The sequence below is a fragment of the Myodes glareolus genome, chromosome 5 (genome assembly GCF_982192425.1).
Source record: "Myodes glareolus chromosome 5, mMyoGla1.1, whole genome shotgun sequence".
NCBI classification, from domain to species: Eukaryota; Metazoa; Chordata; class Mammalia; order Rodentia; family Cricetidae; genus Myodes; species Myodes glareolus.
The window spans coordinates 16,417,985-16,994,700 of record NC_142030.1 but is presented as its reverse complement, the minus strand read 5'-3'; the positions used below and the strand labels follow the sequence as shown (position 1 = coordinate 16,994,700).

The following is a 576,716-nucleotide window of genomic DNA, read 5'->3' as shown; positions in this document are numbered from 1 at the left end:
TGGAGCTGGAGTTACAACCAGTCGTGAGCTGCCATTGTAGGTGTTGTGAATTGAACACAAGTCCTCTGAAAGAGCAGCCAGTGATCTTAAAGGCAGAACTCTGTGATTGTTAGTTTTGTTAATGTGGCACAACCTAAGGGGAAGAGAGTCTCACTGCAGATAAGTGTAGGCCTGTAGGAATGTCTGTGGGAGGGGGGCGGTGTACTTGATTGCTGAGTATAGCTGGAAGACCACCCATTGAGGGCGGCATCATTCCCTAGGTTTGGGTCCTGGATAAGTAGAGGTGGATCTGGGAAGGCATGCATTTATTCTTTCTACTCTTGACTGTGGCTGTGACTAGCTGCCTCTGGTTCCCTTCCCCTTGACTTACCCTCAGTGTTAGACTGCATCCATCGTAAGCGGAGTAAACCTTTTCTTCCTTAGAATTCCGCAGGCTGGGTATTTTATCACAGCGACAGAAATGAGAGTAAAACTTGCAGAGCACACTCGTGAATTCAGACTCAGGAGGCTGAGGCAGGCCGACTCCTGCGAGTTTGAGGCCACTCTCAGCTGTATAGCAAGTGCTGAGACAGAGGTACATGGCAAAGCTTTGACTCAGGGGAAAAAAAGAGCTGTCTTCAGAGTGTCTTAGCTGGGCAGTGGTGGCAGCAGGGAGGTAGTAGCGTACACCTTTAGTCCCAGCACCCAAGAGGGAGGGAAGTGGATCTCATTGAGTTCAAGATCAACCTGGTCTACAAAGTGAGTTCCAGGGCAGCCACGACTGTGACACAGAGAAACCCTGTCTCAAAAAACAAACAAACAAAAGTGTCTTGAACAGCATGATGCAGATACATTCATACAGAGATCATTTAAAATTAAGGAACACGGGCTGGAGAGATGACTCAGTGGTTAAGAGCACTTGCTGAGGCCGGTTCTGGTGGCGCAGGCCGGTAGGATTTACTCTTTGGAGCAAAGACCTCTAAGTTCAAGACCAGCCTACACCAGCGCTGGCTGTACTAAATAGCAGCTTGAGTCGTGGCTCAGTGGCTAGGAGTGCCTAATGCTCCCTAGTGCCAAGGGACGTGGGTTCGAATCCCACCTGGTGTTAACGATAATTGATCAATCGATAGGCTGTTATCGGTCAACTGGGAAAAAGAAGTTTTGCTACAGGTACAAAGATAAGAGAAAAAATAAAACAACTTAAAATATAAAAAAAGAGCACTTGCTGCTCTTGCAGAGGACCCAGGTTTGAGTCCCAGCACCACATGGTGACTCCAGCTCAAGGAGATATGAGCCTTCTTCTTGGTCTCTGTGGGCACTGTACATACAGGCTGAACATTCTTTTACATTACATTTTTTTTTTGGTTTTTTTTTTTGGTCTGTTTTTTTGAGACAGGGTTTCTCTGTGACTTTTGAGGCTGTCCTGGAACTCTCTCTGTAGACCAGGCTGTTTTTAAGCTCACAGAGATCCTCCTGTCTCTATCTCCTGAGTGCTGGGATTAAAGACATGTATCACCACCACCCCACTTCTATACATTAAATTAAAAAAAATATTTCTTTACAAATAAGGAGCACAAAGAAAGACAAGGTCATAATCTTTTTCAAATGGAAAAAAAAAGCATTTAAAAGAAGCTATTTATGCCGGGCAGTGGTGGCCATGTCTTTAACCCCAGCATTTGGGGGGCAGAGGCAGACAGATCTCTCTGTGAACTCGAGGCCAACCTGGTCTACAGAGTGGGTGCCAGGACAGGCTCTAAAGTTACATAGAGAAACTCTGTGTTTAAAAAAGAAAGCTATTTATGACCATTCATTCTAAGTAGGCACTTGAAAGCATGTAGGAAAGACTTTCTATTTATGGAGAAGTTAGCTTCTAAACCATGGGATGTCAGCCTAAACTGATGTCTGATTGCCAGATGACCATGATGATAGGTTGGGCTTACACAGTCAGGGTTAAGTACAGCATTCAGTACTTTTTTTTGGCTCAAATTTAAATCAAAAAATGATACTAGGTTGTCTCTGTAACAAATCACTTTGTTGCATGCGAGAGAGTCTCAGTCTGTAATCCAGGCTGCCCTCCAATGTATGATTCTGCCCAGGTGTGGTTATATGTTTTTAGTCCCAGAACCCTGAAGGTAGAGGTAAGCTGATCTCTGATTGGTCAACATAGCAGGTTCCAGGTCAGTCTGGGCTTGTAGTAAGACAGTCTCAACAAACACACAAACAATTTATGATATTGCCCTTTATACCCACCTTGCCACCCTGTCCCTCACCCACCGCCTAGGATTACAGGTAAGTGCCAAGATGTCTGGCTGAAAGTCCCTTTTCAGTACCCGACTGTTTATTATCCATGGCGAATAAACAATTCAGTGTATGTGGGATGGAATACTCCTGTAATCCCAGCACCTGGGATGTGGATGCAGAAGGATTTTTGTCTACATATCAAATTGAAGGCCAGTCTGGGCTATATGAAGCCCTGTGTCTAAACAACAGCAGCAACAAATATTCACTTGCCTTTGGGTACGGGGTGAGAGGCTCAGAAGTAGAATGCTTGGGGTAGACCTGGAGTCCATTATTCATGTATCTGTCTGTCTATTACTACAGACGAACTGCTTACTGACATGGACACCATTCCTCCACGTGGTATCTTGATGCAATCAAGAAATCTGGTAAGGTGTGATGACTGAATTTTCATAGCATTGTGTGGAATGTGCCTTCTTCAGACCTTGTTATGACATTGCTGTATTGTTTTTCTGTGGTGGAGAAGAAAGATGACAGAGGAGGAAGGAGGAGAGAGAGTAAACTCAAGATGTATACTGCTTCTATTGCTAGAACCTCTATTACTTTTCTGTTGGGATAAACACCATTGTGGTTTGAAAGAAATGGCCCCCAAAGGGAGGGGCACTATTAGGAGGTGTGGCCTTCTAGAAGTAGGTGTGGCCTTGTTGGAGGAAATGTGTCATTGTGGGAGCAGGCTTTGGGGTCTCTTTTGCTCAAGCTTTGGTCAGTGATACACTTAGTTCACTTCCTGTTGCCTGCAGGATGTGAAATTCTCCAGCACCATGTCTGCCTGCATGCTGCCATGTCCCACCACGATAGTGGACTGAACCTCTGAAACTGTAAGCCACAACCTCAATTAAATGTTTTTCTTTATAAAAGTTGCCGTGGTCATGGTGTCTTTTCACAGCAGTAGAAATCCTAACTAAGACAACTATGACCAAAAGCAACTTAAGGAAGAAGGAGTTTGTTTTAGCTTACGGTAGTACCAGAGGGATAGAGCACATGACAGGAGAGTCATGGCTTCAGATCAGGCTGGACATGGCAGTGGCAGCCAGAAGCTGGTGGGCCTGTTTTCATTCTCACACAGGAAGTAGAGATAAGAGGACATGGGGGCCAGGCTAAAAACCCCCAAAGCCCACACCTAGTGTCCTGCATTCTCCAGCAAGGCTCTACCTCCTGAAGGTTCCATAACATCCCCAAACAGCACTACCACCTGGGAACCAAATGTTCAGATGCACGAGCCTGTGTGTTGCAAGGAACCGCTTGTTTGTCCCAGCTGCCCAGAACCAAAATAACCATACAGAAACTGTATTAATTAAATCACTGCTTGGCCCATTAGCTCTAGCTTCTTATTGGCTGACTCTTACATCTTAATTTAACCCATTTCTATAAATCTGTGTAACACCACGTGGTTGTGGCCTCCCAGCAAAGTTTCAGCATGTCTGTCTCCAGCAGTGGTGGCTTCATGGCGTCTCTCTGACTCCGCCCTTCTTCCTCCCAGTTCAGTTCAGTCCTCCCTGTCTACCTAAGTTCTGCCCTATCAACAGGCCAAGGCAGTTTCTTTATTCATTAATGGTAATCACTGCATACAGAGGGGACTCCCACATCACCTGTGGAGGACATTTCTCATTCAGAGTACCACGTAACCTGTACTGTCTCACAGTAAACTTATTTATAAGTTGGAGTCCACTGTAAAATAACAGTAAATACACAAACGATGTTATCATCAAGTGTGAGGTCCTGTGCATAACTGTATCGCTACACCTTTGCCCTGCTGGCACGCTGTAGATTTATTTACACCAGCATCACCATGTCCTTATACTCACGGTGTGTTGTATCATGATACAAGTCCCTGGGTGACAGGAGACTTCCAGCTCTGTATTAGGCAGACTTCTTACTGCTGTGACCAAGTCTCCCATACATAAGCCTTTTGGGGGACATTCCATATCCAAATCATAACAAATTCCACCATAATCTTATAGGATCACCATGATATAAGAACTTTGTCCTTATACAACACACACCTGTATTTTTTCATTATTTAAAGTATTTTCTCTTTGTCCTTCAAGAGTCTCATGCACTACCATTATTTGTTTTACCAGCTTAGGGTAGAAAATTAACCACAGCCCTGTCAAGCCTGAGACAGCAGAGTGAAGAGCTGTAGGCACATGTGCCCAGGATACCCTCTTTACCACCAGAGAGTCGAGAACCTTATGAGCCAGGGGCCATGCATGGAAAAGTTTTCTAAGATTCCAGAACTTTTATAACACCAGAAAATCTTATCACATCAGCCCCTTCCCTGTATACCAGCAGTCTCAACACCTTCAAATATTAAAAGCAGATATTTAGTTGTCGTTAAGGGCGGCAAGGAGAGTGGAAGCTAGGAGGCTGGGATAACTAGACCCACCATAGTGCCTCTCCTTACACTGTGGGGTGAACAATGGCTCCTCCTTGAGAGGGAGCAGGTCAAGTCCCTAGGAAAGAAAATTCCAGAGTGATATTTTGAGCAGAATTTCAGGAGAGGCTATAGGGGGTGGTGGTGCTGAGTGGTAAATAGAGATTTTCCTCTTGGAGAAGTTACTTTATGTTCTCTTGTTTGGTTTCCTCATCTTTAACTTAGGAGCCACCTTGGAATGCCTCATAAGCCCATTGCAAAGATGGAGCAAGGCCATCCATGTGAAATGCTGGCACGGTTCCTGGAGCACTGCAGATGCTCCTGATATTAGAATTACTGGCCCAGAGTCATGTGAGGGTCATGTGGACATAGTCCAAAGAAATTAAACCCAGCAATATGTCAAAGGAGAACTGTAGGTTGTATCCATATCTAAAACTGAAGTTATAGTTTACAAAAAGTTATATATTCAAATGCGTATAGCTGGGCTGGGGCATAGCTTAGGGTAAAGCACTTGCTTAGCATTCTCCAGGCCCTGGGTTGGGTTCCCATGAGTACAGAACAAACAAGTAAGCAAATAAAACCAAAGCAAAGTGATGGAGCTAATAAGCAGTGTATTGGGATTCACTCCTGGATTTCTTTTCCCCGCAAGACAAATATCTTAATTTTGCTTGGAATGTTTGCTATCTCTTAATACAAATGTTAGCATAAATAAAATGATTTTAGGGATCTGTTTGAAGCTTGTCTTAGTTACTTGTTCTATTGCTGTGAGGAGACAGCATGACCAAGACTTACAGAAAAAAAAAAGCATTTGATGGGGGGCTTGCTTACAGTTTCAGAGGGTGAGTTCATGGCCATCATGTCGGGGAGCATGATAGCAGCAGCTGAGAGTTACATAAGATGGAGGCAGAGAAGGAGAGATTGGGCCTGGCCTGGGCTTTTGAAACCTCAAAGTTCACCCCCAGTGACACACCTCCTCCAACCAGGCCATACCTTCTAATGCTTCCTAAACCATTCCACCAACTGGGAACTAGACATTCAAATATATGAACCTATGGACCCATTCTCATTCACAACACATCAGAGTTGCAATCAACAAAACAATCCCCAGTCAATTAGCAGTGTGTGTTACGATTCAGGCTGGCCTGTGCACCCCGCCCCTCCCTGTCACCTGGTAGGATGCACCAGGCAATACCCTGGCCAGTCCAGGATCCTATGACTGCTATGTCACTATATAGTCTGTATGCCACAACCCCTTTAAGAGACAAGCTCCGTCCATTTCCACAGCTCCTCTGAAGAGGCAGGCAGGTCTTTATGCCCCCCCCCCGTGCCTGTTTGCCTCTTTGTCTCTCTCTCTCTGTCTGTCTTGCCACAAGGCTGCTCTGTGCTCCCCTTCTCTCCATTTGCTCTCTTCCCCCTAATAAATCTTTCCACATGAGTGAGGTCTGCATGGCATGTCTGTCTTTCACCCATTGCCTGTCTCTCACCTGCCGTGGGACTCCTTGGACCCGCCAAGATCCCTCTTGTGCTGTATCATAACATTGGTAGCGTAACTCCTATCGCTTTAAAAGGCGAAACTCCTTCTACTTTTTCTCTACCTCTTTCTCTGCATCTCTCTCTGTCTCTCCTCCCTTTTTCCCTCTCTTTCTCTCTCTCTCTCTCCTCTCCCTTTCTTTCTCTCTCTCCCTTCCCTGCCACCAATAAAACTCCTCATGTAAGTTCTGTCTGCACGTTGTGTCTGTCTCTCACCTACCATGATCTGGACCCACCTGCCAAGGTCTCTTATACATGAAATCATAACAGTGTGCTTTTATTGTCCTCCCATTTTCACATCAGAGGGGGATGCTATTGTATAGGCAATCATAAACATTTATTCAATCTTCAGGTCAGCCACCACTCTTCATTTTTAAAGTCTGCTAACTACTATACTTTTTAAGGTAAAAAATGTACTTTATGTATGTGGCTATGTGTGTGTGTGTACGTGTATGTATGTATGTATGTATGTATGTGTGTGTGTGTGCCATATGTGCATGGGTGACTATAGAAGCCAGAAGAGGGTATTTCATTACTTGGAGCTGGAGTTACAGGTGGTTTTAAGTTTCCTGCTGTGGCTGTCTGGGATCACACTCAGGTCCTCTGGAAGAGCCATAAGGGCACTTAACTGCCGAGTCATCTCTCCAGCCCAGAGGTTTTCTTATTCCTCCTCTTCTTCCTCTTTTACTTTTTCTTTCTTCTTTTGTTTCCTTTTGCTCCTCCTCTTCTTCCTTTTATCCTCTTTTTTTTTTTTCCATGCTGAGGATCAAACCCAAAACCTCACAAACAGTAGGCAGGCGCTTTACTACCGAGTCACACCCCCGGACTTATTGTTACTATTTAAAATCATTATATTTTTTTATTGTGTATGTGGGGTGATGCGTGTGCATGTGTGCCATGGTTTACTCCTGAAATGTCAGAGAACAGCTTGCAGCAATTGTTTGTCTCCTTCTACTACCTGGGCTATAGGGAATGAACGCAGTTCATCAGACTTGGGAGTGTGTGCCTCTGCCTTTGGATCCATCTTTCAGCCCCATTGTTACCGCTGTATAGTGTCCTGGTGTTTTTATTGAAGGAAGTGGGAAATCATGGTGAGTTTATGAAACAATACTCTAATTATTCTTTATTAATAAAAATGTAGGAGCCAAATATTGGAGTAAGAGCCTGAAGGATCAGAGAAACAGAGGAGCCACCAGTCCTTCCTATCTGCTCCGTTCCTTCCTCCAAACGGCATGACAGATGCCTCTCCGCCCCACTTACTACTTCCTCTCCTATCTGTCCTTCGTCTTCCAAAACCTCTGTGGTTAATTTTAGTCAGCTAGTGGCTAACTCCTCCCTCTAACTCCAGGCAAGTTTTATTTGTCAGAATACGATCAAAATATCACACAAGTTTGGGGGAGAAAAGGACCAACAGAGTCCCATGGACGCTGAGCTCCTTGGGAGTACCCACCTCCATCCAGGTCTATCTGAGCTCCACCTGCTTGCGCTGTGTGAGCAGAACAGCAGGTTCTCTTAGATCAGAGAGTCTCACTGTCAGTGCATGAAGGACAGAGTCTTAGCTCAGAGTCCTTGAAAGGGGTTGCTTAGGGACTATAAGCAATGAATTAAACAGTCATTTCTCATGTCATTGTATGTTTTTAAGAGAAGCAGAAAGAGCCTTGCTTTGGGAGAAAGGCTAGGGGTGTGGCTGCTCCTGTAGGCTGAGGTTCCTGCAAGGCTTGCTTTCGAACTGCCCACAGCCTGGCTTCCTGGATCCAATGCTGCTGAACACTGAAACTACCTCTGGTTCTGAAAATGGTCTTGTGTGGGGCTACAACTTTTAGTCATGACAGAGGCCTGAAATCTCAGTCTGTAGCAATGTGGGAAGGAGAGACGAGCCAGCGTCTGGCCAACCTTTAGTTTAAATCATCGTCTGTCTAGGCAGGACAAGGAGCACACCCCGTCTGCTTCCTTTAGTGTCTCGGAGAGATTCTACCAGATGTTTTGCTTCATGTTTTGAAGCACATTTTTTTTTTTAAAAAAAAGTAAGAAAGAAAAAGGAAAAGAAAAAAAGCCACAAGGAGAGGTGACTAATTCTGTGGAGAATTTTTGCCTTTAACATTCTTCTCTAAGTGTCCTGGTCACTAAGTAAGGTTTCCCCATAACACAGTCATGAAAGAGAAACAGAGCCCAGACGCACTGCAATCTATACTAGACACTTAACTTCCTACAATATTGTAAAGCAAATCGTTTATATAAAGATATCTTCCACCTATAAAACAGGAGTGTGAACAACCTCACAAAGATTAAGAGACATACTGTAATCAAAGTATTTCACATAGCTTAATTAAGAATCTTGACAGGAGCTGGGCGGTGGTGACCATGCCTTTAATCCCAGCACTTGGGAGGCAGAGGCAGGTCGATCTCTGTGAGTCTGAGGTCAGCCTGGTCTACAGAACTAGTTCCAGAACAGCAAGAGCCATTACACAGAGAAACCCTGTCTTGAAAGACAAACAAACAAAAAACCCAAAAACCAAAACCAAAACCAAAATGTTGACAGAGTCTCATATAGCCGTGGCTGACCTTGAACTTCAAGGATGATCTTGGATGCCTGCTCCCCCTGCCTCTACTTTCCCAGTGCTTGTATACTACCACCCCTGCTTTACAGGATGTTAGAGAGTGAATTCAGAGCTGTGCCCATGCTAGGTAGGCATTGTATCAACTTGGGTACACCTCCAGCCGGAAAAGAACTATTTTAACTTACAGCTCTGTTACAAATCCAATCCTTACTGTGTTGACTTGAGTATATGGTCCTGGGTGCACACGCCGTGTTTCTGCATGTTCACCATTTGATACACTACTGAGTGATACTCCTAGCCTTCTCTGACATTGTCTGATAAGAGTTTCTTTTTTTGAGATCATAGAGTCGGACTACTGACCTATTGGTAGGGGTGACATGGGCATTCTTGATATTTATCATCCGGGGGAGGTATGTGCCCACAATTCAGAAGCTGGAATTAGGCCAGAGTAGTAGGTGCTCCTATCTCACTGCCCTGTTTGGAGCTCCAGCAATATGTGGACGTTGCATCTGTTCAATAAGGCTTAGGTGGGAACCAAGAAGGGCCAGCTGAAAGACAAGTCAGCTGCATCAAATACAATAGGCTGCGTGTCATATGGGCAGCAGGTGGTGGCAGTGGTGAGCACCGTGGGGTCAGCCCATCCCTTGTGTGCCTGTGAAACACTCGGAAAGCAGACTCTCCACGAAGAAGATGAATCTCAGGGCAAGAATGGGGTTTATCTTCCCATGTTTCTTCTTATATGAAATCCATGCCTTTGTGCACGTTCTACTGTGAAGGGACACCATGACAACTTTTACAAAGGAAGACATTTAGCTGGGGCTGACTTACAGTTTTGGGGGTTTAGTCCACTATGGTCGTGGCAGGAATCATGGTGACACACAGGTAGACATGGTGCTGGAGAAGTAGCTGAGAGTTCTACGTCTGGATTGGCAGGCAATAAGAAGAGAGAGACATTGGGCTTGGCTTGAGCATTTGAAACCCCATAGGCCATAACTCCTTTTTTTTTTTTTTTTTTTTTTAGTTTTTCAAGACAGGGTTTCTCTCTGTAGCTTTGGAGCATGTCCTGGAATTCGCTTTGTAGACCTGGCTGGCCTCGAACTCACAGAGATCCACCCTGCCTCTGCCTCCCAAGTCCTGGGATTAAAGGCATGCACCCCCATTGCCCAACTACACCTCCTATCTTAGTCAAGGTTTTTACTGCTGTAAAGAGACACCATGACCATCACTACTCTTAGAAAGGAAAGCATTTAATTGGGGCTGGCTTATAGTTTCAGAAGATTATCATTATCATCATGACTGTATGCAGGCAGGCAGATATGATGCTCAAGAGGTAGCTGAGAGTTCTCCATTTTGATCCGCAGGCAACAGTAAGTGAACTGTCACATTGAGCATATAAGAGACCTCAAAGCTCACCCTCACCGTGACATGCTTTGTCCAATAAGGCCACATCTACTCCAACAAGGCCACGCCTCCTAATATTGGCATTTCCTATGGGCCAAGCATTCAAACACATGAGTCTATGAGGGCCATACCTATTCAAAATACCGCACCTCCTAATCCCTGCCTAGCAGCAGCATTCCCTAATGACTAAGCATTTAAACGAATGAGCCTATGGAGGCCATTCCTATACAAACCACAGTTCTCCAAGATCTATGACTTCAGTAGCTCTGGGTAGTTGGCTAGGATTCCCTCTTGTTGAGCTGGTCTTAAGTCCAGTTAGAGAACAGTTGGTTACCACCAAGGTATGCATACCAGTACTTTACTCTTAGGGTTATCGTGCCAGGCTGGTCCTTGCTGTAGTTCATAGGCCTCACAGCTGGATAGGCCGATTGGCTGCATCCCTCCTTCGGAAGCACGTCCCGCCCCTTCTGGCACCATGAAAGCTGGTCCTCAGGGAATAAACCCATATTTTATTTGGAAAATAATCTTTACTTGTGGGAAGTTTTCCAGAATAATTTGACATTATGTCAAACCTTTAATTAGCCATTCAAAAAATTGTATTAAGCACCTAAAATGTGCTCTAATGAGGCTAGGTACTGTGGCTATGGGTAAGCTTTGTCTCTTGTCTTTAAACTCAGAGGGGGAGTGTTAGCTAACATACTTTTTTTTTTTTTTAAATTTGGCTTTTGAATCTAGTGAAGCACAAATAATAAAAACCCAGAGACAGTTATTGGGGTTCAAGCTGAAGATCAGAAAAGCAAAGCAGCCAAGCCACTAGAGAAATCTGACCTCTACCAAGGCTCAGACAAACAAAGGGGTGATCCTGCAAATAACTCCACCAACCTCAGACTCCATACTCCACTGAGCTCCTGTCTCCTCCTGCTTTATATTCCTCTCTCCACTGAGACATATCACTCCTGTCTCCACCTCCCTAGTGCTGGGATTAAAGGTGTGGGATCTTAAGTGCTGGGATCTGTTTCTCTTTTAGACAGATTCAATCTTGTTTAGCCCAGGGTGGCCTTGAACTCAGAGAGATTCACCTGTCTCTGTCTCTCGAGTCCTGGGATTAAAGGTGTGTGCCTGTACGGCTAACTAGTATGGCTGCTTTGCTCTCTGATCTGTGAGAAAGCTTTATTAAAATACAAAGAACATACCACTATAATCTAGGGTCTTAGTATGTGGCCCAGATTGACCTTAAGTTTGCAGGAATCTTCTTGTCCCAGATTCCCAAGTGCTGTGACTATTGGTGTCAATTGCCAAACCTAGCTCAATAGTTTAATTATCTAAGGGATTTTGAAACAGGGTCTCATGTAGCCCATTCAATCCTTTTTTTGTTGTGGTCTCTACTGGTGTTAGGCTTTATGAATGGCAAACTTGAACCTTTTACTGCTGAGAAAGCTTTCCAGCCACATGCTGGCCTTGAACTCACTGCCAGGAGGAGGAGGAGGAGGAGGAGGAGGAGGAGGAGGAGGAGGAGGAGGAGGAGGAGGAGGAGAAGAACCTTGAATTCCTGAGCCCTCTGCTTCTATCTCCTAAGACTACAAGTGCGATCTTCCACAGCTGATTTGACGATGGTATTTCAAATATTTGCGGGGAATTCAAAGAAGTATAGATTGACATGATTTCGAATAACTGAGATAAAATACTTTATTGAATAGTTTAGTGGACTGTACAAAATATTGGGAGGGGGGTTTTAGAGACATCTGTTCAGCTTTTAAAAATGCTAACTGGGTATAGGTACAAATGCTCATATAAGGATCCCAGTTTATTTACCACGGACTGCTAATACTTTTCCTGATGTAAACATATGCAAAAGGCAAGTCTGTCTTACAAGAAGTTGACTGACGTGACCCTCTAGGGAAAGTCATGGAGAATAATAACTTGTCTTCATTTTTAAGACCTATATTATTTCAAATTGAATGTGGGCATGTGCAGCTGGGGTTCTAAATTTATTCATCAAGGCTGAAACAGGAGAATCAGCGGAGCCCAGGAATTCAACATTAGCCTGGGCACCTAGAAAGAATCTTTCCTCTTAGGAAATACTAAAGACACAAACTACACGCATACACATTCTCTCTCTCTCTCTCTCTCTCTCTCTCTCTCTGACACACACACACACACACACACACACACACACACACACACACACATTTCCGGACAGAATGTCCCAATGTATAGCACAACTTTACTGGCTGGAAATTTCTGTGGCAGAAACAAGTAAATAAAAGCACTATAAACCATTTTGAGAAGCTCTGGGACTATGGGACCACTGAGGAAGAGATACTTAGGGAGCAGGTGACATTGAGGATCCTCTGCAGTCAGTAATGGTCAGGTCTCTTCTTCCCAACACTTGCTTATCTCCAAGGAGAGAAAGGGGAACACATGAAATATTAATATAAATGAGTACTGATTACTCTTCCATATTTGAGGTATCAAGTTTACTGTGCATACTTTAGTTTATCCCACGAGTATTTCCTAACATGCACCATTTTGGGACTATTCAAATTTGTAATTATTTTCGGTGTAATGCCAGGCACTGCATCAAATAGTTATTTTATTTTATTATTATTTTTTTTTGGTAAGATTTATTATAACACTCTTTCCACTTCCTCCCTTCCTCCCAATACCCTCCCGCTCCCCCCACTCCCTCTCCTCCTCCCTCACCATTCCCAAGAGCAGTCAGGGTTTCTTGTCCTGTGGGAAATCCAAGTTCTTTCCCCCTCCCTCCAGGTCCAGGAAGGTGAGCATCCAAACAGGCCAGGATCCCAAAAAGCCAGTTCATGCAGACGAAACAAGACCCAGTGCCATTGTCAATGGCTTCTCAGTCTTCATTTGGTCAAATAGTTATTTTAAAGGAAAAAATATTTTAATAAAGAATATAGTTGGCCTGTTTTGAGGGTTCATTCATTGCAATTACAGAAGTTAAGAAAAAATTACAGAAGTAATAAAAAATTAAATACTAATACCTTGCATTTTAAAGGCCTCAACATTTAGTTGTTACTTTTATAATAAATTTTTATACGAGTACACACATGCCCTGAAATGTCATTAAGGATTTAAAAAAGATATTCATTTGAGCCACATTGTTAGGCATTTTAAAACTGTTTTCAAAAAAAGAAAAAAACATGCAAATATATTGAGCTATCCACAAAATAACAAAACGTTATAGCCAAGCTTCTCAGGAACATAGGATTCAAAATTGTCATTGGCAGGTCACGCCAAGTTGCACCATCAACACATCAACGTGTGTAATGCTGAGAACAGACCGGCAATTTATTTGTTGCCATGAGAACACTATTTTGTATCAGAAATTGCAGCCTTGACGACGCAGTGTTTTGCGCCTATTTTGCACATTTTTTTTTTTTTTCCCTACAGCGAGTCCTCTCCCGCGATCCCGGAGAGAGGCCTGGCTTCCTCCCGCAGCCGGCCACGTCCGTTTTCGCTCCATTTTCCTGGGCTGCGCAATGACACCGCTTAGAGGGGACGCTGGGGACCCAGGGCCTGGCAGGCGGGCGCGTGGCCCTTCGGCTGAGAATGGACGGGAGCCGCGCTCTGCACCCGAGCTCTGCGCATGAAAAAAAAAAAATAAACCAAAAAACCGAAAAACCTTAAAGGCAAATTAATAAACGAACAAGCCGGTTGAGACGCCACGGCCTCCGAGGGGGAGCGCGGTGTGCTTTAGCTCTCAGGGCCGTCACCGAGAGGCCAAGGCGGGCTCCGGAACCGTATGAATAAATGACCACCCTCGGCCTAAAGAACGCGGACCTCGGTTCCCGGGGGGGTGAGGGGGGGGGAAGCCGAGCGGGCCGCGGGCGGAAGAGGGAGAACTCCCGCGCGCCGAGGGGCTCCCCGCTCGCGCGCCCCGCAGGGTTGCCATGGGCATCTCCCAGGCGACGGGTTCCGCACCAAGATGGCGGAGGAAAAGGACCGGGAAGGAACAGGTAGGAAGGCTGACGAGGTGCCACAGAGGCGGGCCTCCATCTTGCGCCCCTCGGCGCTTAAACGGTGGGCCGAGGAGCCGCGCCAGCCCGCGTCTCCGCCGTCGGCTCCGCCCTCGACCGCCCCGCCCTCCCGCCCTTTCCCCGCTGAGGTCTGCGCGGGCTGCGGCCGCCGCCCCCATAGGGGACGTTCATAATGGCGTCCTTGTTCCCGGGCCCTCCACGCCCTGTGAGGGCGCCGGCCGCGGCTTGCGGTGTGGGGACCCGGAGGGAGGGAGGGCGGCCTGCAGGGGGACGCGGGCTGGCGCTGGAACCCGGCGGATCCTCCGCGCTCGCGCCGTCACCCCCGCCCCGCCTCAGGCGCCGACCGCCTCCATCTTGCCTCCTCCGCCAGGCGGCGGAGCAGGGCCTCGAGGTCACCCTGCGCCGTGCCCGCCCGGCTCTCGCTAGAGCCTTGCTTAAAGGAGGAGATACTCCATCATCAGTTTAATCAGGACGGAAAGAAAACCCAGCCGGGACCCATCGGGGCCGCCCAGATTGGCCGGGTTCACCGAGGGTGCCGGGAACGGACACTGCAGTGACCCGCGAGGCCTCAGGGGACCCGAAAAACGGATCATCTTCTTGAACTGCCAAGACCTTTTTGAGTTGTTTCTAACCCAGCAGAATGCCCTAAAATCGGATCCGTGGTTAGCATCTAGTGACCAAACAGCAATTACATGATAATCGTCGAAATCTCCGCTAAATAAATAAATAAATAAAGCGAGCAAGCCCTAAAATAGAAAAGGGCAAACATAGAAGTGAAAGTAATGCTCCATCTTTGTTCGGTTTCTGAGTTTTCACAACACACCCTGTCGACCCTAGCCCCTCCCGTCTCAGTTTGGAACAAAGTAGTTAACTAATATTTACATGACATGTTTAGTCCATCGTCATGGTGATCACAGAAAATCGGCAGGGAAACAGGAGACTGTGCCAGAGATCTGTTTATTGATAACTAGGAATTGAGATTTATACATGAGAAAATTAATCTCAGAAGCCGGGATGGTAGTATAGACTTTTTTTTTTAACCTCTCCTTTAAAGGTATTAAGATTTTGTGCTTTAGAAGTGAAAGGTACATTCTAAGGAAAGTATCCCTTTTTTTTTTTTTTAAAATGAAAGAAAGACCATGAAGTTGGTGTGTAGGGAGATGGGGAGGATCAGAGAGGCTTTGGGGGAAGGGGAGAGAATATTATCAAAATAATATTGTATGGCAGGGCAGTAGTTGGTAGCACAGGCTTTTAATCCCAGCACTCGGGAGGCAGAGACAGGTGGATCTCTGTGAGTTCGAGGCCAGCGTAGTCTACGGGGCAAGTTCCAGGACAGGCTCCAAAGCTACAGAGAAACCCTGCCTCGGAAAAAAAAAATTTTTTTTCAGATTAAAAAAAAACTTCCCCAGAAAGTTTGTTTTTAATTAGATTCTTATTTACCCTCCTCAACAAAAACAAAAACAAAAAGAAAGAAAAGAAAAAAAGCCATTAGGAGATATTTAGGGTAGTACTGGAGTATATTGCTGGTTTTTGCAATTAATACATTTATTTATTTAGAGACAGGACCTCACCTTGTAACTCTGATTGGTCCTGGAACTCAACAGAGATTCACGTGGCTCTGCATCTGAGTGTTGTGGTTAAAGAAGTATGCCTCCATGCCCAGCCTGATTTTTACAATTTTTATCCCTTCAGAGAGAGAAAGAGAGAGAGAGAGAGAGAGAGAGAGAGAGAGAGAGAGAGAGAGAGAGATCCTGATTCCTTAGTTAACAGAACAGTTTTCTCTTAAAATGAGCTCAGAGGAAGAGCTGTCATAGTAGTGGCTGTTGAAAGCCGGATTTCATATTTCATGTATTTAAGTTCTTGTATATTTAATGCTTATTTGGTGGAAAGTAATCTGGTGAGTATTAAACCTAAGAATTGCTGGAAGAAAGACCTAATCCACGATTGTCCAACTGACCAGGAAGGTGAGCACTAGCCAGGTTCATATCCAGGATTCCCAGAGAAATGGTGCTGAATGACTTCAGTTCGGTGCCCTATAAGGGTAGACCCACAGGCCACTGTGGTTTCTTTCCACCTTTGCCCAAGGGGGCAAGCATACATCAGCCTCCACCTCCGACTGATCAAGCACAACCTGGGGCATCCACCCTTGTTTACTGAAGTGAAAACATGTGACTTGTCACAACATTCCAGGAAGTTTTCTGTCTTTGGACAAGTGGGGCGTATAGGTTAACTGTAGCCCTTCATTGTCTCCCTCCCCAAAGGTGACATCAGTAAGGGAGATAAACACAAGTGGAAAACAAGAAGTAAAGCAGAGCAGTAGGAAGTAGCCAGGGCCAACACAAGACCCCCAAGGAACACCCCACAGCATCCTCTTTTATCTATGAGCCCTCACCTTTTTCAGTTCTTTTCAATCTATCAATGGATAAAGTAGATTAGGTTAGTGCCCTCAAGATCCATTTGTCCCTAGAAAAGCCCTGCAATACCTCCAGAGGTGTGCTGTATCTCAGCCTAGTGGATCAAGTGGGATTCTCACTTAGAAACCCTTCCTATGTGGATGGATGGATACACACACACACACACACACACACACACACACACACACACACACACATATATATATGTATATATATGTTGTTATGCTTCTCTATTGCTTATTTTGTGTTTAAACAGTGTAATTTACTTTTTCCTGGATTACATTTTTTCTCTAGCTAAAAAGCAAATGATTTTAAAATTTTAAAACCAAGTTAATTTTGTGTAGGTGAGGCTGTCCATTAGTTTCCCAGCCATTCAGACCCAAATAATCACACAGAAACTATATTAATTAAAACACTGAAAGCACTGCTGGGCCAATAGCTTAGACATATTTCTGGCTAACTCTTATATCTTAAATTAACTCATTTCTATTAATCTGTGTATCACCATGAGGCTATGACTTACTGGGTAAGGTTCTCTGGTGACTGTCTCCTTTGGCAGCTACATGGAGTCTCTCTGACTCCACCTATTCTCTATATCTCTGTTCAGATTTCTTGTCTGGCTTTACTCTGCTAAGCCATTGGCCTAAACAGATTTATTCATCAACCAATAAAAGCTACACATATACAGGAGGACTTCCCACATCATTTTCCCCTTTCTGTCTAACTAAAAGGGAAGGTTTTAAGTTTATCATAGCAAAATTACATATACAAAACAATTATCAAGCAAGAATTATAGTTATTATATTATTTAGTTCATTTACATTTGGCAAATTAAGGAAAATACGCTATCATTTATCCCATCTTTGTGAGTCTAAAGTTTTATATCTAATTTATCTTTTATCATAACTAAGGAAAACTATAACTATCTGTCTTTAACTCTTTAGAGACTCTTGAAGGATATATTACCTAAGTAAACAGGAAGTGCATTGAAAGCAACTTCCAAAGTTCTAGAATTGACAGAGACATCTTGCCGCCTGGTCAGTCACTAGCCATGGCAATTTGTCAATTTCCCACCTGACTTTACACTGCTAATCCATTAGCCAAACAGATTTATTCATCAACCAATAAAAGCAACACATATACAGAAGGACTTCCATAGCAATTTTAAGTCATTTATCTTTTTTTTTTTTTTTGGTACTGAAAGAATGTTTGAAATGTGATGAAAAAACTTCCCTTTGAAGTTTTATCATTTTTTTGAAGTTTCCTCAGCATTTTTTGTTTGAATTTTACCCTTCCGGTTAGTTCTGTTTGTTTAAACGGGCAATTGATGCAGTTGTCAATTTAGTGGATCTTTTAATCCCATTGTTCTTGTCTCCTGGAGATTTTGCACAGCACTAGGAAAATCTTTTGTTTACAATTAGAACCATGTCCAGGAAAGCAACTGCTTAGGTGTAGAATTCTGTCGGCAGACCAGTGATCTTTAGAAGTGTCAGTTTTTCTAGTAAATTTTCTTTCAAATTTGTTATTTTTGTCTGTACTAAATTATTACTTGATATTTTGTACCCTCCGAAAACATAAGTCGGCAAATACTCTAATTCAATTATGGAGGGGAGGAGGTTTTACATATTTTGTGTGTGTGTGTGTGTGTGTGTGTGTGTGTGTGTGTGTGTGTTTAATTTTTATGGTAGCACTCTGAAACCAAAACATTTATAGATCTCAGTTGAGATGCTGGAGAGATAGCTGCATGAATAAGAGTTCTTGCTGTACAAGCAGGAGGACCTGGGTTTGCATCCCAGGGTCCATGTGAAAAGCCGGCCATTGCTGCAGGTACATGTAAAACTGGGGGGCAGGGTCAGGAGGATCCCTGGGGCTTGCTGGCTACTTGCCTAGTCCCACATTCAGTGAGAGACCTTGACCTGTCTGTAAAGGTTAAGGCAAGATACAGAACACCAGTGTCCTTTTCTGGTCTCCACACACGCACGTAGTTGCATAGATACAGTACACATATACACGCATACAAGCACTGTGCACACACGCACACAGACACACCCTCAAAGAAGAAATCTAGATTGAAATAGAGGAAATGGAGAAATTAAAAGTGAACTTATATGTATATATTTTTTATTAGTTACTGTTGACTAATATATAATATAATGTATTATATTATATATGACATATTATAATATGACTAATATATATGTTAAAGGCTTTGGGACAGCGCAGATAACCTAGATGAGATTTGGAGGGAGACCTGGATTTGTATGTTGTCTTTCCCGAGCTACAGCCATCTGATCTTAACCCAGGGGCTAAACCTAAAGGAGCCTCAGATTCCTCAAATATAAAGAGAATTTTATGTTGTGATAAGGATGATGACTCCGCCTCCTTCTTCTTTTTGAGACTGGGTCTATCTGTGTAGTCCTGCCTGTCCTAGAGCTCACTATGTAGACTAGGCTAGCCGTGATTACTTTACACGTGCCTCTCCAGTGCGGGAATTAAAGGTATGCACCATCATGCCTTGTGGATAGTATCTTCTCATTCCTCATTATGTCCCCAGTACCCACAATGCCTGGCACGAGAATGCTGTGGAAAGTACCTTGCATTTTAGGGCCTAGTGATTACTAGTATGTGCTTGACATAAAATCTGAGGGTAAGAAAAAACAAACCTAAGTCCTGTTGTTGATCAAAACAGTTGATTATATGTAAAGCATTTATGCACATTTCCGAGACCATTTAATAACTGTTCTTCCTGTTTTAGGTCACTAAACAAAGAAGAATAATTTTTTATATTTATTTTATCCTTCCGTACCCTTTAAATCTCTTTCATTTAAAGGTAAGACTTAAAGATTGCTGGCATAGCTGATGGTGGGGAATGGTGTACCATAGGACAATTATCATCTTTCATACAATAGATGGCACATTTATGCCTTTAATTTTGTCAGTTGTCAATAATGCCTGTTACTGCATTTCTTCCAGTATAGGTTTCAGCCAAGAATCCCACATTGGATATAGTTGACTGACCTCTTTGATTTCATTTGATCTGAGTAGTACTTTGGGTTTTTTTCTTATATTGTCAATATTGATATTGATTGGTCCAGAAAGGGTTCCCATCATTAGAAATTTATAGTTTCCTTATGCCTCTACTGTTCTCTCCTTGGAGTCAGTTTTTTGTTTTTGTTTTCTTGTTTTTTTTTTTGAGACAGATCTGCCTTCCTCTGCCTCCTGAGTGTTGGAACTAAAGGCGTGAGCTACCACTGCTGGCTTATTTGTTAGTCTTATCAGCACATATTATGTTTTTCACCCTACACTTACTAAGTAGTACTTATTAGTAGCTCAGAACATAGACTCTGTAGTAAAATTTCTGGACTGGAAGCCTCAGCATTCTGATTTCTTCACATGCTGAATGAGTGTAGTGAAACTGTGCCATTCAGTGAGGGAACGTGTAGCAAGCACTTCACGTGTAGTAAATCATGTCTATAAATGTGCTTACTGTGTTAACAGTCTGCTCGTGAGGAGTAGAAAGATGTGGGCCTTGTCCTCTTTGAGATTACTTACTGTTGAGAGAACCATTACAGAATTATGTAATTATTTAATTACATATGCAATAAATTGTTCAAAACCTTCAAGGCTGCAGCAGAGGAACACGGATGTCATTTTTCCTTACTTCAGGGGCTTTCAGTGTGACATTTTCCTCCATGGAAAGCAGTTGGCTAAAATTCAAAAGCTTGAAGCAAAACAAAAAACAAAACTCATAAAAGCCCTAAGCAGAAAGGAAACTGGCTTTTTAGAGGAACTAAGCAGGGGAGTGTGGCTGGGCTGGGAAGGTGCGAGTGAGAGGGAGTGAAATGAGGTGTACAGCAGAGGCAGAGGCTGCTCTCCTTGAAATCAGGCCATGGGATTTAGCATCTGTTTCCATCAAGAGGAAGCTATTGGAGCGTTTAGAACGGGAACAGTGCAGTGCAGCTCTTGCCTTAGAGGTCAGTTGTGTCTGTCTCCTGGTCCATTTATTGCACTGACTTTAAGCTCCTTCCTCTCAGCTGTTTAGAATATTCAGTTCATACCGTAGTCACTGTGCTGTGTGTCGGCACACAAGAGCTCATGCCTTTGTAATGCTAGCTTAGTGTCCATCGGTCATTCCTTCTCATATCTTTCCCATTATCTCTCAGAAAATTTGATTATTTCACACAGTAAAATTTAAATGTGGGTTTGATGATATACATAAAGTATGGGATGAGTTTTGGATGTCTGGGGTTCAAATGTTATTAGTAAATAATCCATCTATATGTTTCATGCAAATTATCTTGAACCTTGAACTTTTATTATATAAATTTTTAGAAAAGATCAAGATCTTTTCTACATACCTTTAAGTATGTTATAGCTGGCAAGTTTTTATGTTAACTTGACGCAGGCTAGCATCATTTAGGAAGAGGGAACTTAATTGAGAAAATGGCCTCACCAGACTGGCCTGTGGTTCATTTTCTTCATTGATGTGGGAGGACCCAGCTCACTGTGGGCAATGCACTGAGCAAACCCCGGGGAGCAAGCCAGTAAGCAGTGTCCTCTGTGGCTTCTGCTTCATTCAGTTCCTGCCTCTGCAGTCTGTCCCTGCCTTGGCTTCTCTCAATGAACTGTGACCCCAGATATGTAATCCAAATAAACCCTTTCCTCTCCAAGTTGCTTTTGGTCATGATCTTTATCACAGCATCAGAAACCATACTAGGACAGGTGGTAACAGAATTGATAGAAGATTTTAGTCTAATAAGTCTAGATTTCTTGGGATTGGGTTTGACTACTTGGAGGAGAGTTAGGGGTTAACACCTCTCTAGTATGAGTCAGACTGAGTTTCTAGGGCCTATCCTCAGGGCTGAGGTGGAGGCTGCTGGTATTTTTACAGAACCATTTGTTCCCTGCTCAATTTTAGCATTGGTCTGTTATGATTTATTGTAGCTGATGTGTTTTCCTTTTCAATTAGGTTGGCTCTACAATAAGTGGGTGATTAATACTTTGTGTATGTGTGCGAGCGCTAAGGATTGAACTCAGGGCCTCAAGCATGCTAGGCTAATGCTCTACCACTGAACCATAGCCAACCCACAGTAAACATCTCCTATAAAAGCACAATGTATAAAGCTAGACGATGATTGACGTGTGATAGTTTTGGCTGGGTGTTTGGTGATATGTTCTCTTTGGATAAAATTATTCATAAAATATGAATCACTAAGAACTTCCGCCTCCACACAGACAAGAATCGGTTCCTTGGCTGTTTTTAAACACTGGGTCTGGAATAGATGCTGGCATTGCTTGAGTCAAGCAGGACAGTAACACACATTCCAGTTAATTAACCTTGAGGGCATTTCTTCACCTTCTCTGTTGTATACTTTAAACAGTTCTCATGACAAATGCTTCTCTTGGGACTTATTATCTTGTCTTCATTTCTGCAGGTTAAGGTTTTGAGCACCCAGTTAAGCGTGTGAATATGTACACAGATACTTCAGTATCAGAAAAATCTCAGCCATATTCTTATTTCAAAATTTTCTGTACCCTTTGGTGTTTGAACTCTGTTTGGTTATGACTGCTCTCTGTGTAGACTGTCATTAATTTCTTTCTTTGAAGTTAAGCTTAACATTTACCCCCTCTGTTTGGATTTTAACCTGTTATCACACATACTTTAATCTTGTTAGCATTTCAGTTCCCCCCCTCCCAATTTCTATTCCCAGCACTTTTGAGGCAAAGTGTGTGGGTTTTCTTCCCACACTACCAAGCAGTCTTCTAGTTCTTTGTGGACACTAGTGGTTGTTTATGACACACTCAATTCTGACACTACTGGAAAGAGTGCAGACTGTATCAGTTAAGTGTTAGCCCTACAAAGCTATTCCCATGAAAACATGCCAGTTGTAGATAGTGACGGCCTGTACCTCTCACTGACTTGGCTACAAGCTGGCAATTCCTACCACCCCCTTCTCAGTCTGATATTTGCTGTAACCAGTCTCAGAACTGATGGAAGCATGGATAGAGTTTACTAGACTGTTATAAAAGGTGTCAAAGGACACAAAGAAAGAGGAGGCCTCCAAAGTTCTTAGGATCTACAGTCCCTGTAGGATTGTGGTGCATGATTGTCTGTCTAGAAGTTCTACAGACCCTTCCATTAGCATTTTTATGGTGACTCCATTGATTCTATTTTATGGTGGTTGATTATATTATTGTTTATTTGTGATTGGCCCTCTTCCCCAGTCCTTCATCTCTCATTGGAGATCATGGAATGGAGCTGAATTTTTCTTTTTAGCAGGTTTTTGTTTGGGTATTAATTAGTCTTTCTCATTATTACTTTGGTTATATTTGTCAAGAACTTGTTTACTATGAGCAAATTTTATATTAATTAGTTCATGTACTTAATTTATTTAATCTTTATACAGCCGTATGAGATGCTATTTTATTGTACAGGTGAAGAAGTGGCCTATTTAAAGGACTTGGTTGATTAATATATAGTTAGTACTGGGGGAGTAGTTCAGTGGCAGAGTACTTGTCTCTCAAGGCATGGTAGTTCAAATTTGTGTTCCCAGTTCTTGGGAAACTAAGGCAGGAGGACCCTAAGTTTGAGGCAAGCCTGGACTACACAGAGAATTTTAGGTGGGCCAGATCTACATAGCAAGACTTTGTTTCAATGAACAATATATGTGTGTGTTAAGTATTAGTTAATTAGAAAAGGGCTTGTCTGGCAGCATTTTACTATTTCCTGTTTATTTAGTTCTATCTTTATTGTTTGGGATACAAGTTCTCCTTAAATAGGTTGGGCTGGACTGGAATTTAAGGGCTGGGTTGCTCTCAGACTCATGAGAGTCCTGTTTCAGTCTCCCAAGTGCTGACGACAGGCCTGTGTGTGCCACTATGCCTGAGTTTGTTTGCTGTTTCAAATTTTTATATTATTGATACAGAAATTTTTGGAAACCCATCAAGATCTTGACATTTATTCAGTCTGTAAACAAATATCTATAATGAAACCTTGCTTTTCTTCTTTCTTTCTTTCTTTCTTTCTTTCTTTCTTTCTTTCTTTCTTTCTAGATTTATTTATTTTGGTATTTTGAGACAGGGTTTCTCTATGTAGCCCTGGATGTCATGGAACTCACTATATAGACCAGGCTGTCCTCGAACTCACAGAGATCCACCTGCCTCTGCCTCCTTTCCCAAGTGCTAGAATGAAAGGTTTGTGCCACCACTGTCCAGGCTGTATGCCTTTTCTTGACATTCAATACCTTTCAAATTAGCGTCACATAGTTTTAGCCTTTAAAGGAAGGTGTTGCTGTATTTCATAGTACAGAATGTAAAGAGAGCTGTTAGCTGACTTTCTGAAGAGATCAGTTGGTTTGTAGACCTTTAACATGTCGTGACTGTGTTTTTACACCATACTAAAGGATTTCCCATGGAAATAGCTGCCAGTGAGCTGAAAACTGCAACAAGCTTTTTTCTAAAGCACAAGATACAGTTGACAGACATCTTTTTATAGACATGTCTGTGGCTGCGTACTGTTTTTAGGCTTGATAAATTTTTTCAGAAATGGAAATTCTCCTTTCAAGTTGATGAAAGCTGTTTACAGTAGAGCAGCACACATGATGAGAGGGGAGCCAGCCCTGTTTATCTCAAGCTCGTCTGGACCGCGTCTCTTAAGATGGGGACAACAGCAACAGTAGAACACAGTGTGTTTCTCAGTGAGGACAGCCTTTTTAAGACTACCTACAAATAATTTTTCAAACTTCAAATTATTTATAAAGTTAAAAACATGAAAAATTTAGATGAAAATGGTAATGGAAAGGAAAACTAATCAAACTTAATAAGAATTTAAGTAGCGACTATTAGAAGCAAACAAATTAGTTACCTGGTAATGTGCACCTGGTTACCCACATGAACAGGCTCCAGTCTATAAACATTTTCCTCACACAGCTTCTGGACATGGTTTGCTAAGTGTTTCTAGAATAACTCTGGAGTTTACTGTATGGCTACTGGCAGGAAGCCCTAGGCCTCCCCCTTTTCTTTCTCTTTTCCTTTGAAGGAGATAGACACAGATGAAAGCAGAGATGGCAGGCTTTCATTGTTATCTGGTGACCCAATGAGGTCAGGGCTGCATAAACACAGCTTCCCAGTACCTGTTTCATGGCCTGCAGTCCATTGAGCATCTGCTCTACAGTCAAGACTGTCATATCCAAACCAAGTCAGGGATGAGATTTATGCAGTGGTTACTTAACAGCTCCTTGAGAACAGTTGTTCTGAAGTCTGCAGTCCTATAATATTAAGACACCAGTTATTTATTCCTTCCCACCCAGTATTTGTTGGCAAAGATTAACACCCATGGAGACATCACATCAACTCAAGAGGGGGAAGGGAAGAGACACCCAAGAGGCAGCAGTAATTCATAAAAGTGAGCTGGGCAAATGTTGGGGATGTTTAAAGACCTAGGATTCAAAGGGAAAGAGCAAGATGCTTAACTTCCATTTTATTCTTGGCTGTCTCTGGTCCACTGTCTTTCCTACTCTCCCGTTCTCTGCATGGCCGGCATTCATCACTGTTTTTGTACCCACCCTGAACACTTGCCATGAAATTTTTGGCCCCTCAGAGTGTTTTCTAACACCAATAAACTTCTTTACAAATACTTGTTTTATAAAAATGTCCATCTCATTTCTTCTTTTTTTTTATTTTATGCTCATTGGCGATTCATCTGCATGCATGTCTGTGTGAGGGTGTTGGATCCCCTGGAACTGTTACAGACAGTTGTGATCTGCCATGCTGGAAATTGAACCTGGTCTTCTGGAAGTGAGTGCTCTTAACTGCTGACCCTACCTCTTCAGCCCCTCATTTCTGTATTCTCTTCTGGGGACCACTGTTGGGCATCTTGAAGAAAGGTGTTTATCCTCCTCTGTCTCCTTTAATTCAAGAACACAAGTTAGTCATTTTACTTCCAATAAAAACATTTTAAATATTTTTTTGAGCCAGGCTTTTACTCTGTAATATAGGCTAATGTGGAACTTGTAATCCTGCCTCAGCCTCCCCAGTTCTGGGATTACATTTATGTAGTACAATTCATAGTGCAATTCAATTCAAAATTATTGCTTGCCATTGTCATAGAAATTCTTTCTTTTGTACTTTCATTTTAAAATTTTAATTTTAAAATTTCAGCTAGTTTACAAATCATGAGTTTCCTTGTGTTTACCTTTTTCTATGTATACCTTTGAATTTTGCTCATATTGCTCTTCTATTTTCTTGTCATTTACCTTACCCTAATAGTCCCCTTTCTGTTTTCCTATTACACATGTATGTAATATGTAAATGTGTGTTCAAATCTAGAGTCCACATATGATAAAAAACGTTGCTATTTACACCACCTCATTGCCTTCGGTCACTCCTTGTCCCCTTTTCACTGGCTCTCTCTAGCTTATTCCTCTTCGCAAAGACTTTGTTATTTCTTTGTTAATTTTTCTGCTCACTCTAAATCCCTTCATTCCTTTGGTTGACTTCAGTAGTCATTTCAGTGGCCATGTAAGCTTTGCTCAGCAAACTCATGTCATAGACTCTTTAACTCTTGTGACTTTCACTTCCCCTCTCTTCCTTTTCAGCATTTCTGTTTTCTTTTAGAGATAGGGTCTCTCTAGGTAGATCAGGTCATCCTAGAACTCTCTATGTTGACCAGGATGGGCTCAAACTCACAGATATTCTCCTGCATCTGCCTCCTGATTGCTGAGATTAAAGGTGTGCACAAACATGCCCGACTTCTATTTCAGCATTTTGTAGAAACTTTTTATGGTTTTTGTGTTTGGTTTCCTGGGAGGTAGTGCAAGAGCAAAGACATGTGCTGAGTTTTTGCTCATCTGTATGGTGGCTTGAAAGAAAATATCTCCCACAGGGAGCGGCACTATTAGGAGGTATGGCTTTTTTGGAGTTGGTATGGCCTTGTTGGAGGAAGTGTATCATCGTACAGCTGGGCTTTGAGGTTTCCTATGTTCAGTCTGTGCCCAGTGACACAGTTTACTTCCTGTTGCCTTTGGATCTCAGTTCCTTCTCTAGCACCATGTCTGCCTGCAGGCTGCCATGTCCTACCATAATGATAATGGACTAAATATCTCAACTGTAACAGTCCCAGTGAAATGTTTCCTTGGTAAGAGGTGCCATGGTCATGGTGTCTCTTCACAGAAATAGGAACCCTAACTAAGATAACCCTTTTCAGTATTTTACCTTCATGTTAAACTCTGTGAGCCACTTTGAAATCTTGACTCCCTCATTGTATTGACCAACTCAGTCTCCAGATTCACAGTGGTGCTCTGCTCCCCTACACACTTCAGTGTGCGTTGGCTCTATCAAGAGTTATAGCTTCCTTGAGCCCACAGTTGATCAGTCGGGCAAGAATGATTCTGGTTAATGTGGAAGAAAAGGAGTCTATGGAAAGGTAATAAAGAGCTCACAAAACCAGCAGCTACACAGAACCAGCTTGGATACGAACAGAGGAGGCCCGGCATGTAGCACAGCTGATGGCATACTGCCGGGACAGAACCTCTGTCCCAGGACCACTGACAGAAATCATCCCCACAAATAATCTCGTCTCTGTATTTTAAATTCACTCTCTTGTTCTCTCTCTATCTCTTTGACAGAGACAGATCTCAATCTGTAGCCCTGGCGGACCTGGAACTCATTATATAGACAAGCAAGATTGGTACTGAACTTAGAGATCCTTCTGCCTCTACCCTCCAAGTGCTGGGATTAAAGATCTGGGCCACCACACCTGGCTAGAATTATCTTATTAAGACTCAGAACCCTGCACAAAACTGTAGTGAGGAGTGCGGGCAGGCCTGCTTTTCATCCTGCCCGGCTCCCGCACGGCTAGCTTAGTCCCAGAAATAACAACATACAAATTGTATTCATTTATGCACTGCCTGGCCCATTATCTCTAGAGAGTTAGTTACTGACTAACTCTCATATCTTGATATTAACCCATTTCTAATAATCTGTAGCACCACGAGGTGGTGGCTTACCGGAAAAGATTCAGCATGTCTGACCTGGTGGCTGGCTCCATGGTGTCTGCCTCATAGCCCTCTTCCCAGCATTCTGTTTTGTTTTCTCCGCCTACCTAATTTTCTGTCCTATCAATGGGCCAAGGCAGTCTCTTTATTGACCAATGAAAATAACACAATAGACAGATAACCCTCCTCCATCATTTCCCCTTTTTCTGTTTAAACAAAAAAGAAAGGCTTTCATTTTAACATAGTAAAATTATATATAACAAAACAGTTATCAAGCAAGAATTACAGTCACAATATTTATAACTATATCTTTATCATAATAATGGAAAACTATAACTATGACTATCCATTCTTCAACTCCATCAAAGACTCCAGAAGGATATAATATTACCTAAGTAAACAAGAAGTAAGCAACTTCCAAAACTCTAGAAATGACAGAGACATCTCGCTGCCTGGACAGTGACCCAAAGTTCCTCTGTATCGTTGGGGCATCCATTTTAGGCCTTCAGGCCCATAATATCCAGATACTACTAAATACAGATAAACTACTAAATACAATAAAGATGAACTTTTAATGGCATTGAAGGACTTAATGTATAGTGGAGGTAAAACACTTGGTTGCAGTGTAAGGATTTGATCACATTTAATTCTTTATGTAATTTGTTTAGTGTCTTTTTTTCCCCAGTAGAATGGCAACACAAGTCTTTCTACTTTATTCTCCACTATCTTTAGTGTTTAGTGCCTAATAAGTACTCACTTGAGTTAATGAATTCCAGGTAGTTAGCCTGGCCTTGAGAATGAGGGAAGGCAGAAGGGGAGTGTGGAGCAAGTGGAGGCTTGCTGAAGACACTTTATTGTGTTAGGAGCCAGCAGGTGGGGAAAATGAAAGGAAATTAATGCAGAATTCTTTGAATACAGAATTATTTTTATTTAGGAGAAGAATTTTAGAATGAGCATGAAGGTTAGTGGTAGAGCATTAGCCTAGCACACACAAGGCCCAGACTCTGACTTCTACCATGAGGAGAAGGCAAAATGTCTGCAGTCCTTAGGAGAAATAACTTCCTCCAGTCGCCTTAGTCTGTATTCACTCACTGACTGACCGCGGAGTCCTTCTGGTTGCAGTCTAGCATTCTTCGTAAATGCAATGTTATATTAATGGAATGGTTTCCCAAACTAGGCCACTCATCAGAATCCCCCAAAGAAACTTCTGGAAAGAGATTCCTGGATCTCCCTCACACCCACAGAACCAGAACTCTGTCCCAGGAGCAGAGCTGCTAGATAGCTGAAATTAGCTCCAGGTAGCTCATGTGACTGGCCTTGAGAATTGTTGCAGGTGGCGACCTGGCAAGGTGCCTCTTTAAGGCTAGCTTTCACACAATAAATATTTCTTTTAGAAGTTACTTGCAAGCAGAGTTCTTTCTCAGATTTTGATTTAAGATGAAGAAACCAGGGGTCTCTTAGTTTTTCAACACTTAACCATTCATACCATAAACTTCATGGAGCTATAAGTAGCCACCCTGTCCCTTTGTGCTGGGACCCGGTGAGACAGCTTAGATGAGCTGATGAGGCTTCGGCTTCAACTGACCTTGCAGTCTAAAGGGAGCAGGGGTGGGAGCCAGGCTCACAGTTCTGTGTACAGGTATACAGGGCACAGTAGGGGTGCATTCATCACGGTCCTCAACCTTGCCCCTTCCAGTGGAGTTTCTTCAGAGCAGCAGCGGTTATCTTGAGCAATTAGGTGATCGAGAAATAGTTTGTTTTGTTTTTTTGTTCTTTGTTTTTTGCTTGTTTGTTTTCGGAGACAAGGTTGCTTTTCTGAGACAGTGTAACCCTGACTGTCCTGGAACTCGCTCTGTAGACCAGGCTGGCCTGGAACTCGCTCTGTATACCGGGCTGGCATGGAACTCACAGAGATCCACCTGCCTCTGCCTTCTGAGTGCTGGGTTAAAAGTGTGTGCCACCACCACCAAGCAAAAATATTGTTTTAAATTTATTTTTATGTGCATTGGTGTTTTGCCTGCATGTATGTCTGTGTGAGGGTGTTGGATCCCCTGGAACTAGAGTTACAGTCTATTGTGAGCTGCCATGTTGGTGCCAGGAATTGAATCTGGGTCCTTTGAAAGAGCAGTCAGTGCTCTTACTGTTGAGCAATTTTTCCAGCCCCAGCTCAACAATTATTTTTTATATTATATGTATATTGGACTGGAGAGATGGCTCAGTCATTAAAAGTGCATACTGCTCTTGCAGAGAACAGGAGTTCAGCTCCCAACACCAATGTTGGGCAACTCACAACTGTTTGTAACTCCAGCTCCAGGGAGCTCCAACTTCCCTGGCTCCCACACACACACATATACACACATAAATAAAGATCATGAAACAAAATTTTAAATACACATGCTAGGCCTGTTAGCACACATCTTTAATTCTCGTACTTGGGAGTCAGAGGCAGGCAGATCTCTGTGAGTTCAAGTCCAGCTTGGTCTACATAGTGAATTCCAGGCTAGCCAGAGCTACATAGTAAGACTCTGTCTCAAAAAGCAAGCAAGTAAACAAACAAAAAGCCCCAAACAATATGTATATGCACATTAAAACTGATAATGATTGTGTATGTGTGCATGAATGCTACACATGTGCAGGTGTCCATGGTGGCCAGAAGAGGGTGTCAGTCCCTTGGTACTGCAGTCACAGGCAGTTGAGCACTACTTGTTGTGGGAGTTGGGAACTGAACTTGGGTCCTGTGCTCTTAGCTGCTGAGCCATCATCTCTCCAGCTCCTCAGTGAGTCTTTGTATTTTAATGTCCATATATGAGATCCACGGGTACTCATTCATAAACTCTCCGGTTGTCTTGTTGCTCTTAGATAAACTGCAGCCTCCTTTGATGTGGCTAGCTAAAAGTTCAAGCTTGTCTGAATATTGCTGGAATTCTCTCTTCTAGCTACACCTCATTAGAGGAACATTAAGGAGCAAAACACAGAACTGCTCTCATGCTTTTTGGTTCTTTTCTGAGATTGTATTATTGTGCTTTTCAATTCTTCTGCTGAGGTTTCATTCCTTTTCTTTCTCCCTGTTTTCTTTCTTAGTGGTGCTGGGGAACAAATCCAAAGCCTTGCTATACTAGACAAGTATTTTACCACTGAGCCACCTCCCTTGGCTAGCATCCTTAAAAAAATACTTTGAGAAGAGAATAAAAACGTTTAAGTTAATAGAAAGGAGAATCATTCTAAAATGCACATGTAAGAATTAGTAGATGATAAATACCCAGAAGAATGCATGGGGAATGGAGAGTAGCAGGAACTTAACAGTGTTCCTGTCTGTTAACATTTAAAAATACTAAGATTCTTATTTTACCAAAATAGATAGGCCTTCTGGCAGTAAACAGTATACTAAGATGCTTAAAACAGTCGGAAACGAACTACACTACGCTGCAGTGGTTGTATTTGTTAATTGGTGGTTCTGGTATTAGCATCTGATCATCATATGTTCACATGTGGTCCAGCTCTCTGTTTTTATTTTGGAAATGGGCATTGTATATAAAGTAACATTTACTAAAACATTTGTTGAACATGCTATTTCTCCAAAAAATAAATACATAATTCTTAATATCATCCTTCAAGCTTAACAAAACTGCATAGAGTTTATTGAAAACTCAAGCACTACAGTTTTAGTATTTAATTTTATATAACTTATTTAATATTTCTGGCATTAAATTAGGTGTAATAGTGATTAAATAGGTGTACTTCCATTATCAACCAATCATGTTTTCATATATGGTAAAGTTATACTTTAAACATTTTCTGTAGCAAGAAGTTGGTTATTTCTAGAGCAAGCATATGAATTATGGCATTGTTTATTGACATGACTAATGAATCAAGTTAAAATAAGACTTGGTGGGCTGGGGAGATAGCTGTCAGTAAAGTGCTTGAAGGGACCAGAGTGTGGTTCCAAGGAACCACATTTTAAAAAAAACTGTGCATCTTGGCACAGGCTTGTCATCCTAGCCCTGTGGGGGAGACAAAGAGAGGCGGATCCCTGGGGCTCACTGGCCAGCCAGCCTAGCCTGCTTCTTGAGTCCCAGGACAGTTAGAGACTGTTCTAGAAAAAAGGGATTGTGCTTAAGGAATGACAGCTGAGGTTGCCCTCTGGGCTCCATGCGTGCGCATACACACACACACACACACACACAGAGAGAGAGAGAGAGAGAGAGAGAGAGAGAGAGAGAGAGAGGGAGGGAGGGAGGGAGGGAGGGAGGGAGGGAGAGAGAAGCAATAACTTGTGAAGGGGTCTTAAATAGAGATCTTCTCTTAGGGTCTTGCACTGAACTTGGAGCCAGCAAGCCCAGTGATCCTCCTCTCTCGGCCCTTCACAGTGCTGGGGTTACAGTTGTGAGCATAGTCATCCCTGGACTTTTAATGTAGATGTTGAGATTTGAATTTAGGTTTAGGTATTCAAGCTTTTTGAAACAAGTGCTTTTTTTAAAATTTTATTTATTTATTTATTTTTACCCACTGAGGCATCCTCTTAGCCTGAAAAGAACTGTTTGACTGTTTTGTGTGTGTGTGTCTGACAAACATTTAACTAATGATCTGTTCCCTAGCCAAAGAGAAGCATGATGATTATCCATTTTTGTAAACTGGTGATGACATACGGAGTTAATTCTTTCATATGACTTGTTACATTTTCTTTGTGTACCTTTGACTGTGCTAGAACTCAGTCCGTAAACCAGGCTGTTCTCGAACTCACAAAGATGCTCCTGCCTCTGCCTCCTGAGTGCTGAGATTAAAGGCATGCACCACCACTGCCTGGCTTACAATTCTTAATCCTAAATCTTTTCCAGAACATCACTAAATAAGTATACAGGAAAAAAAAGCCAGCAAATTATAAAACAAAAAGAATATCAGCAAGAGGAAAGAAGCCCAGAATATTAGTAATAAATTTGGGGTGCTGTAAAAGCATTGTGCTGTCACTTGCCCATGAGGCTCAGCTACTCAATTCACTGAGCTGGGGGCTACTTGATGGGCAGCCTGTGCAATATAGTGAGAAAATAAAACAGAAAGTAAAAAGATATTCTGATCTCAGGCTGTTTCTTCAGTATTCCCCAATCTGTTTGCTTTGGCTTCTGTGCTGTAAACTTGGATCAGAGTAACCTTAGAAAGAAACTTATAAACTTGTGTGCCAGGTTGACACTCAGTATATAGGGGAATGTGGAATACTTTGACCGGAAAGTCTGATTTCAGTTCTAGGGTTTTTATAAGGCCCCTATTGTGCTCGAGAACACTAAGAAACACCCAGTTTTCTTTTTTAAATCATAAAAAGATGTTGAATATTGTCAGGTAGTTTTTAATGTAATTGAGATAATAGTGCTTTTTCCTGTTTTTCTTCTTTATTATTATTATTTTAATAATTTTAAGGAGCTGGAGAGATTGGCTCATCATTTAGAAACCCTGGCTCCTTTTCCAGAGTCCTGGGTTCAACTCCCAGCACCCACATGGCAGCTTACAACTGTCTGTAACTCCAGTTCCAGGGGATCTGGCACCCTGACACAGACATGCATGCAAGTAAAACACCAGTACACATAAATAAATTAATTAATTAATTTGAATGGATATTTTACCTGTTTGTATGTCTGTGTGCCATGTGTGTGTCTGATGTCTGTAGAGGCCAGAGAGGAAGATAGATCCCCTGGAACTGGAGTTTCAAATGGTTGTGAGCCACTGCGTTGATTCTAGGAACCGAACCTAGTTCTTCTGTAAGAGCAACTGCTCTTAATTACTGAGCCACTGTTCCAGGCCCTTGTTAGTGGTTTGGAAGAATTTTGTGACTTGAAAACATATTGGTTTGTAGCTTTCCTTTTTCTGTTTTTTTTTTTTTTTGGTTTTTGGGTTTTTTTGTGTGTATGTGTCTTTTATCATGTTTAGGCTGTGGTTATGTGGCTTGTATGCTCATACTTGGAGGATGGGATAGGAGCATCACTTGAGCCTAGGTGTTTGTGACCAACGTGGACCAGATGGGGTATTCACACTTAAGAAAAGAGAAAGAATGAAACGAAAAAATGCTTATATCAAGTTTATTTTAACACTCAGAGAGAGTGGGAAGGAGTTTCCTTCGGTTCAGATTTTTGGAAGAGTTTGTGAAGGTGTGTGTTCACTCTTGTTCACTCCATTCCCTTTTATTATTGCATTACGTGTGTTTGCACGCCCTCCTCCCACACAGTGGGTCTTGCCATGTTGCCTAGGCTAGCTTCTAACATATGGACCTAAGCAATTCTGTCTCTAGCTGGGATAGCATGTATGCACCATTATATGTAGATGTGTTTGGATCTTAAATAAAGGTCTTGGGTATATGACAAAAGTATATTCACATGGTAAGTACACAATAAGTATACAGTGGGGACATAACTGCAGTGTGGTGTGTATCTTGCCTCCGTGTTAGAAAGGTCCGCTTCTTTCCATCTACTGCTTAATTATGGAGTAGGTAAGAACCTGCTCTTAGGCTGTTGCATTATTTACTTACTGACTTGTTTTTAAGTAATTTATTTTTATTTATGTGTATGTGTCTTCTCAAGCATATGCCACACTTGTATGAGTGCTTTTGGAAGCCAACTGGAGTTACAGGAAGTTGTTAGTTACCTGACATGGGTGCTGAGAACTGAACTCAAGTCCTTTGATAGAACAGCAAGTGTTCTTAACCCTTAGTTATCTCTTCAGCCCCTACTTCCTTATTTTCAATTAATTAACTAATGTGTGAGTGTGTGTGTGCGTGAGTGTGTGTGTGTGTGTGTGCATGTATGTGTGTGTGGTGTGAGTGCAGGTGCCAGAGAAGCTGAAGTTATAGGTGGTTGTGAGCCATCTGATGTGGGTACTAGGAATTGAACTCACGTCTGCTGTAAAAGCCGTACGTTTCCACAACCACTGAACCTCTCTCCAGCCCCCTTGTTAGGCTGTTCTATAGAAGATTTTTTTACCCATGGTTAATATTCTTAGCTTCATGGAAATTGCTAACAGATAGAAGGGCATGAGATAATGGCAGCATGTTTAGGCTAGTAATTAGAATATTTAACTCTATCCTATACTAATGCGTTTTGCATTTATTTGTTTATTTGGGGAGTGGGGCACCTAGAGGTTAAAGGACAACTTGCTGGAGTTGCTTCTTTTTTCAAATAATTGATTTCATTTTATTTTATGTACTTTGGTATGAATGTGTCAGATCCCCTGAAACTGGAGTTACAGACAGTTGTGAGCTGTCACGTGGGTGCTGGGAATTAAACCCAGGTCCTCTGGAAGAGCAGCCAGTGTTCTTAACCTCTGAGTCATCTCTCAAGCCTCTAGAGTTGGTTCTTTCATGAGGGTTCTGTGAACAGGTTGTCAAACTTGGCCAGAAGTATCTTTACCTGATGAACTATATTAATGTTTCTGAAAATGAATTCTATCATTGAATTAGTCATGCATACAGACCTTCTGATCAATCATTAAATAACTATGGAGAAAGGAACTTATCCTAGAGTTGGGAAGCTTTGGACTAGTACTAATTTTGTAAAGTAAACATTATTTCACTTCAGAATTTTAAGCAAACAATTTTATATTGGAATCATTTGGAGGGGAAATAAATGTCTGAAAATTTACCCTTGAACTATTAATAATGTTGCCAAAGAAAATGCTTTTTTCAAGGATACATGAATTTAATGATTGCTGGTATTTATATTGCCACAATAAAATGTATTGCTGGGATTTTTCTAGAAGAAAATTTGCATTAAGTACTTAGCATTTCTATTCTTAATCACTCAGTTTTTTTGTCTGTACAAAACGTACTCTATTTATTAGAATAATAGAAATGCTTTCTTATATATTTGTATTCTCTGTGAATCAAAGAATTATGAGGTATCTTCCCATCTCCTTTAAATAACACTTTTACTAAGGTGTAGTCTATCTTTTATTCAGTTCACCTCTTGAAGTGCTTAATTCAGATTTTTTTGTATATTCACAAGTATATACAACCATAGGACCTTTAGAAAACTACAATGGTTAATTCTTTTAAGCCTTTATTTAAATTAGGCCCTTTTCAACCTGCCTCACCCATTCCTCAGTGTACAGTTCAGTGGTTTTAAATGCATTCATAATGCGTCATCCCCCACTGTCCATTCCAGACCGTTTCCTCATCCCACACTAAATCCCCATTTCTTCCTCTTCCAGCTCCTGGCAATTCCTGTTATGCCTTCTGTCTTCAGTTGACAGACCTCATACAAGTCAAGTCATACAGTATTGTCCTGTTGTGTCTAACTTATCACTAAATGTAAAGGTCTTTAAGGTTCAAAGTTCCCTTTTTTTTAACACTAAGTAATATTTTATTGTATATGTAGACCACATTTTGCTATCCATTTGACTATGAGTACTTAGATTGCTGCTAATTTTGAGTCAGAATTGTTGGAGCAATAGAAATGAAATGTTTAAATTTTTGAGGAGTTGCCATATTGTTTTTTAAAATAGCACCTGTGCCATTTTATAGTTCCAGAGGCAATTCACAAGGTTTCTCCACTCTCTGCATTGTTTGTCTGTGCTCCTATAACAAATATTGGTGACATTGTAGAGAACTGGAGTTTATTTCCTGAAAGTTCTAGGGATTGGGAAGTTTAAGATGAAATCACTAGCACGCAACAAGAACCTTCTTGCTGTGCAGTCCATGATGGACAGCCAGAGGGAAGGAGGAGGAAGAGAGAAGCTAAGAGAAGGAGGCTGTCTTAGGGTCACTACTGCTGTGATCAAAAGCAACTTGGGGAGGAAAGATTTTATTTCATCTTACATATCCCAGTCACAGTCTGTCACGAAGGGAAATCAGGGCAGGAACTCATACAGGCCAGGAACCTGGAGGCAGGAGATGATGCAGAGGCTGTGGAGGGGTGCTGCTTATAGGTCTGCTTACCATGGCTTGCTCAGCCGGCTTTCTTATAGAATCTAGGACCACCAGTCCAGAGATGGCCCCACTTATAGTAGTCTGGGCCCTCTTTCTTTAATCATCAATCAGGAAAATGCCCCACAAGCCTGCCCACAGATTAGTATGGTGGGGGGCATTTTCTCAGTTGAAGTTTCTGCTTCATAAATAACTCTGTGTCAAGTTGACATAAAACTAGCCAACACAATTGACCCTTTGGTCACTTGACAAAAAATCCATCCCCTTTCAATATTTCCCTTCCCATTTGTCCTTGAGATGGCATGTTAATATTAACATGCAAAAGCCTCTCCACTGTGATTGAGATTCTATCTCACCAGTGGCACCTCCTTCATGTCTTTTATTTTTTTGAGACAAGGTTTCTATGCATAGGCCCCAGTGGTCCTGGTTCTCGCTCTATAGACCAGGCTGGCCTTGAACTCAGAGATCAACCTGCCTCTGCCTACCAAATGCTGGGATTAAAAGTGTGAGCCATCACTGCCTGACAACTTCATGCATTTAAAAACTAGAAACCATTTGAAAGACTCTTATACATTGGTAAGTTTGGCTACCAACAAAGGTAGAGCCTTGACCTACCTGCTCTGGACCACAGCATCTGTGTGCTGACCATGTGGAAAGACTTACCAGACTTTGTCTCAGAGATGATGGTTTCCTTGTACCACTGCTAATTTCTCAGCCCCACTAACCAGTATCAATTGTCCTAGAAAGGTAAAGATTTCACTTTAGTGGTTCTTTTTTTTTTTAGGTTTTTTTTTCATTTATTTATTTAAAGAATTACCACTTCCTCCCCTCCTCCCAATACCCTCCCGCTCCCGCTCCCCCAATTCCCTCTCCTCCTCCCTCCCCATTCCCAGGAGCAGTCAGGGTTTCTTGCCCTGTGGGAAATCCAAGTTCATCCCCCCTCCCTCCAGGTCCAGGAAGGTGAGCATCCCAACAGACCAGGATCCCGAAAAGCCAGTCTCACTTTAGTGGTTCTTAATTCAAAATATAAAATGGCCCAAACATGGGTTTTGTTTTGTTTTTCAAGACAGGGTTCTCTGTAGACCAGGCTGGCCTCAAACTCACAGAGATCCTCCTGTCTTTGCCTTCCGAGTGCTGGGATTATAGGTGTGCATGATCATTGCTGTACCCCCACCTCCAAAAGAAACATTTTTAAGGGACTCTTAAAACTTGACTCTGAATTGAGTGTGTAGTGGCACATGGCTTTAATCCCAGCACTCAGAAGGCAGAGGCTAACCTGATCTACAGAGCCATCTAGGACAGTGAGGGCTACACAGAAACCCTCTTTCAAAAAACAAACAAACCAAACTATAAAACAACAAAACCAAGCAAACAACAGAACCTCACTCTGGAGCTTCTCAAAGACAAGCCTTCATTATTCTCACTGCTCTCAGCATTGTCTCCTAAATTCCTACAGAACAGCCTACTGAATTCTGAGGACTCAATGGCTTTCCAGCACAAAGTCCAAATGCCACCCCAGTCCTCCCCAGAACACCATGGGGTCAGGCCTGTCACAGCAATATGGCCTGACTGTACCCCTGGTACTAATTATGTCTTAGGGTTTCTAGTGCTGTGATACAGCACCATCACCAAAATCAGCTTGGGGAGGAAAGGGTTTATTTCATCTGGCATGACTCGATCACATCCATCATGAAGGAAAGTCAGGGAAGGAACTCAAGGCAGAAGCCAGAGGGCAATTCCGTTTGTTCCTCATGGCTCCTGAACTTGCTTCCTTACAGCATCTAGGACCACCAGCCCAGATGTGGCACTGCCCACCTGTCAGTCTGGTGGGGGCATTTTCTCAACTGAAGTTTCCTCTTCTCAAATGGCTCTGTGTCAGGTGACATAAAACAAGCCACTCTGGAGGCTGACTTCACTCAGTTTCTGTGATAAGTACATTAAATCAATTGAGAGAGCACAGGCCACGTGGCTTGGTCACCTCTTAAAGGTTCTGACTCTTAGTACTGTTCCAGTAGCAGTTAAATCCCAACCTGAGTTTTAGAAGCGACAGGCACTCAGACATAGTGACCTGGTATTTCCTTTTTTTTTTTTTTTGACAATAGGCATACTAATGCATGTGAGGTACTATCTCATTATGTCTCTGATTAGCATTTCCCTTATGACTAACAGAGCAGCTACTTGTGTTCTCATTAGTTATTTGTATTTTTTAAAGGAATATTTAATTAAGTCCATTCCCCATTTTAAATCAGGATGTTTTCATGTTGAATTATAAGAGTTTAAAAAATATATTTGGAAATGTAGGCATGTGGCACATATGTGTAATCCCAGCATGTGGGGAACTGAAACAAGAGGCTGTCCTGGGTTGCATAATGACTCTGAGGGCAGCCTGAGCTTCATAGAGATTCTGTCTCAAATTTAAAAAAAATAAAATTAAAATAAGCATATTTGCTGGGGACAGGCTGGAGCCTAGTTCATAAAGGCCTTCATGTGTCCAGCTAAGAAGGCTTGCGCTTACTTGGAGTGGCCTGTGGGGACCACTGAAGGGTTAGAGAGCTCAAAGTCACAGAATTAAACTTCTAGTCAGAAAGGTCATCCTAGCCTTGGGCTATAGCTCAGTGGTAAAATGCTTACCTAGCTTGCTTAAGGTTCAGATTCTAGTTCCCTTACCACATAAACAAAGAAAAAAATAATAGAAAAGAAAAAAAAACTCTCAAGCAAAATGTGAGTATTGTTTGAGGATTGGAATGGAAAGGAGGTGTTCAGAGGTGGTGGGCCCCTAAACCTAGATGGCAGCAGTACAGATGGAAGGGCAGGGGACCATTTCAAACACGTTTAGTAAATAGATTAAGAATCCGTTCATTGTGAAATAGAACTCTGGACATGCCTTGTAAATTGATGAGTCTGAATGGTGAATTTGGAGGGGATAGGAGGAGGAGGAGAGAGAAAGAGATCACTTGATCAGAAATCTGACCACAAAGAGACTTGGTAGGTGGCATTCCCTGAAGGCATGGACTTTAATGGATCAGTAATTGAAAGGGAAACCATCAGTCAAGTCCAGATTATAGGGGACTTTTACATAAACTAGTGTATATCACAGTCTCGCCAACAAGCTCGTTTCATAGGTGTGGCGGGGAGTGGGGAACAATAGGGACTGTTGAAAATAATACACACACATTAAATGGAGTACATAAACTTTATACAACTTTAGATTGAAGAAAGTAGCAAAGACATTTGGGATAGATGGAGATGTTTGAATATGGAATAGACACTAGATGATTGTAGTGAATTTGGTTATTTTTTAAGGATATTAAAATAGTGTTGAGATTATATAGGAGATTGTCCTTATTTTTAGGAGATGCATGTTGAAGTTTTCAGGGGTTAAGTATCACTGTGCCTGCAATTACTTAGAGATGGAGGGAGGGCAGGAAAGAATGGCAGTCTTAACAATATTTCAATCTAGGTGGCGGGCACAGGGCAACTACTAAGCTTTCAGCTTTTCTGTATGTTTGAAAGTTTCTTGATTAAAGAAATTGGAAAAGACAAGCTATGAGTAGGAGGCTACGAGTAGCATTGGGGAGTGGAATATAGCTAGTGATTATTTGAGTAGGATGGGAAGACAAAAGGCAGGAGGTGAGTCTCGAGTCCCTGAGATAGCTGAGCCATAGGAGAATGAAAAAGTTTAAGGTGATGACTTTTAGGCCATAAATGGTTTGTCACTCAGAGCTAAGCATGGAAAGTAATATTGTGTAATATGCTAGAATAATAACTGGAAAAGCTTTTGGACGTTAATAATCAGCTTGATAACCTTCTTTTGTTGTGAGTGCTGGAGATAGACTTGTTTATCTCGCCTTGCATATGCTAGGCAAGCCTGTTTCCACTGAGCTACATCTCCTTGTTTTTAATTCATTATCATCCTCATCCTCCTTGTTGTGGGAGGTGTGTGTGTGGTGTATGTAGTGAGGCCGGAGGACAACTCCAGGGAGACAGTTCTCTCCTTCTACCGTTCACGTGGGTCCCAGGGACTGAACTTGGGTTGTCAGACTTGCATCTTTACTCACGTGCCAGCCTTCCTTGGCTGTGTAGTTGAGACTGGCCTTGAATTCAGAATTCTCCATACTGGCTACAACATCTAAAATATTAAAAAGAATTTTACTCTTTTCTTTTTTTTTCCAATTTACTTTCTGGTCTGGAAAGATGGCTCAGTGATGAAGAGCATTTGTTGCTCTTTCAGAGAACCCAATTTGATTCTCAGCACCCACCTTAGATAGTTCATAGCTACCTGTAAATCTAGCTCCAGGGGATTAGAGACCCTTTTCTGTACCTGTGGTCACCTGTACTCAGAAGTGCACATGCCCACACACTTAATAAGAAGAAAATTGTTATTACTATTACTATTTTTGGGGGGAGGTTTTTCAATGCAAGGTTTCTCTGTAACTTTGGAGCCTCTCCTGGAACTTGCCCTGTAAACCAGACTGGCCTTGAACTCGCAGAGATCCATCTGCCTGCTTCTGCTTCCCGAGTACTGGGGTTATAGACATGCGCTACCACCGCCCAGCTATGAGTGTTTGTTATACTCTTGTAGAGCCACCAGCCCCTCAGTCCCCACTGGTTGCATATTAAGATGGATGCCAGCTTTGGACTTCTTTATCAATCCATTTCCCCAGGAGTTCCCTGAGTGGGCAACTGTGGGCTCTCTGATTTCTGATGGTTCTGACTTATAGGAACTTCCCTGGGGTTAGGGATGTAGACTACTTGGTACTTTACTAGCTTTTATGAAGTGATGACTTAGATCCTTGATACCTATACTGCATAAACCGGGCATGGTGGCACTTGCACGTACTTCCTGTACTCAGTGGTGGAAAGAGGACCAGAAGTTCAAGGTCATCCACTGCTGTATAGTCAGTTTGAGGTCAGCCTGGGATATGTTGAGACTTTGTTTCAATAACGACACCTTTCTTATATTCTGTATAACTTCAACCATCTTTCTGTGCATGTGCACACACATTTGTGACTATGTGTATACTCATATATGTGTGTGAATGCATGAGTGTGTGTGTGTGTGTGTGTGTAGCAGCCAACATCAGATGTCTTCCTCAATTGCTGTCCATTTTATACTTTTGAGCTTGGAGCTCACTGATTCGGCTACAGACCCTTGAGATCACAAGCATTGCTGTCACGCTGAGTTTTTATGTGGATGTTGGGGGTTGAACTCAGGTCGTCATGCTTTTCAGTGAGTACTTTACTACTGAGCCACCTCCCACCACTGAATTCCAATGAGATAGATGACATTGCACGAAAATGAACTGGACAAGATTCTTCACTGATGAAAATAATATAAATGTCCACAATTGCAGAGCTGGTTGAATTAATTTTGGTAAAGATCTCTAATTAAATACCAAGCAGTCACACAGATGTATAATGCAATATCTTTTGAGAAGGAAGAATACTTACACGTTATCTTTGAGTGAAAGATCACGGGACAATATCAAGTAACTAATTCTGGGTTCTCCAGAATTAAAGATTTTTAGGTGATTTTAGCTAATTTAAGCTCTCCCGTATCCTTTGCCCTGCTGCGGGTATTGGATAGTTTTGATGGCCAGCAAGACCTTCTGCTCTCATTTTACAAAACCAAGTTAAAGGGCTGGAGAGATGGCTCAGCAGTTAAAAGCATTGCCTGCTCTTCCAAAGGTCCTGAGTTCAATTCCCGGCAACCACATGGTGGCTCACAACCATCTGTAATGGGGCCTGGTGCCTTCTTCTGGACTGAAGAAAGAAGACTGTATACATAATAAGCAAATAAATAAATTTAAAAAAAAAAGAAAAAAAACCAAGTTAAAGAAGTGACCTTGAAAATTGTTCGCAGTGCTTTTGGCAGGCGCTAAATCTTTGCTTTCCAAGGAGCTTACATAAATGGTTAAGTGATAATAGAAGACCCCGGTAGGGGTTGGGTAGAGAGCAGAGCTGACAAGTCATAACTGAAAACAGGTGGCAAACAAGCACATGCACTATTACTGAGATTCACATGTAATCAGAGAAGTGTAAATCTAAGTAATGAAGCTCTTCATTGCCATGCTATAGTAAAATTTAATTATGTCAATAAATTCTGTTGTGTTCCTGTGGTGCTGCTAAAGATGGAAGATTATGCTGCACTCTGGAAAAGAACATTTAAAGAAAGGAACTACTGATTATAGTTCTTATGTTATGAATACTAATAGTCTGATGGAGAGAGATTTAGGGAAGAACAGGATTCAGTAGGGCAGATCTGGGTTTCATCCGACTCTGCTCCTTAATATACTCTTGGGTGAGTTGCTAAGCCTCAGTGAACCTTGGTTTCTTCAGGTCTATGAACAAGGTATTTGGCTCTATGGCTCTGTGTGTTTATAAAACACCCAACCTGGAACCAGACACCTCGTCCTCACCCTGTAGGTACTTCATGAGTAAATGAATGGTGGTGCTGAAATGGCTTGGATAAAGATACATATAAAGGAAGACTGGAGGGAAATATGGAAAATGACTAGTGACTGTATTAGAATAGAGAATGAGTGATAAAATTTTCCCAGTTTTTATTTTGACTTTTAAATTATTATTTCTTCCTGTGGCCTCTACCTAAGGTGGAGGCAGATGTGAGGTCTCTTTCCATATTTGGTGGTTTTATATTTGTGGTGAACTATGCTCATACTTTATCCTTTTCTTCCTTTCTGGGAATCTTCTTGTACATCTTCACAAACTTCGAGACTTGATTACATAGCTGTATCAGTGTAAAAATTTGAGACTCGATAATGACCCCCTTTTATGGTGACACCAGTAGCCCCTCATTTGTACTCCATCACTAAGCTGTATCTCTAGTTACCCCTTCTTTTACTCATTTAAGCACTTTAAAGTCAGTCTTGTCCTCCCACCCCCAAATCTGTCAGCACATCTTAGTGATCGTAACCAGAATCCTATCATTTCTTTCTATGTCTGTGATTTCCTTATGGTCTCAGCCACTGTGGTGGTTTGAATAGGCATGACCACCATTGACTCGTGTATTTGAAGGCTTGGCCTATAAGGAGCAGCACTACTAGGAGGTGTAGATTTGTTGGAGGAAGTGTGTCACTGTGGAGGTGGGCTTTGAGGTCTTACATGCTCAAGGTAGGCCTAGTGTGACCGACTCTTTCTGCTGCCCGTGGAACAGAGATAGGACTCTCAGCTCCTTCTCCAGCATCATGCTTGCCTACATGCTGCCATGCTTCTCACCATGATGACAATGGATGGACCCTCTGAAACTGTCAGCCAGCCTCATCTAAACGTTTTTCTTCGTAAGAGTCACCGTTGTCCTGGTGTCTCCTCACAGCAATAGAAACAAACCCCAACTAAGACAACCGTTGACCATATCTGAAGAGATCCTGAATCAGCGTCGGCCCTGGTCTCTGTGTCCTTTCCAGTGTTTTCTCAACACAGTGACAAAGGTGAAAAGAGGATCAATCAGGTCACCACAGTGCCTAGAACCTCCCAGTGATTCCTCGTTGCATTCAGAGGAAAGTTCAAAATCCTTGATGGATTCATCTTCCCACACAACAGCTCACACCATCTGATCTTTAGGCTGCTGTTCGGCACTTTCTGTTTCCACTGTCTGACATCTTTCTGGAGGTGTTTACAGATGGCTCTTCCTGCCTGACAGCTGTGTCCCTGTCACCTTTTTCCTAAGGTGGGACTTTTTACATCTCTTACTCTTTTTTTTCTCTGTTCAAGGTCATGCAACCTATGTGTCAGCAAGTATGTAGACATTTATACATCTTTCCAGTAAAAGTAACTGTGAGGCAAAACCTTTGTCTCTGTGGATTCTTTTTATGACCTTGTTAGTGTCTGGAATGTAACACATTGTCAATAATGCTTGTTGACTACTTCACTGTTTCATGTAAGTGAGCTTCAATCCCACACTTGTTTAAAGGCCTTTGAAGGATGCACAGATGGGTTTATATGCCTCTCACCCACCTTCAACCTTTTTCAAGAGCAGAACAAAGGTGATGAGCAGATCTAACAAGTAGATGGTGTTTATTGTCTTGAGTGTTCTTTTCTTGTTGAACTAGGATGGCACCCAAACTACATTAGATAGAGGGTAGGCTGGAAGGTCTCCCGTTGAGATCTGGGTGGTGACTTTTAGGAGTATATACTCTGTGTATCTAAGAACAAAATTAGGGCCTGCAGAGATTGCTCAGTAGAGACATGGCTCAGTCACTGAACTGGCAAGAGGTGATACAAACAAGAGCATCTGGATTTGAATCCCCAGCAAACACATAAAAGCCAGGAGAAGCTGGGCACGTCTATGACTTCAGAAGTGGGGTGGGGTATAGTAGAGACAGGCAGGTTCTGGGGTATGGCTAGCTAATCTATCTGAAACAATAAGTTCTACATTTGGCGTGGGCATGTGAACGCACGTGCACATGCATGTGCCCATACATACACATATGCACATGCACATGCACACACACCACACCACACACATACACACACAAGATGAAAATTGAAGTAATTTTAGTATTATACTTCAGAAAAAAAGTTTGGTGCCATGACTTACCCAACGTGAGGCAGTACACCAGAATAACCTCTTCCTTCTTTAACTTGCTTTTGTCAGAGCTATTCTTTGGCATTTCCAGAGGGAGTTAACATGGCATATAATTTATAGAGGAGACCAAGAATGGCTCTTCAGGTTCTTCCTTATTTAGCTTTCTACTTTAGCCAGGCATGATAACACATGCCTGGAGTCTCAGCATTGAGGAAATTGAAAGACAGCTTGGTCCACGTATTGTGACAGTGAGACCTTGTCTAAAAACAGACAGATAGATGGTCAGACTAAACAAACAAAGAAAAATCCCAAAAGATTTTTAGTTAGGTTACTGAAATTTTTGTTTTGAATTAATAATTAAAGAAATTTTGTTTACTTTTTATTTTGCAGAAGCAATAGTGGTAGAATTTCATAAGAAGATCAAAGACGCCTTTGAAGTGTTTGACCATGAAACGAATAATACAGTAGATGTGAGGTTTGGAAATATTTATTGTTCTTATAATTCTAAATTATGGACACAATTCATAGAAAAATAGAAAGAAGCTGTTTTCTTTCCCTCTCTTTTTTCCTATACTTTGTGTTTATTGTACTATTGAAGTATTTATTTTCTTGTGCTCTGCATTTCTGTTAAATACCACTTCAAGGTAAATTCTGTTTCCTATTTTTTGTAGTCTAGTTGATGGACTATGTTATCATTGTCTATTCCAACCTACAGACTGTGAGCCAATAAAGATGAACTTCATTATAGCTTTAGTGATGGCACATGTTTGGTACTCAATAAATCTCTGTTTAGTGAACAAAAGGAATTTGTATTTTAGAATGTACAAATATGGAATGGGGAGATGGCTCAGGCTGTGCAAGCATGAGAACCCAAGTTTGAATCCATAGTGCTGATGTAAAAGCTAGGTGTGGCCACACATACCCTTTACCCTAGCATTGGAGGGCAGAGACAAGCAGATCCCAGGAGTTCAGTGGTCAGTCTAGCTGAACAGCAGGCTTCAGGATCAGGGAGAGACTCTGTCTCAAGGGAATAAAGAAATCAATAGAAGAAAACATCTGATGTCCTCTCCTGCCCCCCTAATAGACATTCTACACATACTATAACAGTGGTTCTCAACCTCGCTTACACTGCAACCCTTTAATACACTTCCTCATGTTGTGATGACCCCAATCATAAAATTCTTTTTGTTGTTATTTCATAACCCTAATTTTGGTACTGTTATGAGTCATAATGTAAATCTTCGTGTTTTTGATAGTCTTCAGCAACCCCTGTGAAGGATCATTTGACTCCAAAGGGGCATGACCCACAGGTTGAGAAACTGCTGTACTATATTATATATAATAATATAGTATATATATATATACTGTAATGAATTATATATAGTATATATAATTTTTTAAAAAGATTATAAAAATATATAGATATGTATTATCAAGCTACCATTACAAAGAATATTTACAGAATGATATACTCTTCATGTAAAATAATAAATGGGCTAAGCAGAGTATGAAAAAGTTGAAAGACATGATGAATATAGGTAGGTAGAGCAGAATACAGGTGTGGTGGTCCATTCCTGTAATTGCAGCATTCAGGAGCTAGGTCAGGAGGATTATGAACTTGAAGTCAGCCTTAGCTAGGTAGGGAGACTCTATGTTAAGGGGTGAAAGTGAAGGAAATCACACAGGATTCTAATAGAAATTGTAGGATTTGTACCACATACAGCAAGGGAAAGCCATGAATTCATTCTTCCATGGGGTCAGGCAAAGTGAGGGTTATCTGATGAGTTCACAGTCTAAGAGCTTCTGGTACTCAGGCCAGCAAAGCAGTGGGGAGCCATATAAGGTGGTACACGAGGGAATTGCTTATACACCAGGCCACCCATCACTTCCTATTCTAGCCAGGCAGGTCCTGAGTGCTTCAGACTTGAGCCAAACTGAAGGAACAGTATGAGACTTCATCCGTAAATTGTAACTATATGCATTATTTCTCATACCTGAGAGGGGCTGAGATTAACAAGATTAACAAACAGCTTCGTGTCTTCATTTTGACATTTGTGAAGTTTTGTTTTGTACTCTAGTTTTTGTGTGACAGATAAGGTTGTGATAGACAAGGTGAAAGACAGGTACATTTGTCCCCATAACACCTCGCTTGTGGTGGGCTCTGCTGGGTACTAGTCTTGCTGAAACAAAATAGCCAACAGGAGCAACTCAGTTTGAGAGTACAGCCATCATGGCAGGGGTGTCATGGCAACAAGAGCTCGAGGTAGGCGGCCACATTACATCTATAGTCAGGAAGCAGAGAGAGAAATTTGAAATTCAGCTCACTCTTACGTTTTTCTTTTGTCCTGGGACTCAGCCTATAGAATGGTGCTGCCCAGTGTTAAGGAGACTGTTCCACCTCCAGTATCCTTCACAGACATGCCCAGAAACTGACCTAATCTTATCCCACAGGCATGCTGAAAGGCTTGTCTCTTAGTTGAGTCTAAATCCTGTCAAGATGATAATCTAGGTTAACCATCATGGGCATTGTGAGTCTGGTTCAGCTATTACAGTGGAAATGTGATGGGAACTTAAGGTTAGCATGACAGGACTGTGTGGCTCCCAGAAGCTCTGGTCACCTCTCATTCTGTAGGAACAGCTCTTCAAAGAGTGCTGAGCCTTGTCTGTGTGTCCTTGCAGGAAAACAAGCAGGGTTTTCTGGTAACACGGAGTGTGCAGCTGTATCTTGCGACTAGGTGGACTAGATAGACAATGGACAAGTTCTTGTCCTCTAACCTCTCCTTGAACCTCAATGGCTTTCTTCCTGGGCCAGGGGAAAAGTACTGTTGGGGAAGTATAACTTTAGATGTGTCTGTTTGGTTGGTATCTCTGGGGATGGATCCAAGGTCTTACGTGCCAGGCAAGCATTTTTCTGTTGAGCTACATATTCCCAGCCCTGCCCCACCTTTGTGAGGGAAAGAGGAAAGGAAAAAAGGTGTCCACAGTCTAGCTGACAGTCTAGCTTTCCTGTAATTGACATCTAGGAGCTTTGTGTCCATCACCTCGTTGTAATGTTTTTCTTTGTGTGAGAGGGGTAGCACCTCTGGTTTTGGAGACATTTGCTTAGTGACAAGTATGATTTTGCTTAGTGTCACCCCAGGGCTTTTCCAGTTCTAAGTGTCTGACTGTGCTTGGGAGCATGCCCTCCTGCCCTCATCCTCTCAATCCTCTCAGCCCAGCCCTTCACGGATTCCTAGGCTTGTTTCTTACTTTTATTTTTCTTGACAGTAGCAGTAAAAGGGAAATTTCCCATATCTCATGGGGAGGGGGGGTGCCAGCCAGGCCTTTTATGGTAAAAGGGCCAATTCATGAAAAAAGGATGTGTTTATGGGCTTCAACTTTCCCCTATTCCTAAATAAAGCAATTTTGCTGAGGCCCCAAGGGATAGTGTATGTGCTTATAATTTAGTCTACTTTATTAAACAGATGGTTACTAAGAGAGTTGGCATTGTTCTTTGCACTAAAAGATTAATATTTGAACAGTAGTAACGTGGATGACTGTAGCTTTCTAATCTTGATTACTTACGCTATTTTTTTGTTTGTTTGTTTGCTTTGTTTTCCTTTTGAGACAGAGTCTTACTCTGTAGTGTAGGCTGGCCTCAAACTTGTGGCAGTCCTCTTGCCTCAGCCTCCAAGTGCTGGACTTCCACAGTGTATGCTGCTGTGCCGGACTCCTTAGACTGATTTAAACGGAACTTTGTTCTCATGTTTTTGTTCATTTTGAATCACCATTTATAAATTTGATATGAAGGACAGAGACACAAAAACTCTTGCCCACGGTTGCACAATAGTGAGCAGCAGAGTGGGAAGTCGAGGTTTTTTTTTTTTTTTTGTTCAGCAGTGTTTTCCAAGTTGGCTGTACCCCAGCCCCAAGGGAGGCCCCTGGGAATGCTGTGGTGAGCAGGGTCAACTCTCTCCATTTATAAAAGCAGTTGCTCTGTTTGGAATTTATTATGGCTTATGATTAAAAGTGAAAGTCTAAATAGATGTTTATTTTTAACTTACTAAACAGTTTATATTTGCTGTTTGAATTGTTAGGCCTACTGTATAATATGCTACCTTTTGTACAATAGGGTCCAGTTTCAACTGGCTTCTGATCTATTGTGTTATCTTCAATAAGTTCAACACTCCATTAAGAGCTATCAATTTATAAAACACTTTAACATCTGATAAAGAGTTTATTACTCTTCAAACATTGAAGGGTTGGAGGCAGTATTCTGTGTAGACTGATTGGTGCAGAGGAGTGTCTTTGAGTCAGATATATTGGATCTTGCGCATAATCCCAGCACTTGGGAGACTGAGGCAGGAGGATAACCACAAGTTCAAAGCCAGCCTGGGCAACAAAATAAATTTTTTTAAAATGCCCCTCAAAACTTAAAAGAATGTTTTTGTATGTAGCAAGAGTGCCAAGGGTTTTACAGTGGCCTGCATTGGGCAGGAAGAGCTGTTCTGTGAGAGGAGACCAGGACATTGGCCTTGGGGAGGTATGGAATTGCTTTCCCTTGGTGTAGACCTGGGCTGCCTTGAATAGTTTATTGGTGGCTTCTTTCCTTTCCCCTTCTCTCTGCTGTGCACAAATGGAAAGATGTTTATTTTAATTTTTATCATAATAGATAGAAAAGAGGCCTGGTATTGGGAGTGCCAAGCGAGTGGTAGGTTTCTTGCTACTACGTGAAACTTTACGAAATGTCTCCTCTGCTTCTTCAGACCTGGGAATAAGCACACTTTCTGGGTCCCAACCTAATTTCTTGATGCTAAGGAACTTATGCTCTCTGTGGCCCTCCTTTCACTTCTGCCGCACAGGACTGGAAGGATAGGAAATTCTCCAGGTGGTTAAGAGACATCCCTGTACATCTTCAGTGTACCACATGTGACTGAGAAGTCAAAAGTATTTGTATTAATAAAACAGAGGACGTATTAGGTATATTTTTAAAGATTTATTTTGTTTAGTGTATATGTTTATACACAATTATGCACCATGTATATACAAATGTGTGTAGGTCCCTGTAGAGATTAGAAGAAAATGCCACGCTTCCTGCAAGTCACAGGCAATTGTGAGCCTGTTCCCCATGCGGGTGCTTTGGAACTGAACCCAAGACCTCTGTAAGAGCAGCCAATGCTCTTAACCACTGAGCTATATTTCCAGCCTCCAGTATTAAATAATTTCACTCTTAGTTTTGTCATGAGGATTTTAAAGTACATGATGTGTAACATTATTTTCCACAATTTTTATTTATATAAATGTACAATAGATTTATTTCTAGATGAATTAATAGGGCTAGTGAGATGACTCTGTGGGTAAAAGTGCTTACCTGATGACCCGTGTTTGATCCCTGGGATTCACAGAATGGAAAGAGAGCCAACTTCCACAAGTTGTCCCTTGACCGGTTTGTGTACACACACACACACACACACACACACACACACACACACACCGGTCATTGGTGAACATTTTTATAACTCTTAGAAAATTATTAACCAGAAGCAATTAACTCCGAATAATATTAGCTATTATTGCTGTTGTTCCACTTTATATTCCTTAAGTAAATAATTTATAAACTTTTCTTCTATTTAATATGGTATAAGTAATGTTGTGGTATATATAATAATATCTTAAATGAAAATTTAATTTATTTCTGTGTTGTTTTATGCTTTGAGTTATAAAGCATTTAATTTTCTTTTCCATTTTTAAATTAGGTTTTGAAACCTAGCTCCTTGAAAAATACTGGACAGGTTTTTAATATCATTAGCTAGAGGCATTTTGATTTTGCTTAATATAAAACATATCATAATATATTTTCATTATTACTTATGTAGTTTTTTAGTCTGTGTTTAGAAATTAATAAGATTAAAAGTTAAATGTTGAAATAGATGAAATATGTACATGGAGAAAAATCCTAAAGGTACAGAGACTATTTCATAAGTGAGTCTCTTTACTTCTAGCTCCTGAGTGTACAAGTGTCTCTGATTCCCCTAGACAGTGTATGTGTGTGTGAAGGTGCGGGTGTGTATGCACACCATATGTGCATGCAGAGGGCAGAGGCAGCTTTCAGGAGTGGGTTCTTCCTCCTCCTTGGAGGCGGGGTCCCTTGCTGTGCCCACAGTGCTGCATCCTCCATGCTAGCTGGCCCGTGAGCTTTCTGTGATGTTCTTGTCTCCATTCCCATTGCAGCGTACATCAGCTCATCTGGCCTCTTAGCTGGATGCCAGGGATTGAACCTAGCTTGGTCAGGCCTTAGTAGCAAGCAGCTTCACCTGCTGAGCTTTGTCGCTGGCCTTCTTTCCCTGCTGTCCATGAAGTAGTTTGGTGGACTTTTTTTTTTGTTGTCAGTTTTTCAAGACAGGGTTTCTTGGCATAGCCCTGGCTGTCCTGGAACTCTTTCTGTAGACCAGGCTGGCCTTGAACTCAGAGATCCGCCTGCCTCTGCCTCCTAAGTGCTGAAATTAAAAGTGTGTGCCACCACTGTCTGGCAGTGTGTATGAATTTTTAACACAAGTGAATAAAGTATTATATAAACAATCTGTATCCAGCATTTTTGCTTATCAGCTATCAATATGTCTTTTATTATTATTTTTTAATTAAAAAGTTATTTTTGAGACAGTGTCTCATTTTGTGGCCTTCTAGGCAGGAGCTCACTTAATAGACTGGGCTGGCCTCAAATTCATAGAGATCTGCTTGACTTTACTGGAATTAATATACCCTGCCCTACTTATCAATATATTCTGATGATTATTCTTTTGTATTGTCTACAGCTCTTCACTTCATTGTGTCAATGTATCATAATACGCTGAAGTACTTCCTTTAATTGATAATTTAAATTGCTTATAGGATTTTGCTTTAATAATCCAAGCTGTAGAAACTCTTGGTATATGTGATATTTTGCAACCGTGAGAATTTTTCTGTAGGATAAATTCTTAGAAATAGGTCAAAATGCATGGATATTTTTGGACATATTGTTACCCTGAGAAGATGGTCTCCCATCTTGCCATGTGATATGGCCTGTTTTTTCTCTTTCTGAAAGTTCGTCAAACTGTTGATTTTTATTTTCTGAATTATGAACACCTTTCTTTTTTGCTTTTTGCATTTATGTGTATGTGTGTGTAGGTGCATTGCCATGGGATTCATGTGGAGGGCAGGGCATCTTTTGGGAGTCACTTCTTTTCTTCCACTGTGTGAGTTTCAGGGCATCCAGCTTAGACCTCCAGCCTCAGAGGGAATCATGGTTACCTACTGACTCATCTTGCCAGACCACGAACGTTTTTTCTAGCTCTAAAAATTATTCGTATCTCATTTTATTTGCAAGCATAGTTTATGACCTTTGCTTACTTTTCTTATTTAATTATTTCTGGGTCTATAAATTAAAGATCTTAGTGTGTGATTAATATCTCATGTCTTCTTCCTTTGATTTTATTTCTGGCATTTAGAAATTTAAAAATATTTATATTATCAACCTTTTGCATATGAATAATTTTTGGAGACAAAAAAAAATTGCTGGCTTGGTGTGGTGGCAAATACCTTTAATCTCAGCACTCTGGAGGCGTAGACATGCGGATGTCTATGAGTTTGAGTCTAGCCTGCTCTACACGGTAAATTTCAGGCCAGAAAGTGTTATATAGTGAGACCTTGTTTCAAAAAAGTCATTACATTAGGTTGTTTGTTATTGTTGGTTTTCCTGCCCAGGCCCAGGGACCTCCACATGTTAAGCAAGTACTTTATTTACCATTGAACTATCTCATAATTTGGAGAGTTGTCACAATAGAATAATTTTTATTACCCCGAGCAGAATTAATTTATTAAAAGTAAATAATAAAAATAGAAACATAGTCTTCTTTCTTTCCTTCCTTCCTTCTTTCTTTCTCTCTCTCTCTGTCTCTCTCTGTCTCTCTCTCTTTCTTTCTTTCTTTCTTTCTTTCTTTCTTTCTTTCTTTCATCCATTCTTTCTTTCTTTCTTTCTTTTTTTTGAGACAGAGTTTCACTGTGAAACCTGGATCTCACTCTGTAGACCAGGCTGGCTTGGAACTCACAAAGATCTGCCTCCCTCTGCCTCCTGAGTGCTGGGATTAAAGACGTGCCCAGAAACATATTCTTTAAGGAATTCTTGAAAGGTCAAGACAGTATTTTTTCTATATGGTTAGTTTTCAAATTCAATTTGAAAGGAACTATAATCTTACCAAGAAATCACACTTTTTGTAATCTGTTCTTTTTTAATTTAATAAGATAAAAGTATGCTAGATGTCAATAGAGTTAGTTTCAGGGTCTGCCATTGATTTTCAAAATTGCACCCTTATTGATTAATTTTTCTTAGCTATTAAGTTGAAATAATGATTTCTGCACACTTAAACAAAAGACCATTGCTGTCCAGTAGAAAACAGGAGTGCAGTTTTGATAGGTATTCTAACATTGCATCACATTGCAACATTTTAAACAGACTTTGTTAAACCAATTTCAGATGCTGATGCTCATGAATTTGGGAGCCAAGCGAGAATAGGCTCCCACCCTGGGAGAAAAGGCTGCTCTTTCCTGTCTTCTAGCCACACCCACTGTCCTGGTCCTGTGCTTCAATGTCTCTGCCACAGACTGGCTAGTATGGCTGATTATATCAACTGGTATTACAGTTACCTATGTCAACTCTTGTAGAAGAGGTATGAAGGAGGTAGCAGGTCATGAGACCCCCCTCCAACCAGTTGTATGTGGTTCTGCTCTAATTGCACATGACCTTAGGGTCTCTGGGTTGTTGGGGTGAGGGACTCCATCTACACAGCCGTGTGTGGGTCATCATTATGCTGGGTACAGACCTTCCAGTGTGACTGCTTTAAGGTCACCTGTGCTCCTGCCTGTCACCCCCTCACCTATTGCTCTGTAAGTAAGTCTGCTAAACTCATTTGTCCCCAAAGTGAACTTTGGTAGACCTGCACCTTAGTTTGTCACTGGGACATAGGATGATTAGTGGGCTATAGATACATGATCATAATTGCATTGTTTTTAAAAATAAAAAGAATTTGCTTGAGCATGATATGGTGGCTCACAACTGTCATCATAGCACTTGGAAGCTAAAGGCAGGAGGGACAAGAATTCAAAGTTATCCTCAGCTTGTAACTTCTAGGCTAGTCTGACTGTATAAGACTCTGTCCAAAAAAATTGAATTAACAAAAGAAAAAATTAACTTCCATTGATGAAATTTTGGAGTCTCAAATGGTGTCATATAAGACATCATTTAAGTTCAGAAAAGAAGATTTTAAGAGATTATAGGCACATGAATGTGTATGTATGGGTGTGTGTTTTCAAATAATCGACTTCAAATGTACAAAGTACCATTTAGCGTTTTGCTATCAAAAGAAACCAATACTTTAAAAATTTCTTGTATTCTTAGATGGATGGAGATGGCACACACCTTTAATCCCAGTACTTAGGAGGCAGAGGCAGGTGGATATCTGGGAATTCGAGGCCAGTCTGGTCTACAGAGTGAACTCCAGGACAGAGCCAGGACTGTTTCACACAGAAATCCTGTCTTGAAAAACAAAGCAAACAAAAAATTCCTGTCTTTCTCCAAGTTATCTTATGAATTATTTTTACTTACAAGATAGCCTATTTCCTTTCTTTCTTTCTCTCTTTCTTTCTTTCTTTCTTTCTCTCTCTCTCTCTCTCTCTCACACACACACACACCACACACACCACACACACACACACACACACACACACACACACACACACGAACACACACACGAACACACACAGAAGAAAGAAAAAGGGAAATCCACTGCAGTGGATTGAGCTGCCCAGGTTCTGGGTTTGTGTTTGTTGTCGTTGAGAGGCTCAGGGGCTCTCTCTCTATTTCGTGTCACTGCTGTGGCTGCACAACAATCAGCTCTGCTCAGCTAACCTGCAGGTGACCGTTCTCCCAGGTCCTTCCCTGCTACTTCTGCTGCTGCTGCCTCTTCACCCTGTGTCTGCCCACTCAGGGCTTCTGCAGTCTTAGGGTATGGCTCATTGCCTCCTGTGCTGCTCCCCTCCTAGGTGCACCGCCCTGTATGTCTCACTTCAAAACTTCCGGGCAAGAACAGGGAAGGTCTGCTTTGATCCCTTATTAATATTTGGCAGAGGGCGCCCTTCTTGGGCAGAGCTAGACTTCAGAGGCCTCTCTTGAAGGCCGTTAGAGAGATGTGACTTTGGGGTAGCTGGGAAGACATATCAAATAGCACAAAGCATAGCAAATATGTTCAGGAAGAAGCCCTTATCCCACTGAGGTAGTTAAACCTAACAAGAATTCCAACCCCATCTCTAGACCGGCAGTTGGAACTCAGTAGTGAACTCACTGGTTTTTTACCGATGCTTTGCTGGTTGTGCTAGTGATTGATGTCCTAGTGAGCACTGTGGTAGAACATGTGGTAGATCTTATGTTTTCCCTTCTGAGCTGTGACCCCACTCTAACTTCCAAGTTCCCTGGAGATAGAAGGGGACTTGGGACCGTGGTCCAGTAGGCCATGTAGTTGAGTCTTTGTCAGTGGAATGTGGGGCACATATCAAGATGGGTAGAGTGATTAGCAATCTTTCTTTTCCTCTTCATCCCCTCCCCTTCATTTTCCCTCTCTTTCTCTATGCCTGCCTCCCGCTTCTCCTGCATTTCTTCCTTAGGCTAGGAATTTGATGAAGGACCTTGTGAGCAGTAGGCAGACACTGTACTGTTGAGTTATAGCCCCAGTCCCCACCACCCTTTCCCCCGAGCTCACAGATTCTTTCTGAAATTTATATTTCAGAATATTTCTGAAGAGAACAAGGGGGTATATGGAGGGTTTGGAGGGAGGAAACAGAAGAAATTATGTAATTATATTATAATCTTAAAAAAGTATTAAAAAAAATCAACTGGCTGGGCAGTGGTGGCACACACCAGACAGGTGTTTCCCTGAGTTTGAGGACAGCCAGGGCTATGCAGAGAAACCCAGTCTTGAAAAAAAAAAAAAAAAGTAGTAGCAACAAAATCTAGTAGCGAACTATGTTTTTTTTTCTAGGAATGTAAAAGTACCGCTGTATTAGACATTTATTAATGTAGCACATTGTGTAAATATACCTGAGAAGAAAAGTCACGGATCATCCCTGTAGGTAGTTCAGAGGTCTTGCCAGAACTTAGTGCATGGTCCTAAGTTTAAAGCCTCAATAAAGTAGGTGTTAGGGAATGCTTCTTTAGCCCCAAACTCTTACTCCATGAGGAGGTGTGTGCAGTGTTTCGGTTAAAATTAGGAACAAGATAAGGGTATCTACATTTGCCGTTGTAAATTGATATTAATACGAGGCATAAGCCAACACAATCAGGCAAGTGGTAACATTGATATAGACACTGGACCTGAAATGGTAGGAGGGAGAAAAACTATGTGCAGATGTATGACCAAATGTCTAGGAAATCTAGGAGAGTTGATAAGGAAACTATTGCAAAGAAAAGTAAAACGTTGTGAAGTAGTAAGAAGCAAGTGTAATCCACAGAAAGCTGGTGACATGATTTGCAGGGAGAGGCATCGTGCATGCCCTGACAGCCTGAGAGAAATCCCTGGCTCCCACTGAGTGTCCTCTGATGTCCACCTTCTCTCGGTGGTGTGGGTGTTGCTGTACTTGCCACCACACTCATTATAAGGGGAAATGAATAAATATTTCAAAATAAAATAATATATAGACATCAGGAGCTTTACAATTCTATAAAGAGAGCCCAGTTAGGTGGTACAATGGAGGGTAAGACCCGTTTATAATAGCAAAAATATAGTTTAGAGAGAACTGCAACAAGAAATACATAAATCACACCACATGAAAACCCACGTGACTTAAAAATAGAACACATGGAAGGAAACCATGTTTGAGGGATAGAAAATTTGAAACAAAGGTGTCTGTCAAAACATCCTAAATTGACATAAGTTCAGCACAAATAGGAATGAACATTTTCTGTAACTTGACAAGCGAATTTTAATGGATTATGAAAAAGTAAGCTAGAACAGCCAAGGCAACTGACAGAGAAGAGCTAGGAGGCCAGTACAGCTTTATTTAATATCAGCGCATATTGCAGGAGCTGGAGAGATGGTTCAGTGGCTAAGAGCATGTGCTGTTCTCACAGAGGCTCCTTGGAGAGGAAGGGACACAACCACCTTTTCTGCCCCTGAGGCCACTCATGCACGTGTACATTCACACAAGAAAGTGTGTGTGTGTGTGTGTGTGAGAGAGAGAGAGAGAGAGAGACAGAGAGAGAGAGACAGAGAGGAGAGAAAGAGAGAGAGAGAGAGAGAGAGAGAGAGAGAGAGAAAGAGAGAAAGAGGAAAGGAAGAGACGACTAGAAATAGTTATATTTAGAATTAGTGGGAAGCAAATGGAAAGGTCCCATGAAGGGACACAGCCTTAGCATGTTCTAGAAAGGCAGAGGAGGGAGTAGTGGGCATGTGTTTCAGAGTGCAGTACAGATAGAGTCGAGAAGGCTGATAGGCCCCCAGTAAGGAGTGCCCCCAATGCTGGTGGATGCTGTGAAGGGTGTTGAGTAAGCAGGGGAGTGACACAATGGTTTGTAAGTTTGCTGTGCTGCTGTAAGGGCAGTGGAAAAGGTGGCTGGGACAGCGGAAGCAGAGCGCGACATGCGTGCTAGGTGGCCTGGGCAGGAGGGGATAAAAACCATGTTATTGCTGTCCTCAAAATTCATGTTTTGAAATGTTTTTCTTTTAAATTGACACATAATAATTTGTATATTTATGAGGCACACATGATATAATTGCAAACATGTACACAATGATCAACTTGGGTAATTAACATTTCCATCTTACATGTTTATCTTTGGGTTTTTAAAATTCCTTTCTTCATACAATATATAAAGGTCTTGTAAGCCCAGGTCACTGTTCTGTGCTGTAGGGGAGAACTCAGTCCTGGCTTTTGTATGCTAAGATTTCCAGGCCTCCTGCCATCACTACCACCACCATCACCACCACTACCACCAACAAAAAAATCATCGCCTATACCTGTCTTAAGTGTTTCTCATTTGTGTTTTGAAATCTTAATCTGATAGCTCAAAATGTGAGCTTATGTGTAGATAAGATGTTTTACAGAGGTGATCAGATTTAAAACGATACTATAAAAGAGGCTAGTCAGACTCACTGCCAGGAATATGGCTTGTCACTGGCTTAAAACAGGCAGACTCCAGGGAGTCTGTGTTTAGTGGGATACCCCATGAGAACACAGCAAGTTAAGCAGGGAGGCCTTAAGTGAAACCACAGTCCAGACCTCCCCTTCAGAGAGGTGAGAAAAGAAGTTGCTGACATTGTGTTTGCCCCACCCCTCCCCCCACATTGTGTGACACTTTATCAAGGTAGCTTCAGCAAGCTAACAGGGACAGAAACAATGATGGTGCGATTTCTTCACAGTGCTTATCACCGACTAAAATTAGCTCTACTTACTTATGTTTATGCTCTGTCCCTCCTGGTTGCAAGCTCCAAGGCTAGAGCCGGGATTCGTCTTTCTCGTTCCCCACAGTAGTCACAGCACTGAGCCAAAGTCGCTGTGTCATTAAGTTACTGACTCTATCTGTTATGTCTGCTGTTTTACGGAGCCCAGAGTTCTTTTGGGGCCATGACCTCCAGCACAGTGACTAAGAAGAAATAACTTTATAGAAATTAAGAACCAGAATTTTTGATCTATTCTTTTAAAAGCTCTTCAGTTGATTAGAAAGAGCCTAGAGGGCTACCTTTTTGGAACAGGATAGTTCTTGGCCCTAGAGATTTTGCCCTTGTTTTAGCTTTATTTTATTATTTAGCATCAAAATAGCATGGATGTATTGAAAAATACTCTCCTTGGGGAAGAAGGCTGGGCCCTTGCTTTGTCCTCTCTCCTGTGACTAGTTCCCAGCGAAGCAGTCTTCAGTAAATGTTTGTTGAATAAATGGAACCCATTTTCCAAAATTCTGCTTTGTTCCTAGACATTTCCAAAGTGTGTTACGTTCACTGAAGCTTAGTGCAGCTGGTGCAGCTGTATCGTAGAGGGTGAATGGGTTTGCCGCCCTTGCCCCTTAGAATTGCGTCAGCCGCCCTCAGTCCCTCTTCACTGGGGTGGTTTTTGACCTTGACTGCCCTAATGAGCGAGTCACAGTGTAGCTCAATGGCACTGGTGCCACCGTGTGTCCATAACATGATACTACACCCATTGAATGTTAGCATGTCAAGAACCAATCTGATGCCTCCCTTGGGGTGTTTATTATGACTTGTTTGACTATATGATATAAGTGCAGAACCAAATTCTTCTATTTAGAAGGCTTTGTAGCCGATTTGTATGTATCAATATGAGATATCTCCGTACTTTGATAGAATAAAGTTTCCATATTTTAGAACATTTATATCAAAATGTTGTTTCATTTTGTCAGTTTATTGGAAATTCCATAAAACAGATTTATAAAGAATAAAACAATATTTCAAAAGAAAATTTTAAAAAATTAAGTAAGTGTCGTACTGATTTCTGCGTTCAGTGCATGATAGATTACTGTGTGAGTTGGTCCTAATAACGACAGCCATGGAGGAGCTGCTGAACTTTGCACGGACAGCCCATGTCAGCTGTCTGAAGTGACACTGCTCCTCAGCATCAGAGACTTATGTGCGGAAGCCATCAGAAGAGCTACCAGGTTTTCAAGCATTCTGAAGCCATTGTTAAAGACTAGCTGATATTAAAAAGCACTTAAACTCAGTTTAATTACTGTAGAGATGGCTCAGCAGGTAAGAGCACTTTTGCAGAGGACCTGGGTTTGATTCCCATGTTGGGCAGCTCACAATCACCCAGAACTCCAGCTCCATGGAATCTGATTCTGGCCTCTTGTGTACCCAGATGCATGTGGTACACATAAAAAGACACATAGTCATACACAGCTATACACAAAAACAAGCAAATAAATGTGATGAAATTTAAATAAAAACAAAATAATTTTCAGTAAGTTCACTTGATCTAAAAATCTCACTTGCTAGAAATTGGTTAACCAAGTTTAACATTTTATATCATTCTAGCTGTTGCTTTCTTATAATTGTTATTTATCTTTTACCATATATTTTATCTTATTATTTACCATTCTCCAACTTCTCCCAGCTTTTTCTCTGCTCTCTACCCACCCATCTTTGTGTTATTTCTCTTAAAAATAAGAGAAAAAAAAGTCATAAAAACCATAGAGTATCATTGTGTTCGCCATCCACTCTTGAGCATGGGGCCTGCCCTGGATTGTGGTTGATATACCCAGTATCACTCTATCGAAGAAAACTGACTTTCCTCACCCAGAAGCTATTAATTTTGAGTAGCTTCTTTGCTAGAAGGGGGAATCCTGCGCCTACTCCCCCTCTTTTGTGTTGAGATTTTTGCCAGCCTTGAGCTTATGCAAGTCTTGGACCTGCTGCCACCATCTCTGTGAGTTCATACATGCTCTTTCCCCTGCTGTCTGGAAAATACTATTTCATAAAATTGTCCATCTCTGACTATTTGAATTTTTCTTTCCCCCTTTCCACATAGATCCCTGAACCTTCATGGAGGAGTGTGACAAAGATATCCCATTTAGGGCTGAGCATCTCCCTCTCTGCATGTCGTCCAGCTGTGTGTCTCTGTGCTAATTGCTGTCTACTGCAAGAAGCTTCCCTGCTGAAGGTTGAGCAGTGTACTGATCTATGGTGTAGTGGTTTAAGTGAAAATGCCCCCCTCATGGACTCACTGGGAGTGGCACTATTAGGAGGTGTGGCCTTCTTGGAGGAAGCATGGTCTTGGAGGAAGTGTGTCACTGGAAGTGGGCCTTCAGAAGCTCAAGTCAGGCACCCTCTTTTCCTGCTGCCTGCTGATGTGGATGCAGAGCTCTCAGCTCCCTCTCCAGCACCATGTCTGCCTGTGTGCTGCCACGCTTCCCACCATGCTGATAATGGACTAAATCTCTGAACTATAGCCAGGCCCAATTAAATGTTTTCCTTTATAAGAGTTGCCATGGTCACTGTGTCTCCTCACAGCAATAAAACCCTAACTTAAGATATATGGGTATAGCAATATGTCATTAGGAATAATTTCAGTTCTATAATCATTTAGCAAAATAATAGTAGTAGGTTTTTCCCAGGGCCCATGACCTATTTAATCTTAGGTGTAAGTTTCATCTCAGGTAGTGGGCCTTAAACCTCATTTTTAAAAAAAGTTGGCTACTTCCCTAACATTCATGCCACTATTATATTAGTGAGCATATATTGCAGGTAGGTCATTACAAAAGCTCACAGGGTTTGTAGCTGGATGAGATTTAATGATTACTTTTCTTTTCAGGTAGTGTGTATAGAATCTTCTAGCAGTATGAACACTAGCTAGTGGGGTGAATCTGAGTACCACTTAGATTTCTCCATATTCTATGCCATAAGTATGTAGTATTTTCAGCAATAGGGTCTTTTTTTTTGTTTGCTTGTTTGTTTTTTGAGACAGAATTTCTCTGTGTAGCTGACTGTTCTGGGACTCCCTTTGTAGACTAGACTGGCTTTGAACTCACTGCGATTTACCGGCCTCTGCCTCTCAAGTGCTGGGATTAAAGGACCCAGCAGCAATAGGGTCTTACCATCAAGTTGGCAATAACTTACAGTGTTTTGGGGGAACTTATGGGACCCTCCTTTGGCCAATGACTCAAGATGTAGCCCATTCTTGTTACTAGGGCTTTGATTTGGCAGCATCTGCTGTCTGCTTGGGTGTTCTCTCCCCCACTGTATAGGACTCCATTTAAGTTCCTTTATACATGTATATATTTTAGGATTCTTCTACAGTAGTAGGTTTTCATGTGGCTCTTCAAAAGGCATTTAGTGTTAGTTGTCCCCCCCCCATATTCTGCCTTTTACTCTGCCCTCTCTTCCCCCACTCCATGTAATCCTTGTAATTTCCTATTTATACCTTTATAGTACTATATTCTATTTCTCCTTCCTTGGAAGACCCTCCCACTATGATTTTCTTATTTTATATTTTTGTTTCATTTCTAATTTCTGGCTCACATTTTTATCACTTTTGTTGTTGGAATTTCTGTTTCATATTTCCTGAAATTATATTTTTATCATTTTTTTTGTTTTTGAGATAGAGTCTCATGTAGCCTAGGCTGGCTTTGAACTTGCTATGTAGGAGAGGGTTTGAGCTCCTGATTCTCTTGCCTCCATTTCCCAAATGCTGGGATTACAAATGTGTACCACCACGTCTGGCATTTTTCATCTCTTCTGGTGTTTTCCTACATTTCTTTTTCAAGTTTTCTTCCTTCCTAAGCCCCCCCTCTCTTTTATCACAAAGGCCTGGCCTTTTTCTTTCCGGTGTTCTTTTTTCTCTGTCCCACCCCTGGGAGCATCGCTGTTCCTAAGGCTGCAGCATCAGTAGCCCAATTTTCTCACAACGGCCAGCATAGCATCCCAGCTCATCTAGAAGCCATCTGGAGCTCTGCAGTGCCCACCTGGCCCTTCTGCTGTGTTCCCATGTTCCTGGCACCAGTGCCGTGTGAGAGTAGCTTAGGGGATCGCTTAGTCTTCAGTGTCTCCAGCCTTGTGTTTTATTCAGGCCACGGAAAACAGGGGAAGCTCTGAGTCATCCAGGTGTCTGCTGTGATTGCCCTTTCCTCCCACCTTACAGACTTGGGGGACTTTCCATCCCTACTGGTGTTTAGGATTGAACCCAGGGCCTCACACATGGAGACCTATTGGAATTGCTTCATCATTGCCATCTAAAGAACTATTTAGAAGCATTGGCATTTAAATGCCACCTTCCTATCCCTTCCTCATTTCCCCTTCTATTATCTCCTCATCTATACTCTGCATTGCGTTCCCTGGATTGCCACTGAAGGTAACTCCTCATGATCTGTTTTCTCTGGCCATATGTCCATCTGCCATTTAGCAGGGAAGTGCTACTCCATCGTCAGAGAGCCAGGCATGCCTGCTTCTCGTGACACAAGCCCAGTCTCCAGGGTCAGTACAAACCCAGCTCTTTTCACTTCTTGGGTCTGTCGTCCTCCATCTGTGGCCATCTAACTTCTCCTCTGCTCTCAGCAGAACCATTGCTGACCTCCTGCTTTCCCAACTCCAGAGGAGGGTTAGGCAGTCTCTGGGAACTGTCTATGGGACTCCCCACTTCTTCCCTCCTCTAACACCTTTGAACCCCGGAGATAGCTCTCACTTTCCCCTACTTTCCCTTAGCTCCAGGACACTGTCCTCCCCTGGGTGTCTGCTCAGCCCCAGGTCCTCTCCCTCTCATAAAGGTTTCTCTGCCTCAGATCTTTTTTGGCATTGTCCCTGGATGGGTGCCCTGCTCAGCCAGTGCACTCTTTTTTGGTTTAAAGATTTGATTTTTATTATTTTAGGTTATAACGTGTGGATGTTTGTGTCTGCATGTGAGTGTGTGCACATGAGTGCAGATGCCCTCAGAGGAGGCCAGGGTGTTATGGTAAAATGTTGCAGGTCCCCGAGTGGTGGCAGTGGGTACAAGACCACTGTGGGCCATGAAGGCAGCTAGTCCCAGGCAGGGAGGCACACGGTGGGTGAGAGACAGAGACGTGCCATGCAGAGAAAGTGGGTATATATTTAGTGGGTTATGAAAGGGAAAAGGAAAGGAGGGAAGGGGAGAAGGGGAAAACACACACACACACACACACACACACACACACACACAGAGAGAGAGAGAGAGAGAGAGAGAGAGAGAGAGAGAGAGAGAGAGAAACAGACCTGGGGAGGGGGGAATAGGAGAAGAAGTTGGGAGATGGAAGAGAGACAGAAAAGAGAGAGAGTGCAGGCTAGAGGAGGTAGGATATCTGCTTCCCTTGGCTGAAGGGGAGGGATTGTGAGAGGGAGGGGCTTGTCTCTTAAAGGGACAGGGTACTCAGGTGACAGACCAGGCCAGCAGATCTTAACATTCCCATCTCTTTCTTATAATAAAAAGGTGGGAAATTAGGCACAACAGGCTAAAGGAATTGGGACGGAGGATTCTTAAGACTGTTTCCTGCTTATTTGTGGGTGTCCTCTTGCGGGGGGGGGTGCTGAGAAAGCTGGGTACTGGTTACATCCTGGGGTAGCTGGTTACTTTATTCCTGTCCAGGGTTTGTGGTATGGAAATGTCTGGTATCTCTTGGACCTGGCAAAGTTTGGCAGAACAGAGGACAAAGTTAAGTTTAGGAAGAGGAAAAAAAAAATTCAGGACCAGGGAATTGAGAAGGGTGTATCTGGCCTGTTTAAGGTGGATTCTTCAATTTGGCCCTCTGGAACTCACAAAAATTCTTTGGGTTTGTGAAAACATAAGTTTTAGACATACACATTGTATAAACAGTAGCATATTTATGTCAGAATGACTGTGACAGATGCTTTTGCAAAATGGAAAGTGTTTTTAAGACTATGAAAAGCAGTGTGAGAGATTTGATAGCATGCACTTGTCCTCATGCCTTTATAATTTGCGCCTGAATAACTTGTGTTTGTATTTTACTGAAATTTGTTTGGTGAGGTTGTCCTTTTAAACTGACAAAATATCTCATCGGTCAAACTGCATCAGAGATCTTTGAGAAGGATACAATTTTGCTTGAGTTATTGATTAAAAAATGACAGAGAACTTACTTGGTTGACTACCTAGAGCCCTTCCTCAGGGTCCTCCATGATAGTTGAAGGTCATATTTGCTTTTTACTGTTTAGCACAGGGCCTGCCAGGTTTTAGAAGATCCTGTGGGCTAAGAAATCTGCAGGAAGACAAACCTACTTTGTCCTGAGCAGCTAGACTGTTCTGTCCACTGTCTGGAGATTTTCAGTTTAGATTTTTTTTTTGCCCAGTGGTCAGTGCTTGGCAGTTGAAACAAATTGCAGATGGAAGTTGTTCTGTTCCCATCTGTCTTCTGTCTTCTTTGGAGGAAATAGAGTGCTGCTGCTAGGAGCCAACCTGTCTCTTTTTGTTATGAAAAGTTTTTAAATAATTAAGCATTTAAATGCCATATTCCCCATATCTCTGAGCAGCTGAGGGCTGTTTACTGGGTATAAGATAAATTATAACTACAGTATAAAATCTACCTGGAGAGCTGGGTCTGAGCTTGACTGTACTGGCTCTCAACAGGTAAAGCAGGGTTGGATTAAGAAACTTAAAAGTACATACCAATTTAAAACATGAGACTTACTGTTTTTATAGTCTGAAATGAGATACAATGAATAGATAATTATAACATTTAACAGTAAACATAGATTCATTTAAGTTACATGTATGCACACACACAGTGAAAAGGAATTGGGTAAAGTGGATGCTCTTGGGGGTCCCTACCAATGGCATGCCACTTCGCAAAACACACATGCAACAGAGTCAGCATTGGGGGACCAAACGGAATACCTCAGTAAAGATGGCGGGTCATGGTCACCTGACCTGGCTCTCAGTTAAAATGATGGTGAAGTCACCTGACCTCAGTTAAGATTGCAATAAGGTCACCTGACCTCAGTCAAAATGGTGGCAGTCACATGTTTGGAGAAGCCACGTCTTTTGAGCCGCAGGAGTTTTAAACATAATAACAAGAGAGACCTAGAGGCGTGATCCGCCCTGTTGCTGAGCCACTGTGCCACAAGCTATGGCGGGGAGCAAAGGCTGGAATTCTGGAATTGAAAACAGCTGCCTCATGGATTTGACTGATCTTGTTGGTTTCCACGGGACCAGCAGTAGCTGTGGCACGGATAGTTTGAGGAAAAGCGGAGCCACCGGGATACTGGCAGAGCATTCACACGCAGGTAGCTGATAGTTTGAGGGTTTATACCATAGCTGAAAATGTGAAAACCCGCAAAAACGCCACAGGGCATATAGGAGGATGTCTCCACTCTACAGGCGGGGTGTTGAAGCCTGACCGACTCCAGGCCAGGCGACTCAGAAGCCATAGAGGTTAGAGGCTGCTCTGGGCAGTTGCTCATGGCAGGGACCACTTATGAGTGGTCCAAAAGAAAAGAAAAGAAAAGAAAAGAAAAGAAAAAGAAAGAAAGAAAGAAAAATCTGAGGGACCCTGAGCCCCAAATAGAATGCACCACACAGCGTTTGTAGTGCAAGTGTTGGAGGACTAACCTGTTTAGTTCGGTCATGTTTTTAGCTATGGGAAGCAACCAGAGATGAATGTCAGTGTAGGGCTCAACTGTAGTCATGAAGGCTGTGGCTGGGGGCTGGAAGGGAAAAACTCACCACCGAAGCTGCTGGTGTGCATAGAGATTGGTGTTCAGGCAGATAGAAAACAGAGCTATTGTAAAGAAACCTAGTTCTCAAGCCCAAGGTTCCATGTGTCCTCAGCCGGCCTGCCCCCAGGCCGGAGGGAACATGGAGAGAGCCTGGCTGAGTCATGAACATCAGATATTATGGTAAAAATAAAACACTGCAGATCCCCGAGTGGTGGCAGTGGGCAGCGGGCACAAGACCACGGTGGGCCACAAAGGCAGCTGGTCCATGGCAGGGAGCTGCATGGTGGGTGAGAGACAGAGATGTGCCATGCAGAGAAAGTGGGTATATATTTAGTGGGTTATGGAGGGGAAAAGGAAAGGAGGGAAGGGGAGAAGGGGGAAGAACAGAGAGAGGCAGAGAGAGAGAGAGAGAGAGAGAGAGAGAGAGAGAGAGAGAGAGAGAGAGAGAGAGAGAACACTCCAGAGACAGAGAGTGGGGAAGCAGAGAAGTGGGGAGACAGGAGAGAGACAGAAAAGAGAGTGCAGGCTAGAGGAGGCAGGATATCTGCTTCCCTTGGCTGAAGGGGAGGGATTGTGAGAGGGCGGGGCTTGTCTCTTAAAGGGACAGGGTACCCAGATGACAGACCAGGCCAGCAGATCATAACACATAACACAGGGTTAGATCATATATCATAACACAGGGTCCTCATATATACTGGATCTACAGTTATAGGTGACTGTGAGCTGCCTGCTATGGGTTCTGGGAACTGAACTTGGGTTCTCTGGAAGAACAGCAAATGCTCTTAACCATTGCTCCATCTCTTGAGTTCCTGGTGCCCTCTTCTTAGAGGAGCTCTTAGGCCCCTGGGGCTCCCATACCTGATGTGCATCTCCAGCTCAGATCTCCTATAACTCAGTGCTCATAAAGTTCCATCTCTGGTTGTCTCCCCTCAGTTGTGAACTCAGAGGTCAGCTGTTCTTGTTTTATGGATAAATGACGTGAGATTCTTTGGTCAGTAAGAAATGCCTCTCTTATGTCACAGACAGCATGAGCAATGACTTTGCCCTCAAAGTTCTATAGCACCAATCGAGATGACTGCCTCGACTAGCAGGGCCATGGCAGAAGAGCGGCATTGGCGTGGGAAGTATTCTGCTCTTCCAACCTACAGTTGACAAGCAGGCTGCTTGTCCTGAAGGAAGGATCACCTCATCCCCTGAGATGTCCCACCGTGAATGCATCTCTAAGAAATGTCCAGAATCTTACATTCCTGACATAACTAGCAGGAATATTCATGCTGTAAATTTAATATGAACTCTTTGTTTCCATATATCCTAAACTTGTTTCTTCTTTATTTCCTTATTTCCTTCCCTTCCCACCCTCTCTCCCTCCCTCCTTCCTTCTTTCAGTCCTTCCCTCTTCCTCCTTATTCTTTCTTCGAGACAGGGTCTTAGAAATCTGATACCAGCCTGAGCAATACTGCCATGAGACTTGTCTCAAAAATAAAAATAAAAGTAGTTTTAAAAATGCACATATGTACTCATTTGTGGAATCCAGTGTGGTATTTCAATACATAAATACAGTGTGCAGCTGGCCACATTGAAGTAAGTAAAACCAATTTTATAGATTTGCTATATATATTATGTGTATATTTGCATGTCTTTGTGTGTAGGTAGTTGTATAGGCCCTGTGTTAGATCCCTGGAGCTGGAGTTACAGTCATTTATGGTCCACCCAAAGTAGGTCTCCTGGGAAGTGAACTTGGGTCCTCTGTAAGAGCAGTATGAATCCTGGAGCCATGTCTCCATCCCCCTAAAATTAATTTTAATAATGTACTACACATATATATCTAAAATATTTCAAAATTTAACATATCTTACATTTATGGTCAATATTAAATAAAAATGAGATATTTGATATTCTCCTTATACTGCTTTTGAAATCTGTGTGTATTTATTCTTCTGCCACATTTCAAATATTTAAGAGCCAGATATAGTGAGTATGGTATTGGACAATAGGCGCTTCTAATTTTTTCAAATTCCCTATGCAAGAGCTGTCAGATTTTAGTCTTTGTATTATCCTTGCTTTATGAAACATTTGTTCTCCTGTGCTCAGTAAGTAGCTAATCTGTTGTTTCAATAGCATATTTATTATAGTGTATGTAGTAGTAAGGCTGTTTATTTGTTCCTGGCTGCCCAGACCCAAAATAATCACACAGAAACTATATTATTTACAACACTGCTTGGACTATTAGCTTATGCATATTTCTAGCTCATTCTTATATCTTAAATTAACCCATTTCTATAATTTTATATTTTACTCTGAGACTTGTGGCCTACCAGCAAGGTTCTGGCTGATGGCTTGTGCTTTCTCCTCTGTCGGTTCCATGACTTCTCCCTGACTCCGCCTACACTCTCTCTATATATCTCTTCCAGCCTGGCTACATTCTCTTAAGCCATTGGCTGAAAGCAGCTTCTTATTCATTAACCAATAAAAACAACACATATACAGAAGGACTTCCCACACCAATTAGTGTTACCCAGTTTCATGTTACTGCTAGAGGCTTCATAAGAGAAAGTATAATCTTATAAAATATTTCCAGTGGCCGTCATGTTTGGATCTATGGTTAAAAAAAATAGTACAGAAGGTTGAAATGAGAGGGAACAAAGGAAAGGTCAGAGGAATCCACAGGAAGACTGTGTATTAGTTTGACTTCTGTTGATGTGAGAGATACTGTGACCAAAGCCAGCTCGGAGGAAGGGTTTATTTGGTTTACACTTTGGTGTCGCAGTCCATCATGGAGGGAAACCAGGGCTGGAACTCAAGCAGGAATCTGGAGCCCGCATAAACATGATACCCCAAACAAGAGTAGAAACATACCTACAGTATAATAAAATTAACTTTAAATTTGTATCAATATACACAAATCCATACCAATGTAAAATGTTTAAGGCTAGTAGTTACTTTGTAAGTTTAAAAGTAGATTCCATAATCTATCCTTTTATCCTATCATTTCTATGTAGTGATATTTCATTTGTATTTTAATAAATATAGCTAATCTGTAGATCAGAAAAGCAAAACAGTCAGCCACTGGCTCTTACTTACCCTACCTTAGTCCACAATGGCGATCCTGCCTCCGGGAATCTCAGAATGAGACTGTGTGTGACAGCTATCTCCTCCCATCTTATATTCCTCTCTAGTGCTGGGATTAAAGGTGTGCACCACTACTGCCCAGTTTCTATGGCAAACTAGTGTGGCTACTGGGATTAAAGGTGTGTGCCACCACTGCCTGGTCTGTAAGGCTGATCAGTGCAGCTGTTTTACTCTCTGAACTTCAGGCAAACTTTCTTTATTAAAATACAAATGAAATATCACTACATATCTGTATCCCCCTTTTGCTTTTTAGAATGAGATCCCTGAATCTAATCTCCTTTGTTCGGCTTTATATTGATAATGTCAGGAATAGCACACAACACAAAGACTCTAAAGGAGGCGGTTCTTCAGTTGAGGTTCCCACTTTCTAGATGACTCCAGTTTGTTTCAGGTTGACAGAACCAAGCAGTACACCTTGCATGGTGTGGTGGTGGTGATCATTTGTCATGAGGATATGTGAGCAATAAAGGTAGAGCCTTGTCTCCCCGCTGCTGTTCTGGCCTCTCGTGTCAGCTCACACCACAGCCGCTAAGCTAAGAATTTAATAATTCTTACATAAAGTATTTGTTTTTTTCTTGACAAATAAAATTCTTCTAAAATTATCCAGAATGGTAAGGAAATTAAAGTGTTGACTGAACGTATGTGAAATTTAATTAACATTCAAATATGACTTTAATTTGAATGGAAATATATAATAATCTACTACAAATCTCATCATTATTTGCAGAGAATATTGAGTTGGATACTTTTTAAAGGTTATTTGGTGGATTGAATTTCATTGTTATGGGGAAGGATGGAGAAAGTGTCTATATTGTCCTCAGCTGAGCTTTCTATTACACTAGTACTTGACTCTCCCAGTGTCCCCAGAACCCATTTATGTGTTTAGAGAAAGGTACTGGCTATTTTGCCTTTAGGAGTATTTAGGAAGGGAACTTGTCCAGTCTAGCCAGTTGTGGCATCATCGTTTGATCCTATGTAGTTTGGTGCTGGAGACCATGATTTAAGTTCTTTGGCAAACCTCTGGGATAGACAGCAGCATCCTCATTCTACAGATGTGGAATCTGAGGCTCTAGTGTTATGGGAATCCATCTTTCAAAACAAGCAGCACCCATTGAGCTGTACAAAAAAGCTTTATTCAAGTCCAGTAGGCATGGACCAAAGCTAGTGTTTTGCAAAGTCTGGTCCCAGCCTACAGTCTTACAACTTATATAGATTGAGCAACAGTGTGAAGATTCCTATCTGCATGGACCTTATGAGGGTTGTCTCTGGATCTCATGACCACTGAAGGAATGTTTCCATTACAGTTTAAATGTGTTTGCAAAAGCAGATGCTGTGTGTAGCCATTGGGTCTTTCTTACTTTAGCAAATATCACCAACTATTTCTACAGATAGCTTTGTAAGCATTTGCCTTTTCAAGATAAGAGGACAAGATTCAGCTGAAATAAGCAAGAGTACAGTGAGCAGAGAGAAGTAAAATTTAACTCGGCCTGTCTCTACTCAGTCCTATAGCTAGAACTTATGAGGCTCCCACAGTATAAGGCTAGAGTTGGATTTGCTAGGCACATATTAGCGTACTAAGTGTTTAACATATATTCTCTTTCCTTCTCCATTAGAGTTAAGCAACGGTTGAAATCAGACATCAGGTGGCTGCCATTCTTTCTTCTTCATGTCATCCCATCCTGATCCCTTCTCTGGAGCTTTGAGATTTTGAACTAGTCAGGGTTTGCATTTGCCAGTCAATGAAAACGTTGGTCTGCCCTGGTTCACTTGTGTGCCTTTTACTTTTCCCAGAAAGTTTCTTGTACAGTTGTGAACCAATACTTGATCGAGGTGATTTGCAATATTACCGGTGATTCAAAATAATTTAGATAATTATAATTTGATAATAGATATATAATTATAATAGATAATAGATAATGTGATAATTTATACTTGTCTTTCCAGAATTTATATTCTGAAACTGTTTACAACTTTGTTTTTTTCCTAGAGAGATTGGGACAATTATCAGGTCACTGGGATGCTGCCCTACTGAAGGAGAGCTACACGATTTCATTGCAGAGGTAGGTAGGTGGCTGAGGAAGTGTCACTTGGCTGAGTCTAGAACTCCTTGTAATTAAAAAAAAAACTTACATAAAACTAAAAACTCCCTAAACTACTCAGGGTGCTGTTTGAGAGTGTTAGGGTAGCTATGCACGTAAGTCAGCAATAGGACCTGAAAGCATTTTGATCAAGCCTTGAAGGTATGACAACTATTGATATATAGTTTTTAAAGTAGTTCAAGATAGGCCAATGAAGACGAGGAAGTCTGACCACATAGGGAAAGACCAATAATAGATATATTTAGTAATAATGTTGGATAACAGGGTGAGAGACTGCAAATTTTATTTATTGGAAATAAATAAAAAAAGAAATAAAACTAAGTTTCAGGACACATATAATAATAAATGGACTAAAACAGAGAGCACTAACCAGTCTAAAAATCTAAAATAATTATTATTCATAATAACAAAAAGTTAGCCATTACTAGTTAAAAGATCTTAATTGGCTTTCTTCTGTGGTTATAGTTTCCTTAAAATGGTCAGCATTACTGACTAGAGGAGGCTGGTGTTTATGCTTTCCTCAGCCTCGAGAGAACAAAGGACAAAGATCTGATTGGCTGTTTTGGAGTTACTTTCCTTATAAGGCAGGTTAACATCAAGTTACTCCAGGCAACTTTTTTTGCCAAAGATTAAAACAGAAGGACTTTCTTATCATGCCCATTGAAGCTGGCTTTCCTGGGAAATTTATGTTTGGTAGTGTTTGACTTTATCATGGGTGACTCCATTTTGGTTTTAAGTCTATTCTTTGGGACCTAGTGTAAGAGCTGAATCCAAAACAAAAGTTACTAGTAATCATTGCTGGCAGTGTAAACTGAGGCTGGGAGAAAGAAAGCAGTGGATGAGCAGTCCATGCCCAGGGAGCTTCATACTTTATCTTGCTTTCAGAAAGATCTTTGATTGAATGTTAAGTGAAGGTTTTAGTTAAACAAAAAGAGACCTTAAGAGGAAAAAAGATGCCTGGGCCACAGAGTTGCTTTTTTTTTGCCTGGTGGGTTTGGTTGGAGGATTAACAAGGGATGAGAGAGAAAAGCAAAGAGGTGGAATTTGACCTATCCCCTTACTCCTTGTACTGGTAGAGCCCTTGTCTATTCTATTACCAACAGATTTTTCTTTGGGTTGCAGCTCCCAAAAAACAACATGGAGACTTTTTATTAATTATGAAAGATTGACCTATAACTTTGGCTTGTCCCACTAGCTTTTATAGCTTAAATAAACACATTTATATTAATCTATGATTTGCCTTGTGACTTTTTACCTCTCTTCCATCTTGTACCCCATTTCCTCTCCATGTCCTCTTGTGTCATTTGATTCATTTCCTTGATTCATTTCCTCTTCCTCTTCCTCTGCTTGCTCGCTCTCTCTCTCTCTCTCTCTCTCTCTCTCTCTCTCTCTGCCCAGAAGTTCCACCTATCCTCTTCCTGCCTAGTCATTGGTCATTCAGCTCTTTCAGATCTTTAGTAAACCAATCAGAAGGCACCTTGACTGTTGTCTGAGGTTTCTGTCCTTCCCGGTTCCCACAATCATTAACTCCCAAAGGAATCACACAGAGGTCTACGTTAATTATAAACTGATTGGCCTATTAGCTCAGGCTTCTTATTAACTTTTATAATTTATATTAGCCCATAATTCCTGTCTGTGTTAGCCACATGGCTTGGTACCTTTTTTGATGAGGCAGTCATATCTTGCTTACTCTGTGTCTGGCTTCCTCTGTGTCTGGGTGATGACTGAAGACTGAATCTTTCCTTTTCCCAGGATTCTCGTTGCCCCACTTCTACTTCCTGCCTGGTTGCCATCGCCCTGCCTATACTTTCTGCCTAGCTACTGGCCAATCGGCATTAAAAATTATACAAGCGACAGGATAAAAGACTATTGTCCCACCGCACTTGACAAAGACACATATTCACAATGTACAGAACATTATTCCACACCATTCCATGATGTAAGAAGGTTAAGAAGAAGGAATTCGGGATTTTAGACTGATGTAGGAGAAACCTGAAGTTAGTAAAATCGATGCTGCAAAGGATTTACTAGTTACTGTAATTAGAAAATACTCTGGAGCGCTGCCTCCAGTGTGATTGGGAGGTAAGTACTGTACTCACCAGACTTGTCAGGAACGCTAGGAGTGAAAGTTTGTACCACAACTGAAGTTTAGGGATGCTCAGAAAGTTTCTGCCAATGTTTATTTAGTAATATTGACCTCCAATTAGGCTCCATTCCCATTACAACCAGCCATTAGGCTCATCCCATACCGAAGAACATGTCTCCAAGGGCCAGTTCAAGGAGGTAGCAGGGCTATATCCACCCTGCCATTACATCTCTGTGCTCTAATCAGAAAAAGCACAGTACTGCCAGGTGGGCAAGGTGACCCTGGGTAGCCACTATTCAAAAAGAACAGCACTGGGGTACTTAAGAAATGCTTATGGCAATATCTTTTTGTGTAAACCTCGCATCTGCCCATCTGTCCAAAAGGCTAGACTTGCAGTCTCCTGTCTCTGTTTAAATTGTTCAAAGTGGAACCTGGAGCTGGGAACTGAAGGAGGCACAAGGGTGATATCTGTGAGACGCACACACCTGTGGTGTATAAATTAGAAAGCCTGCTCAAGGCCAGCCCCTCTTTGAGCATTAGCCAGAGCTGGGTGCTGCTACGCTAGAGAGTTTTATGACTCTCTAAGTGTGCAGAGTGATTTCTCACTAGGAAGGCATATCCATTCTAGAATAGGGCAAGCCAGTTGATTTCTGTTGAGTATCAGTTTCTCCATAATAATGCCAACTTCAAAGTTTGCCTCAAAGACGCACTCAGTACTGTATTACAAGCCAGTTTTAAATGAAAAATACTGGGAAAGTCAGGCAGTTTACAGTCAGATGGACACTGCTGCTCAGCTATCAGCACCTTGGCAGCTCTTTGCTGTTTTCACGTTCCTGTGACCACAGTCCCTGTCGAAGGCAGCTTGAGGGAGCCAAGACTTGTTTTGGAGCATGGTTCTAGAGCAGCGACTCTCACCTTCATAGTGCTGCATGCGACCCTTTCACACAGTTCCTCATCTTGTGCTGACCCCCAACCGTTAAAATTATTTTCATTGCTACTTCATAACTAATCTTGCTACTGTTATGAATCACACTGTAAATATTTTTGGAGATGTTGCCAAAGGAGTCATGACCCACAGGTTGAGAACCACTGTTTAGAGAACTTCAGTCCATTGTGACTGGGAGGGCATGGCAGAGCCTGCCAGTTGCTGGTGTACCAGGGAAGCTGGAAGCGGATGGGTGTAACCTTCAAAGACCCACCCCAGCTACCTACTTCTAGTAGACTTCACTCTAAAGGTTCCACGGCCTCCCCAGTAGTACCACCAGCTAGGGAACAGGTGTGGAAAATATGAACCTGTGGGTATTTCAGGTACAGACTAGAGCAGCGGCACCATTTCTTCATTACTATTTGAATATTTAGTAAGATATTCTAAGTTGTAAGAATATATTGTTTTCCTACTTTGGAATCTCAAAAATTATTTGAGTGAAGATTATGAAAAAGGCTTGTTTTCCCTGTGAACCCATCTAATCCCCCTAAGGTGGTCTTGATGCCTGCTTCAAAACACAAAGCTGGAACTGTGCGTGGAGAGGCAAAGAGAAGGTAGGAACTGGGAAATGAATTCACGGTGAAATAAGAATCAGTGTGTAGCAGGCATGGTGGCACATGTCATTAATCCCAGCACTCGTCAGAGAGAGGCCGGCCTGATCTACAGAGTGGGTTCCAGGACAGCCAGGGCTACACAGAGAAACCCTGTCTCTAGAAAAACAAAAACAACAAATAAAAGAGAATCAATGTGTGTTCAGTAAACAGAACAAGACTAAGAATTGAAGACCAGGGAAGAAGAATGGCTTGTGTATGTGTGTTTTAATATATACTAGGAATCTGAAAAAAAAAAACCCTGCCTACACCATCCAAATACCACAAACCCCATTTATGTAAATATTATCTGTAGTTTGCTTTCTTTTTATTTTTTGGAGACAGACTCACTATGTAGCCCTGGATGGCCTTGAACTCACAGAAATCAGTTTACCTCTGCTTCCCGAGTTCTGGCCGGCATATTAAAGGCATGCACCACCTGCCCAGTGACCCCAATCAGACCATAACTATTATAAATATAAGTAACTGAAAAAAGTTTTGAAGATTAGGGGAAAGACTTGTTTTTTCCTGAAAATTACATACATAACAGTTGTGGTTCAACTGGGTTGCCAGCCTGTATATAAGTTCTGTAAAAGTTTATTGGTGTGCCAACACAATTTATTCCAGTTAACTCTAGCAATAGAGTTACAACAGCTTTGACTACCCTTCTTGAATTTTACCAGATAAACGAGAAGAAAACACACATGTTTGTACTTATCAAATACATTTAGGACATTGAAAATCCACAACAGTAAATATCTAAAGGTGAATATCATATTGTTAAATGTTCTATAATGACTTCAGAGAGCAAACAATCTAAATGTATTTATATATATGCTTTAAAATTATTCTGGGACTGGCAGATGGCTGAGCAGGAAAGGGACCTTGCTGCTATGCCTGGCAACCTGAGTTTCATTCCTGGAACTCACATAATGGAAGAAGCAAACTGACTCCCACAGCTGTTCTCTGACCTTCACACACACACACACACACACACACACACACACACACACACACACACACATTTATTTAATTATTATATATACAGTACCTATAATATATATATATTTAATTATTCTGTTAAAATTTTGAAGCTTTTATCTGGAAATTGAATTCTCTAGCTAACATGTTCTTACATTTTAGAACAGAGACATCTCTAACATAACTTTTTAAATTCTCAGTTCTTTGCTTCCTGAAGATCAGAAATCTCTTAAAATAGATCAGTTTTTAAATTCCTTAACATTGATTCATCTGTTTAGTATTCTAAAAGTAGCAATATGCTCCAAGTTATCCCTGTCTGTATAGAATGTTATAAAAGCCTGCAGGTATGAGAAGGAAGGCTAGTGCAAATCTTAACTGCACACAGGTTACCCAGCAGCCCTGCCTCTGATATTAAGTCAGAGCTATCTAGAATCTGCAGAGTGTGGGAGCTGGGAGGAGAGAAATACTATTTAAAGGTCTACGTCCTTTGAAATTCAAACTTATATAGAATTAAAGAGAATTGTATTATAGAGGAAAGCTAAAAGATGTCTCAAAAAAAAAAAGACCTGTGTTGATAGGATTATTGATCTAGGCTTCAGAACTAAACTTGGATTGTACCTTTTGTTGGGGAGACATCTTCAGCCACCTGCTCCTCCACACTTGCCTGTCGTGGATAGCAAACAGTGTCCCTGTTGACCCCTCTGTTTTGCTATTAATGTGCTGTGTTCCCGAGAAGGTATCTTGGGATCTCCTTGTGTATTAGTCAGGATTCTCTAGAGTAACAGAATTTACAGAATGAATCACTCTGTAGATAGAAAGGGGATTTGTTAGAATGACATAGAGGTCTAGCTAATCCAACAATGGCTGCCTATGAACGGAAGGTCCAAGAATCCACAAGTTCTCAGTCCATGAGTCTGGGTATCTCAGCAGGTCTTCAATATATACCAGCATCCCAAAGGAGTGGGTTCTAATGCCAGTGAAGGAATGGACTCGCTATTGAGGTTGAGAGCAAGCAGGCAAAGAGAGAGCTTCCTTCTTCCTTTACCTTGTATAGGCTGCTAGTAGACCATGTGGTCCAGATTAAAGGTGGATCTTCCCACCTCGAAAGATCTGGATTAAAGTGTTATCGCCCCACTGCAAAGATCAGATTAGAAGTGTATCTTCCCACTTCAGATAATTAAGGAAAAGCCCTTCACACGTGTGCCCAGCTCTCTGGGGTCTGCTCATTCCAGTTGTAGCCACCTTGACGGCCAGTCGCTGACATACCTTGGTTCTCTGTTCAGCCTTAGCAGTCAGTGTTGTGAGGCCTCAAGCTTCTGTGGTTAAACAACTTCACACGATTGCCACAGCCTAGAGGGAGCTAGTTGGCGGATTACCCCACAGATGCTAACCAGCCCAGGTTTGTGTATACAGGGGTCTAGTGAACCCTACAGGGGCCTCGTGAACCCAGGCTTGACGAGGCAACTATCTGAGGCGACCATCTTGGGCCCGAGTGCTGCTTAGGCTGCATTCACCAACATGTCCCGATGCCCTCAGTGAGTAGGGCACTGCTCCTTCCACCATCTTCCATGGAACATAATCTCTGGTGGTTTTCTGACTCATGAATCAGTCCCAGTCAGTCTGTGCGGAGGAGAAAACTGGCCTTTCTCTTTCACTTGCTGGTTAGTTATCTCTTAGTTATTCCAGGCCCCTAAGAGCTTCCTGGCAGCAAGTCTTCCTTACCAGAGGAAGGGTTCTTGCCAGAGGGGTGGCTCTGTGTCCTGGGAAGTACCTGACAGTTTTTGCTTTTCCTGTCTTGTGTTTTAGTCCTCTGATCAGCAAGGCTTGCCTCCTGTTCAGGCTAGCTAGTTTCATGCCTTCCTTCAGTATGCATTTTCCTTCCTCCGCCGATAGGCCCAGTGCCTCCCCAGCTATGTTATGCTGCCATTTAATGCAAATTGCCAGTCTACCTTATAGGAGAGCTGTGGCTGTTCCTGAAGGGTGCCTGTTACCTGAGGTTGAGAGTCTTCTGCGGCACAACACTGCCACCTCCTGTTAGAAAGTGGGGATGCAAGCTTAGTGCCTCCCTGGGATTTGCCTTATCAATGTTTGTAGAGGACCTGCCTTTTGATTTCTCCGTCCAACACATCAGCATGCCAGGCCTTCTAGCCAGCACTCTGGCCTTAAGTATCTGCTTCGCCCGAGCATGTCAACACCTTTGGATGTCTTTACTATTGCGTATTCTATTTCAGGGATATCACACTAGAGTATGTGCCTCCCCACAGCCTATTGCTTGAAGCCCGATCTAAGGATGGTATATACGTTGCTTTTCTTATTGTTGTGACACAGTACCTACAGAAACAACCCCAGGAGGGGCAGAGACGTGTGATTTGGCACATAGCTTGAGCCTGTCATGGTAGGGAATGGATGGTGGCAGGAACACGGGACAGTTGGTCACACCGCGCCTGCCGTTAGCAGGCAGAGATGGATGCTGGTGCTCAGCTCCCCTTCTCCATATGATTCAGCCCAGGATCCCTACCCATGGAGCGATGCTGCCCACACTGAAGGTCTCCCTTCTTCGACTGACCCTTTCTGGAAACATTCTGACAGATGCACGCACAGGTGAATTTCCAAGGTGACTCTCAATATTTGGTTATGAACCGTCATCAGCTGAGTGTCTCCTCAGTCTTCCAAGGTGATCTTAACAGAATCAGATCCACAGTGAAGACTGAGCATTAGTGATGGTTTAACAACTTTTTAAATATCATAAAAGTAAAGAAAAACCTACATAAAAAAATTTTGTATATCCAGCAATCCCTAAAATATTTATTACCCTCTCTTTCATGGAGTTGTACCACACGTGTTTAATTGATGTGTAACCGAGTCTGTCTTTTCCTGTAGGAGACAAGTGCTTCTTGATAGGCTGTCGAGGAGCTATGTGGCCTTGACAGCTAGCAACCGCTTTACAAAGCTCTCATTGCTCATTTTCCCCTCAGGCCTCGGTACAACTTACAGCTGTTGCTCTGCTTTTCGGGCACCGTTCTCTCTCACTGTTGATGCTTGCACTGGTTAGGCACCTGCAAGGCCGAGCATCGCTTACGTGTTCTCAGTTACCTTCATAAAATCTTTATCACTAGACTTCCACAGTGTTCCGTCAGTGTTTCAGCCTACAAAGTAATGAGCCAGCCTGACTTAGAAGTCCCTCTCACTGCCTGTGTTCTTTGTATCACTTCTGGTGACACATGTCCTGTGGACACTCCAAGAAGCTGAACCTGAGCTGAAGAGACTTAGTGGAGACTGTCAGAGTTGGAGGAGGTGGAGGAGTGTCAGAGTACAGTGCAAGCTTGACATGTGGGTAGGAGAGACAGAAGAAAGGAACGTAATGAAGGAAGACCTTAGCCATCTGGCAGATGACAAGCCCTCAGTCCTAACTTGCTCACTGAAGCTTGTTTTGTTCTTGAATGTTCCTTTGCAAGCAGCATTCATGTTCTTCTTCCCTACCTCCCAAAGTTCTGTCTGAATGATCCTTTTTCTTCATGTTGATCTCTCCGTCTGTTTTGGCTGTTCATTTTGTAAGTAGGTTTCCTTGAATGTTAATGAGCTAATGAGCCCATAGCTCATGCACAGAGCTAGTGAATTTTTAAAATTGAAAATAGATTCTTTTCATAATATATATTTTGATTATGGTTTCCCCTCTGCCAGCTCCTCCCAGATTTCCTCTCCAACTTCCCTCCCATCCAAAATCCACACCCTTTTTCTCCTTAGAAAACAGGCACCTAAAAAAAGTAAATCAAATAAGATAAAAACAAACAAACCAGGAAAGGATTAAACAAACAAACAAGAAAACCGAAGAAAAAGAGCCAAAGAAACAACACAAGAAGCACCTATAGTAGAGACGCACATACTTGCACACACAGGAGTCCCATAAAGCACAAAACTGATAGCCATAATATATACACTAAGAATCTATAAGGTGAAAAAAGAAAGAAGCTGGGCAGTGGTGGTGCACACCTTAGTCCCAGCACGGGACGGGGGGCAGCCTGGTTTAGAGTGAGTTCCAGGGTAGCCAGGGATACGCAGAGAAACCTTGTCTCTAAAAATCTCCAAAAACAAAAACAAAAACAAAAAAGAGAGAAAAGGCCCTAACAGAGAATTATAAGACCAAGAATGTCCAAAGATAACACTGAATTTGTTTTGTGTTTTCCTGCTGGGCATGGGGCCTGGCCTTAAGAGTGGTTTGTTTCCCTAGACTCCATCCCTAGAAACACAGAGAAAACTAGTGTTTCATCTGTGAGTGGTTATTAATTGGAGATAGTGTCTGGGTTAGGGATTTGGGCTTTTGTCCATTCTCTGCCACCAGCACTGGGACCTCATCTGGCCCAGACCCATGTAGGCCCTGTGTATGCTGCTGCTGTCTCTGTGAGTTCTTATGTGCACTGGTCCTGCTGTTTTTAGAGGCCTTATCTCCTTGGTGTCCTCCATCCCTTGCAGCTCTTACAATCTTTCTGTTTCCTTTTCAGCAGAGGTCCCTGAGCCTAGAGGGGAAGGACTGATGGAGATATCCTATTTAGAACGGAGTCTTCAAGGGTCTCTCAGTCTCTACACATTGTCCAGTTGTGGGTCTCCGTGTTTGTTCCCATCTACCGCAGGAGAAAGCCTCCCTACTGATGGCTGAGCAAGGCACTGGCCCATGAGTATAGCAGCATGTTGTTAGGAGTTATTTTATTGCTATGTTCCCTTAGCAGAACTTTAGTATCTGGTGGTTCCTCTAGGCCTCTGGGCTGTCTAGTCTTCGGTTCTTGGCCACCTAAGCATGCTGGGGTTGGGCTCCATCTCATGGAGTGAGCCTTAAATCCAGTCAGATATTGGTTGATACCCCATAAGCCTCTCGCCACTATTGCCCCAGCAGAGCTTGTCAGTCACAAGCTTCGCACCACTATTGCCCCAGCAGAGCTTGTCAGTCACAAATTTCGTGCCGCCATTGCACTAGCAGAGCTTGTCAATTTCAAATCTCACCTTAGGCGATGTGGGAGTCCCCAGCATTGAAGTCTGTAAGAATTTTCTCTCTTGCAGCTTTGATTCGCTAAGATAGTCCTCTGGTCCTTCTGCCTAAGAGATAAAAGCACCCAGCTGCCAGTTAAATATAAAACAGTCGGGCCAGGAGGGGCAGTTACCCCTCGGTGGGAGGAGCCAAGGAGGATGGACATTTAGTGCAGTTGCAGCACTTGAGCCTCCTTAAGGAGGTGGGGAAACTGGTGGCTGCTCAGGCAGTCCAAAGACACTTATGGGAATTAATGTATATGTGGGTGTGTGGTGGTGTCAGGTCACTCCAGTACATATACCTTGTCCTCTAGGGCAAGGGACAACGTCGTCAATATACCTAGCTTTTTTCCCCCTGCAATAGACTTTCTCTGTGTAATAGTCCTGGCTGTTCTGGAATTTCCTTTGTAGACCAGGCTGGTCTTGGACTCCTGGAGATCTGCCTGCCTTTGCCTCCCGATTGCTGAAATTAAAGGCATGTGCCACCACTGCCTGGCTTATACATAGCATCTTAGTGCCTTATATTTTTAGTTGTTGCATTCCACATGGCATTTTATAGACAGGAGTCAGGGTGCTGAATATATAGCCCGGTTGTAGAGCACCTGCCTAGCATTTGTGAGGCCATAGGTTCAATATCCAGCACCATGAAAACAAAACAAAACAACAACCAATAGATAAGAGACAATGTCAAACTTCTGAAGAAACAGGATCATATGGTTAGTGAGGTGTGCCTATGGCTAGAGTTTCTGCATAGTCTTTTAAGAAAAAGTATCATTGTACCACATAGAAGCAGAAGGGTTTACCTATGGGCAACGTCATTATCATCAACTCTTGGAGTTCATAAAGTGGTCATATCCTACCTAATAAAACTGTCACACAGCTCCATCAGGTAGACATTATTGTTCTCCTGTGTCATAAATGACACACAGGATCTAGAAGGGTTTTGTTTATTTTGCAGTGCTAGAGGCTGGACCATTGCCACATGCTAGGGAAGCGCTTTGCCACAGGACTACAGCACTTGATTAGAGGATGGATTTTGTTGTTTTTTTGAGACAGTGTTTTTTTTTTTTTTTTTTTTTTTTGTGTGTGTGTGGTTCTGGCTGTCCTAGAACTCACTTTGTACACCAGGCTGACCTTGAACTCAGGGCTCCTCCTGCCTCTGCCTGCTAAGTGCTGGAATTAAAGGAGTGTATCACCACACCCTGCTTTGAGGATGGAGTTTTAATAAGACTATGCTCATCTTTGGTCAAACATGGTAAATAAATTATTTATTTATTTATTTGGTGCTAAAAGTTGAACCCAGAGCTCATGCTAAACAAGCACTCTACCACTGAGCTACATCTATAGCCCTGATTATTATTTGATGAAAAGGGCAGTGTCCATTTTATAAAAGACCCTAACCAATACAAGAAGAAGCCAATGGACATTCCCAATACGAGGCTCTTGAATTGACTTCACTCTATCTTGGTAACAGTTGAGCTTTTACATGGAAAGTATAATACATCTCAGCTGTCATGTATGTTTTAAAGAAATTGCATTTTCTTTTTTATTAAATTAATTTAAAAATGTTATGTGTCTGTTTTGCCTGTATGTATGTGTACTACATGCATGCAGTGCCCTTAGAAGTCAGAAGAAGGTTTAAGTTACAGTTACAAATGGCCACGAGCTGTTGTGTGGGTCCTGGGACTGAACTGAGTCCTCTGTGAGAGCAACCAGTGCTCTTACCCCTGAGCCATCTCTCCAGCCCCATCCAGTGTTTTTCCTACATTAACTCTATAAAATAACTCTTCTAAATTGTGAATAAATTTTGCAAATTGCCAGTTGGTATATGTTGGCATTTCTGCTTGAGTAATAAACCAACCCCTTTGGATAAAATTATGCCATAGGTATTTAACATATATAAACAGGTCTTACATGTATTTGCTTCAGATTCTGAACTGTTAAACTGAGTATATTAAGCTTTAGCTATAACTGGAGGTTTCTCTCCTTCCCACCAGTTCCCAAATAACCACTCTGAGGCTTAATATTAATTACAGATTGGTTGGCCTATTAGCTCAAGCTTATTATTAACTAGCTCTATAACTTAAAATAACCCATTTCTGTTATTCTATATTTTACCATGAGGCTCATGGCTAGTCACCTCACATCTTTCTTCCCTGGCAGCTGCTCTAGTCTCCCTGCCTCTGCCCTTTTTCTCCATGTATTTCTGTTTGGATTTCCTACCCGGTTCTATTCTGCCTGACTATTGGCCATATCAGCTTCTTTAGTAATCAATGGTAATAAAACATATTTACAGCATACAGAGACCTCCTACATCATTTCCCCTTTTCTGTCTAATCAAGAAGGAAGGTTTTAACTTCAGCATAGTAAAATTAACTATAAATTATCAAATAAGGATTACAGTTACAATATTTAGTCTATTTGTATTTGGCAAAAATTAAAGAAAATACTATCCTATCTTTGTGAATCTGAAATTTAATATCTAATTTATCGTGTATTGTAACTAAAGAGAACTATAATTATTACTATCTGTCTCCTAGCAGAGCTCTGTTTTAGGCTTTCTGCTCTCTCCCACTCTCCTCTGGTCCCTCCCCAATGCTGGGGTTGAAGTCAGGGCCCTGAGAGAGCACTAGGTAAGTTCTCTGCCAGAGAGTTCTACTCTTCCCCTTTTTTGAAATCTTGGTAGTCATTTTTCTGTTCAGTGGCATGCTCCCAGTTAACATGTTTGTACCAAAATTTTCCATTTTCCCTGTGTGTTTGTTGTCTACATGTGTGCGAACACATGTATGTGTGCAGGTGCATACATGTAGAAGCCAGAGGCTAACACTGGTGTTTTTCTTGATTACTTTTGTCCTTATACATTGAGGTCAGTCTCTTACTTGAACATGGAACTTGCCTGTTGGCTATTCTAGCTATTATGTGGGCTCTGGGGATCTGAACTCTGGTCCTCATGCTTGTTGAGCTAGTGCTTTATCCACTGAGTCACCTTCCCTGCCCAAATTTCCCCTTTTGGAAGACTCTTGTCCTTTCTTTTGCATTCTTTAAAAAGTATTTTTATTAATTCCTTGAGAATTTCTTACAGTGTATTCTGATCATACTTGCCCCCACTCCTCTCCATAAGGTCTCCTAGTACCACCCCCACATCCTGCCCTGCCAAATTCATGTGTGTGTGTGTGTGTGTGTGTGTGTGTGTGTGTGTGTGTGAGAGAGAGAGAGAGAGAGAGAGAGAGAGAGAGAGAGAGAGAGAGAGAGAGAGAGAGACAGACAGACAGACAAGGTCTTATTCTGCAGTTCAGGTTGGCCTGTAACTTACTATGTAGACCAAGTTGTTCTTGAATTCATGTTAATCCATCTGCCTCAGCCTCCCAAATGCTGGGGTTGTAAATGCCATTCCTGGCAGTTTCCCCTTTGTGGTGGGAACATCATGGCTTATTTATCTTTGTTTACCAGACCACAATAGTGAGCACAGTTAAATATATACTGTGGAAAAGCATTTGCAGTATCCCTGAAAACGAAAACTTAAAGCATAATCTGAATCACCTGCCCCATAGAAACAACCCACAGTGAACTTAAGTGGTCTCGTTATACAGTTAGGAAGTTAATGAGGTGACAGATATGTTAATTGCCTTAGTTGTTATAATAATTTCACTATATGTGTGTATCAAAGCATCTTGCTGTATCCTTTAAGTATATACAATTTTAATTTGTTAATCTTTCTTCAATAAAACACCTAAAGAATTTAAAACAACAGAAATATGATGAGAATTCTTTTTTTTTTATCTTTGTAACTTTCTGCTAAAACTATCCCAAAAGGAAACTAATTATTTAAATATGAAATCATTTATAATAAAATAGTTTGTCACCTGTTAAACGTTCCATGAATGTCATTTAGAGTAGTCATGTTTTAAATGCCTTTGCTTATACATGTATAGAGAACATACTAGATATGGCCTCTAGAGGGCAGTGTTAAGTCATGGAAAGAATTTTACAATTTCAAAATGGAATTCTAAAAACCATTCAAAATGGACTTCAACAATTATGTGTGTGTGCACATGTATGTGTATGTATGGTGTGTGTGGCCACACACATGCATGCCACAGTGGATATGTGAAGGTCAGAGAACAACTTTGCGGAATCTGTTCTCTCTCTCTACTTTCCCTCGGGTTCTGGGACTGAATACCGTCATCAGGTTGGTGCAGCAAGTGTTTTTGCCCTTGGGACCATCTTGCCATCTGTTTTCCTAATTTTAAACCACAAGAGTCTGTTTATATTCATTTTCCTTTCTCTCTCTCTTTTTTAAAACTGAAGAAAATTTATGCTAGGCATGATGACAAATATTTATAATCCTAACACTGGAGATGCTGAGGCACAAAGGTTAAGAGTTTTAAGGCCAACCTAGGTAACATAGCAAGACCCTGTCTCAAAAGGAAAAAAAAAAAGGAAGATAGAAAAGAAAAAAAAAACTTTATACAGGCTTTGCTATTCTGATTTGTTGGAGGTCTTTTTTTTAACATACATTAATGTGGTTGTTTGAATAGGAATAGCCCACATAGGCTCATATATATGAATGCTTAGTCATCACTGGGGAGTGGAACTGTTTGATGTTAACAGAGGTTTCTGTCCCACCAGGTCCTATAGCCGTTTATTTCCAAATAAATCACACAGAGATCTACATCAATTGTAAACTGATTGGCCTACTATCTCAGGCTCTTCTTATTAACTCTTTCTTACATCGTACATTAACCCATTATTCTAGTCTGTGCTAGCCATGTGGCTCGGCACCTTATTCGGTGAGGCAGTCACATCTTGCTTCCTCTGTGTCTGGGTCACGACTACAGTCTGCATAATCTTTTTCCCAGAATTCTCCTGTTCTCATTGCCCCGCCTCTACTTCCTGCCTGGTCACCCCAATCAGCATTTTATTAAAAATAATACATGTGACAGGGTAAAAGACCCTTGTCCCACAGCAGTTTGAAAGGATTAGGAGATTTGATCTTGTTAGAGGAAATGTGCCACTGTGGGTGGACTTTGAAATTTCAAAAGTTTATGCCAAGCCCAGAGTTCCTCTTTCTCTGCCTGGGGCTCTCAGCTACTGCTCTAGCACCTGCCTGCATGCCACCATGCTCCCAACCATGATGATAATGAACTAACCTCCTAAACTGTAAGCAAGTCCACAATTAAATGTTTTCTTTCAAAAGATTTGCCATTGTCATGATTTCTTCACAGCAATAGAACATTAATTAAGACAAGTATAAAACTTTTTTAACCTCAAAATTATCTGTGAATCAAAAACCATCTGTAGAGGTTCAACACTACTCTTCTCATTACTGAGGCCTTGTGAAGATGAGGGGATCTGGAGAGGAAGCATAAAGTGAAGTGGAGTTAGAGAACTGAACTTTGGAATACTAAAATCAATAGGTTGAAGATCTTTATGGGCAAGAAGAGACTGGTTTTGTAAAGGTAGATATTGCCTGATCCATAGCTGTTTAGGGAACAAACAAGTATTAAGGGATGTGAAGGATGGTTGTCCTACTCTGGACCTGGGAGGAGAAACTGTGGTTGGAGTGTAATATATGAGAGAAAGATAAATTTAAAAATCTGTTTTCAGTTTTATATATATATATATATATATATATATATATATATATATAGTATGCACATACATGAATGCATGCATGCATGCATTCATACATACATACATATGCAGGTAACTAAGAATTGCTGAGAACTGGGGACATAATCTTCCCTAGAGCACCACCCAATACCAAATGATCAGCCCTGAAATACACATACAAGTAACATTATGTGCCCTGGTCTGGTTGTGTTTATATATTTAGGAATACATATACATGTAACAAAGAGGTCATAAACTTAAAAGAGAACAGGGTGTTGGGTACACGTGGGGGGATTATATTCTAAACTCTAAAGAGAGGAAAGGGAAGGGAAAATGATGTAATTATATTATAATCTCAACAAATAAAAAAGAATCAATCTCATGAGATCATTTATAGAGTAGTAATCTTTTCTGGATTGATTGATTAGTATGTGTGTCAGTGGGTTACGTGTGCCACTGTACATGTGTGGAGGTCAGAGAACAGTTTGCAGGAGTCAGTTCTTGTCTTCCACCCTGTGGGGTCCTTGGAGAGAACTCAGCTTGGCAGTGGACACCTTTACCACTGAGCCGTCTCACTTCCTTACAGTGAAAATATTAAGATTAAAAGATTGGACTTCCACCCTTATTCCTTCATAAATTGCTAGTCATGTTTGATTCTATCCTAGATCATTGGGCTATCCAGTCTCTAGTTCCTGACTTTCCAGCCAGTGTCAGGAGTGGGCTCCATCTCATGGTGTACGTCTCAAGTTGGATCAGTCATTGGTTGACCACTCCCACAAGATCTGTGCTACCATTACCCCAAGACGTCTTGCAGGCAGGACAAACTGTAGGTTGAAGGTTTTGTGGTTGGATTGGTGTTCCAATCCCTCCACTGGAAGTCTTGCCTGGTTACAGAAGATGGCTGGTTCAGGCTCTGTATCTCCATTAATAGGAGTCTTTGCTAGGGTCACCCTTGTAGGATTCCAGGGAGTTTTCATTGCACTAGGTTTCTACCTCACCCCTAAAAGGTCCCCCAATTCCAGTTGCCTCTCCCAGTACTCTTCCCCCACCTGATGCCTCCTGTTCTCATTGCCACCTGCCCTGAGTACACCCACAAAATTTATGCTGTATCCCTTCCCAGGGAGATTCATGCCCCCTCCCCCAAGCCCTCCTTATTACTTAGCCTCTCTGTGAATCTATGGACTGTATCATGACTATCCTTCAATTTACAGCTAATATCCACTTGTGAGTGAGTACATACCATGTTTGTCTTCTGGGTCTGAGTTACCTCACTCAGGATGTTTTTTTCTAGTTCCATCCATTTGCCTGCGAATTTCATGTTGTCATTTTTTTTAAGCAACTAAGTAATATTCTGTTCTGTAAATGTACTGAATTTTCTTTATCCATTCTTAAGTTTAGGAACATCTAGGTTGTTTCCAGTTTCTGGCTATTATGAATAATGCTGCTATGAGCATAGTTGAGCAAGTGTTCTTGAAGAATAGAGTGTCCTTTGGGTATATGCCCAAGAGTGGTATAGCTGGGTCTTGAGGTAGATCAATTCCAATTTTCTGAGAAACTGTAATATTGATTTCCAAAGTGACTGTACAATTTGCACTTCCACCAGCAATGGAAGAGTGTTCCTATTGTTCCACATTCTTGCCAGCATGAATTGTCAATTGGGTTTTTAATTTTAGCCATTCTGACAGGTGTAAGATGGAATCTTAAAGTCATTTTGATTTGCATTTCCCTGATGGCTAAGTATGTTGAACATTTCTTTAAGGGTTTCTCAGCTATTTGAGATTTCTCTGTTGAGAATTCTGTTAGATCTGTACCCCATTTTTTAAATTAGATTATTTGGTTTGTTGATGTCTAGTTTTGTAACATGAGGGCCGGTTTGTTAGGGTATAACATGAGGGCTGGGCTGCTTGTTAGGATTTCTGTCCCGCCCAATACCCCACAGCCGGCAAGCCCCAAAGAAAATCACACAGAGATCTTCATAAGCTATAAAACTGATTGGCCCATTAGCTCAATCTTCTTATTATCTCTTGTAGCTTATATTAACCCATTATTCTTATCTATGTTAGCCATGTGGCTCAGTACTTTTCTCAGTGGGTTATGTCATATGTTGCTTCTTTGGTGGTCTGGGCTGGACTGGGAGGAATGGGCTTCCTCCTTCCCAGCATTCTCCTGTTCTACTTCCTGTCTGGTTTACCCGCCTATACTTCCTGCCTGGCCAATCAGTGTTTTATTAAAATACATGATTGACAGAATACAGATAATTCTCCCGCACCATAGTTTCTTGAGTTCTTTATATATTTTGGGTTTTACCCCTCTGTCACATTTGGAGTTGGTGAAAATCTTTTCCATTTGGTAGGCTACAGTTTTGTCCTATTAATGGTGTGTTTTGCCTTACAGCAGCTTTTGTCAGTCTATGTGCCTGCACTATTGATATTCTGTTTAGGAAGTTGTCTTTGAGTTTCTCTCCATTTAATTTGATGTTGGCTATAGAATTGCTATAAATTGCCTTTATAATGTTTAGGTATGTCATTTGTATTTCTGATCTCTGTAAGACCTTTTCATGAAGGGGTGTTGGTGTTGGATTTTTTAAAAGGCTTTTTCAGCATCTAATGAGATGATTATGAGGTATTTTTCTTTCAGTTTGTTTTATATGGTAGATTACATTGACAGATTTTCTTATGATGAACCATTCCTGATCAAATAGATCATAATCTTTTTGATGTATCCTTGGATTCAATTTGCAAGTATTTTATCGAGTATTTTTGCATCAATGTTCAAGAGGGAAATTGGTCTGTAATTCTCTTTCTTTTTTGAATCTTTGTATGGTTTGAGTATTAGGGTATTTGGGTGTTTGGGTATTAGGGTATAAAATGATGCACTGTTCCTTTTGTTTCTGTTTTGTGAATGATTTGAGGAGTATTGGTCTTGGTTCTTCTTTGAAAGTCTGGTTTTTTTTTTATTTTTTGGTTGGGAGACTTTTAATGACTTTTAGTGGTTATAGGTCTGTTTCAATTGTTTATCTGGTCTTGATTTAACTTCGGTAAGAGGTATCTATCAAGAAAATTGTCCATTTCTTTAATGGAAATTTTGTGGAGAACAGATTTTTGAAGTATGACCCAATGATTCTTTGGCTTTCTTTACTGCCTATTGTTATGCCCCCCTTTTTATTTCTGATTTTGTTAATTTGAATATTCTCTCTTTTAGTTAGTTTGGGTAAGGATTTGTCTATCCTGTTGATTTTTCTCAACCAACTCTTTGTTTCATTGATTCTTTGTATTGTTCTCTTTGTTTCTATTTTATTGATTTCAGTCCTCAGTATGATTAATTCCTGCTTTCTACTCCTCTTGGGTATTTGCTTCTTTTCGTTCTAGAGCTTTCAAGTGTGGTGTTAAATTACTAGTATGAGAACTCCATATTTTTTTATGAAGTCACTAAGTGCTTTGAACTTTCCTCTTAGCACCACTTTCATTGTGTCCCATAGGTTTGAATATGTTGTGTATTCATTTCATTGAGTCCTAGGAAGTCTTTAATTTCTTTCTTTATTTTTACTTCAACCCAGTAGTCATTCAATAGGCGGTTGTTTATTTTCCACGAGTTTATAGTTTTCTGCTGTTTCTGTTGTTGTTGAAATACAGTTTTAGTCCATGGGTGGTCTGATAGGATTCAAGTGGTTACTTCAGTTTTCTTGAGACTTTCAGTTTTTGTTGAGACTTGTTTTGTGACCTAGTATGTGGTCAATTTTGGAGAGTGTTGAGAAGAAGGTCTATTCTTTTGTATTTGGGTGACATGTTCTGTAGATACCTGTTAGGTCCATTTGGTTTATAACGTGTTAGCTCCATTATTTCTATGTTTAGTTTTTGTCTAGATGACCTGTCCATTGGTGAGAGTAGTGCACTGAGGTCTCCTGCTATTAACGTGTGAGGTTCAGTGCATGATTTAAGCTTTAGTAATGTTTCTTTTACAAATGCCCTTGCATTTGGGGCATAGATGTTAAGAATTGAAACATCATCTTAGTGGATTTTTTCTCTGATGAGTATAAAGTGTACTTCCCCATCACTTTTGCTTAATTTTGGTTTGATGTCTATTTTGTTAAATATTAAAATAGGTATACCAACTTGCTTCTTGGGTCCATTTGCTTGGACAATCTTTTTACAACACTTTAATCTGAGGTAATGTCTGTCTTTGAGGTTGAAATGTGTTTCTTGTTTGTAGCAGTGGGATGGATCCTGTTTTTGCATCCATTCTGTTAGCCTCTGTCTTTTTATTGGGGAATTGAGTCCAGTGATATTGACAAAGATTAACGACCAATGATTGCTAATTCCTGTTATTTTGTTGTTGATGATGGTTTTGTGTATATTATGCTTTCCTTCTTTTGGTTTTGCTGATGTGAGGTTATTTCCTGTATTTTCATTTTCATGGGTGTAGTGAACTTTCTTGGGTTGGAATTGTAGGGCTAGATTTATGGATAGATATTGTTTAAATTGGATTTTGTTATAGGATATCTTGTTTTCTCCATCTGTGGTGATTGAAAGTTTTGTTTGGTATTGTAGTCTGAACTGTCATCTGTGGTCTCTTAGAGTCTGCAGTACATCTGTTCAGACCCTTCTGGCTTTTAGAGTCTCCATTGAGAATTCAGGTGTAATTCTAATAGGTATGCCTTTATATGTTACTTTGTCTTTTCCCCTTGCAACTTCTAATCTTTCTTGGTTCTGTACGTTTAGTATTTTGATTATTATGTGGTATATGGACTTTATTTTCTGGTCCAATCTATTTGGTGTTCTGTAAGCTTCTTGTACCTTTATAGGCATGTTCTTCTTTAGGGTAGGAAATTTTTCTTCTATGATTTTTGTTAAAAATATTTTCTGGGACTTTGAGCTGGGATTTTTCTTATATTCCTATTATTCTTAGATTTGGTCTTTTCATAGTGTCCCAGATTTCCTGGGTGTTTTGTGTCAGGAAACTTTTTTTAGATGTAAAGTTTTCTTTGTTGTATCTATTTTTCTATCGTATCTTCAATGCCTGAGATTCTTCCTTTCATCTCTTGCATTCTGTTGGTGATACTTGCTTCTGTAGTTCTTGTTTACTTACCTAGATTTTTCATTTCCAGAATTCCCTCAGTTTGTGTTTTCTTTATTGCTTCTATTTCTATATTCAGGTCTTGAACAGTTTTATTTGTTTCCTTCACCTGTTTGGTTTTTTCTTGGTTTTAAAGAATTTATTAATTTCCTCTAATTGTTTGTGTTCCTGGATTTAAGGAACATATTCATTTCCTCTTTAAGAACCTCTATCTTCTTCATAAAGTTGGTTTTAGGATTGTTTTCTTGTGCTTCAAGAATTTCTTGTGTTGGAATTTTTAGGTCTTGCTGTTGTAGAATAACTGGGCTCTGGTGGTGACATATTGCCCTGGCTGTTACTGGTTGTGTTCTTACACTGGTGTTTAGGCATCTGGGTTTGGAATGATTATAGGTCCAGGTGCTGATTTCTGAGTTTGTCTTTGTTGGATGGGTGCTTTGTTCCTTCATTTCTGTTTCCTCTTTGGTTTTCTGGTTTTTGTGACCTGGGTTTCTGGCTGCCTGTGTGACCTCTGGTCCAGCAGGGAGTCTCTGTTCAAGTTGGGGGCTGGACTTCGGGCTACTAGCTTGGCCTTTGGTCCAGCACGGGATCAAAATTGGGGGTGGGACATGATAATGAAAGGAGGGGCATTGGGGATAATGTTGAGGTGGTCACCAAGAGAGTGGAGGAGGTCTGTGGGTAGACTGCTATGGCTGGTGTGGTCTATGGTTCAGCAGTGAGTGTCTGCCTGAGATTGCCTATCTATTTTTCTGGCTGGCATAGCCTACACCAGTTCTTTTAACGGTGTGGCTTGTACCTGAGCAATGGGTATCCTGAAGGGGAGGGGGCATGGCAGCAGGGGTGGGTGGTGGAACTGGAAGGGGGTGGCAGCAGGTTGGATCTTTGGGATCCAAACTGAGTGTGGGAGGGTTCCAAGGGCAGGTGGGCCTCTTACCCATTCCTTTGTTTGCTGTGGCCTGCACCTGAGCGGCAGATATCTCCAGACTTTCTTCTTACAATATGTTTTGATTATGGTTTCCCCTTCTCCACCTCCTCCCAGATCCTCCCCTCCTCCTCTCTCACCTAAATCCACATTTTCTTTTTCTCCTTAGAAAACAAATGGGCATCTAAAGTAATAATAATAAAAGCACACAATTAGAAATCAATATATATATATATATATATATATATATATATGCAAAAGACCTGTAAGGTTGAAAAAAAAAGACCCCCCCAAAAGTACCCTTGATTTTGTCTTGTGTTAGCCATCTACTGCTGGGCATGGTGCCTGCCCCTAAGAGTGGTTTGTATCTCCAGTGAGACTCTATTGGACAAAATTAATTGTTCATTTGTAAGTGGTTGTCAATCGGAGATAGTGTCTGGGTTAGGGATGGGGGCTTGTATTCACTTCCCTCTCAACACAAGACCCCCTCTGGCCCAGACCCGTGCAGGCCCTGTGCATGCTGCCACCGTCTGTGGGTCCTTACGTGTGTCAAGCCTGCTGCACTTAGAGGCCCTTGTTTTCTTGGTGTCATCAATCACTTGTGGCTCTTAAATCTTTCTGTGTCTTCTCCAGCAGGGTTCCTTGAGCCCCGAGGGAGGGATTTGGTGAAGACATCCCATTTAGAACTGCATATTCCAAGGTCTCTCTCTCTCTCTCTGCACCTGCACGTCATCCAGTTGTGGTTTTCCATGTTCATTCCCATCTGCTGCAGGAGAAAGCTTCTCTGATGATGACTGAGCAAGGCACTGGTCTATGAGTAGAGCAGAATGTTATTAGGTGCCTGTAGTTCTTTGTCAAGGGTTGAGGCTGCCTGAGCTTTGCCATTTCATGTTAGCATGTGTATTGGTGGTGTCCTTATTCAGGTCATGTTTAGGCAGCCATGTTGGCGGACTTCATGGGCATAGATTCTCTGAAGTTTTCAGGAGATACTGAGATTGACTTTTAAGAAGTCTGCCCTGAGGTTTAAACCCCAGAGTACATAAACACTCTACCATGAGCTGCACCTGTGTCCAGATAGTTAACTTTTAAGTCTCTATGTTTTGGGAGTTTCAGACTACTGCCCAAGTACAACAGAGCTATATTAATATGATGTCAAAATGCTCAACTCAGACCTCAGAAGAAGCTGCAGAAATTGCTCACATACCAATGGGTACAGAAATTCTGAAACATGATGTCCCTGGATGGTTTAATTTTCTCTGATAATGGAGTCTGAAGACTCTACTCACACGAGGTATGAATCGCATATGAACATTAAAAATAGTTGTCATTTGAATGACAGCGCATTCTACTTAATAGCCACCTATAGATTTATTTTTTGTTGAAACAATAAATCTCTTAAAAACTCATCTGTTGAATTGGGATCTATGAGCCTTTTAATAAGATTTTTGAAAGAGAGTGCAGAATTTATAGCTCCATATACATCGCCTGACATGGAAGTTAAGGTCAGTAGAGCCCTGTTCACGCAGTCTGTGGCTAGCTGAACTATGACTAGTTGAACCCTGAGGCAAAAAGACCGTTTCAGTCTTATCTTGTAGCACTAGGCACCAAAAGTTCTTATTTTGAGAATAGTATTCTCTTAACTTAGGGTAGCAGAACAGAGTTCTGTTACTCAGAAAGTATTTCATAAGTCCAAGGCTGATTTGAGATGTAGGTCGGTCCTTGAGATGTTGACTGGCCATAGCCTGATCTCATTCAGTATTCTTCGTTTCAAGGGAAGACAGTGCATTTGTGCAAGTCAGAATCTGGGAGTCATCTCAGATGCTGTTCTTCGTTATCTGTAATGGGTGAATGCAGTCACTCTGTCAAGTCTTCCTGAAGGTCTCCTGTCACACACCCACACACCCACTCTCTTCATGGCCACCGCTCCAGTAGGCACCATCATCCTTTGTCTGAAGAAGCCACTTCACCCACAATAGAGTGATCTGTCACACATGCACCTATAAGACCAGTTTGTTTTCACACTCTTCTCAGGATAACAGATATCATCCTGGTAAGGTCTCTCTTCAGCCTCACCCTGAAGCACTGCCTATTGACAGAGGTTTTCTGTCACACCAGGTCCTATATCCATTTAGTCCCAAATAAACACACAGAGGCCTACATTAATTATAAACTAATTGGTCTATTAGCCCAGACTTCTTATTCCAACTCTTATAACTCATATTAGCCCATAATTCTTATTGGCGTTAGCCATGTGGCTTGGTATCTTTTTCAGTGAGGCAGTCATATCTTGCTTCCTCTGTGTCTGGATGACGACTGCAGACCGAATCTTTGCTCTTCCCAGGATTCTTCTGTTCTCCTTGCCCTGCCTCTACTTCCTGCCTGGTCACCCCACCTATACTTCCTGCCTGGCTACTGGCTAATCAGCGTTTACTTAAAATAGTGATGGGGTACAGACCATTGTCCCTCAGCAACTGCCCTTGTTGGGGTCTGTGCTCCAGCCTCACAGCCGCTTCTTACCCTTGAGAAACCAGCCCAAACACTACTGTTTGCCAGTGACTTCCCTGATGCCCTGATCAGAGACGTTTCCTGTGCTCTCTGCTCCTCTAGACCTGCACTCCTTTACTTATGGTGTTCACATAGGTCTAGAACTAGACATTCAAGTCAGGCATGGTGGTTCATGTCAGACATACCACCATATGGGAGGCTGAGACAGGAGGATCATTGCAAGTTTGAGGTTACCCTATATAGTAAAAACAAGTTGGATATGTGGTATTGTGGTGTGTGTATGTGTGTGTGTATGAGCATACATGCCAGAGGTTAACTTTGAGTGACAATCCACTGTGATGCAACTACACACATTGCTTTTTAAAATTTTATTTATTTATTTATTAAAAATTTCCACCTCCTCCCTTTCTCCCATTTCTCTCCCACTCCCCCCTTCCCCCTCCCTCTCCAGTCCTAAGAGCAGTCAGGGTTCCCTGCCCTGTGGGAAGTTCAAGGTCCTCCCACCTCCATTCAGGTCTAGGAAGGTGAGCATCCAAACAGACTAGGCTCCCACAAAGTCAGTCCATGCAGTACAATCCAAAACCCAGTGCCATTGTCCTTGGCTTCTCAGTCAGCCCCCATTGTCAGCCACATTCAGAGAGTCCGGTTTGATCACATGCACACATTGCTTTTGATGTGAGGGCTAGGAGTTGAGTTTAGGTCCTCATGATTTCCTGACAAGCACTGTTTTGACAGCTGTCTCCCCAGCTACCAGTGTTGCGGTATTTTGAATTATATGTGTCTCTCCTACAGAAAACAAGTGTCACAAGTTGCATTTATGCCCATATTCTCATCATCAAGTTCCAATACTGGTTCAGTGTTTGAAAAAGAATTAGTTGTCCAATATATTTGTTGAATGAATAAATGACTGTTTTCAATTGTTTAGGTAGAGGAAGAGGAACCAACTGGATACATTCGATATGAAAAATTTCTTCCAGTGATGACCAGAGTACTTCTGGAAAGAAAGTAAGGAAGCAAATACTTTTTTTTTTAATTTTAAGGCACGATAACTAGAACTACATTAATTTCAAAACATTTGACTTGGCCAGCTGTGATGCTTTATGCTTGTAATTCCAGCACTTGAGGCTGAAGCAGGAGAATTGCCACAAATTTGAGGCTAGCCTTAGTTGCATAGTTCCAGGCCATCCTGAGCTACAGAGTTTTGCCTCAAAACAAAACAAAACCACTTGACTTTTTATGTTTTATTTACCCAGTCTATATCTTAGGCTTGTTCCCTCTAGCCTTCCAGTGTGCTTCAGGCTGTGCTTACAAATACCAGCCAAGCTAGTATTTATTAATCTGAGCAAGGTACAATGAAAAGCAAAGGAGCTACAGAAAAGAATGACATTGTAGTTATATTTAATTGTGAATTACCATTTTAATTATTTTAAAATAAAAATTAACACTAGTTACTTTTCTAGTATAAGTACAGCATTAACATACCACAATTGATTGGTTATAGACATTTTGGTCCTAGATAAATTTATTTTCATATCAATGAGAAATGCTAATAGATAATAGCAAACATTCCTGTGGGGTAGGTACTGTTGACATTCATATTCAGAAACCCAAAGAAATTTCATCCAGGGAAGTACCATTAGCCTAGTATATTAGTGGCTTTTATGTTGTTTAATGCAGTCATTTATCATGTAGAGACTGAGATAAATATGCTGGCATTAAGTTACTTTATTGTAAAAATTGCAGATACAGACCAATTGCTGAAGATGTCCTTCTTAGAGCTTTTGAGGTGGGTAAGCTCCAGATTATTCATGTACATGTGAAAAATTAATTCATCATATAGAATTTATTCAACAAAGAAAATCTACCTGCTTTCCCCAGGTTTTGGATCCAGCTAAACGAGGAATTCTGACTAAGGAAGAGCTGGTCAAGTACATGACCGAGGAAGGTCAGAGGGCTTTATTTCTTATAAGAGTAATTTGTACAAAGATTTAGGCTTAAAGATGTTTATTTAATTTTTTTTTTAAAAACTGTGTGTGTGTCTGTATTTGTGAGTGCAAAACCCATAGAGGTCAGAAGCATCGTGTCCCCTCGTGCTGGAGTTACAGGGACTTGCCAGCCACCTGAGGTGGGTACCAGGAACTGAACTCAGGTTCTCTGCAAGAACAATACATGGTCTTAACCACTAAGCCACCGCTCCAGTGCCAATTAGTAAGTTTTAAACAATTATGCAAAAGTTATAGGATATGATACTTTAAAAGCAATTTTTGGTTAGGTACTTATTTATTATTCCTTTTATTTTGGTTTGGTTTGGTATTTGATTTTGTGTAATAGAAGTGTAACGATTACTTATATAAATTGTGTTTACTTTAGTCACTTAAAATATTTCCTGAATAAAAGACATACCACTTAAAAAGAAAATGAGCTGTCAATCATAAGCCAGTGCCTTTTTAGACAGAAGATTTAAATTATAGTATATAAAAATTTCTTTTAAAAGACCTTCTTAGGGGGTAAAGTTGCAAACAATATAACCTCAATTGAATGTGAATTCACACAAAACTATATTTTTTTATGATAATGAGACCTTTTCCCACAAATACCTATATATTTCCTTCAAATGTTCTCTTTTTATGTCAGTATATACATGTGTTTTCCCTGAAAGCAGCTTGGTGGACAAGTCATTAACACTGTTGTCCCCCACACATACGTGCATGCATGCACTCATGCGTACACACACACACACACACACACACACACACACACACGCACACACACACTGTATTAAGGGAGGCATTCTGCTTCTTCTGCTCAGCTCCCAGATGCACAGCCCAAGTCCTGAGTGATGCAGCAGTCCATACATCAGTTGAGCCCATGGGCATGGGTATCATTTTGAGCAAGGAGAACAGTGTTGGAGGCTCTAGGCACACCTGGTTTGGCCGTTTTGACTCAGTTCACCATTGGGGAAACAGGAAGTGAGAGAAGGAATATGTGAAAGTCATAGCTGCCACCCAGGTTCAAATTTTTACCATGTTAAAATCATCTGGGTGGTTAACTTTAATAATTAACCAAGGATGAAAGGAAGTAAACCCTAAAGTATATTAGGCCATATGAAATTAATAAAAACTGCCAAAGAGGTTCAGCAACTCCTACTGTGTGCCCATTGTATGTTTATTGATAAAACACAGTGGGTGGATACTGGAATCTGATCCCTTTCTTGAGCATATTATAGTCTTACTGGGGAAGCAAAGCTAACTTGTGAAATAGATCAATGAGAGACATTAGAAACATAACTATCAGAAGATCAGTGCAAGCTGAAACTAGCCTGGAAAGCTGGACCTGGGAAGGATGACAGAGAAAATTACTTCCTTGAGAAGGTAAATTTATTTGTTTGCTTTTGTTTTGAGACAGGGTTGTGCTCTGTAACCCCAGTGAATCTGGTGTTTACTGTGTATCCCAGGCTGGCATTAAATTCAAGGCAGTTCTCCTGCTTCAGCCTCTCAGATGGGATTACAGATGGGAGCCAGCTTACTTTGCTTTAGAAGATAGGGTGAGCCATTGATGGCAGATATAATAAGATTGAATGAAGACAGATGAAGTTGGCTTGTGGGAAATGGATAAAGCAATAGGAATGAAATCTGGAAGATAGGCAGCCAGGCACATGGAATAAGGTGAGCTCAGCCAGCCTGCAAGTCTTGTTGACTAGTAACAGGGAAGGAATGGAGGGGATTGGTGCTAAACTGTGGAGGCCTGCTCTTGAGTTTGGGTCATCCCCTAGGCAGTGGAGAGTTGGACTAAGTCACCCAGTGCAGCAGTACTGTCGGAAAGTGATTCTGATGCTGGTCGGTTTGTAGGCGAGTAAGAAAGGTTCAGCCAGCAAGATAAGCTGGGCGGCTCCTTCAGCATCCCCAAGGTTCCCTAACACAGACCTGGCCTGGCACAGGGACTAGAGAAAGGGGATCAATGCAGTAGGACTCTATCATATAACCCTGGGCCACAGTGACCAACAAGAGGGCAGGGGACAAAAAATGCTGTCAGCTGAAACAGTGAAGTCAGGCACTGGCTGTGTTGTATGTAGGGACAACATAGCCATGTGGGTCACAGGAGTCTGATTTATGAAAATTTCGAGGAAGGCATACATACACAATTTTTGGACTTCCAGGGCAACTGTTGGATATCCTAATAGACAGAGCCTGCACCAGTTCTTTTCAGAAAAGAATAGAAATGGTTTCATTTATTTAGTCAACATTATTCAATTTCTTCCATGCTGTATGAACCATTCTATTTGATCTGTACATATAAGATGAACCATGATATCTTAATGTATCATTATTTTTGGATGTAATGTGTCCTTTCTCTAGATGCAGCTGCAGCTGCCTAATTCAGTAAAATGGTTGCTTAAGAAGTGATTTTTTTTTTAAGAGACAAGGTTTCTCTATGTATCACTTATTGTTTGTCCTGGAACTCACTAAGTAGACCAGGCTGACCTTGAACTCAGAGTTCTGCCTGCCTCTGCCTTCTGAGTGCTGGGATTAAAGGTGTGCACCACCAGGGATGGCTAATAAGTGATATTTTGATTCTCAAAATTCCAAATTGTTTTTAAGCATATTCAAGCTTTGTGACTATAAAGGTATTTCCACAATCTTTACATAGTATCCACAGAGCAGCCAACACATCTTTAAGTTTGCAAATGTACATTCTAAATGCCCAGGAGATTGTTAGATAGACACCGTAAACCTTGTGTGTTCAGGGTGTCCATTGCATCAGATGGTGTTTAGCATCAGGGAAGATCTCAAATCTTTTAAAAATAAATACATGTTGCTATGTGTCAGATGTTTTTGGAAGTGCTATTTGAATAATAACACATTTGATCCTTATGCCAAGCCCATGATAATATCATCATCTGTATTGTGTAGACTGGGAAGAGAGGTTAAGCAACCTGCCCAAGATCATAAAGCTAGTAAGAGGGCCAGAACTTGAATCAGTGAGGCTTGTCCTTCAAGTTTGTGCTTTTCAGTGTTGATCAATTTTCCTGCTATATTAAATCAAATGCTGTACAGCTCTTTCCATGTCCAGTGCGGTAGACCGACTACTGTGAGCAAGACTTAGTCTAAGCAGTGCAGTGGAGTGCTTTGACCAAGGTTGGTAATCTGGCCTTCTGGCCTTCAGACTCAGTCCCCACTCACTTGCAGGGCCGGCTGCATCGCTGATGTGCTGTAAATGGAGATGGTAGTTTATAGTGGTATATTATTTGTGTTTTAATAAATAAAGCCTACAGGCCAGGGTGTGGTGATGCACACCTTTAATCCCAGGACTCAGGAGACAGAGGCAGATGGATCTCTGTGAATTCAAGGCCATCCTGGGCTACACAAGATTGAGTCTGTTTAAAAGAGAAACAGAGCTCACACAAAGGTGATCCCAGCACTTGGGATCACACACCTTTGATCCCAGCACTAGGGAGGTGGAGACAGGAGTGATATGGCTGGGTGGAGAGAAGGATATAAGATGATAGAAAGTGGGAGGAGGCAGCAACTCAGTGGAGTGTGAAATCTGAGGATTCATGGTCTGAAGATTTGGTAGAGGTAAAAGGTCTCTCTAGTGGCTTGACTGCTTTGCTTTTCTGATCTTTAGGTTGAACCCCAATATCTGTCTCTGGGTTTTTACTATTCGTGCTCCAGCAGTTCTCCCCTCTTGTGAGGCGTTGGTTAACTTAGTACATGTGAGACACTTGAATCAGTGCCGGTCTCACAGTGGTGGAAAGATACAAAATGTACAATTTGAAGAGAAGGAGCACCAGGAAGTAGAATGGAGTTTAATTTCTGTGTTCAAGGAAATAAACAGATTAAGAAATGGGATAGAGGTAACCTCAGGTAAGAGTGGTAACCTTAGGGCAAGATCCCATCCAGCGAAATTTCCAATTTATGAAAAGCAATTAAAGAAAAGGTTAAAGCTGGATGTGGTAGTACATGGCTTTAATCCCAGCACTGGGATGGCAGAGACTGGTGGATCACTGAGTTTGAGGCCAGCCTGATTTAAAATCAAGTTCCAGGACAGTCAAAGTTAATCAGTGAAGGAAGACAGAAAGTGGGTAAAGATGTAATTGAACAAGGGGGCCATGTTCCAGCTGCAGAAAGGAGCAGAACTTGGCAGCTTTGGCCATCTGGTTCTGGAATTAAAGATAGAAGGAAGGGGCTATGGACTTTGCCTCTGCAACTAAGGAAAACCACCGAGGCCAGGCATATGTCAGTGAGGTTCCTTAATGGAGGCCTAGAGAGACCATTGAGTGAAGCTATGAGCTCGAAACCTGGATTACCTTGGAGACCACAAGATGTTGGAGATGCCAGAGCCATGGGATACCTGCCAAGGAGAGCTGCTAACGGAGTAGAACCAGCCCCAGAGAGAGAGGTGTGTTGTAGTCAACAAAGATGAGAGGAGTTAGATGTCCTGCCCGAATCCGCGAATCCCTACTCTCCAATACGGGGGCATGCCTCCTGTATCGAACCGCGAGCTTGGAACAATGTCCTAGGAGTTAAGAACACACACAGAGACACAGAGAGACCTGGATCATATGCCCAAAAGGTAAATGTCAACTTTATTCAGCAAAATTCCAGGTTTAAATACTTAGGGGCCAAAGGACGAGAACACCCTCCTACCCGGAAGTGATATCCGGGTGTCGGGTGCCCTGCGCCAGTGACAGGAGGTGCTGGCAGATGCCACAGGCGCTGCTGCGAGAACCTTTGCTTGCAGGTGGAATTACCATGTCAATAGAGGACAAAGCTCTCTTATGCTAATTCCCCTAGCCAGTGGAGCGAACAGAAGAGATGACCGGAAGCTAGACTGTTTGGGTACACAGTCCTGCATAGCGCCTCAAGGATCCGGGAAAAGCCTGGGATCCAACAGTTAGAGGGCTGAAGAGAAATGTAACATCAAACACAGAGATGCAGCGTTTGGAGTGTGCCCAGCTGGTTTTTGGTCTTGCTTTGGTCTAGTATTTTCTCACTATGCCCCTTTCCCTACGTTTTGGAACAGTATTGTATATCCTGTGCCTTATATCTTGGAAGTATGTGGTCTGTTTTTTTTTTTACTTTGATTTTATAAAGTATTACAATTAAGAGATTGCATGAATCTCAGAAGAGACTTTGAACCTTAAAATATTGTTGAGACTATGATAGACTATGGGGATTTTTGAAGTTGGACTAAATTCATTTTGCATTATGATATCATTACAAGCTTATGGGGGTCAGGGAGAGGAATGTGGAACTTTGAATGTAATTGGCCCTCATAAACACATAGGAAGTGGCACCATCAGGAGGTGTGGCTTGTTGGAGTAGGTATGACCTTGTTGGAGAGAGCGTGTCACTGTGGAGTTGGGCTTTGAGGTCTCATATATGCTCAAGCCATACCCAGTCTCAGTTCTCAGTTCACTTCCTGTTGCCTATGGATCAAAGACATAGAATTCTCAGCTCCTTCTCCAGCATCATGTCTGCCTGCATGCTGCCATGTCCCATCATGATGCTAATGGACTGAACCTTTGCACTGTAAGCCAACCCTAGTTTAACGTTTACCTTTATAAGAGTTGCCATGGTTATGGTGTCTCTACACAGCGGTAGAAACCTTAACTAAGACAGTAACCCTCAAACCTTGGTTTGCATAAGACTTTTCCCTTAAAGGCCTAGCGTGATGACTTGGATGCCCTGTATTTTTCTTTAGTATTGGGACATAGTTCTGTCTTAAATAGTGAGCTTTTTCTACATTCTTCTGGAGTTTGTGTCCTACCCTGGTGAAGCCAGTTTCCAAGATGGCTCTCAGTTGTTACCTGTGTCCAACTAAAGCACACAGATTTTTTTCTCCAACTTTTGATTTCATCTGACATCAATACTATCCCAGATTCAAACAAGCGGGAGTTTTAGGATGATTGATGAGTGGTATTGATTAAGCCAGTGTGAGTGAGACAGACCTGATGTAGTAGTCAAGTGTCTGGTCTCTCTCTTCAGCAATAGCTACCATCTAGTCACCTCTCCATAGTTTCACTAAACATAATAATTAGATTCTCTTATAAGACTTTAACTTCAAGCAAATACTTTTGCAATTTCAATAATTTTAAGTGAATAAACAACTTTGTTCATGGTGTTTTATGTACTCCTGTTCTGACTGAAATACATATTCTATAGGTCCCAGCAGGGTAGTAAGTGTGCAGCCTTGCAGGGTGTATGGAAGCATGCCTTTTGAACTTCTGGGTTCTCATATGTTGACTGTACAGCTCCAGTGGAGAAAAGACTAGACACAGCTGGGGGCCTGTGGGCTCCATGGCAAGGAAGCTGACTAGTGAAAAGAGGAAAAACTCCTGTCCATAAATGATGATCTTTCTTGTCTCTCCAGGTGAGCCTTTTTCTCAAGAGGAAATGGAAGAAATGATATCTGCTGCAATTGATCCTGAATCAAATTCCATCAATTACAGGGACTACATAACAATGATGGTGATAGATGAAAATTAAATGCTCCAAAGACTTAATTTCTTTTCTCTTCTTTTAAGATAACTGTAAACTAATTGAAAAGATAGTTTGAAAAATTGCTTGTTCTAATTAATTTCACATTTTGGCCTGTAATTTTATATTTAGTGCCTTGTGCCATAATTGCTTCAAGGTATTCTAGAGATGACCAATTTAAAACATAAATTTGTTTAATATGACCAGATTCATGGAATGACAAGTTGATTATTTAAAAGGAATTATAAAATATTTTAGCACTAAATATTTTATTGCTTATTTTCCACAATGAGGCCAATGTTACCTTGAAATTAATTAAACAAAAAATGAAGATTGATCCTAGCACCCTAAGGTTGGCATAGAAGGAAAACTCTGTGGAGCAGAATGGTCCCGGCCTGGACGTGGGCGGCACTGTGGTGCTGGCTGCTTTTTAGAGTCGCGTAAACACTTGAGCAAGCTGAGCGTGGAGGGTGAGCGACTGGAGTAACCACTAATAATTGATTTCTTGTGAATGCCAATTACAAATCTCATTTGGGAGTCTAATAACTTTGTGTAAAATTGAAATTTGCTCATCCAGCATGTTGCCATTTATGGAATAGCTAAAGGAGGTGAGATAATTGAGTCCAGAGAAAGGAAGACTGAATGAGAACTGATAATGGCAATTCCTCTTTAGAATCCTTAGCTATTCAGAATATCTGTCACGGGAGTATTGTCCTGAGGACTGAGTGTATTGAGCCTGTTGTTACCAGAATGTAGTACCTGAAATGAACTGACTCCATAAGAAAGAGGTTCATTTAGCTCACAGTTATAGATAGTCAAGGTCCAGGCAGCATTATGTACCCGATCTAGGGCCGCACTTGCATGCATCTCGACAAAGTGCAGCTAGCCAGACAGGAGCACATGGTTGAGCAAGCAGGAGCAGAGAGGCTGGGAGGGGAGTCAGCTCTGCTCGTTTGCAATGGTCCTCTCACAGGAATTACTCTCTGGGCTGCAGAGATGGCTCAGCGGGTAAAAGCATTTGCTGAGTATCCTTAGATAGCATGCTGGAAGCTGGAGGTGGACGATGGAGAAATTCTAATTTATCAAGGTCACATTTTAGTGAGGGAGACTTGCAAGTCAATCAGCAGTCACAACAGGGGACTGAATATTGGACAAGAGAAGCAGGTGGCTAAGCCTGGTGCACTGAGGGTGCTTTCTAGAGGACAGACTAAGACAGGTAGCACATGACTTACAAACTTAATAGTCGTTCTCTGAGTAGTTACTTCAGGGCACAGAGCACACCAGCAGGAGGACTACAGATCAAAACCCCAGAGGTGTCATGAAACACAAGAATCTGGGAATTGAAAGTCTGGTTTACAGATATTTGGGACCTGATGAGAGATGACAGGGTTGGAGCAGGGAACTGTGTCCTAAGAGATAATGGGCTAATTGGGGTTCAGGTTTCGGTGTTTGAGTGTGGATTTTATTCTGCACATGCAGAGAAAGGAGTTGGAGTGGCAGAGAGCCTGAGAAACAACTTGAAGTGCGCTGAGGAGACCAGCTGGCAGGCTGTTCGCTTGGCACGATGATGGACTAGGGAAAGTCAAGCACAAAGCTGGGTTTCTGGCTTGAGCATTTTGTAAATGATGATACCAGCCATTTAGATCAGACACCCACAGAGCAGGCTGATGAGCCTGACTGTGGTCATCTCTGGCTTAAGGAGCTTGTAGGACATAGAAAATCAATAGATAAATAAAGGAACATCTGCTAGAGACATGGGCTTTGGAGTTGTCAGCACACAGTGACCGGAAGGAAAATACAATGATAAAGGAGAACTGGGGGAGATAGCAAGTTTGTGGGGAGCAGAAGAGGAGCCTGCAGAGCATGGGAAGCCATGTGAGGAGAGACTCTTGGGGAGGCAGGAACCAAGCCAGATGTGGGGAAATTTGAAGTAATTGATGATGGAGAAACATCCTTCAGTTTCAGCACCAACACATTCACTGGAAACCTCCCTTGGGGCAGACTTCCAAGTGGCAGGGTGGAGTCTGGTGGCTTCAGGAGTAAACAGATGTGAGAAAGAGCCTGGAGGACAGGCTACGGGGCAGTCTAGAGGAGAGAGAGGTGGAGGGAGGGAGTTTGGAAGATAGGAACTGTGCAAGTGTGCTCTGTGTTTGTATTTAAAGGGTTGAGACATGGCAGAGAGCACGGGGCACTCACAGGGGCCAGGATCCAAGGCTACAAAGGTCTTGACCTTGGTTATGGACATAAACTAATGTACATAGTCTCGTATAGTGGCCTCTAGCTTTACTGTCTTTTATTATCATTTAGATAGGGTCTTGCAGCCAGGTGATAATGGTGCAGGCCTTTAATCCCAGCACTTGGGAGGCAGAGGCAGTGGATCTCTGTGAGTTCAAGGCCAGCCTGGTCTGCAGAGTGAGTTTCAGAGCTACACAGAGAAAGCCTGTCTCGGAGGGAAAAGTGTCTTGCTGTGCTTACAACTTGTGACCTCTCTGCTTCTACTTCCTAGTGCTAGGATTCCAGCCCAAGCCTCTATGTCTGGCTGTGCTGTCTCTGTGAAGGAGAAGGAGGATGGTAGGGTGTAAGGGTAGAGGAGATGGTGCACATCTGCAGTTTATTGCGGGGAGTGAGAGAGCTGGGGAATAGTCTACTAAAGAGTTTTCAAGAAACCCTGGAGGATTTGTTTTAATAACCCAGGCCCAGCAGCAAACTGTGGAAAGTGTTGAGTCATAGGAAATGCAAGGACAGAAGGTCAAGATTGGTGAGGAGTCAGAGAGAAGAGTGACAGCGACGGTCTGTAGGCTCAGGTGGGAGGGGACGTTAGCTAGGAACAGGCTTGCACGGAGGATTGTAAGACTCCAAAGGGCACACACTGCAATGTGTGCTCAGATGGCATGCCGTTCCTGGGAACAATGAGCTCTGCTTGCCATTTTCCTTCATTCGATTGCTACAGGGCATGTCTTTATTCTATGCTATTACTAATTAATAATAGTAGACAGTGCTTATTCATCTCTCTCTGTGTGCCAGGCACTGTTCTAAGTGCTTTCCTTAAATATACTCATTTAACCCTCTTGATGACCCAATCAAATAGGTACCTGTATTCCAAGGGAGTGACAAAAAGGTTGCGTGACTGTACGGGACTGTATTGATCAGTCTTTATGGGTTACACTGTGATGTCAAACTTTCACAACAAAAGTCATTTTTTGTTCAGTTTTGGGCCAGCTGGGACTCTGCTCTGTGTGTCTTGTCTTCCTTCACTTCTTTCATAAGTGGAATGACTTTATGTCCCCATTTGCCCTGAGTGGACCCAGCCTGCATGTGCTTCATGAAAACAATTATGAAGATCACTCCTGGGGGCTGGGCAGATGGCTCAGTGGTAAGGGTGCTTGATGAACAAGCTTGAGGACCTGGCTTCAGGCCCCAGCACCCACATGAAAAGCTGGGCACTTCTGGGTCCTCTGGCTTCCTCGGAATCCACTGTCCTCCATGGCCCTGCCTGCCTGCCCATGGAGAGCTAGCTATGTTCTCACACTTCTTGGCAGGCAAAGCTGCATGAGTCTGCGAGTCTGGGGACCATACTCTGATCCTACTATGCCTGTGACTCACTTGGAGCTCTGCACCACACCCTGGAAGTCAGAGAGCCCAGCCTGGGCCTTCTCGTCTGCAGGCACCAATGTTCACATGCTGGGTGCCTACGAGAGACAAAAGGATTGTCTGAGAAGGCAGGCTAATCGGGAATGTGACCCATTGTCAAGGACAGGCCTATTGCCTGTGGACCAGAATATGTTTGGCTCTTTCTCTCCTTTCTGGCGTTCTCCTTTTCTTTCTTTTCCTAACTTCCACATAAGAAATCACCTCTTATACAGACATTTCTTTGGAGGTCCTCATCACACTACAGTGTAGCTAAAAAGCCTCCAGGTTATGCACACTTACACTCAGCTGTCTCTAGTGTTTCTAAAGGCACTGCTGCCAATCACTTGCTTCAGAAGTCCCCTGGGGGATGGGTGGTTTTTAGAAAGTAACTGTGTAGCCAAGAATGATCATATAGCTCCTCAGAAGAATCTCTGGAGGTGTAGTCCCCAAATCTCCCTCTGTAATGGATGTTGGATTTGGGGGAGAGGCTTAGGCATACTTAAATGCCCACCAAACCTCTGCCCTGGGAAGTATCACATGGTGCAGAGACAGGATTTGGGGTTAGACGTTGCCCTTATAGAGCGCGTAACTGGCACTGGTACTACTGAGCTTCTGCATCTTCACGTGGGAAGTGGAAAGAATTGCTGTGTAGAACTGGTGTGATGATGGATAGCATAAAGCTATAATGGATGGAGGCAGATGTTATTTATAGAAAACCAGCTAGGCAGGCAGGCAGGGGGTGGGGTGGAGATGGAGACCTGCCGCCTGGATATGGACAGCCAGAGTGTGGGAAAGTAGGGAGCTGAAAAAAACTTCATTTGTTAGGTGAGGGTGGTGCTGATGGAGAGATACCAAAAGGTTTGCTGTCACTGCACCATGAATGGTCAGCTATGATGTTTATGTTAAGAACTTGAAAGTGGGGGGTTTAGGAGACTCACCCTTCTTCTCTCCCTCCCTTCCTTCCTTCCTCCTTCCCTCCCTCCCTCCTGTCTCTCATTCCCTCCGTTTTTGAAATGCTATCAATCACAGCACATTTATAGCAACATGAGTCATTCACCTGATTTGGTGAGAAAAGACATGCATTTGAGACTGTGGTTGGGGTGTAGTGCTGCTGCCTGAGCGCTTTCCTAGCATACAAAGCCCTGGACTCCACCATTCCTAGCACTGCATAAATCAAGCATGGAGGAACATGCTTCCAATCCCAGTTCTTGGGGCCAGGGATGCTTTAAAGTCAGAAGTTCATGGACATCTTGGGCTATGTAGTGAGTTCTAGGCCAGCCTGAACCCAGTCTGATTCATGAGACCCTCCTAACTCAAGAGAAAAAAAAAAGCACATAAAATCAGGACATTATATGATTGGTCCAAATATCAAATCTATCATGTTGCTTGTTAGCTTTTTTGACCAATCAGTAAGAAATCTTGAACTGATTTATTGCTACTTGGGAAATTTAAGTATGGGTTAAATATGTCACTATCATGTGATATGGGATGTCCTTCTGTATATGTGTTGCTTTATTGGCTTACCCAGGGTTCTAACAACATACCCTATATGTTTATTCTGACAAAGGGTCAACTTCTAAAGGCTCAAAGGGAGTTAAAGAAGCTAGATGGACACCAATAGCAACGAATGATTTAAAAGAAATTAAGCAAACTGTCGTTAATTATGGCTTGCACTCTGCATTTGTTAAGGAAATGATAAGGACTTGGGCTTCTAATGTCAGAGCTACCCCCCATGATTTCTCTCAGCTAGTGTCTGCAGTTTTAGATGATGGACCTTCCTTGATGTTTGGAATTTATTTCAGAGAAGAATCCAAACATATGAAACAGCAAGGAAGAGCAAAATGTGTGGAGGTTTCCCAAGATCAAATTCTTGGTGTAGGAGCATATGCTGATCCACAGGTCCAAGCTCTTTATGACGAAGAAGTGCTGTCCTTATGTCACAAAGCAGCCTTGAATGCTTTGAATAAAATACAAGATCCAGCAAAAAGGGTCGAATTATATACCAGGGTTAGGCAGGGACAGAGAGAACCCTTTACTGACTTTGTGCAAAGATGAATTAAGGCTCTGGACATAGGGGTAACAGACCCAGAAGCTAGACGAATACTTCTTGAATCTCTAGCTTTTGAAAATGCAAATACCGAATGTAAAAAGATAATTAGGCCTTTAAGATCTAGATCAGCACCTATGGAAGAATGGATACAACATATGATGAATGTTGAGACGTTTAGCTATAATGATGAATCCTGGGTAGGAGAAGCAATTTCCAAAGCTATGAGGAGACATCAAACTACCAGGTGTTTTAATTGTGGTAAATTAGGACATCTGAAAAGGGATTACAGGCAAAGAAATTCTAGGAATAATATCTCCTCTGGGAATGACAAAAGTAGGAGACCTCAGCCTTCAGGTATATGTAGGAGATGCGGTAAAGGCCGACATTGGTCCAACGAATGCAGGTCAACAACAGACAGACAAGGCAACCCGATACCATCGGGAAACTCCTTGAGGGGCCTCTCGCAGGCCCCCAAGCCAAAAGTGGCCCAGTCCCAGTTACAGTGGAAAATGTGTCTCACCAAGAAAATTAAAACTCCAATGTCTGCTGTAAAAAGTAATACTAGTCTAAATGATGAATTACATGTGGAGAGTGAGTCAGAAAATTCAGTAGGACAGAGTAAACGTATATTTTGGCAAACTTCTATTAACGATCAAAGACCAAAGCTAAGAGTCTGTATAAATGGCATTTTTATTGAAGGCTTATTAGACACAGGTGCGGATGTAAGTATAATTACTCCAGAATCTTGGCATCTGAATTGGCCTCTTCAAGAGGTAGATGTTCAGTTCCTGGGAATTGGAACCCTATCTCGTGTAAAACAAAGCACAAGATGGGTGGAATGCATAGGGCCTGAAGGGCAAATAGGAAGACTAAGGCCATATATAGGCAACATTGCAATAAATTTATGGGGCCGTGACCTGCTACAGCAATGGAATACCCAGATTAACATTCCTGTAGTTCCAGGAACTCACAATTCTGGGAAGGAAATAATGAGGTATTGTGGAAAAAGGTCACCAGCCATTCAGGCTGTACAAGAACATACAGCCAGTAGCAAACCTTTAGAGGTACCAACAGCCCTACCTTTAAAATGGCTAACTAAGAAGCCAATATGGATCAAGCAGTGGCCTCTAGCTGAAGATAAATTACAGACTTTGGGACAGCTGGTACAAGAGCAACTAGACGCTAACCATATTGAAGAATCAACCAGCCCTTGGAATTCTCCTGTGTTTGTTGTAAAAAACAAATCTGGTAAATGGAGAATGGTGACAGATCTAAGAGCTGTCAACAAGGTAATTCAACCTATGGGTCCGCTACAATCTGGAATTCCTTTGCCTTCTCTATTACCAAGAAGATGGCCTCTTATAGTTATTGATTTGAAAGATTGTTTTTTCACTATACCTTTTCAAGAAAAGGATAGAGAAAAATTTGCCTTCACAGTGCCTACTTATAATAATTCTCAGCCTACTAGGAGATATCAATGGACTATCCTCCCACAGGGGATGCTCAATAGTCCCACATTGTGTCAATATTTTGTTAATAAGCCATTGTAAATAATTCGTAAGCAATTTCCCAAGTCCATAATTTATCATTACATGGATGACATTTTATTATCTGATTCAAATAAAGATATTTTGGAAAGTATGTTTGAAGAAGTAAAGAAAGTCTTGCCTAGGTGGAGATTACAAATTGCCCCTGAAAAGATTCAAAGAGGAGATTCTATTAATTACCTAGGTTACAGAATAGGGTTAGAGAAAATTCAAACGCAAAAGGCACAAATTAGGAGAGACCGGTTATGGACTCTTAATGACTTCCAAAGATTGTTAGGTGACATTTCCAGTGTACGACCAGCTGTTGGGATAACACCTGATCTAATAGTTCATTTAAACAAAACCTTAGATGGTGATAAAGATTTGAATAGTCTGAGAAAATTTACAGTTGAAGCAGAAAAGGAACTGACAATGATTGAGGAAAAATTACAGGAGGCACATGTGGATAGGGTCAACCCGAATCTTAGTTCCATCCTAGTCATACTGCCTTCCAGAATTTCTCCTACAGGGATTTTAATGCAGAGGGAAATATTATTTTAGAGTGGATATTTATACCTCATAAACCAAGTAAAAATCAAAAACTTATGTAGAAAAGGTCTCTGAATTAATTATAAAAGGTAAACTGAGACTTCGTCAACTAGCAGGTATAGACCCAGCAGAAATTATAGTACCTTTTACTACTGAGGAAATAAGAAAGTTATGGAAAGATAATGAACCATGGCAAAGAGCTTGTGCTAATTTTTTGGGAGAAATTAACAGCAACTATTCCAAAAGTGATAGACTTAACCTCATAAAGAGAACTTCTTGGATTCTTCCTAGAATTGTACGTGATGCTCCAATAACTGGAGCCCGGACATTTTATACCGATGCAAATAAATCAGGGAAAGCAGGTTATAAATCGGAAGAATTGAGTAAGGTGGAACAAAGCCCTTATAATTCTGTCCAGAAGGCAGAATTATATGCCATTCTTATGGTGCTAAGGGATTTTAAAGAACCTCTTAATATAGTTACAGATTCACAATATGCAGAAAGAGTTATCTTGGATATTGAAACCGCTGAATTCATACCAGATGACACAGAGTTGACTTCATTGTTTATCCAGGTACAGGACATAATTAGAAATAGGCTTTGTCCAATGTACATAACACACATCCGGTCCCATACTGGTCTGCCTGGCCCTCTAGCACAAGGTAACGCTGAAATTGACCAATTATTGATTGGAAGCATTCTGCAGGCCTCAGAATTTCATAAAAAAAATCACGTCAATAGTAAAGGCTTAAAGAAAGAGTTTTCCATTACATGGCAACAAGCTAAGGACATTATAAAGAGATGTCCTACTTGTTCTTTCTATAATCAAACACCATTGCCTGCAGGGAGTAACCCAAAGGGTACTCAAAGGAATGAAATCTCGCAGATGGATGTGTTCCACTTTATGGAATTTGGTAAATTAAAATATGTACACCACACCATAGACACGTATTCAGGTTTTCAGTGGGCAACTGCCCTGAGCTCAGAAAAGGCTGATTCGGTAATCACACATTTATTGGAAGTTATGGCCATCATGTGTATACCTGCACAAATAAAGACAGACAATGGTCCAGCATATGTATCTAAGAAAATGAAATGCTTCTTTGCTTATTATAATATAAAACACGTTACAGGTATACCAAATAATCCTACAGGTCAGGCAGTTATAGAAAGATCAAATCGTACTATAAAGGATATGCTAAACAAACAGAAAGGGATGAAAGATACCCCCAGAAATAGATTGCATAATTCTTTATTAACCTTGAATTTTCTTAATGCTAATGAGAAAGGAACAACAGCAGCAGAGAGGCATTGGATAATGGAAAAAACTTCTGAACTAAACCAACCTGTTTATTTCAAAGACGTGCCGACCTCTCAGTGGAAGCCAGGAGATGTGCTGCGTTGGGGAAGGGGTTTTGCTCTTGTTTCCACAGGAGAAGAAAAATTGTGGATACCATCAAAATTAATAAAGGTTCGATTTGAAGAGGAGAAACCTCTTGGAAAGGAGAAATGACAGCTCATCTACAATGATGATATTCATACAGGTGGTAAGAAAAACATATAGAATGGGGGCAGGGTTCTGTTCTTATCTCCACAGGAAAACACTGATCTTTGAAAAGTTCAAGGGACCCTGGATATTGAAATACTGACAGATGGAAAATAATGGCCCAATAGGGACTATCAAGAAAACTGAATAGGTTCTGTAAGTACAATATACTAAATCATATTTCTAAATTTATAGAGCTGGTTTTGGAGTTGGACTCTGGCTCAGTCCCTCTCTAATTCAAAGCCTGTTGTTAAAAGAAAAACCCAGAGTTTCTAGAGTTTCTGTCTCATGTCAAGAGCCATGATATGGGACAAAAAGAAATATGAGTTTAGAAAATATCTTTACTTTTCTTCATATCTATCATACCTTTCATTAAATATATCTATCATGCCTTTCATTGAATATATGCGTGTCTATATATGTCTATATGATTACTGTTTAAGTTTTCCACAATGAACAATGAGTTTCTCCTGCAGTGACATTTGAAGTTTCCAGGAAGAAGATGGGGCCCCATAACAACAACTCCACCTGGTTGAGATGACGTCATGATACTGATAGCGCTACTACAAGACCTGTTTTGGGTACCAGCTGCACAAGATGGTTCCAACGTGGTTAGCTGAAATGGTGCACATCTTGTACAACATTCTGGCCAGACCTCCACAAAATACTCAGAGACTATTTCCAATTTTAAAAGACATTAATCTTGAAATTTAACCATCATTTTACTTTCACAGGATCCCCCAGAAAGAACGTCGCCCCATGACAACTGGAAGTAATTCTAGAGAACGACGTCCCCTCTCCTAGTAAAGTTTGTCCTTGGGTTTAGGGACATCATTTAGGGGTTGGTTATAGTTAGTATACAGTTGAGGGTTGGGGGAGGAATTTTATAAGCGCAGGAATCTTTAAAAAAAAAAAGAGGGATAATTGGATTATGGGATAATAGATTTGTACTTGTGAGCTATTGTTTTTAGACAAACATATTGGTATCGATTCTTATATATTGATACAAAGTTAAATTATGTTGACTATTCTATGCATGCATGCTTCTACCTCTGTTTAAAACATTTTTATGTATTAATATATATATTGTATTGATATATGTATATTTACCATATTGCATTGTACACTTCTACCTCTGATTAAGATACTTATATATTGTTTATGTATTGATATATATATTTACCATATTGCAATGTATCCTTGCACATTGTTTATATTTGGAGGTCACATTGTCCTCATTTATTGCACAGTTGTTTATTATCTCAGTCTTTAAGTTAGATAGATATTGAGAATTATATAGATCAACAGTCATCTAAGTTTGTCATTTATAATTAGACTAATCAGGTTCTTTAGATACATAGAGATTATATTCAGTATAGATAGATAATCTTCAACCTCTTCAAAGAACTGTAGAAAATGGCCTTTAATCTAATTCAGAGCTCTGTGGTAGGGAGACACAATCGCTCCTGGCAACACCGATCTATTCCCGAGAGAATGTTGAGCACCAAAGACACTCCACCTGGAGCCTTTCTTCTTGGCAGAACTGGCCTTTGAGTAAACAAATGCTCATACCTCAACTACTGAGAGAGTTACAGAATATCTGTAAATGGATAAAACAGGACTGTCATATCCTGCCAAGACAGGGTAAGGTAGTTTTGAAGTTTCTTGCCTTTGAAAATGGTATGTCAGTTACGTCAGGCCTTAGTCAAAGTTGGTTGCTTCAACGCTGCAAACGTGACTTTGGGTGTTTGCTCAGGTAGCCAGTTGTCTCTGTGATTTGTTACATGTTCTGGAAATTGTTTGATTGCACTTCCTAACTACTCAGGTAACATTATTTTCCTTCTCAGATCTTTGATGGGATTGAAGATTATATAAATGTAGTTACTTTCCTTTCATGACTTGGCCAAGTTATTTGTTATACAAGACTTAAGCTAATTAGAATAGGATGTTTGTATTTATTGTATATAATTTCGTAGGTTTGTACTTATTGTATATAATTTCATAATAGGCTTAGAACTCTCTTACTTAAACAAAAGGGGGAGATGCTGCGGCAGCTCCTTCCGCTCCTTCAGCCAATCGCCGCTGAGTTACCAGCCTATTGGGGCGTGGTCTCTCTCTCTTTAAAAAAAGCAGCGGTTGTCCTCCTCTCCCTCTCTGGCTTCCAACTCCGCTTCCGGCTTCTAGACTCCTTTCCTGTTCGCACGGAGGGGCTGTTGTCTGGGACGGTAATCTGTAAGTTTTTTCCCCTTTGAATAAATAACCATTCTATTAATCATAATTCCAAACTGGTGTGTTATTGTCTATGACTTACGCCTTCACTTTTGTGTTCTGAATGCTTAGGATTTAAATGTTTTGCTAGTTGTCATAGATGCATTCCAGCTCTGGTTACCTGCTCAGGGCATGATCCTCACTTAGGCAAATCTGTCTCTGATAGTCTTCTTGATTCATGACCTTATCATTTCTTTAGTTCCTTACCAAATCTGACTATACCGTTGCTGTTTAACCTCGTGTCATGGTTGGCAAAGCGTTTGCAGGAGTAGATTTCTTATCTTTGACCTGTACCCCTGGGCCACGGCACCCACTCAGCACATGGCACCACTTTCTTGAAGCTACTTGTGCTTACCGTAGCGGCTTTGCCTGCCATTCAGAGAAAGTGTCCATGAGAACTGATTCTGACATGTGTGGTATATAAATGGAGATGGAGTCCAGTGTTTTCTCTTGTGTCCCCTGCAGGTTGGCTCATGTCACTAGAAAGTCTAAACTAAGACTTTCTTGGGGAATGGGTCTCTGGAGAAGCAATGTGAAGTTTCAACTGCTCTGTCAATTAACACTTGACCTTATCTCTTCTGAAACTTTCTCCCAAATGTGTGTATGTCTCTAATGCCCTCAGAATATCACTGTGAACCTGATAGGGCTTTTCTCAGACATGCAGAAAGCAAGGTGGCCTTGTAGAAGCAAAGACGGACCTGATGGAGGACACAGGAGCAGAGAAAGGGCTGTGCACCGAGCTCCAACCTTGCAGTGGACTGGGTGGGGCAGGCTGGGGCATACTGGAGTCACGGGGCGTTGGAGGACAAAGCCACAGGGAGCAAGAGCATATCAGTCATCATCTGGGTGGAGCTGTCTGTGCAGACTGCTGCTGCTGGCCCGTGCACCTGCTAAGGACAGCTTTGCTCCTCAGCATCCATCATAGATGATGGATCTCACCTGAGGATATCACCGCCAACAACCACACTCAACTGAGGGAAGAAGACTCTGATAAGAAATCAGAGTCTTTGTGGAGAAGAGAAATAATAAACATAACTGTTTACTGCAACCTCAAACCACAATATTATGTAATCTGCTAGTAATTAATACACTGTGTCTTTCCATGTTAATGTATACATACCTAGAATGTACTGGTTTTTTCTTCTTTGAGACAGGGTCTCCCTGTGTAACCCAGACTAGCCTGGGACTTACAATTCTCCTGCCTTAGCCTTCTGAGAGCACAGATAATAAGTGTGCACACCATACCTAGTCGCCTCCTCCTCCCCACTGCCTTCAGCACTTAACCCTACTATTACTGGAGCTTTTAAAGGCCCATGGCATTATACTAAAGCATCAAGTTGAATTGCTGCAGGAGGCACCAAACTTGCACCTCACTGGCTCTTTCCTCAGACAAGGACCTCTCTGGTCACTGAGAAATAGGATCCCACGAGGCATAATATTTTCAGCAGATTCTGAATTCATCAAGAGAGACATTTTCTTTCAGAACAGTTACGACCAGAGGGAATGCAAATGAGTCCCTGTGGCACAGAAATGTTGCAAAAGCTCACGCAAGGAAATAGGAAGTGCAGAAATGTGCATGCAGATATGCAGCGAAGAAGGGTCCTGAAAGGTTAACAGAGCAAGAGGCCAGCTGGCCATCTGCTCCATCAGCAGCGCGCTGTATGGAAGTCTCCTCATGGAATCCGTTTGCTCACTCACTGAACATTTGCTGAATTCCCCACTGCATGGCAGATGCTGTGTTAGCCTCCAGAGACAGACAAGCCTTGTCTTTGAGAGACTGCAGACTTAGGAAGAGGCAGTAGGACAAAGACACCAAGCAGTGGTTAGTTGTTCAGCAACATTAACAAAGCAGCCAGCATCCAGCTTTGCCTATGGCACAAAGGGCCTCACAAGGGAAGTGAGAGATGAGCCTCAAGTGTTTCCTGTGCTCGTGTTGGCAGTCCTGATGCCAGTGCTGGGGGCGGTGGGCAGTAGAGGAAACGTTCCAGAATGAGATGGCTTGAGGCTAAATCTAAAAAGCTATAGTGTGACTTAGGGTAAGGAACCCATCTGCCTTTGAGTCCAGCTGTTCCAGATGTAGGTGATATGCCTGGAGAGGTCACTCTGAACACTGGAAGCTGTCTTCACATGGGACTCGTAGGTGTCTATCATCACAGGTTGCTCAGTACAAAATCTGCTAAAGAAATGTGAACATTTTCTATGTTTGGTGTGGTTATCTCTCAGTTGTATGAGGTTGGCTACAGGTATAGTATTTCCAGGAATGAATGAATGAATGAAGTTGTTGTCCTAAACTTCATAAATTGGAACTTCATGAAAAAGCCATCTGTGTCATTTTTCACTTCATTAATTCATTAATCCGTAGTATTTCTTTAATAATACTTTGTGCTAACAACTGCTCTGGTAAACAATGTCATTGCCCTTATGGAACTTAAATTCTGGTTAGGAGTCAGATAAAATGTAAATCAATATATGTCATATGAGGACAAATAATATGGAAAAAATAAAGCAAGATGGGGTAAGAAGTGAAAAGGTATTTTATAGCTATAATGAGATCAGAAATCCTATCTAAGGAGTTGAGCAGTGACCTTAAGGGAGTGAAGGTGCATTGGGAAAAAGCATTCCCTGTGGAGATGACATCAAGAGCCTGAAGGAACAGCACAGAGGCCACCTTGGCCACCAGAGTAGAGGGAGGAATGAAAGGTTAAGATGGGAGATGGGCAGAGCCCAGAGCACAAAGGGTCAGGTAGTCAGGGAAAGAACTTTGTATGTGTGATACAGGAAGGGAAACCACTGGATAGGACTCAGCCAGCTCTCGAGTCAACACAACAGGATGGTATTGTAATATTGATGTGTGCGATGAGAAGTGATAGGATTCGGAATTCATTTGGACAGTGAAATGAGAGGAATTTTCTAGTGTGGGGGACCTTAATGGAGGAAAAGGAGACAGATGAAGGAAGGATGGTCACAGTATTTGGCAGAGCTAATAAGGTTTGGGGGGAAATCAAGAGTGTGGTTTGGGTGAGTTAATGTGGAGAGGCTAACTGAATACTCAGGCTGGTCACTGGTCAGTATGCAGATGACAGACACCCTGGGGCAAGGGGCAGGACACAGTGATTGAAGAAGAACTTGGGGGCATCTTAAAGTTATAGACAGAGGAGAGCTCAGTACAAGAGATACACAGAGAACACATTGACAAGGTAACCCCTGGCCCTGCTGTGACATACTCCCTGGCCATAAGTGTTCCTCTCCCTGTGTCCTACTGTGTCCCTCTCCCTGGTCCTGCTGTGTCCCTCTCCCTGGGTCCTACTGTGTTCCTCTCCCTGGTCCTGCTGTGTCCCACTTTCAGGCCCACCAGCACCTCCATCACCTTCTCTTTCTTTTCAGCAGTCTTGTTTCCAACACTGCAATCATGGTTCTTAAGCTTATGCTAAGAACACAGTTGCTAAAGCTGGAAGCTGGTGCATGAAGAACAGGAAGGACTCCCCTTCCCACCCCAGCTCCTTGTCTCATAGCCAACCCTGGCTTCTGGCTTTCTCCTGGGTCCTGGGTTGGGGCGGCAGCCCCTCCTTCCAAGACCTTCCCAGCACTGACCCAGGCACCCCACCTGCTCTCCTCAGACACACTTCAGCCTTTGTTGGTGTCAACAAACATTGTTGAAAGCTGTTTGTTCTTCTGGGTTTGCCAGGGAAGCCTCAGTTCTTCAGGGTTCACACAGTTTACCTTCAAAACGGCAGTGAGGAGAGGCGAAGGAGAGAATTACTCCCACCAACAGAAGTAAGATCAGAACACTGAAGAGAACTCTAACTTGTCCTGTCAGAGTTCTCCTCTTTTAAAGCTAACATGTATAGGATTTTATAAAATGTGTCATTATGCTGAACTGGTAGACAACACTGCAAATGGATCCCGCACAACATCCCCTTTCCAGTGGCCATCAGCTCAAGGCCAACCCTGTCTCCATTTTAACAATGTCACCCCTTCATTATTTTGAAACAAATACAAGACATTATTTGATTCTGTCCATAATTTTTCACTAGGTATATTTAAAAACCTAATACGTTTTAAATATAGTGAATCTTTTAAAATTACCATAACCGGGGCTAGAGCCATGGGTCCTCTAGAAGAGGTCCCAAGTTCGATTCCCAGCAATCACACGGTGGCTCACAACCATCTATAGTGAGATCTGGTGCCCTCTTCTGGTGTCCAAGCATACATGCAGCAGGGACACTGTCAAAATAAATTTTTAAAGAAATTACTGTCACCACTGTAATCAGCTATTTTTCTCATGGACAACATACTTGACAACAGTAATTCACAGAGGTAAGATCCATCCTGGCTCATTGGTTGAGATACAGGCCATCATGATTGGAAAGGCATGGCTCCAGGCAGCTCTGTGGCAGTGAGAATGTGAGGTAGCTTGCTTGTTTCTCCTTAGAGCAGGAAGCAGACAGATTGAGGCAGGAATGGGGCAGTCTCTAACCTGTAAGTCCCACTATCCAGCAACCTACTTCCTCCAGCGAGGTATCTTTCCTGAAGGTTTCATAGCCTCCCGAAACAATGCCACCAGCAGGGAACCCAGTGTTCATACACATTAGCCTGTTAGCCCGTGGAGAACATTTCACAGTCAAGCCATAGTGACCACAATACTGTGATCACTCTTAATAATTGTTTAATGTTACCAGCTATCCTGCTAGTGTTGAAACAATCATTTCCCCACTAATGTAGCGAATATATATGTATATGAATAGAACATAATATATATGTGTATGTAACAGACACTATTATGTTTGGTTAACATGGTTTTTAATCCTTTAAAGCATAGTTTTAATTTCCAATTCCTTTTTCTCCTTTGGAATTTTTTGAAGAACCCAAGATGTTTGTCTTGTCCATTTTTTTACAGCCTGGCTTTTGCTGGTGGCATCTGCATGGCGTATAGAATGTACTCCTCTGTTCTGTCCAGCAGTTGATAGTTGGCTGAGGGCTTGATCTAATTAAAGGCTGACTTTTTGTGGGTGCAGTAATCATTTCCATTGGTGGTGGTGGGGCTATAAATTTGTTTTAAATCTCTACTTGTTGGTCACACAGAAACAAAAAGACAAAACTATGAAGTAAGCCAAGTATGGACTTAAAAAAGTAGCATGGTATGGCTTTTTCTGGGGAGACCTGAACAGACAGGACACTGATGACAGATTGAAGTGAGGATACTACCCAGGTCTAACTTGGTAAACCAATGAACTTACTGGGTTCACCAGAGGAGCATGGAAAGGCTCGAAGGCAGTGACTTCGCTGGATAGTCTACCACAGCCTGGGTGAGCACCCTTGACTGTGCATGCCTGTATCTCCCTGCAGGAGTCTCAGGCAGTTTCTGCTGTCAGGTGGGGGATCTGCCTGGACAATTGTTTATGGCTTCTCTAATACTGCAGAGGGAGCCTTGTGAATCCTGTAAGTTTCAGTTTTTTCCTGTTGTGAGGCTTTCGATTTCCGGGTCTTATAATCCTCCCTCTGCCCTCCAGGAGGGAATGTCCCAGTTCCAGGAAACAGCTACACAGAAAGTAGGAAAGGTAAACATGACGCATGGCTGACCAACCAGTTTAGTCTTCCCATAAGGGAAAAGCAGGCTGGCGGTAGACAGCAAGGCTTGTTGACTTTAAGTCGCCTGTGCTACAGAGAGGATCATAAGCGCTCTACAGTTAGGAGCCAGGGTAGGAGTCTGAATCTGCTGGACTTTGAATTGCCCTTTGAGGAGAGGGCAAGGAGTGTCTGCTAAGAAGCTTCTTAGAAAGTATGTTAGCTTCCATCACAATAATTAAAATTTGAGACAAATCAGCTTATAATGAAAAAAATTTACTTTGGCTTATAGATCTGGAGGGTTCAGACCATGACTGGCTGATGCCCTTGCTCTGGGGCCTGTGGTGCATCAGTCATAGTAGGAGCATGCGCAGATCATGACTGATGGAAAGCCGAAGCGAAGGCTGAGTGCATCCCACAATCCCATTCAAAGGCAAGACTCCAGTGCCTTAAAGTCGTCACATTGGCTTCTGCTTCAGGAAGGCTCCATTGCCCCTCAGCAGGAACCGAGTTTTTAATAGCCCACAACTCCCTAGGGGATATTTAAGCTTCAAGTTAAAACAAGATATTTGTAGAGGAAGGCAAATTCTTGCTCCAGATTCTGTAAGTGTGGGCCCTTGGAAGGATGGCGCACCCAGCGCAAAGTAAAAACAGTAGAGGAGTCTGCAGACTGAACGCACGCCGGACAGTGACCGGTTGACCCAAAGTTCCTTTTCTGGACAAATGGATGCTTCCCCGATGGGTAAGGTGGGGGTCGCAGGTAGCTATGGATGGAGCACAAACACACTTAAGTTACCAGGGAAATTACCCTTGTAGGGCAGTGAGCCCCAGTTTAGATGATGAAAACCAGGCTTTTTGCTAAACTTCAATCCAGAAAGGATAATAGGACCCAAATGCCTCCATCAGCTGTTAATCCGTGGCTAAGTGCCCTTCATCTTGTCTCTCTTCACCTTCAGCCTCACCTTACAGGTTATTTTGAAACAAATTCTAGACATTACATCATTTTGTCTGTAAGAACTTAGATATGTCTTGGCTATGTAAGGAGCTCCTTCCCTTTCCCTAGTAGACTAGAAGCTGTCAGACTCAAGAGAAATCTCCAGTGTCTCTGTACACATTGTTCCGGGGCCCACCACCGTCTTCCCAGGGTGCTCTTCCTGCTGCTTTAGTCCAGTTAGATCCAAACACGGTTGCCATTGCGTTTGTGTGTCTTCACTCCAGGACATGTCCTCTCCTGTATCGAACGGTTTTTCTCCTAGTCTTTGATCCAGAAGAATTTTGCATTTTGGAAATTGTTTGGTTGCACTTTTGTGGTATTAAAATACCTACTATTTCCTGCATTTATATTGACCAACTTCTATATCTTGGGGTTTGATCAACTCAAAGTCAGTTTTATTTTTGTTCTAGTCTTTTCTTTACTAAATCAACTTCTTTGATTAATTTCAATTGTTGTTCTTCTAGAGGCTCAGTGTGTCTGGACCATTTCTTTGTCAGTATTCAGCCCCAGGTGTGGCAAGCTTGATCTAATGAACACAAAGTCTCCATCCGCTGCCACCTATGCTTTCCATAACAGAGGTGTCCAACCTTTTGACATCAAGACATGATGTTGTGATCTACAAATGCATTTGTAGCTAGCGAGCCATGGATTGGGCATGCCAGTTGGCATGGAAGACATTTTATTAGGAGCTTCATTGATAATTTTAAGAAGAGCTTATCATGCCCAATGAAACTCAAGTAAAAATAATTTCCTGGTCTCAACTATTAGATTTTGTTTGATTGAGATAAGACCTCACTATGTACCTCTGAATGACCTGGATCTCTCTATGTAGACAGGCTGGCTTCTGAGCTACCACACCCAATTTTTAATTTAAAATAAAGAGTAAATGTTTCTTGATTTCTTTTAAAATATGCATTTTAGCTTGACAGTTGTATGGTGACATTGTCTTTGTACATTGACATTGACAGTATCAGTGTCCCTTATAAATTCCCATTTGGTCATATGCTACTAAAGCCACTCTTGCTAACCTCCTTAACTCGCTGTGCTGTGAATCACAGTGTTTGAATTAACAGTTACATGGCTATTTTTGTCACAGCACCTCTGTATTCTTAATGTGTGGAAACCGAGTGTTTGCATTTGATTTTGTGAAATGCTTGAAAATTTATGAAACAGGTTTCAAACCCCATGGGGATATAAGAAAACAAGGATTTAGGATAACCTGGCAAGACATAGTACACCAAGAGTTTATAATTCAGAATGATTTTTCCCTAAGCAAGTTTTAAATAATAAACCAATAAATATATATTCTGATATTGCATGTATTTTAATTATATGTAACATACCTATACTGCATAATATTTTGATATTATATATTTTACTTGCATGTTAGAATGTGTATTTAAAAATAAAACTGATCAGCTGGGTGGTAGTGACAAATGCCTTTAGTTCCAGCATTCAGAAAGCAGAGGCAAGGTGGATCTCTGTGAGTTCAAGGTCAGCCTGGTCTACAAAGTGAGTTCCAGGATTACCAGGGCTACACAGACAAACCATGTCTTGAAAAACCAAAAAAAAAAAAAAAAAAACCCCAAACCCCAAAAACAACCAGGCAAACTGCTCAGCTGGGCATGATGGTGCATGCCTTTAATCCCAGCACTCATGAAGCAGAAGTAGGTAAATTTGAGTTTCAGGCCAGTCTGGTCTACAGAATGAGTAACAGGAGAGCCAGGGCTACACAGAGAAACCCTGTCTCCAAATACTAAAACCCCAAACTGAACATAAACAAACAAAGTGTCCACACAAATTAGATGTGCTAATCTGTAATTTCTGTGTCCTTCTACATATGTTAAAAACTTGTCATTGGTTAATGCTGAATTTGGGCTTGTAAACCAGACAGAAACCTGAGTTTGATTCCTACATAACCAGAGCAAGTCAGGAGATTTCTTTTTGGTCTTGGTCCTCATTACTTTTCTGCTTCTGTGGTAGAACACCCTGCCCAAGGCAGCTTATATAAAAGCATTTCCTCTGCCTTATGGGGGGTTAGACATTTATAGCTGAGAGCTCACAGCCTGATTCACAGCATGAGGCAGAAAGAGAACAATGGAAATAGCATGAGTCTTTTGAAACCTCAATGCCTTCCCCCAAGTTACCATCCTACAACAAAGCCACATCCCCTAATCCTACCCACTAACTCAGGAACAAGTACTCAAATGTATGAGCCTGTGGGGGCCTTTCTCATTCAAACAAATACAGTCTTTTTATTTGTTTTCTTATTTTGAGACAATTTCACTAGATCAGCTTCCCCAAGGGCTAGGACTGCAATTGTGTATCATTGGCTAGCAGTATAATTAATCTGATATATGGAGTAGAAGTATTTTCAAACAGTTGCAATTGAATGCCCAGGAAAGGCATGTGATCAGTGTCTAGGCCTCCTTGTCCCGCATGTACCAGGCAGTGGTGGGTCAAGGATGAGCACCGTCACTGACCTAAGACACCTGAAACACCAAGAGTTTTTATTGCTGTGAAGAGACACCATGACCAAGGCAACTCCTATAAAGAACACATTTGACTGGGGTGGCTCACACAGTTTCAGAGGTTCAGTCCATTAGCACCATGGCGGGGGGAGCATAGCAGTGTTCGGGTAGACATGCTGGAGTAGTGTGATGTAACCCTTATACTAGCACATGAGTTGACTCACATCGTTGTCTCTACATTACAGGCAGGACACAGGCTCTGAGAGGTGACTGAAAGTTAAGTCTGAGAGGGGCACAAAGTTAACTAGTGGCAAGGCCATGTCTTGACACTCAGGTCTGGCTCCATAGCCTACGATTCTTCTTATTATTAATGCATCTCAACACCCCAGCAATGGCCTGTTCTCCCTGCTTCTGAATCCAGTAGGCATCTCCCCTTTGTCTTACATAGAGGGAATTCTATTTTTAAGTAATTTTTTAACTGATTCTTTGGGACTTTCACGTCACGTACCCCAGTCACACTCATTTCCCAGTCCTTCCATGTCTGTCCTCCACCCTCGTAATCTAACCCCCAACCCAAGAAGAAAAAAAAAGAGAGGAAACCATTTCACTCTTCTGTCTTTCCCACCTCTCCATCATATGTTCTTTTGGTGTAGTGGCCTTGGGAGCTGTGGGTGCCACACAGTAGACCCTTTTGTTCAAACAGCTTTACTTGCAAATGTTCATTGCAATGAGTTGTCTGCCTCAATGCCTCTGACTTCTAGTACACTATCAATACTGGACTCTCCCTGAAATTTCTCTCGGATATCCTGCCACTATGGTTCTGCAGGACCAGTTCCTTCACACACTCCAGCAGGTCATAGATAGGGTAGATGTTGGGGTGGGCCAACTCAAAGTCCTGAATGTGGGCCTGGGTTGCTGAGTTGGTTAGTTCTGGCCTCCTCCGGGAATGCACCCCTCAGGCAAGAATCAGGGCTGTTTGTCTCATACCTCACCATTGAGGCCAGCTCTGTCCATACACAGTGAGGGGTGGGGCCAGCTCTCCTGCTATAGTGGCCATCTGTTCGGGAGACCAGCTCTCCTGTGCCCACACCACTTGGGCCAGTCCTTGGCAGGGGATGGGCAACTGAGGCAGCCAGAGAAGGGCAGGGTCAGTTCTCCAGAATTTTCCTATGGCCCCCAGTGGTAATACAGGGTCACAGATATCAACACAGACCCCAGCTATGGTAGAATCATGAACCCAGACAGGGCCCTCTGTCGCAGCTTGGGCCTGGACATCCCTGTGGCCCTGAGTGACTGTGCAGACCACTCAGATGAGTATGGCCCCAGTGACAGTGTGGCCCTTTGACACCGACATGGCCTTAGGTGGTGGCACAGACTCTGGGTATCCACACTGGGTGGCATTACTTTTTATACTTATGCCTTTTGTTTTGGTTTGCTTTTCGAGACAGGAATTCTTTGTGTAATAGCCTTGGCTATCCTGGAAATTGGCTTTGTAGACCAGGATGGCTTCGAACTCACAGAGATTCACTTGCTTCTGCCTGCTGAGCACTGGGGATGGAAGGTGTGCGCCACCACGGCCTGTGCCTGTTTATGGTTGGTATATCTGGCAGTATGGCCACTTGCTTCATGGAGCGTTCCTTTGAAAGTGAGCTCTCTTTCTTTCACTGCCTGGCCCCTGTCTAATGGAGTAAAACCTCCATGAACTTCTACACTTAGAATTCAGTTGGACAAATATAAAATTTTGACTTTGTTTTCACACGATACACACAAACAGTGGAGGATCAAACTTCTTAAGAAAGGCAGTTCCAGTGTTTTGATATTTCTGGGGATGTTGGACCAGGTGAGAAAGACGCAGGAGATGTTACTCAGCGCCGTGGGAAAGGAGAACACAGCAGGAGGAGGAGGATCATGTCAGTCCAGCACTGAGAGTTGTCTGCAGAAAATGGAGATTAGTGCATTCAGACAGGAAAATTGTTTTCCAGAAAACACTGGAAATCGTGTGATAGTAATAACATCTAACAGTCATCAAGCATTCGTTATGTGCCAAGCAGCGTACTGGGCTTTTCACTCACGTTATCTCATTCAATCCCCACAAATCCTTATAATTAGTCACTGTTATGATCCCCAGCTTTACAGATGAAAACTGACACCCACAAGACTAAGGGAGGGGACCAGGAGGTGATGAAATGCAGATCCCAGCTCAGATAGTTCTACCTGACACCAGGGTCCAAGTGTGCTGTTTGTCGCCGTTGGCAGGGCAACCATAGGCAGCCCATGATATCACTCAGGGTGTTTTACCGTCATCCCAGAAGTGAGGTGAGTTCTGCACGGTTGACATTTAGTTTTCATTGACCGTGGAGAGGGGGCAGTGTGCAAACAGAGCACGCTTTCTCACCACCACGTAGTCTCTGCCCCACGTCCCTCATGCTTCTGAATTCTGTTGTAAAGCTAAGCTATCTTCCTGGGTTGTCCCTGAGCCTTTCCCATGTGACTACGTGGGAAATCATTGCCTACAGCTGAGTGGTTGACCAGCTGTCTCTTTCTGCCATTATTCATGTCAGATGTGGGGATGTCTCCCTCATGAACATTGGTGGTGTTTGAATGGTCCCTGTCTGCTTGTCCTGTGAAAAGACCTGTTTTTATTTCTTCGAACTGGCGAAAGAGAGATATGATCTATCACCTCAGTTCTAACGGTTCATGTGAGCAATGGTGGAAGAAGTGTCCCCGAGTCTTCCAGAGTAGCTGACCACTTGGGAAGCAGTTCTTTGGAGACACTCGAGGGTGTGCACGAGCTATGGAGTCAGCTGGGGACCTACAAGATAGGTTCATTTTTCTCCACCTCATCCCTTTGCTAACTGCGACCTGTGTGCCTCCTCCAATCTCTCAGTAATCTCGTGTATTTATTTGCCCCCTGGTAGGCTCCTTCCCTGAACATGGTGCACCAAACTGTGGAGTGGATCAGGGACTAATCTACCGTGCTTCCCTCCCTCCCCAGGCCTGCTGTCTGCTGAGGGACAGAGAAGTCCCAATGTGCCAGCACCACAGCTGTGACCAGTATCAGGGTGAGTGATGGCGAAATGCTGTGGGGCGGTGTGCTAGTAATTCTCCGCATTGCTGGGATAAATGCCTGGCAGAAACAAGGGAGGAAGGCCTGTTTGGGCTCCTGGTTTCGGAACATCCCGCCCATCATGGTGAGAAGGCAGGACAGAGCTGATCAGTGCAGATGAAGTGCATGCTAATGCCCTTCAAGTAGCAGCTGGGGGCTAGACACCTCTCCACCAGGGATGCCATGTAAAGATCCTATAGCCCCTCAAAGCAGTACCATTAGCTGGGAACCAGTTCTTGTGAAACATGGGCTTGGGGCAGAGGTGGTGCTCTCTGTGTTCAGACCAGAACAGGTGCCTAAGCCAAGGGAACTGGCACATGAGCTGGGCTATAAGGGCCAGTGGAACTTTCACGAAGAGCTGTCCTGCGTAGTGTTCTGTGGCATGGTTGTAGCATGTTTTATTTGCCCAGTCCCCTTTAAGGAACACTGAGGTTTTCAGTCTTGCAGGAGTTCTGAATTAAGTAGCAGTGGTGGGGCTATTTTAGTAGAGTCAGCAGCTGTGGGGGGCACAGCGCCTTAGGAAGCTGGCCGAGGCTTCCTCAGACAGATGCAGAGTTCAAAGTCATAAATCCTCCCTGGCAAGGGGAAAGTGCCTGTGTTTCTTGTTTCTATTTTGTACCATAAATTTAAAAACCTTTATTTATATTTTCCTGAGGCTTTCAGTCACCTTGAGTATCTGGCTAAAATCTCTCTTTGTCTCGAACTATATACATGGAGATTAATGCCGTGAAAGTGGCAGAAGAGCCGGTCTTGTAGAAATGTTTATCACCTAAATGCCTGGGAAGAGCTGTGTAATGAAACCCCGGCTCTTCGGCTGTTGGTGGTCTGCCAAGGTGGCTTTTTCCCTACCTCTCTTCTTGAGGTTAATACTTTCAAAGCCAGCAAAGATTTTCTATGACATTCAGAAATAGCAGTATAAAAGCCTTTAAACCTTGTAAAGAAATATTTTTCTTTATTTTTTCCACTGATATTGAGACACTACTAAAGATAGTCAGGGATGGACAGTTCTTACGAAGACTACCACTGTGTCTGGCTTATGTGGTAGTGATAGAGACACTAAAGTACAACCACCTGGTTGGTTTGCCCCCCGCGTTGGCGACAGAACCCAGGGCTCCATGAACGCAAAGCATGTGATAGACCAGTAAGATACACCCAATCCCTGTCTTAGTTTTAGATCTGCCCTAAGTGGGGAATGAGCATCACCAGGCTGGGCACAACTACTCAAACCAAAGTCACAGTCCTGGTCCCTGAGAATTACCAAGGTTTAAATAAGTTTAGCTATGAAAGGGTCCTGCTCTGACTGTCCTGTCTCCTCCATACTGTCATTATACTGACAACTGAAAGACCCCAAAGTGAGGAGAGAAAAAGATGAAGGGAGTTTAGAATGGGCTGCAGGGCAGCGTCTTCCAGGAGGACGCCAGTAATACTGTTTGTTGTTGTTTTTGTCTCTTGAGATAGGGTTAGCCTCTGTGTAGCCCCGGCTGTCCTGGAACTTGCTCTGTAGACCAGGCTGTCCTCAAACGCACAGAGATCTCTCTGCCCCTGCCTTCTGAGTACTGAGATTAACGGTGTACACCACCTCCCTGACTCTCAGTAATGCTTACTTTGAGAACTGTTAGGGATTAAACCTGGGGCCTCCTGCATGGGAAGCATGTGCTCTACCCTAGCTGCACCCACCTCATGAATGGTAGATATAGAAGGAGGGAGAGGGAGAGAGGGGCTCAGAACTGTCTATGTGAGGTGGTGAGGATCCCTGAAGGTCTATGAAGTTCACCCCTGCAGAGCCTTCTGGAGAGCAGTGAGAAAAGCCTTTAGCAACCAACGAAAACTCTGGAAGATGCCTCAGGCACCTGCAGCCCAGGGCAAAGACATTGTAGACAGAGACCAGCTCATGCCTCTGGCTATTACTGGGGCTTTGAGAACTCCAGATTGCAAGAATTACTGGCAACAGGAAAAGAAATCATGAGTAGTTTTAAAATTTATTATAATAGGTATTTATGATCAGTAAACAGAAAAAAGTGTGAACCTTTGTCAAGGCATGGCCATGTTTCAGGAAAATAGTGTCTTGCTTCTGATGGTTGTAATTCTGATGGTTGTAATGATAGCGAATACAAATTTGAGCGTAATCCTTAGGTAGCTGACCCCAGATTTCTTTTCCAGAAAGTAATAACAAGAAACTGGGGGGCTTACTGATTTCTTTCTCCTCCTCTGTCTTCTCCTCTTCTCCTCTCCTCCTTTTTTTTTTTTTTTGACAGGGTTTCTCTGTGTGACAGCCTGACTACCCTGGAACTCACTTTGTAGATTGGGCTGGCCTTGAACTCACAGAGATCTGCCTGCCTCTCGAGAGCTGGGATTAAAGGCGTGTGTCATCATCGCCCAGCTGGGGAGCTTCTTTCTTTGCCACAGGAAAAATGTCCGGGCATCAGATTCTATATATTCAGCCCACAAATGCACAAGTGTCTCAGCCCTGCCGGTGTCTGCACAGCTTTGGTGTATGTTTCTGCCATGCTGCGGGCGGTATTTGGGGTCTCCCATGTGTAGACCAGTGATCTATCACTGAGCTGCACCTCAACCTTGCATATTCCTTGTGCCATATTTCATTCTACCACTCACTTTAAAAGGAGCACTGCTGTTAATGTTCAATATTTCAGAAGGTCTGGATTATATTACATGGGACATTTGGCCCAGACCTAACCAGAACTCAGTGTTTTTCTTACTTACTTTTGCCTGGTACATTTTTGCTTGTTGTTTGGTTGTGTCTGTGTCTAAAGCATCTGGCTTTGGGTGTCTCTAGGGTACCCAAGACGAAAGGTGCATGCCTAGCTACCACTGTCATCTCCACAATACACGTGAAAATACCTGCCTACTTGTGAGGTGAGAAGCCTTTTGAGCTAACTTCCTAACTGGGATGGAGTCTGATGACCACAGCATGAGTGTTATGGGCTGAAGGAGATTGGAACCCCGCCCACCCCACCTGTCATTCAACTAGACCTCTCTCCACCCAAAAGTATAAAAACTACAGAGAGGGATGTGTTGGCAGGAATGAGGTTAATCTAAGTCAAACATGAGTTTGTCAAGCACAGAGTTCCACTTCCAAAATATTTAGAGAAGGTAGAATTCAGAACTAATCTTGTCAATTACATTTTTTTTCTTTTTTGGTCTTTTGAGACAGGGTTTCTCTGTAGCTTTGGAGCCTGTCCTGGAACTAGCTCTTGTAGGCCAGGCTGGCCTCGAACTCACAGAGATCTGCCTGCCTCTGCCTCCTGCCGGGATTAAAGACATAGGCCACCACCGCCCACCATCAATTGCATTTTTTTAAAGATGTATTTATTTATTGTATGCAAATGTATGTTGTTTATGTGTGTACCACCTGTATCCAGTGCCAGAAAAGGGTGTCGGAGCCCATAAAGCTGGAGTTTCAGGTGGTTGTGAGTCACCTGAACAAACCCTCGTCCCCTGGAAGAGCAACAAGTGCTCTCAACCATAGAACCGTCTCTCCAGCGCCTACATTTTTCTTTAGTTTTGAAAAGCTGCATATTTTATTGATGAAGATATATTTTTAGCGTATTTTCAGAAAGTCTCATGTATTTTTATGACATGCTGTATTTTGCAGTCTTTGTACTTTCGCGCTTTATGAACTACAAGTGTAATCTTTGTTACTCTAAGTCAGAGGCATAGGAAGAGGCTCATCCTGAGAATGGGCTTCTGTGTGACTGAACAGTGACACTGTTTCCATGCAGCAGTCTGAGCCAGGGTCAGAGGGCATCACCATCCAGCTCTTGCTCTGTTACTTGGGGTTGTCTAAGTTCTTCCCTCATGTTATCAGCAGTCTGGGAGCGTACCTTAGTGGAAGAACGCTTGCCTACCATTCATGAGCCTTGGGCTTTACTCCAAGCATTTACTCTAGCATTACATACCTGTAATTCTAGAACGTGGTGGCGGAAGTTATAGGATTCCCAAGTCTGAAGCCAGTCTAGGGTAAATAGTAAAAATCTGTCTCAAAAACTCAAATACACACACACACACACACACACACACACATACACACATACACACACACACACACACACACACTCTTTAGATAAATTCAGGTGGCTGAAATCAACTCTTAATTTCCCTTTGCAGAGATCCACCATGAAAACAATGTTTCTGCCCCTCGCCCTGGATTAGTGTTCTTGGATTGTATTGTTGTTTGAAGGGCTAAGTACATGTTGGACCATCCCTAAGGAGCAAGGAGCTTAGGCTGAGTTGGCCCTGCACAGGAGTGCCCCAGAGTGAGACAGAGACGAATGGCTCAGTGGGTGCTGAGCGGAAATGAACACAGATCTTCCGCAGTTCTCATGCCTCTCAGAGAGGGAACCCAGCCATCTCCTCACCTCCTCACCCCCAATCCTAGGGAGCTTCGTGGAAGCATGGGGTTCCTCTCCTTGATCTGATTTTCACTTCCTTTGTTCCTTTTTGTTTTTGTTTGTTGAGGCAAGGTCTCATTACACAATACTGGCTGGCCTTGAAATTGCTTTGTAGACTGCGCTGGGCTCACATTTGCAGAGATCTATCTGCCCTTTGCCTCCCTGGCACTGGGATTAGAAGGCCTATGCCATTGTGACGGTTGACTTTCTTAATTCTTTTTATTTATTTATTTATTTGTTTGTTTGTTTATTTATTATGTATACAATATTCTGTCTGCACGTATGTGTGCAGGCCAGAAGGGGGAAGGCACCAGACCTCATTACAGATGGCTGTGAGCCACCATGTGGTTGTCGGGAATTGAACTCAGGACCTTTGGAAGAGCAGGCAATGCTCTTAACTGCTGAGCCATCTCTCCAGTCCGACTTTCTTAATTCTTGATTCTACTCTGCACCTTGCCGTGTCTGACTAATCTTCCATATTTTCCCAAATAACAAAGTCATTCTTTGTACTTAATTTGCTTCAGAGTACCTAAAGGTGAGGCCACAGAAGGTGGTGTTATGAGGGAATTACACATTACAGTACACAATTAAACTTCTAATACTTATCCATGAAAATGCTTTCCATATTACAAGATTCAGCCTTTCAAATGTGGAGCTCAGTGACTTTTAGTGTAGCTGAAGTTGGGGAGCTGTCACGCCATTTACCATTTCCATCCTCCTACAGAAAAACTCCAAACTCGGTGGTAGCTCTGCTCCATCAACTGCTCCCCCCCAACATCCCTGGACAACCAACCGCCTGTCTGCTGTCTCTCTGTGGGTTTGCCTGCTCTGGACATTTCCTATAAATGGAATCACAGAACATGTGGCCTTTGTGCCTGGTTGCTTTTGTTTAGGTTGAAGCTGTCAAGGTTCATCCATGTTGTGAGATGCTCAAAAGAGCCTAGTTCCAAGCAGTCCAAAACCACCTGATAGTGGGAACATTTTAAAGGTGTGGATTTTGCTGGACTTCAGTCAGAAAAAGTTCACATTGTGTTCTTTCTGTATGTCTGCAGGTGGCACACACACAGGCTGGCAGAAGGATCCAGATCCCCCAGAGCCGGAGTGACAGGAAGCTGTGAACTGGAAGATGTGGGTGCTGGAAACTGAACTCAGGTCTCGAAGAGAACCATAGGTGTTCTTAACTATGGAGCTTTCTCTCTGGCCCCTTCACCTAGTTTTTTGAGACAGGACCTCTCGCTGGAGCTCACTGAAGAGACTAGGCTAGAAGGCTGCCAAGCCCAAGGAATCTTTGTTCTCCAGTGCTGGGATTTAAGCATGGGCAACAACATCTGGCTTTTTTTTCTTTTTTTGTGGGTTAGGGATTCATCTTGGGCCCTCATGTTTTTCTAGAAAGTAATTTAGACTGAGCCACTTCCTCAACCATATTGTAATATATTTTTGAGTAATGCATATTAGCTGTATAAACTAATAGGTTTATTATGACATTTCCACACATCCGTCGTCTGCTGTGGTCATATTCTCTTCTTTTCGAACGTTCCCCTTCTACTTTCATGTCCTTTTAAATGTAGATTCTGACAATGAGAGAAAATTGTCTTTTTGAGTAAGGCTTGTTTCCTTTAACACAGTGATCGCTATTTCCATCCATTTTCTTGTAGTAACATATTTCTTTCTTCTTTAGAGTTAACTAAAATTTCAGTGCGCGCATGAGCGTGCATGTGTGTGTGGTGTATCACATCTTCTTTATCCATTCATCTCTTGTTGGTTTGTTAGACTGGTTTCATGTCTTGGCTATTGCGAGTAGTACAGCAATAAACAAAGATGTTCTGTGTCTTTGTGGTATGCTGACTTGGATTCCTTTCAGTCTGTACCCAGGAGTGCTATTCCTGAGTCCTAGCATGGTTAAAGGCTTGACCGCAGCCTTGTAGTACTGTAGAACTTTTAAGGAATGGGTCCTCTTGGGAGGAAGTAAGGTTAATCTGGTAAATACCCTTGGTGGGGATATGGAGACCCTGACCCCTTTCATTTCTTCTCTTTGGTGTCCTGGGTGGCAATGAGGGTGCAGTTAGGCTCCACCACGTGCTCTCTGGCATCACCATGATGTGCCCACACTGGATGCCTAAAAGGTCTAAGGACAAACCTTCAAAATGGAGCCAAATAACCCTGACTTTATAAGTTGATTATCTCAGATCCTTTTGACAACATGGGAAGCAGGCTAGCAGCAACTTACTTGAAGATAAGAGCTTTATAAAGATAACTTAGTGAGTCATCGATTGGGGGTGTCTATATAATAACCCAGATACATTGGTGTTTGTATAAGAAGGGGAAGTCTGGACACAACACACAGAAAGAAAACAGAGTGAAGAAGCATAAAGAAGATAGCCGCCTAGAAGGCGAGGAGTGAAGCCTCCAACAGCTCCTTCCCTCCCAGACCTCGGAAAGAACCAGCCCTGCTGACCTCCAGAAGGTGTCGGTCTTGGATCTTGGCCTTAGATGATCTCGAGCTTCCAACTTCCGGAAACACGGCAGTAAATAGATGTTCCACAAGCTGCCTCATACATGGTGCTTTGTTGCAACAGCCCAAGCAAAGGGAGGCAGAGTCTTTCAGAGAGGTGCAGAGGTCGTGCATGCTGTAACACTCCTAGAACCCTAGCTGCTTGAAAGGCTGAGGCAGGATGCTCATGTGAACATAGGGGTTGGAGACCAGCCTGGGCCACCCCCATGATGAGAAAAGAGTGAAGTGCCTTACGTTTCAGAAGGCTTTGGTTGGCCTCTGGCTGGGACCTGGGTTGCATGAGAAGAGTGATGGAGCCAGAGAGATCCCCCTACTGATGCTGTAGTAGTGGGTTCTGGGAAATGCTCAGACGGAGGGACTGGTCTGGGAGTAGAACCAGTGAGTTTCTTGATGGGCTAGATGCTGTGAAGAGAAGAAAAAGAAACCAGAAATGACCCCTGATATCAGAGCTGTAAGTGGACTTGCAGAAGTTCCATGGGGAGGAGGGTGCTGTAAAGACTGCAGGGGTGGCTTTCAGACATCAGGAGCTGAGTGGGAGATGAGGTGAGCTGAAGATGCCTGTTTAGCAGCCAGGTACAGAGATCAGGTAGAAAGTTACACATGGGGGCGGGGTACTAAGGGCCGGAGATAGGAACCTGGGGGCCACCCACAGATACTTGAAACCGTGAGATAGGTAAAGCCACCAAGAGGTGGAGGACAGATGGACACGTGGCTGACAGATCAGTGTCCTTCCTGTCACAGGCAGGAAAAGGGGCAGGCAGCAATAAAAGTTGCAAAGAAAGAGTGATGGGGGGGCATGAGAGGTCCTAGGAGTCCAGTGAGGAACAAGCGTCTAGGATAAAAGGATGGCTAACCGCGTCAGAGAGTACCAACATCTGGTACCCAGTGCTGGCCTTACCTTCGACAGCCCAGTAAATACGAGCCCATTCTTATTTTTATAAATGTCACCCCCACAAGGAGGGGGGAAGGAGGGTGACAAACAAGCGCCAAGCTGTCATGCTTCATCACACAGAGTAAAGAGCCGGTTCTCCAGCGGTAAATCATGGAACTGCTGGCTAAGCACATCCTGCTCAGGAAAGAATCTCCCAAAGTGCCAACAGTGGCCCGGAGGAGAGGCCGGGCAGAGGGCGCACAGCCAGGACAGGGGATTTCAGAAATGAGCCTGGCTATTATTTAATTTTAAAGTTATCATGGAGGTTGTTCTTTTGTAAAGAAAACGACACTGCAAGGACTTGTGTGCTCGGGCACACACCACAGTGGCGGGGGTGGCGGGCGGTTTCCATGGTGTTGCAGAGCCCTGCGTGGTTGTGGGGCTGACAAGCACGCTGTTGGTCTCCTGTCCAAGGGCCCCTGTGCGTGGTTGTAGGGCTGACAAACACGCTGTTGGTCTCCTGTCCGAGGCCCCTGCTCTAGTGCAGGTGGTCGTAGGCTTCTGTGCTGCTGTTTGCCATGCTGAGGAATAAATCCCGGCCTTACACACGGTCAGCAAGCTTTTTTTTTTTTTTTTCTGAGCTATATTCCTTCCCCCACCTCTCTTTTTAATTTTGAGACAGGGTGTCACTAGGATGCCCTGCTGTCCTTGAACTTGTGTATATCCTGACTGAGCCCAGAGCACCTTATTCTTACTCCCTAGGCTCTTTGCCAGCTCAGTGACAGGAGCCCTGACCTGGGAAGACTAGGAATGACCCAGGCCCTGCAGAAAGAGAGAGGCTGTGGGGGAGGGAAGTAATTAGATTGTTTCTTCCAGGCTGTTTCTTCCGCTTTCCCCTGCTGCTGGACTTGGGTAGCAAATGAGCTGCCATGGTCCTGCGCACCCCCACCACCCCATCATCTCCAAGTACAAGGTCCTTTGTGCCACCCAGGCTCAGGAAAGCCCAAGTGACCTTCCTGCATTAGAAAATGAGAATTCTCAGGAGACGAACAGAAATGCGGGTAGAAAATGACTGAAATTACTGGGTATCAGGGGAGATGATGAGCTGGGCGAGAAAGAAGATGTGGGGGAGGACAAGGTAAAAGTGTCTGCGACTCAGTAATGACACCATGCGGAGCTGTTTGCTTATTTTTTTTTCCTGGCTTTTACTCCAAATGAGCAGTTCTGGCTGTCACACAGTGCAGGGCAAAGTATAAATCCAGCATTCATAATAGAGGCCCGCAGGGTGATGGTGGCAGGGGATCCAGAGAGTCCCTGGTGTGTTGAAGAGAGACTGGCTAGGGAAGCTGAAAGGGAGAGGACAAGAGCTGGGTGAGAGGAGAGAGGAGAGTCAAACAGTCACCGACAACGGAAGTGACAGAGGGGACAGGGCACAGTAGGTGTGGGGAGGAGGAGCTGACCAAGCCAGGTTCGGCTTTATTCTGTGAGGTGATGTAATGGGCCAACATGTCGGCATCCCACAGCTTCCAGAAGAGATGCTCATGAACTTGATACCTTAAGAGTAAAAAAATAAAAATTCCTGTCTCACAGTCTGTAGCCAGAAGATCAAGCCTCAGGTGTCGGCAGGAACCATGATGTTTCTGGAGTCTGGGAGGAGCTCTCCTACCCTTTGCATAGGGATGGCTCCAGGCTCCTTGGTATGTGCCACAGTGTGCTGAACCACTCTTGTGTTCCCTCATAGCTTTGCCCTCTGGCTGTTTTCTGTTTCCCTTCCTCTGGAGGAAGGAGGATGAGTACCCAGATCCCCTTTCCCTTTGGACAAGAGAGATACCTGAACCTCAGAGAGGACCAAAGACTCCCAACCCTTTAAGTTCTGGGAAGCGGTGGGGCTGTCAGAGGGTGTGGAAAAATGTACCTGAAGTGGGGCATCACATGGAGTGATATATTAACTCAACTTTCCGCAGGACTGTCAACTGTCGGACTCAGGCCCTTGATTTTGGGGAAATCCTCACTTGTAGGCATTTCTCTCTCACTCTCATTCCTCATCTGGTCTCCCAAATTCTACCCACAAATGACCAGCCACCGTGGTTAAACCAGGAAGACAGTGTGTTATGTGTAATAAGACAGACACAGAATGACAGATGCTTCATGATTCCACTTCCCTGAAGTGACCGTAGTAACCTGCCTGGGGTCTGTGGAGCAAGTAGAAAGGTAGGCAGAGAAAAGAGGGTTTTGTGATCTGGAATTTGAGCCTGTCTTAGCTACTTTTCTGTTGCTGTGAGAAAAATATTCTGACCAGAAGGAATGGTTTATTTTGGCTGACAGCTCAAGATGCCTCCCATCATGGCAGGGAGGCAAAGCCAGTGGGAGCTTGAAGCAGCTGGTCAAATTATACCACAGTCAGGAAGAAGAGAGCAATGAGTGCAGGCTCAGCTGATTTCTCCAATTACACAGTCCAGGACTCTGGCTATGGACTGCTCCTGCCCACAGTGGGCGGGCCTTCTTACTTCAACTAGTGCACGCAACACAATCTCCCGCAGAAATCTCTTCTCCCAGGTGAGTCTAAATTCTGTCAGCTTGACATTTAGCACTAACCACCCTAGAACACCTTGCTTTCTTTGTGATGTTTGGCACATTGTTTAACCTTTTTGTTTTGGGGGAAGTGGGGATCTCTCATAAAAGTAAAACAACTATCCTAATTGCCCAAGAGAAAGTAGAGGTGGGGACATTGTAGTCACTTAGCATGCCCCTCCCACGTTTGTGTGGTGGTCAGAAGACTACTGTGGGATAATGCTCTTGTACCCTGTAAAGATTTGTCACTCATATTGGTTTAATAAAATGCTGATTGACCAGTAGTCAGGTAGGAAGTATAGGTGGGGCAACCAGACTAGGAGAATTCTGGGAAGAGGAAAGGCAGAGACACAGTCACCAGTCAAACACAGAGGAAGCAAGATGAGAATGCCTCACTGAGAAAAGGTACCAAGTCACATGACTTGTTTAGACAAGAACTATGGGTTAATTTAAGTTGTAAGAGCTAGTTAGTAATAAGCCTGAGCTAATAGGACAAACAGTTTATAATTAACATAAGCCTCTGTGTTCTATAGTTGTGAGACACAATCGCTCCTGGCATCACCGCTCTACTCCCGAGAGAACGTTGAGCACCAAAGACACTCCACATGGAGCTTGTCTTCTTCCTAGCAGAACTGGCCTTTGGGCAAAGAAAAAGCCCATACCTCAACCACTGACAGAATTACAAAATATCCGTAAATGGATAAAAGCAGGATTGTCTTATCTTGCCAAGACAGGGTGAGAGAGTCCTAAAAGGTTTCTTGCCTTTGAAAAATGGCATGTCAGTTACATCAGGCCTTAGCCAAAGTTGGTTGACTCAACATTGCATACGAGACTTTGGGTGATTGCCCAGGTATTCAGTTGTCTCTTCCATTTGTTGCACATTTCGGAAGTTTCCCGCTTGTACTTCGGGCTGCTTGAGTAAAATTATTTCCCTTCTCAGATCTTTGATGGAGTTGAAGATTAGATAGTTGTAGTTACCATCTACATTATTTAAACTCCCTGAGATAGAATGTTTAGCAGAACTTTTGTTTTATGTTTCTTGCTTAACATTGTTTGTTGTTTGTAACTTTATATTTATTATTTGCTTCTATTGTATATGGTTGTATTTGGTTTGGTTCTGTCTTATTTTAGAAAAAAGGGGGAGATGATAGGGGAGTTCAGCCAATCACATTCTGTTTTTGGGGCGTGCCGCCCTCAGGCAAAAGCCTGCATATAAACCTAACAAGCGCGCTCCACTAGCTCTCTTTTCACCTGGCTCCTGCGTCCCGACGGATCGTTTGGATTTTGGTGTAAGCTGTTGTAAGTCTTACTTCTGCTTATTAAAGCTGTATATTTTGTATCAAGATAGTCTGGGGACTTTTTCATTACCAATCGCCCTGCAGCTTCAGTCAAGGGTAATATAAATGCTTAATTTCATTTATTTAGTTGTAGTTCAGTGGCTGTATGATGTTGCTGTGGAAACCATAACTCCTGAATTTCTTGACACTTATCAATGCTATTGTTTTAGAATGAAATTTTACATTTAAATCCTGTGGAAATTCTTTTCCCCTTGAAACAGGATCTAACTATATAGTCTTAGGTGGCCTGGAGCTGGTTATGTAGACCAGGCTGTCTCTGAGTTTGAAGATATCTGTCTGCCTCTGCCTCCCAAGTGCTAGGATTAAAGGCAGGTCCTACCATACTTGGCTAATTTTAAACTTTTAATGTTGGAAAAGTAATAAGAAGGATTAGAATTTGATCCACCTCTGGTATGGAAGTCCTTCTGTATATGTGTTGCTTTTATTGGTTAATGAATAAAGTTGCTTTGGCCTATAACAGAGCAGAATAGAGTTAGGTGGGGAAACTAAACAATGCTGGAGAAAGTAGGCAGAGTCAGGGAGAGCCATGTAGCTGCCGAAGGAGGAAGACCAGTAAACCACGAGCCTTGTGGTAAAATACAAAATAATAGGAAAGAGGTTAATTTAAGATATAAGAGCTAGCTAGCAATATGCTTAAGTGATTGACCTAGCTGTATTGTAACTAATACAGTTTCTATGTGATTATTTTAGGTCTGGGAAGTCGAGAATGAACAAGCAGCCTTAGCTTACACACCTCAACCTTATTGGCCTTCTCAAAGAAACTGCACTTTGCTTGTTGTACACAAGCAAACTTGTGTACACTTGTATGTACACACACATTCACACACACTCATGAACACTCTCTCACACACATAACACATGAACACTTTCATACACACATAACACACACACAGGAACACTCTCACATACATTCCGCACCCCACCCCCCCGCACAGTCCAAATAAATAAATGTAAAAAGGGAAAAAGAAACTTGTAAGAATTATCAGTGTTCCCCCACCCAGGAGCATCCAGTTATTCTCTCTCTCTCTCATATTTTTTTTTCTTACTGGATGTCTCTCGTCCATCCATGAATGCATACAGCAATCACTGACTTTTTCTGTCCTTCTCTGCCTTCTTTGTTCTACCCATCCACCCACCCACCCCTACACACACAATTTTAATTCACTGGTTGAATGAGCCACATGAGAGTTGATTAGGACTGTGGATTGTCCAGGGCAGAGTCTGAGTATGGAAGACTTGGCGGTAGTGGAGATGTCATGGCAGACTGAGATGTGACAGCAGATGTGTGTGGCTCTGAGATAGGTGGGGTGTGGTCATAGGTGTGCTTGCTGTGGTGAGAGTACCACAGGCCCCTTCTGCTGGTTCCTGGCTCACGGAGCACACAATAAAGGGGGTGAGTAACAACAGCACTATTTAGAAACACTGACCTGGTCCGAAGTTCTACTTGGAGCAATTCCTAGGCTTTCTTACTCCCTACATGTCCCTCTAGGTCCCTAGCAGGTCCTCAGGTGACTCCCTCCTCCTTCCTTGTGGTCCTGGAAGCTATCTACTGCCTGTTTACACATCTTCCTTATGTCCTTGGGCAACTTTTCCTGCCTGCTTGCCTGTGCCTCTCTGTCCAACTCCCTAAGGCTGGCTTTCCTGGTTCTCTTTTGCACAGCCTGATCTCCCACTCTTCCATCTGCTGAGACTCATGTGGCCGAGCTGGAGACAGCCGCACTCCCTCCCCTCAGCCTCCTGACCACAAGGAGCTTATTCTGCAATTCCTTATAGAAATCACAACTTTTAATTAATCACACATTCTCAGTTTTTAAAAAAGGACTCTTCTATTCTTAACAGAAGTCAGCCAGTGTCTTGACACCTTTCCCAGAGCTGGGGTTCAGACTCCCAAGATCCCCATGAAGATAACATCCATGGAACTGGGGCTGGACACTCTGAAGTTCCTGGCCACACAGGTTAACTCTGACACTCTTGCTTCAGAGGAACAAGCAACTGGATTATTATCTTTCCTGAATGAAACACACTGCCTCCCTCATCTTTCTTACTTATTATTTCAAGAATCTGGAAATCATCCAGGCCCTCCATTCATCCCTTTAGTGTGGGTGCATATAGCTCTTAAACTGTCCCTTCTTCCTAGTTCATTTTCCCTTTCCCACCTCTCTAAAAACAGCAACATAATGAAACTAGAATAAGCCCGCTTTCTTCGGCTGTATTTACATGTGAAGTTCATTCTCTTTCATGTGCCCCCTGCAACATTTTCTTTGGTAAATGTACTGAGTGATGCCGCCATCGTGATAAATAGGTCCTGGAACCTCTCCATTGTCCCGGTTAGACATCTCATGCCTACTAACACCATGCTACTCTGACTTTGGAAGTTAGCCCTCTCTGAACGTTTTAGCCAATGGAGTCATACAGCATGTGACCTCTTCTTCCTGGTTGCATTCACTAGGCTCAACAATCTTATGGTTCACCAGTGTCCCAGCATCTATGATTCTTCATTCATTTTAATTGCCAGATTGATATTCCACTGTGTGGTTGTGTCACGGTCTGTTCATCAGGTGAGGGCATTGCAGGTGTTTCCATCTTTGCTACTCATGCACAATGCTGCCTAGAACTTCTGTGGACAAACACCTAAAGATCAACTCTTGGGGGGCGGGTACTAGAGTGGATACTTAGTGGAACTGATGGACATATAATAATTTTGCATCTAGCTTCTTGAAAAACTGTCAAACTGTTTTCCAAAGTGGCCTCACTATTTAATTCCCATCAGACAGGACTAGTGTTCTCATCGGTCCACGGTCTTGCCCATGCTGCCACTGACTGTCTTGTGGGTGATGGTTGCTCTAGTGTGGAGCCAAGCTCACGGTGGTTTTGGTGTCTCATTTTCTGAGTGACAACAATGCTGAGTGTCTCCACATGCTTAGGAGCCCATCTTTGGGTTAGGTTGTTTTCTTTTTTTAAAAAAATATTTATTTATTTATTATGTATACAATATTCTGTCTACATGTATGCCTGAAGGCCAGAAGAGGGCACCGGACCTCATTACAGATGGTTGTGAGCCACCATGTGGTTGCCGGGAATTGAACTCAGGACCTTTGGAAGAGTAGGCAGTGCTCTTAACCTCTGAGCCATCTCTCCAGCCCCCAGGTTAGGTTGTTTTCTAACAACAAATTGGAACCTCCTCACTTTCATTCCCTACTAATTCCCAATCCAAAGTGCCTTTTAATACACTACCTGCTCAAAGGGACACTGTATCCTCAGCATAGACTTTCACTTACTCAGACCCCCTTAGTTTTCCATTGCCTAAAGTTAAAACTGCTGAACTCAATGGTTGAAATATGGGCTCCATCTTGTCCCTCTGTACTCCCATTGGCATATGGGGAAATGGCTTGGCTGGGGCTTGGTCTCCCTTTTGTTTCCTTTTGGGTGTTGGTTTCTTGCTTGAAGTCTTCCCTGTGGATTTCTTAATCCCTGAGCTTACAAGGCTCAGCTGAAAGCCAGCATCCCCATCCATTTTTCATGACCCCCTTCACTGAGAGTCCCACTTCCTCCGAGATCCTCTATCTTCAATGAGATTTGTTTGTTCTACAGGAGGATGTTCTGGTCTGTCAGCCGCATAGTGAGTTCATTTTATTCTGTGTCTTGAACTTCTGCAGCCTTTCTGTTTCTTTACTTTCCCTCCCTCCCTCCCTCCTTCCCTCCCTCCCTCCCTTCCTCCCTCCCTCCCTCCCTCCCTCCCTCCTTCCCTCTCTCCTTCTCTCCCTTCCTCCCTTTCGCACTTCTGCTTCCTTCTAACATGGCCTCGGGTTCATTATGTAGCCAAGGATGACCCTGAGCCCCTGGTCCTCCTGCCACCGCCTTCCAAGTGCAGGTGTTGCAAGCACACCCCACACTGATGTCAGGGCAGGCCTCTTTCTTTTTCCTTACTGTAAACAGCGACACATGGGATGCTGTGGTACTTTTTCCTGTGCTCCTCAGTGGCACAGCCCAAGGTTGCCAGATTCCAGCACATGAGGTTGGCAGGCTGAGCCCTCACTGCCCCACCTCTCTTTACTCTTTTAGACAGCCACATGGCATTTGTTCATAGACCTTCTTCCTCTCCTGAATCTGAATTTGGGGCTGAAGTCAAGGCTTGGAATTGGGCTGGGAGTATACCTCAGGGGTAGGAGACTTGCTTAGCTCAGGAAAACCTAGGTTCCATCCTAAGCACGGGAAGAAATGAAAAGATTTGGAATTTAGCACAAAAGGAACTTCTAAGAATAAAATAATTAACTATTGAAACAATGTTCTAAGAGTGGAAAGCCTTCTTACACTCACCAGATAACAATTCTTCTCTTCCACTACAGTAGTGACCAAACACACAAATTAAAATCAGCTTGGCAGCCCACACATGATCATATGGTCCCAGAACACCAGTCGATCATATGCAAATATTGTCTGCATATTCATCAAGATGCCACACGGACAGTGGAAGCTGCTTTAATTATCTTTCAAGGAGAAACCCAGCCGCCTCTGGCACACGCACTCTGCTGGCTCTGCTGGCATGTTGCTGCCTGGCCTGATATGGAAATTAGTTCAAAGGAAAGATATTAAAAAGGAGTGGAATCTGTTATAGTCTGTGTTCTGTGTAGCAATTAGGAGTCGTAGGGCTGATTTGGAGATTTTATTTCTGACTTGTACTCTTAGACTCTCAAAAACGCAATGGCATCATATATTTTGGCTATAAATTTTATGAGCCATTCATCTTTGAGATATAAACAAAGGAGAAGCTAAATTGGATGCTCTGAAATATAAAAGCCCATGAAGCATTCCCAAAGAAGTTATGTGCATATAATAATTAAACAGCAAGGAAGGTGGATTACGAACTTCATTCTCATTCAGAGAATGAACATGAATTCTTGTATTTGTATTTTTGTGGTCACAGGGGGACCAGAGACACTGCTTCTCACCCAAAGGTAGCAATGGAATCAATTAATTATTATTCATAGAAGTTTTGGGCTGTTATAAGCCAATTTGTGATTTCATTCCTAAAATAAGGGTATTTAAAGACAAGTCAAGTCCTGAAGAAATACTACCAACGTCCTTGACTGTGAAGAAGTGGGAAGCATCCCATCCGCTTCAACTCTTCTCCTTTGCGAAGGTTTGTTTGTGTCATTGTGTCTATTCTTTAATTTAATAGAAAATAAAAATTATAACTAGTCTCCACAGGCTGCACATCATAGAAAAACTCCTTGAAACTATATAAGTCTTGGCTGGTGTGTGACTCAGTGATAGAACACTTGTGTGTGTGAGGCCTCGGTTTCACTTCCAGCACAGGTGTGTGTGGGGGGAGCGTGGAAACTCGGAGCAGGGTCAGCTGTGGGGAGGCTGCTTGGAGACTGCATTAAGTTTCCTTATGATCTTTAACTGGGCTAAAGCATCCTTGAACCATGAGACAGAGAAAGTCTCCAAGAGGTCCAGAAAAAGTGATGTGCAGATGGTGACAGAGTTGGGTAGAGGTTTTACTTGCCACGGGGAAGTTGAGCTCAGTGTCAAGTTCAAGACCCTTGGAAAGCTTGTAGGACTTTCTGCAAAAACCCCATTTTAGGGACGAAGAACAAGCACCAGTACAAAGAGCTGTTTTCATTAGGTGTAAGGGAAACAATGAAATAGAACTACCCTAACGAAGGAGGGGTAGAATGAAATTATTCTATGTTAGAGTATTTAAATAAAATGCACAAATTTACATGACTATGCATGCATACGCGTGCACATGCACATACGCACATGCATATGAACACTCAAACTCACGCATGCGCATGAACACGCACAGAGGACATGTTCACCAGAGTGGCTGAACAGCGGAAGCAAGAGCTAGTGAACTTAATAAGAGAACAACTGAGACGATGTGACCTAAAGTTACCTAAGGTGAGCCAGCAACCCGTGTGTCACGACCACGGAGCATAATAACAGCACACACGTTACTGGAGTCCAAGAAGAACAGAAAGATACAGAATGGGACAGTAAGAGGATTTGAATAAGTAGTAGCCGGAAAATGTCCCAAATTGGGTGGAAATTTTTCTAGATCAACTTTGTGGTCAATTGAATGAAAACTGTCCCCCAAAGGCTCATGTATTTGAACACTTGATCCCCAGTTGATGGCACCCTTTGGAAAGGTTGCAGAGCCTTTAGGAGGTGAACCTTGCTGGAGACAGGGCATCACCGGGGTGATGCTTTGAGGGCTTATAGCCGGCTAAACTATTTTCTCTCTTTTCTGCTTCCTGTGTGTGAATAAAATGTGGGCTGTCAGTCTCATGTCACCTGTCTTCCCTGCCTGTCGCCAGCCTTCCCCCGAGGATGTACTCTAAGCCTCTGGAATGACGAGCCGACACCATCCCTTTTCTTCTGTAAGTCGCCTTTGTGGGGTATTCTATCACAGCAGCAGAAAAGTGACTAATACTGTCAGGTTCCAGGAATCCAGTAAGCCCCGAGCAGGACAAACACAGATCATATCCAGCTATGATATCCAGATCATATCCCCGAGACAGGAAGATAGAAAGTAAAAGCAACCCATGCCACCCATGACAGTGACAGCTCACCTCTAACCAGAAAGAAGGCGGAGGACCATTCTCAGGGGCCAAAAGAAAAGCCGTGGAGAGAATTCTACATCCAGTTAATCAAGTCCTTAGACAGAGAGGTAAGGCAGATAAGTGGACCCAGAGACAATTTGTTGCCACGAGTTCTTTGCTACAGGAATTGCTAAAGGAGGGGCTGGAGAGATGGGTCCCTGGCTGCTCTCGCAGAAGTCCTTGGTCCAGTTCCCAGCACCCACACGGCAGTTCACAATCTGCAGTTCCAGTTTTGGTAACTGTGGTCTCTACAGGTACAAGGTGTGCAACACACACACACACACACACACACACACACACACACACACGCCACCCACCTTCCCCCATCCTGGTCACACACACGAGCCACACACACTGGCACAACCACTTCTACACAGAAAATGAAAACAAGTAAATTTTAAAAAAGAAAGAAAGAAATCCTTAGGGAAGTTCATTCTCCAGGCTAAAAAAAAAAAAAGGAATTCAATTGGAATTTTAGTTCGTGGGGGTGGGGGAGAATCCAGACGTGCAAAAACTAGGTAAATGCATTTTAAAACCCCATATTTTCCCTAGTTTCATGGAAAGATAGATTTGTCAAAACATAATATAAATGATCATATTGTAGATTTTACAATGTGTACATTTAAATCATTAGCTCAAAGGACAGAGATAAAATGGAAATGGGCCTGCTGAAGTGTACATTTTAGTGAATTCTGCAATGTTACCCCTGAACAGCCCGCGCTAAGTCAAAAATTCATATGAGAGTCATTAGAGCTAGAAACCCAGTCGAGGAATGAGAGAATATGAAGACATTATTCAATTAACAAGAAAGGCAAGCGGAAGGGAGGAATGTAAGACAGCAAAATAGGAAACAGACCCATACGAACAGTAACAGGAAACCCAAAACCCATGTTAAGCCAAACACAAAAGACATACGGATTCTGTAGACAAAAAAATTCAAGATCAATCAAAACTGATCTGTGGTGATGGAAGTCGGTACAGCGATTGCTAATGGTTAACGTGGGTGGGGGACTGCCTGGGAAGGGGTGAATATTTTTTCATTGAGAAGAATTTACATCTTAATTGGGTACTCATGAAATTTTACACTAAAAATTTAAGCATTTCACATCAACTCTCTTGAGGGGACCACCAGCTTTAAAATTTTACCAACAGAGGGCGCTCCGAGCCCATCAAACACGCGGTGGGCCGCAAATACTTTGGGACACACATCAGCTCTACTCCGGGCTCATCATTCTTTAGGGCGAACCGCGCTGCTCCGCGATGGCTCTCAGCCCCCACCCCGTCGATACCCCACTTTTCCCACTCGGGGCTTCACAGGCTCGTACATTTCACCTGGCCACATGCTGCTTTGGGGCTGATAAGCCGCGCATAGCTAATGGCGACGATATTTTCCGCGGCACCCAGGCAGAATACAGATGTGGCCACAGCCGGCATGTGCTGCTTGGAGGCTACCTGTCCCCCTAAGGTCCTCTGCAGATATGATCGCGTTGAAATTGGAAGTAGGAACGTAATGGAAACTTCCACAGTGTTCTCAACATCTTCATTTTGACCTTTTCGCCTTGCTTTGAAGGCTGTGAAATATCCCGGGCTCACTGGCTGCAGAGGGTGAGGGGCGGGGGTGGCTGCACCGTGGAGGCACCAAAGATTCCAGTAGGAACACAAGATGGGGGCGTTGCCCCAGGGTCCCAGCACCCCACTTGCTGTCTTCTGTCCCCCCTTCCTTGCTTATCCATGTGTCAGAAGGAAGACAGACTAGGAAAGCCCGAAATGTCCCCCTGCCCCCACCTAGCCCAAGGCCAGGTCTTTCCGGGGTGCCGGGATGCCATTACACCACACGTGATCTCCGCGCCCGGCTGGTCCTGCAGGAGGCGTCTCGCGGGGTGTTAATTAAAGGTCACAACAAAATAGACCTGCCGGCTCACCAGAAGAAATGTCCTCCCGGGAAATGAAAAATGACACCCCGGAGCAGCCACGTGTGGAGCCCAGCGTACACCGGCTTCCTGAGCTCCGGGGCGCTACGCCGGGTGGGGGGCGGGAATCAGACAGAGGGCGACAGCTGGATGCTCTGGAGATCTCACAGGTCCCGATGCTCGCAGGCTAACGCGCAAGGGGACAGGGGGACTGATCCCAACCCGGAGGCCCGAGCAGCTCGCGCCACACCCCCCTCTCCAGGCCCACGCAGTCCTCCCGCGCGCGTGTGCGGCGCCGCCAAACCCTCAGTTTCCCCAGCCCGGCAGCTGCGCGCTGGGTCCCTGGTTCACCTGTGCGGGTCTCGGGAGGTTTCCCCCCATCATTAACAAGGTTTTGGGCCGGAGGGCGGGCGGGGGCTGAAGGCTCCCGGTGCCCAGGCCGGGGTCCGGGGAAGAAGGAACCCCTGGTCGGCTGGGGCTGAGAGGGCGATTCAAGGAAAGGTTTGCCAGGCAGGTCTGGGAGAACAAAGGGCGGGGGGTTGGCCCCGGCCTGTTTGCGGACTTGTTTGTGACTCAATCCGTTTGCACGGCGTTTCAAAGGCAGATCTGCACGCCTTGCCAGGAGAGACCAGCCCCCGGGGGGGCGGGGAGGCGGGGAGGCTCCCGCGCCGCATTTCCGCGCAGTTCGACCGGCTTGGAGCTGCAGGCTCGCACGGCGGGTAGCACCGGAGCCCCCGGCCGCGGGCCCCTCGCCAGCAACTTCCCCGCCCGAAGCCAGATTTACGACCCTACCCCCGCCCCGGCTGCGCCTGGCGATGCCAGGCCCGAGCGCCGCGCCGTAAATGGATCGCGGCGGGCGCGGCGGCGGCGGCCGGGCGGGCTCCGAGGCGGCAGGGTCGCGGTCCCCTAGGCTCCGTGCTGAGCCCGGGTGCACACGCGCGTCCTGATCTCGGGCTGCTCGCCGGCCGCGCACAGCCGTCCTCTCCCTGCCCTGCGCGCAACTGTCAGGAGAAAAAACGGGCCGGCGCATATTGGCTCGGCGACACGCCGAGGCTCCTCCCCGAGGCTGGATCCTTATATTTTGGGAGAATTTCTTTGAACTCAGTTAGCGAGCTCGGGGAAGAAGGCAAGTTCCCACCGCCGGCTCGGTTCGGCGAGGGCTCGCCCACCTTCCCTGCAGCCGCCTTGCGCCCTCGCCGTCGTCCTCCCTCTCGGCCCCGCTGGAGGAGAACGCGCTGGCCGGGCGGAGGAAAATGCCAGCGATCTGGATGTGGCGGTGAAGAGAGGACGCATGGTTAGAAGAGGCAGAGAGATGAGGAAACCCATTATTTGAGAACCACCAGGCGCTCCAACCCTTCCTGCAAATTGGTGCTATCACTTCTGGGGTCCATTTGCTTTTCCTCTTCCCAACCCCCATTAAGAAATCTTGACTTGAGGACCAACCCCTACCACGAGGGGGGACGCTTTCTGGGTTGGCAAACCTTTTGGATGTAGCCTTGTGGGAACATTTAGACCCTTTCCTCTGGAAGAGCCACCATGAATTCGGTAGCTGGAAATAAAGAGAGGCTTGCGGTCTCCACCAGGGGCAAGAAATACGGGGTAAGTTGTGGCGGCGTCCACGGGGAGATGCATTCCCAGGGACCCATCGGGGCGGGCTCCCGCTGCCCGGGAACCAGAGGCGGGCTCACGGCCCCCCAGCTCTCGGGTGGCACTGGCTTCTCCACCGGCGGGGCCATGCATGCGTGAAGGTGGATCTGCAGCTCGCCTGGCTCTGGGAATGTCTTTGGTCCCCGGTTTCTCCCTTTCCCTGCACCCGTAACTTTTGCACTATCGGAGGCAGAGTTAAACCTAAGGGAAGCGTTTCCCAGGAATCCCTCTGCGGTTCCCTGGGCTCGCTGCCCAGGAGCGGGGAGCCACTTTCATTTACCTGCGGGACCCGGAGGGCTATTCTCCGAATGAGTAAACACCTAGAAGTCACAGTCACCCACCCCTTGGATATGGTGTTCCAGGACTGCGTATCTAGGTCTTGCTGGGGGTGGGTACCAGATTTGAAAGAGCGGGGCTTTGGATTTCTGGGTGTTCTCGCAGAAACCGAAGGACACCCAAACACCCCAAGCCGTTCTACTGACCCCAGGAGGAATGGAGGAGAACCTGTGCGCGGTCTCCCCGGGGAGGGTGCGTGGGACCGGACTCGCCTAAGGACAGGTTACTTGAGGGATGGAGCTACATGGAGGGCAGGTTCGCAGCAGTGCAGGCAGGACGGTTGCCCCCAGCCCTCCAGGCTCAGCTCGCGGGTCTGACGCTGCTTGTCTCTCCCGCAGGTGAATGAAGTGTGCTCGCCCACCAAGCCCGCCGCGCCCTTCTCCCCCGAGAGCTGGTACCGCAAGGCATACGAGGAGTCTCGCGCAGGGAGCCGGCCCACCCCCGAGGGCGCGGGTTCTGCGCTCGGTTCGTCCGGTACCCCGTCCCCGGGCTCGGGCACCTCGTCCCCGAGCTCCTTCACTGGCTCCCCGGGCCCCGCATCTCCGGGCATCGGCACCAGCTCGCCGGGTTCCCTGGGCGGCTCACCGGGCTTTGGCACTGGATCTCCAGGCTCGGGCAGCGGCGGCGGCTCCTCCCCCGGCTCCGACCGCGGCGTCTGGTGCGAGAACTGCAACGCCCGCTTGGTGGAGCTGAAGAGGCAGGCTCTCAAGCTGCTGCTGCCGGGACCCCTCCCGGGCAAGGTGAGCCACTGAGGGGTGCTTTGCGGGGAGCTGCGCCCCACCCTAGGATGCTGCCTAGGGGTGTCCCGGTGTAAGGCTCCGCACCTGGCCTGGCGGCGCAGGGGGATGCCCCCAGCGGGTTTGCCCTGCTGTTCTCCCTACCCTCCTCTGCCATCCTGCAGCAGCTTGTCAAAGGGGGCAGTAACAGCCAACTGCGAGAGTTGAGGGTTCCCGTGGTGGCCTATTTGTGGTGACTCTCTACCTTCCAAGCGCCACAGAAACGCTTTTTCTAAGCCGGTATTTCTCCCTTAACACTTCATGTGTCTGCGTGAGGAGGATTAAGAAGTGGCTCGCTGTAAGAGCCAAGATGTATCCTGACCTGTTCCTGGGCTCATTTAATAAGCACATTGGTTCTTCCATAGCAACCCTGTCTGCGTGGTGTGACAGGCCCGGAGCCCCCAGAGCGGAACACAATGCAGTTGTATTTGCCCAGTTGGGTCCAAGTACTATCACATGATAATATTTACTCTTCCACTTCAAAGGGTTTTTATCAGTGGTTAGAGAGACACATCAAGAAAACAGTGGATTGCTGTGGAGGCTGCCAACACTGCTTGATGGCATTTTCAGGTTTTTTTTTTTCTGTGACTTTCTGAAATGAAATATTGTGTGATTTCGAATAGCGGAGTTTGGGAGTAACCACATCTGCTTGCTTCATCTGTTTATCCAGATATACACATGGATGTTTTCTATACCAAGGTTCAATTACACAGACACCCACAGACTGTTGTAAAATTTAAAATGTGAAAAATCACCACCAGGAGAACTGGTTTTCTGAATTTAGAAATTATCTCAAGAATAATTAACTCTGGGTTATTGTCAGTTTGGCATTTTTGTCGTTCTGCTATTAATCTTCCAGGACACCCCAAGAGTAAATCTCAGGACGAGGCGCCTTTCTCAGTCTTGCATGCCACACTGCCCCGACTTAACACCTTTCCCTAGCCACAGACTTATTTGCTATTTTTCATCAATATTCTTTGATTTCCTGCCCACTTCAAAGTTGAAGACAGCAGGCCCATGTGGAAGCCATCATTGTACACACTGAGTTCATCTTCTGATAGACTCATAGCCCACAGGGTGTAGACCAGGGTGGGAGAGACAAAGATCTGAGAGACTCTGGTGCTTGAGGTGATGGTGTCTGATATTTGTAATCCTAGTAAGTCACAGGCCCCCAAAATTATCTCAGAGCATCCTTGAGGGCGTATGCTCACCAGGGGCTCTTTGTGTTGTTGTTCCAACGCTCCTCTTGGGCAAAAGTAAAGAAGCACCAAGTCTTGTCCTGAGAAGGGAAGGGGTGAAGGAGCACCGACAGGAAGAAACAAAAGTTGAAGCGTAACCACATGCTTGGTAATTTACGGGGTCCTGTGGTAGACTCGGCCTCTGGTTTTGTTGAAGCCACCTGAAAAAATTCACTTCACACTGCTTAGGAGGGAGTGCAATTTTACGCGCTGATTTTATTTATTGGTTGAAATAAAAGTGATGTTGAGAAAGCAATCATAGTAGAGGGAGGTCATGCTCCAGAGGCAGTGCTGGGCATGCCAAGCCTCGGTGTTCTGCTGACCCAGGGGCATTGAGAGGGGCTTGAACATCACACACAGTCGCCTGAGCTGCATCAAGACACAGATAGCATGAGGTAAAAGGGAGCGTGCAGGGTTTAGTCAGGGATAGAATGCTTTGGGGTTAGCTTGCTGCTAGTAAGTGAGATATGGAGTCTTAATATTGAGTGCCCATGGATTGTGTTTGAGAAGGATAGCTTTTGGGGTGTGCACATATGTTAAACATTGTCACCCTCTAATTAGGTGCAAATTCTTTAACGCCTTTGCAGCACGTTCGCCAAACAAATGCCGTGTTCTCTGGGGCCCTATGCATGGTGGGTCCTGTCCATTGGAGACAAGGCATTTCTTCTTCTCAGTGCAAGGTTCATGAGCAAACTGTGGACCTCCACCCTGCAGGCACTGAAGGGGTTAAGTTTCAATAGAACAAGGGATGTCAGTGTGACCCCCCCCCCATATGTAATTCCCCCTAGAGATCAAGAGTTCTGGGAAGATAAAGACTTATTTTTGAGGGGTAATTAGTAAAAATCATCTTCATAATTCATGTAAGATGCTCGACTGTATTTGGGGGATATTTTCACAAATAGAGTATTGAACTGTGTTGGATCGTGTGAGAAGCTTTATACATGACCATTCAGAAGTCAGAGGCAGAAGCACCTGCCCTGGAATCTGTTACTTCCGGATGGATTTGGCCTGGGTTCTTTTTGCACCACTGGTTTTATTTTGCAATATTAGTGAGTCGGTTTTCTCATTTTAAAAAATATAATGTTTTCATTAATTCTTTAGGATGTCACCTTATTTTTAGCTTTCCCATTGACCCAGCAATGAAAAACAGTGTTTCAGATTGTTAGATGTAACAAGGCAAGGTTTGAAAAGTGCCCCCATTCTTCAGAGAAAGATACAAGGTTGACATTCATCTAAGTGACCCTATCCGTGAGATTTATGGTTTAATAGAACTTGAGGTTTTGGTCGAAAGGTGCTGCCCATGTTCAGGTTCTAATGTGATGAGCTCACTTCTTCAGCACTATAGTGTCGTCATGTGACTTCCCTCCCTGGCTCCTTTCTAGGTAATAAGCTCTATTGAGTCTCCCTCTGTTTATTTTGGGGACAGTTGGGTGAAGCGAAGTGATGAAGCATTAGACAGTCTCTGCAGGAGCATATGGTTTTCCCCCCATTGAAGACTGGCTTTGGTGCTTCAAGAGTTCCCGCCCGAGTCTGAGCATTCTTGAGACTTGTTTGGCCACTGGAGGACGGGGCTTCAGGGTAGACCAGTTGTTCGGCCTCTGGAAGGCTGGGTTTCAGGGTAGACCAGTTGGGTAGCCCTGGAGGACTGGGTTTCATGGTAGACCATTCTGTGACTTGGATGTAACTGGGTAACCAGGTAAGTGGTGGCAATGTTGACAGAGGCAAGAAGTGTGGAGAGAAAGAATGTGGTGGGTGAAGGTCTGAGTTTTCTAGAGAGGAGATCAAGAGCAGCGGCAGATTGTTGCTGGTTATTTCAAGACCCTGGGAGTGGCAACTGCGCTCTGAATTCATCTTCTCCACAGCAACTTACCTGAGCAAGGAGATATGTGCTCCTGGCGTAAGGTCGCAAAGCATTCTGATTGACTTTTATTACCGCAGGAGGAAAGTGCTTGCCAGTTTATAGCCTTTCTTCTTGAGCGTCCTTAAGTGGAAGTGCTCAGATAAAACAAAAGAATGGTGTTGTGGAAAAGAGTTGGGACTTTAAGTGAGGATGGTCCCTTCCCCCACTGTCCTGTTTCACTGTGTAAATATAAAACATTTCCTCAGTGTGGTGAGAGTATCTTTCCTGTTTTATAGACAGTCAAGGCACTGAGCCAGACAGAGGGGCCAAGGAATGAATCTCTCCCTTTTTTGAGCTAACCTAGATCATCCCGATAGCGGTGACAGAACTTTTGAATCTCCTGTGGAGAGCCCACGAAACAGCAGCCTGAAGAAATTCCCTGGAGTAAGCACGAACGCCCCAGGCTAGGCAAAGGTTATCCGGTATCTGCTCATTTCCATACCAACAAAAGAAAATCTCCTCCTAGGTAAAAGGAAGGTCCAGAGCTGTGGTCCTATCTGACTGTTTTCCTCAGTCGCATATTCTGAGTCCATCTATGCCCCAGAAATATCAGCAAGATTAGCCAGTCGCCCTGAGGAGAGTGGTCAGGAATCACAGAGATGAAAGAGAAGAATGTGTGTCAGGGGTTACAAACACCAACCGTGGGCTCTAAATAGCCAGAGCCCGTGGAAGTCTAGACTTGGGGAGACATAAATAAATATTTCTGTATTTTGCCACTTCCAAAAGAGGAAGGAGGAGTATAAAAAATAGCTCTATTCAAAAGTCCCCTCCTCAAAGGCATTGTAGTATACTGTATAGTTAAAACAGACTTTACATTTAAAATATAAATTTACTAAACTTTGAAGGAATTTCGGACAACATTCCCTTACTCTAAGAACACATCTTTAAAAAGCATCTTTAGAATACTGTTCATTTTGAAATTATTTTAAAAATGTTTCCTTACTGGGGGCTGGAAAAATGACCGAGTGTTTTAGAGCACCGGCTGCCCTTCCACAGGTTGGGACTTCAATCCCCAGGACCCTCATGATGACTCACCACTGTCTGTAACACCAGTTCCAGGGTCTCCAGCCTCTTCTGACCCCTGTAGGCACAAGGCATGCAAGTGGCACACAGACATACATGCAAACATTTTTCTTGTTTTCAAGGATTTCATATATATGTACCGTATATAATCTTATTTACCTCCCATTACCCTCCAACTGTCTGCCTCCTCCAACGTAATCCCATCCCAAATTCATGTCCTCTTTAGTTTTCTGAGCACCACCAAGTTCAGTCGGCACTGCCCTTATGTGTGTGGTGGGGGTGGCCCTCCCCCAGAGCCTTGGGAACCTACCAGCTGCCACATTCTTGAAAGAAAGCGAAGAATGGCTCTCCCTCTCCCAGCAGCTACCCGCTGCCGACAGAGGCTCAGTGTGCGGCGGAGCCTCCAGAGCGTCTATCCCAGCTGATACCTGAGTGTCAAGTGTCTTGTGCAAGTGACCACAGCTGTGAGGTCAGGATTGGGACAGCCACGCCATCTCTGGAAGACAGCATCTCACAGTGCCCCCCCCCCATCTTCGGGCTCTTTGAAATAAAACAACAGCTGATCTATAACAGCAGTAATGAACAAAAATCCTGCAGCATTTATCCTTTCAAAACTTCTGAGCCAGAGTTTATAAAAGCATTCCCAGTGGAGTCAGATGAGCCGCAATTTCTTCCTCGGCTGCATTTCGTTTTGCTGGACTTTTAAGTGTGGAACCCACACGGTCAGTTTTTGTAGGGATTTAATTTGTCTGAAAAACTCCCTGACCAGTAATCATTTCTTCCCTACTCTTCATAGACAAGATGATTGCTTTAGAAATGAGTGCTTTTTAAATGGTGAAGGCTGGCACTTTAGCAGTGTTTGGAACGATTTGGGCAATCAAAATTTAGGTTGTGTCCATTGCTCTCGGGTAAATAACAAGTGAGGGTCTGCTGTTTGAGAATGTTCATGTTTCCTGGGTTCTCAGATGGCAGCTTCAATCCTTGGGGATCAGGAAGCTGGAAATAAACGTTGTCAAGATCCCAAGGAACTATTTGAGTTGTGGCCTAAAGGGTGTAGGGGAGTCTTGTTGGAGCGCTTGGAGAGGTAATGCCTGCTCTTCTACCGTGTTATCTGCTGAGGCTCCATCCTCCAAGGAAAGGAGCCTATAGCTGGACGCTTGGCCACAGACGTGGAACACTAGCCTTCCTTGCCTGATCCTCAGAGATACAAGCCAGCTAGTCACGTAGGGCCTCCTTTCCCTTTCTGGTGTCATTTACCCTTGTCTGGTCATAGGCACCCTTTCTTCCCTTCTACGCCGTTAAGTGGCCCCATTGGGTCGAGGAGCACTCTATAGAAGAGCACGCAGTTGCTCTTTCTCTCTTCTGGGCACCCATTTGAAGGAACCCCTCTTTATGTATGCTGGTGGAGGTGCTGAGGGATGGGATACATCTGTGTTCCTAAGTTACATTTGGGTTTTTATCAGAATACTGTGTCAGCCTGCACCTGGCTATTGTCTTTGGACTTTCTCCAGAACCTCTCTGGAGAAAAATGGCCTTTAAATCCTGAGTAGAAAGGCATCTGTCATGAGGGAATTCGCTTTACTTTCTTAATTAATTTTTTGTTCTTTTTGTTTTTGAAAAAGTGCTTCGTTTAGTCCAGGTTGGTCTTGAACTCACTATATAGCTAAGGGATAACCCTACCAAACAGTAAGACACGTGGCAAAGCTTTTCTTTTTTCTTTTTTCTTTAGTACTTAAAATGATGTAGAATTGGTGCACAGGAAAGAGAAAAATATGCAATATAAAGTCTGGGAATGAATCTGAGTGCAACTGAAAATTTGTTTTATTATAGTAGTGGCATCTTTAATCAGTGGTAGGAAGATGGGTGTTTGATAAAAGTCTGGGAACAACTCAATAGATAAATATTTGGACAAACATAAAATGGATCTATGCTGTTTATTATATACCCAGAAGATCATGCAATGGGCCAGAGGCCTAAACGCTAAATCCTGTATAACTGCACATAGGCCCACTATGTCCTCTCGACAAGCAAATGTCCTTCGGTAGTTTCCATTTTGTCTTGTGTTGTGTCCATGTGTGGGTGTGGCTGAGGGCCAGAGGCCATGTTGGGTGTCTTCCTTAGCCTCCATTCCACTTAATTTCTGAGTCAGGGTCTCTCCATCCAAAGCTTGTAAGTTCTCAGCTGACACTGGCCAGAAAACCCCAAGGACCCTTCTGCCTCTGCCTCTCCAGGCCTGCGATTATAGGACATGCCACTGGGCCTGCATGTTTTATAGAGGTGCTGGGATCAAACTCGGCTCCGGGTGCTGTGTGTCAGCCTTCTACTGACTGAGCCATCTGCTAGCTCCACGACATTGTTTTTTTAAAGCTAAGGAACAGGTATCATAATCCACCAGGTACTTTTTAGTGCAAATTATCATCATCGATTGCTTGGTGACGAGCTCTCCTTGAATTCCTGTTATCACGTCTGATCGTAGTGCACTAAAAAATGCCAGTGGATTCGACTTGGTAATATATTATTTATCGCTTTTTCTTTGATGTGCATATACCAATAATAATTTCTGATTCTTATTCATGTACCAGTATAGGATTAGAGCATATTATAAATAAAATATTAAAAATTTTAAAATTCCTGCCTGGGGCAATACACAGTTTGCAGTGAGAGACAGACACTGTGGGAGTCACACTGCAGCATGTCAAGAGCGGAACTTGAATTGTGCAGGGAGCTTAAGGCATGGGGTGGAGATGGCGTTAGAGAAATGAGTTGAATATGGACATACTGGTAGAGGTGTTCCAGGTAGAAAGAAGGGCGTGAGGGGGCTATGCATGCCGAGTACACTGGAAGACTTACGTAGAGCATTGTTAACTATCACTCTATGTGTGTGAGCATGTATGTGTGTGTGTGTGTGTGTGTGTGCATGCATGTGTGCATGTGTGTGCGTGCATGTATACATGCGTGTGTGTGAACAGGTTGGGGAAGTGTTAGACAGGGAACAGGGGCCCTTGTGAGAAAAAAAGCCAGGGCTTTCTTGGTAGGCAGTGGTACTCCCTGGAAGGTGACAGGAGGGGACTGACCTATCAGTTGTGTACTGTGAGAGAGGGTGGATTGAGATGGTGTCCTGGAGTCTCATTAGGGAGTCCCTCGCCGTGGCGTGAGTGACGTCATGTGGACTGAATTGAAGTGGTAGCAAAATGAATGAAATGTTAGGAAAGATCCGGTAGATCCTATGTAGAAATCCATGATGGATGGATGCTAATGTAATGGACAGGAAATACTCATTCTCCATTCATCAGATGGAGAAGATGGGCATAGGGATTTTGTTAATGGGGGTGGGAATGATTATGCGCAACAAAATGATTTGAGTTCTTTAGAGCCTGAGATTCAATGGTCCAGCGGGCCTAGTTAGGGTCTCTAGCAGGGGTTTGGAGGTGGAGACATGGATCTGAGAGCTGTCACCATGACAAAGGTGATGGAATGCACAGATGGTGTGACTCCATGTGTGTGAGGCACATGAGCACATTGAGCATAAATGTGAGCGTTGACACTGAGCAGACAAGAAGCCAAGGGATCAGGAAGACAGACCAGGTCAGAAAAGGAGTTAAAAAAATGGGAGGACATGTGGCACCATGGAGCCCAAACAGTAGGAGTTTGGGGGGCCAGGATGGTGGTGAGCCCAGAACTTTGAAGGAATCCAGGAGGCAAGGACTGAAGTGTCTGTGGCGTTGGCCATAAGGAGGTTACTGGAAATTTTGGCTTGAAGAGTTTCTGGCCTCTTGGAAAAAGATTGTCAATGTCAGCGTGTTCAACAGTCGGGATATCTGAGGCAACTCCACTGGAGGTTTTGTGGGGTACCTTTCTTAATGTTCTTATACGATAAAATGAAGTCCTGGGATCAGCAGGTCTTGGCACAAAGCCAAACTTCCTTGGTTGTGACCAGAGGCAAGCCGTTTGGTTTTTTGAATTTTCTGTCATTCAGGTTGTAGTGTGGGTCAAGTGACTGAGGTAATATTGTGCCATCCCTTGGTGTTATTATTCCAATGACTTTCAAGGAAGAGTTGAATTCAATAAGAACCAATTTCCTTCCACCACCCGCCCCTCTTTCCCTTCTGTTGCTAATGGTCTGATACCAAAATGGAGAAAAGAGAAACAGCATTGGAGAAAATGGAGCCATTCATCTCCTTTTGCATTTCTTCATCTCCGAGTCAATAAAACCACTCATACGTATTCATCATTCCGTAGGTGTCTGTCTCCCCAAAACATTTCAGGTTGATGAAGGTGGCTACTCCTTTTAGCCCAGTTGCCATGAATATGTATGGATTGGGAATCATTGTCACAGATGGAAATCCCTTCCTTGAGAGCTCCCAGCTCTGAGCCCCCCAGGGAGCGGGGCAAGAGTGGCTTTTGGCATTTCAGATCCCGGCGAGTGAAGGAGAGCAGATTTTCCTTCGGTGACCACGCATGCCGCCAGCAGATCTGTGCAGCACCAGGAATTTGGCTTATCTGCTTTCCAATGCAGTTTGATCTTTCTCAGACAGTTTTCTTTGCAGTTCTACTTTGCTGGTTTTGTTGCATCGATTCCAGCCAGACCCTGCGAAGACGACTGGAAATAGAGACAATACCCTCCCCCCAGTTGGCAGCATTTTCTGCACTGGTGGCAGCTGGGAGTTGGAGTGGACGTGGAAGGCAGGGCACTTGCAAACCCTACTATAAAGGGAAGGCACGTTCCGAATGTCACAGACTGGAGGGCTCTGGGCAGAGCAAGAGGTGGCTGGAACTGTGTCTGAGGGTGTCTAGCACGTCCCGGGCTAAGTTGCAGCCCCGCTATTTCATTCATTGCTCCTAATTGCTGCTCAGTACTGTTGCTGACCACCAAGGTTTTGAAAGCTGTGTTAACTCCCCACATAGCATGCTCCTCAGATCTTTGATGGCTCACACACACAGATTTCTGTCTTTAAATGGGTTTGTGTGAAACCATGAACCGCAAATAGCAAAGCCGAAACCTGCTCTTCAAAATATAGACTTCAGGTTAATGATTCCTCCATCTCATTTGAGTGATGTCTGGGATTTGTAATTGCATAATGGAAGAATGTTTTTTCCTAGGCTAACACAGCAGCATAGGATATTGAGGTGCGTGTGTGTGTGTGTGTGTGTGTGTGTGTGTGTGTGTGTTTGTGTGTGTGATTCTATCTTTTAATCAGCAGCGATGAGCCGCTATGCACTCCTTAGAAGTACCGTCCACTTATTTCTAGTGGCTGCTTTTGAGGGATATTCAGTGTCGTCTCCCCCCGCCCACTCCATGCGACAGGATGGGCTTATGCAGCAATGGGAGACCTCTTCACTAAGTGACAGGAAGCCAAACATGAGAAGAGCTGTGGCCAAGAGTTGTTGGGCTATTGTACTAACATGTTATTCAGAGTATAAACTGTGGAATTTGGGAGACCCACTACCAATCACCACTGTTCAAGAAAAATAATTTGCTGGTTCAGTTGTGTGTTAGAAGTGAGTGGTGTAAGTTCCCGAGGTTGGTACGATCCCAGATAGTTAGGTGAATTGGATTGTCTGGTGACAGAGGTACAGTGTTGCCTCCAGCATAGTTAGCATCGGGGTCTTAGGATAGTCCGATGTCTCTTTGTCTCTCTCTCTCAGTCTCCCATACCCTCTCCATGCCTCTCTTTGCTTTGCTTTCTTTCTCCTCCTCCTCTTTCTTCTTCTCCTCTCTCTTTTGGTGTTGGGCATCAAATCCAGGACCTCCAAATGTTGGGTAGATTTCTCCCATAGACTGAGGATGGGAGTCAGCGGTATTTGCTTATAAGTTCTTCCCAAGTCCACGAGTCTCTTTAAACCGAGAGACCATCAGACTTTAGGAAGACCACGCTGGCCCTCATATTCCAGACAATAGGCTTGACACAATCTTAGATGGGTGTTAGCTGAGCCAAGAGCCTAAAACTGCTTGGTAGGCTGCTGTACTATGGGACTTGGGTCCAGTAGTTACCGTCAGTGAAGGTGATACGGTTCTCCTGTTTCTTTGAGTGCTGCGTTTAGAACCCAGGGCTCACCTGTGCTACCACTGAACTTGTCCCCAGGCTGTCTCACCTGCGTCACTCCCCCCCATCCTGACCCCCCCCCCCATGGTCTTACTATGTAGCCCTGACTGGTCCAGAACTTGCTATGTAGATCAGGTCTGATGATTCTCCTGTCACCGCCTTGGATTACAGACGTGAGCTGTCCTATTTGATCTTCCCGTGTTTTAATAAAGCTGTTTGCTGTGTCCTCTGTGTTTGTAAACAAAATCAACTTAGACAAATAAAAAGATAGTTGACTTTAGGAGATCAATTTGGTAAGGGTTGTCTGATGGAAAGTACAGTCTTCAGGGCTGTGAAAGGGCCACTTTATCATTTATGTTAAGAATATTTGCCCTATAAATTAGGATGTAGGAATCATTTGGGGCAAGTTTTTTTTCTTTTCCTTGGTAATTCAGGAATGAACTCCAAACGTTAGAATCATTATTAAATTAAAAGTGTTTTTGCCCAGGACCTTCCCATCCTTTGATCTCCTCTTTTTTCTTTGCATCTTCGTACGTCTAGACAACCCAGCACTGTTCAGGCCAGTGTGTGCACCCTGCATCTAGGTCCTGCCTCTAAGGCTCCTGTCACATTTGACGCTGCCTTCTAGAGAAAGAACAGTTCAGTCCTCTGCCTGCTGGGTCAACAAGGTCCATTCAGTTACTTTCGATCTGATCTTTCTCTTTTATTACTAGCCCAGGATGTCTCTTTAAACAAGCTGCTTCCTGAGGACTGTTTTCCTAACTTTTTATTTCAAATACAACACTGCATTTTCATCCAGACACAGCGGAGGGGGTGTGATATTAGGAGCAGAGCTGGGAGCTTGGAGTAGAGCTGAGAGCATTCTAGGGGAGCAGGAGCTGGGAAAACACCCCTTGTCACCCATCCTTCCCTGGCGTTCTCTGCGTATCCGGGCACAGACCCTCACTCAGTGCTTTGGCCTATGTGCTGCTGACCCCCTCCCCCACCTTTGTTGATTTTGCCCTTAGCTGCCGTACTCTGAGTAACTCCCTTCTTTGACCCTAAATTTATTGGTGTGGTCAGGTCTGCAATTTCCAGGGTGCTTTGTGACAGGCTATATGTGGGGCGTGTGCTTGGGTGTGCTGTGTGCCTATGTATGTGTATTTGGTATGTGCGTGTCTTATATATGTGCTTGTTGTGTATATGTACATGGTCATGTGTGTGAGATGTGTGCATGTTATATGTAATATGAGATGTATGTGTAGCATATGTGGTATATCTTTGAGGCGTCTGTGTGTGTCTGTAATGTATGTGGTATGGATGTGAGATGAGCACATGTGTGTGTTTGGGTGTGTTTATGAGTTGTGTCTGTTTGGGTGGCGGTGGTGGTGTATGTGGTATGGATGTGATGTGTATGAGATATGTAGATGCGTGTATGTAGATGTGTATGTGGTGTATGTGGTATGGGACTGTGAGATATGTGTGTGTGTAGATATGTGTGTAGTGTATGTGGTATGGGTATAAGATGTGTGTGTGTGTGTATGATACGTGTGTGTCTGTAGTGTTGTATGGGTATGAGATGTGTGTGTATGATGTGTGTGTGTGTGTAGATGTGTGCGTAGTGCATGTGGTATGATATGAGATGTGTGTGTGTGGTATGGGTGTGGATATGTGTGTAATGTGTGTGTAGATGTGTGTGGTGTATGTGGTATGGATGTGATGTGTATGTAGATGTGTGTATATAGATGCGTATGTGGTGTCTGTGGTATGGGACTGCGAAATGTGTGTGTGTATGTAGATGTATATGTGGTGTATGTGGTATGGATATGCGATGCGTGTGTGTGGTATGGGAGTGGATATGTGTGTACTGTGTGTGGATGTGTGTGTGCTTTCAGAGTCCTGAAGGAAGCATAGGAGCTGATGACTCAGTGGACATCCTGTCTCAGGTTTCAGATATTGGAGGGCTGAAGCTGTTATTGGAGATGAAGTGAGCTGTGCACTTAAAGGAGCGTTCATCTGAGGACGGCTGTCACACAGGCTGAAGGAGACGCCAGTGGCAGCTGCAGGTTGGCCAGTGATGACTTTATGAGCATATTTTTCTTTTAGTGTGTGTGTGTGCACGCACGCAGAGCCTCAATTCAAAAGACTGGTTTTAATATGCATGATTGGGCCTTCTGCTTCCTGTATGGGGCACACATTGGGGGAAAGAAACAGAGGTCATGGGATTTGTATGGGGAGTTTAGGTTCATTTATCGTTTTATAGGGTGCTTGTAGTTTCTAGTGACTCCAGTCATGCCCGTTATGGCCGTCGGGAAGGGTCCGGCAGCCTGATGGAAGCCTAGGAGGCTCACATGGCCATGTGGAGGCCCACGGGCTTCTGAGTCCCCATGGTAGTTTCCACAGAACATGTTTCTGCTGACGCTCTGACCACATGGGTCTGTTCCTGACCTGTACCCATGCATGTCACTAGTAACCTGCCAGCTCCTTGCTTTGCTGGGCATTCTGTGCATGTGGTAGATGGTAATTCCTCTGTGAATATTTAAATTCTCAAAAGATTCTTGATAAAGAAAAGGCAAAACAAAACAAATAATTCCTTTTCACTGCTGGGTAATGAAGCCATTGCTGTGTGAGGGGAAATGACTGACTGGTTATCTAAGGAGTGGATATCTGGGCAGTAGTGCTGGCCTGTTGACATGACGTCCTGGTGTCCAAAGAGATGGCTATAGCTTCAGGAGGTTCCTTTCTCCATGGCAGAGTCAGGTATCTGTAGGCTGGTTCTCTGGAGGTTCTTCATAAGATGTTGGTCGATGTGTTTTTTGGTTTGACTCAGGCATCTGCTTTCACCATCATTGTACCACTTGCAGAGGAAAGGGATGCAGGGATGCAGGGATGCTTGCTGGAAGCTTTCAGAAATGGCTCCTGGGTATTCAAAAGAGCAAAGTTGTCATCGCTAGCAAGATAGGTGGTGATGGGGGTGTGTGTGGGGGGCAGGACAATTATCTCAGGCTACGGTGGAACCTGTGATCTGGGTGGCTTCAGTTCTCAGTTCACTTGAGGTCCAGACCCTGGTAGAACCTTGCCTGCTCAGGGCTTCTCTTCGCTTCACAGTCTTTTTTACTTTGCCTTCTCCCTTGTCTTTTGCTATGGTGGAAAGGACCAGTTTGCTGTTTCTGAGGGCCTGAATTCCCTCTGTGAGCGTGCTGTGGTTTGAGTAGGAATGGCCCCCATAGGCTCATATGCCTGAATGCTTAGTCATCAGGGAGTGGCACTACTTGGGAAGGGTGAGGAGGTGTGGTCTTTTGGAATAGGCACAGTCATGCTGGAGGAAGTGTGTCAGTGGGAGTGGGCTTTGAGTTTCCAAAGGCCCAAGCCAGGCCCACTGTCACTTTGTCTTCCTGCTTCTTTCTGATCAAGATGTAGCTCTCAGCTACTTCTCCAGCACCATGTCTGTGTTCTCTACATGATGACAATGGACACCTCTGAAACCCTAAGCAAGTCTCCAGTGAAATGCTTCCTTTTGTAAGTGTTGTCTTGGTCATGGTGTCTCTTCACAGCAACAGAACACTGGCTAAGATAGTTCCACCATCCTCTTGACCCAATCTTTTTGCTTTTATAGCGTCATTTGAGAGATGGGGAGGGTTGGTTTCCATATATGATTTTTGGGAGAGCATGAACACCCAGCCCACTGCATCCAGCAGGGATCGCCCTTATAGACACAGACCCCACAGGCCATGCTCGTCACCACTGTCATTTCCCCCACAGTGTCTATCTCTTGTGTTGATATGGTAACACAATTGCATCCTAGATGGCGGTGAGGATTCTGGAAGAGCAAGGAGACCTCTCTTCCACTCCCTTGGAGTCTGGAGGGCAGAGGGGAATACCACGGCTGGCTTTGCGTTTTTTCAGTGCTGAGCATGAAGCAGGCAGGACAGTTGACCCACAAACACTATAGAAATGGTGTCCTGGGTTCTGCTCAAAAACACATGTTGGCATGTTCTTAGTAGACCATGGACTTCTTAAACCGCTTTTATCTTTTTTCCACACAGGCAGAGTCATTGTGTCACGTTAATTTGAAAGAACACTTTTAAGTTTTTGGCGTTTTATACCATCAGACTCCCGGTTTTCAGCACTGATTTCTCATTTACCTTCTAGAAAGTGTTAGACACCTCTGTCCTCTGCCTGGGACAGCAGCTTCCCTGGCCCTCTGGGGCTCGGTGCCATGTGTTTCGTGTGTGCCTATAATGGTGGGAAGGGTTTCACTTAGGCAGCCTCTGTCACTGAGTAAACACGAGAACTAGTAAATAAATCTGTGTGAGCATCGCACATTAAATGGCTCCCCGAATAACAGTCACTAATACATTGCTATAATTACATTGCACATTTTGCTGTAAACTCCAAAAAATGATTTATTAAACTCTTGGGTCCTTGACAGCAATATGTTCAATGGCAGAGCAACTTTTTCAAATTTGCCAGCACATTTTGTGCATATGACTTTTTTGGAGTTCAACCAAATAGGCCTTTTAAAAGCTCCAATTAGTTAAAACCACCTTGTATTTATGCAGCTGGTGTCCAGGTTACCCCACAGGGAGGTGGCCACTCCCCACTTTGTTTCTACCAGTATCCCTTTAAGGATTATCAGGGTTGGATATGGAATGGTTTTATATATATCTTAGAAGAAAGAAAGAAAGAAAGAAAGAAAGAAAGAAAGAAAGAAAGAAAGAAAGAAAGAAAGAAAGGGAACGGGAGCCAACAAACACTCCCCCCATCCAACACCGCTAACACCGTGTCACCTTTGGTGCGGTCGCTCACTATTCAGGGCTCTGCACGCTTGATTAGCGTCACTAGTGAGCCAGGTTAGAGCCAAGGCTCCCATCTGCCCTCTGGATTGACTCCTGCCCACCTTTTCCAAGAGAAGAAACTTTCTGAGCGTGTGGAGTTTCCCGGGGTATTGAAACACCCGCCTTTCACTGTTGTTTGACACTTCCCAGGTGTGTTAGCTGTGTTTGTGTGGCTGTGGACTCAACACTAGAGAGAAACAGCTTGAGGAAGGAAACATTGGTTTGGGCTCATGGTTTCAGTCCATCACATGAGGAAGACACAGAAGATTTTGTGGAGGTCAGAACTTGTGGGAGAAATTTTTCATGAGGTGACCGACTAGGAAGAGACTGAGATAGGCTAGAGTCAGGAGATTGCCTTCAGAGTTCGCTCCTAGTGATCTGTTTCTGTCAGCTAGGCTCTGCCTCCTAAAGGCTTCATACCCTTCAAAATAGTGCCGCAAGCTGGGGACTGAGTGTTCACAACACGAGCCCACGGGGGCGGGTGTATTTTCAATTCAAACCAAAGAGATAGGAGCTTTACTATCATGTGACATATCCAAGGCTCTGCCTGCAGCTGAAGTGACACTGTCATCAAATTGTCCAGTTCTCATGTTTTCCTTGCAAAAACAGGCTCCTTCAGACTGTCTCCCTGGATGGTGTGGCTCATTGAGAGTTTCCTCGAAGACTCCTTGCCCATTCCTGGCTGAGACTCCCCACTAGGGTGAAAAGCTAGAACACTGGCTTTTGTCTTAAGCAGGGCCACAGGCTGCCAAGGTAGCCCAAATGCAGAGCTGTGATCTGGGGGTGAAAGCCTTCATACTCCTTTACAACTGCGGCCTCTAGTCTCCAGCGCCCCACAGCAGAGAAAGGAGCAAAGATGGCGCTGCACAGGAGAGGCAGCAGCCAGAAGTAGCTGTGGAAAAATCCAAGGGTGGCGCTTCGGTTCCCAGGGATGCTTTTGTGAAATGCCTCATCTCTGTTGACGTTAGTGATGGCATCTGTACTGTGGTCATGTGTGCCTAGGACAGGACTAGACTCTGTTCTATACAGAGACACACTGTGGAGCTGCTTTTGGGTAGCACAGTGCTAAGTGTACACCCATTTTTTTCCTTTGTTAAAGAATGAAAAAATATCTTTTTTGCATGCCTTAGCTCCTTCAAACACAAGCTCAAGTCAGTGACAGGATTCTTAGTTAAAACCCACCTCCTTCCCAGAGGTTGGGTGTTCAGCCTTGACCATTCTGGGGGGGGGGGGGCAGTTGGAAAACCCTGCACTGTGAGCTTGGTTATGGTGTGTGAGATGGCACCAGGGACACAGAGGGTCAGAATAGGGAATGCTGAAGATGGAAGGAAAGTGGAACCAGAGTTACCTGCGTATACGGATTCGGCAGGTGACTTTCCCTACAGCTGCCCATCGAGGGACGGAGATCCTTGAGAGTCTGTCAATGTTGGGAAGTAAGACAGCTGTGTGTTGTGACTCTCAAGAGGGCACTTTCCTGGAATGTACAAAGTCCTGGGTCTCATCTCAGCACAAGGAAGGAAGGAAGGAAGGAAGGAAAGAAGGAAGGAAGGAAGGAAGGAAGGAAGGAAGGAAGGAAGGAAGGAAGGAGTAGAAACAAGTACAAAACAATTAGACACAACCTTTGGGGAGATGTAGAGAGACTCTGAAAGCGGCTGTGATTAAGACCAAACCAAGAGGCTGTGGTCCGAGCTCCGCAATCTCCTTTATTGTATAAACATTTGTGGAACGGCTCTTTGTGCCAGTTTTCTCTGTGTGAAGGCAGAGGAGGGAAGCCAGGGCTAGGGAGGACGACTCTGTTGAACCCTTACATTTTACTCTGAGATATCGTTCCTCGGGGATCTCCCCTGTGAGCTGTTGCCATTCTTTGTCAAAGCCTCGTCATTGGGGGAGGATTCACCGGTGTCAGCACCGTGGCGATTACACTAGAACTTGAAAGTAGAATATCATAGTCATGGAAGGGAACCACAGATGTCCTGGAAAGATGTGACCCTGCAGCCCGTTGTAGGATTTCTGCCTAGTGACACTGTGCCCTTGGCAGTGAGCCTGGATTTGAAAGATTAGGAAGCTTCGCATGTTCCAAGTGCTGTGGTATATTACCTCATAGCTTAGCCCCCCCCCCCAAAGTTATCAGATAGGCGTCGGAGTCCATCAAGATACAGGCTTCTAGGACATGGTGGGGCAGTGTTTTCTGTGGTCAGGGACTTCAGCTTTAGAAGGAAGGATGTGGCTGACCAGGTGGGCTGGCTGGCCTCTGGCTTTCATATAATTCTTTCTGTGATTTTAGAGTTGGCTTACTTCTGAAGATAACCTGCCACGCAGCATTTGACATCTGGTACTTTAGTGAGTGGGACTTGCCATCAGCTCCTTATCCCCAGACACCGAGGGGGGACGTTCCCTCAATTTTTATTTAAAAAAAAAAAGACAGCTATCTTTATTGACCCCTAATTCCTTTTAGGATAACACTTATCTCTTGGTGAACATTGCCAAGGAGTCTTCGTTGGAAGTCTCTTCATGTGAATGGATTGCACAGTGCCAGACTTCAGAAGGACACACGTTTGGCCGGGAGAGTTTCATGTGACAGTCACACAGGGCGCACACTGATGAAGAACCCAGCCACGCTTGCTCACAGAGCGGATCTCAGGAGGGAAGTGACTTCCCTGCAGCCTTGAGTCTGTGCGTGGAGTCTCAATGGAGCCGTTTTTCACCCCACTTCACATGAAACGAAGGGGTGGGATCTAAGACCTTTTGGTTTTGATTTTCTGGTTCTTGGGGTGCGTGTTTCCCCGTGCCCCCCGGTGATGGATAATGGAACTGGCAGTGTAGGTCTGTTTCTCATTAGCAAAATGACCCTTAAATGAGAGTAGGAGGAAAATACCCTCTTGAGCCTCTGGGGTCCTGGCTTTTCCCATAGAAGTTTAATGGCCCCGGGTCCTGTGATTTCAGCAGAGAAAATGAAAGGCTCATGTGGGCAGGAGGTGGCTGCTTTTTGTTTGTGTTTGGAGGGAGGTAAAGGAGTTGCACCAGATCCGTTTGGAAACATCCAGGGAGCCTACAATGGGCCAGCTCTGAGCTAGAAGGACAGTTTCCAGTAGAGAAGCACAGAGTCCCGAGTGCCTGGAGCTCCCTCGTGGCTTTGGGGCTGAGTCTTCAAACCCGAGTGTCCTCAGCTGTCCTCAGGCTGAGTTGCTACAGAGCCTTCCTTTAGATCTTGTCCGCCAGCAGGTTCTTGGTTTACATGTTTCAGCATTTGTCTGCTGGGGGCCTTTATGCTAATTCTCTGTGTTGTGTGCATGTGTGCGTGCGTGTATGCTTCTGTAGACCAGAGGTCAACCATGAATGTTCCTCTGGTGACATCTCCCTTGTTATGATCACTCACTGGCCTGAATCTCACATTAGCCTAGGCTAGCCAGCCAGTAAGCACTCCCCTCTTACTTCCCATCAGAACTGAGATTACAGGCAGGTAACTTATTTATTTATTTTTTAAATGGCTGAACCCACGTCTTCATGCATACAAGGCAAGTGCTTTGCTGACTGAGCCATTCCCCAGCTTAGTTTTTGTCCTTTTTAGTTGTGGTAGCCTACAGCTCTGTGGCCCAACCCTTCGTAGGCCTCCTGTCATCTCTAGGATGCTGTCATTCTCCCCAAACTCCACTCTTGTTATATGGTTATTCTGAATCCTCTCCCTGCTCCCATCCTGTTGAGTGTGCTAAAGAGAGACCCCATGGAGTCATCTGTTTCCACACTAGTGCGTGAGCCCCTGGTACATCTGTGTGTTGACTCACTGCAGATATGAAACCAGATGAAGTGCAGACTTTGGCCTGAAGTTAAAAAGGGTGATAGCTGTGCAAATGAAGTCCCCATCTGTGTGACAATGGGTTGCAGGACAAGTATGGGCAGGTAAAAAGAGAGTGCTTAAGGTAGCCCCAGAAAGACCAAAGTGACCCTACACAGGAGTGGCAGAGGACAAACCGGTGTCTGTCCGACAACAGAGGATTGCAAGAGACAGAGCCAGTGAGCCGTGGGCACCTGGAAAGTTGCATGTGTAGGCCAAGGTGTCTGGGCTAGAGACAGCGCAGTTGACATGGGGGCTTGTGGGCCTGGCCCAGGATCCGACTGCATGTAATGAGGAGCATAAGGCAGGGCCCAGACCTGTGCTCGAGGCCGTCCCTGGCAGCTGCGAGAACTGGAAGAAGGTAACAACTCTGCTGGAGATAGAAAGGGCTGTGCAGTCCTGATAAAGGGCTGTGCTTGGATCCCTTGGGACCACAGCTATTTTGAGGCCAGATCCTCCCAGGCCTGTGTTTGGAAGTCAGCACTTCATCACTGTGATAAAATGCCTGAGGACGTCAGCTTCAATGCTGGTTTCAGTGTTGATTTCTGCCTCAAGTTTCAGTTGCAGGTGATGTGTGACTGGCCCTATTGCCATTGCTTTGGAAACTGTGGTGAGGTGGCACATGGTGGTAAAACTATGTGGTGATGTGACATTACTGTGCTCTTGGTGGCTGTGAGGAGGGGGAGAGAGAGAGAGAAGCGGGTGGGGGGGGAGACAGGGAGGGAGACAGGGAGAGAAGAGAGGAAAGGAGAAGCGAGGAGAGGAGAAGAGAGGAGAGGAGAGGAGAGGAGAGGAGAGGAGAGGAGAGGAGAGGAGAGGCGAGGAGAGGCAAGGCGAGGCGAGGAGAGGCGAGGAGAGGCAAGGAGAGGAGAGAGTATCTAAGTTCTCAATACTCTCTCCTAGGGCATGTCATCAGTGACCTAATTTCTTCCCTCTAGGCCGTTACTCCCTGAAGGCTCTAACACATCCTAATAGCGACAGGCTGGAGACCAGTTCTTCAACACATTGGCCTTCAGGAGCCATTCAAGAGCCAAACTGTCGCTCCAACTGTGGGCGAAACTCAAATTTTTCTCTCTCCCTGGATGAATATTCAGTGAGCAACTCAGAGATGGGTGTTGGTGTCCAGGCCATCCGTTTCTTCCTGGTCCCCTCCCCCTACCTGTGGGCGCTCCTTCCTCATGCTTTCTTGCTTCAGCTTGTCCCTCTGTAAAGCGGGGAAGATAAATGTCCTCCAGAGCTACCGACAAGGTGAAGTCAGCCAGGCAGTCTGGAGTTCGTGTTCTGTATGTGGTGACGATCACTGAGATCTGTAGTTCCTAAACCGTGTCCTTTGCCAGACGTGACCTAGGACTTGAAGAGGGGATTTGCAACCCCTTTTTAAACTGCTCGCATCTGTTCACGCAGTCTTCCCAGCTGGGCTAATTCTTCCGCCTGCAGTAGGTGTGTGTTCATGAGCCTGTGGTCACCATGGAAATGACAGGAGAAAATTCTGGAAGATGCCAAGCCTCAGGAACAGTCACACACTTGCCTCTGGCCAGAATGGGGGCTACCCTGGGGGTTAGAGGGGTGAGGGGTGCTTCACCCCACTCCTGATGAAGCTTCATCTTCCCCCACTCCGGCCTTTGAAGGACCCTCTTGGCGGCAGAGAGGCCTGAGAGCCATGAGGAGTGTCCAAAGGAAACCTCTCCAAGCGCTTAGCCATTTTTCTGCATTAAATTTTCTTCCCTTTACCCCTTTCGCATACAAATCTAAGCCGCCTTTCTCCCCTTTACGTCAATTTCGTGCTGTTCAACCTCTTTACCCTGCTCCCCGCAACCCCTTCTGCTGCCTTCTGTCGTAGTTTCCAGCTAATGGGTCACCTGGATAAGATTGCCCCTGCTCCTCAAGAGCACCAATTAGTGTTCACCCCAGAGGGCGGCTGCTCCGTTGCTTGGCAGCCCCGGGGCAGAGAGCAGGGATTGGCCAGATTCTTTTCATTTGAAAGTAGGTTATCGATTAGTGCGGCTGCCAGTTTACTAGGTGGGACTCTTGACAGCCCCTCTCGATCACATTATGGTGTAAATTTTCGAGATTGTATTACATTAGCTCAGGAGAGTTCAGGAGTGAAAAATGTAACCGAGTGCAGGGAGGGGGCACAAGAAAACAGGTTATTGCTTCTGTTCTGTTATTTCCCCGGTGAAAAGGAATGTGTCCACACTCAGTGTGTTTTGGAGTAATGTCTCTCTACCTGTCTCCGTCTGTCGTCGGTCTCTCTAAACTGCTTGCATATGCAGCAGAGAGGAAAGCTAGCGAGACCTGACTATGGGTGTGTTTGCTACCACGGGATTCTCCTAGTCGGTTTTGTAAAAAGGAAAGAAGGGGCCCCGGGTGGTGAGGAGGAGATGTTGGCCACTGTGGGCTGGTTGAGGTTCATTTGTGAGGCCAGATGTGTGTGCAGACCTGACCCTAGGTAGGTAAGAATTAGAGGTCGCCTTTCTTTTCCTGGTATCTTTACTGAGATTCAGTTGAGATGTTATAAGATCCAGTCCCTTACGTGGGTAATTCAGTGGGTTTTAGTAGATTTCTATCGACTTGTGGTCGCTACTGACAATGCTATCAGTGAGCTACTTCCTGTTCTCAGGGGTTCCGATCGATGGACGCATGCGCATGGTCTCTTGGGTCTGGTTTCTTTCACTCACTGCAGTGTTCCTAAGACTCAGTGTGTTGTGGTTCCTATCAGTATTTCACTTCTGTTTATCATCTGGTCATACTGTACTTCGTTTCTATACACTCATCAATGTTAAGAATACTGCACCCATCCTGCACACCAACCTTGGCAAGTCCGTGGGCTCTTTTGCCTCCCGTGGGTGGGTGCCTATGAGTAGAACAGCGAGCTGATGTGATCATTCATGTTCGGCTTTCTGAGAGACTTCTGAACTGTTTGCCAAAGTGGCTGCAGCATCTAACATCTGCTCGCCCTTCCTCTCGGCCCAGTAGACTGCCCTTCGACTCGAGGGGCTGAGTAGGGACGTCATAGTGTGGTATTTTGGTTTTTGTTTCTCTAATAACCATGGGGCTTGAGCATCTTTCCACATGCTTAGACCATTCATGATTTCTCTGGAAAATAAAATAAGGCTTCAAAGTTCCCATCCTATTTTAAAACTGGCTTGTTTTGTGATTGCTGTTGCTGTTGTAGCCTTTTGTGAATGAAAAGCTCTTTATCAGATACCATTGTCTCCTGGTTTATGAGTCATCTTATTGCTTTCTGGGTGATATTTTTGAAGCAGAGAACTTTTATTTTTGATAAAATCCAATTTATCCATTTTTCTTTTATCACCCCGACTTTGGTGTCATGTTTAAATAAGTCATTGTCTGATTGGAATGAGGCCTAAGAGGCCTCCCATGCAGCCAGCTTTACCCTCTTGAATCCCAACACTGTCTCATTATAAGAAAACCCAGAATTTAAAAAAAAAAAAAGGGCATCATTGTCTAACCTAAGGTCATGAGAACTTACTTATGTAAGAAATTTGTAGGCTTGGCTTCAGTTTGTTTGTGTTTGTGTGTGTGTGTGTGTGTTGTGAGTATATGTGGAGGCCAGAAGACAACCTCCAATGTCATTCCTATGTGTCTACCTTATCTCTCTTTCTGTTTCCCTCCTTCTCTGTACCCTTTCCTCCCCTTCCTTTAGGGAAGGCCCCTCACTGTCCTGTCCTGGAACTTGCTGCACTGATTAGGCTCTTTTCCCTTCCTCAGAGCCGCCACTGTAAGTGCAAGACATGTGGCCAACTTTATCTTTTATGGGTTCTAAGGATTGAATTCAGGTCCTTGTATTTTCAAGGCATGCGTTTTCCTGACTGAGCCATCGCCTTAGCCATTTGCCTTCAACTTTTAGGTTCAAGATCCATTCGGAGTTAAGATCACGCTTCCTTCCCTCATCTTAAAGAAAAACAACAGACAAACAAAAAACCAACTAAGGGTCAAGATCGACCAGGCTGACAAGGTGGGCCCCAGAGAAGGGTGGCAGGAGAGTCGCAGAGGTGGTCTTTGAGACCCTGACTCTCCTCAGGAGAGGGCTTGGCCTTTTCACCAGCATCAGACAGGACTGAGCAAATGAGTCATCAGGGAGGCCCGGAGACCTGGCAGAATTAAGTCATGATGGGTGGGGCAGGCTGCCAAGTGAACTTTCAGAGGGGCAGACAGAGTGATCACATTTTTGCTGGTGGCTGTCCTGTAGTTATTTGATAAAGCCATCTCTTTGTTTTAAATCCACTCTTTCTTTTAGTAGATTTTATTTTACATGCCACATTCAATTTCCTGTGATGGGTATATAAGTTTCTTAGGTCCATCTCTTAAGACCGCCCGCCCCAAGACATAGATATAATTCATGGGAGGAGGTGAGGCACCAGGCTTAGTTTTATCAAAACTAATCTAGTTGGTGCAAGACAACAGTCACGGGATGGCATGACATCATAGGATGTCCCCACACACACACCACTTTCTCTTGAGGCATTAGTCACCAAAGGAAATTGAGTGGTAGCCTGCCAAGAGGAACCCTTAGTACTTTGTAAGGTGAGCGTCCAGCCTGGGCCCAGAATATTTTAGGCACATTGGCAGAGACAGGTCAGCTCTAGAGTGAACTGACTGACAGAGGACAGTGGGAACATGGGTCTTGGGTCTTGGTGTTGGTACCTGGACATGCATGCCATCATTTGTACGCGCAGGCATACACACATCATACGTGTGCCTGCTAGTCTCTCTGGGGACGCTGCTTCATGTTAACTGCTATCTGTTATTTGATTTCAAAACCTTAAGATAAAAATATTTTTCATCTCTTCTGGATAAAAATAAGAGTCAGTGTATTTAAAAATTTGAATCCATGCAGTAACTTAAACATGGCGTGTCTGTTATTACAAAATTTAGGTTGAGTATCCCTTATTGTAAATGTTGCAACTAAGTTTGTCTTAGATTTCAGATTTTGTTTTTCGACTTTGAAATATTTGTTTGCATACACACACACACACACACACACACACACACAAATGATATGAATGGAAATGGGGCCCATGTTTGCTTTCTGTTACTGACACACTAATTGACACAAAGAACTTTTAAAGAAGAAAGGTTTATTTTATCTTGTGTCTTCCAAGGTCTCAGCTCAGGATCGAGAAGTCCTGTCAATTTGGGCCCATGCTGGGACAGTGTGCCATGGCAGGTTCTCATAGGAAGACTGTTCCCCTCATGGTTGGGATACCAAAGGGAGACAGAAAGCAAGAGGTCCCACAGTCCCCTTTGAGGAAGCACTTACAGTGACATGAGCTCTCTCACGAGGTCCCACTTCTTAGGTTCCATCACCCCTCAGTAGCTCCATAGACCAGGGATTCAGTCTTTAGCATTTGGGACTTTAGGCGAGAGTCCAGATCTGGATTAAAACATTCCACTCTTGGTTCCCAAAGACTTGTGTTCATTTCACAAATGTAAAATATGTTCAGTCTATATCCAGAACCAAGGACTCATCTATTCCAGCATTGTTCAAAAGCCCAAGTCCAAAGCATTCTCTGAGACTCAAGGCACAATCAACTGAGTTCCTGTGGAAGCAAACACCTTGGTTCTAACACACAACGACACATTCCCCATTTAAAAAGAGAGGAACAGAAAAACGACAAGGGGTGGAGAGAGATCAAAGCAAGACTGAAACTCACCTGGTGACTGTTATGTTCCATAGCTCTGTGTCCAGGACACAGGTCACACGGTGTTGTGATGTGAAGTCCCAAGGGCTTGGGCAGCCCCACCTCTGTGACCCTGCCAGCTGTAGTTCACATAACGTTGATCTTGGGTTTGCTCTGCTCTCTGATGTGCCTTCCCTGGGCAGACTTTTAACATTCCTGGCATCTCTCACTTCCCAGGGCCTCCACTGTGGCTTCAACTTCATTCTCATACTTTGATATCACCTCCCAGGGGCTACCTGTTGAGGTCCTGACCCATCTATGCACGGCTTTGCTTTGAAATCTCAGAGGAAGCCTCCGTGACCCCGTGACTTACATTCTTCATCCCTGCAAGGCCTGGATCACACAAAGATGCCAGGATGTCCTGCTGGTACAAGCGGTATATGATTTAGCTTGAACCATGGTTGTGGCAGTCTTGGGGCGCTTGGGCAGAGGAACACAGCAAAGGATTCTCAGCAGGCTTTTGCAGCGACTCTCCTCTCAATGCAAAGTCTTTGGAATGAAGCTTCTGATCTGTAGACGGCTGCTGTTGTTCTGGTGCAAAGGACTGGCCCTTTGTTTTTGTTTTGAAAAGGTCTCATGTAGCCTAGGCTGGTCCCAAACTCTCTGTGCAGCCCAAATTGGCCTTGAACTCCTGATCCCGAGTGCTGATGACATCTGTCTGTGGTTGCTTTTCTAATCAAATTTCAGCTTTCCCACAATTTCCCACTGCTCTGGCGACACCCCTGCCACTGCTTGAATTCTGTTCTGCCTTGAAATTTTTCAGTGAGACAAGCCATTGTGACACATTGAAGCTCAGCCACCTTCGGAGTCTCAGGGAACGGACAGCATGCATGCAAATTCTTTGTCACGGTGTCACATGAGCGGCTTTTATCCGGTTACCACTTGAGTTCTCTTTTTCCCTTGAAGTCTCTTGTCCCGATCTTGTTCTCCACACTTCCTTTCACATTCTGTTCTTCTGAGCCCACGCCGGCATTTTCCGTTACATTCTACGTACAACATCCTCGGGTCTGTCTCTGCCTCGCCTGTTTCTCTAAACTCCTCATGAAAACCCCTTGCAAAGGCTTTCCCTCGTCTCTGACACACAGTAAAGAAAAGGGCTCCACTTCTCCTGGCGGTGCTTTGTCTTAGCTTCCTGTTATTGTGGTTGTGGAGATGTGGCAAGGGTGCATGGTGACCTGTCGCCTCACAAGTGGGACGTGAAGGAGATGAAGACACTCTTTTAACATCATGGGGGTCCCATCATCCCCTTCAGGTCCTTGACTCCAGTAGCCGAAGGCCTCCTACCAAGTTTTGCCTCTTTATGGTCCATAACCTGCCTGTTGTGCCATAGACTGGAAACTAATCCTTAGCATATAAGCCTTTGGGACATTCCAAACTATAGCCAGACTCAAGTCTGAACACCAACTTAATCCACATTTCATGCACGTCTTGTACACACAGCCTGAGGGGATTTGTATATATCTTCTTGCATTCTGCTTTGCGTCCCGTTACGCGAGTGAAGTTAGACGTGGACATTGCCATGTGTAGCATCATATCATCGTGTTCAAAAGGGTTTGGATTTTGGAGTATTTTTTTATATTTATTTATTTATTATATATACAATAGTCTGTCTGTGTGTATGTCTGCAGGCCAGAAGAGGGCACCAGACCTCATTACAGATGGTTGTGAGCCACCATGTGGTTGCCGGGAATTGAACTCAGGACCTTTGGAAGAACAGGCAATGCTCTTAACCACTGAGCCATCTCTCCAGCCCTTTATGGAGTATTTTGGATTTCAGATTTTCAGGTTACAGAGTCTTAGCCTACGATTTACAATTTGCTTACCTTTTGTGGTGCGTTAAATGGTGATAGTCCTCAGGGGCTCAGATATTCAGCTAGGAAGGACGAGAAGGTGTGGTCTTATTGGAAGAGGCATGTCACCAGACATGGTCTTTGAACTTTTAAAAGCCCACGTCATTCTTAGTTACCTCTGTCTCTCTCTGCCATGCATTTGTGGGTCAGATGTAAGCTCTTGGGCAATTCACAGCACCATGCCTGCCTGCCTGCCCCCATGTTCCCTGCCATGACGGTCATGGGCTCACTCCCTTGCCCCACAATGAATACTTTCTTTTATAAGGTGTCTTGGTCATGGTGCTTCTTCCCAGCAGGACAGTAAGACCCACTCTGAGATGAATGTCTTGGGAATTCCTTATCAGGTATTTGCTCTCCCTGGGGCACAGACTGTGTGATTGGCACCAGGACTGTCCCCAGCTTCTGTGACTGCTGGTGGGTTCCTCCCTTCAAAGATGGCTGTTACAAGGTTGCTGTCACTGCCGCAGCATGGGGCTGTGTTTTATTTACACCAATAGACTGCACGGATCACGGATCACTCATTTCCCTGCCTCTCTGGGTGTCCAGTCCTCCATGGTAGGAAACCAGGAGGTTTTAGTTTGGAATCCAAGATGTTCAAACCTATAGTTTCCTAGAGCTGAACGTTTTATTGCTTCTCTGAGATTGAATTAATTATTCAACTCAAAATTTCTTCAACCCATGCTACTGAGATTCTGTTGCAAGTGTAGGTGGTGGAGATACTGAGTCAGATATGGCTCCAGATCCTGAGACTGTCAACTAAGGAAAGAGGGTGGACAGAATCCAAAGATCCACGTGTTGTTACCAAGTGACGCTAAGCGGGGATGTGAGGCTGTTTGAGCACATTGTTTGCAGGCAGAAGGTGCTGTGATCTCTCCTGTCTCTTTCCTGTGTGGGGTTGAAAATGCCCTGCAAATCCGGCTCAATGCTGCGGAGTCATCTGGCAACTTAATGACCATTGTCTAGAATTGTGTTTGTCACCAGTTTGCTCGTTTGTTTCTAATCTTTATAAGTGGTCCGCTCTCCCACATGTGCTAAATAACAGCAGAAAGCCCAGGATTCCTGCATCGTTCGGCCACCAGACACATTGGAGGCGTTAGCTAGCCACACCCCCGAGCCACACCCGCAGCCACACCCCGACTCCTGCAGGAATGGGCCTGGCTGCCTCTGCCTCCTGTTAAATGCCATCCCACCAGCAGCTCCCTGACTTGTTCATCATTTTCTTTGGCTGTCATTTGATTTTCCCTAGAGCAAAGCAAGCTCCCGGTCTGTGATGCCAGGGACTATCAGAAACTAATGTCAGCAGGACTTGTTTTGGGAGAGTAAACTTGAAAGCCACTGAACCGGCCACTAAAAGCCATGAGGCTGGGAGTCAGCGTGCCTGAGGTTCTAGCCTTAACTTCCTTCACCAAGTTAGATTCCACTTGGTCGGTTTGGAAGCAGGGATCCTAACACCACTCCTTTTTACCTCTAGACAAGTGACAGGGCCGTGCGTCCATGAACTGAAACCACTGAACCCAGGAGCCCACAATAGCCCTTTTCCTTACTAACTTTATTGTTTCAGGGATGTTGCCATAGTAACGGAAAGCTGACCAGCACAGAGAGTTATTAGGAAATCTGTCAGACCCATCACCGGGTAGGTTGGATAAGGCCTTAAAAGAGGCAAAGGATGTGGAATCACTCATGGTTTTCAGCCCTAGCTCTGATAAGCACAGCTGTGGCTGCAGATTATTCCTTTGGTCTCGGGGATGTGCAGGTTTGCAGAATGAGGACCAATGAGGACGGTAAGGGCTGGGGTAGGATCCATGGGAGGATGGAAGGTACCGTGAGGGAGGTGCGGCTGGGGGAGCAAGGTGAGGGGGTGGGGAGTGGGGCCACCGCAGGACAGGCAAGATCTCCCCTCTCCCCTCTCCCCTCTTCCCTCTCCCCCTCTGTCTCTCCTCCTCTCTCCCCTCTCTGTCTCTCCTCCCCTCTCCCATCTCTGTCTCTTCTCACTCTCTCCCCTCTGTCTCTCCTCTCTTCTCCTCCCCTCCCCTCCCCTCTCCTCCCCTCTTCTCTTCTCTCCTCTTCCTCATCTCCTCCCTCCCCCTTCTTCTCCCTACCATGAAGTCCTAACATTCTCATTTTATCCCTGCATGTTTGGGTTTTGTTTAGTTGCTTGGATTAGAAAATACATAAAAGAGATTTGTTTTTCTCTTATGAATATGAGTGCTTGCCTGTATATATGCCTGTGTATCACATGCTTACAAAAGCTGCAGAGGCCAGAAAAGGGAGTCAAATCCCTTGGAACTGGAGTTACGGAAGGTTGTGGGCTACCATCTGGGTGCTGTAAACCGAGCTCAGGTCTCTGCAAGAGCAACAACTGTCATGTCTCCAGCCTAGGAAAGACTCTTCAAGCTTTCCCTTCATGTTTTCCAAATCAATGATCAGACATACATTGATGTAAACTGTGAACCTGGGAGCCTGTGCATCGCTGCCACCACAGCAAGGGTGTCTGTGGAATCATCATTTGATGCAAATTCCATGAAAGAGGAAACAGGGAGCTGGAACAGACACTTGGTACAGCATCATTCACAGTATCAAAGGCCTTTCCAATGGTGGATGGGCAAACAATGTGTTGCATGCTTCTAGTGGAGTATTCCTCAGAATAGGTAGGAAAATTCAAATACATTTTAACATAATGACATTTGAAGACATTATTCTTTTAATTTTTATTTTATGTATGTATATATATATATATATATATATATATATATGTTTTGTCTACATGTGTCTGTGGATCACATGTGTGCAGTACCCACAGAGGCCAGAGGGCATCAGAGTCTCTGGAACTGGAATCACAGACTATGAGCTATAATATAAGTGCTGGGAATTGATCCTAGGTCCTCTGAAGAGTGCCCAGTACTCTTAACCACTGAGCCATCTCACTAGCCCCCAAAGACATTATTTTTTTAACAATTTCTATTTTATTTTTTAAAAATTACAGACTATATTTTGATCATATTTTTCCCCTCTGCCAGCCCGCTCCTCCCAGCAGCTCTCTTCCTCTCTTCCCACCAAACATCATGTTCTCTCCTTAGCTCTCTTTCCATCTCTTTGTCTCTTTCTCAGCCAAAAGAAAAGAAAACTAAAAGAAAAATGATAAAAATACCAAAATGAACTAAAAAAACACATTAAAACAAGTGAACATGGAGTATATTCTTTGTTGTCAGCTACTTCTGGGCACAGGGCTTTCCCTGGAGTGTGGTTGAGATCCCCAGTGGCTCTCCATCAGAGAAAACCGGTTCCCCTTGTCCAGCAGGAATCAATAGCTTCTTAGGCAGGGGTGGGACTTTGTGTCTGTTTCTCTTTCTCCATCCATTTGTCTGGCTTGAACTTCTTCAGGTTTTGTGCTTGTTGTCACTGTCTCTGTGAGTTCATACTGTGTCAGTCGTGTGTCTGGAAGATGCTGTGTCCTAGGAGACATCCACTACCTCTATCTCTTAGATTCTCTATGCCATAAGGGAGCAGTTTGATTAAGATACACCACGTAGTACTGGGTGCCCCACAGTCTCCCACTCCCTTCATGTTGTCCAGTTGTGGGTCTGTGTATTAATTATTACCTTCTGCAAGAAGAGGCTTCTCTGGTGATGAGTGAGTGATGCCTTTGTCTGTGAGTGTACCAGTATGTCATCAGGAGTCGTTGTTAGAATCCGTTAGCAGAATCATAGTAGTAATAATAGTACTAGGTTTTCCACTTTTTTGATGTAGATACTTTTCGTTTCTTAGAACTGACTTCATTATGTCCTAGAGGTTTAAGTATCCAATGTTTTCACTTTTGTTCAATTCTAAAAGTTTAAAAATCCTTCTTGATTTCTCTCTTGGTCTATTTTTTTTTCATTTGGTTTCCATGACTTTGTATACTTTGAAGACATCGTTCTAAGTGAAGAACCCAGTCACACAAGGACAAGTAGTGTATGATTCTGCTTTAATGAGATACATTAAGTCCTGAAACTCAGAAAATGCCATGGAGGGAAGGTGAGTGGTTGTGTAAAGGGCACAGTGTCTGCTGGAGGGAGATGTCTTAGAGATGGATGATGGGTTTGACTGTGCAGGGATGTGGATGTTCTCCACGCTGCTGAATCCTACACTGAAAAATGGTCAAGATGGCCAATGCCATGTATATTTTACCATAATAAAAATTATGAACTTTTACCTGTGTTGATAGGGTATTTGATTGTCTCCTTACACAGCCATGGTGCAGGACAGCCAACACTATTTTTACTTTCCTTTTTTTTTGGTTTTTTGAGACAGGATTTGACTGTGTAGCCCTGGCTGTCTTGGAACTCACTCTTGTAGACCAGGTTAACCCCAAATTCACTGAGGCCCATCTGCCTCTGAGTGCTGGGTTTAAAGGCATGCATCACCACCACCCAGCTAAAACGGTTTTCCTTCAAGAAAACATTTTAGTCGAGTTTCCTTGGCCAAATACACCTTGTTAACATTTCCACAACCAAACAGTAGACTGGGATCGAAAGTTTCTGTGTTGTTAGGCACAGGGGAGCGGTGTCTACAAAAGGTCTTATACCGACAGACTCTTTTCCATTGTACCTGGGCTCACTCAGGGCCATGGCCCTTTTCCTGTAAAGGTGGTGGTGACAGCCACCGAATTGTCTTTCTTAAGTAGTCCGAGTGAGGCACCCCTCTGCCTGTGTCAAAGCTGGGAAATAAAAACTGTGTTCCTTCTGTGGCAGGATGAGGACTGTCCTCTGTGCAGGACATGCTCTTGTGGCTGTTGACCAAGGGTTGAAGGCAGCCTGGGATCTCTTCTATTGAAGCCTGCGGAGTGCTTAACCACACAGACTTGCTTGTCCAAGTCCTTCCTCCTTTGGCGCCAGATATCATCAAAGCCAGGCCTTTTGGTTTGCAATCTTCCGTGGCTAAGACTGGAGGGTCACCAGGATCTTCTGTGTTCTGGATTGTGTTTTGGACGTAGCTTCATGAGCACAGCCCGTTATGGTTGCAGGCCCCGTGGTTACACAGGAGACAACTTGAGGTTCCTGTGTGAGTTACTGGGGGGTGAACGTCAACTCCTGTCCCCGTATACCCATTCTCCTTCCATGGAGATGGTGTCTTCTGTCCTAGCTGCTCGCAAGTGGTGGTCTGACATTTATTCAGGTAGCCATTGAAATCTCAGCATCTTCACTAGGTTTTCTTTGATTTGAAGAAAATGGTTTTTGCCTTAGACTCATAATGCCTCAATTTCACAATGAACACAAATATTAATTTATGTAGGTATGCACGTATATATGTATATCATTTGCTTATTTATTGTTATTTGATGTGTGCATGTGTGAGTGTGCAGACGGCCTTGGTTTGTATGTATGTATAGTTGCGCTGTAGGGAACACTGGGTATCTTTGCCGCCCTCAGTCTTCCTTTTTGAGACAGACTCTCTCTCTGCGCCTGTTGATCATCAATTTGACTAGACTGATTGGCCAAGAAGCCCCTAGGATCTGCCTGTGTCCGTCTCCTAGCACTAGGGTCACAGATGTTTGCTGTCACACCAGACGTGGGTGCTGGGGATCTGAACTCAAGGCCTTCACCCTTGCACACTGTGTATTTTGCTCACTGACAGCCCCTCGGCCCTGTCCCCCCAGCCCTCATTTGTTTATTTGCAATTTGACTTTTTACGTGATTAGGTACCACCAAGATTCAGAAGTAGAGAAGACTTTATCTTTCAACACGGGTGAGGATAAAAATCAAGAAATCCTGTGATCAAACCCTTCCTCGGAAGCGAATCTGAGTCAGGCGATACTCATTGGAAGGTGACTATTGTCAGGGGAAGAATTTAGAATCAGCTCAGTTGTATTGGGAGATGGGTCACGAACTGACTGACGCTGGTATGACTGACCGAAGGAAAGGAGAACTACGGAATTTGTCAGGGTCTTAAGATTCTGGGGGGGTGGTGTCATCTCTATGAGCTGGAAATGGCACTGTGTGTTTGCTGTGTCTTAGTTTCATCACCACGTCAATGCGGAATGTGCCCATGGTGGAGGACAGTCTTGTTTCCAGCTGGTCTTATGGGGTGTGCTCAGTGGATTAGTCTTTGAACTGTGTGTTACTCCAATTTCTTCCTGAAAATGATCATATCAGGTTGAGTTTAGGATTGTAGGGTTCTTTTAGGATTCTGGGGAGGACCATCTTGTTTGTACTTTCTGAATCTGGCTTTGATCCTCTGTAAGGCTGAGCTGGTCTTCTCGTCCCACTGGGTTGCTCTTCAGTGTGGGGGAAGGAGGAAGGAGGAAGACTGTGTCGAGTCTGGGGAAATGTCATAGCTATCATAGTCTGTGGGAAAGAGAAGGGTGTGAGTCCTTGCCTGGGATACTGCTGTGCTTCCCAGGCCTTTCCTGGTGTCGACCTGTGATTAGAGAACTGCAGAACTTCTTGTTTCTGGTCGCCTTTCATCTGAGTTTAGGGTTTTATGTCCTAGGTACGAAGAGACGATAGGATATTATCCCCATAGGATGCTTCTGTCTAATAAAATGGTCATTGTCTGTTCAGCAAGATTTAAAATTTAGTGGTTCTCCTGCCTCTCAGACTCTAGTTGACCAACTTGGTCACTCCAAGTCAACTGTCTCCACATCTGAGGTGATGCTAACCTGCCTTTCCCAACACACCTCCTGCATGTGGGAGGGGCTTTGACAATTTTTAGACTCTAACTCTCTTTGGAATCTCCATGAAGACTCATGGGAAACAGATTGCTACCCTTAGAGCAGTTCTGGGGTAGACCTGAGAACCTGCATTCTTGACAGGTTCCCCAGTACCTGAGCACTGCCACGGCCAGATCAGACACTTCTGCCCTACGAGATATCAGTCTCTCCCTTCTTTTTCCACTTTCCTTTGTGGCATGGCAATGGCGGACACTTCCCTAGCCTCCTGCATGCCAGTCAGCCCTCTCTATTGAGCCACGCTCATGCCAGTGCATCTTGCTTTGTTCTGACCCTCTCCAGGCCTTCTTTTCTCCATTATTAGAGGTTCCCCCTTCCCTGGCCACCCACCTTCTTAAGGTGTGATTGTCATTCCCTCTCCGTGGTTCTGCATACCCCCTACCCTGACTAGTCAAAGCCCTGCCTTTCTTTCATCGAAGTCCATCTTATTATTCCTTCTCTTTAAGAAAAACAACCTAGAGGGGCTGGGAATACATCTCAGCTGATAAGGTGTTAGCTGTGCACACAAGAAACCCTGGGTTTCAGCCCCAGCACTGTGTGGTTCAGGTGTGCTAGAGTGTGCTCATAATCCCAGCATTTGGAAGAGAAAGGCAGGAGTATTCGAAATTCAAGATCATATTTAGCTGTGTAGAGTTTTGAGGCCAGCCTGGTCTACATGAGACCTTGTCTACAAAAATAGTACTGGTCAGAAGGCAACCCTGGGTGTCTTTCCTTGGATCTGTCCCCCTGTATTTTGAGGGAGGGATTCCTGGCCTGAAACTCACCAAGTAGGCTAGACTCCCTGTTTAGTGATCTACCTTTCTCCCTCTCCCACCACCGTCCACATCCTCTCTTCCTCCATGCCCCACTATGCTTTTTCTCCTTCTCTTTTTCATAGCTCCATGTGTGTAATATGTATGCACGTTGTGTGTGTGCATGCATGTGTGTGCATGTATGTGTGTGTTGTGTGTATGTGTGCGTGTGTGTTTGTGTGTACATAGCCCCCAGGTTGATAATGGGAATTGCAGACAGGTCACCATGCCCACCTGGCATGGCTCTTAGGGGATCTAAACTCTGGTCCTGCTGTGTGGCAAGAGTTTTAATCATTGAGACATCTCCCAGTCCCCCCAGCTTTAAAAAAATGTGGGTTCTGGGGACCAAGCAAGGATTCTTGTGTTTATATAGCAACCACTTTACCAATGTGGTTATTTTCCCAGATCCAAGGTGCTTTTCTTGAGAATTTATTTTCAGTACCCGACTTAGAGATGTATAAAGATGGGAGTGGAGCTCGGTGGCAAAGCCCTGGCTTGGCAGGCGCAGCTGCCCAAGACTGAGTCGAGCACAGAGGAGAAGGAACTGTGTACCTGTGTGTGAATGAGCAATACCCGCTCAGTGTAAACAAGGTGAGCTGGAGCCCAAAGCGAACGTACCGCTGGGAAGTATATTTATATAAGCTAAAGTGTTATGTAGAAATATTTAGACGTCTTAATCCCCCAAAGTAAAGTAAAGGCACGATGTGGGAGGTGGCCAGTGCTCAGGGTGCTCAGCGGACGGATTTCTGGGCACCCAGAGCTCTCAGCACACCCACGTGGTCCCGAATGTCACACATATGACTCAGCTCAGTAAGTGCGCATTTCCCCGTGGTTCCCAGCCCACCCCTGCACCTTCCTAACTGGATGGCTTTAATCAACCTACAGGGCAGGAACGGCCATGGAAGGGGGTTGGAGGGGGCAGCTTAGGAGTAGAGTGTTTTCCCAGCATGCACAAGATCCTGGGGGCCAAGACAGTACCAAGACAGAATCGAACGGAACAAAGAAAACATCTGAAAGCTATGGGATTTCCACTCTCCGTTCCCTCTTCCCTACACTAGATGCTGTGGCTTGGTCCAGGCTGCCTTACTCAGCCCCAGAGTCCTGGTGCAATGGTGATCAGAGCAGACTCAGTACCTGGCTTCTGGGTGGGTCAGATCCTGATGCTATAGTCAATGTGATCAATGGAGCCAGGGCCTGAGTTCAGATCCCGGGTCAGCCACTCACTAAGGTGTGTATCCTGTGTCTCAGAGGCCCAGTTTTCTCCCCATGAAGCGGGAATGATGAAAGTCTTTACCCCAGTGGCTAGTATAGGGTTTAAAGTAAATAATTCACGTAGGACGATTAAAGCAAGCTGAATGCTTAGTAAGTACACATTAATTTCAGTCATTTATAACCAGGGTGGGGACAGGCATTAAAGAAATCACAAATAAACATGGGAACAGGTATTAAATAAATCACAGACCCGCATGAAGCATGCCCTGCGGTGAGTTCTGCAGTGGAAAGAGAGGAGGTGCTGTGGGTAGGTATAATAGGGGTCCTGATATAGAACGGGCGACCACGTGGGCAGCAGGTGGTGGGAGGGGACCTGCAGCAGTCTGGGGGCGAGATGGAGAGTCATGAGCCCCCCTGAGGCTGGAGTCCCAAGCAGGCTTCAGGCCGAGCAGAACCCAAGAGTGTGAAGCGTACTCGATTTATTTCAGAGATGGGGCCTCAAGCCCAGAAAGATTTCATCCATGTGACAAGGCTGTGGTGAGGCTGGTGCCAGGCTATGGCAAGAAGGTCTCTACTGTTAAAGGACCAGCAGGAAATCTTTAACCCTCAACCTTCTCCTCTCCTCCCTTCTCCCTCCCTCCGTTCTCTCTTTAGTTTCTAGGTAGGTTCTGGTTATGCAGTCCAGGCTGGCCTTGTAACCCTCTCTTTCCTGGATTTTCTAATACCAACATCACAGGTGTACACTGCCATGCCTGTACTGTAATCTCTAATACTGACATCTCAGTGTACACTGCTGTGCCTGTAATCTAATCCCAGACTTCCATCAGTTTCAGTTCCCCTGGATGCAGTTTACATGTCCTTTCACTTACACATGAAGATAGAGCGGCAAGCTGTCCGCGTGCCAAGAGGACACAGTACCAGTGCACAGACTGCGCCCCATTACGTGCGTGCATAGGGTTGCTCCCTCCGTTCGGATGGGGAGGACTCAGAGGTCTATACTGGGTGATAGAGAGTGGCTGGGGCGGGGGAGCATTCATGCTGCCTTTTGTTTATCAATTAAGATAATTGAAACCATGTGTTTCTTTTTCTTTTTTTGTTTTTTGTTTTTCGAGATAGGGTTTCTCTGTAGCTCTGGAGCCTGTCCTGGAACTAGTTCTTATAAACCAGACTGGCCTCAAACTCACAGAGATCCACCTGCCTCTGCCTCCCGAGTGCTGGGATTAGAGGCATGTGTCACCTCTGTCCAGCTGGAACCATGTGTTTCTTCATCTGTTTGTCCCCATGCATCGTGTGTTCACACACCCATCGACTTACCCAGCTATCAACCTCCCCAGTCACACAATCATCGATCCATCCATCCCCATCTGCTTCCCCATTCCTCCATCCCCCACCCACCCCCATCCATCCATCTCCCCGTTTCATCCATCCATCTGCTCATCCACCCCTCCTTCCACCCATTCATCCCACGTAGTCACTTAAACATTCATTCATTTATGCAATCTAAAAGTGTTTATCAAGAATCACAATGAGTCGAGCATTTTCACCAGGTCTTCCTTAGAGTCAGTCAGTCAAATAAACTCAGCCTGGGCTTTCGTGTATGCTGTGGTCTGATGGTTTGTCAGCGATAAATCAATAGGAATCTATGTGTCCGCGCTTGATATATGATGTTAATGTGTTATGGGATTAGGAAAAAGCCCACAAGGAATGCATAGTGACGCTGGTCCCCGAAGACTGTTACTTGACTAGCTTATTTATTTTTAATTTCCAAGGTGGGGCCTGTGATATTCCCACATCTCATTTCTCTCCTAAATCTCATTCTCACAGATGCTCGGTGAAGGAGAAGGAGACTATGGCTGGCTGAACGTTGCATGCAGTGAGGAGCTGGGCTTTGGAAATCATTTTTTTTTTTATTTCCTCCTAGGTCTCTTGAGTCTGGTTGATCTTGTCTAGAGCCCTGATAATCTCCTAGACAAAATATTTAAATCTTCTGCAGCTCGAGCGGCTTTGAGGCAGAATATTGTGGCTGAAATCCTAAATATTTTGGTATATCATTAATGGGAGGGTTACCCAGCAGATGCACAGCCTCCATCCCCGGAGAATGTGTCGGTGTTTCTGTTTTTGGAAAGGTCCGTGAACACTCATCAGTTTCTCCAGCTTCTTTACTCTGTATTCTTTCTCCTTTGAGCCTCGCTCCCATTCTCCTCCCTCTTCCTCTAGGTATTTTCTCTCTCCTCTTAGAAAAAGATAAAAAATGAGGGACAGAGACTGGGATTGTTACGGTTATATTTTCTGGGTGAAGAGGGATTGCCTTTCCCTGGAGACCAAAGCCTTATGCCTAAAACACCACTCTCGTAACTGCTGAGTTTCAGATGTAGGCTGATTTGGGATTAACGGTTTCCCCAAACATTCTCCATCACCCATCATAATGTAGGGGAACAGGTACAGCTCTAGCTGTATGGTAAGCTTCAATGTTCGGTGCTTTCCAGGAGGGACGAAGGCCCCTGTGTGACCTGTTGATGTTTCTCTTTCCTTGTCTCATGCAAAAGACAGCAAGATTTTTTTCTTCTACAAAACTGTGTGCAGGGCATCTTTAGCAATCCTGAAAGGAAGGCACTGTCTTCTTCATCTTACACACGAGTCAGCCGTGTATGACAGCAGCCCAGGGACTTTCTCCTGGCCTCTCAGCCCAGAACTGGAGTTGGTGTGAGATCTGGCTCATGGCTCTAGCTCTCCTGTGGGACTAAGGTCCTAGTTCAGTGTTCACCCTGCCCTCACCTTCTGCTTCTGAACTGCTGCAATACAACACACTGGCCAAGTTGGTTCTCCTTTTGAATTTAGTTAAAATTTATTTTTGTGTATATATATGTGTGCATGAAGTGTACATGTGAGTGCACAAACATGTCAAACATGTAGTGGTCAGGGGACAACTTTGTGGGGTCAGTTTTGTCCTTTCACCTTTACTTAGGTTCTAGGGCATCTTCTGTTTTTTGTTTGTTTTGTTTTGTTTTTGTTTTTTCTCTGTTGTTTACTCAGGTGGATGGACTCCTTCAGAAAGTACATTTACTTGCTGAGCCATGTTTCATTTCTGCAGTAATGAACAATTACGGTATCTGTGTGTGTGGGACTAAGGTGTATGTGTGTGTGTGTGTGTGTGTGTGCTCGCGTGCGCCATCCCAGCAGTGGGGTGAACAGGGTTGCACCCAGGGTTTAGATTCAGTGGAAACAGGTACCTGGGATCCTCTCAGTACCAGGAAGGTGTTGCTGAGGAGTCTGGTCTCTGAGTTTTCCTAGTCACTACCTCTCTCCCAATGCCACAGCCCTCGGCTTCCTCCTGCTCACAACCTGGAGAAATCAAAGCTAACTGTCAGCAGAAGCCGTTTCCCACCACTCACACCCCGCCCTCAGATGGAAACAAGATGGAAACAAGCTTCCCTTTTAGGGGCTGGTGGGACAAGGAAGCCAATTCTAATTTTGCTGTGCTTCTTAGGAATTTTTTTTTTAATGGGGGTAACTTTTCACCCCCAGCTATTCCGCACCACAGGAGTCTGATTGTATCTGAGGGGGCGGCCCTAACTTCATGCTTTGGGGAGAGGCCTTTTATTTCCTGTTGGGGTTTTAAAGTTGCCCTTGTTTCGGTTGTCTCCGTTTTTATAAGTCAGCCTGGATGTTGGAGGAGAGGCCTGTTAGTCCATGTTATGGCTTTGGGGCATAAGAATTACAGGGCAGCTTTCTTTGGAGTTGCCAGGCAGACATGTGTCCTCAATTATCCCATTTGGAGCGACTGGGCCCTTTGTACCACCCCTCCCCCGTCCTACCGTGAGGGCCTCCCGCTGTCATTCAGACAGACCCGGGATGAGAAGGGAGGAAAGCTGAAATGTACGCGCGCTTTAGAACACTGGCCTCTGTCCTCCTTCTGTCTTGGGCGCCCTCAGTATTAACTCAGCTGTTCCCAGGAAAAGACCACAAAATTTGTCTACACTGAAGGACAGGCCGAGGGTTAGTGGAGAGACTATGGCCGCTGGACAAGGACAGACGTAAGGTCCTATCCAGGTATAAGTGTCTCAGTTCAGTAAAGGACACCTAATTATTCTCCACATCAGTGATCTTGGGGGTGATACCCACAATTTAATTCATGTCTGGCCAGTACTCAACTAGGCCCTTTCTAATTCTCTGTATTTGTTTGTTTGTTTGTTTACTTACTTGTTTATTTTTGAGACAGGGTCTCATGGAAGCCAGGCTGGCCCCAAACTTGTTACATAGCCGAGGTTGACCTTGAACTGTTGATCTTCCTGCCTCTGTCTCTCAAGTCCTGGGACAACAGGCCTGGCTTTTCATTCTGTTTTTGGACAAAGTCGCACTAAGCTGCCCAGGCTGCCCATGAATTGTGATATTTCTTCCTCAGCCTCTGGAGAACATCTGGCTAACTGATTACACTTTCTGAATCTCAATCTCTCCATATGAAAATGAATTGAAGCTGTAAGGAAACTGATTTTGCCTCCGTAAGAAACTGGACGATGGGTAGTTTCTGTGTGTGTGTGGGGCACCCTGAGGGTGGTTTCTGAGTCTCAGGGATTCAGGATGGTGCGTATTTCCCCATCTGCCTCTTTCTCTGTGGATTTTCACTCAGCTAACTTGCCGGTCATCCCAGGTATTTCAGGATGAGCAGCTTGATACCTCCCTCTTTCGGCAAAGGCCCTAACCTTGTAGCTTTCCACCTAGGCACACAGATGGGGTAGATGCTAGAGGTTGTGTGTCAGTGACATTGCAGAGTCCCTGGAGTTAACATGTAGTCAGCATGAGCTAAGAAGTGAACCGTTTTATTTTCTCATGGTGGGGGTTCGTGATATTGCTCAGGCTGGCTCCGGGCCCCTGGCTCACACTGCCTCTCCATCTCAGCCTCCCCAGTGGTTTATTTTGGTTCATGGTTCCATCCTAACTTGCCTGGCCCTGTCGCTTTGGGCCTGTCATAAGAGAGCGTATCAAGGAAGAGTGAGGGAAGAGGACCTGATAACCTTACGGACTGAGTTCGGGAAGCAGGAAGATGAGGGAGGGCATGCCTTGCTCAAGCCGATTTCCTCCTGAAGGTTTCACCGTTCTCCACAGGCTGGGGACAAGCCTCTGGAGCTTTGGGGCAGCCCGGGTCCAAAATATTCACATTCTTCTCCTGGCTCACCAAGGCACATCTTCACTGCACAGAGCAAAATGCACGCAGCTGATTACAAGCATTCCTTAAGTCTTCACTGGTTCAAAATTTCTGGAAAGCTCCTGCCAAATTCTCCTAAGGTTTGAGACAGACTCAGATATGAGCCCTGGAAAGAAGTCAAAAGAGCAAAGTTCATGCTTTAAGATACAGAGGCAAGGGGCAGACACGCTTCTTGGACTCCCCTCTACCCCGGAACTTGAAACTGTAGTGAAATACATCTATGTTTTAAGGTCCTGGAAAATTCCTCTATAGCTCCTCCCAGCCTACCGCAGAACATATAACCCTCTTCAAAGACTCAGGGGTTAGCCTTTTCCCTCCTGCAGGCTGTGGTCCTTTGTTTCTTAACTGCTTGTTTACCAACCCTGATTGGGGCTATAAAGGAACATCTGTGTGTTTCCAGCATCCTTCCAGCAAAGCCTCCTTCAGCACTGGAGTTTGTGCACACCAGGGTATCAGGTTCTATTAAAAGGACCATTAGTGTGCTCGATTGTTGTTTGTAGGTGCAGTTTCTTCCCAGCATTGGCTGGAACAGTTTCCGGGATTCACAGCAGCTCCATCCTTAAGGCCCGTGAAAGGCAAACAAACCCCCATTCTGCAGGAAAAAGCGACTAGGGCGGAGAAATGATATTCGCATTGGACCTTCTCGTAAGAATCCAGGGGAACTGCTGGAAATGCACCCTGGCAATCAAAACTAGTAGCACCGGCGGCCCCCAGAAAACTGTGGGGATGACATTTCCATAGTAATGACATAGCTACTCCATTGCCCCCGGAGAAAGCAAAACAGCCTCGTGGCCTTGCTGGGGTGCTGCCATGTCTCTCTGAGACTCCCCTTCTGCCATGGGTGCTGGGCTGGTGACAGAAAATCCTTCTTGGGGAGCTTGCTGAACCCAGGAGATGCCCCAACTGTCCTCTGTGGATTGGTGCCTTAGACTCTCGTATGTAAGCTCAGAAGCAGTGACCATTTTTAAAATGGCCTCCAAGTTCCCATAAAGGCTGGAAGTGTGACTCAGGCAAAAGTCTTTCACTCCTGTGGGAAGTAATTGGACAATTGGGTACAGAAATCCGAAGTGGGATGGGATGCCTGGAGTCCTCCCGGTACCTGCCCCCAGAATGGTGCTCCCGTCTTCCAGTGTTTGCATCTCCCCTGGCTCTTTCCTCAGAGGAGGATGTGTTTGTGTGAGGTGTCCTGAGTCTGGAAAGGAAGCGGGAATCCTAGACGGTTGCTGAAATCAAGTTATGTGTTTGCTACACACCATAATTAGTGAGTGCTTGGCTTTGAAAGAACAAGGGCAAGTGGCAGAGCAGCCCTGGGCACGTTTGCTCAAAGCTACACGGGCGGTTTTTGTTCTGGAAGGCCGACCTCAATGACTGCTTTGAGGGGCACCTTGCTACACAGTAGCCAGATGTGGTCTTTATGCCACTGTGAGCTAAGGATGTGTAGTTGGGGTACCTCCTCGGGGAGTTAGGCAACAGACTCCCATGACCCCTCTGACCTCTGGCTACTTCTGCTTCTTTTGGCTTTGTCCTTTAAGAAAATCTAATGCAGGCTTTCGAAGACTAAAGAACTGAGGCACCCCCTTTGCAGTTTCGCCCCTCTAAATTACTTTGCAGTTCCCCTACCCCCGTTAGATTACTCGCAGTCTCTTTGGTGTGACTAACTCCCGCTCCCGCGAGGAGTCTCAGAAACTGGTTTCAAAATACTGAAGCCAGCTGACGGATTAAACAGCTGCTACCTCAGCAGAAAGTTAGGGCGGAGTGAAGTGCAACTGCTTCCTAAGTCACATTCGGATTGTCTGTAGAGAAAATTTTCTTGATATTAGCTACCATTAGATACGCCTCATCTCCCTCCAAATAGCGAACCCCTGAAACTAGTGTGTAACAGGTTAAACTTCCATAAGAAACAAAGACTTTTCTCTTTGTTTTGAGTGATGGTATCTGCTGTGAATGTTGACTGACCGAACTGAATGGGTGAGGTGAATAAAGGTTGCCTGGAGCTGAGCTAGGACTTTCCTGAGAAAACGTGATGGGATGCGTTCTCCAGTTTCTTACTAGACTCTTGAAGATCTTATTAGGTTTCTTGAAATGTGTGGAGTAGGTGGGAGCCACAGCAGGATGGAGTAGCAGAGGAGAGAGCAGCCCTTCCGTTTGCTGTCTGGCTGCAAGATCAACGAAGAAGCCCATGTGGAAGTGGTCTGCGCAGACATACTCTCCCCTGGAAGGTCACTCATTGGTTTCTTTCTCTTTTTTTTTTTCTTCTTTTTTTGGCAGGCTCCTTTTCCCAGTGGATTGTTCTCTATTAGCTAATCAAGGGCTTCTGGTCTCTAAGCCTCAGCCTCCTCCTCTTTTCTCCTATATGTACCAGGGAATTTTTCTTGGCATTTGAAACTAAAGCTATGGATTGGCTGTGGGAATTCTACTTGGCTGGAGGTGAAATAACCAATGATTGCACATAATTGCAGAAAACAATTTTGAATTTTATTAACGAGGTGGTCTAAACAGCATCTTTGGCCCTTTGTCCCACTTAGCAGCTAATTCACCAAGGTCGGTGTGGTGTGCTGGGATTCACACTCCTCTTCCCATGACAGCACCAGGCCCTTGGGCTTCATGATCAACAGGGCTGGTCATTTTCAGGGGTGTTTTTCCAAGGTTATAAAATAAGCAGGGTTGCTGGAGAGCCACATGCCCTCAGGCTCAGCCAGCCGGCTATGGGCTACCTCGGTGTGGGGGGTTTTACTTTCCTTCCCCAGGTGTGGGGAGTCCTTAGGTTAGAGATGCCAAGCCTAGGTTCCTGTTGACTGGGAATGTCTCCTTTGCCTTTTGTTTCCTTCTTGCTAAGGCTCCAACATCTCTACAATGGGCCCAGTTGTAGGGTGCACAGCAGGGCTTCTGAGGAGGAGTGGATGTAAGCCTGGGAGTTAACGTTGATGGAGTGGCTGCTGGATGCTGCCTCTCAGTGTAGTCTGAGACCGGGGCGCGTGTAGGTCAGGACTGTGGACCAGGGAGACCTCAGCTGGCCCACTTTCTATTTCCCAGAATGCCTGCAGTTACCCTGTGTGGTTGCCTGCTTAGCGTTGATTTGCTGTCTGTCCCGTCTGCTCTGGCGGGCACTCAGGAGGGAGAAAGCACTTAACTCCTCATGGGCATTTACTGGACGCCACGTCAGAGTGTAAGCCCCTTGGGGGTCAAGGACCTTATGGTCCCGGCTCAGTCCTTGTACCCTGGGTACAGCCTAGAATATACCAGACACTTAAATGTTAATGAGCAGATAATAGGATGGTTATTGTGAAAAGATACTCGAGACTGTCAACATTAGAAAAGAAACGTTTTGTTTTGGCCCACAGTTTTGGAAGCTTCAATCTGCATAACTTGCTCTGTTGCCTTGGGGGGAGAAACTGCTCTCTCGCTCCCTCCCCAAGAGCAAAGCAAAGAGAAGCAGAAGGCTTCACACTCGCCCTGCGGGGGAGGAGGGGGTTTGTCCACAGTGAGCTAACTTCTTTCACTAGGCCCTGTCTCTCTTTTCTTCAGTCTCTTTACAAACACACCTTTTCGAGAAACAGTGTCTCCTGCATCCTAGCTTTTCCTCACGTGGGCTGAGGGAGACAGCATATGCCCCTTCAGCTGTTAACTGCGGCTGAGGAATGGCTTGGAACACACGGGCCTTTGCAGAACACACAATCAAACCACAGCTGTGGGAAGAGCACAGAGGCGCATGTGGGAAGGGATGAGAGAAACACGAGAGCACTGATAGGCCCCAGGAAGAGCTGGGAGACTCCAGCCGAGCAGGCGACCCCTTCATCCAGCAGGAGCCAGGAGGCCTTCAGGGAAGGACGGTGGTGAGAGATTCTGACAGGTTGAGCCCTCCAGCGGGGAGCTTAGACTGTGGAGAATGCGGCACAGGCGAGGCCATGGCTGGAAGAGGAGGGAGCACAGGCTGAAGGCGGACATGGGGTCCAGTATGGGTTTTGTTGCCTGACAGCGAGGAGTCGGTAAAGGTTGGTGAGTGCCAGGCAATGTGATCGGTCCATGGTGATGTTGGCTGGGCTTCAGTGAAAATGATCTGCAGCGGGTCTTGCACTGGTACTAGCTCCTGTAGGGTCTTAGGGCACAGAAAAGATGAGGGGGGCAGAAGCATTTCTGTTCCTCATGGCTTCTGGGTAGTGTGCAGGGCAGCCTGGATGACACAGGAGGGAGGACCATCCTTTCGAATGTTAGGAGAGTCACATCCGAAGGGAAATTCACTTTTCTCCGGGGTATTTCATTCTCTCTCTCAGCAGAGTTCCGTGTGATTTCATCACAGTTGGGAGGGTGTTGGTAACCATCCTCGCAGAACCAGAATGGAAGCGGGAGGCGAAATGGGTCTTCAGAGTCAGGCATGGTAGCCACACTACAATCTCAGCATTTGGGAAGAAGGATGAGTTCAAGGTCATTTTTGGCCCTCAGCCAATCTGAGCTTCACGAGACACTGTCTCCAGTAGCCAAGGGGGTGAGGGATTGCTCCCAGATGAGAGACTAGCACTCGGATCCTGCAGCCCAGGAGATCCTCCATAGCAGAGCTCAAGCCGTTGGCAGCATAGAGGAGGGGGATGTTCCCAGTCCCTTCCTTCCCACCTTCCTTCCTGTGGAGTATCCAAGGACCTGTGGTTTGAGTATGGACCCCTCAAAGCTCACGTGTTAGACATTGAACGCCCCAATTCCTGTTGTTTGGAGATAGGGGCGTTGGGAGGTAATTGGGGTCAGATGAGTTCTTGAGGGTGGGGTCCCCCATGATGGCTTCAGGAACTTGAGAAGAGATCTGGCCTAGCATGCCTGCTCTGTCTCACTGGGTGATGCTCTCCCCTTGTTATGAGGCCCCTACCAGATGCCAGCACTGTCCTTGAGCTTCCCAGCTCCTAGAAACCTTCTGTTCTTTATAAACCACATGGTTTCAGGTGTTCCATAATAGCCACAGAAAACGGACTATAGCCCAGGCCTCTCCATTTTTGTTTTCTTCCCCAAGGGAAGCTCCCAGGCATAGGAAATCATTTGCAGATACACTTGTGTGCCCCTCTGCTCTTCCCACTGGGAGTGTTCTTTTCTTCTTGGGACACCACAGTCATGTTACTTTTTCCAGTCCAAAAATCTATCCCGAGGAAGCAGGCAGCTTTTACACTCACACCAAGGGAATGTCTGTGCGGGCTTTGTGTCTGCGAGCGTGGGTCCCAGCGCTGAGGAGTCTGAAGAGAAAGCCTTATCAGCTGTTGCTGAATGTAATATTCCTGTGTGCCTAAGCAGGTACAGTTCAAAGCCAAACAAGGCTCTGCCTTGGCTGGGCGTGGATCTGAGCCTTGGCCACAGGATCGCCAGACATCTTCCCAAGCTCCTGCGTGGCTGAGGCATTCCCAATTAGTAATGGCAGAAAGCTGCTCTCTGTGAATGACCCACCATCCAAAGAGCCGTGTTGTTCTTGTCACCACCACAGCCATCTGCTATTCTAGACATTTTTGTATGTGTTGTATAGGTGTGTTGTGTGTATATATGCATGTCTACATGTGGGTACACATGCATGCGTGCATGTGTGTACATACAGAGGCAGAGGTCAGTGCCAAAGACCCTCCTCATCACTTACCACATTATTTTTTGAGATAGGATCTCTTGCTGAACCCGGAGCTCATTGATTTGGCTGGGCTGGCTGTTAAAGGAACGCCAGAGACCTGGCTGTCTCCAGGTCCCCCCTCCCTTGGTTCTCACGTGATGCTGAAAATCTAAATTCAGTTTCTCATGCTTGCTAGACAGGGAGTTTACAGAATGAACTCTGCAACTACCTGTCTCTTGACAGACCCCAGGCGGTCTTGCTCCAGGGGCTAGCTTTGAAAACTCAAGGCAGCTGAAGATGCGTGGTCATGGCAGGCTGGGGAGTTGAGTGAAGATGTGTGGTCATGGCAGGCTGGTGAGTCGAGTGAAGATGCCTGGTCACGGCAGACTGGTAAGCTGAGTGAAGATGCAGATACGTGGTCACAGCAGGTTGGTGAGCCGAGTGAAGATGCGTGGTCACGGCAGGCTGGTGAGCTGAGTGAAGATGCCTGGTCATGGCAGGCTGGTGCCTTCAGATCCAGGATCATCCCAAGTTAGGACCTTGCCTGGGTCTCTTCCTGGTGCAACCACCCATGTGTGCTGCCCAGAGCCTCGTTCCCTGACAGAAACTCCAGATGTGGTGCCACTGCGTGAAGTTCCTCCCCGTTTCCCAAAGACCTCAGAATTATTTATTTTTATAAAAAAATAAAATCCTCTCTGGACCTTACCTTCTCTTACCGTATTCACCCAAGGAAAGACTTCCTATCAGGGTCATTTGGTCCCCTCTGGGAACATTCACGTCACTTCTCCATTACCTAGAAAATGAAGCTGGCCTTGTTGGCACCACGCTTGGTGGAGCACTTAGGTGTGTACCCACAGAAGTGGGCAGGTAGGGTGGGGAGCTGGAGGGCTGAAATCGATATGAAGCTGTTGTCTCCAGCACAGTGCTTGGGGCCCACAGAAGAGCCCCTTAGCCATACCTACTGTGGTGTTTAATAGTGACTGTCAGTTTACCAGGTTCTAGAACCACTTAGCAGACAAGCTGGGTGAAGCATGCTTCTAGCTTAGGCTGCTTGAGGTGGAAAGGCCCCCTGTAAACGTGGGCGACACCATTCCTCGTGCTGAGGTCTCCTGCTGCCTATGAGGAGAAAGGTCAGCCGAGTACCAGCATTTGTTTCACTCTGCTTCTTGACCATGGGTGCGTGCAGCTACCTCCCACTCTCGCTGCTATGACGACCCTACTGTCACGGACTGCGTATACCCTTGAGCTGGGAGCCTGCGTAAGTCCTTCCTTAAGTTCTCTTAGGACCATGTGCAGGCAGGTAGGTGTGCGTGTGACTGTGTGCACACGAGTGCAGATACCCTTGAAAGTCAGAGGAGGGAACCTAATTCTCTAGATCTACAGTTATAGGCGGCTGTGAGCCGCTCGAAATGGGTGCTTGGGTCCTCTTAAGAGTGGTGTGTGCTATTAGCCTCTGAGCTGTCTCCAGCTTCCCTATGTTTCTGTTTTGGTTTTGCCCTTCCTTCCTTCCTTCCTTCCTTCCTTCCTTCCTTCCTTCCTTCCTTCCTTCCTTCCTTCCTTCCTTTCTTTCTTTTTTTTTTTGCTTTGTCAAGCATTTTTATCCCAACAATAAGAAAAGGAACCAACATTCCCAGGACAACTCGTCTGTGATGCTCTGGGCGAGTGGGGACAGGGCTGACTGGGCCACACTGCTGCCCCTGTTCACACCCACTGTCAACTTCAGTAGCTGGAGGTCTAGACGTTCGCTGGAGGCCAATTAGAAGCCATGGAAGTTGGGGTCAGATGTTCCTTCCCTTGCTGGATACTTACTACCTCCCAGTCTAGTCGTCACTTGGGATGGGTGCAGACCCTCAGGTGGCCCCAGTGCATTGTCTGCTCTTTCTTAACACCCTCCAGACTGGTACATAATGGCAGTTCCACGGCTCAGCTCACGCGAATCCTACCACTTTCCCCTTAGACTCTAAGACGCTGGTGCATCTCTGTGGCATTGCCTAGAGAGGGTGGTGACGGGGGAGTCTGCTGTGTGCCCACCTTCCTCCACCCTGCTGCTGTCCATCACAGACCACTCTTTAGCGCAGCACCATCCACTTAATGAGCATTTAACACCCGTGGGTCAAATAAAATTGTTTTGTGGCTGACGTTTTCCATGACTGTAATTACCAGAAGATTCTAGCTGTTGCTTGTGGGTGTCCTCCCCAGAGCTAGCGCTGACTGAGAAGCTGACCTACTTCCTTTAAAGCTCAAGTTAATAAACAGCCTTAACCCATTTTTAGGGCTATTGACTGATACCCTTTGGTTCAGCGTGGCTTCCCACGTTGGGTTAGAACTCCAGTGAGGCCTGGCCCCCAACCCCAGGTTAAGCTCACTCATTTTTGATTCAGAGCAATTTAGGTCATCTCCAGCTTTTAAAGAATGAACCTCGTAGAAAGAGGACATTAACCAAGCCTTTAGGGGGTCTGGTTGCTATAATTAGCCCCCAGAGACTGACCGTCAAGCTGAGGACAGGGTCTTATGACCACCTCAGGCCATCACTATAAGGAGCCTTCCTGAAGTGTGGAAGTGCATTGTGCCCTGACCCATCTCGTCTGCTCCCAGTTCTACTGCAATGTGACCAAGCAGCCTCATGGTCCCCTGGGCGGTCACCAGCCTCTGTGAATCACAGCATGCCTTCCCTGTCCTGATGGGCTGTCACCTCTCATCCTGTGAGCCAAAGTAAACCCCACCTCCCTACGTTGTTTCGGTCACATGTTCTGTGACATCAAAAACAAAAGCAACTAATCCACCGTCCACCTCCAAGATGCTTCGTTTCTGAAGGGACCAGGAACTGAGAGTTGGTTGATCGGGAAAGCTGTTCCTTGCAGAAGATGGACACACATCTAGAAACTAAATACCCAAGGCTATGATTTAGTGGGAAGTTGACACATGGGGATAGTTGAGTTCAGAGGTCACTTTAAGTCTCTCTTCTCTTGTCTTTGAGGCCAAGTGTGGTCAAGCCCTTTGATACTGGTGTGTGAGGAATTGACTGTAATATGTTTTTCATGAAAATGATTTTCATTTGTTTTGCCTTTGTTGTGTATATCTGGGTCTGTCTTACCTCAATGTTCTATTTATTTATATCACTCTATCTTTTTTTCTTTTCTTAAGTTTGTGACTTAGAGCTTTAACTCAGTTTTCAGAACTTTCCAGACTCCTTCGCCATTTGCAATAGACTTTAATGTTGTTTTCCGGCTGGAAGTTGACTTAAGTCAGCAACCATTTTCTAAATGCTAATCATGTTCTTTGCTGGACCAGCAGTCCCTCAGCCGTGAGCCGAGCGATGTGTAGTGATACGCACACTTCCCTGGGAAGGGCAGGTCTTCTGGGAGGATGGGGAGCACAGCAGCATATAGACGTCTACTGGAAGAGCAAGCGCTGAGTGACACAGTGACAACAGGGGGATGAATCTGCAGAGTGTTGGCACATGTGAGTGGCCCCAGCACTCGGGGCGGAGGCAGGGGGATCCAGAGTTCACTGCCAGCCAGCTCACTCAAAATAGCTGTGAGTGTGACCACTGAGATCTAGTCACTGCCTCCTTCCGGCTTAAATCTTTACATGTGTGTGTACATGTGCATGCAGGTACCTGTGAAGGTCAATGTGTATGTACATGTGCATACAGGTACATGTAGAGGTCAATGTGTGAGTACATGCGTGTGCAGGTACATGTGGAGGTCAATGTGTGTGTGTACATGTGCGTAGGTGCATGTGGAGGTCAATGTGTGTGTACATGTGCGTAGGTGCATGTGGAGGTCAATATGCATGTACATGTGCATACAGGTACATGTAGAGGTTAATATGTGTGTACATGTGTGTGCATGTACATGTGGAGGTCAATGTGTGTGTACATGTGTGTGCAGATACATGTGGAGGTCAATGTGTGTGTATACATGTGTGTGCAGATACATGTGGAGGTCAATGTGTGTGTGTACATGTGCGTAGGTGCATGTGGAGGTCAATGTGTGTGTACATGTGCGTAGGTGCATGTGGAGGTCAATATGCATGTACATGTGCATACAGGTACATGTAGAGGTTAATATGTGTGTACATATGTGTGCATGTACATGTGGAGGTCAATGTGTGTGTACATGTGTGTGCAGATACATGTGGAGGTCAATGTGTGTGTATACATGTGTGTGCAGATACATGTGGAGGTCAATGTGTGTGTGTACATGTGCGTAGGTGCATGTGGAGGTCAATGTGTGTGTGTACATGTGCGTAGGTGCATGTGAAGGTCAATGTGTGTGTACGTGTGCATACAGGTACATGTAGAGGTCAATATGTGTGTACATGTGTGTGCATGTACATGTGGAGGTCAATGTGTGTGTGTACATGTGTGTGCAGATACATGTGGAGGTCAATGTGTGTGTGTATGTATGTGCAGGTACATGTGGAGGTCAATGTGTGTGTGTACATGTGCGTAGGTGCATGTGGAGGTCAATGTGTGTGTACATGTGTGTAGGTACATGTGAAGGCCAATGTGTGTGTACGTGTGCATACAGGTACATGTGGAGGTCAATGTGTGTGTATATGTGTGTAGGTACATGTGGAGGCCAATGTGTGTATATGTGTGTAGGTACACGTGGAGTCAAGGGTGAGTATCCTCCACAGTTGTTCTTGTGTTCTTTTGTTCAAGTAGGTGCTCACTGAATCTGAACCTGGTGAGTTTGGTGAATCTAGTTAGATTAGCTGACCGGCCAATTAGCTCCAGAAATCCCCATCTCTGCCTCCCTGTCACTCAGATTACAGGCACAGATAATAGATGCCCACCCCAGGACCCAACTTTCTGTGTGGGTGCTGGAGACTTGAACTCGGGTCCTCATGCTTGAATCTTGAATAGCACAGACTTTACTGATCAAACCATCTCTCATGTTGCCTAAATATTTTCCTCATGGCCATTCCTTAAGGCTTCTCTTCCTTCCCAGACCCATGCTCTCCCCTTTATCATAAGAACACTCACATATGAGAAAATATAGTATATACCTAAGGTTTGAGACTGTTTATGTATGATATTCAGTTTTCTCTTTCTGTAGCAATGCCTGAATAAATCAACTTAATAAAAAGACAAATTAACTTGGGCTCTCTGTTGGAGGTTTCAGACCATGATTGACTGGCTTTGTTGACATGCATCCTGGCTAGACCATAGATATGTATAGTGGGGAAGACACAACTATACACATCTATGGCAGTTGGGAAGCAAAGAGAAGCGAAGAAACAGGGCCCGGTAGCTCCTCCAAGGGCACAATTCAGTGACTTAACTTTCTCCCACTGGGCCTCAACTCGGAAAGCTGCCACCACATCCCAGTAGCATGGCGGGTAGCAGGGTACATCAAAGGTCCTCACAGGAATCTTAGGGTTGGGATGTCAGGGATCCAGTGGAGTCTTGTTTGGTGTTTCCCAAGGAGATAGAACAAGCAGGGTGCTTGGAGTTCTTTTTGTAACTTGAAAACGTGCCCTGTACTTCCCTTTAGAAAGATAAGATTTTTGGCATGAACTAATCTTCCAAGATTTCCTACGAAAGGGGGTCCAGCCTCATAATGATGTCATCCATTATTTCCTCAAGACGAGCTCCGGCTTGCGTGTTTCCCCTTCTTTGAGTGCCATGGAGGACTGAACTCAGCATCTTTCTCATACTAGGTAAGCACCCTCTCTCTAACTCACACCCCATCCCCGGAACTGCATTTCCATTGGAATGACTGGCCTAAGAAAACAAAAACAAAGCAATGACAAATCACCCCATAGGTGTTGACATTTCCTGAAGACAAATGGCCTCGTCTTTCTATGCGGTTCCTAGAGACCAGATGCAGGCATGCTGGATAGTGTCCCGCGCTTCCTCTCACCTGCAAGAACCACGCGGAACACAGGATCCTACTGCAGAAATAGCTTTAATGCCCCTTGGGAGAGCGAGCATCAGCCAACATGGCGGAGACCCAGATAAGATGGAACCCATCCCTTATATAGGAAACAGACCCTGCTTTGGACGTGTCACTCTTGGATTGGTCAATTGCTCCCAGTCCCAGGTGATACCTTGGGAGTAGTGGAAAAATACCAACACGTGTGAGCTTTCTAGCTCACCTGGCGGTGCAGCGCCATCTATGGTGGAGAGTGTGGTTGCGGCCTTCTACATCTCCCCCTAATTTTACTTCTTTGCAGAAAGGCAACTCCCTAGGAAGGTAAAGATAGAGGTCGCACTTCCCAAAATGAAAACATTAAAATGGGCTTACACGGAATCTGTCCCTAGGCTCATGACACCTGGAACCTATCCGGCCTGCCCTCTGCCAATTTTCTGGGAAAGGGAATATACGGCAGGAAACCCTTAAGCAGAGCGACTTATCTCTCAGAGAGGGCCATTCTCTGTGCGATGCTCTTCAGCTCGACAACCTTTAGGGCTAGCTAAGCCAAGCACTCCACCCTGTGCAATGGACCATAGTCCTAGGGGTGCAGGAGCTGGTTGGCTTAAACCTTACTGCTTTAACATAGATAACCACATATCAGAAGAGGCTCCCTGTTTTAGGGCAGCCAGCGCTGTGCAAAAACCACTTTGTCCCTAAGACTTTGGGATTTGAGTCAGCAGACCATCCAGAGGAGAAACACTATTCCATAGCAGGACCGTTCCAAACATTCCAACCCCCACCCATTCTTTGAAGTAGGAGATGAAGGACACAATCCAGGACTGGAATTCTTCGGCCAAGCTTATGTCCACTCGCGTGGAGTTGATTGTCATGATGGACCGTCTCAAGGAGGACAGCAAATCATCAAAATTCTCCTGCAAGATACAAAGACAATTCTCGGGGCAAGTTAGCCACTTTTATAAAGTTCTCATATGGTACATTGGTCACACATAAGGCTGGAGTTTTCCATTTACAGCCCAATTGGGAAAGCTGTCATAAGATATCCACCTGTTCTTGTACTAGGTCAATTATTTAATTAAGAATCATTATTTTATCTCTAATAGATGTATCTATGGTAGCCTGCTGATCCAGGGCTGTAGCCACTGTGGTAGATAACTGATTGAGGGTCTTTGTTTTTCATGGTATAGGCTGTGCTGCCATTTAAAAAATGTATAATGAACAGAGCATCGGGGGCAGTTCCTTTATTATTCCCCCTTTTTTCAATTTTAACAAGAACTGGTAAGTTCTCCAGTCCAATTACCTAGAAGATAACTAGACAATTGCTTAATAATCTGGGATCGCAGGGGCACAACTCTCCAGCTGCATCAAGAAGTCTGTAGTATCCAATTCTTAATTTGAATAACCATGGCATTTTGTAACCTGTCTTGAAGATACCCATATGTTTAGCAGAAATAACTGACAGGATGAGGGAAACTGATAGCAAGCAATAACTGACAAAACAAGGGGAAATCCAGCAGCACAGCAATGGCATAGCAACAATAACACTGTAATGTACAGCAACAACAGCATAGCAATAACTGACAGACCAAGGGCAGGAGCTGGACCATCCCTCAGGAACCCGCCAGCTCCGCAGCAATCAGGTCAGACAGCTCCATAGCAGAGGCTTTGTCCTCAGGCCTCTGGACAGATGAATCCACAGCATGAATGTCAGTAGATGTATGTCAGCATTTCTAGAAAAAAACATCTCCCAAAATAACATTTAAGAGTATTAAAAAACTCAGTGTAAAAATTTAGCACAGTCAGTACTGGAAGTAGGCTGGTCTTGAACTTAGAGACCTACAGGTCTCTGTTTGTTGATATTAGATTTAAGATTTATTGGCTCCCGTATTTCTTGCCGGTACGGTGGCCTCGGGCTCCAGAGCCCGCCCGCCATCCAAGTGCTGTGCGGATCCCCGTGTCCCAGGCCAGGAAGTGGCGGCTCCACCCCCAGGCGGCCCCTGCCTTCCCCGCGGGGCTAGTCTAGTTCTCTGAGGCTGTGTTGGTGGCGGAGTGTGGCGGGAGCCGACACTCAGACCGAGGCGGCACAGGCCGGCAATATCTCAAAGTCCGCGCCAGAGCCTGCGGCTCAAGGGGCCGATGGGAGAGGCGGGCCGCTTCCCTACTAGCCAACTCTCAACACCTGTGCCACAGCAAAAGCGGCTGTAAACTCTCACAGATCCAGCCAACGACCCAATCACCCCCAAAATCCAAGGGCCCTTCGCATCCACCTCCCTGCGGATCCTGAAACATCAGACAAGCCAAGCGTATACACAGCAATCTTTCAGGAGGACTTGAGTTCTTAAAATGCTAAGCAGTTCTTAAAAACTTAAGTCGCACTATGTAGATGTAATACGGTACTGCCTGTTTACTGCGTCTAAACCTTAATTGCGCTTTTATTATGATAATTACGACCAGCCCTGCCTGAAGTCAGCATCCTTTAGCATAGCCAAATGGAACCAAGCCATTTTAGCCTCAGAGACCCTCACAGTCCCGGGTACACTGTAAGCCCTCTGGCCCGGCTGCCTGTGGCACCACTCTCACTCTTGGCATTGCTGTGACATCCTCCAGGCCAGGCACCAACCGAGCCGCACCAATTGAGCCAGCACAACGTGCTCCCCACCATAGCCACAGAGCAAAGCTCCGCTCCAGCCCCAGCTGCACCCATTCCGCGCCCAAACCGGTGTATGGAGCAAAGCTGAACTCAGAGAAGCAGGCTTGAAAGGACCTCATTTAATCTTTTAGGGAATTTGGGCGTCGTTTAGTCTCTTTGGCTGCTTCCTGCTGTTATTGGGCCGCTGTATTTTAGGGGTAAACACTATAACATTTCAGGAGGTCTCGGTGATTCAAACCACGTGGATCTCAAGCACATACTTAGGCTCCCATCCTCCGTGGAGGCGAAAACAGAAGCTCTCCGCCAAAACATCATATTCTTAAGCCCATGTTTTAAATTTAAACTACCTTTTTTAGCAGTTCCTAAATTCAAATATCTTTCTCCTGTCCAGTACATAAAAAACAACACGAACAACATAACATAAAGCTTTTGACCTTGTAAATCAGCCTTCTCCCCCATTTTTACTTTCTTAGAATTACTGGGGGGTCCTTTTTAACTTATTTTCTTTTTTGTCTCCCCCATTCTTTATCGGAGGGTCATTTTTAACTTATCTGGGTGTGCGCACAACCTCCCACTGCTGCTCAGTTTCTGATATGCTCTCTGGACTTTAGAGCGTACCTCTCTAAGCATGCATGCCTGCAGTTCTGAATCCTCCTTGTGTCCAAGGGGTCTCCGGCGGTGCAAAGTTCTTCTTCTTCCCGGGTATGGCACCAGATGTCCCGCGCTTCCTCTCGCCTGCAAGAACCACGCGGAACACAGGATCCTACTGCAGAAATAGCTTTAATGCCCCTTGGGAGAGCGAGCATCAGCCAACATGGCGGAGACCCAGATAAGATGGAACCCATCCCTTATATAGGAAACAGACCCTGCTTTGGACGTGTCACTCTTGGATTGGTCAATTGCTCCCAGTCCCAGGTGATACCTTGGGAGTAGTGGAAAAACACCAACACGTGTGAGCTTTCTAGCTCACCTGGCGGTGCAGCGCCATCTATGGTGGAGAGTGTGGTTGCAGCCTTCTACAGGATAGGAGCAGGCTTCACTTCTGTGTTCCTGAACAAGGTCCCCACCCTACCCCCACTCTATCCTCAGTGGTCCCCAGGAACAGCAGACAGTTTATATCATAGATTATGACTTCTCTCACCGTAGCACCAAACTATTAAAAATAAAAACCATCCCTCGAAGGCAAACCATTTCATTTATTTTCCTTTGAATGACTAACTTGTTTATTAAGATGAACTGAGGGGCTACATCTAGATGGAGCACAGGTACGAAAAATTGATTTATCGTTGCCTTTTGGAAAGCAGGCTTTGTGTTCTCTGTAATTATCTCTGGATTTTAAATAAGAAGAGCCATCCCCCCCCCTTCCCGGAAATTGGTGTGGCTGGGCTCCGCTTTGGGTGGCCACGTCTTGAGTGGTGTCCCGGTCGACCTCGTGTCTCTGTCAGATCGTCTCCCCGAGCTGTAGCCAGGTGTCCCATGGAGGCAGTGCTCCCCTGTTATCTCAGCTCATGTTTGAGACACTGTCCGACTGCATTTGTTAAGGTGGGGCTGGCAGCCAAGTGTAGATGATCCCAGAACCACCTGTGTGGTTTTCCGGTCCGGCCCCGGAGGATCTCCCTGGAAGGTTATTTGTCTCACCAGGGAAATTCATGTTGCTGCCCTTTCCTCTGGAGACGCAGGCTGATCTAAGTCCTGTTTGCTCTAATATGGTAGAGCTTGAAAGGAGAAAGAGATATAAACAACTGAAACACCAATAAATCCCTCCCACTCCGAACCCACCCACTCCAACAAAGCCCGCCCACTTCAGTAAACCCCGCCCACTCCAGTAAATTCCCCTCCCCTCTCCCCAAATGACACAGGAAACCTTGTTCCTTTTAGAATCTAGATACCAGACGACACTTACCTTCCTTCAGGTGGTGAGTTCTATTTGGCATACCACACACACTTATTTCTGGTTCTGGGTGGTTGTCTGTTAATGACAATTAACTCTATTTCTCAGATGAGAAAGTTAAAGCTTGCTCAAGGACATGGCTTGAGCAGTAATGACAGCCAATGCTATCAGCCGGTTGCCCACTCTGCTGATTGGTCATTACCACCTTGCTAGCTTGGTTTTAACATCCTCCTAATCTTACAAAGCGAGCTGGGGTGGAGGGGAATGAGTGAGGTGCCTGACAGCAGTCCATAGGCCGAACATCATCTTTTCTTCTAGACAGAGTCTCGTATTGCCCAGGCTGGATAGTGCTAGGCTCATAGGCAGGCACCCCCATATCTGGTGTGTGGTTCTGGGGATTGAGCTTTGCACATGCTGAGTAGGCAATCTACTAGCTGAGCTACAGCCCCAGCTCTGATGCTCCATCATTCTTAACAAGTCCTAATATGGTGAGGTGACAAGTGTCTGTTTTTCTTTGTCCTTTACATGTGATATCCGTGAAGGGGGCTCGCCCCCAGTCCTGATCATGAAGACCCTTTGTAGCAGGTAGAGGGCAGAGGTAGAAAACCTACTTGTTGGAGGTTGGGAGTCCCAGTGGTGATCATCTGACTTTCTGTCTATTGACTCGTGTCTTATGAACAGTGAGATCCAGATTCCGGGGGACAGATCGTGCCTGTGACTTCTCATTGGGGCAACTTAGGGTTACCTCAATAGAGGGGTTCCATCCCCTGAGTCAGATTTGCACAGAGTGAGCAGGAATATCATTAGCAGCTATCTCCCTGAAGGAAGTGGGTGGAACTCAGGGGAGGACCCAAGGGACTCCCTCTGTTCCTCCTCCTTGTTCCCATCTCCCCATCTAAGGCATGGAAAGAGAACAGGAGAGTAAGAGGAAGGAGCATGTTGGAGGCATTGGTGATGAACCTGATGGTGGTGTTTTGCTCCTTCCTTTGGGAGATCTGACCGTTACCCACCTTGGGCAGAACGCACCCTTCCCTGGATGCTCCAAGTCAGCAGAGGAGCAGTAACTGTAGCGTGGCATTAAATCTCCAAACGGACTGCTTAGGATGAGGGAGCCTTCCCTCTGATTTTCATTTGTGCATTCTGGCTCAGAATTTTATTCTTTTGTTTGTTTCCCTGCTGCGATGGGAATGGAACCCCAGGGTGGCGTCTGTGCCTGGCAAGGGCTCTGATACCAAACCACATCTCCAGCCCTCCAGGCAAGAACTTCAGTGGACAAGTATATACACCGTTTCTGCCATGGGTGTGCTTTATAATTCCAAACCTGTGAATTAATAAACTGGGCAAGTCTCTTTGAAAGAGGAATTTGGGGACAGAATGAGCCACTGACCATGCTCGGCACGTAAGTCCTGCTCCCTGAAGTGATGTCTGAAAGTCTACTGAGCTCCCACCAGTGTCTCTGCTGGGCTGTCCTGGCTGGTATAGATGATTCTGATACCAATGGTAGGGCGCATCTGCTCATGCTGTCCTTGGAGCATATCTCTCTGTCCTGGGAATTTGAATCTGCATCTGTCTGGGACGAACCAACAAAGGCTGGCGTGTCACGTGGTCCTTATTAAGCTTTACCTGGGTTGGTGCTTTTGGTGGTAGAGGTATCCGTGGCAGGGGAGACCAGCAGTCTGTTTGCAGGTTGCTGGCTTTGGGCCATGGAAGTCTCTGAGGCTTTCAGGGTTGCCGAAAGACTCCACCTTATCTAACTCCTAGGACTAGGCAAAATCTGTGGTGCTGTTTCTTGCAGGAGGATTGCTAGGCGGCTGGAGGGGGGTGCCCAGACACAAAAGCCACTGCCCATTTCTCCTGGGAGAGTTGGTGGCATCTCCTAGCAGCATATTGCCAATTCTACATTGGAGACTGATGGGCGGGGCTGGAGTGCAGCTCAGTTGGTAGTGTGTTGTGTTATATTTTTCTCTTTTGGCTTTTCGAGGGACCCATCACCCAGCTCACAAATGAATGCCTAGCCATAGCTTGGCTTGTTTCTTTATATATATATTCTTATGTTATCCTGACTATCTTTTGCCTCTGGGCTTTTATCTTTCTCTATTTCTGTGTACCTTTCTTTACTTCTTTCTCCATGGCTTGCTATGTAGCTGAGTGGCTGGTCCCTGATGACCTTCTCTCCTCGTTCTCTTGCTGCTCCTTGTTTGTCAAGATTTCTTCTTCTATTATCCCGTCTGCCTGCTAGCTCCACCTTATCCTTGCTCCTGCCTTGCTATTGGCTGTTCAGCTCTTTATTAGGACCATCAGGTGTTTTAGACAGGCACAACCACAAATGTAGCGTAAACAAAAGTCACACACCTGAAAATATTTCCCAACAGTAGTCTGCAGACCTAGCGTGCAGGAGGACCTGGGTTCAACCTCTGACACTGCATGACCTGGGCAGGGGAGTGCCTGTTTGTAATCCCAGAATTTGGGAGGTATTGGTGGGAGGATCAGAAGTTCAAGGTCATTTTTAGCTACATAGAAAGTCCATAGATCAACTCAGGTTACATGAGACCCTGTCTCCATCAACCAACCAACCAATCAATCAATGAATCAGTCAAAATACCGTGAGCAGTGAGCAAGGAGGAGGGTTGGGAATAGGAAACAGAAGAGCAGGCTATTACTCGCCTGTCTGAGAATTAGACATCTCCACCTTATTCAGAGGAACAGTGATGAGAACCAGAAGCACTGATGGGCGTTCCGAGATCATCTGTGAACACTCGACGATTATTCTTGTAGAGGCCCTGTAGGGGGTGTGTGTGTGAGTGTGTGTGTATGTGCCGTTTGTGTGTCCTAGTCAGAGTTCTGTTTGCTGTCAAGAGGCACCATGCCCACAGCAGCTCGTATAAAGTAAAGATTTAATCGGGGCTGGTTTACAGTTCAAAGGCTTAGTCTATTATCATCATGGTGGGAAGCATGGTGGTGCACAGGCAGACATGTGGATCACCAGGCAGCAGGAAGAGAGAGCGACACAGGGCCTGGCTTGAGCATTTGAAACTCAAAAATTCACCCTCAGCAACACACTTTCTCCAACAAGGCCACACCTACTCCATCAAGGCCACATCTCCTGATCCCTTTCAAGTAGCGACACTCCCTAATGACCAGGTATCCAAATGTATGAGACTATGGTGGGCATTCACGTGTGCAGGCGTGTGTGCAGAGCCCCACAGTTGATTTCTAATGGCTTCCTCTATTCCTCTCCATCTTACTTTTGCATCTTACTTTTGACACAGGGTCCTTTAGTGAACCCGAATCTCACCATTCAGCTGGACTGACTGGCCAGCGAGCTCTGAAGATCCACCTGTCATCTCGTGCCCTAGCACCAGGGTTACAGATTCATGCCACTCTGCCAAGCTTGCCTATGGTGCAGGGCATCCATCTGAACTCAGGCCCTCACTCTTGTGCAGGAAACACTCTGCCCCAGAGTCATGTCCGCACTCCTGCTGTGACGTTCTTAAGGTGCACATTAGTTCTGACTCCGTTTTTCTCTGAGGCTCAGAGGGGCCAAGTGACCCAAGGCCTGTTGTCATACTTGTCCCTAGGCCTTCAGCGAGCGCTTCAGTTTGGCGAGCCACACTCTCCAGTAGCACAGGAGGGAGTGGTGGGTAGTGAGAGATGAGGTGTGAGGGGCAGAGTTTCAGAAGCTTGGTCGTCTGTGGTGATGGCAGGGAGTCAAGATTCAGAGCCTTACAGAGGGGTGGCCAGAATGGCTGACGGACCCCGCGGGGTGTGTGTGTGTGTGCGCACACGCGTGTGTAGGGGTGGTGGCCGAGGCTGAGATGTGCTCTTCGAGGCATGAAATTCCACCTCTTTCGAAGAGAGGCTGGGTTCATCTGCAGCTGGTTTTCCTTAACACCAGCATTGTTCTAGAAAAACCGCAGAATTCAAAACAGAATAGAAATTACGTGAATGGAGGGTATGCACTCAGGGGTCTGGGTGGGTGTGGAGGCCTCCAGCCTTACCACCCTCGGGAAGGGTTTTCACACTGCTCCACTGTCCTCAGTCTGTCTGCAGGAGGCTCCAATTTAAGCCTGGGAAAATGGAGATTGGGGCGAAACAGGCCTCAGGGGACTACGGTGGCCGTAAAAGCCAAACACCAGCCCGAGACAGCCCCATTTGGTGTGACCTCTGATGGCTGGCCTTCTGTCAGCTGGTGTCAGAAAGCACATGGTGGAGATTAAGACCCAAAGTGACACTGGGAGAATTATGTTAATGAGAAATTGATTTTTTTTTCTCCAGTCTTAAGAAATGCAATCTCTCTCCAAATACTTCTGAAACAGCAGTCACAGCCACGCTAGGATGGGCTGCTGACCTTACAAGGAAGATGGGTGGAGTCAGGTCAAAGAAAGAGGAGTCAGAGGCAAAGGAAGATGGCCTCCATACTTTCTCAGATGCTGCAGAGGGTGTTTGTTGGAGGCCTGGGTGTGGGGTCAGAGGTGGCCAGATTTTCCTCTGAGGCAGAAGGAAATGGAGAGGGAGAGAATGTGTGTGTGTGTGTGTGTGTGTGTGTGTGTGTGTGTGTGTGAGAGAGAGAGAGAGAGAGAGAGAGAGAGAGAGAGAGAGAGAAAGAATGCCCAAGGAGGCCCTGGGCATGGAAGACTCGGGCCCTCTGGGAGAGCAGTCCAGGCTCTTAACTGCCAAGCCATCTCCACAGCCCCACAGTAGAGGAACTACAAATAATCCGTACACTGTATTGTCCAGGGAATGACAGCGAAGAAATCTCTACGTGTTCAATACACTCATTTTCCTTTTATTTAGGATTTTTCCAAAGGCTCCAGCAGGGTTTGTTGAATCTGTAGACACGGAACCCGCAGGCTGCGGAACAGGATGTCATCTTTTTCCGTGAAGCTGCTAATGAACACAGCCAGGCAGTCCTCCTAGGGTGCTCTGCGTGACTCTGGGAGTCTTCAGAGATTACGAAAGGAGTCTCCAGTGTAGCAGTTGCTTTCCTAATAATATGGGTTGTCTTTTTTCTCATTACCCTGTGCTGACATTGGCGTTGACGGTGTGAAGGCGATTGCTGGTCAAACTGCCACTGCCTGGAATGAAGAGACCCTGACACCCCGCTGTATGTTTGCTGTTATATGCTTCACTAACACTCACTGTGGGAAGATGAGCAGGGTCAGTGGAGTGTCCATGTTAAATCTCAGGCCCCAGTCCAAGTCTCCTGACATTCTGTGTGCTGGAGACACCAGGAAGGAGATTTCAAGCCTGTGGCTGCTTTGGGTATGCAGTGGCTGTGTGGTGGCTAGCCCTGGCTGGCCCCAGGAAAAACACCTGCAGGATTCTTTGAAATAGCAAACAATCGGGGAGAAACCAGCTGACCTACCTATTACAGGTATTTAGACTTTAGTGTAGCAAAGTGGATCTATTGCTTCAGAGAAACTAACTAGAAACATTGTTACTCTTGATAGAACTTCACCCGCAAGCAAAAATTAGAATATTGTAAAATTAGTGTTTGTTACTAGAGCTTGATGGTTTCCTTTTTGATAAAAGAGTAGTGATGGTATTAACAGATGTGATTTTAAAAGTTTTATGCAAGACGTGCCTGCACAAACATTTCTAAGATCTACTTAACTCGGGCGACCACTGGTGACTTACGCATGGCTGTATTCTTACATGGGGAAAAGCTCCATTCCCACCATAACATAGTTACAACCGGTTTCTATGTAACAGAGCACAAACGTTTATTGCTATGGTTTCTAGATTTACATTGCAGCTAACCTTTAGGGAACCCCCATTTGTGGACTTTTGGTTTGTATCAAAAGCGAACAGCCATCATTATCTAGAAGGCTACGAACACAGCCTGCGATTTTCCAATTATCCATTTCTGTGGTGCAGCTTGTTGTACACATATTGCCCACAAGAATCTGCTACAATGGAGTGTGTGCAGGGGAAATATGAGATCAGTTAAGAGATTTGCAAAAATCTTTGAAAAGAGACACCATTTTCCTTGTTCATTTTTTTTAACTTGGTGAAATAGTTAATTTTCTCAAAAATGTTAATTTGTAGTGAGTAAATGAATACATATTTTGAAATTTCCCATTTTACCTTCTATTATAAAGTATAGTTCAATAAGTGTTGGGGGTTCTCAATATTTTAGAATGTAAAGAGGTTCCAAGTCCCCCAAATTTTAGAATTGCTGACTTCCATATTCCACTGTAGGCATATCCATGTTATTTTAAATGTCAGAAGTTTGTTCCTTTTAATTGTGGGTTGTGTTCCATCATGCATATTTATCATGGTTGTTTATTCTTCTCTTGATAGACATCTGGGCTGCTTCCAGACTTGGGTTACTATGAATAAAATTATGTCCAGTCTTGTACAAATGTTTGTTGAACAAGCTTTTCTTCCTGAAGGGTAAATACTGAAGAGGAAAATTGGATTAGTCAGATTGCAAGTGTTCAGATTTATTGTGTTAGAAATTTCTAGGTGTCTTACCATCTACCAAAGCTGTTTGCCATTTTACATGTCCCTACAGTGTATGAGGATTTAATAGCATTTTTAATGAAATTAAAACAGAAGCATACACACATGCGCACGCATGCAACCATGCTCTCATCCGTGTGGTTCCAGAATTTGTAGGGTTGAGGTCCACTGTGTAAAAATGGAGACTGCGAATGTAGCTCAATTTAGCCTTAGCGGTGCTAGGCTCTGGGTTCTGCCCCCAGAACTACAAACAAAGCAAAGCAAAGGAAATCACAAAGGAAGCAAGGGTGTGGCAGGCGCAGTGTTAGTGGATGCAGTGACCTTGGACAGGGGAAGGTTGCAAAGCTCCTTGTTCTGTTTTCTGAAGGTCAACAAAGCCACTGTGCCAAGGGGAGGGACTCCGGCGGTTTGTCCTCTCTGCAGAAAATGCTCAGTGTCCACACCTGTGACTCCCCAGGTGGCAACAGGTGCCTGTTCCCTGTAGACAGCCTCCTGACCCTCCAGACTCCACAGGAGGGCTGATCGCAGCCTGCTTTGGGTGTTTATGCTGGCGGCCTCTGAGCCCAGGGATGAGCCCATTGCTCCTACAGCTTAATAGTTCCCATTGGGAATCAGCAGCTGCTTTTCTGTCTGGTTACTCTTACCCACCTGATTTATGGGTCTCTTGCTAGGGATTCAGTCCGCCAGATTCCAGGTCTGTGCAGGTGGTGGAGGCGAGAGCAATGCAGGCATCAGAGGCAATAATCCTTCTCTAGTTCTTGGGTGGGTTTTAAGCCCAAGTTTATTTACCCTTAGCAAACACAACAAACTTTTACTCTTCTTATTATTTTAGGACATTGGATAAGAAGACTCATAAAAAGGAGGACATAAAACAGCTTTTACTGACAAACATTATGCTGATTTATCTGTGAGTGGGAGCGGAACCATATGGTCTAGATTCTCTTAAAACACACAAGGGGTTCAGGATTAAGGCAACAGGCATTTGGCAAATTCATTTTGTATTTCAGGAAATAGAACAAGGATGCTTGGTAGTCCCATGATTGCTGAGTGCTTACCGTGTGCAAAAACTGTATCTAGTGATTCATACCCATGACTTCACCTAATCCTCCTGGCATCCCAATAGTTGGCTGTATTTTCTTTTGGGGCTGGGGAGGGGCGCAGAAACAGCATGGGTGCAGAGCCCTGAGGAACACAGGAATCTGGGAAACATGGGGAAGAGCTGGAGTCTAGGCTTTGTCCCACAGTGACAATTGTTGAAACAAGATGGGACATGAACTTGAGGCCTGCAGATCAGCTGACCAGCTCAGGTGGCTGAGTATCAGTGGCACCTTCTCTTCTTGGCTGGAGCCATGTCTGCTGATCATCACAGGGTCAGGGCTTCTCCATGTTTGCTTGGGACCCTTAGCAGGGCAATACTACAGAGCCACGTTCTGCCAATGACTTTGCTTTGACATAATTTCACTCGTGGATCTAAGCTTCTAAAACACCCCGAAGAGGTGTAGGCTCTGTAGACCGTGAATGTGGCCCAAGGAAACCCCGTGTGCTTCTGCCTTCTCTCAGCTCTGTCATAGGGCTCTGTCATCTCCTTACCAAATGACGCTTGTTCTGAATGGACATCAGGAACACTGGCAGGCTGGTGCCCAGTCCTCACTTGCCCCAAGCCAGTCCCGTGTCATAAGGAAGCGTGTTCTAAGGAAACTGCCTCTTTAGTAGCTGGCAACATTACTTTTAAGATCCCGTTGGTGAAATCCTTGTACTGTTTGAAGTGTGTCATGGACCAGTCAGAAAGACAGGAAAGGTGTCCCGGTGATGAATAAATCACTATTCATTCACCTATACATAAACGAAAAGAAAAACCTTAGACTGCGGAGATGGCTGGTTGTGTGAGTTTGGAGCTGGAGTTTGGATCCCAGAACCTATGTAAAAGCTGGGTGGATGTGGTGGCCTGTCCAAAATCCCAGCACCTGGACAGAGACAAGCTGACCAGCTGGACAAGCCAAATTTGTCAAAATAACATAACTCGAACAAACCAAGGTGCAAAGCTATTTTGTCTTTGTGATTAATTAGACACCTTCATCCGTAGGATTCTTGCTAAGAAAGGGTTAATAACAACACAGTCAAACCAGGTTGTGGTGTTCTTATCAAATTCACATGATGTGGGTGCCACTAGAGGCAGGGAGGGGGCCACAGAAGTGGAGTGTTAAAAAGTCATGCCTCACTGGAGTCGGGATGGGGGAGAGAGAGAAAGAGAGAGAGGGAGGGAGGGAGAGAAGGAGGAAGGGAAAACTGTGTGTGTGTGTGTGTACGCGCGCGTGCGTGTGCGTGTGTGTGTGAGAGAGATAGAACTGTGCGTGTGTGTGTATGTGTGTATGAGAGAGAGAGAACTGTGTGTGTGAGAGAGAGAAAAACTGTGTGCACGCACATGTGTGTGTGTGTGTGTGTGTGTGTGTTTGTATGAGCATGTTGGTATGTGCACATGTGGCTCTGGGATCAAACCCAGATGCTTGGACATGCTAAACAAAAGCTCTACCACTGAGCCACACCCTACAGGCCAATCATGGGACTTTCTAAGAAAAAAAAATATTGTATTTGGTAAATTTTATTGAGTAACTCCCAAGTGTATTCAAGTTTATAGATCTTAAAAATACAAGATTGGTCTTACGGTATTAAAGACTCACAGTCCTTGTAATTTAATTTCATTGGGGGACATGGATGGACACTCTTCTCTCTTTTGGTTTTCTATGCTTGGGGAGGATCCTAGCCTAGAGATGGTTGCCAGAACATGGCATGGATGCCCCTCACTGTTGTCTCTGAAGTTCTGCTGGATATCTGCAATTGATCTTGGCAATTTCTCTGTTTCACTGAACCCCAACATAGCACAACTGAACTTAACATAGCACACTGAGGAAGCCATCACCTGTCCATCTGCATTTATTGCTAAGTGGAAACGTGTTTGCTATCCTTACTCTGACTGCTCAGGTCTGTGGCCTTATTATGTGTTACCGTCATCTCATTTGTGGAAAGTAATTGCATTACACACACAATGTCTCAACAAGGACTGTGAGTCCCGTAGTAATTGACAAACCCCACATGAGGCGCTGGGTGCAGTAATTTGGTCAAGACACATTCCCATTCCCTGAGAGGCACACAGATCCCAGAAGACCCTACAGAGGAGTACCCGAGCATGGCCAGAGGATCTCTATGGTTGTGGTGTCTCTTGGACTCTGGGGAGCAGATTTGCATTGGTAACAGGCTGGTGCTTTGACCTCTTGGCTGGGGAGCCTGTCTCCAAGAAGGAAGACATTTTTCTTGGGTTCTTATAAAGGTGTGGCAGACAGGATAGGGCTCTGGTGTATTCAGCTGTCAATCCCTAGGATTGATGAGGAGGCTTTTGCAGTGTGAGCTCAGCTGGGGAGGTCCTTTTACAGCCCTTGCAACAGGGCCTGCCATGAACCTCTTCTAAGAGAATGAGGGCTTCCTGTGTCAAAACACAGTGCCTCCCTCAGCAGCCCTGGGCGGCTGAACCAGTTGGCTGGATACTGGGTGGGTGGCCCAGAAGTCAGCTCTGTAGGAGGCCCTGGCCTCCTAGCTGCTTCCCACACTCCTGCTTGGTAACACAGCCTCTAGCTGCCAGTGGACACTGCCCCTGGGGTCCCCCACTTCTTCTTACTCTTTGGGCTCAGGTGCCTGTGAGAGGGCACCCCTGGCCTTTCTTTAGAGCAGTTGATATCTTCAGAAAAATATCCATAGATGTTTGGTTTAAAGGGATTAGATCATGCTTCAAGATTACACCCCCCAAGGCCACAGTTAAGCATAGGCGTCCTTCGCCAAGCGAAACTGTAGGATAGTTCAATAGGATGTGCCTTTTACCGTCTGTTGGAAACAAGTTCAAAACATAGTCAGGAGGAGTCCACAGAATACTGAATGGCTCCGTGTTGGAAAGCTTATTAGAGGCAACCGGACCACAGTTTCAAAGACCTTCAAGCAGGGACCATTGAGCCCATTTGCATGACCTTTGTTTTCTTATATATTTGATTTTAAGATGGAGGAACAAGATGGTCTGTCATCCGGGTAAGTTCCGAGTAGGTGGGATGAGAAGTGGGTCACCTCCATGTTTGGGTGAACGAGGTCTGTATGGGAACAGAAGCTGATGGCGCTAAGCACTAAGTTCCTCTCGTGGTTCTGTCACTCTCTGCTGAGGGCTACATCCAGTCTTAACCGTCTTAGTCTCCTTCGGCATGTGCATTTTCACTGGTGAAACGGAAATGAACTGTCTCGCACACCACCGACTTGTGCAAATGAAAGGAAATTGCATTGAAACTGGTGTGTGCCACCAACACAACTCCATAGATATTATAATCATTATGTTAGTATAATCGTCACATGTTGTGACTGTGGGAATTTCTGAGGGGTTGTGCTTGGGATTGAACCCTGGGCTTCACACAGGTTCAGCATGTTCTCTCCTTCTGAGCTCCACCCACACACAGCCCCCAATCACACAATATTTTCAACCTCGGAAAGAATCTTGAAATGCAATCCTTTCTAAACGTGGAACATTAGCAATCAGCTCTGAGTCAAATTTGACTCACAGAGTAGAAGTTGGTGCGGTCAGGTTTCTTACAGAATGTCTGATTTCCTTCTGCACTAACACTCGAGTTCCCTTTATTCTCTCTCACTTCCCATGAGAAAGCCTGTTCTAGCTTCCAGGTCACAGTCTACCACTGAGGAATGGGCCAGAACTCAGGACGGGATCCGTGTAGGAAGGCTGCTCAGGAGCTTACTCTCTGATGGCCTCTGCTGCTTTCTTCTGTAGCCCAGACCCACTTGCGTAAGGGTGGCGCTGCCCACAGTGGACTGGGCACTACCACATCCGTTATCAATCATGAGAGTCTCCCACAGACATGGCCGGAGGCTGGGATGATTCAGGTTCATTCTTTGGTTGAGCTGCTCTCTCCGGTGACTCTCCTCTGCGTTGGGTTAACAGTATTACTAGCATAAAACATGGAAGGGATCCTGGTTCCTTATAGTGCACACTCTGAGGCCTTGATAATAGTGGGTCCACAGCTCCCTTATGTTGTAGTTTGGTGGCCCAAGGCAATAGGTTCCTGCCCTGTGCCCACGAGGTAACACCGGGGACTGATGCCGTATATGGAATGAATGGAACAGCAGTTGGGGGCATCGGGCAGGTCACACCCTCGTGCGCAGGTGACTAGCAGCAGCTGAGGTGACATGACCAGTGTCTCCTCGGTGGCGTTGGTTTGGGGACTAGGCCTTGGGGGCTCACCTTTGCCTGTGGCATACATTCAGACCACATTCCTTGGCTCACTTTGGAGGCTCATCCCTGACCCCACCCAGTCACTCCAGATGGCAGGAGTGACTTTCCTGTGTGTCCTAGAATCTCCGTGCCTTTCTCCCTGACCCTCCCTGGGCCCTACATGTCTTTCTTTGTTCAGGAAGCAAGCAAAAATTGCCACACTGCTGGATTTGAAATAACATCATGAATCTTATAGTTATTTGTGTGTGTGTGCGCGTGCGTGCGTGCGTGCGTGTGTGTGCGTGTGTGTGTGTGTGTGTGTGATATATGCACGTGAACGTGTTTTTTTGTGTATGCACATGTGTGTGGGTATTCAGACATGTGTGTGCACATATATACTAATGTCAGAGGTCAACATCAGTGTTTTACTCATTACCTTCCACCTCACATTTTGAGACAGTGTTTCTTACTGAGCTCAGAGTTTACTGATTGACTGACCAGCAAGCTCTAGGGAGTCTCCTGCTCTCTACCTCCCCAGTGCTAGGGTTGCAAGATTGTACTGCCATGCCCTGCTTTTCATGTGGGTGCTAAAGACCCGGGTTAGGGTCTTATCCTTGGCAAGCACCTTACTCACTAAGTCACCTCCTAGCCCTATTCTTATTTCTACTATTTGTCATTTTGCATATGTCCCAAGGGTTAAAATCCAGGGCTCTATGCTTGTTAATCACACGCTCTCCCAGTGGATGCTGCTTCTCTTTTAGATTTACGACCATGCAGAGCTCTACACTCATATGCTATGTAGAGCCATTAAGAAGTTGAATGCAAATGCTGCAGTGCACACATCACTCTGGAGTTAGCGTCTTTCTCCAGCGTATGCTAACGGAGTATATTCAACTTGCTGCAGGCATATGTGCACATACCCGCACGCAGACATACAACACACATTTACCTGCACATAATTTAAAGTAATAAGAATAAATCTTGAAAACAAAAGTTAAAATACCTTTATTAACGTTTAAAATTTGTGTCTCATTGTGTATGCCTGTGCCTTCTGTACTTCTGTTGGCTGACATTGAGGATGGCTGCCTTGGTTACCTAGGATGCTTTTGTGTGCATTCTTGTGTGCCTTCTTTGACATCCACTTGTGTAGCATGAAGGCTGGCTTGTTGGGGTTTCTATCCCTCCTGGTACCCCACAGCCAGCAAGTTCCAAAGAAAAATCACACATGAGATCTCTATAAGTTATAAAGCTGATTGGCCCATTAGGTCAGGCTACTTATTAGCTCTTATAACTTATGTTACCCCATTATCCTTATCTACGTTAGCCACATGGCTCAATACCTTTTCCAGTGGGGCGCTTACATCTTTCCTCTCTGGTGGTCTGGGCAGAACTGCGGAGGGAACTTCCTGCTTCCCAGAATACTCCCAGTCTCTTTGCTCCACCTCTACCTCCTATCTGGCTTTCCCGCCTATACTGCCTGCCTGGCCAATCAGTGTTTTATTAAAATACATGATTGACAGAATACAGATAATTCTCCCGCACCATTTCCCTCTTTAAAAAAAAAAAAAAAAAAAACAAAAAAAAAAAAAACAAAAAACAAAAAAAAAAACAAAGGAAAATACCCATAGTCCATTTGTTGGGAATGTGGGCGTAGTATTTCAGGCTACTTCCTGCTGGTTGGGGGTGCTGATGATCTTATGGGGACCTAAAGAAAATTTAGAGTTATAATCAAGTCCTGACTGGAGTATCTTAGGAGTCTTGATCATCTCAGGCAGCAGTCTTGAACCTGTTCTGGATGAAGAACTCTGTCATCTGGGCCATCTGTTCCTATTGGAGATTTCTCAGGTGGCCTTCCTTTATTGAACCTGATTTTTCTTAACTCAGAATGAATCCACAGCCTTTCATTTTTTGTAGAAACAAAAGCAAAATCTCTTTTCCAAAGTAACATACCTTTTGACTTCAGTTTTGAAGCCAAGGTATTTTCAAAATACCTATCTTGGGTTAGTTCAGCAGCATTTATAAACAAAAGTCTTATAGCAGCTGTTGCTCCTTCCTCAGCATTCAAACAATTCAAAGAGAGCATAATAACACACAGTATCAAGAGTCTCTGTATATTTTCCATCTTTGTGTGGCTTTACTTTAACCTCTATTTCTTTTATTTTTACTTTTACTTTTAGATACAGGTTCTCTGTATACCTTTGTCCTGGAATAACTCTGTAGACCAGGCTGTCCTTGAATTTACAGAGATCCCTCTGTCTCTGCCTCCCCAGTGCTGGGATTAAAGGTGTGTGCTACCACACCTTGAACTCAGAGATCTGTCTGTCTCTGCCTCCCAGGCTTTGGGATTAAAGGTGTGTACCACCACACCCTGAAGTCACAGAGGTCAATCTACCTCTGCCTCCCAAGTGTTGGGATTAAAGGTGTATACCATCACACCCAACTACTTTTTTCTTCCTTTTTTACTTTAAGAACTTTAACTTTTAACCTGCATATATTTCTAACACACTGTAAACCGTTTAGAGGTTTTCTTCCTCCTTGAATCTCTCTTTACTGTATATCTCTCTTTTCCTGACCACATGAGCCTTTAATTTACTAAGCAATATGGAGAGCTGTGGCTTTGATGGCTAGATCCAGCCCATTCCTTAGGTTTTCAGCCTCGTGGCAGAGGTACTGCTGGAGCCATTTTTATTGCCGCAACTCTACAGTGTTTCAAGGTCCCTGCCAGCAAGCAAGCTGCAGCATTCTGCTCACAGACCACACTCAGTCGGACTGCCTGCCTGAAAGAGTCAGAGATTGCCCTGGCAGGACAGCCCAGAAAGCCGGCATTTTAAAACAGCGCAGCTTTTTTCCTGCTACGGCATGCGTTCAGCTTTTCATCAACACCATTTAAGTATTTTGTGGCAGGACCTCTTAAAGGAGCTGAAGGGTTTTGCAGCTAAAGCTGAGTCAGGAAGCCTCTCTTAGCTGAGAGTGCTTGAAGCAGAGCAGACCTGAGAAATTGCTGCTATCAAGATTTGTACTTGTGAGTTATTGTTTTTAGACAAATATATTGGTATCGATTCTTATATATTGATACAAAGTTAAATTATGTTCACTATTGTATACATGCATGCTTCTACCTCTGTTTAAAACATTTTTATGTATTGATATATGTATATTTACCATATTGCATTGTACACTTCTACCTCTGATTAAGATACTTATATACTGTCTATGTATCGATATATATTTACCATATTGCAATGTATACTTGCACATTGTTTATATTTGGAGGCCATTTATTGCAGTTGTTTATTGTCTCAGTCTTTAAGTTTGATAGGTATTGATAATTATATAGATCAATAGTCATCTAATTTTGTCATTTATAATTAGACTAATCAGGTTCTTTAGATACATAGAGATTATATTCAGTATAGATAGATAATCTTTAACCTCTTCAAAGAGCTGTAGAAAATGGCCTTTAATCTAATTTAGAGTTCTGTGGTAGTGAGACACAATCGCTCCTGGCAACACCGATCTATTCCCGAGAGAATATTGAGCACCTAAGACACTCCACCTGGAGCCTTTCTTCTTGCCTGCCTGGCCAATCAGCGTTTTATTAAAATATGATTGACAGAATACAGACAATTCTCCCACACCACACTTGGCGGTTCTCTGTGGACTACTAGCAGAGTGTGTAATACCAGGTTACAGACTGCACATGTTTTCAATTTTTTCTTTATTGTCAAATCGCCCTCCAAAGTGGTTGCACGAGTGGCTGCTCATCCCGTTCCTGCTGTGCCAGAACTTGCTCTCATCAAACTTCAGTGAAACCTGCCAATCAAACAGGAGTGTCCTGAAAACTCACTGTGTGGAGTGCATTTCCTTGATCCCTTCTGAGATGGGTTCTCCCTTCTGTGAGGTGCCTGTTTACATAACTTTGCTTAATCTGTCTGGTAGGTGCTTGTTTTATGCTTGTTAATCTAGAGGGCCTTCATACACTACACAGTCACTGTTTGTGTTGGCACAGTCTTTTGGGCCTTGTTTAAAGAGTCGCCTGTTGTAAAAATGCTTTAAACTTCAATAAAGGTATTTATTTTTGTTCTATTCTTTTTAAGATTTATTTTTATTACTTTTAATTATGCGTAGGGGTGTGTGTGTGTGTGTGTGTGTGTGTGTGTGTGTGTGTCTCGTGTGTTTCCATGTGGGTATGTGCTTGTGAGTACCAGTGCCATTGGAGACCAGAGACACTGGATTCCCCTGAAGCTGGACTTAGAGACAGTTGTGATCTGCTGGATGGACATGGGGGCTGGGAACCTGACTTGGGTCTTTTGGAAGAACAGCAAGTGCTCTTAACTGCTGAGCCATATTATCAGCCCCTTTAATTCTATTTTTTTTTGTATTGATTTTTCTTGTCATATTCTTCTAGCTAGGATCTCTTGTACCATGTTGATTGGAATTGTGATGGTTTAGGATAGTCCTAAATTTTTAAAGAGAAGCCTCTGTTATTTTATTAAATATGATGTTTGGTTTGCAGTTATACTAAGTAAGTTTTTGTGAGAGTAGAAAACTTTCAGTTTAAGCTCACTAGTATTTCAATTTTTTTTTTTTCAAGGCAGGGTTTCTCTGTAGCTTTGGAGCCTGTCCTGGAACTAGCTCTTGTAAACCAGGCTGGCCTTGAACTCACAGAGATCTGCCTGCCTCTGCTTCCTGAGTGCTGGGATTAAAGGCATGTGCCACCACTGCCCTGCCATATTTCAAAATTTTATGAATGGAAGTTGAAATGTTTTCTCTATATCCATCAAAGAGATAATTTTTGTCCTTAATAGTAATCACTATAAGCAGACTTCTTAATGTTTACACTGTTCTTTTGTTGGTTGCACTGAAGAAACTTGGGGGCTGATTGTGGTAACACACACCTGGGATTCAAACTGGTAGCCTGAGGCAGAAGGTTTCTGAGCCTGTAGCAAGTCTGTATCTCAAGAAAACAAAATCAAAAAACCATGTAAGCTTTGTTTAGACGTGTTGTAGTTTGCTTCCAATTGGTGTGATAAAGACCATGACCACAAGCAACTTGGGGAGGGATGAGTTTATTTTAGCTTACAGATCACAATCCATTGAGAGAAGTCAAGGCAGGGACTCGAGGCAGGAACTGAAGCAGAGGCCGTGGAAGAATGCCGCTTATTTGCTTGCTCCTCATAACTTGCTCAGACTGTTTTCTTATACAACACAGGGCTACTAGCCTCAGCATGGCACTGCCCACAGTGGGCTGGGCCCCCCATATTAATCATCAATAAAAAAAAGTCCCATAGGCTTGCCTACAGGCTAATCTGATGGAGACAATCCCCTCAATTGATGTCTCCTCTTTCTAGATGACTCCAGCTTGTGTGGAGTGGAGGAAAAGCTTCCCAGCATAAGAGTCTCATGTCTATTTTTGGAGTGAATGTGGCCTTTGCTCTTTGTAGTCTCCTTGTCCTTGCTTGGTTTGATTTTAGAATTATCCTAATATCATCAAACAAGTTTGGGAATGTTTCCTCCTCCTCTTCTGCTCCCTTAAGAAGCTTACCACAACTTGCATTGATAAAGTTTGTCAGATTTTTATCTGTAAAACCATTTGGATATGGAGAATTAATTAATTAATCTTCAAGACAGGGCCTCACTGTGGAGCCCACCCTGGCTTTAAATTCATGACCCTCTTTTCTCTACCTTCTGAGTGCTGGGACCGTAGCTTGTACCACCACATTCGGTCGTCAGGAAAATCGTGTGTGTGTCAGTTTTAGGCCACTAATTCAAGTTTTTAAAACAACTATAGAATTGTTCACTTTTCCTACTTAAATTAACAATTTTATTTTATTATTTTATCTCTATAAGTATTTGCCTACATGCATGTATGTACATGTACCATGTATGTGCATGGTCCCCAAGGAGGCTGGAAGAGGGTGTTGGCGCCCATGAAACTGGAGTTATAGATAGTTGTGAGCATGTGTAAGTGCTGGGAATTGAACCTTGTATTCTCTGAAAGATCAGCCAGGCTCTTAACCACCAAGTCACCTCCCCAGCGCCTTTCCTACTTATTTTTGTATCGTATTTAGAGTAAACATTTTTATTATGTATATAGAATTTTTGGTCATGATTTTTCTCTTTAGTATTATAGGTCTTTTTGACATCATTTATGCAGTCACCAAGGAGACAGGGTTTTTTTTTTTGTCCCCCCCCCCCCTTTTTTTGAGGCAGGGTCTCTCAACATAGCCTTGGCTTTCTTGGAACTCACTCTGTAGACCAGGCTGGCCTCGAACCACTGAGATCCACCTGCTTCTGCCTCCTACCTACCAAGATTAAAGGCGTGTATTGCCACACCTGGCTCAAGAAGGCAGCTCTTAAGAGTGCTTGCTTTGTGTATTTGCTTATTTTCATAGCTGTCATTTAAATTGAGGAAACTGACAATAGCAAAGGCTTCTACTTGCAGCTAGCTTCATTTCTCCAATTGTGGAAGGTAACATGTGCAATGTACGTAGCGTAATTAGCACGGGGGAGTCAGAGGGATACACAATGATTTCTGCTGACATCGTGTTCAAATCTGACCAGGCACTGTCATTTCCCAGAAAACTGGAATTTCCTCATGCTTGACAGGTCGAGGGTAAAGGCCGCCATGAAAATGAACAAAGCAGGGGCTTTCATTTTTGCTAAAGGAAGAATAACACTTTTTTTTTTTTTAAATGTTGGCTTATTCCGAAGCACATCCTGCCTGAATGGATGAGCTCAGAGTTTTGGGCCAGAGTGATTTCTGTTGAGAAATGTTTGTACAGATTTCTAAAGGCACACAAAGGTAGAAGTACATCCTGCCCCTTGTGGGGCTCAGGTCCCACAGCTCAGGGTAGAACACTCGGTGGACATGTTTTTTGTTGTTGTTGTTGTTGTTGTTTGTGGGTTTGTTTTTTTTGTTTTGTTTTTTTTTTTTTTGAGACAGGGTTTCTCTCTGTAACAGTTCTGGTCATCCTGCAGTCCTGAATCTTGCTCTGTGTACCAGGTTGGTCTTGAACTCACAGAGATCTGCCTGCCTCTGGCTCCCGAGTGCTGGGATTAAAGGTGTGCGCCACCACTGCCGGGTTATGGGCCTGTTCTTGATGTCTGTAGAGGTCAGACTTCTGATTGCCCATGTGTTCTTGGTGCTGTGTAGGGGAAGCATGGAGGACTGTCCCTTGTCAGCTTGTCACATCAGCTCCAGGTTTTGAATTCTGGACTTTCCAAGAGATTGGCAAATACACACACACACACACACACACACACACCAATGTATATTTTCAACAACAGCGTCAGTATCTCCTCTCCTCTCCTCTGGGTTCCCTCCTCTCCCCTTTTTCCATCTCCTTTCCCCTTTCTCTCCTTCTCCTCTTCTCGCTTCTTCTGCTCTTCCTTCTCTCCTTCAGTACTGGGGAATGAACCCAGACATCCATGCATGCTCTACCACTGGGCTATACTCCCCTCCCATTTATACATTATATAAATGGTCCAAACACTCCCTCTGTCTCTTCCCGCCTGCCTAAATTAGTTGTGCCCAGCTTTCCTGTAGCCAGTGTCCTTTGGAGAAGTGTCTAGAATTTCCCATTGAGTTTTCTGATTGGAGCAATGTGAAACTCTCTTACACTGACTTCAGAAACATGGTGAGGCTTGTGAGTTGTCATCTTAAAAGGCGGTTCCAGGCTCAAGGAATTGGCTCAGTGGTAGAGCATGTTTTTGGTGTGTGCAAAGCTCTGAGCTCAAGCTCCAGTGATGGTGACGATGATAGCAGGCTCTCCGTGATCTCTACCTACTGTTTCTCAGAAGCACATTGAGCCTCTACATACCACACGTGTGTTTTCAGCTCAGTCTGACTATGTGGTCTGTTTCCAGCCCCTGCCCGTACCTCCTGACAGACCATATGATTCTGGACCTAGAAACAGCACTGCCTCTCTTAGGAGCAGCAATTTGTCTTCTGTTGAGATATCTCTATTCCCACCGTTGAAACAAGAGAAGCCCTTGAAGGCGGCTCTCACAGAGCTCACCTCTAAAGCTTTATGTAGCAAATGATTTCTTTAAAAATAATTCTTCCCCCTAGCAAAATGCTACCACTGTTTGCTTCTTCCTTCCCTTCTTCCCCCTCCTCCCCCTTCCTCCTCTTCTCCCTCCCCCTCTTCCCTCTCCTCCCTCTTCCTCCTCCTCCTCTTCTTCCTTGCAGACAGTAATTTTGAAATTGTTAGCCATATAACCTGCTAGCAAAGGGAAAAATCAATTTTCTCCAGTGGAGTGTCAGTGGGTAATCAGCCACATTGCAGGGCAGGCCCCATGCCAAGAAGTAGTTGACCAATACAAAATGGACTCCATTTATGCGTGTGTGGGGAGGAGGCTTTTTGTACCATTTTTTTTTTTTGTTTTGATAGCTTTTTGTTTTATTGGATTTTTGTTTGTTTGACTTTTGGTTTTATGTCAGAGAAAGAGAGAGACACACAGAGAGAGAGACAGAGAGAGAGAGACAGAGAGAGAAAATGTAAAGTTGGGTGGGTAGTGGTAGGGCTGTGGGATGGTAGTTTGGGAAGAGTTGAGAGAGGGGAAACCCATGATCAAAATAAATTGTATGAAAAAATTTTAATTAAAGTAAAGAAATGGTTAGGCACACAAGTGATCTGGTGAATGGTTGCCGTACGTGAAGTACAGGAGGAGGAGATTGTCCTTCCTGCACCATTGATCTAGAAAGCCTGCGGGACTGGGAAGGGCCCCTCCCAGTCTTACACCCATAGCAAGCTTGAAACTGACACATACATCATCTCAGTACCCTTGGAGGCAGACACTGGATGTGACCATCTGAAGGGAACTTCATCTCCCACGGGTCCAGCAGCCTCGGCGCCCAGCCATTGCATCATCACGGGCTGGGGTGCCTCTCCCACTTTCAGCACCTTTGGGAAGCTGGTTGGCTTTGGATAGTACCAGTGTGGGGTTGGCTTTATATCCATTGTCTCCAGTGGGTAGACAGGGAACCTCTGAACTATTTCGGGGTGCGTTTCAGAGAGTGGGGAGAGACTGCAGAGTTTTCCTGCCATTGTCCCTAGAATTCTTGTTCTGTCTGAGTTTCTCTCTGGGGATGCGTTGTCTGCATGTGTGAGAATGGACTGCCTGGCATCTGGGAGTACCTCAGAGAGCAGGGGTCAGTGTCTCTGGAGGGAAGTCAAGCCATCCCCCTCCCTTGACCTAGTGATCCCAGGGAGATTGACAGGGCACAATGTTCTAGCTTATTTCATGTCTGCCACCCTTCTTTCTCTGGCTATTTTCCCACCATGATCATGATCTGTGGTGTTTATTGAACACCCATACGCAAGTTCCAGCACCTAGAGCTGTAACACAGCCCGACACCCAGTGACTGCTTGTCCCGCCACCCTCAGAAGCGTGACCACCATAAGAAAAATCAGATACCTATTCTGGCAAGGCATAGCTTCCAAGATCAACGTTCAGAGGAGAAGAGTCTGGGAATTTGGGGAACTGAAGCCGGTGCCCCATCCTAACCTGAACTGCTCACCCGGCTTCCTGTGCTCAGCCCCATGGGCGAACCATGGTATTGGTTTTGGATCAGGATCAAAGCTCTTTCTTCACTAGCCCACAGAAAAGGGCCAGCAAACAAACGGGAACCACAAAATAGAAAGGAGCTACAGTGAAAGTTTGTCTGATGCGATTAGCAGCTGGCAGCTTGCCAGATTCCACCTGCTCTTTTGGCACCGTGGTGTCTCTCTCATTCCAAGTGTCTTCTCATGGCATCTGACCTGGGGCCTTGGGTAACAATACGCTGTTATGGGCCAAGGATAACAGTCGTTCAGCAGCCCCAGGAGCAGGCCATTAGGGAGAGCATGAGATCAGAGCAAGCAGAGCCTGTGGGTAGGGGTGATGACAAGCGGCCACGCTGCACAGGCCAGGGATGCCGGCTGCTGACTCACCCTGAGTCTGGGAGGTTACCTAACCTGTCTGTGCTCCTGTTTCCCTGTGTGTGAACCCGCTTTTTCCCGCTTGGCACCCTGCTTAGCCAACTGGCACAGAAGCCAAGCCAAGCCACCTGGGACTCGCAGGTGCCCTTTGCCTTATGCAACAGGTAAGCTCCCATCACGTTGCTGCGACAGTCCCTGGGTACCTAATCGGCTCAGCCTGGGGACGAAGGCAGCCCATGAAGTGACAGAATCTGTCATGGATCATGAGACCTCAGGCTGTGACAGGCATACATGTATGGGGTATTGACATTACACAGTTGCCCTGAACCACATTCTGTTTGCCTGCTTGCCACTGACTGAAAGAAGATTTGTTGAAGGAGATAATTTCTTAAGATCGTTACCTTTTTTAGAAAATTTTTATGTTTTTAGACTGGGACTTGTCCATGCTGGCGAGTACGCTGCTGTTGAACCGTAGCCCCAAGTCCTTCCGCTCACCTCTGTTTCCTGTCTGCTTTGCCTGTCTGCCTGGATGGTATAAAGTCTGACACACAGCCTCACTCTCTTTGGCCCCAGTGAACTGCCACCATCATTTCCGCCAAACAGTGAGGGCCAGTGCTCCATCACCAGAACGCCCAGGTGTTCTTCACCGGCAGGGTTATTGGGGGTCTGTTCTTTGAATATCAATACCCTCATCAGGTCAGCTGTCACGAAGTCAAAGAAAGTGAGCACGTTTGAGCTGTAAGAATGGGGGAGGGGTCCAGTTGTGATTGGTCAGTAACAGCGGCGGTGGGGGGTGGGAGGGGACTCTCCACCTCTTATCCCTGGGAACCTGGTAATAAACCTCTCTGCCCGCTGAGACACATTTGCTCAGTCTGGTTATAGCTGAAAACCAGCCCTTTAAGAGGGGCTTCCCTGCTGAGTGTCCTTAGAGGGTAGCAAAGCTGCGGTCTGGTGTGGTGGGGTAGGAGGCTGAAGATCCAGAGGTCGGTTAGGTGAGAAGTGGGGTACGTTGTTGCTGAGCTGCATTGTGAGACAGGAGACCCCCGCCACTGGACCCTTTCTTCCGCCCCTTTAATGCTTCCCATGGGAGGCCATAGACCTTCAGGCTCCAGACCATTTGTCTGGGTACGCAGTCAGTAAGTGTGCAGGACTCTTGGTCTCTTCTGTTGCTGAGGAACAGGATGGGATCTGGTCCAGCGCGATGCTGAGGTGATGACTTGCAGGGCAGATGCTGGGGTTTTATCAGCTTCAGTCCTCACTTCCTGTGTGCAGGACGTAAGTCTCTTCGCCTGCCGGCTCCTCTCTGGGGACCTGGAAGAAGTACCCCATGGACCTGTGATTCTTTACAAGCAGTAGTGTGTTTTTTAAAAATAATTTCCTAATTTTTTTGAGATTATATCATTTCCCCCATCCTTTGCCTCCCCCCCACTTCCTCCCATGTACCTCACCCCTGCTGTCATTCAAAAATTTTGAACTCTTTTTCTTTGTGATATATACATACACATATATAATATATACATATATATAACTGGGCGGTAGGAAGAGGGAGGCTCTTTACACACTGACTTTCCTTTGCCAAATACAAACGTCTTGCTGGTGTCTGTGTCTTAATCATCTCAGCTCCCCTTGTATTGGGCCTGTGTGGGGCGAGTGTGTACCCTGTGTGTGGGTGAGTGTGTAACCTGGGTTCTTGATTTCCTTTCTTCCACAGCCCCCAGCACAGATCATCGCTCTTCATAGACATGTATTGATGACTGATTGGCCAATGAAGGCCATTAGAGATGTCCACTCTTGAAGTTTTTGGTCAGTTTTTCACATGCAAAGTTTAAGGCCTGGATTCTGCTCCTGACACTAATGACACCCCTGGCCACAGTAGTTTGACTTGTGTTCCTTTGCTCTCTGAGAAGTGCCATCGACATTTTTGAAATATCCTGTCTGCACTGGGGCATGCACTCCTCCAGGTGGGTCCCAGCGTTAGCACAGACTCCCATGCTGACAGGCAGACTGGGCATGCTCGTGCCTCGTTTTCCTCGTTAGTAAAACACATATACACATACCCAAGTCACTGTTGGAAAGAGCAGAGGGGCAGCTACCTATCAAAGCAAGTGTTCACTGATCAAAGCAAAAAACCAGATACTGCTGAGGCCAATGGCTTGAAACAGTTTGGAACGCAATTTGATTTCCCTAGTGGAAGCTGCTTGTTTAACTCTAGCTGGCTGCTGAGAGACAAAGAATAGCATAGGGAGGTCTTCCAGACATCTGCCTGTGATTTTCTTTTAATTTCTTTTCCAGGTAGAGTCTACAGTGACGGGGTGACTTCCTGGGGGGGGGGGGAATCTCCCAGGAGTCTGTCTCTGGCAGTAGAACACAATGTTTAGAAGGATGAGAGGCATTTCACACACACACACACTCACGCACGCACACATGCACAATACCTCACCCAGTGTTCAGGGTTTGCTTACTTGTTCTCTGTATGTATTTGGCCCTCCTTGTCTGTGAGCTACATGCGTGAGTTCAGGTGATCACCAGAGGAAAATACATGGAAAAGTAATTACATGTGTAGTGAACACATGCAGAACCATGGTCCCTAGACAGCTATCCATGGAATTTATGTTGTATTAGGTATTACAAGTAATTCAGAGAGGGTTTAAAGCATATGAGCACATGTGTGTAGGTCACGTGAAGCATTTTGTAGAAGGAGCTTGAGAATCTACATGGCTTTGGTATCCATGGGATCCTGGGGTCAATTGTGACTCTCTCTCTCTTTTATTATTTTGACCTTACCTAGACTGCCTGGAAGTAGATCTTATAAATCATGTGTCTCCCAAGGGGAAAAGGAAATCCAAGAGTCTGTGAACTCCTGGACCAGTTAACTCTGAATTCTCTGAGGACACCAATGCAAATGACATGGTGTGGTGTCACCTGCATTTTATCTTCCCCAGCCCCACTCAGAGGCAGACTGTGAAGAAGTGTGTGCACGCACACGTGTGTGTGTGTGTGTGTGTGTATGCATGTGGTGTGTGTGTGTGTGTCCGCGCGCAAGTGCAGGCATGCTTAGAACCATATGTGGTGTATAGTAAAAATTCTTAAGTATTCATTGTTTTTATTACTTTTATTTTGGGGTGTTCTTTAATTTTTTCCCTATTTTATTATGTGTATGGATGTTTTGACTGCATGCAGGTCTATGCACCACATGTGTGTAGTGCTTGGGGAGACCAGAGGAGGATGCTGGATCCACTGGAACTGTAGTCACAGATGGTTATAAGCCATCATGTAGTTGCTGGAAGTTGAACCCAGATCCTCGATAAGAGCAGCCGGTGCCCTTAATTGCTGAACCATCTCTCTAGTCCCCTTTTGGGTGTTCCAGTTCTCACTGCCACTGTATTAATTGTGCTCAGTGGCTCGTGGCAGCCTACAGGCAGGGATGATCATGACAACGGTTTCAGGCTTGCAGGTCATGGATTTTAAGACTTCAGAATGGCAGGAGATGTGTTTGTGAAGAGACCGGATCCCCATTAGTGCGGATGTGTGGACCGCTGATACATCCGGCATCTGCCGCATCTTCCGGTCTGGTCATCCCGCTAAGCGTACTCCTTTATCCAGAAGTCACACCAGCTGCTTGGCCCTTGTTGCGGGGAAGGCAGAGGGCCTGGTACCTGAAGCCACGCTGCATCATGGGTGCTGTGTCTACACCCGGGTTTTGCATTTTAGCACGCTCCCTTCTTTTCACAGCCACAACATTAGTGCAGTGGATGATCTGACAGGTGCAGTGAGAAATACATACCTGGATATATGTCATGAATTCTGATATGTATCAACAATCCAGATATACGTCACTCAAACTCTCCAAGGAGATGTGCAGAGCCATCTCTTAATCATTGATTGAATGCTTTGAAGGCTGATCTTGGTTGTCAGCTTGATGTACCCGGGGAGAGAGGAACCTCCATTGAAACACTGGTTTTGTTAAATTGACCTGTTGGCATGTCTGTCGAGCATTTTCTTGGTTGCTGATCAGTGTGGGAGGGTTCAGCCCACTGTGAGTGGTGCTATGCCAGGTCAGATGGGGCTGGGTTATATTAGAAACGCTGCTGAAGAAGCCATGGAGCAAGTCAGGAAGTAGCATTCTTCTAGGGTCTCCCCTTAAGTTCTTGCCTCGACTTCCCTTGGTGACGGACAAGACTATAGCCTGACAAACCCTCTTCTTCCCCAACTTGCTTGGTTTATCGCAGCAACAGAAAGCAAAGACATAGCACACTGGAGGCAGGAAGTGAGATGTGGGCCGGGAAGGTAAAAGGCAGTCCCACTGTTGGAGTCTCTTGTATCCTGCTCGTGGGTTAATTGATCCAGACACTCAAAGACCCTTAGAGTCCTCAGAACTCTTGGGAGACATATGACCCACCTTTTAAAACAGAAGACTAATTCTCATAGGTTATTCTCTGAGAATTAAGAATCAATCATCCAGTCCTGGTGCATTTTCCCCAAATCATCTGGGGACAAAAGAAAAAGAAAAATTTCTCAATAGATACCAACATGCCGAGTAGCTGCTATGGCTGAACAAATGAGCTCACTAGCTCTGTCATCATGGCCAGTCTATGTCTGTCTGGCGGAGTTTCTGACATCTGTGCTTGCCCACTCTGGGTTCTTGTCAGTGCCTCCCCCCATCCTCCAGCATTAGACTCACAGATGGTGGGTCTCTGTTTTTATGCCAACTGATTAAAGAATTGGTAAGGCAGATTTAGTCCCTATAAAAACAAACACATGCACAATGAAGATTTGGGGCCAAACTTTTTGAGACACAATTGAGTACTATTTCTTTCTTGAAAATGTATTCCAGGATTGACTTGTGTTATAAAACAGTAGTGCCCAGCCTTTAGATTGTGATATCTTTCTCTGAAGAATTCTAAACTGCTGACCACATTTTAATAATAATACTTATTCTTGTCAGCCTGGTTCACAGAGTGAGTTCCAGGACAGCCAAGACTACACAGAGAGACCCTGTCTCAAAAACCCAATAATAATAATAATAGCAACAACAATAACAACAACAACAATACTACTTAGTTTTCCTTTCTCCTGCCATGGCCGGCATTCTTTGAATGACCGTTGGAAAAGCACTGCATTGTATACAGGAACGTGCATGGTAATGGCTATTTTCTTTTTAAACCATAACTGTGATTTGCAGCTAAGCATGATGGTCCTTGTCACCACTTTGTTTCCTTGAGGGAAGCGGAGAGCTGAAGTTCACTGGGACCCATTATTGCTGACACTGCAAATGTTACTCAGAGAAGATGGAAACCAGTGGTTTTGGTTTCATGCCAGTTGGTTCCAGATTTTGTGTGTGTGTGTGTGTGTGTGTGTGTGCGCACACACACACACACACAAACACACTATAATTTTTACATTATCAACAGTTTAAAAATGGAATGGTTCCCAGGAATGAATCCAACCAAATATAAGTAAAACACCTATGGAGAAAATTATAAAAAATTTAAAAGACGTGAGAAATTCTTTTTAAAAAACTTGAGAAAACAATCTAGAGATTCAGTCCAATTCTGATCATAATTACAATATATTGTTTATTAGATTTATATGAGAGTAGAGGTGACATAAGGCTCTAAACAGTTTCCAACACTGTGATATTGTCACAGGAATTAACAAGTATGCCGGGGGACAGACTAGCTGAAGTCAGACCCCAGAGAGGAGGGTTTACTTACTATAGATGGGCCTTGTGGACACTAGAGAGAAGGAAGGCATCTTTGATAACAGTGCAGAGACAGCAGGAGGCCATACTGAAGGACAGCAATGAACAAGCCTGCTGCCTAAAATAAATACAAACAACAATTGCAATTAGACCAAACACGTAAGTGTGAAAAGGGGATTATAAACAGTTTAGGCAAAGATGTGGGAAGATATTTTTATGACCATATTTAGAAGACATAAAACCCATAAATTATGAACTGGAAGGTTGATAACTTTGACTGCATTAGAGCATTAGTTCATTCAAAAAGAATGAAGTTAAAAACAAGCAAAAGCCCCACAAACACAAAGAAAGTTAATCAAAACATATATAAGTACAAGAATATATATTTTTGTGTGTAGCAATTATGATCTCAAAATAATTTTTTCTTATTCTTACGTTGTATCTTTTTCACAAAAGGGTATTGAATTCAGTCAAATACGTGTCTGTATGTGTTGACCATGTGATTTTATCTGTCTGCTAAGGTGGCATATTGCATTGATTGTTTTAGCATTTTGAGCCGTCCTTGCATTAAAGGCTAAATCCTACTTGATCATGGTGTGTGATCTTTCCAATGTGCTGTCGAATTCCAGTTTTTGCTATTTTATTGAGTAATACTTGCACATATGTTTATTAGGGATATTGGCTTGTATTTTTTCCTTTCTTTGTGTTATCTTTGTCTGGCTTTGTTATCAGGGTAGTGCTAGACTCAAAAGAGTCTGGAAGTGTTCCACTCTCTTGATCATTTGGGGGAAAGTTTGGGAAGGATTGAATCATTTCTTTTTTCAAATTTTTGCTAGGAGTCTCCACTGAAGCCATCTGGTCTTTGACTTTTCTTTGTTGAAAGGTTCTTATTTACTAAATATACCTTTTAACATCTCAATGCAAGAATTAAAGTGCCACCTACAGTACCACTGAAGTGCGGCTGTTCTGACTGGCTTATACACTGGCCTTTGTCTGAGTAGTAATGAACTGCTTTTGTTTGTCTGGGAAGTCTTTCCTATTCTTGCTTGGCAATTTTCTTTTTCCAGCCCTTTCATCAGAAGCTACCATCTTCCCCCCTTCTGCCATACAAGGTGTCTGCTGAAAGTCTCCTGGCAGCCTTCTGATGGCTCTCTCGGATGCCTCTCTCTTCCTGCTTTCAAAATTCTCCTTGTCTTTTGACAACTGGTTCAGACTGGATCTTGGTGTGAACGTCTTTGAGTTTACCCTTCAGTCTGGATGTCCATTTTCTGTCTCTGATTTGTGGCATTCCCTGACACTATTTCTTCCAAGAAACTTCTGCCTATTTCTCTCTGTCTTCAGGCTTGTTCAAACTTTTAAAATCATAAGGCATTATCATTTACAAAGTTCGTGCTCAAGGACTGTGTAATTGAATTACAAGAATAATCTTAAGACAGCTCAAAAAGTTTCAAAGTAAGATTACAGTTTTCTGTTGGGCTGTGTCCATAGCATTTTGAGCTTCCCTGGCTCCTTTGGGGCTCTCGGAATGAGTGTTGCTTCACTTGACAATGTCCCACGGTTCTTTAGACTTTGCTCATTTCTTTTGTGTTTCTCTGATTGGATAATATCCAAGGTTCTATCTTTAAGTTGGTTGGTTCTTGCTTCTGCTTGATCACGGTCAAGTCTACTGTTGAATCCATGTAGTCAATATTTAAGTTTAGTCGTATTCTTAACCCAGAGTTTCTATTTGATTGTTTTCAAAATATTCCCTCTTTGTTGATAATTTTGCTTTGTTCATGGATCTTTTTTTTTCAAGCATGTTGGTACCTTTGTGATGGTTGTCTTTGAATGTGTTGTCATATAATTAATACATCTCCATTTCTTTAGAGCTAGTTTCCAAAGATGTAATTTGATCATTTGATAGGGCTGTGTTTCCTTATGTTTATATATGTATATGTGTTTCCGTGTGTTTGTGTGGTATGTTTATGTATGAGTGTGTGTTTCTCTATGTGTGTGCTTCCATGTGTTTGTGTGTATTTATGAGTGTGTGTGTGTGTATGTATGTATTTCCATGTGTGTGTGTGGTGTATGTGGTGTGTGCATGTGTGGTATGTGATAGGTGTGTGTGTGGTATAGTGGGATGCGTTTGTGTGTGTCTGGTGTGTGTGTGTGTGTATGTATGTATATGTGTGATATAAGTTCTTGTAAAATTAGCTACTGTTCCTAGTCCCTATCTAGTTTCCCACAAGAAAGTCCTTATCAGGCGGCTCATCCAGATTCCTGGAGGCCCCTGGGGCCTTTTCTGTAGATGTGTCTTCTCTGGACTTGGGTTTACAAATCCCCAGGTCTAGCTACTTCTAGTTTCCCTGCTCCACGTGCTTTCTCTGGTGTCTTCAGCCGCAGGTTGCCTTGAGCTTCACAACATTCTGGCTCTCTTTTATGGTCAGTGGCCCCCAGGTTTCCAGAGTATGGAGGGTCCTGTCAGCACTTCAAGACAGGAGGACAGAAACCAGCTTCCCAGACATCCCCCTTGGAGGAAGCACAGCAGATGAATGCAGGAAATTTTCCTACCCACGTTGACGAATCTGATTTCGCACTTTTCTCTGGGGTATAGAAGCTTCCTTAATTTGTTCCTGGATTCATTACAAAAGGAAGTAGTTCATACATTATTAGGTCTATGTCTATGTGGGGATTTGCTTTCTTGCAGAATTACATCAGCGGAAGGTCTCCATAAGGTTTAAGTGAGCTAATGTTCTTGACAGGACCCTGTCCTAGATTAGGGTGGACCCCGTGATGTGTGTCCTCACAAGAGACAGAAAAGCTGAAGTCACAAGACACAGAGAAGGCTGCGTGAAGTGGAAGTGACATGTCTCTAAATCAAGGAACTGCGAGGATTATTGGTGACACCCAGAGGCATGACGGGAGGCATGGGATGGATTCCCAGAGTCTCCGGAAGTAACCATCTTTCCTATGACTTTGATTTCACACTTCGGGCCTCTAGCAATGAGACAGGGCGCAGTTGTGTTGAATAACTAAACAGGCTTACAGTAATTTGCAATAGCAACCCTGGAAAACCAACACGGCAGGGAAGTATTATAGAGGATTTCACTGTTAACGGTTGGGAGAAGAGTTTGAATCTTGGCTTAGTTGCCAGCCTACCCCTCTTTCTTCTCAGGAGCCTGCCTGTGTCTGGGGCTGTAATCCATGCAGCGTTTTTGGTTGACATTTCTATTTAGTGGCACCAAGTTGTATTCCTCAGTGTCCTGGCGCTAACTGGAGGTGGGGAGTGTGTCAGGTGAAGGCTGAGCCGTGGGCTTCAGCACCCTGGCCCGCCTACCTAACATAACTCTGTTTCAGATGAGTTATTTTTAGAGGGGTACTAAGGAAATAAAAACTAAGAGACAAAAACAATGCATTGCCAGGGGCCAGTGAGATGGCTCAGTGGGTAAAGGCACTTGCTGTCAAATCAGTCAGAGTTCAGTCTCACTGGGCTGTCTTCTCTGAAATTGTCCTCTGACCTCCCCCAGGTGTTGCGGCAGCCCCCCCATAAATAAATATAATGAAAGCTTTACAAAAGAAAAAGAAACCCTCTGAGTCTGTGTCAGTGTCTGCTCTCGCCAGTTTTTCTTTCGTATGCTATTCCCTGTCTCCATAGTGTTTCCTGGTCAATCCTGTTTGAGGTGCAGAGGCTTCTGGCCACAGTGACTCCTGACACTGTCTGGGAAAGGGGGAAGCGGCTTGGTTCAGGACCACCGTGAGATGGGAACCCAAAGACGCTTTCCCTCCCACGAGCTTTTCAGATAAACAGCCCAGGAAAGTGTGACTACCCTTATCTCTGCCCACAAATCTCCATCACAGACAGATCTTAGGCCCCTCCGATGAGCAGAATCCAACCAGTCATTCTGCCCGAGGCTGGCATCTCACCTCGACCAATGGCTCTTGGCAAAGCACAGAAGGAAAGAGAAGTTGGGAGGAGCGCGGGCGCGTGCGTGCGTGCCTGTGTGTGTGTGTGTGTGTGTGTGTGTGTGAAATTATTAAATACCAGGGAAGGGAATAGTGGACCAGCAGGCAAATGATTCTGAAAGGGTTAGAGGAGGAAGCGGCGTGGTTACAAAGGGAAACGCCATATCTGCGTATCTGCGTTAGAGCGCTGTGATTCTCCCAAGCATCGCAGAGCTCGCACTTCACACTCTCCACCATGCATACATTTGAGGAGAACAATTTCCCTGCATTGTTCTCTCCCTGCCATCAGCGTCCTTGCGTTAGTCAGCGGGACTCACATCAGACACTGTTATCTGTGCCGTTGAGTGTTCGTTGCCGTGCGCTGATTTTGCTGCCAAAATGTCCTCTTTTCAAGCATGGACATCATTAAGTCCACTTTTTATTTCCTGTCACTTATCACTCCCCAAGCTGCTTTATTTCATGACTTTGCATTCAGAATTTCAGGCCGAAATCAATAGCCTTGACACAAAGGCAGCCCCTGCGCTCTGTGTTTGGCACTGACGGTTCCTTTCTCAAGTCAGGGTTTTTCTCTTTCTTCAGAAGACCAGTGTGGGGAATAGCTGGTATGCATATGAGAACTTAATTTGCTAGAGAAAAAGATGAATATAAAAAATGGGGGTGGGGCCAAGCATGGTGACAATATGTCTACAATCTTCACATGTGGCAGAGGTGGGAGGAACATGTGCTTGAGTTCAGTCTGAAATACATAGGGAGATCCTGTCTTAAAAGAAAACAAGTGTGTGTGTGTGTGTGTGTGTGTGTGTGTGCGCGCGCGCGCGTGCGCGCGTGCGTGCGTGCACATGTGTGCACGCATGCGTTCCCTATGGGACTTAGGGGAATGGCTCACTTGCTTTACAGGTACAAGGGCCTACATCTGATCTCCAGAGCCCACATGAAAATGTCAGGCTTGCTGGCATGCACATGTGATCCCAATGCTGGGGAGGTGGAGAAGACAGGATCCCTGCAGCTCACTGGCCAGCCTGTCTAACCTAACTGGGAGCTGCAGGCCAATGAGAGACCCTGCCTCAAAGAAAGTGCTTGGCATTCCTGAGAATGAAATCCTAGGTGATTCATCATCCTCTCCATATATATGCATATGTGTGCGCGCGCACACACACACACACACACACATGTACACACATGCGTATGAATAATAAATAATCCTTTACCTAGGAAGCTCTCTCTCCCGCCTCTGTCTTTTACACGCAGTAGTCAATGCCTTTCTCATTCTGTTTTTCTTCTCTAGAGAGGGAAACCTGTTTCTGGGTCCAGGGTGCTCTGAAAACGAATCCAGCTACAACTCTGCCATCGTCTTGCTGGGCAAAGCTTAGACACGGAGCTTGTTTTCCTGTTTTCACCCCTGTAAGATTGAAACTCACTGTTCTCTTTGAGAACACTTTGCTAAATGACAGACTGTGATCATCATGGGACACAGCTGGGGCAGGGAGAGTGAAGGAATGGATCTCAGAACAACTGGACACTGGCCCCACACCCAGGCTCCTCTGACTCAGCTCCAGGACAGGCCTATGCCTTCCAGAGAAGGATCTGGAAAAGAACCAGCATGTCTCCGCTGGCCACACAGGCGGAACTCTGCTGGGGAAATAAGGCATCTCAGGTAGACTTGCCGGAACCTGGGAGGGAAGGACTCTTCCTCCTGTTCGCTTGCTTCAGGCTCCCATTGTCAGAGAGCGGAGCACAGCCTTATCCTCTGGTACACTCTGATTGCTTGAGCTAGCGCTGTGTGCTTCAGTCCGTCCGTAGGGATGGATGGCAGCACGGGTCCTACCTGATAGCAGCCTCATGTCCGCCCAGTCCTCAGACCAACTACAGCTGACCAGTCTTTCCACCACTGAGGTCCTCTCCTCTGAACTCCCTGGGGGAAGAGGAAGGCTTCCTGGACTGCCTGGCTGGCATGCTGGACTCTGATGTCTTGCTGCTGACAATTTGATGCCTGTGTAGTCTCTTTCTCTTTCCCTCCCTCTCTACTTCTTTCCCTTCCTCTTTGCCTGTATCTCTTCTTCCACCCCATCTTTATTTCCTATCCTGTCTGTGAGCTCTGGATTCAGTTGAGAGACCCTGTCTCAGTGCATAGAGTATTTGAGGAAGACTGCAGGTGTCAGCTGTGGGCCTTTACACATACACATGTACACACACATGTACACACACGTACACACATGTATATACGCACATGCCCTTCCAACTATGCAAGCATGCATGTGCACACCACACACACACATGCACATGCCAAACAAATTCCTAGTTTGTACCGGGAGCCACAGAAGGCACAGGTACGTCCTCACAAGCCTTTCTACCACGTTTTTAAAATTTTAAAAGCTTTTCGGAATCTGTCACCTATAACTAGAAAAATGCTTGTGGCTCTAGAACAATTTCACGTCCATGATGGTTGCTGTTTAGCTGTTTTAGTTCATTTTGTTTTGAAAAACCCGAGAACTGTATATGTTTGATTTTGTGTACTTGTTACTTTCTTCTGGTTGTTGAATTTTCACAGTAAGCAGAATTTCAGTGCCATAAAATTTGTGTGCATTTGCATAGTCGTTTGGTTATATTCAGTGTTTCGCAATCTACATGAATACATTCCTTCTTTCTCCCAAATTATTGGGACTTGCTGAATTTTCAAGACTGATTAAAAGGTCACGTGACCTGCTCTATGGGGGACTGATGCTATGCTCAACAGTAATCTAATTTTTTTTAATTTTTAGAATTCATTTATTTCTCTCTCTCTCTCTCTCTCTCTCTCTCTCTCTCTCTCTCTCTCTCTCTCTGTGTGTGTGTGTGTGTGTGTGTGCATGTCTCATGACATGCACGTGGTGGTCAGGAGACAACTTTGGGAGCTTGTTTTTCCTTCTATCATGTGATTTGCAGGAATCAAATTCAGGTTGTGGGCTTGCCTGCATGTTTTACCCACTGAGCCAATTTGCTGATTCTGGTGTTACCATTAAGGACTTGTGTGTGTGTCTGGGTTCACACAAATGCACATGTGCCTGTATATGCAGGGTGAATGGGATGGGGAGGGGGAGGCTGGCAACCTCTGGTGGTATTCCTTAGGCACTGTCCACCTTAGGTTTTGAGACAACGTCTCCCGTTGGCCTGGGACTTGCCCTCCTGAGATTACAAGCGCAAGCCACCATGGCTGACGTTTTTATGTGGGTTCAGAGGATCAATGTAGTTCCCCTGCTTGTCTTGCTTTCCTGACAAGCTCTTCACTGACTGGTCCATTTCCTTAGACCCGCTAAGGGCCTTTACCCAACGGTGACTGAGGCTCTTTTCTATGCCAACATATGCCCCAGAGAGGAGGAAATTCCCAGCTTCAGTGGCAGCTAGGGACTTCTCTGTGATGTGCCACTGTTTAACTCACCTTATCCTTGTTTTCTCATTGCTTCCTAGGTTTTGGTAATTATTCTAATCATATTACTGCAGATTTCAAAAAGTAACAACTGAACAAAGAGGGATGTAGCTGAAAAAACCCATTGACAGAGTCAGCTTTCGTGTCCCAGACTGATTCCTGCTGTTGTGTGTTCCCTTCATCGCTGGAGACTTGGTAGTGAACATTCCTCCCAAGAGCGACTTCCGTATTTCCTGGAGATTCATCCGTTCTCACTGCTTTATCTTCCCACCTGAAGCCATAATATTCCATTTCAAGTGTCATAATCATTTTCACAGCAACTAAATGTGATTTCACACACAGCATAATATGACTTCTGCATGGAGTGAGCAGTGTGAAATGATTAACCCCTTAGGACAGGGACCCAGCTTCTTCCTAATCTTCTTAGCAGCCAGCAGGAGATGGGAAAATGGACAGTCTACATGGGCTGAGGATAATCTAGCATCCCACTAATGATTTGTTCTCAGTGCCTCTAGAACATACCTCTAATCGGAAATCATGACTGACACTGAAGAGCACTGAGCCCCGTTGGTTGGAAAAGGGAGTGCCCGAGTTTAAGGCATCAGAATGTGTGTTGTAGACACAGTCGTCTTTCCCTTCCGTGTGTATGTATGTGGGGGGGGCCTTTGGGCCTGTAGGACTATCACGTGATAGATGGCAACACTCTGAACACATGCATTCTAAATGTACAGTTTCTACTTTCTGTGTGGTTCAGAGAAAAACCTGTCGAGTTACACTTACAACTTCCCTAAAACCGGCAGCCACAGAGGCTGGAGAGAACACTCAGCTGTAAAAACACTTGCTGCTCTCCTAGAGGATCTGGATTCCGTTCCCAGCACACACATCGTGGCTCACAAATGTCTGTAACTCCAGTCTCAAGGCATTCAATGCCTTTCTTTCCTTTGCATACATGTGGTACACACACATACATGCAGACAAAACACTCATACATTTTTTTTTATTTTTTGTTTGTTTTTTAATTGGCATTGGAAAGAATAGTCCAAAGGTCTGGGATCCTTGCCGAAAGACCCACACTGTCATGCAAACTGAATAGTCAGTTTTGGGTTTTCTGTTATTAAAGAAGGGAGGATCTTTTTGGTGCAAATTTATAGTGTTTTTATTTTACTAAGTAGAAAGAATACAGTTTAATATAGTGATTAAGTACACATTATAGTAAATTTATTAACTAGTAAGATAATCATGTATGGCTATGTGTGGAGCCTCTACTCTAATGCATGCACTATGTATATTTTTCATAACCTATCATCATGCTCGATTTGTTCCCACCAGGATAAAAATGAACAAGTAATTCGTTGTTCCATGACATCACAGCTAAAACCATACTAGCTAAAAGAAAATTTTTAACTCCATTAAAGCCTCATGTGACTAACATGCTATACATAGTATTCAATGATCAGTAATTTTTTGAGACATATGACTATAGATACACCCTGGAAATGGCAGTGTTTTTTTATTTAACAATGAGATATTATACATGACAATATGTATTAAGTGAGACTTCTTTTTGTATTTTTAGTCACAAGTTCTGAAAACAGAGAAAATGTATGTCACATTGATTATACATTGATTATATATAATACATAAATACATATGTAATATATATAAAATATTTTTCCTTTGAATTTTGAAGATGTATCATAGATATTTCTTCAAAATTACAAAATTAAATTATTTTAATTTAGAAAAATAAATTAAGTACAAAGGCAGAATATTTATTTGAATTACTCCAATACTTTAATATTCATTGAGGTAATTTTTTGTCGTATTTTTTTATTTTATACATTATTTATACATTTTCATACTATACATTTTTCTCTGCTCCCCTCCCTTCCTCTTCCATCCCCTCTCCCATGGTCCCCATGCTCCCAATTTATTCAGGAGATCTTGTCTTTTTCTACTTCCCATGTAGATTAGATCCACGTATGTCTCTCTTAGGGTTCTCATTGTTGTCTATGTTCTCTAGGATTGTGATTTGTAGACTGGGTTTCTTTGCTTTATGTTTAAAAACCACTTTTGAGTGAGTACATATGTTAAATGTCTTTCTGGGTCTGGGTTACCTCACTCAATACGATATTTTCTAGGTTCATCCATTTGCCTGCAAATTTCAAGATGTCATTATTTTTTTCTGGTGTGTAGTACTCCATTGTGTAAATGGACCACATTTTTCTTATCCATTCTTTGATCGAGGGGCATTTAGGTTGTTTCTAGGTTCTGGCTATGACAAACAAAGCTGCTGTGAACATAGTTGAGCACATATCCTTGTGGCACGATTGAGCATCCTTTGGATATATACCCAAAAGTGGTATTGCTAGGACTTGAGGAAGGTTGTTTCCTAATTTTCTAAGAAATCACTACACTGATATCCAAAGGGGCTGTACCAGGTTGCATTCCCACCAGCAATGCAAAAGTGTTCCCTTTACCCCACAACTTCTCCAGCTAAGTTGTCATCAGTGTTTTTGATCTTGGCCATACTTACAAGTGTAAGATGGAATTTCAGAGTTGTTTTGATTTGCATTTCTCTAATGAGTAAGGATGTTGAGCATTTCCTTAAGTGTCTTTCAGCCATTTTAGATTCCTCTGTTGAGAGTTCTCTGTTTAGGTCTGTACCCCATTTTTTTCTATTGGATCATTAGTTCTTTTGATGACCAATTTCTTGAGTTCTTTGTATATTCTGGAGATCAGCCCTCTGTCCGCTGTGGGATTGGTGAAGACCTTTTCCTATTCTGTAGGCTGCCGTTTTGTCTTGTTGACCGTGTCCTTTGCTTTACAGAAGCTTTTTAGTTTCAGGAGGTCAGAAGGGAGTTTTTATTGGGGAGAAAAAAAATTTAATCCAAATAGTTCAACAAGTATTTTTTGTACCTCCCATGTGTATCACACAGGAAACCGACCTAACGGTCTCCGACTGTGTTCGCTTCCTGTTGAGATGTGTGCCCCTGTGTGACTTGAGGTCCGAATTTGAAACGCTCCCCATAGGTTCATACACAGAATGCTTAAACTTCAGCTAGTTCATTCTCGTGGAAGGATTTGGAACCTTTAGAAGGTGGGGTCGATCTGTCTGGAACAGACTACTAGGGGACTTTGGCGGATTTAACCCCAGGTCCCTGGTTTCTGCTTTTCTGTTGCTCCTGCTGTTGTAGACTGCTCCCCCCACCCAATGGTGATGGACTGATTCTCTGAAACAAGAGCCAAAATAAATCTTTCTTCTCTGAAGCAGTTTCTGTCGGTTGTTTTCCTCCTAGTGACTTGACGGTGACTAATGCAATGGCTTACAGGCAGAGGGACCGGTGTCCTTTTCTTCTAAGCCACTGCCTACTGGTTGATCAAGTCAGCCTGCCCATAGCGTCTAAGGAGATGGGATATTTTCGCTTGAGTCTTAGATGCAGTTGGAGGATGGGCTTAGAGCACAGCTTTTGTCCCTGGAGTGGAAGACTATCATTGAAGAAATTCCTGGCAAGTTGTAGGAATAAAAAAGAAAGAAAGAAAGAAAGAAAGAAAGAAAGAAAGAAAGAAAGAAAGAAAGCAATGTAGAACCCTTCTATTGCCCCAGTCAGTGATTATTATTATTATTATTGTGATTTCCTACTTAGCAAGTGTACGGGCTTGAAAAAAATGATCCAATAAACATTTGTTAGTAACTACTCTTTTCCTGATAGTAGAAAATTAGAAGGGACCAGATGCATCCACTTTAATTAATTGGCATAATCAGGAGTGGTAGGCAACATCAGGGGTGAAAATTGCTAACTTAAATTGTGGCTTCGCAGCTCAGATGAGGTTCTGTAGTCTTGAAGTCTTTGTTCCCCCCGAATAACTGCGTAGTGAGAGCTTCCATGTTCCTCTTTCCCATCTATAGGATTTTCCTCTTCCTCTCTCTCTCTCTCTCTCTCTCTCTCTCTCTCTCTCTCTCTCTCTCTCTCTCTCTCGTTGTTGTTTTAAGAAGGACAAGATTCAATTAAAATTTTCTCTGGCATGATAGGCTCCAGATTGGCAGTTATTCTGCAGGAGAGTTGGGGGTTATTCCCTGTGTTTTTCTTTGTTTATTTGAAAGACCTGCAAAGAAAGGAGGACCATTAAGAGATGTAATGGGAACCATGAGTGTGGGTCTCCTGTGGACAGCAAGCAGTGCAGGTGCAAGTGTCGGTCACAACCCTCTGCCTAGACAAATGCCTCCTGGTTTTCCTAAGTGTCTCTCCCTGTCTCTGAGAAGACTTTCCAAACTGCCTCACCCACCCCACTTCCTCTGATTCCCTTAGGCTGCCTTCCCCGTCTTAGTCCCTCAGACACTCTATGTTAGCATCTCTTGTGTATTGTCTACATTCTCCTTTACCTGGAATCAGGGTCTGTGTCTTGTATTTCTAGATTTCCAGCATCTAATACAGAGCACAGCATTCAGCCGAGCCTAGTGAAACCCTGAGTGACTGGGTGAATGAATGCAAGCAGTGAGTCATGTTAAACGGTGGACTTCTGCACACCTTAGTCGCTTCTGCGCTCCTCTGCTTGCCTGGTGTACCAGTCACCCATCGCTGTGTAACAAATACTCTAGCACTATCTTCAAGTATCAGTGATTAGTCTGGTTTCTGCAGACTGGGCTAGCAGTTATAGCTCACTCAGCCACATAGTTCTGCTTTCAACCTCATCAACTTCTAGGGCAGAGGAGGGATAAGTGAACTAACTTGGCCTCAACTGGGTGATCTCCTTTATATTCCATGTGATTTTTTAATATATAGCTTCTAGAAGGCTAACATGGACTTGTAGATGTGTCAGGGGCAGGATTTCCAAAAACCAAGCAGAAGTATGCATGGTCTCTTGTGGCCCAAGCTCACACTAGCCCAGTGTCACTTCTGTTGCATTTTGTCAGCTAAAGAAGTCACAAGGGCAGGTCTATATTTAAATGGAGGGAACTAGACTCTGTTTCTTGAGGGGAGGTGCGCCAATCACCCTGCAGAGGGGTTGACACAGATCTACAAACCAGCATCTTCAGCAGATTGCAAGTGCGCTAGAACGCTTGAGCTGTTTGAAAACAAAAAATATCAGAGTTAGTCAGAAAACTGAAGGGCCTTTCAAAGAAGGTAAACTCGGTGCCACCCAGATCAGGGTGGGCCCAAGTCTCTCTCCCCAGAGATAAACAAAGGTCCATGAAAAGGGTTTTTAAACAAAGAGGAGATGTGACCCAATTTCCTTTAAACATCTTTCTGGCTTGTGTAAAGAATAGATTTGGAGGTAGGTGAGACTAGACGTGAAATCCCTTCCAGGCTCTGCCACTAAGACCCGACCCTCCTAGGAAGTGTGAGGGAGAATGTAATACAGCCCAAAAGAGTCACACTAAAGCCACCAATGCTGGCTTGGTGACATTTGTTCAGAGAGATCTGTTCAGAGTGCTGCTTCACAGTCCTTCTGAACCTGTGTTCCATGGGGGCTTCTCAGCCTGAGGGAAACCCAGGGTGCCCACAACAAAGATGAGGGAAAAGCCATCATTGCCAGCTGCCTGGGGACACCTCACCTTCTGACCTAGGCTGTCCTGTCAAGGAAGGGTCCTGTGCTCTGTGTTGTTGCATAAATTCTAGGCAGGCCTTGGAAGTGGTTCCCTTGGGTGGAGAGATGCTGGGTCCTTCTGGGGTCAGGCATAGACAGCTCTGCCTCGCCCGCTCCACTTCCCAGCAATGGGTGCTGCTTTCAAAAGTGTAACTTGTTGAAACCTTTTACTTACGGTACATGTTTGTTAAGGGTGCAACAGAGAGACCCTATTTAGCTTCAGCTTCTGGGAGCATCTTTAAGGGCTACTTCTCAAACTTTGCTTGGGAATGACTGGTAGATCAGGTGTGTGGAACCAGCCAGGTTCGTGTCTGCAAAGCCGTCTTCCTTCCCATGGCCACCCTCAATTCTCAGAGGGCCACGAAGGCAGTGTGGTCCCTGACCAGCTTCTTCCTAATGTAGCGTTCACATCCCTTTCTGGCCAACAGTTCGTTAACACAGTGGGTCAAGCATATCCAGACACTGGCGGGCTCCTGAATTTCAACATCCAGGGTTCCTTGAAAGCCTGGACCTGCTTATCAATCGTGTTCAATATTAGGTTACTGGCAGAATGGAGTCATTATCTTCAATGTTTAATAACTGTGCCACCAACATAATATAATCAAATCTGAGAAATGTAATTTAGAGGGCTTTAGACTCAAAGCTTTTATGAGAGTGCTTTTTTAATCTTTTATGATCTTGTCCCTAAGGCTGAGAAAAATCTTGTTTTCTCTCTGTCTTCTACTTGATTTGTCTCCTTTATTTTTGCTGTTGATTTTCTTGTCTAGGTCCTGATTGACCTGTTTCAATGGTGCCAGAATGTGGGGAGCTGGCAGGTCTGGGATACTGAGCTGGGGTTATATTGCAGGAGTGAGGAGTTGGGACAGCGGTTTGGGGCAAATGGGGTTGGAGTCTGGCATAGTAAACACTTTCAGTAAGGAGAACAAATGACTAGTATGAGCTCTTTGCTCTTGGCTTAAATAAACAAAGTCCCCAGGACCAACGTCCAACCCTGGCAGCATCCATGTCTGTCCAGATGGAAGTCAGCCTCCAGCAGATAACTTCTTTGTAAGGGAAGGGAATACAGGAAGACCTTGGCAGTAAAGAAACAGACCACCCGCCACACACACACACACACACACACACACACACACACACACACACACACACACATTTTCCTGCTTAGGAACTTGCATGCAGTGTAGTTCATTCCTTCTGACTTGTCTTCTTAGAAGCAGCCCAATGAATAAGTCTTTGACTCTTCGTGATCGAACTCTGATTTCCCTTGGGCAGAGTCCCTTGGAGAAATAAAGCAGTTGGAATGTTTTGAGTTCTTCCTTTCAGGAGCATAGACCATAATGGCGGCCCTGTTTTGTATCCTGAGGGGCTATGGACAGGAAGTCTATGGCAAGGTTCATAAAACACTTGGAGTTTTCTCGGAGAAAGGAGCCGTAGAAATGGAAGCCGTTCGTCTGTGTTGGAAACCTCCCACGGAGTCTCCAGGCTCTCATTTCAACCCAGGTCATAAAGGGAAAAGATCTGGTACGGGCTTCCGCCCCTCCCTTCTCCCCCTCTGTTACTCAGGGAAGAATCAAGCGTCAGAGCCTACACCGGAAACTCCTTTCAGAGCTGCTTTCACACCACCACGCTTGTGCTCTTCGAAGGCACAGCTTCCTTCCCCCTCGGAATTCTGCGGTGACCCCTTTCTTGTGTTTAATGGCTCTGTCTCTGACGTGCCCACCCACATCTGGAGTAGGGAGCAGAGACTTACTTGGAGAGGTGAAGTCATGAAGGGCTGAGGCCAGCTTTTGAAAGAAATGTTGGTAATGAGGCTGGGTGTAGGTTCCTGGGAGGTGTGAGTTTTCGAAGATGGTGATATTTTTGTAAGCGTGTTCTTATTTACTTCAGCTCGTGGGGAAAGATTGAAGAGAGCAGGAGCCCAAAGTAGAATGTAAATATTGAAGTGTAGCAGTGTTAGAAACCATGCTTTAGAATGGAAATTTTCCCTTTCCAAATATCAACTACGGTGTCATACATTCTAGGGAGATGTTTCTACACACCATTGATTTAACATTTTAACTCTGAATTAATTAGACACTTAAAACAAATCGTTGAATCGGCCAGCTTCTTAATTGAGTTTTAACAAAACCAAACCAACAACTGCTTGAATCAACTGGCCATTTGTGTGCTAAAGGCCCAGGCTGGGGCAATGAAGTCAAACGGTTCAGTGATAAACACTTATGGTCAGGCTTAAGGAAGATGTGAGAACTCTTCCCGTGGCTCCATGGCTCCCCAAAGAGCAAAACTAAATCACTGGCTTCATCTCTCATGGTCTCATCTCTCACTTTCAATGGTACTTTCCATTCGTGTTGAAAAGCACACGACAGATGTTGTGTTTGGACTCCAGGATGACCCTGTAGCAGGGGCCAGTGAGGGAGCCCCAGAGACGATGTGGATATTAGACATAATCCTATTTTGTGTTTTTTAATTGTTTGTGGAAACACTGTTTTTCTGTGACTTTAAGTCATAAAAGAATATATTCATTAAGCGTCTTTGTTTGTTTAGTGTGTGGTGTGTGTGTGGGGACAGCTCGCGGGTGTCTGTTTTCTTTTTCCCACCATGTGGGTCTCAGGGACCAAACTCAAGTCATCATGCTTGGTGGCAAGCCTCTTTACCTGCAGAGCCACTGGGCCAGCTCTCTCTAAGTACAGTCAGGAAGACAGTTCCGTCTAGGTTTGTCTGAGACTCTGCTTTTAATTTCACTACAAAAGTACATTGACTGTCTTGACGGCCTCAGAGAACATGGAACTGTCTAGAAAGTTTAGATCTGCCTGGAATAGCTTTGCCCAAGATGAAATGTGTGCAAAGACTGACTCATCTTTGTACCCTGTGTCTGGAATGATTTTCACCCCTGTGCAAAATATTCAAGTGTTCAGAGTTTGCCTAAGATACATACATAGATTCCTTGGGTTGGGCTTTGTTTGCAGGTGGGACCTTTCTATAACTCTAAGAAAGAAGCTGTTGGGTCCTGACTGCTTAACTACGTCACCCCCTTCCTACTACTCTCTGCTCTGGGCTGGGAAATGCGGCTGAAGTCCAGAGGACCAGGGGTCTGCGATGGTTTGTATGTTATATACAGGATGTTTCCAGGAGCCAGGGCTCACATTCACAGATGTTCTCTTCTCAGAAATCCCGTGTTAAAGGTTTGCTTTCTCAGTGAGCACATTTCATGTGTTTAATGGCTGTGATTACGTGTGTAGTACATGTATGTGGAGATCAGAAGTCAGGATCAGGTGTCTTCCTCAGTCACTCCAAAGACAGGGTCTCTTGCTGGACCATACAAAGGAATGCCATTTGGTTTTTTTTTTTAAGAGGAGGAAATTCTGACACCTATGGCATGAATGAACCTTGAAGACCTTGGTAAAACAAGCCAGACACAAAAGACTAAGCCCCGTGTGATTCTACTTAGATGAGAGGCTTATTTGTAGAGACGGAAAATGGAACAGAGGTTATCAGAGCTGAGGGGTTAGGATTTAGTGGGTGGAGTTTCAAGTTGGGAAGACAAACGAGTCTGCTGTGTGTGTCGTGGTGGTAGTTAAAGAACATTAACTGTATTAGCGCTACTGGACCGTGTGCTGCAGTATGGTTATGTTGGCAGATTTTATGGCATGTATCTCTTTAATCTCACACGCTCACATTAGTTTATAGAGTAGAACATTGTCAGCTGTACATATAAAAACCTCAGAAGCGAGTAGGGGATGGAAGTGACCACGAGAGCAGTGGAGGCCCCCATGGTACCGGCTGTGGTCACAGCCAGAGGCATCCAGGACTGCGTAGGTGTCCTGTGTTCTCCTGGTTGCTTTTCTGGTGCTGAGAACAGTTCTGGCAAGGGTGGACACTGGACCGGGATGGGGCGACTCTTTCAAGCCAGTTGGGTAGGGGGAAGCACTGTTCTCGTGGAGAAATGAGAACATGCGCATTGGAAGGCTGCTTCTACTTAATGTTCCACTCCATCCAGGAGGCCAGATGGCACTTTATGTGGTTTTCACTGCTGTGAGTTTGGATTGATTATAAAACCTGTTTGTGTTCCTCCTGAGCTCCCTGCCTCGCCTGCCTTTGAGCTTAACTTTCATGCCTGTGGCACTGTGTGGATAGCCACTGTGTCCCCCTTCCTTTCCTCTTTATTTCAGCAGCAGAGCCAGTTTTACCAGCAGCCTTTAATGCCTACCCAGACACTGGCGTAGGAAAACCCACATTTTGTTTTGGTTTTTGCAGGGCTGATCCCGCGGATGGCATTCTTTTTGCGTTTATATTCAGTTCTGATTTACCTCCCTGAATTAGGATCACCCACTTGATGCCTTTTGAGAGAATGAGTTCTGCTGCTACCCTGGCTTTTCCTTTCCTGCCTGGCGTCCTCGCATCTGATGAAGTTTTCATAAGGAATCAATTAATTTTATGTGGAATTCAAGAAAAACTTCACTAGGAAGGCTGTCGTGAAAAGAAATATATATTGACTTTTTAAAAGACTTTTAAAATACTATATAATATATATATATATATATATATATATATATATATATATATATAAATTTTCTTCTGGGTGCTGGGGAGATGCTTAGTAAAATGATGACCGGGTGATCATGAAGATGCCAGTTCAAGTCCCAGCATGCATGGAGGCAGAAGGGGAGCTGGATGGTGCAGCACGTGCTTGCAGTCCCAATCCCGGAGAGAGTTGCTAGCCTGGTAACCAGCAAGCCTCAGGGAACCTTCTATCTCTGACCCCCAAGCCCTCAGTGCTGGGGTTGCAGGGCGCTCGGCTCTAACCAGCATTCTGTGGGTACCGGCATCCAATTGTGGGTCCTCATCCTCGTGCTTGTCCAGCAAGCTCTCCTAGCACTGAGACAGCTCTCTCTCCAGCCCAGACCCCTACCTGTCAAGGAGGGTTTTCCTGTCTTTCATTTATGCTCCTCTACCAGGCATTCATGTCAGTCTTTCATTGGTAGAGTTGCACATGAACTTAAATCTCATTGACCTGTCCACAGGGATGGCTGGCTATGGCCCCCACTTCACGTTCCTCTGGGCTGCTCCCCGCTGCCCATCGTACCGTGTAGCAGAGCAGAGGCTGGCTCCCTAGCCCAGCTGCTCTCTCCTGGAGCTGAGCTCCAGCATGGATCATTCTGTTTCCTGTTGGAATCAATCTTCTGTCCAGTTTTCATTTCCTATTGTATGTTCCTCTGGGGTCAGCAAGGCTTTGCCAGACAAAAGTGGGGCTTTCTCTCTGGGAGATGTTCCTGGCTTCTCTTCAGCTGTGTATTTGTCTAAGCAGCAATCAGGCATACAGTGTATGACCACCCAGCCGCTCTGGCTATCCTGTCTGGTTGCGCTCCAGGCTTTGATATGGCAGAGTCTTTGGTTGTGGGCTAGAGACCCAGGTTACGGTCCCTTGCCCTGCATTCTAACTCGTCGGCACTTTTCACGTGTTATTTGGCCTCTCTTTCCCCCAGACAGCACTGTGCTCTGCAGCAGAGGTGAAATATTACATCACCAACATGCTTACTGTTCAAATGAATTTGGATGAAGACTCAAGAACCTGTGGATGAACCACAAAACCGAATCAGATCGCAGAGAAATAAATCCCCATCTGTTCTCTGCCTTCCTGTGTCTGATCATTTACCTGTAAGTGTTAAGATTGTGACCAACACACCTTTCTACAGTGCTGAGCTGCTGTGAGCACAGAGTTTCCATCCTCATGTGCCAATGAGAATTGCCCCACCATTGCATCCCTGTGTTCTTAATGTCAACACATGTAAACATGGGATTTCCCAGCATAGCAGGAAACTTTGCTATTTTTTTTCCCAGAACATGGAGGATAATGTGGCAGTCAAGACAGGACATGGTCATTACAGGATATAGTAGTTTGACTGTAAATTGGCCCCCATAATCTCAGGGAGTGGCACTATCAGGAGGTGTGGCTTTGTTGGAGTGGGTGTGGCCTTGCTAGAGGAAGTGTGTCACTGCAGGGATGAATGGGCTTTGAGGTTCCCTATACTCATGATATCACCCAGTGCTTCCTTCACGTCCTGTTGCCTACAAGATGCAGGACTCTCAGCTCCTTCTCCAGCACTGTTTTGTCTCCATGTTGCCATATTCCCCACCGTGATGGTGATGATGATGATGATGATGATGATGATGATGATAGACTGAACCTCTGAAACGATAAGTGAGCCTCAATGAAATGTTTTCCTTTGTAAGAGCTGCCGTGGTCATGGAGCCTCTTCACAGCAGTAGAAGCCCTACAACACTGGATGAATGAGAAGATGGGATAAATTAGGGCATTCTGTGTCCTAGGCTCATTTCTTCTAACACATTGAATGACCTTGAGCCAGCTTTACTTTGCTAGGACTGAATTCCCTCATCTGGAGAGAGAAAAGGTCCTGACATTGAGTTTAGTTTATCAACTTATATTTTCTTTGCGGTCTTAGCAGAATTTATTTGGATTTGTTGATTGTTTGCATCTGGATGATTCTTGCTTGCATACCCAACGCACTGTGAAGAGAGCAGGGCATCTGCTAAAATCGACGCCAGAAGAAACTTCTTTCTTAGAGAAAGCACCAATAAAACAGACCCACTGCCACTTGAGCCACACCGCATCCTCTGCCCTCTTTTCCAGGTCACTGGGCATTTAAAATTGTCACGTGCTCCTTCCTCTATCACGGCACCCTAGGAAGTATGACACTTCAGACGGGTACAGTTCCCTCCCCTAGCAAATGTGACACTTTTCTGGTCAATGACTGCTAGAAAGTTCTCCAACTCTGCTGCTTCCCACTTCAAATGAGGACCCTGGGGGTGGGGAAGCTAGCCGAGCAGCAAGGTCACATCACAGGGAGTGCAAATAAGAAGGGCTTCATTGCCAGTGATAAAGAAGCCACACACAGGGGGTCGCGTGTTTCCCTGTTGCTGTAATTTCACCTCTGGTGCTGTGATAAAATACCCTAATTAAAAGCAGTTTAGGGGAGGAAGGGGTTCCAGCTCCAAGTCACAGTTTGTCACCGAGGGGAAGTTGAGGCAGGAACTCAAGCATCTGGTCACATCACCTCTAGGGTCAGGAGCAGAGAGGAACAGTGTGTCCCCGCTCTCCACTTGCTCCTTACACTCGGTTCTCAATCTCCATGCTTACCCAGCTCGGGCCCTGCCCAGGAAACAGTGCTACCCACAATCAGGGGTGGCAGGGTGGTTTCCCATCTCAAACAACAACAGAGATGGTCTCCCAAAGATATTCCTCCAGGCCAACCTGATCTCGATAATTTCTCAGTTGGCACTCTTTTCCAACTTTGACTCTGGGTTGTGTCAAGTTGATAGTTAAAACAGACCAGCACAGCTGCCTTCTGAAGTGAAGCAAAACATAATAACTAACAGGTCTGAGGTGATCTCAGTCTCATTCATTCATAAGGGCAGAGAGTAAAGTGTTGACACATTCCCACTGGAGGCTTTAGCCACAGAGGCCCCCAAACACCCAAGGGCACCCTTCTCCTCTCTGGCCAGTCCAGCTACTCAGCAAGACTAGAGCAAGGCTTGATGGCTGTTGGCAGAAACTTCCGTGAACTCCCTTTCATTGGGGACTGGAGGTAGATGTGATAATTCAGGAAGGTACGTCTCACTCAACGGCACAAAATGAAACTGGTGTCATTTTTTAGGTTCAACCCTGCCTCTGATGTATTTGAATGTCCATCTTGTCCTTGGTACTGGACACTCCTCACCTCCCTGCTTTTTCTAAGGAATTTGCTTGGCCTGACAGGAGCTCACAGACAAGCAAACTATGAATAAAACCTAGGTGGTCCTTGATCATCCTCCAAGTTACTCATTGTGGTCCGAGATCTCCATCCATTGACCCCCCCATTTTTTTTCAGTTTTTCTTTTTCATGTTCATGTGTGTGGTATTGTGTGTGTGTGTGTGTGTGAGTGCATGCTCACACAAGTACACATGCATGTGTGGATGTGTATAAACCTGAGGTTGACATCTGGAATCTTGCTCAATTATTCTTCACCTTATTTATTGACACAGTCTCTCTCCATGGAACCCAGAGTTTTGGGACATGACTAGTCTCGCTAGCTTGCTTGCTCCGGGAGTCCCCTGTCTCAGCCTCACAAATGTCAGGATTAGTGCGAGGCTACCATACCCACCCAGTATTGCTGTGGGTTCTGAGGATCCGAACGCTGGTCCTCAAGCTTGCCGCTTGCACAGCAGATGTTCTAATAACTGAGTCATCTTCCTACGTCAATGTCTAACACTTGGAAAGTGAGATCACCACTTTGCCACACCCAATTCCTTACTCTTGCCATCTGCAGTTGGTTGAGACCACCCTGTCCAATGTGGCCAACAACTTGCTGGTTACCAAGCCAACTACTAATTAAAAGACTCTTTTGTGAGCCTTCGTGAGCTTAAAAGAAATCATCTTGGTACTGCGGGCTCTGTTTCCACTCTGTGAAAAGCTTCCTTTGGCTGTCCTTCATAGTTATATGGTGAGCCTCCGATGAAACGGACAGTCACGTGTACACTTCAAACGCCTCACATGGAAACCCTGTGCATTATGAATGCTAACTGCTGTTGCTTTCTGAAGCATGGCGCTTTCTTGTGTTTATGTTCTCTGCCTTCTTCTTTCATGCTGGCTTTATCCCTTCCTTTCCTCTAGCACAGACACCTCGCATGCTCCTATTTCTCAGCTCTTAAATTGTGCCCGCTGTGGCTTAGCTATTGAGTAGACTTGTAGGTGCAGCTTCCGAGTCTCTCACCAGCACTGGCCACTGCCAAGGTGTGCAGGACATCTGCTTGAGGTCCCCAAGGCCACACATGTCCTCCAAGTTTCGAAGGAGAGCTGTAGAATTGCCCTTGGTTTTACATCTTGCCTCTCTTTCCTCATCCTTCCCTGAAGGTCAGGTGGCTTTGGGGTAATTATGGACATTTTTGATTTCCTACCAAGCAGACGTTCTGGATCGGGGGCATTTAGTTTTCCTTCACAGACTGTGCACATGTGGGTCTCAGCTGTTTCTGTGGCTTAAACGATCGCTGTGTAGAAATGGGCTCCTCCTGACCATGGGCTGAGCGAGCTCCTCCAGAAAGGTGGCCTCATGCTACACTCCAGACACACGTCTTGTGATGTACCCAGTGGAAGTCTAACCTGAAAGTCTATCTGCTGAACTAAATGTGACACACAGTGGAATAAATATTATTTGGCAATAAGAAATTACGTGTGAGTTCATTCACAGAGCATGTTTGGTAAGCGAGGGAAGCCAGGCACAAAGGGCTGGGCATAAGATTCTGGTTGCATAAAGTTTAGAAGAGACCAGTCTGTAGCCACGGAGAAGATTAGTGGTTGTTGGGCAGATTTGGGAACAGCTGACACATAAATCTGGAGTTTCTTACAGGAAAAATGAAAATATTCCACAGCTGATGATGGTTGTGCAACTCTATAAACGTGCTAAAAAATGTAGAATTGTGCACTTTAGGTGGGTGACTTGTACAGATGCGAATTACATCTCAATAAAGTTTTTACAATGTGGAATATAGTATGTCTGAACTCTAACGTCTGCTCATTGCCTTTGAAATACAAGACTAAGAGACCCAATTTCCTTTGGTCTTTTCCAATGGCCTTTTGTTTGTATAGGACTTCATTCTACATCAGCCTGTACATCACTCAGTGTCACATCCTGGCCCCCACCTTCTGGGTTCATCTTCTCCTTCCAGACAGGAGCTCCCTCCTCCATCTCTTCCAGCCCTTTTCATGACCAGCACTATGCTGTCTTTATCATTGTATTTATTGTTATATTCATCTGTGTGGGATTGAGGGCTCCTCAAGGCCAGGGAGCTTGCTTGGCTGTGTTAGCATCCTACACAGCACCTGGCCTGCCCTAGCTGATGAGAACACAATAAGTTTCTGTCACCTGACAGAGTGACAGGATGGGATTTGATTAGGGATGATCCCAGGCATGACACTGCTTTCCTTGCCTCCTTCACAGGGGCCATTAGAAAGCAATTAAGGAGCAAATGTATAAAGACTTTTTTGGGGGGGGAAAAATCCTATCAAAACCACACAGGGTATTATCATCTGTAACCGTGGTAACTATTCAAATTAGTGTCAATTAACTTCTGGAGGCACCCTTCAGGTTCCTTATCTTTGACATTGGTTTGTCAGGATGAGGTAATGTGCTTTTGCTAGGTACAGTTGTCTTTGAAGAGATTGGCAGTGTTTCCTGGTTGTAAACAAAGCTGTCATACACGGGACCATGACAAAGAAGGATGAGGAGGCCAGAAGTCTGTGCAAACACTTGAATCCCTTTCAGCCCCGAGGAACTGTGATCTGGAGGGTAAATTAGCTCCCACTCTGCTCCCCTGGAGCTCTACCAATGAGTGGAGCCAGAGAAGCTTCGTCATGGGTCCCTGCAATTCAGTCTGGTTCAGGTCAAAGTTCATCTTCAGTAGGAATCTTTGATTTAAGCTGATATTTTTAATTAAAAGTTTTTTTTAAATGAGAATTTCATGTGTGAATAGTGTACTGACATTATTCCCCTGCCATCCCTCCAATTATTCCTGTACCCCCACCCCGGCTCAAATTCATGGCTCTTATTCTTTAATTATCATTGTCATAGAAGTATGCATATAAATTTATACATTCAACCTGCTGAGAGCATTTGGTATGCCTCATATGTGTTTAGGGATGACCTCTTAGGATTGACTAATCATCTATCGAGGAGCGCATCCCTAGAGCATCCTGCATAGTCTGGTTTCCCCTTTCTCCGCAATCCTTAATTACCTGTAGCGCTTCTTCTAGGAGCGTAGCCTTGTGAGAATTCCCCCATTCACTTCAACATGCCAGTCAGTGGTGTCATTTTCTTAGGTTTTGTTTTGGCAACCATATTGCTGAGATTTCCCGAGTGCAGCTTCTAGGTCATATATAAAAGACACCATCTTGCAGCTGCTGTCCCTTCAATGTCCTCTTACTCTTACAATCTTTCTGCCCACTTCCTGGATGTTCCCAGAGCTTCCGGTGTAGGGTTTATGACATAGATGTCTCAGTTGGGGCTGGGCACCCCACAGTCTGTTGTTCTCTGCATTTGGACCAGTTGTATCTTTCTATATTGGTCTCTGTCCTATGCTGCTGCTACTGGAAAAAAAATAAAAGCCACACCTACCTTTGGGAATACGGATAAGAATTTATAATGCGGTTAGAAATTATACTGGTTTAGCAAAGTGGCAGTAGTGGATTCTCTTGAATTCTTTAAGCATATTAGTAAGATTAAAAATATTCCGATGTATAGGAATGTAGGGATGATGGTAACCCCACACCTACTTCCTACATCAAACAAATACTGTCTTTCCCCCATCTGTTTTTGAATCTTCCTTCCTTCCTTCCAAACATCCCAAAGGCGGAGTACTGAACCATCTCCTTCCTCCAGACCCACCCCCTGTCCCACCCCAGCTCTCAAAAGTTAACTTCTTGCAGGAACTCAGCTCTGAGGCAGGGGCAAACCCCCGCATCTATGCTGCACTTCAGACTCGCCCGTCCGACCTGCCTGGGTGTGCAGTCCCGCGTCTGTGCTGCACTTCAGACCCACCCGTCCGACCTGCCTGTGTGTGCAGTCCACTCTGAAGCTCACTGCACAGACATCTCCACTTAGTCGACTTATGTCAGCTCCGGGACAGGGGGAGCAATGTGGACCAGGAGGATAGGCAGTTTGTCCCCACATTCCTGTCATTCTGAGGAGGGGAGCTAAAGGGCTGTGTGGTCTCCCTTAAATAGACACATTTGGTGGCACTCCAAGGGCAATTCTGACCTGGTAAGTGTTGTGCAGATAACAAACTCTTAAAATGCCCATCAATCCAATGGCGGTTTGGAAGGGAATGACAGGGAACTGAGGGACGGATGGAAGATAAGATCATGAGACCCAGGCAGGTACTGTGGTTGGCTCTGGAAACTTCCTAGAGGCTCAGACTCGACCTTTGTGATACTGGAGGGAGGTGAACCCTTTAACAGGTGGGGCCTAGACAGGGTGTCTTAGCCTACTGTGGGGATACTCTGGAAGGGCTTTGGGGGACAGTGGTCTCTGGGTTCTTCTTGGCTGCTATGAGGGGAGCTTGCTTTACTGCACTTCCATTGTGACGTGTAGCTTCACTACGTGCCTCAAAGCCACAGGAGTGGTCATGAGCTGAGACTTCTGAACGGTGAGCCAATATAGTCTTTGATCTTAAGTTGGCTATGCTTCAAGGTATTTGGTTACAGTAATGGAAACTTGGCCAAATGTTTTATTTACAAATAAACATGCCTCATTAAAATATAAACTTGAGCTGTCCTGTGTGTGTGTGTGGTGTGTGTGCCTGAGTGTGTGTGTGTGTGCACACATGCATGTGAATACATATGTGCAATTATCCAAAAAGGCCAGGTGAGGGTTTTGGATTCCTCAGAGCTAGATTATAGGAGGTCGTAAGCTGTCCCTTGTGGGTGTTAGAAAACGAATTCCAGTCCTCTGCAAGACAGTGTACGCTCCTAATGGCTAAGCCATCTCTCCTGTCCCAAATCTTCTCCTTACCTGTATAGTCCATTCTATTAGTTTTGATTTTTAGGAGAACTCTAACATAGATATTCTATATGCACAAAGATGTGAGTCTTAGGCACTACTAATAAAACTTGTTTGTCTTTCCAGAGGCAGGTATTTGGGTTCAATGATGTTCTAATTGCTGCCATTGAGGGGTGGGAGACTCCTGTAGGACTCTTAACTGGTTAGCCTTAAGTAATCCTAACACATCAATGGTAATATGCACTTTACACACAGAAGTCCACGTAAGCGTCGTAACAGCATGCTAAGGGAATTGGGTGGAGAAGTCAGCAACCAGCCTTGTTTAAGGTCACATCATCACATCATTTTTGTTTTTAAGACTCAAATCTGAATAAATAAAGCAGATCATCCATTAATTCTTGTGGTGAAGAAACAGGACAGGGCCTCATCTTGGAGGTAATTCAGACAGCTTTATTTTGTATGGAAGACTTCTGTCCGTGTGTGTGTGTGTGTGTGTGTGTGTGTGTGTGTGTGTGTGTGTGTAGGGGTGGAGGTTGTTTATATGTTGTAGGCAGGTTGTGGCTGACCTAAAGGGATAGGGAGCAAGCTCACAGGAAGCAGAATATCTGCAGGAGCCTTTGAGATGTGTGGGAATCCATGCCGGGGGAGCTGCCTGCAGTGTGGCTGCAAATGAACTTCTCATTTTCCCACAGCCTATTGCAATTTACAAAGAGCACTCTCCTGGCATCTTGCATAGCTTGCAAGTATCAGAGCAGGGGCAGAAGCCTCCGTCCTTTGACACCCCACTCTGGCTTCTCTCGTCGCCCCTCCCTTTCTCCCCAGTTCCATATGCACCCCAGGAATTTCTAAATTGTCTAAATACCAGCATGCAGCCAGAGAGGGAGATGAGAACAGGGGTCCTTGGGCAGGCAGGCGTCCTTAGAGAGCAAAGGGAAGCAGAGAACTGGACAGGCTTTGCAGCAGCTTCAAATCATCCTTGCCCACCCCCTCCTGTGGGTACCCCGCTTCTCTCAGTCCAGCCTCTGCTAAGCAAATGCTCATGTGACATCGAGTGGCCCTCAGTGGGTCTGGAGATTCTCATGATGACAGCGCGATGATGTGCTTAATAAAGCCGTGAGTGCTGCTCAGCCTGGCGACCCCTGTGGCATCCTCACAGCCAGCTCTGTGGGTGTTAGCGTCGCCTGCCGTGTTGGAGAATCATCCTAAGGCAGAATCAACCAAGCTGGATCGACATCGGGTTACAAATATATTACATTTGGATTAGAGGTCTCTTAGGAAGAGGGTGGTTGATAATTTGGTCCATCTGCATAGAGCCTAGACGCTACAGACCAGGCCTGCCTGAGGGAAAGATGGGAGCTGGAACTTTGGAATTCCATTCATCCACTTCCTGAGCTGTTGCTTCCTGCCAGGTAAACATTGCTTAGGTGCCCATCTTAGGACTGAAGTGACAGGATGGAACTTGTTCCAAGGAAGCAACTGATGGCCCGTGTCAGGTGCTCAGAGTTAAAAAATATATTTTAATTTGTTTAGCTCTCTGGGGAAATTATCTGAGCCTGGGTGTGCTAATCAACTTTCACAGGAGCTTTCAAGGAACCCGAAATGAGTCAAGCAACAAAATGAGATTTTTAATCTACATAAATACAGAAATCTTTTGCCCCCCCTCCTCCCACCTTTGAGAGGGAGATTAAAAAATTCTAATTCCTTCCTCCCTCCTGTCCCCAGGACTCTGCCATTAGAAGCTATTGGAAAACGTTCATGCGAATAGCATTCAGATCTTTCACATTTCCCTCTTTGTGTGTGTGTAATTTTATATCAGAAGGCCCGGAGCTGTGGCAAGTATTATAGACACCGCCACTGCCACCCCCATAGGAGAAACCAGGTCTTTCAGGATCAGGGGGATTTGTTCGCACGGCTGAGGGGTCACAGCGATAACTAGGACCCGTTCTTGCAGGGACTGGTTCAGCACTGCATCCTCTAACTGCCTCAGTGTTAGCTCTGGCATCCCACCGGTTCCCTGCTTCACAGTGGCATCGTTTGCAGCCTGGGACTCGGTCTCACTCTGTAGTGGAGTGTCAGCATTGATTCTGATCTAGGCAGCAGTGACTAGGCATTCCCTAAAACTACCTAGCCTTGTCCTCATCTGAGTCACCACAAAGATTGTAACTGTCGTTAGAATGCAAGCTTCTCCCTTGCCATGCTGGTGGCCCTCCACCTCCTCTGTTTTTTATGGTATTTTCCTGCCTGGGTTAAGCCTCCCGCTTTGTGCCAGTCAGAGCCTGTTTTCTCTTGCCAAGTACTGGGGTTTTGTCATAGAAGGCATGATTGTGTAGCCCGTCCCTAACTATGTGACCCTCTCTTTGGGGGAAAGAAGAATCGACAGCTGCTCTTACCTGTATGATCTTACCCTCAACACAGGGCCTGGTTAGTGCCTGGGAACACCGAGTAAGGTTTGTTATGGACAAACGGGCAAATGGGGCTGAGAAAACTTCGTGCTGGACCAGTGTGAGATGACAAGTCTCTCTTACGCCCTGGCTGGACTGTGAGCTCTGGATAAGAAGCTTGTTTCTGAGTTGAGATGACAATCTTCTGCTCCTCAGTGGCAGTGCTGAGCTGGGTGGTGACCTCATAGGTTTCTTAGAAGTGGGAGAAATGTCTTACCCATTAAGTTGTTTTCCGTTTCTCTCTTAGGGTTTGAATTTACTGGCTGATACATAGTTCATGCTGAAATGCCAGGAGGTTCCTGGGTTCTGTGCCTGCCACCCCCATTAGCTATCATGGTGGGATCCATGTGTGAGATGAGTGCTCCAGCATCGGAGGGTGAGAATGTCTGCACAGCATGGAAATGAATTCAGTACCACTGAGATGTACACTTAAAAGCAGTCAAAATGGCCAATTTTCTGCTATATTACTGCAATAAAAGTAGATTTTCACTAAAAAGTATATTATTAACTCCAAAAATGTAAACAGAATACTGGCTGAACTAAGCTCTCATACTATGCCGATCAGCTACACAGCACAGTGTGACCTCACTGGCTCCAGCCCACTCTATGCCACCAGACCGGGATGGCTGCTGAGACCCCGTCACATTCTGGTATCTCCCACGCTGCTTATTGAAATGGGAAATGAGACTAGTATTGACTCCTTCAATGACTTAGTGATTCTCAGGTCTGTTCTTTGAACTGGCTTTGGCCCCTTTTTGCTACCTTTTTCTCTTACAGGACTTGCTTTAAAACATAATTCCAAGCCGGGTTTTTTTTTGGGGGGGGGGGGTTGTTGTTGTTCTGTTTTGTTCTTTGTTTGTTTGTTTGTTTTGTTTTGTCTCTGCATTTATAAAGCAAAGCTCAACTCTTCCCCTTCATTCTACCCCAAGTTTCAAAATAGCTAGACTCATATTGATTGTCTAGGGTGGCTGTTTCCTCACGGTGATACACCACCATTGCTGCTTTGGGTGTAATACTTAAGCATGACCCAAAACATGATTCAAAGGGGTGTTGGCAAACCAGAAGCCACTTGATTGCCCATACCACTACCCCTTCGAGGAAGCCGAGAGGTCTGAGTTCTCCCTGTTTCCTTGTGTGTTTCCTTTAAGAGCCCTGGCTGGGGCTCCAGCGGCCAGTGATGGATGCCCCCAGTCAGGAGCACATATTGAAGCTGTTGGCGGAGATCTATGATTCCTACATTTCAGGGCTGATTTGGATTTTCTGTCCTCCCCATCCAGAATTTTGTGGCTCTGTTGTTTGTGCCTTGCTATTCAACAAGAGAAAAATGAATCTAGAAACATGCTTGGAAACGGACATACTGGGCTCAGTTCTACATTATTAAAAGCCCTGAAGAGCTAGGCCTTAATTTTGTTGTCTGTAATAAGGAGAGTTAAGCTGAGGATCCTGCCTGCTGTACAGATTCTCAGATTCTATCTAACAAATAGCAGTATTAACGGGACCTAAAATCCCTTACATTTTTTCCTGCCTGACAAGCCCAGAGGGCTCATTGTCTGCGGGTTTTCACTAGGCTGCCGCTTTCCCCCAGGGTTGATTGATCTGTTTATTCTTAGCTTGAGGCCAGAGCTGGAAGGGAGGCCGTTTGTTTTGGGCACTGCTGAGGAAAACAGACTAATCACCTATATGGGGAGTGAGGTAGATCTGGAGGAAAGGAGCCTGTGCTTTTTAGGGGAGTGGCAGAAGAAGGACCTGGATGTGGTGCGGAGAACCGTGGAAGGGTGCAGTCAGCCACCACGTGACAGCTTAGCCACCATAGGAATTTGATTTCTTCCCTTGTCCAGAGCAAGACCTCATCTTGACTGTTCTCTATGCAGCCCCAGCCTCTGGTGCTGATTGTGGGTCTGTTCAGGGCGGCTGGGCTGGTCAGGGCCCTATGGCAAAGAAGCGTCAGATCTTTAGCTTTCTTGGTAACAAGTTGAAGACTTTCAGATGACTCGGGTCCAGGGCCTAACCGAAAAAGACTTTGGTGAAGCCAACAGGTTGCTGGGTTTCCTTGGAACTTGTGCATACGCAGATGACTTGGAGGGGTCATCGCCATCTGATTTCCAGGCTGGCCTTACATCGGACTGCTCTCTAGAGGTATCTTTACCTACAAGTGCAGCGGGGCAAATTCTTTGTTTCTGCTCAGATCGTCTCTGTCTCCAGGATTAAGAACACAGAGCAGGCCTGAGAGATCCCTGGGTATTAAGATTTAACACCGGGCCAGATCAGCAAATATTTATTGAGGACACACAAAAGACAGGACATGAATCATTAATCGGCACTGGCACTTGTCATTGCCTGGGGAAAAGGCAATATAATGAATGACTGGCAAATACAGGTGTGAATTCCACTCAGCTTGTGTCTGGTTCCCTCTCCTCTTCCCCACCAAGGAACATTCTGGAATGGTAGGGTTTAATCAGCACCAATGGGAGCATCCCTCAGGGAGCTTGACCAACCACTTTGTGGTGTCTCTAGGGGTTCTGCATCATAGTGAACAGCCTAGTAGGCTTCTGAGGCGGTCTTGCTCCCTAGCCTCTGCAGGTGGTACACCAGGGCTGCAATTATCCCAGAGCTGAGGGCTGAGATTTCCCAGCTCTGGTTCTGTGTGGAGGCAGCGGGGGTGGGGGTGGGGTGGGTGGGTGGGGGTGGGGTGGGTGGGTGGGGGTGGGGTGGGTGGGTGGGGGTTCCTGTGACTCCTCAGGGTCATAAGGCCAAGGCAGAAAAGCAGCAAGGATGAGTTTGGGAGCGCCTGGCATATTCATTAGAGCCCTAGGGTGAAAACTGTGTAAACGATACATGACTTAATTCCCCTGCCTGTTGTGTGTCTGTCATCCCTGAGATTTCCCGGGGCCAGAAGAGGTCAACATGAGCTAGTGCGATGAGACCTGACCAAGCAAGGTAAAGAATTTCTCAGTAAGGAGGGATTAGCCTGGACCAAGGCTGACGAGAAAAACAATGGATTGTATTTTATTCTGCGAAGGCGGGAGAGGCTTTTGGAAGCGGAGAGAATGAAGGACTGTCTTGGCCATGGCTCTCTTGGGACTACATAGGAACTGTTATCTTTCTTCCCTGTTCGTTAGCAGCTTTGCCTTAGGGGGAAATCTAAGATTCCCAAAGCATCACGTAGTGGGGGAAAGAGTTGGGGACTTGACAGGCAGGGGAGATATGTGCTATGAGATGTAAGTCACAGGGCTGGAGAGATGGCTCAGGGATTAAGAGCACTGACTGCTCTTCCAGAGGACCTGGGTTCAATTCCCAGCACCCACATGGCAGCTCACAACTGTCTGTGACTCCACTTGGAGGACGTCTGGCATCCTCACACACACATGCAAGGCAAAACGTCAGTGCACATCAAATAAAATAAAAAGATGTAAGTCACTGTGACCATTGAAGAGGGAGAACAAATTCTGAGACACAGGGAGGTTTGGGGAGAGAATGAAACTTCGCCTTTGCAGAGTCAGAAGACAGCAGAGGCCCGCTCTCTTCCTGAGAGAAATGTGATGTGTAAAGGTCCAGAGAGAAAATGTCGCTTGGCAGGAAGCTGCAGCTATGGTGTTGACTCTCTAGATCAAGTGAACTAACAACCTAGTACAGGGCACACAGGCCATGTTTCATGACCCTTCCCCTTTGTGACCGAGGAGATAGGTGGAGCTGGAGCTCAGTACAACCATGAACAATCTTCTTCCTTTTTGTTTTCTCCCAGTACGAGGGATCTAATCCAGCGAGGTCACCACGACCATTTGTTTCCCTAAAGTTAGGACCCCTGTGTAGCCGATGAAAGCATAACACTGACCAAACATCACCGAAGCTTTACAATAACATCCACTTACTGACTTGGCCTCCCGGGACCCGAGTCCTCGCGCGTTCATCTGCCGGACTCTCCAACTTGGGGACTTTTCACAGATGTCGTTGTTTAGTATAAATAACAGCATGCAGAAGAGTGAGTGACCGTATGGCGTTCTGCTACATCTCGCTCAGTGTCGCCCATGCAGTCTCCTGCCACTGGCCACACGCCAGGCCTGACGAACAGCCGTGAAAGTGACTTGTCACGAAGTGATTTTTAAAAGTTACCCTTGCGGTCATTCTATGGCTGCATCTTTTGTGTTTGGCAAAATAGTTATCCCAGTAAATGGTGCTGCTGCGGTTCTTCTTCTTCTTCTTCTTCTTCTTCTTCTTCTTCTTCTTCTTCTTCTTCTTCTTCTTCTTCTTCTTCTTCTTCTTCTTCTCCTTCTCCTTCTCCTTCTCCTTCTCCTTCTCCTTCTCCTTCTCCTTCTTCTTCTTCATTCCTTTGGTAATCAAAAGAGAATATTGGTGGAATATTTTCCTGTCCCTGGATCATACAGACTGCCTGGTGCTGCCTGAGCTCTGTCTCATGCATCTTTATCTTACAGAGTTTCTGTCCATCCTGGGGAAAAAAGCAGTATCTACAAATCGCGGGGAATGAACCTCGTTGAGAACGACAGGCCATTTTCCAAATGGAAGCTCATGTTTGTACGGGTGCTGTGTCTCATCACTTATAGATAAAGGACTGGGCTGTTTCTATAGTAGGCTGGAGAAGAAAAGTATGTACCTGAAAGCATGGCCCTGCGGCCTCCAGAATCTATTTATGGAAGTGTTTTGAGGGTTCGACCCATGACGATCCCATGGAACTTTCCTGTGGTAGGTTAGATGTGGGCTCCTCAAAAGGCAGCGGTTTTAGCGCCTGGAGGGGCCAGCTCGATGCTGTCACGTCACCTGCTGTTTACGGTTTCCGTAGAACATTTCATAACAGCTGGGCAGAAGACGCTGTGTTTTTAGAAATAAGTGTAAGCTGTGTGTGTTTAGGGCAGGACACTGTTGCTTGCAGGGTACTTATGTTCGTGGTCGTACTAGATGGGCAGCCCTGTGAGGTCAACCAACTGCGCTATTCTTCTTGGCTCCAGATGACGGCCAGGAGATTCGGAGCAGCTGTGATGTGGTGAGGACTGCGTCAGAGTCTGTGCTCAGTGGCCTGGGCAGGCTAGCTGAAGGCCAGGACCCCAGAGTCCTGGTCCAGGTCGTCTTCTCCAGAACCTCTCTGCCATGTTTATTCCATAGACATTTGGGTTCATACAAAAAATCTGAGCAAGAACCCGAAAGATTCTCTCTACATTTCTTCCCACTGTCCCCTTTATCAACATCTTGTATTGGTGTGGTGCATTTGTAAGCCAAGATCAATACATTAGTATTAGCTAAAGCTCATAACTAACATTAGTCCTCGTGCCTCAAACCTCATGTGAAGTCTGTGGGTTGAACATATATATTATATACATATACTATACATTTATATTATATATATAGTGCTGTGTATCATGCCGAGCAGGTATCGAGTGCTGATCCCTACTGTACTCTGTCATTGGGCATATGTATGTGTCACACAAAGGAATGCCATTGTTCTAAAAATCCTGTCCACTCCCTTTCAACTTCAAGTCCAGCTCCGGGATGCCTGACACCCACCTCTGGCCTCTATGTGAAGGCACCTATATGTGTATGTACATGTACATACTTTCACATGCACACATACACACATGCTCATAAATAATAACATACAATAGATCTTTAAAAATATCTTTTCAGTTCTAGTGTAGTTACACATGCTATAGATTACATCCTTTGTAATCTATGGCTACCAGAAGAGACTCTAACCCATTGTGATGGAGGAAAGAGCTTACCCAAGCTAAGAACAAAAATAACAATGGAGGCTTCCTTGATCCCATTGACGAGTCCCCCAACTCTAACCACGATGATGACTAGTCTTCCAAAAGAAAGACTGGAAAAGACAAGTGCATGTTAACATTCAAACCATTCAACACAGTAGCCCTGGCCACTGAAGCCAAGGTCATGGGCTCCAGCTCCATGTACATCAGCATTATCTGGGAATTCACTGTAACCAGTGGGAGTTGTCAGTCCTCTACGTTTCAAGGGGAACCAAGAAAACAAGTTAAGACCTTATTTTCTCGCTTCAAATCCAGAACAAGAACAACTCAAACGCATTCCTCCTGTGGAAGGCAGATCTGCACACCAGTTCTGCGTGTGTGCTTGAAGGAGCCAAGACTAGCGTTAGTGGATGCAAGAAGCTGTATTCTGCAGACAGCAACTGGATGGTCAGGGAACCAAGAATGCACATAGCAACTGATGTGTAACACTGAGGCCCACTTCCTCATCATATTTAGTTATTGTATTTTCTGTTGTTAGGCTGGTAGACACTTATAATCATCAGGAACTCCTAAGGTGATAAAAATGATCGTAAACATTTTAAACTTTTTTTATCTTTTTTAAACTAGAGCAAAGAAGGACATTCAAAAATATACTCAAGGAACAGAGAACCAAGGATTTACCAACAGCTGATGCTTCTTCTTGCTCGTGTTATCCAATACAGCTTGAGAATCATTTCATCCTTGTCTCTGATTACAACAACATGAGCTTTGGATCAGCACCGGGATTGTTTGCACAGCTCCCTGTGTGTCAGGCAGGCAGGGTGTGTGTGCATGATACAGGTGGTGGTGGAGGTTTGCGACCTAGCACTGCTGTTGCAGGCTTGAGCAGCTCCTGTGGCTTAGAACTATCTGGAGACCAGGTTTCCAGGAACCCCTGCTGCGTTTCCTATGCGCCTCTTAGTTAACCAGAGACAAAAGAAAGATTTAAAGTAAAGGAGCAGCGTTGGAAGCAGGATTTCATGCTGAGCTGGCCAGGAGCACAGACCACCTTTCCCCTCTCGGAAGCCTCAACAGTTGCAATAAAAATGACAGAGGCCGGCCAAGATCTACTGAGTGTGATTTCCCTAGGAGGGAGGCATGCACATTCAGCTGGCTTGCAGTAAATCTAACTGCTGTTTTCCAAAGGTAACCTGAATGCCATCAAGCAGTAGAGTTTATCTCTCAACTTCGTTTTTATTGCCACAACTGTGTTATGTTTAGAAAGCAAACAGGCCGTTAGAATATTCCAACAGAAATACCACTAAAATGATTTAGTAGGTGGGTTATTCAGTGTTCATTAGCAAAGACGCAGCATTGGTGGACAGTGGGGAATTTGTTTCGCTTCTCTCAGATCCAGTGAAATGGCCTTTATTTCTTCCCACTCAGCCCAGAGACTCACATGCCAACGGCTGTCAGGTTTATTCCAGAGCCATCAAACACAGGTTCTGGGCCATTTTTTTTTCTGTTCCAGGGACCCTGGAGGGCTTGAAAATGTTGACTTTCAGGGAGAGGCCAAGGGAAGCCTGAATGTGTGGCTGTGGGCTTGGCACTGAGAGGGTCAGCTGGTGGGGGCGGGGACAATCGGCTTCCAGGGCACGCACTCCTCACAGAGATGATTTGGGACGGCCTTTGGGTTTCCATGGATTTAGTAGGCCTTTCTTCATCTTCACAATGACATTCAGAACCTGACAGATCGATAGGTCAGTCTGTGGTCACAAAGTATCCTAGAACCGGAAGGTGACTTTAAAATCATCTTTGACCAATTTCAGTCCAGTCTCTCTCTTTGCAGATTAAGAACAGGCCCCAAGAGGCCCAGCAATTTGCAGGGCCCTCTCTCTGCCTTGCTAGTCACCCTTCTGTCAGCATTTCTTCTTTCAGCTCTCTCCTTTCTCTCCTCACTAGCTGCAGTCTGTCTGAAGGGAAAACACAGTAGTGTTGGGACCAGCAACAGAAGCACATTTTGTGAGCTCTGAAGCCTTATACAGTAGGGGCGGGGTGGGTGCCTGTGATCCTGTGCCCACATTGCTGGGTTCAGCTTTCCAGGCCTTGGAGTGTCCCAGGCAGACTAGGGGTCTGTAGCAATGCTTCCTTTACCTTATGGTAATTCCCCCTCTGGCTAGGACCCTTTGTATTTCTTCTCTCAGCCCCACCTCTCCCCATTCATGCCCTACACTGTATTAAACACATTTGAGGTTTTGAACCTGAAACCTTCTTAGAAGAAGCCTTGATTATTTTATGACATCGACTGTCTCACTTGTGTCTCTTCTCTCGCACGGTTTCCTGTCTTGGGTTTTGGTCTGTCCTCTCCTCCTGACTATTAGCTATGAGCCATTCTAGAAATCACCGCTTGCCAAAGGACATAGTAAGGAATCCTGACTCCCAATACTGTGTGTTGAGAAAGGGTCTCGTTTCCATTATGGTGACAGCCCCCATGTGTTGAAAAGCTCCTAGATGTCAGGCATTGTGTGGCTCTGCCTTGTATCCAGGAGAATCGAGAGTCCCTGTCTTGCAGCACTGACCATGAGGGCATCCAGTCATACTCCTTCCACAACAACTGCAGAACATCAACAGACTTTAAGCCATTTTTTTTTCTATTAAATGTGTTTCCTTGTACCTTATGGCTTTAGAACAGTGCAAAAAAAAAATGATCACACACTTTTCCAAGAGCAATATCTTCAGTGGTAACATGGGTCTTATCAGACCTCAAGAACTTGTGACTTTTAGCAAACAGTAATGGTCTATCCTGGGACCGAAGAGAAGGGATATCTTTATCTTAGACATGCCGAGGAACACTTGAAGGAAGAGTGGCAGTGAGGAGACTATCTAGACCCTGTCAGGCCTGTCAGGAGAGTGACAGGTGAGAACTGCAGGGGTCCTGTGAGAAACCCTGATGACAGAGCTACATTTAGCTGAGAAGCCCCAAGGGGAGGGATCTTGCTTGGGGGCAGGGAACCTTAGCTATTTACTCTTTGTCACTTGGTCCATGTCATAATGGAAGAGTCGGCTACTCATCTGGGATGATTCTCAGGCTCAGCAATTTAAAAAAAAAAACTGATTATGTCGGGACTAAGGGGTCCTTTGTAGAATTCAGTCTGTTTCTCTATTGATTTTTTTGTTGTCATTGTTTGTTTGTTTTCAGTGCGATGGATCAAGCTTGGGGGTTCAGACGTGCTAGGCAAGTGCTCTGCCATTGAGGCCCCATTTCCTGTGTTTGTATTGTGTACACGTGTGAGTGTTCATGCCTGTATGTGGAAGCCAGAGGAGGACGTGGGGTGTGCCTCCCTGCTGTTCCCCTCTTTATTCTTCTGAGACAGGCTCTCTCACTGACCCTGAAGCTCACTGTTTTTCATCTAGGTTGGCTGGCCCGCAAGCCTCAGCAATTCTCCTGTCTCTACCCCTTGTCCCTCAGAGATGAGGTCATAGTTGCTAGCAGCCACATTTTTGTGGGTTCTGGAGATCCAAGCCCAGGTCTTCACAATTACGCATAGTAAGCAGGGTTACTACCCACTGAGCCATCGCTTTGATCTCGTCTTCCTACTTGCTTTTCTTTCTGAACATACACCTCTAGCAGAGGCCAAGATCGTGAGAGATGGGAGTTGCATTTTTAATGGGTGAGACTTTCTTTGTTAGTTACCTGGATACCTGTGTGAGAGATGGATCAGATGCCTGTGTCTGCTGTCAGCATTGTCTGCCTGAATCCACGCTCTGTCTGCGGTGTGACTTGCACATTAACTCCCCCACCAACAGCTCTGGGAAGACTTCACTGGGCAGGCGAGCGGGCGTGAGGCCCACAGAAGGCAGCCACATGGCACTGAAGAGGAGCAGCAGGGAGAACTGCTGGGTGGGTTGGGGTGCATGTCTGTGTGGGATAAGGTTTGATTTACTCACTGGTCCCCTTAATGACTTCAAAGTGGGTGATCCCAAAAGATGCTTGCCAAGGAGTCTGGGGGAACCCCAGAAAAGGCAGAGAGGACAGAGAAGAAGGGGATGTTGGGATTCTAGGGGAGCGGGTAACCCTGGCTTTGATGTAATGATATTCAGCAGGACTCCTTAGAGCAGGAGTGCAGATGTGACTCCGGGGTGGTGTGAGTTTGCCGTGTGCTCCAAGGCCTTTAGGGTGACAGAGTAGAGCCTGTAGCTCTGAAGGCCAAGCTTTTCTTCCTGGTGTGGGTGATCGAGAGCCTGGCATTTGTTTGCATGGTGAAGCGGTGAGCATAGATAGGCCTGGTGTCCGACCTCAGAAGGATGCACATACATACGTGTGATGCCCACTGTGTCCCGTCATGGAGTGCCCCAAAGATGTGTGATGTGAGAAGGGTCTTACAAGCCAGTTTTGAGGGTGAGCAGAAACAAGTAGAGAAATACAGCAGCCCCCCTCTTTCTTAATAAACAGAAATACCAAAACATTGAGGAGTGCCCAAGAAACCCCTCCCTGAATGAAGACCGGAAGAAAAAACAGACACGTTAGCTTTCTGTTGCAGTGATGGAACCTAAAGGTTTGTTATTGCTCCTGGTCTCAGGTTTCAGTCCACGGACACCTGGTCCCATTGCTTTGGGCTTGTGGTTGTATGAAACATATATCTGAGTGCTCTTTGAACCACCACCATCCTTTCTGAAAGATGACTAGAAGTGACGTAGCTGGGGGCAGTGAGGTAGCTCGGTGGATGAAGCCTGATGACGTGTATTTGATCTCTAGGAGGTGATGGAGGAGGGTTATCTGTCTATTGTGTTATTTTCATTGGTCAATAAAGAGACTGCCTTGGCCCCTTGATAGGACAGAAAATTAGGTAGGCGGAGTAAACAGAACAAAATTCTGGAAAGAGGGCTATGAGGCAGAAGCCATGGAGCCAGCCATCAGGTCAGACATGCTAAATCTTTTCCGGTAAGCCACCACCTCGTGGTGCTACAGATTATTAGAAATGGGTTAATATCAAGATATGAGAGTTAGTAACTAACTCTCTAGAGATAATGGGCCAGGTAGTGCTTAAATGAATACAATTTATGTGTTGTTATTTCTGGGACTAAGCTAGCCGTGCGGGAGCTGGGTGAGGCGAAAAGCAGGCCTGCCCGCAGCCCCTCACTACAAGGAGGCACATGATAGAAAGGGAACCAACTCATGAAAGTTGTCCTCTGACGGCCGCTCATGTGCCATAGCATGTACCACATCAGTCAATCAATGAAAGTGTAATTAAAATGTTTACAGTCACCACTCCTATCCCTCGAGGGTCGGATGAGCAGTGGTTGGAATGGGAGTTCTCTCTGTTCATGACTGTTCACTCCTCAATCAAGACAGAAATTGAAATATTATTAAATTTTTTGTGGAGTCCCCAAAAGTCAGAGGTAGGCTCTTCCTTTTTATTTTACCCAAACAAGTCTTGTACTGAAGGAGCCTCGGTCTGCTCTAATTCTCCTTCGCTTGGTCGGCTTCCATCTGCCCAGATTTCTCTCATGGTTCTCTCAGCGTACCTCCTCTGGCCCCCATGGCTAACATGCCTTCCTTGCCTTTAGCCGTCTCAGCCCATCTAGAGTCACACTGGTGACCAGGTAGCTCTCTAGTGAGAGCTCCTGATCAAACACAGTAGAGGGGAGCTACCAATTTGCTGGCTCCCCACTGGAACTTGCTGTGGCTTTTGTTTTTTATCACATCGAGGCTTCTGTGCACAAGGAGGGGTCTGCCTTTGTTGGCCCGTGGCTGGAGTGGACGTGAGGCTGGAGGGGACCGTTCTTGTTCATGGACTCTCCTGGTAACTCTGTGTGCATCCAATGTGTGCCTATTCAAACCAAATCCAATAGAATGAGAGCAAAACGTAGGGCAGGGTGCCAACAGGAAACTTCATGGGAGCTGAAAGGTGGGTTGGGCAGCAATAATCAGACAGTTGGTGAGGACTAGAAGGCCAGCCTGCAAGTGAAGGCGAGAAGCAAAGCAACAGATCGGCTGAATTGATGCAATACACAGGCTCCCAATAAACGCCGGTGAACCCATGTTCCCGTTAGCATTGTCTCAGTCAAAATGGAAACAATCAAGTGTCCAAGGACGGTTCACCCAAGGAGGGTATGGAACTTTACATGCTACGACACAGGTGAACCTCAAAGACACTGACCTTGGTATAATAACTCAAACACAGAATGTACAAACACAGTGGTTCTCGTGACAGGAGAGAGCTGGAGTGGGCGGATCTGTACAGACAGAATGGAGGAAGGTGGTTTTCATGAGCTAGGAGAAGAGAAGGGTGGAGAGCCATTGTTTAATGAATCCAGGGCTCGGGTTTGGGAGGATAGAAAAAGCCCAGAGGTAGAGGAGATGACGAATATACAGCAATGTGAATATACAGCAATGTGAATACAGTGAATATTGTAGAGGAGATGACGAATATACAGCAATGTGAATATACAGCCTGAATACAGTGAATATTCGGCCACTGGACCATGGCCGAAATGTAAAATTTTGCGTTATTTATGTTTTAACGACCCAGACAACTGGGACTCCCTATATTCTCCCATAGATTCTTAACATCTTTCTTTTCCAGATCTTTAATTTAGTTATTGCCCCTATAAATTCATATGAAATGGGGGATTTATTTGGGATTTAATTGAGAGTAGAAAAGTGCAGACATTCTTTGTTACCCATATAGTGAAGTACTGGAACGAGTGTGAGTGTGTATGTGTGTGTGTGTGTGTCTGTGTGTATGTGTGTATCTGTGTGTATGTCTTTATGTGTATGTGTCTGTGTGTGTGTGTGTCTGTATGTGTCTGTGTGTATGTGTGTCTGTGTCTGTGTGTATGTGTGTATGTCTTTATGTGTGTGTGTGTGTGTCTATGATGGCTGGTTTGTTTTTCCTGTGCTGAAGAAGCGGGGAAACTCCTCTGAGCATCTTGTATTCTTTCAAAGCAGCGTTCACATTCACAGGTGTGTTTGCAGTCATCTTGACTGCCCACTGCCCCAGCTTGTGGTTTGTTCACTCCTGATACCCAGGAAGGCTGTTAAACTCTTCTTTCCTGGTCCTAACTAGGGCTGTTCAGTCCTTGTAGCCTGGCTGATTAACAGCGGGTGGGGGGGGGGGGGGATTGCCCTTCATTTCTTTGTCTTCAAAACATTGCCACCTGGGTCTTTACTACCCTCAAAGCAGACGTCCTGTGAATGAGTAAAATTCCTCAGTTAGTCTCTTCTCTTGCAGCACATAGGTGAGAAGCCCCAGGGTGCACAGTAAGGGTGGCAGGCGGGTCCAGCCTCGCAGGTGCTGGCTGAACAGTGACTTCCTCTAGGGTTAGGGGGGTTAGGCCTGGGCTCCCTGAAGAAACAGCAGAGAACAAGGACCATTTTCCAGCAAGAAATGTTCATGCCAGGCAGGCAAGTGACCAGAAAATAGGAAGAAGTGTGTACAAATTTGCAAAAGAGGGTAACTAACCCTTCTCCCACACAAAGGCCCATGGCCGACAACTCCTTATGAGACTGGCGGACAATAGAAAAGCACAGCTTATTTACTGAACTTCAGATATACTTGAACTGAGTTCAGGCTGAAGATCCCAGGCCCCAGGCCAGACCTCAGTCTGTTCCCAGAATCTCCCAAACATTGACAGCTGAGTACAAGATGGCTGGATGCACCGGACATGAGCTAATATTCCAGACCAAGGAGGCAAGCAGAATCTGCTGGGTCATTCTGGTGAAGCATTTCTTTTTCGTCACACTTGTGGGGCAGGAGGCCTCTGGAATGAGGGGATTAGAACCTACAATAAAATAAAATAGGCCAGAGGGCTTTAGGTACACAGAAAGGCAAGATAGGAGTGTGTGTGGAGGGGATTATAGTGGTATTTTTAGGTTTATGGCTGGCTTAGTGGGAAGGGGCTCAGCTTTCTAAGACCCACATGGGGAAGAGGAATTCTAGTTTCTATAGTGCAGTTTGGGGGAGACCGAGACTGAGAGACAGGAGGAAGCTTAGAAAGAAGCTGCTTTAGAGACCTTACGTTTTTCGGAGCCCCAGAACCAGTTTTAGTTACATGAAAGGTGATGTTTTCCAAGCCTGTGCTGTGAGGCTGCCTCTGCCAAGCAGCCCCACGAGGATGGCGTTGTCACCGTCTCGTTGATACAGATGAGGAAGGCTCAAAGGGATCTAGGTTATTAGACCCCGTTCACGTGAGACGATCTGTTGAAGCTGGGGTTGTACAAGGAAAGAGTTGGAGTGAATCTGAACTTCTAGAATATTCCACTAGTCCTACAATTTCAATGACCTTTAAGAAAGTAGGGAACAGTTAAACACCATTGGGCCCAGAACCGGTATGAGATCCCTGCCTGCCTTTTGCCCAGCGATGGGCTTACTTATCGACCTCGTGTCTTGATATTTGCTAGCAATCATTGGCTTTGTGACTTAGCATCAGATGTGGTGGGTTTGCTCGATAATCTTCTGCAGTTAATCCCTATCTTAGATTTCTACTTACTCTGTGTCCCCAACCCCTGCCCCCATCGAATAGATGGAACCAAGAAGCTGGTATTAGCCTGAGGAATTGCCATCTATAGGATCCTGGGATGAACCACTAGAGTCCCAAGGAATTGAATTCTGAGGAAGGGGCTTGAGAATGGAATCAGAGTGGAGCTCCCTATCCACCGTTTCCTGGATGTGGTGGGCAAGAACATTCTCCACTGGGAGAGCTGTCCCATCAGCCTCTTGGGCTTTGTTCTATACATATCTTCCCTGGAGGAAGTGCATCTACTGTTTCCAGACATAGGACAAAGAAGAGAGACAAGGATGCCTAGGAACCAAAGACATTTGTGAGTATTTAGGGGCACACGGCAGGAGTACACGGCAGACACTGAGTCCTGGCTGTTAGTGTGCACTGCCAATCTGAATGTCACGGCAGATCTTGTCACCTGGTGAGGGCCGCTGTGCCACTCATTTGCTCTGGGAGGGCTGTGGTTCTGCCTGCTCACAAATGGGCACTCGTGACCCGAGGCACTGGAGGGAAAATGTCACCGTGATCTCCTTTCTGTAGCCACTTCTTGGGAGTCCCTGGGCTTCTCTGGATTTTCCTCTGTCCTCCTCATCACCTTTCAGTTCTCCATACTTTGGTTCTTTTCTCTCTGGAACACTGCTGATAGTCCTTACGTTTTCTTTTCCCCAAGAACTAGGCACTCACTGCCGATCCAACTTCACTGACTGGGAAGGCAGCATTTTGTTAATGAGTCCATTTTAAGTGAAACTGGAACCCAGGCTAGGATTTTTGCTTCGCCTCCCAGACCACAGGGTTTATAGCTTCATTAACAGTTGAATAGGCAGTTTTAAAGCCTGGAGGCCCAAGCTGACCACTTGGAACCCTGCAGCGTGCTAGGCCCCCTGCCTGCTGACTGGTCTCTCTCTTACCTCTGATTCCCTGAGGGGGTCACCCTGGGGAAGAAAGAGGCAGGAAATGAGAAACAAAGAGAAAACTGGAGTGAGTGGGCATTCCGGTTTATTAAGTAAAACTTTTTATTGGAGGGGAGGGGAAGTGCGGGGTGGTGGGGGGACGGCAGCTTTAGAAGTTTTGTAACCTATCATTTAACCTGGTGACCTGGAAGTACTTAGGGATGTGTGTGTGTGTGTGTGTGTGTGTGTGTGTGTGTGTGTGTACACATGTGAGTGCACGCGTATTAGCTTTGTTAAGAGCTATGTTTACTAATTTAGGTCCATTTCTCCTTCAGAACCTAAAATGATTAGGCTGGCTCAGTTGTGCATTTGTGGTGACGTCAGCTCTGTGTTGGCTGCTCTGTTTGTTTGTGGTTTACTCTCTAATCTTGTGTTTACTGATGTGTTGCAAGTACTTGTAGCAGTGACTGATATTTAAGAATTCAATATTTACTGAAGAAGAAAATGACTATGTGTGTACAGGTGCACACATGCCCATAAAGTGGTCTCTTAAATGTAAATAACTTTTAAAAAAATTGAGTGTGTGTGTGTGCAGGCTAGCTGGACAGTGAGCCTCTCAAATTCTCCTGTCTTCTCCCTGAAATGATAGGGTTACAGGCATGCATGGGCCATGCCCCCCACCTTTTCATGCATTCTGGGGATTTGAACTTAGGTCCTCTTGCTTTCATAGCCAGCAGCTATCTCCCCAGTCAATAAGTGATTGATGGATTGACCTTAAATATGTCAAGTAAACGAGGAATTAGAACATGAAGTCTATGAAGCAGCTCAATAAAAGTGGTAAGTCTCACATTTGTGTTTCTTGTCATCATTTGCAGTCTGGTCACTTTAGATGCTGTTCTTGTCCCAGAGCAGGTCAGAAATGGCATATAAAGATAGAGATGGTCAACCAGACAAACTAACAAAGTGACCGTTATTAGCCTCACAGGAAGAGCAAAGAAAAAAAGCAGACATGACCCCTCAGAGGATAGCCATCTGGAACCACTTGGTTCAGGAAAAACAGTCTTTGGTGCTTTACTGTGTCTTGGAAACCATGTCATGTGACATGGTAGACACTGAATCATACAACTTAAATTCTCTTCTATAATTTATCAGACGAGGCCTCCTCTAATGCTTCAGAAAGGTTCCGCAGACTTTTAAGACATGCTTTGAGTAATTACTTCTTGAAGAACATAGACTTACTTTATATACAGCAGGATGCAGAGAATTATGGCCGTGTTCCTGGAGGCCAAACCTAGTCCACTTCTTATTTTTATAAATACAGTTTTATTTCATATATATATATATATATATATATATATATACTCATTGATTTATATATTTACCCATGGCAGCTTTCTCTTTCCTGCCAGCAGAGTCCAGTAACTATATCAGAACCTATATAGCTGACAAAGCAAAGTGTTTGTTGTCTGGTCTTCCATGGCTAAAGATAGCCAGTCCGATGTTGATGTAGATGCTGGGTGCTCCTTGGATGTTGGCTTCTACATCCATGTGCCTTTGATCCATCTGCACGTATTGCCAAATGCTCCTTGTCCACATGTTCATCCACAGTTCTGTTGGATAGCAAGCACAGTTAAATGTTGGGTCTTGCATTCTCTTATTTCTGAAACGTAGCTCTGGGGAGCCTGGGTAAAATTAGTTTTCATTCTTCTTGTGCCTCTTCGCTGATGACAGGGGCAGCTTGATGTAACCTCTGAAAAAGACGTTCTGGGGGAACTCCGGCTCCTCGGAGACATTGGTGTGCAGGTGCCATCCTGCAGTCGCATCTTAAGGGTGTCCACATCGATTGCATTCAACGCTTGCGCTTGGACAAGATGGATGTCCTTGTATCGTGAATCAATGCGAGGGATTCGGTGAGCACATAGCCCAGACTACACAGGGTCCCGTGGGAATTTTAAATAGCGCTGGAAGTTGACTGCCAAGGTGAAAAGTACTATTTGCTTCATCGGGTAGAATTTTGTTTTCGGGTTATTCTTTTGGGCTTCTTCATTAGTGGAGAAAGCGTCCTCAGCCATGGCCGCTGCGCCGTCTCATTCTATACTAATGTGGCCAGTGCCACTTCGTGTCAGGTTATAATAGCCCTGGCTTCAGTAGACTCCTCGCTCAGTCAGTATCATCCTTCACAGTAGCCTCTGAATTTCCAAGGAACAGGAGCTAGCGTTTGCGACGGAAAGTAGACTTTGGAGACTGCAAGTAATGTGGGCAAGTGTCTGCTATCATCAACGTAAGCATGAAGACAAGACTTGGATTGAGGGTGGGGAAGGACATACCTTTCTATTTTTGCTCTTATTGTTCAAGTTTTAAGTGTTAGGGTATTTTGCCTGCTGGAGTGTCTGTGTCCTGTGTGTGTACAGTGTCTGTAGGAGCCAGAAGAAGGCCATCAGATCCCTTGGAACTGGCGTTCCGTTTGGTTGTGAACCTCTATATAGATGTTGGGAAGCAAACCCAGGTCCTCTTGAAGAGTGCCAGGGCTGAGCCACCTCTCCAGCCTCACCCCTTCACTTTTGGGATGTAGTTCATATGCCACAAAATTGGCTTTACAACTCAGCAGCTGTTTGTAAGTTTGCAAAGTCGTACAGTAATTTTTTTTAATACGAGAAGGATTGGTTCATTTTGAGGAAATTTATCTGGACATTTGCTAGTTGGAACTAGTTGTGTGCCACAGACTTACTGAGGATGGGTATGACAGTCCCAGGGCCTTGAGCTTATATGATACATGGAATTGTTCTGGTCAGTGGGCAGGGTCCAGAACATTGAGATCAAATGCCTAGGCCTCTATCCTGACCACAGACTCCGGGGGTGACCAGTTTCTCCACCTTCTGGGATTCTTTTCCCTCTAGCTGGCTGTAGGCTAAAAGTAGTCTTCCTTTCTTTGATGCTGTTCTTGTCAGGGAACTGGGGTGACAAAACGTGCCAGCAGAATGTACACTTGAATGTCAACGCACTGTCTAACCTTTCTCTATCCTTCATCCATCTCTACCTCTTTGTCCTGAATGGGTCCATGCAAATGAACCTTCCTTGGCTCTCTCATTGGCTCCCAAGAGTCATTACAATTCCACTACGTGTAAGGTAAGATAGAATGATTCTGTGTCCTGTAGGGCTCCTCCCTAGGTCCTGAGAGTGTATGGAAGTGAGAAAGGCAAGACCCTGCTCCCACAGAGTTTATATTCAATGAGTAGAAGACATTTAGCAGCCGATCCTGCAATCAGTCTTATGGACGCCACTGTGTTGTGAACACTAAAAGATGTATTCAGCATTATTGCTGGAAATGTGAGGCATGGGGCTGTCCTGGTTTGAAGGTGGGAAATTCCAGCCAAGAACCGAGGGATCCACGGGGAAGGCATGAGTGTACAAAGGCAGGCGTCTGCTCAGTGATGGAAGAATGGTGCAGAGAAGCGAGGGGACTGGCTGTGGCTATGCCACAGAGAATGTGCTAGCAGAAAGCTTCAAAACTAAGCAGTGGAAATCTTGCCATTCTCAAGCTCCATTCCAACTGCACACACTGGATGGTTAGAAGCAAGCTGGAGTGCAGAGATGTGTGTGGTTATCCAGGGGACAGGAGGCGGTAGCTTCAGCCTAGAGTGGGGACAACAATGGGTCCACATTGGGTTTGAGAAACACTTAGGAGGTGGGAGGGGCAAAACTCACTTCCTTTCACTGGTTTATTTATTTTGCTCAGGGTCTTATTTGTCAACTTTCTGTTGTTGTGACAAATAACCTGGGATAATCAATTAATAAAGCAGAAAGGTTTGTGACAGCTTGCAGACTTGGAGGTAGCAGGCTGTGGGCTGATGGTCTTGTGGCTTTGTGGCCTGGTGTGAAGCAACTCCATTGTGGGATTATATGCCCAAAGAGACTGCTTCGTGCCTGACGACTATGCAGCAAAGACAGCGGCAGGACCCAGACTCCTACATTTCACCCCAACGCCACAGATCCGGTGTTCTAAGTCTCCCCAACAAGGCCCTGTTTCCTAAAAGATTTTCCATCCCCCAGTGGTGCCCTGGGTTGGGGACCAAGCTTTTAACACATGGGCCTCTAGAACACTCTAGATTTATGCTATAACTGTGTCTGTCTTTTCTTTCTTAGACATTCTTGTTTTCCTGTTTGGCTAATCGATAGCCCAAACCACGATGCTCCCAGAGTTGAGTGGGGCTCTGTTTTTTTGGGTCCTTCAGAACTAGGTCTATAAAAGTTAGAAAGCTTAGAGGGAAGCTTTCTTCGGACATTTGTGTAGCTTAGCTGTCATCTCGCCACAAATTAGTCTCTTGGGAAGAGGGAGCTTCAGTTGAGGAGTTGCTTCTATCAGATTGAACTGGGGGCAAATCTGTAGGGCATTTCCACGTCCTGTGATGGATGGTGGAAAGCCCAACCCATTGTGAGTGGTACCACCCCTGGCAGAGCTCCGCCTTGGACTCTGCTTCAGGTCTTGCTTCCAGATTCCTGCCTTGGCTTCCCTGAAAGGCAGCCGGTAACCTGTCAGCCAAATAAACCATTGCCTGCCCAAGCAGGCAATCATCTGATTTACATCATATATAATATATATATATAACATATATATGATGATAATACATCAGGGTTTTATCACAGCAACAGAAAGCAAATTAGGATAAGCAATTAACGTATAATTCCTGTGAACTTTAGCTGCAAAGCTGAGGGCTTAACAACAGCAACAAAATGGCTTCCAGAGAAGGTAAACAGAATCACCGGGACAAAAAGACTTGTTAACAAATGTGTTTCAACACAGGAGACTACCGTTTCCGTGTTGAGAGGGCTCTCCATTTTTGCATCTTATTTTTATTTTATCTTATTATTTTTTTTTAGATTTATTTATTTATTATGTATACAGTATTTTCAGTACTCTGCCTGCAGGCCAGAAGAGGGCACCAGATCTCATTACAGATGGTTGTGAGCCACCATGTGGTTGCTGGGAATTGAACTCAGGACCTTTGGAAGAGCAGAGAGTGCTCTTAACCACTGAGCCATCTTTCCAGCCCTTTATCTTATTTTTATTGACATTTTATTATATGTAGGAATGGAGTTTAGTATAATACCACACATGCATATATTATATACTGATCCAATCTAATATCAAGATGATGAAGGAATCACTTACTAAATGGATGGATGTGTAGAGTGGGCCAGGAGGTAGGGCAGAGATAGAAGGGGCACATGGTCCCTTGTTAAATTTTCCATTACTCTGTACTTGGACCCCCACCTCATGCCATTACAGGCCACAGATGTTTTACCACGGGATGGTGATGTATTTTATTTTTGACGCTGGTTCTGGACTTTCAAGTTCTCCGACTACAGATTGAGTTGAAAGTCAGTCTTATGGCGAGTAAGAATCTTTGCTGGGGAGACACACCAGGTGGCCAGGGAGGAAAAGGGTCCTTTGCTGTCTGACTGTTAACACTTACTTCTGAGCCCCTGGTGGGCAGTGAGACTAAATATGACCTTTGTGTGCCTGAGCAAAGAACACACCTCTGCCTCTAACAGTGGAAGACTTTCCACAGGGTTAACCCAGTAAACGGCTTCCTGCCTCTTGTGGGTTTTTCTTTAGGGCCAGCATCATCACACTGAGATGGCAAAATTCAAGACTTCATGGCAGCAGAGTCAGTTAGCTGACTTCCTAAATCCAGCCCCACCCCTGCCCCAGAAGAGCAGACAGGTCTTTGGATGCTTTACTCTTGCAAAACTTGTGTTGAGTAAGTGCTGTCAATGTAGTTCTGTGTAGACTCCTTGCACGGTGAGTCCAAGGCCCTGTGCTCCACCCTCAGAGCCCAAACAAGCGAACATGCTGTTTGTTTCAAAGTATTTATGCTGTCTTTGAAAACAGAATGAGTAATATGGATGGGGAAGAAATGGGGTTCTCCCGAAGATGAGCCCTTAGTCTATGATTCTTTTTTTTTAAGCTTTTTGCTTCCAATATTTTTTCCCTGAAATCACTCAAAACAACACTTCCTTCTTCCACAGTTATTTTTTTCTCCAAGGACTCAAGGCTGGAGACAGGTGAAGTGACTGATCCCCTTTCTCAGCTCCCCACCCCAGTTTGTCAAAATTAGCACTCGGCACCATGGACTTGATGGGGTGGGGAGGGGAGGGTGGGCAAGAGAGCAGCTAGGTAGCTGAGGCCTTCATAAGAGTCAGGGGGTGGGGGTGGAGAGATGGCTCAGAGGTTAAGAGCATTGCCTGCTCTTCCAAAGGTCCTGAGTTCAATTCCCAGCAACCACATGGTGGTTCACAACCATCTGTAATGGGGTCTGGTGCCCTCTTCTGGCCTGCAGGCATACACACAGACAGAATATTGTACACAAAGTAAATAAATAAATATTAAAAAAAAAAGAGTCAGTGGGTGAGAAGGAGAGGGAACGTGGGGGAGGAGCTAATTGAAGTACTTGGAAAGAGCAATCAGAGACGAGGCGTTTTGATTAATGTCCCTCTGGAAAAGAAACAACCAAAAATGCATGTTCCAGTTGTCTGTCTGTTCTGAGTCTGTTTATGCTGAAATCTGCAATCAGCTTCCTTGGGGGCTCTTGAAGTTCTTAGTCACTTGGTGTGATGTTCTGCAGAGGACAGTAACGACGGAGGGGGTCTGAGGCGTAAGACTGCAGCTGGTTAATGTCTTTAATATGTAAGAACTGTTTAAAATATTTAAGACTTCCCCTCTGCTCTGTCTCTCCCATGGGAAGTGACTCTGGGTGGCGTTTGAACTGAGAGTGTGAGACAATGCCCTGAAATGTTTCAGGTCAGTGTCCGAATCAGTGAAGTGAACACTGACGTGAACGGAATAGAGAATTTTGGGACTCTCTCTCTCTCTCTCTCTCTCTCTCTCTCTCTCTCTCTCTCTCTCTGTGCACGTGTTTGTGTAGACATGTGTACATGTGTGCTAGGGGCTAGAGGTTGACGCTGGGTGTCTTTCTCTGCCTCTTTCCACCTCTTTTCTGAGACAAGGTCTCCCTGAACTTGGGTTCATCAACCAGGCTAGGGTGACTGGCCCCTGAGCTGCAGGGACCTGTCTTGTTTGCACCTCCCCAGGTCTGGGATACAGATGTGTGCTGCTGAGTCTGCCCTTTAAATGGGTGCTGGTGATCTGAACCCAGGTCCTCATGTTTGAGTGTCAAGTGCTCTATTGACTGAGCTATTCCTCTGGGCCCTTCCTTTATCCTTAAACTTTATATTCCCCCTCCCCGCAGTAGGTACAGGTTTTTTTTTCCCCTCATAACCGATAGCGACTCCATTCATGGCCCAGGAGCCCAGGTGATGACTCTCATCAGTGCTTGAGAGACCAGGAAAAAAAAATCCCTAGTCAAATAAACCTGGGCGTGAGATGCTGACTTAAAATTCTCAGACTTGCAGCCTTCCACCTGTGAAGGAGACCTGGGGATAGTGTGGCACAGACTGAGGTGGTGGAATCCCAAGAAGAAACAGAGGCTTCGTTTTGCTATCCTAGCTGTCACTGCAGGTAACAAGGCCAGAAACCAAAGACCCTCAGGCGGTACCTGGCCAGTGCTTTGCAGCAATGCAATGGCTGCCGAGGGTTTCCCTTGTGGAGTCTCTACGTGGTCTTGCATCCAAGTAGGGCTCTGGCTCTTCTGGCCTACTCGGGCCAGATCTCCTCCTCCCCCACCTTTCCTTCCCTACAATCATCCGTTTGCTTCCACTCACTTCTGTGTAGAATTCACTTGAAAAGGCATTTCTCTTTCTTTCTTTCTTTCTTTCTTTCTTTCTTTCTTTCTTTCTTTCTTTCTTTCTTTCTTTCTTTCTTTCTTTCTTTCCTTCTTCCTTTCCTTCTTTCTTTTGTTTTTTTGAGACAGGGTTTCTCTGTAGCCTTAGAGCCTGTCCTGGAACTAGCTCTTGTAGATCAGGCTGGCCTGGAACTCACAGAGATCCGCCTGCCTCTGCCTCCGGAGTCCTGGGATTAAAGGTTTGTACTACCACCGCCCGGCAAAAAAACCCAGGCATTTCTACTCTCTTTAAAACCAGCCCATTAAGGATCAAGTGTAGGCCTGCGGATGGTATACCGATTTGCATTGCATACAAATCTGTCAGTTTCGGGACAGGCTGCATATGGTAGCCTGAGGTTTGCTGCGGCCGCATTGTGCTGGACACATCTTCTTATAACCTCCACGTCTGTCTGTGTCATTCCATATAAGAAGAAGCAGGGTTTTCTACCTCTTTCCTACATATCCTCACCTCCATCTGATGTACTGTTGGCTAATTCTGGAAGAGATGCTCCTCCATACTGCATTTTCAAACATGGAGATGGTTACACGCATGTGTCTGTGTGTGTGTGGTATGTATGTGCATGTGTGTATATGTATGTGTGTGTATGTCTGTGTGTTTATGTGTTTGTGTGGTATATGTATGTGTGTGTTTATGTGTCTGTGTAGTTGTGTGTATATGTGTGTGTATATGTGTGTGTGTGTGTGTTTCTCTAATAGCTACAGTAAATTTTGTGCTCTCTTGGACTTTTTGGCGCAGTATGCTAGTTAGCTTTTATTGTTAACCTGATGCAACGTAAAGTCACCAGAGGAGGAGGAACCTTAACTGAGGAACTGTCTAGATCAACTTGGTCTCTGGGCATGTTGGTGGCATTGTTTTGATTATAAATTAATGGAGGATATTCCCACCCACTGTGGACAGTCCTGTTCCTAGGTAGACTGTCCTGAACTACATAAGAAAGCTAGGTGAAAGTTGGGCGGCAGTGGCACACGCCTTTAATCCCAGCACTCGGGAGGCAGAGGCAGGCAGAGCTCTGTGAGTTCAAGGCCAACCTGGTCTATAAGAGTTAGTTACAGGACAGACTCCAAAGCTCAGAGAAATCCTGTCTTGAAAAACCAATAAATAAATAAATAGATATAGATAGATAGATAAAATAAAATAAAAATAAAAAAGGAAGTTAGGTGAGCTAGCCAGAGAGTATTCCTCTGTGGCTTCTGTTTGAGTTCTTGACCTCCCCCAGTGATGGATTGTGTGACCTGGAAATGTAAGACAAACAAACCCTTTCCTCCTCTGAGGTGTTTCTAGTGGACATGGTTTATCACAGGAAGAGGAAAAGCAAACTAGGACCCTCAGCCTTTGACCGTTGACATCTGAACGTCACTTGTTGACGGTTGACCCAAAGGAAAAGAGGTACAAGGTTTTGTTTTTACATTAAAGATGGGGCTAGTAGTCTGGGGCCCTCACTCTGTCTCCACCCATCTCCAGCATGTGTGGAGATAGAGCCCAGAGCTCATTCCTGCTGGCGACCCCTCTCCTCCCTCCAGACACCTCTTAGCCTCCGCTGACAGTTGTCTGGGAAATGTCAGAACTCAGAACAGCAAGCCTTTTATCCCTGTTTGTGCCTCTTGCCACAGGAAGCTGGGGATGGAGTCATTCCTCATCTCCTCTCTGCAGCCTAGCTGTTCACTGTGACTTAGCATGGAATGCAGGTTCCACTGTCTGGGAAAGTCTCCATGCCTTTGGCCTCTTTTCTGCCAGGGCCTTTGATCTTCACTCTTGCTGTTCGGGTCACATCTGTTTCCCCCCATGCCCTTGACCACTAAATGTGGTGTCTGCTTTTCCGCCATTGTCCTGTCCATTGAAAGGAACAGAGAGTATGACTCTTGATAAAAATGAAATGTGTTTGGGAGCAAGCAGATCAGCACCTGTCTTTCTATTGGAGTGTAAAAATGATGTCATTAACTCCCAAGTTAAGCATTAAAAGCTCTCTTTTTAAAAAGGCATTTCACTATCACTGTGTGTGTGTATCCTAAGCCGGTCGTGGAGGTCTTGATCTTCAACTTTTTTTCTCTACACTTACTCTATGTGACTCTACCTGTTCCATAATTTTAATCCTTCTTACTATTGATTTCCTCAATTATGTTTCTATCCCAAATTTTGTTCCTGAAGTTGATGCAATATCCTGTTGGTCCATTGGTGCTGCTTTAATGTAACACCACAGCCCTGATGAGTTGTAAACAGAAGTTTATTTTCACAGATCTGCAGACTGGGAAGTTGAAGATCAAGGCACAGGCAGATTTTGTCCTCATCTTATTGTATTCTCCCATGATGGAAGAGCACAGGAGCTCTCTAGGGCCTCTTTTGTAAAGGTTAGTCTTAGTGCTCTTGGGCCCTTAGTGTCCTTGGGTCCTGACCACTTTGCAAAGTCCAAGGTTATAGTGCCGTCACCTTCACATCAACTTAAAGGATTTGGGGGACGTTTGTTCACTACAACAGTCTCAGGGACCCCCTTTTCCACCATTTCCCTCTTTCTTCTCCCCACTGTAGCCCAGCTGACTTCTTGCTGTTCTTCATCACAGTGACTTTTTCGGAGGCCTTGGAATGTACCCACTGCCCTGCCCGAGTGATCTTCAAGGTGACTGCTCTAATTCACACCCACTTCCTTCAGGTCTCCCCCAGACCCAAAGTACCCCTCAGCCAAGAGGCCATCTGTGCCCCATTGTGAGAAAGTCCTTACTCCAGATCCCCAAAGCCCCCTTTCTCCTGCCCTGCCTATTGTTTCCCGTATGTCACGTGGGCTGTGTCATTCCTGCTCATTTACTCCATGGTAGCATGTTTGCTTTTGTTTATTGACCTAGCATCATTTCTGGGGGCTCAATAAATTCATTTGCATATTGTTGCATAAATTTGTTCCCACAGGAATGTGTAGTCATAGCTTCCAAAACTCCATGCACTTAGGTCTTTTTTTCCTTTGTTTGTGAATTCATTCCCACTTAGAGACTGAATAAAATAATATGTAAGTCATATTTCCTCCCTTTTTAAATTTTCAGACACATATAAATGCGCATAAACGTAATCAAAGATTCCAGAAAATTTTGCAGCATGTTTTCAGCTGATGGTTGTAAATAGAAATGGTTTAAATAACATTAACAAGTTATGGTCTGGCTACAGGGCCAACGTATTTTGAGGAGGACAACATCAATAATCCCATTTTACTACTTCCCCAAGCCTTTGAAATACACAGAGCTCATTAATGTTGAGGCATTTAATAGAAATAAAAGAAAACAGCAAAAAATTCACTGTGATAGTAACTGCCAAGAGTTTAAAGGTTTTTAATAATGCCTCAATAACGTTGGATTAATGAATTAGCTCTACAGAAAAATGGCCTGGCTCGGCTAATAAGTCAGGTTACACTGTTTGCAGAGGCAGCAGCTAGAACTCTGCTTGTAAATAGTAATGGGGGAAAGATCTGGAATGAGTTAAGCCGCTGTCACAGCTGGGCTGTGTTTTCAGTTCTCAAACACAGTAGAATTAATATTGAATATAACTGTATTTGAAGTTTAACGAATACAAAACGAAGTCCTTTGAGAATAAGCTTTTGTGAAAATTCAGTAGGGAACAGCATGAGTCAGACTCCCAAAGGCTTTGTCTGGGAACAGTTTTAAAGTCTTGGGGGGGCACCTCTTGGCCCTGCCATCGTGGGTAGACAGTCCTGAGTGCAGTCTGGATAGAATTGCCCCAATCTTTCCCTAATGGATAGGGGCTTCAGTGACCAACCATGGAGTCAGCTGGCCTGGTGCTGCTGGGTCAGTGGGCACACTGAGTCCCAGTCAGGTGCCAACTCAGTCTGTACAGCGGTAGGTATTGTGTGCCGGGAACATTCTAGGCACTGTAGAGTTGTTGACTGTAAGATCTTGCCACAGTGAGAGTCTTTTCTTTTTTGAAGAGGTTTCTGGAGATCCCTAGCCGTCTCTGGCTAGACAAGGCCAGGATGCATGGAGAAGTACACCCTTAGGTGGTTTCACGGAATCCAGGAGACACTGGTAAAGATGCACTCACTCTGAAGCCTGCCTTGTCTCAGACCATAGACACTGCCAGTAGCCTGGGAGAATATGAGAATATGACATTGTCATCCTAATCTGTAGTGTTTCTCCAGTCTGTGGGCTGGTGTATCTGCAGAAGAAATGGCTGCTGCTTTCTTGACTGTTGGCCATGGTTAGACCCACAACAACCCACAAGCAAGTCCTGAAACCACCAGACCAGACAAGGCTTCACCTGAGCTTTCTTCCAGATGTGAATGTGCAGTGCTCTAGCGATGGGCCACAGGGCACTCAGGCCTGACTCTCGGAACCCAGGTCTGGGCTCTGAGAAAAGCTGCTGGGTAGGCAGGCCTTTGTTTAGTGGGAACATCTCTTCTAGTCTGCAGCTTTTGGCCTAGTCCAGGATTCCAGAGCATCTGTATGTGAGTTCTTCCTAGCTGCAAAAACTCTCTCAGCAACCATCTCTAAGCCACTTGTTCTCTTGGCTTGACTCTTAAGTGGGCTTATTGTAGACATTTGGATGGCAGGAGACTATTGGTTTGTTTTTCTAGAAAGTTCCATTCGTCTGTCTGTCCACCACAGCAGTGAGAAGCAGCGGCAAGGAAGTGACTTTTCGCACAGCCTGACGATGTGGGAACTAATGAAGACCAGGCAGAACACGCATCATGGTGGTCTTTGTTTAGACCCACCTGTTGTGGTACTCAGCAGAAGGCTTGCTCTGTCTGGAGGAGGGTCAGCAAATGGAGGGGGACATTGGATTGTCTTGGCCCTTTCCTCTTGGCCCTTCGAACTTGAAAGCTTACCTGGATACTCCTCTTGACTGTACTGTGCTGTCACCCCTTTGAGACTTAGGCCTTGACCCACTAGCTCTGAACTGAGTTGCACACTGATGGGGCCCGACTTACATCCCAGCTATGCTTTTTCACATATTAAGCACTGGAAAAAAACTTGATATTCATTAAGAATTGCATGCTGTGTTTTCAGGACCCGTCATAAAGTGCTTGTTCTGTCTGTGATTTTCTTATATCCTCATGTAAATACCCAGGGAGAAATAGTCTACTTGCCTGCTTGATAAGGAAATTTAACCTCAAGAGACTGAGTGGTGTGCGGGCAGGGAGATAATTCAGTAGTTCAAGTGCTTGCTGTCCAAGTCTGAGAGCTAGGACTCAGAACCCCAGAACTCATGTAAATGCTAGGGGCCTGTGGTGGCCTAAATATAATCCCAGCCTCAGCAGGGGAACAGGATCCCCAGGACAAACTGGCTCGTGAGACTTGCCATGTTGTTGAATTTTGGATTTGAGTAAGAGACTGCTTCAACAAATAGGGTTTAAGAGCATTTGGGGAAGACTCCTGACAGCCACCTCTGACTTCCACATATGTGCACATGCATGTCCCCACACATGTCACAAATACACACTACATATACACACTTGAAAAATGGAAAAGAAAAAAAAAGATTGAGTGACTTTCCAAGGTGGTAAAATTAGAAAAGAGCAAAGCTTATAGCTTTAAACTAAAACCTGAGTATTAGGAATGAAGTCCAGAGCTGTTCACCAAGTTCCCATATGAAGAGAACAGACTGTTTCTCTCTTGAATCTTTAACTGTAGTATGTTTTACACTATCTTTAAAGGTCAGGGCCACATTATCTGTCTAACATGTACCGAAGGAATTCACAAGCCAATAATAAATAAACAAGGGATGAATGACGCTGTTGGATGAAGAGACAAATGAGCGAATAAACTGGATAGCGACTAGATCTCCCTCGCAAAGCTCCACCCACGTTTGTATCGGAAAACTCTGAATTGTAAAAAACTGTGGTCCATTTTAGGACCATGGCCACATGCGGGATGTCACCGCTAAGCTTTTTCTTTCTTCTTATTGATGGGTAATGTGGACAGGCCAAATCAGGCTCACACCAAGATTCTCAAATGGTATTGATAAATCCATAATCAAAAGTCAAAAAAAGCAAAACCTAATGAAGAATGTCTTCTCCAGTATTGTTCTCCTACTCTTATTTCCCCCTTACAGCTCCCTAGAAAATACTCAGGGCTGAGCTTTTATGATCAAGATTTTTCGCTAGACCACACAAATCACTTTATAAACATTTTACAGGCCCCTTCTTCAAGGTCACACCGGATGCGTGATAGAGGCAGGTATGGGAGAGCAACAGATTTTTTTCCTGTTTGAAAATCTTAACTTACAGCCAAACCTGTTTTCTAAAGATCATTATGGAAAAGAGGAAGGAAGGTCACTGAATCCACTGTGACTTGGTCCTGCAAACTTGACTGGCCTAATACAGGCGTGAAGAAATGGCAGCTGCCAGACCTTCGGGAAAGCTGGAATCAGGTGGGCTCCCTTGCTTTGATGGGAGGCACCTATCATTCAACCCGGAAACTCACTGATTTTGTTATGTCCAGTCCATGGAGGAGGGGTCTGCTAGTCTGAATGGGACCTCTGGGATGGGGGTGGGGAGAACGACAGTCTCCGATTGCAGCCATCCAGGAGTGGGAAGCAGGGATTGCTAGTTTTCGCATTCACTACTCAGTTGTTCATTAACACAGTACTTGGGCCAGAGAGAGTCTTTGCCATTTCCATGGGTCTGAGACATTAGAGTCCTTGACATGGCTATGTCCATGCCAGCAATACACATTCACTCAGGACGTCATCTCCTCCCTACAGAAGGTAAGGGGTGGGTGGTTCCCAGCATTATGTATTCCTTCCTCCCCAAATAAGTAAGCAAGCGTTTGGTGAAGGACTAAATTGGAGCATCATAAGTAGGTCTAGAAGTTGTTGGTTTGAGTATAGACATCCTGTGCCAGATTTTGGTGGGCGGTCTAATCGCTACTCCAGGGTGTGCTGAACCATTTCTAATGTGTCCAGGATTGAAATAAGAAGGTGCAATCAGGGGGCTGGAGAGATGGCTCAGAGGTTAAGAGCACTGATTGCTCTTCCAGAGATCCTGAGTTCAATTCCCAGCAACCACATGGTGGCTCATGGCCATCTGTAATGAGATCTGGTGCCCTCTTCTGGCCTTCAAACAGACAGACAGAACATTGTATACATAATAAATAAATAAATCTTTTAAAAAAAAAAAGGAAGAAGGTGCAATCAGGGCAGGGGACATGAATCCATGGGTAAGGTGCTTGCCATGCGAGCATCTGGAATTGAGTTCAGATTTCCATGTAAAAGCTGGAGACAATAGCACAGTCTGTAATTGCTGCCCCTGGGAGGCAGAGACGGGAAGATCTCTGGAGCTCACTGGCCAAAGAAATGAGCATTAGGTTCAGTGAGACACTTTCTCAAAATACAAGGTAGAAAGTGCTTTGAGAAAGATGCCACTGGTCCCCACATGCCCATGACACTTGAACACATAAACATAAACTGTGTATCACTCACGTGCACACGCACACACAAACACACATACACACACACACACAAACACACAAATATATAGCTTTTCTCCGACCTCTGAAGGTCTCCTTCAACCTTGGACATTTAGGTCAAAGTTTTTGTGACTTCCCTCACCAAATAAACCAAAGTCAGTGCAGGCCTGGTAAATGGTCTGAGCTACGTAAATGTGGTTTTTTGAAAGAACAAAGAAACCCTTGGTCTCTTCTGTAATTGCACCAAATTACATCTTCAGATGACTCTGTCTTCTCGTGGCGCTGGTTTTCCTTCTCCAGAAGGGAAACTGCACAGTTTACCATGATGTGAAGCCTGACTAGAGATTTGACATGATTTTATAGACAAAGCCACCTCAGTTGTCCCCATTTGCAACCCCAGATGTAAATGACAGCCTCCAGAAGCAGCCCTTGAAGCCATTCACCAAATCCACATTTTCAAGTGACCAAGAACCTGGGCCACAAATCCTTTTTCCATTGCATGCTTGCTTAGAAATAGCTGGTGACTCTCTGAGCCGTGCCACTGCTGCCAGGAAGGGTGATGTTTATGATGCTCGTTAGGGGAAGGATGGAGACTGGCACAAGTGGTCCAGGATGGGACCCCCGCCAGCATGTGCTGTTTTTAAGTTGCGTGAGGGATGTCACACACCTTCCAAGCTCAGCTCCACTGTCAGCTTCAGCTGGAGTGGAGCATTAAGGGGACAAGCCATTTAGAGTTTCATGTTGATGACGAAGGGAAACCAGGGAAGGGAAGAGCTGGCTGTTGGTCTGGGTGTAAAATACCAGCCTCCTTCACCATGCAAGGGACCTTTCTCCATTGAGAGTCATGGGGGAGGGGTCCTGTGAGAGAGTAAAGGTTAGCATTTCTGCCATGACATAGGGTTATTGGGGGTTGATAACTATTTATTAAAGAGTAGGGAGAGGGCACAACCTCTGCTATGGAAGATGCTTAGCAGCATCTTCGCCTCAGCCACTAGCTGTCACTACTCCCTCCAAGTTGTGACGGAAAACTAAACACACCAACTGAATAGTTTTTTAAGTGTGTCCTGGAGGTCAGAATTGGCAGTGTCTGAGCACCACTGGCAGCCAGAGGGAACTGAGTGAGGGAGCCTTGTATCTCGTAGCCCTATCTTAGCCATTGGACTGGACCTCCAGAGCACTCGTCATAGCTGGAACATTCCTGGTAAAGAGTGGCCACCTAGCACTGCCTTTCTCACAGGAGACACCGTCACTGAGTAGGACAGGGGTTTCTCATCTACTCTGTTCAGGCCACAGTTAAGGTCACACACGTGAAGCAATGTGGCAGGAATCCCTTCTCTTCTTATTTCTGTGTTCCCTTTCCTCTGTGACCTCCTGGAGGGCTCATTAGCTCATGGGCTCCAGAGCCCCCTCTTCCAAGATGCCACCACATGCCCGTGGGCATCTAAGGGAGGACAGAGCTGCTACTTAGGGTCTCACAGGGGAGCAAGGTAAAGTGGCATCTTGACACAGAGGGGGCTAAAAAGATGTGGGGGCAGACAAGCCCTCCTGTCCTGTCAGGACACTGAAATGTCTTGACCTGGTCACCATCTTGAGAACAGACTCCAGGAGGCAAGAATGAAGGTTATCCTCGAGATGAAACATCACGACACGCTTTCTGCCTCCTGGGTATTTGCAGTGATTCTGACGATAGAACACGCACCTCCCTCATAAGGAAGTGTTTGCTGAGTCCCATGACTTGGAATAGACTGACGCTGAGCCCTAGCATGAGTAAGATATGTGTGTGTGTGTGTGTGTGTGTGTGTGTGTGGTTTTGCTTAATGGATATGTAAGTGAGCCATAGTAAGTGGCACACATTTAAAATGTACACTTTGGTACATTTGGACAGAAGGGCACAAACCCACCAAGCCATCTCCAGTGACAATAATAGCAAACCCTTTACCCTCCTGAAGTGTCCCGTGGTCTCAAGAGCAGATAAGAACTGTTACCAGAATAGACACCCCAGTAGAGACACAGAGACAGGGTGTGGGGGGAGAGGATTTCAAGGACTTCTGTGGAACATAGGGGAACCCATGCTGGCCCTGCAAGAAGATCCCTGAGCAACCAGGGCAGGTTCTGACAGTCAGCCTGAGCAGTTAGGTGAGGCCTGAGCAGTTGTGAGCACTGGGCCACAAGCATCCGAACTTGGGAAACTGTTGAACCACTCAGATTTGCTTTGGGAGATGCTCAGAACAGAACTTTTCAGCCTCTTAGTCTTTAAAGGTCCCATAACTAAAATTTAAGACTTTCACATTTTGTAATAAATCTAGGAAAACACAGCTGAGCACAGTGACTCAGTGTTCCATACATATAAAATCAATTAAAGGGGGCTTCATAGCTAGTTAACAGATTCTAAACAGCCCTCTCCAGCTAGAGCTCCTCCCAGAACGAGTATGCTCCATTCCTGCACCTGGTGGTGACCTGCAGCCTGCTCAGCCGCATGCTTGTGGTGTTCGTGGACGTCAGTAATTGGAAAGCAATCTTAGTATGCCACATTAGAAACCTGATTATTCCTGTCTTTGCAAAGTTCAGTGTTCAGGTTTGTACCGTGACTGTGAACTTGTAGGTATGGAGGCCATTTGGTAATGTGGCAGGAGTATGCTTTCTCCTCGGAAGCTCTGAACCTAGCTGTGACTCGAAGATGTTTTCAGAGGGAAATGTGTAAACGGGGAAGCAAGAGTCTCGGGTGTGAAAAGCACGAACTCAGTTCTTGTGGATAAAGTAAGCGGTAAGGTAATTGCCAGCATTATCGCCACCCCTGCCGCTGCCACCGCCCCATCTGAAGTGTGACGCCTACCCCAGGTTCTGTGTTCCATAACGAGAGTAACCACCGTGGAAAGACTACTGTGGCTGACCTAACACTAGTAATAACGACTGTCACTTATTAGCAAGTCAAGGACTGCGCTAAAATGTTACGTACACATCACATTGTATCCTTACCAAACAGAATAGGTATGATCATAAGTTCCCGTTTCTCTATTGAGGGGATTAAAGTATGGTTAGGTTTTAAAAAAGCAATGGTTCCTGGTTATGGATACTGAGTGGTAGAGCCAGGGCCTGAGCCTCTCAGACTCCACCAAGAATTTTGGAAGGAACCTGTGGAACTGTCCACCGTGGCTACCTGAAAGGCTGTGACCTTGACAGATCCCCTGTGATCGATCCTGATGAGAAATACCGCACCTAGCTTTTGACTAATTCATGAACTTTTACAACCATATTTGAGGGCCTGGGAGATGGCTCAGCCGCTTGCTGCACAAGCATGAGGACTGGAGTTTGTACCCACGGCAGCTATGTGAATGATGGCAGTGGGATACCCTGCCTGTATCCCAAGGCTTGCAAGGCGGAGATCAGTGGATCAAGCTGGCTACAGACAGATGAACTGGGAGTTCCAGGGTCTATGGGAGACCATGCTCTGCCTCAATATATACTATAAAGGGTGAACAAGGAAGAGAACCACCATCCACCTCTACTTACATGCACACATATGCATCTGAACACTCTCCATCTGTGCCCATGCATGTGTGACCACCCACAGACTTATACCACAGACATACATGCAGTAATGATAACAAGAAAGCAAAAATAAAGTTCTCCCCTTTTTTAAAGTAGGAAGGTTTTTTTTTGTTATTATTACTGAAGTTTAGGTACGATTTATTCAATCTCTTACATGTCACGCTTTTGAATTATTTTTGTTTGGTCCATGTAAGTCTATAATCTGGGTGGTATTTCCCACGTAACCATTGACAGAATCAAGGCTCAAGGCAGCTTTGCCCGTGTCATCTGGCTTCCAGGATCCAGGAGAGAGCATCCTCACATCCTGCATCTTCATCTTCTGCACTCTGCTGGTTACCTCATATTGTTGACAGGACTGCTCTATTTGCTCATTTGACTTTGTAAATGTGTGTTCCTCATCCCCGTCTCTGGGATATCCAAGAGCATGGTGCTGGCACTGGCTCCATCCTAGCAACACGAGAGGCACGTGATGTTCCCTAGTGAGAGGCAGAGGATGCGCATGTCTGTCTGTCTGAGCAGAAAACTTTCATCTACAGCACCTTTTCATGTCCCATTAGCTGCTTGCCACCCGCCCTCGGTACTGCTAAGCTCAGAAGCCAAGAACACTTGCTTAAAGCTTCTCTGCAGTGGTCCAGAGCAGAATCACACAGGCTGGGCGCAATCATGACATCTCAGCCTAATTTAGTTTCTTATGTAAAACAACTCTGGTCTGACATTTAACATCTCTCCCTGCGGTGGGTTTTTCTCTCCCTCTGTCTCTCTGACCTCATTACCTAGCTTTGCCTTTATGCTTTTACTTTCTTTTCTTTTTCTTTCTCGCTCACCAGGATTCACATTCACGTGCACACCAACGTGTGATCTTCATTACTGGGGAAGTGCTACTGGCTCACAGGACAGACTTACAATGCTGACAAACCCTGGGTCCAGGAAAGGCAGCCAGACGTTTCTATAGATGTTGTGCGCTAATGAAGTAGAGCTGTGAGCAGACTCTCTCACACAGGCAGCAGGCTCTCTCACACAGGCATCTCACTGTGGAGAATGTGTCCCCTGCCAGTCAGAGGGACCCGCTCAGGGACTAACTTCAGTTCACACATTGCATCAGTGAGGATGGCAGAGCCCTTGAGGCTGATCCCCTTCCTGCAAAGAGCAGAAGCGCATCATGACTTTGTCCAACACTCTAATTTGTTTCCTGGCTCCTCTCCAGAAGTAGGCACAGCCATTGTCTGTGGTCTGGGAATTCCACGAACAGCCAGAATAAAGGATACTAACTTCAGCTTTCCCCGCTAGTTCTTGCTCAGTAGATTCACCATGCTAGGAAGGTGAAGGACCATGCTAGGAAGGTGAAGGAGAGTCTGGGAGATGTCCTTTTTAGATCTCACGAGGACTCTGCTTTCAAATGTCCACCATCAAACCCCTGAGAGAAATGACATGGAAACTCAGGAAACGAGAAAGATCATAAAAACCAGAATTTTCTTGGGGAAGAAGTGCTTGGTGGTGGGGTGGGGAGTCCCCCACCAGTGTTTAAAATGTTCTTGCTTATAAGGCCGAGTACGGAATGGCCACATTCTTGAAGTAGAAACCTCACTTCTCTGAGAGACACTTGTGTTCAAATAGTTGGGCTCCAATGGGAATAAGCAGTGATTACTGGGTCTACTCTACCTAAAGTTTGCTACCTATTGATTTTATAATCTTAAATTTTGCAATTTGCCTTCAGAAGATTCATTAATAAGGACACCTGCTTTAGGGAGCAGAGTGGCCATAAAGAACACCCAGGGAGAAAGGACACTCAGCAGGAAAGGTGACAGGGTGGGAATGCCAACCCTAGGTGGGGGAGGGGGGAGTCTCCAGGGTGTGAAGGTAAATCCCCTTGATCTGAGATGCTTCCTGCCGTGCAAAATAAAACATTTTATTCTCAGGGCCCCATCTTCTAGCCAGGCCTGAGGGGCAGTTGTTTATGGACGGAGAAACTTTAGGAACAAAGTGGAAGGAAACGGCCTTTGAAAAGCAGCTTACCTCTTGTGCAGCCCATCACCAGAGACCTCTAGAATAATAAACCTGGAGCAAACATCACCAGGAATTTGTACAACACATGCTGGATGCTGACTCCAGCTGTTGCCTTCATTACAGACCCAGAGGCTTTGGAGGAACACACGCGAAGCACTCTTCTGGCTAAAACAATGCACAAAACCATCCTGCCCTCAACAATGGCATTAGTGTTGATTGCTAAGCAACCCACCCCCTCGGAGGCTGAAACACGGAGCCGAAAGCAACCAGGAGCATCCGTAAACAGCACTGTTTGCCTGGCCAGTGTTTTCTTGCCTGGGCCCTGCAGATTCCACAGCCCTCGTTACCAGTCCCTCCTCCTTCATTGAGAGTCTGCCACCACCTGCTTGCTAGGGGGGCCATCCTCAGTGAACCATGAATGGAATATTACCCTAGAATTTCTCAGCTGTACAGATGATTAGGGAATAATGGTTTTAGTTCATCCTATGTAATTGTTATCGTCTTAGAAATGTAGGGAAAAGATGAAAACATTGGTTGTGGGAGAGAATCTATTCTGATATTAAGATTCAGTCGAAGGAGACCACATGAGGCTCTTTAGCTAGTCCCAGCGGTTATGACTGGGAAGCTGCCTGAGCCTGAGATTCCAAAGCTTCTGTTCAGTGTCCCTTCAGCCAGCTGGCTCTCACCTGATAGGCAAACACCTGAGACAACCAACTTAAACTGAGGAAAAGTCTATCTGGTCTCATGGTCACAGATTTCAGTCCATAGGCAGGTGGACAACTGCTTTGAGCTGGCTGGTGAGAGTATCCTATGGCAATGTGGGGGGAGCCTGTGTCAGGGTAAAACTGATCACTTCCCCACCAGGAAGTAAAAGAGGTGGGAAGGGGCCTGCAGTTCCTTTCAAAGGCCTGCTCAAATTTCCCAAAGACCTCATTAAGTTTCCATCTCTTAAGGGTGTAGTAGCACTATGGAGGCCAAAGCCTTTGTTCATGAGGCTTTGGGGGAACACTTAAGATGCATATTGGCAGGGATTCATTTATAAAAAAGCAAATGAGCGATGGGCATAGAATGCATCTGCTCCTTAATCTCTATCATTCATTCATTTCATGAGGATTTCTTGTGAGAGTCCTGTGTAATAGGCATTGTGGTAAACATTTAAGGACTTAAAAGCCAAAAAAAAATTTTTTCTCTTACACAGCTGAGGGTCTGGTGGAGAAATAATTATGCAAATAACAATAACATAGACCTCAGAAGTGAAGTTTGAAAAGGAAGAGACGGTGCCATCATGTATTTTATCACAGCCATTGCAGGCATAGAAGGAGGTCAAGGCTAAGGGTAGGAGACCGTGTGAAGTGGGAGATGCTAAATTCATTGGCTGTGGGCATCAGAGGGTAGGTTAACCTGGCCCTGGTCGTGGAAGCAACAGCAGGAAGAGGAGGTGTGGGCTAGAGGCCTTCTAGGAATTTCCATTTTGCGAGTTTGGTGATTGGATGTGAATGTAAAGCAGACAGAGATGATTCTAGATTTCCAGCCTGGGCCCTTCGAAAGCTAATTGTATTATTTGCTTAGGTAGTGACTACTGGAATGGAAGAAGGTTTAGGAGCAAATGAATTTAGTTTGGAGCTGTCAGTTTGAAGGGTGGTTTTGAAGGGGTAGGAGTCTCTCAGATGTGTGACCCAGTCAGGGAATCAGACTGAGAGAAGAGCCCTGTGGGCTGTGGCAGGAGACCTACTTTTCCTGAAATACTCTTAGGACAGTGCCAAAGCAATGATGGCACCAGAAAGCCACATTAAGGGGTTTTCTTTTTTCTTTTGTAGCCATTACTAATTGTGACAGATTAGATGCATGAATATTTACTTCTCCACCCCCTTCCTTCTGGGGGCTGCTACCAGGTACTCATACATCTTCTCAAGTTCCCCTTCACGTGAGAGAGAAGACAGAACTAATTTTGTGTGTGGTTTATGCTGCAACAATTTGTCTGTTTCCTGAGGACACAGGGTGGGTCAGAAGCAGACAATGCAAATATCTCAAGGCAGATGCCAGACTGGGTGCCTGCGTCTCTTTCTCTGGGTCTGCTGATGCAGGAGTTCCTCCTACGCACATCTTCTGGGTCCTGCAGTCCTCTCTGTGCCCATGTCAGGGATGCCCAGCCTGTGCTGTCTGCTGTCTCCAAACGCTTCCTGCCATTTCCTTCCACTCTCCTTGGGTACCGAATCCCCTCTGTCTTAGCACATACAGAAAACCGTGTCTGTTGACCATTCCTCTTGGTAGTCAACAATCAAACTAAAATATTTATAATGTGTAGAAAAGCCCTAGAAAGACATTTTGGTCCCCATAGATGTCTCTCTTCACTTATTGAAACCTCAGGGTGGTATGAGGTATTACAGGGCTTTTGCACCAAGGACTGCTTACGTGAAGGAACATCTCCTACCTATCATCCGGCAAACCATTCCTCATTCAACAATTGTCTTAGCCTTCCTCTGCTGGAGATAACTGACAACTTCTAGGCTGCCTGAGCCAACGTACTGGAAATAGACCCAACTATGTCATTGTGGGTTTGTTGGGTCTCTCAGGGCTGGTGTTGGTTGTGTGTGGGAAGGAGTGGTAAGGAGTTAGAGCCCTCAAAGATGGCTGGTGGACCAAAGAGCCACGGAGCTTCACGGTGTGTCTGTGTTGATAGATCCTGGAGTCATTTCAGATCAGACTAAAGGGGCAGCAGGAGGGTGTGGCATTTGACAATCTAGGAGCCAGGAAGACCTTCTGGATATGAGCTCACATAGGACAGGAGTTATTCCCAGCTCCCCAGCGTGGTGTGAAGCTAATATATTAATTTGTTAAATGTTGGAAATTGAGCTATGACAACAACAGGCTGAATAAAGAAGGGATTATTTTGGGGAGGGGGATAAAAATCTAAGAGAAGGGTGAAAGGTTCTCAGAACCAGGGGTAGCTCATGAGCTCTGTAGAGCAGGTGTGTCTCTATGTAAATCGAATCCAGAAACTAAGCCACGCACTCCAAATCCAAAATATCAGGAAGTGTGTGCACACTTTCTCCTGTAGCCACTGTGGTCTTTCTTCCTGACATTTGAGATAACAAAGGTAATATTTTAGACAGGGTCTTATGTAACCCAGCATGGCCTGGAGATCACTCTATAGCTGAGCATGACCTTGAACTTCTGATCCTCCTACACCTGTACTTCCTGAATTCTGGAACAGAAGGCTTGCATGACCACATCAAGTTTATATGGTGCCCTGGATCAAACCCATGACTTTGGGCATGATAGTCAAGCACTCTACCAACTGAGTCAGGGTCCCATCACTGCAAACACATTTTAAACAGGCAATTAAATCAAGGCCTCTTGAAACCCAAGACATTAGTGGTGGCTTGAAGTCGTCTGTGGTTGGTTATGGATGTTCTTTGACTCTTGAAATGGAAAATCATGGACAAGTCAAGATGTCTGTGGGAACTCCAAAGTTTTCATCCTTTTGGATCTGCTTGTTTGGTAAACTGAGGCAACCGTCTGCTCTAGAATGCCCCTCCCCCCTCAGCAGTTCGTTCAGGTCTCACACGCTCTTGAGCTATGACTGACTGTCTGGACAAAGCAGCTGCCTCTTAGGAGGATGCCACAAGTGACTCTCATCTGGTTTGCACGGCTTCTCCAGGTGGAACCTGATCATCTCAACCTCTTATTGCTCCAGCCACTTTATAGGTTGCCTTGGGTTTCCGCCTCTAGTGCCTTCCTTGCTGCTGCTCTGTGAAAAGGCCTCTTGATTTATTAATCAATTAATCAGTGTATGCTGAGGAACTGCTCAGGGTAGTTAAACAGGGAAAACAAAATACTGGGGCCCATCACCCAGACAGATTGTGGTTAGGAACCAGCCTCCCACTGACGGTCTTCCTGCCCACCCTGGCTCCCCTGCGTTACCATCCCTGCACGCCGCTCAGTCCAGATGGATCTCTGCTCCATAAAAGCTGACAGCGCTTTTTTGAAGAGCATATTTTTTTTGGGGGGGGGTGTCCTAGAGGAGACAAGCTTCATCTGTTACTCACAATAACTGTTGAATTTTGCAAATTCTGCTAGGCCCAAAATACGCCTAGGTGGTTCTGCTCATACGTGCATGGACACGTATCCTATCCTGCTTTCCCCACAAATAAAGTCATGGATCTGGAAGGATATTAAGCAAGGACAGGGCACAGTGAGGAGAGGTTCAGTGCAATGGGTAAGATATCTAAGGTCATGCAGAACTCCAGGGACACAAGGAACAGAAGTGGGAAATGTTTGGGCACCCATTCACATGCCCGGAGCTATTTCTTTCCATAGTCCTGTTTCTGTGGAAGCTAAAGCAAAGTGAAGGAGAGCTAGCATCTTCATCACCCCCACTTGTCTTTTAGAGATGACCTTGGGGCATAAGCTATGGGATTGGGGGTTAAGAAATGGGCCTCACTACGTAGCCCAGGCTAGCCTGGAACTTCTAGCAACCCTTCTCAGCTCCCCTAGTGGTGGCAGGAGGCAGGTGCAGGTGTGACCCACTACACCTGGGTGAAGAGTTTTTTTTTTTTGATTTTTTTTTATGATTTATTTATCTTTTATTTTATGTGCATTGGTGTGAAGGTGTCAGGTCCCCTGGAATTGGATTTCAGACAGTTGTGAGCTGCCATGTGGGTGCTGGGAATTGAACCCGGGTCCTCTGGAAGAGCAGTCAGTGCTCTTAACCGCTGAGCTATTTCTCCAGCCCCGGGTGAAGAGTTTTTTGTGGTGGTTTTAGGTAAAGCCTGTGGAGGATATGGGGGAGCAGGTACAGAGGACAGCTCCTCATGGGGGCCAGTGAGGGATCCGAGGTGCCGGCAGAGGAGCATTGGCTGCTGGAACAGCCGGATCCTCCATCTAGAATCTACTTGGTTAGTGTTCTTCCCGATGGCACTGACTTGGCACACATGACGCTGAAGCCGAAGTTTAACAGGATAGACGCTCTGTTCCCAGTCACAAGTGGCACCTCTGTCCCTTGCCAGCTTTCTGCCACCCAGAATGGGGCACTCACCCCCACCATGCTGGGCTAGGGAGGGAGCAGGTTGTCCAGAATTCTTTGGTGGACACAGGAGAGTCTAAAATGCCCTCCTTTGACTGAGCAGCAGGGGTGCTTAGAGGTTGTGTTTTGTTTGGTATCTTTTAGATTTTCAGCCCTTATGCACGTGTCCACATTTGGGGCTCCTCCTGGCCAGGGTTCTTCCTGGTGGACGCTGCTCAAGCAGTCGAATCCTTGGGCTGTAGACATTTAAACTGGACTCCCCAGCATTGAGTGACGCCCTGTTCCTTTCTTCTGTTTGTGTGTCCTCCAGGACCCTGCGTTCGCTGCTGTGGTTCACGACAAACTCCAGGTCCCTAACGCCATCAGGAAGTCATGGAATGACCGAGACAACCGCTGTGACATTTGTGCCACACACCTGAACCAGCTAAAGCAGGAAGCCATCCAAATGGTGCTCGCCTTGGAGCAGGCAGCTGGCAGCGAGCACTATGATGCCTCTCCGGGCTCACCCCCTCCGATCTCCAGCATTCCTGCACTGGTGGGGTCCCGGCACATGGGTGGGCTCCAGCAACCCAGGGAGTGGGCCTTTGTGCCCGCCCCCTACGCCACCTCTACTTACACAGGCCTCGTCAACAAGCACAGCGGTAAACCCAACAGCCTTGGGGTCAGCAACGGCGCGGAAAAGAAGAGTGGATCCCCAACTCACCAGGCCAAAGTTAGCCTCCAGATGGCCACCAGCCCCAACAATGGGAACATCCTTAACTCAGTGGCCATTCAGGCTCACCAGTATCTGGATGGCACCTGGTCCCTTTCAAGAACCAATGGGGTTACCCTGTACCCCTACCAGGTAAGCACCTCTACAAGCAGAGAAATGCAGGGGTTCCCTCCTCAGATATCGAAATGAACGCACACTCCAGATCTCTGTCTAGAAGTTAAGAATCAAGGAAGCAGGTTGAGTGATTCTCCTTTCTCCTTCTGGGAGCTTCCATATAATCCCACAGAGTTCTCACCAAGGAGCTCCAGTCAGTCTGGCATGCTTTGAGGGAGAACCTGTCAGCTCCCAATACCTAACCTCTTCTTGCTTAGCTAATATTTCTGCCCCCACCCCTGAGGGATTTTAATGGTTTGGGCAGTGCCAAGTAATAGCCCCCAGCTTTACTGTGTGGTATAGTGAATAAGAGCAAAGGCCTGGAAATGCTCAGACTGGCCCAATACTCTAACCTGTACCCATGCTAGCAAAACAACTTAGCACAAAGGGATTGCCCTATCCCGGGCTCTCCATTTGGAATTGATAGAACAGTAGTAAGGATTAAATACAGATATTTATTAGATATAAAGTATATATCACTAAAAATTTAGATGAAAGTTTGTGTTGGCCTCCTGTTCCCATTGTCTGCACCTTCTAAAAGGAGTGGAGAACCTCTTGTACCTTGGCAGATCTTCACGTTTTTCTGTCTGAGACTCATCTTTATGTTGGACCTAATCACAGAAGCCTTCCTCCCTTGGTTTCCTCCTTTCTTCTTTTCCCTCTTTGGGTACCGAATTGAGCACTACCCTCAGGTCTCTTTATCTGAAAGTAAGAGAGCAGGTTTCTAATCTGAAAAAAATGTTGTGATCCAGACATGGTAGCACGTCCCAGCACTAGGAAGACATCTAGAGTTTCAGGCCAGCCTGGACTACAGAGAGAGTTCAGGGCCAGCCTGAGGTACATAGTGAAGCTCGTCTCAAAAACAACAAAACCCCCAAATAACCACAAACCAAACCAACCAAACCAAAATATAGGAAAAAATAATTTGTCTTGATTTTTCCTAGGGGAGCTTTCTATCAACTGAGGGTCAGAGTCTACACATGTCCTCTGTCCTCTGTGTTTGCTGTGTAGGGACCAGTACAGACTCTAGACTGTCACTGATGTGCAGGGGTGGCCATAGTCATGGGTGTTAGGAAGGTAACTGGTGTATCAGATAATCCTGAGCCTCCCAGGTCACTTCTCCTCTGTGCTGTGTCATATAGGGTGAGCGGCCTTCTCTTATCATCGAGGGACTTAGACTTCCTTCATCTAGTGTGTCCCCATCTTTCAGGGGCCTTAAGAGCCATCTATCAGATCTTCTGTAACCAGCCAAGAAGTGAGGGGTAGATGTGGAGGCTCCCACAGTGAATTTGAGGCTTATCCTGGGTCATACAGTGTTTCCATTCATGTTCTACTGTCAAGAATCCAGAGCTCCAGCCCCACTTCCCTGCAGGAGAAATGGAAAGCCAACATGTCTCTGTGCCCAGAAGAAAAACAAACCAAGTGAGGGTACACAGACCAGTATTGTGACATGAGGAAAAACATACAGGGAATCGTAAAATGAACTCAATGTGGCCGATAAACTTTGAGTACCTTACAGTTTCCCCAAATAATTTTATTTAACCCTGAAATGGGCCCGTAAGGGAAGGAGGAAATGGCTAGATCTTTGTATAGTCAAGGAGCATGATGCTTAGGAAAAGCGAATCACTTATGACCCACAGCCAATGATGGACCAACACTAGCTTTCCTGGGCCCTGAGCAATTCCCTGGCATTTCCCACCTGTGGCTTCCTGTGAGACCTAGAACTGCAAAGAAAATAATTCTTATTTTGACCTGAAGGATCTGAGCAATCATTTGACTTTTAGATGAAGTTCTGTGTGGTTTATCTACATATACCACATTATATCGTATAACTCCATATTTATATACTGTATAAATAGGATAAGGAACCAATAAGGAAGCCGTTAAGGAGACTGCATAGCCTAGTCTTGAAAGTCACTGCCTAGGCCTCTGTGTTACCTTTCTTTCTTTCTTTCTTTCTTTCTTTCTTTCTTTCTTTCTTTCTTTCTTCCTTCCTTCCTTCCTTCCTTCCTTCCTTCCTTCCTTTCTTTCTTTCTCTCTTTCTTTCCTTCTTTCATTTTTTAATTTTGTGTTTATGAATTTCTTGGCTGCATATATGTATGTGTACCAAGTATGTGCCTGGTGCCAGCCTAAGCCAGAAAAGGATGCCAGATCCCCTAGAACTAGAGCAACAGACTGATGTGAGCTGCCGTGGAAGTGTTGAGAAGGAACGTGGGGCCTCTGCAAGAGCAACAAGTGCTCTTAACCACTGAGCCACCTTCCCGGCCTCTGTGATAGCTTTCTCTCATTATAACAAGGGTAAGAAGTGGTGACATTGTGGAGGAGAAAGGCTTATTGCGCTTACATCTTTTGGTCAGCCGGCCTTGTGTTAGCTACACTCCTTACCTCTCTGACAGAACACCTGACTGAAAGTTTTAAGGGAGGAAGTCTTATTTTAGCCCCATTAGGGCAGGGAAAGTATGGAGGCAAGCAGCCCCATGATGGCATGCGGCTGAGACTCCTTCCCTCCTTGCATCTCCACAGAGCAGAAGCAGAGAGAGGACTCCTGGGGCTCACCTGGCTTTCTCTGTTATGTAACTATGTGCAAGGTTGGACTTGGCTCCTCAGTTCATCTCACCTGAAAGCAAGCCCACAGATATGCCCAGAGACATGCTTCTCATGGGTTCCTAAACCCAGCTGTGTTGACGATGGACTGACCATTGGAACCTCATAGCTTTTGGGCCCTGGGAAAGAAAAACTATGGATGACCTCATTGCTAGGAAGTAAGAGAGGAACCCAAAGCCTGCTCAAGAGCATGGCCCCAAAGACTGAAAGACTTCGCCATTAGGCCCTAACTCTGTAAAGGTCCTACCATCTCCCAGCCTTGTCGTTCTGGGCCAAGTCTTTATCATATAGGTCCCTGGGGAGCAATCAACACACGACTAGAGCTGTCAGGAGCAGAAAATGTCTTTATTATGGAATGGTATGCTTTTAAAAGATTGTTTATTATTTAAAAAACACACAGTACATTTTTACATTATAAGAAGTAAAACATATTTTTTAAAATAAAATGGAGATTATATGAAGTTTAACTGTGATTTTCCAAAGCCTACATCACATAGAAATAAGTTATTTAGTCATATTTTCTCCAAGAAATGCACCCACATTTTGTAACCTTGTGAAAATCCAGGGCTTTGACTTTCTTTGGTAGACTGGGCATATTTTCCATGCTGTTAAAATTTTTTTTCTTAAATATGTTCTTTGGGTCTAAAAGAGTAACTCACTGGAAGAACACTGGCTTGGCACCTACAAGGCCTCCTTTTTAATACTTAGCACTGCAGAAAGAAGTAAGATATGATGTCTGATGTGAGTGTGATATTCTGTAATGACGAATATTTACTCTATGAAGGCATTCTAATGGATGTAGCAAGCATCAGTGTTAGAGTTTAGCTTCTGTGAATATGGATCACGTGCCCAGTTGAGCAGTATTTTTACCATGTCTCCGATAGTGCTAGCTGTATACTCAACGTTACACAGACAAGTCCCGTTTCCCCTTCCACACTAGAAACCGGCAGAGCCAGTATCTGAACCTGAACGATACAATGGCCTCACCTGCTGCCTTAGAACTGACGACACAAGGGCAAAGAGTTAGGACCACAGCTTTAATGTAAAGAGAGTTTCTTGTACAAGAACAGCTGTTTTTTCAAAGCCCTTTGTCATAGAGTAGGCACTGTGTTGGGTGGGGCTGCCTCCTTGGGCTGGAAACCCAGGTCGCAAGGTCTTCACAGTGAGGGAGGGGCCAGGCACACTTCCCATGAGGTTGGCAGGTGAGTACCAAGGTGGAGTGATCCTTGGCCATTCTGAGACTGCGAGGAAGAACTTGAATCCAGCTCTCGTTGTGGCTTAAAATCAGATTCAAAGAGGATGGGTACAATTTCCCATCTTGCAATTATCCTGGATACATTTTATTGGCAACGCTAGAGCTGACCAACTCATGTATTTTTTTCCCTGAGTAATGATTAAAGGGACCAGAGGAAATCTCTCTGGGATAAAGAGATTTGGGGTCTGGCTATGAATCAGTATCCCTCCCGTTGTGACTATGTCACCCTGATGCCCTGGGGCGTGGGCTCCCAGTCTGGCAGACTGAGTGTCTCCTGTTAGGAACATCTCTCTGCAGTAAATATTCTGTAGTTCACGGTCTAGCCAGCTCGTCAGAGATGGTTCACTGCTCTGAAAGCCAGCTGCGCCTTCCCTGCTCACCCACACTCCCACTTCCCTCTGCGGAACAGATTTCCTCTGGCTTAGAGCCACAAGGGTTTCTTGAGCAGGGAAGCATCTAGAGTTTAATGAGTGTCCGGGGTATCCCTCCACTCCCAGGAACCTGAGCCCGGGGAGGTGTTATTGAAGGGGAGGCTGTCCTTCTGCACCTCAGATGCATAGGGAAGACAAAAGAGAGCAGGCGTCCAGCAGGGAGCCTGCGTCCTTTGTGAAGCTCCTGTCTCACTAGAGGGAAAGAAAAGAGTAATTTAGGAGGCATGGAGATTACCCGAGGAACGACAAACAAACTACAAATGTATTTCCTCGTGCAATATCTTTGAGAATTGATTTCCTAAGAGAAGAGGTGACCCCTTGCAAAGCCCGACTTCCTACTGTTGACTTCAGACACTCAGTGTAATGTAAATATGCATAAGTCAGGACCTGCTCACCAACCATCATTTGGCCCGGGAGTTTTGACACTAAACGGACATGCGTATACCAGTTCTCATACTCATCTACAGATGATCTCCTTTTGAATGTTAGCACTTTGGCCTGACTCACTCTCATGATGGTCAATGACCACAGGAAAGACTGTTAATCTCAGATTGCTGGCATTAGAATCCCCTTCTGTGGGTTGGCATCTGGCTTGGGCACCAAAGGGGAAGGGGGTCTGGTCCAGAGTATCATAAACTGTGATGTCACTAAGAGCACAGTTTTTAGATGGGTAAAAGGCTATTGAATTATTTATGTTTATGCCTCCCCCATAAACTCTGAGCAAAGAATGTGTTTGTGTATTTGGCTATGCACAGCACATTTCTCAAGGATGTGATATTCAGGGTGAACGTCCAAAGGAATGGGTGCATCTTATGAATGAGTGATGGATAATGTCTTGGTCAGAAGGGAGCTCCTCCGTAACTGCATCAGGAAACTTAAACAGTGCTTTGAGTTTGGCCATGCATTTTGTGCATTAGGCTAAGGAAGTCCCTGGGAGGAGTTCAAGTCCAGGTCAGGACTTGTGTTCCCTGTGTAGGACTTTGTGGACATGATGAAGGAACTTGAGATTGTCTGGAATTATCCAGCTGGATTTGGTGGGGTTGCAGGTATCCTGATAAGAGGGAGACAGGAGGAGCAGAACCAGCGGCAGGAGAGCAGGGAAGGTGCTACCCTTGGCCGTGGAGGAAGGGGCTACGGGTCGGGTCCTCGTCTGCCGAGGCAGATTTTCCTCAGAGCCTCTGAAGGAACCAGTTCTTCAGGTCTCTTTAGACTTCTCCAGAACATTAAGATAATGGATTAGTGTGGGTTTGTCCCAGCGACCTTCAGGAAGCACCTGAAGGCATTTGGTAGCTATCAACCTTGATAAGGGCAAGTGAGGTGAGGTTTACAGACCTGGGGATGATTAAGTGCGTGGGCTTTTCATCCCACCCAGGAACTACCTTACCCAGTGGCTTGGCCAGCGTGTTATCAAGTGGAGCTATTCATCTGGCTGCTTGTACTGCCCCGCCCCCACCCAGCTCCCATTGGTTTTCAGTTGTCTCAAGTTTCCCTATTGTTACAAAGGCATAATAACAACAAGCCGCAGCCACTCTCCGCTGGCATCCAGGGATGACCATTGTGTAAGCCTTTCAGAGTGTTGAAACTGCAGAAACCACTGCAGGCTGGGGGTGGGGAGCCTTGATCGGAATGCACAGAAGGATGCTTCTCTCTTTTCTGGCAGGCCTTTGGAACCACAAGTACAGGATCTCACGGGAATTCCCCAGAAAGTAATTCTTGCCTTTTCTGGTATCTCAAGAATCAAATGTATTTGAAAGTCCTTTGGGGATTGTAGACCTGAACATAAGGTTGACTCACATCAGTGGTTATTTAGGAAGCTGAAGACAGGCACTGGAGATCTGAAGCAGAGGAATGGACAGTTTGCTTCTTTGAAAACGGGGTTTTCAATTTTTGGCAACACACTAGAATTTCTTGAGAGATTTAAAAAAATTTTAAAAGTCTAGTTTACAACACAGTCTGATAAAATGAGAATATTTGAGGATGAGACCCAGGCCATCCTTTGGATTGTTGAGGTCAAGAACCCCAGCCTTGAGGCATGATTCATTTACCACGGGTCTAATAACGCCACAGTAGGTACCAGTGAATTTATGTAGGCAAGTAGCTCACTATGACAGAATGCCTGAGCCAAGCAGCTTAGAAGGAAGAGGGGCTAGCAGGTGTCTCACCTAGCCATACAAACACGAGAACTTGAGGTCTCTAGGACACAGGCAAAGTTGGATGTGGTAATACATGTCTGCAAGCCTGTTACAGTGACATGGGCACCGGAGACAGGAGATCCCCAAGCGTATGCAGACCCGCTAGCCTCGTGCTTATGGTGGCAAATAACAGACCCTGTCTCAAATAAGGTGGAAAATGAGGCCTAACACCCAAGACTGCCCTCTGACTTCTACATGTATGCCACGGGGAGAGAGAGAGGAGAGAGAGAGAGAGAGAGAGAGAGAGAGAGAGAGAGAGAGAGAGAGAGAGAGGATTATCAAATAAGTTCATTTTGGTTTTATGGCTTCAGAGTTTTCAGTCCCTGGTTGCTCAACCTTGTGGCCTTGCTGCCCTGGGTAATGGGGAGGAGTTTGTGGTGGTGGAAGCTGCTCACCTGGTGATGGCCAGGAAGCAAAGAACTGGAGAGGAAGACGCTGAGGTCCCAAGGTCATCCTCAAAGGTCTGTCCTCAGTGACTCAACTTCTTCTCACAAGGCTCCACCTCTTAAAGGTTCTGCCACCTCCCAGTAGTGCTAAGATGAGGTCCAAGCCTTTAGCAAATGACTTTGGGGAGAACGTTCTAGACCCTAAATGCATTGGAAATTGATAAACAGAGTAGTCTATTAGCTTTTTAGGGTTTTCATAACAAATCGTCATCAACTAGGCTGCTTAGAACACGCAGTGTTTTATCTCTTGGTTCCGGGGGCTTTGAGTCTGAGGCTAAGGGGGAGCAGAGGAAGTTTTCCTTGCCTCTTCTAGACCTCCTTGTGCTGTTTCTACCACCTGCTCGTTGCCAGATTTCACAAAGTCTCGTGTTCTATTTTCTCTCAACAGAGAAAGACACAAATATGCAGGGAAAGATTTATCAGCGGGGTTTCGAGCCCTCCTTAATCTAGTATGGTCGCATCTCAATCCTTAACTAATCATATCTACAAAGACTCCATTTCCAGATAACGTCACGTTCTGTGGTGCCAAGTGGACACGACCTTGGGGCAAGTTCTACGCCAAGGTTGATAGAGTGACAGACAGGTGACAAGGACATTGGGGTGAAGAAATGAAGTAGCCCTGGGATCTTTCCCTTCTGAAGGGAGCAGGCACAGGCAGGCACAGCCCGGTTCCCATTCTGTACATAGTAGAGAAACAAAGGAAACACAGGTAAAGCAGACAAAGCGACAAAACAGAGAGGGAGGGAAGTGACTTTGACACACCCACCTTCATGAACCAAGCAGCAGACACAATGGGCAACCACTGGGGGAAGGAAGGGTCCGTAGGAACACACTGGCCTCCTCCCCCAGTGGGAAAGGCTTCCAGGCTTTTGTGCTTACACAGCCCAGGTTAGGAGCAAACAGCAGGTGACAGTCCTGAGTTGAGAGTTTAACATGATAATCATGGAAGAGACCCCACTCTGTTTCCATTGGCCTGGCAGACACGCTGAGTTAACTTGCTTAGAACAATATGTAGTTTTTTTCTTCTTTAGAAATATTCCTAGACTCTGAAGGAGGCTGGAAATAATAAGGAAGATGCCGTGTCTTTCTCAGCACCTATGTGAGTGGCGGGGTGGCTGGGCTGGACCAATGGGCAGAGGTTGTTTTGACTTGTCTGCTCTGATCACAACTGAGCTGGGCTGGCTGGGGGGGGGGCAAAGCTGAGCATTGCTGCACCGTGGGGGCTGGGGGTAGGGGTGGGGGCTGTGATCAGAGGGAAGATTGCGGACATGCATCTAGGGTCTGCATCCTTTCTCCTCACAGCCCTCTTCTCAGCCCATCTCCGGTGGCAAAGTGGAAGACTGGACATGCATCCAGGGTCTGCATCCTTTCTTCGCCCAGCCCTCTTCCCAGCTCATCTCCAGTGGCAAAGTTTTCACTTCTTTATAGAAGTGATGCAGAGTTAAGATGTGTGCCATCCACAGGGAGCTGGCTAAGCGGGAGAAGTGCTGTGTGGTGCTCTGAGGGTTCTAGGCATCAGGGGCTGTCACTCAGTGAGTTAAGGATGAGAAGCTGGGTAGGGTCGTGCTGGGTTTACTGCTCACACACAGAAGCAAGCTCCTGTTTGCTGTGTGGCCTCTTTGGGGCCTCCTAATTGCTGAGCGCTTTGGCCGTCTGCTCTATAAAGCCACAGTTTTTCTGGAGGTGACATGTGGTGAGGTCCCTTGATGTGGCCCTGGGTGTTGAACCCAGTGGTCTCCATGACATTCCTGGAACCTGGAGTCCCATCTTCCTTCAGACTTGTCACATGCGGAGCTGAATGGCCCTTTCAGTAAAGAACTTCTGGTAGCTGTAGAAACAATACCCAAACCACAAAGCTACTATCAAAACCATAGCCCTCTCTGCACACAAACGAGCACGTTACATCTCAGATGACAATGTCACATTTTAAGTAGAAACTAACCAATTGTGACGTTGATGGACAAATTGATAAAATACTGGAAGACTCCTTGGCCAACTTTCTCCCATGTTTGGGGGCCTTTTTAAGGAGGGGGATACATATATAGACTTGAATCATTTGATCTCCACAGAATCATGGATTTAAAATAATCCAAAAGAGTAAACACACTATTATTTTGGGGCCAATTTTGAAAGAACTGGACATTCACATATGGTTTATGAATCTCATTGGAAATACACTTTTAGACGGAACACTTCAGGCCTGCCTTCTTGTTTTCCTAATTGATACACTGATTTTAATATCTTTGCTTTCTCACTCATTTACAATTTTATAAAATCTACATTTTTTACAGTATTCTATGATTTAGAGTTTTCAATAAATTGGAAAACATAGAGTTTCCTCATCACATAACCCACCCTGGACATTCAGCTAATTAATATCAAATTGTGATGGTACGTGCTAATAGACTTTAGCATGACAAATTAGCCTGACTCTGTCTTAGAAAGCTATTTGTTAGGATCCACTAATGAGTTATGTATTTCATATGCCTAAGTCACTCCCAGGGAGTAATTTGGGCGTTTAGGAAGTATATTAGGCACCGTTTTGGGGGTTGAGGAAGACTATCCAGCGTCTTAACTATAGCACCCTTGATCTCAAAGAGTTAACCCATCCTTTGCATAGCTTAGGTGAGAGGCTGGAAATGATGGAGGCGCTCTGTGGGGGAGGGGGAGCCTTAGGAAAAGCAGCCGGAACTGCAGTGATGGCTGTGGCATCATGAGTGCTTGTCTCATGACAGGTTCCGTCTGGGCCAACGTGATAACTGTCATCATCATCTCAGGGCTGGCCCCCACTGTGTGTCCAGCAAAGAAGAGCAGGGTGAAATGGAAAAACAGGCCCATTTTTCATGTTTACGTCCTCGCTCTGGTTACAGCAAATCTCACAGACACGCCCTTGCCAGGTACAATTGCAGGACCCCAGGTGTGTCAAGTGACCTGCCCACGGTTGCCTACCTAGGACTTGGGCATGGCAGAGGTGGGCTCAGATGCAGGTCGCCTATACTCTGTTTGCTCTTCTGCCCCTGTTCTGAAAGGGGGCCACTTCCTTGGGCTGACCACACGGGTGACCCATGCACACCCTGCTAGTAGGATTTCTCTCGGGTGATTCTGTGCAACTAGAATTTCCGAGGTTTTCCTTGTGCCAAACTGCACAAAGGTGTGGAAATCAATGCTTTGTCCTGCTTCTCCTTACTGCAAGGTGGGGAGCCTGGAGGGGATAAAGGGGGAGTCAGAGATGAACCCCAGAAATGAGAGGCCTTGTAAGCAATGCTGCCACCTAGTGAGATGAATGTCAGCTTCCCTGAGAGGTGGACTTGGTAGACTTTAATAGAATCATGTCCAAATGTTTCAGCTTCCTAAGAGCGAGAGGGAGCAGGTTCCTTCCCTCATTGGTAAGGAGATAAAGGTTTGTCAGGGTTTGTTTAAATTGTCTTCCCCAGCACATGTCTTTGGGAAAAGACGTTGTTGCTGGAACCTTCCGGGAGACAGCTCTGTTTAACCACAGTGGGGAAGGCAGTTGGATCAGTATGTACGCTTATCTATGATCTGAACAATATTGGTTGTGTTGCTTTTTTGCTAACATGTGTGTATATACACTATATTTGTGTGTGTGTATGTGTATATATATATATGTACATATATATAGCACATATATAATACAAATACACACATATTCCACGATTTATCATTTTAACTATTATGAAGAACACAATACTAACCCTATACCCTTCTCCCCAATCCTCAGCTGTTGTCATTCTACCTTGTCTCTCCAAATTTGCCTACCCTATGCATGTACCAATAAATGAACTCACATGGTATTGATTCCCTTGTGAATAGCTTATTTCACTCAGCATTTCCTCAGGGTTTGTTTGTGTTGAGTCAGATATCAGAATTGCCCTCTTAAACTCTTTGAAAGGGTTGTTACTACTTTTCCACATGGATGAGTGTTTGGGCTGCATGTGTGTCTATATACCATGTGTGGGTCTAGTACTCACAGAGGCCAGAAGGGGTCACTGGATACCCTGAAGCTAGAGTTACAGGTTGTGAGCCACTCTGTGGGTGCTGGGACTAGAACTTGGAACCTGGAAGAGTAAGCAGCAAGTACTCTTAATCACGGAGCCATTTCTCCAACCCCAGCAGTTCCTTCCTTTCAAAGGCTATGTAACATTCTGAGTATATACCACTTCTTGCTAATCCCTTCATTTATGAGCAGACACTGGGGTAGAATAGCTTCTGGTTCTATGACCAGTGCCTCTGTGAATACAAATGTACAGGTTTCTCGCAGACTCGCTTCCTATTCTATTGGGTATATATGGAGAATTACTGGCTCCTATGATAATCCATTTTTAATTTGTTGGGGGAGCTGTCACCTACCCCGGTGCCTCATAGTGTCCTCACCATCTTCCATTCCTGTCAGTGATACATACTGGTTTCAGTGTCACCTACATTTTCTAATACCTTTTCCTTTTAACTATTATTCGTGTGTGTGTGTGCGCGCGTGCATGCGCGCGTGCATGCACTTGTGCATGACTGTAGCTATGTGTGTATGGAGGATAAAGACTGATATTTTTCCCAAGACAATGTCTCACCCTGAACCCAAAGCTTGAAGTTCCGACAGAGTTCCTGGTAGCAAACCTAGGGACCCTCCTGTTTCTGTCTTCCCGGACCTGGGATTTCAGGGATAGGCCACTGCACCCAGCATTAATAAGCTTTTTCCTGACTGAGATATCTTCTCAGCCTCCTTTATCTTTTCTAATGGTGTCCATCCCAACAAGTTCAAGGTAGGAACTCCCTCCCAGTGACCAGTGCTCCTGAACTTCTTTTCACTGGCCTCTTGGCCATCTGTAAGATTTGGAGACTTGCCTGACTCAAAGTCTCAGTTTCTTTACCTATAGAGTGAGGTTAATAATATCAGTCTCCTAAGATTGTTGGGAAAATTTCAAATGAAAATGAGAAAAATCTACCTAGCTCTAGCTGCAGCTAAAGTCTCTCTATCCCTATGTTGTAGCTATACGCCAGGAGGACTTATGGGAAGTCACCAGCGCACCCCTGCAGAGCAGCAGCAGAGACGAGGAGCTTAGAAAACCGAAGCATTGCTCATCTGGCAGGCCCAAGCTGTTCTTCAGCAGTGGCCTTGTGGTTAGTCTCTGGGACGCGGGCTCTCTGCAGAGCCGCTCCAAGGCTTGGAGAGTCAGTCGTTGCCCACGTCAAAGGCAACTGTGGCTGTCTCAGACCTTTTGCGGAAGACAAGGGTTCTCCTCCAAAGACAGCCTGTGCTCTCTCATCTGAACAGCATGTTGATGGGATTGGGTACCGTAAGCATTAATTACTACTATCGGGATAGGGGCCCCCCTCTGTCCAGGCACCATTAGAAAACAAAATAAAGCAATGCTCCATCATGGTTAGTGACAAACTGGCAATTTGGAGGTGGCTGCTTCTTAATTGAGCCCATCAGGGGTATGAGAGACTGGCTCTGTAGTGAGAATCTTTGTGCACAATTAAGTTATGAGCAGAAAGATGGCTACTGGCGGTTTCTGAAGAAAATGAGGACAGCATGGTTGTACTAAGGTTAAAGGTCATTTAGAAGTCGCAGCATTGTGGACCAAAGGCTGAAGTTCTGCTTGAGGGAGGAGCTGATCCACGACTCTGATAAATGGCTCAAACTTGTCAAATGTTTCAGCTCTTGCACAGTCTTCCCTCTGAGAAAACCCTGGTGACAATAAAGAGAGCAAAGCTCCGAGTCTTACTGCTGTTGTCCTTTCTGCTGCTGATGTCACAACCCGGGGCAGCTTGCTCAGCTGCTGAGAGGTGAAGAGCTGTTCTGCCCCTGGCTCCGTCAGCCCATACAGGCATCTCTGACCCTCCAGCACTTGGCACTCCCAGCTCCTAGGCTCAGTTTCGTTCACTATCTCTCAACTTGGCAGCCATCTTTAGATATCATTAATGTAGCACCATAGTAATGAAGGGTTAGAATAAGAATTATAGCCGACACACATGTGCTCATCCTATGTAGCAGACACACTGTTCTGTAAGCTGTGTGCTGCATATGTGCATGACCTCCTGAGGCTTCACAGCTGGCCTAAGAGAGGGGAGAGTGAAGAGATGAACCGTGAGCTAACACAACGAAATGCCCCCTGCACAGGGGGTGCCACATTGCTAGACTCCCCAAACTTTTGTCAGTAAACATTTAACTGAGACCCTGTCTCAAATTAGGGAGGGGAAGAAAGGAGCTGCTGTTGCAGGCTCGTGGCAAAGGAACTCTGGGTTCTGTCCCCATCACCACACAGAGTGGGTGAGGAAGGGAGAGGGGGCACATTTCTACACTAACAATAATATAGGTTTCATGTTAGTTGTCAACTTGGTCCAGTCTCTGGTTTTCTTTGTTTTGTCTTGTTTTGTTTTTGTTTTTCTGGCTGAAAGAGTTGAGGAAGCTCTGTGCAGAATCACTCCTATTTAGCTGCCCAGCCCTTGGCCTTCATTCGCCTCCCTTCCTTGCTTTGCATTGACGCATGCAACCATGACAGCTGCAAAGACTACTGATCTAAGCTTGTAATGGCCCACACTCTCCCTCCACCCACCCCTATTGCTTGAATTCTCCGGACAGTTTATTTCTATCTCTGAAGATGAGTCAGTGATACGTAAAAGAATCCTCATTGAAAATCAGTTAATTCTCTTATTTATTAGGAACTTATATGAAAGATTTGGCCCAAAAGAAAATGGGAAATAAAGCAAGGTCCTTATTTAAACACTGCAAACCCCTTTCCTCTCCAAAGCAGTTGTAAAGTAAATGGAAAATGAGTGCAGCAATTGAGGGCCAACTGGTCTATGGTCAATAAATATTTCCCAAGGTAGGTAAGTTTCTAGTATAATCTCCTTGTAAACATTATAGACAAATTGTACTTGGCCCCAGACTAGGAAGCAAACCTGGGGCAAGGGTTCAAGGAGATGGAGATAAGAGCAGATCTGTAAACATGAGGAACCATCATGAGAATGGGATGTTGGGAGCTGGGAAAGATGCACAGGAGAAGGCAGAGGAACGAGTCACGGACATTCCCCTTAGTGTTGTGTGCAAGGCTCCTGGTCTCTAGGCAGTGTGAAGTAGCAGGTAGCTGTGCCTCGGGTGGGTTCAGAGGAGTATGCCGCTTGAGCAGACAGAGCCAGGGAAGAACTGATTGTGGATTTGGAAGGGATGATAGTCACACAGGCTTATGGGTACCATGAATATTTAAGAAGATGCTGGAGACTTTGAACATTGATGGCGTGAGGGATAAAGGATAAGAGAGCCAGGGACAATGCTGCTTGCCTGGTGTCTGCTGAGTGCCAAAAAAGCACTTGGTCATTCATAAATGCAGGGAAGACAAGGCAGCCCAAAGTGGTGGGTAAGAGCTCCCTTTCAGACATGTGAGAACATGTGAGCTCTTGCTTACTCTGGGATCCTCTGTTTCAGAAACATATGTGCCTGAGGTCTAGTAAGGAATGAAGCTTCCTTGTGTGGTGGAGAAGAGCACAGGTGAGCCTAGGCAAGCAAGAGAAAGCAGTAAAGATGGTTCTGGAATTCAGGTCTTCCTAGGTGGATAAGGAAGGCCCGGAAGAGCTCTGGAAGCTGTGTCCTGGATCTGGTTGTTCGGGGCACTGTCTTGTCCATCGCCTCACAGCAGAGCCAACACCTAGGTAATGCTGGTTTTCTCTGACTGTACCGCATAGTTTTGCACACCCATCTATCACTTAGCAAGCATCTGTTGAGCCAGTTACAGCGGGAACTGTCTTCAGACACTTGAGGTGAGCAAACACCACCTCAAGTGTGTTTGGCTGTGGGAAATCAGTGAGGGAAAAGGGAAATTCTGCATTTCTTCTGTGGTGTGTGTGTGTGTGTGTGTGTGTGTGTGTGTGTGTGTGTGTGTGGTGTGTTTGCACTCATGTGATATTTTAGGGATGGTAGAGTGATTTGTTTCTCCCAGTAGTGAACAGAGACTGTAACCTAGATACTGTTGGGCAATAGGGACATGGCAGCTTGTGTGCCCGAGTGTCAGGAATTCCTGCTGCCCTAAGTTGCTCCTGTGGAGAACTCTGACCCCTGATGGAGCGGTTCATGCTGCCCTCCCCGGCCCCACACTTGCAGTGTGTCATCAGTAAACACAGCAAAGGCCAGAGTGTCCTACTGACCTGGCTTCAAAATCCCACCTGCATTGTCTTCCTGGAAACAACCTCATTCTTAAAGCCATCTATTGACAAGCTAGGCAATGAACAACCTGGCCAGCTAACTGTGGTAAGCTCGCTGCTTACTTTGTCAATCTCTGATGCTGGGAGGAGGAAATGTGTTTTCTGAAGATGGTATTCAGCAGGTCCTTTCCTTCAGTATTTCACACCCACAAGATACCAGGTGTTCAGATCTGGGGACGCCAAGACGTGTCAGGCCGAGGCCCTGTCTCCAGGAGTCTTAGTTCTGGGATGTGGGCTCAGTGTCAATGGACAAAGCACAGCTGTTTTGTAGAGCTGCATATGGATTCCACCTTGCAATCTGGAAACTGTGCTTCTAACAGTGGTTGTCTGCAAGCCGTGTCTTGGGGGACTTTCTGGCTAGGAGCGGTATTCTCGAAAGAAGTCATCGCTGTCGTCTGGAGGCCATGGCAACCAGTCAGCTCGAAAGCTCTGCTCTGCCTCCTTTAGCTGCGTGCCAGTGTGACTGGATGGCCCTGGGAGCCGTGGGATTGGCAGGATAGCGGAGCATCAAGGGGAAGCTTTACGTCCGGTCTAATGTCCCCCTCCCATCTCTGGCCATCCACCCAGCACATGCCAGGAGTGCTCAGCTGTACCCACCAACCCTTATCTAATGTAGTTTTGGGTTGGAGGGCCAGTCTGTAACTCAAAGGTCCCAGGATTCCATGCCCTCCCCTTAAGTCATCAAAAAGTTGAGGTATTAGCTTTCTTCCAGTGTTTGTTTTTACTTATTTGTTTGTTTATTTTGTGTGTGTGCTTGCCTGAGCCCACTTCTGACTTGGGGTCCTCCTGCCATTGTCCTTGCTGTAGTTGTTTGGTGAGAGCCGGTCTCCTGGAGAGAGGCTCGCAGAGATGAACACAGCAGTGTTTTCCAAGCCGAAGACTTGCATAATCATTTTTAAAAATCTTGTATCAAGAATTTTTTTTGAATGAATAGCAGTTGGATAAATAGTTCACGGTGAAAATATGTTCGTCTGATGAAGAACGAGACTGAAGGGGAGCGGTGCACTTTTAATTGCTGAAGAAACAGCCGGCCACTTGAAATGCTTAGTCACATTGATGTCACAATCCTAATTTGCCCAGAGTTGCTCTTTTTCTCCCTTCATCTTGCACATATGATGCTGTTAGCATTTATCACCATGTTCGAAAAGTGCCAAGATACTGACTGCGATAATTAATCTGGCCCCATAGCTTTCCCCACAAACGGGAGCCAAACTATGCAGCTCCTTCCTTCCACATCTGCTTCCAGCTGTCCCCAGAGGGAAGGGAAGCTGAGTCACAGTGGCAAGACAACGCCTGTGGGGAGGTGGTGCTGGCTACCCGGCTATCCTGAGAGGGAGCTGATCTTGCAATTCAATTCTCCCAGGACTGAATTCCAATTAGGAATGCCACTCTGAGTCTGTGTATGTTGTGTGAGTAAAGACAGCCAACCAACAGGTTGTTTTTGAGCCTTGCACACACACAAGACATAATTTGAAAAGTCACTGTGGTTCAACAGAATGTCCGAGCCTCTGCCCATATGCCTGTCCCCATGATTGACTCTGGGACCATGAGTATTGGTGAAAAAATAAAAAGGACAGTGTTCTGGGGCTGGGAGTGTACCCTTTAAAGCCAGCATTGCAGCCAGTAAGTCACCTTCCTCCTCAGAGTGCCATTCTTTCTCCCTCTGATGCTTAATAATCTGTGAGCGTGTACCGGGCCCACTCACAGAAAAGCCCATCTTCGCACACACGCTTTCACATGTGCACACTACCACACGGGCCCCCAGCAGAGCAGGAGCGAGTCACAGAGTTAGTCCCCTTCATCTCCAGACTTGGCTGGCAGACAGCTGGAGCTTACAGGACGTCAGCCTAAAAATGACCTTAGATGGCAAGCTCATCTCGGATCTCCTGCACAGCTGTGCTACCCTATGCACAGCTGAGGCCGTGAACTGTGTCTTAGGAGAATCGTTGTTACTTGTGAAATTTGCCCTTGAAATATGTTTCTATTAGTGTTTAAAATTAAAGTTGTATGTGTTCAGAATTTAAAGTGACATCATTTGAGAAGTCTTGAGGTGCAAGACCTCCCCCCTCCCCGCCACCACCACCACTGGACATGCAATGGGCATTTCCTGCTTCCTCAAGATTCCTTAATATGTTCTCGGGTTGGCTCTTCTTGATTTGCTTAGATTTTGATTTCTCAAGAGGTTTATGATATCAAAGCTGTTGCCGTGGACTGGGGATGTGGCTCAGTGGTGGAGTCCTTGCCTAGCATATACAAGGCCCCATGTTACAGCCTCAGTAACACAAAACAAGCAACAGTAACAACAAACTCCCATACAGCCCCTCTGCTTTCCCAGACTATTTAGCCAGTGTTTGCCCCTTCGCTGTGTTGACGTTTGTCCTGATGCTGCAGAGGAAACAGAGGGTAAAGCTGCCGGCTTTTTTTTCTAAGCGTGAATCAAAGCAGCAATTATGCCAGTCAGGATATTATTCATCACACGGTTAGCATATACTCTTTAACATTTACCTATTTATTCTCTCTGTGTGTGTATCTGTATGTGTGTATATGTGTCCTAGTGTTCCGCATGTGTACATGCACACATATGACCCATGATGGGCATGTCAAGGTCAGAGGACAAATTGCAGAAATGGATCTTCTCATTCCATGCCATTGGTTCTGAGGAGGGGATTCATGTATTTAGGCTTGGCTTCAAGTGTCTTTACCCACTAAGTCATCTTGCTAGTTCTAGAATTATCTTTTTTTTGATTTTTTTTATTAATTAATTTATTTGTTTATAAAAAATTCCACTTCCTCCCCTCCTCCCCATACCTTCCCATTTTCCCCACTCCCTCTCCTCCCCCCCCCCCACTCCCACCCCTCCTTCCTCTCCAGTCCTAAGAGCTGTCGGGGTTTCCTGCCCTGTGGGAAGTTCAAGTTCCTCCCCTCTCCTTCCAGGTCTAGGAAGGTGAGCATCCAAACAGACTAGGATCCCAGAAAGCTAGTACATGCAGACAAAACAAGACCCAGTGCCATTGACAATGGCTTCTCAGTCAGCCCCCATGTCAGTCACATTTAGAGACTCCGGTTTGATCATAGAATTATCTTTTAAAAGCATGATTCCACTTAGTAATGCCCTTGATGAACGGATTGAGAGGATTAATTTTGCCCAACCTGGAAATACCCACCGCCATGCAGCATTTGGGCTGGCATGGGATGGGTGTCATAAGGAAAAGCACACATTGTTGTGATCTTTGTGAGAATCTTGTTCTTTTTCTTCCCACTGGAATACATTTTTGCCTGCAAGAATACTAGACAGACAAACTCTAATTGCTCAGAATTGGGGATTTTGAAGACATTGTCTCCCAATGGGATGAAAGGAATGAGTTGTATTGTAGAATATTTTAAGGAAAGCAATGGACAGGTCAATTGTAAAACTAGAGCTTTCAGTTGAAAGATCCAAGTTCAGAAACTTGATTTCACCACCTTGAGCCTGCAGAAGCTTCCCAACCTTAAAAGACTTCTCTGTGAAGATTCGAGGTGACAGTAACACATGTGACTTGCTGATGCCACACATGGAATGTGCCAGCCTCTGGAAGCTGCCTATAACCCAGCAAGTCAGTATTGTGCACATGGCCTGCGGGTTATATTACAGATTTTGTAATACAAGATTATTTGAAGTGCATGGGAATCGAATGACTTTCAGTACATTAGAATACCTAAAGTCTTTTTTTAAATCATTTATTTTTATTTGTGTGTATGTGTGGGTGCCTGCTTGTCTCTGTGTGCACCATGCATGTGCAGTGCCCTCAGAGGCTAGATGAGGGCATAGGAACTCGAGTTACAGGCAGTTGTGTGGTGCCTGATTGTGCGCTGGGAACTGAGGTTGGGTCCTTTCCAAGAGCAGCCAGTCCTCTTCACTGCTGAGCCGTCTCTCCCAACCCCAAATATGCAGTTTCTGGATCTAAGTCCAGATTGCTCATTTCGGTAAGCCTTTGAGAAGCAGCCACTTGTTGAACCTTAGTGTAACATCAAAGAGTATCAGCAATGATATTAAAGGCTATGAAGCTAGTTCCTCATTTTCCAACAGGTTTGCTGGATTTTCTTCACGCATTTCAAAGGAAATAACACATCTAAGTCACACAGCCATAAGCCATAAGCAGTACATCGAAGAAATGCATGCAGTTGTGAGCTAGGAAGGTGGAGCAGTCTGGGAAGAGCTTGACATGGGACATGACAACCTGGCTTTGATCCCCAGAATGCTGGAGTGGTGGTGTGCATTTGTAACCTCATCGCAGGAGGCAGAGACAGGGAGATCCCTGGGGATCTGTCTCATCTTTAGGGTAGGGAGTAGGGAACTCCTCACATTTACCTCCTCACCTCCACGCTGGGAACCTTAGAGTCAAGTGTACAAGTCAGTCACAGCAACAGCATGGAATTCTCCTTCTGTGTTCAGTTTCACCTCTCGTGCGCTCTTTTCCACTGTGCTTGTTTTACTGTATGCACCCCTCCAATAAAACCTCAAATTCCTCCAGGAGAGAAAGCAATACACAGACGATGAAATGAATGGTTCCAAATGATTGAAGGTAGACCAATCACATAACTAACCAGGGTTTAAAAATTGTGTAATTTGAGACATGGTTTTGGGGACTTTTAACTAGATAAGAGGAGACAGGAGATCCTCAGTGTTTGAGGCGGTGTCTGTCGTTTTTGAAGACACTGTAGAGAAGGTTCTATTGGAGACAAGTTCCCTGCCTTCAAATCCTGTCCCCTTCTAGTTTAAGAAGCAGTTTCTGGCTAACTGACAGAGGCTATTCTAGCAGAGCTCTCCAAAGTGGGCACTTTCCATCTCTGGAGGATCCTAACGTAGCCATACCTGAGACTCCTGCAGCGTGTGTGTGTGTGTGTGTGTGTGTGTGTGTGTGTGTGTGTGTTGGGGGGGAGGTTGTTGACCTTTGAGGTGTGAGCCTGCTTTCTTTCCATGATTTTCCTTACATGGAAGTTTCAGTGTTAAACTGAAGAACTTGGTTGCTCCAAAGTAAGCGGGATTTCTGGGCATTCGATGGAGGAAGGCAGTAAAAAAACGTGTTCCTGAACTAGCCCCCTTTCTGTGTGACCCAGCTGGTTCCGCTAGGTGCCTTGATCTTCTGTAAAACAAAGCTGGCTGTGGGTTGCCAAAGGGTAGGCCACAGGAGGTCACGGCACCTGAGGTCATTTCCTTTCGGAGGGTGCTATCTGCATTCCAGTTACTGTAAGGGTTGTTTTAACCATTGACAGAGACTCCTGGGTCTCCTTATGGAAATAAGAACAGAAGGCAGAACCCTGGGCTGCTCCTGGGTCCTATACCCTCACCTCTCTTCCCACGGAGTATCAAGAATGCAAGCTCTCCAGGGTGCAGTGAGTTAGTGAGGTGCCAGTCCCTGCCAGACCTTTTCTGTTAGAGCCCAGATCTTGCTATAGAAATTAGGCAGAGAGAACAGGATTATCTTGTGAGATCTTAAAGTGTGATTGGGAAGAATTTTTTCCATTATTTTGTCTTCTCCTTAGGAAAGTAAAAAATACATACACGTATGTACATCTACATAAATATACATACATAATTTTACCTCCTGGGAAAAACTTTTAACTTGCTTAAAAGTTACAAGGCCAGAAATGGCACAAAGGCTGCCCTTATTCCCTGCAGTTCCTTAGCTATCAGCTTTTTTCTTACTTTTTTTTTCTGAGTAAGAGGTAGACACCATGACCCTTTATACCTAAATACATCAGTGTGTACTTCTGGGGAATGATATTTTGTCGTATGTAGCCAGAATGTAGTCATTGGCTTTGGTAAAATTAGTAGCGAGACCTACATTTATGTAATGATCATTCAGTCGTGTTAGCCTTCTGGTTGTGATCAGCTGCAGTCAGTGTCTGCAGGTAGATCATCCACATTCCAGTTGTCTTCCGGCATCCTTCGTGACATTGCTTCCCTCCTCCATACAGCCTGCGTGTTAGGACCAGACTGCACTTAACTGCCCTGTGTTGTTTCGTTTAAAAGATTGTTCAGCAGTAACATTATCATAGCTATTGGCCATTTGAACAGCATACTCTGAGTTCTTAGACAGGGACACTTTTGATCATAGGACACATCTCGTTCACAGTCTGCATCTGCCTCTTGGTCCCTTGAAAGCTGAGGTTCTGTTTCCCGGAGCCCTAAGATCATCCCTATTCTGTGGAAAGTATTTTGTTACTGTTTTGTTGGCAATGCTTGGATTTGAACCCACAGCCTTGCTTGTGTTCAGACAAGCACTGTGCCATTGAACCATACCCCAGCATTTTTTTTGAGACAGGGTCTCATTCAGTAGCCTGGGTTGTTCTAGAACTTGGATCCTCCTGTCTCCACTTCCTGAGTGCTGGGATTTACAGACGTGCACCATCAAGCCCAGATCTGTTTGTATAATTTTTTTTTTTTTAATGTGTGAGGAGTTCGGGATTGCACATTTCTTCTGTGCGAGTGTTTATTTGATCCAAACCACAGAAGCATCAGCTCCCGTGAAATCTTTGTAACTCGTCTATTGCAAAACTGTCAGGACTTTCTTGAGTTCAGAAGAGGGAACAGGATTATTCTGAAAATCTTTGTTTTATATTGAGGCAATACATTCTTATGGATCTAGCCACAGATAGAAAATACTTTGTGTTTATTCAAGGCTCTGATCTCAGCATTTTTCTGCTTCTCACGAGTCAACGGCAGCATCTCATATGATAATTGAGCATTTCTATGCAGGCAGTGCTTTAGCTAGCTCAATAAAAGGGTCACTCAGCAGTTCTGGTCCCTGTCGTCCAGAGCAGCCTGCTTAATGTGCATCAATATGCCTTTTTAAATATAGTAGCACATAAATAAAAACACTTGCAAAACACGATGCACATTAGAATTATTGTGATGATTTTTCAGATGAATAGTGATGTTCAGGCAAAAGGAGCTGATTAGATTGCCAAAGGCTACCCGATAAAAGCCAGAGCCACAGAGTCAACTGCCCCTAACTTCACACCGCAGTCCCTCGCTTTCAAACCACCCTGACAGAATGGCTTCCTCAGTCTAAGGTGCAGAGGGGTGGTGGGAAAACGACACAAGATGACATTTTTCTGAAAAGGTTACAGAAATCCGTGGCGAATGTTCTTTGAAGAGAGAGTTAAATGTAAGAAAAAATAGGCTTTCATTCTGCAAGTGAAGTGTTTCTGTGGACGGGACGTGAGGGTGGGCAGCATTTGTAAGGCTGCAGGGGCCTGGGGTGCTGCTGGTCCAGGGTCAGAATGGTGACCCTTTCTAATCTCCTTCCGGTCTTTCGTGGCTCGCCTTACCTTTGCTTACTCAGCCCTGGTGAGAGAAGGCAGTAAACAAAGGGAGACTTTTAGAAAGACCTGTAATTTTAGTGATTTCTGGTTCCATAGTATTCTAAACTCACAGTTTTAACCTAATAGATATGCTCATAGAGTATAAAGTCATCAAATAGGGCCTGTGGTGAGGAACAGCTCCGTGGTAGAGGACTTGCCTAGCATTCTTACGAACTATAAATAGTGAAGTCTTTAAAAACTTTATTTTTACATGTATGAGTGTTTTACTTGCATGTGTGTATATGTGTAGCTACTAATATTCTCCATTCCCCTGGCTCTCCTGGACCAGTTTCTCTCCATTCACTGGATCCCGCTCACTAGTTCCTGCAGATACTTTGGAAATAACCATTCTAAGGCTTAATATTAATTACACACTCTTTGACTTATTAGCTCAGGCTTCTTATTAACTAACTCTTACATCTTAAATTAATCCATTTCTATTACTTTATATTTTACCATGAGGTTCATGGTTTGTTATCTCTTGCTTCTTGGGCAGCTACATGGCATCTCCCTGACTCCGCCTTCTTTCCTCCTCTATCTCTGCTTGGATTTCCTGCCTTGCTCTATTCTGCCCTGCCATAGGCTAAAGCAGCTTCTTTATTAATCAATGGTAATAAAACATATTCACAGCATACAGAGAGGAATCCCACATCATATATGTGCCATGTGTGTTCTTGGAGCTCACAGAGGTCAGAAGAGGTCATTAGATCCCTTGAAGCTGAAGTTATGATGCCTGTGAACCACCATTTGGGTGCTGAGGAACGAACTCAGGTCTTCTGTGAGTAGAGCAAAGACCTTCAGCTTCTAAGCCGTCTTTCCTATTCCACAAAGTCCTTTTTGTTTCATGAACTTTCCTTTGACTAGTTTAGGATTGTTTTAGGGCTCTGCTATCCAATATGGTATCCAACAACCACATGTGTTATTGACATTTGACGTGTGGCCGGCTAGTCAAAACTGCTTTGTGCTCTACGTGATAACTGCTTGTCAGGGTTCAAAGACATAGTCCCTGGAAAAGAATGCAGTAAGCTTTTTTGTCTGTTTGCTTGTTTTGTTTTTACATAATAATTATATATCAAATTTATATTGTATCCCTTGGGTGAGGGATAATGACATTGAAATTGATTTTGTTTCTTCTTTGGTACTTTTTAAATCTGGTTACTGTCCAAAGCAGCAGATGGGGCATGTGTTTGTGGTACCTCTGTCTTTCTGTGGGAAAGCTCCACTCTAGGATGAAAGAACATTTAGTGCAAAAGCAGGAGTTTGCACTGCACACTTTTGATTAAAGGCTGAACAGGACAGCCACTCACCCGTTTGAATGGTTGTTGGATGTGGGTTCTACTAAGGCCTCTTTAATCAAATTTATGTCAGTCTGCCCCAATGCCCTGGTTGGAAGGAGCGTTGAATCTTTTTGTCTGCTTAAATAATTTTCAAGACAACCTTATCCTCATTTCAAAAGTGACTTAACTTTTAAAAAGCTTTGGTGAAAAATGTTACATTTATATGGATGGGAAGTCTGAGTCACAGAGTTCTCAGAAGGCTAACGAATTGTGCCAATTATCCAGAAACTTCTGAGAGAACCTGTCTGGTCCCACGGAGAGGCATACAGGGGGACTTAAGGGCCCTTACAAGTCTCAGACCAGCCATCTGCCTCTGTGTTCACACCTTCCTTCCAATAAATGAAACCATTGGGGAAGGTAAAATATTTATTCCTAAGTGTCTATAACTGAATTTATGGATATATCTTGCTGGATATTATTGCCTGTGTAAACCCATGTAACTGTGCACGTAAAACATGTTTTTATTAGTTCCTACATAAAATTTTTATGATAATGGTGAACAAAGGAGCAATTTAGTTTAGCAGAGTTTGCTCTTATTACTCCAGCTTCCCATAGACGAGCTACAGTGCAAACAGCCGCAGTCTGCAGGGGAGAGGACGGGGCTCACAAGGTTCATGCTCCTGGCAGTGGGCTAGGAAGGTGGGGGGCTCCCAGAAGCCCCTTGGGTCTCCAAAGGGCGAGGCTGGAGAGGGTAGTCATTCATCACAGGTTGTTGTTGGGTAGCTCCACTCCTCCTTGGGAACTGGGCAGCATTCAGATTTGGTCTCTGAAAAGGTTTCATAACTGCTATTGAAAGAACTCCCACATACTGTATTTCAACCGGAGAATTGCAGAGAGAAAGGGGTTCAAGTGGCTTTTTGTGGGTCATCTCCCACTCTGGGATTTAAACAAAGCTCGCACAGAACAAAGTTCCTTTAACCCGGTGCCTTCATCTCACTCCCTGTCTGCAGGGTTTGGCAGGCTCTCTGCATGGAGAGCCCACGCCTCTCATTCCCACTGCTGCCTTTTCATGTTTGACCCTCGAATGTGGCAAAGGATCCCTGTGGTGACCTGGATCAGAGGGAAATTCCTCTAGAACTTGAAAATAAAGCATCTTACGTAAACACAGTCCGATCCTTCTTAATGACTAGTTGAAAATTGCTAGTCCGTAATCTCAAGCAAACGCAATTCCTGCACCAGCATTTAGGGACAGGATTCGGCATGTGGAAATGGACTTGGTAATAGCAAGATGTATTTTAAGTTGCATTAACTTGGAAAGGAAAGACAAAGGGTTATTGTAGGCTTATAACACTGAAGGCTATCCTAGAAATCGGCTGGGAAACTGGGCCAGCATGATACACGGAGTTCATTCTGGGCTGAGGTCCTTTCGGAACCATTAACTGAAGGACAACTCAATCGTTAGGGACCTGTGATGGTCTAGATTCTAGAACTTCTTAAACCTTGGAAGACTCATGGTTGAAGTCTGAAGATGGAGCTTAGTTAGTAGAGTGCTTTTCTAGAATATACAGATGTGTGCTCAGTCCCCAGCATCATATAACACAGGTACGGTGGCATGCATGTGTAATTCAAGCATGTGGGAGGTAGAAGCCAAATGACCAGAGATTCAGGGTCATCCTTGGTTACATAGTGAGTTCAAGGCTGGTCTGAGATACCTGAGTTTGATCCCTAGAACCGCCATGAAAGTGAAACCATCCTAGGAGGTATACATTTGAAATCCCAGTGCTGGGCAGGCAGAGATAAACAGATCCCTGGGACTTGCCTGCCTGCCAGTCTCACTTACGTGGCAAGCTCCAGGCCATGAGAGACCCTATCGCAAACAAACATGCAAACAAACACGCAAAAGCAAAGTGGATGGCTCATGAGAAATGACAACTAAGATTGTTCTCTGATCCCACATGTGTGTGCCTAGCCCTCGTGTACACAAACATGCGTGTGTGCACAAACATGCACATCTACACAAAATACCAACACTTGTCAACTCGTGGTTGAGACAGCAGCTGGTCTGTCTTCCCATTTTGGTCGTTGTACAATAGAATCATTCCAGGCAGAAGGTCACTTGTCATGTTCTTAGGAGTGTATAGGGGGAGACCCTACATCACCTGCACCCTTGTTGTGTGGCTGGGGGTTTCCCTGAAGGACTAATATGTGAGGTCCTTTATTCTCTACAATATACCTGTTAGTTGACTCTCAGGTAGGTCTTGGTGTATTTTGAAGATGTTTCTTAGTGTCCTCCCCATTGAGGAGTACAGTTTGCGTTCTTTCTCAGAGGTGTTGCTTGGACTTACTCTCTGCACAAAGAACGTCTGAGGTGTGCACGCGTGTGCATTGTGAATGAGTATCTCTTTGCTTTGGCCCAAACGTGTTAAATGAGTTCTAAAATGTGTGCATTTCATTCTTTACCCAGCTTCTGTGATTCTGTCAGTGATGTCCCCTCGAGAGATTTAAGTAGCTCCATTTTCCACGGGGTTCATGGCCATGACCTTCCAAAATAAAGACGTCACTGCCCACTGTGGAAAGGTTGCTACAAGTGGAAAAATCTTTGGACAGAAAGCCACAGCTTTTGGCACAGGGTTCTTTCTGAGATGGTCTGGTTGATTCTTACCTTGGATGTGAGAACCGAGGCCTGTATGTATGCTTGCTCCGTATGTATGGAAGCAATACAGATTCTAAAGTTGCTATCTGTTGAGGATGGAGTCATGGTTTGTGGGGTGGAGTGAGGGGAAAATAGAGGGTAGACTTAGTTGAGATAGTGTTGCCTTCTTGGAGAAGATTGTTAAGGCAATAGCTCTGTGTTGGGGGGACCTGCAGAAAGACAGAGTTTCACATACAGCGTAGAGTCTTTTAACTGAGGAGCGAATGAATAGCTTTTCAAGTGCGTATGAAAGGCAAGAATCCCTAAAGATCAGCTGTTTTAAACAGCATGCCCCAGGGACCCAAGGTTTATAACAAAAGGATAGATATGGCAGAGATGAACCCCAGGTCCAATGCTGAGGATAGAGTGTGCTGGCCGGGCTCCCTGAGGTGTTGGGGAATGCCAATCTTGTTGGCTCTGGTTTGTTAGCTAGGGGAGTCTAGGTAGATATGCTCACAATGCTAGTTGGTGTTGACTCTGACCCATATACAAGTGGAAAGCACAGCCGAGCTTGGGAAAAACCATAGGGTACACAATAGGACAGAAAAAGCTACGTCTTCAATGAACAGGGAAGAAATTTGAGCAGAACTCTAGCGAAGAAACCAGGACACTAGATGGAATATGACAGCCACAGTGGAAAAACGGAAAAGAGACAAAAAGCAGAATATTTAAAGATACAGTGAGATTATAAAAATTTTTACTTCTGACTCACACAGAAAACCTCTTTGATAATTATATGCAGACAGGAGGTTTTGAGATACTGTGTATATTCGAATAAATTGGAAAAAAAAAACCCAAAATTTAACTTTGGGAATTTTGTTTTACAAGTCATGAGGTCCAGGATTTTAAAAAATAATGTTAAAAATGTTTTACTGTTAAAAATGGAAAAATGTTTCAGATATGAGGATTCAGAATTACGGAAGTAGAGAGACTACTCAAACATGACTGACTTGTAAAAAATCCTCAGTGTTACTTTTCTCAGTGACGGATGAAGCCATGACACATACAAGTATATTTAGTTAATGATTTAGGCCTCTCGGGTGGGATCAATTTAGAAAGCATCGGAGGCAAGAGGTCCTGGGTCCAGTGACAAGATTAGGATCTGTCCCGATTAGGACTGGGGACCTAGAATTCCAAACAACCCTGATGCACTGCTCTCCCTGGCTGTAGAAATGGTGTCAGCGTTTAAGGCCCCAAGGCTTTATACAGCAAGCGATCCTAAATTCAGGAGGGAAGAAACAGAAGAACAATTCCCAAGCTGTCAGAGGATTACGTGAGCTCACCTTGCCAGTCTGCCTGTGTGTGTGCAGGTTTGTGGGGGAAAGGTTTAGCATAGTGGTTGAGTTTTAAGCCATCTTTTGAGAATAAAGATATCAGAGGGTCCTTCTAGCTAATATTCCTTCTGGCATGTCTCTGATTTGGGCGGTTAGGGTCCAGAGAGGTTAATTGACTTTGCTGAGGTCCACCGCTGGTTCTTTGTGTAGACTTGAGCCCTGGCTTTAATGCTCACCCATAGACACCATTTGTCTCCTTTGTATTTCTGAGATTTTTCAATTATTTTAGAGTTCTGCTCTCCTAGGGCAGATTATTTTGATAGGTGTCCGTAGACGCGTAAATGTTGGTCTAGTATGTATCTAAGTGCTTTTCCAACTTTATTGCTTTTTTTTAAATAGCATAGACTTTGCCATTTCTGCAGCTGGTAAACAGAAAATATGAGATGAAGTCAGAACTAGAACCACGTAAGACAGGGCATCATGGGACAGTCAGCTGACTGGATGTCAGTCGGTCCTGGTTCCCCTCTACAGTTTCGGCGCTCGTGGGTGATGTTATTGTTGTTGTCTTCATAGACATGTTCTTAAGGTTTCGCACAAAGGCCACTGAAATGCTGAATACGAACAAACTTAAGGATGTCATTATATTTCTAAACGTTCTTGCTTTGTGTTTCATTATGGCTTAGACCACAGGGCACATTCAGCCACATTATGTCATTTCATCCCAGATGTACTAGCTTGTCACTTGAGAAACTGGGACTAAGACTTGGAAAGCAACTTATTCAAAGCTTCCTATTTTGTTCCAGCTGAACCTGCTTGACAATTAGTTCTTAGCCAATACAGCATTTATTGAGGGTCCCATGACTGTCACCCCTTTTTCCACATACTAGGATGACAATACCTATTCAGTTTGGTCCATCCCATCTCTGGCTGGTTTCTAGCTATCGTGTGGAATGATCTGGGCAAAACAGGGTAAATTATGCAATCTAAAGCCAGCTCCAGTGTGGTCAGTTTCCTTGAAGGACCCCCAAACAGGAAAAGCACATTACTAGACTGGTCTGATTTCTAAAGACTAAAGTTGTCATGGTTCCTGTCATGGCTCCAGCTACTACAGACATCACCCCTGTGCCTTCTATGGACTCTCCTTTCTACCATCTGCCACTCCTAGCATTCTGAGGAGTGCGCATGTGTGCATATACCTGAGGGCTGCATGCATGCATGTCTGACATTGTTTTCTTGCTTGTGTAGAGAATGCAAGGTTATTTTTGCTTTGAGCTTACTGACCATTCTTCACTTACAACTGAGTATTTGTCTCCTTTTGTAAAAAGCTGATAGTTCTCTCTCTCTCTTTCTCTCTCTCTCTCTCTCTCTCTCTCTCTCTCTCTCTCTCTCTCTCTCTCTGTGTGTGTGTGTGTGTGTGTGTGTGTGTGTGTATACTGAAGTTTGTAGGATGCTTTCCAATTCCAGGGTATGATGTGCACCGCTGGGCTCTTGCATCGACCCAGATTTAGATGAAGAACAGTGACAGACTGTGGGGGCGGGTGCCTTCTTAGAGATGCATCCTCATGACCTCTAGAGACAAGAAAACATGGCCGATTAAACATAAATGGAAAAGGCCATGATCTGTATTAGAATTAAATGCCACGGCAGTTCCAGCTAATCTAATGCACAGTCTCTTAATGTTGTTATGGTTACCCTTGGCAGCATAACTAACAAACTTGGCTGTTTTGCAAGAGTCACATAGGACCAGCATTCCAGCATCTAGACATGGCAAGCCTTTGTCTTCCAAGGTTAGGACTACTTTTTAAACGGGAGGAGAATGACTCAATTTGTAAAGTGGGTCTCTGGCTTGCTGTGTTTGTGTATCGTCTAGCGCTTCAGGGCTCTGAGTTCAGCTGAAATGTTCATTGGGTAGAGGGAAAAGTGGGACAGGGTGGTGAGATCTGCCTCTGGGCTGATTGCTCCTCTCCTAGGTTCTGAGTTCCTGTGGTCCTTGATCCCGTGTTTTGAGACTTCCTGCTTCTAGCTGTGGCTGCCACATGCCAACATCAAGCTAATGGCAAGGGACACTCACCCTCTCCCCTCTCTGTTTTTCATCCCTTTATAAAGATTTATTTTTGTTTGTCTCTTTCTCTTTGCTCCCCCGCATCCCTTACTCTCCATTCTTCCTGTAGTTCAGCCTCTTAGCACTATACTGAATTAAGATTATGCCCACATACCTTCTTTTTATGGAAGTATTTTATACCTTACTCACAATTGCTTAAAAGTAGGCAGAAACCTTTTATCTCTGAAAAACAAACAAAACCCCAGCAACCCAAAACCTATTAGAAGAAACTTAACTTTTGCTTGTATGGATTTACTAATATACTCACTAATGTATGTGTTATATGGATTCCGTATGCAGATAGCATTTCATGATGCTGAGAATATACTGAGAATAGTCATAGTGATAACCCTCAAAAGGTTGCCTGCTTCTTAAGGAGAGAGCTGGAAACAGGAAGCTGCAGAGTGGATTGAAAGATGTGTGTTGGCTGCTCATTGGAGGAGTGTGTGCTGGGGCTGTGTGAGACCTGAGTTCATTGCCATGACCAAACGTCAATGACAAGAAGGTTAGAGATTATCTGAGGGCAAGTTTGGTGAATGTGTGGGAGGACCGGCTCTGGTCATTTGGTGCAGGGCTGTGGTGGTCTCTGAATGCTTTCTGGGACACTGGGTCTCAGCTGTGCATTTAAGAGTGGACAGCAGTGGTGATGGATGGAAGAGCCGCTGGGGATGCTGAGGGCCATGAGGACAGGGATGCCTGGTCACAAGCCTTCGGAGCTGATGGAGGAATAAACAGTCTGTGGTCTAACCGTGATGGGAGGCTGGCGACTCAGGTCGGAATTGCAGTCTGGCTCCAGTCTGAGTTTGCTTGGCTGTAAATTGAGAGTGAAATCAGTTACGTCAAGCCTCATACTATTTGACTTCATCTTCATTTGACTATTTGAAAAAGTCATGCAGTGCTGGATAGAAAAGTTAAGGTATCTGGAGGTGCTTACCCAAAGGCCTCCTTTCTCTTTTCTTTGTTGAGCCTTTGCTGGCCGGCTGTCACCTACAAAGGTGGTCGTGGCTAAGGAGCTGTGTACATTCTTTGGTGACCGTGGACACGACAGCCATGATAGAATCAAAGGGTGGAGAGCAATCAAGGACAGTGGCATTCCTTGCTCCAGGGTTTCCCCATGTAGTACAGCCGGTACCCTTGTTTTGATAACGGTGGTGCTGACAGGATAAACATGGAGCTCTGAGGCTGGAGCAATACCTCAGAAATTAAGAGCACTGGCTACTTTTCCAGAGGACCTAGGTTCGATTCCTAGCACCCACGTGACTGTCCATTATTGACTGTAACTCAAGTTCCAGGGATCCCAGGAATGTCCTCTTCTGGATTCCGTAGGCACTAGGCACACATCTAATGCACAGACATACATGCAGGCAGAACACCCACACACATAAAATAAAGTGAAAACACAATTTTATTAATGAATCGTGGCTATGAAAACAGTGCTCTATTACTGATGCTCAACAATGACCATGTGTGACTGCGCTCTTTAGTGATGCCTGATGCCCCTTTCTCACATCTACTAGACCCATACTCATCTTATATGACATCAGTATATCACTGGAACCACCTTGGGACACATGACTGAAGGTTAGACACTAAAGCATTGTTACTCAACATGCCTGCAGGACGGACTAAAGTACATATGAAATAGCTCCATCTTGATGGGAAGGTTTTATCCTGCTCCCTAAGAATCCTTTGAAAAAGGCACTGAACTACCGCGCCTTGGGCTGCACTTGTTGGAAGTATAAAATTTAAGAGACAAATCCAAGCCAGTAACACAGCTGGCCCTGTGCTTTATTGAGCTCCCGGGGTCCTTCACGAAGCAGGCAGGTGGCCCTGCCCCTTTACCTTCTGGCAACACAGAGAATAAAAGCAAACAGTCCCCAGGTGCTGAGGGGCCAGATGTAAGCCCTGATAACAGCTATCATGATGTGAGCCCCCACCTCCGTTTGCCGAGTCTCATCACACAGGGAAGACAGTGAAGGAAGTAAGGCTATAAATTAAAGGGGAAGAAAAAACTGCCCTCGCAGGCCTTGTGTGTCTCCAGTTGTGGAATTCTCTTTTGCAAGAGGTCACTGAGTCAAATGCTGTGGATGGATAATTTTATGGCCACTAATAAAATTTATAGCCAAAGCAAGCTAAGATAATAAGGGTAATCAAAATGTCCAGCCTCGGGATGGGAGATTGCCATCTTGGCCTGCTTAGGGTAGCTAGCTGGACAGCACAAGGAGGAACTTATCTGTGGGACTCAAGGCCACCGGAATCCCAGAGGTAATTTGTGTGATTTGGAACCTTGGGGACAGGGCCAGTCCTGGGGTGAGTTTCAAATGAGGTAGTGAGTGATTATGTTCTTTGAACAGCACACCAAAAACACTAAGACAATGAAGCACTATATTTGAATGCCCGAAGTGAACCCTAAGCCTACGAAGTGTTCTAACCCATGCTGATTTTAGCATCCTACATCCTGAGAGCAATGTTAGGTGAGCACTCAGCAGTGTTGGTGAGGGACGAGGGATGGGAAGGAGGGAGGAGGGATGGGGAGGAGAGTGGCTTTTTTCTTATGTAAAGGTAGAGAGTCTGACAATATTAATCAGACAGCTGGGTCTAAGACTTTCTCCATTCCTTCTCCATTGAGGGCTCAGACTGGTCTAGATGGGGGTCTTGTTACCCTGTTACTAGGACCATCCTATAAAACATGGGACATGTCCTGTACAGAAACACATCAAATTCACTGGGGGGCAGAACCCCGACATTCTTGGCTATCTTCTGGGACTCTGGTCTGCAAATGATATTTATTCCACATGACCATCTTCTTTAAATGAGAGAGCAGGGCATGGTCCCTGGGGGAGGTTGAAAGGCATGGACTCTTTGGTGTTAGGGGATGTTTTTCATTGTGATAAAATAGATATAATCCAAAATCCAAAAAGTTGCATCTGAATCACTTCTCATTCTATGTTAAGTGTATGGTCAGCGTTGTACGGCCGCACGGACACTTCTCTGCAATGCTCTTCATTCAAAACGGACATTGGAGACCCAGTCCTCTCGCCATGGTCACGGTCACCTCCGCTCTACTGTCTATCACTATAGCGGACTGTTGTAGATAATTAGAAAAGAGTACAGAAATATTTTCCATCTCTGGTAGGAACACAGACTGTGGGAGGCTTATGTGACCATACCTTACCACTCCTGGGGGCAGATGCCTTTCTGTGCCCTCTGCCCAGCTGCCTATTGCCCAGATGTCCACCCTGGAGCCTGCACACATCTGCTCAGTGTTGCTCATCTTTGGGCTAAGGCTGCTGTTCGCTCGCTCTATGGCAAGTTCATTCCGCTAGTTAACACTTCACGACAACTAGTTTAACCCCAGTTAGTTCTAGAGGTTGAAAACTGGAACACTGACTGTATAGAAACTTCCGGGCTATACCGGGGTTACAAAAGAACTGTTACCCATCTTCATCCAGAAGAATGTGGACTGATTTGTGCTGATCCTGATCAAAAGTATTTAGATAAGGAGTTGACAACTGTTGACAGCTACTGTTGGCAACTGTAAGTAAGAAATAACAACAAAAGACACTGTCCCAAGACAACCAGGTACCGATTAAGAGAAAGTGTTATTAGATGCTATTTTCTGGGACTTGGGAGAGTGTTACAGTGTCATTAAATGTTGTTAATTGAAGACTGAATAGGAAACAATTAATGTCTGCAGATATCTCCAAATAGGGAATAGATGCTGTTTAGAGCTCCCTGCTGTCTTGACATAGTCAAAGGGAGGTAACTTTCTGGGTCAAGCATGCCATCTAAGATAAACCCCATGCAGACACCCACTGATAGCTCAGAGTCATTCTTTCACTGGGAAAAGTTGAGGTCGGTGGCCTACAGACCACAGCTTACAGTGTGGAAGAAAGGTGTCAAGTGCCAAACACTTTTTGTTCCAATTCTGTGCTCAAGAGCATAAGCAAATATAAGAGTCTCAGTGTCTTTGGGGAGACGTACCGAGTGCCTTGTGCTGAGGTGTCAGTATCAAAATCCCAGTGTGATCCACAGACACGTGCCTACCCTGTAGTTCACATAGAAGGGAGCAATGTTGGTGTTGCCCTATGCAAAGCACCCTTCAGCACGTGGATTCTTACCTTCAGGGAGGACCCCCCCCCCAACAGTGTACACATGTGCAGCCTCACACCTCACAGGCACATTCTTTTCACTGTCACCCCGTGTCACCCTTCCACCATCCTCTCCTCCCCATCGAAAATGGCGATGTTTGGGAAGCGGACAGACACTGTTAAGCGGTGACACGGTCACGTGTCACTGAGCTGGAGGGCTAAGTGTGGGTTTTCATCAGAACCAATCCAAACATGGCCCTGTGCTGGAGAACTCGTCCTCCCAAGTGTGTGATTAGAAGTGTTAGAAGTGGCCCCGAGCTTTCGGTTTGCAGGAGGAGCAATGGTGCAGACAGCAAAGCCTTCCTACTAGATTGTAGGTTTCAGTGGGAAACTGACATTCCGTGGATTTGGATCTGAGTTTTCTCAGGAATAATCGGGTGTTTTCCACAGTATGGTGAGGGAAGAAAAATAAGTGTGAAACTGCCTGCATGACCGAGGTATGGAGTCCCTCAGAATCAAGCTCCTGGTCTGGAACTAGGTGGTGATGCTAAAGCGTCGGGAAGTTCTTTATGGATGAAGCAGTATGGAGGGGCCAGAGCTGGGGGGAGGGGACTGGGGGACAGAGCAGGGGGCAGCAGCTGGAGGGGTATGGAACTGGCCCACAGAGCAATGTCGGGAGGTGGCAGGGTCGCTGGAGCTGGGAAGTCAGGAGGGGGAGGGCAAAGAAAAGGAGCCAGAGCTGGGGGCAGGGGATCAGAACTGGAGGCAGCAGGGGGTGCAAAGCTGGGGGGGGGAGTTAGACCAAGGGTGGACTGCATAAGAGATCACTGTGGGGGTCATAGCAGTGTGGTACCAGTCTGGCTTTCTTCACTTCCTGCCTGCTTTCTCCCAGGGAGTTATAACCTCTCTGAACTTTCGTTTCCTTTTTAGTGATGTATGTACATTGTCTTAGGATTCAGTTTTTTCAGGGGACGTGTGTGCGTCCTGCCTCCTCCCACCTGTACCTGACCTAAAAGCTAGAAGGAGGAGTGCTGGACAGAGGTAGGGGAGGGACAGGTCTCAGGGCCTCAGGGCCACAGCAACTAAGATTCTATTGAGGACTGTCGCACCAAAACAGAGCTTTGATTATAGCTAGCAGGAAAAGGGGCCCTTCTTATAGGTGGCAGATCCTACTAGCTGAAAGGAATGGCCACCGCCCTGACAGAAACTTAGGAGCCAGGAGCAGGATGGCTACCTACAAAACACAGATGACTTCAGCTCCTCAGGAACAACATAGGATACCTGTTCCAAGTGACTCTGTGGAGAGACAGAAGAAGCAGGGGATCCCCACTGATGGCTGATGGGTAAAAGGACAGAAGGCAGGGATACTAGGGGGTCCTTTCCTTTCTTCAGAAGCATGTTGGAAATGACCTAACCTCCTCTTGGGGTCTCCACATCCCAGCTAGTGCTGTATTTCTCAGCCCTACAGCAGGCAAACAGGGGTTCCCCCTTCTCCTTCCTGCCTACCAGGCTCTTCCTTTCACTTAAAAGTTTGTCTGAAAGCACATCTGGACATCTCTAAAGTCTCTATTAGCATGTTATAGATAGTGAGATAGTGTATACACACATACAACATATACGTGCATATATGTGGGTGGATTTATTCTGAGACAGGCTATGTTCTAGGCTCACTAGACATTTCTAGTCTATGTCTAGTTTCCTGGTTTGATTCTTTCCCCCCAAACCTCACAATTTCCTCAAATCTCATGAAGTGAGGCACTTAGCACAGTTTAGGTTTACTTTCTATAATACCCCAAATCTACTCACTCTTTAGCTTGTTCAATATACTTGGGTAACTGTGAAAGGAGACTGCTTGATTGTTTCCCAACTGCGCAGACACAAATAATCCCACAGAAATTATATTAGTTACCATACTGTTTGGCCAATAGCGTAAAGGTATTTCTAGCTAGCTCTGACATCTTAAACGAACCCATTTCTATTAATCTATGTACCACCATGAGGCTGTGGCTAACTGGTAAGGTTCCAGTTGGCAAGACTTTATCCTTTGGAAGCTACGTGGCATCTCTTTGACTCTGCCTACTTTCTGTATCTCTGTTGGAAATTTCCACCTGGCTTTGCTCTGCCAAGTCATTGGTCAAAACACCTTTGTTCATTATCCAATAAAAACAACACACATGCAGAAGGACATCCTGTAACATGAGGGACCGGCTTGTTGGTGTATCTGTCCCACCCGGCACCCCACAACCGGCATACCCAAAAAAAATCAGAGGACTCCATATTATTATAAAACTGATTGACCCATTAGCTCAGGCTTCTTGTTAACTCTTGTAGTTTATATTAACCCATTATTCTGATCTATGTTAGTCATATGGCTTGGAACCTTTTTCAGCTATCAGCTCACATGTTGCTTCTTTGGTGCTCTGGGCAGGAGTAGCGGAGGGAGCTTCCTGCTTCCCAGAATATTCCTGTTCTCATCACCCCGCCTCTACTTCCTGTCTGGTTGACCCACCTATACTTCCTGCCTGGCCAATCGGTGTTTATTTAAAACATGATTCACAGAATACAGACAATTCTCCCGCACCAACATCCCACATCATCTCCCTTTTCTGTTAAATAAAAAGAAAGGTTTTAGCTTTAACATGGTAAAATTACATATACAAAACAGTTATCAAGCAAGAATTACAGTTAACAATATTTAGTCTATTTACATTTAGCAAATTCAAGAAAATACTCTATAATCAAGCCTATTTTGTGAGTCTAAAGTTTTATACTTGATTTATCTTTTATCATAACTAAGGAAATCTGTAACTATATGTCTTTAGCTTTTCAAAGACCCCAGAAGGATATAATATTACCTACGTAAACAGGAAGTGCCTTGTAAGCAACTTCCAAAGTTTTAGAATTGATAGAGACATCTCACTGCCTGGACAGTCACCCAAAGTTCATCTGTACCATTGGGGTATCCATCTTCAGTCTATAGGCCCATAGTATCCAGCAGACTTTTCCATAAAGCAGAAAATTTTAAGGTCTGTTTAACAGTCACTTTCTTTTGTATTCTACAGAATGTCTGGCAGACTCTTTTATAAAGCAGGAACCCTGAAGGAACTGTCTCACTTTCTTTAGACAAGTTAGCCAATCATTTTCTGTGGGTCCTGCATGTCCAGTTCACACAGCATACCAGTGTATTTCTTGTCCAAATGACTAGCCTTGCCACATTGAAGGCAAGTTCCATTACAAGTTTCTTCAATGCTCATTAACTTCTCTGTAGTAATTGGTGATGCCAGAAGCAGACATGTCTCACTGTCAAGAAAAATCTAAGTTCTTAAAAAATTTTAAGTGTCATATTCCACAGGTCTTTGAAGTGTTGAAGATCTATCTAACTGAAATATATCTCTATATATCTAGAAAAACCTAACTAATGTGACTGTAAGTTTGACTATTATAAATGACTATCTATTAATCTGTAATTTTTAATTATACATTACATTTTTGAATGAGCTGTACAAACACAATACCTTAAACAAGAGCAGATATACATATACCCAGTGTAACAAAATCAGCTTTAAATTTGTGTCAATAGACCAAGATCCACACCAGTGCAAAGTATTCATCTCTATATATCATATCCCCCTTACATGAAAACAAACATTTATAAACAATTATTTTGGGAATTTGGGCATAGTTTTATCCAAATTGCTTTCTGCTGTTTGTTGGGTGAAGTATTTAGGGTTTATAAAGACCTTTTGGGGGAGGGGTCTTGTTCCACTGAACCACATTAGCCTGATAGAAATCCACAGCTTCTCATCATCTGTGTAAACAAAAGCAGAACCCCTTTTCCAAAGCAACATATCCTTAGACCCAAATTTTGAAGTCAAGATACCTTTATGTTGGTTTAACTTAGCAACCTCCAGAAACAAATGTATTTCTGTAATCAAAAATTTGAAGAAAATTCAATAATATCACAATCCAGAGTCTCCATGTATTTTATCTTTATGTGTCTTATTTTTTTACTCTATTACTTTTTAGTATTTATTTTATTGTCTTTACTCCTTTAATCTATGACTGTACCTTTTTTTCTTTCTATACTCTTTTTCCTCTCTCTCCTAAGCCTACATACATTTTTTTAATACACAGTGTGACCCATTCAGAGGTTTATTTTTGTCTGATTCTGTCTCTAATCTGTTTCTATTGTGTATCTGTAATTATTTTCTGACCAAGAGTGGTCTTCTTCTTTCCTTTCCTTTCCTTTCCTTTCCTTTCCTTTCCTTTCCTTTCCTTTCCTTTCCTTTCCTTTCCTTTCCTTTCCTTTCTCTCTTTCTCTCTTTCTCTCTTTCTCTCTTTCTCTCTTTCTCTCTTTCTCTCTTTCTCTCTTTCTCTCTTTCTCTCTTTCTTTCTTTCTTTCTTTCTTTCTTTCTTTCTTTCTTTTATTTATTTTTTTGAGACAAGGTTTCTCTATAGCTTTGGTGCCTGTCCTGGAACTAGCTCCTATATACCAGGCTGGCCTTGAACTCACAGAAATCTGCCTGCTTCTGCCTCCCCAGTACTGGGATTAAAGGCATGTGCCACTATCGCCTGGCCCAATAGTGCTTCTTAAAATGCTAAACAGTATGGCTAGGACTAAGACTGCTTTGCCTTTTGGCCCTGTCCAGTCCAACATGGCGGAGGTATGTTCACTGGCAGCTCTGTGAGCCATGCTCATTACCCCAGCTCCAGGGATGCAGCAGGTCTATGTCACCATTAGGCAACTAGTAGCATGCTGTTTACAAATCCCATTTAAGTGTAGGGCCTCCCGAAAGAGCCAGAGTTTTATGCTACCAGCATGAACCAGGAAGCCAACTCTTAAAGAAGCCCTTCCTTTTTTTGCTGTTGATGCTGAGTCAGGAAGCCTTCTTTTAAAGGATTCACGTCTCTTCTGGCCTCTAGCAAATAGAGCACACCCTAGAAAATGCTGCTACCAAGAAACTGTGCTTAACTTTGTTCTTTGGTGTCTAGAATTTCTTCCCAAGCTCTCTTAGGTTTTATGTGGATGTAGTTGCCCCACGTTGGGCACCATTTTGTAAAAGGAGACTGCTTGCTCAGTTCCCAACAGCTCAGACCCAAGTAATCACACAGAAACTATGCTAGTTACAATACTATTTGGCCAATAGCTTAAGTGTATTTCTAGCTAGCTCTGACATCTTAAAGGAACCCATTTCTATTAATCTGTGTATCACCACAAGGCTGTGGCCTATTGATAGGGTTCTAGATGGCATGTCCTTTTCCTTCAGCAGCTCCATGGCATCTCTTTAACTCCTACTTTCTCTCTTTATCTCTGTTGGGATTTTCCACCTGGCTTTGCTCTGCCAAGCCATTGGTCAAAACACCTTTATTTATTATCCAATAAAAACAACACATATGCAGAAGGACCTCCCACATCAGGTAACAGCTGGTCTGAGGAAGGAAAACAGAATGGCATCAGGCAGGGGCTGCATTTCTATTTTGCTTTGTGCCCTGGGCAAGTCATGTGTCTTTTTCGAAGCTTTCTCCTCATCTGTGAATGGGGAGCAAGAGCCAAGCCGTCTAGATACCTTTTGTTGTCTGTCTCCCTTGGGTCTTGGAGAAGAGATAGGACCTGTCAGTCTTAGAGGGCTAGCAGATATGTTGATGCTTTTGGTATATTCAGCCTTTCTGCTTAACATGTGTACAGCTCTGGGATGGGCTATCTTCAGTTCGAAGCCAGAGAAGGAATTTGTATTAGACAAGACCTTTCCTAACTCAATTTTATCCAGCAGACAAGCGTTTGTCTCTTTGGCTCAGAGGTAATTCATCCATGATTGGTCATATTGTCTTGTGATAATTGTCGAGGCTGAAGGGAGTAAGTTCTTGAGGGCTAGTGACTTGGTGACATGCACGATAGCCCCTTGGTGAAACATTATCCACTGAGCCCCAGCACTCAGAAGCCTGCTTTCTAGTACAGTCAGTGAATGGTGGCTCATCTGATAAGCAAGCTCCTCTCTCAGAATCATCTGGAAACAACATGATTTTGATTGCTGTGTTTAAACAGATACAGCTACTTCTAAGTGGGTGCCTGGCTCCTCTGACTTTCGGTGATAAAGTTGTAGCTGGACAGAGCCCAGAGGCTGAATGCAGCCAACTATTCTGTGTACTGTCAGCCAGGGACTCAAGTACAGATTGCAAAGAAGGTAAATATTGAAGTAAATATTGAAGACATCCGAGACTCGAAACTGTTTGCAAATGTGCCTGCCGAAATGTGTGATACAGCTAAGCACCAAGAACAACTGAACTGAAAAGGAAGGACTATAGCGTACTTGGTGGTAGAATGCCTACCCAGCGTGAATGAGGACGTGCCCAACAAGATAATGAAACCTGGAAAAGAAATACATTTGATTATTTAAAGGACTGTAGGAAAGAAGATTTGATCAGGTAGATGGCGGCAGTAGAAAATAAAATCGTCTAGATCCATTCCACAAACACGCTTTTGTTATCTCCATGTGCTGCTATGTTGACCTTGGTATCCAGTGGACAAGCCAGTCCTGGCCCATTATCCTGTGACATGCAACTTGCAGAGAATAACCTAAAGTGTAGAAGGGAAAATCAAAGCACGCTTTAAAAATTAAAAAAAAGCCCCCAAAATACATTGAAAAAGAAATAAGCTAATGGGAAAGGAAACATCCACAGAGAATCGGGTGAGAGTTGGTCCGTGGCCTCACCAGCCTGTGCAAGGTGTCCCCAGTGCCGCATTCACCTGCTGACTTTCCTCAAATGTCACTGTGAGTGAGGACCAGATGTGTGCTTTAGATGCGAACAAGGTGCCGTGGATTTGTGAGTTTGGTTTTGTTCCTGAATGCTGTCCCAGAGAATATCATGCACCACCTGTGGCTTTATCATTGCCAGTCGATAGGAACAACAGTGTATGTACTAATATCTTCATTGTCCCCTCCGGGATGTGGCAGGTTTGGCAGCATAGCTCCTAGAGGTGACTAAGCCTATGGAGAGTTAGTAGCCCCTATGGAATACAGGGACACCATTCTTTGGGCCTTCTCTGTGCTGCCATCTCTCCAGCTGCTCTGATTGGGGTCACATTTCTTTCTGGTGTGTCGAAATGAGAGTAAGAAAGTGCAGTTTGGCAGGATTTCCACCGAATAATGCCAAACTTCCCAAGTTAGACCAGGAGTTTAGAAGAAGTTTCCAGTCAGTGGGAAACAGACAAATGGCTGTTCTTCTAATACTGAGATGTAGAGATGGCTGCTTATCCCTGGCTCCATTATGGTCAGCTACCCTGCTCAGTGAAAAGGGTAAACGTCCCTGTTCTGGGCATTATTGCACCTGTATTTTATAAGCGACGGGAATATTTTCCCCTGAGCATTTAAGGGTTGTGGCAGGCTGAAGACATTTTTGTTTAGCTAAAGTTACCTGTATAGTAGGAGGCCGCTTGTTTGTTCTTAGCTGCTCAGCCCTGAAATAATCACACAGAAACCATAGTATCTGCAATACTGTTTGGCCAATAGCTTAAGTGTATTTCTGGCTAATTCTTATATCCTAAACTAGCCCATCTCCATTAATCTGTGTATCGTCATGTGGCTGTGGCTTACCAGGTAAATTTCCGACCTGAGCGTCTGTCTCCAGCAGGGCTACATAGCGTCTTACTGACTCCACCTTCTTTCTCCCAGCATTCAGTTTAGTTTTCCCTGCCTAGCTAAGTTCTGCCTTGCTATCGGCCAAAGCAATTTCTTTATTCATTACCCAATAAAAGCAACATAGAGCCAGAAGGACATCCCACACCAGTTACTCCTGTTTTTGTTTGTTTCTTTAGGCTAATGCTTTTGCTTTTGGAACTAAACTAAAGTTTTAAAATAACCACGTAGCACACATAGAGTTTTACTCCATAATCACTATATTATGTGAGATGAACAGAAGTATGTTTCTATACCATTTCCTCATTTTCCCCAGAAGTATGGGTCTTTATAGCAGAATATGGGGGAGATAGACAGAATGGACTATCTATGTGGACTTCTGTTACAAAAGCAATCACTGGTTTTAAAAAAATTGGAAACAGTCTCTGCTACATAGGAAGTTCAAGGGAAGTCTACGCTGCAGGAGACCTACTTTCAAACAAATAAGCAAAACAGAAGCAGGATACGCTCTAGTCTTATTTCTGTTGCTGTGATAAAATGCCCCAGCAGAGAGTAAGTCAAGCCAGGAATGATTTGTTTTGCTGCACTATTCCAGGTTACAGTCCATCATGGCAGGGACGTCAAAGGATCCAGGGCCTGAGACAGCTAGTTAGTGATGTCACTTGGGCAATTGGGAACAGTACAATGGATCTCTGCATGTTTGCTTGATTGTACAGCTCAGAGCCCAGCCTATGAAATGCCACCCTGAATGTGGGAAGAGCATGTGGGACACTTTCCCCTCCCCAGGAAGGGAAGAAGTAGGTGCAATGCAACCTACAATGTTGGGGGTTATTTTGCTCCGTTATTTTAGATGGGAACAAGGAAGTGAACTGGCTCACGTGCTGACAAATGGTCAGAGAAACCCTGTGCTCCCCAGGTTACTGAGTGTGGGTGGAATTAAACCCACCCCGTTCTCAAGACAGCAAGCTGCCGGCAATGGGCAGAAGTTCTGTGAGCCCCAGGTAATGAGCTCCATGTCATTTTCTTTGTCAGATCTCCCAGCTGATGACAGAGACCGGCCGAGAGGGACTGACAGAATCTGCGCTGAACCGCTACAATGCAGACAAGCCTGCAGCCAGCAGCGTCCCTGCCTCCCAGGGCTCCTGTGTGGCCAGTGAGACTTCTACAGGTACCTCAGTGGCGGCTTCCTTCTTCGCACGGTAAGAGATGCTCAGATCTTTGGTTCTTTTGGATACACCCAGCTGGTGAACCTCCTGTGTGGACCAGACCAGCTGGAAGCAGTAGAGGGCATTTAGGACTGCTGACATTGTGAGCCAGACAATTCTGTACTGAGAGAGCTGTCCTGTGCATTACAGTGTACTCCACAGCATTTTCGGCCTCTGTCTGCTACAAGCAGTGTACCTGTCTCCTTCCTATGTTTTGGAATAGTCGGATGTGCCCTGGGTTGAGAACCACTATTGTCAGAATGTGTGGCTCTAAAGAAGGTCTTCCTTGGGGTATGGATGCCATAGATGACTCCAGACTGTGGCTAGTGACTCCAGACTAAATTGCTCATGACCCTGCCAAGAAGAGACTATGACAGAGATGGCAAGTGTATTCCTTCTTGACACACTAGCTGCATATATAACTAATCAAACCTTGGGCATATAGCTGATCTTAGGGAGTTTAAAGCCATGAGAACCAAAATTGAAAGGTATTTCAACTATGTTGTCTGCCTAATTTTAGCAGCAAGGCCAAGATGGAACTGGAGACGAAGGACAGCTGAGGGGCAGCAGGGCTGTCTAATTCAATCTCATGGTTTTATGAAGGAGGAAACTGAGGACCAGGAAGGTTTGTCTGAGTTAATTCAGAGCAGAGACAGAAATAGCACATGGTCGGTACCTCTGCCCCGCTCTTCACAACTCACTCTTTACTTGATACTTGGAGCTATACCTTAGAAAAATTTCTGTCTCGGATTCTCAGACTCTGGAGTAAATAGGATCTAGAATAAATAGCATTGGGTATGAAGTCTGAGGGTTTGTGTGGCTCAGTTTCCACATCTATAAAACGGGGGTAATGTCTAGTTTGAAGATTAAAATTAGATGATGTTAAATTATGAAGAATATTGCAAGAGTTTAATTTCATGTGGGTCTGGCCAGTATACCATGGGGCTTTTCTTACCCAGAGGCGCAGTGGCATGCAGGCCACAAATATAAGGGAGGGGCTCTGACTGAGGAAGGGGCAAGTTAGAGGAGGACAAGAGGGCCAATGTCCTGGATAAGATACCATTCATACGAGGTGGCAGGGAGGGCTTGTTGGAGGGCCAACTTTGAGGACCCCTTTGTGTCAAGTTGCCCTGTTTATTCTCCTCTGAATGTTTGGACTGGCTTGGATATGGGGAAAATGACAGAACACACATGTATGCTGGTCATGTTAGCTCATCTGTATGTGAACCTCAAAGATGTCTGGACCACTAGCAGGGAACCCAAGCTCACTGGGGTGTCCCATCCCTGCCATGCAGAGTAGGAATGCAGAGATGTAAGAGTTTAGGAGGACATGTTACAAGCCCGGATGATCCTGAGACCTGAGAAACCTATCAGAGTGTAGCCACAGGCGGCTGAACGTTGGCTAAATAGTGAGAAGTTACTGCGGGGCAGAAATCTTTGGGTCACCGTGTAAAAGGCCATTTTGATGGCTCTGTGAAGTACCCTTGTGTGTGAGCAATGGCTGAGTAATACCTAAGAACAGGAGGGAACCATCTCCCGGTTCTCTGGGGATGAAGGAGAAATTGCTGACCATTCATATCCCTTAGAGAGTGAGGTCCCTGTTTGGGAGGTGGGGATGAAAGTTGTACTGAGTGGCTGCCTGGTCTCCATGCTGGACAGAGCGAGCCTTCCTTCAGTGTTCTGTTGACCTCTCACCTCCTAACAGGATACTCTTTGAGTATGAAAATTCAGTGTTTCAGAGGATTCACACAAAACTGCCAGACTCAGAAAACAACACCGAAAAAGTTTTGACTGGGAAGACATAAGGGGCTGGGGCTCCAGGTGGGCTCTGTTTAGGGAGAACAGGTCCCGGGCACCTAAGATGGATGGGGGTGGTAATAATGGAAGGAGGCGCTGCAGGTGATGCCAGCAGTGAGCAAGAATGCCAAAAGCTGTCTCCTCGGAATGCAGAAATTTCAGGCCTGGGCTTTCAAAGCGGCGAGGAAGATCCAAGGAGTTGCCTCTCCCTGAGTATTTACTCTTCACTCTATTTATTATGATGTACTATGTATGTATGTATGTATGTATGTATGTATGTATGAATGTGTGTGTGTGTGTCTGCCTGTCTGTGTGCATGCATTGCTTATCTATCTATCTATCTATCTATCTATCTATCTATCTATCTATCTATCTATCTATCTATGTCTCTATGTCTCTATCTTCGTGTGTGCATACAGATGCATGTACATATAGATCATAGGATAACTTGTGGGAGTTGGTTCATTTCTTCCACGATACTGGTTCAGGGATTGAACTCAGAACATTAGGCTTGGTGGCAAAGCACCTTAAGTGCCAAGTCCTCCTTCTGGCCCCTTTGTATTTTCTTTGTCGTGAACACTGATAGTACTGGTATGAGCTCGTCTTCGAAGTATACAGCAGGACAGAGTTCCACACAAAAGCACATGCACATATTTTTCCCTCATCTCTCCCCTTGCCTTGGTTTGTCACTGGGCTTTTTGTAAATTAGGTGTCGTGTGAATAACCTGCCTGTCATTATCAGATACCTACAGCAAAATAGAGAAGACCCATCCAGGATCTGCAGTGCCAGGAGATGGAACCAGGGCTCCATCACTTCTTTGGATCCCCAGAGATCCACGAAAAAGGATTCAGACATTTCTGTATCAAGTCCACAGTAACTCAAGGTCCATTGTCTTAGTCTGCTCTTGTTCCTGTAACACAATGTTCAAGATGGTGAGATTTGTGAAGAACCAGAGATTATCTCTTTCTGTTCTAGAGACTGGGGAGTCCAAGATCAGGGTACCAGTACCTGTGTAAGGACTGCTCTCTGTTTCCAGAATGACATCTTGTGGCTCTGTCTTCGTGAGGTGGAAGGTAGAAGTGCAAGAGAGACAAAGTTTCTTCTGAGCTGCCATGGTTTAGTGGCCTTCTAAAGGCCCAGCCTCATACGACCAGGGCAGTGGGGATGCAGTTCCAAAATAAGCTTCAGAGGGGACACATTCAAATCATTGCATTTGTTGAGTCTAAGAATAAAAGAATCTCCTTCTTTAGATAATAAACATCTTGGGAGTTGTATGTACTTCATAATTTCAGTCCACAGTTCTTGGGGAGGAAAGAAACTTTAAAAATAATAACAGCCCAGGCTATGAGTATAGCTTGATGGAGAGGGTGTTTGCTTAGCATGTGTGAAACCCTGAACTGGACTGTCAACACTGCATAGATTAGACATGGGGGTACATTTACCTTAAATCTCAGCCCTTAGTTTAAACGTTTAAGGTCATCCTTGGATACATAGTGAGTTAGAGGAAGCCAGCCACTTTGTCTCAAAGAAAAAGGACTAAAAGTGATAATGGTAGATCTAAAGAAGAAATTGGCACATCTACCCTCAAATTGGTCAGTCATGTGTGTGCATTGAGCACTAAGGCCGTTTCAAATGTGCGCATCCGTTAGCATCCATTTTACATCGCTGAGAAGAAATGATGAGATAGGAGGAATGGTTAGATTTCCCCATGTGTTGGTTGACTGCTCACTAATTATGTCCTTTGCTTTCTATCATTTAAAGTACACAGAACCCAATGGAGGGGAACCCTGTCATTGGGGGTTGAGACAATGGAAATTTCACTGTTATTCGAAAAACAATGAGTAGATCCTGTATCATGCGTGGAATTGCCTCAAACCTTGGAAAAGAAAATGAATCTTTCAGATGACCTCATATCTTCACATTGAGTTTTCATTCCTAAATAACCTGAAAAACCATAAACAACCGTGGTTTTTTTCCCCGTGTGTCTCTGTCTGTCTCCTTCTTTCTGTGTCTTAAACTTAATAGCTCCATTTGGAGATCTGGTCACACTACTTTTTTTTCTGTTGATTAAAAATATGTCTGTCCTGGGTTAAAATGTTCTGGATAAACTCTAGTGTTCAATATAGTGTTGCTCTCTGTGATGGATAATCCTGATTAGCAACTTGATTGGATTGTGCAGTGAATAGGAGATCAGTAAAATCCACCCCTGGACATGTCTGGGAAGAATTCCCAGAGACAGGAGGATCACGAAGGTTCTGCTGTCATGGATGAATCCATCAAGCCCTCAGTGTATTCATAAATAATATGATGATGTCATATGGGGGAAGGGTAGGAGTTGAAACTTCGTTGGAAGAAGTTGACACTGTGAACATGTCCTTGTAGGCTGCATGCCATCTGGGCTCCTTCCTATATTTCCTCCTCTCTCTACTTCCTGTCTCCCAGTAATTGAAGATCAGCCACACACTGCCACTGCCATGTTCTATCAAGAGTATAGGGTAAAGTCTCCATGGATTGAGCCCTCTGAAATGTGAACTAAGATAAACCTTGCCTCCCTTGAATAGTTTATGGCAAGGATTTTGGTCATAATGATGACAAGTGACCAACACATCTTATGTTCATTGTGTAGGATCCATGTACTCTGCCTTCTCACCTGCCATACTGTCCTGTCCTTTCATAAAGTCACTGTCACACCATGGTAGTCCTTTCATCAGCCTCCCCCAGGGGCAGATCTTAGTGCACGTACACACACACACACACACACACACACACACACACACACACACACACTACTTCTCTCACCTTCTGTCTTTGGTCCAAACTTGTTCTTTTTCTAGGGATGTTGCTATGCTGGCATCCATCAAATCCTCCCTGCCATTCCTTCCATCTTTGTCTTTAAGTGGCTCTTCTACCGCCTGACAGTTTTCTCCAAGTTTCTCAAACATGTCCCCGACTATTATAAGACTGGTTTGAATAGTAGCTCCTGAGGCTGGAGATTGCCATTGTACTAAAACCAGGTCAAGGGTTAGCTGATTTTAGGGACTGACTCTTGATGCCGAGCGCTGCTGTGAGGACCATGTTTCCTCTCTGGTCAGCCCGCAGTAGACTAGTCTTAGTACCACATACGCACACGTGGCTGTAGTTATGACTGTCCCCATTCTTATTGCTATTACATCTACTGACCTGCTGATAACCAAATCAAAACAGTTCCTGGTTTGCACTGACTACAGCAAAGGCTTCGCATGTGTAATCTTAGATAGAGGAGGTTTCCTTTCATCCCTGGCTACTGTACATTTACTAGTGGTGCTTGATCGTGTGCTCTGAGCTTATTAAGTCCAAGAGGGATGAGGAGGATCATGGGACTGCCCATAGTTGATGCCCTTGTCCTCTGTCAAATACAGTTCCCTGCAGGGATGCTTGCAAAAACACATCAACAACCATTACTGGGAAAAGCCACCTGAACACCTCAATTGGTCTCGGGAGATGCAGGAGGAGAAAAATGGAGCCAAGATTCGTCTCTTGCTGACTTAGGTAGTAGAGCCAGGACTTCATTTCTGCCTCTGACTTTACTGACTGGAGCAGCTAAATTTCAGGATTGTGTTCATTATTAGAATTACACCTCAACAGATTAAAAAAAAAACACCAAGAACCCAAAAACACATAAACAAGAGCTGTGTCAGAACTTTTAAGATATCATATTGGAGAAATTCTCTGTTATTATTCTTTCCAGTTTCTCATGTTTCCATATGAGCGCATGGTATTAACCCCGCCTCCTCACTCTTGAAGCTCTCACTCAGATGGACTTTCCTCTGCCCCTCTTCCGTCACCACCGCTCGTCTTTCCTCCATTCTAACCCTGCCTAGTCCACAGCTTCCTAGGGAAGCGGGGCCACTGTGGCACTTCCTATGGGACACTGGTAAGGGCTGATGTGCAATTGTGTCACTGGTCCTGGCCCAGGACACCCAACTGTGAATGAACCTTACATGGGGTGAGGCCAAAGCACCACCGGCTCGTGGAGAGGCTCCTGCAGGGCTCCAGAGGGGGCATCTTTTCCCTAACCCCTTGCAGGAGTGGCCTGGGTTCCAGATGCTCCAACCTTTCCTGTCCCCTTCCTTCGCAGCTAAGCCGAACTAGGCAAGAATCTTGGAAGGCCAAACTATCGACCTCAGGATCTCTGGCTTATGTATTCCTGGCAGGCTTAGCTTTAGTCTTCTTAGAAAGGGTTCTGAGCACTTCTTGGAAAAGAAAGAACTGTGCTCATGCATATGGATGAGGTGAACTCTTAGGAACTATAGTTGTAGAAATGGAGTTTCTCTCAGACTCACCTCAGTGGCCTTGTGAAAGGAAGACAATAAGAAGTCGCTGAGTGAGTAGCTGGTGCCTTTGGGTTTCCGGGGCCCCAGGAAACAGGATCAGGTGTAGGTTGCATGAAGAAATAACTCATGATTGCCCGAGACATGGCAAAAGCAATTCAAACAAGTTGCTGCATTTAGTGCCTACACTGTGAAGCCCTGTGTTAAAAGGAATCTGAAGGGCTGGGAGTTTGGATCAGCGATTAAGAGCACTCGTGGCTCTATTAGAGAACCTGGCTTTGAGTCTCAGCACAATTGTCTGCGACTCCAGGCTCAGGGGATCTAATGCCCTAATGTGTCATCCCAAATATCCATCTAGACAGTTTGTATTGACTTGGGCAGAGCAGAGCAGAAGGGGTACCTGTTTGACACACACCAGTGTGAGACCCTGCACCCTTGAGTGCCTCCCTAACCAGCTCCTGCTATGGCGAGCATGCACCGTGTGCTTTTCCACCTAAACAGCAATTATGTTTAACTGCCATTTGTTGAGGTATTGGCCATTCTCTCACAACATCTAGGGACCATTTGAAACAAACCCTGGGCATCATGCGTTGGTGTGAATGTTTGAGGACAAAGTGTCAGTGAACCCATAGCATCCGAGGGATCCCTGTTAATTGCCTTCTGCATCTGAGTCTCTAGTTTTGATTGTCTTCTTACTGGTGTTGGTGATAGACTAGGAAGGACACTGAAGAACGCAAATGGGAAGATGGTTCAACTCAGGGCTTAACCTCAAGCCCCAAACTAGACAGCTAACTTGACCTCTCCGATCTTTGATTTTCTAATTTTTCTGTCTGCTTCACAGTGTCATGGTGAAGACAGCAGGTGATCATCTGAGTCTTTGAGATGGTATTAACACAGAACCTGCCACAGCAGGATAGATCTCTGTCCTGGGTGAAAAACTCAGTGAACCCTCCCTGTAGACACTCACATGGTACTTGCCTTTATCTGGTCTTTGTAGTCCTGCCTGATAGCTACCCAAGTCTCTAGAGTCATTGCAAAGATCTAGCTTCATGCCTCAAGGAGGAAGCCACCTATACAGGGGGTGCAGACCAACAGCTCTTAAAACTCATAGGGAGTCAGAACTCTTTGGTAATGAGATCTCCAAAGACTGGTGGAAAAAAGCCCACCCTTGAGGCCATGTTCAGTCAGTCTATTTTATAATTCTAAATTTTGAAGGTTTGTTTGTTTGTTTGATCTGTTGATTGAGTCAGGGTCTTACTTTGGAGATCAGGTTGACTTTGAACTTACTGTGCAGTTCAGGCTGGTGTTGAACTTAGGATCCTCCTTCCTCTAATTCCCAAGTGAAGCAAGCATCCATCACCATGTCTGGCTTTGAAGGTATTTCACTTCTTTATGTGCCTCTTTTCCACTTTCCCAGCACTGGGATTACAATTGAGTACCACTGTTCCTGGCTTTTACTTGTGTAGATTCTGAGTGATAGAAACTAGATCCCCATCTTGGAAGCAAGGCCGGTACTTTACTGATTGAACTGTGTCCCCAGCCCCCAGCTCTTGATTTTATAGTCCAGACAAGTTGATCTCTAATACAGGCAAGTAGAAGGAAAGGAAGAACAACAAAGAATTCTGTCACCAGGTAGAAATAGGAGGAGAGGATCAAAAGTTCAAGGCCAATCTTAGCTACATTTCAAGTTCAAGGCCAGACTGGGCTGCATGACTGTGGAAGAAAAGAATTCTGTTATCCTAGAGCTCAGTGGTGAGTCATGCCACAAACGCCACAAGTCAAAACTGTCATGACATTGACCTTGTAAACCAACCAAAGCGTTAAATTAAATCAAAGTGAAAGATGGAAGATGCTCTTTTGCTTAGGATTTGAATTTAGGGGTGACGTACAGTATGCTGAAAAGGAGTGGAAGCAACGGTCAAGTAGAGAGGAGCGGAAGGGGGGGCGAGGAGGAGGATGCACCTCTACTACCGCCCTGCTGCAGTATGCTTACAACTGGTTTCCTCTCGTCAGTGTTTACCTGTGTGGAAATCACGGTGGCTTGCCTGGTCCTTGGTGTTCCCAAGTTCCATGCACCATGCTCATCGCCACATTTTTAGTTTCAAAAGTGCCCCTGAGTTGGCTCTGCTAGTGTACCATCACAGACGTGAAAATGAAAGCACAGAACGATGAGGTAAATAGTCGAAGGTCACACAGCTGGTGTGTAGGGTCTAGATCCAGAGCGGGGAACCGGAATGTCAACTCCAAAAGGCAGAGACAGTTGTCTCTGTTTATGGCTGAAGCCCTGTAGTAAAATGAGCTCCCAAGAAATGTTTGATGAATGAATCTTTGACTGCTCTCTGCCACCATGATGTTCTGCCTCCAAAGACAAAGTTCATTGAGATGGGTGGATGATTCAGTGTAAAAATGGCAACCTCAGCATAAAGAGTGGATGCCGGAGCTGGGGCGGGGGCTCCCTTTGTAAAGCACTTGCTGTGCAAACAAAAGGAACTGAGTTTAAATCCCTGGGGCCTAAAAAGCTGGGCACGGTGGTGTGTACTTACCCCAGTGTTAGGAAGAATGGCAGGGAGATCCCAGGGGCTTGCTGGCCAGCGTGTCTAGCTGCAATCACAAGTTCCAGGTTTTAGGGAGGCCTTGTCTCTAAAATAAGGTGAAGATGAGATCCAGGGTCAACATCTTGATGTCAGTCTTTGGCTTCTGTACAACACACATTCACACAAATACACACACACACACACACACACACACACAGAGAGAGAGAGAGAGAGAGAGAGAGAAAGAGGGAGAGAGCGAATTATACAGAAGCACACACATATACATGTAAGCACAATAATAATAATAATTAATAATAATAACAATAGTAAATGCCAAGCTCACTTCAGAATCTGAGTGTGTGTATGTGTGTATGTGTATGCGTGCAGGGGGACATGTGGTCTTGTGATCAATAGATCTTTATTCTTTTATTAGTTAGTAAAATAATATTTTTTTATTTTTTATTGTTTTTTTTTCTAGACAAGGTTTTGGCTTTGTAGATCAGGCTGACCTTGAACTTGCTGGGATCTGCCTGTCTCTGCCTCCTGAGTGCTGGGATTAAAGGCATGTGCCACCAGTGCCTGGTGTAAAATAATACTTTCTATGCTGCAGAGCAAAAGCTAGAGATTTTTGGAGGCCTTCCATCGTCTCCCTATATCCTCTGTCCCATTCTCCTCCCCATGGCTCCCCTTTCTGGTAAAGCACCCATGGGACCCTCCTCCTAAGCTTTGTTCTTTCATTTCCGGCTGTCCTTTCCCTATGTCTGCTTGGTGCAGCTCTCCCAGCCTTGAATCTCTATGCAAATGCCGCTTTCTGGACAAAGCCTTCCCAGGCCTTCCAGTTGCCCCACCCTGCATCAATACTCCCAACAAAGCTGCTAGGAAAGGATTTGTTAATAAAAAATCATTTGAATCTTGGGAGTCTCCAGGTTGTCCTCTGTTGAAGTGCTTAGAAGTCCCCTACACAGGTCAGGCTGTGTGTTTAAGAGATGAACGGTTTCTTTTGCTCTAGGGTGCTTTGGGGGAATTGCATCCTCTCCCAGTATGAAAAAGTCATTGCCAGGAACCTGAATACCTTACGCAGCTCAGTTACCTAACTGTGTTTCCAAGAGGAGGCATTTAAAGGACCAGAGAGGGGATGCAGCCTGGGACAATAAACCTGAGGAAGGATGTTACAGTGGAGGATGACTTCTCAGTCACCTGAGGAGCACAGCTGATCGGGGCTCTCCTTCTTCTTCCTTCAGTGAGCCTCCCTGCTTACTGTTCCTCGCTCTGATTGATTATTTTAATTCTAAAGCTGTCTTTGTGAGGTATGTAAAGCGTCTGGGGATAAAATCATAGGGAAGACATTAGAGAAACTAAAGATGTATTACACTGTGCAGGGCAGGGTGGAGGCTGAGTGGGCTGATGAATGGCATTGTTGAGGGAAACAGATCCATCCAGGGCGATCTCTGTGCCTTACCCAGGAAGTAGGAAAGGGCACATTAAGGGACATCGGCGTGATGGTTTGATTTGAAAGAGATCACACGGAGTCAGAGAGAGATCTGCTTGGTAGCTTTGCTTCCTCTTCTGGGAAGGCATTTGTATTGTCTGGCTTCCGATTCTTCTAGCTCATGACTCTGGCAAACATTTCCACTACTTCTACTGGAGCTCGTGAGAACAGGAGAATGGTAGCCTGGCGTCCACACCCCCAGGGCTGTGCTCCCGTGGTGACAGACACTCAGAGAACAAATGTCAAAAGAACAAATCACGTGGGCTTGAAAACGTAGGTCTGTCTTGCTTCTCAGAAGAATAGAATGTGTAAAAGAAGCTGTGGGGTGGTGCTTGTAAGATAATTTATCATGGGGCTGGAAGATTAGTGCCATTGATAGAGGTGATTCAGATGGGTAGGCACGTGGGAAAATTCTCATTGTTGGTTTCCACATGGTTCGGCTCAGCAGTGGCTACTTCTGATAATTGCCCATCATTTCCTCTAACCAACGGGAGGGGAAACCGACGGGAAGGGATGGGATGTCATATTGGACCTAGATGCTTTTATCCCCCTGATACCTGACTTGTTTGTTCATGAAGCCCATTAAAATTTGGGGAAGAAGGTTTCATGAGCCTGGAAATAATGGCCTGTCCCATTTTCTTGGCATCTTCTAGAACCAAAGCTTTGTCATTTTAAAGCCCAGTAAAGGGAAGAAAAGGCCTTGTCAGGGACACGGAAGGAACTGTGCCGGGGCCTGCGGTGAAAACAGGGAAAATCAACACAAGGCGAAAATGACGGGATATAAACCATCACTCAGGATCCTATCTCCAATCTTCTAGATACTTCAGAAAAATAAATGTTGTCCATTTTTCTCAAATAAATTTCCATGCTTTATTATAGCTGTCTCTCTGGTACCCAGCCCAAAGTGCCGAGGTAGCATTTGTGAGGAAAACAGACTGCTTCGAAACCTGGTTATACAGAATTTTGGAGTTATTGTCTCGGGTTGAAAGAAGACTTCAGCTGCCCTACCCGTATTCAGAACACCCGGTGTTTAAAGCCCTCATTTCTACCAGTGAGGAGCTCCACGAATCAGGCCGGACACTGGGAAAGGTCTAGATGGAGCCAAGAATTTCCTTATGTCTGAAAGCCTGAACGGGCCGTGTCCAGTCTGGCTGGAGGGTCCTCCTTCCCTCCCTACTGCTTGGCCCTGCCTCAAGCCTCTTTCTCCAAGGCCTTTTAGGAGCTCATGAGAACCTTTGATCCCCCCATGCACACACAGAGGCTTTTTTTCTGCTCATTCTTTTTCATAAAACCTCAGATTTCTCATGGGCTAACACCTGTGACAATGACTGAAGATTTTCACTGACTGCCGCAGCCCTCACATTTAGTATAATCTAGTTTGTGAGGTCGGAGAGTCACAGGGTGGGGAACAACTTGTGAGCAGCTCTCAGACAAGACTGGCAGGGGCCAGTCCACATAGCCCCACTCCCTGCTCCAGCCCTGGAATAACTCGGACACAAGGTCTCCCTGCCTTTTAGACTTCCTAAATAGACTGGCACTCCAATTGTCAGTCCAAGAGATGCTTCTGAGGGAACCCTGTATAAGATCCTGGGAACAGATATCATTCATCCACCCATCGATCCATTCATCCATCGATCCATCGATCCATCGATCCATCCATCCATCCATCCATCCATCCATCCATCCATCCATCAACCCAACTACCCATCCATCCACCTACCCATCCACCCACCTACCCATCCATCCACCCATTGATCCATTCATCCATCGATCCATCGATCCATCGATCCATCCGTCCATCCATCCATCCATCAATCCAACTACCCATCCATCCACCTACCCATCCACCCACCTACCCATCCATCCACCCATCGATCCATTCATCCATCGATCCATCGATCCATCGATCCATCCATCCATCCATCGATCCATCCATCCATCCATCAACCCAAGTACCCATCCATCCACCTACCCATCCACCCACCTACCCATCCATCCATCCATCGATCCATCCATCCATCCATCCATCCATCCATCCATCATTTACCTATCTATCCATCATCCACCAACTGGTAGTCCATATTATACTGCACTAGCCACTTAAGATACTACAATAGAAATAGGACAGCCAATCCCATTACGAAGATCTCAGTCCAACAAGGACAGTTAGAAACAATACATGTGCAGAACAGAGTTCACCAAATCATCTGGTGTTGCCCATATTGGCGACTTCGGGGGTTTAGAAGTGAAAGGTGTGTTCCCAGCACTCACTATTGGTAGAAATTCTCTTCTTCCTTCATTTGCTTACTATCTGATGCCTAAATCCCTTTCCTGAGTGTACCATCCGTGGAGAGAGGTGAATGTCTAGCTCCTTCCATCTTTACACGATCCAGCTTTCGTGAGAAGCCTGAGCTCCTGGCTGCCACAGACAGCATCTCAGGACAGCTGTGGTGGGTGCCACAGACACTGGCAGCGTCTGCCCCTGCTCACGTGAGAGGTCTGCCCTTCACTTCAGAAGCTGTGTCTCTCTGGGCACTGTGGAACGCATCTGTCTCCTGTCTCCATCGTGGTTGCTGTACCCAAGCCTACAGACCTCCCTTCTAGACCCAGCTTCTTTGAAATACACTTTTTTTTGCTCATCCGTGTTCTTACGGTGGGTTCCTTTCTTTGTTTTCCATGTCCACTAAAGACTACCCTCTCACCCGGAAGTTGGGCTACTTCCTTCTTGAGCCTGCAAGGTGACCAGTGCTGGTTCCTTCAAATAACAACATGATTCTGGTCCCTTTGATTGACAACAGTGTCACCAGGAAGGACCATCTCACCTGGGAACATAGATGTCGGAGAGCAGGCTCAAAGAAGTGCCTGGCCTGTCCACTGCCGCCTTTCCTCTGTGGAATGATGGCAGACTTCTGCAGTTGTACCATCTGGCACTCCGTGCTGCAGGACTGGGCGGGACTTAGTGGGAGAGAACTCGCCTACCCTGTGCAAAGCCCTGGGTTCCATCCCCAGCACAGCAAAATACTACTGCTTATTAGTAACGTTGGGCTGCGGCTCTGTGGCAAAGTCCCGGCCTACCTATATAAAGCCTTGTATGTCTACCACTACAAAATAATGACAAGACAATAAAGTCTGCAGGGCTGAGCATTTGAGTGATGGCAGATGCCCTACCCAGGTGCTACATAATACTAACTATATTATGAATCGGTTTCAAGTTTCTGATGAAAACGCCCAACATTTGGTGTGGTTCATCACTCCCCTCATGAGGCCTGCAGAGGTCATTCCTGGCTGTTGAGGTGACACCTGCTGGCCCTCAGGAGGAGTTCGTCCCATACCCACTCTGCTCAGCTGGTCTTCTATGCCCCATTCCTCACAGCCTGGCCTTGGCGCAGCCCAGCCCTCAAGCATTTTGAGTAAGTTGGACCACACATTTCCTTGAGATGCCGCACATTTGGTTTGAGCTTTTATAGTAAAGACAGAGAACATAAGACCAGATTCCATGAATCTTCCTGTCTTTCTACGGCACCGATGGCCAACCGCAGCCTCGGATACCTGTTGTGGATTTACTCCTTTGCATGTTCTCCGTTTCCGTTCAACGCAGGCACGTGAGGGGGTGCTGATTTATGAAGCTCCGCGCTTGAGGGTGGGAGCAGGGAAGCAAAGGGCTCCTCCAGCTGCAGTAAATTTAAGCATCGCTGGTATTTCTTTACACATCTGGAGGGGATCCTGATGAGTGTATTGCTACAGGAGCTCGTAAATTAAAAATAACAAGAGTATTTCCTTTACACCTGGTGCTTCAAAATTACCAGTCGTTAATTCTGTGATGCCCCCCCCCTTCACAAAAGAGGCATTGAGGGTGACAACCTAAACATGGTCTCTGCCCACAGCCCTGAAATTCAAGCAACTCCAGGTCTTTTGACCTTTGCTTAAAAAAAAATACTGCAAGATAAGGAAAGTCTTTACAGGAAGCATAGACTCCAAGAATTTAATCTCCCCCCCTTTCCTCCCTCTCTCCCTCATTCCTCTTTTATGACTCTTTTGTCCCTCTCCAGTGTTTTTGGAGTTTTGTATAACATTTAAGAGCAGTCTAAGAGAAGCAGAAACAGAACCCGGGGAACATCTTCTTCACATTCCATGCTGCCCTGAGCTAGGTTTGCATCCTCCATGTTTGCAGATGCTATGCTCCAGGAGGGCTGGTGGTGGGACTTTGGCTGGCTTCTTTTTCAGCATCTCTGTACCAGGGCTGAGCCTGGGGAACCTCTGTTTCCTCTCCTGCCTAAGGGATTCTCCATGACCCGGGCCAACTGTGCTCTGTTTAGCCTTAGCAGGTGAGACTGAGATGGTCCAAAGGGGGCAGACGCAACTTCACCTGTACTTTTCCATCTTGTCCTTTCAGAACTATATTGACATTTTTACGGGGAAAGACACATAAAGGGGAGGATATGGTTTGGATTTCCAGCAAGCCTTTTAAGCTTGTTATGGTAAAAGCAATGTGATTGAATTTTATTTCCATGCCACTGGTAGGCATTAACTGAGACACACGAGGGTGCATGTTCACACTAAGACTTGCACATGGATGTCGATAGTGGAATAAGTCACAAAAGCCAAAACCTAGAAGACGTGCAAATGTTCACCAATAGATAAGTGAGTAAGTGAAATGTGAGATGTTTTACACAACAGAAGAATCCCCTGCAAATACTCATGCTACATATGAGAATAGGCGTGGGTTTCAGAATAATTACAGTGAGTGAAGAAAGCCAGACTCCACACCAAAACCAGAAGACTTTGCATTACATGACTTTATTTGTTATAGAATTATAAGCAATATAAACTAGTTTAGTGAGACAGAGTACTTCAGCACATGGTAGCCCCCTTCTGTAACCTCAGTGCTGGAGAGAAGCTATAGGTAGGTCGCAGGTACTCCCAACCAGCCAGTCTAGCCAAAATACCAAGCTCTGGGTTCAGTGAGATCCTGTCTCAAAAAATAAGGTCAAATACACACACGTGTAGACACACACACACACACACACACACACACACACACAGGAAAAGTATTTGAGAAGGTGGGGAAGTTGTCTTAGCATGAACAAAGTTTTGGAAAAAATGGTCATTTCCTTAGGAAGGAGAGTGTGACTAGTAAGATCCCAAGGATCAGACTTAAGCCCTCAGATACTACTCCTGTTCCAGCGCCATGCCTGCTTGTCTGCTGGTTGCCATGTTCTCCACTCTGATGGTCCTAGACTCGTCCTCTGACTCTGTGTTAGTATTCAACTATCTGTACTGACCTGTCCTTGGGATTCTGATAGTCTATGTCCTCAGCTGTAGCCGCTAAGGGCATCTTCTGTGTCTTCTGTGCACATTCACTATGTTCCCTTTAAAAGGGCCCTGCCTACCTCCCAGCGCGCGCTCTCCCTCCCCCCCCTTCTGTTGCTGCTCCTGTCCCCAGAGAGGCTGGTCTCCCCCTCCCCTTCCCTTATAAAATCCTCTCCATGTGAACTCTGTTGCACGGTGTCTTTCTCTTGTGCTGCTTTTTCTAAATTACAACGGTAAGCCCCGAAGAAACTTTTTATTCTATAAGTTGCCATGGTCATGGTGTTTTGTTATAGCAGTTGAAAAGTAGCGAAGACAAAGAAACATCTTAGTTATTATAGAAAAGGTCATCTTAAAACATAAATTGTTGTGGGCTCTGGGGCTGCTTAGTGGTTGAGCATGTGCCTAGCATGCCTGAGGCCCTCGGTTCAGTCACCAACACTGGAAAATAACTAAAATAACAAAGGAAGAAAGAAATCATTAAAGAGTTTGAATGGAAAGAACAAAGACCCCTCCTCAAGGTTCTGCAAGAAATATTTATGACTGATTAGAACTTGGTGATTGTACAGACTTGGGGTGTCATGGATGGAGAACCATGCTATCTTATGCTATCTTTAGTCCCCTTAACTGCCATCTTCCTCTTCCCTTGTGTCTGACATCCTTTCAAAGTTAGCAGGCAAAACAAAACAGTAACAATGAACCCTAGAAGGCGTTGACTTTGTGGGCTGCTAGCTTCTACTTCCACCAATCCAGAAGCTGAGAACAGCATCTGAGACCTTTGTCAGAGATTTCCCTGCTTTGCTGTTAACTGCTGTCCTGAAATTCCCAACAATGTGTTTGAAAAAAATCCTTGATTTGTGACTCTTTGTTCTGTAACTTTAAAATCTCATGAGCCAGGTGGTGATGGTTCACACCTTTAATCCCAACACTCAGGTTGCAGAGGTAGGTGGATCTCTGTGATTTCGAGCGAGGCCAGCCTGGTCTACAGAGCGAGTTCTAGGACAGCCAGGACTGTTACACAGAGAAAACTTGTCTCAAAAACAAACAAACAACTTCATGAAATGCTCCACATCAGAGCATGTTCTTTGGGCTGTGTTCTTGGGCTATGGTCTCTCATATTTGGTTTAGGAAAAAACTGTTTTGTTCCCTTAGAGGTTAGAGCTATGTTTTTTGTCCACATCAGGTAGAGGAGTCGGGGAACAGGCAGTTAAACTAACTCCTCAGTCTGGATGACAGAATCTAGGAGGGAGCTGAGCAGCTCATTTGACAGTTGAATAGATTATCCAGTAAATCTTGGGTTTATCTCTTAAGCCCAGGAGAAACAGCACGGGGGAAAAACAAAAAAGCAAACAATATTCCACACCTTAAGATGTAGTATCAACTGTGAATATAAATGTGTAGGCCCAGTTGAATTTACAGGCAACAGGCTAATAGGCTGCCACTGGACAAAGAGAAGAGGATTTGGGAGCAAGTTCCCAGCGGAGTGTTTGCACGATCACAGAGTGACTTGGTGTCTTAGGAAAAGAGTGACTTCTCAGCTAAGTGTGCTAGGACTCCGGTCCAGTATGATGGCAATCCTTGCCTGGTCCCAACATCTTCTATAGTGTCTACAAAATGGCTACAATATCCTGGGCGTTTTTCGCAAGTGATAAATCTCTTGAGGTAAATGCTTGAAGTTGGCTAGAAACAGACAAGAATTGAGAAAGCCCTTGGGCTTGTCATACTCATGCTGAATCCTCTCAGGAGACAGGGTGGTGAGCAGGTTGGTGGAGAATAAACTCTGACATGCCAGGATTCAGGGATGACTGTCAGTATGGCATATGTCTGGCAGTCCCCACAGCACCTGCCATGTTTCATGCCCCAAAGGAGGTAAGACAAGGAGGTGACAATAAAAATCAATGTAGTCACTCCAAAGAAGACAGGTAAAGTCTGGCATTTGCTCAGTGGCTTCCTGTAGAATCCTAAAATGCTGTTCTGGGACAGCAGACTCCAGCCATCTGTGTGCTCAGAGCCCAGAGCCCAGAGAACAAGACAGCTGGTGGTTCCACTGCATGCAAGAAGGCCAAGGAGTGGGGAGACGATTCTGTCCCAGTTCATCACCAGGGAGGATTGCCAGCTTCATGTTGGGAAGTGAAGGGACAGGAAGCCTGGTGCCCCCTCAACACAGCTACACAATGTCTGTGTTGGAAAATGAATCGAAGAATGTAGCTGAGAAAAACAAAAACAAACAAAACAAGACAACAAAATACCAACGCTTTCCCCAGATGTCTGTACCTCAGCCACAACTAAATAAGCCTGTTTGTCTGTTGCTGGCATCTTGTTTGGTGTGATCTTGCATTTTTTGATGTTTTGTGAGCATCCAGACATCCTTCTCCTTTCCTGTCCCTCATCCTCCCCATCCCCTGCGTCATCTACCAACTCCCTGGGACCAAAGGTTCCAGTCCACTCAGCTAACGAGTGTGTGATTCCGACAGTAACGAGCAACAGAGGGACCCCGGAGAGGAACAGGAGTAGGACATTCCTATATTTTTATGTGTAGATTGATAAGCAAGGCTAACCATCCCGGCAGAAGGTGAGCAACACATTAAACAGAGGGGAAAGGATAATAAAATATCGCCCGCTGCTTAACAATCGCCGGGTGGAAACATTCCCTGGAACTAGGCAGCTGTTACACTTGATGGCTCATAAAGCCCCAGTAACGTCCGTCAAGGGCCTTTTTTTCTTGGTGAGGGATCATTTTTTTCCCCCATGCAGTTATGATAGCATCTGGTTCCTGTCCCTAGCAGTACAAGGAATCTACAGGCTCGCTGCTGGGGACAGAGCTGGACTGCAGAGGCATCTGGCTCCTTTGATGGGTTTGGGGTCACTTCTGACAGAAAGGGCATTATCATAAGAACGCAGATTAAGATTCAGCGGGCGGTCACTGTCACCTGCTGTGTGCTCATGTGCCCTCCCGACTGTGTGGTTGCCATTCTCACCTTCTGTGGAGAACAGAGCCCTAGGCTGGTTGAAGGGCTCTGATGGGCCACACTGTTGACTGTGGCGGGTTAGAGTCCCAAATGTGATGGCCTTTCTCCTGTGTCATCTTGCTGCAAAGATGGAGGGTACATGGCAAATAATCCTGCATTTGCTTATCTTGCCTGGACATCTCTGCGTAGATGTGTTGAGATATTTTTCCTGAATACTGGACACAGCACTGGGAGTCCTAGGCATGTGCTGGTTCATTGGGTTCCCCGGACATACATTCAGAAGTGGGGGTTCCTGTGTAATAAGATATGTCCCCAGAACGTGAGTGAGAGCATCAAGGAGGAGGAAAAAAAAGAAAAAGACAGGAAGGAAGGAAGGAAGGAAGGAAAGAACGGAAGGAAGGAAAGAAGGGAGAGAGACAGAGAGAGAGAGAGAGAGAGAGAGAGAGAGAGAGAGAGAGAGAGAGGAAGGGAAGCCAAAGATTGAAACAGTTTAGGCAAAGTCTGGCAGCGGGTGGCCCTGGCTCCAGCCTGACCCTACTGGAGAACTTTCAGGGGTGTAGAGAGTTGTACTGACCTAGGGTCACACACCGGGAGCTGCTTCCTCCTTCTCTGTTAAGCTGGATGGCTACTGTGGTGAGGAGGAGGTGGTCAGAATTCCAGCTCAAAGGTAGAGCAGTTCTCCAGCACTTTTCTAGTGGTGAGAATGGCAGACTCACAGTTGAGAGGATGCAGGAGCTAAGCCACCCCCTGCCTGGCACACAGTAGGTAACATTGTCTCCCCGCTGAAGCTTAATCTGCAGGTTTAATGGGCAACCCAGGGCAGGCAGCCTTTGCAGAAGAGGGGTAGGAGGTAAAAACATGTCCTCAAGGTGAATGCAGGGATCCGGACTGAGCTGCAGCACCTTTACCCCTTGCCCCACCCATCCTTGGCACCCGGCTGGCAGGAGAGTAGTCCAGCAAGGAATGGGACTAACCAACAACATGGGATTCCCACCCAACCCACAGAAAGAGCATTGCATTGGTTTTTGTAGGCAGAGACTGCTTGCTTGTTTCCCCAACAGCTCCGACCCGAATAATCACCCAGAAGCTATGTTAATTACAACACTGCTTGGCCAATGACTCAGGCATATTTCTAGCTAGTTCTTACATCTTGAATTAACCCATTTCTATTAATCTGTGTATCTCCACAAGGCAGTGGCCTCCCAGTAATGGTCCTGGGCATCTTTCTCCTTAGGCAGCTACATGGTGTCTCCTTGACTCTGCCTACTCTCTCTATATATCTGTTCAGATTTCCTACCTAGCTCTACTCTGCTAAGCCATGGGCTGAAACAGCTTCTTTATTAACCAATGGTAATAAAACATATTCACAGCATACAGAGGGGAATCCCACATCAGGTTTTCCTGGATTCTTGGGGTGCTGTTCTTCATCAGAATACAGGGGTCTCAACTGGTGAGCCACCTTCAAGCCATGTCAGCATTCAGTAGGACCTTGGGTTATTTTCCATCCCATGGTATTATAGGGCAAAGCTGACTTCCATTTCTTAAGATTCAAAGGAAACTGTCTCTAGGTGAACTCCCATGTTCTGTTATGAAGTGAAAAACCGAAACAGGAAAATGAAAGGTGAGGGTTTGTCCAGGACAGGGAGCCTTGCAATACGAACCCATGCTGTGTGGGGAAGTACTGCAGATTCCAGAATCCATATGCATCTTTCTTCAAAGCGAGCAGTGACGTGCCGCAGAATTCTATACTATGTGAACCCATAGAAACATTTTAAGTGAAAACAGATCTTGCCTTTTTTAAAATGTCAGCTTTATATGAGTCCAAGCAGAATACAAGCACCATGTTCCAATGTAATTTTCAGCAGGATGTGGCCTATTCTTTGCTTATTGCACATTGTCTCGTCCATCAACATGCAGGACTCTAGAAAGAAGCACGTGATGCGGTCTTCATGTTGTGCTTTATCAGAGACAAGAATGGGTATTTGTCTGCTTTGGGCTGAGGGACAGAGTATGGGTGTCTTCCAGCATGCTCAGCCTAAATGCTACAACGGAAGAAGCCTGCATAACAAATTGAAGAGGTGTATCATATTAAGATGTTTCTTGATAATAGGGAAATTAAGAGTCTTTTAAAAATACTTTTGTCCTTTAGAGTTAGGTACCAAAGTTCTGAGAGATTTAACACCATGAAAATAGGAATTGCTTTGCAATAATCGCAGTAGAAGTAGAAGGAACTCGGGATCAGACCTATCACAGACACGGGACTGCTGAAGCTGGAGGCACCTGTGTAGATGCTTCAATTTTTGTGTGTATTTAAAAATTTCCATAAAAGAGTAAGATAGATCATCAGTCTAGCTTGTTCTGAAAGATCCCTTCAGAAGACTGTCTGGACCTTGCCCACTGGTCCCTGCCTGCCCTCCAGTGTTTTCTCTGTTGTCTGTGATGTTTCCGCCACAGAGCTTGGCTCTCAGTGCTGCTATAGTAAATACCCTAGAGCAGTTTATAAAGAACACACCTATTTCTTATAGATCTGCTCAATAATTCTCAGGTCCAGAAGCCTACATCTGGTAAAGACCTCAGGTATCTCTGTGTCACAGCATGTCAACAGCATCGCTTGGTCTAGGACTGGGAACAGGCAGGAGGGGGTGAGAGGCTGCTGTTGTCAGGAGCCCATGCTTCTAGTAGCTAGCTCACAACTCCTGCAATGACAACGCTCGCCTCTTTACTATGGCGGAGCACTGATGACCCAGTTACTCCTTAGAGGTACCGAATACTCTAGCCTTGGATTGAGTCTCCAATACATGGGCTTGGGGAGCACATAACAGATGACACCCAACCTGTGCCCCCCATCTCTTCTGCTACTCCACTGTCTTCCCAGAACCCCACTCTTCCAGTCCTAGAGCCTCCCACCTTCCAAACACAGAGCATTGCATTCCCATCAGGGCTCTTCTCTGTTTCTCCTTGCAAAATTCCTTGTGATCTGAGTTTGAGGGGCTGAGCTCATTTGAGCCGATAGCATTTATTTCTGTTGCCCTGACCTCATCACATTGCCTTGCACAGTGTGCGTACACCTTGACTTTGCTTGTTTTCTCAGAAGGTGCCTGGGTTTTATGGTGCTAGTCAGGAAGAGTAAACAGAAGGGAGCAAAGGCTAAGAGGTGAGGATTTAGTATCATGTGTGACCTTGGAAGCAGGGTGGCCATGTAGGTGACTAGCTAAAGAGTGGGCTCAGAAAAGCATTAGGCTTGTGGTGGTCCCAGATTCCTAACTCCCAGAGGGACATTTCTATCCATAAATGTCTCCTCCTTTGTTAATTATGGAGGCTCTGGAGGTTAAGTAAGAAGAGTCCAGATTGTAGTGCTACACTTGAGATTAACCTAAAAAATACTAAAAGCAAACAAATGGGAAAAAAAACCAACCGTAAACCTATCACCTAGAAACTCACATGAACAGCTTGTCTCCTGGCAGAAATCTCCCCGGAGAGGTGTCTGATATAATTGAAGGCTCTGCCCTCTTCCAGTCTGTGGAGAATCCCACAGCTCCAGCCCCCTCGTTTCACACAGACAAATGGCTACTACTGTCGCTATGGAGTTCCCACAGACAGTGCAGTGGAGAAGGAAAAGAAAGTTCCGGTACTCGGGGAAGAAAAGGCCAGTTTCCCTCACATTTGGAGACTGTTTCCTACTCCAGCCTGTTTCTGTGGAGACCATATTCCACAAACTCTGTAGACTCTGGGGATAGAGTTAGATCGGTTGGCTGGTTGATGGGTACCCTCTATGCCGACGTCACCCGTGCTTCAGCATTGCCTGGTTGCTTGTCACTGTGAGGAGGCTGCGTCTTGATAACGTCCTTCCTGGCATACTTACGGACGGGGCTACTGTTGTGCGGCCTGTCCAGTTAGACACGCTTGCATTGTTCTTTGTTCTCTGCAGAAGATACTGGAGACCAGCAGTGCTGAGAATCCTATGGGTAATAGCCTAGTTTTAACCTTTCAGATAAAATCAACACAAGTGGGGTTTTTGTTTGTCTTATGTTGGACACAACCCCAAATGCTATAGTACCCAGACACGAGGCCTTTAGGATGCAAGTAGACTTGAAGTACATTACCTACACAGTAGGATTGGTGCCCTTATAAAAGAGCCCTGAGGGAGCCCGTCCCTCTAGTCTGCCATGTGGGGATGTACAGAAGGCACCACCAATACACTGGCTTTGGGCTTGCTGGTGTCTTGATCTCTGACTTTCCGATCTCTAGAATGGTGAGCAGAGATTTCTCGGTTCTTCATAAATAACTCACCTAAATTATTTTGCTATAGCATCAAGAGTAGAATAAGAGAAAGACAGATCATGTTAGGAAGACAGTCAGATAGGTCGAGATGGCCGGTACTCAAAAGAGTGGCGGAGATTTGGAGTTTTCTTGGTGTAAATCTCATTAAAACACACTCCACGTTCTTCTTAGTTTGGTCTGGAATTTAATAGCTGTAGTTTAGTTGTAGACTTGGAGTCAAAACCTAAAGTTTGATTTTTATACATAGAGTTACACTGAATTTTAATAATCATGCTATCTAGTTATTAAAAAATATTATTATCATACCTTTAGAGCCCAAATATGTATGACAGTCTTTACCTTGTGAGATTTGTTTTGTTTTTATATTTGTTTTCTTGTAGCCCAGGCTGATCTGAAATTCAGAGTACAGCCAAGGCTATTTTAAAACTTCAATCCTCTACTTTAACTCTCAGTCCTCCTGCCTATAGTTCCCAAATATTGGAGTTATGGGCATGTGCCAACACATCTGGCTAGCTTTGTGATGCTTAAAGCCTGCAGCATTCAATAGCAATTATAGCCATAGAGCAATACAGACTACAACCTGAGCTTTCCTGAAGTAGAGAACACACAGAGGGCCCAAAACAGAAGGTTGCTGAAAACATTAAAACCAAAGGGCTGATTCTGCACTGATGTGTTGGGCCTGGGCATTCAGAGTAGCAACATGTGGGTTTCGAAGCCGAATGAACCTAGCAGCAGACCGTATGTCATGCTCCCAGGAAGGGACTGGCATCCGCAGCTGCCGTCAGCATCAGGGATGGCACTCTGGACAAGGTCTCCATCCCTGCGGATTGATGTGGATGAGGTCTAATTGCCTGCAGACTGATGTCAAATGGGAGTGATTTCCACAGGTTGAGGGCAGTGCAGTGGAAAAAAGAACTCAAAATCAAAAACAAAACAAAACAAAAAAATTCGACACAACAAGAACATGAACCAAACCAAACTATATTTCTAAAAACCAAGGAGAGCTGTTTATAAGGTCCGAGACTAGCTGGATGCACCTCAAAAGAAATGCATTTCCTCAATAATTTGGTTGCGGAGGGGGGGCATTGGATGACTTTTGTATCATATTTGTTTATGGAGTATCAGCAATGGCTTCTACCTTCAAGAGAACTTTTTTTTCCAGACCCTGTCCCCATGATCCATCTCTTCTCTGGTTGACACACATTTCCACTCTGTGCTGTGCACCAGAAGAATTACTAGAAACAGGGAAGTGCATGCATTCGACACCTGGCCAGTCTAAGCCCTCTACATTTGACATCTGGGAGGTGGGAATGGGGAGCTTTCCATATCATACAGGGTTATGGAATTTTGTTGTGAAGATTACGCTAAAACCTCTGGTCGATGAGGAAATGAAATAGCCTTGCTATGCATCTGCTGGAGGGGAAGATCTATAACGAAAGACAAAGCCATACACGTTCATAGACAGTTTGCACCGAGGAAATCCACCTCCCATAAGACGCATTCTAGCGTCCGTCTGTTACCTTATGAGCCTGCTGCTGGTGCTTGCTGCTAGTAGGTTCACTGCAAGTGGGGTTACCATACATGGAACTTGTTTTTTATTCTCATACCTAGAAAGGATGTCTGTCCACGGTGGCTGTGTTATTACTGCGAGAGAAATGTATCAAGGTTGTCTTTATGGCTATATGTTTTGCCTTGATTGACAGCAACATTACAATTCAAAATATAGCCGGCGTGTGTCTGGGTAGAGCTTGGCAGCTGTCTCTTTCTGCTGGATCACTTCGGGCCATCAGTTGCTTCCTGCAGTTGGTATTTTGGCTGGTCATTTTCTTTCATGGTTTTCTGTTGATTTCATGGGTCCATCAGTCAGTGGCTTTCCCTGGCTAACTTTGGAGGCAGTCATGCAAAGCGACTCCTTCCAGATCCCTGGTTTTCCAGGGTGAGGGAGTGTGCTTGACTCCCACACTGGGTGACTGAGATTAAGGGGTTTCCTTCTTGCTTTGGGTGTTCCAGAGGGCAGAATCCATTGTTTTTAGTCTCTTAATACTGCAGGGAGAAAGGAGTTATGCGCATTACAAAACAAACAACAAACAAAACAAAACCAACTCAGCTGGATCCTTTTCTGTAAAACTGTTTGCATAACATTTAGCACAGTGTCCAGAGGATACAGTGACAGGGTGGGAGCCAAGGTGCTGAGCTGCCTCATTGAGAGCTGCAAACAGTGAGACACCACTGTTTGACTTTGGTGTCTTTGGTCCAGTTGATGTAATCTTCTCACTGGGAAAATAAGGAGTACAAAGACATTACATCGCCAGCTTGATGGGCTCTCTGTTAGTACTGACATAGACTCTCAAAAACTTAGCAATGTGTCACATCTTCCCGTGGGACACAGAGGAGAACAATTATTAAAAATAATAAAACCCAAAGAAACATTATGTAGGATATTAAGTTTGAAAGACATTTTGAGATAGATAGGGACTTCTGATCAATGTCTTGCTGGATTTGGCTGCTTGGGTGGGCTTTCCTTTCTATTTACTCCCTTACTGGCTTCTGTCTTCAGTCTGTTGTTTCTTTTCTGTACTTTCTTTTAGTTTCTATTGTTCTTTTTCATAACATTTAGACTTAATGCATCCTTCAAATTGATACAAATACATAGATTATAAATTTTTGCTGTTGCCCATATTAATTGTATTTTATATTCTGATACATGGTGTTTTATTATTTTTTTTACTTAATATCAGCCATATTTTAAAAGTGAGAACAATTTATATTTCCGGGGGAAGAGGGCCCTGCCCCCAGTTCTAGGGATAGACTCTAGGGCCTCATTCACGTTGCAGCAGGTTCTCTTTAGTTAGTTACGAGTTCGTCTCAGAAGAGCCTTTCTGTTCTTTTACTTTAAATGTCTTTCCAGCTTAATTGAATTGTGATCAGGCAATACTGTCTCCATTCATCTTTTCACTACTTTGTGCGTGTGCACAATGCACGTGTTTATGTCTGTGCATAAGTTTGTGTGTGCGCACGTGCATGCCTGTGCGTGCATGTGTATGTGTGTGCGTGCAAGCACACACACAGGCACCGTAGTGTCTGTGTGGAGATCAGAGGATAGCCTCAGCTACCAGTCCTTGTGACATACCATGTTTGAGACAGGTTCTCTTGGTGGTTCTCCTATTGTGTTTGTTAGGCTATCTGTCCCGTGAGTTTCTATAAGTTTCCTGGCTCTGTCTCCTATCTCTCTCCGCATCCTCAAGTTTTATGTGGGTTCTAGGGATTCAGGTCGAAGTCCACACACATATGCAGTGAGCACCTTCACTCACAGAGCAATCTCCTTGGGCCCAGTTGTTTTATTTATTAGTTACTCAATTATCTTGTAGCGGTTTTCTCTGTGATTTAATGTATGGGAAGAGTTTACATATTGCAGTGGAGAATAACACGTGCTCCATCGTCTGATTGCAGAGTATGACATGTATTTAGACCTCTTTATTTTAAAAGAACAGATTTATCATGATCAGGTACATAAAACAAAATTTATGATTTCAGCATTTGAAAGTGCACAGCTCAGTGCCATTAATTACATTCTCGTTGCTGTGCGGTTGTCACCATTACCTGCCTCCAAACCCTTCATCACTCCAGAGAGATACTTTGTAGCCATAAGGAACAAGTCTTCATCCACACACTTCTCTTCATCCTTTTGTCTAATGTCCAGGATTGGCCGGTTCTGCACTTGCCATGTAAGCAGAGTCAAACAGTATTTGCCCCTTTTGTGTCTGGCTTCTTTTACTATGTTGACACAATGTTCTTAAGGTTTGCCCATGCAGTGGTGTGCATTAGAATTTAATCCCTCTTTCTGCCTGAAGAATGCTCCCGTGTATACACATGGCACACTTCCTTTATCTTTTCTTCTCAACCTGGACCTTGGGGTTGGTTTCCCCTTTGGCACCATTGCTGATGCCACTATTAGCACTGCCAGGCAAGTATCTCTTTGGGTCTCTGGGATGATCTCTTTTGCATATACACCTCTGAGTGGCACTGTTCAGTTCCATGGCAGGCAATGTCACGTGTCGCTTTTTGAGAAACTGCACTGCTGTTTTCCACCGCAGCTATGCAACTTTGCATCTCTCCCAGCCATGCAGGAGGGCAGGGTGGTTGTTTTCCCCCTTCTCACCATTTGTTTTCCTTTAGAACAATTAGAATAATCCCAGTGGGTGTGAGAGTGTATATCATTGTGATTTTTATTTGCATTTACCTAATAATTAATGATGTTGATCATCCTTTGTGTATTTGTTGGGTACTTGATTATCTTCTTTGGAAAAGTATCAGTTCTGTTAATTCTATTCTGCTTTTTTTTTTTTTTTTTTAAACAGGGTTTCTGTGTAACAGTTCTAACTGTTCTGTCCTGGAGCTTGCTTTGTAGATCAGCCTGGCCTTGAATTCACAGAGCTCTTTCTGCCTCAGCCTCCCAGTGCTGGGATTAAAGGTGTGTGCCACCATCGCCAGTCCCCTGTTCTGTTTCCCAGACCGCCTTCTGCTATTGAGTTTAGGATCACTACAGAAATTCTGAATGTTAAGCCTGGTTTACAGATCCTTTCCCCATTCCCTAGGCTGTCTCTGTTTCCTTTCTAATAATCTTCTGAGTCGCAAACGCTCTGACTCTCGAGGAAGCCCAATGCTCTGCCTTTTCAGTTGTACCCATACCTGGAATGTCCCACCTAAGAATCCATGCCGCGTCCTACTCATCAGGACTCGATCCTGTCTATCTCCTGAGAGTTTGCGAGCCTCAGCTTGTCTACTTAGGTGTTTATCATTCTAAGGGAATTTCTGTGCGTGGTATGAGGGAGGGAGTCAAAGGCAGGTGTAACATGAGGGTCCAGCTTGTTGGGGTATCTGTCCCGCCCAGTACCCCACAGCTGACAAGCCACAAAGAAAAATCACACATAGTCTACATTAGGTTATAAACTGATTGGCCCACTAGGTCAGGCTACTTATTAGTTCTTATGACTTATCTTAACCCATTATTTTGATCTATGTTAGCCATACAGCTCAGTACCTTTCTCAGCTGGGCAAGTTACATGCTGCCTCTTTGGTGATCTGCACAGGAATGGCTGAGGAACCTCCCTGCTTCCCAGAATTCTCCTGTTCTCATTGTATCACCTCTACTTCCTGTCTGGATTTCCCGCCTATACTTCCTGCCTGGCCAATCAGCGTTTTATTAAAATACATGATTGACAGAATACAGATAATTCTCCCGCACCAGGCAGGCCTCTTCATCTGCAAACACAGCACAGCACCAGATCCCTTTCACTGATCTTGATATACTTGAGTCTCTTATAGCCATGCAAGGCTGTTTGAGATCCTGAGATGAAAGGAAAAAGCAGTAATGTTGATTGTGTCTTCACACAGAATTTCATACTAAATATCAGAGGATGTGTTTACTGAGCTTTTGACACTTCTTTAAGTTGTTTGTGAAGAAGGAAGCCTGGTCCTTTCATCCTAGCCCCAGTTGGGTCAAAGGCTGTGCCTAGAATTCTCTCTATTTCTCTTCCCAGACTCTATGGTTTTTCTTTTTCTTTCCCTTTACTTTTTAAATTGCCTACTGTATATCCCATTTAAAATGTGCTACAGTTTTGTTATGAAATATGGTTTCCAGTGTTGCAATATATTTTGTTTGATGCTTTGGGGATTGGATTCTACTTTGCTGCAAGGATCACACAATATAGTTAAAAAACTGATCCTGTCAACTCTCTAGTTTACATTTGCTGAATACAAAGCTCAAGAACTTTGGCAACAGTCAAAGTTATTGTGGTTCCAAAGCTAAGAAAAATAGATTTCTGCAGGTCTTAGTTCTGACTCCATAGTCACAGCCTTCATATGCTTCGGTGCAGGAGTGGTAAAACATTTTAAAATCGTACAGATACCCTCAAGACGTAGGGAGAGAGGTCACAAACCCAACCAAGAGCTCAAATGGTCAGGCCCGGGTGAGCTTCTGGGTGAAGGACGCCGCCTGCTAGGATGTAGGTGAAGTTTTTGACTGAAGACATCTCATGCAGTTTTGGAAGCTGTGCGTTGGAGGAAGAACAGTTGGTTGGTAGAGGATTCAACGTCTTCTCGTAATTTGAATGTTTTTAATAAGATCCCGGGCTCCTTGTAACTGCTGTAAGTTTTATGAATGAAGGTGTCTTTCACTGCTCCGTGAAGGATAGAGTCTCTTCACAAACTGTTCCTGTAATTCTTGCTACAACTCCATACAGTAATTCCCCCTTATCTGTTGGGCATACATTTCAATTTTCACTGAGGATGCCTGAAACCCTGGATAGATCACATTATTTCTTATATGCACATAAACTATAACAGTTTAACTTAAACTGTTATAATTTAAGCATAGTAAAATTAAACATAGTAAAGGTTTACTAATAGTTCATAATTATATAATTATTACAGTATAATATAATAAAACTTGCATGAATATGGTTTCTTTCTCAAAGTATCTTACTGAACTGTACTCACCCTTCTTGGGACGATGTGTGATAACCTAATGCCCACATAATGGTGAAGGGAAGTGAATGGTATAGGCCTTGCAGGTGTCATATGGAGAAGGAACATGAAGGACAGCAATATACTGCACAGCCCAGGAAGGATGACGGGAAATGACATGGGGTTTCATAACGCTACTCAGAACAGGATGCAATTTAAAACTTGCAAGTTTGTATTCTGGAATTTTCTGTTTCCTATTTAAGGGCTGCCGTTGGTCACAAGGTGCTGCAACTGGATAAAAGGGACCACTGTGTTAATCTGTCTTGGCACATTCACGCAGTCAGGCAATATTTGAGGCTACCTTCTTAGCTTTCTCCTCCCCAGTTCTCGGATGCGGCTCTGAGCATCTGAGGGGTGGGGTGTGAATCCGAAGAATGGTGGAAATCAAATCCGCCTGGGCTTTGGCCTCAGCTGCCCCTTCCCAATATATTCCTGTTTCTCTCCGCACATCTAGTGAGGTGAATAGGAAAGAGAAAAGCACATTTTGCCCCAGTTCGTCTCCTTCCTTTGTCTCCTTCTGAGGTGCTCAAAGGCACCAATAATAGTGTGGGAAAGCCCTGGCTGACCAGAACTTCGCGTTTCCCCCTGATACCTTCCACTGGGAGACTCCACACAATGCCTTTGAAAGCACCGTGTCAGCAAACCGCCGCTCCAGGCAAACATGGAGGAAAGCACTGAGGAGACCTCAGTGGGAAAGCCCTGCCCTGCCCCAGACACTGCCCTAGTTCTCAGCAGGCCGACTCCTCTGCAGGAGAGAGGCACCCTGTCAGGTTTGTCTGGTCTCTTCCCATCTCTTTTCTACCACAGGGACTATGGGACCTTTCTGAATGCAAATAGCTCTCAGCTAGGCTTGACTTTCTAACAAGGACCAAAGCCTAGGTAGCTGCCATTCTTTTGGTAAAGCCTGGGTCTCTATATTGTAAGTCATTTATTTGGAAACTTTGAGTTCAAGAAGAAACAGATGCTAGATATTTAGGCCCGTGTACTCGTTTCTGGTGTTTTTAGTCCAGGCTGGCCTCTGTCTCATTATGTAACTCAGGCTGGCCTCAATTTGTTTTTTGCTCATGCTTTCACTTCTCAATAGCTGGGATCATAGCTGCAGCTCCTGTCAATCACCCTGCTGTTATGGAGCCTTTGTCCCCGCTCACACTGCTGGCCCTAGGCTGGTTCCATTTCATATTTTGCACTAATCTCCTACTTCTCAATAGCACCTATTGGTTGGTTTTAGTTAACTAGAATTAGTCCTGAACCCTTGAGGTAAGAAGTTCAGACATCAGTGTCTTCGGTTGCAGGGCAAGTAAAGTGCCTGAAGAGGAGATCTCTCCAGCTGCCTTCTCCCAGCCACAGAGAGAAGCCCAGTGGGGTACAGAGAGGATGGATACTGTTTCCAAGACAGTGTTCTGCATAGCAGTTTACTAGGCCCCCAGGTAGAAAGCAGTGAGAGAGGGAGGGTGCCTTGCACCTGGAATGCTGGGCTTGGGCAGAGCTACAGGGTTGCAGGATCCGTCCTGTAACACACCCACGGTCCTGTAGCCACTCAGCACTGGTGTGACCGTCACGTCACTTCTCCTCTATAAAAACGTCCCATTTTCTGCAAGGGACTCAAGCACCTGCAGATTAGGAGTAGCCAGGGAACCCTGGAACCCCATGGGTGTGGCAGGGTGATAGCCTGCTTCTTTTACAGCATCAGATCTCTCTGTGCATGCAGAATGGTCTCAGCTAATTTTTTGTCTTGAATGCTTGCCTGTGCCATTTTATAAGAACTGAAGAATAAATACATCTGAGCCTCGGTTCAGATGTATACATCTGATAATACATCGGTTATTCCGTCACACGATTACATCTTGTCTAATGAATACCCTGTTGTTTACCTAAGTGCTTTGCTATGGCAAAGGCTGCTTCTCTGAGTACCCGTGTACAAAACTTCCTGTGCACATCCCTGCTTGCTGTCTTCATCTGTAAGTCTAGCAGGAGAATCACTGGGGCAAAGGTTGTTGATATTGTTAAGATGTTCTGTGCATACGGTCAGATTCTGACTGGCTGCTATCTCAGTACCCAGTTTCCTGGCCTTTTTCCAAGACTGAATGTTACCCTTGCCTTTTGATAACTTAAAATTATATAATGTTTGAAAATTTTCCTGTTCTTATTCCTTTGGTTAAAAGTTTTTATGTGTTCAGCAATCATTAAATTCTTCTGCTGAAAGTTTCTTTTCTTACATCCTCCAGTTTGAGTATTTGGGGTTTTCTAAGTTTTTAAAGAACTCTAAAATTGTTATTTTTAAAGCGTGACTGAATTACCAAAGTATTTTAAATTTTAATGAAGCTGCGATGGCCACTCCTTCTGTGATGTAACCGCATTATCATTTCCCAGCCCTGGCACAGAGCTGTGCATGCTCCAGGGGCTCCGTAAATGCTCTTTAATGAGAGAATGATCCATTATCTAAAGACACCATTGAGGTACAGTGTTGCTTAGGAAAGGAACATGAGAATCTTTTTCTTGTCCATTAGGAGTTATAATAAGGGAAGCTTTTGCAATGAATTGTCCTAGGAAGGGAAGCTACCAGATAAAGTAAGCAAGCTGTCATGTCTGTTCATCTTATCACAGGGAACGGATGTTAGTGGTTACCAACCAAAGCCAAAGCACATGCTGAGTGTCCTGTATACACCTGACCCTCAGAACTCAGGAGGTCAGGGCAGGGAGGTTGTGGCTATGAACTGAGACGGCACCTCAAAACAGACCAAGAGACAATTTTCAAGTCAAGAAATATTTTATGCATGCAAAGTACGAGTCGACTAATGTAAGAAAGCTTCTAAGTCATAATATCCCCATCCATCTTCTCTTTAAGGAAGCAAGACACCAGTGTAGTTGAAGTCTCTGCAGACCCTTATTGGTCTCTCGCCTTTTCCCTTCCGGAAGTGTGTGGTCTATACACCTGTGGCATGCATGTTTCTCTAAGTTCGTGTGGGAGGTCATTTTGTCTATGTGTTGCTTTTATTGGTTAATGAATAAAGAAACTGGCTTGGCCTGATGGGGTAGAACAGAGTTAGGCGGGGAGAACTAAACTGAATGCTGGGAGGAAGAAGGTGGAGTCAGAGAGATGCCATGGAGTCACTGGAGATAGATGTATTGAGACTTTGCCACGACCTTGTGATGATATACAGATTAGTAGAAATGGGTTAAATTAGTATGAGTTAGCCAATAAGAAGCTAAAGCTGTGGGCTAAGCAGTGAATTAATTAATAGAGTATCTGTGTGTTTATTTCGGGGCTAAGTGGCCAGGAACCAAGAAGCAGCTGCCTCCTCACAACACTAAGTAATATGGAAAATGGGTCACAGTTTTAGAGTTTGTATAAATATTTCCATCGATGTCTTTATCGCAACATTTCCTGTTCACTATTATGCTTCGGAGATTAACACGTCTTAATAATTTGGGGAGGAATCAATCTATGGAAATATCACAACTTACTTATCCATTCTGCTCATCATCATTCTAATGTTTTGTGCTTGCACATGCTTTCATCCGTCCCCTGCATTCATGTGCTGGTTTGGAAGGTAGTGATGAGGTTATTCAGTCCTAGGGATGTGTGCCTGGTAGTGACAAGGCTGCTCAGTCCTCGGGATGTGTGCCTGGTAGTGATGAGGCTGCTTAGTCCTAGGGATGTGTGCCTGGTAGTGAGGATGCTGCTCAGTCCTAGGGATGTGTGCCTCCTCCTTTGTTAGAAGCTGCCAAATTGCTTTTCATGTTTTAAGGTAGTAGGGACATCCTTGAGGTTTCCCTGAGGAAATTTTGCATAAATGATGTGGGTTATTATTTTTAAATGCTGGAGGGCCAGACTAGCTCTCAGGCTGCGCTGTCACTCCTACCTGTAGGCGTATTAAAGGACTCCACAATAGCCCAGAATGGAGCATAACAAAGGTTTGTTTATTTGGGGATAAAACTCACAGTAAGGGTAGTGATCCATGGTCCACTGTGGGCGCTGGAAGCTGGGAACTAAATCCAGAAAAAGGTGGGGGGGCATACATGCTCTTCATCTGTGCTTATAGTACCTCCAACCACACCCCAAATTGACTGGTATCTAAAATGCTATTGGCTGAAGGAGTCTCCACAACACTTACTCGTGTCTCTTCTGCGGTAGGAAACTGAGGTATAAACACAGAGGCTCTTGCCCAGGCTTAGTAGCAAACAGCAGAGACCCATCCAGCTGACTTTAAGTCCATCCATTCAGAGAATGCCAAGCTCCAGGTGGGAGCAAGAAACCAGCCAGACCACAAGATGAAAACACTAGCTAATGCCTCTGAAGAAGGACAGAGCTTTAGTGGGCGGGGCAGTCCTGCTCCGTGGTTTGGAAGAACAAGCAGATGGTGACTGGACTTATTCAACTGACAGGTCTGATCAGAGTCCTTTCTGGGCTGTGGATGTGTGCACCATGTTCAATTCAGTCTCTTTTCTACCTGTTTGATCATGGTGGCACATTGTTTGTATCTTCGTGCACTTTTTAATGTCTTTTAGGCTAGGATAGGCAACTTGCCATAGAAAGGGCAAATAAATTTTTTAGAAGCAGTAATGGATGTAATCTTGTACATGTGAATTTTAATTGCAACACTTTAATCCCCATTCTAAGTGCCAAACTTTCAGGATTAATTTGTTGCATGTGTTGGTAACACGGTACTCAGTCTTCTGAGCAGATTCTTTGCCCAAGGGGCCTCATTTGCTAATGAGTAATCGCTGCAATTTTCAGAGAAAATGCTACTGGTACGATCATGTTTGAGCATTCATCAAATATGACGTGAGCCCAGTTAGGAGAAATGTTAGCGTCCTTAGCCTGCAAATAAAAGCAAAGCATTCATCTCCCACATTGTAATTCCCCAAGGCCCATCACCTTCACTATTCAGAACAACGGGGAACTGTTGGCAAGAGCACACATCTGTGGGTGGACCGTGTTGGTAGGAGCAGGTCTGCAGCCTGACTGCCACTCACTGCCTTCTGTCTGTCGCTCAGGCCCATTTTGGAAGGAGAAGGCAGAGGTGGAAGAGGAAGCCGCTTCAGCAGGAACGTATCTCTTTGTGTGCACACATCATAGACGGCACTGACATGCTAATTACAGCTTTGGACCAAGCATTTCCTCTTTCTACATTTTGTTTGCAAACAGCCAATTATTTCCATCCTGCGGTCTGGAAAAATCGCAAATCCAAGCGAGTTAATCAGTAGTTTCTGTAAGTCCGGCTTCTTACCTGTTTCCTCTGTTGTGGCTTTTCGTCCCATCAGGTTGGATTTCTAAATCTTCTTGTTTCCCTATCTAGTTATTTGTTTAGCTTCATTTATTACTATCTTGTGTGTGGGGGTGTTTTTACCTGCACGTCTGTATGCGTACCATGTGCACGCAGTACCCATGGAGGCCAGGTGATGGTGCTAAATCTCTGGAATTTGAGTTGCAGTCATGAGTGGCCATGTGGGTGCCAGGACCCAAACCTGGGCCTGCTGCCAGAGCATACAGTGCTTTTAACTGCTGAACCACCTCTCCGGACCCTTGGTTTCTTTTTAATCTAGCTTGCCTGTGGGCCAACATGGCTATACCCATCTTTCTGGAGTTCAGCCTTGCCTGTCGTGGGATTTAGAAACAGTGCCTTGTGCCTTGGTAGACCACACTGAACTGATGCCCCTGGGCACATGGTCTGTTTGTGCACAGGGCACTGTTGCTTACTCTGGAACCACTTGGACTTGCCGCAGCACAGGACCTGGACGTAGAGAATCTTGGGATTGATGAGTCGATGAGGGACTGAATGGGCACCTGAGCTGGAAGAAGAACTGAGTTCTTTACCAAACCAAGCTATTTGCTGGAGAAGCAGAAATAGAAATTGTCTGAAAGCTGGAAGTAATTGTCTATTTTTGCTTGTGTTTCCTGAGATTGCAGGGTTTTGTAAGGTTGGAATCCCAATACTCGAAAGGCTGAGGAAGGAGGATTTCTATGACGTTCAAGGTCGACCTGGGTCACATAGTAAGATTAGAGCCAGCCAGGGCTACAGAGCAAGATCATGTCTAAACAACACCAAAACCAAAACAAAACCAACAAAAAAGACCCCCCCCAAAGACCCAAATCCAAAAGACAAAGTATAATAAACAATAAAACAAAACATTTAAAGTCACTGCCCACACTGGTGTCTTCAGGGCATCCCCTGTATTTTCTTCTGTTAGTTCCAGAGTTTTGGGGTCGGGTTTGTTCATTGTGGTTTCTCTTTTCTCTGGTTCTGGAGATTGAACCTAGAGACTTACACAGGCGAGCGCTCAGCTGCTGAGCTCTGCCACAGTTCATCAGGTCTTAAGTTTAGGCTTCTGAGTGGATATTTTCTTCCCCAGTGAGCTCTGTCTCCTTGCCGTGTCTCACAAATGCCTGTCCAGCTTTCCCAGCACCAGGTTTGGAACAGGCGGTCCCTCCTCCGTTGTGTGTTTTGGCGCCATTGCCGAGGAACAGTTGGCAGTAGATGCTAGGTACCTGTCAGCAGATGAATGGAGAGAGCACGTGTGCTCTCCCCACACAATGCAGCGTCACCCAACCATGAAGAAGAATACAATCCTGTCATTTTTGGCAAAACAGGTGGAGCTGGAGGACATTGTGTTAAATAAAATAGGAGAAACAAAACGACAAGTCTCCTTACCTCCCATCTCATACCCGGAATCGACTCGTGCTGACCTGAATGTGAAACAGAGGTGACTACAGTATAAGGAGAGTGTGTGGGGTGGGCTGGAGTGGCCGAAAGAAGGTTTGAGTTAATCCGAGCAGGTGGTGGTATTTATGACTTGAAATGCCACACTAGACCCTCGTAATATGTACATGTAACACATGTTAATAAAAAAAACATAAATTCAAAAATAAAATGCGACAGCATGAGAGTTCAGGAAATGGCTGCGCTTGTTTCTTCCGTGGCACAAAAGGACAACATAAAGCTGGGGCATGTGGAGTGCAAAATCCGCGGCCAAGTTCCCTTCCTCTTCCCCTACTGTTTTTTTTCCACTTCTAGCCAATGGAAGATTAAGGAAACCTAGAAAGGCCCTCAGTTATCTCAAGAATGTTATTAAAGCAAAATGGGTCTAGGTCAGGAGCTGACGAAGTCTGAGCTGAGGACAACCTAATGTTCTGATTACGGCACAAGACCCTCACTAGAGAGTCTCACTGTCCTGGCCATTTCTGTGTATTTCTTCTCTGAGTACATGTGATCTTGGGGGTCCTGGGAAGGGCTAGATATGTAGGCTCAGGGAAGCTGACGGAGGGGGAATTCCACCTGCATGGCTATGGGGAAGCCACTATTCACGCTGGTGAAGACTTCCCGATGTGACTGTTTGGGGGTCACCCATGCTTCTCTAGGCACCCCCTCAATGCTCTGTAAATAAACCTCATTTGTTCCCCAGGGTGAACAGGTGGAATTGTGTTTTGGTTTGTCATTGGGACCTTATGAGGAGGGGCAAGCATTGTTTAAGTTTCTCTAGGGAAGAAACTCTCTTTTAAAAAAATGGTAAAGAATTTTCTAACATTCTCAAAGTCTTATTTCTGAACTTATCACAGAGACTGGGAGAGCTACATTGAATTATGATAAAAAGGGACAGCTGTAGGACATACAGAAAGAATGCTTTTCAAAAATTGGTTTGTAAAGGTGTTTTTTTTTTAAAAGGAACTGAACATTTATTTTTATTTTATGCGTATGGGTGTTTTGCTTACAAGTATGCATGTGCACCTTATGCATGTAGTGCCTGAAGAAACCAGATGATGGCATCAGATCCCCAGGAACTGGAGTTACAGATGGTCGTGAGCCACCCCGTGGGTGCTGAGAATTGAACCCAGCTGGGTCCTCTGAAAGATCAGTGCTCTTAACAGATGAACTGACTCTCTGTGACCATCTACAGCATTTTAAGGTCATTACTGTGGTAACTTTCTACAACATTGAGTCTAACATTTTGTACAGCTGAATGTTTTTGAAAAAAATTTTAATTGTTTTTATTGAGCTATATGTTTTTCTCCACTCCCCTCCCTTTCTCTCTCCTCTACTCCTACCTTCTCCCATGGTCCCCATGCTCCCAATTAACTCAGGAGATCTTGTCTTTTGTCTTTTTCTACTTCCCACGTACATTAGATCCATGCATGTCTCTCTTAGGGTCCTCTTTGTTGTCTAGGTTTTCTAGGATTGTGAATTGTAGGCTGGTTTTCTTTGCTTTATGCCTAAAAGTACTTATAAGTGAGTACATATGAGTTTTGTCTTTCTGGGTCTGAGTTATTTCACTCAATATGATCTTTCTACAAACTTTTTGTTATATTTCTCATCCATTTCTATACTCATTTCTTCAAACTTTTTGTTATATTTCTCATCCAATTCTTTAAGGGAGTTATTCATATCCTGTTTAAGGGACTCTATTGCTTTCATAATGGCACTTTTTTCCACTTCTTCTGGGTTAAGGTGTTTCAGTCCTTCTATTGTAGGGTCGTTGGGATCTGGTGTTTTCATGTTGTTTTTCAGATTGTTGGACGAGGTCTTGCCTTGGCGTCTGCCCATGTCTTACTTTAAATGCTCTCTATTGGAACTTCTGGTACCGGGTCAGGTTCCCTTGTTGGGCAGGGACTTCACTGACAGAATGTCCACCTTTCCTCAGGCAGGCTATTGAAGCACAGGCACTCCCTCTTTCCGGGATGCGCCTACAACGCAGGCCCTGCTCTCAAGGCAGCTGAGCTGGGGAAATTTTATGGCCCCAGGGGGAAGGGAGAAATATAGAAATTTGTACCTGGATGGGAGCTGGGATGGCAGGCGGGAGAGCTTAGCTGGGGGGAGCCAGCACTGCAGGGTGACCTGGGAGTCTATGGGGTCGGGGAAAGCCCGAGCTCCTCCTCACTGGGCCCCTGCCCCGGGCCCGAAGCAAACTCAATATGATCTTTCTAGATCCATCCATTTGCCAGCAAATTTCAAGATATTGTTATCCTCCCACCCCCTGCTGTGTAGTACTCCATTGTGTAAATGTACCACATTTTCCTTATCCATTCTTCAGTCAAGAAGCATTTCCAGGTTCTGGCTATGACAAACAACATTGCTATGAATGTAGTTGAGCACATGTCCTTATGGTATGACTGAGCATCCTTTGGATATATACCCAAAAGTGGTATTGCTGGGTCTTGAGGAAGGTTGTTTCCAAATTTTCTGAGAAATCGCCATACTGATATCCAAAGGGGCTGACCAGCTTGCATTCCAACCAGCAATGCAGGAGTGTTCCCTTTACCCCACAACCTCTCCAACATAAGTTGTCATCAGTGTTTTTGATCTTAGCCATTCTTACAGGTGTAAGATAGAATCTCAGAGTTGTTTTGATTTGCATTTCTCTGATGGCTAAAGATGTTGAGCATTTCCTTAAGTGCCTTTCAGCCATTTTAGACTCCTCTGTTGAGAGTCTCTGTTTAGGTCTGTACCTCATTTTTTTTATTGGATTATTTGTTCTTTAGATGACCAATTTCTTGAGTTCTTTGTATATTTTGAAGATCAGCCCTCTGTCCGATGTGGGGTTGGTGAAGATCTTTTCCCATTCTGTAGGCTGCCATTTTGTTTTGTTGACCTTGTCCTTTGCTTTGCAGAAGCTTTTCAGTTTCAGGAGGTCCTATTTATTAATTGTTTCTCTCAGTGTCTGTGCTACTGGGGTTATATTTAGGAAGTGGTCTCCTGTGCCAGTATGTTCAAGTATACTTCCCACTTTCTCTTCTTTGAAGTTCAATGTGATTGGCATTATGTTGAGATCTTTGATTCATTTGAAATTGAGTTTTGTGCATGGCGATAGATAAGGATCTATGTTCATTCTTCTTCATGTTGATATTCAGTCCAAGCTAGAACTAGGCTGTTAACTCTAAAGGAGTAAGTGGGAGAAAGTGACTGTCTTGGCCATGGCCTCTTTTACTCACATCTTCACTGGGTAACCACAGTATTCATGGTAAATACCAACATTAATTGGGTATCAGCATCCCTGGTCATAACTATTATAGACACCATCTTGTATTCCACTCATAAGAGCCACATGAGAAAGTAGAGCACAGAAACTCCTTAAGCTACAGCCTAGACCTTCCAAATTTCCAGAGACCTGGTTCTCTGCATGTGAACTGCCAAAACAGTGCTGGGGCTTTGAACTCCTGGTGTTCTGAGTTAAGAAGTCTTTCTTCTATGCAGCCTTCTGTAAAGATAACAATGGGAATGAATGCATGACTCCTGCCCACAAGCAGGCTCTGGAAGATATAGGGAGACATTGCCTGCCTAGCGGTTTGTGCCCGACTGGAGACAAGGTGTGGCATATGACACACACAAGTCCAACACAAGGGTTGGATGGATGGCACACGCAATGAGATGGATTGCTGAGATTCCTTCTGTCTTCCACCATGCTTTCCTAGGACCACCCTAGGTAAAACCCCTACCTTTTCAAATACCCTAGAAGACAGAGTGGCCACTATGTTTGTATGTTGTCTCATAGTCTTGATATCTGTCCTAGTAGATATGTTATTTCCATTTTGTAGGGGAGGAAACTGAGGCTCAGAAACATTAGGGAACTCGCCATGTCCCAGGACTCAGAAGTAGAAGTGAGGCCAGAATTTATGCAGTGGTAAAGTAGTTATCAAATCTGAGATCCCCACAGCATTGTGTGTCTCCAAGGGATCAATACTGTGGTGGGTCTTCCTTTTGTTTCTTGACTGGAAAGGTCACCTAAGAGCGAGAATGCCCTGGAGCATACATGATAGAAGCAAAGCTAGGGACATGAAGGGTCTCATAGACTTCAGGAGACCACAAAGGCACTGGATGGGGAAGTTTCTTGAGGCACCATTATCCCAGTCTCTGTGTGTGCAGAGTGTTTCTCCTGCTGTTGGTACAGCTATTGTCTAACTCTGGGGCCACCACAGTTTGTGTGGACTGTGAGTCAAGGTGTGGAAGGAAGTAGCAGGTTGTAAGATTGATCTGTGGTCTTTCCTTTTGACTCAATTTCAGGAAACTGTGATGGGTAACTGTAAAACTTCATTGTGTATTAATAGCTCAGGGACAAATCCATGTCTCTTATTTTGTAGCTGGGAATATTGTGTTGCAAGCCTCATTGTCTAAGATTTTCCATTAATGATTTTTTCACGAGCCATTGTGAAATATGTTTTATTACTGCTGTGCTGCAGAGATTGAAAAGTAAGTTACCTACTTACCCGCTCCTCTCTGTCTGGAAAATGGGTAGACCTCACCTACATCTAGTCATGCCATTCCTACCCTGCCTAGTCTTTCCTCAGATCTCTATCTGTTTCTTTGTGTACCAGTCAGCCTCTGTGGCTGTGGCAATATTCCTGATGTATAAAAGGAAGAAAGGCAGCTTTCTTGCTTTCAAGATGTGAACCACTGTGCTCCATCATCTCTTACCAGTTGACGGGTGACGTCTTTGAAACCATGAACCAAAATGGATTGCTCTTCACCCCCGGTTGTTTATGCCAGATCTTCTTTCATCACAAGAGAAAGGTCTCAAACATCTTTTTACACACTGTTTCTTTGCACATCTGAGTTTTCCCTTTATTTTTGTCTTAGTCAGTGTTCTGTTGGTATAAAGAGACACCATGGCCAAGGCAACTCTTATAAAAGAAAGCATTTAATTGAAGGCTTACAGTTTCAGAGGTTAGTCCTTTCATCATGATGGGGAGCATGGCAGCATGCAGGTAGACATGCTTTTGGAGAAGAAGCTGAGAGTTCTATATCGAGAGAGAGAGGTAGAGAAGAGAGAGAAAGAGAGAGAGAGAGAGAGAGAGAGAGAGAGAGAGAGAGAGAGAGAGAGAAACTAGGGCTGGTAAGGGCTTTTAAAACCTCAAAGCCCACCTCCAGTGTCACAGTTCCTCCAACAAGGCCACACCTACTCCAATAAGGCCTTAACTCCCAATCCTTCTCAAATAGTGCCACTCCCTGATGACTAAGGATTCAGATATATGAGCATACGGGGCCATTCCTGTTCAAGCCACTACAGTCTCCTTAAGTCAGACATGAACTGCATGAAAGACGGGTCTTGTTGGCTCTGCTTTTTGCTAGATGCCTACACTTAGAACATAATAGGTGCACAGGATAGAATCCTTTGGCACCTCTTCCCCAAACCTGTGTGTTTATGCTTTATTCTCCTCTAGAGTTAATCCCAAGCCTCAGCTTTTGCTCAGCAGCTGTATCATCACTAAGACAATGCCAATACGGTGCAGTAGGCTTTGCACCGAGGCTCACAGCAAGCAACATTAACTGACATGGGCTAGGGCTGGAGCTTCCCAGAATAGGGAACCAGGGTTGGTGGCAAGTCTCCAAACCACAGCTTAGACCTTCCAGCTCCCTGGTGCCCCTGAACGTCACCTGCACAGAGGTACTTCAACATCAAGAGGGACACCAAAGGTTTTGGAGGCCACCTGTAAATCCCTGAGGCACAGGTACTGCCATCTTTCCTCCCTCCCGGCCTCTCCCTCTCCCCCAACCTACTCATCATAAGCACAGGTAGTTAGAGAGACCCCCTATGCTGATCCAGTTGTCATTGCCTGGACAATCTATCTATTTGACCCCAAATCCAGAACTCAGGTTGAGGGTCGATGGCAGAGATTGGGGCAACTGGGAACAGTGTCAAGAACGTGGATCACTGAGGAAGAAGAGGAGGGATGGAGAGGGAGGGTGCTGACCACACCTAGAGAACAGAGAGGCAGAATTCCAGCCCTTGGAGGGCAAGGACAAATGGGATTCTCTGGGAAGGACTCATGCAGTTTGGCATGAGGAGTACCAGGCTCCCTGTGAGCTCCAGAGGGTGTGGGGGTTGGGGAGCATCCTCGGACAACCAGCTGCTGGCAGGAGAAACGCAGAGTGCATCCTTCCAGTCCTACGGGCTCGCTGAGCATAGACAGGTTGTTCTGAGTGGAGGGCACTAACCGTCAGACCTTTTTCCTCACCCGGCACCCTTCCTGACCTGGGGAGCTGTCCTCATGAACTCTTGGATCTGGAACACGTTTGCCCAGGGCCTCAGAAGGTCGCTCTGCACACACCACAGCTTACTGTTCTAGGTACATGATTCAAGTCAGGTAAGTGATGAAATTGGAGAAACGGGTGAAAAGGAAGACAGTGGTGGCGTTGAAGGAGCTGAGCCAGCAAATCCAAGAAACTAAATGACAGCAGGAAAGGCTGCTGAAGGACTGTAGGCAGCTACTCGAGGAGAAATACCGTGTGCAGGCTGAAAACCAGCTTTTCCTGGAATACCTGTGTAAAAACAAGGAGCAGTATGAAAAGAAGCAGGGGGCCCTGGGGAAGCGGTGTGCCCAAGAATGTGGCGAGATAGAACGGAGGAGGCAGGAACTGGCGTCCAGATACGCCCAGAGAAATGCAGCCCTTCAAGCCCAGCTCCTGCGGGGCAGAAAGACCCAGCAGGATTTACAGCAGCAGCTACAGGCACTGAAGGCTGTTTACACGGTAAAGGAGTGGCAGGATGGGAAAATACAGACCTTGGAGAAAGAGAAAGAGAAAATCCGAGGTGAGACAGCGGCCCAGGACCGGGAGACACACATCCAGTTTCTGCGGGAAAAGGCCCGGATGGAGAAGGAGCTGGAAGAGTTGCGCTTGATGGAGCTGGTCCACAGCAGCACCAAGGGGCCTGGGAGGGAGTACAGGGCCTTGGCGCTGGCCTGCAAGAAGGCTCATTTGGAGTTCTGTGGCAGCCTTCACAGAGAGAACCAGCAGCTACGGAAGGAGCTTCGGCAGCTGAGTCAGGAGTACCGCAAGGTGGAGGCTGTGAGAATCCGCTTCGAGAAGCGGCAGCAGCTGGTGAAGGAGGCGCAGTGGTACCTAGAGGCCTTGGTCAGAGGGCGGCAGCGGCTGCAGTTGGCATTGAGATTGTTCTACGTGCCCCGGAGACCACTCTGAGCTGTCCCCTAGACACAAATCAAGATTAAACCCAAGGCAGGGGCTGAAACAACCAATCACATAAGAACTGCACACTGGGGATAATCGACATTTCAGAAAATGCTCAGTATGAAGCCTAGAGTTGATTGTGTTTTCATGGAGAAGCCTTTAGGCTGTGAAGTGCTTCTCTTTCTCTCTTTTCTTTAGATTGATTGATTGATTGATTATGTATACAGTGTTCCCGCTACATGTATGCCTGCATGCCAGAAGAAGGCACCAGATCTCATTACAGATGGTTGTGAGCCACCCTGTGGTTGCTGGGAATTGAACTCAGGTCCTCCTCTGGAGCAGGCCATGCTGTTAACCTCTGAACCATCTCTCCAGCCACTATGAGGTGCTCCGTGACTGGGAGTTTTGAAAGTAGCATCCACATCACCGAGTCAGTGGTGTGCCTTCCTTCCTCGTGGGCGCTTTTTTCAGAGCGCTCAGAACACCTCTGGAGGAAGGACTTTGGGCCATCCGGTTCCACTGACAACTCAGAGACCGCCAAGTAGAATTACCCAGCCACAGTACGTTCTCGAGATGAGGTCATTTGTAGTTTTTTTATTTTAATTTTTTTGAACATACGGACTTTGTAGACTATAAAGTCCCTTTTGCAATTAGTATCGTCCATGTGTTTTGACCATTTGGTAAAACCATGAATTGCATTTTAAGTAAGGGTTTGTTAATTTGTTTGTTTTGTTTTGTTTTAACCTTTATTGGAAGTGTTAAAATGTTTTTGAGTTTGTCATGGGCTGGCAGTGGACTGGTCGTTTGCTGAACTGTAGACCCTGATCTGAGAGTGTGGTCCCATGTGTTGGCAATGCTCCTCTATGGGAAAATGTAGTTAGCTTTGTGTTTTCTGGGAATTGTTGACAATAAGAAATGACATTATAATTTTCAACTGTCTTTATACAGAAAATGAATTTACTTTAAATTGAATTTATAAAGAATTCTCCTTCAATTGCCCTTAACTTCCAGTTTTGTGGGGGTTTTTTTGGCTTTTAAAATATGTACTGCATTACTGGACAATGCATGTCAGTTTTGAAAAGTAGTAAAGGAATTTTTGTTTTTTTGTTTTTGTTTTTGTTTTCCGGGCTGTGGTTCCACAGTTTCCAGTTCCTGTTCCTTTGGCCCCAGTGGTTTGGCTTTTGGTGGAACAGTGCATCAAAGTGGGCTGCATGGGGACTCTAGGTCTGTTCCCATGGTGACGGCTAAGAGGCAGCAGGAAGAAGATACAGTAAGGATTGGGATCCCAGGGTCTCACTGAAGGGCACACTCCTAAAACCTAACATCCCCTGGGCCTCACCTCCTTAAGGTCCTGTTCCCAAAAGTGCCACAGGGGGAACCCTAACACAAAGGCCTTTGGGGAACATCCCCGATCCAAACTCAAAGATAAGAGGGATCTAAGTCAAATGCTAGAAAACAAAGAAATTAAGATGTTTATAAAACCTGTGTTAGTCGTGACCTTCCTACTCTGGGTTACTTTAATAGCAACGGTGTGTGTGTGTGTGTGTGTGTGTGTGTGTGTGTGTGTGTGTATTCCCTAGGAAATGATGGGCCAGACGAAGTAACATGTGTTTGACTCTCTTGACTGAATGATCACGTGTGCCTGCTCACATGCTTGTGCCAGACAGAGGAATTCCTACTGGTCTGAAGTTACATGCCGATGCCCAGAGCACAAACACTGATGTTATGCCCTAGAGAGAGCACCAACTTCAAACCTAGTCCAAACCAAGCAAGAGGGAGCCGGAAGCCATGGCCCAGAGCAACAGGACAGGGATTGCACGGATCTGAGCCATGCACCCACTGCTATAGATTCCCAGGGTCCTGGGGCCTGTTGACCGCCTGTGTCACTGAATTTCTTCAACCTCTGGGTAAGTTGGGGAGATCTTGGCAGAAGTGGATACACACTCTATAGAATGAATTAGTTTTGAAAAGAATTATTTAAAGAGCCGTGGCAGGGGTAGAAAAGCCTGGAAACATAGTCAGTCTTTTGTCACTCACAGGCAGAAAGGAGACATGACTGCACCCCACAGGAGGGCCACCCCAGAAGGGCTGGGATCAGTAACTTCAGACAGTTTCTGCCTCTTCACAGAGTGTAAGTCCTGCCATTTCCTGTGTCCAAGCTCCTCCAGAGCCAATCAGGGCAGGAAATCTGTACTGTTAATTAACTCTTTGTTACTGTAACAAATATTCGAGGCAGTCAGTTTGTGAAGGGAAAAGGCTCATTTGATTTTGGTTGTTGTTTTATTTTGTTTTTGCTCTTGTAGCTGTTGTTCCTAGTTATAGATGCCCCAAGTCCCTGATCAGTTTGGCCCCATTGATTTAGGACCTGTGATGGGACAACATGTCACGGGCAAGGGATGTGTGGAGGACCAAGCCCACAACAAGGAAGTGAAAGAGGAAGGGACTGGAGTCTCGTTATCCCCTCCAAGGGGCAGTGACCTAAAGATCTCCCACTAGGCCCCATCTCTCAACGGTCCACTACTTTCTAAAGTGCCACAGTGGGGACCAAGCCTTTAACAAGGGGCCTTTGGGGAGGCAATTAAGACCCAAACTTGTAGCATCTGCTGAGGCAACTTCAATGGAGTGCCCCCCTCCCATCCTCCTCATGGGAACAGCAGGTGTGCCCATCAGAATGATGCCCAAGCCTGCTTTCAGGGCACTCTCTACCTCTTTGGCCAATCTCTGGACTTCACTGTAGAGTCCTGATCTGGACTGGTGGAGACCTTTTATTTGTTTTTTTCCTATGGACTCCTTAAAGTCTAGAACAGCTGAGTGTATAAACGGCTGCAGTCCGCCTGGGTCAGCGGCGTGGCCTGTCAGTGCAGTGTTTCTTTTCCTGTTTTAGTACAACAAAGGATAACAAATAAGCTGGAGATCTACAAGGCGAGGAGACTACAGCCATAAAGTGTTTTAAGGAACTATTTTAAATGATGATTATCTAAAGGAAGATTTATGCCTAGAATTTACGAGGTTAACAAAATCACCCATGGGAAGGGGAAGGGAAGATTTTCAGCCCCTGACATCTCTTCTATTTGTTTAGGTAAAGGAGAGGGGAGCGGTTGGGCAGACCTTGTGAGGATCTTGATGTAAACACCACGTTGCCTTTCCCCGTAAATACTTTGAAAGCTCTCTCCCTCTCTTTAAGATAATTGACACTCCGAGAGAAAGGAATTCACATCCCATGGCTTTAGTATAAAAGTAATAAAAGCACACAGGCTTTTGGGTACAAACATGCACCGTCCTGCTGAAGATGATGACAATGACCCTGTCTGCTCAGAAGCGGCAAGAAGAAAGTCAGGAAGCCTCTAGCTTTGGACAGTACGACCTAACAATCCGGCAAGACCATTAGCATCTCCAAGCACCCTGTGGTTAGAATAAGTCTACTTACCTGTTAGATACTTGCATAGCTGTGTGATGACAGCAAAGGAGAGTAGGGAGGGCGGCCGAGGAAGGCGCAAGCTGCTTGTTTACTCTCATTCGAGCCTGGAGCAGGATGGGGCAGCCTCCAATTCACTTGTTCCGCTTCATTCGTACAAATCCTGGTTTTGATTGCCCTTGGGGTTTGAGATGGGAAACCGGACCATGAGGAAAGGATGATCTCTTATGAACGAAGCACACCCATGCCAGTCCGTGAGGGATGACTACCAGAGGCCTCTGCTTCCCATTTTTGTATCGGCTGACTCCAAGATGGAGCCCACTGGGTCTGAATTACACTGGGTTCTCATCTTAGTCTGCCCTAAAACCCAGGGGATGTGGTTTCTGCACTAGCTGCCCTCCCTGGAATGTGTGGCTCCAGATTCTGCCAAATGTCATTGAGAACCAGATCCAGCACACCTGAAGCAACTGCCCATTGACCTGTAGCCTATAGGACTGTGTAGAGATGCCTTTGAAATTCCCCCAGGAAGTGAGGCAGGAGTGGAGGAGAGCAGCACCAATGTAGAAGCTTCCTAACTCTTTCTGAAGATTGGAATTATAAAGAAACTCCTAAACAACTTCCTGTTCGCCGTTCGCCGTTCCTCATCCTGTACCGGGGACAGCATTGTCAGCCTTCCGCAGAGATCGTCACAGCCACTCAGTCAGTGACAGAAAGCTACTCTGAGGGGGCTCACTGGTTTTGAGCATGACAAGAAAGGACAAGATCTGGGTTCCAGACACCACCTGTGGATTTGCTTCTCTTCACGTTGCTCAGGGAAGGCAGGAGGCAGGAGCTAGACCCACGTTCTTCAGAGGACATCACGATTGGTCCCAGGACTGCTGTGTGCCCTGCATGAGAACCCAAGGAGGTTAAGGAGGGGAGAGGGGGAAAGGAAGAGGACCTGCCAACAAGTTTGTCAAAATTGGGAGTGGGCTCAGAAACTTCCTGTCTGGAATCCTTAGATCTCAAAGGAGGAGGGAGCGCCGGGCTCTTGTAACTGAATTGACTGACGTTTCTCTTTATTAAAAACTTATGAAGCCCGGCAGAAAGGTACAAATAAAAGCTCAGGTTTTTTTTTTTTAATTAGTTATTTACTTTTGGCAGTTTGTATCTAGACCATTGAAGACTTATTTATTTATTTATTTTTGGGCAGGAAAATACTCTTTATTTCTCCAACAAATGAAACTACTTGCTAAAGTAGTTATTTAAATATGAATATACACATAGATAAGATATGTACACATCTTTTTAGAGGTATACAATGTATACACACACACACACACAGAGTATTGTGTAGACACATGCTGTGTTTTGCTCATCCCTGGGATAGGTGGAGGAAAGGTGGTTAGGATGCTTCTTCCTCACGGGACTGCAGAAGAAGGAGATATGGCTGCAGCTGAAGTGACCTCCCTTTGCCCTCATCAACCCTGCTGTTGCCTAGCACCCATGCCTTACCCCAGTGTAGGCACGTTTCCTGACTCTCCTGTCCTCCCGTGTTGTGGCCTACAGGGAATGTTACTCAGAGAGCGCCAGGCATGGTTGATCCGCCTGGACTTGAAACTGTCTTGCCTTTCATCTTATTAAAATTAAGCCATTAGCTGCCTTTAATGTGGAGTTTTTGTGGCTTAATTTTCTTTGGTGGCATCCATTAAAAACAGGGGTGGGTAACACAGTTGATTGGCAGCATCTTCAGACATCTAGTATGTATTATTAATATCCACATGTATTATTAATATTGCCTACCTGCACGGAGAGCTGTCATGGTTCAGTCTTAGTTGTCCCCTGTGCCATACCAAAGCCATGTTTTTTTTTTTCCTGATTACCTGAAATCCAGGTGGGGCTGAAGCATGGCTCAGAGCATCTGGAAGTGTCTTAAAGTGACTTTCCATTTCCCAGACCTTTTAAAAGCTGCCGCACAGACTTGTGAAAACATAGACTGTTTATCCTGCTAACTTGGAATCATCATCACAAAGCTTATTTTAACGAGGTGAAAAAAACGTAGAGTCACGTGATGACCCATCCCAACCCAAGTTTACTTATACATCAGTGGGAACTTTTACTGCATGCCTAGAGTATGCACGGCTCTGTGCTGGGCTCTGAGTGAGGGATGCAAGCCAGCCCCGGTTTTTTAAGAGTTCAAGATTTTGCAGAGGAGAAGAAAATGTGCACAATCCCATGGATGCCAAAAAGTAGCTTATGGATGTGATAGGTGAGTGCCACTGGGGGGAACTCTGTGGGCGTGCAAATCAACTAGTTGACCCAGTAGGTGACAGTGCCCGTGTCCCAGCGTGTGTGTGTGTGTGTGTGTGTGTGTGTGTGTGTGTATCAGGGGAAAAGATCTTTTCACAGAAAACATGGGCTAAGACTTAATGTTTTCAAGAACAGCAGGGTTTGGACGAGCCGAGGAAGTAAGAGGGCGTCCCAGCAACACCTCTGATTATTCACACTTTGAGCTGCTCAGTCCAGGAGATCATGGTGGACTCGATGTTCCTGGCATTGCCAGGCATAGACCTGTGAGTAGGAGGTGTTCCCAAAGGGCATTAAGTTTGGAGGGCCTTATAGGGTTGATGTTTGGGTAAAGGAGAGATGAGCTAGGATGCTAGAATGACTGAACTTGACTCTGCTGAGCATCTGGGTCAGGTGGACATGGGAAGAAAGGCCTGGATTTAAGCTGCAAAGAATCGGCGAGTTAGTACTTGGAAAAGCCACTGTGGTCTGCAACCTTGTCACTGTGGTTCGTTTTTCCTCTTTATCTCCCGAAGGACAAGATGACTATCTTGCCGGCTTGTATAATCTCCTGCCTGTCTGTCCATACCTTGAAATCATCTCTATGTTGTTTTCAAATTCTAGTTTCCTAACAGCTTCTGTCTGTCTGCGTCTCTTCTCTTAAATATATGATATAGACTATATATACATACATACATATATAAATATATAGACAGACAGAAAGACAGACAGACGACAGATAGATTTGAGAACTGGCTCAGGAATTTTAAGCTAGACTTGTTTCTTGCTTAACTGGAAGGATGGGTGGTGTGGCTCAGTGGTCATGAGCTTGCTTACCATACGGGAGGGCCTCAGGTACATCTCCAGTCATGCAAAAGGAAAAAGAAAAAAGAAAGGAAGGAAGGAAGAGAGAGAGAGAGAGAAAGAGAGGGAGAGAAAGAGAAGGAGAGAGAGAGAGAGAGAGAGAGAGAGAGAGAGAGAGAGAGAGAGAGAGAAAGAGAAGAAAGGGCAGAGCCCTTACGTTATTTTATCAGGACATACAAAAAGAATTAGTAAATTAAGATTATTCCACTTTTCATTGTTAGTCTTAAACTCATGTGTGTACAAGTATTGCATGTTGTGTGTGGATGGGAGCACACATGTGTGGATACACAAGCATGTGGGTGCATGTGTGTATGGAGGCCAGAAGCAATCTCAGTGGCATGTCCTTAGGTGCCGTGCAGCGTTTTACGTTTTTGAGACAGTGTCTGTCACTGGCCTGGAACTTGCTGAGTAGCCTTGTCTTGTTGGTTGAGCCCCACAGATTCTCCCTGAGTTCCCTTCCTCAGGGCTGGCCTGACAGGCACACACAACACACCCAGCGTTTCTATTGATATTTCTCATTTGTAAGTGGGTGGGTCCGGCTTGCCGTGATGTAGAAGTCAGAGGACATCTTTATGGAGTTCATTCCCTCCTCTGTCCTTTATGTGGATCCTAGGGCTCGAACCCAGATAGCTAGGCTCACACACCAACTCTATCCTCTGAGTCATTGCACCGTCCTTGCTCATCATTCAAAACTCCTGATTGGCAGCGGGCACCTAGGAAGGAAGAGAAGCCAAATCAAAAAGGGCAGTTATGCTGACAAACATTACTACAGTGTTTTCAATGTGTATTTTGTTAACATGAGTTTTATTTTCCTGTACTGAAATATGTTCTATCAAGGAATGAAAGCCTGCATTTATTAGTGACTTCCTGTCTCAGCAGCCCCCCCTTTGCCTCAGCAGTGTGGGGGCTTTTATCTCTGTGTATGTAATATTCACATTGATTAATTAATTGATTAGACAAGTGTTTATTGAGCCTGTGCCTCTGTGTTTGGCATGATTCCAGGTGCTGGAGAGTAGGGGACCACGAGCAGCAAGCCCCGTGCTCGCATAGATCTTGAGCTACGAAAACAGGAGACAGACAGCAAACACACCAGAGAGCACCCGACACGTAGAAAGCTGTGCTGGAACCAACCACGCAAAGATTTGCAGCGAGAGTATTGCAGGCCCACCTCTACTCCTGCAAGATGTCCTATGGTGACCAGCACTCTGCCTGTGGCGGGGCTCGTGGCACACTCATTAAGTGAACTGATGGCCAGCTGGATGCCTATGCAGTCCTGCTGGTCAAGCCTCCGCCAGCAGACACTGGCCTTCAGAGCCTTATCACACTATCAGTATTGATTATATATATATATATATATATATATATATATATATATATGCAGCATTTTTCCTTCAAAGTGCTTGACAAATAAGCAAGTGGCTGCCTTAGGTGGCCTTTTTTCTCTGATGCCCCTTGATCCTCCTTGATGCCTTGATGCCTCAGATAAGGCAGCTGCCAATTTCCCTTTCAAGGTGATAGTGAGTCCCAGGAGTGTGGGCCCCTTGTGCAGGCCTTCCATGCTCTGCAGGTGTGGTTGCTTGGTGTCTGTTTCTTTGACTAAGTGACGTCTCCTCCGTGGAAAAACAGAAAGTTATAACATCTGCCTGTTGTGGCCAATCACGGCACACGTAAGAAATGTCTGCTGTGAAACGGAAGTCACCAGGCTGGCCATTTGTCCCTGTGTTTGCAAGCAGTGTGTTGTTCCCTCGGGCTCTTGCTGACACTCTGTTACAATTTACCTTTGTTTAGGGAAAATGAGCAGCTGTAGACAATAAGAGAATGTTGACAAGCCTGTGTGTTCAAGACTTATGGAGAAACTCAGGGGGAATAAAGGTGGGGGAGTCCACTGAAGGCAAAGCTATGATCACATGGTCTCCAGGGCACAAATGACCATTTGTCTGTGGTTTTGTTGTTCTTGTTGATTGGGAGGAGAGGTGTTCTTCTGGTGCTGGGAGTGGGAACCCAGGCCCCTATGGACATGACTTAGCTGTTTTTCTTGTTGCTGTGAGAAAGAACTAGACAAAAACAACTTGAGCAAAAGGTCTTATTTTGCTTCACAGTTTGAAGGTCTAGTCAGTTGTGACGAGGAAGTCATGGCAACCAGAACTTGAGGTGGCAGGTCACATTGCAACCACCGTCAGGAAGCAGTCGGAGACGAATGCTGTTGTTCGCCTCCTTTGTCCCTTTTTATCCCATTAGGGATCCCAGTCTGTGAACTGGTACCAGTCAGTTAGTGTGAGGGCTCCCACCGCAATTAACCTAGTCTAGGAACTTGCTCACACACAAGCCCAGAGGTTTGTCTCCAAGGTGACTGTCCATCCTATCTAGCTGACAGCCACTGTTACCCACTACAGCCCACTAAGGACATGGTTGATCATGGAGAACCAGGCACCCACTTCCTGAACTCTTTCCTGTTAGGAGCAAGCCCATGTGTTTGGAAGGATCGGCATGCTGCTCATGACGTGGGTTTCCTGCTCTTTAAATGGATGTTTTAGATTTGCCTAAAAGGTTAACTATTTCAAAATCTTGTCATAGCACATATGGTTTTATAGCTGATGGTTGTCACTGCCACATGGATGACTTGTGGTTTCCCGATGTGGTAACAGTGTAATACAGCCAGGAGCCAGCAATATGTTGAAGTTTTAGTTTTTGTGGACTTGTTGCTGTACCCTGTTGTGCAATTGCTGTTTCCTGGGGGGCAGGGGGTGAGAAGATGCAGAGGCAATGACACAGACTCCAAGAGATTCCAATGCAGAAGCTCTTTGTTGTAAAAAAGGTGGTGGTGGGGGTTATGGGGATTAGGGAAATTAAACTGCTGCAGGAACATTTCTGGTTGGTCCTTTTGAAACTGGCAGTCCTTGCTGGTGTGTTGTGATTGGCTAGTAGTGCACGTCATTAGTTACCATGCTTTTGGTCCCCTGATGGATTTTTTTGGCCAATTTTGCTTACTCGTTGTGAGTTTGCTTGCACTATTGCCCTGCCTCACTACGTCATTTGGACGTCTTGGCCACTGTAACTGTGGAGCACAGACAGCCTCTTTTCTTTATAGACGATCAAGTCTTGACTATTCGTTATAGCAGCTGGAAATGGGCTGAGACTGGCCACCTCTGCCCCTTAGACCATGCTGCTCAGGCAGCTACCTAGTACTGACGCACAGGAATGATATCTTACTTGTACATGTGTTTGGGCCCCAGCTCTGCAGAGGAAACCTCAGCTGGTGGATATGTGAGAAAGAAAGTGCTGGGTACTACTGTTGACAGTGAGGGCAGTCAGTGGCCTTGTCTAAGGGAGGCAGAAAAGTCATTGTGTGGGTGGGGCTAAAAACCAGTGAGGGGAATTGAAAGAAATAGTTATGAATCATATATCTTCTTTTTGTTTGTTCATTTTTTGATTTTGGGTTTTTGAGACAGGATTTCTTAGTAGCTCTGGAGCCAATCCTGGAACTAACTCTTGTAGACCAGGCTGGCCTTGAACTCACAGAGATCCACCTGCCTCTACCTCCTGAGTGCTGGGATTAAAGGCATGTGCCACCACCGCCCAGCCTCACATATCTTAAAAGCATTCAATGTCTAGAATTTAAAACTATTACTAACTCAACAACACAGCCCAATTACAAATGGGTAGAGGATTTTACTATTTTTCCAAAGATGTATAAGTGGCCAATAGCCACATAAAAATATGTTCAGCTTCATTTGTTATATAGGAAATGCAAATGATGGGATGGCCCTTTAACCCACAGGGACGGCTATAATATAAAGACCATGTTGGAGGCTTTTGAGGGTTGGCAAGGATGCGGAGAAACTGGAGCCATTGTTTATGACTGATAGGAATGTAACGTGGAGCATTCCCTGTGGAAAACAGAGCCATGCTTCCTCAAACAGTTTAAAACACAGCCGCCCAGTGACCTGGCAATGCCCTCTAGAATGTGTTCTCAAGAGCAATGACAGAATGTGCCCCCAGGAGCCTGTACATGCATGTTCATGGTAGTGTTATTAATAGCCAGAGTGTGGAAGCAGTACGAATATGTCTACCATCTGAGAAATGGGTCACTAGACTCTGTGTCCACACCGTGGGATGTTTTTCAGTAGGAAAAGGAGCAAGGTACTGATGCATGCTACAACAAGGGTGAATCTTGGAAATTCTTTGGTAGATGAAGCAAGGCTGATGCAAAGGGGTGCTTGCTGGTGCTATGTGGTTTCACTTATTTGATAAATAGACTGAACAGGGAAATCTAAAGACAGACATACATCTGTGACTGCCTTAGAACTAGAAGTGTGTGTGTGTGTGTGTGTGTGTGTGTGTCTTTCTGTCTGTCTGCAAAAGGGTATGATATGATAGAAGTGCCTTGTGTTCCATGGTGACACCATTATTACATGCATGGGGGTGCACAATTGTGTATTTATTAAATTGTTATCCAATACCAAGTGGTTAGCTCTGAAATCATGTACATATAAGTAACATTATATAGACTGAGCAGGTTGTGTTTATATATTTAGGAATATGTGTGTGTGTTTGTATGTGTGTATGTGTAACAATAGTTAAGGGAATAAAACACATGAAATTGATAGAGAATAAGGGATGGGGTTATGTGGGAATAGTTGGAGGGAGGGAAGGGAATGTGATATAATTATATTTTAATTTCAAAAATAAATATTTTAAAAATCATTTAGGGGCAAGGTGGTAGCCAGTTGGTAAGATGGTGGCACATTTGTAATCCCAGTGCTGAAGAGGCAGAGGCAGGAGTCCCTGGACAGCCACCCTAGATGTGTCGGCAATCTCCATGACAATGAGAGGCCCTGTCTTAAAAAACTAGGCAAATGGCTGCTGGGAAATGGTCCAAGAAGTCAACCTGTGGGCTTCATGCATGTGCACACACACACACACCTCACACTGAATAAATTAATAAACAAATAAATAAATAAATAAATGAAAATTTTAAATATATTTAAACAGGCTTAATGACTTATACAAAATAAACTGTAAAACTGGCTCGTTTTCAACACTGTTTTTGAATTTTCTGGGAATAACAACTTAGAGGTTTTCCTCCCTTCCTCTCTCTCTTCTTTTCCTGTCTTCTTTTTCGTGTTTCTGTGGACAAAACCCAGGTCCTGGCAAACACTGTGCAACTGTGCCATAGTCGAGCCCAGAATGCAAGGTTTTGCTTGATACCCTCTCATCTCAGGCCCCTTTTTCTCCTAAAGAAAATAAAATGCAGTTGTCTCTGAATCCACAGGTTTTATACCCAAAGATTCAACTAATTCAGGATCAAAATCTACAGAACTTGGGTTTGTGCCAACAGTGACAGACTGGTAAGGACAGTGACAGTCTGTCCTTACTTCGTGAGCAGTGCCGAGTGGCGACTGTTTACACAGCGCTCACACTGGATTAGGGATTATGACCAAGCTGGGTTTTATTTACAGCACACAGGATGCACAGGTTACGTGCAAACACTGTCATTTTACGTGAAGGGACTTGAGCATCACTGCTAGTAGTGTCCTGTATCCATGGGGGTGACCCAATCTCATGTGGAGAGCAAGAGGTCACTGCCCTTTGTTCTACATACTCACTCAGAAGGCACATAGGCACATTCCCAAAGCGAAAGACACAGAATACAATCAGTGATTTAAAAAATAGTTTTCAAGCATTCATTATACTGCGTACTGCTAGAGCATCTGAACACACCGATCGCTTTGCTTAAGGAGTGTAGATTCTAAAGTGGGGGTGGGATGGGATGAGGTGGCTTTGGTCTGCACCCCTCAAGCACAATGAACAGACCAATTATGTGATAGATTGATGGTGATAAATTAAATACTGTGGAAGAAAAAAATGCAAGTGGCAAGGCCTATGTACAGCTTTGATTTCCCCAAAGACAGAGGCAGGGAGGGTTTTTGGAACTTTCTGCGGAGACCTAGAGTGGTGGTTAATGAAAGAGTGACCAGGAAGCCATGGTGGCTGGGAAAGAGGCTGAAGGCACAGTGGAAGAGTCCTTCAGCCCCAGAAGACTTGGGCTATGCAAGGCTAGGAGGCTACAGGAAGGGCCTCGGGGTTGGGGAGAAGTTCAGGAGTGAAGTGCTTCCTGCACACGTGTAATGACCTGTGTTTGGTCCCGAGCATCTGTGTAAAAGGCAGAGCATGCTAGTGCACACCTCTAGTAATAGCACAGGGGAGGCAGAGACCCGAGAACCCCTGGGGCTCCCTGAACTCAGCGTCATGGGTGAGCTATAGACCCTGTGAGAAATACCGTCTCAACAACAACAACAAAGTACAAAAAAACAATAGAAAAACAAGGTGGAGGTTTCCTAAGGAACAACACTGGAGGTCAAATTCTGTTCTCCACATATACATGCACACACACACACACACACACGTGCACACAAAAACATGCAGACGCTCAGACATGTACACGTACACACACAGTAGCACATGCACCCACATACACTTGAACATATACCTACACATGTACCTACATACTAGGACACACACACACAGAGACACACTACACATCCACAAATATCACATATTTTGTATCTACCCTTTAAGTTTAGACTTCAGTGACTTTAGGACGTTCAGTTTTGTATAAACATCATTTTAATTTCAGAATATATTCATCACTCCCAAAAGAAGTGGTCTACCTTCTAACACGTCACTCTGTCCTTTCCTTCCTCCAATCCCCCCACCGGTCTCTTTTCTGCATATCTACATGATGGAGGACTGGCCTGTTCTACTCATTTCATAACGGAATCTTGTACTATGTCGGCATCTGTGGATGGCTTCTCTCACTTAACTGGACGCTCCAAAGTTCACCCATGTTGTGGCCTAGATTGTTAGTGCCTCATCCCTTTTTATGTCTTTATAATATTTCATCGCATGCACACACTACACATTTCAGTGCTTCATCCCTTTGATGTCTTTGTAATATTCTGTTGTGCACACACTGCACAGTGTTTATCTGTTTACTTGTACGGAACCTTATTTAGGTGGTTACACTTCCTGCCACTGAGAATGCGGCTGTGAAAGGCAGTGTACACGTTTTGTGTGAGTGCACATTTTCATTTACTTAGCATGTCGCTAGGAGTGGAAGGATTTACCTCCTACCTCATGTGAAATGGGGCACCGTAGCAGGTTCCTGCCGTGATCTGACCTTCACATTGGGTATCGCCTCCTCTGGCTGCCTGTTGAGTGAAGTAGACGGTGGGTGGGTATAATGAGTGTCAATGAGGCCAATGCGGAGCTAACTGCGGTGGGTTCAGGTGAGAGAGAATGGTGGCTCAGACCAGGGTAGAAGCAGCAAACATGTGGAGGGTGTCAGGTTTGGGACATATTTTAAAGACAGCCGGGAGAATTTCCGCTTAGTGGAGTAAGTGCAGACAGAGAACAAGAACGGCCTTAGCTGTCCTTAACTTTGGCTCCGTCTGCTAGAAGAATGGGGCAACTGTGGAGTGGGGTGAGAGAGGCACACACGAGGGTCAGGAGCTCTGCTCACACAGACCAAGGTTAAGATGGTCACAGACGTCCATGGGGAGATGACAGGCAGGTGGATGAATGAGTCTGGAGTTCAGGAAGTTGTCTGGGCTGCCGATATAAATTTGGGGATCTTTGGCATGTTGATGGTATTTAGAACCACGAGGTGGAACAGTCATTGAGTTCCCATTTGTTTTAAGGGGACAGCACACTTGCATGTGGCCAGAGTACGAGCCTTTCTTCCATACCGAGTTCCAACAATGACCTCATGTTATAACTGAAAACACACATTGAAGATAAGCTTCCCTCTAGAGAATGTGGGTTCGAGCATGGTAAAATACTAGTCCTCCGGGCATAAATTAGAAGACTCATTCATTAATATCTCAGGGCTATGCATCAATATTGGATTCAGTATCTCATGATGTTTTCTAACCGTTCTCTGCTTCCACGTACACCTCAGCTTGTGATCAGGATACAAAGGAACAGGAGTCATATTTGATTTTGATACCAATAAAAAGAGCAGTAACCTCGCCTAACGTTAGTAAGACATGGGATTTCCTAGTACCAGAAGTAGTGTGGCAGCTGAGGGTAGAGAGGTAAAGGAAAAGATCTCTTGTGAATAGAGAAAAAATAATAAACTAACGAATGAAGAAAAGTAATAATCAAAGACAAAAGAGAGTGTCCTGCGGTGGTAGTGCAATTGGTAAGGGGCATCGAGGCCCTGCTTGGTCCCCAGCACTCACCTGTGAAGAGCTGGGTGCAGTGGTAACCCCATCTGTAACCCCAGCGCTGGTGGAGGAAGGAGAGAATGGAGACCAGCAGTCAGTCCAGCTGAACTGGTGAGCTCCAGGTTCAATGAGAGACCCTGTCTCAAAATATAAGCTGGTGAGTGACCAAGGCGGGCCTCCTACACTCCCACATGAACACATACACACAACACATACCAAGACAAAAGGAGCCTGGCTGGTCCAGAAACTATGTCAGGTAGGAATAACCAAAGAGGTAAGAGGGCTTAGCCCAAGGAAGACTGAAGACAAGAGAAGCGGAAATTTATTCAGTTGTGTGATACTCTATCAGGTGGGTCCAACCTGTGACCCATGGACCGCGTGTGACCTACAGTGACTGTGAACATGGCTCAACACCAAGTCGTAAACGTACTTAGAACAGTATGACCTGGGGTGAGTTTAGTTACTTTTGCTTCTTTCAACTCAGTTGCACAATTATTGAGCATGAACCCCCGCACAACCAAGAGAAGTAGTGTGTGTGTCTAATCCCAGCCTGCCCATGGTAAGGTTAGGGCAGAAATAGGCAGGTCATGGGTCGGCTACCCTGGTGCACACAGTGGCAGACACTAGAGACCCTGTTAAAAAGGTGGAAGGTAAGAATTCATATTCAAGATTATCCTCTGACTCTTCACGTGCCTTGTGGTGTGTGTGCATACACACACACACACACACACACACACACACACACAAGAATTGGGCTAATAGAGCAGGTGCTGCATCCCAATGGCCTTTCTCAATGATCCTTGACAAGATCTGCCTCTGAGGACTTCGGCAGTAGACCAGGCCAGGCTGTGGCTCCGACAGTGTCTGTACACAGAGGGGATGGGCTTCTGGCGGACAGTCAGGGCTGTCTTGACCTCTGCAGTACAAGTGGGTTTTCATCCCTGAGAGGCCACAGTCCAGCGTGGGTCCTGGTTGCACCGGTGCTCTCCTGGTGTTGGAGCTGGGCAAGCGGTTAGACACGCAGAGTCACTGCTGGCTTAGCAGAAACAAGCAAACAACCCCCACCACCACCCCCAAACACCAGAGTGGGTCTTTGAGTGGGTCTGGTTCTGCAGAGGATGTTGGAGTATTTATCTTATGTGTTCCAAGTCTTAGAGTAGTTTAATCCTAACACTTTTAGGAAGCTTGAGAAGAAAGACAGAAGGATTTAAAGTTTGGCTACAAACCCATGGGACATTTAAATATGCTCAGTGAAAGGGCTCAGACAATGTTGTCATTTTATAGAAAGCGAGACTGATGACCCCGCTGGTGGCTCACTCAGGGTCAGTGGCATGCAGCGCACCTTCCCTTCATGTTCTTGCCACAGTGCCTTCCCATCCACAGCTTCACTGTGGTACCCAGCTGCTGCCAGCACAGGAGTCTTTCCCATGCTTTTCCTTATTTAAAATGCTGCGATCATGTGTCTAGGATTTTATTCTAACTCTGTTCCTTGTTATCCCTCTTTTGATTTGCATGAAGTTATTGAAAATCTCTGACCCTTGTTTCTCTTTCCTTAAAATATAGCCAGGCAGTGTGATACACACCTTTAATCTCAGCACTTGGGATGCAGAGGCATGTGGGTCTCTAGTTTGAGGGCAGCCTGGTCTACAAAGTGAGTTCCAGTCAAGACTACACAGAGAAACCCTGTCTCGAAAATAAAGATAAGACATAATAAAATAAAATAAAATGAAAAGGAATAAAGGGCACAGGCTCGGCCTCTTAATTTTCCACAATTATCTTAAGCCTTATTACAAGAAATGTGAAAATAATATTATCTTTGGATAATGTTCAAATGTATATTTTAATATTTAGAGCTGAGACAAGGACGCTATTAGGTTCCACATATCAAAATAAAGAGGTTGAGGGGAAAACCTCAGGTAATAAAGCACTTTTTTGCAAGTATGAGTTCAGATCCTGTGTAAATCCAAGCATGGTCGTGGGCATCTATGATCCCAGCAGATTTACATGGAGTGATTAGGGCTGAGATAGGAAGCTTCTGGGCCAGCCATGCAGCATCTGACCTTGTCTCAAAAAGGTGGAAGGTCAGAACTCATACCCAGGATTGCCCTCTGACCTCTACATGCACATCGTGGCATGTGTGCACCTGCGTTCACATGCATGTAAACACACATACACACATCTTATGCACAAAAATGATTAAAACTAAAACAAAGCAAAAAGGCTCCTGAAAAATGAGACCTGATGTGATCTTCTGACCTCCACACAGATGCTCTGGCATGCTTGCACTTGAACACAAAAACACTCACAGATGAACAAGTGCACATGTGTGTGTGTGTGTGTGTGTGTGTGTGCGTGCACACACACACACACACACACACACACACACACACACACACACACACACACACACACACACCTACAAAAGAGGTTAGCTAGGATGGCAGGCTGAAATGGTCCCTGCCCCTGTTCAAGGACGTGGCTTTTGTGAATTACTCCTAAAGGGACCTGAATACCTCTTAGGACTAAGAGGCTCATCTCTGTCGTGCGATAAATAAGTCACCGCGATGCCAGTACTCATCAGAGAACGCCGGAAGTCATCGTTTCTACCCAGCAGTGGGAAATATGTAACAGTTTTTATTTCTTTAAAATAAAACCACAAAATACAACCAAAGAGCACCTGTCTGCGGTATCTTTGGAACATTTCTCCCTTGAGAAGAAGCAGCTGTTACAGCCAGCACTCAGCCACATGGTTTTCCTCTTGTGTTTCCTGCTCTACGGCTCTCTCCATGAGCAGCGGCTGGCAGGGGCCGCTCTGCCCACAGCACCAGCCTGACTGGCGCAGGAATCGTTTCAGGTTCTGTTCCCATGTTTCAGTCAATCTGTCTAGGGAACAGTGGTACTCCCAAAACACTCAAATGCTCACTTGTCACATAAAGGGATAAAGTACAGTTTCAGGCTTCTGTATTTGGACTGTTTTCTCCACCCCCCTCCACAGTCCCTCCCCTGGGAAAGCAGCACCACCACTGCCGCCGTGTCCGTCCCCACCCCCCCGTTGTTGGGAGCCTTTCAGGGAAGTGGGAATCACAGCAGATTCTCCAGAAAGGCTCCTGCATCTGTCCCCCACACTGCAGTGTGCTGACCATTGGTTCCTGTCCCCAGACCTTTGATCTCCACATGAAACTAATGTGTCTTTCTTTCCCTGGTACATCAGACTGCCTGTCAACTCCCTACAGAAACAAGGGCAAGATCTTGCAACAAGTGACTGCAGGTGTGACCAAGTGCCAATTACTGTCTTAAGAGGTGAATACAAAGTTATCATTACCCAGTTCTAAGATGTAGTCTTTCTGAATTCCCAAGAGCCCCTGGACTGGAATCTGGCCTGCAGACCTTGACAAATGTCCCCTGCTATTGGAGCAGGCTCTGGTTTGCCATGGTAGCACGTGGCCATCTTTCTGCTCCCCAGCGCCACTGCAGCATCTAACCAAATAGAACTCTTTGGGGAACCATGTGTGTTTTTGCCATTCTTGCCAATGAAGCCCAGAGCTGAGAATGAGGCAGAAGGGGAGTAGGTGGTGGGGGGAAGCAAATGGGCCAGCTCTGTTTGATTCCGTGAGTAAGGAGAGAATGAGACACTAAGCAGGCAATTTAGTGGGGGAAATACTCAGTTTTAAGATAGAACTTTAAGAACTCATCCTTTGGACTAAGAGAAGTCATGACTGGGAAGAGGGGATGCGCTGGATGGACACCCCAAAGGACCTGCTGTACTGGTTGCCTTGGGGGCCCAGTTCCTGTATTCCTCATCTGCTTCCTGCCTGGCTGGGTGTTCTCACTCACTGGAGGTGTGTGTGTGTGTGTCAGCAGAAGAAATGTATTGTGTTCACAGTTCTAATGGAGCTATGAGAACACACATGGCCCCTGCTGTTGGCACTGCTGTATGGGAGCACAGGGAGGGGACTCATGGGGAACTAGGTGGTTTCTAGGAAAGTGACCCTTCATCAGTGTGAGCAAACTGACTATGTACCGTTCAAGTACAACAGTTCCGGGGCAGAGGCGGGGCCTCTTGCTCTCACCCTCCTAGCTGTAATTGCTTGTAGGTGCTGGTCAAAACCCAAGTCCACCTTTCCCCGCTACCCCATATCTACCCCATAGTCCCAGGAGTTTCAGGGTGTTAGGTACCTGCTGTTTGATGTCCAATCCACGAGACTGGTAAAGAGACAGCATCTCAGAACAGAGCATGATGGAAGGAATAACTAATGACAAACAAGTAGAGACTATTTCATCCCAAGCTAACGGCTAAGGCGACCATCTCCTTTGGCCCTCTAGCTCCTAACAGCACCCTCACGTAAGGCACTAAAATGGAGCCTAGCGCATTACAGGTGTTGTAGTTTGAGTGTGACGCATTTTTCATATAGGCTTATGTGTTTTGGTCACCAGCTGGTGTGTTGTTTGGGGAGATTGTGGAACCTTTAGGAGGTGCGGTCAGGCTGGAGGAAATATATCTTAGGGGTAACAGCCCGATTTAGCTTTCAGCATATTCTCTTTGCTTCCTGATCCCCATGATATGAGCAAGCAGCTTCACGCTCCTGCCTCCGTGGAGCCAACTGTTTCAGCCACTTTTGCTTCCCGACCGTGACAACCGGCGCCCTCTCAGACCACAAGACAAAGTAAATCCACCCCTGTCTAAATTGCTTATTGTCGGTTCAACATAGTTTCCTAGTTTATATGGAACACCTCAGTCCAGAGCAGTTTCCTAGTACTATAAGGAACACCTGAGAGAAATAAATGTATAATGTCAAGAAGGTTTATTTTGGACCACAGTTTTGGAGGATTTGGTCCATGGATGGTTGTTCTCACAGCTTTTAGACCTGTGATGAGGAGCATCAAGTACAGAATGCGTAGTGTGAAAAACTGCTTACCTTTGGCAGCCAATAAGCAAGGAAAGCATTGGCCAGGGTCTCAACATCCCCTCCAAGGGTGAATTGCTGATGACTTAAATTCTTCCCATAAGTTCCCACCCTTTAAAGGTTCTGTTACTCCAATAATGCCGCAAGCTGGGCACCCACTCACAGCGCATGGGCCTCTGAAAACAGTCACGATGTAAACTATAACCCTTAGAGATGTCCAAAGACTCGTCCAGTGTCACCCCCCCCGTTCTGACACAAATTACTGTGCCTGTGAGCACCACAGTCTGGGGATGCTGATTTTACCACCGCTGCCTATTCTTGGCTTGGAGGGAACAGGTGTTGTGGGCTGAAGGAATAACAAGTTATTGACAAGAAAATTAATTTGGAAAGGGTGTGTGTGGTTCTTTGAATGAGAAATGGCCCTCATGGGCTTGGGTAGTGGGACACTTAGTCCCCAGCTGGTGATGCTTCAGGGGGTGTGGCCTTGCTGGAGGTGTGTCTCCTGGGAACTTCACCCCACTCCCAGTTCTCTGTCTCTAGTTTGTGTTGATGGTTGTTGATGTTGTTGACTGAGGTTCCTGTCCCACCCAGTCCTGCAGCCGTTAAGTCCCAAAGAATCACATAGAGGTCTACATTAATTATAAGCTGATTGGCCCATTAGCTCAAGCTTCTTATTAACTCTTATAACTTAGATTAGCCCATTATTTTTGTCTATATAAGCCATGTGACTTGCTATCTTTTTTGGTGGTGCAGTCACATTTTGCTTACTCTGTGTCTGGGTCACGACTGCAGACTGCAGAATCCTCTTCCCAGAATTCTCCTGTTCTCATTGTCCCGCCTATACTTCCTGCCAGGCTACCAGCCAATCAGCATTTTATTAAACAAATACAAGAAACAAATGTTTACAGGGTAAAACCATTGCCCCACAGCAAGATGTGGGTCTCTCAGCTTCCTGCTCTTGCCTGCTAATTGCAGCCATACTGAGGGCGTAGCTCAGCAGCTGATGTTGGCTTAGCATGCACGAGGCTTTGATCTTTTCTTTTTCTCTCAATTTTATTTCTGCTTTCACTGCACAGATTTTCTTTTCTCTTTCACATCTTCTTTCTCTACCTTCCCAAGGGTTAATAATTCTTGGATGTGTTTTTCTTCATTCTGGGTCTAAATCTTATCTCACCAAAGAAAGAGATAATGAAATGTCCCAATACACATCTGTGGTGTCTTAGAAATGCAGATGAGGTCCAGAAGCTCAAGGGAGCTACACAGTCTTTTCATGTAAAGCTAGTGGAAGCATAGGCCACAGAGTCCTGTGAAACATCTTAACCATTGTCAGGCAGACCTCAGAGCCCTGTGAGCAGGCCCTCAGTAAGTCCCTGGGTATATTCTAAGGTGACCAGAGATGCTGGAATGGACTCCTCTCTGGAATACTAGACTCATAAATTATACTGATGGAGAAAATGCTATAGGAAAATGGAACCAATTTTGGAGCATTGTTCAGAGACTAAAGTTTGGGATTTGTTCCAAATAGTAGATTTGAAAATCATTCCAGCAATGTGGAGTCTCTTACATTTTTAAATACTGTGGGCCATTAACTTTAATTTTTTTCTCTTGGGAGAATCTTTCAACAGAGTAAATTTGTGTGAGAGGCCCTGGGACTGGGGCCCTGGGAGTTATTTTCTTGTCTACATTAAGTATAATGATAAAAAACAAGTGGACATTTTGGAGTTTTTTTGTCTATTTTTCCAATAGGAACTGAGGAATTAGCATAGATCCAACTAAGCATCAATCAAGAGATAAATGGAAACACAAAACGTGTTATGAGTAAATAATGAAATATTTTTCAGTCACTAAAGGGGGGGAAGGTCTTATGCATGCTTGATGTGGCTGAGCGGGGAGACATTCTGCTAAGTGATAAAGGTAGGTGCATGTAAGAGAGTAAATATAACTCTATTCATATGAGGTGCCCAGATTAAGCAAGCTGTTGAGATCAGAATCAGAATGGTGATCTCCAAAGGTTGCAGGTAGAGAGAATAGAGAGTTAGCGCTTTTTGAAGACAGAGTTTGAGGCTGGAACCGTGAGAAGGTTTGGGACTTCACAGTGGTGAAGGTTGAATTGTAAACAGGGACTGCTCGTTCATTTCCCAGCCTCCCATACCTAAATAATCACACAGAAACTATATTAATTACAACACTGTTTGGTCAATGGCTTAGGCGTCTCTCTAGATAGCTCTTACATTTTAAGTTAACCCTTAACATTTTAAGTTTAAATCTATGTATTACCATGGGGCTATGGCCTATCAATAAGGTTCCAGCAGCATCTTTCTCCTTTGGCAGCTACATGGCTCCTGACTCTACCTTCTTTCTCCCTGCAATTGTTTTCCTGCCTAGCTCTATTCTGCCCCACCATAGGCTGAAGCAGCTTCTTTGGGGGGTGGGGAGTGGAGACAGGGTTTCTCTGTAGCTTTGGAGCCTGTCCTAGAACTAGCTCTTGTAGACCAGGCTGGCCTCGAACTCACTGAGATCCACCTGCCTCTGCCTCCCCAGTGCTGGGATTAAAGGCGTGTGCCACCACCACCCAGCTTGAAGCAGCTTCTTTATTAACCAATGGTAATAAAATATATTCATAGCATGCAAGGGGGAATCCCACATCATTGAATAATATTGTGTCTGCTTTTAATGCCATTGACTCACACACTTGAAACAGTCAGTGGAAAGGGGCATGATGTATGCATACTGATACATTTACATACATATCACAATGAAAGTTAATTTTTAGAAGGCTTCATGAAGGTCTTGGGAGATGCCTCAGTTGTTAAGTGTCTTGCAAGCAAAGGGCGTGAATTCAATTCCCAGAGGCCAGGTAATAAATGGTTGGTATGGAGGCATCCTTGCATTCCCAGCAGTGGGGAGGGGAGGCAGAGACAGAGACAGGTGGACCCTTGCCTGAGGCTGACTGGCCAAACAGCCTAGCCTACTTGTCAAGTTTAAAATAAAAAGGTGGACACACCCCAAGAGTCTACACACTCTCTTACCACATGAATGCTACATGTACAGGACTCGGAGGAAAGCATTGATGGGTGGGAGACCCTGTACTGATGGGTGGGAGACCCTGTGTAGCCATATCCTGTCACCATAGATCCTCAGGGCAAGATATCACAGTGGCGCCCTGTGTCTGTTCACGTGAGCGGGGCTGACTTTTGCTCCGTTGCTTCAGTGAACAAATGAAGGAAGGATGCAAATGCTTTGCGTCGTGATCAATAGTCAGTCTGTCTGGGTGGGGCATTCTGCATGACAGCCTCCCCCTGCAGTCACCATTCTTAAATATCCTGGCATTTATGCAGCCAGCCTCCTTTCGGACAAGATCTGACCTTTCCCAGTAGAGCGCCAAGCCATTTATAGGCACTGGCTAAAACAAAAAACGGTGCACTTTCTCAGGGGCAAACGTAAGCAAACCTCAGAGATGGAGGTTCGCGTTTAAGTCTGTCTGTTCGAAGGCTTCGTTTGCAATGCCTTCTTCCCATTTGTCCCCTCCATCCATTCAGGCTCAAACCATGTGGCTGAGCATTCTATAAAACCACTGAAAAACTCCACATAAAGGTTCTTGTTTTTAAATGAGGCTCATATTTGGAGAAAAGAAAGGCATCTATCGATTTAATGAATCATTTCTAGAAAATAAGTTTTGGCAAAGTATTAGACTGATTAGGTAAGTCAAAATGAGAGGGAGCGGGGGAGAATGTCATATATGGTAATGTAAAAATTATTTTCACATAGAACTTTTAATACATACAGTAATGGTATACACAGCATTTTACTGAATACTCCCAACAGTGTAGTAATGCGGCCACCCTTCCTTCAAGCTAAAAAGGTGAAGATTGGCTCATTTAACAGAAAGAAGCAGTTTTGAATTCTAACCGAGTTTACTTTCTTGTACAAGTGTCATGTCCCAGAGTCCAAGGGTCTGGGCCCGGGCCTGGGCCTGGGCTTATTACTCGCAGCTAGCTGTGGATTGTTAGCCTCCATGGATTCTTGCGTCTGTGGGGTGACTTTCTAATTGTGAGAAATGATAGCAGAAGCATTCTGAGGCCCTCAGAGCAGGTCACCAGGCAGCTGACATTATGCTGCTGTTTGCATGCTAGGTAATATGTCACAATTTTCCTGAAATGACTTGGTTTAAATGGACAAATACTGGCAGATTTAGCAGTTCATATACACCTTGAAAGAACCATCTATATACTTTCCATGGTTTAGTCCAGTAATAAATGAAAGGTGGGGCCTTTGCTTGAAAATGGTCAGCTAATAGGTTGATGGATGGCGGTTACATGGTAGATAGCTCACTACATAGATGCCGTAGCCGCATGCTAAGCTGGTGCTCTACCACTGTCTCAGTTTCTTTTTCTATTGCTGTGACAAAACACCACGGCCAAGGCCACTTATAAAAGAAAAAGTTTAATTGGGCTTAGAGTTTCAGTGGGCTAGAGTCCATGACAGCAGGAATCTGTGGGAGTGTGTGTCTTAATCTGAATGTACAAAGCAGAGAGAGAGGGAACACACACTGGGAATGGGGAGAAGTTTTTGAAACCTCAAAGCCTACCCCTGGGACACACCTCCCCCAACAGGGCCACACCCCCAATCCTTCCCAAACAGTTGGACAGCTGGGGTTTTAAGTATTCTAACCTGTGAGCCAATGCTATGGGTTTGAGCCAGCCTCAAACCACCACACCCACAGAGCCATGTGGACAGCCGCTCTACTTTTAATTGGGTGTTTGCTTGACTTTTCAAAGCAAGAAAACTTTCTGCTGCTGCTTTCTACTTTTCCCTCCATCACTTTTTGACTCTGTTTATTTTTCTAAGAATCCTCCAACTACATTGGGGAAAAAAACATGAACGAACCATTTTGTATTCCCCTGGCTTCTGGCCAATGTCTTTGCCAACAGATGGTGATAGGGGAGTTTAACGTTGAGCACCAAAGACACTCCACCTGGAGCTTGTCTTCTTCCTGGCAGAACTGGCCTTTGGGCAAAAAAAAAGCCCATACCTCAACCACTGACAGAATTACAGAATATCCTAAATGGATAAAAGCAGGATTGTCTTATCTTGCCAAGACAGGGTGAGAGAGTCCTAAAAGGTTTCTTGCCTTTAAAAAATGGTATGTCAGTTACATCAGGCCTTAGCTAAAGTTGGTTGACTCAACATTGCATACGAGACTTTGGGTGATTGCCCAGGTATTCAGTTGTCTCTTCCATTCGTTGCACATTTCGGAAGTTTCCCGCTTGTGCTTCAGGGCTGCTTAAGTAAAATTATTTTCCTTCTCAAATCTTTAATGGAGTTGAAGATTAGATAGTTGTAGTTACCATCTACATTATTTAGACTCCCTGAGATAGAATGTTTAGTAGAACTTTTGTTATATGTTTCTTGCTTAACATTGTTTGTTGTTTGTAACTTTATATTTATTATTCACTTCTATTGTATATAGTTGTATTTGGTTTGGTTCTGTCTTATTTTAGAAAAAAGGGGGAAATGATAGGGGAGTTCAGTCAATCACATTCTGTTTTTGGGGCGTGTCGCCCTTAGGCTAAAACTTGCCTATAAACCTAGCAAGTGCGCTCTCTGCATCTGGACGGATCATTTGGATTCTAGTGTAAGCTGGTGTAAGTCTTACTTCTGTTTATTAAAGCTGTATATTTTGTATTAAGATAGTCTGGGGGCTTTTCATTACCGATCGCCCTGCGGCTTCAAGATGGCTACACAGATAGGGTCCCAGAAGCTGTTATCATCACCACAGATAGATGCCCTGAAGCTCCTTATGAGGGTCTAACCACATGAACATTTGCTCTGCGTCAGAGGTGAGGACAGAGGGGGCACTGGCCAGGGTACTTGTTGCATCCAAGTCTAAGCAACACCACACAATCTGGCTCCTGAAAGGATGACCTTGAGGGTAGATCAGCAATGCGTCTGAGGAGAGGGGCATCTCCCATTCTGTGCTCATCCCTGGATCAGATCTGCCCCATAGTGCTGTCCTTGCTCTGCCTTGGCCCACCTCCTCCTGCCTCTTAAATGGCTTGTGGTGAACTGAGGGGAGGTCTGGGCTAAAGTGGAGACTTACAGCAGCAACTCAGCTTTAAGGAGATTATTGTAATTATCCCAGGCTCTGAAGTGCTGCTGCATTTGCATTTCAGACACTAAACTCAGAGGGGGACTGGAAGAGGTTAATTTTGTGAGAGGGTAATAATGGAGGGACCAGGGAGAAGAGCAGACTCTTTATGCCTCCGGCTGGGTCCGCAGCCTGCTGAAGCAGTGTGTTGCTGAGATAAAGCTACCCTGTCAGGCTATTTGCAAGTGGCTCAGAGGACTCACTGTGCCAGCACCCCAAATCCCTTGAACTGGATTCTGTCAGTTTGGAGGACAGGAAGACAAACTCTCATCTTTGAAAAGTCGCTCACTGTGAGACTTGACACACAGACAGTCCATTTTACATTCTGGCAGCTAGCTGGATCCCTGTACTGAGAATCAAGGCATGGACTACTTACTGATCATTATAAATGTGTCTACTCGGATCGTTATAAATGTGTCTACTTTGTTAGCTTTCTGTTACTGTTACAATTTGTAAAGAGAAAAGGTTGATTTGGGCTCACAGTTTCAGAAGTTTCAGTGTGAGTGATTAGTTATTTTATTTTCTTTGGGCATATGGCAAAGAGCACAAAACCATTCATCTCACAAGCAAGAACTAAAGAAGTGAATTTGAAGAGATCAGAATCCCACAATCCCCTTCCAGGGTATACCCACAGTGACATGAAGACCACAGTGACTCCATCCACTGTGTCCCAATAGTACCAAGCTGGGGACCAAGCCTTTAACAGGTGGGCAGACCCTAGCACCCCTCATGTCTTGAACGAATGCAATGCAACACAGTCTGAGGAAGACCCAGACATCTATGCATCCTTTTCTTTTGTGCATGTGTGTGTACATTTGTATGTGTGAGTGCAGGTGTGTGTATGCCATGGCACAGGTGTGGAGGTCAGAGTGCACTTGCACTTTAGATGTTGGTCTCACCTTCCGTATTGCTTGAGACGGGTCCTCATTGTTTTTCTGCTGTGTATGCCAGGCTGGCTAGCCATGAGCTGCTGAGGATTCTCCTGTCTCAACTTTCCACCTTCCCACGGGAACCACAGACACTCATGGTAAGCCTCTGGCTTTTATGTGGGTTCTAAGGATTTGAACTTACATCCTCACCCGTGCATGGCAAGCACTTTTCCCAAGTGAGCCTTCTATCCACTTCACCTGCATCCTTTTTAAACCCGGACTGCAGCGACATTGCTGAAACTGCAGTTACATGGTAGTTAGAAATAAACATGGGCCGGGTGCATGAAGCAAATAAAGAGGCGGCCTTTGGATCTCGTGGACTCGTGTTGCCATTTCAAAGTTGGAAGATCCTCGGTCAAGTTCTGGGGTAAAAACCTAGGAGTCCCAAACTATGTAACTGGCTACACTGACCGTGGGATAGCAAGTGTGAGCCTAGTCTCTCTGTCTTGAAGACGGTCAGAGAGAACTGGTACAGTTCAAACCCAGCCCTGGCTCCCTCACGGACTCCAAGCTTTAGCGTTTGATAAATGGCAAGGCTTTTTGTGTATTTGTTTGTTTTGTTATGTATTTTAAAGTAAGAATATAAATCGAGTTTTTATTTTGGTTTCCATTTTGGGTTCTTTGTATGTGAAGTCTAAGGAGGTCGGCAGGAAAAGGCAGACTTGCCGGGTGGAAGGTGTCAGAGTGTGGCTTAGTTCAACTACACCGCAATCCTGTGATGGTATCCATGTTTGTAATAGCTAAGGATTTTTGAGTGTGTGTAGCATGCCTGCTACTTTCTGCTAAAGGCTTCATCCTAATCGTCTTATAGAATTTTTTGCAGCCACGTTTTAAGGTGGATGGTTAGTCTGCACTTTTAGAGTTAAGCGCCTTGTACAGGGCAGCTTGTTAGTAAACACCTAGGCTATGCGAGACTCTCGTTCTCTCTGCTTGTCCTCTATCCACCAAACTGCCCCATGCCTATTTGTTTCGCTGTCCGGAATGGTAACCCAGAGTCACTTCCTCGCCTACCACACTCAAATCTTGCCCTGTAATTTGAGTGATGGACTTCCTGGGAAACCACGGAATGAGTTGTGGTCCATGCAGCAAGCAGATCCGTTATGGAGGAACAAAAACATAGGACGCACCAGCGCTGTATCAGCTGATTCTCATTCTGCCCACGGGGCTTCTCCAGGACTGAGGCTTCAGTAGAACCTGTTTTTATTACTGAGCCGTATTTGTGTTTCTAGCCTGTCTATGGGCTACTGGTTAATAAAAAGGAGAGCGCTTCATATTAGTGTCTTATCAAAAGGCAGCACCCGTCACCTGTCAATCTGCCTTTCAGGTGTTTGCTTCATCGATATTGGATCCTTGGAAGACGAATTATACGATGGGAAAGATTTGGGAATACATGAGAATTATTTCCTGCTGCATTTATTGCTGCAAGTCAACCTCTGTGTTAAGAATCTGCTGGGGCAGTGCAGATAGCTCAGTTGCAGAGAGCTTGGTGTGCACAAGGACTCGAGTTCAATCCTCAGAGCCCGCATATAAAAACCCACAGGTGTAGCAGTGAGTGCTTCCCAGCCCTCCCTGGGACTCCATAGCCGGCCAGTCTCGCCTAATAGGAGAGTTTTAGACTAGTGAGGGACCTTGTCTCCAAAAACATGGTGAACGGAATGATACCTGAGGGTATCCTCTGGCCTCTACATCCACGGATCCTGAGGGCTGAGTGACTGACTACCGAATATTGTAGATTTTTATATATATATATCAGCCCAAACAGAGGAAGTAAGCATTGTCTGGAAATATCTATAATGTTTTCAAGTAGGTCAGAGCCTTCAAATTCTTTGTGTTTTATAGAAATCTGAACACATTTCTAACTCCAGACTTAAGGTTTTATTTTATTTATTGCTTAGATTGGACTTTATCCCATGAGAAATCACTGCACAGATTTAATTTTGTACATTCTTTCTTTTGAGACAGTGTATTTATTGTCTGCCAAGATTATCCAAAAGAATGAAATGAATTTCAATCAGAGATGGAGGGCCTACAACTTTTAGGTCAGAACTGACATATAGGTGCTTTTGTTTTGCTGACATCAATATTTTCATATTTCTCAGCTAGAAAAAAACAGTTAAGTATTGATATTTTAGAATTAAAGCCGCTCTACTTTATTGACGGCTGTTATTTTCTATTGTTCTGATATAAAAATGTTGTTTGCTTGGAACATCCTGCTCCCCTGTAAGACGGCTAGGTAGACACAGTCATCCTGTGTCCAGCCTCACAATCTTCATTACCCCAACCTAACTTGGTCTAGGGCATGAGAGCAAGCCTGAGGGTCTATAACAGATGGAGAAGGAGCCACTGGCTTCGAAGCAGCTCCTAATGAAGGAGAGAAAACAGGGAGGCCATGTTGGGTGGATTAAACAGAAGGCTACCTTCCGGCCGTACCTCTTTGGTACCTTTGGCTAGTACTTAAAAAATTTCTCATGGTCTCAGTTTCCTTAACCATAATGTAGGTATACAGACTTTGAAGATCTCTAAAGCTGAGAGTTTGGGGTTTATGTGAGACCTCACCAGGCCCTTCCTGATGTCACCTCCATGCAGGATCTTGTAGGTCTCTGGGAACTGTTCCTCCGAGTCTCCAAATTCAAGGGGTCAGCTCTTTTCTTAAATTCAGCTTCAACCCTTTTCAGTGGCCAGAAATGTCATGCCAGTGGTCTTTCTGGGTTCTCCATATGTTTCACTGAAGAAAAATTTGGATTTTCTACTATTAGTGTGTGTGTATTAAGATGACATTAACATGCTTTGAAAGCTTCCTTCTCTCTCTCTCTCTCTCTCTCTCTCTCTCTCTCTCTCTCTCTGTGTGTGTGTGTGTGTGTGTGTGTGTGTGTGTGTGAGAGAGAGAGAGAGAGAGAGAGGGAGAGAGAGAGAGCCACTAGCAATTATCCTGAATAGAGTGTTTGTCAGTTGTCCGCTTTGGTGGCATCGGGGTGGGAGGTGTCTTCAGCAGCCTCAGTCTCTCTATGTGTGCATGTAAGTTTATAAGGGGACATGGGTCAAGAATTGGACAAGCTATAACATTGTCTATGGTGTTCTTAGAAGAAAACCAAAGATGGAAAGTCAGAGAAAATGTGGTCAGGACAGATTTGCAATGAATTGGGAAACAAAGCACAGTTTTCAAACTGACCTGTCCCCGTTACCTGCAGTTATGCTGGGAAACTGGGACTGCCTTTGCAGTTTGAGGCTGGCAGGACTCTGGGTTCTCCTCATAAAATCTTCTTTGCAGATTGTATAATGAAGTAAGAATTTAGTCACATTAAGTTAATACATGCAAACTCATGTATTAACTATCTTACAGAAAGTGATAGAGTTTACTTTGTAAAGCCGATGAGAAACCATCCCCTGCCCTTCTAGGCTTTTCTACAGTGGTTTGCATTAAATGTTACACTACAGGGTCTATGAGGTGACTTAGCAGATAAAGGCACTTGCTGACCAAAGACCTGAGTTTTGTTCCTAGACTTGCTATGTCAGTCTTGGTTTGGGTTGCGTCAGTCAATCCCATGTAGGCTGCCCATCATTAGTTTGTATTTTTTTGTAATTTATTTTCAACAAAATTAGTAAGTATCCCAAGAAAGAATCCAAAGACAGAATAATAAACAACAGAAAAAGTTCTGTAAGTTACTCAATTGAATGACATAAACTTTTACGTATCTGTGAATGACATGTTCAAGATAGTAGATGGTACAATGGAGAATTTCTCTGGAAATATATTTTTAAGACAAAATACAAATTGACAATTTTGGAACTTAAAAAGCCTGATATACTGATTATTGGGATCTCACTAGATACATTCCATAGCGTATTAAATTTAGTATAAGATAAAATCAGTGAAATGGAAGATGGACCAGTAGAATATATCCATGTGAATGCACAGAGCAAATGGATGAAAATTTAGCAAGAAGCATAAGAAACACGTGGGTTTCACTCGTTCAAACATGTAACTAAAGTCTAAGAAAAAGGCGAAAACGACACAGAAGCAATATTCTCTAACAATGGTAAAAAGCAAAACAAAACAAGAAAAACACCAGAACATGGATTCAGGAAGCTCCGCCTGTCGAAGCCAGGATCCACACACGGAAGACTGCAGTAGGCATGACTAGAAAGACTGCTGTAGACAGAAGCCAAAGGAAAAACAATCATTACAACGGTGAGGAAAACAGCAGCAACATTGTTTCAAAGAAACAGCAGTGCAACCAATCATTTACTTTTCAGTAGAAGTGATGGATGCTAAGAGACAATGGATGTCATAGGCATGTGCTCAAAGAACGCCGCTGACAACTGAAACACATAAATATGATGGAAGTCTTTGTCAACATTTGAAGTGAAATTAGGACATTTTAAACAAACAATTTCAAGAATTCACTAGTCGTAGAGCAACCCTAAATGAAGTATTAAAAAAATGTGCACAGGAGAAAAAAGCTATCCCACACATTCAGAAAGGAATCGGATGATAGAAAGAGTGAATGTTTGCTTGGCTGAGATACATTGGGAATAAAATGTGTGTTGATGGCCGTTTAGAGGGATAGAGACAGAACTAACAGCAAACGCTCCTTGTATGTATTCCCATCACAGCTCCCACACCTATGACTCAGGGAACATCCCAGAAGATGGAGAAGAAAGATTGCAAGAATTGGAATTCTACAATTGGAATTGTAGACCAGAAAGTCTACAGTGAAGCCATCTCTCTTACAAGGGGGTTTATAAACAAGACAGGAACAATGCCAATATCGATGGGCATATTAACAGGAATGGGGACAATCTGCAGAGTCCCACCCCTAGCCAAAGAACTACAGGCAACTAATGGCTGCCGGGGAAGGAGAATTAGCCCTTTTCAGGGATGAACCCCTTATTGGTTGTCCAATACAGAGTGGTCAGTCCTGAAACCATATTCATAGAAACAACAAAAACAGACTCATCACTTTGTTTTTATATATTTGTGCCTAGATATCTATGTAACAATGATGAACAATACAAGAGGCTATCTACTTAAGAGTGAGAGCAAGGGAGGGGTTTGAGGGGAAGTAGTTCTGAGGGGCTGGAGGGATGAAGCAGAGGGAAGAGGAGCGATAGAATTCTATTTGAGTTTAAAACGTATCTTAAGAAATTTAAATGAGATTTATGGGCATTCGCTGTTGAGTTTTTCTCAAATTACAGTTGTAAACTTATCGAATAAAATATTGAGAAAACATACTGGCCAGCAGAAATAAATTTTGATCACATAGAACAACAAAAATAGTGTCTTGTAGAAGTCTGTCCAGCATTAGCTGTAGGTAGTACCAAAGCCATATTAAAAAGAAGAGAATGAAATAGAACTAAAGGGTTATAAAGGCATAGCATTTTTGGGGAGTGTTTAAAGTTGTATTTCTGCTAGACTGCATTAACTCTGGGGCATATAATGTAAACTGTAGAGTAATGAGAAAATAATATATGTAGAAGGTGAAATAAAATGGAAAATACTTGATTAAAAGCTGCAAAAAAATGAGAAAAAGAGAAAATAAAATAGGTAGACTAACCAAAAGCAACTCTAGAATGATAGGTATGTGCCCATATACATTAGGGATTTAACTGAATGGAAAGCAACTAAATACTCCAATTAAAATACAATTTTCTGTTTATACTTTAAAATAAAATCTAATTGTGTACTCTCCATAAATGGTGCTGTTTAAAGTGTAGAACACAGAGAAGTTGAGAATAAAAAACAGAAAGGAGATACACTCTGAAAATACCCAATAAGCTGTATAGCTCAATTAACGAAAAAAAAAATCACTGCAAGGCAAGATAGAAACCATCATAATGATCTAACAATAAAAGGGTCAGTTATCAAGGAATGTATAACAAGTTCACATTTACATGCAAGCCCTGAATGCCATCTCAGTTCATTTTGTGCCAGCCGTCAGAGACTGCTTGGGACTGGGTAATTTATACACAGCAGAGATTTAGTCCTTACTGGAAACTGGCTAGGTCCAAGGTCAGGTGGCCCACGTATGATGGCTATTTTTGGTTGTCAACTTGACTACACCTGGAGCTAACTGAAATGCAAGAGGCTGGGCACACCTGTGAGGGACTTTTTTTAATTAGATCATTTGAAATGGGAAGATCCACCCTAAATCCAGATCTTTTGAGGTGGGAAGAGCCACCTTTAATCTGGGCCACACCTTCTGCTAACACCTATATAAAGGACATGGAAAGCTAATGGATATGTATATATATGTATATTCATATTCATTCTGTCACTTTCGTTTCTCTAGAGAACTCTGACTGCTCTACCACAAGAGGATCTTCTTGCCATAGCATGGCAAAAGTCAGAAAAGCAAGACAATGCCCCTGAGGCAGGCAAACTAATCCTGTAAAGGCAGATGCCTCATGACCTGCTCCGCTCTTTCGGGCTCCGCTTCTCTGTTGTTGCCTTGGGAATTATGTTTCTAACGTGTGATCTTCAGGGCACGTATTCAAACCTTAGCAAGCACTATTATTCAGTTTTTACCAGGATGATATTTAGACCACAGCTTCTTAAATTTGGTTCAACTGCATATGGGGCCCAACAATTAAATGTTGCAAAAACTTGGCAAAAATAAAAGATTTCCGAACGTGCGGTGAATTAACTCAAAATCAAATTCATACTGAATCTGAGGTGCTTCTGGCCGCTCTTGAGCACATTTCACTTCACAGCTTCCCCGCAGCCGTGGTCTTCACATGGTGTTCACACTTCGTTCTGTGCATACCATCTGGCATGCGAGGCCAGAGCTCACTTCCGGAAATGCTGGGTGTGTACATGCACTTGGAGTCCCAGCATGAGGGGCCCAAGATGGGCAAATTTCTGGGCTTGCTGGTCAGTGGGTCCCAAGTCCCTTGCGGAAACTTGTCTCAGAGAGCAAGGTGGAGGGTGCTTGGAGAAAGACACCCAGGGTGACTGCTGGCTTCCACGGTATTAGCACGTACACACACACACACACACACAATGATAGTGATAATAATAGTAAATGAAATCTGCTGTTTGTGTTGTTGACTTGAGTTTCATTAAAAGCAATCATTGAATGAATTCTGGTCTGGATGGAATGAGGGCGGAACTTCTAGTAATTTCTGAAATGTCACTAAATATACTTCTGTTATGCTATATTACATGTTTATGTGAGGTAGTGTTCTTAGCGTTGACAACTCTAAAATCAAAATATTTATGAACGCCTAAAAACATTGAGTATGTTCTACACTCTACAGTATCAGATAGTATCCCCAAATAAACAACTTCAGCAACCATCCTGTTAGTATGTAAATTTGCTTTTGTCTTAAATAAATGGTAAGCTTAAGCCAGATAATCGCTTTAAAATAAATTTTGTTATGACTTATTGCCTGAAGATGCTTGGCTGTAGACCCATGTGAAAAGGGGCCAGGAGTGGGAAGGGTTAAGAGACCGGATTCGGGGTGCTCTTCTCAGCGATGGTTAGTGTGATTCTTTTCCAAGTACACGCTGGGACATCCACTGAAATGGGTCACATGCTGGCTTTTCCAGCAAGTGTCAACAAATGTCAATGGGCTAACTGCATGTGAGAGGATCCTCTCTGACCGCAAAGTTATTGAGAAGTCAATGCTCCCTGGTTGAAAGAAAACATGCCAGTAGATCTCTGATAATATTTTGGAATTGGGTGAACCTGACAATTTGACACACGAGGGCTGACTAACCAATCTCCCCGGGTGTGTACGCTTGCTCAAGGCATCTGCATGTTAACTAACTATGCTCTGGTGTGAATTAACACCTAACCCATGGGCGTACACTATATATGTCTGTCGAAGGATTGTGTTTTCAGTTGCCAGCTGTGGAACAAGAATGAAGGTAATTACAGCAACGCATTGTTTCGGGAGTGGTTTTCAATTGCTAAATGAAAAGCAGGACTTAGGTGAAGCTATTTTCAAAATGGTCATTTTGTCATATTATCCACATCTCAAAAAATAATGTGACTGCATGTGTAATTTGCAGAAACTTCAACATTTCCAAATCATCATTACCCACAAACCACACTTCTTCATTCCCCAGTAGATCTCTTTTCTTTATGGAGGTCTTCCTGGGTACAAAGGGGCGGGGTTGAGAACCTGTCTGCTACACTTTATATTCTAACAAATGCTCTTTCGCTAAGTTTGTGATTGAAACTGATGGGGTTCATTGTGATGTCTTCATATGTGTGTACATGTGTGTATATGTTGCACTTTGCTCATATCCACCTCATCACTACCCCCTCTCATCTCTCCTCCACCCTCACTAGTCCCTATTCTGGTTTTATGTCATGTTTTTGAATATATGTATATATACACGTGTATATAAATTTAGAATCCTCATAGAGAAAGCATACCATAGTTTGCCTTTCTTACTCCTTTATTAATTATTGTTTCCCCTTCACTCCTTTGAGATACTTTCTTCCTCTCTGTTTATACTATATACATGTGTTGTGAAAGTAAAACACACAGATACATATGTAATATATACATTATATGTTCTGCATATGAGAGAAAACCTTCAAGGTTTATTTTCTGAGTTTGGCTTCTTTGGCTTAGCATGATGATTATATTCTAATATGTTCAAGTAAGTTTACTTCAGCACCATCAGAGATCCTGGAAATGGAATCAGAGACCTCTTAGTAACCCCAATGATGGGGTAGGCCCTTGTTGTCAAGGTTATTTAGCTCCCTGTGCTTAGCAAGAAGCTACTGGAATGATATTATTTAGTCTACTAGTCGAAAGCTTCCTCAAAAGGCACAGGGTTAAGGAATAGTAAGTTGAAAATAGAGTTAGTGGACCACATCAAGCTGGAAAAAGCAAGAGGCAGGAGAAAGATATTGCCAGTGACAACCTAATTACTTTGTGTGCATGCATGCGTGCGTGCATGCATGTGCACACACATGGGGAAAATTTCTTTGAGCTATCTGTGACGGGACTTGGTCCTCCTGTATGTTGAGCTTTCTCTTTGCAAAGATGGTTTAAATCTCCATGGACTTTCAGGTTTTCTTCCTTACAATAATACAGTCATTAATATTTCACTTTCTTTTAGCCTGGGACTTTCAATAATTTACTAGCTGCCTTTATAAGCTGCCTCTGAGAAAGGCTAGTCTCAACCTACCACCTCCTGGTTCCCCTTTTCCATGGTGCAAAATCTGAAATGCTCTGTGGAGAGGAGAGCGAGGCTGCTCTTCCCTCCTTCCCCTCAGTTACTTTCCAATATTTCTTCTACCGATTTTGTTCCTCCTTCTGTGACCCGTAGCAAAGGGTGTGACGTGCTGATGAAGCTTGGGTGTGAAGTTGTACTAGTGTGGGTTGGAAGGGAATCAGTTTGTTAGCAGACATCCTTTAAGAAAACCAGACTTCATTACAGTCGCGAGGTTATAGGTTGCCCAAGAGAACTTTGAATGCATCTTATACCAGTTGTAATTTCAAATCTCTTTTACTTTGATGTCAGCCAATGGTTTATGTTACTCTTGTTCAAAGAGGAAGGTGTGTGGTGGCTCCAAGCTGGGGGACGATTTTCAGTGTCCTCAGCAGTGACCATTATTAATAAAAATGCAAGAGCGCTAGAGAAATGGCAGTGTATGCACAGTGTGTGCACACGAGTGCACATGTGATGGACTCCTCTTTGGAGAGAATCACACTGCACAAATGTTGTCAGGGTTGATCCAAACCCTCTCGAGTATGGAGAGATTAACTATATTGGCCCAGAAAAATCATACTACATAACTTAGCTCACAACAGGTGAGCTAAAGCAGGGCCTCTCACACTTCTCCATTCATGACAGCTTGCCTAACACCTTTCTACACAGCCCTTAACTCACAGGTGTATAAAACAGGTACACAAACCAAAGGTTTACTGCGTAATAATTCATAAATACATATAGTATAAGATATTTGATGTACTTTAGAAGTATTATTAACTAAATATGATAGCAAATGTACATACAAATTAGATGAATTTGTTTATTTATTTTTGCATAAAAGGTTAAATCTTGACTGAGTATTTGATGCTGCAAGACACAGGGTTAACACTTTTCAGCTTGCTTGATACTTTGGTTTTATAATCATCAATTACTGCTGTGAATGATGCTTTATATAAGTATGTAGTACAAATGGCAGAAGTGCATTTAGGATGATTTCAAAAGTTGTTGGACTTTCTGTTCTAATTCCATGCCCAAATTCAACCAGCGTTTTTAAACCTTATATTCTAACACAGTCCATCCTGAAGCTATGCAACCCTGATTTCACACGTACCTGAGGAGTATAGGCATACAGGAAAACACTCTTGGTTTTCTGTAACTAACCATTATGTTCCCATAAGAGCAGAGAACTCACCTGCCTAGGAAGGACACTGATGAAATGCCTCAAACCTGAGCAGAATTGCTTCAGGCAAGACTTATTGGCATGGATGGCAGGACACATGCACTGTGAAGTAAGCATGTTATGAGCTCAGAACCAAGGATGCAGTGGAGCCATGTGATGTGATAGGCTGAGCATGACTAGATACCTTGGATTCATTACTTGTATGATATTTCAAATTAATTTTAGTCATTCCATGTTCAGAAATGCTTTACTGTTGCCAAATTGTTCACAACCTCCACATTCCGCTTGCAATGCAGGGGTGGCCCTGTTTAAGTACCCCTACTGCAGATACAACTTTTCATAGTCTATGGGCAGAAAGTATGCATTATTATCTGATTTTATTTTCCCAGGTCAGGTAAACTTGCTTAAATTCCTGATGGGAAGATCTCAATTCATAGATAAATAGACCTGTTTGTATAGCAAAGTTTGAGAAGCCAAAGGGTTTCCATTTACAGATTTTCTATTTTCACTTAGGAATAACACAGGGGGTCAGGACTCAAAGCAGCAATGCTGCTTATGAAGTTCTATTCTTATTGGATATAGCTTATCAACACACAGGGCTTTCAGATTTGCCTTGTTTGGGGGAGGGGGATGTGCAACTGAACTCAGGTCTGGTTTGGTTTGCTAGTGGTCTCTAGCTTGTGGATCTGGTGGCTGGCAGGCGCTAAAGACTTCGAGATACAAAGTTACAAAGTAAATGAGATAGAAGATACAAAGGTTACTTTCTTAAGTGGAAAATGTTTCTTTCTGGGTTTGCCTTAGGCATGGAGCAGAGTCGGGGTCATCACTTCCCTGCATAGGCTTTTTTCCCCTACCCTGTACACTTCAGGTGCACACCTTGGAGGCTGGTGACAAGGCTCAGTGGGTAAAGATGCCTACTGCCAAGCCCGATGAAGTGCGTTTGATTTTCTGGATTTATAGAGTGGAAAGAAAGAACCAACTCTTGCAAGCTATCCTCTAATAGCCACATACAATCTTTAGTAAGCATACCCACAGGCACACCATCACACACACACACACACACACACACACACACACACACACACACACACACATAAATGAAGCACATCTTGTCTGTGAGGCCAAGGAGTTCTTGCCATCAACTGAAATGTAGACAGATCCAACTCTTGTTAGGAACACCAGGAGTTTCCAGGGTCCTAGACATCCATCCCAGAAAATGTGGAGCAGGCTAAGGTATTCCTTCCTTAATATTCTTACGGATGAAAGCTGCTGGCTTTCCTTTGGAGAGCTGCGCAAGAAGAGTATCTTGCTAGGACATTGATCTCGTTCCTGGGCGCTTGATCGACTGCACTGTGGGAAGGACGCCTGTTCCACTGTGCAGCTTTAGAGAGTTCTGCCTTGATTGGAAGCAGTCACATTGGTCACTTAGCCCACATTCCAATTCCAAGGTTCCTTTGCAGGCCTGAGTCCTTTACACATTCCAAGCTTTCACAGTTAAAAAAATTATACAACACCCTTGCAAAGCACAAAACTCGGGATACAGTATAATCCAAACGATAGGCTGAACTCCGGGTTTGTTTTAAGGAACATATGAATAACACCTGGTGCAATACGCGGTACCACGCTCAGTGCCTAGGGCAAACTGGCAAACACTGCTTCAACTCTTGCCATAAACTTGTCAAACTCCAACACAGAGTTCCTTCCAAACTCTCAGAAGAAGGTCCAAGACACAGCACCTCATGTAGTCTGCAGACTCTACCGTGGCAAGGCCTGGATCCCAGCCAATGTAAAACATAACCTCTGGATTGGAAGAGGAATTCTGTAGTTCTGGGCAGGGGCCTCGGATGTCAAGATGCTGAATATGAACGTGATGGATTGTGTGTTGTGCTATACTTAAGAGTCAGAGTGAGGATAAAGGTGAAGCTTTCTTCTTTCAGGAGGTCTGCTTCCTAGTCAATGAGCAGTATGACAGAATTATAGAAAACATTGCCCCATCCATGATAGCAAAGAGGCATCATTCAATCCAGTCCAAGATTCAGGGGTCCAAATGTCAGAGACCAGAAAGGCAGGCAGGTCATGCAAAGCAATTTACAGATCTTCTTAGAGGATATGTAGATTAGTCCCATGGAGGCAGGATGCAGGGGAGGGAGAGATATAACACAGTCAAGACACCGTGATGCTGTAGACACTGCCAAATGCTCTTCTAGGCATCCTGACAACTTCATGAGATTGGTACCACCATTTTTCCATTTCAGAGACAAAGACAGATTCTGTGGTTTGTATCAGACAGTTTCGAGTGATGTACAGTCTGCTGCAATGTTTGGGACCCTGGGACTAAGTCTTGACTTTGCCACTTATGTGACCTGGAGGAAGGCTCTTAATATCTTTTCATCCCTGTTTGCTTGTCTTTACAATAAGGAAAATAATGATATATATGTTATGGAGCTGGGGTGCAGATGAAATAAATGGGTGTATACGCAGCCCCTGCAGCTGGGTCTAAGTTCCTAAGAACTATTACCACAGGAAACTGTGGTAGTTATTTGTTTTCAGTCAAGTCAGAGCTTTGAAGCTAGCTTAGCTTGATGGGAGGGAGAGAGCTCTTTGTCATTTTTTGTTGTGTGTCTTCCTAGAAGCAACTGGGTTAAATTTCTTTACCTTCTTTGATTACATGTAAAAGGAGACAAGAAGCCTGTTCTAGCAGGGTGTCATGAGAGCACAGGTATCATGGAAATAGTTTGGATCCACAGAGCTCTTTTTAAGCGGAGGACACTTGGTATTCAGGCTAGTCATGAGAATTCACATACAAACGAGACTGGGTGACCTGAAGCACAAGCAGCTGCATATTTGCCAAGACTAGTCTCGTCTTTAAAGGCATTAGGCAGTTAGCAGTAGCTCCAGTCCTTCATCAACACACAGACAGAAGATCGCTGAACCTTTTGCTAAATCTGGCTCCGAGATGCTTCTGTCTTTAGATCCAGGCAATCGCCTCATCGTGCACCCGTGCGGTCTGCTATTTTGGTACTAAGCACAGTGCTGTTCATTCACAGCACGCCAGCTGCACATCTCTATCGTCCTCTAGGAACTTGGCCATGGGCCGTATAAAGCTATCATATAAACCAGCGAGGACAACCCGCACTGTAGAGGAAACAAACACCAGACCCATCACTCAGGACACACAAGACTCTGCCTTTCTCATCAGAGAAGTCCTTCCTGTTGCTTTATGACTACATTCTAAAAATGGTCAGTTTAGTGGGGTTTTTATCAAAGCTCCCAACTGGAGATTTAAAAATCGATGATAGCTGTAGATAGATATTTACCAGATATGAAGATGTCTCACATAAAACAGAATAAAAAACACCAGATGAGGTCCAGCTCCCTCTTGCCTTGAGAGATTACTATGAAAAACTATCCATATTAATGGAAAGAAATGCTTATGGACTCTATTTTTTTTAAATGCATGTACAGTTTCCCATTTTTCTTTTGGAAATTCTGTCTAGATGTTCATGCATCAGGTTTTCTCATGAACATATCTAACATACAGGCGTTGTACATATTTGTCCATGCAGAATAGGAATGAAGCTCTCATGGTTATCTGAAGGGCCAAAGACTGGCAATTCCTCATGTGCCATCAAGCCACATTGCCTACTGAGTGAGTTTCAAATATATTAGCATGTCCCAAATTTAACATTTATGCTCTTGAAAGCACTTCCTTGCCCCACAAAGATCTAACTAAATATTAGAAGTTTTGACCTTTTAGGTTTTTTATTTTTTATAGAAGAAGTGTTTGATGTTCTGATTATTTTCAACAAAAGAGGTCTGTTCTCAAATGTGCTGTAGGGAGAGAATTTCTCAGGTCCTTTGAGAGAGATGAAAACCCTCTCTTAAGCCTGCCTGAGTGGAGATCAAGGGCATCCTAGCCTGTCTCTGAAGGATGACCAGTGTCCATGAAAGGAGCCTGGGTGGTGGAGGGGATGCTCTAGAGCTGGGCATTTTATTCAGGTCTGTCTGCAGGGTGACTGTCTTGCCTTGTGACTGTTTGAATATGTGTCTCTTGTGAGGATCTGCTGGCTCTTCCAAGGCCAACCAGGCTTTCTTGTGGGATTTGATAGTCATATGACCCATATTTCTGCCAGGCTTGTCCCTTTGTGTGACCCCAGATATCCTGGTAGGCTTGTCTTGTCTTTGTAGGCAGCATTATCCAAGGATGTCTGTAGAAGGTTGTGTTCCATGCCCAGAGGCCAAGTTAGGAGCTTGCCAAAGAGAAGAGAGCCACTCTACTCTGGCCATATTCTAAGATCCCTAGAAGCTGCTTGATAAAGCATGACCTCCCCAGTTCTCCAAATGGTTGCATCTTCTCAGCAAATAGGGCAAGGGAGGGCAAGGAGAGGAAGTTAGGGCTGCAGCCAGGGGAAAGTGTAGGGGCTGGGCCATATTTGAATGGGGTAATTTTATGCCCATCCATGCTCTTTCGATCTCTATGCACAGTTGGTGTTATTCTGGGCCTTCTTCCCTCCTTTTCTTCCCTTTCCCTTTTCAGTTAAACTTGCTGTGGTGTTCAGGCTTAGTGCCATTTCATGATGAGGCTTAGAAAATGGGGCACACAGTCTATAACAGAACCTGTCAAATTTAATATGAACTAACCCTTGATTTCCTTCTGAAAGATAAACTACACAATGACGGAACCTTGGAAAGATAATTATTTCACAATAACACACAATGTTATAGAAGGAAGAGAAGAAGGAAGGAAAAACCTACAGTAAGACTGTAATATCTGCTGACTGCATATAGTGACTGGGGTATACTTTCCTCATTAGCCGACTTTAGAACTGTATTAATGAACAACAGAAGTTTTGAAAATGTGAAAAGTTATATATATATATATATATATATATATATATATGTTATTATGTACAACTACCAATAAATCCTATAGTATACCATCATTCATTCAGTCAAAACCCCTGTTCTGAACAGCAAGGACTTAGAAACTGATCACTAAATATAATCTCTAATAAATTATTTAGATGTGACAGGCTGGCATAGCCAGTAATACAAACTTCTTTTTATATATCTCTGATATCTTCACAGAAATACACATGATTCATTTTAGTTGATGTATTTAAAAGATCAAGGCTTTCTACACTCTCAGTACTTCCCACAGAGAAATCATATAGGTAATTTGGATTTGATTATTTTAGAAGCTTTTCATCACTTATGACTATTTGGTAGCCACGAGGCCCTCTTCCTTGTGTATGAATACATATTTTCCACATAGAATGTGCCCTAGAGTTTCAGAAGTTTCAGTTTGTTCCTTTTAACCATCACTTAGAACAACCCCTTACCTGGAGGACTAAGGAGACCCCTCCTGTCCTTCAGCATTAGTAGTCAATGGGCCTGCCTTCCTCCCTCACATCGCTGTGTGCTGGGTCAGAGGGGAAGGGAGACTAGAAAATTTCAGCCAAAGAATTTGATTCATTTGACTGAAAGCTGTCTCTTCTAAGGCTACCCATCTTAGATTCTCCAGATAGCCCTGTAAACTAATTGTTTGTCTGAACTACTCCAGGAAATAGCTCTTATCAATTCCACCATCATCCGCAGCTCCCTCTCTGTCCGATGAACTAGAAGTTAGCCCAAAAGGCATCTCTTGTTTAATCTACAGTATGATTTTATCTTTATATATGAGTTGATTTATTTTCCAAAATTAGCATATAGTTACCTTTCTGGTGTCTTCTGAGGATCCCCAAAAGATGTCACAGGTGGGAGGCAGCCAAGGGCCATCAGAGACAGAGCTTTAAAACAACAAAACAATAGTTCTACATTCAAATAAAATCTTACAAGGTGTTCAACAAACACATTAAATAAAAGAAAGGCTACTTTTAACAAAAGGAAGCCCTGTGGACAGAAGGAATGAATTCTGAAGGCCTCAGGATTCCATGGCCTCTGATTTCGACTAGATGAGAGAGGCATTTTGGAGAAAAATAAAAGAAAAACAAAACAAAACAAAAAACAGTGGGCTCAGAGAAGGAGGCTGACTGTCCGCAATAGGGTAACAAGCACTCTCTCTTGAGGCAAGATCTAGAAGATATCCTGCTATGTCCCCTGCGTGTGGTTCCTTGGCATTCCACTGCCCACAAGAGAGTGGAGAGTGCTGGTGGCATCTCATGGGCTACTCCACATTTCTGGAGCTAGAAAGTAGAGATTTCCAGTTCCAAGCTACAAAGGTGTTGCTTGCTCAACGTTTTGACAAGTAGAACAATGGACTTCCAGATGGAGTTCTATCAGCATCGTCCAATTCCTTCCATTTCACCAAGCTTAATAGCCATTTTCATGTTTAAGGTCTAAATTTGGTACAGTAGACAATGTGACAGATTGTGAGGAAAACTGGGCTCCATATTCTGTCGCTTCCTGTAGGACCACGAACAAGCACTTTGACTCTCCTGGACCACAACCCATCCATGGTACCCGGGAGGTCTTGGTACCAAATGGAATACTTTAGAAACTATAAAATTGCACTTGAATAGCGCATTCACTCAGCTATTATATTGCTGTGCATCCTAACTGTTAATGTGTGAGTCTGCCTGTCTCTTAAAACCAAGCAAATGGGTGATTTTGTTTTCTGCTAATTATTTTTGCAGACCTTCTCCAGAGATGTATTTCAAGTTTCCCTCTAATTCAAGCAGAGTTAGGTCATTGCTTTGTCATCATAGGTTCTTGGGCTTCCATACACCAGTCCATCAAAAACCATGTTGACAGTAATGTATTTCTCTGCTAAGAGAAATACACCTCATTTTGGTATTTTCTTTGTTTTTTATTTTATTAACCTCCTGCATAGATGAAATTTTACACTTCATTTTCAAACCCCAAACATTCTAATTTACTTGAAATGTTTTCTTTACTGTGGAAGGTTTCATGCATGCAAAGAAATACATGAAATGTTGAAAGATACCCTGTTTAAAGACTCATATCCATGTGCCAATGGCTCAAGTTATCTCATGTCGTGCTGTCCAAAATATTGTTCAGGGTCTACTTATATCCAGAATTTGGAACATATATTGATGATTGACAGAGCATCTGGTCTACATAATAGTTCACCATCTATTATGATGAACTCTATCAGCCTTTAAGTAACTGCAGTGCAAAAAAAGTCATTTACAGTGAGAAATGTAATGTGAAGAGACTAAAACAGCTACTTCTGGAATGTTTGAGAAGGTTCTAGAGACTGTGGCTTAAACAGGGGTGATTTGTTTAGGGAACAAAAGCATTCTAGGCAGCGTTATTTGTTTTCCATTACTGTAGCAAATGCCTGAAATCAATTAACTTAAAAAGAGGAAGTGTTTGAGTTGGCTCCTCACTGTGGAGGTAGCGGGCTGTGATCAGGTGACTCCATGGCCCATGACGTTAGAATAGACCATGGTGGGGCAGCATGATGGAGGAGACCTGTTCACCTCATGAATCTCACGATTCCTCTTGAGGGTCCACCCTCGCGATTAAAACCTACTAGATCCCACCTGAAGCTTCTACTGCCTCCCAGTAGAACCAAGCGGAGAACCAAGCTTGCAATGTGTGGGCCTTTGAGGACGCTCACAGTCCATACCACAGAACAGAAGGAGCAAGGCACCTCTGAGTGGCCCAGGTGTCAGTCAGTGCTTTGGTCACTCCCTCTGCTCCAGGCTGCCCTTTTCCCGGTGCTCTCTCGCTGCTCTATACCCCTCCTGCGCAGGTTTGGTGCCGACACCTTTCTCCACGTCTGGATTCCCGCAGAGGTCTCATTACATGCCTGCCCTGTTCAATGTTTCGTTCATCTATTCTCTGAACAATAACTCCAGCCTGCCTGTGGATAATCTCAAAATTTGCGAAAGTACAGATTATAGTCTCTGAAAGCTATTCAGAATTTGGGGGCGAGGGTCCAGGGACTCAGAGTTCTAACACATTGCCACCAGGGGCCCCTAAGGTGGGTTCTATGTGGAAACATGGAAACACAGGGACGGAATATCTTGTAATGCAAGAGAGAGTTGCAAAGATCCCTGAGAAATCAATCCGCTGCGACCCCTGTGCTGGACTATCAAGACACGCTCCCCCCCATGTCAGCCTCTCTCTCCTCCTGTACTCCTGACTGATGAGCCCCCAACCCTATCTCAAGTATCTGCTTAGGACCAGTCTCTCCTGTGGGTTCTGGGCATACACAAGGCCTTGCTAGGGTGTATAGCATCCTGAGTAGCCACGCCCACTCAGTGAAGAGCATGTGAAGTCGAGCATCTCACTGTAACATTTGCTTGGCCTCGGTACTTTCTTTCTTCTGGAAACTGTTTCTGAGGAGTGCCCCCAAAACCCAGCTGGTAAAAGCAGAGTCCAAGACAGTGTCTGAGGCAGGGGGCTGTTCTTCCTTGTATATGCTTTGGTTACCAACAGCATCTGAACAGTTTTAAGACAGGTACACTGTGAGCCAGGATACCTCTGCTCAGCTAAATGAAGCTGTGCCTGGAGCTCTTCCTCCCCTAGGGACCTACATCTGTGTGTCTACAAATGCTCTCTCACCGAGTCTCACACACATGCACAGAACCTTGGTCCTGTAGGCTTTGTCTGCACATACATGACTCAACATGTGCTCGGTATGTCATTAAAGATTTCAAGCACTTGCTTTTGCTGGTCTCTGTTCCAGCTGCCGTGTTCAGAAAATTCTTGAGCTACTGTGGGTTAATGAGAGTTGCAGCAAGTGTTTTTCTGCTGGTCTTTCGGTAAAGCTTCTCTCTCTCTCTCTCTCTCTCTCTCTTTCTCTCTCTCTCTCTCTCTCTCTCTCTCTCTCTCTCCCTCCCTCCCTCCCTCCCTCCCTCCCTGTTCTTCTCTCTTTCCCTCACTCCCCCTTCTCTCTCTCTCATCTCCCCCCCCCATTCTCCCTCCGCCCCTCCCTCCCTGCCTGCCTGCCTCTGCCCCTCCCTTGCTGGCTCTCTGAGATAGCAGCAGACAGAGAGGCTGGTGCAGCTCTGGGAAAAGAGTGAGCCTGCTTGCAGGGACTGGCAGCATTTCAGCCAGCTCCCCTTGCATCCCATCCATGCGGTGTTCTGGGAGGGCAATGCGATGTTAAAGCTGGGACTGACCTGCACCAGGAGGGTGGCTGGGAGCTCAGAGAGGCCAGGATCTTGGCTTAGCCAGAGGCTGGAATCACAGGAATGCTGCAGCAGGGGCTGCTGCGAAAGTTCCCAGACCCCCATGGATTTTAGAATTTCCCAGCCTCTTCTGCACCTCCGCACACTCTTCCTTCCTCCCGAGATGGCCCCAGATCTGCAGGAGACACTTGAGAGCAGCTATTTATTAGCAGATGTGGAGAGCTGGATGCTGTGCTTGGTTCTTTAGCCATGCTTTCTCAGTGGTGATGGATTGGACAGCAGTGTGAGTAACAGCTATACGTGTTCCTCTGGTTCCTTGCTCTGTCTGATGTGCTTTGTGTTTTTGTTTTGTTTTGTTTTTTTTTAATTTTAACTTTCTCAGTGAATTTCCTTTGAGGAGAGTGAAACCCAAACGTGTGAAGTGTGGCTAAGAAGTTAGGAGGTCCAGTTGGTGTGTGCTTTCTCCTTACGTAATTGACATTCTCAATACACACAGCCCTATCGCAGACACACAAACTATTGGCACAGAATCTGCTAACGTTCTCCCGAGGGTGAGAATAAAATGGGAAGGAAGTGAATCAGGATTTTGAACTGGTAGTCATCGCTGTAAGGGGACTTACTCAGCATTGTAAAAATATTTGGCATTGATCTTTTTTAGAATCAAAGGTGGGATTGAAATGTGTTCTTTTCATAGAATCATAAAAATGAAGTTAGTCCGTGGCTTCCAGAACCGATTCTCCTAGCTACATAGATGGGAGATTGATTTTTTTTTTAAACTGAGTCTCAGAGTTGACTGAATCCCCACGCTACGCTCCAGCTTTGCTGGAAACAGACCCTTCCCTGTTCTTGCACACTGGGTCTGGGTGGCAGCGCACTGGCGAGGTGAGAGCTGGCCATGTCGTGAGAGGTCCTCCATCTTTCTGTGTGTGAGAGGATCTGACTCAGTCACCTCAGTCACCAAGTAGCACAAAAACCCAAATCAGGTTGATGTCATAGAAGAAAAAAATGGCTATCTAAAAGATCAGGAACTAAAAGTTAAAAATACGGTTTGCCTATGCTTTCGCATCCGAAACAAGGTTAATTCTGTAGAGGAAGCCATTTAAGCTTTCTAGATCAACAAATAGTCTTTTTCTGGAGACTTTCACCATCATAAATCTCCTACATATGGATGCCGTTCACTGAGGATTTTTTGTTTTATTTTATGATTTGGTTTTACAGACAGTTGTAACTTCCCCTTGAAAGCCTTTCTGGTAGCGCTCACCATTCCTGGCTGCCCGAAGCTGCTTTGATCTGGAAAAGGGTTTCTAACAGTGCTGTCATGAGGTCACTGCCTCTCTGGATCTCAACCCCGGGCCCCTCCCACCTGCCTGCCCTCCCTGACTTGTCTCCCACTCCCTTTCTTCCCTCCAAATCTTGGAACACCATGAAAGCCCATTCTCTGGATGCGCTGTGAACACACCCAGCCCAGCCCTGGACAGAGGGAGTACCGTAAAGCAACTCATAGCCCTGCCGGTGGGGGACTGAGTGAGCTCAGCAGATTCCTGAATATTAACTCAGTTCTGTGTGCAGCAGAATGAGATCAGACCTGACCCAAAGTGGTGCTAACTTTATTAATTGGCACTTAACATTAGCAAGAGTCTCCAAGGCCCCTGAGGGGAATCAGCCTAAAGCCAAACGGAATCCCCAGACTGCTCTGTGATTCTTGCCAGCCAAATACACCTAGGACCACACCTTCTGAAATATGTCCTTTGTTATCAAGGGGGAATCTGTGACAGAAAACACATGTTGGCAGTGTCACGTGGGAGCCTCGGCACATGAAGTGGTTGTATCGCAAGGGAGAAGGCTGTGAACTCTGAAGCTGTTTTGTTTGGGTTTCTGGTTTATATGAACTCTGGCAGACTCACGCATCTGGAAGAGGTTTGGAGGGGAGGGGAAAAACCTGCAAGGCATGCAGGGAAAGGGAATATCATTAAACATTAAATAATCAGAGTCAGACTTGAAAGAATTTTCTTACCCACACTCCCTGTCGGGAGCTTGTTTTTGGTCCCCCCATTAAGGCAGGTGTCAATTGCAACCTCCCTGATGAGTGGAGAGGGATTGTTTCCTAACACTTAAGGATTCGAGGCAGAGGAGTACAGTTTCTCTAGAAATAGAAAAGACCCTGAGGAGCGACCTTCCACGTGCCTGCTAATTTTAACAGAGCACACATCCCCGTCTGCCTCTCCTCCCCCTGGCCCACGCCTCTTGGTTCCTTCAAAGTGTTCCTGGTGCAAAGACCTTAAGTCCCCCTGGACCCTCTCTGCCCTATTAAGGAAGAAAGTTGAGGGGCCAAGGACAGAGTTTTAGTGGAGGGTGGAGAGCAGCTTTGGTGGTGAATGAGGAGAAAGAAAACGGCCAGATTTGCTGATACCTACAAATGGTCTTTGAGAGGCGGTGATTGGTGTCTGGAAAACTGCTGAGCAATTAAAATAAAAAAGAAAGAAAGAAAGAGAGAAAGAAAAGAAAAGAAAAAGAAAAAACAACAAAAAAGCAGAATCAAGGTGAGAGAAAAAGATCTGGGTGTTTCTGAGGCGCTTCAGGTAAAGTCCTGTGACCGCCGAGAAGGTCTACACGGGTCGTGCCAGGCAGTTCGTTAGAAGCCTCACACTTCCCAGAACCTAATAGATGGGGCAAAGCTTGCTCTAGGGTCCAAAGTCCTGCAGGGAAAGCTTCAATCAAGACGAACCGCCTGCCCTCTCACTTTGCTGTGTGAGTACATTTGTCTGCCCAGCCATCCTCCTTGGCCACGGCTTCCATTGTGAAGGAGTTCTCGCAAAGTGTGCCCTCCTGAGAGCTTCCTCTCTGAAGATTAGGCTCACCATGGAGACCCCCCTTGTTTCTCTTACCGTACTTGCGATCTGGGTTGTAAGTCCCCTCTTTTGTTCCAACTGGTCCTCGTTTTCACAGCCTCCAGGTCTTCTCCCCATGACATCTGGTTCACCCTCATCCCACCTGCGCTGCAGAGAACTCCGAGTTCCCGGTGTGTCTGGCTGCAGAGCCAGTCTAGGCAGAGAATACATCTTCTCTCAACCTGACCTTCCAGCCTCGTCCCTCAGAGAGATGGCAGGCAAGAAACATGCCTTTGATAGATTTGGGGGATCGTCACATTTAAAATTGCTAACAGTAGATTTGAAGTGTGATCCCCTTAAAAAGACATGTGAGGTAATGGATATGTCAATCATCTCTAGTTAGACATCCCTCACTGTGTACACATCTTGAATTATGTTAAATCATGTTGCAACAAGTCTATACATTTGCATTTGTTATCTTAAAAATTCTTACCATTAGGGGCTGGAGATATGGCTCAGTGGTTAAGAGCACTGACTGCTCTTCCAAAGGACCCGGGTTCAATTCCCAGCACCCACATGGCAGCTCACAACTGTCTGAAGATCCAGTTGCAGGTTATTTGACACCTTCACACCAATGCACATAAAATAAAGTTAAATAAACCACAAAAAAAAAAAATTCTTACCATTAGACTTGTAAGAAGAGGAAATTTGGGGCTGGAGAGATGACTTAGTGATTAACAGCACTGGCCTTTCTTACAGAGGTCATGAGTCCAGTTCCCAGCGGCCACATAAGAGGTTCACAACCATCTATGATGGGATCTGATTCCCCCTTCTGGCCTGCAGGTGTACATGCAGAGAGAGTACTTGTAAAATAAACTTTTCAAAGAAGAAAAAGATGAAGAAAAAGAGGAAATTTGGTTTATGGACAATGGCTGTGTAAGTTTTCCTGATCAGAGGAAAAACCCATTTTTCCTAGAGCCTTTCTTCCTCGGAGACATGCCCACCCCTTTGACATCACAACACAACACTGTCATCTACAAGGATCACAGTTCAGAAAGGTGCAATAAAGTGACAGAAATAAATCACAAAACCCCAATGTTTTAAGCAGGTTTGCGATTTGCGCTGGGCTGTGTTGTTCCCAGCTGTCCTCAGCCATGTGCAGCCCAAGGTCGCAGGTCGGACCTCCCCACTCTGAGTCAGTGGGAGAAGCTGCTATTTGGTAGCAGCTAAACTGTGTAACCAGCACTTATTGCCTCCCCTTGAGCTACTAATCTGCAAATTGCTGAGCGTCTCTGAGCTCCTAACTTTCACATCAGCGAAATGTCTGCAAAGCTTACTGCCTGGGCTAGCTTTCTAGTTCCATAACACATACCCGAAATGATCAAGTTCTGAAGAGACAAGGTTTACTTCGGCCCACAGGTCTAAGCGCTATTGACCTCGTTACTTAGGGCTTAAAGTCAAGGGTCACATCATGTTGAGGAGTGTGTAGTAAACCTTCACCTCATGGTCTGAAAGTGAAGAAGAAAGACCAGAAAATCCAAGTTCCCGTCAAGATTGTGTCCTTATCGATCTAAAATCTAACAGCCTCTCTCACTTGTACCATGCTGGTGAGCGAGCCTTGGACACGTGGCTCTTGGAGGAGCATTCCAGATCCAAAGGACGATATCTCATTAGGCTCTGGAAGAATTAAATGAAAGAGTGAGTGGGGCTTAGCTCTGCGTCGCATTGTATCTTCTGTCAGTGTTGCTGTTAGTGATGGCCCAACTGTCCGACACTTTCAATAGAGGCCCGAGCTCTTAAGTGGCTGGAGGCCTGGGGAAGGCAATGAGAAGGGAAGAGTGCTGGGGCGGTGGTCAAGCCTGGGCATTTACTCTCAGCTGGGGCGGTGGTCAAGCCTGGGCATTTACTCTCAGCTGGGGCGGTGGTCAAGCCTGGGCATTTACTCTCAGCTGGGGCGGTGGTCAAGCCTGGGCATTTAGTCTCAGCTGAGGCAGTGGTCAAGCCTGGGCATTTACTCTCAGCTGGGGCGGTGGTCAAGCCTGGGCATTTACTCTCAGCTGAGGCGGTGGTCAAGCCTGGGCATTTAGTCTCAGCTGAGGCAGTGGTCAAGCCTGGGCATTTACTCTCAGCTGGGGCGGTGGTCAAGCCTGGACATTTAGCCTCAGCTGGGGCGGTGGTCAAGCCTGGGCATTTAGTCTCAGCTGGGGTTGTGGTCAAGCCTGGGCATTTACTCTCAGCTGAGGCAGTGGTCAAGCCTGGGCATTTAGCCTCAGCTGGGGCGGTGGTCAAGCCTGGGCATTTACTCTCAGCTGAGGCAGTGGTCAAGCCTGGGCATTTACTCTCAGCTGAGGCAGTGGTCAAGCCTGGGCATTTAGTCTCACCTGGGGTTGTGGTCAAGCCTGGGCGTTTAGTCTCAACTGGGGTGGTGGTCGAGGCTGGGTGTTTAGTCTCAGCTGGGGCAGTGGTCGAGCCTGGGCGTTTACTCTGAGTTCTGTTAGTAATCACTGGTGTGGTGATTAAACAAGCAACAACAGAAATCCCTGAGAGTGCCAGCTGCCGACATTCTGAGATGCTTCTTCCTAAGGTGTTCCTCTGTTACTGCCTCACCGACCCTTACTGCTGTCCCTCTGCACAGGGTTTTCTCTTTCCCCTGGCTGATTCCTTTCTGCGTTTCTCCTGTGAGCCTCCTTTAACCCTATAGGGCCAGTTCAGGATAGTCCATCTGCAGTGCTTGGCGCGTGCGTCTCTCCAGCCCACACATGGCTATGTAGGGGTCATCATCGTCCACCCCTTTCAGTAGACTGTAATCTCTGGGAATGGCACTTATCCTTGAACTTCGCATTCCGCATCTAGACCAGGGCCCTCTTTGCTGCCTGGCTGTGTGGCGGAAAGGAGAGGTGGCTGAAGAGGCCTTGCTTTGCCTAAGTGGTAGGTCTTCAGTGACCAGGAAATGTGGCGATGTATCCAAAAGCCTCAGATGAACAAAAGGATCAGTCGCTGCCTTCCAGCATGAAGTAGCGTGATGATGATGTCTGTTTAGCACTAATATTTTGCTTCATATACTCAATACTAATATTAATCCATGTTATTGGACCAAACTGCGCTCTTTACTGTCCTCACAGTGTATCCAGTTCTCTGTCATGGACGGAGGATAGACGCTGTGGGCCAGTAGTTTAATGTTTGTGTCCCTGGAAGCAATACAACTTTCATCTCAAAGTGACAGCTGAAACTTGAAAGCCAGTACCCCTTGGGAGGAGCCTTCTGTCACTTAGTCTTACCCAAGTATAGGAGAACAATTCTAGATTCTGCCCTGAGAGGAGGGAGAATTGAAATTGGTTTCTAGAAAAAGTGGGGCGGGAGGCAGGTAAAGAGATGGCTCAACAGTTAAGAGCACTGGCTACTTTTCCATAGGATCAGAATTCGATCCCCAGCCCCTACACAGAGGCTCACAAATATCTGTGGCTTCAGTTCCAAGGAATCCCATGCCCTTTTCTGACTTCTGCAAGTACCAGGCAGGCACGTGGTACACAGGCATAAATGCAGGTAAAACATCACACATACACATAAAATTAAATTAGAACAAAAATAAAGGGAGGGGGCTCAGGGTGTCAAAAGCTGTCCCTTGCCTACTTCACAGAATCCTCACCACGGAGGAGTATAGCCAGTAGAGGAGCAAAGATTTTGGGGTCTGGATTCCAGTCTTGGTGAGTCTTCGCTGAAGTTTGGAATCTTTCTCACTTCTGCTGGTGTTTCTTTCTGTGTGAGACTGTCCACACTATAGAGGGTGACACCTGACTGTCCACTCTCTTTGAGCCCAGCCTTGGAAGTCACCATTTTTCTGTAGAACGGCTTATGACTTTCTGCAACACCATACGAGCTCAAGTTGGTGAGGAGGTGGCCTCCTTTCTTGCTGTAAGAATGTGTTTTCCGGCAGGAAATTTTCTTTCAAGACAAAGCGAATTCCAAACCATATTTGACAGGAATGGATGGTTCCTGTGGCCAGTCCTGATAGAGAGCCATGATTTGGTCCAGGGATGCCGTGGAGCCCTGCACTGTGTACATGCTTGTGCTCACAGGCGTGCAGATGTTCATATCTGTCTACAGGCAGGCCCGCGGCAGCTGCTTTTACCAGTAGGCCCAGTGCTCTGCGGATCAATTTGAGACCAGCAGGCTGGAGAGGCTCATGTTTCAGTCTCTTTTGACCCTGGATATCTCCACAAATGAGCCACCTGCCATATCTGGGTGCCGGCGCGAAGGTGTGGAGTGGAGCCGCAAGCCTGCAAGGCCTTTCTCTGCTTTCTGGTGCACGAAAGGGACGTGGAGGAATCCCACAAAGCCACAAATCCAAGACGTCGGTTCATAAATATGTAAGGTCTCCGCTTAGGTAATAAACTCGATGGCCCAAACTGTCATTTGCACATTCTCTTCAGCTGAACACAGATGTTCTGTGCCAGATAGTTCCTGGATACTGAGAAAGGGAGCTGAGAATGAGGGCTGGGGAGGGCCAGGCTGATGGCCCAGGCTGCTCTCTCTGTGTCAGCCTACCCTATGGGGTTCTTTCTCTCAGTATTGAATTAGTATGTGCAAAAACTTAACTGTGTGGCATTTGGAGAAGGGTTGGGGATGAGTCTGGACAGAGAGGCAGGGGAGAGATGTGGCCAGCGTCTAGCGTTTGGCAGCGGCAACTCAACCTATAGATATTCCCGTTTTGGTCGCACCATGATTAAAGCTCTCAGAATCTAATACAAACCCAGTCAATCACTTAATATTAAAATCTAGCCCTATGGATCAGATGCAGGCTGGGAGGCAGATGTGGCGTGTCAGGGCACTAACTGAGCACCTAACACAGTGTAGGCATTTTGTCCTGGGGTCAGAAAATGAATCTAGGAAAAGAACGACCCAGACAGCTGCTGATTCTGCCACAACTCTAAGCCACAAAGTGCCTCTTCCCATTAAGGTATATCTTAAGCAGAACACTCTCTGGTCCTAGAGAAGGAGAGAATGCATTCTCTGTGGGTAGGGAAGGATGAGGCAGAGGGTGTGGCTGGGAATTTAGAGTGGAATTCCCTTGAGTTTCTGTCTACCCACACTAGCCTAAGAGAGGACGGCGTTGTGCAAGTATATGCATATCTCATGATCACCCTTTTTCTAATGAGACATATCATAGAAGCTAACATGTAAACCTTTATAAAATGCTTAGAGTCTAAAATTAAATAAGGTATTTGATAAAGAGTTTTAGGATGATAATGGTAGCGCATGGCTTTAATCCCAGCATTCAGGAGGCAGAGGCAGGTGGATCTCTGTGAGTTCAAGGTCAGACTGGTCTACAGAGCGAGTTCCAGGACAGGCTCCAAAGTCACACTGAGAATCCCTGTCTTGGAAAACCAAAATAAATTAAACAGAATATCATAATAATGAAAAATAGCAATTGCATCATGGCAGCTGTCCGCCACTGTGAAAAGAAATCTCTTGTAAAATATACTTTAAAAAGAGAGGCTTATTTTGACTTTTGGTTTCAGAGTCTCAGTCTGTAGACCTGTGACAAGGCACAGCATCAACCCAGGAAGTACAACACAGAAAAAGGATACCATCTTCATGGTGGCTGCAGAATAAGGAGGGAGAGAAAGGGGCCGGGATCCCAATCTCTCCTTCAAAGCACACCCCAACTATCCCACTTCCTTCATCTAAAGGTCACATCACCTTTCCCAAGTCTCTCACACATGACCTTTGGGAAACATAGAGGATCCAGATTATCACATACGAAAAATAGAACTCAGAATTGCATCCCATCCTTACAACTAATTGGAAACAATAAATCATGGATCCGTAAAGGGGGCAGCATAAGAACTAACTTGGTCCTGTGGTTATGACCTCAGCTTTGTGACTGACAGAGGACATATTCAATTATAAGAAGATTGATTATACTAATGTATCTGAATATACTGATATAGCTGAAGATAGTATAGCCATTTCTAAAAGTCCTTTCTTGGAAAACAAAGTGTGGGGAAGAAAGGCGCATAGGAGAGAGACCAGAAAAATAAGTTCAGCCCACCTCTTCTTACTTGGAAAAGCCTGGAGTTGTATCCAGGAGACCGTAGGAAGAGTCAGGGATTTCACAGCAGTCTGCGGTCATCCTGTCTTTTCTCTGTTGTTGTAAGCGCTCTCTGCCTCCATTCTGTTAGCTGGTTATTAATCTGCACTTGAGAAACCCATAATAGGGGGGAAGATCCCGACGAGCCTTCTGAAGCTCCTGAAGTGTGGGATAATGACTTGGATACTTTTACAGTGAGCTGAGCATCCTGGTGACGGCAGAGGAGTGGCCTTTTAACCCTGGGAGACTTCTTAGAGTGCATGCGTTTGGCTGATTTTTCAATTCTGAAGAGCAGAATTCTGGGGGAAGGAACTATATAGTACATTCTTGAATCCCTTCATACATTCTCTCCCTCCCTCCCTCCCTCCCTCCCTCCAATCCTCCCTCCCTCTCTCCTCGTGTGTGTGTGTAGGTACAGGTGTGTGCATATGTCTGTGGAAATCAGAGTATCATAGGACAACCTCAGGCGCCTCCCATCTTTTGTTTAAGAAAGGATTTAAGGGTTTCTCTGGCCTCGACTTTTCCAAATAAGCTAGAACAACTGGCCAGCAAGCCTGTCTCCGTGTTCCATCTCATCTTTGCTGAGGTGACAAAGGTATGCAACCACACTCAGTTTTTTTATGGGTTCTTCTGGGATTTGAACTCAAGTAGTCATGCTTGTATGGCAAGCATTTTATTGACTGACCTCCCTCTAGGCCTCCTGCATTCTCATTCAACAGTGGTCATTAAGGCCTTGTTATCCACAGGAAAATACTTGAATAAAGTTCTTGCTTTACTTTCCAGGAGCTCAAAAAGGATGTATGTATAGACAGTGCCTGTAAGGAATAAGACCGGGGAGCTTAGACCTAACGATGAGATAAGAGAATGCTTTTTAGCCTTCAAACCACAGACAGTTGTTTCCAAGTAACATTGGCAATGTTGACTTATGCTAGGAAATTTATTGTATCAACTTAGACCATTCATACTTGTTTTAGAAGTTGCATTCAGTGGGAAAAATGGTAAAAACTGGTATTTGGCTTACTCCTCATCTTCACCTCAGCAAATGCCGAATAGGATTGGAATTAAATTGTTGAATTGTTGTCATCACTTGATAGACCCATAAGAACACCTTCAAATGCAAGGATATTGTGGGTTTAATTTCTTTACAAATAGAATTTTGAGAAACGGGAATGGCGATGCATTCCCGTAACCCCTGTATAGTAACGAATGCCTATAATTCTAGCACAGTGGTGTACATCTATAATCCCAGCAGGATGGTGCTTGCCTGTAATCACAACATAGAAATGCAGTGCTGCAACCCCAGCATAGTGATGCATGTCTATAATTCCATCATAATAAATACATCCTTTAATCCCAGCATAATGGTTCATGCCTGTAATCTCAGTATAGTTATTCATGCCTGTAATCCCAGCATAATAACGCATGCCTGTAATCTCAGTATAGCGGTACATGTCTGTAATCTTAGTATAGTGATGCATGTCTGTAATCCCATAACTCAGGAGACGAGTTAGAGGACAGGGTGTACCAGGTGAAGCTTAACTTAGTAAAACTCTGTCTCAACAATATGTACAGAAAGAAAATATAATTTTGAGGGAAAAGTCTGTTTTTCCATGCAAATATGAGGGATTTCTCAGGGCAATACTTTGCTCTGAGAACTATCCCAGGAAGAAGCCAAGGAAACATGGACTTGGAGGTCCCCCAGAGAAAAGAGAAACAGCCCTCTCCAGCTTGCCTGGCAGCAAGTGATTTCCTTTCTAAAGGTCAGAAATGGAAAAAAAAAAACCCAATCATCTAATCAAATTGACTTTTAGAATTAACTTTACAAAGCACAAATCCACAGGCTCTGATTCTCAGGGAGCCTAGCGGTGTATTTGTGTCAACAGACAACTTAGAAAGAAAATCTCACTCCCAAAGGCCTGGAAAAATACATGTTGGACACAGATTAATAATGATGCAGAAAATTAATTATAATGAACACAATTGTTACATTCATTCTCTGAATGTGATAGCCTGGAAAAGAATGTATTACGAAACGGCTTATGTATCACCATCAGCTAGAAGCTAGTAGATGTTAAAAACAAATGAAAAACCCACTCATTTACTTATTCTTTAATGTTTGTTTAATATCTACTAGGTACCAGGTACCATCTTAAAAAACTTTTTCATTAATCCTTTGAGAATTTCATACAATGTATTTTCATCATATTTACCCCTGAATCTTCCCAGTTACTCTCACCACCCCAGTTTTGTGGGGTTTTTTGGTTTATGATAACCCATTAACTCCAACTGGTGTTGTCCACGTACACTTTCATATACACACTCCCCTGTGGTTACCTACCAGGAACAACACCCTTAAAGAGTAGACTCCCCTTCTCCTCAGCTATGGGTGCTGGCTCATGAATCCCTTCCCTCTCTGCTCTAAAAGGCTTGAACTTGTGCCACAGCTGCTGTGGATTCACCGGCTCAGCTGTCCTGTGATGTCCAGAAACATCCTCAGTTCCACCCTCCTCCTCACTGGCTCTGACAATCTCCCCACCCCCTCATCTTTGACTCCCGAGCTTTGGGGAGGAAGCATGATGTAGACATCCGGTTTTGGGGCTGAGCAACTCAGCTAACACTCATTCTCTGTGCTTTGAGGAGTTGTGAGTTTCCCTGGTAACCATCATCTGCTCACACATAAACTCCTCTGATGAGGTCTGAGGGATGGACTCTTCTATGGGGAGAGAAATGAGTTTTGAAGGTCGCTTTGAGGCTGTGTCCATTTTGCAGAGTAACTGGAGTAGGTCCACACCGGTAGGTACTACAGCCGAAGTCCTTACCCTGGTAGAAGCTCCACTGAACCAGACTACACAGAACATCAACACTGGCTACCTGCCTCTTCCTTTGGAGCACCATGGCATCAGTGGGCGTGTGGGATAGGGAGATGGAAAAACAAAGATCCCGGATAATCCGAGAAGTCTCAGTTTTAAAGGACCACCTTAAAAACAAGGAAACAGAACCGTATCTCCCTGCCCAATACAATCATTTTCTCTACATACAGCGAAGATCCTATTAATGTATACTGACAGGCTTGTTTTGAATCATGTACAAGAGCATCCCAAAGCAGCCCAGCAGGGGCCTCTGCACTGGACCAATCCTTAGATAAAAATCGTTCCACCTGGACCAGTGTTTCCAAACTCTGTCATGGATGAGGAGCATGGGGGAACTCTAAGGCTGACCCTGTCAAGAAGAATTGCAGCTAGAGTCATGTCTTCTGTAATGTCAAGGTCTTGAGCCAACTCTGTTTATCCTCCCAGCAGTTCATGCATTCATCCATGCCCTCATCCATGTATACATCCGTCCCTTCGTTCACACATGTGTAGTATGCGTTGTGGGCAGGCAAGTTGGGGAACATAACTATGGAAATGAGAGCTGGCTTGTGACCTTGTAGAGCTCTAGCCAACTGGAGGAAGTGGTATGAGCCTCCCTCTGTGTCCCCTTTCTTATGGTGACTATGAGAGGCATGGTAGTCAGGGTTTACCACCTTCATGGCCAGTATGGACAACTTAGCCCCAGTGCAATATGGGAAGTGATACTGGCCACACTCAACTTCAGCGTGGGGCAGCTCTGTCTGTTTACGTAACACAGGCTTTGGTTTCTGTATGCACTGATCTCAAGTGCCCCCAAGACTCGGCTTACATTAGGTTAAAGTAGAGAATCAGTTTTCTTTCCCTGGTAGTCCTTGTCTGAGGATTGCACTGTCAGAGAAGAAACTCGATCAAATAAGTGATCTCCTCCAGTGTCCAAGGTGTGGGACACAGCGTTGATTTCATGATCTGGTTTTCAGAGTGTAAGAGTGGAGTAAGTAGAAATCTTCCTGACATCTGACTTAAGCTGTAGATGACCACAGTTTACCAGTTCAAACAATAAAGTCTTCTTTTCTGACCAGCCCAGCCGTCAGGGTAACCAAAACTCAAATTCAAGATGACCAGGAACCCAGATTGGCATGCAGTAATGTCCTAGTCCATTTGAGTGCTGGTGAACTAAGCGTGTACTCAGAGAAAAAGAGATTGCATTGGCTAATTTTATATCAGTTTGATACAGGTGAGAGTCATCTGAGAGAAGGGAATAGCCCAATTAAGTACAAAAACCTTCATGAGATTGGATGGTAGGCGAGCCTGTTAAGCAGTGGTTCTCAACCTGTGGGTCACGACCCTTTAGCAACCCTCTGCCTCCGAAAATATTTATATTACAATCCATGACAGTAGCAAAATTATGGTTTTGAAGTAGCAATGGAAATAACTTTATGGTTGGGAATCACCACAACATGAGGAACTGGATTAAAGGGTCACAGTGTTAGGAAGGTTGAGAACCACCGCTGTAGAGCATTTTCCTAATTAGTGATTGATGGGGGGAGGGCTCAGCCCATGGTGGGTGGGGTCATTCCTAGGCCAGTGGTCCTGGGTTCTATGAGAAAGCAGACTGAGCAGGCCACAGGGAGCAAGCCAATAAGCAGCTCCCCTCCTTGACGTCTACATCGGCTCCTGCCTCCAGGTTCCTGCCCTGCTTGCCTTCCTGGAGTAAGGGACTCTGACACAGAAGTGTAAGCCAAGCAAACCCTTTCCTCCCTAACCTGCTTTGGTCATGGTCTTCACCACAGCACTAGAAGCCCTGACTAGGACACAGATTAAAGCCAGGGCCTCTTTCCCGATGCTCTTATTACAACCTACGTATCTAGAAGCTTCTGTGGAGGAATCTCCTGAAACACATTCGGGGTACAGCTTTCATATTAACTGTTTATTGTAAGAAGAGTAACATGGCAAATGTTTGCTGGGTGTTTCTAGTGCTAGAACCTGTCCAGAGATCGCACGCTTGTGTCCACATCTGCCCTCTTTACGTCAGAACAGGCTTGTCCTACATGTTCTGTTTTTGACAATCTGTTCCTAGATCTGCCGTCAGGACATCAATTTAATTTCTCCCAATGATATCAGGCCTGGTGATTTATTCTTAGCTAAGCACTCGGAGTCAGAAAATTATAGGAATAATTAACATGGTGATAAAGTTAAAATGCTACTTTAAAATCTATATGGATACTTAAAATAGCATAATTAGGGCTGGGGGATGGTTCAGTCGGTAAAGTTCTCACATGCAAGCACGAGGAACTGAGTTTGACCTCCCCCCACCAAGGCTCTACATAAAAAGCCAGGCAGGAGTGTGACCCCAGCGTTTGTGGAGTGGACGGAGACAGATGGAACCCTGAAGGTCTCTCACTGGCCAGTCTAGTCAGACAACCCTGTTTGAAGAGACAGAGATGGGGAGGAGTCTAGGGAACATGCCCAATGTTGACCTTCACAGGCATGTGCATGCATCTCCACACACGCGAACATGTGCATGCTACACAGATAAGAATAAAAATAAAATAGTATAATTGTGCTCCAATTCTGGAGAGTACAAAGGAACTATTCAACTTGGGAATCTAATATCTAAGAATGTCCCCAGAAGAGTAGTTGACTCTGCATTTCGTACACTTCACCCATCCACACATAGTATGTCTATTACAATAAAGACCAGCCAAGTATGCAGATCAATGTAATCCAGGTCACTTTGTGGAGTTCATTAGGGAACTTTCAACAAATCTTCCTTTTATTTTGATCGATCCCACTATTTCTCACTATTTGTTTCCGAGTGGTTTCCTTTCTTTATAGGCTCATTTAATCATTGGAGAATTCTTCTCAAAAATACTCACGAAGTAAGTAGTTTATACGACAAAGAAGTAACATGAAAGGACATTAAAAGTTAGTTTATCCATGAAATGATACATGAGCGGACTCCACTGCTTCGTCTTGTTTTTAAATTCTTTGTTTCTTGGCCTGCCGCCTGCCCCCTCCCTCACTGCCCACCTCCTAAGTGCACTGCGCAGACTTGTGCCAGAGCATGACCCCAACAACCTGAGCGTGACCCCAACAACACGAGATGCAGCGGTAGAGAAATTGACGGGAACAGTGGGAAGGGCCTGTGGTGAGTGCTCCCTCTGCTTCCCATTGATGGAGACGCTACCCAGAGCTCACTTCCTCAGGCTACTTCATCACCTAACTGCCAGCCCCCACTGAAATGATCAAATAAGCAAGTGTGTGTGACAGAAAGCAAATTATAGGTCTTTGTAGCCGCACTGACACAAACGTGCAGAAAACATTTCTCCACCGCCTGTCTGGTTGGGCCGTAACCACTGGGGACTCTTCTCCTTACAGCCTGATTTTACTGATTTCTACAGTAATCTAACCTGTGCCTCCTGCTCCAGGGGGACTGTGTTAGCCCTTTGGTAAAACCAGACACAGCTGCTTCCTTGCCTTTGTCGCAGAGCACGACACATATCTGACGCATGCACGGCTGTGCACAATGCACCCGCCGTAGGTTTTAGCCATCAGTGTGAACTCCATCCCTACCTGCTTAGAGTGGCTAGGCTGAGGGAGGCAGTGTGGTAGTTCTCTAGCTGCTGTGAACAGAATGCACAAAAAAAATACTTTAAAGGAAGAACGATTCATTGCGGCTCCTAGTTTCAGAGGGTGGAGTCTATGGTCACCTAGGCCCTCTGTTTCTGGGACTAGAGTGAGGCAGAACTTTGTGGAGATGTGTGTGTGTGTGTGTGTCTGTGTGTGTGTGTGTGTGTGTGTGTGTGTGTGTGTGTGTGTGAAGGGGGACCAGTAACAGGTACCCCCAAGGACTAACCACCGCACACCTACTTCCTCCAGCTATGTCCCACCTCCTAGCGTCTCTAAGATATCACCACCAGCTGAGGTCCAAGCCCTCACATGAGTTGGGGGGGGTATTTTATAGCCCAACCATAACAAGGTCAATATATATTTCAACCTCTTAGACTCCAGTGGGGCTGCTGAAGCACCAAGAATCTTTGACAACTGCCAGGAATCTAGGGCAGTCCAGCCTTGCTGCAGAGACCGGGCTGAGTCTGACCCACTTCTTGTTCTGTTCATACAGTTACCATGTGGAGACCCCATTCCGACTGTTTGCATTTGAAATACCTTCGGTAATTATTTCTTCAGATTTCAACTTATAGTAAATAATTTTGAAAATAAAAATACTGCAGGGAAGAAAATTGGCCTCCTTTAGCAAATGAAACTTATATTCAAATTTAATTAACCAAGAAACCCTCAAACCAGATAGCATGTCACCCTGCATTGACAATTAATTAGTTTTGCTCTGAAAAAATACTCTGCAGGTATTGAGCAAAGAGTTCTAGATTAGGCCTTGTTTTCTCTGCTAATGCTGCCCATTTCTAGTTCTCACGCCTTGGCGGTGGTTTGCAGCGTCAGGCAACACATTATATCCAAAGTGCGCAGCTCCATGCCAGCTTTAATGCCACAGAATCAACATACAGAGGAATGGGCATGACACGCTATGGCTTCAACCATGAAGGCTTTAGGAATGAGCAACATGACCACTTTCCAAGGGAATGACTGCCCTTGGTTTGTAGGTGGGTGGCCCGTTTCTGGTAGATCATGGAACATCTTCCTTTTAACTTTGCATTAGCTTACGGATGAGTGATTTAGCCCAATGTAATGAAAAGAGCATTAAACTCATCAGAACCTTGAAGTCAGATCATCTGGAATATGCTTATTCCTTGAAGGAATTTTAATTTTGGTTGGGCAGTCCTTATGCTGATAAGACACACATACATCTTTTATGAACAACTTCTCAGCAGAAAAGTCAGGCACTCCATTCTCCAAGGAGCAGCTGTAAATTCTCTTATGTCTGTCTTTCTCTGCCTATAATTTATAAACAATCTAAATAACAATCTCATAAAGATACGGGGTCTTAGTCAGTGTTCTATTGCTGGGAAGAGACACCATGACAGCTCTTATTAAAGGAAGCATCTAATTGAGGCTTGCTTATAGTTTCAGAGGTTTAATTTGTTATCCTCATGGTGGGGAGCATGGTGACTTACAGGTAGACGCAGTAGTTTAGAGTTTTCTATCTGGACCTGCAGGCAGCAGCAAGAGAGAGACACTGAGCCTGGCTTGAGCTTTTGAAACCCTAAGACCCTCCACCACTAGTGACATACTTCCTCCAACAAGGCCGTCCTACTTCAACAAAGTCACACCTCCTAACCCCTTCCAAGGAGTGCCACTCCCTAATGATCAAACATTCAAATATATGCACTTACGATGAAGCTCATGGTTTCATCAATTCCATTTAATATGGCCAGCCAATCTGCTATTACTCCTTTCCAGAGAAGTTAGCAGTAACATTTATTAACTAGAACCATCTCTATCTGGCATTGGGTGGGAGCTGTAACCTGCATTTCCAGTTACTTAGGTCTGGTGTGCATGGTTTCACTTGTGTGTCGAGCCAGGCTTGCACGGGTGTGCCACAGGAAGGGGTAGGAGAACGTCCAGTTTTCTTGGTACTAAGCATGTTTGGGTCTAGGTAGACAGAACAGAAAGATGCGCAGGCGTCAGGGTGGGCTTCTGAGCAGAAAGGCTCTGTATTAGTTTCATTGCTGTTGCCATGATATAATATTCTGACAGTAGCGACTTAAGTGTTAGTCCCAGGCGTGACAACCACTACTTCTGGGACCGGCAGTCAAATCAGGTCACTGCTAACATTTCTTCTTCTTCTTTTTTTTATAACTCATAATTTTCAATACAAATCCCTCCTCTGATTGACTCATGGCATTGGGTCAGATGGAGGTAGTGATGTAAGGACAATGCTGTGGGAAACCATAAAACTTCTGCTTTCAGCACTACTTAGAACTCCAGGCTACTTAACCTTGAGACTTTTGTGTGCTGCTGTAACTCCAAATGTTGGATTGATTAAGAACAGTGTGGGGGCTGAAGAGGTGGCTCAGTGATTAAGAATGCTCACTGCTCATCCTGAGAACTCGGTTCCCAGCACCAGTGTCGGATGCATCACGGGCACCTGTAACTCCAGCTCCAGGGTTTCCAACACCCTCTTATCCACTCTGTAGGCACGTGCGCGCGCACACACACACACACACACACACATACACACACACATACACACACACACTCAGAGAGAGCGAGAGAGAGAGAGAGAGAGAGATCTAAAGAACTCCAGTGTGGTTCTATGCTATCCCTATAGCAGGATGCAAAGCTTTCAGACAGGTCTGGGGCCGCAGAAGAAGGTAAACATGTGGTGTCTGTCTTCAGTGCATGTGGTCTCCCTCACAGTGCAGTGAGGGAGACGACACAAAAGCAGAAGACCACACTGCAAAGGAGCCTCTGGGTCAGGATGAACCCTGATCGTCTTTTTAAGATGCATTTCTTTAAAATATCCCTTAAATAAGGCTGTATAAGGCTGCCGAGGTGGGTGTGGTCGATTCGAACAAATGTGCAGCCATTCTCACCATGGCTGCTAATGAGTATTCACTCGCAAAACTCAAGCCATTTTCAAGTTGTAACACATTCCCTGTAATATTTTAGGGTAATATTGTTGGGCAGAAATGGTCAGCCATGTTTTGCCTCCTAGCAATAAATGTTTTATCTGAAGTCATGTCGTAAATTATCATTCCTAATGAAACGGATCACTTGCATAAAAAATCAGAACAACTCCAAGACTCATATATATATATATATATATATATATATATATATATATATATATATATATATATATATTGCAGTCTCTGGGTGACATAGAAAAGCCTTTCCTAACAACCAGTTAGGAAACAGAAAGTCGATGGAGTATGGGATGGGGTGGGTGCTTTTGTTCCTGGCGGTGGGAATTCCAAAATGACAATGTTGTATTTCACGGTGAAGCCAGAACGCTCTGAAATGGGTGTTATTTCAAGATGAGGCATCGCTGGTGTTTGCTACACCTGGATGGCGTAACTCATAATTTTCAATACCGTTTCCAGAGGGTCCGCCTCGAACCACGAGCTCTTGCCACCTCTTCTCGCTGTTTGTCATCTGTTTTATTATCTTCTCTCCCTGTGTCATCGACTCCGTGGATTTCCTGGGAACGCCGGTGATCTGTCATGTCATTGCTCATTATCAGAGAGTCTTAATCCTCCGAGCATTGACATATCCTATAACGGCACACGAGCCCTAATGGCGTCAGCCATTTTCACAGTAAATTGTAACTTGGGTTGCCCTTCACACACTGATGGAGGAGATTTGACGGCCACAGTCTCACTCCTAGGTCAGGACCCCGTCTGGGTAGCAGGTGTGGCTGTGTGAGGCTCTGTCATTTTTCAGCTGATCCCCCACCCATGCATTGTCTGAATTGGGTTGAGTAGACCTTGAGTGACCTCTTAATTTGTATAAACGCTTCTTCACCTTTCTGAGCGCTCCACCCTTGAACGCCCCGCAGATAAGATGAGATATTCTCAGCGTGTGCTTACATCTTCTGGGCAGAATCACAAAATGAATAAAGGTCCTTAAAAACAATTACTGTGTGAAAGGAGAGTGTTATGGGAGGTTGTGGGGGGGAGATGTGGGGGAGAACCTTCTAAAACACACTTTGTCTGAAAAATGCCATAATAGTATCTAGTATCTGTATGCTACACTGAAAAATAAAAATTAATAAATAACAAAGAAAAGTTTCTAAATTAAAAAAAATGACTGCATTGCCTGATTTTTTTTCTGGCCAACGTTTAAAGAAAGTTTTACTCTTTTTGAAGCTAGTAATTCTTCAAATATGACAGTCTATATTATAGTAATCATTGGACATCAAGTATGGTAGGCTCCAATTTAACTATCTTGAGATACACTGAGGATTTGCATTTTAATTGTTCTACACTTCTGAAAATCCAACATTGCCATCTAATAAATAGCCTATTGTACAAACGTAATAAACAAGAAAAAAAGTCATCCTTAAGTTTCCACTTTGATTGACAGCTAAAATGACTTCCCTGTTTAAACCAGGTAAACCCACCCTATGAGTATTGATAACATTTTTCAACTTTTAACTCAGTGGACCTGGTCACTGAGAATAGGAGACTATCGCGTGAAGGTCACATCAGTTCTAAGCTGATTCCTAAACCCACATTGATGTGGAAAGAGAGCAGAGGTGTTGAGGAGGGATGGAGAGCCCAGAGGGAAGAACCACAGCCAGCGTGAACATCCTCCATCTTTCCTCACAGCGACAGTGCCTAGCATGGTGCCACTTTCTAGATACAGGTTCAGTAAATATTCATTTCATCCTGCTAGGGAGATGATCTTTTTCCTCGAAATAAGCACTGGGAAGTTCATGAAGTTAATGGGTAGTTAAAGAGGTGCGCTGGGGTGGATACCTTCAGGAAATATGTCATGCTGTCCTTCGTTGGAACAAGACAGGTAAATATGGCCTTTTAGGTTTATTTGCTATTTGAAAATTTGTTTAAAAAAAAAAAACAACTCACCTGTTTCCCTGATATGGGGAAAAGAACTTGCAGAGCATGAATTTTGCGACGTGCTCTTCTCTCCAGAATGTCAACCGTTTCAATTCTTCTGTGACCGCCTCTCCTTTTATGTCGCTGCATAATGCCATTATACATGAGTGATTTCTAAACTTTAACCTTCTCCTCTCTGTGTCATTGAAGCGCTATATAAAAAGAGCTGAAGCAGCTGGTCTCCTCAGAATTGGAATATATAAGACAGATCAGAGAGCTGATTATAATGATGTAAGAATTAAAGTGCCATTGAGGAATCCGTGGCTATAAGGGATATCCTATTCATTTCAAATTTTTGAAATTTTCCTAATATGAATTATACACACATTTTACAAATGAAAGAACGTAAAATTTGTCTCAAAACAATTCTTTTTAATCAAATCCAGTTTTTCTTAGTGGAAGCCAGTGGGACTTTCCTAAGTGGACTGGCAATTCTAAGAGTCTTTACATTCAGTCTCTGTGCTGCAAGACACAGGAAATCGCTTGCCTTCTCCCTGCGTGTTTTCCTCTCAGATATTCCTTTTAAGTGGTTTCCACCCACCACTTAGACACTTGCAGTGACAAAATAGGAGGCTGATTTATCAAGAATGGGCTCTCTCACTTTTAGAAAAATTCCCTTCTAATTATAAAGCCAATATGCTTTTATGTTTTACCTAGTGTTTGCTCCGGTAGATTTTTGTCACACAAATCTCATCCCTGTTTAAAGGTAATGTGGTTCAATGCCAGGGTCCTCCATCGAGACTCAGTCTTAGCTCCAGTACTTGTTATGTATCTCACTGAAGTACCCTTCGTTGGTACACTAAGCCCTTTATGACATTCTTTATTTAGTTTCCTAAAAGAGCCTATAAAAGTAGATAGTGTTTTCTCTGAGTCTTACTGGGGACAAATCGAATTGGTAACAGTCAATGTGATGATGATGATAATAATAATAAAAAAATGATAATGATGTGCCAGGCATTATGTGAGCACAATAGTCAGAATTTATGCAGTTTGCCTGCTATTACCTACTTAGTATCTACGTTAGTCATTTTTCTCATTGCTGTGACAAAATACCCTGACAAAGGTAATTTATGGAGGGTATGGCACATCTATCACGGTGGGGGATTTGGAGGGTGTGGCATGTCCATCATGGTGGGGGATTTGGAGGGTATGGCATGTCCATCACGGTGGGGAATTTTCAGGGTATGTTATGTCCATCATGGTGGGAGATATGGAGGGTATGGCATCTCCATCATGATGGGGGATATGGAGGGTATGGCATGCCTATCATGGAGGGGGATATGGAGGGTATGACATGTCCGTCACGGTGGGGGAGTCATGGTGCCACGAGCATGAGGCAGCTGGTGACATTCCTACAGTCAGGAAGCAGACAAATGCTGGCCATCTGCACACTGTCCTTTTATTCAGCTCAGGACCCCGGTTTATGGTATGATGTCATCCATAGTTAAGATGGGTCTTCCCACCTCAATAAACTAGATAATCCCTCACAGGCATCCTAGAGACTCGTCTCCGAAGTGAGTCTAGATCTCTATCTAGTTCTGGTCAAGGTGTCAGGAATACTAACCAGCACACTATCAGAAGAAGCTGTTTGCTCAAACTGAGGTTAAAGTCTGAAGGGCCTCTGGAGCTGGCTTTGTTTTGTGCTATGTGGAGTCTTCATCTAGGATTCAAAAGGTAGCCAGAGAACATAGTTAACACCCTTGCTTGATGAGCTCTTTCTTCGGGTTGTCATTTATTTCTCCTTAGTATCTTTTAGAGATGGCCCTTCTGTTTCTACTATGCCCACTGCTCTTTTTGCAGGAAACTAAATAATACAGCTCCCGGGTCAGTCATGCTCCTGCAGTGACACCCTGCATAGTGAAAGGTCACTCACGGGAGCACAGTGAAGGGTCATTCGCGAGAGCATAGTGAAAGGTCACTTACGGGAGCACAGTGAAGGGCTACTATTGGGAGCACGGTGAAGGGTCACTCACAGGAGCATGGTGGAGGACCACTCATGGGAGGACGGTGAAGGTCACTCACGGAGCACAGTGAGACATTACTCACAGGAGCACTAGCAAGGTGTCACTACAGGAGCGTGACTGACAGGGGAGCTGTATCACTGCAAAGCCCACCCAAGTATGGGTGATGACTCTGAACACTGCATCCCTGGGATGCATATGATTTGCAGTTAGCATTATGAAGTCTTCTCTCCCAGCAGCTGCGTACTGCCTTGATGCCCCAGGAACGGGTCATATGAGTTCCCTGAGCTTTATGAGCCTGTCTCTCCCTACAAGAGGAAGGCTTCAATCCTGAGGAAAGAGCCACACAGCAGAGTGAGCAATTCCTTCCTGTGGCTGTTACTCAGCATCACCCCTAACCTAGTGGCTCAAAGTGACAATGATCATTTATTAGCTTTTGTGGTTTCTGGGGTTTGGAAATTCAGATGAGAGGTGACGGGTGAGGTTTCTGTCTACGCCTTGATATCTGAGACCCTGGCAGAAAATGTGACAGAAATCATCTAAAGGACAATTTACTCATGAGTCTGTCCTCTGGAGTTCACACATGTGACCCAGGCTTCCATGTAGCCTCTAAAAAAACAAGAAACCACAACGCCTTTGGTAACTCAACCTTGAAAGTCACACAATAGTTCATTCATTACATCCTGCAGACCAAGGCAACTTCAAATTTCCTCTCAGGATCCAGGAGGAGGAACACAGACCCCACCTCAACAGCGGAGGTGCCATGGTTTAAGAACATATTGATAGAACCATCTTTAAGTTTCCTATAGTGAGAAGGGTAAATGTGTGGATAAAGTGACATTTCAACCACATGCTTCTGTCCCTGGGGGTAGGGCTAGGAATGGGAGGTGGGAATATACTGGGAGTGTTTGGAGACTAGTAGGGGTGGCCTAATCTTAATATTTATTGCCTATCAAATAGACATCAACAAATCAATAAACATTAACAAATCAAAGGGAGGAGTGTGTGGTGAGTGAGAGGGAACATGGGAGTCTGAGGTGGTGAGAAGGTCTTGGGCTTAGTTTAAGTTATAGTAGATAAAGTTTGAGGTGGATTAGGTGTGTTGTGTGAGAAAGGTCTGGGTGCCTGGAGAGGGGACTGTTTTATTCTGAGACAGGGAGGGGTGAGTGCCTACAACTGTGCAGAAGGCGATGGGCCCTGTAGTCTCAGGGATGGCAAGTTAGTGGTGTTTCTTACTCAATACTCAAGTGAAAGTGCTGAAGAGGCGTTTGGATAAATAAATAGCAAGCTCTGGGGTTGAGCTGGGCAGAAGGCTAGGAAAGCCACAGGCTGAAGATGTGATCTCCGAAGCCAACACCAATGGCTGCACACAGAAGCAGGGACCAAGCCCTGTGTCCCCTGTGAAAAGGACACTGGAAGAGAATGGAGTGTCCTGGAAGCTTAGGGAGCAAGGAGGAAGGATGCAAGCGTCCTTGGCTCTGACAGGTCCAGGTGGGGGCTGAGACCATGGCAACCATCAGGCAGTTCTTGGTAACTGTCTGAGCAGTTTCAGAGGGCTGGGGACGGACGCCTGACTGAGAAAAGCTTGTAGAGAATGGGAAGAGGGTTGGATGGGAGGCTGACAGGCGGCACTGGCTGGGGTTTTGGCTCAGACGAGTGAGGACAGCGCCACAGTGAGCTGCGGAAGTGTCGCGTGAGCTTTAGTTTTCCAAAAGAGACAAAGAACAGAGGGCTTGTGTGCGGGATGGGCGGGTCTAGTAGAGAGTGGAGGTGGGGCATGGAAGAGGGACACCCCTGCGCATCATCCTTGTGCATGCCTTAGTTACAGGAAGCCTGTTTCTCTAACCTGTGGCTAGCATGGGATGGGCAACACGGCAGAGACACAACCTCTTCTAAGCTGTTCCTCGGTACCAGTCCTGCTACACACACAGACACACACACAGACACACACACAGACACACACACAGACACACACACACAGACACACACACACAGACACACACACACACAGACACACACACACACAGACACACACACACACAGACACACACACAGACACACACACAGACACACACACACACAGACACACACACACACAGACACACACACACAGACACACACACACACAGACACACACACACACAGACACACACACACAGACACAGACACACACACAGACACACACACACAGACACATACACAGACACACACACAGACACACACACACACAGACACACACACACACACAGACACACACACAGACACACACACAGAGACACACACACACAGAGACACACACACAGACACACACACAGACACACACACACACACACGAGTTAAAGGCCAGTCAGGGCGATATAGTAAGACTATCTCCTTCTCCTGCCCCCATAAAAGTCCCATATATATCTATATATTTATATAGAAAGACATGGCACGCTACACCCAGAATTAACTTAGAAATAGTCTAACAGGATGTGTGCGATGCCTTTGTCTCACACCACTGTCTGCCTTGCTTCTGTCTTTTCTATAGCAGGATTATCATATCTTACGCGTTACACTGCACCTGAATGATGGAAGATGTGGTGTGACCAGACAGTGTTATTGATGATGCTGACAGCCATACCCTCCTACTTGTCCCCTTTCTGTGTCCCTCTGTTACCTTCACCCCCTCCTTCCTTATACTTGCCCATAGATAGCATTTTGTCCTTAACGCCTGCCCTGCACAAGAGTCCATTGTCCACTGAGGAGACGATATAGTCTGTGCCCTCTGCCTCACTGTAGTGTGAATCTCCTGGTTCACTGTTTCTCATCCCAGTTTGCTTTACAGTTTGCTCCAATGCACTGGGGGTTGGATCTTACTTCCACAGCCAGAGCATGGCCCGACTGATTACTACCAAGTTCTTCATACGACTGGCTTTCCAAGGTGTAAAGGTTTTTAAATGAGCCCATGTGGTTCTTCACACGTGGGCTTATGCCAGGGAAATCAGGGTGGGGTGATTAACGAAACAGGTGCTCCGTATCCTCCAAAGACAACCGGCTTCATTCATGTCTGAGTGTTGTGGAGGAAAAGCCAGCCTTTGTAACTTGTGATGTTAGAGCCATGTGATTGTATAGCTCCTTTTTCCTGTCTCAGTGATTACATAGCTTATTGATTAAGTTCCCTATGCAACAGGGTACTAAGAATGAAGACAGAAGGGATAATTAAGGGGAATCTTTAAGAGAAAAGAGAGAAGTAGCCAGTCCCATGCTTCTGATTGTCGCATCATCTCCTCCTTATTGTCCCCATGCAGAGCTGCCCAGAAGTTAAACCTGTCATCCAAGAAGAAGAAACACCGGCCTTCGACGCCGTCTGCTGCGGAGGCTCCCCTCTTTGCTACCAGCTTCAGTGGGGTCCTGCAGACCTCGCCTCCCCCGGCTCCACCCTGTCTCCTGAGGGCCGTCAACAAGGTGAAGGACACTCCTGGCATGGGCAAGGTAGGTGCCACTTGTTGCCTCTAAGGTCGGTTCCATGCATGGCGCTCTGAGCAGGTTGGGAAAGAAAAGAACAGCTGTGAGCTCTCGTCTGCTAAAATGAGGAGGGACCAGGAATGAAAATAGACAACAAAGTTGGTTCGGGGGTCCCAGTGTTCACACTTTCAGCTATTGTATTCACTCAGGGTTAATTCTGGACTGAAAATAATCATAGAAAAGTTTAGAAATAAATACCAAAGAAGCTCATAATAACTTTTACTGCTGAGCATTGCTATAGTTAGAGCTCACTGATGTTCCTCTCTTACTGTGTCTGATGTTTCAGTGGAACTTTATGTGGGGATGTGACACAGATCCGCGAGATCTATCCATTTCTGCCGTCATAGACTGTCTCGGCAACTGGAGACCGCCAAGTTTTCTTTGGCCGTACAAATTTGGCCAACTCGTACATTAAGTTGGGGATCTGATTTGATTTGGGTAGGGAGGGAAAATGGCTTTGCATTGTTGAACAGGATCATAGCCATTTCAAAAACAGAGAGACAAAAGCCAGAAGCAGAGCCACGGGGAAACAAGTTGAAGATGAAACCACTCCTTAATTTCCACGTGTCATTTCCGAGTCTTTCTCCTCTTCAGAAGTGGTGAGCCCTGCCTTTGAACCAGACCACTGGTGTGAGTTCTGGGAACTGTTTCAGCCTTGCCTTTCCAGCCAAGAAATGCACTCTGGAGTCGTCACAAGGACTTAGAAAGACGCAAGGGAAGTCTGTTACAAGATATTGCCAGGCTACATAGATGATAACTTTATTTCTAAATGTCAACTCTTAACTCTTTCTCTCCCAAGATAAACGTCTGGGTGAAGTAATTTACAGCTTAATCTTCAGTGAGGAAATAAACTGGGACTTATAAAAATATGCAGTTGGAGAGATATGGTGATTCTATTCCTTATTTTCATCAGAGTACAGATGTACAGAGAACGTGGGACCTGACTGGCCTCGGGCTTTCTCTCAGATAGTAGCTGGTCAGTCTGAAGAAAGCAGAACCACACTCTGTAGATTATGATTTTACTAATTCTTATTTTTTTTTTGAGACCAAAATTTGATTGTGCTCCAATTTATGGTCTCCAGATGACCATGGTCCCTACAGAATGACCTTGTATCCTGTGTCTAGTCTCCTTCATTCTCTTCTTCCTGGTTCTCCTCTTTCCAGTGGGCACCCCCAATACCACCATCCCCCGCAAGAAGACTTTACTTCATGATGCTCTTCCCCAAAGTGAACTGATTTTAAAATGAGGTAAATAGAGCAACGGTCACTGTAGTAGAAAACACCCAGTTCTGGAATTTTCTATGGTGTTTCACACAGACAAGTGTCAGCTGAGAAATCTTTGTGGTCCAGAGGTTAAGACAGACCTTAGGCAACGGTCTGCAGGGTCTTCTTCATCCATACACCATGTGGAAGCCAGTGGAGACAGCAGAATGGCCCAGAATGTCTCCTCCAGATTGGGCACATGAGGGTGGGAACCACTGAGAAAGGGCCGTGATGGGGACCTGGTGGCTATGGGATGGCTATTAAGAGGTAGGTCTAAGTGACTGCACGGCTTCTTTAATGGTGGTAGATGCACACAGTGTAAGGTGACCCATCACATACATGTTTAAGTGTGCAAGGACATTTATTTTGTTAACGTGTTGGGACTGAATGCCAGAGATTAGTCCTGGGGGCAAGGTGAAAGCCCGCTGTCACCTCCTCTCTCTCACTCCTGTTTCTAATTAACAGTCCACTCTTCTTGACTACGAACATTTATATGGCATCTCTTAGGAACGGTGTCGGATGCTTGACCATCCCAGTGTGGCCCTATCTAGGACATGCTCAGTAGAACCTGCCAGATACACTACCGTCATCTCTCACTTTGGCCTGACAGTCTCTGTGGGCATTTCTTCAGGTGGGCCTAGGCCTCTGCCTCTGCCTAAGGCCCCCTGTGCCCTTTATCTGCTTCCCTAAAGGACTTTCAGAATCCCAAGATCCAAGTGACAGGCATGAAGGTCAGGGACCATATCAGTGGAGAGAGTTCTTGTAACCGGCAGTGACCAAACACTGTATGGATGTTCAAGGGCATGGGGACAATCTGGACTTCGCTAGATGTAGCATCTGTGTGTAAGGACGTCCAGTGCACACCCATCCCTGGTAGTAGTCAGCAAATCATACGTTTAACATTTGAGAATAGAGGTGTTATATCCATCTCGCCCATTTGCAATGCAGAAATCAACCAAAGACCTCAGTTTGCCATGGAAACAGCATGGGCGTCAGCCTGTGGGTCTCAAGAGAAATGGTGTGGTTTCTGTCTGACCAGTGGCCACATGGCCGCTGAGACCTCCCTCCTCTTGAGCTGACCCTTGGGGAACCGCGACAGGGAGGACGTGACAGTTGGAGGAACTGTCTTCTGAGAGGTAGTTGTAAGAATGTATGTGCTGTGTTAAAACCACAGCTAGGTCCTCTTCCCAGATACCCATTTACATCTTAATAGCTCAAAGAAACATAGTTGAGTTTAATATAGAGCATAAATAATGATGCTATTTATATGATTGAAGTAGATGAATTTGGTTGAATTGCCTAAAACCACTCCATGTTCTAAGCCTTACGTTGGGCCTCTGGGATGCTCTATTAGGATCGTCAGCTCTCAGAACAGCTCCTGGCACATAACAAGTATTTCCTGTGCACCTACTGTGTGTCAGGGGCTGCATGGATGGGAAGAAATGAGTGCCCATCCTCATAGCGCTCAACACCTTGTGCCCTCTTCCAGGCAATCAAAGAAATGGCTCTAATTCAAACCAATATGAGGGACCCTGGCTCCAGGGAATTCAAATGACTGACTAAACACGACGAAATGCCCAAAGAACTAACTACCATTAACTGGCTCTGTAAAGACATCCTTAATGGTCAGATACAAGTGATTAGCAGATCAAAGCAGCTTAGCCTCCATTTCTATTTCATTGATTTGGCTTATATGTAAATGATACTTGTAATCTGTTTGAAAATGGTTTCTTCTCTCGTAAGTCAGCAAACGCGCCCTGTGAAATCTGTTTGCACAATTAATTAGCAGGTGTGTTTAAGGTTCATTTGTTAGTGTGTCACGATGTGATGTCGGCGCTCTTCATCGGGGGTTGCCAGGGTCCAGAGAAAAGCCTGTTATCGGTGTAACTCTTGGGGTTTTTGGCTCCGCAGACGTAGTTAAAGGCTAGGACGCTGTCATTCTGGATCGGTGACAGTCCACCTGGAGTCTAGTTGACTCTTCCTTTCCCAGGTGACTAACTGAATGGAGATGAGGCATGAGAGGAAGATGGGGTTTCTTTTCCCTTACAACCGCCAGGAACATCTCAGAAAAGTGACAGACTTTGGTTAACCTAGCATGTTCCCATCCCCCAACACATTCCACAAATATTGAAAGTTTCCTGTAGTGAATTCCAGAAGCAAGGAAAGAAATCATGCAGGGTCTGACAGGATTCTGAAGAAACAGGATGAAGTACACATGAGGGGGAATTGTGGGAAACAGATGCGGGTTGGCGGAGGCAGGGCCTTACCTTGCTGGACTCACTTACCAAGTGGTTATAAAGACTTCCTATCTTCTGGGTTCCACAGTAGGGCCACTGATGGAGGTAGGGCAGGGGAAAGGAAGGTAATGGCCACCTCATTGTAAGCACTGTGACAAGGAGGATTAGTGTGTATCCACCCTGGATCCTGTGTCCTCCCGTGTCCACCTAGCCTAGTTTGGTAAGAGATAAGTTGTATGGGGCTCATTAAGGGTGACTATTCATTGCCATAAATGGCCACTTGGCTGTCAGGGCCTGCCTCACTGAGAGTCTTCCTTTCTGAGCAATGCTACCCAACACTGGCAATTTGGTGGAGATGTGGAACTATGAGATTCCTAGGGTAACAAGGACTAAAGCCCATACTCTGTTCTCCACCACCCTCACCCAGTGAGGGCTCACTCTGACCTCTGATAACACCCCCCCACACACACACACACCACACACGAGCAGCTTATGTCACCAGGTCCTGTGTTGTCTCTGTTTATATTCTCAACAGAGCTTTCAAAGTTTCAAGCTTTTTTTTTTTTTGTTGGGCGTAAACTAATTGCATGGTAAAGAAAGAACCACCATGAGGTGTTTGCTAGAACTCTGGTTCTTTTGTGTATTTGCTGACATCTTCAGGACAGAAGTCCTTCAATTACTAAATCTTTGTGGCACTCTATAGAAGAGGCGATTCCTGTCAGGTTGATGCTCTGATTACAAAGAGAAGATAGCAATAAGATTTATTTAAAGGAAGACTCTCTCAAAGGTACTAATGTAGCTAGTATTCATTTATTTAACAAGGAAAAATGGCAAGCACAACTTCGGGGAGGTGATTTCAGGTCTTATCAAGGAGAAAAATCTCCTGCCTTCCAGCCTGGGAAGGTCCAGGTCATTTAAACACATGCAAATTATCCCATTCCTCATTACCATGCCTGCCCTCCCTCCCTTTTCTCCCCCATCCTAAAGCTTTTATCAGGGAGAAGAGTGAAGATTCGAGTCCGTCTTTAAAATTCATTTCAAGTATATATGAAATAAAAAATTCAGATCGGCTGGAAAATTCTGGCTCCCAGCCGTCACTCACCGTCACTGCTCCATCTTAAGTATGACTGACAGGAACAATGCATTGCTCCTTTCTGGAGTACTGCTGAGGTAGACCTGTCTGCATAACTAACGCGCCGTTATCACTATGGCTCTCCTGATGGCTTTGTAAATTAAGTTGTTAGCTCTTCCGGGAAATAAACCCATGTGACCTTCCACTCCCTAATTGCAATTACGCCTTTCCATGTTAAGTTGATTTGGACTGCTTCAGCCAAATACACAGAGTTATGACTCTTTGGGTGGGGACTTTTTTTCCTCCTCATTCTCTCTGCCTCTGTGAGTTTGACCCTTTCTCCCACCCATCTCTGGAGGAAGCAGATGTGGAAAAGTTGCACTGACTCTTTAACCTTTGCGGGATTTTTTTCTCACGTGGATTCAGGCTTCCACCCAGTTCTCGGGTGCACCAACTGCTGGGCTGCACAAGTGCGGTGTTGCTGAGCCCTGGTAGGAGCCCAGAGCCCAGGGACCCTCAGGGAACATGGACGATCCAAGTCATAGGATCTTTCCATAGACTAGCTGTGCTGCTTCTACATCCCAGCATTTTTCAGTCTTGCAAATGGGAGGTGACCCCTTAGGAGGATGCTCTCCATAAAACGCCACTAGAGAGGAGAGGCATAACGTAACGTGTGAATAAATGTGAAGGGACTCGTATTCTTCCTCAGTAACGTGCTGCCTTGAGTCCTGCTGGTGGGCTTGTGTGGGTGTCGTCTTCTTTATCAGGGGGGCTAGAAGGAGTAGGCATCACCTTTCCATTGAATTCTGTTATGACAGACACAACTACATACGAAGACCTTATTTTCTGTTCTCAGATATTTCCACAATGCAAACTGGGTGAGAAAAGCTCACAGCTATGGAGGAGAAGCAGCTCAGCGTCCCAGCTCTCTTTCCGTAGCTTTCCTGATGCAAGAAGAGAAAGAGAACTCTCCAGCCAATTTCTTCATGGGGATTGTGCCTTTTCAGAGTCCCTTAACTTTCTGTACCACTTTTCAGGCGAGGAACTGAGTCTTCTGAAAAGTCTCAGGGGTACGAAGACTTTCAGGTGTTCTTCCTTCCCAAGAAACGAGCAGGGGCAAGCCAGAGTTCAGATTCTGTGTTCCGGCGAAGGAAGGCTATTTTTCACAGCTTCCTTCAGTAGGCTGCAAGCTTCCTGGGAGAAAAACTGCACTGAAAGGCTCTACATAATTCCCTCTAGTGCTGAAAGTCCTGGGTGGTTCTGAGCACTGTGGGGGCCACCCTGGAGCAGAGCCGAGGGAGTGATGCCAAGATGCTGAGAACTTGGCAATGGAAATCCTGTGTCCCTGGCCACGCCCACTTCCCTAGGCGTGAGTTGTCCTGGAGGAGTTGTGTCAGAAAGGTGACAGTGCCCAAGGCTGGCACCCGATCAAATAACACACACTGTTCACACCTGTCATCGTCACAAAAACCGCTGGTGTGACCCTGTGTATGTCTATAGCATGTAAGGAACTAAGACATAGGAAGGGGAAGCAATCCGAGTACCCGTCTGCCGAGAGAGGACAGGAGTTGAAGCTTCAGTATGAAAACTAAATCAGAATTTTGAATTCAAGTGAGGACAATTTTCATCTGTTTCCCCCATATTGTTACTTTTTATCTCAAATCTACTATCTCTCTCTCTTTCTCTTTCTCTCTCTCTCTCTTTCTCTCTCTCTCTCTCTCTCTCTCTCTCTCTCTCTCTCTCTCTGTGTGTGTGTAAAGAAGATTTTTATAAATGGACTTCTAAAAAGCTAGCAACTTGTGCTGTTATCGGGGATGGTCTTGGAGCATCTTGGAATACCTGTAATTCCCAATTAGCACTGTGACTTGTGGAATGAAAACACGAGATACGATGAGGAATTCTCGCTGAAATAAATGTCACTGTTTCAATTAACCAAAGGGCACCATAAGATGGATTATAAAGCCAGGACAGAATTTTTTATCAGTCTTGGTCCAAAAGCCACCTTTTATCAGTCCGAGGACAATTAGACAGTCACCGATGTCAAGAGAATAGCAGCATTGTTTTAAGCTCGCATTTCCAGTGTCTTATTTTCCTGTCTTTCCCTCCCTGGTGGCTGAAGTTAATCGTGACTTGCTATAATGATCACATCTGAAAGTGATGGATAGCAAGACTTTATAAAAGGAACAGGAAGTCCAACACTGCCTGTGTTGACAGGTTTGTCTGGGCGCCTAACCCGCTGGTGGCCGCTGTCCTTGCCTGTTGCTGATTTGCATCAAATGGAAAATATCTTCAGACCATCCTAATGCTTCAGTGAGCTGAAATGTATCATTAGGGATGTGAAATCATTGGGGTGCATTCTTAAAGGCAAGATGCATTTTCTTCAGGTTGTTAAATAGTTACCGAAATCAAAATCCCATCTCTGCTCAGAGCCACGTTAACCCTGTGTATCCTTTCCTGTGGCTTTGAGCCTTGGTCTGTAATGATGACGTCCAAACATGAGCAGTGGTTGAATTTGGCTGTCCAGATATAGCATCCTAAAGCAACGATATTCAGGAGTGTTTTGGAAGTGCTAAGCACAGATTTCCATCGATGTTGCTTTCCTGTTCCCTTGTTATCTGTGTTCCATGCCGTAACCAACACTTCAGATAGCAATATTGCCAGGTGGAGCTCAGGGGCATTCTCTTTACCAACAATGACTATTAACTGGACTGGAAACACTGGGCTAGCCATAGCAAATCAGAAGGGTGTTTTTGCATTTTGTTTTGTGTCGTTGCCGGAACCAGATTTCTTAACTGAGAGCTGGTTGTGGCTTCAGCTCTCTTTGTCCAGAGTGTGAAACGAGAGCATCGTGCTGTACAAGAAGAGCTCCTGCCCCTGGCATGTGGCAGGCTCCTAGGCCACCCTGGCTCATCAACAGGGCCTCATAATGAAAGTCCACCCCTCCCCCAGAGCAGTATCACCCACACTATATTTTGGGCCCTCACCCTGCTTTGCAAGTCCACACACAACTGTCACAGCTAGCAGCGAAAGCTGGCTGCGGATGAGGAACAGGGAACTGAGACCAAGCAGTGTGTTTAACTCAGCAGATAGAGAAGTATGTACCAGGAGCAGAGCAGGCACCAGCGGAGGAAATGCCATTGGGGAAGTTGTACTGGTGAAGGGTCCTTCAGTTCCATTGAGATTTCAGTGTCGAGAACACTGGGTCAGTGTTTAACTCGGAGAGACAAGTTAAAATCTCAACATCTGTTTAAAGGTGCATGTTGTGTGTTGGGTCAGCACCGTGTATTAGTCACCTCCCTGTTGTTATGATAGGCTAGCCTGGTGAAACACAGCTCAGAGGAGAAAAGGGCTTCTATGGACTGCAGGTCCTCGTGACACAGAAGGCATGAGAGCAAGAGGGGGAGACTGGCTTAGTAGTCAGGAAGGAAAGAGAAAGACAGACGTGGGGGGGCGGATAGACAGATACACACAGAGAGAACAGGAAATGGAGCCAGGTTGTGAACCTGCAAAGCCTACCCCTAGTGACCTACTTCTTCTATCAAGGCTCCATCTCCTAAAGGTTCTGTAGATTTCCCAAATAATGCCACTAACAGGGGACCAAGTATTCAAAATACATGAGCCTATGGAAGCCATTTTTCTGACTCAAACTAAAACACAGTCTATAGAAACACTTCTGGGAGGGAAGCATTTCTAGGGCCTCCATGCCTCAGTCTACCTGTCCTCAGCTACCCACGCTCACATTTCTCCCTCTTAATTCAACGGGCCCTCTGGATCTCAACCCACCTGCTTCACCAGACAGGACCAGGGGTCCATTTTCCACATCATCTCATAGATCTCTCCAATTAGCCACCCCTTTCTCTTTTGTCTTATGCACTGCCACCATGTATTTTTATTGTTGCTGTTATTTTTGTTTGATTGTTTGTTCGTTTGTCTTATGCTGCATGGTGTGGTTCATTTCCAGTGTCTTTTTAGGCCATATTGATACAAACAACTCTCACCTCAAAATGGTTTATTCTGGAGCCAATTAAGAGTGACCCTGGTCAAAACAATACAATTTCAGGTTCCCTAGATACCACATTCTAACATGGTAATAATTCCATGAAGTTTTTATAGTAACAGAACAAAGAAAGTCATGAATCGAGACACTTTTCCAGGGCATTGGTGAGTATGTAAGGTAGGTGTGCCCCAGAGAAGCAGGGGAATCTTTTCCAGTGCACTGGTGAGTGTGTAAGGTAGGTGTGCCCCAGAGAAGCAAGGGAATCTTTTCCAGTGCACTGGTGAGTGTGTAAGGTAGGTGTGCCCCAGAGAAGCAGGGGAATCTTTTCCAGGGCATTGGTGAGTGTGTAAGGTAGGTGTGCCCCAGAGAAGCAGGGGAATCTCAGCTATAGGCCTCACAAGATGTCTGATGGCCTCCTCAGCTTTCTGATTGGTGGAAAGTAGAATTACGTTTACATATTCCAAAGAATTTACCAACGGGTCACAGAGACGTCAGGTCACCTGCAGAGGAAAACAATGTCTCCGAAGGGGACTGGCGATGCCCCAAGAGAACTTGGCTCTGGAGTGGCAACATTCCAGCATCTCTGCCTCACTGAAGTTCTAATCAGTTGACCAGCCTTTGTAGACACACTTTGACAGAGTTTCTTGTTCACACCTCCTTACAGTTTGGAATCTTGGTTGACTGATATTTCTTCCCTGTCTCTGAGAACAACGATCCGGACACTAGCTGCACGTTAGCTATATGCGTGGCAGTCCTATGTTCTGGTTCTAGTTTTCTCACTAAAAGATCACGTGCTAGAAACTTTGTCCGAGTCTTGCCATGTTGAGAGCTAATGGGCTGGTTAAGGGGTAGGGCTTAATGAAAGATAATGACGTCGTTGGGGCTGTCACTTCAGAGACGGATTAATAGAGTCCTCTTGGAACCTCATTTAGTCCATGTTTTATTAAAAAGAGAAGTATGGACTTAAAATATATCCAGCATCCTATTTGGCTGTTTAATTTCTCCTCCTAGGCTCCCAAGATACGTTTGCTGTGTTGTGGTGTAACCTGAAGTCCTGAGATGCAAGGCAGTGTTGGGGCCGCCATCCTAAACCTCTAAGCTTTGAATGAAACAAAATGTCTTTTTTTTATAAAGCACCCAGCCTCAGATATTTTATAGCAACAGAAAACAAACTAAAATAGGCAGATAGAACTTCCAAAATTAAAATATAATAAATATAGAGCATAGCAGTCATATGTAATAATTTCCTCTGCTTTTGCCTACGTAAACCCATCCTCCATCCATCCTCTTCTCATGCTCCAATCATCATCCATCCAACCCCCCTCCCTCCGTCCATCCATCTCTCCATCCATCGCTCATTCACTCTCTCACAGTTTTGTATTCTTTGTTTTCTAAGTGTCAAATTACTTTAGGAAACACTCAAACAAATTAATTTTTCCACGTCCATACAGAGCCCACGCATTGCCATTCTAAAGAGTTTTTTTTAAAAAAAAAATCGTGCTTTAGGTAGACAACTCAAACTAGAACTATGTATTATTGTCCTCACCACTCTGCCTGATCGTAGCAGAAAAGACTGGAATTTATGCAGGATAATTGGCTTCCCGGCGCGTTTTCTCCCGTGTTCCTTTTTTACTGAGGACAGCATAGTACTCCTGCAGCTGCTCGTCATATCGTGGTGACAGCCAGGCACGCGGCAGTCAGGGGAGGTGTGCGTTCGTTCTCTTTAACACTTTCATGTGCCACCTGCACACAGTGTCCTGCAGTTAAGTGGTGGGAAGGAGTCACAGGGGCGTGCAAATGGTTTTGTTCCTCCAGGAACTCTAAAGAGCACACAAGCATCCCTTGCTTAAGGCAAGACTCCTCTGAAATGATACCATGAGGAGTGGTCCTTTGCGGAGGGGTGATGCTGGGAGGGGCTTTATCCGAGGCCACATCACCCTCTGCGATCCTTGGTCATGGCCTTTCATCTCCGTATCGCCTGCGAGTTCTCTGTTCTTCTTTGGCAATCAAGGGGCAAACCATGCATTTTGAGATTCCAATGTTTCCTAGTCTTTTTTGAGTTTGGTTTGTTAATAGAGGATGCCTCCGAGGGACAGCAAGACCTTAAAGTTGTCTCGAAGGCGGCAGAGATGAGTCAGTACGAGGGGGGGGGGGAGGAACGGCGTTAGTTAGAACTCTCCTTAGTTTTAAGCAACAGAAAACTTATCTGGTCCTGTGAATGACTGGAGGGCCATGGTGGCAGTGGCAGGACCAGGAACACCTGAATATAGGCTCTGTCTCCCGTCTGTGTGTCTTTACACATTGTGACATCACTCTTCACTTCTGACCGCTGTCCCCCAACAACTGCTGGCAGTTCTGAGATGTCCTAGCCCGCAGCCCACCAGCACGCTCCTGTCCCTTCTGGCACAGACATTTGCAGCGAAGTCCCAAGCGAGGGCTCATCTCAGAGTGGAGGATGGAAAGACAGCAGGGATGGGGAGTGGGTGTCGAACCTGAAGGTGCCACCCTGGAGAAAGCTGGGTAGATATGCATGAGTCAGTCCAAGCAGGCAGTTAACAAGAAAGCATTCGAAAACATCATTACTGAAAACCCTAAACAGGTGTGACATCACTGTGCCTCGTACTCAGGGGAGACCCATCCTAAACCCTGTGCCAAAGTAAAGGGGAGTCATTTACACAACTGGTGCTAACCAAGTGACATCTGTGTGCATGCATGTGTGGAGGTCAGAGGTCAGCCTGTGCTTTCTCAAAAACTGTCCACCCTGGTTTATCAGACAAGGGCGCTCTCAGGCCTGGAGCTCACCTATTGGCCAGCCTGTGGAGCCCCAGGTCCTTCTTGTCTCTGCCTCTCCAATGCTAAGATGACAAGCTTGTGCTAGCTTGTTCCACTGAAGCTGGGGATCAAACTCGCATCCTAGTTTGGGTGTCACCCCTTCCCTCTACCTAAAGGAGTTTCCCACAAGTCCCTGTGGTCTCCTGCTGGCCCACGATACAGGTCTTTTACTACCTTGCATTTGACCTCATTCCCTTTGAGTCTGAGAGAATTCTCTTTGAATTCTGGGATTGTAACAGGCTGTGCTGTGTCCCTGGTCTCTCCCAACACACAGAAGGTGCTGAACAAGCATTTGCTCATGCAGACTTGGCTCCCGTGCCGGCAGTACACGGAACCACCATGGGATCGCTGTTCTGCCTTTCTTCTCAGAACGCTCCCTTGAAGTCACCTCTGCATCCCTGTTTACTTGACGAGCTACGCAATGCTTGAGAAAGACATTTACCTGTACAGCCATAGGGGAGACTGTACCAAGTGTCACTCCTCAGCCTCCTCACCCCAGGCTTGGAAAGCAATGAGAAGGATAGAAGCTGATGAGTGTGTCTTTCTGGGCAATTTGACATTTGAGAGCAGACTCTCAAATCCTCGGTAGGAGGCAGAGTTTCCATGCCGACTCTTTCCTCAAGGTATGCTTGCAGGAAGCCTCCATGTGCTTCCTCTGTGTCTGCTCGTAGTGCTGAACTTCAGTTTGAAGGAATTCTGTTCTTCCTGCCAAATTCTGGTTTTGTTACAATGGGGTCATAAGGGTTTTGATTTGCTCTTGGATTGGTCTCTTCCCTTCAATTGGTATTTTCAACATTTTAATTCAGATAGGAAGTCTTAATTGTAATCGGACTTTCTTTTGGGCCACCAGCTCCAAATAATGATATGGAAACTTATTATTAATTATGAAAGTTTGGCCTGAGCTTAGGCTTGTCCCACTAGCTCTTATAACTTAAATTAAGCCATGTGTGTTTTTTTTAAATTAATCTATGTTCTACCACGTGACTTACCTCTCTCCCATTTTGTGTGTCTGACTAGTTCTGCCTTTTGATGATATCTCTCTGGCATCTAGATCCCTTGTCCTCTTTCTCTCCCTCCCTAGAAATCCCACCTATCTTTCCTGCCTAGCTATTGACTGTTCAGTTTTTTATTATACCATTCACAACAATACATTTTCACAGTGCACGAATATCCCACAACACTTAATGCCACATTGGATACTACATACAGGCAGGCAGGCCCCTTTGTACCTCCCACCCTTAACAATCCTCTTCTGTCTCCCCAGTGTCTGTTGGCCTGCAAAAAGCTGCCTATGTCACAGGGACTAGCTCCCATGTCACCTGCCATTCATCCTCTTTGTCACACCTCTGAGTACTGTGCATGAGACTCCCGCTTGCACCCCAGCTCATGAGTTGTCTGTGAAAAGGGCCATAAGTATTCACCACCTTTATTTATTCCTTGGAAAACACAGGTATTCATTCAACTCAATGTATTGAGCATTTGCTATTTACAAGGGGATTTCTCTTCCCAGAATGGAGACCCACTTGCCCCCGGACACACACACACACACACACACACACACACACACATATACACACACACATATACACACACATACATATATAGATATATAGATAGGTAGGTCCTGCCTTTAAAGACTGTTAGGGGAGGAGAGACACTTGCTAAGCCATACATGGCTATTGCCCCCAACGATTTCTGTGATTAAAACTTTAGCTGTGATATTGCTTCATTTTAATTCTGCCATCCTGTTTGGGGGCTCTCTTAAAATTTGTGGGATGCTAACTTAGGGTTCCCTGCCCCTAAGTATGTTACAAAAACAGAGAGGAAACTCAGACTTTGAGTGGAAACGTCTCCTTCACCCTGTGAGGGTTCTCAGGGACCCTGAAAATTTCTGGAGAAGTGTAAGTATAGGCCTGTCGGGCCATCAGCCTCCACCCTTTGGGACAATCTGACTAGCTGTGTGACAGGTTGTCACACCTACTATCGACTGCACCCTCTTTTCTGAGGACAGCCTTCCCTCCAGTCCTGGCAGTCATCACCCATCAGTCCCTACGCCCGCAGTGGTTCCCTTAGACTCTGGTGCCCAGCCCACAGCAGCCAGTCACCAGTGCCCTACAGAATCCCATGGACCTGGAGAAAAGAAGTTCGGACTGTGCACTGCTTCCTAAGCCACAACTCCTAAGAGCAGTTGTGTGGTGGCTGTATCCTACTAGCCTGAGGCGACACCAGTTGTCAGCAGCCAGAGAGAATTCTGCAAGGAAGTAGCTCCCACCCCTCTGGGAGAAGCAGAAAAAAGAAGCGCCTTGGAGCCAGGATGAGGGCGTCATGGGGTGCCCCAATGAGTGTCAGCCTTTGCAGTTTAGAGGTGGCCATTTGTCAAGATGGGCAGTAGGCAGACAGGAGGCTGTGCTGAAACCCAGCAGCTCAAGGCTGCTTCCAACTTGCACTTGGCTTGTTCACAATGAAAGCACAGTAGCGTGGGCAGAACTCAACAGTAAGTGGGTGGGCGGAAGCTGGGAGAAGGACATTTGGGGAACAGCATGGGCAGCTGCAGATACAGAGGGAAGCCATTTGGTGTGTGTAGTCCTCCTGTGCCCAGTGAAGAGTCAGCCTGAAGGGCCAAGGCACCTGCACAGGGTGTGAATGTTCTCATGGAGGGGTCAGGTTGCTCAGTGAAGAGAGCCTCTGACTCAGCATTGGGATTTGAGTCCCTGTTGGTGAAGGCACAACCTATTTCTTGTGCAGTAGAGACAATAAATAGCTAATGCTACTCTAGTCCTGGAAGCTAAGTATACTACAAAGTGTGTTACATACGTTTACATGCATAATACCTTTTTATATATATATATATATATATATATATATATATATATATATATATATATATGCTCATTTACAGATATGGAACATTTATTCATCAGTTTATTTACAAATACAATATAGTCATATACCAATTTGTTTACATACATGATATATTTGCATACATCAACTCATTTACATACACAACACATTTACATGTATCAGCTGACTTACATACAGTTACACACTAACCCATTTCATTTCTTATACATCAGTGAATTTACACACACAGAACATTTACATGTCCCAAACTTATTTATATGTTATTCTTTCCACACCAACCATTTGCATACATAGGACAGCTATACTAGCATCCATTTGCACACACAATACATTTACACACAACTAACTCACTCTATACAGTAGATTTACATACATCGGTGAATTTACACATAAAAACATATCTAAATGCATCAACTTATTGCATATGCATGTTTTTACACACCAATTATTTACATACACAATATACAACTCGCTGATTTAGCACATAAGGCATTACTATACAATCACTTATTTCTATACACAGAGTATAGTTCCATAGGCCAACTCATTTACATCCATAATACTTTTGCTCACCAACCCATTTTCATACATACTACATTTATATACATTAGATCATTTTGCATATACATTTGCATACCTTAACTTACTGGGATCACTTCTTTTAGAGACGAGAGTCCTAAGCCTGCTGTTCATGGTACCCCTGTTGACTTGACTCAGGTCCCTTGTACACCTGCACACATCCTAACAGCCCCAGTGTGTGAAAGTCGATCTGGTTAACTAATCATTTCACCAGGCAGCCTGATGCCCACAGATACCATCCTAGTAGTAGGCATGCCCCGAGGGTTCCCCAACCCTATGCAACTCACCCTCCTACTGTAAAGGCTTCACAGAACTGTGTCTGTCTCCAGACAACTGCACATCACTGTTTGGACATCACTGGATGGAGCAAGTCTACAGTCGTTGCCCAGGCTCAGTCTGTCTTTCTGAATTACTTGGCTCTGGTCAGGTTTAAGGCACTTCTCCTCTGTACCAAATGCCCACTTCCAATAGAAAAGTCTGAGAGCTTCTTAAATAGCCTGCCGATGGTGTGCTAGAGACAGAGAGGAGCCAGGAAAGGGAGGCTCCGGAATCCGTAGCTGGCTCGAGGGAAGTGGTGTAATTTACTTGTAACTGTATTTACTGTGGAAAACAAACTCTTCAAGAAGCAAAACCTCATGGCAAAAGGGTAAGTTTTTTGATTAGACCCTATTCACAGTAGGAGCCTCACATCTCTTCATGGACGTCTCAGAGAGGATTTAGCAAAGATCTTATGGGTGATCCCGCTGTGTTGGTTCATTTTCACCCCGGACTCTGACCTTGGTTGACCAGTTCTCTCTGGACAGAATGACCTAGCCCTCTGTTCCTATCTATGCCAGGATCTGTCTATGTTCTGGCCCTCTCCTTCTGCACTGAACCCTTCTCCTGAGCACAGTAGTTCTACAACACGGTTCTGGACAAACTTCCATTCCTCCTGCACATAGTAGGAACACGGCAATGTCAGCAGGCAAACCTCTTTGTGTTACTCTGTGCAGCAGCTCCAAAGGATAAGACGAGGCTAACTGAACTGAACTCCCTTCTGTGAAGCACATACAAAGTGCCTTTCCCCACAGATACCTAAACTCAGCGGGTGCATGCGTCCCTTCTCACCATGGCAAGTATCACAGTCCCTGGCATGTTCTGCTTTCCAGAATGATAGAAGGAAAGAAAGGTGGATTCCCATGGTTTTTAGAGTTTGACGTGGCCAGGTTTGATAGCAGTTCAGGCATTGCCATCACAAATGCTGCAGCTGAGGGTGGGCCGCTGACTACATTGACATCTTTGTAGGCCCCAAGAGGTTGGTTGGTCCCAGTTGCTCGTGTAGTTTATGCTCATAGTCAGACCAGAACGTAAGTCTTAACAGTGTCTGCCAGACAGCATCCATTTTTTGAAGTAGAATTGTATGTATGAGTAAAGAGAGAGCCTTTTCCTGGCAAGGACTCCAATGACAAAGAATCTCATGAGCCAGAATTGTCCCCTGTTGCTTCCTCAACAAGACATCTCCACATCCTTGCAGTGGGAAATGCCATCAACCCTCCCTGGCTGCAGTACTTGGGTTACTCTTAGTAGTGTTGTGTTAGCCAGTGGTGGATAGGGGTATGGGGTTGGGTGGGGGTACTCAATGTCACCTGTGAGGTTTGTGAGTGTATGTGTATATTCATGTCCGTGTGGGTTCATACATGTGTGTGAGTATAGAGGCTGGATATCAGGTATCCCCCTCAGTCACTTCTCCCCCACCTCCCCCTATTTTGAGGCAGGGACTTTCACTGAACCAGTTTGACTAGACTGGGTGGCCAGAAAGCCTGTCTATCTGCCTGTCTCTGCCGCTTCACCTCTGGGGTTCCAGATGTGTACAATCACAGCCAGATTTTTACATGGGTCCTGGGGGTCCTAACTCAGGTCCTTGAGTACTTTCCCCACCAACCCGTCTCTTCACTCTTACCCGTAACTTTACCACACACCCTCGACAAGATGTCTGCCCAGTCGAAAAAAGTTATTTGGCTCCAAGATAGAGGAGCAGAGGAGCCAGATTTCCAGACAGACCCAGACTCTTGTCCCAGAGCTGCTGTTGCTTCCTAGGTGTAAGCGGTCTCACAGTTTCCTGTGGAGTGACTTTTCTGGACAGGTATCCATTGGCTTTGGCCTTGCTCTTCTTAGGCTAAAGTGGCTACTTCATTTATAGTCAGTGTGACTGGTCCTTCTCTGGAGTTTAGAAAGCTACACAGTCGCTCTTAAGAGGAGTTGCCACATCAGCTCCCGGGTACAGAGAAGTCTATTCCGAGACTCCTGTCTTTCACAGTCTGTGCAGCACAGAGGTCACCAGGCATCGGCAGTGTATTGACACAGATTCTTCTGTGAGCCTGTAGTTCACACGCTGTGAAGACATTCGCCCTTCTCTGCCCTTGAGAGGAACAGGAAAATGATTTCATGGTGAGAAGTCAGGCACTCATAAGAAGAGCCAGACTTTCAAAGAGGCACGCACCACTGTCAGAGGGGCTAATCATCCAAATGACAGACACGCATGGCCGGCTTCCATCTTTACACCGCCTTGCCTGAGCCCAGATGAGCAGGCTGTCAGCCCTGCGATGGAGAATTCTGTTGGAACAACATCTGCAGGGAATAGCTTTATCCGCTAAGGATGACAAGTGAGGCCCATGCACACAAATTCAGAATTGCATGGATGTGCTTCTCAGGTGCTGCGAGACCTAGGACTCTGCTCTGCGAGGCAGGGGAGACTCCTCTATCTCGCCTCCTGGTGTGGTGCCCTGGGCAGGACTTAGTACCTCCTTTCATTTGACCTGGCTGCAGTGGTCACGAGCTCAGGAGGTGGAGGAGGTAAATGATGTCTTTACATTTCAGACCCTGGGTGGATCATCGTTTCACCCCCGACTCTCCATGGGGATAGGTATGCCACCATGCTGGCGTGGCTGCTTGGTGGAGTGTTCTTGCCAGCATTGTTCCTGGGCTGTTCTCGGGCACAGACACCTCTACTGCTGGCACCGAAGCCATCACCTCCCGCTGGGCCACCCGACTCTGCCCTTGTGCCCTCTCATTGCTGGTCCCAGAGCATGTGGGAATGTTGCCATGGCATCTGTCTAGAAGCCATTTAAATGTTCATACTCAGCCATAACCATAGAGACAGAAAATAGATTAGGTTCCCAAGGCTTTAGGGGAGAGGCATAATGAGTCGCTCTCAGAGACATGGAGTTTCTTTGGGGGCTGATGGGAATATTGTGGAATCTATATTGTATTGATGATTATACATTTAAATATACTTAAGCACATGTGTATGTGCGTGTGTGTGCACACGCACACACACACACACACGTGCACACACACACACACACACACACACACACACAGACACTGATTTGAGGCTTGGGAGGTGACTCAACTGAGAAAGTGCTCTCTGCACAAGCGTGAAGACCTGGCTCAGATCACCAGAATGCATGTAAAAATGCTGGGCATGATGGCATTTGCCTCTTTTCTCAGTGACAGAGGCATGTAGGTCCCTGGGGATTGTTAGCTAAGCTACTTGGATAGTTCCAGGCCAGTGAGAGACCACGACTCAAAGCAAACAAACAAAACAAAAGGGAGATTGTACCTGAAGAAAGACACTCAAGATTGTCCTCCATCCTCCACACACACCAACACACACACACTTTGTTTAAAGTGGGAGATTCCATGTTGTATAAACTTTGTCTCAAAAAAAAATAAAAAATAAAAGTAAACTAAAATTGCAAACCTAACCCACAGTTCCTCTTTCCTGGGAGGAACTGACCTAGCATCTTTTCTTCTTGCTCCTTGCCTCTGTCCCATGCTAATTTCAGGGTTCATCTCAAGATAGGAGGCTTGCCATATAGCATGTTGCTTCCTTCTATTTAGTATGACCTCTGAAACCTCCATCTGGATGAAAGCTAACTGAGTCACCAGATCCCCATGCAGCTCAGATGCCCAGGTCTCTCTGTCAGGAAGCACCCTCGCTAGACAAGAACCAGAAAGCAGATCCCAAGGTTCCCTGCCACCTGCTCAGAATGCTTCGACTCTGTGGTGTGAATTTCTTTATAAATAAACACATTGACACAGTTCTTGACATTCTGCCGAGACTCGAGGAGGAACAAAACCTTTCTCACTGAAATGGAACACACACAAAATAAGGAACAGGAGCAAGAAAGAAATTGCAAGAACTTGATGGGAAATGAAGGAATCCATCTGACTATGGCCCCTGATGGTGTGTGCAGGATGCTTAGGTGCAGATTTAATCTGAGGTAGAAGAGTAGAATACTGTTTTTATGCATTAACACCTAAAGGTTTGCCTAAGCTACAATGTTTCTTAAGTAAATGGGTGGAGATTAGTCTCCACCCGAAATTAGTTCCTTCTGCTCACCTCACTGCTCTGTTTTACTTTGTGGGGTTTGGTCCTCTCCGTTCTGTGCTTTTGGCCATTTCCTGAGGGGGAAACAGCACTCCTGTGTGTTCTTTGGGAAAATGAAAGCTGACACATGTTACTTTGGCCAGTTTTAAATCAGACCTCATTCAATTCGAATAGATACCCAAACAAAGAGGGCAAAGGCTTGCAAACAGCCCCAGAGCTGCCCTAGAAGGAGCTCGCCCATCTTACCCCCATTTATACTAGGGATGGTATCTCCCCTGGAAGGTTCTGGATTTCACTGAAGGTTGGTCACTTGCCCCTATTGTTTGTGATTGGGTGCTCTCATTTCTTCAGACTCTGTTTGTAAAGACCAAAGAGGTACCACCTTCTGTGACCAGCACAGGATGACAAGGAGCCAGGGTGGCTTTTCCTACATCCTTACATGTTATCACCTATGTGGCCGCTCACAGGGGCTCCTCTGCCCACACAATGTCGTGTATCCTGGTGAGAACTGGTCACCTGCTGTCCACCTTGAAGTTTGCACTCTGTATGGACAGCCAAGAGGGCTCCCTGGGGTTTCCCAGGCTTCTCGCTTTTCTGGACAGCCGAATCTTCTGGAGGGCTGGGGAAGGGCTCCTGTATCCAGCTCTTCCAGAAACCCATTTCCTCACGAATCACCATTGGCCATTTTCTGTTTGGAACATGGTTTAGACAAAGGGGATTTTATATGTATCATGTCCCACCAGACTCTCTCAAGCAGAAGCCTGGGATTTGGAACCTGGGGTTGTTTTTCTGCCTGTTAACTGAACGCCTTGCTGGGTACCTTGTTAACACGGTACTGTTCCTCACATCTTTATTACACGAGGGACTGCCTGAGCCATCGGGACATTCGCTTACTGTTAGCATGAGTGAATGTGATCCTGTTTATGTATTTCAGAAAATTAATTTTTGCTTCTCAGAATCATGTGTGGTATGTGATTCACATCATCCAAGTTTAATGTAAAATTATATACTTTCCCAAATATTTCATCTATATTCCAGAACCTAGTCTTAGAAATGGTTTTTAACGACATAATTTCAAATTTTTATTTTAGCATATGAGAAAACAGAGGTCCCAAACAGGACTTTTCAATAACAGCACTGTTAATGCTTTGAGCCAGGTAGTAACTGTGTGACTGGGTGGGGGTGGGAGTGGAGATGGGGGTGGGGTGGGTGCTTGGCGTCTTGGGAAATGCTCAGCAGCATGTCTAGCATCTGTCCTCCAGAAGCCAGTAGGACCTACCAAACTGGGATCAGAGGCATCCCCTGGCATTGTCACATGTCCCCTATACTACTGGGGCAGAGGTCTAGATCACAGGACGGGTCGCCACAAAGTCACATGACCTCCGCATCTATGGGTGATCTACAGGCTGATGTGCTCTGGAGTCTTGTGACACATGTGTCCAGGATGAGCAGATTGGGGGAGAGAATGCAAGGATCAGAGGAAGCTGACCATCTTGGCATCAGCTTCAGGGCAAAAGCTCCACCTGCCTCATGGTTATCAGCTCCCTGAACTTCATCCTCTCATGGGAAGTCTTGATTCGAAGCTGAAGTCCCTAGTTTATGTATCTTCTGTATCTTCTGGTCCTTCTGGATCTTCCCTGTCAGTGTCCAGTTTAGAAGGCCACTGAGTGTGAGGAGCCAAGCAGTGCCTGGCCCATTGTATTTTCTGATGGACCATGGCAAGCAGAGTTAGCAGGGGTCTCAGAGCAGAGACGTCAAGAGTTGAAAGCTAAGCCAGACTCTGGGGCCAGGTGTGAACCCACGTCCCCTTTGGGTGATGGTAAGGAAAACCTTGAGGCTCTGGGTGGAGGCTGCTCTTAACGTTTGTCTGCAGAACTGTCCATGGTTGGGCGACACCACTGACTGGCCTGGTCATATTTAACTCTGTGTCTTCTGTCCCAGGGCACCAGCCCTACTGAAGCAGACTGAACTTTTATACCAAGTTACTTTGGGTAGGAAAAAAGCTCTTAGTCAAAAAACCATACTGAGAGAAAGAGTTTCTGGTTTTACTCTAATAAATCACTTCTTTCGAAAGAGCTCCACCTAAATCTTTTCTGCCCTGCTTCTTTTTTATAATTCTTTGAATGAACAGTATTGTCTATGTTTCTGACTTTTATTTCTTTCCCAGGCTCCAGGTCATAATCCACAGGGGAAAAATACATTAGATTGACTCATTGCCATTGACCCATGGATCATAATGCCCTATTTTCTACCCAATTAGAGAAGAACATTCTAGAACCTTTGCATAAAATAAATAAGCAGATGACTAATTAATTGAATAAATAATTTGTATTTACCTTTATAGTTGGAAAGTTGTAGGGGGTAGAGAGAAAGCAAATGGGGGCCAAGAGGAATCTTGATGTTCACTAAGAACAGTCTGAGGTGATCCTCCCTTTGTGCCATTCCTGTCAGAGAATGGCCACAAATGAGGGAAGAACCTGGACCATTTGAAAAAGCAGGGTTTCCACATCACCTGCTCCCATAGTAACGGAGGCTTCTCACATCTTCACACATATACCCTCATATCCCTCCACCATGTGTGTTCTAGCTGGGGGTCTGGGAATAAAAACGGTGTCAGACTTCAGTCACACACACGCACACACACACACACACACACGCACACACACACACACGCACGCACGCACACACACACGCACGCACGCACACACACACACACACACACACAGTGATACTCTGAGCACAGCTGCTCAGAGTAGGAAAGAGCTCTGACAGGCTGAACAGGGTTTCACACCTCCCGCCCTCCGCTCCATAACCCGTGTCCTGCCACTTGCCAGTGGGTTAGACCACAGAGTCTTCTCCTTCCTCTCTCTCCTCCAAGGGCGGTCACTACTCAGATAACTACCCATCAACCCACGGAAGCAGAAAGCAGAGCACCCAGGATCAGGACAGGAAAGTGGTGTCCCACCAAGATTAGTAAAGGGACGATTTATAAATGTCTGGATAGGTAGAGAACTAAAAGGGCTAAGCTAGGACTCCATGGCTGGCAGTAGCAGAGCCCAGAACCCCCGCCTCCCCAGGTACCAAGGAGGATGGAGAGGAGTAGAGAGTGAATCCGGAGGGCATGAAGACACTGGCCACTGCAGACCAAGCCAGTCTCTCAGCACAGCCCCCCTTACTCCCTGGGACTCACGGATCTCCTAGTTGGAGCCCTGCCACACTCTGCCTTTGGGGAGAAGCCTCACGATCATTTTCCACCCTGACTTCCTTCCTCGTTCTGCCATGCTGTAATAATGGGCAGAGCAGCTCGAGGCTGTTTCAGATAATCTCTTTTGCCACTGACAACATGAGGTTTGTTCTGCCATTAGAGTGACACGGGCCCAGGAGGAGGAAAACCCTGGGTTCATTTTCTTTCATCTGTTTTTCTCAGTGCACACCATCTTTCTCCACAGCCCCCGTCTGACAGTTCTGGCTGGGTGGGACACAGTGACATAGTCATTACTGTGGCCCACTTGCCAGCTAGGTTATTAAATACGGATTCCACATGAGAAGAGAAACAGCTATATACTTCTGAGTCCCTTTTGGGCCTTGAACTCACTACGCAGCCCTGGCTGGCATGGAACTTACTAAGTAGACCAGGCTGGCCTTGAACTCACAAAGGCGATGTATTAAAGGAGTAGGTCTCTTGAGTAACATTCAGAACATTGTTTCTTCAGACACATCATCAATGCCCAGGAGATCTGCAAGAGTGGGATCTGTCTGAAGAATATTGGCCAGGCTCTCTACCCATCCTTGCCTGGCCACACCTAAATTCAAATCAGAAACTGTTGGTGGCTTTGCCTTGATCAGAATAGCACTAGGGTTTGTTGAAGAAACATTATCAATCATCGTCATGATGAAAATGGGATAGAAGATTCTATGATCTCAATTACTAGAAACTCTGGTTTTTGCTTGCTGCCTTCCAAAGGAAAACTGGAAGTCAGGAATCAGAAAAGAATAGGGCGCTTGTTTGGAATTTTGGGACCATGGAGAGGAAATGGCCCAGTTTCTCTCTGCCATTCCCACTGCAGTGATCACTTATAGAAAAATGAAGCAAAGGCTGGGGTCAGAGTGGATTTTCTGTGAGGTGAGTTACCAGAATTGTGAGATGAACATTCACTGCCCACGGACATGGGACTCACGCCACCATGGGAGTTCTAGAGAAATTAGAATCCTTTCAAGTATGGTTTTCAAGGGTCCCTGTTACACTGCTACATCAGCACCCTGTAGACTGAGGCAGGAGGATTGTGAACTTGAGGCAAGTCTAGGATTCTGGTGGGCACAGCTATACAATGGTTCTACCAAGACTCAAACAAGGATTTTCATGACCTTCTGAAGTCAAATCTGTCAGACACACGAAGAAGGACGGCAAATTTCATGTCACCTAGTGTTAGCCCACCTCAGTCTGCTGAGTGATTAGCAGGTCTTGCTTGCAGAGAGCTCCACCAGTTGTGAGTTTACAGGGTGCCCACCAAGGGGGTCATTGTGTGCGTCAACCTGTCACTGAACTACACTGTAAAGATTTGAATAACAGAGCATAGCAGTTTCAATGGAGTTGTTATAATCTATCAAGTCAATAATTTACAATTTTAGAAAAAAAAATCCCCAAATACAAATTTACACAACTTCAGTTGTTTTACATCCTATCAGACCATTAATCTAAAATTAAAAGTCGTTTGTTTATACTTAATCTGAGCCTAGGCTTTTTTTTTTTTAGGTTAAAATATGTTTCAGCGAGTTAAGCCACAAGAGCATGAGGGTAAAAAAATGACTCGCGCGTTCCATAAAACTTGCCAAGGCAGCTGTAAATATATTCATGGTGAGGTCTGTTTTGTGTACAATTTATATGCAATTGGCTGGCTTGAGAGAGGATTTATGCTCCTGGATTGCTTCTTCTTTGCAAGTAGGCAGTGTGGCAGAAGGGCAGACACACAGATCATAGAGCCGCAGCTCAGCTTGAATCATCTTCCTTGAAATTTCGGGAAGCCATTTTGCTCTCCTTTCTAGCCTCTCTTCCATGAAAGGGCCTCCCTCTGTGAGCAAAGCAGAGATTAGCCATCTGTGGATATGTGTTGTGTCTGAACTGCAGGCGTGCTCGCTGAGACCAAGTGTGAAGGTCCCCAGGAGCTTCAAGGCACTCCCCAAGAGAGTCACACTGAGAAGTTGCTTCCCTTCATTTCTTGTATTTTGGGCTCCTTATCCCATGCTCACCCAGTGCACCTCCCCATGCTTCCCACGTTACTCACCTCTAGAGATACAGGAATGGAAGCCACATCCGAGCGGGCTGCTTTCACAACCCCCCAGTCTTGGATCTGAGGTGTCGTTATTGACAGAGCGCTCGTCCCTCACACCTCCTTTCATCTCCAGAACCTTCCCAGGAAAGATCCATTTCTGACTCTTCCACCCATGCTTTCTCACCCCCAGTTTAAGAACACTCTGGAGCTGCAGGACTGAATGCCAGCTGTGTGAAAGGCACCATCCGTGATATTAGGCTGTAAAGATGTCCAAGTGGCAGGCTTCTGTACCCTCCCAAACCAATCTTTACTAATTTGGACATGGGTGCTTCCCTTGTAGCCTGTCATATATAATCATTAAATATGAATCCCCCCGCTGAAAACGTTTTCAGTCTAAGCCACCTGCCTCTGTCTGGTCCCCACCTACACACCTCCATTCTAACCCTGACCTTCATTATAGCCTGCAGTGCCCCATGTTTAAAGACGAATGTTTCTTATCACGAGTGAGAATTTATTCAATCAGTTCACTCTGAGAGGAGGTCACCAGAAGCCCCTTCAGTGCTGCCGGAGGGCTTTGTTGTCTGGATCATGTCATGGTGGGTACTATCATAATAAGATCCTTGGTACCTGATTGGGCCTCAAGATAGATCTGGGTTACATCGTCTTTATTTTCAGTGTTGACACACTGGCAGGTTGCCAGAGTTTATGTATCCAACACTGCATAATATTTTGTCTGCTTCGGCCCCATCCAGGGAGGCATATGTTTTTAGTGACAGGTTCCATCAAACTCACACGCCAGTCTGGAGGAATTACGACCAAGTGAAATTATCCCAAGTCCCCTGCTTTTAAAATCTTTTTTCCACTTGGACTAAGAATTGAATATCATATCAATCTCGAAAAGAACTGATAGAATGAATATCTATATCTAAAGACAGACAGACAGAAAGACAGACAGACAGACAGATATTTTAGAAGGGATGCAGTCCAAATAGGCTGTGAAAGTCCTCAGGAACTATCAATGTTTCTGTTGCCATGGTTAGGGCAGAGCCACCTACCATCCTGTGGGTCTGTTCATGACAAGCATTCTCTTCTTGTGTGCCCTGAAGCAGATCTGTCTCAGGTTTCTTCCTTGAACCTAAATATTTTGTCATACTTAGCTTTCCTGGGTAAAGAATGGGCTGCTCATCAGCATTTTCCAATTATCTATCTGTCGGTTGACTGCTTTGTCACCCCAAACCCTATCACATGTGGCTGATGCTAGCATCCAGACACGCATCTCCGCAGGACTCAACCCCACGACTGTGTGTCAGCTCCACAGCCTTGCAGGCATCCGCGTGTCACTCAGTCCTCACGCTCGGATCCTAGGCTTTAAAGGTGTAAGTTGCACACTTTCACTCCTACCTGCATAACTGCCCAAACTGAAAGGAAACCCATGGCCTTGTTAGTGCTGCTTTACAGAGGAAGAAATCATGACACCTGAATGTGTGGACTGTCACCTAGAGGAAGGGCCTGCTCTCTGCTCCAGGTCAGGCTGCCTCATTGTCTCCCTGGCAGAAGTGGATGAACAAAGCCTCCATCCACATCTACATCCTGCCGCAGAGGAAGCTGATTCTGGGCAGTGTAAAGGAACCTGCCAGAGAAGTTAGCACTCATGGTATGCCATCATGGCTACAGACCATCCATCCCCTCGAGGGGCATTTGCATCTGACATTTCCTTCAAAACCTGTGTTCTAGGAAGGCTCTGGAATTCTCAAACGTAGGAGGCAACCTTCATTTGAAGTGGACAGAGGAAGAACTCCATGGGCTCAGCCTTTTAGGTGTGGAGGATCCTCATTGGTGGAAGCAGGGCGGTAACTGAATTTGGTGTTGCTGCTGTTAGCTTCAATTCTTAGCAAACACGGGAGGGGAGAAGGAGCAGACCAGGATGAGGCAAATACCACCGTTTACTAGGGACTTCCCCTCCCTGGTCTCTAGCAGATCTTCCACAGGCATGGTTTAAAGGAAAGCCAGGAAACACACTTTGCCAGTTTGAACCTGCTGTCTCCTGCTGCCAGCAAGGGTGGAAATTGCAGGGATCAGAAGTTGGCCCCCAGGGGAGGTGGCAGGAGAGTCACACTGGCACATGCTCTTGTCTTCCAGCTGGGGTCTCACTCAGCTCTTCTTACCAGCATGTCCTCCCCCTCCCCATGTGATCCCTTCCGACAAGATGGCACCAGTCTGTGTGAGGCTTGCTGGAGCTAAGCTGAGAACTGGAGTTGTCTTAGATCCAAGATGACACCTAGAAAGTCCTTAAACAGAAGTGGCAGTGTCCCCTTCTCTTTACACCATGCCCCTCTCCCTTACAGCCCTGCCATTGGTGCTGTGAGAACCATGTGGCCACCCTGTGCCTTAGTGGATGGACCGTGTACACTTCTTTCTCAATGTGAGGTCCTCCGTGAGGCACTGCGGGAGAAAGAATCAGGGTACCCATGACCCATGACTAGTTACTAGACTTTCTCACTCTTCCTCATTGTTGAAACTCCAGGACCTGTCAAGCAACAGGGATCTGGGACGAAGACAAGCTATACTTCCTTTGCTCCTGCTCCTTGTTCTCCACCTTCTCTCTGTAGCTGTGTTGGAGATGAAAATGTAGAGCGTGTTTAGTGCTCTACTGAGTGCATGTCAGGCTTCAGTGGGAAGAAAATTTATCTGGAACCCAAAATTCTCGATGAGATAATTCTAGGTTCTGCCCTTTGACCTCAGGCTCCTTCTGAAGTCTTTCCTCCTGAGGTGGGTCCTGGTTGTTTTCTCCTCCCTCAGACTACAGCTGAGAATTCCAGGCTCCAGAGACAGAGCCTCTGTGAGCACACGTGCCCCTGGCCTTTTAAGGGAAGATTCCCCAGCCCTCCTGGATCCCAGTCTCCCAGCAAGCCCCGAGTCAGAAGTCTATTCTCTGCCACCAGGCTGGAGATGATGCATCGAGTGGATTTCATGCTAAATTAGCTGCCCTTTGTCCCCAGGCAGCCTTTGGAAGCCAGACTAATTTCCCCCTCCCACTGGTCTCACGCCAGATCCTGTGTAGCTATGGCTCATTCATGTCACTATCGGGAACAAGATTGTCTCCTGGAAGCTACCCGTGTAAGAAAGCCTGGGAGTGAGTGTAGATACTGCTCTAAGATGGATTCATAAAAGAAATGGACCAAAGGCACACCTGCAAGGAAGAGTTATACTGATTTATACATGGTCATGTGTGCTGACATTTTTATTTTAGATAAATAAAGTTATGTATAATAGAATTTGTCTAGGTCAAAGGCCAGAAGCAATGAGATACTAAGATGCTTGGGATCCAGAAAAATAAAAATCTAATACCTCGGGCTGGAGAGATGGCTCAGAGGTTAAGAGCATTGCCTGCTCTTCCAAAGGTCCTGAGTTCAATTTCCAGCAACCACATGGTGGCTCACAACCATCTGTAATGGGGTCTGGTGCCCTCTTCTGGACTGCAGGCGTACACACAGACAGAATATTGTAGATATAATAAATAAATAAATAAATATTTTTTAAAAAAAAAAGAAAGAAAAATCTAATACCTCAGCAGTGAGGTATTAGAGATCGCAGAGCAAGTGTCCTGTAGCAACTGAAGCTTCCCATTTCTATGGAGGGTTCCGAAAGGAAAGATAGCTTTCGCATTGTCCTGCCTATTGTTGTCCAAGCCGCACAGCCGCTCTCTAGTGACAACCAAGCTGTATTAGCAGGCATAGTTCTTCTCAAGTCCTGCTTGTGCAGCAACAGAGCCACCGCTTACCTCTTCAGTGGGAACATCAGCATCGGTGGGGAGCAAGCTATTTATTGATAGCAAATGCCAAAAACCCAAGCTGGGTACATCTGAAACAATTCTAACTTTAAAAAGTGACCATTGTTGTCTCTCTCAAAAACCTGCTTCAGTGCTGTTTTGTGTGCATGTGGTAAGATATATGTGTGTGTATACATGTGGTAAGTGTGTGTGTGTGTGTGCATGTGGTAAGGTGTGTGTGTAAGTATGTGTGTGTGGGTGGTGCATTGCTAGGAATTAAAACCATTATCTCTCACATCTAGGTAAGTACTGTACAACTGAGCCACAACCCTAGCCCTGCTTTTTCCTTCTCATTTTGAGACAGCGTCTTCCTCACTAAGTTATGGAGAATGGCTGTGAACTCACTCTGTAGCCTAATTAGACCTTGAATTTGCAGTTCTCCCTCCTCAGCCTCCCAGTAGTTGAGATTACAAATTTATACCTCTGGGTATCTCTTATTTCTGGCAATGGTCTCTTTTCTATCTAATGTTCAGAAATTCTCCAATGATTGTCAGCCATTTATTAAAAATAAGGTAAGGGACAGAGGAAGTAGACCTGGAAGTCCTTTGACCTATAAAAATTGGGTGAGTTCATAAGATCCTAATAATATGGTTTCCTAAGCAAGAACTGCATAATGATCTCACCACACTGTGTATGGGGAAATCTCACATGGCTACTGAAAAAGAGGTCCAGGCAACTAATGGTTACTTAGGGAGAGTGAGTCTTCTCCAGGGATGAGCCCCCTGTAGGTTGTCCAATCCTAGTGGTCAGCCCTAATCTCATATACCATGAGCAACACTGCATGAACTCAGCAGGCTGTATTATGTATACATGTATGTAGTGTGTGTGTGTGTGTGTGTGTGTGTGTGTGTGTGTGTATCAATAATACTAAAGAAGAAGAGGCCATGAGGTTGAAGGGGACACAGTGTAGATTGGAGAAGAGGAAGTAAGGGAGAAATGATGGAAATACAATACTCCTATGTGGAATTCTCAAAATTAATAAAAATAAACTTTTTAAAAACAGACGGAAAGCCAAAGTGGAAGGAAAGACAAACCACCTTTGAGAACAACAATATACTTACATGTAATATTGATCCATACACTATGTCATAGAACTCCTCACTTTTCACTAAAATTCCGTGTGCAAAAACAAAACAATTTAGACAATAGTGACTTGGGCCTGCTGAGCGCCTAGAAAGCTGGGGGAAGGGAGAAGAGACGGGCACCTGCAAGGTTCCTGAGGCAAGGGGCGGGCTCTTCCACTGCATCATGGATGGAATTCCACGTGATCGTGCCTACTTGTTGAGATCTTTGTTCCCAGGGCTTTGCACAGTGATTTGTTTAATAATCATGAACACTCATATGGAGGTGACATGGAGGAAGGGCTCACAGCCCCAAGTGTACAGAAGCCAATGGCTTCGGGACCAGGTATTTGCAGAGTGATAATTTTGGTGTGTAGTCGTCCAACAAAGAGTTCAAGAGCTAACTCCCTATCTGCTGTTGACTCAGAGTTTCTGCAGACCAGAGAGGAAAGGGGCCTCCTGTGATTGGCTGTCGAGAAGCAGCTCAGGGGTCCTTGCTCCTCTTGCCTCCTCCCATTGTGTGCTCCAGTACGGTTATCACATACTGCACAGGGTATTTGAGTCCTTGCTGTCAAAAGCCAAGGGCCTGGCTCCTTCTTGTGTCCCTTCTTGAGAATTCAGGTTTAAGGTATCCTTGAATGAATTATGGAAGAGTTTTTTTATGTAAAACGACCTGAGAACTTAGCTATTTGGGACAATATGCCTAAATATGTTCAGCTATTAGCTAGTTTTAAAAAGGGGCATTGTTTTCATTTAGAGATGGGGATACTATTAAACAATATATTGGTTGACACATGGCTACTGAGAGCCAGAATCTGTCTGACTTCAAAGTTCATGGTTTCGTCAGTGGCCCATAGACACATATCAGCCAATGATCTGGATCTCAAACCCTGAGCCCCTTTCCACAGCCCGTGCCCCAGGCCCCCAGCTCTGCATCATGTACATCGCAGGGAGGAAATTGACAGTGAACGCCCTTGACATTGGAGCGAGTCTTCCGGGGAAACTTGGCATCCACGGCCGACCTCCACCAGGCGCAAAGATGCCTGTCATAGGGCGTTAGCACCGGCTCATCCATTTAAAACAAGTTTCCCGAACAGCATGAGCTAGGGTTTGGAATGTCTTCCAAACAGGCTACTGTCAGAGTCCCAATCCTTTCTGACAGACTGGCCTCTGAGATGTGTCTGTCTCCATCCTCAGCTGCATGGCCTGCTCCCGCCCAAACCTACTAATTGGTGTGAGGGACTCTGTTCCCAAAGCTGCCAGCCATTAGCAGTGTGTCACAGGGAGGGGTCCCCCCCCCGTTTTGCAGTCTCTGGCTGGGCCTGCCTGGTAACAGATGCCTGCTGATGGAGAGCTTTATGGAATCTTCTAGGCCCCCTCCACTCCCCCAAGCACTTCTTTATGGAGTACATCTCATTAGCAGGCTCCATTTTCTGGTCTCTCACATGTTCCCTCACACTTAGCTTTATTGTGCCCCACTTGTCACCTTCCCCAGCCTGGCTTTTAATAATGTAAATCTCCCCTCTGATGACATAGCTGCCTATTACTTGCTGTCTGGCGCCACACGAACTTACCTCTGAAAAGCCGATTCCCCAGAGAAGGAACTGGCCAGCTCCTCACCGTGTCCTCAAGGATGCTTCAGTTCTGCCTGCATCCTGGAAGAGAAGCAGGTCAAGGCCACAGCCAGGCCCTTGGCTTTGGGCAGTCACTGGAGTACCTGGACCAGGAGGCTCATTAGAGCTAAGGAAGATGGTGCTAAGGAAGATAAGGCCAGTGGTAACTCCTTTGGCAGAGCTGCTGTGGGGAAAACACATGGAGAGTCACATGCAAGGTTTGTGACTCTTGTGAAGAAGTCACAGCCAGGGTGCCAGTACTAAGGTGTTCTTGTCAACACAGAACAGACCGTCACACAGCAAGCCCGAATTCACCTCAGCCTCCACCTTCCAAACATGTCGTGCGAATCTGGACTTTCTCCAGGTGGATAAACAAAGCCCCAACTCTCTTGGCCATTTCATAACAGATGATACTGCATTTTATGCAAAGAAATTCAGTGCAACAGATTCTGTAGCACGTGACTGAGTTGTGCTTTCTTCCAGTCTCCGAGGTCTCTTCAGGTGTGGCTCTGCAATCCTGCAATGGCAGCCATGCTCCAATGGAGCCCTTGTGAGCTACTGCTTCAAAGCTCTGCTCCGGGGAGTCTCAGTTCTCCTCCGCATCGCCTAGTGTTGGCGTTATCGGACACCTACAAGCACAACCAAGTCCAGCAGGACCATCCTGGTGTCTTCCGTTCTCCCCAAACCTTTCAGCCTCAGGAAACCATAGAGATCTGCTTTCAGGGAAAGCCATTTCGGGGTCCAAGAGTGGTGGCTGCAGAAGCCTGGGGCCCTGAGTTCAGATCCCTGCAATCTGTATAAAAGCTGGGCATGGCCACGCATGCCTGTAACCTAGGTGCTGGGGCGAGAGAGATGAGAAACAGAAGAATCTCTGGGGTCTCATGGCTGCCACACTAGCTGAAAAATGACAGCCGTGGGTTCAGTGAGAGACCTTGTCTCGAGAGAACAAGGTAGAGAGTAATTGAGAAGGACACCTGACATCCTCCCATGTTCTCTGAGGTCATGACGACAGACAGACAGACAGACAGACACACACACACACACACACACACACACACACACAGAGAGAGAGAGAGAGAGAGAGAGAGAGAGAGAGAGAGGGAGAGAGGGAGAGAGATAACATAAAGAACAAATTTTATCTTCCTTTTAGAAATTTTATCAGGGAAGTATATAAACTTTCATCTGTGTAAAACCCTGATTTTAATTTGCTTTAATGTTATTGCTTGTCATCTGTAAAGCTAAGGAGACATCTCGAATAAATAAGAGGAAGAAAGAAACTCCTATTTGTGAAGAACAGTAGCCCTTGTCAGGCTAGCAAGATAATCCCACATTATGATATTGAAAGAGAAGGGAGCTCTTTAAATAATGGCTGGAAAATTGCATCCTTAAACCCTCGCAGTGGGTTTTCAGAAACGGGCACTCCATCAAGGCCTCTGACCATGTGTTTGTCAGAGTGTCATAGTGTGGATGGCTGTGGAGCTTGCTAGGTTTCTGGCCGAGAAGAAGTGCACACTGTTTAGATCTTCCATCTCTCCATTGTCATCAGAGTGTGACAAAGGCGCTGTGATCAGATGGGGTGAGCACACCCATCCCACTGCCTGATCAAGACAGTGAAGAAAGGGATAAAGTCTAAGAAATAACTCATTGAGCCTGTAGGTCAAACCTTGTTTGCATTAGTCACCTGAGAAAAATAATGTATGTATACATAAGTAGTTTTGACAGGAGCAAGGAGAGACATCATTTTTATTGCATCTACTTGTGTGCGTGTGCTTTATTTCGCTTTATAATATTTTAATGTGGTGGAGGGGGTTTGCCCATGGGGATAGCTGTATGAGCACATAGAGGCCAGAAGTGGACTCAGGCTAGGCTGACTGGCCAGTGAGCTCTGGTCTTCTCCAAATCTGCCACCCCACTCCACCCGCACCCCGCACGTGCTAACACTGGAGTTAGAGGGACAAACCATCGTGCCTGACTTTTTAAACAATGTGGCAGGGATTTGAACCCAGGTCCTCATACTAGAATAACAAGTGCTTTTATTCACTGAGCCATCACCCCAAACCCATCTGGGGTTATTTTGATGTACACAGTCTATTTTATATCAGTAGAACTGAGGGGAAGAAACCTGTTGCCTCCCTCATCCCCAGACCTGAATTTCTACTTTCCTCTCTGAAGAGAATACAGCCATCCCTCAGTATCTCTCTGGGTGACTGAACCTGGGAACCCCTGCATATTCTATAGTGCTTGGATGCTCACGTCCCATAAATAAAATGACACAATATTTGCATATAACCTACCCAGTCCTCCTGAACATTGGTTATAACATATGGCCTCTTGTACCTGCTGTGTAGATGGTTACTGTGTAGCTCTGTAGCATTCGGGAATTGATGATAAGCTAAGAAACCTTGATGTTTAGGGCACACGTGGTGGTGTCCCTGGGTCTTCCCAGTCTGTGGTTAGTTGTGTGCAGGTGGACACTGCAGGTGTGGGGAGCCGGCTGCACTATTTGGTGCCGTGTGCTGCTTTACACGCAGTTTTTATGTCTTTGATCTCCACATCTGTCTGTCAGGGGAGGTAGCACGGCACATCTATCTCAAAGATAAGGACGCCAAGGTCCACACAGCAGGTATCGACGGCGATGCCTGAGTGAGAACCCAGGCCCACTCCTTGCTTTGTGCCCACAAAGCCTGCACCTGTGAGGAATGAATGCCTCCATTAACGACAATGAGCTCCTCTGTGATGCTTAAGTTTTTTATCCACACAGCTGATCTCACCTAAGTTAGGAGGTACCCAGGAAAGGCCTCCTGATCTATCCCAAGGACACCATGGTCCTGACTTTCACCCTCCACCTCCTTCCTCTAGGCAGGGGCTGGCTCCCTCAGCATAGCCTTCAACCCACAGGCGAGACTGGGGGCAGCATGACCAGTATTCCTGTCACCTGCCTCCACAAGGAATCCTGGCATCCCATCCCTGCCATTTGCTCCAGTGTGGAGGAAACTGCATCCTTGGTTGACGTTGGCTACTGCCCAGTTCTGCCATTGGGCCGTGCTGTCTAAATTGATGACCTCTTAGTGTGCACATGGGTGTTTGCATGCAGGTGTGTGTGTGCGTGCACGTGCATGTGTGTTGTGACCCTTGCTTATGTTAGGCAAGCGTTTGACCACTGAAATACCCAGCAACCTTTGCTTTTAGGCCCTCGTGTGGCGTTCTTCCCTCTTTTCGTCACCATTCTTCCTGGGGTAGCTTTTGAACAGCTTCTCTTTTCTGAGACCGAGTCTCACTCTGTAGTCTTAGCCATACAAGTCAGGCTGGCATCAGATTTCCAGGATTCTCCTGCCTCTGCCCCTGAGGACTAGAGCTGCCAGCATGTATCACCACACCTCAGTAATGAGTCTATTCAGTTTGCCTCGGTTTCCTTTTTGGGAAGTTTTCACACATGACTCAGGACCTCATAGATGTGAAGTCTTAAGGAAACCGCAGTCCTGCTCAGAATGAGACCAAAATGACTCTAAATAGCAATGTGGGTCGGTTGCTGCATCTACACCTTGGCTGGTTTCTACTTAGCTGATTCTTAAAAGTCCGTGTTAAGGGAATTAGAATACGGAGGTAGAAAGAATTGGAAAGATGCAGTGGTTCCTCTAATGCTGTACTCCATGACTCTGAGTAGGAAAGCCAGCCACCTTCTTACCCAGCATTGATTACAGCCAACTGGCTGAGCAATCCCTGGTCTAGTAGTTGCCCTTGAGGGGCATTCACTGTGGGTGTTCACAGAAGGAACTTCAGTGAGCTCCTTCATGAGAACAAACTCAAAATTCTTGGCCCCTTATTGCCTTGTCTAGTTGTTCTGATTGGTGAGGGACCCTTTAATCCTCCAGCCTGCCCAAAACCCTCCTGAGGGTTATAGCTGAACCCAGCTCTCCAGGTCAACAGATTCTGGGGAGAGAAACAGACAATAAAGAGTCTTACTGGGTCTATGCCGTGATAACTAGAGACCAACAACAGTGTCTGCTGACCATGACCATATGTGATGGTGGCAGCAAGCGATCACAGGGCCCACTCAGCCTCCTATACGATGGGTGGTAGCTGGCTGTCACCTCCTTGTTAATGTGTGTGCAACTTGGGAGAGTGGCACTAAGTCCCGCTCAATGCGTGTCTCACAATCCCTTTCTCTCCGGCCTCAGGATGCCATCCACCTGAAGTGTTGAAAAGATTAATGAGCAAACATAAAGACAACGGCTGCCCTGAGCAACAGCTGTCTCGCACCAACCCCTGAGTAATTAGACAAATGAGGCAAAGTGGCTCCCAGGCAGAGAGGGCTTTGGTCCACACTGCCAGTCTCCCCTCTGGGCGTCTGCCCCTCCTTTTCCACCACTCAGACTGTCCCTTTAGCTCTCTGATCCCATTGTCCCAGGTCCGAAGTGACTGTGGTCTTGACCCTGAGAGCCGAGCTCATCTCTGAATGTGCATGGCGGCTCCTACTCTCCAGGAGGAGCAGGGCAGAGGGCAGGGTCGAAGATGTTGCCAAGAATCTAACAGTGTTTGCAACAAAAGCAAGGGCTCCTGGCAAGACGTCCGAGGAACTTTCTTGATCATAAGTGGTGTCTCTTAAGCTCTTTAATTACAGAGGATTAAGCAGGAAGTGGAGTGCAGGACTAAAGGAATAATGACAAAAAGGAGGCCAAGCAGAAAAACCCAATTTCTTTGCTAGGAGGGGGAAAGCCCTCCATTTATTTAAATGAATTGCAGAGAAAAGAATGAAGTGTGGCATTTTCCCTAGCTCTGAGTTCAATGGGATTTTAAGGAACTGTGTATCTCCTTAGCTAGACATCAGGCTGGGGCTTAGCTCATCTGCAGAAAAAGGGCCGTGTGCTTCATTAAGATGCAGGCATATGCTTGCCATTCAAATGGCTGACTGAGCCAGTGCCTGCCTGCCTTCTTCTCCATGTGGGCTTCTGCCTAGCCTAGCTCACATTTCACATTCAGCACCTCTAGTTACCTAGGAATGGCTTGCAAAATTGCCAAATAGAAAAGCAGTGGGCCGTGGGGCTCCATCAGTTCTGCCTGGAGTCGCAGCATCCTTGACTTGTGTGGTTCATAGCTGAATGGGGAGAGATACTCGCAGAAAGCGTGGGGGACCCAGTTACCTATCAGAAGCAGTTCTGTGGATACCTGCTTGGAGCATACTGTGGTATAACTGGGGCAAACCTATTCATGAGTAGAGTTAAAGCATCAGGCTATAGAGAGCGCTGGGGAACAAGGAACAATGGCAGGTAGATAATCATCGTGGCTATTGGCCTGCACATGGTGGCTGTGGGGCTTAAAGGTGATGACCTGGTAGGAGCCTAGTTATGTCTTGTACTTAGTAACTACCCATATTTACAGTATCTGTTCTGGGATCCTCTTTGTGTGACATGGTACTCACAAACCAGGTCAAGGCATTATGTAGTTTTAGCATCATCATGGTCATTGGAAAGAGGAGTAAGTCATGGAGAAAAGAGGAATCGAGTTCTCTGTACTCTGCTCCACATTACGTGCCTCACACACAACTTTTACAAGTCCGGCAACAGTTTTGTTCGGCAGGCATTGTTAAACAGATGGGGAAAGTGAGGCTCCCAGGAGTTTGACCGTGTGGGAGATAGAAGCCAGATGGAGAAAGCATGGGGCCCTAAATAGAAGTCCAGTCCAGCCCTACCATCTACGGCTACAGCAATATGGGCCAAAGTGTGTGACCTTGTTAGTATGAACTGTCAACCTGAGTCAGCCTAGAATCACCCAAATAAAGAGTCTCAATTGAGTATCTTTATCAGGTTGATCTGTGGGCATGTCTCTGAGGGATTGTCTTATTAACTGATGCTGAAGGAACCTAGCATTTTGGGTGGTACCATCCCTAGGCAGGTTGTCCTGGGCTATATATGAAAGCTAACTAAGCATGCGCCAACAAGTGATTCAAAAAGCAAGACAGCAGTGTTGCTCCAAGGTTCTTGCTGCAGGTTGCTGCCTTTCCTTCCCTCAATAATGGACTGCAACCAGGAAGTGTAAGCCAAATAAATCTTCTCCTCTCCCAAGTTGCTTTTAGGCAGAATGTTTTATCACAGCAACAGAATGTAGCTATAATACAACAGTATATGGTACCCATTTCCTCTACTGTAAGATCTGGGTAAGTGTGCCAATGCTCTGCATCTCCAGGAGGACTAAATAAGATCATGTAGATGATGGCACAGGCCTGGTATATAACACAGCTCCTAGCCCCAAACGGCAGTAAGTATTTTATGGTCTCACATAGGAGAAGCACTGTTTTAATGCTGGGAGGCCAACGGCATCCTTTCATCATGACCCCTGACCTCCATTCTACACTGGATATGGTGACTATAAAGAGAATCATAGATAGGGTATAGCACTAGACATCCGATGAGCCTGGTGGCCTTGGAATTATTCCTGCTTGAACTCTGTACACTGAAGGTCAGTTCCCAGGTCTCAGCAAACGGGGCTGTGATGTGCAAGATACTCCACTGTGCACGAAATGCATTATTCTCTGAACATTCCTGTAAGTTTGAAATGTTTTATTAAAACATGGATGGCCAGGGGCTTTGGAGATGGCTGGAACAGTAAAGAATTTGCTACGAAAGCGTGACTACCAGAGTTTGAGTCCCCAGCACCCGGCTAAATTTTAGGTGGGCTGTGGGGGCCCGCCTGTCATCCCAGCACATGGAAGGCAGAGATAGATAGGGGATCTCTGGAGCAGGTAGCCTAGCTGTGCCAGCCTGATTGCCAAGCTCTGCGGTCAAATGGTAGGGTCTTCACTGGTATATATGGTGGAGCGTGATCAAGGAAGACTCCCAACGTCAACCTTTGGCTATGCACATATGCACACGTGCAATCACGTACATATGTACTCACACACGGGAACCCATGTGTGTTTGCAATACACACACACACACACACACACACACACAAATTATAACCATGCCTTGCCCCCAAAGAATGATGGGAGTTACATCAGTTCAAACAGCTAGCTAGACAAAGGACAAGATTTGAAAATTCATCATCCTTGGGCATTCACTATTTGCCACATTAAATTACTAAAATCACCTGTCTCTGCAGCTATCTGCCCCACATATCTGCATTATGTGCCTTTCACATGCTGGACTGAATAAACAACGTAGCAAAAAAAAAAATAGCCGAGAACAGAGCTAAATCAATCTCCCAAGACTTGTAGCTTCCAGATCTCTGTTAGCCTTCTGCTTGATTTCTGCCCATCTTAAGACTACAAAGCAGGTGGTCCATTTCTGTGCTGCTGCCACCCTCATCCTTGGGGCGGAGCTGAACTGGTCATAAACACTAGAGATGCTTATGTTCCGTGACTCTGAAGGTGGGTGAGCGTGCACTGCCTCCTGATTTCGACGGGGACATGCTATCATCCCCCCAAATGAAGCTTCTTCTTGCTCATGTAATGGGATCCCAAATAACACGTTACAAACGAAATCTTTTATCACACTTGCCCCTTGGAATGCATTTCAAATGCTGGCCATTAAAAACAGGCCGTTTCATGGGGCTTTAATGATGACACTAATAACTGTGGATTTTTGTCTCCCAGAGCCCTGATGAGCTGAGCTGGGGAGTAAATTACGAAGCTAACTTTTATGTGCATGGTTTATTGATCTTTGTGCTTCAAGGGAACTGCACCAGCCCCTATAGCCTGACAGTCCAGATTAGCTTTTCATCTATGTAATTGGGCCACCAGGGCACAGTTAATTTTTAATATATATTAATAGGAAGACAAAGAACACAGTGTGCCTACTCTGCATTAATGGACATATCAAAATATTCTACCTGGTAGTTATAAATAAACCATCCTTTCCCTGACCCAGTGAGGATTAGGTGGCTGATTCATTGTGTATTTCACCATAATGTATCAAGAAAAGGTTCACTACTACCATAAATAGGTAAACCATCGCGTGCAGAAGATCACTTCGTTGTTAAACAGCCAGCTCTCTGATCCATATTGTTGCCATGTTTGGTTTTTACCAGGTGAAAGTCATGCTCCGTATCTGTCCCACATCCACTCGAGATACCTCAGAATCCAGCTCTTTCCTGAAGGTGGATCCACGGAAGAAGCAGATCACCTTGTATGACCCCCTGACCTGTGGAGGCCAAAATGCCTTCCAGAAAAGAAGCAGCCAGGTTCCTCCAAAGATGTTTGCCTTTGATGCGGTTTTCCCACAAGATGCTTCTCAGGTAGGCAAAAGTTCCCTCTGGGCTCATGTAGTGTTGATTAATGGAGTGTGAACTGGGAGGGTGTTTCCTGGGATACTCTGACGGACAAGGCCTCCATCCATATCACCATGGTTGGAAGTCATTCTAAGCTTCCCAGAATACCCCAGATATTCTGAGTTACTGGCATGGTTAATCCTAGTGCAGGGGAGGTAAAGAAAGGGTCTCTGGAGCTCACCGACCAGGTAGTCTTACCAAATGGATGAGCTCCAGAATCAGTGAGAGAAGAGAGAGAGAGAGAGAGAGAGAGAGAGAGAGAGAGAGAGAGAGAGAGAGAGAGAGAGGCCGAGACAGAGAGAGGACACCCAATATCAACCTCTAACATGCACACATACTCACTCACATAGACCACACACACACACACACACACACACACACACACACACACCCTTGAAATTCATGCCTGGGGAGAAGAAGAAACAAGGCAGTTAACAGGAAAAGTTGAATGTCGTGGGGGAAACTGCAATAAAGTGCTAGAGACTGATCCATCAGAGCTCTGCTCTTGCCTGGCTTTGGGTGGCCATGTAACAAGGGAAATGTTTCAGGAAACTGAATTAAAGGCAGGCGACGTCTCATACCCACAGGGAGTGGAAAGCAGAACTATAGTCCCAGTGAGGTCGTGGAGTGCTCAGTAGGGGAACTGGGGCTGGTATGCATCCTGCAACCAGGATCAGTGGAGAAACATGGAATTGGAGAGCTTGTGCTAGCAATCAGGTGAATAGGCCCATATGTGAATAAACCACGGTATAGACAGAGGAGGGCCTCTCTTGTCTTCATAGACATCGGGGGCCTGTACCTTTCTGAGAAACTTTTAGGTACTTCCCAAGATTTATGCAGCACTCTTCACAGTACGCGAGTTAAGGCTGCAGCTGACCTGGGGATCTTAGCTCCCATTGTCTCCATTTGCAGCCTGTTAATCAGTGTTCTATGTGATTATAAGGGCTACTGGTGTTTACATAACTCCCGCTTTCCACCAACAGGCACTAGGGCACGCAGGTGCCATCCATCGGGAAGCTGAACACTGTTTCTCAAGTTTTCCCATAGGAAGATGAGGTCCTTGGTGATTCAGTTTTGCAGTTTCTCTGTTCATTTCACTTTTTATGTCGTACCACCCAATGGGTTGGGTAATTTAAACCTGACACTGGGGCTAATAAATGGCCTACAAATAATTTAATTAACAGGGGTAAAACTTTTCAAATGCTATCTAGGGAAGTTGTAAGGATTCCAAAGCACACCCTAAATTAAACCTGAACTATTAACGAGTTTTAGATTTATTTCAGAACAAAAAAGAGCCATTTTTATTGCTAGTCTTTGTTTACATTTCTCGCTTGGTTCCCAGGCTCAGGATGCTCGTAGCTACAATTTCAAAGACTTCATAATATTCTGCTTTCCGCAGGTGTCTAAGAGTGTAGATTCTGCGGTTTCCAAGAACTTCCACATGCATTGAGCCGTGGACTCTCCCTTGGATTCTTTAGGGTAGAAAGGGGAATTTTTAATCCTTTTCACATGGCAGACAAGGAAAGTGAGACTCCACCAGTGACCCTTGTCATCTTAGTTCCTCCCCAGATACCTCCACCTCCTCATTCACCATATTCATACGCTCAGTACAGCAGGTCCATGTTAGCCACCAGTTTTTAGCAGTGTGCCATTGGGCAAGCTGCTCAGGTCTCTGGGTCTCAGTGTCCTTATATGACAAATATATATGCCTCCCTGGCTGCTAGGAGAGCAGGTGCTCAGTAGGTGTTGTCTGTCTGTATCAAGATGAAACCATAATCATTAATCTGATACCACTAGTTATTGCCAGCTCAGTCCTATAGGCTCAGCACCCCATAAACCTCAAGGCACAAAATGAGTACGTGTGAGGAACAGCTTTGTCTGGGTCACCTGGTCTTGTATCTGTATTGTCTCACTGCGTCCAGCGGGCTAGCCTGGGTTTGTGGACATGGCAGTGTCCAGGGCCTAGATGTGCTGGCTTTGAACTGAGGCCACTCATTAGCAGTTACTCATTACCAGTTCATTAGCACTGTACTCCACTGGCCAAAATCAAGGGCCACTCTCAGGTCCTTGCCTGTGCATCAGCTGTTGCTGTGGTGACCCCAGGCATCTATGAACTCTGTTCTCCTCTTTCTAAAAGCACCATCTCCTTGGCACTGAGTAATGATAAGATTGGTCCTGTTCCTTCTTGCCGTTAGGAACCATCCTTGTTATCCCCAAATAGCCTTGGCAGCATGGCTACCCATGGTTGGTACAAACCTCGCTGGATCTGACTTAGGGGTAGGTGGGGAGGACTCAGACCTGTAGATGAGTGAGCAGGGCCTGGGGCAGAGCTGTCTCTGCCATAGCTGTGTGCTCAGGGAGGCCTTCCTGCTTCTCTGGGAGTATGGGCAAGGACAGTAGGGAGTTTCTATAGATCACTGTCATCCCTTAACCATCCAACATAAGCAAATCTCTCATCATTCTCTTCTCTGTGAATAGTGAGGCAGAAGCCCTACAGGGCAGTGTGCGGACCACCCTATGGGACACTCTATGGGGCCATTCCTGTGTCTCCACTGTCCCTTGGCCTCTGTCCTGGTGACTCCAATGTCAGTTTTTTCCCCACACAGCCCAGATTCTCCTAGGTGACTTAAGACTCTCGTAGTTCATATTATGTTTGACCCAGTAGCTGACAGTCTCCCAGCCCCTACCTCCTTTCATACTCAAAGGCAGGCTCCTGGGCAGGAGATTTTCCCTGCTCTTGCAGAGACAACTCTGGTCAATTCTTTCTACTGTTTCAGTCTTGGCTTTAATGCTGTCCTGACTCTTGTTGCCTCAGTCCTGGGACTTTTATAAGATCTCACGGTCCTCACATAGCCCCATCCCTCCACCCCCTTGACTGAGGGGGACCCCTGAAGAGCTGCTGAGGCGACCACCCCTGAACAATTGACAATTGTTGGGAGTGCAGTTTTTTCAATTTCAGTTTGGGAGAGAAAATTGATTTCCAGATACTTAGATTCACTGCGCAGCTGCGCCACGGAGCTGAATAACTACATTCATGGCCCAGACTGCTGCTTTTCAGATTCCCACAGGGAGGCACATTGCTCTGATGGCTGCAGAGCCCCAGCGTTTGACGGCTCTCGGGGCCTCTGTGGGCTCTGACGCCAGCCCTGAGACAGAAGCGAAGACGAGGCACCGAGACATGGAAAATAATTCTGTCCTCCTGCTGCTGTGAAAGCCTCAGATGCTAACTGGGGATTTTCCGAATCTCTGAGGTGGTCCACAAACCTGGTTGGATGCCTCTAGTTTGCAGCATGCACTGTCATCGAGCATTAAAGGGGGGCGGGGGAAAATAAGGGATGGAGAACCTGGTCTCTGTGTAGGGTGTAATGAGCACCCTGAAGGCAAGGTGCACTCAGCTAAAGAGCGCTTCAGATAACACACTGGTGTGGGCAATTGATGCTGTTTACAGTGAGTGTTTGGATAGGAAGAGAGGTTTTCAAACACGGGACATGAGCAAAGAAAGGAGGGAGGGCGAGGAAGCAGATGTACGTCTGGAAATTCTCAATTCTGTTACCATTAAGATGTTCCTCGGGGTTTCCATCCTGAAACGGAAGTCATGTTTCCCCCCTCTTATGACTAGCTTGTTTCAGAGATGTGTGTGTATGTGTGCGTGCGTACATATGTCTGTATGCATACATGTGTGTTGGGGGGTAAGATTCTAGTGGGCAGAGGGTCAGTAGAGAGTTGAGTGCCTTGCCCAGGAGGCTGGAATTCAGAATGATAGGTGACAGAGGGGAATAGGATCCAGAACCCATCACATTCTCCCTGGTATCTACTTTATCTATCTAAGGCTGGAGAGCACCATCAGTTACGGGAGGGAGGTGTAGAGCCAATGTGCTTGACGTGCAGGCTAGCAAAGAATGGAAGATCCCAAAGGTTTCCAAGTTCCATGTGGCAGAGGCTGGACCATCTGGGAATGTGGTGGCACTAGGACTCTAAGCCTCGGGAAGGTAGACGCACTTCTGTGTCGTCAGGGTGCCTCAGGGTGCTGCATGGCACACTTAACACCTGTGCTTCCTCTTGTGTCTTCCAGGCTGAAGTTTGTGCCGGGACGGTGGCTGAGGTGATCCAGTCTGTGGTGAATGGGGCAGATGGCTGTGTGTTCTGTTTTGGCCACGCCAAGCTGGGTGAGTGAAGACTCGACTTCTTGTGTGGCACATTATTGTTTCCTGTCACCTCGTCTGCGTTTCAGGGTTGGGTCTAGAGTCTCTGTTGAAAGGAAGGGCTAAGTTCCCTTTCGGTGCCAAACAGAATGATAGCGAACAATCACGTCTGACTTGGAAGTGTCGGTCCTAAGGGGACACCTATTTGTGTAGGACAGCTTCAAGTCCAAGAGGGGAAACAACGGGATAGCGAAAGTGTTTCTACTTGGTCTAGGTTATAGTCAGTCCCAGAAGGTGAGCAGGAAAGGTGTGCATGTCCTCAACAGGGGATGTCTGGGGAGCAGATTTTAGGTGGGTGGAGCTAATGGAGGCATCTCCAAGCAGAGCCCCACATGGGAAAAGCAAAGCTGTCCTTGCCTCCAGCATTCAGACTGTGAGGGGTCCTCCCCGTCTGCACATGTGGAAAGGAGCCACCAGCTAGCCCTGCACAGGACTGACTTAAATCCCCTCTGCACCCTCTTCCCTGCCCTGACCTGTAGCTGTCTGTTTGCTCCTAGGTCTTGTATGGCATGCAGAATGAGTTAGCAATTTGGGAAGCTCAAAAAAGTGGTCCCCGGTAGAAGGGATCATGCCTTGCGGAGGGCACAGAGGCCCATCCCCTGTTATCACAGAGCCTGTTACATGCCCCACCCCCACTCCTTTCTTCACTTCTTGATCACAGATCAAAGCAGGGATCCTGATTTTAATGGAATTTGCTCGCGCTATTAAAAAAAAAATACACAGCATTTAACTTGAGAAAGGATATAAAGCCCGAGTGTGTGGATTTAATCTGTGGGGTGGCTATAAAAAGGATCGTAACGGTGCTGGAAAGCCCAAGCTTCCTCCCTCATGTGGGACAATGGAGAAAGCACATAGCCTGCCATGTCTGAGGTCCTCTGCGAGGTACTGTGTGATTTCATCTTGTCGTTTGTTTGGGCTCTCACGTTTTCCTAGAGCTGTTTCATCACCAGTGCAAGGAAATGTTTGCGGTTTTTCTGGTCTTTTCACTCTTTGGCTTGCCTTCTTCCCAGTTCCCCACACGTTCCTCCTGCGTCCTCCTCGGCATCTGTTTCTTACGGCTATATAGAGTGATGTCTGGCCTCTCCAACTGTGTCGCTATCTTCCCTGGCTCCCACAGGGAAATCCTACACCATGATTGGAAGGGACGACTCAATGCAGAACCTGGGCATCATTCCATGTGCTATTTCTTGGCTGTTCAAGCTCATCAATGAGCGCAAAGAGAAGACCGGGGCCCGATTCTCAGTCCGGATCTCGGCTGTTGAGGTGTGGGGCAAAGAGGAGAACCTTCGGGACCTGCTGTCCGAGGTGGCCACGGGCAGCCTACAGGATGGACAGTCTCCGGGCGTGTACCTCTGTGAGGACCCCATCTGTGGCACACAGGTGACAGCTTTGGAAGCTTGGCTTAGGTGTGGGGGGGGTATTTGGAGGATGGGACATCTTAGCCCTGGAGTCACGTACCATGCAAACTGGGAAAGGCTTATGAGTGTTTACTTTTAAGTGGACTGGAACTTTATGGTCTGCAGCTGTGGGGCCATCTGCTCGCCCAACCTAAATATTTGTACCTTGAATCTAACTGACAATGAGCAGAAACTACAATTGTCATAGCATTTGGGGGAAATCGAATCCACTTTCTTGACGCCTTTTGAGAAGGGGTGGGGGAAGCACAATCTTTCTTTTGTTTAACAACAAACTGAAATATTTACTGCTCTGCACAAATAGCTGCAGCCATTCCTGGGGCTGTTTATGGCTCTATAAACTGTGTTTCTGGCACAGCTTTGCAACCGGATTAGCAGTGCTGTGGGAAAACTAATAACCGATTTCTAATTAGAACCGTGATATAATTGCGAGAACCATAGAAGCCAAGAGAAGCTCTTGTTCGCCTTTTCAGGAAGTCAGGCCTGTAGTGAGCGCCTCTGTCTTTTGCTGTGTAACATGTGATGGCTTGATGGCTCCTCTGGTTCATATCCAGAAAGTCAATTCTACCAGTCCCCTGCAGTAGGCGTCCCAAGTGCCTCCTGTTTCAGAAAGGTGTCTCTTTGATAAGTACCCACCTCCTACCAGTTGGATCATTTCTGTGGGTGGGAATGCCCCAGAGCCAGTATTACACCCATCTCTTCGAGCCTGGCCCTGCTCAACCCCTGTTAGAGGTACTCAGAACCTTCCGATTTCCTTTGGAACCCCCTGCAGTGTCACCAGAGTTGTCTGGAGAGTGTCTGATTCCATATGAGGTAAAGCCTATCGCCCCCCAATGCACATTTCTAATGAGTTCCCTATGATCCAGGGAATTGCTACTCTGAAGCATAACATATGTACAGATGCTGATTCACAGCCCCCATGATGGAGGTAGGAGCACCCAGATGCTGATGCATAGCTCCATGATGGAGGCAGGAACACCCAGATGTTGATGCACAGCCCCCATGATGGAGGCAGGAGCACCCAGATGTTGATGCACAGCCCCCATGATGGAGGCAGGAGCACCCAGATGCTCATGCACAGCCCCCATGATGAAGGTAGAAGAACCCTGGCTACTGCTCTTGCTGCAAGTTTGACAGGGCAATCAAACACATTTTAATTTAGATTTATTTGTGAGTCCTCTTAAGTAAAGATCTGTTTAATGGAAGGTAAATAAGATAAAAGTAATGGTCTCTTGAAACTCTTCTTTAAAGTGTTTGTGATTCTTTAGTTTAGGTTAGATAGTAAGTTCAAAAGCACACACATTCACTAAAAACCCCTTCAAAGTTCAAGGTTTTGAAAGATGGTCTTAGTTTGCAAATCCTGCCTGCACCAAATATTTCTTCTCGCAGTTGGAAATTATAGGTATGGTTGAAGTCAGAGTAGAAAATTGTCGTAATTTGTACCAATCCTAAGACATGTTGCAAATCAGTTCCTTGAAAAATCCAAGCTGAATCAGGCATGCACCTGTCATGCCAGCATTTTCCTCGCTATGGGGAGTGTGAGGGAGAACAAGAGCTTGTCTCAGCTAAACCAAAAAGTAGATTTCCTTTTCCACCACAAAGGGGAGTTCTGGGATTCAGACCCAGGGTTCTCACAAGATTTTGACACAGCTCCCACTGCGTCTTTTCTAATCACTGGCGAGTTTGCCCTGAGCATAAATTCAGGATCAGGAACTAAAACAAAAACAGATGTATGTCTCTTAAATACAAATGAGACCTTCAAATTACTTAGGTGTTTCTACATGCCTTTTAGAGCTTGTTCCGTTGCTATGATAAAATGCCCTAACAAAAGCAACTTGACAGAGAAAGTCTTTGTTATGACTCCCAGATGAAGGTCATCACCAAGGAAGGCAGCAGGAGCCTGAAACAGCTGGTCCCAGTCATACAGGCGGGTCTTCCCACCTCAGTTATGTGATGATTAAGATAGCCCTAAGAGTCATACCCAGAGGCCCATCTCTTAAGTGATTCTACATTCTGTCAAGTTGACAACTAGGATTGTCATAATTGTCAAGAAGTACATCAGAATGTACTTCTTGTTCAGGACTATGCTGGTAAATGTGACCTCAAGTTCGCTTTTGTTAAGTAACTGAGAAATGGGCAAGTCTCTTCCCCGTAAGATGTAAAACCACATCTCTCAGTGCCAAGGTCAAGACCTAGTCACATCTCTTTTGTTAGTAGATGAATGACCTAGGACGGCAGTCCATAAAGATGGGCATGTGCTTCACTAATGCCCATACGGCCACTCGCCAGCTGTAAAATAACTAAAACCAAGTAACAGTCAATAAACGTGGTCAATATTCATTTTCAAAAGCATATTAACTAAGCTGGGCTTCCTTAGCCATTAAAGCGCTAGCAATAAAAGCGTGAGAATTAGCATTCGGATCCCCAGAACCCATGTAAATGCTGGGTGGGCGTGACAGTCTGCCTCTGATTCTAACTTTGAAAGTAGTTCTCAACCTTCCCAATGCTGCAAACTTTTAATACAGTTCCTCATGTTGTAGTGACTTCAAACCATAACATTATTTTGTTGCTATTTCATAACTGCAATTTTCCTATTGTTATGAATCACAATGTAAATATCTGTGTTTTCTAGTGGTCTTAGATGACCCCTGTGAAAGGGTCATTTGACCCCAAGGGGTCAAGACCCACAGGTTGAGAACCACTTTTCTAAAGCGAGACAGAGCAGACTAGCCAAGAGACTATTTATATCTGGAATTGTGGGATTCGTTGAGATACCTTGTCACAGTGAACAATCAAGGATAATTCCCAATGTCAACCTCAGGCTTCTACATGCACCCAAGTGTGCCCACACATATGCAAAATGCATATATACATGTGTGTACCACATACATGAAAATGGAAAAAGAAACAAATGGCTATGCTGTGTATAGAACCTTGTTTCAGGACTTCTGGCCTTACGGTTTGGACTGAGACTTCCCCAGGCAGGAGGGAAGCCTGAAGGTCTCAGCTCTCACTTTCTGTCCTCCAGCTGCAGAACCAGAGTGAGCTGCGGGCCCCCACCGCAGAGAAGGCTGCCTTCTTCCTGGATGCTGCCATTGCCTCGCGACGGAGCAACCAACAGGACTGTGATGAGGATGACCACCGTAACTCCCACATGCTCTTCACCCTGCACATCTACCAGTACCGGATGGAGAAGAGTGGGAAGGGCGGAAGTAAGTCCCTCTTAGCTGATTCCATGCCTGGCTCTGGCCAGCCAGCACCCCTCACATAAGGCAACAACCCTCTTCCTTAGCAGAGGGTATGGCACCCACTTGTAGCAGCTCAGTGGTCTGGAATCCAGGAGAATTGTAGATTCTAGGCTCAAGTTCACTTTTGAGTTGTACAGAGGCAAAAGGTTGGCTTTGGCAATAATAATTTACCAATGTCATTGTATTGGATGTGTGAAAAAAGGACTTAAAAAAGAAAAACATCTACTGCATCTTTCTATTCACAAGTTGCATAAGGGTCACGACCTGTATTAATCAGAGTTCTCTAGAATAACAGACCTTATAGAATGAATATATATGTATATGTGTATATATATATGTGTGTGTGTGTGTGTGTGTGTGTACATATATACATATGACAAGAGAAAGAGAAAATGGGGATTTACAGAATGATTTACAGGCTGTGATCCAGCTAATCCCACAATGGCTGCCTCTGAAGGAAGGTCCAAGAGTTCAGTAGTTGCTCAGTCCGTGAGGCTGGATATCCCAACTGCGTTAAGACTGGAACCCTGAAGAAGTAGGCTGCTATGCTAGTGAAGGAACAGACTGGTTAGTAATGTGACAGAAAGCCGGCAAAGCACAAAAACTTTCTTCTTCCATGTCTTTGTATAGGCTTGCAGCAAAAGGTGTGGCTCAGATTAGATCTGGATTAAATATCTGCATTAAAGCATTGTCTTCCTACCTCAAAGATCCAAGTTAGATCTTTAGATCTACTAGAAATAGATCTCCCTTCTTCAAAATAAGCGGGAATCCCTCACAGCTATGCCCTCTATTTTGGAGTTAAATTCAGATGTAGTCAAGTTGACAAAAATAGCCATCACATCACCAAAACCAATAGTAAGCCACGAGAGCACCTCCAAATATGACATTCATCATTAAGTTGGGTCCACCCTATAGGCTAGGGGGTGATAGTCATGTTTTTGAATAGTTTGTAAATTAGACTTTGAAAGAACTTCCAGGTATGGGATGCTTCCCTCTGTGTTGCCTGTCTGTAAAAGCGCTTTGTACAGATGCCAGCACAGTACTTGCTCTGTGAGAGAGTCACACTGCTAGGACCCCAGCTCTGTGATTCACAGCCCCAGCCTGGCTCTTTTGTCACATATAGGACTGGACTTGGAGCGATTATCCATCTTTGTCTGTCTGCAGTGTACATTCCAGGCCCACCAGAGTTGGGTACCAACACCTCACTGAGTGTCTTTGTATGGGAATCTTGACTCATGGGCCAAGTAGTCTGTTGACCCACTAGGTTTTCTGATAAGACATAAACCCCAGGGCTGGGCTGGCAAGACAGGGACTCCCACAACTCCCAAGAACATCTTGGTAGGGCTTTCCAAGCCCAAGCAACTGGCCCCCAGTCTTCTTGAAAGATTGTCTCAAGAACAGTGGATACCAAGAAAGCCACAAAACCTGAGTCAGGAGAGGAGCCTTGACTTGAGAATTGCAAGAAGAGGTCATTGGCCACCCTATTTCAAAGAAAATCTAGAAGTAACACATCCAACTGAGACCCTTTTAGTGGGAACCTAATTTCTCCTCAAGTGTCCTTGTTGTCCAAAAGACTTGTAAAACATTCCTGAAGATAGTTCTCTAGGGTTCCTAGTCTCCTCAGCTGGAAAATCCTCTTCCCCATACCACTGCCTCCATGGGCCTGGCCTCTCACACTCTGCCTCCTCCTCAGGGTTTGTTATCTTGCCTACTGACTTTTTATCATTGTTTGGGTTTTCTGAGACAATGTCTCGCTATTTAGTCCAGGGATCCTTGAACTCACAATCCTCCTGCCTCAGCCTCCAGAGTGCCAGGATTGCAGCAGTGGGTCCACCACACCTGACTTAGTTACTGTGTCTTAGATTCAGATTTATTGAGTGATAATTTGTATCCCCTGGAATTTATCTCCTTTTGTGTTTTTAGATTAGCTAAATCCATATAGCTGTGTAACCAGGAGAATCCAAGGTGATATCTGTGGCCTGGAAAATTCTCTTTATCCTTTATAGTCAGTCCTTACTCCTACCTGGCAAGCACTGATCCGTTTTTGTCTGCATTTGACCTTTATCCAGAGCAGTGTGTGAGTCAATCCTGAGGCCCGAATGGGTCCCTTTGCAGCTCGCTTCTTTCATTTAGCACAATGCACTTGAGATTTGCTTCTCTTGCTCATTCACTGATCTTCCTTGTTATTTTCTCATTTGTTTTGACTGACCCTAGAGACCTGCCTCCCGTTCCCACCAGGGGGGATGAATGAAATAACCCTATCTGCCTTCCATTAGCCTAGGTCATGTGGATAGACCTGGAAAGCAGATGGAGGACTCTCCAGTAATCTAGAGACCCTGGCTGTCACTCACCACTCTGGATGCCCCCCTGGGAAGGAGACCATTAACCTAAGACCAGATCTCCTTGGACAGCCTGCGATGGTGGGGGTTTGACTGGGGAACAGCAACAGGAGGACATGTTGAATGGGAATCCTTTAAAGGACATTAATTCTCAAAGGGGAGTTCACACCATATCAAGCACTGCCATTCAGCACAACATTCTTGAGGCCGGAAGCAGGGATTAGGAAGTGGAAGACCCTGAGTTCAGAAGTCTGCAGCTGAACTGCATTTCTCCCAGCAGTCCTGGGAGCTGGTTATAAATCCCACCCTTGCTGCTTGTTCTGGGTAATGTCTTAGCAGAGCTGATGTGAGAGTTGGAACACTTACTAGTTTAGCCATTTAAACAGCTGTCAATACTAAGAATCATCCTAGCCTTCAATGAGTTCTTAGATGGCCAGCAATGGGAACTCCCAACAGTTCTGGATCCCGAGACCAGGGCTCCCAAAGGTACCAAGCAGAGGGGCCCAGGGGGTGGAACGATGTCCCTCTAAGTTGTACACCAAGCCAGCAACTCTCTTTTGGTCTTTCTATTTTTATTTCTTGGTCTTGTTTGCAACTTAGAGTCTGGAAGCTATAGCAAACAATGAACATACAGAAAGATTTCACTGAAGTACTTCAAATGTAAAAATTTGAATTTCTGACTCCACAATGATTTAAAAGAACATTTCCTAAAACTGAAGACTTGCTCCCAGATAGGTCCTACCAAATCCTAAGCACTTATTAAATATTTAACATCCAATTCATCTTTTTATTTTTAAGCTGTGCACGAAAATTGCTTTTAAATAATAAATTCAGGCCAAAGGAAAAGGCAGATGCCACTAACAGCCTCCAAACCTCTCAGGGGCTTGTCCAGTGTTGCATCAAACTAGATGAGAGAAGAGGAGGGTCCAGGCTGCAAAGGGCAAAGGACAAACCCCTCCCACCTGCCAGGGCCCCATCGTCTCAGAGGCAAAGGATCAGACCCCGCCGTCAGGCCCAACAGGATTTCAGTGAATTTATGTGGCTAACCCATAATGAGAAGATTTGGAGTGTTGTTTAAAATGGAAATTTTGTTTACTTATATATAAGTTATAATCCCCGTGGTCTTGGCAGCCAGAACTCAATTAAGGGAAGGTTTATTAATTAGTCACCCTGCGGGGAAGCAGGAAGCAGGGCTGTTAACCAACTGGGACAGGCTTAGCCTGATGATGGATTCAGGGGCGATCTCTGCTGCAGGAACTAAATACATGGTGTGAATATGCTCAGCGTCGTAGGCCCATCTCTGCAGTGTATGTCCACACACACACACACATACACACACCCCTAGACAGATAGATGACTTAAACCGCCTGGTCAGGATAGAAAAGGGCATTCTTTGTATTGCAGTTTTGTAGATAGCATCAGTTTGGGCTTAAAATAGCTCTCCAGTTGCCAAGGCTTTTGGAATATTAGCAGAACTGGTTCTCTCCACTGATAAGTCTTGACTGTTGAATCTATAAAGGCTTGTAGGCTCCATACAAATTCAGCACTAGGAAGAGGCCCCAAATAAGCAAGTGCTACTCCTCATAACGAATACCATGTTACTTGGAGTGGTTAACTGTAGTGGGCTTTCTTTCGGACCACCAACCAGCTCCCAAACCATGACACAGAGACTTGTTATTAGTTATGAATGCTCAGCCTTATCTTGGTTATTATTTTAATCTGTTTCTCTTTCTCTATGTTTTGCCTTGGGGCTTTTTACCTTTCTTTCTGTATATCTTACTTTCTGGCTCTCTCCATGGCTGACTGGCTGGCAGCCACCTGTCTTCTGACCCTGGGCATGCCTCTCTTTTTCCCTCATTCTCTTCTTCCCTTCTTCATAAGTGTAATCTTTAAAAGCATTTGTGTATGGGCTGGTGAGATGGTTCAGCAGGTAAAAGTGCTTACCACATAAGCATGCTGACCTGCATTCCCTTCCCAGAAATCATGGTGGAAGGGAGAAGTGATTCCGCACATGCCACAGCCTGCACCTAACTGTTCTCATAACATGCACCATACATATACATAATAAAATAGAATATTTCAAAGCATCTCTGCAGTGATGTTTTGATGAACAAGCTTGTAGACATCCAGTGTCCACTGACAGCTAACACTGGGCCTCTGATATATTCATTCATATTGCTTCCTCCTGGAAAACTGCCTTGGGCAAGGCTGGCCACATGAACATGAATGAATGTACTTACACAGCACCTGCACCTGCACTCATCTGGTCACTAAAATAATCAGACAGTTTCCTTCATCTTAGCTTTCTGATAGTAGTCAAACACTGTCTCTACAAAGGTTGTGATAACCTCGATCACCCATACCCTACCCAGAGCTGTGTAGTTACACAGTTCTAAGTATCCATCATCTGTCTTGTAAATGTGCTTCTAAAGGAGGTGAGCCCTGTCTTAGTCAGGGTTTCTATTGCTGTGAAGAGAAACCATGACCACGGCAACTCTTATTAGGAAAGCAATTGATTGAGGTGGCTCACTTGCAGTTTCAGAGGTTCAGTTCATTATCATCACAGCAAGCAGCATACAGGCAGACATGGTGCTGGCTACATCTTGATCAGAAGGCAACAGGAAGTGGTCTCACTGCCACACTGAGTGAAGCTTGGGCAAAAGAGACCTCAAAGCCCACCTGCACAGTGACACACTTCCTCCAACAAGACCAAACCTACTCTCCAAGGCCACACTTCCAAATAGTGCCACTTCCTTTGGGGCACCATTTTCTTTCAAACCATCACAGTCCCCGTACTGTCCCCAGCAGCAACGCCCTGAACAGGAAGATGGCTACAGGACTCCCAGCTCCCTAACCAGAGTCAATTATGAAGCCACAGTACTGACTCTATGCTTGTATCTTTAATCTCTCCCACCATCAATGTCAGAACTACCTCACTTCAGGATGGAAGGAAGGGAAATACATAGTGAGTTCTTGAGCCTGTTTCCTCCATAAAAGTCTCCTCCTTGCAGCTTTCCAGATTCTTCTTTCTGTGCAATAGTTTTCTCCTTAGAACCCCAGAGCAGCTTGCTGGACTCCTAGGTTATGTACTTCCTGAGAACCGAAGCCTCGGCTTTTCCTCTTGGGTCTCTGTGGTGCTGGTCCTTTGCCTACATGCCAATGCTCAGTACCTGTGTATTCCATGTGATGGAATGTGGGCCGTATTTTAACCCTGACTTCCTCTGCCATCTAGCACAGCTAGTTTTAGAGAGCAAGACCAACTTGTTTGGATTTTAAATTAAGGGATCAAGCATACCCCTGAGTGTGGGTGTAAGGGCGATCCCAGAGATACTAGGTCCCAAGGACTCTGGCCTAATGAACCGTTTAATGCCTCCCTTGATCCAACATTTGAATAGCCAATTGAGAAGTGGTAGAAATCAAAGTGGGGCTTTATTGGAAGAAGCATTAGAAAGCCAGGGGTCCTAGCTTTCGAGGCTAGATCTTGGCCCTAGTCTTTAAGTGTTTATGCTTCCCGGCTGCAATGAGGTGAACACTCTTACACATCCTTACAACCATGATGTTCAGCCTTGCCTCATGCTGGGGCCAGATGACCATGAGCTAACACCTATGAAACAGAGTCTTCTACCTTTTGACCATCTGTTTTAAATAGCTAGTGCAGCGTGCAAGCCACCCTCGCGTCAGTGGGTGCTATGGATACATTACACTACCAGAAGATGATCAGTTCACAGAGGAGGTTGGCTAACGAGGGGGAATTATATCCAAAGATACATAACAAATGTGTATTTATTCACGGATCTCAGGGGCATGCAATGTGGACTTGCTAAGAGATGAGTTTTTCACTTAAAGTTCTAACTTTCATAAACCATGCTGATTTTAATCATTTTTTAACTTTAATTTCTTCAAAGAGATTCAAGAACTTAAAAGATCCATTTGTTGCCAACTGGATCCTACCTTTTTCTGGCTCCTTTTTGTTTTTTTCCCAACTCTAATTTCTCACGTACATCTAATTTAACTTGAATCTTTTCTTTAAAATGCCTTCCCAAAACATTAAACTTAATTTACATATAAATGTTCAAATTCCCTACAAAATAATATTTATTGGTTTCTGTATTATTTATATTTTAATTATAATAAATGCAAGTATCGCAAGTCTCCAATCTTTTGACAGACAGGAGTGTGTCCTTTAGAAACCAAAGTGCTTAACAAAGCAGCCGCACACATTTGGCGTGCTGTGGTTGTCAGTCAGTGTCTCACTGGGCGACGGAGAGGGTGATGAACTCAGCCAGGGGGGGGCAGATGGTGGTCCCTCAACTTTGCAGCATGTGACAATTGTCTGGAGAACTTCGATGTGAAGCCCAGTGCCCATGCTGCCCTCCAACCCAATTCAATGAGAAGGCGTGGGGGGGTAGTTCTTCGCGAGTCCCGGGTGCGTCTAGTGCTGCTCTGGAAACCACCTGGACGCAAGATGAGTAAGGGTTGCGCATGTTTTAGAGTTCACTTTGGGTTTCTATCTGACTCAGGATTAATTTTCAATGAAATCATGGACGATTTTTTTTTTTAGCATGTGTGGATCTCAATCTCAATTTTCTCATCTATAATTTCTGTGCAATTTATGCATAATGTAGGCATTAAGTGGTATTAGGAGAATTACTCCCTATAGGAAAAATAAGGCATGTGGGGAACTTGGTTTTGTCCAACTCTACACTTAAACTATAAAGAATTTTGAGCTGAGGCTGTCGCTGAGTTGGAAGAGTCTTTGCCTAGCATGCACCAAGCCTGAAGTTTGGTCCCCAGCAGCACACAAACTGTGTGTGGTAACACATACCTGTGGTCCCAGCACATCGGAGGCAGAGACAGAGGCATCGGAAGTCCAGAATTATTCTCAGAAACATAGCGAGTTCAAGGCCAGCCTGGGATATATGAGACACTCTCTTTAAAAAAAAAAAAAATGAAGTTGCTCAAGACAGATTCAACTACATTCCTTTAACTCCTGTGTCCTTGGTCTCAGAAATCTGAGAAGCGGATAAGGAACCTACTTCTTGCCTATACTATCACCCCTTCTGCTTAGTCCTTGCGGAATTCCTGTCTCCCTGGCCACTTGCAGTGGTGGAGACGCTTAATGCTAGCAAACAGCCCATGCCCACTGACTTCACACCGGTCTAGATTAAGCACCATTTGCGCAAATCAGATTCTCTGACAACCCAAACGCCAGTGGGTATAGGCCGGAGAGCAGCTTTCTCCGTTGTGTGAGGGCGCCTCTCATCCTGACTCATGCAGGTAATTACAGGTGTTTTATAAATCTCTCCAGCTCCATCTAAGCCACCTTTTGTTCTCTGCGTTCTGTTTTACTACGTGTGCATTATACATTTTATTCCATTACATCAAATGGACTATTAAGTCTGGAAGTCCAAATTGGTCTCTGTCTTTGCCCTTTCATCTGAGATGCGTGAGGAATACCTAAGCCGCTCTTGTCTGTATAATCGGGCTGCAAAAAATACAGATGGTGTTTTGTTTAAAAATAACTATTCCCCTCGCACATCACTGCCATGAGCCAATCTTGCATGATCTGAAACAAGATAGAGGAGAGGTAATGCGGCCTTCCTTTTAAGGGGTTGCCCCGGGGACAGTTGAAAATAAGCAAAATGAACTTCCTTTGTGTCTGAAGTGTGGCACTGAGCTGGATACGTTGACGGGCTGCGCTGCCCTTTCTGGAATGTTCACCCCCAGCCGCAGGCATGCGAATGGGAGACGCCAAGGTGATTGCCTCAAGTTCTTATCCAACAGCAAATCCATATGCTACCCTCATGAGTAGTCTCTGAGTTCTTCCCGCAGGGGTTGAGGTACCCAGATGTGTATACCCAGGTGCCACCTGATTGCCCCTACATGAAGCCAGCATTTTGGGAGGTGTGGAGAGTATATGTATATTTATATGAGTGTCAAAGGAACATATCACATCTTCCTCTGTTGCTCTTTGCCTTGCTCCCTTGAGACAGGGTCTTTCTCAGTGACCCTGAGCTCACTGTTAGTTAGTCTGGCTGGTCAGAGAGCTTCTAGGCGCTACCCACCTCCCCCATCACCCCCCGCACCCCGCCACCCTACAGTGCATACAGTCTTTCATAACCATGCCTGGTTTCTTATGTGACTGCCAAGGATTCACATCCGGGGCCCTTCTGTTCCATGACAAGTGTTCCTATCCAACGGGCCACCTTTCCAGCCCCACATCAAGGGAGAAAAAGTGTCTTTTTTTTCCCTTTGCTTTGGAATGATGCTCAATCCAGATGTTGACTGCTCATTTAACAATTTTTAAAAATGTCACTGTGCTACCTTCTGACTTATCTCTGAGGAGAAATCGGCCATTGGACTTACCCTTTATTCCCGTGTATGAAATGTGGTTTTGTTCCTTGGGCTGTTTTCTCTGCTCCTTCTGCTCTGAGTAGTGCAATGATCACGTGCTTCGTTGGATTCGCTCATTTTTCTTGTTCTTGGGACTAACTGAGCTTTTTAGATTTGTGGTTTGATGGTTTCCATCATTTGGGAAAAGTTTGGAGCATTATTTATTCAAATATTGATCTGTACCATGCTTTGAAGATCCAACCATGTGTGTTTTAGACAGCTGAGTTTGTTCTATAGCGCTTTTAATTTCCTACTCCTCTCTCTCTCTCTCTCTCTCTCTCTCTCTCTCTCTCTCTCTCTCTTTGTTGTGTGCTTTTATATTTTTCTCTATTTCATTTTGAAGATTTTTATATTGATATATTATCAAATTTATTAATCTTTCCTGTGTTAATGTGTAACCTGCCGTAAACTCTCAGACACAATTTTACCTTTGTTTTAATCTCTTAGAGATTATTATATACAATTTTATTTTAATGGAGACAGATCTTGTTATACAACCCAGGGTGGCCATGTCTGTATTTAAGCCTTTGAACATTGACACAGTAACTGGTTTCCATCACCTTCTCTGTGGATTCTAATAGCTATGCTTTGGGGTTTGTTTCAAATACTTCTTCATGGTGGTGATTGTCTACCTGCTTCTTTTTATGCCTATTTATCTTTGCACATGAACTTTCAGGCTTTCTGATCTGGCTATCGGGAACAGGCACCCCAGCCTTTCGTTAGCAGTTTCTCGCATGCATCTGCTGCCGAGCACTCAGCTGAATCCAGAGACAGTCTGCAAATCCCTCAGGCCTTGCCTTTCTAGTGTTCTGTCCAGCACAGAGCTGCTGCCTTGGTTTCCCTAGAAGTTGGATTCTATCTCTCTTGAGCTCAGTGGATCCACCAGGTTCGACTGGGCGCCCAGGAACTCTCTCAGCACAGTTAGCTGAGATCAGGAGTGTTTGCCTTGTTTGTTTCGTGCGTCTCGGGAGTCGCTCTTCCCCTGTTTAATGTCTGGTGTCTTAAAACCAACTGTTTTATACATTCTGTTTATTTTTGGTTGCTTTGGATACAAGACCCAGCCTGGTCCCGGTTACTTCATCACAGCCAGAATTCATGAGGGTAATTCTTAACTCTTCTGAGCTTTAATTTTCTCATCTACAAGAAGAGGATGATAGTGTTGGATGACTTTGTGTGGGAACTGAATGAGATGGATGTCTGTGCACCTGGCGGTTGGCAGGCACTCAGCAACTAGCTGGGTCTTTCCTGTCTCTGCACCTGGATCTTACATCTTCCAGATTTCTCCTGGGGTTACCAACCTGATTCCTGGCTGAGCCTTAGGTTGGCTACCTGACAAAGACAAACTAGAGTAGATAATCACTCGTGAGCTGCTCAGATTTTAACTTGGTAAACCGTTTGCAGAACTGTTATTCGGAGGTCAGTGGGATAAGGCCCTTACCCTCCTTCAGTGACCCATCTGATCTACAGGGCTCATTCCTTTACTGGTCAAATAAGTGACAGTAGGTTTTAGATGGTGTATGGGGTGTGGTGGACAGAATTTAAGAGCGCTGATTCTGTTTGAAACCCCAGTTTGAATTGTTTCTGTCACCAAATTTTAATCTTTTCCCTTCTCCAAGATTCCCAAAGAGCTACACGAAGAAGAGAAAATGTGCAGACCCAAACTTACCCACTCTCTCTTTTTTCCTCTTGTCTTCTCCCCCATGCCAGTGTCTGGAGGTCGCAGCCGCCTGCATCTCATCGATCTGGGCAGCTGTGTGAAAGCGCTCAGCAAAAATCGAGAAGGAGGTTCGGGGCTGTGTCTCTCGCTGTCTGCTCTAGGCAACGTCATCCTGGCTCTTGTCAATGGCAGCAAACACATCCCGTACAAGTAAGTGGCTCTCCACTGAACAGCGGAGTGGGTCTCTGTGCAGGAGGGATGGATACCCCGGGAGAGGGGCAGCTAAGGGGCAGCCTGGATGGGATTCTGAGTCCAGTGACAGAGATTTGCTTTAGCTAATGATGGCATAATGTGTCATCTTCCAAACGGCAAAACGTGGCAGATGCTCAACTCCAGCACAGTCATAGCACGCCACCGGAGGCCTCCAGTTGTGATTACCATTTTTGGGTTTCTGGAAGCATCACACCAGTGTGTCTGTCCCATGGTGTTGCAAGCAGTGACCAGAGAGGAACGGGTCAGCCAGGCTAAAGCCACACACAAGAGTACAGCTTACTTATTAGATATGTATTTCAGGTAAACAACACCTTTTAGTTTAAGTATGACCCTATTTATTATTGCATGGGTACTACAGGCATCCTGTACGTCATCTGATAGCCCTACTTAGGAAAGCTTTAAAAGCCTGGGGGAGTTACCAAGCCTCATCCCATGCAAATGTTTACTCCAAATACACCATCCTTCCCTTTTCACCAGTTCTGCTCCAGGAAGATAAGGTCAGAGCTTCTTCCATTTCTGGTATAGCCCTGGACATGCCATGTCATGAGTGACCCAGCCTTACTTACCCCCACGACCATTGCCCAGCTCAGCTGTGTATCTTACTAGTTATAGGAACCTCTACTCATCTTAAAATGAGGGGTCTGCCTCTGTATTCTGTATGCATCACAGGGAAATAAGGCAACAAACAGGGGTGAAAATCGGAATCAACAAGGCTGTCTCCAATGGCGATCGGTCAATAGTTTAGCTCCATGTTAGCAGATTTAAGTGGAGACAGGATTTGTCTTGCAGAGTTGCCATGAGTAAATATGTAGGAGATATTTTGTTTTAATCAATAAAAAGTCTTTAAATACAAATTACTGCTATGGGAGGAAGAGGAGAGTTGGGGTGTCCTCATAGTACCTAACGTTCAAGAAAAGTCCTTGCCTTCTCCATTCCTCTGGTCCAAGCTGATTACAGACCCCAAGCACCATTCCCCACCAGGAGGAGCATTCTGGATGTCTTCCGGGGCTTACCTGGTCGTTAGAATCCTAGCTGTATTCCTTCTTGAAATTTGGTATCCCAGATAGATAAGCCCCAAAGTAACCTTCTTCACCCTTGAAAGGAACATTTCTTGTGAGAGAACTACGTCGAGGTAAGGGTTTATCAAGCTGCATTTTCTATGATTTCTGCCGTGAAATAGCCCAGAAGGTAGAGGCAAAGCAAAAGGTTTTTGTGGGTTAAAACTATTGAGGTTGAAGATCCTCCTAAGCCAAAAAAAGTATGGGACTTGGTTGGCTTCCATTAAATGAGAATCATGTCTTCGAACCTGATAATTTCCTGGGTCATCATGCAGATACAGTTCCAAGTGTCATCTTGCTATGAGGTCACTGGCGGGCTAGTCGATCACTCCTGTTTTAGTCCTGAAGAGTGGAATACCTTTATGATTTCAATAAATATTTATCCGTTCAAACTGTTGAGCTGATGGTGGGAGGGCTGGATAAATGTAAGCGTATGAAAATTTTTTGATTAAATAAAGTAACTTCTTTCTGGCTACAGTTTGGTTCCACTGTAAACAACCAGGGAAGCAGGGCGAGTTGTTTTTAATACTACCTCAAGGTCTCTTGTTAGATTAAACATATTGTTAGCATCAGTTGGTCCTAATGGCCAACCACCTGCCCTCTTGGGAGAGCTGACAGGCTGTGATAGAATGTCACCAGCCTCTCCAGACTTCCTTCTGCTTGCTTCCAGGAGTTCCTTCCCAACATTTTGGCCACACAGGTGATGAGCAAATTGTTTCTATATTGTATGTAAACACAGACTTAACATAAATGTTGTGTCTACATGATAGCTTGTCATGGAGTTCTCCCCTGACGCTAATAGCCATTAGCCGTGGACACAAGCTTCCATCAGTGATTCTGGTCCTGTCTCACAAATCACCAAGAGCTTGCTGGGCTGCCCACTGCTCTATGTCAGGAAGCATGGTGGCTTGGCCAGTCATCTAAGGACTGGGGCATTTGTCCTGCCATCCTTTGGTCCATAATGACTGTCTCTGTGCATAAACTTTGCAAGACTTCTGCTCTGACATTTTCTTGGATTCTCAGCCACAGCATAGATTTACTATTTGGTGTCTGTGCATCTCATCTGCAAACTGATTGATTAATCACCTAGCTACTATTCTCTCCCAGAACAAAGGAAGGTAAGATGAAGAGTTACTCAAATCTGTCAGGCAACTGATGACGAGATCAAACTGTATGGCTTTTCCTAGTTTGGGAGACCTTGGCAGTTGAGACCACAGGGCTGGCCGTGCCTGTTCTCACCAAGCTCTGCCTGCTATCTATAGGCTGCCTCTGCACAGTGGCGCATTCAGCCCAGCAGGACGGTCCATATTCCTTTCGTCAGACCACCACCCTCCTAAGTCTTGATTTGCCACATTATGTTAGCAGACTAACCTTTCTGGGCATCAAGCCTTGTCTTTGCCTTGGCTTCCCAGGCAAAGGGATCTTTCTTGGCTGCATGGTTTCCTAGTGTTCCATTCACTCTCAGCAGGAAAAAAAATTCCAGAAAATCAAATTTCATATTCTTTGCCCTCTCCCATCTCTCCAAAACACAAAACCCCTCAGCTCTTCATCTGTCACCCTAGACAACTCTGCTTAGAAGTAGCATTGCTTGTGCTTGCTTCTGGGAAATTAACTGGAATGTGCACGGAGGGGCTACAGCCTGTCTCCATTTCTCTTCATCATTGGACTGGACCATTTGTCATGTGAGCAAGCTGGAAAGTGAGTTGGGATTCATTACCCATCCTGGGTGCTCCCACAGGCACCCTAGATGTGCCCTGGGTGGTTCTGACTCTGCAGATGTTATTGCCTTTGCAGATGGCAGGGGCAGGTGTGGAGTGAGTGCCCCGCCTCAGCCACTACTCAGCATGGGCTGCCTGGCCAAGCCCAGTGCCTGCCCTTCATTTATCAATCCTAAATGGTGACACTATTGGGAAAAGCATGTGGGGGCGGCAGGGAGATCAGCAGGGGCCCCAGCCCCCTAGTCAGCATTTCAATGACAGAAAGCCCAAATTTCTCTCTCCTAACTTCAGGGAGTCTCACACCCAGGGAAACCTGTCCTCTCTGAGGTTTCTGATAGCACATTTGCAAATTTCCTTGCAGGCTCATTTGTTATACTTGTTTGCTATTCCTCAGCACTTCCTGTGCTGCTCGGAATCTCCACCACTGATGGAGGGGGGGCGGGGAGCAGAGGTATCCGGCATAAATTTTCATGCCGCAAACTGGTGTCCTATGTGTTCACTCTTGGATGTCCCAGCCCTTTGGAGGATCCCAGACTTTCTAGCAACTCAGAAACTCTAATCACAAGCCAGTTCCCTAGAAGGGAGCTTGGTCCCTTTTCGGTGTTGTCTTGGGGTGGGTACCAGCCCAAGTTAGCACAGCCTTCACATAGTGGTCCCTCACGTCCAGAAAGCCTGTTGATTCTTTGTAAGTGGTACTGCGTTTGGAGAAACCATCTTTTTTAATAAGCCTCGCATTTCAATACGAGCAAGGGCTTGTTACAGACCTCAGAGAAGCCAAACTTGGGCACTCAAACTTCTGCAAAATGATAAAGCTTTTCTTGAGAAATGACTGGTAAAGAGACAAGGAATTTTTTTTTTTTTGCACAATTCCTTCTTGAGTTGGCAACTGAGAATATTTGTGAAGGGAAGGAGGACCGAGTGCTTGTTGACTGGATAATGAGAAGGGGGTAGGATGTTGGAGAGAACTCCTGTGTGGGCCTAGACCAGTGGTTCTCAACCTTCCCGATACTGTGACCCTTTTATACAGTTCCCTGTGTTGTAGCAATCCCCAACCATAAGATTATTTTTGTTGCTACTTCATAACCGTAATGTTGCTATTATTATGAATTGTAATGAAAATATCTATGTTTTCTGATGATCTTGGGTGACTCTGTGAAAGGGTAGGTCAACCTTAAAGGGGCTGCAACCCACAGGTTGAGAACCACTGGCCTAGAGGGTTATTATGGCTCCTCAGCAGTCCTGTCTCTGTCCTGAGAGAGTTCCAGTCTGTGTGGGAGGTTCCGGAGTTGTGACCCTCTCAGGCTGTGTCTGTCTCTGCTGCACCTTGGAAAACAGTGTCACACAGCCACCTGTGGCATGAGCCCTGCTTACGTCACCCCCCCCCGCCCCTATTGCAGGTTTGTTTTGTGCTGCTGCAGGCCTGAGATCCCCATTTATTCATGGCAGTCACTAGTAAGCTCTGGGCTGCTTGCTCCTCTTCGCTCTTTAGGGTTGAATGGCTCCACCAAGCTTGAAATGCATCGGGGCCAGTCTCTAATCTCAAACATCAAACCATAAGCAAACCCCCAGGAGGCATCTACCTCCAGAAGTCTCCATCTCACTGATGTGCCAGAGCCTCCTTGCGCAGGCTGTGGGAGGAAGACTTGGCTCCTCAGACTCTAGTGGGGTAAGGGATCAACATTATCTTGAGGATACGGGAGCACACCTGAACACAGCTCTGCACTCAGACCAGCAGGCAGCACTAGAAACAAACTCCAGTCAGTGACTCAGGGGGTGGGGGAGCCAAGTTTTCCTAAACCGTTAATGTCTCCTCATTTGAAAGGCAGTGGGGCGCAGATACCTGGAGACGCCAGGTGTGGCTGCAGGTCTGCAGTTTGGGCCTCACAGGACGACGGGCAGCACACAGACGTTTTCCCACCTGGCCTTAAAATCCTCATCACTCATCCCCCAGTGTCTGGGTAGATGTGGGTGTCTCTGCTTTCCCAGAACTGGAAGAGGTGTGGGAAACAGGGAGAAGTGGCCCGAACTGCTGTTAGCTGTGACGTTCTGTTCCCCTGGTGTCACACAGTCCTGGTCCTGTGGATTTGAATGCCGATTACTTACAGGTACCATAAAATTGAATAGATATTTGCCAGGGAGGAAAAAAAATGCAAAAGAATGTCATCTGGAAGATTGACTCAAGATAGCATGGAATTGGGGAGAAGCTCCGTGTAAGGATCTTTGTGTGGAGAGCGGCGCACATGTGCGTTTTTAACCTCCTCTAAGTGCACATTAATGCTGGATTATCTCCTCCTGATTTACGGGGAGAACGTCAATTTAGAACTATTTGCACAAACTCCGGATACCAGTTTATAGCATTCCCTGTTTAGAAATAAAATAACCAAAGTCTCAGGTTGCCAGGCAACCGCAGCAGTGATAATTCTCGGTATTGCGGCTTTAAAAACATTCATTTTTATACATTTTAATGACTGTTAGGAAGCAAGGAGAGTGAGCCCAGAGCATCTCTGGGACACAGAGAGAAGTTTGTTGTCTTTTATGAGATTTTTCAGCATGTCACTCTCTTTTATTCCTCCCTCCTTGCCTCCTCCCTGGCCGGTGGTATTTTCATAGTTCATTACAGAATTTACAGAGACAGTTATTATTTTCCTAACAGTCCAGGCAGCAATTGTCTGTTGATTAACTCCCCCAGCTTGTTGCGAGCAAGTCATTAGGAGAGAAATGATGGGATGTGGGGCTCTATCCAGACTGTAGCCTGGATCCCGTCGTCAGTTGTTATGGCCCAAGTTTGACTCACCCTTCCTGGTCTGGAGAACTGCTCTCCTGACCTCGGAGCGGAGTGTTGGGCCCCCAGTGTGACCAGGACCTCTGGGAGGCAAAGGCATCACAGGTGATCTCTCTGCCTGCTGCCACTCGCTGCTCTTAGATACCGAAGCACACTGGCTTGAGGACCGGATGGGAGCCAGGAGACTTCTTTGTTTCCCTTTGCACTCCAACTTCATCTTCCCTTAGCTTAACTTCTGAAGTTACCAATGGAAGTCTCTTCCTTCCAGATTCCAAGTCAACTGGAAATGGATTCAAGGGTGGACTAGGGATTGAAACCCTGTCAGTCCCAGCAGGACAGAGGGAGCTATCCCCTGTGACAGAGCCCCCCGGTATTCAGACTCAGGTCAGAAGCACTGGGTCCCTTCTCCAGACAGCCATGGCAGTCCAGAGAGGAAGGCAGGGCGGGGTCTAGAGGTAGACAGATGGATAGAGCTGAGCAGCTCATTCCTGAGTTCACACTTACCATCCCAATAGTCAGACTCTCTCAGTTCCATGAGTCGAAAGGCAGAAACAAGAGTGGGATTTCCCCCTCTCCAACCTTTCAAAGGGAATAGAAACTAATTTACGAACTGCTGGATCAGAGGAAGAAGGAGAAAATTGTTTCCAATACTTATTTTCTGGCTTTTCAGCTACATGGCAGGCAGTTAGCACGGCGTATAAATTGGTTCTCCATGTTTCTAAATGAGAGCACAGTGATGATACCTCTTACAATGCCACTAAGGCTATTAAGAATGCTTTATGGATGTCAGTTTATGACTGTGACTCAACCATCAATCATACGGCAAAAGCTGGGAAACTGAGGCACAGTGAGTTCGAGCTCCTTATTCAAGTTTGCACAGCTGGTAGGTAATACAGCTATGTCACTGCCTCCCTGGGTGTCTCTGTGGCCTAATGTGGTGCCTGGAAGGTTATTGATATGCAGTGAATACTTGTCAACAGATATGAAATGTCCATGTGTTCATACAGCCTGAGTTTAGAGGCTTATGAGTGAAATACAGTCTGGGGAGGGGCTGGAGAGTCCAGTGCGTGCATCCATATGGCTTCCTTGGCCTCACCTGCTTCTATGATGGCCCAGCTGAGACTGGAGGCAAGGTGCCAGCGGCGAAGTGGAACATGAAATCTAGAAGAAAAGGGAAAGAAGTCCTTCATTCCAGACCCATGCCATAAACCCAGGATTAATCCAATGTCCCATGAAAGTGTTAAGAGCTGAATCTAATAGTAAAGGCCTGTAATCCCAGCTTTTCTAGAGGTAAAGGCGGGGGATTACAAGTTCAAGGCTAGCCTGGGAAACTTAGTGTTAGATGCTGTCTCAAAATAAAGAGTAAAGATGACAGAGGGGGAGAGGGCTTGATTAGCAGGAGCAGGTCTAACTCAACCCCTAGTAGTGATGATGACACCGACAACAACGACAACAACAACAACAACACACACACACACACACACACAACCACATTCAGTAAGATGCCTTTGACCCAGAGCTTGTGTGCAGGGAAACAGGCTCTGAAAGTCTGCAGTGGAGCCCAGTGGCCTGAGTGCCCCACTTAGCACTGGCTATGAAGGAACTTAGCCAATCTCAGCCTTCTCACATCCCCCATCAGTAATAAAGCATCCTCATCATAATAAAGCCGTATAACCCCATGGTACCTCTCGCATCCTCATCATAATAAAGCTGTACAACCCCATGGTACCTCTCGCAACCCCCATCAGAAATAAAGCCGCATAACCCCATGGCACCTCCACCACACAGCCCTGCTTTGCCTTGGGGCTTCAGCAAGAAAAGCGGGTCCACTTCCCAAACTGGAGAGCTGGGTGCTGCCCACAGCGGACAGACGGGACCTCAATTGTGGATTTCCTTCTCTGGGATGGCAGTGTCTCTGAGGATTCCTGAGAGGTTCCCAGGCCCTGGTCAGTAGGCGAGGTTATCGTCCTCTGGGTCCTGAGGTTTGGCTGCATATCGGCTGTGTAATGAAGGAATAAACAGGAGGTGCGGATGATGCCAGGTTCGCCATGCCCACGCTAACAAGCTTCCTCAAGCCTCCGACCGGGAGGAGAAGCTCTGGGAGCTGCTTCAGGCGCCAGACCTCACTCTCACAGCTGGAATTTGTCAACTTTCTTTACTCTGAGCTCACAAAGAAAATGTGGTGGAGGGAGGGGGCCAGCTGTGGTTTCTGAAAGAGACGATGCCACCTGGGCTGGCAGAGCCACACGCAGGTGAAGCCAGGGAACTCAGATGCCAGCACCACCGCTGGTACTTAGGAATGGTTTCAATCCTCATCTTCCACCTTGAAATCAGGATTTCTTTTTCTTTTTTTTTTTTTTTAAGAAAAAACAACAGTTTTTTCGAGACAGGGTTTCTCAGTGTATCTTCGGCTGCCCTGGAACTCACTCTGTAGGTTAAGCTGGCCTCGAACTCTCAGAGATCCATTTGCCTCTGCCTCCCGAGTACTGGGATTAAAGGCGTGTGCCACCACAGCCTAGCTAGGATTTCATTCTTGTCCTCCACTTGTGGAACAAAATTAGATCCCATGGATAAGATGTCTAGGAGGCCCTTTGAGAATGTCTGTTTTATCGGTGGAAAGGCCAGCCACTGTGTGAGCATATTCTGCAGTGGTCCGGGTTCTGCGGGCCCCATTCTATCCACTCTAGCAGGTAAAGCAGCCCTTTCTTTTGGCCAAGTAGATTATAAATTCCTTTCATTACATTGGAACCCTCAACCCATATGCCCTATGCGGAGCAATGTGAGCCTAAGTACAAATTTTATTTTAACCCACTTACTCATTTCAATCACTTCTTCATTCAAAAGTATTCACTAGGTCTCGGTAACAGGAGGGGCACTGAGAACTCAGAAGTACAGGGGGGCCAGACACGAACCCCCCCGAGTATGATACAGGCCAACCCCTAGCCTGCACAAAGGGAAGGAGGGATGGAGGAGGGAGGAAGGAGCCACGGCAATCTGCAGCCTCAGATGTTGTGGCTAAGCCGCCCTCTCTCTCCTTACCTACCTACTGCTACCACTGGTGCCTAACCATGTTTTCCTGTCTCCCCACCACCCATCCTTCAGAGCCTGAGCCCTCCACAGCTGCTCTGCCATGTGCTGTACTGACGGAGAGCTTGGCTGGTACCCATCGTGATAAACTGCTGAGCTAAATGAGACTCCAAACCCACAGCTTATTGTTATCGTCACCCCACAAGTCCTGTTCTTTACAGAGAGCAAACAGCTGAGGGAGGAGGCTTGGGGTTAGTCCGGGCCGGTGCACAGAGGAGCCCAAAATGCCCTTAGGCACCCCGAGGGCTCCGTGGTTACTCAAGGATAGCTTGATTTAGGCACAATTAGCCATTGGAAGGGATGGAGCATACAAATGAGTCAGGCCTTAATTCATTAGGAAACTGTCTTGAACATTAATTGAGCTTCAATCAGAGTATCCAACCATAAATTCTCACCTGTTTCGCAACTGGTTCAGGCTCAATTGAGCATTAATAGATTTTTTTTTGGTCCATGCAAATGAGGTGATAATTCATTCTGTTGTGTAATTGAATAATCTTCAAATAGATTTATTCATGGGAACAGTTAAATAGTACTAAGTTGTCTAATGTAGCTCGTGGTGCTTTAACCAAAGCAAAGCCCAATCTCCTTCTGGCACTCACGGGACAGAGATGGGTCTAGGGAACCCATTACACGTTTGAGGAGCAGTGGACCTGGAGACACCTGACGAAGTTCATTCAACCTTTTAGAGCTGTGACCCCAGGTGTTATCGCTTTTGTGTCTCCTTTCTCACTGCTACTGACAAGCAGAGTCAATATAAATTTTCAGGGAGTGATTTCTCAGTTTGGCGGTCATCATTTATAAGCATACATCCTCCAGTTTAGTGCCTGACGTCGTGCCAGCCTTTCTGAGAGTTCAGTTCCAGGCCAATGAGAGGCTGTGTTACACACACACACACACACACACACATAGATGGGGGGGCATTGACAGCACCTGAGGATTGACAATAGAGGTTGTTCGCTGGCCTCCACACACATGCCATCAAACACATACATGATTTTTTTTAATGTATATTCCTTCATGTTCCCCGTGGCCTACCTAGGAACCAACTCCTCTATGAAGCCCTCTCAGAGATCATCTCTCCCAGTATGCTGTTCCAGAACACTCTGTTTACCTTGTCACAGCCGTGTTGTCTCTGTGGGCACCTCACAGTCACTCATGCTGCGTTTCACTTGTTTGTTGACATGCTCAGTCCCCAAGCCTATGAACTCATCACGATAACGACAGCCTCTCCCTCGGGTTCCCTATTGGTTTGACTCATTTGGCCAAACTGTATCTTAAACTCTGTCTTTCGTAACAGATGCGAATCAACCAGACAGGTGTGCCTCGTGATCAAAGCAACACCCTGTCAAGCTCTCTCTGTCTGATGCCCCGTAGGTCAGCAGGTCTTCCCAGTCTGCCTGCTTACACACATGTATCTGTGCCGTGTTGGATCCTAGGAATGCCTGACTGTGTGTTTTTCTGAGGCCTGGATGGCTTTTTCTTGTGTGTGAAGATCGGGGCTGAACCCAAAAGCTTCCCAGTAATATAGTGAATATGTCACTCCGCGCAAGAAGCACACTCTCAGAAGCACAGACACACTTGCCACTTTCCACATGGTCAGAATCTAGTGGGTAACAGCAAGTTCTCACGCTGAACTGATTTCTTTGGCTTTTATTTATTTATACTACTGGTCTACCTGGTTGACCAGGTCATTGACGATCATAGGTCCTCTTATTCCTGGCTTCCTTATTTTTATGAACTCTTGGATCACAACGACTCCTCATACAATTGTGTGCATGTGTATGTTACAGAATGGTGAGAGAAGGGTAACAGAGTTGGAAGTGTTCAAGGAGGCCTTACTGAAGAGAAGAGCTGGGAGCTGATACAGACATGAGGAGAGTCATTGCATGTAGTTAGAGAAGGCATTAAGGACCCTGTCACAGACGTGGGTCCAGGAGAAGAGAAATTCAGGGGACTGGATCAAGGGAGGTGATGCATCCAGGAGATCGTTGCCAATGCCCCATGGCCTGTGAACGGAGTGTTACAATGATGGCTCGATGCTGCTGCTGTCTCAGTATGAGTTCTCTACTTTTAGATGTCAACACAAACGCCACAACTCTCAACTCGGAGGATAAGAGGTAGTTTATTCTGAAGCCAGATATGAACGACCATGAACACAGATCTGTTTTCCAACGTAAAAGCAGTTTCATCAAGTTTTTATAGTAACAGCTCAAAGAAAGTCATAAATCAAAACACTTTGTGAACACTCGGGTGGGAACATTTAATAGGCAGGCACTTACAGAAAAGTTGGGGACTCTCAGCTGGGGGCCTCAGGTGCTGGCTGAAAACTCACAGCCTTTTGGTTGGCGGAAACCAGGATTTTCTTTAGCTAGTGCATCCCAAAAGGTTTTGAATCTGTTAGCCATGGGATGTTAGTTACAACACAGGAGTGGGTAAGGGATGGCTCTTTAGGGAGCTAAAGATAATTATCTTAGGGAGCCCAAGATAAATTATAATCAGGCCCTGGACCTGCAGCGTTCCAAGAGCGTTAAAGACCTGAACCATCAACGAGCTCTTTAGGAGGCTTCTGTAGGAAGGTGCGACCTTTTCTGAGAACTTTCATTCACACAGATGATCCGAGTGAGAGGGTTGCCCCGACTCTGCAGCCTGGCGTGTTCTGTGCACTCATTCACCAGTCTGCTTGGTCCTCTACGTTCACAGGTCAAGTTTAGTCATCGGACTTTGATAGGCCTCTGTGTCCATGCATTTCCTGATTTAATTTGCTGAGCCCAGGGGTAGTAGCGTGTCACTTGCCTGGTTTGCTGAGCTGTCCATATGTGCAGGGCCGTGGTGTTGTAGTTGCCCAAACACAGTGTGGAGTCACTTAACCTCAGCAGTGGCTCTCAAAGTTGGGTAGAGCACACTGATTTGTAAATGGAGCCCCTCAGGGCCTGAAAGCCACTGTTCAATGCCATGTGGAATAACTTAAAGCAGCTATGGCTCTCTGCTTTCTGCTATTACCCTAAAGTTTTAATTGTCCTGGACCCCCACATTCTGACCTTTGCCCCTCATCTCTACACATTGACTCCCAGTCTCTGATACCACTTCCTTTTCTCAGAGGCTGGTTTCCTCTGTACCTCTGTTACCTGTTATTCAATCCCCATGCCCCCCTTTTTTCTTATAGTTTGTCTGGCTGTCTAGTTATTTAAAGTTGAAGGCTAAACCCAGTTCTGCCCTTTTAAGCATAGCCCAAAGTAGAAACTCGTCATTCCTGGTCAATGTGTTGTTGTTTATTTCTCTGAGCATCTTAATTTCCTTGAAGACGTTAATCAACCCTTCGTTGTTTACTTGGAACCCATGTGTGCATCTCGTCTGCCATCTGCGTTTCCCGCTGCTTCTGTTTCATGGCGCCTCCAATCTTCGTGTGTTTATTTTTGTCTGGGGACTGCTCCTTGGCATGGGCATTTTATTCGTGAGACCTGAATAAGGAGGGTGGACTTTACAGAGTGTTTGTATCTAGTTCGATGAGGTGCCAATTAAGGGCAGTCTAAATTGTATTATCAGCTTGAAATAGTTTGGACCACCCAGAACCTGAGACTCCAGATGATCAGGCTGCCTATGATTCAGATCAAGGTTCCAAATTCTTAGGACAATTTCTTGTTCCTAGTGCTGGGTTGTTTGTTCGTTTGTTTGCTGTTTCAAGAAGATCATGTTCTCAATATGTGAGAAGAACATTTGCTGAAGGAGAACTTCCTAATAAAATGTCCATACTAGATGGGTCTGGGGCTCTGTCTCCTGCTTCACATACCAACCCCACCCCTGGTGAAGGCCCCTGTTGCTACTCTGCTTCCCCCACATCCCCAACCTCAATTGCGTCTTTGACTGAGCTTGCCTTACTCTTTTGCAAGCTCAACAATGCATTTAATATGGCTTTGACAACTGTCTGCCTTGTGTCCCTGTGCCTGGAAAGGGCGCTGTAGGACCCAAGCGGCACATCGCTCTTCGTCTGTGTCACTTACCTGTTCTCTCCCTTCTGAATAAGGGAACCGTATAATTGATTGTTATCAGAATGAAAAGGACTTAACATTTTGAAGTATTTTCTCACAAACTTAGGAACCCTGGTGAGTCACTGAAACAGTTCATCCTCTCGGAATTTACTCTCACCACTCCTCTGTAATGGCATATCATTTGTATTTTAGTAAATAAAGCTTGCCTGAGGTTCAGAGAGTAAAACAGCCCCACTGGTCAACCTTACAGACCAGGCAGTGGAGACACACACCTTTAATCCCAATAGCCACACTAGTTCGCCATAGAAACTGGGCGGTAGTGGTGCATGCCTTTAATCCCAGCACTAGAGAGGACTATAAGATGGGAGGAGATAGCTGTAGCACACAGTCTCATTCTGAGATTCCCGGAGGCAGGACCGCCATTTGGGACTGAGGTAGAGGTAAGAGCCAGTGGCTGGCTGTTTTGCTTTTCTGACCTTCAGGTTGAACCCAAATTTCTGTCTCTGGGTTTTTATTAATTGTGTTACACTCCTCAGCCTGTTGGCCAAGATGAAGTGCAAAATTTACTCTCAAACATTCTTACGAAATGAAAAATATCTCTGCACACTAAAGAAAAATAGTTCAGACTTCTTGATTGCCTCTCTGAATGTTAAAGAAAATAAGGAGAATTATTCCAGCTATAGCTTTATATACTTTGATATGCCTTCGTCTTATCTGGCTTGGATTTTGCGTGATTCTGATAACTCATGTTCCTGAAAGATCCAAGTGTGGAAGGTTTGGCCCCAGGCCACAGTGCTAATGGTAGTGGGCCCTTTCCCAGGTGGGCCTAATGGGAGGAAGTTATGCCATTGGGGAGTGAGTGCCCTTGAAGGGGGTTTTGGGATTCTGTCTCCTATCACTATCTGTTGCTTTCTGGCTCCCAAAGGACGATGAACCTTGCTCACCCACACACCCTTTCCACCATATTTGACCTTACCAACATTAACGGATTGTGGGTTGAAACCTCTGAAACTGTGAGCTCAAATGAATCTTTCTGCTCTGAGATGATTACAGTATTTTTGTTATCATTCCTCAAAGGTAACTAATGCAAATCCTGTGACAGTGGTGTTATCCTTAACAATAATGAGTGTTTTCAACTTTTACCTTAAGACATTAAAATATAGATTTTTAAAAATGTGATAAAATATAAAATTATCTGTGTAGTTTGATAACTGCAGCTTCCCTTTCTCTTGGCTGACTATCACAGTTTAGCTAAAAGTAACCAGGAATTTGTGTGCACCACAATCTATAATGTTTCTTTCAATAGGATGTGTTTTTCAAGTAGGGAAAAAATATACATCAATTCCCAGAAAATAAAAAAGGACTGCAGATTGTCTCATTTTTAATTTTATGTGGCTTGAACACTCGTCCTCCATATTTTGGGGTCCTCTGTTTACAGGTTTTGTTTTTAATAATTGCAATTCATGACCAGCCTCAAAACCCGAGGTTTTCCTCTTTCAATTATTGAGCGCTTGATTGCAGATTATAATTCAGTCTGGACAAAATTCAATTCTGATTTAGATGACTTGTTTCCAAAACTTGAACACTCAAATTGAGCCATGAAGACTGCTTTGTTTGCTTGATGCTAAAGCTATCAGCAATTTTATGCTATTCCGTTTTGTTCTTTAAAATCGCAAATTTTTTTTTCAAATTTAACCAATGACAGGAAACAAAGAAAGAACTGTGTGCTCCCTTGATAATATGGGGATAACAAGCTCCAACCAAGCTTCCTCATAGACATTTTGCCATTCAGTCGCATTCTGATGGAATCTAATAAATTGTCACAACTAAAGCTCATAGTTCTCTATGTAGAGCTTCGTCTCAGCACAGTTATGAATTACTTGAGTGTATCAGTTAGGAAGACATTCACCAGAAGACATTTCTTAGTTTAGCAGGACCAGTACTGTAAAAGGTGACCTCTTGTACAAACACACCTCTCACGTGTGTCTGCCAAGCTGAGAAGAGAGGGCCAGAAGGTCTGCCCATACCACAGTCTGATAATTATAATGGTTTATTTTATTTTTTCAAGTAAGAAATCTAGGATCCCATAAGCAAATGAAATACAGGATAGTCAGCACAAAATCAAGACTTCTGGCATATCAGGACACCCGGGCTGCCTACTAGAGTCCTGTCTGTCTCACATGTGTTTGTCTTTCCAGGACAGAGAGAGAGTCTACGGTATCTCTGGTTATCATTGCATGTTCATCAAACAAATGTCTCCAAAATTACCTATGTGTCTAAGCACAGCATTCTGTATGTCAGTGCAAGGGACTAAGCTCCCTTTGAAGCTTTTTAACAAGGTGTTCCAAAATTCCACCAAGGGCTGAAGAGGTAGCTCAGCAGTTAAGAGTGCTTGTTTGCTGCTCTTCCAAAGGACCTGAGTTCAGTTCCCAGTACCCACATCATGTGACTTAAAACCTACTGTAAATCCAGCTCCAGGAATCCAGCGCCTTCATTTGGCCTCTGTGGGTGCTACACATGCATGGCATATACTCACACAGCCACGTAAAATTTTTAAAAAGTTTTAAATCCCAAATCCCACCACACAGGTGGCCGCTCCCTTTGCTTACACTTCACCCAAAGCCAGGGTGATATTTGTCGCCCTTTCTGGGACATACAACTATTCTCTATGCCAAAGGTGTTAGACTATGCCAACCAGTTTGACCGGCCCTTTTAGTGGTCATAACATGATCATAACATAACCCCTGACAATGGACTTGATGAGCTGACCAGAATCTTGTTCTCGGACTGAAGCCACAACAGTGGTCTGTTGGTTTCTCTCTGAGGACGCTGTAGCACACACTCCTCAAGCGGAGAGCCTTGGTGCATTTGTCTCTCCTGTAACACGCCATCAAAGGCTGTGTTGTGTGTGGACGCAAGCCGGCCAGCTTGCTCTGGAGGCTGGAAGAGCCACTCTGCCACTGCACGCGAGAGATTGAGCTTTGTGAGAGATGTTCTCTGGAGTCCCGGTTCAGGAATATCTGCTTTGGGTTTGTTGTGATGCTGCCTTCTGTGGGCAACAAGGGGAGAAAAGACATAAAGATACCTTAGATCAGTGGTTCTCAGCCTCCCTAAGGCTGCGATCCTTTAATACAGTTCCTCGTGTTGTGGTGGCCCCCACCCATAAAATTTCATGGCTACTTCACAACTGTAATTCTGCTAATGTTATGAATCATAACATAACTATCTGATATGCAACTCCTGTGAGGGTAGAGACCCACAGACTGAGACCCACTGTCTTAGAAATTGTGGACTTAGGAAGTTTCATGGGGCAAAGGCCTTTTTTGATGGATAAGTTTAACCATTAGCTACTTATTTGAATGTTTATAGGAAGGCAATTCTGTTAGACCCTATCCTGGGTCTGGATGTGACAAGAATAGACCTCTGCCCTCATTCTATCAGAAGCTTGCATCCTCTATGGAATTTTGGACATTTGCCAGCCCATGGAGTGCCTTTCATGACACTATGGGAAAGCACTGAGTTTGAACTGGGAAACCAACCTTCCTCTCCAGTTCCCTCTCCCCAGCCCGCCCCCCCACCCCCCAAAAGAAAGAGCCCCAGGAAGGAAGGTGTGGTTAACCCCTAACCTGTGACTCCCTGTCAAGGGGTCTTTGGGAAACTGGCCCATTAAGGCTTTCTCAGGGGGATCTGAGAGTGAAGAGCAGAGGCAGAACCCTGACTGAGCATTGTGTACGGCCCTGGGTTCTATTCCCACCTCTGGAAAGAAGAAAAGAGGGTGGCTGCCATCCTGCACTCAGATCTCATTTATTCTATACTGTAGAAGTGAGTAACTTACTTCTGGTTCTGTGGGTAAAACAGGGTCTCGTGTGTGCTAGGCAAGTTCTCTGCCGCTACGACAGAGCCCCAACCCAGAAACAATGACTACTTGTTCCCCGATTTTAGTAAAATGTAAAACTCACGCAGCAACAGCCTACCTTATGTTCGAACAAAATGTAAACTTACCATACAAGACATGTTTTAAGTGTGTCCTCCCTTTCTGTCACTCCTCATTGAAGTTTCCCAGGCTCTCTGCGAAGTTATTAAAGTGTGTGAATGGCCATCTGTGGTCACCTTACCTCAGACTTGTCCCTGTGGCAGAAACCCGTCTGCAACCCAATTTCCTTTTTCCTTCCAATTACTGAAGCCTGTTCTTCGTGCCAGTGAAGCTGGTCCATCTTGTGAGAACCCTGGGATTGTGTTTCTCTAAACCACACGTGATACCCAGAAGGCACCCCAGCAAGCATTGTCCTCATTACCTCCCGAAATAAGTTCTATTTGATCTCAGAAGGGATGCAGCCAGGAAACCCCATGGCGCATGTGTGGAAAATGGCCTTTCACGTTCCCCAGCTAGAGTCTGGGAGTGGCTTACAAGTAACAAAGTCCATACTGGGCAAGTGTCTTGAGCAAAATCAACCACATATTGGAAGTATTTTGAGGCGTAAGTACAAAACTTAAAATCTGAGTCTGGAAACATGTTACATAACAATGAAGAGGTGCTTACACATCAGAAGACACTGCCAAGAGGTTGAAAACAATGGACAAAATGAGAAGAAAAATTTTTCAGGGAGGGCTAGGCATGAGTGGTGCACACCTTGAATCCCAGCACTCAGGAGGCAGAAGCAGGTGATCTCTATGATTTCAAGGCCAGTCTGGTCTGCATAACGAGTTTCAGGCCAGCCATGACTACATAGAGACAGCCTGTTAATATTCAGAACTTACAAAGCCGTCCCAAACACAATAACAAAAGCAACTAAACGATGGACAAAGAACTTTAATGGCAGCTTCTCCGTGGAAGACACGCACATGGCCAGTGAGCACGTGAAAACATACCCAACGTCACTGGTCGCTAGGAAACCTCAATAAGACCCCATTCCACATTGGTTAGGGGAAAAAATGAATGTAGATTGTAGACAAAATTGTGGAGAAAGTGGTGGGCTTTATGGCAGCAGGATGCCCCCTATGACCACATCTGTAAACTAAGTGCTTCAAAGGGCATTGGTCAGGAACCAGGCTGGGGAAACAAGACAAGGCTCATTCCAACCCTGAATGTCATACGATCTCCTGAAAGCCTTCCAAGGCTGACTTCATAGAAAAGTCATTTGTGGGTCTTTGGGCCTTAGTTCACTGGAGGAGGGCTTTGCTAGTACCTGTGTAGCTCTGTGCTCCATCCCAGCACCACTAGGGCACCCGCTCTCACCACACTAACACACACACACTCACACACACACATACTCACTCACACACTCACACACACACACTCACACATACACTCACACACTCACACATACACTCACACACTCATACACACTCACAACATACACACACTCACACACATATACACACACTCATGCATACACTCATACACACACATACACACACACACACACACACAGAGTTTTGTCTCACTCCTTCTTCAAGCTTGGCTGGGTCCTTCCTGACAAGACATGTCACTGACCACTGGCCTCTTACTGTGACCATGTGCCAGGAGCCCAGGGATGTGCAGTCTGGTGGGGGCAGAGAGGAGAGGGCGTGGCTAGTGCAGGGAGGTCAGAACACAGCCAAGCATTTGCAAATGAAGACTGCAGGGGATTCAGATTCACGTGTTCTCTGCTAACGATATATAGGAAGCACAGAATGGGCTAAGTGGACTCTGAAGACTACAGAGAGTCAGGGTCTACTCTAATGGAGCCACCATGCCGCGCCGCTTATCACAATCAACCTCCTGTCAGCCTTTTCCAAGGAATGTGCCAGGAAAGGGACTCGCGTGAGTTCCTGGAACTACAAAGTAAATCAACCACCAATTATAGAGAGCCTGGGATACTCTGTCTCATGTTTGTTTGTTTGCTTGTTTGTTTCCCTCTGTGTGTGTGGGGGGGTGAGGGCAGAGGTCAAAATTCACTGTCTTCCTCACTCACTGGCCACCTTACTCTTGAGATGGTATCTCTCACTGAACCCAGAGCTCACTGATCAAGCTAGACCGGCCAGCCAGGGAGCTCAGGGAACCACAGCTTCTGCCTCTCCAAGACTGGGATTGCAGATGCATTACCACAGTGCCTGGCATTTTTATGCAGGGAGGTGGGGGTGGAGGTCAGATCCTTGTATTTGCCCAGCAAGCAACTTGATCAAGTGTGTCATCTCCCCAGCCCCCCTACCAACTCCACATAGTCCTGATGTCAACCGTGAAAAGGAAGATCACAGAGTGAGATGCAAAAAGAGGCCCTAACACTATGCACATCCAACACACACTTAGTAAGCTTTTGCTACCTGAAACCCATAGTGAAGTTCAAAGGAAAGTATGAGAATAAAAATACTCCAGATACATAAGTTTAGAACTAAGGATACCTGGGAGATCATGGGGCAAGGTAGCAAGCAAAATGGTGGGGAGACCTGGGAGAAGGCACTGGGTGGAATAAAATTTTGTTGCATTCAACCAAGGGCAAGGACTGTGGTGAATAGAATCAGAGAAGTGCCTCTAGGTTACCATGACAACATGATTCTTGACATCCTCTCTATGCCTCGTCAATCCCTAAGTGCAGTTTGGGTACCATCAGAGATCTCTGGCATTAAGAGCATGTACTCCTGGCCCAAGGATGACGGGGAGTTGGAAGAAAGCACAGTTTCCATAGAGTACAGTGATCTCTTTACTCTGAAGGCGTGCGACAGCCACACTGCGGCACGAGTGAGATGGCTCCTAGTCCCGCCCCTTGGTAGAGTTGCCGTTGACCATTACAGAGACTAGCCCACAAGTGTCGGGACTGTAAAAGTCTCTGCAGTCAGTCTTTGACAATTAGTGATAATAAGGCTTGGGCTAAATAAGATTTCTTAAGGAAGTGAAGAGCTGGTGTGGAAGTTCTCAGAACAGTATTTACACTCCAGCTGTGGTGGAGGTAACTTTTAATCTGATCCTAGGGTGGGCTGATTGACAGTCTTTTCTTTACTTCAGAGCCGGTCGCATGCTCGATGTCTGCCGCGGGTCTTGTTGAATCACGAAGCACACCTTCACAGCAGTCCTTGCTTTGTTAGTGGATGTAATTTCTGGTAGTCTGTTGACTTGAGGGACAGCTATACACCTCTTGTCCTCTTTGTCTACTAATTTGCTGTATTGGTTATCTTTTTTATTCTTTGGGACCAATTATTTAATGTGTTGACGCTCCTAGTTCCTGGTTATGCCGAAGTGAATATTAATGAATTATTATAATCTTTTCCATTCTGCCCTGAAGTTGCAAAGTTATATGCAGTGTCTGAGCAAATACGGGTCAAATGAAAGCACAGCTCCTTCCCATCACGCAGGTGCTTAGAGTATTCTTATAAAATTCAGGGAAAGTCAGACAGAGCTCAGGTTTGAGGGCACGGTCCCCAGGATGTGGCTCTGCCCAAGGTTTCTGGTTATTTGGGTTCAAGGTCACGTGAGACAGGGAAGAGTCTGTACCTCACTTCTGGCACCAGCTGTGTGATTGGCAAGCCCCACGAGCCACCGACACTCACGAGAGAAACTTCCCAGGTTCAGTAAAAGTCCTCATGGCTTTCACTCACTTCGTTGGAAGGCTGGAGTCTGTAATCAGCTCTCAGAGGAGACCTATGGGACAGTGTATGAGAAGGTTTCAGATGTAAGTCTTCCAGCTACCTCAGGATATGTCCCTGTCTCAACACCTGATGTGACAATATGCACTGACTATCACCACCAGTGATGCTGGCATGAACCATGGTATCTACAACTGTTATTGTGGCTAGATAGAGCAATTTCCCACATGGTTGACCCCAGTCCCAGAGTGATTGATACCTGTAACCCAAAGCCATGATTCTAAACCCTATAGTTGATCTTTAAGAATGGCAGGTACAGCTCACTCCACTGAAATCAATGTGGACACCCTCCACCCTAAACAAATGGTACCAATGACTGCCTCAGAGTTTGTCTCCCAAATCCAACAAAGGGATGCTCCTTTAGGGGCAAGGCTAAATTATTTGACATAAGTCTGAGCAGAGAGAAGGTGATAAATTGAGTGGCTGGGAGGCAGGGGAGTGTGGCTCAGTCAATAAAGTGCTTACTGCAAAGGCATGAAGATGAGTTCAGATCCCCAGCACCCATGTACAAACCATGCACAGCACACGTCTGGAACCACCACCCCAGGCTGAGGGGAACAGAGGCAAGCAGATCCCTGGACATCGCTGGCTATCTAATGTAGATGAATCAGTAAGATTCGGGTTTAACAAGAGACTGTCTTAAAAATAAGATGGAGAATTGAGGAAAACACCATGAACCTCTGGCTTCCATACTCACTGCACATGTAAACACACACACACACACACACACACACACACACACATAACATAATTGGGTGATAGGAAGGGGGTTTCTGTGAGCTCCAGTGACCAACCAAACATTTGAAAGAGCAATAGAAAGAAAACTGAATGTTCCTAAGCAACAGAACCCTTAGGGAATGCATGATAAATACCTCTGAAAATGTGAAAAGCAAGCCCGTGTGAACAATGAGTTTGTTCTTACCCTGTACACTCCTAGAGGGCAGAGATAGTGACCCTCAGTCGGTGCTATAAAGATTGAAGTTTAATATAAGAAAGAGATTTTTAATAATTAAGGTTGTCTGAAAATCTCCAGACTGCCCTGGGAAGGTGGTGAGTCCTCCCAAGTTAAAAGACATCACCGCATGAAGCGTCTCACCCATCACCATGGCAATCCTTTTGTTAGGAAAGGCAATGGCCTCCCCTCCAAGAATCTTTTCAACTCTATTGCTTTATTGTTCCGTTAATATTTTTCAGTCTCGATGCAGGACTGTGTCCTGGAGTTGGTAGCTCTTTATGTACCGATCCTAAGTGTGTGGATTCTCCTTCAACTTTCTAATGTGGCACCTAGGTGCGGTTCCCTGAGCAGAGAGGAGAGTTAACGTATGTGGAGTAACTTAGGTTCTACGCCATGGCCGTCACTGAGCGGCAACTTTTCTTACACCTGTGAGAAGGAATGGCCTTCTAAATAAACCGTGGAAGGTTTCTGTGGAATGTGTGTGATTTATTTATCCACGCTGGATAAACATGCTAGTTGATAGAAATCTTATTGAATACCATCCTTGAAGGGTACATTTTTAACTCGAAAGCCTCTGTTGGTTATACATTCGAATTACACTGTATTTGCTTCTTTGAGACTGTTTGCTAGTCTTTTACAATAAGAAGCTTGATTAACATAAACTTTACCTAATCAAGTAAGTCGAACAGCAATGTCTAGGACCAAATGGATTCACATGGCCCAGATTTCACACAGGCTTTATCTCCCTAACACACAGTGGTAAACTGCTGAAGTGATGGCTCAGATTTCGTGGACTCGTACTTATACCTGCGATGTGAAATCTTAGCTACATAAACTCTTTCCAGATAGGTGTTCTCAGAAGCCCCTCAGAGAAGTCCTTAAATCCCCACGATGTGTATAGCTGTTTTCTGTGCTAGCTTTTCGTCACTCTAGCAAAATGCCTGAGATAACCAACAGAGAAAGAAACAAGGGTTTATTTGGGCAAACAGTTTCAGGGTTTACAGCCCATGACTGAGCAGCCGCACTGCTTTGGGTCAGTGTCCGGGATGAACGTCACAGTTTTAAGTCTTTATCCATTTTACTTTGTTTTTGCACATGATGTGAGGTCCAGTTTTGTCCTTTTAAATGTGGCAACCAAGTTTTCTCAGCTCCGTGATTTATTGAAGACATCGTCTTTTCCACCCGTTGACTCTTCTTGACGGCTTTGACAAAACTCAGCTGACCATATATGCTTGAATTTATTTCTACGCTCAGTCTTCGGTTCTGCTGGTGTCTGTGTTTTATGCCAGGACCACACTATTGTTGCTTATGCTTTTGTAATAGAATTTTAAATCAGGAAGTGTGAGTTTTCCAACTTTATTTTTCTTTCTTGTAATTGCTTAGCTACTTATGGCTTGAAGATTTTTTTTTCTATTTCTGTAAAGCTTCTGTTGAGATGTTGATAGATATTTCATTAACCCTGTATAATATTTGGGGTAATATAGACATTTTAACTGTATTAATTATTTTTACCCATGATTCTGGAGTATCTTTGCCATTCATTTGAATCCTCTTTCATTTCTTTCATAGATTATTAAAATTTCTGTTATATAAGTCTTTCACCTTCTTGATGAAATTTATCCCTAAATCAGTTTTTATTTTCCTGTCATCTTAAAGTGGATTTACTTCTTTTGAAATAGCTCATTATTTATGTATAGAAATGCCACTGGTTTCTGTTCACCAATTTTCACATTTATGAATAAAGACAGTTTTATTTCTCGTCCCCCCCTCCCCCCAGCCAGTCCACTTTTCTTTCTGTTTTCTTTCTTTATGCATTGTGTAAGGCTTCCTACACGGGGTTAAAAAGCCGTAGTGGAAAGAGACACCTTTGCTTTTCCTCTGATGTCAGTGGGATCTGTGTTGATCTCATGTCTCAACTCCCTGGACTCAGTAGTAGTCTGGGCTTCCTACATACGGGACCACGTCGTCTCCAAATGGAGATAATTTTACTTCTTCCATTCAGATTGGGATCATTTTTATTCATTTCTTTCTTTCCGTTTTTTATTTTTGAAAGATGATGTTTGTACCTATAGGACTGTGTTTAGTAGAAATGACAAGATAGACACCCTCGTTTAGTGGGTGTTTAGAGGGTATTTAGAGGAAACACTGTCTTTCTCCCCACTGAGTATGTTAACTGTGGATTTACCACAGACGCTATAACTAAACCGTGGAGAGTTTTTATAATTAAAAGTCCTGTTGAATTTTATGGAATGCTTCTTATTATTTAATTGGGATGATGGTGAGAATATCCCCCCTTTGGTCTATTAATAGAACATCTTATTGATTGACTTGCAGAGGTTGAAACAGCCTTGCCTGCCAGAGACAAATCTCTCTTGATCATAATTTATAAATTTTATGTGGAATTTAGTTTACTAATGTCTCCTTGAAGGTTTTTACATTATTATTGACCAGAGATGATAGCCTGTTGTTTTCTTCAATGTCTTTGTCTGCCTTAAAGTGGCAGAATCTGTAAAATATATGTGAGGTGTTCCTTGTAGCTGAAACTCTTGCAAGAGCATTGTTTTTCTTTGAAACCTCTGAATTCAGCTATGAAACCACCCAATCCTGGGGATCCTTTGTTATGAGATTTTAATTACTGTTTTAATACCCTTTCCCCCTTCTCCCCACATAATATACTTGAAAACTTTCTGCAGTTGCTTATAATAGTTAAAGCAATGTGTAACATGAAGGCCGGCTTGTTGGGGTATCTGTCCCCCCAGTGCCCTACAGCCGGCAAGACCAAAGAAAATCACTCACAAGACTTCATAAGATTATAAACTGATTGGCCCATTAGGTCAGGCTTCTTGTTAGCTCTTATAACTTATGTTACCCCATTATCCTTATCTACATTTGCCACATGGGCTCAGTACCTTTCTCAGTGTGACAGCTTACATGTTGCCTCTTCGGTGGTCTGCGCAGGAGTGGCAGAGGAACCTCCCTGCTTCCCAGAATTCTTCTGTTCTCATTGTATCACCTCTATTTCCTGTCTGGTTTTCCCGCCTATACTGCCTGCCTGGCCCATCAGCGTTTTATTAAAATATGATTGACAGAATACAGACAATTCTCGCGCATCAGCAATGTGTCTTTTTTTTTTTTTTTTTTTTTTGCTCTGTAACTTTTATAGTCTTTTTTCAACTAATTTCTGTCCTGAAGTTGACTTTTTCTTCTTTTTGCTAACTGTGGAGATTCCTCCTCCTCCTCCCCCTCTCCCTTCTCCTCCCTTTCCTTTTTCACTTCCTCCTCCTCTTCCTCCCCTCTTCCTCCTCTTCCTCCTTGAGGTGCCATGTCAGGCTGTTGCTGGGACGGGGCTCTTTCTTCTGTTAAATGTAGGCATCTATTGCTCTAACATCTGTGCTTGGAGCTGCTTTCACAGCAACCCCTTCGGTTTGGGTGGGAAGTTTTCCCACTGTTACCAGTTTCAAGATATTTTTCTATTGTTGATTTCGTTTTCTTTGACCCGCTGGTTGTTTGGGCTCATATTAATGTCTACCCATTTGCTTTTGGGGTCTTCGTGTTGGTGTTTACCCTAAAATGAGGAGTTGCGGTATCATGTCTGATTCACCCTGCAAGCGGTTACAATAGCTTGAGATTCCAGGCTGGGGGCACTCAGAGGGGCATAGATCCACCGCTCTGTACTCCGGGTCCCACAGACCTGCAGTAGTAACTGGGATCGGGCACAGCACACTCTCTAAGGCATAATTTAATACGTATTGGCTACAGAGTTGTTGATGGCACTGGGGCACACCCCAGCAGCTTAGACCTAGAGCCGTGGGCTGTAGTCTGTGCCTCTGACTGGGCTGGGGGTGAGGTGCACAGCACACAACAGTGGCCTGCTTCGAGCGCACGGGTGTCACTGGGGATCCAGAGTCAATATGGCACAGCGGTGACTCAGGCCCTGAGTTGAGGCCACGTGGTAGTGTCACTAGACCCTGGAGTATGGCACGCTGGCAATGCCCCAGCAGGCACAGAGCTGTGGCTGGAAGCTCAGGGCCCAAGGAGCAGGACAATGTTTCCTCCTCCACGCAGCACAACAGGCGGCTTCAACAGTTTGCATTTCAGGGGTTCAGTTCCAAGGGAGCACAGTGCTGCAGCTGCCTGGTCTGGAGGGCAGGTAGTGACAGGTCACTGCTTCCTTAACTGAGCTGCACCATCAGCTCAACCCCAGATGATGTAGATGCTTGGCTCGGCCAGACACTGGGTCCCTGCAAGGCAGGATGGGGTGCATAGTGCTGACTTCTCTGGAGTAGCTCAGCAGGGGTACCCCACTTATGACCTAGTGCCTGTAAGGACTGCAGGGGTCCTCTGTGGTGAGGACTTCATTTGATCCAGTTGGTGAAGGTGTGAGCACAGCCTTCCTGACTACCATCCCAGTGGGAAGGAGTGTGTCTAAGCTAATCCTGACTAGAGTTCTAGGCAGGGATGCTGGGGCCAGGTGAGCCCTTCCTCCCACTATGTGTTTGCCCTGAATGTTTACGCTCTGGCACCATCATTTAGTTGCTTTTTTTTTTTAAATCAAAATATATTTGTTTACTTGTGGCCTTGACTGTCTTTCAGGGTACAGTAGGGACATCTAGTCAGCCACCCTGCTGGTGCCAGTTGTCATTGGCCTTTATTGAATACTGTCATAACGAGGTTTTACATGTCTATTTGTCTGGTTGAACCATGGGTTCCTTAAGTATAGTCAGTCTCTCTTACCTGAGTCAGTCAGGGCTCCACAAATGTCCCTTAAATGAGCAGCCGCACTCCTAATGAGACTATTAGCTCACTGGACACGAAGAGCCAAGCAGTCCCTTAGTGAGCTCAGATCGCCTTTGCATGGAGCAGGAAGCAGTATGAGCTGTAACGATGGCTGGGGCCTGGTGCGCCAGTGATTTCTAAAGCTAAGTACTTTCTCTTTGTCCGTTTCTGTGGAATTGACTTTAGCTATTTCTTCACGGAACATCTAGATAGACACACAGGGCCAACACAGATTGCTATCTATCAAATACAGATTATAGAATATTATGGAACCCAAGGCACATTTAGTGGCTGATAATTCTGTCTAAGTAATGATGAGACCATGTGTCATTACTCTACAGTAGGGACAGAAACATTCTTCTACAAAGCATGAGGTAAATACTTGTGAGCTTTGCTATAGCACCTATGAACAACTAGATAACACTCTGTTTATGAGAACAAGAAGTGAACCCAGTTTGCCCTGCATGGCCCTGGTTTGTTTGCACCTGTTCTAAAGCAGTATGTGTTCTTGAAGAATTACTGACCAGGCATGGAGGTACGTGTCTTTAATCCGGACATCAGGAGGCAGAGGCAAGTAGATCTCTGTGAGTTTGAAGACAGCCAGAGGTTTACAGTGAGACTCCAGCTCAGAAAACTTATCCATAATTAAATATGTTCTTTGGCTTGGGGTCATATTTCAGTGATTGCCACATATTCAGGGCCATGGGTTCCGTCCCCAGCAGTGGAAAACATTAATGTGTTAATTATTCCTCTCTCTTCCTATCCTTTTATCTAATAAAAGGATTATCTTTTTTTGAAAACAAGACTGCTTTCGTAGTTGTTTTAAAAGATATGCGTGGCCAGGACAGGCAGGAGCTGGGATCTGTGTTCATAAAAGGTAACTGCGTGGAAAAGTGAGCCAGTCCCTTCGCAGGTGCGTTTAGCTCTGCCTCATCACCGGCTCTTCCTGCTGCTAACCAATCAGTTCTCCAGGGCGATGGGACCCCATATCATTGCTTCCTCCGGGTAGCCTGGCACTGGGGCCGTGGCAGTAAGCTTCTCCATGCTTCTCTTCCTGTCACTTCAGTCTTGACCTAGTGGTGACTGTCATCCTGAATGCTCTTCAGAGCCTTCTGAGTCCCCTCTAGAATGCTCAGCCCAGCCTGTAGCTGGTGATGGTTGGTACCTATCCCTTCTTCACCTGCCTTCTCAGCTGTCTTTGTTCCAAGCCAAGGCATCACCTTGAAGCTGAACAGACCACCGTTTCCTAGCTGTCTGTTGCACTCCCCTGTGATAGAGACCCGTGCCAGTCTGGCTAGCAGTTCTGCTGACTTTCTTTCCACAAGATTGCAAAGATATCGATTGCCAAGCAACATACACGTCATGGCTTTCTCCAGCCATATGGACTCTTTTTTAAAAAGCCACAGATATTTATCTACAGCTGTATCCCACATGTGGATGATGTGGAGCACGGGACAGCAGTGGTGGAATACTGTATCATGCTATTTGACTTGGGATCTTTCCCTGACACAGAGTCTTATGGAGAGCCGGGAGCGTGTGCCTTTGGTCATGTGCATTGATTAGCAAGACTTCCCACAAGGAACTTCATAGTTTAGTCATCTGGGGGGACATTTGTAGATTCCATAGTTGCACATTGCCTACTTGATAACATTTCTTTGCAATCTCCAAGTCAATATTCCTGGTGTTTTTCATGGTGACTTAAGAATTATGCACAAGGTGGGGGAAATTTTTGAGACCCTGACGCTTGTGTTCCCCACTGAGATGTCACAGGGTGAATGCTACCTTCTATGTTTTTGAATGTTTTGTGCTTTCTATCCATGATTTCACTTTCGTCTAAAAGACTTATGTATTTATTATGTATACAACACTCTGCCTTTATGTGTGCCTGCATGCCAGAAGAGGGACCAGATCTCATTATAGATGGCTGTCAACCACCATGTGGTTGCTGGGAATTGAACTCAGGACCTCTGGAAGAACAGTCAGTGCTCTTAATCTCTGAGCCATGTCTCCAGCTCAATTCCACTGTTTCAAATGATTCTCCAGCCTGTCACTGAAGTGCTTTCTGATAGAATGGAGCACAAAGAGGGTGCACGGTGCCTTGTGGAGAAAATAGGGGATTTAGAGAAGCTTCATTCAGGTATGAGTTAATGTGCTTTTGGCTGCAAGTCCAATGTCAATGCATCAATAGTATGATGTAGCCAGAGAGAAAGAGGAATGTGCCCACTCTAGGTGAAGCCTCTCCTGAGATGGTGCAGGGCACATCTACAGGTCCTGATGAAGCTATGAAAAGGCGAAGAGGCTGGATCTGTAGACTCCTCCGCTGCTGAGCAGTTAAAGAGGAGAACCCTGGGCAGAGCTCCGGGAGACTGACATCAGACATCTGCTGTCATATGTCTCAGGGCCAGGGAATTGTTTAACACTCCTGATAGTATTTTATCATAAAGACATATTGTATGTACATCATTATTTATTAAAAATCAGATATTAAATAAGGTGCTTTTCAATAGAAACTTTGCTTAAAACAAGGTAACCTATCAGTGTCCCGTGGGACTTTATAGTGTGTCGCTGCCATGAACTCTCAGAGTTGACTACATATGGTCACATCCTAGCCCAAGTGGAATCTATCTTCCCCTTCCTGTGGTTCACTCAGGTACACCATCTCGGCTACGTGTCTGTTAGGACTGGGCCTCAACCTCCCTCCTGTGACATTCCTGAGTGGTATCCTTTGAAGGACGTTAAATGTGGTCAGATACTCCCCCAAGCCCCCTTCTTTCACAGCTCCTATCCCTGTTCATTTTGCCCTGTTTTATTTATAAATTGTCTGGAGCTGGAATGTGGCAACCTATTATTCCCAAATGAACAACTTAATTGGTCCCAGGTATGAAAAGAAATGATTGTGCCACCATCTCTCTTCCTGAAGCCAGATTTAAGTCCTATGGAAAAAATAAATAAAATAAAACGTTTTGTGCTGGCAGTGGCCCGCTTTCCACACAGTCTGCTGAGCTGAATGGTCCCTCTCTAGGGAATTCTGCAGGGACATGGTCTTGAGGAGGACCCCACCCATCTGAATAGGAAACACAGCCATAGGAAACCCAGAGATCGCCCCGGCCTTCCAGAGGGCGTGCTCTAGGGATAAAATGGCATTTCACCTAGTGAGAGATCATGCATGGGGAGGATTCAGGGAGCAGGGCAGGATCTCGCTGGAGTAAGTACAGGAATGGAAAAACACAAGCCATTCCTTCCGGTCAATTCTTAAAGAGCCTAGAAAGCCTCTGGAATGCCCTGGGCCTTGTTATCACTAACCAAGATAGTGGTTCCACATAGCAACTGCCAAGTTCCCAGAGGAAACCTTTCTAGAAAGTTCTGCTGTTGCTAAGTGACTATTTGGGCTGTGTCTGCATTTCTCTACTTATCGCGAATACCGATGTCTTTCCCTTCAGTGATACTGGGCACAAATAGCAGAGTTGAGAGGCAATGACTGTAGCATGCCACTCTGCTATAGAGGGGATTTTGTATGTATTAGAAACTCTTGGGACTTCCGTGCAAGTTCATAGCATCATTTTCCATTATAGGGATTGCCAGTGTGCAGAAACTTGCTACAAAGGACTGTGTGTGCAGATAGCATGCCAGATCACTGGTCACAAAGCCATTTTCTCCTGATCCCCTCTCCCTGTTTCTATTCCCAGGCCTCATTATGTGCGATGTCAGATGCACACAACAGACACACTAGAACAGCCCATCATGGCCAGGACAGAAGTGCCAAGGGAGGTGTTTGCATGAATCCCATCCTTGGAGTTAGAAGCACTTGCTCAGCTGCCAACTACAAATAGCCCCATGCTGCAAAGCAATGCTAATTAGTATGCCATTAAAAAAAAAAAAAGGAAGAAAACCACCACCCACAACCAAATAGCCACGCGCAAACCTGAAGTCCTGCCCTGACAGCCAGCATGAGGCATGGCCCTCTAATGCAGCCTTAATCCACTTTGTTTGGCAGGGAGAGCAAGCTCACCATGCTCCTGAGAGAGTCTCTGGGGAACGTGAACTGTCGCACTACCATGATCGCACACATCTCGGCCGCAGCCGGCAGCTACGCGGAGACCCTGTCCACCATCCAGATTGCATCAAGGGTCTTGAGAATGAAGAAGAAGAAGACTAAGGTAAGGGGCTCTTCTGTGGGAGGGGGAATATGTTGGGGATAGGAAGAGAATCACGAAAAGTCCATCAGCACCACCGGTCTCTGAGCGCCAGGGACTGTGCAAATGTGGCAGCTGCAGCCAGCGTCTCAGAAGAGAAAAGCCTTCTGACCAACACAGGAGAAAGCTGAGTCTCCTTTTCATGGTTGATGCTGTCCTGGGTTATCCACCCTGACTCCTGATAGGGACTATTTTAATAGATTGCCTTTGCAAGATGAAAAATGTTTGAGGGGCAGGAAGGAACCAGTCTTCTCCGTGACCCTACATGGGTGAGGGCTGCATTCGGTGAGCTGCCTCCAGAGAGGATGGTTAATGCCCACTTATATGGTTCTGCTACCCCTAAATGTTCAGGAGCCTTCAGGCTGTGGGTTCTCACATTAATCTGCTGGATTCTGCATTGTGCTGAGTTGATAGATGTTGGTAGGTTCGCTTCCTTTGCAGAAGCAAAGCCAGGACAGCTTGAAAAAAACATTATGGGCCAACTAGTGATGCTTGGGACTTTCTCCTTTGTGTATTCTTTTTATGTATATACAAGGCAAGTAAGTCTTCATGGTCAGTGGTCTGAGGCAGGGGAATAGACTTGAGGAAGTTAGGTGGTGCCTGGATAGGTCACCACCTTTCCCAAGCAAGCTAATTCACCATTGTACAAATGGGACACAGACCCATGGGATGAGACTGGAAGGTGTCCTGGCACAGCCCAGTGACTACTGGCCCCTCCACAGGCAGATCTTCAAGAACCTAGGGCTAGTTAGCAGCTTGCACCTGCCATATGGCACAGGCTCCCTAGAAGGGAGGGCTGTCTTGAGAGAACTCCCCATTAATGATTCTCTTGCCCACACTGCAGTACACATCGAGTTCCTCGGGGGGAGAAAGCTCCTGTGAGGAGGGCAGAATGCGCAGGCCTACCCAGCTGAGACCCTTCCATGCCCGGGCTTCGGTGGATCCTGAATTCCCCCTCGCCCCGCTGTCCAGTGACCCTGACTACTCCTCCAGCAGCGAGCAGTCCTGCGACACTGTCATCTACATCGGGCCCAACGGCACGGCCCTGTCTGACAAGGAGCTTACTGACAACGAGGGCCCCCCAGACTTTGTGCCCATTGTGCCGGCCCTACAGAAGACTAGGGGTGACAGCCGCCCTGTGGAGGCAACAGAGGCTGCAACTAACAAGTCGGAAAGGGACTGTCTGAAGTGCAATACCTTTGCTGAGCTGCAGGAAAGACTAGATTGCATTGACGGCAGTGAGGAGCCCAGCAAGTTTCCCTTCGAAGAGCTGCCCATCCAGTTCGGGCCGGAGCAGGCAGGTAGATGTGCTTCCTTAAGCCAAGCAGCAGGACCAGATACACTCTCTGAGTCTGATAGGGAAGATAACGGCTCAGACAATGGCCAGCTGCCCACCGACAGGGAAAGCACAGAGCTTCCAGCCTCCAAGGTGCAGCAGAGACGGTCCCCTGTGCCCACTGTGACAAGGAGCGGCAGCCCTAGTCCCGCCTCACCTCGGAGCATCCCGGGCAGCAGTAGCCAGCACAGTACCTCCCAGCTCACACAGAGCCCCAGTCTCCAGAGCAGCCGGGAGAGTCTGAACTCATGTGGCTTTGTGGAGGGCAAGCCCAGACCCATGGGCTCCCCACGGCTAGGTGTTGCCAGTTTGTCCAAGACCTCAGAGTACAAACCCCCCAGCTCTCCCTCCCAGAGATGCAAAGTTTACACCCAGAAGGGGGTCCTGCCTTCCTCAGCCCCACCACCTTCCCTGAGCAAAGACTCTGGCATGGCCTCCAGCGAGTCCTTGCTTCAGCCTGACGTCCGTACTCCCCCGGTTGGAATGAGTCCCCAGGTTTTGAAGAAATCCATGTCTTCTGGGAGTGAAGGATTTCCTGGAACCCTGGTTGAAGATGGGCACCAGGAAGGTCCTCCTGCAGACTCCAAGAAAGAGATTCTGAGCACCACGATGGTGACCGTGCAGCAGCCACTGGAACTGAACGGGGAGGATGAGCTGGTGTTTACACTGGTGGAGGAGCTGACCATCAGTGGGGTGCTTGACAGTGGCCGCCCCACCAGCATCATCAGCTTCAACAGCGACTGCTCCGTACAGGCCCTGGCCTCAGGCTCCCGGCCTGTCAGCATCATCAGCAGCATCAGTGAAGACCTGGAATGTTACTCCAGCATGGCCCCCGTCTCGGAGGTGAGCATCACGCAGTTCCTGCCGCTCCCCAAGCTGGGCCTGGATGAGAAGACGCGGGAAGCAGGCAGCCGGCGTTCTTCCATCAGTTCCTGGCTAAGTGAGATGAGCACAGGCAGCGATGGTGAGCAGTCTTGCCACAGCTTCATAGCGCAGACATGCTTCGGGCATGGGGAAGCCATGGCAGAACCCCCAGTCACGGAATTCGTCAACACCATCCAGAACACCGCTGTGGTATGCAGAGAGAAGCCCGAGGTGGGCCCTGACAATCTACTCATCTTGTCTGAGACAGGGGAAGAATCTGTCAACAAAGCCACTCCCATCAAAGGCTGCAAAATCTCCACCCTGGGCAAGGCCATGGTCACCATCTCCAACACGGCCAACCTGAGCAGCTGTGAAGGCTACATCCCCATGAAGACCAATATCACGGTCTACCCCTGCATTGCCATGAGCCCCCGAAATGTGCAAGAGTCTGAGTCCTCCATTGCCACCCCAAAGGAAGCCCCCAAAACAGCTCAGTCCCAGGAAAGCAAGGAAGCCAATGCAAGGAGAGAGATGAAGTTTGAGGATCCCTGGCTAAAACGAGAAGAAGAGGTAAAAAAGGAGAGCGTTTACCCGGGTGAGGAAGGGGTGAGGGGCGAGGCCGTCACAAGCTCCCTGACGACTGAAGGTAAGTCAGAACAGGAGCCGAATGGCAGGCCCAGCTCCAGTGACAGGCTCATCAGCAGCAGCGGAGAGGCATCCACCTTGCAGGTGACTGACAACATCAGGAGAGTTGTAGATGGCTGTGAGATGGCCCTGCCTGGCCTGGGGACCCAAAGTCCCATCCATTCCAACAAAAACCTCAAGTCAAGCAGCCTCCCAAGGGCATTTCAGAAAGCTGACAGGCATGAGGCGTTGGACAGCTTCTACCATTGCCTGGCGGACAGCAATGGCTTCAGCGGGGCTCTGGGTATCCAGTCCTCGAAGACAACACTGGAGAGGAAGGTAGCATCACCCAAGCATTGTGTCTTGGCACGGCCCAAAGGGACACCGCCTCTGCCTCCTGTCCGCAAATCTAGCTTGGATCAGAAGAACAGGGCCAGCCCTCAACACAGTGGCAGCAGCAGCAGCAGCACCGGCAGCCCACTGAACCAGCCGGCTACCTTCTTGGCTGGCTTCCCTGATGAGTCCAACAGCAAGACCAAGGATGCCAGTAGCAGCAGTAAGCTCTTCAGCGCCAAGCTGGAGCAGCTGGCCAGCAGAACCAACTCTCTTGGCAGGACAACAGTCAGCCACTATGAATGCTTGTCCCTGGAAAGGGCGGAAAGTCTGTCATCCGTGAGCTCCCGCATGCATGCGGGCAAAGATAGTACCATGCCTCGCACTGGCAGGAGCTTGGGTCGCAGTACAGGGGCCTCACCACCCAGCTGTGGCATCACCCAGCCTGCAGGGGCCTCTCCCAAGGCCAGCCAGTCTAAGATCTCGGCAGTGAGCAAGCTCCTGCTGGCCAGTCCCAAATCCCGCAGCCTGTCCACCTCAACCACCAAAACCCTCAGCTTCTCTACCAAGTCCCTGCCACAGTCTGTGGGCCAGAGCTCCAACCTGCCACCCAGTGGGAAGCACATGTCCTGGTCCACACAGTCGCTCAGCAGAAACCGGGGCTCTGGGCTGGCTTCCAAACTGCCCCTGAGAGCCGTCAATGGGCGCATTTCCGAGCTGCTGCAGGGCAGTGCGGGCCCGAGGGGCGCACAGCTGCGGGCAGAGGCAGAGGAGCCCAGTGGCGTTCCCGCGGAGGACAAGCCTGCAGCTGCCCACCTTCTGCCCTCACCCTACAGCAAGATCACCCCTCCCCGGAAGCCTCACCGCTGCAGCAGCGGGCATGGCAGTGACAACAGCAGCGTCCTGAGCGGGGAGCTGCCGCCTGCCATGGGGAAGACGGCCTTGTTCTACCACAGCGGCGGCAGCAGTGGCTATGAGAGTATGATACGGGACAGCGAGGCCACCGGCAGCGCATCCTCCGCCCAGGACTCCATGAGTGAGAACAGCAGCTCCGTCGGAGGGAGGTGCAGGAGCCTCAAGACCCCAAAGAAGCGATCCAATTCAGGTAGGTGCCAGGCATGGGCTAGGAGGACAGAGGCATCTGGGATGGAAGCAAGGTTCATCTCCCTTGCTCTTGACCAGTCATGGGAGTGTGTCCAGGTACTGGAGCTGGAGTCCTGGGCTCCCTTTCCTCAGTGTCCTGCCACCTGGGACCTTTACTGAGGACACAATCCCCAGAGACTTTCCTGAAGGCCTGAGTACTGGGGATACTAGCTGTGGGGGTGTCAGGAGGGAGCTCATTCTTGCTTGTTCTGTTTTCCGTCACATCTGCCTTCACGTGCACGCGTTTCTACTCAAAGGCCGAGAATACCGCCCTCTAGAGCCTTCTGAGGGGTCAGAGCCCCTGCCCTTCTGACTACAGAAGGCTGAATGTGAGGCTGGTGGCCTCCAAGACCCTACAGATCCCCCTCATGGAGATACGGGGCACGTCATTTCATCGAACGGGGGTGGAAGAGGGCTAGTCTCCACTGGCACCCAAAACACACTCATGGCAGTCATAGTTTCCTGTAGTGTCCCTCCCTAAGTGATAGGCAGTAGGTGTCCATGCTGTCCTGCCCACCTGCTTGTAGGGCAACTCTCTGCCATGTCCAGAGTATGCCATCAGAAGGTACCTGACATCTGAGCTACTGATGGGTTCCTTGGAGTTTGGGGTGGACATGTGACAGCAAGTTATGTTGGACAAAAAGAAGACCAAGGTCAGAGCTGGTGGCCCAGGTGCCATGGAGTTCATGAATTCAGAGGACAGTCAGGAGGGAAATTCAGAGACAAAGGCAAAGGTACTGAGAATAATTTAGATACCATGAGAATCTTTCCTGAAACCATCCATTCTTCACTGGATGCTAAAGAAATTGTTTCTATCAATTCCTTAGTGCAGAAGCTTCTGATTTTTTCTTAATTAAATAAAATCATTTGCCCCATGTATACTCCTGAACCTCTGCTGAGTGAGGACAGTGGAGTATAATGTCCTCGTGGCCTGTCTAGCCTGTTCACTGTCCTGTATGCCCTGCCAGGCTCTGCAATCGAGAGCTTTCTTGACCCTTTGCCATGTGTGTCAGTGCCACCAGCCTGGTCAGGATTAAGAGATGGGATGACAGGCAGACACGGAGCCTTCTCTCAATGGTAGCTGCTGCAGGAACAGCCCGCGGGCCTCTACTACCTGCCGTGGGATTGGTTTTGCCTGTTTCCTGCCAGCTGTAACCCCCAAGCTCTGCAAGGAACCGGTCCACATAAGGGCTGAGATCAATGCCCACCATAAACCATTTGTCTTCCTGGGATCAAAGAATTCCATCTCAAGGGACAATGTGAGCTTATGGTTTCCCGTTACCATATGCCGTGATATAGAGAGGCCCATCCAGCTGTCCAGCTATTGCAGATCAAGGCACGAGGCAGCAGTGAGGGCCCTCCATTCCGGGCAGGCTCGGGCCCTGTCATGGCTGCTGCCGCTGTGGCATCTGCACTTCCTGGCTGTGTGTTTCTGAGTCTGCTGTGCTCACACTGAGCTCTTATTGCATCCCTGTCTCCGGCTTTGCAGACGACCCCCATGTAAGACGGGGTGACAAGTGACAAGCGCTTGGTGCAACAAGGCAGCCACTGTGGCCTATCCCCGGGGCCAGGAGCCATGAAAGGCGCTGGCATTAGTTACTGAAAATAGCAAGATATTAAGAACACCAGTCTTCATGGGAAATAAACATGCTAGCCTTCCTAGTACTTGATTGACAGGCCTTGTTATTACTGCTTGCTCAGTGTTGGTCTTCAAAGCCTGGAGAACGGCACAAGGCTCGCTTCAGGGTTCACCTGTGTTTTCCCGGTGGACTGTGTTTCCGTTTTCTAATTTAGTGCGTTGCTACCCAGCTACTTTATTCTTCCACTGCCTTAAACTTTCTAGTCAAGGCTTCTTAATACATTGGTTTGGCTGTGACGCTGGGCTGAAGCAAGGAAGCGAATGAAGAAAAGAAAGCAAAGTGTACGTAACTGCTCAGAGCAAGGCAGTGGACACTGCACCTGTCCTTGCCCAGGGCCAGTTCCCTTCGTAGCCGTTGTCCTCCGAGGGACCTCTTAGAAGCTATGGAAGGAAAATGGTGTGACATAAAAATGCCAGGGAAGGGGCTGGAGATGGGATTTAATACGGGGTATCCCAAGCGTTAGACCTCTGTGCTCAGCCACCGTAGACCGAGGGCTCGGTGATGGATACGGCTGGGAAGATGGGCTCATTTCAGGTTAGGTGACCTTGTCTGGCTTATTTATGATTATTATTAAGAGAGATGCTGGCTGTCAGACGCGATCAACATAAATCACAGACAACTTCTTTAAGAAAAGCCATAAGACTCCTCAATGGGTACTTCTAACTAGATGGCCAGTCCTCAGTCACAGGAGATGTCTAGGATTTAGAATTGCAAAGAAGGCAGTTATCTTTTATCTGGGATCGCCTTTGCATTCGGAGAATTGCGGCAGTTTAGTTGTTTTCTTACTGAGAAAGAACTAGAATTGTGTTGCTGGGAAATAGCCACGAGCTCTCCGAATCCCGTGTGACGTATATGTAGCAGCAGAGTTCATCCAACACCGCTGTGTGTCACCACCATTCAAGCCGCTTCCTAGAGACCCACTATGGCGAACAGCACGTGAGGTTGGGCTTACAGCACGGTGTATGGAAAAGATTAAATTTGGGACCATGAACTATGTGACTTTTATTTTGCCTTTCTGGGCCTCAATTTTCTTATGTACAAGAAAAGTGGTGGGTTTGATAACTAATGCTGGACATATTATTAAAAAACTAAAAATAATAGTCTGACATTCTTTTCATAGAAAAACCATGTTCATGAACTTCATTTTTAGTTATTGCATTAGACAGTTTTTTGTTACTATAAACTGACGCCTGAGATGATCATCTTAGAAAGGAGAGAGGCTTATTTCATGTTCTGGGTTCAGTCATAATCCGTTGACCTTCTTGGTTTTGGACCAGTGGTGAGGGAGCACATCCCAGCAGGAGTAGACAGTGAAGCAGTGGTGGTTGGGAGTAAAAAGAGAGGAAGAAGCTGCAGTCCCATGATTCCATTCAAAGTCGTGTCCCCAGCTACCCAAGACCCCCTACTCTGCCCCATCTTCCAAACGTTCTACCTCTGCTAAAGAGTGTCACTCTGTAGGACCACACCTGCAAAATGGTGGCCTCTGAGGCACCCAGGATCTGTCCTGCAGCAGTTGCCGGACACTGATGAGGCATCCTCTCCACTCCCAGACAGGGCTGGTGATGTGGGAGGTCGGGCAGCCTCGTGGGGTGCAAGGCAACTCTGAGAGGTGTGAAATATTCAGAGAGCAGCGAACAGAGACATACGGCCACGCGCTGGGCGCATCGTGCAGACCAGCAGCACAGGGAGCTTTCTGCCATAGGCAAGATCCTGCAAATCAAAGCAAGTGAAGACGGCTGTAGGGGAAGAGCCTGTCCTTACACAGACAGATAGAGTGGATGGCTTTGGAGGCTGAGAAAATGAATCATGGGAGCCCAGGTTTGGAGCAGCAAGTGTATGGCCCACTTGCTGCAACATAGTGGGGTGCATTCAAGGGGCACATTCTCAATGAGCATAGTGAGAGGCTAAAAAAGGTCAAGCCAGGTGACATTACCCCTTGAGCACATGGGAACTGTAATAAGAACACACAGATACATTCTGTAGAGCTCTGTAGAACTACACTAAAAGCACACAATAGAGCATAGTCAGCAATGGAAAGTCATTATAAACTCCCAAGAAGATTGAGAGTAGATTTTCATTGATTCTTCACAGTTCCTAGCCAGCCCTCTCTGGTAGGCAACACACCACTGTGTAGCCTCAAGCTCTGAATTAGAGTGAAGACAACCTGGCCCAGTGGGAAACAATGTCTGCCCAGCCAGTTAGGCATTTCTTAAACCAAACCTGACCCATTCGTGATACAAACTTAGGAAGACAGTTATCAACTCAAGTGTTGTGTTTATGCACTGAATGTCTACATGTCTTGACCATGTGCTGGCTGATGAAGGGGCAGTATGCTTTAGGGCTTCTACTTGGCTGGTGGTTTCTACTTCTCGTGGTTTTCTGTTGCTGACACTACCCCAGATCCCACCAGCAACCTGGAAGAAGTAGTTAGAAAAGAAATTAGTTCAGCAAAAGCTAGAAATACCATCTTCTGAGGTGGAGATGGTAAACCATGAGGAAAATCCCAAAGATTTTATGTATGCGTGGATGAGTTCAGATCCTGTGCCAAGGATCTGATGATGCCATCCCATGATGGTATGGCAATCAATGTCTCACTTGTAGTGTCCCTGTGAGTGATTGAGGGCATGGTCTCATACTGATACTCCAGGAGCTGGCTTCACAGGAATGTAAGTTCAATGATGGAGGTTTCAGCATCTGGGATCGTTTGTTACACAGCAGTAGCTAACTAATATATCATCCCACTCCATGACTTTGCTCAGTTCTGCCTCTATTCCTCTGCAACCAGAGTCATCCTGATGATACCCAAGGCTGTCTGAGGGCACCTAGCTCAGATACTGATAGACACCCTCTCCCATATTCTACCACTGACCTCAATTTTAAAGGGATATTCCCTGCTTTGTCAGGGCAGGTGAAAAAAAGGGGCTTCACCTTGCTATGGTCTGACTGTGCACATTATCATTTATATGTGCTTCCTCCTGCCTTTCTGGTGCTCAATGCTGCTCAACTGCAGGGTTCCCAGATCACAGAGGCTGGAACTCAGACACAGGGTGCCGGACAGCTTGCTGGAAGTTAGCTGGCTTGATTAGGCTTTAAAAAAAAAAAGCATCATTTTATCTATTCCCAGATAAAGGTGCTAGACCCTAACAGACAGACATTTGCTTTGCCCCTGGGGCTGATGTTTCTTGGTCTCATAGATCATGGCCTACACTGCATTGAAGGATGGGGGCGGGTAGAGGCACGCGCGCGCGCGCGCGCGTGTGTGTGTGTGTGTGTGTGTGTGTGTGTGTGTGATAGAAAGATACAGAGAGACAGACAGAGAGCAGGAACCTGGAGGGGAGGATAGAAAAGAATCCTCATGGAGTGCATAACACAAGTGCATGTGTGCACGATCATACGAGGTAAAGATGAGGGCTGTGAAAATAAATATTTCTTAGTGTGCAGAGTGTGCTTTGTAGAAAGTGTTCACTATGTTCACTCTGTATCAGGTGTCCCTCTGTGTGTCCCGAGAGGGACATGAAGGGCATTCACATCCCCAGCTCCTTGGCACAGGGACAGACAGTCAGTGAGGAGGTAGCCCTGCATCTTGGCCTCCTCCATCCATGTTAAAGAGTTCTGGCCCCTTCTCTCTGATGTCAGAGGCTGAAATTTATACCTTTCTTGGTAGTCCCTGAATCTCTCAAAACTGCAGACAGTTTTTTGGACTGCAGAGATGGCTTAGTAGTTAAAAGCTTGTGCTGCTTTTGTAGAAGACCTGGGTTCAGTTCCATGTCTTAGCTGTTACAAATAGTGTTCCAAAAATACGAGCACGGGTGTCTCTTTCATAGGCATAATTCACTCCCTGTGGATCCATCCCTAGAAGTGGAATGGTGAGATCACATAGGAGATCCATTGCTAACTTTTTAGGCTAGTCCTTACCGTTCTCCACAATGGCAGGATTAATTTGCATTCCCACAAATAATTTGTGAGAGTCCCTTTTAAATTTATATCCTCACCACGTTTTTTTTTCTCCTAATGATAGTCTAATAAATTTAACCTAATAAAATTTAAATCATTTGTTGCTGGGCAGTGGTAGTGGTGCATGCCTTTAAACCCAGTACTCAGAAGGCAGAGGCAAGCAGATCTCTGGCCTACAAGAACTAGTTCCAGGACAGGCTCCAAAGCTACAGAGAAATCCTGCCTCGAAAAACCAAAATAAATAAATAAATAAATAAATCCTTTCTTATTCTTAGCATGCATCTGTGCATGAATGTGTACACGTATATGCCACAGTTCACATGTGGTGGGCAGAGGATAACTTTGCACAGTCGATTCTCTCTGGGAACTGAACTCATGTTCCAAGCTTGTGTAGACAGCACCTCTACACCCTGGGCTATCTCACCACCACCCTCCAGGAGTCATTCTGCCTGGAGTAAAATCATATTCCATATAATTTTGGCATGTGTTTCTCTAGTGGCTGATGAGACTAAGCAGTTTTCTATATTTATTGGCAATTTTTCTTTGTTTTGTTTTGTTTCAAGACAGGGTTTCTCCTAGCTTTGGAGCCTGTCCTGGAACTAGCGCTATAGACCAGGCTGGCCTTGATCTCACAGAGATCTGCCTGCCTCTGCCTTCCCAGTGCTGGGATTAAAGGCGTGTGCTACCATCACCCAACTATTTACTGGCAATTTATAGTTTGTGTTTTGAGATATGTCAAAGGTACATTCCCCCAGTGACCTAAATTTCTGCCACTAGGACCAACCTCTTCAGAGTGGTTCTGCCAGTCACACCCTGAAAGTGCCACAAGCCAGCAATCAATTAATGACTATTAATACATGGCCTTCACGTATGTGTGTGAAGTAAGGAATTCTGGGTCTAAGGAGGCAGCTGGCGTAATAAAGTGCTCGCCACAAACGTATGAGGACCTGCATTCAATCTCCAGAACCTACATTAAGGGGAAAAAGAAGGAAGGGAGGGAGGGTGGAAGGAATGGAGGAGAGGGAGAGGAGAGAAAATAAAGAAAAAGTCAGATGTGTGTAATCTCAGTGCTGGATCACAGAGACAAGTGGATAGCTAGGCCTTGTTAGCTGGCTAGCCTAGTCTACTCAGCAAGCTCCATGCCAATGTCTCAAAACCCAAGGTGGATGATGACTGAGGAGTGACCTCTGGCCACCGCACACCTGTCCACATGTGTGTGAGCACCTGTGCCCACACATGAACCTCCACACAAAGAGAAGACCGAGACCTCAGGAAAAGCGCCCGCCATCTTTGTACTTGTCTCATCTCATGTGGGGATCTAATAAGCTGCTGTGCATACATCAGGCAAGATTAGGCTTGTCTACATGGAGAAGCTCCACATGTGATGGCAGAACTCTCTCCATTGTGTGTGAGGCCAGAGGTCCCCCCTATCATCTCCCCCACATAGCGAAGGACGACTGAGAGTGGGGTGCAGCTTGCAGTCTTCTTCACAGAGTAGAAGGCTTCTTGGATAGTTTATGACATCATCGCTTACAGCGGGCCTCGGGGTACAGTACCAAACACTAGGTCATTGTTCCTGTAGCCGGAACACCTACGACTTCATCAGAACACCCAGCCCTGCTTGGGTTGTGCCAGCCTGGCTCATGTCCTTCCCTGCATACGCTGGGGGATGCTGGGAGTGCCTGGTAGGAGGTAGCCCTAAAGGTCAAACAAGGATTTTGTTCATCTGGGGATAAAGCAAACGATGAGTTAAGAGGCCAAAGGGGTAGTGGGAGGCTGGAGGAGTTCACACGTGGCACCAAAACTGATGGTGGATGTTGTCCGTTCTGACTGCGGCTAATGAGGGATGTTCATCATGACCCTATGCTATCCCTTCTGGTCAAACTCACCGGCATCCTCTGTGGCCTCTTCTTGCCTTAGGTTCTCAGAGGCGAAGGCTCATTCCAGCGTTGTCCCTCGACACCCCATCACCTATGAGAAAAACTGCCAGCAGCACAGGGGTCCGCTGGGTGGACGGCCCCCTGAGGAGCACCCAGAGGGGGCTTGGGGAACCTTTTGAGATTAAAGTCTATGAAATTGATGATGTGGAGCGACTTCAGCGACGCAGAGGGGGCGCCAGCAAGGTGAGGCCACTTCCTTCCCTAGGGTCCCAGTTCCTGGCAGGTCCTGCCCTAAGGAGTAGAACCTCAGGGGAGCCTTCCCAGGCTCAGTGTGGGCAGTGGGTGGTGGCAGGGGGTTGTGGGATAGGCTCTGTATGCTCCTTCTCTTGAATACCTTAAGTGTTACTGAGCTGCTGCCTGATGGGCTGAGGGACTTCTCTGGTTTCTTGTTTTGAGGTTTTACATCCCAGTGAACACCAACATTTTAAGGGGCCGTGTGCCTTCCAGGTGAGAACAGCCTTCGGTAGTCTCCCGGGAGTTGAGTGTCTTGTCCGTCAAGGTCACAAGGCTCCTTGCCATGCTTTTGGAAAGCTGGGTTCTTGTCATCGGTCCTCTCCCAGTCCTCCCTTCTGGAGGAGGCTGCAGGACAGAGTCAGAACAGAAGGCCCTCTGCTTCTCTCCCTCTCCAACCAACCCCCTTCCTCTGTGGGCAGGAGGTCATGTGCTTCAACGCCAAGCTGAAAATCCTGGAGCATCGGCAGCAGAGAATCGCTGAGGTCCGAGCCAAGTACGAGTGGCTGATGAAGGAGCTGGAAGCAACCAAACAGTACCTGATGCTGGACCCCAACAAGTGGCTTCGTGAATGTAAGTCTGAGGGACCGGTCCTGGAGTTGTCCCCGTCAAGCCAAAAGCCCAGGTGCCCTTAACCGCCTGGCAACTTTCCACAATGCTACCTTTTTCAATGTTCCTTTTGAGAGATTTGGATTATCTCTAATTTATTAGTTCCTCATCATTCCATTTACTGCAAAGTAAGGCTTAACTTTGCCCTGGCGTGTACATTGATTTGGGACCAATCCTGGCAGGCTTGTCCATGGGTAAAATCTATCAGCAGCATTACAAATACTCTCTGCCCGACTTTCCTGCTCAGCTCTTCCCGCCAACCCTCAGCTACCCGCATCCCTTTTGGAACACTCTTCTCCTAAGGTCACCCCCTCCTGGTGCTCCCTGTTGGTGAGGACCCTCACAGGCAGAGCCTGGCAGCTTAGGATTGGGTCCCAAAGAACCGGTTTAAAAACAGAGTGGAAATGAGACCGGTACAAAAGGGCCAGGATCTACCAGTTCCTGACTGTGCCCACTGAGAGCAATAACCCACTGTCACACTGCCTTTTCTTGGTAGCCTATAGGGCAGAGAGTCCTATTTTTCATTGCATCTGTGGCTCTGCTCAAGGCCCCACAGACCTGATTTGGATACTGGTTTTTTGCTACATGCTGGGCTGTGTGACTTTGGGGAAGGTGTTTGACTCTCTGGGTCTTGGTTTCCTTAGTGTATAAAAGAAGAATGGCTAAGCCTGTCTCACAGGGTGAGTCTAAGCCGGAAAGAGTGCTTAGGCTGCATGTCCTAGGGAAGGCATCTGGCGGGAAGAGCTGCCGTTACTTCAGAGTTCAGTCAGCTAGCTGCTCCTGGTGGTAGACACTTCAATGCCTGCTTCCATGGTACATGGTTAATTTCTTGGTTGGGGATTTGGACGATGACACAAACTCTTCCAACAACAGTGTCTTCTTCTAAGGTGGAACAAGACCAGCATAGGAACAAGGACATGGTCTAAAATGTGACTGAGACATCAGCATACATCCGAGGCCTCTTTCTCCTTCTCTGCTCCCATTCCCTTCTCCCATGGATCCCTGGGTCCTTCCTAACCACAGGGGCTTCCCTTAGGCAGAACCCTCATTTTCAACAGCTTCGTAGAGTTTCGTTTTTCAAAAACAGCTTATGCCCAAGGCAGGCTTGAAAATGATCGTCATTTTCCAAACTTCCTCTTTTTTTCTGGGATGCGAATGAGTTTGCCTATCAGTACACATGGACCTCAGATGGTTGGAGGGGGCGAGTGTTCTCTTCCTGCCTTGGTCCATGTCAAGAGTCAGTAATTTTTTCTTTTTTTGATGCTGAGAAAAACAACGGTTACATGAAAGGGGGAAATACGGACTTTTTTTTTTTAAAGATAAATTTAAAACAGGAATTGGAAAAAAAATCAAGGAGGCTGTGTGCTGACGCTCCCGGATGGGCTGCAGGCCATGCTAGAACGGCCATGTGTGGGGGATCCACCTGCAGTTTTAGTTTTTCCTTCCGCGGCCTCTTTCCAGGGCCTGTGATATCGCCTGGTGTGCTCCGGTAGGGTGGGGCTCTGATCTCAGTGCTCTGGGCTGAGATGCAGGGGCCCGGGGTCCATTTCGAGCTGCACTTCATCCTGGCAATAGAACATTGAACAGGGACCCTTCCTGACTGGATGAAGGCTCAGCAGCTCAAGGTGGGCAGGAGGAGCAGGGCAGGAATCCCGTCACTTCCTCCACTTGCGTTGCTGTTTAAGAAATGATGCCAGCTGAGGTGATGTTTCCCAGCTAGGACTCCAGTGTGAACCCCCTGCCAGGCCGCCCACACTGTTGTCCGTGCTTCACTCCCTGTGTGGACCTTTGACAGTACCCGTGGAACAGGGACCAGGCCGTCTACCACTCTGCCAAGTCATAATGGGGCAAAGGGACCCCAGACCTCTGCCCCTGAGGAAGGGAATGGACAAAGATCTTGGGTGCAAGGCATCATGGTTATATAACTCAACTTGCCTTTTGAGCTCAAGGGAATTCTAATTATTAATACATGTGTTTTAAACATCATACCCCCCCTCCCCAGTGACCAGTGAGTGTGACAATACAAGAAGGGGAGCCCGCTCTCTCGAGGGAGGTGTGGTGTGCATGTCACTCAGGTAACGCCACTCCTGAAAGGCGGACTCTTGCTGCCATAGCACCCTAGAGTTGTTTGCCTTGGTTAACAGAACAGTAGAGTGGGGACCTCACAAATCTGTGTTGGAGGCAGCTGGGGCAAACATGGGAAGGTTCTAGACCACCTCCCTGTTCCTCAGAACCATCTCTGACTTTCAGGAGCTAGACACCACGACAAGTGTGTGTGCCATTCCCCGACAGGTGCTGAGGAGGAGCAGGCAGGAGGGAATACTCACATTGCGCTGCACCTCAGGCGACCTTAGCCCAGAGGAGGAGGGGGAGGTAGCCCTCCCTACGAGTAGCTGTCCCATCTCCAGGATCTCCTTTCTCTTTCAGTTGACTTGGAGCAAGTCCTGCAGCTGGATTCCCTGGAATACCTGGAGGCGCTGGAGGGCGTGACAGAGCGCCTGGAGAGCCGTGTCAACTTCTGCAAGGCCCATCTCATGATGATCACCTGCTTTGACATCACCTCCCGGCGCCGATAAGGACCAGCAGGCTCCAGGCCGTCAGTCCCTCGCTCCCTGGGACTTCAGCAGGACACCACCCTCCCAGGCCCTCTGTGCTGGCAACGCTCAAGACACTAGGATGCGGATGAAGGTTGGTGGCAAGTCTGGAGTGAGCGAGGAGCGAAAGGCGATGTTTCCTTTGTTTTCTGTAGGGAAGAAAGGTAAAGACACCAACACGTGGAAGGAGGAAGTGATGGGAAAACCCATGGGACTGAGAAAGCACTTGGAGGAACCTTGAGGAACTCTGTACATAAGGACTGCTAGCCAAGAGATCCTTACCTTGCAGTCGTGAGGACGGGGAGGGTGACGCGGGATTGCCATTGAAAGCAGAACACCACCAAGACGACCCAGAATGATGGATTAAGTGCCTTGCAAATCTTTATGATTATCCAAACATTTGTGTTCGTTCTTTCTTGTGTCCAGATGGTGCTAGTCAAGGAGAAATCAACAAAACCCGAAAACTCAACCCAGTTTTTGAAATGCATTTGCAGCTTGTTTTCTCTTGGTTCTGACTTTGCTGTTTGTTCCCAAGAAGTTGTGTTTGTTGTGCTTTTTCCTAATCAGTGTTGCAGCTGAATAAATGTTAACTGTCTTTCATGGTTGTTCCGGTAAGGCCACTCAGAACATGGAGACTCCATTGGCATGAGCCAGTGTGTTTCCCAGGGAGGTTTAGGAGGGCAGGGGACAGAAGCCGCCACCTTCCATGAACAGCAGGTCAGCCAACAGCTCCAGGGTCGGGTATGGAATGGGTGCGCATGAGCATTAGTGATGAGGAGGGATGTCTTTAAGGGGAAGGGTACAGGGTGGCCTGTTCTTGTTTGTTTCATGTATTCATGGCCCTCAAAACAAGTTCATGCTCCTTTCTAGTCCAAAGCCTGTGGATGGAAAGCTTGGACAACTTGAGCAGAACCTGTTTCTTTGTCTTCATGTAATATGATGTCAGTTACACAGAGTGGAGGTTTTCTGCGTTGAGACTCTCTTGGGCTTACATGGGTTCGGGGACTTGACATTCATTTAGAAAAAGGAAGTTTGGGGTTGGGGTTGCACAGCTTTTTGTCACCCAGAATCCTGTCTACTAGCAAGAGATTAGCTCTCGTCTATCCTAAAGCCACTGTAGCTTGTCCCTGTGGCCTTGGTGTCCTGAGGCACTGAGAGGAACCACATCTCTAAATTCTAGGACCCCAGATGTGTAGGTCAGAGCTGAATGAATGGGGAGACCTAGATCTTGCTCCCCATTAAAACTGAGGACTTCGTTCTCAAATTATTCCCCTTCCTTCAGGGTCGTTGGACCATGTTAGGGATATAGGGCTGACACATGCAACAGCCAGGCATTGGCTGACCATAGGCTGCTGGAACAATGGAGCCTCCCAAGGAAACCAAGAATTCTCTCTCCCGGAGCCTACGCAGCCTGCCTGTGTATATACATGCTTAGGGGTTTTGGAAAGAGGACTTTGCATCCACGCCCTACCACTAACCAACTCCTTGAACCCAGATGCTCCCCAAAGAGAAAGAACTTTGAATTTCTGGACCAGCCCTTTCTCTGGACACATGTATCCCAGCGCAGCATGGTATGTGGCCAGCAGAACGCACCACATAGAAGCCGTGGTCATACGAGTGCCATCGCACCTGATCCTTTACCCAGAACATGGCTCAGAGGAGACCACCAGCTTGACTGTCCTAGAGGTCAGCCCTGTGGATCGAAAGCCTGCCCCATGGGTCACAGGTACCGCTTAACACATTCCTAAGAGCTGACTCTTATGAAGAGGGATCCCAAGCTGCTTGAATGGTCTGAGCTGTGGAATAGCACATTCCCTCCCCCTCCCCATCTCCTGGGGAAACAGGGCCTCCCCACATCTTCCACAGCTCCTCCCCCGCACCATTCTCCAGGAGTCCTGGGCTCAGGGCCGAGCTCAGCCTCACAACACATGTGTGCATGGGCCTGCTTAACAGCAATGTTCTTGGAAGCTTCTGGACTCATAGAGATGCCAATACTATGAACATCTGTTTTGATTGCTGGCTTCAAATATACTTCTGTGTTTTGTTTTTTCATGAAAGGCCTTGGTTTGGGAACGATTTTAAAAGTGAGCATGTCTGGATTTCTTTTCCCTTCTCCAGAGCAGATTCATTTGATTAGTAATCTATGAGCTTGGCTTTAGTCTCCGCTTCCTTTTCCCTCAACCCTGAGGTCACCAGGCCTCGGGGAATGCTTTAGCAGGCCACCAACAGAGCCCAGTGCCTTTGCTGGAGTGAGACCATGCTGACTCATCCATAGAGAGCAGACTCTCAGTCAGCAGGTTCTCTTGGGGGGAGAGGCCCTCAGCTACCTCCCATGGAGACCTGTTTGGATACATTCCAAGCAACTTCATGCTACAGTACTGGTGGCTTGGCAGTGTCCCTAGGGTTCTTTCACCAAGCCAGGTAAGCCTCCTAGGAGGCCACATCCACAGGGCAGGGCATCCTCTGGGATCTACCAGGGTGTGGTGCAGGGAGACATTGTGTGAAATAATGTGTATCTCTTGTTTATTCTCATATCCTGTTCCCGTCCAAAGTATACTGTGAACATCTCAATCTACTGCATTGCATTATCTTAACTGATAACTTGTGGAGAACCCCTGCCTCCCATGATGCACCTGCTTTCCCACCCTGCCTATGAGCTGCCTGTGGGAATGCAAATCTTTAGGCACGCAAAGAAGTAGGCCCACCCTCTGAAGCCAGTGCCGCTGGGAGGTGGCTCCAGGGTTGGTTTGGAGACCAAAGGGAGGGGACAAGAAGGCAAAGAGGATGTCAAGAAACTCACTTCTATTTCATTATCTGCCCATAGAAGGGCAGGGATTGTCCCTTTAAAATGAATATTTAGGCACATAGGCCTTCCTTAAATTCTGTCCATCGCCCCCACCTCCACCCCAGCTCTAGCCCTACTTCAACGAATTTAATGTGAGGTAGAAGCATTTGCAGCCAGGTAAAACTGAAAGAAAAAAATAAAACGAAATATCTGAGTAAAAATCTGAGACAGGGGCATCATTCTCCCAGGAGGAAACCACCACTTAGTTCATCTCACCTGGGGCTGGGGAGGGGTGCTGCTGCTCCCAGGGAGCCTGCCTTGCTGCTTTGTCTTAGCTTTCAAGGCTCCCCTCAGAGCTGGAGGCTTTGATCTCCTCCTTGAACCCTCCTGGACACCCCAGGAAGCCGTCTCTCACTTTCATCTCGGCAGAGTTGAAACTGGCACATGTGATTTCAACTCTGATTGCTGTTCTGAACACGAGGAATGTACAAGGCAAATGCAGAGGTGGGTCCCCTAGTGACGCAGCAGTGACCCCGAGCGAACGATGACCTCCAAGCTGGAGAAGGGCTCCTGAGCTAGAGACTGGGGCGAAGACCACCATACACAGCCCCAGGAAAGAGGCAGGGAGTGGGCAGCAGAAACGTTCAACAGGCAGGATCCAGGTCCCGTTTGTCAGGACTCAGCCTTGTGTCCAGGAAGGAGCACTCAGACTGTGCAGGGAGCCGCTTCAAAAGGACCTATGCACTCAGGGAGTGCTTAATTTCCATCCAAGCCAGAAAAGCATCTGGGCAGGGACCCCAGGTCCCTAGGGAGCAGCCACTTTCTCTGGCCTTCAGAGTCTCTTGCTGCTCATTAATTTGGGTTCATTCCCATGCCTCCCTGGTAGTAGATCTGTATTTACTGTCTGACCTTGACTTCCCGATAGCAAAGGTGGGGTTGGCAAGAGCCCACAATTTGCACAGTGCAAACATGGCCTTTGCGGATCCATAATTGAGCCGTGAGCCTGAAGTGACTGCTTTTTGGGGTTCCTTATTCCATCAAGAATTCTGGTCTGTAAAAGAAATTACTAAAAACGAGTTCCTTCCAGAATTGAGAACAGATTTCCCGAATGTTGTTCTTTCCTTGGACATAATGCAAAAACATTTCCTCCTTTTTAGGGGAGTTTATCTTTGAAACCCAAAGCCAGGGCCCATTAGAAACAGGTTGAAAACCCTGTGTTCTAGGAGTAGAAGCTGACAAAGCCATCCACGGCTACTGTCCCTGGAACGTCCCTGCCACCGCCACTGCCTAGCAGCTTGGCCCAGCTTTCCACGTTGAAAGAATTGTCCTCAGTGCTAACACAGGAGGGACAGCCCCACAATGGGAGAGGTCGGCCCCGCTTGCTGGACTCCATGCCAAGCTAAACTGCGGAGGACAAGTTTCACAGACATGATTGGTGAATGGGTAGATTTTTTTCTATTTTTTTTTTGAAGTGATAGAAACACAGCGTTCTTTTACATCCCACAGAATACCTCTCTCGTCTTCTGAACAATATCTGTAACCACTTTACGGCTTTACAAAGCCGTTCGTAAAACAATTACAAACTGTATCCTTTAGCCATCTTCCTGGTTTGTCCGACAGAACATATTTCAAAATAACGTTCTGTGTTATTTCCATAAGAATAAAAGCAGAATTCTAACCCAGGAAACTCTCTTAAATCCTATATATTCTCTCAAAAAAAAAAAAGAGCTCTTTTGAAAATTCCTATGAGTTATTTATCCATCTCTAAACAAACACATTCTACTTGGGGTGTGGGTGGGGAAACCTATACAAATCCTGAGCTGATGTCACAGTGTTGGACACAGTGTGGCACTGTGGGTAGGTTGCAAGCCTAACATACAGCAATTTCCGGTGTCACAGTTGTGGGAGTGAGCGTTCGGATCCCAGAGTCACGCATTCGTTTTATGTACACTTAGAGTGGCCTTCCCCGGAGGAGTGGTCCTGTCTCTGCTCGCCACACTGCCAGCCTCCTGCACTGCCAGGATTGATTTGCAGCGACATCATTCTTGGTTTGTCGCCTCAGAATTATCCATAGTACTACTCGTGTTTCTGGATCTATGTACGCATCCCGGTCAAGAACGCCCTCCGTGTGTTCTGAGTTGGAGCGTGTGCTTGCTCAGTCTGTGTTTGTCTTCTTCTGTTTTTTTTTTTTTTTTTAACTTCAGCAAAGTCTATTAGCAGAGACATGGGGCAGGGAAGGGCCAGAGGTGGGATCTCCTCCTCCAAGCGCAGAGCTTTGCTTGGCTGTCTCTCTAGTAAGCAGCCGAAGGGACTGAGACCAAGTTCTTCCTTTCAAGCTGGCGTGGTGATGAAATTGGAAAACAGGTTCCATGGGCCTCAGTAGCAGAGGATCCAGCAGCCTCCTCCAACTGGGTCCCCACACAGCTCCTGAGGAAAGTGCTGACAGTATTGTTTTACTCATCCCCGAGATCCCCCAAGAGGTCCTCGCCTTGGATAGATGTTGTAACGATCTATTTGTTAAAGAAACCAAAGCACTTTAGTGAGTCTTACAACCCATAAAACTTACGGCATGTGTCCCCTCGCTGGATCTCTGAAAGGCAGAGAGGGGCTTGGGCCAGTAGTCTCATTTGAGAGGCAGCTAGAACTGGGAGGAAAAGCATGGAGCTAGGAGGTGGGGAGCCAGGGCCATCACTAGCCATAAACCTTGGGTAGGTTGCTGCATTTTGCTGGGCCTTGGGTCCCCCTGTATTAGACAGTGTGTGGGGGAGTCATAAAAGCTGCCCTCCTAGGATAGATGGGAAGGAAAGGGATGGTGTAGCTGGTGGCACATGGTTTGGAAGCTCTCCCCAGCGTGGGGAAGGACCATATATAGATGAAGAATATGACATCCACAGTCACTAACTGGCCCGGGTCACAGAAGGGGCTCACAGCAGACCTGGGACAAGAGCCCAGACACCTGGACTCTCTCTGTTAGACCACCTTGCACCCAGAGTATGTGAGTGAACACACACTGCTCCTCTGTGCCAGTACGTGGACATATGGGTGTGTCTGTACAGAGAGCATGTAACACAGATGAGGGGCCTAAGACAAACACCCCGAGTCTAATTCCGTTGTCAACAGTAGACTTACCTATGGCCTGGGACACACAAGCAACTCCTCCGGAACTCGGATTTTCTAGGTTGTAAAATGAGGACATTGTGGTCCAGGATCTTTGCCGTTCTTCCAGCTCTAGCTGTGAGAGGCCACATGAGTGATGTATGTATGTATATATCAATATGCTTATCTGTAGAAATGGGCCCATTGGGGAATTGGAGACAAGGCCTGCCCAAGTGCATTGCTTGTATCAGAATTGGCAACGTCACAAGACCATGCGCCTTCATTTTAAGTCAGATGTTTCAAAGTCACTGTTTTAACTGGGTAGAGGATTGGTGCTGTTTTAAAAATTAAGTTCTTAGCTCTCGAGTGTTTGCTGTTAATTTTTCAAACACAGTCATTTTTTCAATAGTCGAAATTTTAACTCCGCTGCCTTGGGCAGGTCCCCAGCAGTCTGTTTGCAGGCTGGGTTTTGTGTATGGGCTTTTACATAACTATATAAAAGTTAGCTGTTGGCTTGATCATGGTAAATATGAACAGATTGTCTGGAGAGCAGTCCAGAAAAGAATTGAATTCTATAGTTCTCATCAGCTGGTGACACGAAACCATTAAGCTATGTGCGATTTCCTGGTGTGAAGATGTTGTTTGCTGGCTACGGTCTCTGACTTTGTGGCATATGAGGTATAAAATGTTGTAAAAAAAATCTGGTGTTTAAAAGAATCAAACTATGGTGGCATTAAATGTTCACTTTTATTCTCCCCAGAGTCACGCCTCCTTCTTTATCCAGCAGGTTCTTTTGTGCACAAGGGTATTCCATTCAAGGGCCAAGTTGGGTCACCATGCTCAAGCTACACCTTAGCCCGGGTGGGGTGGGACGAGGCCCCACAGGTTCTCTGGGATTTCCCTGTCTAGTTCCACTGTGGGGCTGTCCTCCAACGAATCGGAGACGAGACTCAGGTAGGAATGGATGGAGGTGAGGGCTAAGCCACCAAACCCCAGGAACGGTCCTCTATCCCAGAGTCAACAGGCATGGTATAGAGTCCACCTCAGTTCAGCATTTCTGTTGTTCACAGAATCAGGGTGTACGCAGTGGTTGTGGATGACTTAAGCCTAGACACAGGCTTCCTCGTGACACTGGAATTTGACTCAACTATGTCTAAGCACATTCCAGAAGGAGAAAAAAAGATCAGGACTGTACAAACATTTCCTAGAGCAGCCCCTGCCCCCCAGGGCAGGCATCCACACAGATAGCAATGGACACCTCCAGTCATAGGGTGCACCAGTCTTAGGGGGCAGGCAGGGTGGCCACCAAGACAAACGCATGCTCTAGCTCCTGCCCAGGACACCTGCTCTGACAAGCTTGCCTGGAGTGTGGGTCCCTAAGACCCCTCGTTTTTCTTCTCAGATTCTAAGCAAGACTTTCCTGGGCTCCCCAAAGGTCACCAAAGAAACCACAAATAAAAACCAAATCAGGGGTCTTAGTGGTAGTGACACCTTCTCCGGACACTCGAGGATTGCCATGCACAGTTCACTCCCTTGGGAGAACAGAGAACTCGTGGTATGGAGGGGCTTGCTTCTGGTCGTCCCACTCCTCCATGAAGACCCCCATCCCTCCGTTCTCCTGGGGTCAGACATGGCCCTTAGTTCACACGGGCCCACTGATGAGCGCTGGCCAGGACAACAAGTATCATCATGAGAAACAGCATTGTCTTTTGCACAGTCACAGTCTTTATAGACAGCTGTCCACGTGTGTGTGTGTGTGTGTGTGTGTGTGTGTGTGTGTATGGGGTACACATGTGTGTGACCAGAGGTCAAGCTCGGATGCTGTTTTCTCGGCACCCTCCACCACATTTTTCAAGGCAGAATTTCTCACTGGCCTGGATCCTCCTTTCTCCACCTCCTCAGTACCAACATTGCAACTACACACCACTACACCTGGCTTTTTAAAAGCATGGGTTGGTTCTGGGGATCAAAGTGTGCGGCCATCTTTCTAGCCTCCTTCCGTGTGTTTCATACATGTGACCACCTATCTGTCAGAAGCAACCTCAGAGAAGATTTATTTTAGCTCATGACTTCATGGTGTATGGGCCATCATGGTGGACCCTCCAGGTAGGGTAACTCATCCACAGTGGTTCTGAGGCAGTCATTGTTCCTACAGGGAAGCAGAAAGGAAGCTCTCCAGGCCCATCGGTGGCCTCGAGTCCAAAGGTTCTATGTTCTCAAGTCCACCTCCTTAAATCATGCCAGTAACTGACAACCAAATGTTCAAACACAAGAGCCTGTGGGGATGGTTCATGTCCAACCCATGACATCATTCTTTCCTATTCCTTTATCTCAGGGAGGGCATCGTCAACCTGCCCGTTACTATTCTGCCTACCACAGTACTGTGGTCAGCTAGAGGCCCTCGGGACTAAGACATCATGAAAAGTCAGAGCCCTTCATCTTGAATTAGCAGGTCAGATTATTCCTATTCCCAAGGAATCTTTGTGTTTTATATAGGGGCTGCCAGAGTCTGAGTCTAAGCCTCACTCTGACCCTAATGCTGAAGAAGGCATTTCTTAAAAATCTTTATAAACATGTGGAACACTTGGAGTGTGGCCATAAAGACTTAGCTGGGTGCTGTGGAGGCTGCTTCCTAAGGTTTTCCTAGCCCCTCTCCTAACATCCAGAACCAGTCTCGTAGCTCACTGAGCTCTCAGCCCACAGCAGCTAGGAATGAGTCAACCCACCGTCTCAGGGAGACGATGCAGCAGGAGAGCCGGGAACAGGGGTGCAGACACTCCAGGCTCCCTTGAGGAAGGTGCCAGAGGCCTGAATTTGGAACCCCCTAGCTGACACAAAGTCCATAGTGCACAGAAGAGGGTAGCAATGCTCAGTGCCAGTGTCAAACCTAGGCCTGTGGCCTTTTATATACATAGCACAGCTGAGACCACACAGCACAGCCGAGGCCTTCCAACCACTGACCAGCCCTGGCTTCTGAATTCCTAACAATACTCCCCAAGACATGAAAGCACATAGTGTTTCTGAGTCCTGTGGCATCTTTATAGAAGCAAGCATTGAATAAATCTTTATGGTCGCCCCCTCTGGTCACTGGGATAAAATAAATCCTGGGCTTCCAGAGTTCTGCCTGACTACACACAGTCACCCATGATGAACAAGAGAATACACACCATTATCTTAACAGCAAAGGCCTCTGCCTGTTCCTCCAGCGTGGGCCCAGGGCCAAGCCTCAGCTGGGAAGTGTTCTAAAGCACAAGGAGGGAGGAGGAGGCGATGGCACAGCAAGCAATGTCCACCTGCCTGGAGGAGGCGACTGGGGAAGCGGCTGTGTAGGGCCCATCTACCTGCAGGGTAAACACTTCTCATCGCTCAAATGCTTGAACTGCCCTGCTCCTTCTTCCATGGTGGGACCCAGGAGCTCAGTTTGCTTTTTAGGTTTTCACTTTTTGTTTTGATTTGTTTAAGACCAAGTCCCACTCTGTAGCCCAGACTGGTCTGGAACTTGCTAGGTTGTGCGTGCTGGGTTGAAGTCACAGCACCCTGCCTTCCTCTGCCTCCCAAGGGCTGGGGTTACAGGTGTGCTGCCACTGAGCACCTTTAGTCTTTGATTTTTTACAGCTGGACAAGCTAGAGCTATGAAATAAAAATCACCTCTTAGTTTACACCAGTGAGAAACGCTGTTGCTATTGCCATTGATTTGTGCTCTCTCTCTCTCTCTCTCTCTCTCTCTCTCTCTCTGTGTGTGTGTGTGTGTGTGTGTGTGTGTGTGCGTGTGTATGTGTTCCTGTTTCTCTCTCTGTGTGTGCCTCTTTCCAAATAACCTTGAATACGACCCTGTCAGGTCCTTTTCCCCCTCAGTCCCCCCACATGCACTTCCTGGAGCAGCACAGCGCATGCCCTAAGGATAGAACTGGGCCAGCTGCAGAGTATTTCATCTCGGGAACCGGGTTCCATCGAAGCACCCGGTTCCCAGCCACAGACTGTGAGTTTGCGCTCACTTCCACTGTCACAAACACACTGAGTGTAAATTCCTTCTGTTACTCCTCTGACACATCCCTGGGCATAAATTCCTAGTTGTGGACTAGCCGTACCAAGAGGAATGAAACATTGTTACAGGGAGTTTTACACACGTCAAGCGGCCCACTTTCATCTGTCCACTTGAACAATGAATAAAAGATCCCCTGATAGCCCCAAAGAGAGTTGGCTTTTTCTCCTTCTATCTGTTTCCTGGATTCACTTGCCTGCTCATCCCACAAATGCTTGCCTGTTAATTCCACAAATGTACAAAAAGGAGTTTCCACATGGCTCAGCACTTCCCTTGGAAGATGAACCAGGTTCTTGGCCCGTACTTCTACACATCTTAACAAAGGGCATGCACATCTGTCTCTAAACTTGGTGTCTGGAGGCAGGAGGTGCTTTCTGTGACTTAGCGCAGAGCCACAGAGAAATTGAGTTATAACACAGAGGGTTTAGGCAAAGCTATTGAAGGAAGGGGAATTTTATATACAAAAGAAACCTGTCTGCCCTGGGACTGACTCTCTCTCTCTCTCTCTCTCTCTCTCTCTCTCTCTCTCTCTCTCTCTCTCTCTTTCTCTCCTCTCTCTCCCTCTTGACTCTGGGCCGAGGAGTCCTGAAGCCAGGTACTAGTTTGAGAACCATGGCTCATAATGGACTCTGAGGTTGCAGGGCATGTCTGTGTTCTCACGTGTCTGAGCCAAGGCATGGTCTGTCCTGTCTAGTTTCCCCTGGGGATTTTTCAGTGGCTAGAGGTAGGCAGTGGGCGGGGTGTGCTGTGATCTGGTCTTTGCTCAGCAGGCCTAAGACAACAATGGTTTTTGTCCATTTTCTGACCTTTTGACAGAATATGAGTTATTTATCAGCAAGAGAAACAATTTGGCTTAAGGTTCAGGAGCCTAGATGCCCAAAATCACAGTGCCAAGGTCTTACACAGTCATTATACAATGGAGTGGGGGAGGGCAGGGGAACATGAGCAGGACAGGTACCCCGAGGAAGGACACCTGGGCCATCCTAATGACATGGAAACTTTCCCTTAGGTCCCACCTCTTAAAG

The 576,716-nt window shown here is 45.3% G+C and overlaps 2 protein-coding genes and 1 pseudogene across 9 annotated transcripts; all 3 read left to right on the top strand.

Annotated features, from left to right (window-relative positions):
* The first annotated feature begins 13,899 nt into the window (after positions 1 to 13,899).
* Positions 13,900 to 133,604, top strand: Drc8 (dynein regulatory complex subunit 8). Of its 7 annotated transcripts, none has more exons than XM_087906094.1 (7): positions 13,900 to 14,120; positions 71,298 to 71,374; positions 96,110 to 96,185; positions 96,924 to 96,966; positions 97,059 to 97,125; positions 127,255 to 127,321; positions 132,827 to 133,604. In XM_087906094.1, the coding sequence occupies exons 1-6, from the start codon at positions 13,915 to 13,917 to the stop codon at positions 127,308 to 127,310; spliced, it is 525 nt and encodes a 174-aa protein (XP_087762220.1). In that variant the 5' UTR covers positions 13,900 to 13,914; the 3' UTR covers positions 127,311 to 127,321; positions 132,827 to 133,604. The 7 variants fall into 7 exon arrangements, with proteins under 7 accessions (XP_087762220.1, XP_087762219.1, XP_087762221.1 ...); XM_087906095.1 differs by lacking the exons at positions 127,255 to 127,321; positions 132,827 to 133,604 and adding exons at positions 45,387 to 45,471; positions 103,554 to 103,686 and having other exon boundaries at positions 13,976 to 14,120; XM_085687639.2 differs by lacking the exons at positions 13,900 to 14,120; positions 127,255 to 127,321; positions 132,827 to 133,604 and adding exons at positions 20,387 to 20,529; positions 45,387 to 45,471; positions 103,554 to 103,686.
* Positions 133,605 to 148,388: 14,784 nt separating this feature from the next.
* Positions 148,389 to 572,410, top strand: Kif26b (kinesin family member 26B). 2 transcript variants are annotated; one of them, XM_087906092.1, is made up of 15 exons: positions 148,389 to 149,203; positions 149,926 to 150,327; positions 303,133 to 303,666; positions 346,278 to 346,444; positions 461,330 to 461,513; positions 500,559 to 500,765; positions 504,871 to 504,964; positions 506,118 to 506,380; positions 509,444 to 509,627; positions 520,103 to 520,262; positions 550,302 to 550,464; positions 551,345 to 554,762; positions 562,315 to 562,517; positions 562,988 to 563,138; positions 565,602 to 572,410. In XM_087906092.1, the coding sequence occupies exons 1-15, from the start codon at positions 149,141 to 149,143 to the stop codon at positions 565,748 to 565,750; spliced, it is 6,342 nt and encodes a 2,113-aa protein (XP_087762218.1). In that variant the 5' UTR covers positions 148,389 to 149,140; the 3' UTR covers positions 565,751 to 572,410. The 2 variants fall into 2 exon arrangements, with proteins under 2 accessions (XP_087762218.1, XP_085543763.2); XM_085687637.2 differs by lacking the exons at positions 148,389 to 149,203; positions 149,926 to 150,327; positions 303,133 to 303,666; positions 346,278 to 346,444 and adding an exon at positions 435,691 to 436,056.
* LOC148121987 (coiled-coil domain-containing protein 121 pseudogene) lies at positions 388,627 to 389,573 on the top strand (annotated as a pseudogene).
* Positions 572,411 to 576,716: the final 4,306 nt, after the last annotated feature.

Coding starts and splice junctions, on each gene's coding strand:
- Drc8 (XM_087906093.1), top strand. CDS start 13,915: ATGACCACCCTCGGCCTAAAGAACGCGGACCTCGGTTCCCGGGGGGGT. Junction 14,121..71,297: donor AAAGGACCGGGAAGGAACAG/GTAGGAAGGCTG, acceptor TTTTTTTCCTAG/AGAGATTGGGACAATTATCA. Junction 96,186..96,923: donor AGAGTACTTCTGGAAAGAAA/GTAAGGAAGCAA, acceptor TAAAAATTGCAG/ATACAGACCAATTGCTGAAG.
- Kif26b (XM_087906092.1), top strand. CDS start 149,141: ATGAATTCGGTAGCTGGAAATAAAGAGAGGCTTGCGGTCTCCACCAGG. Junction 346,445..461,329: donor GCGGCTTCCTTCTTCGCACG/GTAAGAGATGCT, acceptor GTCCCCATGCAG/AGCTGCCCAGAAGTTAAACC. Junction 550,465..551,344: donor TGAAGAAGAAGAAGACTAAG/GTAAGGGGCTCT, acceptor CCCACACTGCAG/TACACATCGAGTTCCTCGGG.